Source organism: Lissotriton helveticus, chromosome 12 (genome assembly GCF_964261635.1).
Source record: "Lissotriton helveticus chromosome 12, aLisHel1.1, whole genome shotgun sequence".
NCBI lineage: Eukaryota > Metazoa > Chordata > Amphibia > Caudata > Salamandridae > Lissotriton > Lissotriton helveticus.
Window position 1 is genome coordinate 685,933,406 of NC_136073.1, and position 576,716 is coordinate 686,510,121.

General features: G+C 47.4%; 2 protein-coding genes, 1 long non-coding RNA gene and 1 other non-coding gene across 8 annotated transcripts; 3 read left to right on the forward strand and 1 right to left on the reverse strand.

Annotated features, from left to right (window-relative positions):
- Positions 1-37,501: 37,501 nt before the first annotated feature.
- COG4 (component of oligomeric golgi complex 4) lies at positions 37,502-215,080 on the reverse strand. The gene is made up of 19 exons (XM_078671201.1): positions 214,611-215,080; positions 190,381-190,463; positions 189,975-190,089; positions 188,451-188,625; positions 187,157-187,350; positions 155,080-155,185; positions 118,945-119,102; positions 75,688-75,746; positions 69,182-69,315; positions 66,062-66,180; positions 62,347-62,513; positions 57,899-58,064; positions 56,507-56,569; positions 55,894-56,010; positions 46,589-46,681; positions 45,426-45,509; positions 41,457-41,558; positions 39,561-39,689; positions 37,502-39,136 (listed from the first exon to the last, which is right to left on the reverse strand). Exons 1-19 carry the CDS (start codon positions 214,821-214,823, stop codon positions 39,002-39,004), a joined length of 2,412 nt encoding a protein of 803 aa, XP_078527327.1. The 5' UTR covers positions 214,824-215,080; the 3' UTR covers positions 37,502-39,001.
- On the forward strand, positions 215,059-341,577 carry SF3B3 (splicing factor 3b subunit 3). 5 transcript variants are annotated; one of them, XM_078671197.1, is made up of 26 exons: positions 215,059-215,221; positions 234,056-234,185; positions 234,916-235,242; positions 249,485-249,657; positions 251,838-251,979; positions 252,333-252,445; positions 253,339-253,476; positions 253,868-253,971; positions 254,899-255,064; positions 267,191-267,286; positions 272,495-272,567; positions 282,549-282,700; positions 283,113-283,268; positions 284,707-284,862; positions 296,482-296,625; positions 302,931-303,053; positions 303,616-303,770; positions 305,688-305,862; positions 307,506-307,711; positions 311,883-312,036; positions 313,122-313,247; positions 324,373-324,585; positions 336,148-336,246; positions 336,634-336,777; positions 340,100-340,204; positions 340,669-341,577. In XM_078671197.1, exons 2-26 carry the CDS (start codon positions 234,116-234,118, stop codon positions 340,807-340,809), a joined length of 3,651 nt encoding a protein of 1,216 aa, XP_078527323.1. In that variant the 5' UTR covers positions 215,059-215,221; positions 234,056-234,115; the 3' UTR covers positions 340,810-341,577. The 5 variants fall into 5 exon arrangements, with proteins under 5 accessions (XP_078527323.1, XP_078527324.1, XP_078527321.1 ...); XM_078671198.1 differs by having other exon boundaries at positions 215,094-215,276; XM_078671195.1 differs by having other exon boundaries at positions 215,127-215,262.
- LOC144801128 (small nucleolar RNA SNORD111) lies at positions 254,710-254,795 on the forward strand. The gene has a single exon (XR_013605000.1). It is a non-coding gene; the product is annotated as a small nucleolar RNA SNORD111 (small nucleolar RNA).
- Positions 341,578-355,598: 14,021 nt separating the features above from the next.
- LOC144799702 (uncharacterized) lies at positions 355,599-356,615 on the forward strand. The gene is made up of 4 exons (XR_013603858.1): positions 355,599-356,103; positions 356,205-356,269; positions 356,377-356,459; positions 356,547-356,615. It is a non-coding gene; the product is annotated as an uncharacterized LOC144799702 (long non-coding RNA).
- Positions 356,616-576,716: the final 220,101 nt, after the last annotated feature.

Below are 576,716 nucleotides of genomic sequence, written 5' to 3' on the forward strand. Positions count from 1 at the left end.
GTAATACAAATGAAATCCTTCTGCAGTCATGTGTATAAGTTACTTATATAGTTGCTCTAATTGTATTTGGATGGCCAGAACTGGTGAATACTATTTCTGTAGCCTTTACTCCATTTCCAGAGTTGTTTAATGTACATATCCAGTGTTCTTGATCTGATAGAGACATTCAGATCAAGTGTCAGGCTGGATCAGGGAACTTTTGATTGAGCAATGCCCTTGCGTGCCGGGAGGTGGCGTCGGTCAGCTCTGCATGACACCATCATCCACGCCGAAAGTGACATCACCTATATAGGCACCACCATGGCGTGCTGACGTCAGTTCTTTTCTTTCAGCGCCAGCTAGCGCAGATCCCTGAAGAGAGCTACCATCTGTCACTTTTTGACAGGCTTTTTTTTACATTTTGTAGATGATTTTTGGTGTGTAGGTTTTCCTTTGATGTCGAAGAAGACATCTGGATTCAAACCATGCGGCACCTTCCACCGCACCGTGTCAGTGACTGATCCACACTTAATTTGTCTCTGGAGCACAACCAAGACTTGACGTCGTGCTCCGACTACCGGGACACGTCTCTGAAGGCTTTGAGGAAGCGGTCCCTAAAGCTGCTTCGGGAGTCCTAAGCCCTCACTGCTGGACCCTTTACAAGACCAACTTGAGCACGAAATGGACTGGTATGAGGAACTGGGTGAGGCAAGTGGACTGGTTACCTCCACGGATTCTGGCCTGCTTTCTCCCCTACCATGGATACAGAAGAGGGAGCTTCATATGCTGTGGTGGTGAGGACAGCCAAGGTCCTGGACCTTCAGCTCCTTTCGGTGGACATCAAGACAAACAGCTGGGTGTCTTCTCCTCTGAACCCCTTCTGTTTTACAATGAGGTATTAACTGATGTCCTTTTGGGCACCGGGTCCAAACCCAGCACCCCTGTGAATAGGCTAATCGCCCGCCGCCATCGCCTGCACCGGCTCAACCCGAAATGTCTCACCAATCACCCTACCCCTGAGAGCTTGGTGGTCCAAGCTTCTGCCTCACAAGGCGTGTTCCCTTCTTCACCCCCGGACTTGGAATCTAAGAGGTTAGATAGTTGGGGCAAGAAAATTTTTTCTTCCACCAGCCTTCCATTGCAGTCCGTAAACACTGCACGCCTATTGGGCCATTATGCCCACTCTTTGTGGGAAACGGTCGTGCGGGTGCTTCCACAGGTTCCGGAGGAGAACTTTGTTTTTCTCTCCCAAGTGGTATCGGATGGGTGAGATGCATGCATTTTCTCCATTCGTTGAGGGCTTGAGACCATTGACTTGCTTGGCAAGGGGGATATAATTGTTTTTTCAAAAGTTAAATAAGTAGTGCCTTACAAACAATGTTTAAACTTCTGCTTTTTTCAGATCAAAAGTTGTTCCATCATTATTTTTTAGGTGTGAAGTGTATAGCACTTGCACCATTCATGACAAACATTGTATTCTATTCTTACTTTGCACGGATTTGGGCAGCCTCCTTCAGCCATTGACTTCTTTTGCTCTGGAATGTAGTCATTGGCTTGACAAACCATCAATTACAACTTGATTAGCCACATGATCACAATTTTTCAATTGGTTATTTGGTTGTGTCACTCTGCCTCACCCAGAATGCATGAGGGACTATTTTGTTCTGCAACGATTCTTTATTGGCATATCAACAGCATTGCATTACCAAGCGCCCATCATAAAGGACACTGGACAGGAAATCAGTAAACCAACAAACAACAAAAGAAGAAAGGGAAAACAACAAATAACAACAAGCATTTACAATGCAATGGTTTCGCCTTTGGAAAAGTTAGAGCTATTGGCATTGTAAATGACAAAATTTGTATTTATGTGTTGGTTTTGAAAACATTGTCATTTACATTGCCATTAGCTTAATCTCTCGCAAATGTGAGACCTATTGTACCCTACGGCAATTTTGGGCGCCTCTCTGACCTATCCTCGGAGCAATCATCTCTCTGCAAGGCTTTAATTCGTCATTAATGATACCATATGGGGCTGCAGTATAATCAGTAACTCTAAGGCAGGCCAGTAAACAAACGTCTACAAAGCAAATGATAGCATGCAGCCTCTTGAAAGAGATCTATTCCTTACAATAGTCTGCGGGAAAGGAACAAAGCGCCGAACTGGGTTAGCCTAAGAGTAGATAAAACTTTTCATATCAAAGCAATTCGTGCGCGTCCTTTTATCTCAGTCCCCAGTGACCTTCTAACCACCTGGCATTATGCATGTTAATGGGTTCAGACATCGGCCCCTGGAAATGACATACAAGTTTGAGGTTCAGGGCGCAACTGCACAACAGCAAGATTCCGGCATAAACAGAGCACAACCAAGCATGCCCCTAAAAGTTAGTGCTTAAGACACACAGGCATGGTAGCACTAGAATACATTGTCAGAATATCAACTGACATGAATATCGTCTCCTAGAAACCGTTTACTAAAAGATCACTTTACTGGAGGTAACAAGAGAACAGCTACAAACGATAATTGGGAAACTATATTTATTACAGACGATATTTCTCAGAATGGTAATCTGACACATCATCTCAACTTCTTGGTGCACATCTGTCTCCCTAGAGGCATGTGCGTTCAAGTAATGGCCACTTAATCTCTGTTATGCAATTGCTCAGATGGTGCATGGGCTCGAGGTTCTACGAGGACCTTGAGTTGAGGCAGAACGAGTGCAGACATCAGACTCAAGCTTTTAGTGGCTCGCCCAACTCTATTGTGCATATTTATCTATTTATCTGGCCCTGGCATGAAGTTAAGTCTGGAGGCTACCGAGGGGACTGGCATGCCAGGACTCGATACTCCCTTGAGCCAGTAAAGTTAAAACAATATCCTACCAACATGTAAAAGAGACAGAGCACTAAGAATCACATTGGAGCATCGCTGGTCAGTGGGACGTCAAGTTTTATGAATGACCAGAATTATGGCCAAGTCCAAATCTGGGCGGCGGCGGGGGTGGGGTAAACAGCCATCTCTATGGATTACTGATATAGGAGTAATAGGTGAGGCGAGAGGACCAACTTAAAGTTACAGTAAGATTCAAGGGCGAACTATTATCGGGACTACTGTGTAATTTACCTAGCTTCAAGTCATTGATAGCTGCCTCAATCTCTTCCAGCATGATCGGATGCTCCAAAGAGTCTATGTAGTGCATCCAGTGTCGTCACTGGGAGAGCTTCAACGAAAGAGGAGAAACACACGCTTAAGGAGTGCTCTTGCACTGCACAGAGGATTTGGTAGTAAGAGGCAAAGGCAGATGATATTGTTGCATTCACTTGTTTCCCACACACGGACAGCGGGAGGGGGGCGGGTTAACGGACAGCGGGAGGGGGGCGGGCACACGGGCGGGTGAAAGGGCTCACGGACAGCGGGATGGGGCGGGTGAAACGGCTCACAGACAGCGGGAGGGGGGCGGGTGAACGGGCTCACGGACAGCGGGAGGGGGGCGGGTGAACGGGCTCACGGACAGCGGGAGGGGGGCAGGCACGCGGACAGCGGGAGGGTTAACGGGCTCACGGACAGCGGGAGGGGGGGCGGGAACGGGATAAATGAAAGTATTAAAATATGGCGCTTACCTGCTAGCAACTCGAATTTGCGCAGCCCACCCCTGCAAGGCACACGTTGGAAATGAAACCAACATGCCGATACAAAAAAAACCCCCCAAAAAACGCCCACCGCCTGAATGCATACAACTAGCCTCCCGCTGTCCTCCTTGCCCACAGTTCCCTGTCCGCAGCACCATGAAACCGATTGGTGTAAGTGCGCTGTAAAAATCCTTTTAACATAACATAACACCATGACTCTGAGGGGTGTGGATCCTATCATCATGTTCGACGGAAGGAGCTAAGGGAACATTGAATGAAGCTCCTAGTGGTGCAGATGTCGCAGTCATCCAAGACTTCCCAAAGACCTTGGTCCCCTTAGCGCTCCATGGACGGCTGCACCGATCCAAGAGCCATTCCCTTGGGTGTCACTCTCGATCAACATCTCAAGGTAAGTCACAAAGCAGTTGGAATAAGTCACGGAGCCACCTGACCGCCACATAAAGCCTGTTCCCAATCTTAGGTTGAAGAGTCACTGCACGACTCTACCCCGTGCCTTCCAACCTGCCCTGGAGCTGGGTGACTGACCCAGATGAGAGAATATTACAATTCACTGCATACTATCTTTGGGTCTTCCCCTGAAGCACCCTTGGGCCCCAAGGAGATGCACGAGGCGGTGATTGTGTACATGCCGGCGGGTTCGCTCTCTGCTTCAGTTTGCCTTCCAAATCTGTTTTGACGCCAGTGCACAGTGCTTTGGGGTTACCACTTTCAGCGCCTAGGTCTGGTCTACTGACTCAGAGGACGGCACCATTGGCACCGCTTCACCACTTCCCTTCTCTGCCGCCGCCTCTTCAGCACCGGACAGTGTCTGATGTGGCACTGATGGAACTGCCAGTCTCGGACTGTTTTCCTTGGCACTCTATAGCTCACCCATCCTGTTTTTCCTTCTGAGGAACAGGGTTAGGGAGGTGATGGAGAGAGTTTGGAGTTTCACCTTCCCATCTCTGCCATGGCTCAACCTACTATGAAGTCTAACTGGTTGACTGAGTTGGGTGAAGCTAGTGGCTTGGAGTCTTCCCAGCCTCGTGCCTCCTGACCCCTCCTGGTTTGGCTACAGAAGCAAGCTCCTTCTCTGGCGGATTTGCTTAGACAAGTTTCTGTTGTTTTGGACGCGAAACTTCCTTCTGTGGAAATGACAACAGATCCCTTACTTGGCTTCCTGCATCAAGGCCAATCAGGGGTAGAGCCAGTGTTTCCTTATAGTGAAGCTCTTATTGATATTCTGTAGGGGGCTTGGGCTAAACCTGAAACAGGGACCCCTGTGGATTGCTCTATTTCTCACATACACAGTCTGGCCACTGGAGATCTGACATGTCTCCTCAGACATCCAACTCCTCATAGTTTTATGATACAGGCTGCTTTGGCTGCCCAAAATTTAGATTTTTCCCCTGCTTTCTCCAGAAAGAGAGGCCAGAAGACTAGACACTTGTGGCAGGCATATTTTTTCCTCCACCAGTTCTGCACTGCGATTGCTAAATACTTCTTGTGTCCTCCGATGCTTCTCCCATGCATTGTGGGACTCATTGGCGCACCAGCTGCCCTCCCTTCTGGAAAGGACCCATAACGATCTTGTTCAGCTAGTATGGGATGGGCAACAAGCAGCTAAACTAATAATTTGCTGTGGTATGGATATCACTGATTCTGTAGGTTGGGCTATGGCCTTTTCAGTGGCACTATGTCTGCATTCCTGGTTGCACATCTCTGGGGTTTTGGAGGCTGTTCAAGTCACCTTGTTTGATATGACTTTTGATGGCACATTGGCACCTGTCTGTTCGGCGCATATGCAGACTCTGCGGCAATTTTGAGAGAGTTGGCTTGGAGCAGATTCTTAACTCTGCCATCTGTTTTCCAAATACTCTTGTACTAGGTTTGTTTAGGGAAGTTCCCTTTTTCATTCCCATCCGAGTCATCCAGAGGGCGCAGCCCATTAGCTTTTCTTTTTAACCCCGTCACCCCTTTTTTCCCAGTTCCAGGGTGACACCAGGTGACATAATTCGGCTTGCTGCAGGTAGTTTTATTCTCTTTATACTGTTGGTGACAAGTTAAGTTTCCAGTTATCTGGGACATGTTGTTTTGTAGCCATATGCACACCTGTTCATACAGGCTTTTTTCTGAAGCTAGGTTTTCTACCAGAGTACTTATTCTACGGAAGTCATTTTGCTTGCGTTGGTCGGATGCACTGTTGCCTTGTTCCCTTTTTTACAGGGACCATCTTCTTTATGCCTTATAGGCAGTTTGGGATCTGCTTCTGATGCATAGAATCCCTTATAGAGACTTCAGTTTATCTGTCTCTGCACACGAAGTGCTTGTAAGTTCCACAGTGCACCAGTGCGATATGAACCCCGCCTTACAAACATCAATCAATCGATCAGGTTTTTTGTAAAGCATGACTACTCGCCCTTAAGATTCTTAAGGGGCTAAGGGGGGGCGGGGAGGGAGAAGCGTAGGTAGATCTGCGGTTCAGTCGAAGAGCCAGGTCTTGAGGTCCTTCCTGAATTGAGGCAGTAATGGTGATTGCCCGAGATGTAGAGGCAGGGAGTTCTAGGTCTTCGCTGCGAGGTAGGGGAAGGATCGCCCTCCAGCCGTGGTTTTGCGGATCAATGGGATGGTGGCCTGGGCAAGTTGGAAAAAGCGGAGATATCTGAAGGGTGTGTAGAAGGAGAGGTGGTGGTTGCAGGTTCGGTGTTGTTGAGGGCTTTGTAGGCGTGCATGAGGAGCTTGAAGGTGATTCTCTTGTTGATCTGGAGCCAGTGACAGTCTTTCAGGTGACTGGTGAGGTGGCTGTGATGGGGGGCATTTGGGATGAGTCTGGCGGAGGCATTCTGCAGTGTCTTCGGGGGTTTCTGGATGGTGCTGTTGTAGAGTGCATTGCTGTCGTCGTATCTAGTGCTGACAAGCCCATGGGTGACCGTTTTCCTGGACTCAGTGGGGATCCACTTGAAGATCTTCAGAAGCAGGTGGAGCGTGTGGAAGCAGGACGATGATACAGCGTTGATTTGGCGGTTCATTGAGAACGAAAAGTCCAGCATGATGCAGATGTTTCGTGCGTGGTTCGTGGGTGTCAGGGGTTCTGAGCGCTGCAGGCCACCAGCAGACGTCCCAGGCTGAGGGGGTGGAGCCGAGGATGAGGACCTCTGTCTTGTCTGAGTTGAGCTTAAGGCAGATTTCCTTCATCCTGGTGACGACTGCCTTCATCCTGTTGTGGAAGTTGCTCTTGGCGGCCGTGGGTTCGTATATGAGGGAGAGAATCAGCTGGATGTTCTTGGCGAAGGCGACTATGTTGACCTTGTGGCTTCGGATAATGGCTGCAAATGAGGCCATGTAGATGTTGAAGAGGGTGAAGTTCATTTTAAATGCCTGAGGCACTCGCAGCTGATCTCAGTGGGTTCTGAGTAGAATGGAGGAAGTCTAGCTCTCTGTAATCGGCCAGTGAAAAAAGGAGCAGATCCATTCTAGGGTTTTGTTATGGATGCTGGAGTCGTGGAGTCTTGCTCAGAAGGTGAGGTAGGAGACTGTGTCAAAGGCAGCCGAGAGGTCCAGGAGGATGAGGGTTGCAGTTTCGCCACAGTTGAGGAGGGTACAGATTTAGTCTGTAGTGGTGAGCAGAGTAGTCTTAGTGCTGTGGTTGCTTCTGAAACCCAATTAGGAGAGGCCCAGGATGTGGTTTGTTTCGATGAACTCGGATAGTTGGGCGTTGATGGCCTTCTCAATGACTTTGCCAGGGAAGGGGAGCAGAGAGATGGGTCTGTAGTTCTTGAGGTCCTTCGGGTCAGCAGAGGGTTTCTTCAGAAGTTCTTTGCTGTAGTGTGCATTGGAAATGACACGTTCCTGTATAGCTGTTTTCTTTGTTGTTCTGATGAGGCGGTGGTGTATGGTGACTGTGACTTTGAAGGCTGGGTGGTCTGCCAGGATATTGCTCCTTCCCCATCTTTTCTCGAGCCATCTGCAAGTGCGCCTGGACTCTTGGAGGGTTGGTGAGAACCAGCTGGCTTTCTTGGGGGGCTGCTTGCTCAAGGGTTTCCTGAGGGAGCCAGTGTCTTGGCTTCATCATAGGGATTATCTCTCATATCCATGGAGCATTTCTCCCTTAAATAGTACCTTTCTTTCCATATATGGGTTGTTATGGAACGAATAGCAGGATATTTGGCCGATTTTTATCTTTGGCCAAAGACCTTTATTAGTGCGTTGGCACTTCTTGTACTACTTTCACTATGCATTGGCAAGAAGGTTTCCTGCCACTGATCTTCCAATTCCTTGTTAGGCTATAGCTCAGCAGTGCATTGGGTATCAAAGGCCCCTCTAATCCAATGGTTCATATTCCACCACTGCTGCAAGATTACCATGGTCCAGTGCCATCGACCCTGTTCCAATTTTTCTGCTTCATCCCTGGAGCGGATGTTGTTACTCATCGCATCCTGGAATGCCTTGTTCCCTTTTTACCTATTGGTATCATTATTTACCAATTCAGATCACAGGCACAGCATTTGCTTACTGAGTTGGTTGTTCTTAAGATGCCACCATTTAACCCCTTTTGTCAGTGTTGTGGCTAATTTTCATAATCAGTTTTCCTTCTAGAACATGTGTTCCTTAGACTTTATGGATCCATCTCGGAGGATTGGTTTTCAAGGGGACTGGGGTCTCCTTTAGCATCCCTTTCCTGAAGGTTCTTCTTCCTCCTTCTCATAGGTGGTGATAAGGATTATATCCCCTAGAAGTATGTTACACTACTTTTACCTTATTTTGTGAATTCCTTCTGCTTGAAGGAATTTTCTCTCTCATTTCCTTTGGAAGACGTAAGGCTATTCCCCTTTATTAGTTGTGGTATATTGGAGGCTTTGCTTTTTATACATCTTGTCTCTTGTTGAGACATTTCTTACTGGCCTTAATCCTTTTTGTGCTTGTATGCACTGCCATCCATTATTTTTGGCTTTTCTGTTTCGTGGGGCTTGATCTCTTCATGAATCCATCTTTTATCAGATGCTTCAGTCAGGTCTTGCAGCCTGATATCTCTGTCTATTGGATGGTAATTGGTTATCTGTCTCGGCCTTCAGTGCGTTGGCTTTTATTTTGACCATACCTTTTGATAGACCCTGGTGATGGTCTTTATTTCCTTCTTAGCAGAATTTTCACCCCTGTTTTCCTTTTGATTTCTTTTTAATCATCTGATGGTAGCTGCTTCAGTCAATAGAGTTAGTTCATGGGCAGTAGCCATTTTAATTTTCACTCTGTTGCTCCATTGTTGTCTATTACCAATGTATGTTTGGATTTATAACTATCTTTCGATGGATACCTCTATTATGTGGGCGTCCCTTGTTCCTATACTGGTCAGTCTCCCCTACTTGCCGCGGGAGGCTTTGGTTTGCTTCCCTGATGGGGAGGATAATACTTTTGATGTTCTCTGATACATTTGTGTATATATCTATATTTATCATAGGGTGTATGTATCTGCTTCGGTAACTACACCTTTCTTCGTGTTCTAGTTCGCCCTGAACTTAGTCATTGCCTATGCATTTCTTTTCTCCTCTGGGCTTCTACGTTACATAGCCCCGGAGGGTTATCTTTTTCTCTAGAAAGGTTTTTTTCTCCTACTGAGAGCTGTCTCTACCAAACTTTGTCCGTCTCGCAATGCTTTTGTTGATCATTGATGGGATCTCGCTCTCTCTCTTTCCATCATTGATGTGCTCTGAGATTCTCTTTTCTCTGTGTCTCTCAGGGTAGGATTATCTCACATATTAGTTTCCATGATAAGGAGCTAGAGCTCTAATTCAGTGGTATGAGCTGTTGTCCATGGTCCTTTAGCCTAGTCCATAGTATAATTGTTTCTATGATGTGTTTTCCCCAACACTTTCTTATCCCTCTGCTGTAGTTCATGATGTCCTCATGTTTCTCACGGTCTTGCAGACTTCAGCTCCATATGTGCTTCGCACAGTCCTCACCTATAATTCTTAAGTCAGCCTGGTCACTTTATCTCATTACAGACCGGCTAGTCCTATTCAGGGATCTTTTGTGAGTTCAGTTCACAGACCCTTCTCCAGTGATGGAGTTGCTTGGGTATCTAGTTCTAAGGTGAGGCATCTGCAACTAAATGTTTCTATCAGATGAATAAGTTACTTACCTTCTGTGATGCCTTATCTGGTAGAAACAGGATCTAGTCGCAGATTCCTTAACGACCTACCCATCCTCCCCGCTCTGCGAACTGCTGGTCCTGTTACCTACAAGGTCCCTTCCTTGGCATTCTGATGCTTTTCTTTAGGCTTTCGTATTTGTTTGACTCAAAGATGTCTTTTTCTTGGTACGCTGTTTCCATAGGCAGAGTCTAGAAGTGGCTCTGCGTTGTTGGCGCAAAAAATAGTCACAGAACAAACTGATGTCAGCGAGTAAGGGGAGGACTTATATGGACTCCGTCTACATCACATCCGGAGGACAACGTCGCTACGGAGTCGTTTGATCTTCTCTACTGACTCGCAGAGGTACTGCTATAAAAAAAACTCTGGATCCAGTCTGGCGAGAATTCAAAGATAAGGAATCTGCAGCTAGCTAGATCTTGTCTCTACCAGATAAGGCATTACTGAAGGTAAGTAACTTATTAATTTATGTTCCTACAGGGATCCCTAAGCATCGCCCACTATGGCATCTAGAAACAGGCGTTACGGATCCGTCAAGTATAGGGCCCGGGGGCTCTAGGCTCACTTCCTGCACGTAAAGGTGCAACAGTAGGAGGAGACCTCATCAGTTGGACATGCATGAGCTTCAGTCAGAGGAACGGCTTCCAAATTTGGGAGTAGGCATCCATGTGGTTGTTCCTCTTGTATGAGATTTGTTCACATCCCACCACATTGGGGAGCCAGTAGGCACCAACTGTTTCCTCCAGTGGCATAAAATAAAGAGCTTGGCTGTGGCCAGGCCCGTCATCAACCAGCGTTTCTTGTGTTTTTTGGGGACATCATAACCATCCAAATCAGGCAGGAGGGCCAATCGGGGCATGGGTAGCAATCGGATTTGTCCAGAGCCACCAAGAGGGGGTTCCAACATCAGACCAGTAGGAGTCAAGCACTGGAGAGAACAACAGGATGTGTACCAGGTCGCATCCCCCCTGCCCACAATGTAAACAGGTGTGGTGCAGTAACAGGCCTGCCCAGTGCAATTGCACCGGAGGCCAGTACCAGTTATGCAGCAGTTTAAAGCAGGAACATTTCAACTGACCTTCCTGGAGAAAAGACTCATGGGTCTTGAGGCCCATGCCTTTGGAGTATATACATGACGCCCCGCACCCTGCCAGAAGAGCTGAGACGTATCCAGTGTAGGTTGGGGAAAAAAGGCATTGACAAGAATACCATAAAGTCCGGATATCACATCTGGGGCCAATTCCCATAAAGGAAGATATGCACAGATTGGCGAGGTGTCTAAGAAAATCGGATTCCTACCAAGTATTCCCCGGAAGCTATGGCTATCTGGAGAAATTGCCAGCGGGCTGTGGTCTGGAGACAATGTTCTTGGGTAAGGTCCGCAAAGGACTTAAAGGACGAATCAGTAAGCAAGTGGTCAAGCGTAAGACTGTCACACTCCCTTCATACAGGCCAGTTTATTGTAAGACTGCGATATGTGTCCGAGCATTGTTCAATATAGAAGCAGCTGTATGTATCCACGGATATACCTTCAAACATTTATGGGCCTGCTTCCAGATACGGAACGTGTTTATTTATTTATTCATTTGTAGAGCGCATGGTTACACCGATGGTGTCCCCCCCGTGCTGATTAATAATGGGTATGTCAATCCGTCGAGCGTTGTGCAGCATAAAGGGCATTGAACGAGGCCATGTATTGCACTTTGGAACTTTCAATCCCACCCCAGATAGGCGGGTCCGCATTCGTCCCCAACCATCTGGCCAGTTGCGAGAAATGATTGGCCATATAGTACGTGCCAATGTGGAAGACGTACACCCCACCCCCACTTCCATATGAGCAAAGAGCTTCGGCATTCTCAGACCGCCATATGAAACCTTTAATCAGAGAATGACTGGGGGCCAGAAGACAGCTGGGAACACAAATTGGTAGCATCCCCAATACTTAGTTGAACCATGGGGCTGTCACCATCTTAACAACATGCAGTCTGCCCCACATATATAAATGGAGATGCATCCATTTCTCAAAGTCAAGGAGAGTACTTGTCAGCAGAGGGGAAATGTTGGAGTCTCCTGGAGATATGAATGCCCAGATGTTTCAGGCCCTCAGCATCCATTTCCACCCCCACCCCTTGGATGCATTTTTGGGTTGTGGCTGTAGACCTTGTAATTGGCTCGCACTTTCCCAAGTTCAAAGGGTAACCGGAACTGGTAACTGGAAAATTCCTAACAATAATCTAGTAAGGACATCGGAGCCAGTAGGGATGTCCATGGTTGGGAGACCATCATCAGGATGTTGTCAGCATATAGGAAATTATATTAATGGGTCCTGCTTCAGTTGGTATACGAGATACGTAGGTATACTTGTAAAGCGCACTGCCGCCCCATCTCGGGGCATCCTGGCGCTGTATACCGCTGTGGAACCCTTCCTGGCTTTCCCTGTGAGATGCTCCCTACTGGGCACCCCCAAAGTGAAGCCAGGCATCCCAGCGCTATTGGGGCCGTTATGGAGATTAAGCAAGCTATGGCCCAGAGTTGCAGAGTGGGACACAAGATTAGAGTAGGCACCGAGGCGAGAATTATCGAGTCCGCGGACATTGAGCCCAAGACCCTGCCGCGTCGGGAATTGAACCCTGGTCCCAGGCCGGACCTCTGCATCAGGGTCTGCCGCTCTAACCATTGACCAATTGGTTTTGTATAAAAATATTCTTTTGGTTATTTTATTTCCTAGAACCAAGCAAGCCTGGCACAGGTAAGTGATAAATACTTTGCAGTAATAATACAGTTTGTAAAGTTTGTATTGCAGTTGTGTATAAACTTTTGTTTGGTTACAGTTAGAATTACTGGTAATGCAATACTGTGAAATATTGTACATATACTTTTGTAATGACTTTTCAATAGCAGGTCATGTAAATTACTTTGCCGATTACTTTTCTTACACAGTGCAGTATACCTAGATACTGCACTGGGACATTTCCTGTAAACAGGTTAGTACAAGCGTTTTGGTTATTTTGTTACAGTTTTGGAGACTTTTATAGATTTTCCAACTTCACACAGAAACTTTTCATAGAAAACCAGTCAATGTTATCCTATGGAGGAAAATGGGATTATCAGTTCCAAGGTAAGTATTCCGTTGTGGGAGTTGGTATTTTGGGGGTAGACTCAGGAGCCCCCCAGGGTCAACGGTGCACTCTTGTTACACCCTCAGCGGCACTAGGGCGGCCGGGTACAGAGTGCTGAGGCCCAAAGTTATCCAATGGGGTATAGGGGGCCTCCGGTTGGTGGCTGCTTACGAGCAGGCCATAGGGTTGTATGAGCAAAGCTCCTGGACTTTAGCTCAGGGCAAATGGGGGTTCAAGCCAGTACAAAAGATGCACCATCAGCAGCACTTGGGCAGCGGGTGCAGAGTGCTGTGTTGGTGTCGGGTGCCCTGTAGCTTTCATTGGGGAGTCTACGATTTGCAAACACACTGCAGGCTCGGGGACGAAGGTCTTCTGGGTGCGACCACCACTTGGAGAGGTAAGTTGGGATGCTGGGGATTGGTTAGGCCCCGTGGTTTGGGACACCCAAGGCTGTGGAGCTTGGGTGCAGAGGTGCCTTTTAGGGTCTGACCTTCTTACCAGCTCCTGGTCGCGGTAGGGGGGACCTTCCAGTTTGAGACTGCAGGTGTCGGCTGGAGGCTTGAGGCAGGTCAGGGACCACTGGATCTCAGGCCAGGATAACCGGGGAGACCTCCTCGTGGTGTTGGGCCACTCAAACTCGGGCCGTTGGCGTCGGGTGCAGAGTGGTGCAGACTCGCGGATCTGGCCAGAGCGGGAGTCTGTTGGTGAACAAAACCGGTGTTCACTGGAGACAGTCTTTTCTTTTTAAGGCAGGGCAGGTCCTCTGGGTTCTTGAGGCTGCTGGCTGCAGAACACACCGGAGTTTCGCTTCTGCAGGTTCGAGGTGTGGACAGGCCGGTAGGGCTGGGGCCAAGTCAGTGGGCGTCCTCCTCTTCTTCTACATGGCTGTTCTGTCCTTCTTCTATTCTTCTTGTAGGTTCTTGTCTGAGGAAGCAAAGTTTAGGGGGTGCCCCTAAATACTACATTTAGGGGCGTTACAGGTAGGTAAAAGGTTGGGACCAATGGTTCCCTTCCCTGGGGTGTGTACACCACCTATTATGTCACCCTCCAGTGGGAGAGGGGCATAAGCCTCGCCCTGGTTGGCTGGGTCGCCCCATCAGCAAGATGGCAGGGACTGAGAGTTGTGCTTCACCTCGCCTCCCCCACCTGAGGGGTGGGGTTGGCGGAGGTGGGCACACCTCTCTTCCTCACTTCTTTTTCCCGCCGGTTCTCACGGCTAAAGTGGGGGTCAAAACCGGTGGTGACAAGTTGTTGGAAGCAGCAAAAGTCCTAGGGAAGCTCACAAAGGCGGCAAGCCTTTGAATCTTCACCTTCATGGACCCTTTCCATCCTGGGGGAGAAGGCTTGGCACCTCGTCCCAGTATGTGCATTGTTTCAGACCCCCGAGAACAGCAGCCTCTCGACCCAGGGGTCAAGCAACCTGTTTGATGATGGCAGCTGAAAGCAGCCACTCAGCCTGGACACTAGTGGTAGGTTGTTTTTCAGGGAGCATCTCTAAGATGCCCTCTGTGTGCATTTTTCATTAAATCCCACACTGGCATCAGTGTGGGTTTAATGTGCTGAGAAGTTTGAGACCAAGCTTCTCAGTTTGCAGTGCAGCCATCATGGTACTGTGGAGTTCGTAATGACAAACTCCCAGCACCAAATACTCTTAATGGCAGCACTGCAGGGCCGGACTGGCCCTAGCGGGCACTGGGCATTTCCCCGGTGGGCTGCCATGGTGGGGGCAGGTTTTAGGCCCTGGGGGGCTGTTTTTGTTACCAGGGGGCAGGCAATATTGCCCCCCCCCCCGTTAACAAAATCATCCGAAAGCGGCCCTAGCAAACAGCTCGGCTGCACCCCACTCCTCCTCCCCCAGGGGAACTGCCGAGCAGTTTGCCAAGGCCGGTTTCAGTTCCCAGGCCAGCCCTGCACTTACAATGTCTAAGAATTGACTTACACACTGTAGGGGTAAACGGCTCATGCACCTGTATCCTCACCACTGGTATAGTACACCCAGCTAGAGGGGTGACTGATCTATGCCTGGGCAGTGGGATTGTAGGCATGGCACACAGGGATGTGTGCCATGTTCAATATCTACATGGCACCGCTCGCCCACGTTGCACGACAACACAACCTCAACATCATCTCCTACGCCGACGACACCCAGCTGATCATATCCCTCACCGAAGACCCCCACACCGCCAAAGTCAACCTCCACAGAGGAATGAAGGCCATAGCCGACTGGATGAAGAACAGCAGACTGAAGCTGAATTCAGACAAGACGGAGGTCCTCATTCTCGGACCCACCCCATCAGCCTGGGACGACTCCTGGTGGCCCACATCGCTAGGCGCATCCCCGGAACCCACAGACCACGCACGCAACCTGGGGGTCATCCTCCACTCCACCCTCTCCATGACCAGGCAAGTCAACGCCGTCTCCGCATCCTGCTTCAACACCCTCAGAATGCTCCGCAGGATCTTCAAATGGATCCCCGCCGACACGAGAAAAACCGTCACCCAGACCCTTGTCACCAGCAGACTTGACTACGGAAATGCCCTCTACTCAGGAGCAACAACCAAGCTCCTGAGACAACTACAACGAATCCAGAACGCCTCGGCACGACTGATCCTCGACGTCCCCCGACGCAGCCACATCACACCCCATCTGAGAGGCCTGCACTGGCTCCCCGTCAGCAAGAGGATCACCTTCAAACTCCTCATCCACGCACACAAAACACTACACAACACCGGACCCACATACCTCAACAACCGACTCAGCTTCCACACCCCCACCCGAAGCCTCCGCTCAGCCAACCTCGTCCTCGCCACAGTCCCTCGTATCCGGAAAGCCACCGCCGGCGGCAGATCCTTCTCCTACCTCGCCGCCAAGACCTGGAACACCCTCCCTAACAGCCCACGACAGACCCAGGACCTGCTGGCCTTCAGAAGACTTCTCAAGACCTGGCTCTTCGACCAGTAGCGGCCTCCCCCCCAGCGCCTTGAGACCCTCACGGGTATATAGCACGCTTTAGAAATGTGTGTGATTGATTGATTGATGTCGACTCTTCACTTTGTTCTGCACCAAAACATGCAGCCTACTATGGCAGTGTGTGTGTAAAGGTACAGGGCCTCCAAGGGTGGCACAATAAGTGCTGCAGTCCTTAGTGGCCTTCCCTGGTCACAGTGCTCTGGGTACCTGTGGTAACATTTACCAGGGACTGACCTGTGGCCAGTGAGTGTCAATTGGGTTTGGTCTCCAATGCAGTTTTAGGAAAAGAACATAGGCCCTGGGTACCTGATTGGCCGGAGTCCAGGGCACACTCAGTCAAGGCACATCAGCAGTTCAGCAAAAAGTGGGGGCAACCATACAGAAAGAGGGGACTTTCTCACATAGAGCCACTTAACTTTAGAAATAAAGTCCCAGCCAAGCCAGAAGCGCTCCAAAACCTGGAACAGGTAGGGCCATTCATCTCGGCCAAACGCCTTCTCTGCGTGCAGCGACATCTCCACCAGTTTGTCCACGGCATAGTGAGAGTCCAAGAGAAGATGGATCAATGTATGCATATGATTCTGCGAACAATGGCCTGGCACTTGAGGCGCATGGATGAGAGATGGTGTAACCTTTTGGAGCCGGTTAGCAAGGATCTTGGCCAGGATTTTCATGTCAACATTTAACAGACAAATGGGACAATATGAACCACAGGCGAGAGGGTCCCTCCCATCCTTAGGAAGCACCGCAATGATTGCATTATCAGGAAGGGTTCCAGTTACAGATGCCTCTCGAAAGGCTTGATGTTCCAATTGTGGTGCACAGGTCCTATAAAATTCCCTAGGGAAGCCATCCTCACCTGGCGACCTGCATGTTGATAAATTGACTATAGCTTCCTCAACTTCGTCAATGGTGATGTCCCCCGCCAAAAGAGCTCTGCCTTTGTCCAACAGCACCGTCAAGTGAACGGAGGACATGAACCCATCCTCAGCAGGTGTAAGGTCCCCAATGCCAGAATAGAAGTGTTCATAGAAAGAGGCAAATGCCTCTGCAATATCCCTTGGGTGACTAAGAATCGGCCAGTAGAGTCATGGATGGCCGGTATGGAGAGCTAGACCTCTCGCTGGTGCAGTTGGAAGGCTGAAAGGCGGCCTGCTTTTTCACTCCCCATAGTGTCTCCTTTGAGTTTACGGAGTGCTGTTTTCGCAGCAGAGGTGTAGTGTGCATTATATTCAAATCTTATAGCTTCCTGCCTGTGGCGATTAGCAAGCACGGGGGTCTTGGTATAGGATACCCTAATGGTTGACAATAGAGTTTTCAAGTGCTTTTTCCGCACGATGCAGGGGGTCTTCACCAAAGCACTATCCCTCATCAGAAGGCCCCTCCAGCTGCCTTCGCATCTGCCCAGACCACCTGAGGTGAGGTGACCGTCGAGTGCTCATTATCCGCTCAGTAGACCCTAACATGAACATTTAGCAACGCCTTGTCCTCCGGGAGGCTGTATCTGGAGGCCTGCATAAACCCCAAACCGGTCGTCGGGGTCTAATTTCCAATGTCTCCTCCAATAACACTGGGCAATGATCTGAGAGCCCCCCCCACCCACCCCCGGTAAAATGTCTGAGTAAAGCAAAAGGGAAGGAAGTGAGTGGTTCACCAGGAAATAATTGAGCCAAGAAGTATAATGAACCATCGAAGTATGAGTGTAGTCTTTATCAGAGGGGTGGGTAAGACGCCAAACGAATGAGTTACTTACCTTTGGTAACGATGTATCTGGGAGAGACACAGTCTAGCCGCAGATTCGTTAACTCAGAATATCCCCAGGCGTCAGACTGGATCCGGAGAACCTCTCTCAGAAACACCTCTGCACACCGGGGGACGGCGCCGCATGGCTCCGCCCTGACGTCGTCCACAGACATGACGTCAGTGGAGCTATATAAGTCCCTCCCGGCGCGCTGACGTCAGTTTTCTTCGGTGAAACTTTTCCGCGCCACAACGTGGAGCCACTACGAAAACTGAGAATGTGGGAACAGTGTGCCAAACAAGATGAAAAAACATTGAAACAATGACAGAAAGAATAGAATGGTGAGAAAATCACCATAATTGACAGTGAAAGAGCACTTTATCCTGAAAGGAATTGAAGGAAAAGTGCAGAGTACCCGCTTTTAGAAAAGAGAAAGCTATGCCCTCCTGTGAGGCAAAACAGTATTTGAAATGATTATCATGGCAAACGACAGGAAGTCTGCAACGAAAGATGCAACCGTGAAGGGCAATAAGGCCATAAGACCGCAACAACATGACTGAAGATAATCGACCACAGGTCGGCAGCAACAGGGAATGTGCAACCATACCCCCTATAAGAGGCCTATGGACTGAGGCTCAATCAAATAGACCCTGAACCAATTGACTGTAGCAGAGTCTAAAGGCCCCAAGCAATGGAGAAAAGACAGGGGATAGTGAACGGGAAGGAAGAAGGACATGAGTAAGCCCCATACTGGAAGGACCAGGGTGTAGGAGCGTAGAAGGACACATGAACCTACCACGATAATGGGTGGAGAAATAACAGATAAACAGATTGAGCCATCCTACCCAGGAGGGAGGGGAAAGAGGTCACCCCACAGGAAGACAAAAGCCCCCTGAAAGGAGACAAGTGAGTAAAACCCAACCTGAAAAGGTCCTTGCAGAGCAGGGAGGATGGGTGAGCCTTAAGGAATCTACGGCTAGACTGTTTCTCTACCAGTTACATAGTTACCAAAGGTAAGTAACTTGTTCATCCAATAGAGATATCTAGCCGCAGATTCCTCAACTTAGAATAGATACCAAAGCCATACCTCATTGGAGGAGGGTCTGCGACCAAAACCCACCAAGTTCCAAAGAGAATTTAGTTGTCAACAAGTTGACGAAAAAACGGTCGGGACAGCAATGCCAGCGTGGCCGACACCAGACCAGTAAGCTCTGTAAGGAGCAGAAAATCAAGGGGACGCAAAGGCACCACAATCCATCAAGGGACTGTACAAAACATCTCTCGTCCAGACTAGGGTTAAAAGAAAGGAAGCACAGAACCAGAAAGGTAGTGCTGAAAGTGAGAGAGTCCAGAAACTTTTGCAAAAGAAGGTGAACTCTGCACAGGATCCAATGAATCCGCAAGAGATAAAGACCTAGAGAAGGGACAAGACTGTGTAACAGAGTCAGAGCCCCCCTTTTGGTTTGGAGCTCAAAGCGCCGGGACACTCCTTTGGAGTAGCCGTTGCGCTATATAAGCCCTAATTTAACATAACATAACATAACAGAGCATACAGGCTGAGCATGCACAACAGTGGATTTATTTTATTTATTTAGAGAGTTTTGTATAGCGCGAACGTGACCCTTGGGTATCAGAGCGCTTCACAGTTACATGAGGTAGGTTAGAGACACATCGTGTATGGCATAACCACTCCATGATATGAGGTAGGTTAGGTATAAAGCTATATAGTGAATATTTCACAGTGATACAAGGTAGGTTCGGTATACATCTATAGGTATTAGCATAAAAAGTACAATGACGTGGTATATTTAGGCTACTACATGAAAACGCAAATTACATATATCTATATAATTCCTGTATATGTCTATCTTCGAGGTTATCATAAAAGTTATTCTACTTGCCTACTGTACCGTATACTGTACTCCAGTACCAATAGTTCTGAATTGTCTGTTTCCGTGCATTCTACATCCATAAGTCTGGTATTAGTATATGTGACGGTTGGGCCTCCTGTCTTGTCGAGTCTCTCCTCCGGCAACCCTGGCAGTAGTGCGTCGTTCCTTCCGTCTTCTTCGCTGTCGGCGTTCTCCTCGTGGGTCGGCTTCTTCCCTGGAGGTTCCGCGCCGGTCGACACACACGGGGCTTCCTTAACCGCCCCCGGCTCCACTGATTGGTCTGGGTCAGATGACGGGGTCTCTCCTGATTGGCGGGACATCGGGAACGCCAGGGAACTCCCCCCCTGACGTCACGGAAGGGAGAGCCAGCAGCGGGGTCAGCGAAGGCAGCGCTGAAGCACTCCAGGAAACGTCAAAGGAATCCTGCGGACGGGGCGGAAATGGACAAATATTAGCAGGTACGCCCCGTCCGTCCGCGACAGGGACCATGTCCTCGTGACAGTATAGTACCGCAAAGGTTGTCCCCAGTATAGCTGGTGACTTTCTCTTTACTTACATTTGTTGTTCAGTTTTGGAAACATCAATGTCGCGGTGGGGTGATGACCTGTCTTGCCTATGTAAGGAACTTACTCATTAGGAAGATCTTAGCTTCCCTCTTGAATGTTGCCGTGTTTGGAATTTTCCTAATATTTGAGGGGAGTGAGTTCCAAATTCTGGGGGCTGCTCCGGAGAAAGCTCTGTCATATGTTTTCTTCTTCTGGAAGATGGGTGGTCTCAGGAGCAGCTCCTTGGCACTCCTGGCTGGTCTGCAACCTCCAGATATCTCGATCTTCTGGGCCAGGTATCTTGGTGTTTTGTAGTGGATCGCTTTGTGGGTGATACATGCCATTTTAAGTTGGATTCTAGCTTCGTATGGTAGCCAGTTTAACGATTTCAGGTGTGGCGAGATATGATCGCATTTCCTTGACCCGGTGATGAGTCTTGCAGCTGCATTGAGGCATGCTTTTAGTGGTGCTGTGGAAATTTTTGGTAGACCTGCTAAGATTGTACATCCATATTCAATCCTTGAGATAACTAAGGATTGTACTGCCAGTTTGAGATCCGCCGTAAAAATTAATGGTTTCACTTTCCTAATGTAGTTCAAGTGAAAACAGGCATTTTTTGCCATTGATTTGATGTGGGCTTTCATGCGTAGGTTCTTATCCAGTGTGATTCCTAGAGATTTTGCTGAATCCACTAGAGTAGGGGTGAAGTTTAGTGCTGTGATCAGTGTGGTCCATTCCTTCACTTCTGTGTGGTTTTTTGGTGGTGAAATTAATAGGAATTCCGTTTTTTGTGCATTTAGCTTCAGATGATTGCTAGTTAACCAGCTTAGTGACACTTTCAAGGCCTCATTCATTAACTTGATGTCTTCCAGAGACGCGATTTTGATGTATGTCTGCATGTCGTCCGCATACATGTGATAGGATATGTTTGCGTCTCGGAGAATTTCTGTAAGAGGTTCGACATACAGGTTGAAAAATGAAGGAGATAGTGTAGATCCTTGAGGGACTCCGATTGAATTAGGGCATGATGGGGATAGCGTCTGGTTGACCAAAAATCTTTGCGTTCTATTCTGAAGGAAGGATTCAAACCATTTCAGTACATTTCCCGACAGTCCCATCCTGTCATGAAGTCTGCCTAGTAATTTTTCATGATTTACTGTGTTGAATGCAGACGGCAGGTCAAGAAGGACTAGTAGACATGTTCGATTGTGATCTAGGGCCTGTAACGCATCATCGACGATATGTAGGATCGCTGTTTCCGTGCTGTGGCCTGTTCTGAATCCTGACTGGCAGTCGTCCAGTAGCATGAAATTAGCGATGTGATGGCTCAGTTGATTTTGCACAAATTTCTCAATTAATTTGGCAAGTAATAGAATATTGGTAACTGGGCGAAAGTTATTAGGATCTGCTGGGTCCGCTGTAGGTTTTTTGATGATGGGGACAACTTGGCCTGTTTTTAGGCATTCTGGAAGGATCCCTTGAGATAGCGAGGCATTTATTATTTTGGTCCATATTGGAATGGTGAAATGGTTGATTTTTTGTAGACATATAGAGGGGAGTGGGTCATTATAGTGGTTATTCGGTTTGATATCCGAGAGCGTTTTGGCGATGGTGTTCTGGTCATATAGCTTGAAGGTATCCTACTGTGCATTGTTTTTTGCCCTATCATGGTCGATTGTCGGGGTGGTATTATTCAGTGTGTGTGGTTGGTTGGACATGTTGTCAGCTGCCATCTTGAGCTCTCTTTCCAGTGTGTTGGCCTTGTTGGTGAAGAAAGTTGAGAATTCTTCACAACTCAGATAAGTTTTAGTCGTTTCTTGTGCCGATTTGGCCAACTTGTTGGATTGCCGCTTTAAGATCTTGAATAGTTTCCGTGGTCTGTTTTTGACGTTATCCAGTTCTGATCTAATATATTCCTTTTTGGAATTTAGGATCTTTTTGTTGTATTCGTTTCTGATTTATCGGAGCGATTTCAGCTCGGGGATGATGGATGCTGTCTCCATTTTCTTTCAGCAAGTCTTAGTTTCCACCTATCTTCATTCAGTGCCCCATTGAACCATGGGTTTTGATCCTTTTCTGTGATTCTTTTCAGTTTTAGTGGCATGGTGGAGTTGACTATATTTGTTACTGACGTAGTGTAGTGATCCGTTAGATCATTCACATTCTGCAAGTTGTTAGGCGGATTCAGGTCCTTCTCACAACTTTCTACTAGTAGTTCAATATTCAAGTCTTTAGTGTCACGGGTCCATTTTTTGAGTTTGATAAGCTGCGTAGTCTTGTTCTTTCTCAAGGTGGTATAAGGAAGGTTATGGAATGGTGATCCGACCAGTCGCACGGAACCACTGATTGGATTGCTATGTTCTTGTTTCTCAATATTATCCAGTCTAGTGTTTCTCCTTTCGAGGGGGTTGGCTGTGTGCAGGCTTGGGTAAGATTTAATTCATTTTAAAAGTCTTTAAGAGCGTTGACCTGTTTGTCCTTATTGTCGTCCCAGTGTAAGTTAAAATCGCCTAAGAATATGTTGTTAGAGTGAGTGTTAGAGTTATCCGTGATGAGCTCCATTAGCTGGTCTATGAAAGTAGCATTATTTCCTGGAACATGGTACAATGCTTGCAGGTTGCACCATTGATTGTCTGTCGATCGTATATTAAGACCTAGGTATTCACAGGATTCAAGTGGGTCAGATTGTATTTGGATGATCTCTATATCCGATCGGTGGATGAAGGCTATACCACCTCCTGTCTTTTTTAGTCTATCTAATCTCACAATGTTATATTGAGGGGCACTAAAAGATCCATGAATGGAGATGAGGATTCCGAAAGCCATGTTTCTGTCAGGATTGCTAGGTCAATTTCCTGGCTAATGATAAGGGCAGCGATGTCTGAAGCATGTTTTGCTGCGGACCGACAGTTGAGCAGCAGGCATTTCAGAGGTTTCCTTGAGCTACTGGGGTCCCACTCTAGCAAGTTGGTGGTTAGCTGGACTTGTTGTAAGTTGTTAAGGTTGGGTTTCCTTTCCTTATGTCTGGATGTTCTATTAGCATCGATCAGGACTGCTCTAATTTCCTCCCCTCTACTGTGTTCTGTAGGCTCATATACCCGGAGTAAGGATAGGATTTAATCTTCCGACAAGTAACTAAGGTTTCTGTCTGGCCGACTATGCCTATTTGATAACGGCATGGCCGTCTCACTCCGCTTTCCTTGAGAATTATGCACTCATTTTTGGATGTGCTCGACTTTGGAGTGCGTGCTCAGAGTGATTTCCAGAATCTTTCCCATTGTTTGCAGTGTACTTAGCATGTCCTGTGACATATTGCCAATTTGTACCTGTAGTTCTTTGATATCTCTCCGGGTCTGGAGTGACGTATTGGGAGTGCTCATCCGCTCATTTCGGTATTTACGGTTGGCGTTCCAGTATTTTGGATTCGTTTTTTCCCCCGAGTTCCTTTTCTTTGTGTCATTAGTTCTACTGCCTGCGCTTCCTCTATGTGCGATGTGGGACGCGCTATCTGTGTCATGTGATCTTACTGCCACGTTAGGGTGAAGAACATTACGGATGGTCCTATATGCCATTTGTGCTGTACTAGAGGAGGGTATGGGAGGGGTGGTATCTTCCATATAATTTATTCCTAGGTTCTTACTGAGTGGCCTACTTGTAGGAGATGTCACCTCATGGGAGAGCGGCGTTGATTCTTCTCTCTGTACCTGCGCTGGGGCGGTATTAGCATATAATATAGATATTTCTTTTCTCTCTATATCCTCTTCATCCAGTGTGTCTCCTGTCTCAGTTGTGTCTCCTTGTGGCGTTGAATGTTGTGGATCCTGAGGTTCTCTAGGTAGAATGATGCCTGTGGTGGGAGTGTTGGTGATGTATAGGGTGTCTACTCGTGAGTTCCGGTGTTGTTGAGCTCTTGGGTTCTCTACATATTCTTTTAAGGTTAAAAATATGTTGTCAAACTTTTCTAATTAGTTATTGGCTGCTTGTATAAGCACTATTCCGTTCTTGTACATAGTAATGCAAAGGTCCGCTCTGAGTCTTGGTGACGGTGTTATCAAAAGTTATGTGCCATGTGGGATATTGCTTACGGTTTTTATATTGAGCATCTTTGTAATGACAGTGCGCCATTTAGCCGTTCTTCTGGTAAAAAATATCATGTCATTTATGATCATGTCTTTGTCTAGGTTAAAGGAGGGGTCAGAGATCAGCGTGTCCGGGTTTTTCCTCATTAGATTATGCTTGAATTTTTTGGTTGCAGTCTTGGATAGGTGTGTTGTATATTTTATGACATGTGGATTTATGCCTACTGATTCTAAGTTGGTATCGACGATACTTGCTACCTAATGTAAAGAGCTATGGTGGTAGACTCTCTTATATGTAGTGGTGAGCTCTTTATACGTCACCATCTATCTCCGGCCAATTCTCCTGTCTGTTTGCTATGTCCTCTTGCTCCCCTGTCATCCTGTGGATTCCGCTGGTGTCCTTGTTTTCTTCTTGTATCCAATGTTGTTCTCCTTTGAGTTCCCCTTGTCTTAGCATAGATTTGTTTACTTCTGTAGAATTATTTATTTTCCTTTTTTTTCATTGGAGTTATAAGAGGTGTTTAAAAATGGCCGACGTCTTAGTTCCTAAACTCATCTGAGGGCTGGCTGCCCTTATCTGTTTCTCCAGTGATAGTCCTCTTTTCTTGACTTTTTTTTTTCCTTGTTACTTCCGATTTTGGAGTTGATGTTGGTGCATTGGGCATTAAAGCACCTGGCAGCGAGTGAGCATTTGGAGATCCGTGTGTGCATCTAGATCTTGGAAATAAAAAAGGTGACTGAAATTCCTGCTCATTGTCTGCCTTTCATTAATTGTTTCCATCATTTCAGGACTGAGAGTCAGCGGTGGCTGCCATCTTAAGGTCAGGCAGGCCCGACCCTGACTTCCCCGCTTGTTATGTCCTATGTGTCTTTTCTTTACTTTAAAGACTAATTTCCAAATTAGCAAATTTCCAACTCTTTTTGTTTTTAGCAGCATCAGAGTCTCGGTTTGAGTTGCGCTATATTCCTTTCTGGAAGTCAGCTGCGGCCGCCATTTTAGGGTCAGGCAGGCCGGGCCCTGACTTCCCAGCTTGCTAAGCTCAAATGTGGTTCACTTTCTACAATTAGGCTCCTGTTGTCTGTGGTGTCAATTAATGCTCAGGCTCCGCTCAGCTGGGCTCCGCGCCTTACCTGGTGCTGCTAGCCTCCTCATTGCAGCGCAGTCCAGGGAGGGCATATGCGGGCAGGGGGTCCGGCGATCTCATTTCAATCCCGTGTCTCCCGTTGACGCGATCAGCAATGCAGCCGTATGATCCTGGTGGGGTATGGGGCAGCAGAGTCCAGGGGAGGCACCGAGCAGCCTACGGGCGATGTGGAAAGATCCCTCCGTGCTTTTGTGTGTCCAGTCTGTCCAGTGTCCATTGGATCACCTGAACAGCGAGTCTGGTGAGGAGAGGTTGCGTTGGGCCGGTGTAGATCTTCCCCGGTAAGCTGATTTTTCTTCTTTTAAATCTTCTTTGTTGTTCCGGTGGTAGTCGGGTGGCCGGTGTGTGGATGGTGGGTTTTTTTCCCCAGGGATTTAAACCTTTTTAGTTATTCCGAACCCAGGAGCTCTTGCACAGAGCTCCTACTTGGCGGCCATATTTGACATGTGAGTGGACAGACCTTACCATGCAGAGTATATATATCGAAACATCACTACCAGGAGATACATGTATGTGGAGGACAGGAGTACTCGGTAGCAGACAGTGTGTACTATGAAAACCACACCACATATATGTAATGCCCAATGTAATGTAGCGTTAACAGAACGGATGTGGCAGCAGAGAGACGCATCACCATGTAGTCAACCAGCCAACTGGCGAAGGGGACCCGGCAAGCCAGACACACACAGAAGGCTCCTATGAGAAAGAGAGAGAGAGAGGGTGGGGCAAAATACCCCAGATACAGCAGCAAGGAAAACCTTGTATGCGTGACCTCTTGTTGTGTGCAGATCGCAAGACAAACTACACATAGACATGTACACAACTATGGAAACACTTTAAAGGGCTTGAAGAGCATGCCCTAGAGAAATAAGGCCACACCATAGGTACCAACAGTACCGGTGAGAAGCACAGCAGGTCAGGACAATGTCCAGAAACGTAAGGCGACATCAGCTACCTGTCGGAGAGGAACCCCGGTCCCCTGCTTGACAGGCGGGGAGACTGACCACCACACGAACGAGGAAAGATTTAGTACAACACATACATAGAGTAATAGGAAATTGCATAGAGATCCATATACAAAGACCACACAATGACCGCGAGTATCCTGAAGAAAGCACTGTCACTGACAACAGTAGCAGAAGCCCGGAGCAGAAAGTATCTGAACTCCTGTGAGACAATGAGCAGAGAACTGTGAACCCCTGCATGGGAAGTGCCTAGGAAAGTAGGGCACAAGGCAACATACAGCATTGACAAGTCTGGCGGGGACTCCACTGCCCATCGACAAAGATAAGCAAAATCAGAGGCGCAAGGGTTATCGCAGTCACCCCGTGATAATGAACATACATGGGTGTACCCACATGACGTGTCTGCATAGAACTATGCAGGAACAGAACAACATGCCCCCAAAGGACACTTGCTGACTGCAATGACAGCCAACGTAGAAAGCGAAGCTGAAAGATTACGCCGGGGTGAGCCAGTCGTGGCAGAAACCCAACAACATCTCAAAGTAGTCAGCATCCACAGATGCAGGGGAGTGCTACGGACCAACAGCAGATCACAATACATAAGCACTAGAAGAGAGTGACACCAACCTGTGGGCCGCACCAGGGGGAGGGAAGGAAGAAGGGGGTCCCACAATAGCAGGAAAAGACCACAGTCTGATCCATAGGACAACCCCCTACGAAGGTTCCCGGCAAGGAAGGACCGCTATACAATAGTCAACGGATACCCCACATTGGGTAAGTCTCATCCCCATAAGCAAGGCGGGCACCTCTTGAGACAAACTCAGACAGATGACGCAAAAGGAAAAGTCGAACCAGCTGGCCAGATATACCAAATAAGGGCAAAAACGGCAGAACAGCCGCACAGACCGCATGGGAAGTAACGTCATGAACCCATTGAAGGATACAAGAACAAACAGAGAGAGCTTTGCATATAAAAGTAAAAGTCCGCAGAAGGACTAGAAAATACAAAGACATGGAAACTCAGACATGAGACGGTGGACAGCTGAGTCAGTATGACTGTCAAAAAGGGCAACCTCATCAAATGGCAGATCCCTAAGACGCTCCTGAACACTTTCAGGAAAACTGTGTGGCGACACAGAGCAACTGACCTGGCTATTGCCCAACCCACAGAGTCCGTGGTGTCTATGGCTGATCTAATGGAAAACTGTGCCATTTCCTGGCCATCACGCAACAGATGGTCCAGGTCAGCACTGGGACCCTTTGGAAGAGATGGGAGAAGACGCTTGACTGAGTCCCAAAGGGCAAAAATAGCTTGTGCAAACACGCAAGACGTATTTAGAGCTCGAAGGCCCGAACTGGTGGACGTAAAGATATGACAGCCACACGACTCCAACCAGTGAGTGGGAGAAAGCAGCGGGGGAGGAGAGGAAGGTACTAAGGCTGAAGCTGCCTGGACTACCAGTCCTTGGGCCCTAGGATGGAGGAACAAACAGACAGGGTCATCTGGAGCCAGGCGATGACGATGTGCTATAGCCCGATCCACTGGGTCCCCGGATGAGGACCGCGCCCATGGCCCTAGAAGGGTGTCAATCAGAAGGCAAAGAGAATGAGGGAGGCTGCATGTGTAAACTATCTGCAGCCCTGCGCACAGCCCTTGCAAACGATGCACTAGCCTCCGTGACAATTCTAGGTGGCGACAATAAACCAAATGTAGGGGACGGTAGGAGGCTAACCCGCCCACCAGACAGTAGAGGCACAGGAGCCCGAGGTAAATCAGAGGACCAATGTCCCATGGGCACCTGCCCTGAAGAGCACCGCAACAACCCTGGGTGCGGGAAACCCTCAGGGGCCACATCCTCTCGTAACAGAGGAACAGGGACCGGCGTCGAAACGGCGTCATATTGAGGTTGATGTCCCCCGAAGGTGACTAGTCTACTCGGCGTCTGACCGGTGTCGACTCGACCTCCACCGAGATGGGGAACTGCGAAGAAGAACGGCGTCGACTCGGAGTCGAGCACCGTGCTGCAGCCGCATTCGGCGTCAGTGCAGGGAGCCTCACAGGGCTATGCGGAGACTTCACAAGAGGGCTTGACATATTACCTGGATGCCCCTTCGGGTCGTGTCCCGACATCGCAGCAACTCTGGAACCAGAGTCAGGGTACTCGATCGGCGCAGAGGGCGAACCCGCCAGCGAAGACCTGACCTGAGTCCCTTCACCCTCTGTGGGGCCCGAAGGTGCGCCAGGGAGAGGGGGTGACCCAAAGATGGACTGAAGAGCCTGAGAATAGGCTTCCATATGGGCTCGAGTCACCCCAACACCAGGAAATGGTGAGTAGGAGGGGGCTGACTCCTGGGTGCCCATGTCCGGTAAAGACCGGGAGCAGCGGACTCCGACGTCACATTTATACGAGGCCGACGACCTCTGTGACTTGTGTTTGTGCTTACCTGCATCAGGCGAACAACGTCCGTGGGAACGACTTTGTGACCAGATCCGAACAGGAGCCCCAGCTCGAGATGGAGACTGGTGACGCGCAGACTCCGAACGGGACATCTGGGCGGTCAGCAACTTCATCCGATGCTTCCGCAGAGACTTTGGCTTCAGCTGCCGGCAGGCGTTGCACTCCACAGAGTCGTGGTGCTCTGCCAGGCACCACATATAGATCGCCTGCGGATCCGTCGCTGACATCTGCCGCATACAGGTCTTTGACGACTTGAAGCCCGAAGGCATTGCACACTGTTCTCGGATGCTGAAGGCATCGAGAAGGCCTGGAAACAAAACAGGCCAGAGGAACCACTACTCCTGGATTCCCGTTGGGACGCAGAAAAGAAGGAAACTGACGTCAGCGCGCTGGGAGGGACTTATATGGCTCCACTGACATCATGTCCGTGGACATCAGGCCGGAGTAATGCGGCGCCGTCCCCCGGAGCGCAGAGGTGCTGCTGAGAGAGGTTTTCCGGATCCAGTCTTACTCCTGGGGATATTCTAATTTAAGGAATCTGCAGCTAGATCTCTCTATCAGATATCTACTATGTGGCAGTCATCAGTCAGTAGATCCATGAGATGAGCCCTGTCTAAGCGTTGTGAGGTGGGTCAGTCTGGTTGAGAACAGCATCAGGTGCCACGTTCCAGTCACCTCCACCAACAGTTTCACCCTGCCATACTCAGTAAGGAGTCTGTTCAGGCAGCCTTACTGCTCAAGGGAGCATGTACTAAACCCAAAACAACGGGTGTTCCTGGATTCAATTTCATGAAGACTACATCCAAGCCCCCGTCCCACCCAGTCCCTGTGTAACTTTAATCACCTCACCTGTGGGAAATGGAATTCCTGCAGAAATGCCGCATTAGTATTATGAGGGTGTATTAACTCGAGGATCTTTTTACATTTAACAAAAGTGGGCAGGCCATTAACATTCATGGACCCAACACAGAAAGGTCAGTCCCGAACCGATGCATGCCCACTTGGATATAAAAAGGGGAGGGCAGGTGTCCCAGTCCTAGAGCGCATGCCCAAAGGAAAGCCGTCCCAAGAGAGCTCAGTGCAAGGCTGCCAACCAGTTATGGAGGTAGTACTGTCAGCGATGAGAGTGGGTATGGTAATGAGGAATGCGAGGTATCTGCCATTGTGCACTGTGAGCAACAGTAACTAAAGCTGTAGTCTGCAGATCTAACCCTGGCAGTGGACGTTGGGGAACATAGCCAGCCTCTCAGATCAGATGCCATCAAGGGAAGGTCTGTGAAGGGTCACACACAGGGGATAGAGGGCAGTTGAAGGGGGCAGCCAATCATTGATCACATCTCTGTCGGCTTTGGGTATACTGGTGAGAGGGAAACGTGGTCCCAGCCGATGTGGGACTCTTAGATCTGAAGTTCAGTCGGCGAGCAGCCGATAGCACTGGAGAATGGAAACTGACAAAAACATCTGGAAAATGAATGCTACAGAAAACGAAGCATCCCATTTCAAGTACGTTGTTCTTAATTATGGTAGGTTTGACATTTGTGCAGCATATGTGCACTCGACCTGCGCGCCGTGCATACACCTACTGCCTTTGCTTGTTACTTTTTTGTAACCATCCTCTTTATTTAGGACATCCTACATTTTGTGAAGGGCATTCAGCCTCAGGGACAGAAAATAACACCAGACGAGGACCAGTAGTGCAGAGTACATCAATTACAGCAACAAATTGGCAAATCATGAGACTGCATGAGGAGTCAAAGAAAATGCTCTCACTATTTTTCAGCAGTAACTGATGTGATTATTGTGCTGTCATCTTCTCTCATTGCTTGTTTCGAAAGCTGAAGAACAATCAACCAGATTAAACAAGCATTGCCAATGCAATAGGTCTCGCATTTGCGAGAGTTTGGGCTATTGGCATTGTAAATGACAATGCCTTATATTTAAGTGTTGTTTTTAAAACAGATAAATATAAGGCATTGCATTTACAATGCCAATAGCTTAAACTCTAGCAACTGCTTGACCTATTGCATTGCAAATGCATTTGTGCTATAAAAATATAATAAAGTATTAGGAGAGAGCGTGGCCTGCCTGCAACAGCAGGCAGGAAAAAGATATTTGAGAAAATAGTGATCGGAGGCTATAATTCAAGCCTACCGAGTAACAATATACTTAACAACAAGGGGTGTCTCCGCGGGAGGTTGCAAAATGAGACAAGGTGGTACTAAGGAGGGACTAATAAGCCTATAGACCAATGAACAGCCTCATTTTACAGTGGACAATGAGACAAGTGAATGGAAAATATGGGCAGAGAGTGGGCGGGGCTTCACGTACATACTCCAATACAGCTTGCCTCGCAGAGCAGCCCAGGCTCGATCGAAAAAAGAGGTTTACAAAAAGATTACAAGTAAAGAACACGCTCTAGCAGGGGTTGTAAGTTAACAGGAAGGAGGAACCTATATATTTTGAATAAGACCCCATTAAAGCATTCATGATTTGGGATGAAACGTGCACAGCTAGCCAACTGTCCTCGAAGCTGCAGTACAAAATAATTATAACAGCATTTTATTGACCGACAAAACACGAACGCGGTATCACCAGTGCTTAGCAGCTGTTATCCTTTTACGAGTTTATTAACCTTAGAGGTAACGCTTGAATGCGTGTTGAATCCAAGCATAATGTGTCTCTCATCCTGAATACTACAAAAGTAAATTCTATTAATAGATACCCAGGCGTGCATTATAGCCCGCGGTAAAGGCCCAAACTGCAGGCGAGGAATAACGCCAAGAGAGGGGCGTTTTTACAACACAGAGCCAGAGGCAGAAGGGCTGTATTTATATTCAAACATTACAATATTCGAGGGTAGAATGTTCTAAATTAAACAGGGATAAACAGAAAGACATTCTTTTGAATGGTGAAGCAGGGGGGGCTATACAAACCAATGTTCTAATATGATTTCTCACTTGTTTACTAGAATACAGCACCTATATTTGGTGTGAAACTTTATAAAATAGTAGTCTTGAAATACATTATAAAAACTTGGGACCTCATCAATCAATATTTCAGGGAAGTTTCCCCATGCCCCACTTGGTTCTATCATCTCTCCCATGCTTTTCAACATCTACATGAAGTCATTACCAGTACTGATCAATAAATTTCGCCTCACGTGCTATAACTATGCAGATGACTCGCAAATACTCCTTTAACTGGAATGCCCCAAAGACATTGAAAAATCACTAATTTTCAGCTGTCTCAGAACCGTAGATCAGTGGATGACGTGGAGCCATCTCAAATTGAATGCTTCAAAAAACTGAAATACTCACGTGTGGCGATTGGAAACATTACAACCCGCTTGCCACATGGCCTGATGAACTGGGATCACTGCATAAAGTATCGAAGGAAGTAAGAAACCTCAGAATGACCATGGACTCCAAGCTGTTGATGAATGCCCAAGTGGATAAACTAGCAAGATCAAGCTTTGCTGCTATAAAAACGCAACAAATGTTCTCTCATTTGGGATTTCCACACAAGGTCCAAGCTACTATCTCCCTTGTTCTGTCCACTCGATTACACCAATAGCCTCTACCATTGATCACCTTTAATGACCATGAAAAGACTACCACAGATTCAGAACTCGGCTGCCAGACTACTCTTGCATATCAAACTGCCCTGCATTGGTTACCGGTTGCCAGAAGATCCACGTTTAAGCTGCTTTGTATCACCCACAAAGCAATACATGGAATAGGACCACTCTTCATCAGGAATAAAATCACCAAACACATTCAACAAAGGAACCTCCGCTCTAAAGGAGCATCTCGCCTCAAAATCCCACCATACAAGAAAAAAAGCCGTGGGTGGCACATCCTTGTCTGTTCAAGCAGCCAAACTGTGGAACTCTTTACCCCCCAACATAAGGTCCACCGACAACCACCTTATCTTCAGAAAACTACTCAAGATTTGGCTCTTCCCCACATAAGCACCATACGCAAACAGAAATTTACAGCATATCCCTCTGTATATAAGCATTTGTTTTCACTACAGATGTGTACCTATGTTTGTGTATTACTTTGTATAAACATGTAAAATAATATTATGCTGTTAAGAGAAAAAAAGAATACTAAATAAATAAAAATCATCTTTGGTCTACATGTACATACTTCCATTGTGCATCTATGTACCTTCCATGTACTTCGATCTGTGTGTCTGTTATTTTTCTCCTGAAAAAGCATATCCAATGCTCTACCCTATTTCTCATCCTGTGCCTCTATCAATATCTTTAATCTACATACACTTACCTCCTTTATGTTTTTATATACTTTCAATGTACTTATAGATCTATATATTTATCACTTTCTTCTAATTTAGCATTTCCAATGCACTACCCTAGTTCTCAGCCTATACTTCGCTCAATATATCTTCAAGCCCAAGCTTCTGACTCATCTCAAACTTCTTTCTACTACTCCTTCCAATGCACTACCCTATCTCTCATCCTATACATCTATCAATACATCCTCTACGTCCACTCTTTTATCCCAAACCACTACTATGATCGCCAAAATAACCCTTTCTAGACTCTCTCCTACTCTACCCCTCCTTGCATCATCTGACACCTCTTCTTACTATACCGATCCCCTAAAACAAACCTTTCTAAACTCTTCCCTCTGACTCCTCCCCTCCAAAACTCCTTTTTACTCCTCTAAAAGCCTCCTCATACTGCTAAGACCTAAAAAAAAAAACATTCACTCTTTTTTCCTTCCACTATCCTTTTCAATCAAAATTAACAGACTAACATGTTCACTTCTCAAATTCCATATTCAACTATACTATTATACTACCCAAATAACTGAATAACATATCCACTACTCAAATTACTTCATATTTATACTATACTTATTTTCAACACTAATCCTTTATGGGTTCTGGAGTGGCGTGCTACTCGCCAGAAAAGCGCTTCAACACCCATCAGGGGTAACAAGTGCTGTATGAATGCAAATCTTTCTTCCCCTTTTTATCCCTCTGCTATTCTTCTCTCTCCAAGTAACTGACTAATATCCACCACAGAAATTACTTCATATTTCACCATATTAATTCACCACATACTTTACAGGCTTCCTGAATAGCGTGCGTCAACAAGCGCTATATAAATACATACCTTTGTCCTCCGCTATCATTCCAAATCCAAATAACTGACTAACCTATACACCATTTAAATTGTACTTGCATGTTTCACTATACTAATTCAACACTAATCCTCTATGGGTCCCGGAGTAGCGTGCTACTCGCCGAAAAAGTGCTTCGATACCTCGTCAGTAGTAAGCACTATATAAATGCAATTACAATACAATACAATGCCTCTGGTAACTCCACAGACACTTGGTGAGTTGTTTTGGGTTCTAAATCTTAAAACAAACTTGATAATGTGTAACATTTAGGGGAAGAACTGTTTGATGGGAGGTTAAGAGTGTGTATTACAGGTGCTCAGGAGCCTCTCCGGTAATCTGAAAGATAATACATAGGAATAACAGATATTGCCCAGCATTCTGGAGAGAAACTTCAACCTCACCCACTGATGAGACCACTCAGAGGCAATAAGGATCCTTGCCAGCTTTTGTTGTCTTAGACTGGCAAACGAGAAACAGCCTTTACAACGCCGCATTTCCGACGCAATGCCTTTACCAAGCAGGTCTGTATCACACGCCTTTATTATGTATATTAGGGATTATGGTAAGGGTGTTTTAAGGGTTTAGGAGTGGGTAAGGGTAAAGGGTGGTAGGGGTGCTTTTAGGGTTTAGGCGTGGGCAAGGGTATTGGGGTGGGTAAGGGTAATGGGTGGTAAGGGTGCTTTTAGGGTTTAGGCGTGGGCAAGGGTATTGGGTGGTAAGGGTGCTTTTAGGGTTTAGGCGTGGGTAAGGGTATTTGGTGGTAAGGGTGCTGTTAGGGTTTAGGCATGGGCAAGGGCATTTGGCTGATAAGGATGCTGTAGGGTTTAGGGATGGGTAAGGGTATCAGGTGGTAAGGGTGTTTTTAGGGTTAGGGGTGGGTGTGTTTAGTAGTTGATAAGGGAATATATGACTCACATATTATATATACACACACGTGTGTGACATATATTCCCTTAACTCACCCACCCCAAAACCATATATATATATATATATATGAAGGCTCCTCTTGCATTTATATCGCAGTGCGCTCACGAACAGGTGCTTTGGGCGTGGAAATGCAAACTGCGTTAAAATGCACGCTCCTTCTCCCGTCCTGGTGAATAAAGCACCCTCAGAGGTATCGGCTTTTCTGCAAATTTTATTTCTTATGTTCTTTCAGCCACAACATGACGCGTTTCGGCTACTGCCTTACTCTAATGTCGTTTAGTTCTCTCGCGCTAAGCGCCATTTTTTAAAACCATCCTCATTTGGTCACATGTTGCACTCTGTTACAGAGAACAAAAGAAGGACTGTGAGCCCACACCATCGCGGGCGCCATCTTAACATGTCTCAGTACAATTCCTTTGTATGCTTTCATTGATGAAATAACAGATCATGAAACATTCAATCAAACATCAAATCACATTTCCTAAACCCCATGTGTATATTTCTTACATCAGGGTCTATTATTCCATAATTATACAAAGTAGCTTGGAGTTGTTTAGTTATAAAGCGTGTATCGGCATAACTTCAAGCCTGAGAGTTAATACGGCCGTGTATCGGCTAAACCAGTCCTCTCCAAAAAGTGCTATTGTGACCACAAAAAAAACATATAGATGTAATTATAAACTTGGCATGTTCACTAGATATCATAACAGTAATTTCTTCATTCACAGTTCTAAATGACCAATTATTGTTAGTCTCCCAAATGAATTGACAGTTCTTCCCCCATATTCATCCCCCTAGGGGCCTTGGTCCCAAGGTAGATTATGTATCTTGACTCTAGTCTGCGTAATTTCCTGATCCTGTCACCTCCTCTGATATGTGCCGGTACTGTATCAATACCATAATATCTCAGAAGTTCCCTATTACTCTCATGTCGTTCAGCATAATGCCTCCCGACCGGGTAGGTCGGGTCCTTCTTCGCAATGGCCCTCATATGTTCCAGAACCCTCATTTTGATGCAATTAATAGTGCAACCTATGTATTTTAACCCACAGGGGCACTCCAAACAGTAGACCACATAAGTGGTACTGCACGTGATAAACTTCTTTATGGACCTAGGTTCTTTAAGTCCTGTCACATCATACTTGAGAGTTCGTCTACTACCTGCACAAGCCTTGCATTTCCCGCAAGGATAAAACCCCCTAAGATCCCTAAGAGTGTTACTTGTGCTAGGCATTTCTTGGAAATGGCTCTGTACTAAATTATTCCTAAGCGATCTAGCTTTTCTATATGTAATAGAAGGGATACCTCTGAGAGTGCTTTATTCACCCGGACGGGAGAAGAAGGAGGGTGTGTGTGTATGTATGTATGTATGTATGTATGTATGTATATATATATATATATATATGTATATGTATATGTGTATATATATATATGTATATGTATATGTATGTATATATATATATATATATATATATATATATATATATATATATATATATATATATATATATGATATATACTTACCATTTCGTGGTAAGTGTATATGCCTGGTTAAGGCTTGCATGCTAAAGGCATTTGTTGTAATGTCATACAATCCTATTACAAAGCTCTGATTTCGGGTTGGAGGGTTTGAAAGCCTGGAGGCTAAGTTCCAACATTCTACACATGCTTTGGTGGTGAATAGATATCTTGTGTTCCCTACTTTTTAACGATGTGGAAAAGCCCCACTGGCTCGTGTGTTCTACCCTCCCACAAACGCGAAGATAGCATAAAAGTGGCACCCCAGACACACAGTCCTCAGATCACTACTTGACTGGAAAGAAGACAGAAGGACTGCTCTGCTGCTCCCTGGACCCAGCAAGCAGAGGCTACACCGAAGACTAAACTGCACCTGCTGCATCCGTAGGACTCACAAAAAAGAATGTGCCTGTTGTGCCCACTCGTGGTAAAAAGCTCCACTTATGCCAGGATGGAAGAAGTGACTCACTCAAATGGCTAGTCTTCTGTTAAGTACCAGGATCACAAAAGATAAAGGAAACCTGCATCCTCGAGAGCTGAGCTGCCCAGGAACACCTGTCCACAGCTGGACGCCGAACTGCCTCTTGGGAGACAGAGTTCGGACCCTCATTAGGTGCCCCCAAGTCCATTGGGCCAGTGACACAAATTCAAAGTGGACTCTGGTACCCCCAGTGAAGATTTACTCACCTGCAAGGTGTCTCCAACCCATTGTGGCTAGTCTAAGCGAGCCCTAACAGCTGTTTAAGCCAGTTGGCTTCAAAATGCTTGCAAAAATGTATTGCCTTTAAAGACTGAATGGCAGAGATTTAAACTAATCTTGAAAAATCATATCTCCCGTTTCCCTCAATAGATTTTTGCCCTTTTGGTAATTATTTAAAGATAAAAAAAAAACTGTTTTTATAAATTGGCGTTAGGTTTTTATTGTGTCAAGTTTCTACTTATTGACTGTTTTGGTACTTCTAAATGCTTTGAACTTGGTCCTTTGATTAAGCATGACTGTTCTGTGCCACAGATACCCAGGACAGACCTAAGGGTTTTATTAAAGAAACATAACTCGACCTGATAAAGACTGTGGCATTATTATATGGTGAGATCTCACAACCACACCATATAATAATCCATTTTCCTATATTAAGGTAATCAACTTTAAAAAGGCATGTACATCGAAGAAAACTGTAAACTGTATAAAAGCAAACACTCCACATAAGACAGAAAACTGAAACTCTGGGTAAAGAAATAAATACTTTACTACAGTCCAACAAACCCGCCTGCTGGTAAAGGCAGTCTCAAAAGTCACAACATGAAAAAGTGTGTGGACTACATTTGAGAAGATTATTTACATATTAATTATTAATGTGCTTTCCTTTTAACATTTGTCATGAAGTAAGAGCTTTTGAAAAGTGCCTGGAGGAGCAACATTACCCCATTTTATACACAATATCGGCCGTGCCTTTCACCGACGTGTCTCAGTTCTGTGCAGTCCAACTCACCACTTAATGTTGCGCCTTGCTCCTTCATGACCATACATTCACCATGCCAATCCATTCTTGGCTTAGCTCTAGATAGGGTTTTCTCAGAGGGAGGAAAGTGAAGCATGGTGTCTTCTAATGAAAGATCTGCCTCTCTCTGGAATTATTGCTTCAAGAGACAACCACCAACAACCTTCTCATTTATAGCAGAAAAGTCCAGATCAACACATGACAGACTGAGACAGACAGATATTTTGAAGTATTGTGGATGTCATGAACATGTTCAGCCTTTAGGTGGATAAGAATGCAGGTCGTCAGCAATAGCCTGGCGGCTCCACATCTTTCTTCAGTCTCTATTGAGGGAGTGCACTAATAATGCCCAATAAATCCTTGATCTCAGACTCTGAATATTTCAAAGGGTGATGGCGACAATTTTGAGTCCCTTTCATTGGATGGACCTCCGGTCTCTCGTTTAGGCCTGGTGAAGGCACCACAGGGGCCTCCACTACTCACTCACACAGCCCTGTACAAATCAGAAAACCAGAACCATTACTAGATTCAGACATGGCAACAGTTTTGCGTGCTAGAAGAAGGGTATCCTCCATCCTGTTTGAAGAATCGCAACATCACTACCCACTGTGTAATTGGCAGAACAGAGGCGAATCGTAGGACTTTGGCAGAGGGAGGCTAACACTGCTCTCAGTTTACCTTTGCATCAATGCCTTTGGGAGAGGGAAGATAGTTCTTCAAGCTGAGGGCCTTGCTCCTGTCTGCCCCATTGAGAGGCTGAGTTTTGTAACTTAGACCAAAATCAACAACTGCAATCACATGCCACCCGACAAATGTCATAATCATTCTTATTTACTGGGACTCTATCACCTAGCTGAAAAAATCATATTCCCTAGATTGTTTAAGCAACCTCAGTTCTTTTCTATCCCAAGTGGTCGAATAGTATGGACCCTTCACCACTGCCGCGCATCAGCTAGCCCTAAAATTAAACGTTCCAGACTTCTGTAACATTTTCCAGTGTCCACCACTGAGAAGCAGCTCTTCATTCTCACTCTTGCTGCTCAGGCACGACACATCCTAGACCATGCCGGAGCGTTCAAATGGAAGACTTTGGAGTAGTCATCTTAAGCTCCTCTGCACTGTCTCTCTCTCTCTCTCTCTCTCTCTCTCTCTCTCTCTCGCTGGGCCTTTGTAACAAGTTGTGCTGCAGGTGTGCCAGTACTTGCTCCTTCTGGGTCAGGCTTCCATCCCCTACAAGCGCAGCCTCTTGATGTCTTCACTGCGGAAGTCGTTGCGGAGTGCTAAGACTTGCCTGACCTCAGCTGGTGTGAGGCGCCAGGTCAGTGGACCAGAGTTTGGACCCCAGTAATCCAAGATCTCAGTTACCTGTGAACAGAAAATGAGTAGTCAATCTTTGTAGTGAAAGGATTGCATAAAAGGAGGCCTGAAAAAGGTCAAGAATACTATAAGGAGTTGAAGTCTCTTTTTGTAAGAGGCAGTACAGAGAAAAGCATGCATTACACCAAAAACTGCGGGTATGCAGCTAAGCACATGCAACCATAGAGAAGACTAGAGGTGAAAAGTGAAGAAGTAATGCCATAATATTGCTAACCCCCGGGTGATGAATGTAGCTGGTAAATTAGCTGGTGTAAAGTATTGGGGGATGGGTAGTGGTGGTGGGCAAAACAGCAAAGGGTAATTTGCCACACAGATGATGGCTGGGATAGCATAGACCAGTTGCTCTGCGGTGAGACAGTACCTCTCAGAGGACACCAAGAAAGGAGAAAAACACAGAGAGGACCATACATACCCGCTCCAAATTCAGGATGGTCGCCATCTGGGATAGACGGGCAAACTTGTCACGGATGGTCCAGGTGGTCACAGTGGTGAGGTACGCAATGAGGGAACGGAGCTCTTTGTCAAACTGCAGGCCTCCGAGCTGAAAGAGAGTACTGAAGCATTGAGGGGAGGGGAAAACTAAAGGTGTTACAACAGAGCTTGGGAAGCCAGAGCTAAAATTGGGAAGATTTTCAAGTAAAGTTTTAAAAAAAAAATCAAAGCAAGAAATAATAACATTTTTTACAATTACCCAAGTAAATGGCTACTATTTTATCAACTGTGGAAGGATAAAAGACTATGGCACGAAGATAAGAATCTGGTGGCTGCAAGTTTAACCTAGATCTCTGCAGAAGGTACATTACGTTTAAATGGTCTCAGTAGGCTTTAAAAGTACATGGCCTGATGCTTGTCATTAGCACGGTTATTCCATCATGCTGCAACCAGCCATTCCTTTTGTGTTGCAAAGAATGCTTAATGCCTTTGCACCACGAGGGTATTTTTACAAAGTTCACAAAACTGACAGCCTTGTGAATGTTAACGAAGCAGGAAATGTATTGTTGCTCACTGCGAAAAGTAGTGAATGGAGGGATGGAGCCATGGAGGGATGGATCCATGGGGGGAGAAGGCCCCTTGGCAGCCCCATTTCCTTGCAATGGTTTGCAATTTCTGCATTGCGACTCGTAACAGCCATCCAGAACTGCAATGCCCTCTGTGTATTGTGAACTGTCGCTCTGCATTGGAAAAGTGAGCAGATCTGGCTCTCTGAAAGCAAGGCAAAGTGCTTTCTGCATCAGGCCTCATAACATTTCTTCACACTAAAAATGAAAAATGTTAATGTGCGGCCACTGCAGTGTCAAAGTGCCATTGAATATACCCTCAATAGTGAGCCCCCAATTGTCAAAATACTGTGGGGCTAGACTAATAAGAAGTTCAAAAGTGTGTGACACCCATTTATTGGCTATCACAACAGGACAGCCCAGTGCGTTTGCACAGGGTACACATCAGGAGGGACTCCAAGCTCAGTGAAGGTCACTGCTGGGAGGGATTTGTGTGGGGATGAAGGTAAAACATTATTCTGAACAAATGTCTTATGAAGCGGCCACATTTTAGACTTTAGCGGTCTCCTCTATTTAGGAAGATAGCAGACGACCAGTTACTTATGAGGTGTGCGCCCTCCACCTTGGATTTATTTAACTTTTCAGCTTCTTCCCCCATTTGCATAAATACTTTGTCAATCTTTGGTCTGTTCACACACCCAAAAGCACGAAGACCATGTCAAGCTCACGCTGTCCTGCTCACAGCTGATGAGGTGGTGCAGACAAGGTCCATCTTTGTAACGGGCAATAGGTCCGCTAACAATTCACTGTTATGCCAGACACATCAGTGCAGTGGTGCAGTCAGGGCTCTGCATCGGGGGGGCATAGAAGGAGGTCCAGCATCAGGCAATCCTGCAATGACTATCAGTGTCACATTTTGAGTGTTGGCCAGAAGTGGATATCGTCGTCAATCCTTACATTAGAGAGTTTATGTGCAGCTGTACAGGCAGGGGGGATCTTTTAAGGGGCTCAGAATTGTTTCTAGAACCTCCTCTGTGCCACCAAACATGAGACTTAAGCCTGGGACTCCTGCATGACAGCAAAATCACTACACACAAACTTTGGGGGGGAAAAACACATAGTGGAAGTCTGTAGACTAGGTGCAGAGGGAACCAGAAAGCTAGGATATGTTGATCTATAAGTGGCCTTCCATATTTAAGCTGAAGCTGTTGTCCAAGATCCTACCTCTTTTGCGATAAGAATCCTAATACAAGGGAAAAAAGAGGAAGAATCAAAGGTAAGGTCAACAGGGGAAGGAGTGTGCCACTTACCCTGTTAAAGATGGACTTCAAAACCACTTTCTCTAGCTCAATGGCAACTAAACTTGTCATGAGGCTGGTCAGGTTATCGTAGATGACAGATGACAAGCCCACCTGCAGGGACAAAAGAAACACAACAGTACTCCACTGGAGGCATCTTTAAAGTGAAGGAGTCTACAGAAATCACTTTGGAGAACTCAGGAAGGAGAGTCTACACAAAGCTAAAAAGGGTGGCAACCAGGCAGCTCTCATGCCGAGTGGTTGTCCCATCATCTTTAATCATTCATTAACAGGCAAGCTTGGTTTTAATATCTGTATTTTATCTGACTAGGTATGTGGAAAAGCAACACTTAGGAAAATCCATGTCCCTCAATTCACATCAACACAACTGAATGATTCATTACACTCAAGAGTGAGATGGGAGCCAATACTGAGGCATCTTGGAGTTGTAAATGGGCCGACTACATGGTGCTCCATGTTAGCAATCAATTTCTATTTGTCTGTATCTCTGCAATATTCCTGCTAGCAAATGTGTAAGTATTAGAACCATCATGCACAAGAGCGCTCATCAATAACCCATGATTGAAACTTGAGCAGTCGGAGAGACGAACAGACAGATTGACAAGTAGTAAGAGGTTACCAGGAGCTGATCAGTTATAAATGGAATAAGATCTATAGCCCAGCTCTCTCGTGCTTTTATTATGATGTTCAGTACAATAAAATTTTGAATTGCACCTGGGTAGTTATGTACAGCAAGGATGTTTTCCACTGAGGGGTTTTAATGAGAGTCCAGTCCTGCCCACCCGCCTCAACTCCCTTGAGAGGCAGATCCCTTGAAACATAAAAATAGTTCAGTGCTTACTACCGTCACATATAAAAATTACCTAATCAGGCCCCATGCCGTACTCCCGATGGCTAGCTGCCCCCCCCATCTATTACAGTAGTTGACAACAGCCGCCAGAATCTATTGTTTTGCATAATGACTCTCTGCAGAACTTATACATAACACCACTTTGGTGGCCTGTGGGTCTATTCTAACTTATCTCTAACAACACTTCAAATGTATACAAAAACAAACAGGGATCTTAACTAAATGACAGAGACTACGACTTTTAGTCGATAGATTGACTGCACAGTATGCTCCAATACAGGGTTGTTAATATCTAATACACACCGCCCCCTCTAACCCTGTTCCACTTTCCAACCCCAGTATAAGTATGAATATCAGAATAAGTATTTTCTCAAGGAGGACCGCGTCTTGGATTTTCCCAAACCTGCTTGTCTGATTTATTACTCGTGAGATTTAGGGGAATCGAACCCATTATTCCATAATAGGGATCATATTCCTGCCCAATGACCAAAGGCCATTACTAAACAATCGGGGAACCAGGACGAAAACCAAAGGACCTGGGTATAAAATGGAACAAAAACATTTGGTCCCAACTGGAATATTTGAACAACAATAGTGCCCAAAACATAGAAAACAGACACTAAAAAAAAGTGCAAAAATGTCAAGTTATTGCACAAATTTCATCACAGATACATTTTATTTTACAGTTTTATAATTTTCTAATCAATTTGCTCAGAAGTGCTTAAGAAAGTGATTGGAGAAAGTGCTCGTGATAAAGATCAAGTAGAAGGCAAACATTTATACATAAAATTAGTATAGACAAATTCATACAGAAGAGGCCTGTTAGGAATTGTTTTCTAAATTACTGATTTATAACGTCTTCTCTAATATCCTATGTCTTAGGAACAAAGATAAGACGTGAATCATATATACGATACAGGTAGTTAGTATGTGTCGATGTTTCGACCCCAGGTGAAAGGCAGGTCAAAAAACTTCTTAAAAGGGGGTCTTCATCAGGACAGAATAGAGAGCAACCTAAAACAACCACCGGTCAGAGACTGGTGGGAGGGCCTCAAGCCCAGGCGGCTCCTGGGGGCCCGATACGTTGGTATTGTTAGATGTCCACAAGAATCTAACCACTCAACCTGCTATATAGGAATGAATCTGACGATTGTGCCCACCGGTATCCAAAATGACCGTGTGGCGTATAGATTGGGAAAAAAATCCTAGGTCCAGAGAAATCATTTTACAGGAGTGTTATCCCGTAACCGAGACGAGGGTCCCAAAGTGTAGACTGAATCCAATGACTTGCAAAGTGTTAAAGTCGAATTAATCGGTTCAGGTTTGGTCACGTCGTCCGGCAGGCAACACTCAATGACCAACGGCAGCATTTAGTTGAGTGAGAAGCCCAAGAATATCACACTTCACAATGGAGAAGGCTTTTCGTGGCCCATCTAAGATGTGGAGTACAGTGTATAATCTGAAAAGTCACTTTACTACAGCATTTGCTGTCCAGAATGTGCACTTATTTAAAAAATATATATATCTTCCCTCATCATTAAGGACATCCCTCACCTTTAACCTGGGGGTAAGACTAATTCTTTCATTAACAGGTGGATGCCATGCTGAAGAAGGAAAAGTGAGTTGCTTGTACCAATAGTTCCCCTGCATGGGTATCCAACCCATAGTGAAATGCTTTTCATTATTCTGTAGTGTAAGGAAGGTAGACACTGCCCAAAACATTTTGGGCCAGATGTAGGTAATCCCAGATTACCGATTCTTAAATACCGAATCATACCGATTCGGTATTTAAGAACAGGCAAATGGGATGTAGGTAATTTTTCTTAAAAAATTACTGAATCGGTAAGTTTCGGTAATTACCGCCATTCATTCCTATGGGCCTGGCGTAGGAATGAATGTCAATTCCCGAATCGGTAAATACCGATTTGGTAATTGGGGGAAACATTGAAGGGTGGCAGGGTGTCACTTTGACACCCTGTTGCACCCCTCATTTGTGTATGGGTGCAAATGTTGCAGACATACATGCCCCATGTATGTCTGCAACATGGCACTGCTGGAAAAGCAAAATAAATGCTTTTTCAAAGGTTTTCATTATTTACCACCAACTTGTAGTTGGTGGTAAATAACGAATCCGAAAATGGGAAAATCACTCATTTGAGTGCTCCCTATATTTCAGGATTTGGTAATTTACCGAATCAGTATTTAAGAATTCGGTAATTTACCGATTCCTTAAATTACAGATTTGGTAAATTACCGAATCCTTCTTTTTTAGCCTCCTACATCTGGAACGCCTATTACCGGTCGGTAACGGCCATTTCGGCCGTTACCGACCGGTAATAGCCTACCTACATCTGGCCCCAAATGCCTAGAGGATATGAATTTGAGGAAGAACTGATATTGGTTGCATATTCAGTATTTTCTTGGGGCAAGTGATTAATGAGGAGAATATTAAAAGGAATATGCCACCAGAAATGTTGGTATATGGGCAAAACAAATGGATGAGCTTGATGAAAAGCAGGAATAAACTTTGATTTTATTTGTCTCGAAAGTAAGAAGATTCATAATTATAAAGAATTATAGCCAGGGCCACTGGAATTATGTGGCAGAGAAAGGGCAAATTATGCGGCAGGTTAAGTAAATTATGCAGCACGAAAAGGAAAATTATACAGCAGCGCATTTTGTAATCGTATTACTTCATTATTTCGCCATTTTAAATTTGGTAACACTGTCTGGACATCGGCTGCACCTCATTAGTGCCATTTTAATACACAAATATAGCAATAAGCAACAAAAAGATGACAAGTCCAGCTTTGCAAAAGGCCTTTCACTGCGGGGCAACAAGTGTTGCTGCATTTTTTGTAACTTTTGAACCATTTGAGTTAGAAACAGTTTTTATTTTGGTTTCAATCTACAGATTATGCGACAGATGATGGATTATGTGTTAAATGCAGCCAATCTATATTCATGAGAAAGTCGACGCAGCCGCACAATCGCATAATTCCAGTGGCACTGGTTATAGCCCAGAAGAAGTATGTAGAAACAGAAGTAGGTTGGAGGAAACAGGAAACATTAGACCATTATTGGTTTTAACGCAACAGCTATGATCTCACCTTGAACTCAGCCATTAGGGTTTCGAGGTTGACTATGAACTGCTGAACCCAAGGGTCGTTGGCCTCGTAGTCATTAAACTCCTCCTAAATAAGAAGACAACAAAGATGTTATTGGTCACTTCTCTCAAAAGTTTCTTCATTCCACTGTCCAGGGAGGACAGCTTACGTGAGTAGCACCTACCTGGCATGGACCTAACCCTTCATTCTGTAATGTGCAATTTCTGAAACTAAGCCATAACGGCTTCTGAAGCGAATCCTCAAGAACGGATGTTGCAGACAGGCCATAAGAGCAAATTTGCTAAGCGGAGTCATTATTACTATTGTAAGCATGTGGAGTTGAGAAAGCCAGCACTGGGAGGAATGAAGAGTCGCTCAACGGATGCAAAGCTGAGGTGATACTTAAATGATCATTATAGGGACACTGTTGGGACCTCAGAATGCCAAAGTCCTGTCAACTCTTTAGATTTCTTGTGACATACTGCTATGGTGGACATGTAAACAAACAAAGGTTGGTGGAATTTTGTGGACAGGCAGGAGGAGAAATTATTGTTCTTTGGTAGGGAATGTTACAGTTGATCAAAAGATTATTTTTCCAGGGGTTAACAAATATTGGGAAAGAAACAAGTACTCAATGTACAGCCATTAGAAAGTGAGGGCCATAAAAAACATAAAAAGTGAGGATTTAATTACTGTTAACATTCCACACTGCTAATTTCCTTACTTCAGGATCTCAGTGCCATTATTATTAGAAATGGAAACTCAGCCTCTCACTATCGCCCGTGGGATACGTACGTAGTCCTGCTTCTGGAACTGGACGTTTAGTAATTAAATTAACTAAATTAGAATGACAAATTGTGAAAGAGCATCACCTATGCCTTAATTCAATTTTAGGTTGATTTCTTTATCCATTCTACCAACACAACAGAGACAGACAAAATGGGCATTGTGATTGGCAGGTGTATAACAGTCAGTATCATTTTGTTGTATGGTACTTTGCATAGATATAGAATAGCACAGACTGTTGCAGAAACCTAAAACGTAAGGCTTTCCATCCTCTCAGGAGGGCCTCAACTTAGTATGCTACTCATCACATATTGCTTCAAACCCCCAGCCCAAGCCAGAGGACTCCAATGTTTTACTTTCCCTTCAGTACGTCTGCTTGCCTCCTCTATGTTGTGAGAGATGGACAGGAAGACGTTGATCCAGGGTTTCACCTGTGGTTTCACTGCCATGCTGTTGAGCTCTCCCAGACCTTCCTGTTAAGTGACAAGGGAGAGAAGAAAGGCGATAAAGGAAGGAAGTATACAGCTGTAAAAGGAAAATTCAGCTGTGCCATACGCATACGGCTGAGGTCCTAATGTTTTTTCCGGGCACTAACTGCTGTTAAAACGACATACTTGGCATCATTGGCATACCCTTGTTAATCCAATTCAGTATTGAGAGATTGCACAGGGCCATATGCATTAAAGGTCAAAGCAACATTAATTATAATAAATTATAATAATAAATTTCTTTATTCGGAATTTCAGAAATTAGAAATCCATAAAAGCAGTATTAATACATAATAATTTCTTCCTTTAAAAATTTGTAATCATAAAATTATGTAATACAATACAATTTCACATACAGAAGATCATTATCACAGTTCATTTGAGGTGCACTAATCGGAGGGCACTAACTCACAGTTCATTTAGAGTGCACTAATCGAATGGAAATTACTTTACAAATTTTTCCTGTGTCTAAATATGCATTTCAAAAAATTTAGTACGTGATAACAGGTGGTTTCTGCGTCTAGGAGCTGTAGACAGAGCATGGCAGGACGACATTGTCTAAAACCCCAAGATTTTAACAGGGATAATAGCCACAATTTTCGATGTTCATTATAGAATTTGCAGAACATAACTACATGTAGAGTGGATTGCGCGGACTTTCCGTCACAAGGACAGGGGGGTAGATTTGGATCCCATGCATTTGTTAGTGGGAATGCTGTTAATCTATGGAATTGGTTTAATCTAAATCTTGTCAGAAGATAACGATCAAAAATACTGATTTCAAGATTTAGATAGGGCTGAATGGAAAAGGTGGATTGTACCATTATAGCATGTTGAACAGATGGTTTACCTGCTTCAGAGAGAAGCCTTAAGTTGTCCAAATGTCCCAGGGCCAGAACTTTTAATTCCTTTTTCGAGAGTTCGCAGATCTTTTCAGGAGTGAGGTAGTATTTCTCTAACCCTAGGTCAATTAAAAAGTTCTTAATGTAGGCTAGCCATTTTATTTTTAAAGCGTGGTCTAGTGTCATAGCATCTGCCACTATCAACTTAGTGAGAGCATTCTTTTCCGAGGTCCAAATACGGCGCCATAAAAGTAGAGGTTGTATTCTTGCCAGATCCTCAATGTATGGAACGCCTAGTTCAACATGGCATGCATACGTTGAGGATCGCTTTGGGGCCATCAGGAGAAACCTCAAAAAAGCATTCTCTGCAATCTGTAGGGTTGAGACATCCATGTGTCCCCATACGCCAGCCCCATATAGAGCTGTTGACTGGCATTTGGCTCTATATATTGCTAGTAATAACAGGGGAGGTCGTTTTCCCAATTTTTGCGAGAAGGACACCAGGGCTGCTATGGCTCTCTTTAAGCAGTGTTTCCTTGCTTCTATTGCCGCTTTCCAAGTCAGTTTTTTGTCTATTATAATGCCCAGATAGCAGTATTCAGATGTAAACTCTATTTTTTGTTTTTTAAGGGTTAAATCTTTGGGGTGTTTCCTCCCTGTACCTGCCGTCATCACGAAAGTCTTTGTGACATTTATGTGGAGGTCAAGACTGCCCATAAACAAAGAGTATCTGGTGAGTACCCTCTGGAGTTCGCGTGGAGTCCGTGCCAGCAGGACGGCGTCGTCCGCATAGAGTAGAGCGGGAATCGGGCGATGTTTTGCCTGTGGGAGGTCCTGGGCACCCTTTAAGAGCTCAACCTCCAAGTTGTTAGTATAGAGGGAGAATAAGAAAGGGGCCAGGACGCATCCTTGTCTGACTCCACGCTCCACACTAAATGGCGTCGACAGCTCTCCCTTTGTGCCAAAACGGACTCTAGCAGAAGGTTTCAGGTACAGTTCCCTTAAAAAGTTCAAAAGTTGCAAATCTACCCCCATTTGTGACAGCACGGACCATAATTTGGTGTGTGAGACGCAATCAAACGCGGCAGACAAGTCCACGTATACCATATAGAGTCTGTCTTGCTTTGCGTGTATATATTTTCCCATAATGATAGAAAGATTTAGGGCCTGTTCCACTGTTCCAAATCCCTCCCGGAAACCAAATTGTAGCTTGGACAGAATGCCTCTCTCCTCCGCCCACTGCTGAAGTCGATTCAAGACCACCCTGCCTGACAGGCACGCTGCGGGGGGGTAGGCCGTAGCCTTCTGCAGGGGTGCAGGGTGGGCTTAGGGGTGGGTGGGGGGGGTCTGTCTCTATTGGGGGGTCTTTTTCCCCCCTTATTTCTTCTCTTTTTGTTCTATGGCTCTTGTGTATTCACCTTTTCGGGACTCTGTCTCCTCATGTGTCCCCCTGGGGAGTTTCTGTGGCGTTCGTATTCCGGTGGGTGTCTGATTGTGGCCCGCTGGTTATGTTGGTATCGACTTTTTGGTATATCACTTGCCGGGTCATGTTGTTCTGTCTTGTCTCCGGGGGGTGCGTGATTTGGTGGGAGTTCCTTCTTTCCTCCCCTTTTTCCCTATTCCCCTTCCTCCTTTATGGGGGTTTCTTTATTTCCGTTGGGGTGCGTATCGTATTGTATTTTGCAATGGGGGCCTGTTTGGTTCTGTCTCCTCAATTTGGGTGGGGGCGGTGAAGGGTGAGCGCGGTTTGACGGATGCCATTGTAGCTTCTTTGTAATCCGATTATGTGTATATTCATTGGTAGCTATGTTAGTATGGCTTTTTGTTTCATCCTGTGTTTATAAAATGGCGGCTTGCCGCGGCCCCTCCCTTGTTGTTTCTTTCACGGCCCGTTACTCTTCTGTTCCCCCGCCCCGTATTAGAAAATTAACCTTTTGTTATCCTGTTTTTGCTGATTGCTCATTGGCTTTTGTGATTTCTCCTGTGCTCCTGGTGCCATATCCTGTGCAGAACCTATTCTTCTTTGCTGCGTTTTTTTTTTTTTTTTTACCGTGTGGTGGCCAGCCCGTGGGGTTGTAGGCCCGTATTTGTGAGCTTTCTTTGTACAATAAAGGTTTTAAAAAAAAAAAGACCACCCTGCCTGCTACCTTTCCCAACGAATCCAACAAGGATATTGGACGATAGCAGGCAGGGTCCTGGCGATTACCCTTTTTAAAAATCGGAACCATCACAGACCTTGTCCAGGTCTGCAGAATTCCTTTCCTTGCAGCTGCCGTGCATACCCTAGTAATAATAGGGGCCCAAAGGTCTGTATTATGTTTAAAAAAATCTGCCGGGACTCCATCCGGCCCTGGAGCTTTTCCGTTTTTACTTAGTTTCAGGGCCAGGAGGACCTCCGAGATTTCGAAATCTATTTGGATAGGGTAAGTTGGGGCCGCTAAATTATCTCCTTCAGATTCTTGACCTGTTGTTTGACTTTGAAATATTTTGGAGAAATGCGTGACCCATACTGCCTCTTCTATGGCGACTTCAATTTTTGGGGTTTTATCGTCTACCAGAAAAGGGTCTCTCACTACTCTCCAGAAGGCTTCACTATTTTTTTCTTGGGCGCTAGAATGAAGTTCGTCCCACAAAGCCTGCTTTATTTCCGCCTTTCTCTTTTTTCGAATTTCGAGATATTCCTTTCTCAGTGTTGCTATTTGAAGGGGGTCTCTGTCATCTTTATTTAGTGCTACCTTGAGCTTGGTATGAGCCTGGGTGCAATCATGGCTAAACCAGCCTTTTTTGTGGGGAGGACCAGTTTTTGGTTTTGCTGTAAGTAGGGATTTAATTTTTTCCATGATTTGTGAGAAGTTACTAAGAATTTCCTCATCTTCTGTCGTTAAATCTAGGCAATTCTTAATCTGGGGATATACTGATTTTATCAGCTCTTCATTGAGTGCCCCGGGGTTTATCTTCCCCCACTTTATTGTATATCCATTTAAATGGCCCAGAGTTATGTTATTCTGACTCAATGCTTTGTCTATTGTCAAGGCTAAAGATTGTTGGTGGATAAAATTCAGTTCCAATTTAAGGGCTGAGTGATCACTTAGGGTGTTTGGTATCACTTCAAAATGCTTCGCTCTAGTTTGAAGACCAGCGGATATTAGAATATAATCAACCGTTGTGTTGAATCCCCTTCCTAGATAGGTCGGTTCTAGGCGTTTGGTACTACCATCCAGAGTATTTACTATTTGGAGATCAAGGTCTGATAGAAGATCATTCATTATTCCACCAATCTTGTTATGACAAAAATGAGTGAGGGGGTTACCTTCCTCTGTCACCATCCCTGGACATTTTTTTCCTAGGAGATTACAATAGTGTAAATTGAAGTCCCCTACCCATATTATAAATACAGGACCCGTTGCTCCTCTTTTCTGGCTTAGGATAGTTAGTTTCTCGTATAGATATCCCAATACTCTCTGGAGCTGCAGTTCCTCAAGGTTGTTATAAAAATTAATAAGGACAACAGACTCATTTTTAGGTAGTGAGAGGTAGATAATCTGGAAGTTATGGTCCAGTTCGATGGTAGTTAGTTTTATTTGTTGGATGGTATTAGCTATATGGATATTTAGTCCTCCCTTTGGCCTGCCCTTTGGGCCCACCAAAGCAGGTGAAAAATACGTCCTATAGCCCTGTAAATGAAGTACTGTTGGCGACCATGTCTCCTGTAGGCAGACTATTTGGTGTCTACACACAAGATGCATGATACTCCCATCCTCAATTTTGGACCGCAGTCCCGCAGTGTTCCAGGAAACTATAGTCAAAGGGGGAGAGACACTCATAGGGGTGTTATCAATTTGGGAATGGTGATGAATGTCGGGATTATGTGGAGTTGGGGAGTCAGGGTCTTCTGACTGTGATGGTCAGTCCACTGACTCTAAGCCGCTATACATGTTCATTAAGGGTATTCCATTCCAGCCCTCCCAACGAGGTTGTTCTCTATAATTTCTCCGCTGTTCTTGTCCCCTCCACTCTTCCCTATCTCTTCCCCGATAGCGGGGGCCCACTGTGTACCAGGGTCCATCACTTTGGGAGGGACCGTCCGGAAATCTCGGTGGATAGAAAAAAGAGAGGCGCTTTGTGCCAATCCCCCCGTTAAGGCTAAACTCCTCCCCTGAGCAGATGTGCTCCACTATTCTAGGGTCTTCAAATGTAATTAAGATACAATCGCCCTGTATAGTCTTTCTTCCCTGACCGACCCAGGGGGCTCTTCTAACCATCAAGATTCTCGTTGAACAGTAAGGGGGGGGGGCGGTTTATACTGAGCCAATGTTGGATCTTATTTTTTAGCGACCAGTTTGGTTCGGATTTTAAATCCACCAATTCTGGAACGCCAGTCAGGATGACTACAAATGGGCTTGCTTCTGGTGGAAGGGTTACTGGGCGTGTTTCGCTCGGTTGATTTCTCTCCCTCTCTCTATTTATTTGGGGTTGTTTTATTTTCGTAGCTGTACTTTTGGGGTCACAAAGGATGTTATTTTTTTACAGTTGGGGTGTTTGCAGGTGGATTGTCTGTTGCTTTTTTCTTAGCCACTGTCGTACTAGTGGGCATTGATGCTGCAGTCGGTATAGGGGTCGATTTTTTAACTTGGGGCACAGTAATTAGGCTAGACGGCTTGGTCGTCACTGGTTTGTGTGTTTTTTGTGCCTCTTGGATACGGTTAGCATTTTGTTTCGGTTTCATCAGGGCTGAGAGTTCAGCTATCGCTTTTTCTAAATTTGTTAGTGTAGCTTGTATTGGTATAAAAGTTTTTTGTAGAAGATCTCCAATTTTGGCTAATAAATCTGAGTTATATCCTTGATCTAGTTCGTATGTTAGTGGGGCATTTGGTGCTATTTCTGGATTTATAGGAGGTGAAACATCGTGTAGATGGTGTATCACCGCAGTATGCCTATTCTGGTTTTCAGGTAGAGGGGAGCGACGTATGTTCTCTATTAACTCTGTTCTAGGTGGTGTTTGTTTACCTGTTTGTATGTTGTTTATCGCTACCTGTTTCTTCTTTTTTATAGCTCCCTCCCTCCTCCCTCTTGCCTGTCTTACCTCTTCAGGGGTGGGGTGCAGGACTAGCTCTGGGGTCTTTTCTAAATCTGATGTTAGTTGGGATTCCGAGAGTTGCGATAATTGCGAGACCGACAGGTCAATTATGTTTGGAAGGCTCTGCCTTTGGGTTCCACCCTCACTATATCTTTGGTCCTTATGAGATACCGGTGTTCTTGCATTTGCCAGGTGTCCCATAGATGATCTTCTAGCCTCTAGTAGGTCTTGGGATACCCTGCGTTCAATAAGCGTAATACTTTGGTCAATAAAGGAGTTTGCCCTCGTTATGAAACTATCTATGGGGCCAGTGAGTTGCCCTTTTTTGCCGCAGTCTTACTTCTGGATCCTCTAGGGGACATGGCTCTGAGTTTGAAAAGTTTTAGTGTCTATGTTACCCCGAGAATTAGGGGGGTGGCCCAGCCCGGCCCTAATCGGCCTCTAACGGCCTAAAACGGCCCGCTCTTTGCCCGGTCTTCGCGCGCGTCCCGCGTTCGGAGTCCGGGCTTTATGGAAGGGGGCGGGAAGAGGCACCAGGTGCGCGAGATGTTGCAGCGCAAGCACCTCTGGTCCTCGCAGTCCCGCTCCCGTTTGGTAGGGCGTGGTCTCCTCTCCCGGCAGCAGTGACCGAGCACACGGGCTCCCAGGTCAAGGGGCAAAGTCAGTAAAAATAGCAGGCACAGAAAGGCTCCTCACGTCGCACGACTACGAGCGGCTCCCGCGAAGCGGGGGCCGCGAGTCGTTTTAAAGGTCCCACAGATGAGGGGGCGGGAAGAGGCACCAGGTGCGCGAGATGTTGCAGCGCAAGCACCTCTGGTCCTCGCAGTCCCGCTCCCGTTTGCTAGGGCGTGGTCTCCTCTCCCGGCAGCAGTGACCGAGCACACGGGCTCCCAGGTCAAGGGGCAAAGTCAGTAAAAATAGCAGGCACAGAAAGGCTCCTCACGTCGCACGACTACGAGCGGCACCCGCAAAGCGGGGGCCGCGAGTCGTTTTAAAGGTCCCACAGATGAGGGGGCGGGAAGAGGCACCAGGTGCGCGAGATGTTGCAGCGCAAGCACCTCTGGTCCTTGCAGTCCCGCTCCCGTTTGGTAGGGCGTGGTCTCCTCTCCCGGCAGCAGTGACCGAGCACACGGGCTCCCAGGTCAAGGGGCAAAGTCAGTAAAAATAGCAGGCACAGAAAGGCTCCTCACGTCGCACGACTACGAGCGGCTCCCGCGAAGCGGGGGCCGCGAGTCGTTTTAAAGGTCCCACAGATGAGGGGGCGGGAAGAGGCACCAGGTGCGCGAGATGTTGCAGCGCAAGCACCTCTGGTCCTCGCAGTCCCGCTCCCGTTTGGTAGGGCGTGGTCTCCTCTCCCGGCAGCAGTGACCGAGCACACGGGCTCCCAGGTCAAGGGGCAAAGTCAGTAAAAATAGCAGGCACAGAAAGGCTCCTCACGTCGCACGACTACGAGCGGCTCCGGTGAAGCGGGGGCCGCGAGTCGTTTTAAAGGTCCCACAGATGAGGGGGCGGGAAGAGGCACCAGGTGCGCGAGATGTTGCAGCGCAAGCACCTCTGGTCCTCGCAGTCCCGCTCCCGTTTGGTAGGGCGTGGTCTCCTCTCCCGGCAGCAGTGACCGAGCACACGGGCTCCCAGGTCAAGGGGCAAAGTCAGTAAAAATAGCAGGCACAGCATCTAGTTGTTGCAAGCACCATCTTTCTTCTTGTTGTATTGGCAATTGTACTGGCGGGTGCCTAGGAGTTTCTGCTGATTTCTTAGTGGTCTCTGCTGATTCAGGGATTCCGCAATGAATGCCTGTCTACCAATTACATAGATTGCCACTTAAACACCCTAAGAAACACTTCTCTCAAGACCCCCTCTAGTCCCCTGTGACCCCACCATATCCTACTAGGCCCCACCCCCTCAAGTCCCACCCCAGTCTGTGACGCAACTTTAAGCACTCAGGCCTGTTTGTTTGCAGTTTCTAGTTGCGTCCCCGCACCACTTCTAGACACGTCACGTCCGGTAACATTCAGGTTCAGCACTCACCCCGCAAGCCCGACATTAATTATGAAAAGGGGCAAGGGCCAGTCTTCAATCAGTGGATCTTGGATTGTCAACAAAGTGAGATTATCGCCACTTCTTTATATTGGGAATGAAAACTGCTACATGGAAAGCAGCTGTCTTTGTCCTTGAAAGAGTATTTCTAGGAACAGTTAGTGAAATAATTCAATTTCCAGATTTCTGCTTAACAGATCAATCATTATACAAAATCCATACTAAATGAGGCCTTTCCCTGGCTATGACGGGTGTGTTTGCGAAAACTAGGCAAACTGTTGTCACATTCGGCTCAAACTTTAAGGAAAACATTGTCTCCAAACAGGGCATCCTGGCTCAAGTAACCTTACGGAATAGTGCCTCGCAGCCACCGATTTTCTGGTTTATGACAAATCACGAGTATATTTCACAATATGGAAGGCTGTCAGAGCAGTATTCCTATAATATTTCACAGCCTAGATTTGCAAAGTAGTAATTTGAAGGAAATTTCACTTGCCTCAAGAGCTCTAATGACTGCAACAGATTGCAGAACAGACAACTTATTGAACAAATTAGTAAAAATGAAATCTATTCAAGTAAATGATTGTTCATGAATGACACACATTCCTATGTTAAGGGACTACAAGGTACCATATTCAACAGTGTTTGACTTTAACCTATTTAAACTAAATCACATGACATGAGAACCCTCCATCTTTCATATTATTTTCTCTAGGACGAATACAATGTCCATGATACCACCCCTCAAAATGGCCAAGCTAGACCTGGCCTACATTGAAAGGGTAGCATGTGTATACATAGTACTCAACCCATGGTGTGTACAGTGTGAGTATTTGAAAAATGACATGTGGGACAGAGTCTAGCAACAGGCGCAGTAAGACCTGGCAACATGCTAGCAATAAACGTTTAAAAAGGGTAAGTATCTTGTTCAGAGCTAGGTGGATTCATTTTGTTGGTAGATTTAAAGAGTAAATAAGGAAAGACGGGTAAAAGATGAATATGTCCAAGGACTTAAAAAGGTACTGATTCGTACTGTGATAAGTGTGACCTGAAGAGGAAGCAGCAGTGATAGCTCCAAATTTAGATATAGGTTGTGTTATGTTGTACTTCTAGTGCACAACTAACACCGCAAGGGGTATCCTGGATAACCTAAGGCAAAAGCTTGTGGAAATAGAAATAAACAGAAAGCAGGTAAAAATATGTGCAAGATAATGAAATATTAACCCGAGAGATTTCCACACCTGGAGGAGGTCTCGGAATTTGTTGGAAACCGATGCCAAATCAGAGAGGCAGCTCTCAATCTTCGCCCGGGCCTGTTCGCCACCAAATCCCTGGTTAAACAGCTTGCCACAATCATTCTGTGGAAGAAGAGACAAGATCGAGTTAAACAAGTCCAATGATCTACTTTGCTCCCTGGGTCTTACAGCACCCCACCCAGATTAAGAAAAGGACATTGCTGCTGTATTTTTTGTAAACCTGCAGGAGAATGGTATTAAATCAGTACAGCAAAATAAAATCTTAATGCAAAAACGGCCCTCTATGCACGTTGAAACTCAGTCCTACAATTACTAATGTGCATAGTTGAGAAGAGTGAGTTTTCAAAGGTGTCGAGTCTGACACTACCCCACTGCTTGCACTTTTTTAAGCAGCAACAAGTGGCAGGAGAGATGAACAAAGACAACACAGTCAACAAAAAACAGTAAGTCCTAAAAATTGTGGCAGCAAAAGTTCAGAAGGCTGGAAAAGTCTGTGTTCTACTTAAAGAAGTGCAGGTTTCCCACGCACCCTTCAACCCCCTTATGATCGTACTCGCATCCAGGCCAGGATACAACAGGTGAGAGTGCATTAACATACCTCCAAATTTTTTTTTAATGTCATGATGTTCTCACTGGAAGCTTCTATATTGTTCAGGGTCACCTAGAAAAAGGAAAGATGGGTATCACCAGGAGCTGGCAACACTTGACAAATGCGCATTTTCCACAAGCACACTTCCCTCTTTATTCCAGTGACACTTCTTAGCACAATGGATTTGAGTTCAGTCTTAAAACTGAAAGGGAAATATGTATTAAAGTCAATTAGACAAAAAGTGGTTTAAATTGCAGAACAATGGAAGAGAAAGTTGCAAATTGACCTGTGTACTTATAGGTCATTTCACAAAATTCCCATTTGGAGTGGGTCGCAAGCCAACCGATCTCATTACTATTTATGAGGCAGGTCGCAAATTGCGACTCACTACCATTGGTGGGCATTACAGGGGTGGTGGCCTATAAATGCAGACAATTTTCCTTTTAGGAAATGAGGCTGTGTTTAAACAAAACATATGCACATTTTTTAAAAAGGTTTGTAGAGAGTAATACTGCCTACTCCCTAACAAATGTTTTTTTTTAACATTCACAAATGGGAATGGGGCCCAAGGGTATCGCTTCCATTTTGCGAATAGGTTAACACCCCAATTTGGGAGTCGGTAAGTTTTTATTGTTTTTGCGGATTACGATCGCATAACATTGATATATTGAATAATTAAATGCAATTTGGACGATACATCTTAAACACACCTCTTCCAAACAGTTATTCATTATAGATTTTTAAACTCATTTTGTGAATGAAAAATGTCTTTAGTACAAAACAGAAAGTAATTTTGCAATCGCAAACCCGGTGATTTTGTGAATAGCATGCTTTTCAACCACAAATGGCTTTGTACATTGTGGCCCAAGGAAACTTAATACTCTTAGGCTATTAGTCATGTGCTGAAGTCATCTCCCTCCTACTTAATACAGACCAATTGTCCCTTCTGCCTTCTATTGAGATATGTGGTATCTTTCCAAATAAAGGATACCACATATCGACTATACACTAATCCATTTGAACGTTCTAAAATAATACAGTGCAACTCGGATAAACCAGTCAGCACTGCTATAAAGGTGCTGACCACCTCGAAACATGAGATCATGAATGCCACTACTACGGTGCACACCCACTCCTATTAGATGTTTGGGGGCAGTGGATTACCATCACAAACATATCGACGAGAGTGCCCTGATCGACTTGGCATCTTAGACCTTCTATTCTTAGCACCTCTTCCAGCCTGTGCATGGGATAAGTGAACAGTGTGTCATTCTGAGAACCTACAACTCTCGGAAGGATAGCCCAGTGGTAAAAGAAAATGCAGACTGCCTTCCAAGACGGATTTCTGGTCTGTTCTCCCATAAAGCCACCTTCCATATGTGCACAGACCTCTTTACTCACCAGGAATGACTGCTTGGCCTCATCTGTGCTCTCAAAGCCCTTCGTGTCAAACTTGCCCTGCTGGAGGCTGCTCTGCATCAGATTGACTGCACTGGTCACTCCACGCTGGATGTCCTGGAAGGTGGTGGCTGGGAAACCCATCCGCAGCTTGTTACACAGGACTTCCCTGATGGAAAAAGAAGCACAGTAGGGATTCTTATAAAAGGAAATAAAGAGACTTTCGGTGGGTTACAGAGAACAAGAAAGTTGTACAGTGAATGCCGGCATTCATCCAAAGGCAGGGCAGGTATAGGGCCATATCGAAGGGGCTAACTCAGAATCCCCCTCGAGACAAGCGGGGAATAGCCGAGGAGGCACTCCATTCTTTTGAAGGGGTAATACATGGAACACTATTGAGATGTTCCCATGAGCGCTATAACACACTCACACCTTAATAGAGGTATCATAGGAATATAGGGTGTTCTTCTCCCTGCTCCTATTTTTATTCACTAAATTCACACTGCACAGTCCTGACGAAGCACACAAGGATCCATTAGGGACCTTCTTTATTTATTTATTTATTTATTCAAAGTTTTATATAGCGCGAACAAGATCCTTACAGATATCAGAGCGCTTCACAAAGACAGGGTAGGGGCAGTAGGAATGAACAGAGGTAATGGGAGCAGTATAGTAGTTACTAACGAGATAGGATAATAATAACATACATAAAACATATCAATATACAATCAGGTAAACAAGTAATATAAGACGGCACAAGTCATTGATCCCACTACAGAGGAGTTCAGGTACACCTTGGGTGTGTGAAAGGCTTATACCAATGTTTTAGTATAGAGAGAGCACTGAGTGGGGGCATCGGGAGAGTGAATCAGTGAGCCAACGTGTATCATATATTGGTCAGTAGTACGAAAGTAGAGTAGTAGTGTCCCCATCAAGTAGAAGTATAGTGCCAAAGGACAAGGTGAGCAGTGATACAAAGCAATTCTTTCCAGCGCGAAACATGTTTCACATTCACAAACAAACACGGGTACTGAGAGCATCAGAGTAATACCTCGACCTCTGCCATATTTGTTACTAGAGGTGCCTCATCTCCTCTGGATAATTTACCTCTCAGACCTACGAATAAAAATTGACATCAGGGTACCGGTGGGGTAATTTTAATACACTTGCACTTGCACCAATCCCTTTTAGGCCGACACACCCACATGCACAACTGTGGTGTCTCCTACAAGATCTCCGATTAAGAGCCCTCTTGCGGGGCCCCGTGGAGGACAGCATCGCCACCCCCACAAGGAGCAACACCCGATGATGAAGCATGACACTCGCAAGAGTGTGTGAGGGCACTAATTTCTAAAGGAGAAATTGCCCTATCTTCATCAGGTTGGAACCACACATAGAGACCACTTTCTATTTTTTCTTCTATGCAACCAAGTAGGTTATTGGCTTCTGTCTAGGAACAGTTACCAACTAGTGAGTACACACCACCATTTGTTGCCTGGTATTTAATGCACCTTTGACTGAAGTGCACTGGGTCAATGCTAACCAGGTCCCCAGTGCCAGTGTTCTTTCCTCAAAACAAGGTAACTGTGCAATTGTTCCACAATTGGAAAGACCTTTAGTACCTAAATGGTATCCCGAATACCTAGGCTCTAGATACTAAAAGGGTCCCTAAGGGCTGCAGCATGTATTGTGACAACCTAAGGAACCTACTAAATTCATGCAGACTGCCATTGCAGGCTGCATGCAAGGGTGCAGACAAAAGTGAAAACACGACCTGGCACACACCCTGATTGCCATGTCACCAGACATTGCAGGAAATATATGTAAGTAAGCCATAAGGCAGGGTGCATTATGTGAGGGCATATCTGCTTGAGCAGATATACCCCTGTGCTGTCTAGTTCAATTACTAGATAGTAGAAGTGAACAGGTAAGCCATCTTGAGTACAAGTACTGGGCAACGGTCATTAGAAGTTCACAAGCTACATGATGGCTTCACTGAAACCTATGGTGTTTGGTTTCAAACACCTTGTCTTAATAAATCCATACTGATGCCAGTAGTGGATTTATTAAAACAAGCACCCAGAGGGCACCTTAGAGATGCCCCCTGAAAACCTACCAACCTTCAGTGTACTGGCTGACTGGTATTGTTCAGCAGGCCACCACAGACATGCCTCTGACACCCTGCAGTGGAGAGCCTGCGCTCTTTGAGGTCAGAAACAATGCCTACTACGGAGGAATGTGTTCGCACCTCCTCCAGCAGGATGGCTAGTGAATCTGCATACCAACGCCAGGGACTTCAAAGCCCCTGCTTGCTTTGATATGTGACCTCAGCTTCCCCTAGACTTGGGAGATGCCACCCCCTGCCCAAAGGCCCATTTGGCACCAGGACAGGTAGGAAATTAGATATGCATGTAGGCGTGTTGCACTACGAGGCCAGACACACTCCTAAGGTGAGCGGCCTGATGTACTCCACGAAAGAAGGGTTCCACCATTATATTTTGGTGGAATTAGGAACTCTAGGACAGGGTTATACCCACTCCCCACAGAAAGTGGTCATATAGGGGGTGTAGTGACCCCAAGAGTAAGTAGCCCATTGGCTACTACCTTTCTCTCCCCTTAACACCCCTAAATGAAGTATTTAGGTGGCCCCCTGACACCAGGAACTCAGGTTCCCCTGACACAAGAAGAAGAAGGACCAAGAAGAGCCGAAGAAACGAGAACTGTGGACTACTGGTGGACTTTGGCACCAAACCCTACCTGCCTGGTCCTGTCTCGAGAAACGCAACAAACCAACTCACCCTGCAGCTGTGAATCCTCCAAAAGCCTCGGAGGGCCTCCAGCACTTTGCCAAGCCATCAGCATCTCCCTTGAAGTGGAGTAGCCACTTCCGTGCAACCTGTAGGCACAGACGCAATGTCTGGTTCGCCCTCCTGCTGTTCACTGGGTCCACAGGCACAGCAGTCGCCCAAGAAGAGGTCACCGCCTCTAGGAGGCCAGATCTGCCTCCCAACCAAGTGTGAAGATGCCAGGACCAACCAGAGCTCCCTGCACTAATACCCGGAGTACTGGCCCAATGCAGCACACAGCGCTTGCAGTGTAGACTTCAACCGAGCACTGGCACTGGTTAGCAGAAACCCAGTACACTTCAGTCAAAATTGCATCAAATACCAAGCAAAAATCGGGGTGACCATGCCAAAAAGGGTCACTTTTCTACACACCCCTTTAAGTGGTCCAGGTCAGTGAGCCATATCGCGATGAAAGTATTGCTGTCAGTGCAGCCACAAACTCTCACTTGCCCTGAAAACAGCACATTAGTGACAGGTGGACCGGCTTTTTGAAGCAGCCATCCACCATTCAATCTGCAGGCAGCAAACAGTTAGCATTTGAAAGGGTGGGGGGAGATCTGGATGTAGACAGCTGCAGTGAGTGACTGTACCTGCCTTAAGGGGGTTGCCTGGGGAGGTCCATAGTTCCCTCTTTTTCAGCTTTCAAGGTTTGCCCTGGATAAATGCACTATCTGTGCACCACTTCCATGTGGACAGTCAGTGTGCATTCTATTCTTTCCTTTGCCCCTGCAGCTAAAATATGGCGTGGGTACGAAGGCAACGTGGTTACACATTTTTGCAGGGTCACATCCCCATGCAATTGACGGTACGCTTGCCTAAAATTGCACTGGTGCGAACTGTAAAGCAAAGGGTTGCAAAAGCATGTGGTCCCAAACTGACCTAGGATTGCAGGTACCGGGCGCACATGCCCGTTGAGCCCTGGGTGCTCTTGTGATAATTCAGCCCCAGATGTTCTTTAGTGCACACAGATCTATGCTACACTGGGCTGCACCTGTGAAACTCATCTTTGAAAATATAAACATTCATCTTCTTTGCTCACCTTCCTTTTCACCTACACTACTTGCCAAAGTGCACTGCTACAATGCCATTTGGGAAGGCTGTCTTCCTGAATGATAGCTAATGGAGATCAGTCAATAAATTATGTTTGTGTGTGCACATTTAAAACACCTCCCGCACAAAGGACTATTTAAAAAAAGGAAACTATTAACAGATTACTGACCAAAAGATTTGGGCTAATTAAAAAAGGGAACTATTAACAGATTACTGCCCAAAGGACTATTTAAAAAAGGGAACTATTAATAGATTATTGCCCGTAAATTGACAGACTGGACATACATCTTTACACAATCACTCGTCATGGGGATGAGCTGGATTGGTTAAAAAGAAACTTTTAATTTATTTATGTTCTTTTTGTTATGTTTTCGTAAACATACTCAGCTGCTTTCAGACAATTTAGGGTTCTGAATAGATACAAAGATTAATGGGAAGCAGGTTAAAGATTTGATGATTGAAGCACATGATTTATGCACACTCATTTATAGCACTCAGTTGTTACTTTGCTCATCTTTTTTACAGGGTGGTCCCCTAGGCTAGGTTTGAAGGTACCTGAAATCTGACTCCAAGACAGTGGTGGAGTGGTTGATCATAGCACAGAGACAGTCTATACTGGAACTGGACAGGGACCGCCCAATGCACTTCTTCACAATGTAGAAGACATCGTCCACCATACTGGAGGTCAGTTGACCTTTCTCAAATGAGTCCATTGCCACTGCCTGTCAAGGAAAGAGGAGACTTAAATGGGTTAACATAGCGCCTACAGTTTCATCCACAGTGACGCAGATAGCAGTGCTTCTCTTCGGAGCGCAGCGATATAAACTCCCGTAGTGGTAGGTAGTCAATAAGAACAACTAAGAGGCTGTAAAAGAAGATGCTATGACCCCTCACTCTATAAAACATATGAAATTACAATCAACAAATAGAATTTTGAAGTGCCATGGTGTCATAGGATTCAAACAACAGATCCTAGAAAGGTCAGGAGGTCAGAGGGATCCATCAAAAAAGGTAGGCTAGATCGGGAGTTCAAAGTTGTTTAGAAACTGCCCAGCAAGGTTAGAAGATAAAAAAAACTTAGCAAAAGAGCCAGGCTGATTCAGAATGTCAAAGTGGTCAAACAAAAGAGCATGGCAGAGTGAGTGGTCCAAAGGCAAAAATAATCCCAAGTAGCAAGGTTATACAACTGAACGAATCAGCCTTACAAAAAAGGCAGGGAAGTGGAATAAAATGGCCAGGTAAGCGCAGTGTTCTCAATCTGTAAACATGATTTAACATACAAAATTATCAGTAAGTTAATGATCTGAGCTAATGGTCTGAGGCGTAATGCCCTAGTGTTCTGACTTAAGTGCAATCTGCTTACAACATTAAAATACAGCCAACACAGTTTTTACATAAGAAATTATTTTGGAGCACACATTTTTCATGAGGGTTTGCAGTGAGGGGAAAGTTGCTGGCCCAGATGGGATCCCAATCGAAATGTATTCCCTACTACGGGAAGAGATCATCCCTGTGTGGGTCAAACTATTTAATTCTATCCTGATAGATGGGGGCCCCACTCTGATGACATGGAATGAAGCAGTTATCTCCTTAATTGTGAAGCCAGGCAAGAATCCGGCACATTGCCAATCATTTCGCCCAATATCTTTACTCAATAATGATTATAAGATATTTTTTGGGGTTTTGGTAGCACGTTTGAATAAGGTAAAGGGGCTGTTGATCCACCAAGATCAAAAAGGTTTTCTCCCTGGGAGAAATATGAATGAGCTTAACTATTCCTTGATTGGTTCTATAGATTTAGCTATAGCACACAATGATCCACTTGCAATTGTCACACTAGAAGCTGCAAACACATTTGATCGTGTTAACTGGAAGTATTTAAAGATCACATTAGAACATTTTTGTCTCAGAAAAAACCTGATAGATACTATTTTTAAAATCTATAGAGCTCCAAAGGCAAAGATTCTAGTTAATGATTGCTTGTCTACCCCTGTGCAAATTGAGACCGGTACACGACAGGGTTGTCCTCTGTCTCTGGTTTTGTTTGATCTTTACATGGAGCCTTTTGCTCAAAGCCTAAGGTTAAATGATGAGATTAAACCTTTTAAAATTGGGGCATATTCTAGGAAGATCTCACTTTATGCTGATGACCTTATGGTTTACACCTCGGACGTACTATTCACCTTACGTAAACTTATGACGTTAGTGAGAGAATTTGGTAAATTGGCAGGTTATGCAGCAAATTATTTTGTAGCGCACATTTTTCATGAGGGTTTGCAGTGATATCTGCAACAAGGACCAAGTGCTGGCACCTGCCAAATCTATGAATGTTATGGCTGTCTCGCCTCTTCATGTACCAGCAGGTGAATTAAGAAAACACTTTTCAGGGTCAGAAAAATGCAAGGCTGCCAACTAGTACATGGCAGGGCTTATCAATTTAACACAGTCGTTGGTGGTTTGTGTGTGCTTGGTCTAAATGAAACTTTCAAAACCAAGATTAAACATCCACAATTGTATAACTGTGGAACAACTGTACTGGGGGTAGCAATTTAATTTGGACAGGTTGGAGGGAAAGTGCTCAAGAGTGCATTCTCTTCATGTGCCATTTAGAATGGAGACAAATCTTCAAGCCATAAATATAGCAGTTTAGGCTCTAAAGGTATTTTGCTTGAGGGTTTATTTCAAAATCAGTTATACTCAGTAGCAAGAGCTTCTTTTGAAAGGTTTGGGACTGTGGAGAAAGCTGGGCCTCCCCATAAACAAAATGATCCATGTTATTTCAACTATGAGAATAGTTCTCATTCTAAACAATCCACAACCATATAATTTCAATTCTAGCCCTTAGACAATTGGCATTTCCAAAGTCTAGCTTCAAAGACTTGAACCATGACTCTGAGAAATAGTAAGTCAAATTGTTAGAATTTATTAAACTGTCCTGCATTGCCAAATCAGGGTAAGTGGGGATTTTCAACTCAAATTCATTTTAACTGTGATTTTATTGTTGAATAGACTCTTGCCCGTGTTTTAGTTGTTCTAAATGTGTATTTCCTACATCCATAATTTATTAGGAATGCTATAAGAACTGTTAAACCTACAACAAATACAATTTTTACCTTAAGACAGTGGTCAACGTCCCTAGCAGTGGGATACTATTAGCTGGAACTGCAACGAGGCACACATTGAAATTATTGCAATGATGATTGCATTTTATGTTTGCCGGTTTACATGGAATGTTAGGAAGTAATACACGTTCACTGTTCTCTGGAATTTTTAACAGAAAAACAGTTTAACTCAAAGTGCCTATGCAGGCATGCACCGGGACTGCTCGTACTGTGAATGAGTTGGTAGCAATGCTGTGCTAAGCCTTCTTAATTTAATAATCTGACCTGCTGCAAACCTGAATTGCCTAAACTTTAAGGCTTAGTGGACATTTTAACCCTTCTTTTTTTTCAGTCGATGAATCATACTAAATTTGAACAAAAACAACATATTCTGGATCTTTAATTTAAGTTTACTATTAAGTTTCACACATTAGTAAAAAATAATAATAATAACAGAGAATGAGAACAAGGCTGTAGTCTTATGGTTTTCCATACAGACTGGTGGAAATACTGCAGAAATATTTGTGGTAGACACTGGAAAAGTGCATCGTATGCTGTGCCAGCTGAAATGAGACTATACATTTTTGGGGATTTGCCGATCAATCATTCTTGTCTTTTTGTTTAACATAACAAAACTCTGTAAAAAATCAGGATCATATCTTTTTAATACAGCCCATATGGAAATCTGTGCAGCTATGGACATGATTTTTATCTTTTAATGACATCTCAACATGCAAATATGTTCATAAACTATATGAAATCCTAGCTCACCTCTCCCTTAAAATGCATGAATGAAGTACCCAAGGAGGTACATACCACTTGCAGGATGTGATGGGATAGATATCTTTCCCAACAGACAAATTCATAAGGGAGGATCTCTAGGAAAAAAATGGTCCATCTGCGTTACTAATGTAGTCCCTATTTTGATCCTAAGAAATCCGCTCTAATGAAGAACCTGCACTTCAGTCTTGCACTCAGCATTACCTCAGCCTCTCTGCAGACTAAGTCCGGAAATCGTAGAGGAATTCAAGCTCCATGCTCAAATCAGGATTCATAACAAAGATTAAATAGGGCCAATTACAATGGTGGTTTTAGGGATGTGGTCTATTGTGATTTTATATTCAGGGTAAAGAGGCCTCTTGGTGCCAGGGTCATGCAGAAGTCTCTACCTTATTAACAGTTTCTCTCATGAAGTATTCCTCCATGGTAATGTAATAGCCAATCAGCTCCTGCATCGTGCGGCTCAGTAGACAGTGGTTTAGCAGCTTCTCCAGACTCTTGGTGTGCTCTGCAGTGGGAAAAAGGACATTCTGAGCATCACACAGGGTCCAAAAGAGAAAGCAGGATATAAAGGTTAACAGGGGATGACAGCATTAAAGGCTAATGGACCAAGTAAAGACTAGTATAGAATGTTTCACTTCCACAAACCGCGATCTAGGCAATGGGAGAATTGACAGCGGAGTATTCCTGATGGGGACATAATGCCCAACTGAGCTAAACCTGATGTCTAAAGCCTACCGTGCCTGATAATAAGTGGGGTCCCTGTTAAAAAGAAGGCTTGCTTTTCATAGGCTGCTGGGATGGAATGTTCAGATTTAATTCATAACTACAATGAGGCTTCACTGAAAGGAGCCTCTCGTCCCGTACTTTTGATTTTGGGTAGTTCGCAAGATTGGGTGGGTTCAAAAAAGCTACTCTGAAGTGACATGAAAAGAGGGCAAAACAGAATGCATCAAGGACAGAGAGTAATGGTTACGCTCAGGCTACAACCCAAAACAGCATTTTAAGTACAGAGTCCATTTTTCTGCCAAGAAAAATTAAAGTGAAGGCTAAATAAAGGCAGAAGTAAAAATAGAAATAACGAGTTTAATCAACCAATGTGACATTTAAAAAAAAAAAATACAGACTAGGCACAAAAACATATTTCAAGGAAGTTCACTTCAAAAACAGGAAGGACTGAAGAGTGAAAAGTTTCCACAAACAGCTTTAAGTAGAAGAGAATAAGTGAACAAAGATATTTTTATGTGCCAAGTGTTGGGGTGTTCCACAAGTAATTCTAACAACCATGTGAACCTACTGAAGATCTGTTCTGCATACCTTTGATGCATTTGAGGTTTGTTTTTTTTTATTACAAAATGTGTATTATACGGTCAGAGAGGCTTAGTTGGTATTTCCAAATTGCATCAATAATGCCAATAATAATCATGCAAACAATGATCTGGTGCTCTCATTAAAAAATAAGTAATTTGATCAAAATGATTCATAATGTTAAATTTATTGTAGAAAGGGAGTCTGAATGTCTACTGCTTCTTAGTAGTGATTTTACAGACAATAAAATAGGAAGAACCTTGATGGAATCTCTTTAAAGATATGTTCAACTGTTAAAACCTAAACTAGCAGCAACCTAAAATGCAAATGGATAGATTTATAAAACAGCTTTGGGTACATGAAGTTTAGTAAAGACAGTTGCACATTCAAAGGATGTTATACTGGGGACGTCTATAACATATATCAGTATGCAATTTAGTCATTAAACTGTCAACATACTCACAGGGAAAACAAATCTACTTGCACCATTCACTGCTAAGGTTAATACGTTAGCAAAACTCATTATTCCCTGCTCTTGGATACATTTTTGCAGGATAGAAAATCTAACATACAAATGTCAAGTATCCTGGAAAGCACTAATTTCTTCAGTCCAACTGCCACAAATGGAGTGTCTTGCTTTAGGCCCAAAACGTCTTCCCACCCTACTCCCCTAAAAATGTAAGGTTCTTATTGGAAGAGTACAGCCAACCCGTAGTTCCATAAGTTAACAGAGGGCTACTTTCATTCTGTGTACTTAAATCAGGAAAGCGAGAAATAACACACCATATTTAATGAAAAACAGTCAAATGTACTATGGCTGTGATTAACCCAAAAAAACAGACAGATGAATATAAAATCCACCAAGCTCAGACACTTCAACCTTTAAGTTACAAGCTGTTCTTAAAACAGTCTTCCAATATAATTTATAACTTTATGGCACGCTGAAGGAGAAAGGAGAGCTAAGCTTTTCTAATTGATTACCATTGATCTGTTAATGAAAGGTCAATGAAAGCTCCGATCACCCTTTCTGAATCCTTTAACATATTGTTAATCATAGACTATCGACAATAAATTATAGAAGCTAATAAATAACCTTATTTCTGGAAAAAAGAGCAAGCATATTGCAACCTTAAAGTGCTAGCATTTCAATGTATTACATTCCCACTACTTTACTGTAGGCTTGCACTAGAAGCACCATATTTGCTTTGTTGCGAGTTTCTTGGTATAAGAAATACAGCAGTACAAGCTGGGGTTGACAGTAACACAGCATGTGACTTTAGAATAAGCCACATAAGAAAGAACACAGTTTACAAATAGTGAATGACGTTTAGGAAGATATTCCACTGGCTAGCTGTATAAGAAGCAGGGACATTTTATTACCCGAAGGACAGCTACAGGTCTCAGTAGAACAAATGTATTATTTCACAACATATTCAAAGGGAGAACATCAGCTCTTTGGAGTGCTTAGTAATTTTCTTTTAGTAAATAGATAGTCCATTTCCCAGTCATAACTGGATAACTGGCGAAAGAGGACTAATCAGAAGAAAATCAGAAGACTAGAAAAAGTTAAGAAATTCATTTAGGGTAAAAGGAGTCAATAAAGGATCGTAAGGTAAAAGAAGTCAAGAAACTCACCATGCCAAATATTATTGAGGCTGAAAGAGGAAGCCGATAAATGCAATGTAAACTGGAATGGGGGGATTAAGGGGTCCCTGGAAATGCACTGTGACATGGAAAGAAAGATCTGTGTAATCCCCTCCGACAATGGCGTGGGGAAGGAGTTGATAAAGAGAGCTAGGACGGGGGATAGCTGGCAAACACAATGCCATGAAAGGTACCGGGAAATACAACATAGCATATGCAGGGCTGCTTTGAGGAGAAGAGAGGCTAAAAGTGCTGTGGGTAGGACACGTAAGAGCACACCAGTAAGCAGAAACCAATCAACTCAATGTATGAGAGGAACTGTTGAAATGCAATTTACTCAGTGAGGAGTATATATACGGTGTGGTATAGAAGAATCAGAAAATGAACAGTTGTGGGTGGGATTCAGAGGGCATATAAATTATGTTGTGGAATGAGTAAGTAACTGCTTCACAGGAGAACACTTAAGATCGCATCTTAGCAAGTCAGAAGGAAATGCAAAGGATCCATGCACCCTATTTTTGTCATCAGGCTAAGAACTGACTAGAGTATGATTTTACCTTGCTTCACCTCTTCAGATGCCATTGAATCTCCCACCTCGAAATCAGCAGTGATGCGACGTTTCAGGAAGCGGAGGTACAACTCACTACGGGCACTCATCAGTGCTACCTCAGCGAGAATAGGGTCGAGCTCCCTGTAAATGTACAAAGAGACAAACAAACAATTTCAGAAAGGTGCCTTCTACCTTTTTGTCTCAACCACAGCAGAGCAATAGTCTTACGTTACTTTACCAGTCCACTGCACCTACCACTGTTTCGGTACACAAGGAGCAAAGTCAATGAAAGGCTTCAAATTTAGTGTGCTAGCTGGATCAAAGCCATAGTCAATGATCCATGTAGACACATGACAAGAAATGGAACAAGCATTTGCGATGCAATAGGTCTCAAATTTGCAAGATTTTGAGATACTGACATTGTAAATGACATTAGTTTTTATTTATGTTTAAAAAACCTGCAATCTATAGTCCAAAAGAAATTGGGTTGGGCTGGCAGACTCACCCAGGCAACCCCACTGTGGGCTTCAGAGAAGCTAGGCACTCTTAGCCGCACGAAAGGATTTAGAAACTGGGATCTCATAGGCATATCTCGTATCAAGGATTTATGGGCCCCAGAGGGAGTACTAACATTTGACACCCTTCAACACACATATGATTTAGCCCGGAAGGAACACTTCCGTTACATGCAGGTTCGACATGCACTCCAGGCCAATATTTCTCCTGGGGCGCAACTCCCGGAGTCATCACCATTGGAAGATAGACTACTGGATGGCCACCTCCAGGAGAAGGCCATATCGCTCACATACAAAAAGCTCATTAATCATACCCCGGATCCATTACTAGCCCTTAGAGAGAAGTGGGGGGGCAGACGGACTCGAGATTGACGAAGAATGGCGCGAGGCGCTGGCGTCCCCCAAAGAAATAGCAACATCAGCTAAATTGCGATTGATCCAGTTGAAGATCCTGCATAGAGTATCCATCTCTGGCACCAGGCTAGTCCTGATGGGGCGCAGCGACGAGGGACTCTGTCGTAGGGGGTGTGGGGAGGTGGGAACCTTTCTGCACATATTATGGGAATGCCGGGAGGTACAGGCCTATTGGACGCGGGTGCTTAATTGTATGAGGGAAGTGTGGGGGGTGGAATTGCGACCTGAGGCGAAGAGGTGCCTCCTTAACATTTGGGAACCCTCTGACCTCCCAGCGATAGGCAAACTGTGGGCAACGTTAGGCCTGGCGATCGCAAAGAGGAACATTGCAAGGATGTGGGGGGCCGCCGCACCACCAACACTGCGTGGCAGAAAGACATGGACTGGAGCATGGTTCAGGAAAAGACAGTATATGTGGCCAGGGGATGCCCGAGGAAATGGGTAGCGGTGTGGTCCAACTGGAATGAATACAGGGGAAACATATGTGAGCCCCCCATGATTACAACTGTTGACGAGCTAATTGATTGATGATCTCGGTAACATAAGAAATGGACTTAGACCCATGATATATAGTGATTCGCCAGATCGTTGCTGTATATTCTTGATATGTGTAATGTGTGTGACCACATTTAATGTTGTTATTCTTTAAAAATAAAAAGAATTAAAAAAATAAAAACCTGCAATCAAAAACTAGGAGTAAAAAGTGCACATAAATAAAAGGCATTGTCATTTACAATACCGATAGGTCAAAGTTTGGAAAATGCGAGACCTATTACATTGCAAATGCTTGTTCTTTAGCAAGCAACCTCAGAGAGGGGATTCACGAACAGCTTCTATCGAGAGTAGCTTGGCTGAGGGGAGTCGTGCACTATGCGTGCTGTTGCTAGAAAAGAATACTTTTCGCTTTTGCTGCTTTCCTTTAGTTTTCGAAAGCTGTCCGCGGCTGCTTGGAAAGTGAAAGCGTGCATGGCACGCTGAAGAAAAAAAAAAGTGGTTGCCATTGTCCAGGCTGCTTGGAAAGTGAAAGCACGCATGGTGCGCTAAACATAAACAAATCAAGAAGCAGCTGCAATTGTCCCAGGCTGATTGGAAATTGAATGGGTGTATGGCGCGCTGAACTTAAGAAACAGCCGTCACTGTCCCAGTCTGCTTGGAAAGTGAAAGGGAGCATGACACGCTGAACATATAAAAACAAGCGCCTCCATTATGAAAGTAGCGTCCTGCGAGTTCTTTAGCAGGCAACCTCAAGACATTAAAGAAAATAGCGCTCACAGACTGTGGATAAAACAGACTGTGTAACAGCACAAGTAAAAAGTCCAGTCCTCATGGGAGGTTACAAATGCAGACAAGGCGGTCCTAAGGATGGACTACTAAGCCTATTCATGAATCAAAAGCAACCATTTAGAAAGGACAGTAACAGGAGCCAATTGAAAAGATGTGTGGAAAACGGGCAGTGCTTTAAGTCCATACCTGAATACAGCATGCCTAGCAAAGCAGCGCATGCGTCGCCCTGGCTCGACCTACAAAGGTCTGCAGGAAGCTGGCTCTTTATATAGTGGACGATAATGAGGTACACTGTGTAAAGAGTCCAGGCAAACCCCAATATGCTGACAGTGTACAAATGATAACCCAAATGCCCTCTTTTGTGGTAGTGTGGGCGAGCAGTTAGGCTTATCAGAGGGTAGTGTTGAGCATTTATTGCACACACAAAGGCACTAAATGAGACACACACTAAAAGAAATCCAACAGCAATTCATAAATAGAACACAGATTTTGATATTAATTTAGAAAATCACACTTAGTGCAATTGCTGAAGCAGTAATGTTACCTCTGGGGCAAAACATATACTGCACGGGACTTACGGGACCCTTCTGGACTTAAGGTGAAAATAGGGCAAGGTTCAAGGCCACAGCAACAAGTCACCTTAGGCGGCTCTGGGGTGTCCAGGTGTAGAGGTGTGTTTCACCATCGGTTGCCCCGTTCACTTCAATAGGGAATGGTCCAATTGGAAAGAGGCTGCAAGCTGGGACTGGGAGGCCAGTCTGGTTAAATCCACAGGGGGGCTTAGTCCTTGAGATGCTCAAGCACGTAGGGACACCATTGGTCCACTTCTCCTCGGGCTGTGAGGCTCAGGTGCAGTGGTGCTTTTAGGTCTCGGGTGTGTGCTGCGGGAGACACTCGAGGGGGGGCCTGCAAAAAGAGGCTGCAGGCGGTGACTGGGTGTCCAATATGGGCAAACCCAAGGGTGTGCTTAGCCTTAGATGGTCTCAGGACCCCGTTGGCACCGTCACCTCCCTCAGACTCAGGTTGTGGGGCGCGAGTACAGAGGCAATTTAACGTGGCGGGTGGCGGTGGTCGGAGGCTCTCGATTTGTATTGGTTCTGCAGAAGAGGGGCACACAGGACAGCTGGGCCACTTGTGATGTGGGTCTAACGGTCCCTGAAGTCCCTCAACGTGCAGGACGGTCTTCCTCAGCGTTGGTGTCCTGGCTGAACACAACAAGGTTTGGTTCCTGCAAGGGGCCCGGAACCCCAGATATTGGTGCTGTGCGGATCCGGTCGGTCCTGGCATCCCCACACTTGGAGGGAGGATGGATATGACCTGTGGGAGGACTGCGACCTCTTTCTGGGTGGCTGCAGAGTTGGCAGTCCTGGTAAGCAGCAGAACAGTGAACCGGACCTTGCTTCTTTTGGTGCCTGTGACTGCAGGGGAGTAGCTCCTCTATTCCAAGGGAGTTCTCTGGTGATTTGTAAAGCACTGGCAGCCCTGCAGGTTTCTTGGAGTCTGCACAGCATCGGGATAAGTCGGTGTCTCCACTGGGGTCGGGTGCAGCAGGCAGGCTGGCAGGATTGGCGCCAAGTCAGTTGTTGCTCCTCTGTTCTCAGGTCAGCAATCGTCTTTGTCCCTCCTTCTTTGTGTCTCTCAAATATGAGGTCCCTGGGTGCCACCTAAATACTGTATGTTGGGGCGCTACAGACAGTGTCAGGTAGTAGTCAATGGGCTACCTACCTTTAGGGTTAGTAAAACCACTATATGACTACTATACCCTAACCCAGAAGACCTAATTCCACCAAAACCCAAGATGGTGGAATTTTCCTAGTCGTGTTCACTTCAGGTAGCCCACCTTAGGGGTTGTAATAGCCCTAATTGTCCAACCTGTCCAGGTGCCAAATGAGCCTTGGGCAGGAGGTGCATTTCCTCTGTCTGGGGCTAGACAGGGTTGCATATCACAGGCGGTGGAGGCCTTTGAAGCCTCCCGCCTTGATATACAGATTACTAGTCGTCCTGCTTGGAGGAGGTGACAACACCTCCTGCCAGAGCAGGCTTTCTTTCCAACCTCAGAAAGCGAGAACGGTCACCTCCAGGGGTCAGAAACAAGTCTGTGGTGGCAGGCTGGACAAGGCCAGTCAGCCAATACACTTGCAGTCAGCGGATTTTCGGGGGGTACCTCTAAGGTATCCTCTGGGTGCATGCATTAATAAATCCATCACTGGAATCAGTGTGGGTTTATCAATACAAGGCATTTGATACCAAACAACATAGATTTCAGGGAAGCCATTATGTAGCTGGAAAACTCCTTTTGACCAGTGCCCAGTACATACCTTAAGATGGCCTCCCTGTTCACTTGAACAGTAATTGAACTGGCCAGCGCAGGGGACTATCTGCTCATGTGAATATGTTACATGCAGTGTTGGAGGACATGACTCACAGGGCATGTGCCATGACATGTCACTTTTTAGAGTGCCTTGTCATGCTGCCTGGTGCTGGGTCCCTTACAATGGCACGAGATATGTTGCAGCTCCTAGGGACACTCTTTAGTACCTATGCCCTGGGTACCAGGGGTACCACTTACTAGGGACTTACAGAGGTGCTTAAGGCCTGACCAATTACCTTATTTTGGGGGAAAACACTGGCACAGGGGAACCGGGTGGAGGGAAATCAGTGCACTCCACGCAAGGTTGCATCAAATACCAGTCAAAAATGTGGTGGTTACTACTGCAACAAAACTCAGTTTCCTACAAGTGCAAAGAGGGATCTGGCAAAAGAGCATACAGTGAGTTATAGCTATATCAAAGAGCATACTCTGGAGATCTGTTAAGATTCTCATGGGTGTGGATCACTAGGCAGCATAACATGTATTGACCACATGACCAAAGGGTGTCTATGCTAGTGTAGCTGCGAAAATCTTGTGTGCCAATGGAATCCATCTTTAGGACTTTTACATCTAGTAATCTTAAAGACACACAACAGAACATTTGCTAGGACCATCCAGGTCTTAAAAGGGATCTGTTCAATACAAGTAACTGGTGGGAGGACTGGCCATAGCATATGATCAAAGCTATGATTCTACATCAATGGCAAACAGTTTTCTCAGACTGGCATTATGCAACAACAACAAAAAGCTTTCCAAACCTTCTAATTTTTGTAACAGTATACTATAAATTATTAAACAAAAACATACCACATTTGTATAAATGTTTATTGCTTCTTTGGAAGAGTAGTGTGTCATTATTGAGCAATGTAAAGTACTCTGCATATTTATACATGGAGGCAAGACAAATGAGATGTTATGTAAAGAATCCTTGCACAAAATACCATGATGAGGCTTTAATGTGTTAAAACATGTTTGAATAACTAAGCTGCACACAAATAATTTACAACCATTTTAGTGTCTTAAATAAAGGGAGCAGTTTGATCTGGAAAACCAAGTGGACAGGAAGGAACAGACTTGTGGTTTTTAGCCTATGAAGGGAGGGAAAACATGTCTCCTATTCCACAGAATTCCTACAGCCTCTTTGACTACCCATACTCTTCCCTATCTTGCCAAAACCCCCTTACTCGAGCCCTATCTTTCCTGGCTCTATTTGCCCTTTGGAGTGGACAGCTTGCTTGGGTAGGAAAGGAACAAGTGGGTGTAATACTAGTCCACCCACCCTAAGCTCCAGCCTACCTGGTGTCACTTTTAGTAAACCTCTCAGTTTACCACTGCTCATTATGTACCTTTGTTCACTCTTCCATTATGCCTCCTAGCCCCTACAATCACATGCCAACCAGCACTGTCAGCTATTGTCTAAACCTTGAAATGTAAATGGTCAGAAGAGCTGCAGTGAAACAAGCATCATGATGCACATTATCAAGCACTGCTATGGTCATGGGGAGTTGTAAATTTACCCACAGCCCATCAGTGAAAAGTTAAAATTGCAATGGAGGAGGCACCAACCATGAAACCACTGGCACTGATTAGCATGGAGGAGCCCAACCGTTATAGATGCTGGAGGCACTTTTGCCTATTCATTGTCTATTGGACCATAGAGATAACGGCACTACTGAGGATGCTGGTATTTAGTGTCCATGCCCATCAACAGAAGCTTAGTCCCGAGACAAACAATTGACACCAATGATCAACAATGATCATTGGTCTCAATTACAGCCACTGTAACCAATGATCTTTTGTGCACTGAGACCACTAGGGGGCATGGGGGATACTTTCACAATGTTGAGCATTTGCCATTCCCGCTCTCAGGAGAATGGCAAACAGGTCACTGATACAGTCCTCTAACGGCTAATTGAACAAGATGCCTACCTTGCATCTGTCTTGTCTGTGGCTGCAATTCTCATCATGCTGGTTTGCACCTGCTGAAACTGCAAATATAAATGAGAAACAAAATGAAAACTGAACCCTTCTAAAACATCCTCCTTCCATTTCCTAACTCTCAAACCGCTCACCTTTTATTTAATCAATACCCTGCTCCCTCCACTTTCGTTCCCCCTGCCTGCTCTCCGTCCACCATTTATACTTTGGCTACAAACACCCTATACATTCAGCCCTCTCTCCTTTGCTCCTTTTAAACTTAGCAATCTCTCCTTCCAGTCCCCAGCTTTTAATGTGCTCTCATACTATTTTCTCAATCTTAGATTTCTCTTCTCTGATTCTCCTACTCTTACCCACCCCCTTTCAATTACCCTTACACTTAGCATTCTCTCCTTTTCACATACATCCTCATCCATTAGCACAACTGTCCATCTCTTTCAATTACCTTTACAAATAAATCTCTCTCCTTTTAACTCACTGCACACACCCCTGCCCCTATCCACTACCTGCACTTCACCCACTCTCCCTCCTGCAATTAAACCATTGTAGTCTCTCCGGATACTCTACACATAGTCTTTCCCCTTCTATTCCGTGCATTTAATTCCTTCTCATCATATAGCCCTGGACTTTGAACTCTCCTTTCATTTTTTCTACCATTAGCCCCTGTATTGTATTTTCCTCTAAATGTAGCCAGTTATTGTCACGCTGCACTCACTCATCCTTCCTTTCAAGTGCTCTATACCGTGGTCCCATTCACCCTCCAGTAAATATCTCTCTCTCACTGCCCTTGGACTTCACCCGCTTCACCCGTTTCACCTATCATTAATCCTTTGTCCTTCAAGTCTCCCTACGCTTAAACCCCTCATTGCTTTCTTACCACATACCACTTAGTCCATTTTCCTCCCATTACAGCTACATAAGTCCATTCTTATTCACTGTAATGTCTCTTCTTTCATTCCCGAAACCTGAACCGCTCCTTTGTCCGTGGTGTACATCCTCTCTCCTTCCATTCCTTACATGTAGACTTCTGTATTGCTAGTTGCTCTACACTGCAACCCCTCTCCTTCCCATGCACTACTAGTTATGCTTCTCTAATCCCATTTGTTCATACTCCGTGTTCCAACCTTCCATTCCTGGTACACGTATATCACACTCTTTTGGTTTGCTCAAGCTTTGCTCTGTTTGCTCCCATTCCATTTTTTTATTGCAATAATACTCATTAATCTTTGGTTGGTCACAGACCATAACTTGAGGACCAGAGCTAAAATATACAGCTCTCAACTCTATGATATATAGTTAGTAATACAGATGAATAGTGTAGGCAACTGGCTCTTTTTGTGATATATCAAAAATCTGATATACAGTGTAAAAAGTCCAGTGGCTCTCTTATGGGTGGACAGGGGCTTGCTATGCAATCCCAAAGTGCTCTGTTGGTGGTGGTGTGGTCGAGCAGCATTAAGCTTAACACACAGGAGTGCAAAACATCTGCAAATATACACAATGATCAATAAATGACATGCATGACTCAAGGAGGAGATCCACACCAATTTATATAAATTCTTTTCAGTTCAAAAAGTGGACACAGTGCCTCACAGAAGCACAGCATTGAATCTCAGAAGGGTCCATGGGGTTATGGCACGGGCACACCTACTCACTGAACAGGCGGTGATCCTCTCCCTTGACGCCAAAATGGCGTTCGATCTCGTAGAATGGGAATACTTATTTGAAGTGCTTGCGCGAATGGGCTTTGGTCCGAAATATATTGCATGGGTGAGACTTTTGTACACATCACCAGTGGCGCAAGTAGTGGCTAACGGCCGCATTTCACCGCCATTCCCACTGAGGCGTGGGACCAGACAGGGGTGCCCGTTATCGCCCTGCTCTTTGCCCTAGTACTGGAGCCACTAGCGATCCTGCTGAGAGAGACACCGCTGTTTCGGGGTATCAAATGGGAGGGGGGTTGGGAAGATAAGATCTCCCTATACGCAGATGATATGCTCGTCTATATGGTTGACCCTGATGCCGGGATCCCTGCCTTACTGCGTCTCTGTAACTCGCACGGGAAGGCGTCAGGTTACACCCTGAATTGGTCCAAGTCGGTGGTATACGTGCTCAAAGGCCCGGCACCGTTGTTGCAGGAGAATTGCCCTCTGACACTGACGACAACCTCCTTTAAATACTTAGGTATCGAAATCACGGGCGACGCCGCAGAATTTTTTGAAAAAAATTTGAAACCACCATTAGATAGACTACGTGCAGACGTCAAACACTGGGCGACCTTACCCTTGACCCTCCTTGGGCGAGCGGCCCTATATAAAATGATGGCGCTCCCTAGATTCCTCTATGTACTTGAGAATACCCCGTATATGGTTCCGACACACTACTTCAAGCACATAACGGCCCTAGTCACCAGTCTGCTCTGGAGCAATGGCCAAGCGCGTATCGCACATGATAAACTGGTGAAAAGTTGGTACGAGGGGGGGATTGCACTGCCCAATGTGCAGTTATACTACTGGGCGGCCCAACTCAAAATTATCAACCAATGGATCCACACCCCACGAACGGACCCAGCTTACGGGGCGGACTGGTCTCAACTGGGGACAGACTGCATGCTCTCCGCTCTGTATAACAAGTCGCAAGTTAAAACACTAGTGGGCCCGACACACCACACGGTGGCCCTGTGGCACATAGCGCAGACACGTATGGGATGGAAAGGGAAGATCACCAAAATGACACCACTGTGGGATGTGAAGGCACTGGGTAACCTTAGGTCATGCAAGGGGTTCGCACAGTGGGACTACATAGGGATCTCCACGGTAGGGGACCTGTGGGACAATGGTACGGTGGTGGCGCTTTCCCACCTTCAACAGCAATACGGTCTAGGCCCCACCGAGACGTTCAGATATGTACAGATACATCATGCACTACTCCAAGCGATCCCGGCTGACACCGTACTGCCAGAATCCTCGCCACTAGAGGACAGACTATTAACAGAATTTATGCAACAAAGTGCGACCTCCCTCACGTATAAAAAACTGGTAAATAATCTGGATGACCCTACACTTAAACTTAAAGAGAGGTGGGTGGAAGAGATAGGCGAGTTAGATGAATCAGAATGGAATGAAGCACTTGCCTCCCCAAAGGAAGTAGGTATTTCGGCAAAATTCAGGCTAGTGCAACTAAAAATTCTGCACCGCACTTACTACACTAGAACACTACTTCACAAGATACAAAGGGCGACACATCCCTACTGCCTGAGGGGTTGCGGGGAAGAGGGAACGCTATTCCACACACTGTGGGATTGTCCACTGATTCAGGAATTCTGGAAGCAGGTCATGCGCACAATCTCGCAGGCCCTCAAGATCTCCATCCTACCTGAACCCCGTAAGTGCCTATTGAATGTCTGGGACCCCAATGACCTGGATAGGTACGGACTGATATGGGCCACACTAGCAATAACAGTGGCGAAGCGAGACATTGCGCAAAAATGGGGAGCTCCGGAACTGCCTACTGCAGCTAGATGGACTAGAAATATGGACATGCTGATGGTGGTGGAGAGGGCGGTGTATGTGCTTAGTCAAGTCAAGTCAAGTCAGAATTTATATAGCGCATTACATACCCATGGGGTCTCAAGGCGCTTGAGGAAGGGGGGGGGGAGGTTTACTTATCGAATATCCAAGTTTTAAGTTGTTTTCTGAAGGCTAGGTGATTTTGAGTAAGGCGGAGGTGGATGGGGAGGGAATTCCAGGTCTTGGCCGCTAAGTAGGAGAAGGATCTTCCTCCCATGGTGGCTTTGTGGATGCACGGAACAGCGGCGAGGGCTTGGTTGGACAAACGCAACTCGCGGGTGGGGGTGTAAAAGGAAAGGCGCGTGTTGAGACAATCAGGTCCAAGTTTGTATAGGGCTTTGTGTGCGTGGGTGAGGAGACGGAACGTTATTCTCTTGTTGACGGGGAGCCAGTGAAGGTCTTTCAGGTGAGCGGAGATGTGGTCTGTGCGGGGGATGTCTAGTATGAGTCTGGCTGAAGCATTTTGGATGCGTTGGAGTTTTTTCTGTAGTTTCGCGGTGGTACCGGCGTAAAGGCTTGCCCCCGTAAATGGAACAAGGTATGGACCCGTTGGAATGTTTATAGGGGGGATATCTGTGAACCCTTGCCAGAAGAAGAAGAAGACCTAGAATCCGAAGAGGAGGATGAGTGAGGGGATGGGCGGTGGGATGGTGGGTACCTGTTTAAGACACAATGATGCATAATACTGGCCTTCTCACGGACCCAAAAACCAGAACTAAAAACGGCAGCCATAAGGGGTGATGTTGGTTAACTGTGGATCTATGTGGCAAAATGGACAATGATGACACGGGTTATGTTTACTCTTTTCTGTTTTTTGAATTGTACTCTTCACATATCTCGATTTGTGTTTTGAAGGGACGGGGGCTACACCTTTTACAATGTGAGACAGTATGCAAAACAAAAAGTGGACACAGTGCAAGTTTTGAGTTCTGCAATGTTATCCAATGAAAGAAAGAACAAGTTCTGCAAAAAAGTACAGCACAGCAACTTACGGGACCAATCTCCAGGAGTTAAGGTGAGTGGTGGGGAAGGTCCAAGGCAGCACCAGCAGTACATCGCCAGTTGCACAGGGGCGGCTGGAGGAAGGTTGCAAAATAGCATCGGGAGCCCAATAGGTTTCTATGGAGATCAGTCACTGCGAAAAGAGGCTGCAGGCTCTAGCTGGAAGGCCAGTCAGGTTGAACCAACAGGGGGGTTTCAAGTCTTGTGATGCTCGGATGGGGTCCTCTTCTCCACCGCCCGGTGGCGATGGATGCAAGAGGTGACTTTAGGTGTTGGGTTTTCTTTTTGGGAGCAGTCGCGGTAGAGGGAGCCTGCATACAGAGAAAGCCTGAGTGCAGAGGCTGCAGGCAATGTTGGGGAGTCCACGAGGGGTGAGACCACAATGGTCTTGAGCTCTGGAAGGCTCGGGGACCTTGTTGACACCGTTGGCCAACTTTTACTTGGGTCGGGCGACAGGTTCAGTGCTTCAGGTGTCGTGTTTTGGCAGTTCTGGAGGCCTCAGAGTCTTTGCTTCAGAGTTCCTGCAAGGTGCAGGAGAACAGGTCAGCTGTTCACGGGAGGTCTGGAATCTCTATCAAAAGCATGCAGTCCTCCCAGGTTTCTGGAGTCAGCAGCTGATGGACGAGACAACTTCTGGCGCTTTTTTCGATGAGGGATTCAGACAGGTCAGCTGGCCTGATACCATGTCAGCTGCTTTTCCTCTCCTCTTCTGGCTCTTTGGTGTCCTCTCTCTTCTTAGGTCATCAGGATCTGCCTCTCTGGTGCAAGGGTCTCCCCTAAATACTGAATTTAGGGGATTGTAGGCTAGCAGCCAATGGGTTACTGACCCTTGGGGTCACTACGCCCCCTATATGACCACTTCCTCTCTACATCTATAGGAGAGAAAGCTTTCCAAAGTGCTGTAACCATAAGTACTCTAATGAGACACAGCATCTGACTGGGGTAAAGGAGGATTTTGCTACGCTCACACATAAGTCTAGACAGAACAGCATAAAGGCCATCTGATAAAGGGATTGAAGGTGGAACTGAGTGGCGTGGTCCTAAACCAGCTAGTGGTTTGGCTATGGTTAAAAGTGTGAACTCAAAAATGGGGCATCTCCGGGTATCTTGGCTAGTAGCGGAGTTGAAAAGCAGCATTTAATACTGGAAAGGACTGCTGCTAGCCATTCTGCTTGGTTGGACACTTATTGTGGGAGTCTGTCCAGAAAAGTAGAGTTTTATAGTTTTCTAGAGATTACTGTTTGCACAAGGAGCAGGGTCAGTACTCATTGGCATAAGGTCGGCCTCTATCTAGAGTGGTGCAGTAGGTGAAACTACACATTGGACTGCTACCTAGAGCAATTGCCAGTGGGTTAGACTATTTGCAAGCATTCCTACCATCACCTTTTGTGTCTTTGATGTCTTATTTCGGATAAAGGGCCGGGGTAAATATGCAGGCCTATTTAAGTTAAGAGGAGTAGTTTGCCACTACGTCTTAGAGGGTTCAAAACCTGTAATTATATTTTCTGAAACCGTCTTGCGATATGGAGGAGACAAAAACAACCAGACTGATTTGCATATGGCCATGTCTGAACTGGGGTGGTCTGGTGAGCAAAATAACGATGGATTAAACCCAGATCTGTGACTGGGGGGTGAATGTTCTGCCATTGTGCAACATTCCGTCCATCAATTGTTGTTTTTGCATTTGTCACCCCGAGAGGGACGGGTATGCTCAGACCTGAGTCCCGTGCTCTCCAGGCCACTGGAATCAAGCTATCCTGGCTGATGACGGCTGATAGCCAGAAACCGGTCCTAGGATGCTTGATTCCGGTCCAGGAAAGACATGGCTTGGCAGTTCGGGCTGGACTGTTCCCATGAGGCACAGGGTCAGACTGATTTGCATATGGCCATGTCTGAACTGGGGTGGCAGAGTGGGCTAAAGAACGGTGATGGATCAAACCCAGATCTTTTGACTGTGTGTGAGTGTTTGATTGGTTCAGATGCTCCGTCCATCACCACCCCCTTTTGTACCGATATGGAGTGGGGGGCACATTCTTTGGTAAGAAATGAGAACTCCCACTAGCCCAAACAAGAGCCTTTCCAAGCATGATATTCTAATTTTCTGGGGTTGAAAGCTCACTGACAACAGGCGACCAAGAGTCACATAATTTAAGAAGGTAGCAGAGGTGAAGAAACCCATTGAGCATGGTCCGAGGAGAAGCTGAGCATGTACTATGTGGTATGCCTAGCAGCTATTCCTCAAGAGGAAATGAAACAAGCATTTACAATGCAATGGTTTTGCCTTTGTTAAAGTTTGAGCTATTGGCATTGCTCTTGACATTATTTTTATTTATGTTTTTTTTTAACATAAATAAATGGCATTGTCATTTGCAATGCCACTAGCTTTATCTCTCGCAAATGACACACACAAACACCCACAGAGAGCCCCCCCAACACACACTCAGAGGCCCCCCACACACACACCCACCCACACAGAGCCCCCCACACACACAGCCACACAAAGCCCCCCCACACACACCCACACAGAGCCCCCCACACACTGCGAGCCCCCCCACACAGTGCGAGCCCCCCCCCACAGACTGCGAGCCCCCCCCCACAGACTGCGAGCCCCCCCCACAGACTGCGAGCCCCCCCCACAGACTGCCGGTCCCCCACCGCCGGGGGCTACTAGAATGTCCCGTGTCGTGTCAGGCACTTACAGGGGTGTTTACATCTCCTTTGACTTCAGTCGGAGAGGCAGGTCTGTGGAAGAGAACTGCATGATGGGGCTATGGGAAGAGCTACAAGAGAGCACAGGGGAGAGGGGGGGAGGGGGTGGAAGGTGAGCATTAAGGTTGTGACAGATACACATGTGGATGGAGAGAAAGGGGGTCGATAGACTGATGAATGGAAAGAGGACAGACTGAAGGGATGGATGAGAGAAGGATGCGCGATAGATGTGTGGGTGGATGGAGAGAAGGATAAGAGGTAGATGGGTCAGCGCCTTGAAACCCTCACGGGTGAGTAGCCGAGCTACACAAAAGCATGATTGATTGATTGATTGAGGGTAGGTGGGTAGGTGGTGGAGGGAAGCATGGACGGAGAGGATGATAAGAGGTAGAGAGGTAGGTGGATGGAGGGAAGCGAGGACGGAGAGGTAGGGGGTAGGTGGATGGAGGGAAGCATGGAAGGAGAGGGGGGTGAGAAGTAGGGGGTAAGTGGATGGAAGGAAGCATGGACGGAGAAGAGGATGAGAGGTAGGGGTTAGGTGGATGGAGAAAAGCATGAACGGAGAGAAGGATAAGAGGTAGAGGGGTAGGTGGATGGAGGAAAGCATGGACGGAGAGGAGGATAAGAGGTAGAGGGGTAGGTGGATGGAGGGAAGCATGGACGGAGAGGAGAAAGAGAGGTAGGGGTAGGTGGACGGAGGGAAGCATGGATGGAGAGGAGGAAAGAGATAGGGGTAGGTGGATGGAGGGAAGCATGGATGAGGAGGAGGATAAGAGAGAGAGGTAGGTGGATGGTGGGAAGCATGGTCGGAGAGGAGGATGAGAGGCAGAGGGGTAGATGGACGGAGGGAAGCATGGATGGAGAGGATGAGTTAGGGGTAGGTGGATGGAGGGAAGCATGGATGGAGAGGTGGGGTAGGTGGATGGAGGGAAGCATGGAAGGAGAGGGGGATGAAAAGTAGGGGGTAAGTGGATGGAGGGAAGCATGGACGGAGAGGAGGATGAAAAGTAGGGGGTAAGTGGATGGAGGGAAGCATGGACGGAGAGGAGGATAAGAGGTAGAGGGGTAGGTGGATGGAGGGAAGCATGGACGGAGAGGAGAAAGAGAGGTAGGGGTAGGTGGACGGAGGGAAGCATGGATGGAGAGGAGGAAAGAGATAGGGGTAGGTGGATGGAGAGAAGCATGGATGTGGAGGAGGATAAGAGAGAGAGGTAGGTGGATGGTGGGAAGCATGGTCAGAGAGGAGGATGAGAGGCAGATGGACGGAGGGAAGCATGGATGGAGAGGATGAGATAGGGGTGGGTGAATGGAGGGAAGCACGGATGGAGAGGAGGATAAGAGGTAGAGGTAGGTGGATGATGGGAAGCATGGATGGAGAGGAGGATAAGAGGTAGGTGGATGGAGAGAAGCAGAGATGGAGAGGAAGATAAGAGGTAGAGGGGTAGGTCGTTGAAGAGAAGGATGGATCGATGAACAGAGTATGAATGGAAAGCGTTTAGATTGAAGGGGTGGATGAGAGAAGGGTTGACGCAGGGATAGGCGCAGAGAGGAGTGGGTGGATGGAGCTAGGGATGGCTGGGTGGAGAAGTGATGGATGCCTGTGAGACGGACGGATATGGAGAAGGGAGAGGAGCAGGTCAGATGATGGAGGGAAGGAGGGAAGGAAAGAAGGGTGGAGAGACGGGCGGATGAAGAAAAAGAAGGATGGATTAGTTATGGATGGAAGGAAGGAGGGGGAAGACAGGCACCGAATAATAGAAGGAAAGAAGGATGCACGGGTGGAAGAGGACTGAAAGAAACCGGAGAGAAAGAAAAATGGAAGGGTGGATGGAAAAAGACAAGAATCGAGAACTGGAAGGAAAGACGGCCCCACACCCTGCTCCCCGGACGAGTGTCGACCCCACCCGCCGGTTCGGTGTCACATCGGGTACGTTCCAAGAGCTTTTTAATTGCCTTGTGACGCCCCTCAAGAAAACTAAACCCACAAGCGCCAGAATGCAAAGATGGTTCCATTGCTTGGGGAACTCCCCGGGCGCGAGGAGGCTAAAGTGGGTGCATGGTACCCCCCCGCCCTCCCCACCCGGTGGCAGCCTCTGCGCTGAGCCCTCCTGCTCCCAGTACCACCTGAGCTGTGCTGCCCGGGTGGACAGACTGCCCTCCTCCAGCAGGTCGTCCATCGGCGCGCGCGCGTCCATCCCGGGCCCTGGCACCGTCCGCGCGCCCGGGGGATCCGACTCCTCTTCCCACCGCCTCTGCCGGGAAATGCCGCCCCCTCAGAGAAAGTGAAAGCACCCGCGGCCGAGTGGGCTGAGTATGCGCACATGCCAACCCTGAAAAGCCCGGGCTAATTTTAGAAGTGGGCTTGCGGTTAATTATCCCGGCTTCCCCAGAAGACAAAGCGTGTGATCTTGTGCAGACCGATTTATCGGCCCGTAGCGCTGCACGAAACTTGCGCGCAAAGCAGTGCACAACGCGAGTTTTTCAGCGAGAGGGGAGAAACAGCAGGCTGGAGCAGGAGGGGGCGGTTCCCACCGGACCACAGTTCATTTATCTGTTATGTCAAGAAATAGACTAAACAGCATTTTATCTTGACGTGTTCCAGTGGCTAAATTAGCAGCTCAAAACCCAGTGTAATGGGAGGAATACTTGCAAATAGTCTAGCCGCAGACAAACGCTCGGGGACCGGAGGACATGGACTCAAGAAAACAAACCCTAACGAAACTCCGCCCACCGTACATTTACCAACTCCGACGGCTGCAGCAGTGTAATCCGGCCCGGTAGAGGAGAGGCCGCCTCCAAGACGCAAGCGCACTTGCTATGGTTGTGTGGTTTGCAAATTGTGGCTCTCAGCGGTATGTCTCCCAACACCAGGTGAAAAGTATGGCTGAAGTCCAATACCCTAAATAGGGTTGCTCCCATTAGAGGTTAGTAACATCTTAAGCAGTGTGAAATAAGTGCCACCACAGTAAAGTCCTATCAGTAACCTGCGCTATAACTTTCAGGGCAGTATCCTGGCACTGCTGCATGTTTTTAACTTATTTATGAATTTATCTTCAGAATGCAAATGTGCTGTGCAGATCTACCTCACATTTAACCATAGAAAACAATGTTTTCGGAAACGTGCATAATGCCACATGCTATTCGCCGGGATCTTGTATCCTCCCCAGTGCTAGAAAAGTCAGAATAGAACTTCAGATTTCGAGCGAAAAGGAGAACTTAGAACCGGAAAGTCACAATGTACACCTTATAGAAATATAAGCAATTTTGGAGAGCGTGAGAGGCAGCGGGAGGGGGGCGGGAACGGGGCCGGAGATTCGGAGAGCGGGAGGGGGGCGGAAACGGGCCGGAGACACGGAGAGCGGGAGGGGGGCGGGAACGGGGCCGGAGATTCGGAGAGCGGGAGGGGGGCGGGAACGGGCCGGAGACATGGAGAGCGTGAGAGGCAGCGGGAGGGGGGCGGGAACGGGGCCGGAGATTCGGAGAGCGGGAGGGGGGCGGGAACGGGGCCGGAGACACAGAGAGCGGGAGAGGGGGTGGGAACGGGCCAAAAAAAAAGCAAGCACTCACCTGGACTTCTTCCGGGTGCCGTCAATGCCGGACTAGATTCGGGGGCGTTCCCGAGAACAGGCTTTCGGCTGACGTCACCAAAAGTGAAAAATTCTCGGGAACGCCCCCGAATCTGGTCCGGGATTGACGGACAGAGCCGTCTCCCAATGGCTAGCCTGCATTTATGGAGCTAGCCAATGGGAGGAGGGGGCGAGTCCCTGTTCCCCACAGAGCAAAACATAAGATTTTGCTAGCGCATGCGTACTTCGTACGCATTGCCGAGGCAAAACCTAACAAGCATTTACAATGCAATGGTTTCGCCTTTGGAAAAGTTTGAGCTATTGGCATTGTAAATGTTAAAATTTGTATTTATGATTTGGTTTTGAATACAGATAAATAAATGTCATTGTTATTTACATTGTCATTAGCTTAATCTTTCGCAACTGTGAGACCTATTGTACCCTACGGACGAGCTCAGCAGACAGCAATTACTACTACACACACACACACCCAGAGACACACACACACACACACACACAGGGACGTCCTGGATCTTTTGTATCCCCATGATAGTGAGACATCTGGCAGCCTGGGCATGACCCCGCGAGTCTGATATTCCTCTCAGTTCAGGTGTCACGGTAACTAAATTCCTGACCCGGGAAACGGGGTAAGGGTGGTATTTCTAATCCCAGCGTTGCCACTACACTACAAAATGTGTGTTCTGGGCAAATTCATTTAGTACAATATGGCTGAAATTGAAAATATGTAGGTTTGTGTAGTTCGGTCCCCAATACCACATTGCATCATAAGCCACATCAAATAAACCGTTTTGTGTCATCGCTATTTAAATATGTCACTTGTGCTAGCCAAATAATAGAAACAGATTTGCGTTTGTAGTATGTGTGTTTGTGGCAATGTATGTTGGCGGCAGTGGTGTAGCAAGGACTTTGTGGGCCCTATTGGTAAGTCTTTATCAGTCTGAATAGAACTGTCACGAACTCGGAGCACTGACACTTTATAAAGCCAACAATAAAAGGACAACCATGGTGCAGTGCGTCTTGGCAATTCTCCCTACTTATTGGCAATCATGTAAAGGTAGTCAAGCGCAGTCTATCTGGGCAGACCTCTGATCCCCCTCATTCTTTCTCCCCACCTGCAACCCAACCCACCCAGGATCCTTATAATGGAGAGGAGAACATCCTGCTACTGCTAGCATAGGAAACTGGACTGAGAACAAAAACTAGAAAATACTGATATAAAAAATGGAATTGGAGCACGAATCAGAGCTGCCAGCATACCACAAAGTAAACATTTCTCTCTCAGATTTCCTGATCCTTCACATCACCAAGCACTACAGGCCAGAGCCGCACCTCAGTGATCCTTGTGCGTGACATAGAAACACTTCCTACATAGGCTCAACGGAGAGACAACTCTCATCCAACCACGCAGACCCCATGCAGGGTAGCGTGCTATCCGTGTGGATAAGTGCTTCAGCGACCCAGATAGGGACAGGAAGTGCTATACAAATGACACTATACCATATAATAATGTGTCCTCCATGGCCACAAAATTTCAGAGACCCTGGTTTTAGAGAAGCTGCCCTGCCAGAGTCACTTACTCAACCAGTAAGGGCTCTCTCCTAGCTCCACAACTGAATGTGGTAAGTATCAAATGGAGGGAGGATTGCCAGTGTGGTGTTTATCGGAGACAAGAAAATCTTGCCACAGAGAACCCCCTACACCCCCCCCCCCTCCTCCCGCCTGCATGATTTCGTAAGCTTCAGGGACGGCTTTTGTGCTGGTGCCCCCCCCCCCCCCTACCTCCTCCTCAGATTCCCTCACTATCACACAGCAAAAGGGCCCCTCATCTCTCCATAGCCCTTCTCTCTCATACATTTCATTTGTTTTAAAGTGCTGGTAAAGTCTGGCTTTACTAATCAACTCAACTATCCACTTTAAATACAGATCTGTTCTTTGCAGCAGGCATATTAACCCTCTGTGTTACTTTATGGCAATTCGAAACTGCCACTAAACAAAACTCCGAATCCCTCTTTTTAGCAGGAACATTAATCACGAGTCATCTTGACATCTTTATTGCTGCCTGAAATCTGGTATAAGGAACTCCGCATCAACTGATTTTAATTCTTCAGGTCAACTGACCGCTCTATGGCCGACCCTGGCTACCTTTGTGCCAACTACACTGTACTCTGCTGGGGAGAAGGCCCTTTGCTGCCAGGGTATAGCCCGTTCAAAATCATAAACACATTTTTTAAATCGCAAACAACTCTCTTCACTTTTTACACCATCATCTAAAAATGCTTTCCTTTGTGCCAAATCAAGTCTTTTCCTATATCTCTTTGCCAGCAGACATTTGAGCGAGAGTACGTAGTAGCATGCAATGTACCCTTTTTTAAGCTGTGTTTAAGTTAGTTTTGCAGTTTTTCTTTCTGATTTATGTAAAAGTGCAAACAGTTCCGTCCGTACTTTGTGACATACGCAGACCAACATAAAAACACTGCATATTCGCATCAGCCTGAACAGAAAAACATTGTCTCCTAAGATCTACTCGCTAATATGTAGTCTTATCCGGCAAAAGATATATATCAAAAGCGTAGGACGCGTGGGGGTCAATGCAGACTAATTCCCAGCAAAAGTGCCCAGTGGGTTAATGCACTCACTGCTGAAATGTGTGCCTAACCTGCAAGTCGCACATCTCCAAACACGGCACCCCACCAGGCTCGGGCATACATCCCGCACAGACCATACCTTTAGTACAATTGAGGTGGGTACCAGCAGCACCTATTATTGTAGCGCTTGGACAGCCCAAGCCTTGAGCGCTTTATAAGACACGATATTAGTATAAGATTGGCAGACAAATTCCACCTACCTTCAGAGAGCTGTGCTCGCAATCAAAGGCCAGCAGCAAATGCAGTGAAGACATCATGCAGAGATGCACAACAGCCCAGAGGCTACGCATTGTGTTCGGTGGTATCCTCACTGAATTAGCCGACACAGTGATGCATATCAAAATATAAATAGCAGCAACAATATTAGAACACGATATGAAACATGCTATGTCGGGAACCGAACCCTGCTATGCAAAGCGCCGGAGCGCATCGTCCCAGACCCCGAGGCTACGGGAGGGGGGCGGGAACGGGGACACGAACAGGAAGGGGGGGTGGGGGGGGGGGGGGAATAGAGTATTGCCCGTCAGTATCTGGAGGAATATAAAGGCGGTCGAACTTGTTTAAAATTGGCCTGTTTAAAGATATGAATTAAATCTGATTTTCTAGGGGTTTCTAGTTAAATTTCATTTTCAAGAACCCCAGCTGCCCTTTGTAGAAAATAGTCCATTGTGCTGGTGACTGGTGCGGCGTGGACCACCGCCGCCGTTTTGCCCTTGCTCATTTTACCCACTCCCGGGCCTTTAATATCTGTTAATGCGAGCCTTCCCTTATTGTCAATACCCCGTCAAGTCAGGTCAGGGTTTAGAATAGGCACAGTGACTGGTAGATATATGCAAAGTCAAAACAAACTCTATTTCTGGAGCGATAACTTCCGATCCACTATGCCCACTGAACGAACCTGCATTAACGATGACTTGAGAGCGTCCCAAACAGTGCCACGATATATATCAGAACTCACCCTCTGATGAAGTTCATCTTTGCAGGGGTGTTAATAATGTTGGCCCAGCTGGGCCTCCTAGGACGGGCTAAAACAGGCATGTCTTGGCCCGGGCCAAGCATGGGCACGCACCTCGCAGCGGGAAGCCTCGGGCCGTAATATGGCGCTCCTGCGCCCGTCGAGCCTTGTGGCCCCTCCTCGCAGGTCCGGGGCAGGGACTCTCGCCAAAGTGCGCTGTACTGTGAAGAAACAAGGGCTCCCTGTCCATTATCATGGTTTAATAGAGCTTACATTGCTAATGATTTATTGGCAATAGGGAAGAGGACTATCATTACGAAACGAACGGATCAATAAACGCTTTTGTCACACAAATGATGTTTTCAGAGAAGAAATATTCAGTGAAAGGGAAAACGAACACTCGAGGCATCTTCTGAAAAGTGCCCCAGTGAAGACAGCATGCAGAGATGCACAACAGCCCAGAGGCTACACATTGTGTTCGGTGGTATCCTCACTGAATTAGCCCGACACAGTGATGCATATCAAAATATAAATAGCAGCAACAATATTAGAACACGAAATGAAACACGCTATGTCGGGAACCGAACCCTGCTATGCAAAGCACCGGAGCGCAAAGTCCCAGACCCCGAGGCTACGGGAGGGGGGCGGGAACGGGGACACGAACAGGGGGGAGGGGGGGGGGGGCAGGAACGGGAAGACGGACAGCGGGAGGGGGGTGTGGGGACACAGGGAAAGCACTCACCTGGACCTAGACTTCATCCATTGGCAGTCGGCCGCGGAATGGCAAAAACAAACCTGGACAACAACAAAAAAAAAACCCGCCCACGGCGGTGATGACGACATCGCAGAGGCGGAGAGGGAAAAAATCTCGGGAACGCCCACGAATCTGGTCCGGCCTTGACGGACAGATCTCTGTTCCAATGGCTAGCCTCCATTTATGGAGCTAGCCAATGGAACAGAGGGCGTATTCCAAGAGTCCCTTACTGAAGACTAGAGATTTCTCCTGGAGGCGGAGCTAACGCTCCGTGCTCCAGGCGAAACCAAAAAAGTAGGTATGAATAATTCTGCACTCACTTCTCATATTCCAATTCCAAAGTACATGGGTGGCTTCTGCATATATCTACCATATAAGGAGGAAGCCATTCTTCTAAATGTCTTCCCTACAGAGTAGATAAGCTCGCACAACTGGTCTATAAGAGCAGAAACTGCAGATGCTGGAAACCTGCGCTGATAATGGTCAATAACAATGCATGTCGAGGAGGAGCAGAACAGAAGCTAATTGCCTACAAGTGGAAGTGTGGGGGGGGGGGGCGGGGGCTGGATTTGTTGTTAAGTTTATTGAAGACCACTGGGGCAAAGTTCAACTTTTGCTCCACTCATGTGGTCTTATACAAGGGTATGGAATCACTTTGGAAAGGCCAATTAGGGAAGAAAGGAGAACAGAGGCCAATTTTCTTTATCAACGGTTTGGAGTCTTTAAGCTCCAGGGAGACCAAGCAAGGACTTATGAGTGCATGAAAAAAAAAAGATTTACATTAGTACATTTCAATAAGCCTATATTTGACCCATATTTGGCTCTGTGTCAAGTGCCATGCACAGATATCTAAATGCAGGGATTCAGAGGAGCCCATTAATAGAGGAGCCGAGACATGACTGATCAATTGAAGGTGAGACCAGAGGCTGTGGAGGGACAGGAAACTGCTACTGAGGAGGCAGTGGAGGTGCAGGTCTGGAAGCTAAGAAGGGATGTACATCGACTGAAGCAAAGGAAGCAGTAGATCTTGAGGTGGCACACCAAGACCAACTTTATTACACTTTTTCTGCCATATGAGAAGAGTCCTTCACAAATCTGTGCTCGCTTCTTTTTTCAACGTCTACATGATGCCATTAGCCTCTCTCTCTCAACTAATGAGCGCCCGAGGATACTTCTAACTTTTATTAAACTGAACTATCAAAAAATAGCTTTGTCATTATCAAGAATAATCTACAGGGTAAAAGAATCCTTCAAGTTGGTCAGAGTCCACAGGCCCGGTGCAGTCTCCTTTAAAAGTCATCCACAACTTGGACATCAAGATTGCTCAAGGTAGCCAGTATTTATTTTCTGGTTAATTAAACTCCAGAGGAAAATTCCCTATAATGCCACAGAGCACCATATGTGCCCAGTCAAGGCCTTAATGCAGTCATGACTTGGCAAGAACAAATCCATCTTCATTGATCTTCCAGGAAAACGAATCAGGTTTTAACTTGTGTAGAATGCTGATGCTCACTTCCCCCCAGCACCAACCAATGGGATCACAAGACTGATACTTAAACAAGTTTTATTTAAAAGTCTTGTATTTGCTTAATCATGCAGTGTACAACTCTTCCCCATCTTCTTTGCTGCCAAGATTCGGTTATATGTTCCTCAGCGTATCTTGTGCTATTCAGACCAGTTCCTGCTGGATGTCCAAAAGTGTAAAACCGTTTCCTTTGGTGCAAGGGCCTTCTCCACTGCCGGAGCAAAATAGTGGAACACATTTCTCCAGGAACTCCGCTCACTTTCTTCTCCATTAGTTTAGATTGTTTGATCTGAACAAAGGTGGTGTTATATTTCTTCTACTGCGCCAAGAAACTGCAATATGAATACTAATAATCTAGCCTAACATAACAGTGCCAAAGCTGCAACCTGGTTTCAAGTTGCTTGAATAAACGATCCAGCATGAGACTTTTCATAAACACCCACAATATGAGCAAAATGTGGCTGTACCAGCCTTATAGGTATACCCCCAGGGGTATAACCTGAATATGCTACTCTGAGTCAGGGATCACACCACACCTGACATGCAAAGACTCAGTCCATTTGCATAAGCAGAAACAAGCAAATCAGATACAGAGAGTCCTTTGGTAGAAAGGGAAAATCCTAAAGAGGTCATAGTTAGAGTATGCTAATAGTTGATGTCTCACAGAGGAGGCTACACAAAAAGTTGGGAAGAGGAGACTTGGGAAGATTCCACTGTAGGGATTCATTACTCTTTCCCAAGCAAATCAGAATTTTGACACATGGCCTTAAAGAGCCCATAAGATTTCGATTTTTGAGGAGACAAAGTACCCCACTATGTATTCCACCCAAGGAATGGAAATCTCCACTGGATCCTCTAAGACCAAGGCAGTCTCCTTGAATAGGGGGTCCTCAAAAAGATGTAGGTTCCTTGTGCCATGACTCATTTCTCAATATTCATCACATCGTTTTAATACGCCTCTTTTGAAACCTTGCAGAATTAATATGGGAATTCAAGTCCAGATGACTAGAGTCAGAGTGCTCGGAAGCTTGGTGGCACTCTGTCTCCAACCGTATCTGCTTAGCACTGCAATGCCAGTATCAGAAAGGCTTGAAGAGCACCTCAGGCCTGGTTATGGAGTATGCTAACATGTTAAGCACACCTACTATGAGTATTCAGAGCATAGGACCTCTGCTGCTGTATCCATGAGCTAGATCTGGAGCCAGTGGTGGTTCTTTAACGTAGAGCATTCTGTCAATTAAAACTACTTGTACATCAGCATGGAGCAAATGCCCATGTAAGTCTGACAACTTGATACTTTAGGTCATAGGGCTTCAAAGTGTGGGGGGGGCGCAGCTTCACCTCAGGGGGGCTCGCACTCCACTTAACCATTTTGTCATGTCGTGGACTAAATAACGACATACAAAATGATTATCTTTGGAGGAGCTTTATTCTCTGCTTCCTTTGTCGTTCCTGTCCCTACACTATCTGCCCCTTTCCTGTTCTCGCTCCGCCTCTTCCCCCAACGCCGAAACTCCTCCCATCCCAACTACTAGACTGTGTACAACATTACATCTCCCCCTTTGTTAACAAAGAACTTGAACAGCTTCTAGTCCATTTCCTCAATCAGTCTCTTTGGCTTGATTATGTCTCTTCGTGGCCTGAGACGTGTTCCGGTGTCTGTCAGTGCATTTTCTTGTGACCGGTCAAACCTCAAGGTTGGGCTTGGTTGACTTGATTCGCCAACATCTTGTTGCGCTGTGTGTCTCTCAAGTATTTCTTTCATACCTGGTGTGCATTTCTGAAAATGGGATGCGTTTCGGGTAATCCTTCTCTGCTCAGACTCAGCAGTAATCATGGTGCCTTTATGCTGGGTAACAGTTAGAGGTTCATCTTTGAACCGACAATCCGTTTTCTTGGTCTGCTCTTGCTTAACCACCACGCAATCTCCTGTTTGCAAGGAGGGAGACTTGGCACGCCGTCTGGCGTCGGCATATACTTTCATTCTGCTCTTCTCCGCACGGTCAGCCCTGGCTGTTTCTTGATGAGTGTGTGTTGGGGACACCGGTGCCAGAGCTCCTTCCCACGTAGGGATCCTCGTCCAGATGGGTCGCCCTAGCATGAGTGTAGCAGGGCATTTTCCGGTGGTGGCGTGTGGAGTGGTTCGATACGCCCTTAATACTTCATTCAGAGCCACCTGTAGGTCTTTCTTTTCTAGCGTGGCCTGTTGAAAGGTCTTCTTTAGGGTGGCCATGAATCTCTCAATGGTGCCATTGGCTTGGGGCCACAACGGGGTAACCTTTCTGTGTCGAAAGTTTAGATGCTTTGCAAATTCACTGAATTCATGGCTATTGAAAGGAGGGCCATTGTCTGTTTTGAGTTCCTTGGGAACGCCCCATGCAGCAAACACTTCGCCCAGTACAGCGATTGTGCTGGAAGCATTGGTGGATGATACAAATTGAGCTATTGGGAATCGTGAATATTCATCCATGATAGCCACCACATACCGGCCAGATTGGAGGGGGCCATAGAAGTCCATGGCGAGTTCCTGCCATACCCCTTCCGGCAATGGAGTCATTTGAAGAGGAGCTGGAGGTTCTCCTGACTTTACCAGTTGGCACTGTGGACAGTCTTTCAAGGTGGACTCAACTATTTGATCTAGTTGCGGGAACCAGACTCTCTCCCTTAATGTTCTCTTGGTGGCAACCACTCCTCTATGACCTTCATGTGCCAGGTTAACCACTCCTTGACGCAGCTGCCTCCGGATGACAATCCGATGGTCCCTCAGCAGGAGCCCCTCTGAGGTGGTTGACAGCTCGTCCCTGACATGTCGGAAGGCTTGCATTTCCTGACGTATTTGTGAGTCTTTCATTTCGTCCTCGCTCTCATGTCTCCATCGATGTGTGCGCAGTCGGCGCATTACTTTCTGGAAGATGTTGTCTTGGGCCGTAGCATCCTTGATTGCTTCTAGGGGAACTGCGGGCGGTCGGGCTACACCTACCACGAAGTGTATGTACTCTTCAGCCATCAATGAGCGTGATTCATGGGATGCCTGTGGGTGTCTGGACATGTAGTCCGCCGGATTCTCACCCTTCCCGGGTTTGTGAATGATTGTGAAGGTGTACTCCTGCAATCTCAGACCCCATCTTTCAATGCGGGCGGCATCTTGACCTTGGGGTTGCCAAAAATGGTGACAAGGGCCTGGTGATCCGTGATCATGGTGAAATGTTTGCCAAAGATGAACACATGGAAATGTTCACATGCCCACATAACTACTAGACTCTCCTTCTCAGGCTGAGAATAGGCTTTCTCAGTATCGGAGAGGCTGCGGCTGGCGTACGCCACGATGTGGCGTCGCTCAGTGTTGTTGTCATATTGAGCTAAAATGGCGCCCAGACCTACAGGACTGGCATCCACCGTTATCTCCGTCTTCCTTTTGGTGTTGAAATAGGCCAGATTATCCGCTGATTCCACCGCTTGCTTGATTTCTTGGAAGGCCCTCTCGCACGGGGGGCTCCACACAAACGGTTGCCCTTGTTTCGTGAGGGCACGAAGGGGGTGACTGATCGTTGCATAATCCTTGATGTATCTGGAGCAGTAACTGGCCATGCCCAGGAATGATCTGACATCGCTGACATCCTGAGGGCTCTTGGTGGTGTTGAGCGCAGTCACCTTCTCGGGATCAGGCTTCATTCCAGCCCCTGAAAAGACGTGACCAAAGAACTTGAGCGTTGACTGATGGAACTCGCACTTGTCTTTGTTCAACGTTAGATTCGCTTCCAGGAGAGCATGACACACTCGATCCAGGGCTTGATCATGCTCTTTGGTGTTTGATCCATACACCAGTATATCATCACTGTAGTTCAGGGAGTTCGGGATATGCCTGATGGTTTGGCGTATCACCTCTTGAAAAATTTCCGCTGTGGAAGAGATTCCGAAACTCAGTCTTTTGTAGCGGAATAAGCCCAGATGAGTTACAAATGTTGTGATGTATCTCGATTTTTCATGTAACTCCAACTGATGATATCCCTTGTTGAGAACACCCTGGCTCCATTTAATGCTGCTATCATGTCGCTCAGGTGAGGCCCTGGATGTCGTTCCCGTTCTATTGCTGTGTTGGGAAGCCTCATGTCCACACATAATCTCACTTTCTCAGGGGTACCCTTTTTGGGAACGATCACAACTGGGGACACCCATGGTGTGGGACCGTCCGTTTTCTCGATAATGTCCGCTTGAAGCAGTTCCTGAATCTCGTCCTCCACTGCCTGCTGAAGGTGAAAAGGTACACGCTGTGGGTGTTGAGCAATAGGTCGCACTTGGTCGTTTATGTGTAGGCGAATCAGACACTTGTTCATCTTGCCGAGTCCATTGAAGAGCTTGGGAAACTTCCGGACAATATCTGGATTGTCATGTACTCGGTATAATATTTCGACCAGTCTGAGTCTCTCCGCCGTGGGCAAACTGAGGAGACAATCAGCCTCCGGTCCATGAATGACGTGAATATATGCTTGTATTGCTGTGGATTCATGTTTGAGCGTCGTTGCGAACTTGCCCAGACAGTGAAGTGGTTTTTTCGCCATCCAGGTGAACACTCTGATGTGTGCAGGGCTCAACGCGGGCTGCGGTCTCATCTTGTTATATTCAGTCACGGGCATGTAGTTTAACGATGCCCCACTGTCAAGTACAAATTTGGTGGCATGAGTCCCCACTTCAATATCCAGCGGAGGATACTTTTTTAGTTGATCCGGGTCAGCCACCATGCAGACGTATTCGTCCGTGTATGTCATCTCTCGAGAACTAGACCTCGATTCCCTTGACAATGATCTTCTGGTCCGATGAGATCTGTAAGACTCTCTGCTGGAATGTGACGAGCCAGAAGATGACACCGCCCTGTCCTGCACAGCCTTTGCATGGTGTCGCCTTTCATCCGTCCGAGGTCTGGTTTTCTCACTCTTTCTCTCCATGCTGTACACTCCACACATGGCTTCAAAATAGTTAATGCGCCCACATTTCCGGCACTGTTGTCCCATTGCTGGACAAGCGTCTGTATGCGGGAAATCGTACCCACATCAATAGCATTTCCTTGGACGTTCTGGCTTCTTGGCGTAGCTCGATCTCTTCTCTCCTTCTTGATTCGTGTCGTCGATAGCTCCGATGGGTGTGTCTAGAGGCTGGACGAGACCTTCTCTGATGGTCGCTGGATCTTCTCTGATGACCAGAGCTTTGAGTCCAATACGCTTGCTCCTTTTTCTCGCCTCGCCCTGTCTCCATGGTCTTCGCGTGCTCTTCTGCCTGGTCGTAAACCCTGACATCTCCTCAATCTCGTCGAGGTCATGACTCTTTCTCAGCAGTCGCCTGCGAAGGGTCTCTGAATGACAACCCTCGATGACTCTCAAGCGGATGGCATCTTCAGTTGAGAAGGAGTCAAAATTGCAATACTGCGATAGTCGCCGCAGTCGTGATATGAAAGTGCTCATCATTTCCTCTTTGTCTTAACGTGCCTGATAAAACACGTACCTCTCGTAGTCCACATTTCTTTTGTGTACAAACTTTCTGTTGAGTGCATCCCGTACTTTATCATAGGTCCCTTTATCATCTGTCGGTAATTCTTTGATCACTTTCCCAATCTCTTTGCCAACAAGATTGCGGAGTGCAATTAGTTTGTCTCTGGCTTCTGTGACTTTCGATCCTTCTAAGTAGTCTTCAAAGTCTTCCAGCCACTCCTGCCACCGAGGACCCATGCTTCCGCCCGCCACCAGGGTCAATGGTTCCGGGGGGCGTAGATGTGAGACGATGGGCGTGACAGGGGCAGCCACGGCTGCTGCTGCACCACCTCCATTTCGAGTGGGTGACGTTGACATGACTGGACTGACGTGTTAGCAACACACTCGTGTTCCGACTGGTGCTCGCTTTTGCACTGCTCACTGCTGGTGTTTCCAAAACTTTTTTTTTTTCACTTGCACTCGCCAGTGCTTGTCTGGTGATTATTATTCTTTGTCCTTGCACCTACCAGTGCTTGTCTTATATTCACCAAAGCTCGTTTGGCTGTTTAAATGCTTGTTCTAGCCTCAAACTTGGGATGCCTGACTTCAAAATGGCCGCTCATGTACTTCACAGGGGATGTCCTGCACAGCTGCCTGACTCTAAGATGGCCGCCACATATCACCCACGAGGCTCGACTCTTCATTCATTCTGCAGCTCACTCGGTCTCATTGGACACTCACCGAGGGTCTCTCATTCAAGCAGCAGGAATTTGCAGCTCAGCTTCCACTTCCAGGCCACTTTCACCATCCAGGTAGGCCAGGAGCGAGCTCCGATTTCTTTCGCCTGCCGCGTGCCGTTCCTCACGCATCGGGGGTGAGACCCGATGTCAGCACTTTCTTCCGGCGCCTCCACGTGGTCACAGGCTTCGTCGGACGCTCCCCACTCCTTCAGGACACTTCGGGAGGACTGAGGTGGGCTCTCAGTACCTTCTCTGGGGCACAATCTGCAGGGCACACTCGCGACTTTCTTTTTTGGCGCGAATATCACGTCGGGTGCTAGCAAGGCAGCGCTGCACTAGCGCTGTTCCCTTGGGGGCTCTACACGATCGCCAACTCGTGGAGCAGCACATTTACCGCTGGCCTAGTGCTGTGGGCGGCGGCTTCTTCGGGGCACACTTGTCCTGCAGAGGAACTTTCCTTTCGTCGGGGTGCCCAGGGACAGGACGCTTCTTCTTGGGTTCTGGGACTGACTAATTTCCCATCCCACCCTCGTCGCCAGTTGTCATGTCGTGGACTAAATAACGACATACAAAATGATTATCTTTGGAGGAGCTTTATTCTCTGCTTCCTTTCTCGTTCCTGTCCCTACACTATCTGCCCCTTTCCTGTTCTCGCTCCGCCTCTTCCCCCAACCCCGAAACTCCTCCCATCCCAACTACTAGACTGTGTACAACATTACATCTTTCACCTTCCTTTGTTGCTTCCCACGTTGGAAGCACATTTCCTGTCTGTGTTGCTGTCCCCCATCTCGAGTTAGGGCTCTCTCTGATTGGAGCATTCAGAACAGCCAATCAGCATGTAGTTTCTGCAACACTGACGTCCCTCCATAGAAATGGACAGCAGTACAGATGCCAGGGAGTGCCGCGAATTTTGCATACAAAAGCTGCAAAATACTTCAACTTTGCTGATAAAGCAGCGCTTCACCACTGCTGCCTTTTGCCTCCCGATTGCTTAACTTCATATCGGGTTGCTGACCTGTGCCTCGCTTTTGAGGGCTTCCCCACCGAGGTTATCATGGTTTGTAACCTCGCTGCTACTGCCTTTTGCGCCAAGGATTTGAAAATGGGTGCATTCTTCCTGAGGATTCCATTCACCAGCACGTAAGTCTGAAGAGTTTTTTTTATTTTTTAAAGTCTCCTTCCTTTGATTAATGTCGCTGGTGCTCATTTAAAATGTTCAAATACGTTAGAGCTGAGTACACAAGCCTGAAATAGCAAATATAGTGAAATATGCCACCCGTCTTCCGTAGGGCAAATATAAATGCTTTCTTATGACATGTTTCTGAATCTTTGGAAGGCTGTCTTCTTTATAAGTCAATTATGTTTACAACTGAATGGCTCTTGATGCTGCTAGAGAAGAAAGGTATATATCCTCTTGAATCACTTATATCGCATATATGTCTGATGTAGATGTCCCTTAGGTCTTCTTGAAAAACTGCGGATGACCTTCTACTGGCAACACCTGGCCATACTCCACATAATAAGTGATTTTTGAATTGTGTCAGAAAGCATGTTTTTCGGGCCCCCTTTTCCTGATATCTTATCTAGGGGCAATGATGTGGCACAACAGCCAGAGCTGCTGACTTTGGAGCCGGGGAACCAGATTCAGTTCTCAGCATCTGCTCAACGTCCTGTGATTCTGGGCAAATCACTTAATCTCCCTATGCTTACAAATAATGAATGTGTCCTTGTGTAATGTGAAAGATGATCCTGTAAAGCCCGCCAATCCCTTTGGGTCATGTTTGTGCTATATAAAATTGTAAAAAATATATTACAAATGTTTGTGAGCGCTCCAGTTTCTAAGTACCACTCAAAACTGGGGTCCTCATTTACAAGGAAGTGCTGCAGCGCGGCACCGTAATCCCTTTGCCTGTGCTGCGCTGCGGCACTTTGAAAGCACAGGCATGTATCATATCTACAAGGATATGGTGGATCCCTTTGCTCTCCCCAGCGCTGACGCTCAATTTACTGCCATGCGCCAATGCAGGCACCCTTGTACCATGGTGCAAGTATGCCTGCGTTACGGAGATGATTGTTTATGTGCAGGTGTCCCTTCTTGCCCATAAACAATCTGAAATGGCATTTTTCAACTTCTATGTGTGCTACATTAGCCACATAGAACTTGCAAAGCAGCATTTTTTTAATGATTGATTATGTGCAGGAAGGGACACCTTCCTGCACATAAACAATCACCAAAGGTGATTTACTCTTTCTATATGTGCTGCAAAATGCAGCATGCATGGAAAGAGATAAAAAACGAGGAAAAAAAAAAAATGTATCCTTGTTGCGCCTCCCTACACTTCCCATTGTGAGGAGTAGCATTCAGACGCATTTCCAGGTTTACATTTGTTTTGTAAATCTGGAATAGTCAGGTACCATGGGTGTTGTGTTGGAACACACACAGCAACACTCGTGCAACGCCCCTTTCCCTCAAAGTGCTGAGTGTAAAGGGGCCATTTTTACAAGGACAGGCAAAGTCACTCAGGGTGGCTTTTCCCATCCTTGTAAATAGGGAGCAGCAAAAGGCGCCAATGGTGCTTCACAAAAAGTGATGCACTGGTGGCGCAAGGGACTTGCAAAAAAGCCCCTGGAAGTGGAGCACAACCTCAGGATTGTAGTAGCAAGAATCCATCGACACATTGGCTGTCTCTTTGGTATACCTGTCTCAGTTTTGAAATTGTATTTATTGATCTATGCAAAATGTTGTTTTATGTGTAACAGAATGCACCCTTGTAATTTTTGTGTGCGCATTTTTTCTTGGAGACTTCATTTGAAGTTTGTAATAAGCATCTGTCACCTAAATACAGGCAGTATAACAACTGCAGTTTACTAAACACTCTTACTTCCATATTATTTGCCATATACGACCTGGACTCTGCAGGTGGGAATGACTAGCAATGATGCAGAATGCGCCAACTTCCAGAATTTGTTGTCAAGTGGTGATGATAGAGGGGGGCTCGAAGTCTGAAAAAGTTTAGATGGGGGTCTCAGCCTAAAAAAGTTTGAAGACCTCTGCTTTAGGTGAACAGCAGTGTGAGGCTCTGTTGAGATATCTCGAAGAAGAATATAACAGAGATGCAGAGATGCCTGGTCAAAAATGGCCTTAGTCGCCATACTTTTTGAGCATGGAAATTTTGGAGCTTCAGAGGAAAATACTGAAGATGATAAAGTACTTAACTTTTGTTGGCCTGTGCTGACAGGCACAGAATAAATGAGGGTTTGTGGTGCTGGAACACATTACTTCTGTTTTTCTGAATTAGAGCAAAGTGAATAGCTGATTCTCTATCCCCAAAACCCCTGTGAATAGAAGAAAAAAGAAAACCCACTCTGAAAAATCAAGAGCGACGTGCAAAGTCTCCAGGAAAGGACCAGGGCTCTTGAAGAATGTAACAAAAACACATGAATAGATTGTACCATGCTGCACCAGGAATTCATTTAACATAAGATGAACATTCCACTGGTATGTAGGAATGGAAACTCCAAATATCAATAACAGATGTCTGGCAGTCCGAACTTATCATAAGAGAACGAAAGGGACCTAACCAGGGATCCTGCCTTATGGCCATACTGCAGCTGGATTGTAGATGGAACAGGACACACAGGGTGTGGAGTCAACCAGGTTGTACCCAAGGGCAACAATATTCTCCAGTGCCTTCTTTTTTAGTCAAACACATCACTCACAGATGTGACGGGTGGTACATTCAGTAGCAACAGTGCCACCATTGCTTTGGAGGGATCAAACCAGTCTGCAAGCTCTTTTGAAGTAACATCTACTGCTTTTATAAGCTGCCAGCAGCCATGAAGACATAGTGGGCCATGCTAGGAAGGAAAAGCCACCACTGTGAAAGTGTAGAGGCCAAACTGATAGCTTTGAAGACGCTTTTTTTTTACCAAGACTCTAAGACTGATCAGCTCATGCAAGGATTTCTAGCAGAATCGTAAACACTTTACATGTGACTGTGGCTTTGAATTATACTTATCTAGTAATTTTCAAAATTTGTATTGCATTCATAAAGTGCTGCATGCCAAAACAAATGTGTTTCAGAGCACTTCTGTGGGCAGAAGGCGTGAAGAGGTTATGTAGAGAGATACTTTTCAAGATAATTTGGGAGCAACCACGTGAATTCTTTGTACAACTATGACAGTGGTCTGTACGTCCACCCTGAATAGTGATGATTAAGTCTTTGTTCTGTGAAGGTCCACTGAATATCTATGGTACCCACTGAATGACAAATGCTAGGCTGGTTTTAGATGTATGACTAGCCGTATAGGGAGCAGAAAGAGGAGAAAATGCTAAGCCACACACCTAAACTATACAAAAAAAAGTAATGGATGGAAACCCTGAATTTAACTCAGCCACTGGTAATCACTTGGGGCCATATCCCAGTCTATCATTATTTTGCAAAGCATTTCCCCTTGTTTGAATCACGCCATTTGAAAATCAGTCTTGACCCTGCTCCAAAGGGAAACAGTTCAGCCAGAACTGCCAGGCTAGGCCCTCCCTGACCTGGGCCACAAGCAACCGATGGGACCAGTTTTGCCCTAGTTAGGGTTCATCAGCCTGGTATAGCTTAGTGCCAGATTAAAAGAAAGGCCCTACATATGTGTGCTGGGAAGAAAGTGCTAGACCTCTAACAGTCTAGTTTTAGAATTGTGAAAAGGATGGACACATACCAGGGATAGGTTTCTAGGATTTCATGCAAAAAATATGGAATGGGGCAATGTGCAACAATCTTCTTCCAATCTTTATCCTCACTCACATCTTTTCCTCTCTACAGTTCACTACCCTGCTGTTACCTTCACACCTCATTATCTCCTTTACTACAAATTGTAGTACATTTACAAGCTAATTATCTCATGTTCCATTCTTTCTCTATAGGCCATCTTTTCTTCTGCTGCCCCCCCCCCCAAATCTCCTGATCTCTCCTACTGTTTTCTCCATACAGTACAACCACATTTCCTTCCATTTCCTTGGTCCACCTCATTCTTTTTGTGCATTTCTTCTGCTTCGATACTGTAGGAAAGTAGTATCTGCTTCTTATGGTTACCCCCACTTTTTGCTGATGTGGCACAATTTTGGTCTAGTCTGACTAAGATCCTGCTATCCAGGACCCCAGTCTATCTTCTTTCTCCTGTAAACTGATATGCATGTACTTTAGGTACACTCCAGATTGGATTCTGGGGTACCCTTATTAGTCCCTAGTATATGGTACACCATGTACCCAGGGCATAGGTACCCCAGAGGCCTCCCATGGGCTGAAGCATGTATTGTGCCACCCATGAGAGGCCATCCAAATTGACAAGACAGGCCAGCTACTGCAGACTGTGTAAGATGGTGCTTGCACCACTTACTGAGAAATAGGTTCACTATATCTATCTAAATCACTACACTTAAATACCCATCAGCCACCCCTATGGCAAGACTTAACAATCCTGAAGGCAGGGTGCTGGATTTTACGTGAGAGGGTGCCCCTGCATGAGCAGAGCCTCTCTGCAGCCTTCGGAGACCATTCTCCGGGGTTGTTCTGTGATGCAGCCAGACATATATGTTCAAGTGCATTATAACATCGATGTAAATGCTAACTTTAAAACGGCTGCTTAGAAACATGTTGTGTTTGGCGTCGGTGTGAGCAGACGTGTCAGTAATCGCTCCGTGAGTCTTGGTCAGAGTCCTAGAAAAAAAATCCCCCAGCCATGTCGGCTTCATCGAACAAAGATTTCTAGCTTCCGACTAGCTACCGGCCTGGACATGAGGATTTGAAGGTCCTTGAAGACCTTTGAAAGAAGTGCTGTGGTGGCTGTGGCGGCTGTCAGAGTCCATATCTATGTGTATATCGGAGCGGAATCAAAATCAGAAAGAGGTACCGGAATAGGCACAAGTGCAGGTTCTATGACAGATCTTCCCTTGGAACCTCATAGCACAACAGCGGAGTCAGACCGAAACCGGAGACCGGAGGATTTTTGGAGGCTGTCTCGAGGTCGATGTGAACGTGGATACCTGGTTCACCGGAATCCGGACTACTGACTAGAAAACCGGACTCGAGGCCAGAGAGAGCGGAGAAAGCTGGAGAGGCTATTGTTGCTGGAAGAACTGTGAGTACGGCTTCTGCGCTCCTCACCTTGAATCCCAACTCAAAATCCTACTGCCAGTCCTACCCTCCGACTGTCACTTCGTCACTCCGTGTGCTTTTACCTCTGCCAATTTCAACTCCTTGGGGGGTGCTTTGATTGCTTCAGTTACAGCACCTTTACACCCTAATAAAAAAAGAACAATAGACATCACTAACCTGGTAAACCTGCAATCGCTCGCCGACAGCTACGGGGGAAGGAAACAGTTGCTGCTCCCGTGTCACGTCACGTCACGTCCAACCGATCCACGGCTCTTTCTCCTTTGCACCAAACTGCCCTGCGCTTCCCAGCACCTCATCAAGCGCTCGGCTGGCCCCTCTCTGGGCTCTGTCTGGGCTTTGTCTGGTCTAGCATATCTCACTCGCATTTTTTGTAATTTGTGAGCCTGTTGTCTTTATAAAAAAAAAAAAAAAAACGCCTCTGACATCGGATTATGAGAGCAAATACAGAAACTGCATAGAAAACCATGTAGAGATGATAGATCGAGCGGGATAAGCTGATTTCTGACGAGGCAGCTCGAGCATCGGAACAGTACAAGACATACAGGACAAACAAGTGCCTGGGAAACATAGGAGTCGAGGACGGCAAGAAGGCAAGAAGACAAGAAGACAAGTAGGCAAGAAGGCCACAGCGAAGCTGTGAAGCTGGGGGGGGGCAGCAAAAAAGCAAACAGTCGGGCCCCAGGAGTGTGTTATCATCAAGTCCCGGGCAGCTGGGTCTGGGTCTAAAGCATCATCAGCAAAAACCCGGTCAATCTTACGCTGCAGCAGACCCCGGGGAATAGTGAACAAAGGTACTGCCAAAAGAGTGCAAACGGTACAAACTGACGCCAAAACTAACACTAAATTTACCACGACAGTGTCAACTGATTTGAGGCTCACTAAACTGCCCCCCACAGCCATAGTCGCAGCTTCCACAGCATCCGCAGCTCCTAGAAGATCTATCGCATCTACAGCTACAACTACAGCTAAATCTAAAACAACATCCTTAGCTAAAGAACAAAAACAGAAACGGCCACAGACACAGACGTATGTACAAGTACACGTGCAGGTTCTAATTCAGATACAGGCTCAACCATACGAAATGGCTGATGTTGGTGGGGTTGACGGGGTCGTGGGGCAAATTTCTGCGCAAATAAATGAACAATTAAGCGAACAAATTCTCGAGCCAGCCGTTCCTCTAACTGTGTACCTAACGGACCTGGAAACACATCAAGCATACCAAAAATACCAAGAATCTACAGAAGAAGCACCGGAAAAAGCAAACTTTGAATCCTATGCAGAAAGCAAAAGAGCTACAGCGACGACCTGAAACCAGAGGGTCTAAAGCAAAGGAGAATAACGAAGAGAGAAACAGCGGCAGTAGTAATGACAAACCTAAGGGCAAGGACAAACACAAAAATAAAAACGCTGAGAAAAAGATAGACAAAATTACAGATCACAAGTCGAGAAAAGTGGCGGACAAGGACAAGGATAAAGATAAAGATAAAGGCAAAGAGAAAGCAAATGGGAAGGATAAAGCGATGGAGGATCACGATAATGACAATGATAATTTCGAGCTATTGGCCAAAAAAGCAAAGAGATTACAGGCTATAAAAAACCTGAAAGCTGCTGCAAATATCACTAGTCAACAGGCAGACTCTCAGCCAAGGATATCGAGCATATTCAGCCCAATGCCCAAGGAGGAACAGAGCAAATCATTAAAAAAGACGATACAGCAACAGGCAATACTGGATAACAAAAAGGGACATAATAAACAATTTGATAAAGAAAAGCAACACAGTATGGGTCTGTCAGCCACTTCAGACTCCGCTTTAGAAAATCGGTCTCTGTGCATAGACATCATCAAGGAAAATGAGAAAGAGAACGCAAGCTCAATTACAATTATACCCGCAGAAAGTGAACTCTTGCCTACACACCCAACCGAACACCTGAAACCTGAACACACCGCACCCATGGCGCAAACATCCTCCCCGAGAAGTAAACCGCCTCCAGACACCGAAATATCCTCAGAGGAGTCTGACTCCGATATCTAGGAGACAGGAGTCTCCATCTCCAGCGTGACAAGCGAGTCAGAGGAGGCGGGAGAAGAAGAAGGTGAGGCAAGTGAATCAAGCATAAGCCTCAAACCAACAGTAACAACCATGGAGGTAACTGACATGACAGTCTTAGGAAAACCAGGTGCACCCGGTCTAAATACCACTCCAAGGATAAGGCTGGGGGGGAAAAAAAGAATAAAGCACAGAAGGCATGGCAAAACACACTATGATGAAACCACAGACCCCGGGAGCAACACGGATGAAGCAAAAGCAAGTTCTAGTCACGCACGAAATGGCTCAACCCCAAAGACTGTTAGACGATCGGAATCATACAGCCACAATATGGGGGATCCTGAAGAAAATACCTCACTGCTAAATGAAGACTGCATCGGAACGGGAAAGTCAAGGGAGCCATCACTGTGCAAAGTACTAAACTCCATCAAGCATTTTCACAAAGATGTTAAGAAGGACAGCAACAGGAACCACGCTGCCATACAAAAACTCCAAGGAGCTGTCCAAAAAGTAGACCAGATCAAAAGGGAGAGAGAGGACTAGGTAGGCTAGCCCGTATCCCCTGGGTTATATGTCAAGATCAATGTGGACTTGCTAGTTTAGGGGGGAGGGGTTGAAGTGACTCAGGTACGTCAGACAATAAAAAGGAAAAAAACAATGTTTTCCTTATAAAGCCCTCACCCACCGACCTAGTCGGTGGCATGCTTCATCATCGGGCCCACCGCAGTGGCACCGAATGTGCCCCGGGTGTGCTACAACGCCAGGTGACTGCGGAGCTGGTATATTGCTGCGTGTGCAGTGAAAGGGTGAGAAGTGAAAATTAAAAGGCTATACAAGGGGTCCCAGCACCCGAGGGTTAACAAATTTTAATACACTGGGCCTCTGTTAGCAGATTAAAAAGGCAATAGGACAATGAGGAGTGTATGATGACCTCCCGTGTCCAGTGTGGTCTACTTGTTTCAGCCAGTGCCTTTTGTATTTTAAGCTGGCTTTCCTCAGGACCAAAGAGTTACGTGATAATGTGCAGATTAAATTATAATAAACTTAATTTAAGTGTTTGTGTCAATTTTTTGGCTATGTGTGGCGCTCGCTAAGGCGCTGTAACTGTTAGAGGGGGATTCCCTCAGGCTTTTTCTGTTATTTCTTGGTAAAAAGCCTCATGGGTCGCCTGGCAGAGAAAGAGACCGAGTAGTTCGGTCTGGTTCCTCCTTGGACCTATTCGTCCTTCTGCGGCGCCCGGTATGGGTACCGGGCGCCGCAGAAGGACGAATAGGTCCAAGGAGGAACCAGACCGAACTACTCGGTCTCTTTCTCTGCCAGGCGACCCATGAGGCTTTTTACCAAGAAATAACAGAAAAAGCCTGAGGGAATCCCCCTCTAACAGTTACAGCGCCTTAGCGAGCGCCACACATAGCCAAAAAATTGACACAAACACTTAAATTAAGTTTATTATAATTTAATCTGCACATTATCACGTAACTCTTTGGTCCTGAGGAAAGCCAGCTTAAAATACAAAAGGCACTGGCTGAAACATGTAGACCACACTGGACACGGGAGGTCATCATACACTCCTCATTGTCCTATTGCCTTTTTAATCTGTTAACAGAGGCCCAGTGTATTAAAATTTGTTAACCCTCGGGTGCTGGGACCCCTTGTATAGCCTTTTAATTTTCACTTCTCACCCTTTCACTGCACACGCAGCAATATACCAGCTCCGCAGTCACCTGGCGTTGTAGCACACCCGGGGCACATTCGGTGCCACTGCGGTGGGCCCGATGATGAAGCATGCCACCGACTAGGTCGGTGGGTGAGGGCTTTATAAGGAAAACATTGCTTTTTTCCTTTTTATTGTCTGACGTACCTGAGTCACTTCAACCCCTCCCCCCTAAACTAGCTAGTCCACATTGATCTTGACAAAAAGTAGACCAAACATGCTCTGAAATCTCGAACAGAATGGCGTCGGTGGAAACTCGCACAGAGGAGCTAGAGTCTGACGTCACTAAACTCCAAAAACAAGGAAAAGAACAAGAAGGAATCATCACAGACTGATGCAAAAAGTTGAAGATTTAGAAAACAGAGGCAGGAAAAATAATCTTCGCTTCCTCGGTATTCCCGAAGGCGCGGAGGGAACGGACCCAAGGGGCTTCATGGCCACCGTGCTAAAAACAACCTTTCCCGAACTCGAAACCTGGGATATGAACAGCGAAGTTCAGCGTGCACATCGCTTCCCCTTGACACTCCCTAAACGCGCTCATAAGACACCCCAATACCCCAGAGCTATGTTGGTTAACTTTGGGAACTTCAGGCTAAGAGAGGCTATCTACGACATCGCCAGACCTACAAACAAAAAAGAATTCAAAGGCTTTTCCTTCTTCGTGCGCCCAGACTTCGCCCACGCCACAGTAGAAAGGCGGTGGAGAATGAGGCAACTGATCACCCCATTCGAACAAATTGGAGCAACCGTGTTCTTACAAAATCCAGCACGACTGAAAGTAATCCACAAGGGAACAACTAAAAGCTTTACAAGCGAAATCCAGGCCGAGTCCTACCTGAAAGAAATCTCGGAGACAGCCAAGCAAAACATCGGAAAACATCAAAAATCTTGAAACAAATAAACTACAGATAAAGGGATAAAAACACAAAAGAAGGACAATCTCATCAGTGGACTTGGTCTTGGGTATACAACAAGAAAGGGTCAAACTGAGGGGGAAAGCATGTCTTAAGTATAGGGAGGGCTTGATAAGAAAGAGAAATAGTGTATTAGTATATTATATACCCTAGATGTACTTACTCAAGACCAGGCCATGGGGCATACTGAGGCACACTGTCCTAACCGACGCCCACACCTGGGTGCCCTATGACCCAGGACGTCTCAATAGGTGGGGGGGAGGGGAAGCGGGGCATCAGGGGAGGGTTGGAATGGGACGGTAAGGGTGGGGACGGTGGGGGGGTGGGGTGGGCGGGCGGGGGGGAGGGCGAGGGGTGGGAAAGGGAAGAAATGTTGCACAAGGATATGGTGTTTTGTTACTGGCATTACAAGCTCGGGTAGGGAAAGGAACACAAGATACACAGCAAAGTAAAGATAAAACAGACAATCAACAGCATAGGGTGGAAAGTATTTCTCTTTGGAAACACACAAAAAAAAAGATATATGGCATGTAAAATAGCCTCGATAAACGTATGTGGGCTCAATGAGCAAAAAAAGAGGTTTAAGGTAGCAGCACTACTCAGAACATTGAATGTTGATCTGGTCTGTCTGCAAGAGACCCACATAGAGGGTACCAACACATACCTGCTGGGCCAATTAGGGTTCAAAGTTATGGCAAAATCAAATCAAGGGACCAAAACTAGAGGGGTGGCGGTGCTGGGCAGGAGCAGTGACACAATTGTAAAGAGGAAAAAAGAAGACCAATGGGGGAGGTGGGTGCTGATCGAGATAGCTTTTAAGGGGGAGACGATTACCTTAGCTACAATATATGGGTCCACAGAAGATGACCCAGATGTATTTCAATACCTGGATGTGGAACTGGCACAATGGCCTGAGCCAATTGTATGTTGCGGTGATTTTAATTTACATGACCCAATTAGTTCATTCTTGCAGCCAGGGTCACAATATCGAGGCAGAAAAAGGAAAATGTTCAGAGCACTGTCGGATATGGCGACTCATAACTCGCTGGTAGATCCTTGGGTAAAATGGCATCCGAACTTAGATGGTAGCACGTTCTTCTCTGCTCCTCACCAGGTGCTGGTCAGACTCGATTACTTCCTAATTTCAAATAGCCTAATCGCCGAATCAAAAATTGAAAAACAACCCTGAATTATATCTGATCATAGCCCATTGGTTTTGACGCTAAGATTAGGGCAGTCCCACAAAAAAGAGATGCAATGGACCTTTGAAAGGGTGCTGCTGCAAGATAATCGATATCGGGTATACATGTCAAAATGGATCAAGGACTTCTGGGATATAAATAGAGGGACAGCACCCCCAGGGATAGTGTGGGACGCCTTTAAGGCCGGTGAAAGAGGGGAGACGTTAAGCTTTGTATTGTCCGCAAAAAAAAAAGAGAAACGGAAGACAGAAGAATTACGACTAAACCTGCTGAGGGCCGAAGAAGAATTAATGGTAGCTATTCAACAACAGGTCCCGATAGAACAAAACATTCTCAAACTAATATCGCTCAGAGCAGAGGCCCTGGAAGGAGTTGCCCAAAAGACGGTCGAGAAATACCTGGCTAACAGGGAGAACGCATATGAGCTCAGTGAAAGGGTGGGACATATCCTAGCTGCGCGGACTAGGCAGAGAGTAGCAGCAGCAGATATTAAAGAAATTGCTGATAATGAAGGAAATATGATAACAGAGCTAGGACAGGTAAGGGATGTCTTTAAACAGTTTTATACAGATCTCTACTCCGCAGATATAACAGCAAGCACGGAAGAGATAGAAAAATATTTGAGCGAGGCGCCTCCTTCGGAGCTCTCTGTAGCCGAAAAAGAGGAGTTAGAAGCTGAATTCCGGTTAGAGGAACTGGTCACTGCTCTCGGCAGTCTTCCTTCGGGGGAAAGCAGCAGGACCGGACCAGATCCCTGTGGAATTTTTTAAAACATTCCAAACAGTGATCCTAGGGGACATGTTTAATATCATGGTGATGGCACAAAAGGGTGAATCCGTCCCTGAGACCTGGGGTGCAGCCAACATCATCGTAATACCCAAGAAGGGCAAGCCCATAACCGAACCAGGCTCGTACCGCCCAATTACGTTGATGAACGCTGACGTCAAGGTCTATTCAAAGATACTGGCCAGAAGATTAGCAGGGGTGGTTGAGGGTTTAGTTAGCCCCTCCCAGCATGGGTTTATCCCAGGAAAAGGAACCACACAACACGTCAGGCAGGTCATCACCATGTTTGATGCAGCAGGTACCCTAGAAGACCCCATGGCAGCGTTGTTTCTAGACGCAAAAAAGGCGTTTGATAGGGTCTCCTGGGGATACCTATGGTCAGCCATGAGGTGGAGTGGAATTGGGGAGGGCTTCATCAAGGCCATACAGACCCTGTATATCAATCCAATGGCTAAGATTAGGGTCAATAGGGGATACTCGGCAGCAGTCAAGATTTGCAGAGGGACTAGGCAGGGCTGCCCGTCATCCCCCCTGCTGTTTGCATTATATTTGGACCCCTATCTGCGTAGGCTGGAACAGAACCCACAGATTCCGGCAATGATTATAAACGGCTGCGCAATAAAAACTCTTGCGTATGCGGATGACGTTGCCATTTTGACACCTAACCCCTCTGTTGCCATTAGGGAGATTGAAGCAGAGGCTCAATGTTTCGGTCAAATCTCTGGATACAATCTGAACAACTCTAAGACACAGATTGTTGAAAATAGATATTCTGCGTGTAATGACGCTAGGGTAGTTGGATCAGCTGTATACTTGGGGGTGGCAATATCAGCAAACCTTGATATGGTGGTAGAGATAAACATGGCTCCACTGATGGCAAGGGTAACAAGCATTAGAAATGCAATAGGTCTCGCAGCATTAGAGTTTGTGCTTTTAGAATTGTTAATGGTTTTTTTTGTAAATCTTTAGCATGAGGTTGAGGGTGAGTGAGGGTGAGTGAGGGTGAGGGGTTGAGGGTGAGTGAGGGTGAGGCTGAGGGTGAGGGTGAGTGAGGGTGGGTGAGGGGTTGAGGGTGAGGGGTTGAGGGTGAGGGGTTGAGGGTGGGTGAGGGGTTGAGGGTGAGTGAGGGTGAGGGGTTGAGGGTGAGTGAGGGTGAGGGTGAGTGAGGGTGAGGGGTTGAGGGTGAATGAGGGTGAGGGAGGGTGAGGGAGGGTGAGGGGTTGAGGGTGAGTGGGGGTGAGTGAGGGTGACACAAAAGGTACGAGAAAAAGAACGACGACAGGCTGCTATGGTATTAGGCGCACATACATATAAGACCATGAGCACACAAAACACGCCCATTGTGGGAGAAGACGTGCAGTAACACTTCCAGCCCACATAACTAACAGCATGAAACCATGTGCTGCCTGCACACTGCTCAATGTCAATCTTTTATGTATGCGTCTACATGCGACTCAGTCATGATACCAAGAACGAAGGAACTTCAAAATTCTGATGTCACGATACTGTTCAAAATAGTATGAAGGCGAAAAGTTTGTTCAAATCTGCAATCATAGAACAGAGCACTCTAAATGTAAAATGCTGTTGCATGTTGTACACAACGCGTTTCTCACTTGCATCTACGTGAAATTTCAGTACACAACTCATCGAAGGTGTAGGGCACAGGCGAATCCCTTTAAAAACGCTGTATGTTCATTCTTAAACCAGTTCCGTAAAAAGACCGTAATACTGTGAGTGTGTCTGCTGTAAGACTTGGTGATATCAACATCTGTTCTCGAATGCGTTTCTCAATTAGAGTTACCAAAAATCGTAAAACAGACTCACCAAAGATGAAAGGTAGCGTGGGGTTCCTTTCAACACGATCTTTATTCATTGAGTAACACGCTCTGTAAAAAGACCGTAAATGCGATAAGTTTACCCGCACTAAAACTTGGAGATGCCTGCCGAGTTCCCAGTCAAGAGTAAGCACTTCTAGAATCCTCTACTCACCAGTCGAAAGCAGCCTGTGGTGTTGTCTCCTGAACACGAAAAACGCGAAAAGCACGGAAACGAAAATCCGCGGGTGACTGAATTTAATTAGCCTGTACCTCCTGAATGCGCTTCCTGCATGCGCATGAAAAGAGGACTAAGCTTATGCGCCATATTGAATGGGTAACTAGACCGTAATCTACGCTAAAAAGCGGTCCATATAAGAAAACTGCATACAGCCGAGACACAATTAAACAACTCAATGCAATGGTCTGAATGTAAAAAGAATCAAGCTAGAGGGTGCCCAGATCTCCACAACAAGGCGAAATGCTTATGAAATTCGGTGGTTTGAGCAGTTTAAAAAGTGCCTGGACTATCCGCTAGATACTGTGATTTAAATTCATAATGAAATGTAAACGTCAGGAACAATATACTCGTTGCTTATTTAAAAAGTTCCTGGAAGTTTGTGTGTTTGAATGCTAATTCATGAAGTGAACGGACGGAGGAGAGGGGAGGGGGGAGGAGAAATGCGACACGGCGGGAAGGGGAGGGCTTTGCATTGGACTTACCGGAGGACTTCGACTGCGAGGAAGACCGCTCACAAGACTGCTCAGCAAGTAGGGATGTGCAACCTTTTCCCCTTTCGACCTTCGTGTAATTTGAACTAATGCGGTTAGCACCCGCAAACTGAAGTTTACGCGCTTTCACGTTAAAAGTAGGAATTTCATGTCCCTCTGAATTTTGGTTTGAGAAAAAGATCACCAATATCGACCCACTTCCAACGTTGCAAGGAAAATGGTTTCAAAGTGTCTTTTAACATGTTTTTATTGGCGGAGCGGGGGTGTGGGAGAAGTGCGGCTGGCTGCCTGATGGAGTGGAGAGCGGGCGGGCAGAGAGAGTGAGGGGGCGGAGCGGGGGTGTGGGAGGATTGCGGGAACAGACGGGAGGGGAGGAGAGTAGGAGGAGGAGTAGGGGAGGCACGGCCTAGCGGCCGTGCAATCAAGAAGTGAGGGGGCGGGAGAGTAGGCAAGGCAGGCGGCTGGGGCCATGTGCACGCGCTTTTAAGCTCAATGCGCATGCGCATTGAGCTTAAAAGTCACGGGCACTGCAAGGAATCGCCACGATTCCTTGCAAGTTAGATAAAGAGTCGATGAGCCCCTATAGTCTCGCTTGCTCGATGCGCATGCGCATCGACAGGCGAGACCTAAAAACGGATCTAATAAGGATGAATAATCTACACTTATCGCTGATGGGCTGTACCAACGTTATTAAGATGCTGATTCTCCCCAAATTTCTTTAAGATCGATCCCTTTATTTTTTTAGAACAGCTGATTTAATACATTAGAGGCAATATGTAGCAGATTCATCTGGGCACATGGGAAGACGCGTAGGGCATATAGATATATCACGCTCACAAGAGAAAGGGGGTGTGGGGAGCACCGGACTTCAGGTTATATTACATGGCAGCTGCTCTACAATACATGCAAGGGCTAATGGGAGGAACAGATCTGGATCAAAGAGTTAATAACCGGTCTACGAAAGTATATGCCACTGTGTTAGGGACAGATGTGGGAAACTGCTTTTTAAATTGTATTGACTTTGGCTACTTCAAAAGAACCAGGTTCAAGACAGTTTCTGCTGCTGTTAAGATTTGGACTGCCTTCTTGAAAAGAAATAAACTGGGGAAATACAACAGATATACTAGACTCTATAAAAACAGGTCATTTCCTCAAGCAATCTTTGCAGATGAAGTAATGTCAGAATGGGTAAACAGCGGTATTGTGCAGATTGGGGATCTATTTGACGCAGAGGGGATGGTTCAGTTTGTAGATCTAAGAACTAAGTATGGTATTGATAATAGAGGCTTCTTCAAGTACCTCCAGGTCAGGAGTTTTTTGAATAATAAGTCAAGGGGGTCAGCTGGATTGAGTAGGAATGAGATACTGGAAAAAAATCAGACTTCTGGGGGACCGCACGATCAGGTCTTTTTATGCCTGTTTGGTTAAAGGGAAAACTGACGACCTAGGTAAAGTGGGTAATAAATGGGCCGAAAAACTTAGCGTGGACGCAGGGTGGTTTAAGGAATCACTGGACCTAGGCCGTACTATATTGTGCTCATCCTCAATGCAGTCACAACATTATAAAACTTTGTATTCACTCTGTCATACCCCCGCTAAGATAGCTAAATGGGGCGGGACCATGGGTACCAACTGTCCCCGCTGCAACGCTAGTCAAGCTGATAGTATTCACATATTTGCTACCTGTCCTCAACGGCATACGCTAGTCAGGGACATTGAGGGTTTTCTGGACAGATCATTGGGGATCCAAATTAAACTCAATCCAGCTCGGATAATTTTAGGTCTGGGATTGGAAGGGGGTGACACACAACAGGAATTTCTGTTCGTGGCAATGTCAGTATATAGATTGACCTTAGCAAGGGCATGGCTTGATAAAAATCCGCCGGCATTGCAAACCTGGCTGGCTAATCTGCTGAATGCATATAATATGGAGAAGAATATTTATGCACGAAAAGGGAAAAGGGGAAGGACACTAGGCCTAAGAATATGGCAACCCATAAGTAGGTGGAAGGAGGGACTTGGGCCGCAGGTAGACTCAAGTGGGGTTTAATGTTTAATCGTGGTAAAGTATGAAATATAAATACTGATGGTGGAAGTGTGTAATGAAATGTTTGTATATCTTGAAATAGAGCTCATTTAGCTATGAAGCAAGAAGTAATAATGCTGAAAAATGTATAATGTGTAAAGTGTGTGCAACATGGAAAATAATAAATACAAAAAAAATAAAAAAAATACAAATGTTGTGTTTGGTGTCAAACACCTTGGAATCATACCTCCACACCAGTAACTGGTGTGGGAGGTATGATTACACCCTTCTAAAGGTACATATGTGGGTCACCTGTATACCCAGTGCCAGCTTTATCGACTAAGGCAGCACAAAATGGATCCTGCCAGCCACAGACACGATTCTGCTCTCCTGTTGCTGAGTCAAGCTCGCGCAGAGGAAGGCATGACAATAGGCATCCTGTCACAGGGAGGTGTAACCACCTCCCAGACAGGATTTAGTGTATTGGGGCTGGGTGGGTGCACTCTTAAAAGTGCCAGAAAGTCTGCACTGGGGGCACATTTGGTGTCCCTGTGCATAGTCCAGCTCAAACCAGTTCCTGGAGCCATTTGCTCCTTCTCTGGCGCGAAACTGGACAAAGGACATGGATGTAGCCAAACCTCTGTCCTGCCCCTCCCCTAGGAGGGTCCACAGAATCTACCCAACCCCTTCCCATGGTTATAAAGTGGGTTACCTGGTTACAGGACTTTAGATTTTACCAGGACAAGATTCTGCTAAGAAGAAAGCAAGTACTTTGACTGCCTGCACCACGCTGGACGACTGAAAAATCTCCCTTGGAGTAAAGGAGTTACTCCCCTGCAAAAGCAAGCACCTAAACGCATTCTGACCGGTTTGCTTCTGCCGAGCTCCTGAGGACTCCGAAGATTTCAGAAACACAGGAGGTGGGTCCCCGAAGGTCCCAGAGGTCGGTCTGCCCTCTCAGCGATTCTGAGACCAGTATACATCGTGGGGACTGTGCAACCCGAACCCCTGTGCACCGTGTACTTTTGCAAGTGCATGTGCTTAGTGACGATTCCTGAGCCTGTGCTTTGGACTCCGTGTAGTCCCGACCCCGAGCAGTATTTGCACTGAAGATTTCTGGCCTCCACTCTCCGAGTGTCCTGTGGGCTAGTCCTTTGCATACTTGCTTGAGGTCTCCTCTCGATCCGTGGTCCATTGGCCTGTGGATCCTATTGAGGGTCACCTTGTGAATTCTTGAGCTTACCTGGTTGCTCCAGACGTGCCCGGACTCTCCATTGCTTGGAGAGTCCCCTGGACCTCGCTGGTCCACACCGTAACCTGTTTCCTCTGACCGCGTGGGTTGCAGTTGCCAAGGCTAGTTGGTGCTCCAGCCGGACATCGACCCCTGAGCTCTCGACATCTTTCGTGGGACAGCTCACCTCTGGACTTTGGTCTTCCTCGACGTCTACTGGTCCCCGTGGCTGCAGAGTTAAGCAACCCTTCTTTGCACCTGACGCACCAGACATCGGTGGGCATTCGACTGCTGAGCCCCTGGTCACCAGAAGTGACCCGACTCTGTCCCCTCTGCTTTCAGGTTCATCTCACCTTGAATCCAGGCTTGGATTCCACCGGACACTCTTCGCCTTCCTGGTAGCAGTACTTCTTTGCAGCTCTCCATTGAAAACGACAAAGGTTTCCAAAGCAACTTCACACCTATGCACCCAGCTCCTCTAGGATAGGTAACACGGGTACCTCGGTACTGACTGGTGGGTTGGCCTTAGAACCTCCTATGTTCCAAAGGGTTTGCTCGAAGTCCTCTCCGAAGTGTCCTTAACTTGTAATTTTCCAACCGAGACTTTCTTATAGAGTTGTACGGAGCACACATCTGTGTTTCCTCACTGCTCCTGTCCTCAGTGAGCTCCCTGTGTCACTCATATGGGTGGTTCCTTAAGGTCCCAGCGATTCTACGTGCCCTAGGCCCTGTCTCTGGTCAAGTCGTTGTTGTTATACCATTTGTTTAGTATATGGTTCGGTCTCCCCCTGGAGCTCGCTGTGTATTGTGCTATTTACGAGTGTTCTATTGATTCAGTATTGTGTGCTTTATGCCTTAGTCTCACATAGAGACTAGTAAAGAGTGTTATATTTATAAATACATATTTTTATATAAACACTGCGTGGTTCTCCTTTCATTTAGTCATTTAGGAGGTGATATTCTGGTAAAACAAGCTGCTTTACATTCCTTCAAGATTATGCCTGAAGGCTGCTCTCCGTAGCTACCACTAGGATAGTTTTCAATAAGGTTATCTTTGACCTCATACATCATAAGGGTCGTGTGGACTGGTACAAGGTGCCCACTTTAATTAGTGGACAGCATATACCAACCCACCTTCTCACATATACACTCCATCTTCTCTCCTACTGTTTCCTCAAAACATATCACACTCTTACCTTCAATTCATTTCTTATACATTCTGTCTTGCATTCCATTTAAAGACCCATACACTCACATTTTCTCTAGATGTCGTTCTTTTATGTTTTTCTTGCTTTATTCTCACTGTTATATTTTTCTACACTTCACTGAACTTTGTGCTCTAGTGCATCCTGGCTCTTCTCAATCATTCCTTGCACCCCCTTCTTCTCACCTTTTTCTATACACCTTATGTTCTCTTCTTCAATACTTTTGCTATATCACCCTCTCAATAGCGTATCAAATCTCCCTTTGTTCGCTTTATGTTTGTCTACTGTCTTTACATTTCTTATTTACAAATCATACTCTTCCCCTTCCAATCCCTTACCACACCAGGTATTCATTAATTGTACACACTTCCCTGTAAGGCATACAATGCCTTCCATTTTTGGAGACCTTTGTCTGTAAGCAGGGGGTTCCATTATGTGTACCTGGTGTGTCCCCTCACCTTCCGGTGATAGTCCCTCTGTGAGATGAATTTGTCCACAACTTTGTCCACCTGCTGATCACACTCAGTTTGCAAGTGCTTGATAAGCACGTAGAGTCGTCCTGGGCCATAGTAGGTCTCTACTATTGGCTGGTGTGTCTCTATGATGCGTGCAATTCCTGTAAAACCAAATGATGAAAAGAGTTAATTTCCTCTTCTTGCAAAATCTCCAAGTGATTGTTGCATACAAATACACGACTTTTCAAAATGAAATACCTAGCATAACTACTAGACCACATTTGTAATTAATAAGATAATAGGGGGGTGCAGCTGTAGAAGTCTCAATTAACGCTAGACAAGACCCTTTTGTGGTGATACAGGCAAGCCTACTAGGTGGTTACACCCAAAAGTCCACCAACATGGAGATCAAATGTCAGAGAGAGGATAGCTCCTGCCGTTTATGCAATATGTCTTAAAATAATTTCTCCAAATTGTAGCATCAATGTATCGATGATTCCTCTTTTAATTGCGGCAATTAAATGAGGAATCATTGATACATTGATGCTACAATTTGGAGAAATTATTCTAAGACATATTCAATAAACGGCAGGAGCTATTCTCTCGCTCACATTTGTAATTACACCCAGGAAAAAGAAACACACAAATCACTAAACTTGTATTTCAGAATGACATATATATATGCCTGTTCCTGCTTCTCCCATCATGGACAGATAGATGCAGAAAGAGTGATGCGTTTAGATAGTTCCTGTGCAGTCTCTGCTGTCTGCTTATTGCAGTGACATGAGCCAAATTAGATTTTTTAGAAGTAAGTTTCTCCCTACAAATAGAAATTCATTGCTTTCAATGCCAGGAAAAGTATGCATCTAAACGGATATGGTTTTCCCGCAGGATTTTGTTACACTAGCTCAGAAAGGCCCTTACTTTGCTTAGGATTCACAGACTGCCTGCATCTAACAATGTCAATTTGGCTCTCATTAAGGAAGGGATATTCTACTATTAACGGTCATCAGACCTACCCAAGAGTGCACCTAGTGTCAGGGACAAAACCAGTGCTGTAGTCTGACACAGAATAATGGCTTGTGTGAAGCCTGTGCCTACAGACATGAAGGATCATATCTAGCCACAGGCTGTGCTTGTAATAGAAAAGGTTTGGCTATTTACTGAATTCTTGGCCAGCTATATCATACAGAGTTTGCTTGAGGCGCATTGCCCATCACATTTCTCAGGGTATGGGCACAGGTAAAAAGCGAATTTCTCGGTTTGCTTATAGCATAGATAAGAGCTGCAAGGTAAAGGAAGAGAGTAGCTTCTGGGGCAGGGCTGTGTGTGAGATTACAGTTCTAATGTCAAAGTCAAAAAACTTTAGTCAATTATAAAATTGCTAATCATAAAAGTGCAAGTGATGATACATTAAAATGAATTAATAATCAGTTAAAAGCACTTTGCTTCATGAGCGAATCCCCCATAGAATTGCGACATCTCGCAGTACTTCTAATAAACGATCCAACAGCAATACAGACTTCTTCACCATCAGGTAGCTGAATTGAACTGCTGGTGTGCACCTTCTAAAATGCCTTGATTTAGGAAGAGGTATTAAAAATCGTTTGGTGTACAATTTGTAAAATTAGCCCACACAAAAAAAAGTGTGTCATTATGTGCTTTGAGACACCATTACAGGTACAAGGGAAATGGTATTGTTGGCATATTGACCCAACCCAAAACACAAAAGAAACCGTATAGATCCAGTTCTAAACCTAATTAGTGGTGCCTACTCCCTGTGACCGATGTTTTATAATAAATAAGGCTCGGGGAAAAATTCACTTTTTTATAACAACATATACTAGGTTTTCTTAAGTTGTGCTCTCTCTCATCCAATACGTCTACATTTATGAAGGTACTCTTGGCCCAGAGTTCATCCTCCTTACACACAGAAGTGGGACTGTCAAACAGCTTTTTATCTATTGCCTAAAATATGATAGCCATGGGATGTCATGCCAATAAGTACAATGCAAACGCTCCGATAAAAAAAACGCCATGTTCATTGGACCAAACGGAAATTCAAAGCAATAAAGTAGGCACCTTAACTAATCCTCTAGATACGTTAAACCCAGCTCCTTGTGGCGCATAAAATGTGAGCTAATGGGGGGGGCTGGAAAGTAGTCATTGACAAAAATGATTTTCCTCAATTTGTAGTGTTGTGACCGTGGTATATCCCCATATCCCAGCACCATAAATGGCGATGCGGAGACATGGGGTTTCATAAATGTTGAGGAATGGAGTTATCGATTTATCATATAGTGATGGAATCAAATTAAATGTCTTGCCCAATTGTGATAACTTATGTATAAGATGAACAATCCAGGAGTCACAATACAGCTCTGCCCGTACCCCGTGCTCAAAGATAAAATAATTGGTGCATTCCACGACGATCCAAACCGGATCATTGCAAACTACAAAGCTTGGCGAAACCTATTTGATCGACTGTTTCCCTCAATATCGTTATTGCTTTTCATTGTGGAGAAAGACACTCCCCATTGCTAACCATTATATCTCCTTTTGTGACAACAGTTACTTTAGTTTGCTTACTTTGTTTAGTATGCATCTTTATTTTATTAATGAAAGAACACAATATTGTACATATCACCAACTATTTTAGTTATATCACTGTTTAGACCATTTTTGACTATTAACTCTACCCTAGGTATTCGCCACCCTCTGTTGTTATTGACCTTTCCCAGAATTTCTGTCTTCATGGATGAATGTACCTCTGTAGTAGTTGGACGTTTGTGAATGAATGATTGAGAGTGATTGTTAGTGTTTGAAGGTCCTTAATGTGTGGGGTATTACTTTATTTTTGTCTTGACTGTTTTTTGTTATTTAATGTTTCTCAATGTATGAATTATGTTCCTTCTGAATTGTGATTAAAACAAGTTTATGTATTCATAATTGTGTGTCCCGTTGTTGACCTACTGTTTCCTGGGAGGGACACCGTTTTGTATCAAGTGACTTTATAAGCACGCATTGATTTATACAGGTGGAGGTTTTGTGTTTTATTGTGGAATCAAATTAAATGTCTTGCCCAATTGTGATAACTTATGTATAAGATGAACAATCCAGGAGTCACAATACAGCTCTGCCCGTACCCCGTGCTCAAAGATAAAATAATTGGTGCATTCCAGGACGATCCAAACCGGACCATTGCAAACTACAAAGCAGGATAGACACAAAATGTATCAAAGAAGGGTCCATTTTCATATCCAGTAAAATAAGCCATAGTTTCAATCTGTTGACCAGGTCTAATGAATTTGAACGTTCCAGGAAGGCCAGGTACAATGGGCAATGTCTTGCAATAGCATATTTACTAATGATTAACTGACGATCAAGACACTGCCCCAGTGCACCTAGGGTTTCTTGAAGCCTGTAATAATATATGTTCAAAATGGCATTCTCATTGGCTGTAGGAAAGCAGCTCTTTTTAGGTCTCGCTAGACGTAAGCAAAAGCGAAGCTTTTGCGTCTAGCGAGACAACTTATGTTGTTACTTTTCAGGGAATGAGGACAGCAAAGTGCCACGCGCATTTGCAGGCCGAGATTCGACCTCGTGAGCGCGCACGTCGTCACTCACGCATGCGCACAAAGAAAGCCATACACACACTGCATATACACACACGCACCCCCCCTTAAACATACACACGCGCACACAGACAGACAGATGCACGCACAAACACACTCAAACAGACACACACACACGCGTACACCCCACCCCCACTCACCCCTCCTCTCACTCAACACACTTACCTGTTCTGGCGGTGCTCGGCGGCGGATCAGCATCTCGGGCGGCGGTAGCGCTTTGCGGGGCTCTCTCACCACATGAGAGCCCCGCCTTCCCCATGCGCCCGCCCGCTCTTCACCCGGTCCCCCATCTCGGGACCGGGACTCAATGCGGAGCCTTCGTGGCTCCTCGGGCAGCTCTCTCTGACTCTCGCCGCGATGGGGCGGGACTTCCGGTTGGGGCCGCGCTGTGATTGGCCGGCTTCCCAACCGCTTCCGGGTCGTCGCGGGCAGCGCGGCGGCCCGGCGGGGATTTGTTTGTTTTGTATTTGGACCTTTATTTTGCAGCTGCTGTCTATGGTGTAGTTTTATTTTCACGTTACTCTTACGACTGGATTGTATGCCTTAATTTTGTGTGTTACAGTGTGTCTACTTTACTTGTTTATACGGCAAGCCAGACAGTGCAATACCAAGTAGGTACACAGCAGTTTCGGGACCCTCGACATTGTGAGTACAGGACTTCGTTCCTCATGTAGCCAATGTGCAACTTTTACCTCTAGACCTGCAGCTGAGAGCAGCAATTTTTAATTCTGCATATCAAATGTCTTTGTTTTCTGACCCGGAGAGACATTGGCAATAATCTCTCAACCGCAGCACTCCAGACTAGCAGTTCAGAGCGTTTTCTTTAAAAGAATGTATGGGTTTGTTTGTCTTCTCATATGCTATCCCTGTACACCTTAGTGTTTGACCACAGGACGAAAACACCATCCACACCCCGTGGGGCTTGATAATGACACCTGTATGGGTAAGGTTTGTAAAAAAAAGTGATTTAATGTGCATGTCTTTTTTGTTTAAGATGCCTACCAGGCACACCGTGACATAAGCTATTTTAAATCATGCATGGCTTACAGTGACCACTATTATCACAATGTAACAAGAGCAGTGTTCACATAGAGTATTCGTCGTTCTGACAGTTTACACAAGACCAGATGTGCACTTGTTCATAACAAATAGACTTAGTATGAACAGTACATGAGAAACCCACACATAGCATGCTTCGTACATGTATACTCAGGTATTCACCATGTTGTGACAGCATAAAACATGTTTGTCTGTTCCCACAGGTACCATGCATGTAGTATTATAGTACCAGTCTCGTGACAGGCATTTAGCCACCACTGTCGCATGCAAAGATATGTGCATGCAAGAATTATTTATCCATTTATAGTTTCACACAAGGGCAGGGATGGTTATTTTGTCCTGATGAATGCCCAGGACCATTTTTTGGCCGTAAGAATAGGGCAAAAACATATTGACAAAAGCATTTGCAATGCAATAGGTCTCGCATTTGCAAGAGTTTAAGCTATTTGCATTGTAAGTGACAATGCCTTTTATTTATGTTTTAAAAACCGACACAAAAAATAAACGGCATTGTCATTTAACAATGACAATAGCTCAAAGTTTCGCAAATGCGAGACCTATTGCATTGCAAATGCTTGTTGACATGGTCACCCTCACTTTTTGCCAGGCAACTGGTGTGAGTTTGACTGGAAGTGCACTGGGTTCCTGCTAACCAGGTCCCCAGTCCCAGAGCTCTTTCCCAAAACTGTACAATTGTTTCCCCCAATAGGCAAAACCTTTAGCACCCTCTGTAAGCCCCTAGTAAATGGCACCCCTGGTAAATACGGCCTGAGGTACAAAAGAGGGTCTCCCAAGGGCAGCAGCACGAATTGTGCCACACTAAGGGAACCCTCACCAAGCACATGCAAGGCTGCCATTGCAGGCTGCGTGTCTTGGTGCACAACATGTCACAAATCCCTATGTGCCATGGCCCCTAACACTGCATGCCATATTTATACGTCACCCCTACAGCAGGCCTGACCGCACTAAGGCAGGGTGCCAAATAATACGTTTGAGGATATACCTGCATAAGCAGATATGTGTGTGAGCTGGTCAGTCCTATTACTGCCAGTGCAAGTGGACAGGGAAGCCATTTTAAAACATGTGCTAGACACTGGTGAAATCGACCAGCTACATGATGGATTTACTGAAAATATGGATAGTGAGTATCAAACATCTCATATTGCTAAGCCCCCACTGATTCCAGTGATGGATTTATCAATGCATACACCCAGAGGGCACCTTAGAGGTGTCTCCTGAAAACCTACCAGCGTCTGGTGTGCTCCCTGACTGGTTTCTGCCAGCCTGCCACCATAACACTGTTCTCATCTCCTAGGATGAGTGACTTTGTTCTCACGAGGCCCAGAACAAAAGCCTGTCCAGCAGGGCCGGACTGGGAACTGAAAGCAGCCCTGGCAAATTTTGCCAGACCAGCCCCCGTCCGGCGTGTAGCAAGCGGGCGCAGCGAGCGCACACAACCGCTACTAGGGGAGCTTGGGGGGGGGGGGGGTTCTCCCCCAAGAAAAGTTTGGAAAAAGACAGACCAAAATGGTGAATTTTACAGCACATTTTTCATTACATATTTAATTGTATGAACTTTCAAAGCACAGTAAATAGTAGATGATGACCTTAAAGAACATCAGGTTATCCACCCAGTCATATGTACCCACAGACATTCTTTCAGAGAGCACCAAAAATAGACAAGTAGTGTATCAGAGAGAACAAAGTAAAAGTGAGACCAGCCCCCATATGGTGTGTAGCGAGCAAGCGCAGTGAGCAACCACTACTAGGGAGAGTTTGGGTGGGGTTGTCCCCCCAAGAAAAGTTTGGAGACAGAAAGGCCAAAACAAAGCATTTTTCAACACATTTTCTCTCCTAAACCGCACTGATGAAATCACCATGTCTGCAACGAATGAGGCAATTCCAATAATTGATCACGTCATCCATGTACAACTGAGCCAGTTCATAGGTATAATTGATGATTCCATCACAATGCCCTTGAGCCAGGGAATAATTAAAGATGTCATCTTTGTGCCATGGTCTCTTCTGGGCTGGGTGCCTGTGGTCGCTGCAGGGGTGCAGTACTGCCAGAAGACCACATGCCATGACAATAGACGCTACTCTTGTTTCCCAGACATTACCTTGCATTCTGGGACATGTAGTTTTGTTTTTCCAGTTATGGGCCTGGGTCTAGATTTTCATGCAAAGTGCTGAGGCTAAAAGGTCACGATGGGGTGAAAGCATCACACGCTGGTCAGGAGACATTTTACAGTCTGTTTTTCAAAGTGAATCACAATTTCATCAACAAGTGGTGAGAAAAATGAAGACAATAAATGTTTTTGACACAGTGTTTTGGCCTCCTTATTAGCTACCATTCACTACACCACGTCTCTGTATGTGTGCCCACATAATTGGGTATACAGGGTACTGCTGACATGATGCTAGTTACCAAGTGGCTTTTCCTGGTGCCACCAACTTTCTTTCCCATCTCCCTCCAGCAGTGGTGTGCCCCTGAACCAGCCGGCATCCCATGGTGGTACACGCATCAGACTGCCCTTGCATGTGTGAGCACCCCTTAACATGTGGGTACACCACTCCCAGCACCCACTCCAAGCATCTTCGGTCACAAGGTTTGCTGGCCTGGTAGTGTACGCACAAACCCAATGCCACCTTCTCTTCATTGTGGGGCAAGTAGCATGCAGGGTGCCTAGTATGTTAAACCACTGAGATGCACATAACCCCCAGCACCTAATCTGCACAGACTACATACAAGTCAATCATGGCCAGCACCCTGTCCGTGCTTCACATACGAAGGAAAACAGCATTCCACACACAGACGTGGGAGGACACAATACAAGTGTCATCTGTGGTTTGAATTCTCATTATGAATGTTTCGCATTAAAATACCATAACAGAACACCAATATAAAAAAAATACAGGACTGCAAGTACCAGAATGCACTCTGCCTTGCAGAAGTCCTATATACAACAATGCGCACTGTACATGCAGTTTTGATTTTTATTTTATAAATGCAGGATTTCAAGTTGCATAAAGCAATATCCCATGAGAAGGTATGATATAAAAATGTCATGTAATTTTGAGTTTCATTCTGGTTCCAGAAGTATCAGAGTGAAATCTATCAAGCACAGATATGCTACAAAAATACAAACTGTACATGTTGCTTTGATTTTCATTTTATAAATGCAGGAGTACAAGTACCAGAATGCAATATTCCTCCTACGTGTATTATATAGTAGACACCGTGTACATGTTCTGCTGGTTTTCATTTTACAAATGAAGGACTTCAAGTATCAAAATGCATCCTCTGTCAATTATACCATAAAACACACTGTACATGTTATTTTCTTTTTACAAATCCAGGACTCCAAGTACCAAAATGCAATATTCAATGTACATGCATGATATAAAACAATGCACACTGTTATTTTGATTTTCTTTTTACAAATGCAGGACTGCAGCTACCAGAATGCAATATCGAATAGACAAGAAGAACACAAGCTGCTTGTGTAGTTTAAATGTTCCTCCTATGAACGCAGACTACAAGTATCAGCACACAAACTGCGAAACAAGGCAAGATAAGTCGTTTTAAAAACAACTGAGGTGGTAAATCTCAAATCTCTAGTCACACACTGACGTAGCCAAAAGGTCTCGCTTTTGGGACCTTCTAAGTATTTAGTTATGCAGCACAATACCCTTGGTGCAACAACATCAACTGTTGCGTGGCTAAACACTTATAAGGTCCTGAAGGCGTGACCTATTGGCTATGCCAATGCTTGTTATTTTTTGTTCTTGGGGGAAACCGGGCTAGTGGCAGGAGGGTCAAGGGCGAGTAGCAGGGAGGTGAGGAGTGAATGCCAGGAAGGTCAAGGGTGACTGTCAGGCCATGGGGGTGAAGGGTTAGTGCCAGAGAGGGGAGGCGTGAGTGTCAGGGAGGTGAGACGTAAGAGTCAGGAGGGTCAAGGGTGAGTGTCAGGGAGGGGAAAGGTGAGTGCAAGGGGTGAAGGATAGCTGTCAGGCCAGGGGGATGAAGGGCTAGTGCCAAGGGGGCGAGTAGTGAATGCCAGGAGGGACATGGGTGAGTGTCAGGGAGGTGAAGGATATGTGCCAGGGAGGGGAAGTAGGAGTACCAGGAGGGTCGAGGGTGAGTGTCAGCAAGGTGACAGTTGAGAGCCACAGAGAGTCAATGTTGAGTGCCAGAGAGGGAGAAGGGTGAGTGTCAGGTGCGAGGAGTGACTGCCAGGCCTGAGGTGTGAAGGGTGAGTGCTAGGGAGGTGAGGGGTGAGTGACAGACTGCAAACAGTAGTGAGCTGGGGTCTAGAAGGAGGTGCAGAGATAATCACCCGGTGTGTGCCAGGCTGGGACGCACCCGTGCCAGGCCAGACTTGGGTGGATGCAAGAACCCCTGAAAGGCGGGTGCCAGGTCACTCGTAACCTTAGTACAGGAGTGGGGTGAGCAGGCGAGAGTAACATCTTCAAACAAGAAACTATTCAAAATCCCGAAAACTCCACTTTATGGTCTTGCAACCTTATGTGGAAAATAATTAGCAAATGAATGGGCTTCCACAGCGGACTTGCAGCTTGTTACATCAACTTATTGAGATAAAGTTTGCATTGCAAATAAGCCAAAGCTAACGCAATATCTAGTCACACACTGACCTATTAAACAAGCATTTGCAATGCAATAGGTCTCGTATTAGGAAAGTTTGAGCTATTGGTATTGTAAATGACACATTTTTTATTTATGTTTTGTTTTTGAAAATAGCGAAATTAATAGCTTTGTCATTTACAATGCCAATAGTTATAACTTTCGCAAATGTGACACCTATAGCATTTTTAATGCAATATGTGTTGTATTTACGTGACTTACATGTATTGATATTACAAATAACAATGGTTTTTAATTTTTTTAAATAATTAATACTTAAATAAAAGTTATTGTACTTTATAATGGCAATAGCTTAAACTTTTGTAAATAACATTTGTGAAGATTATGTTCAGTGTATTTTATTGTGACGAAAATCCAAGAACAGAAGTGAAATATTAACATCTTTTTGTTACATTTGTAATAAAGCTTGAAACATTGAGATAACATATTTGAACCAGTTGTTGTTGAATGGTTGCACAGATTGATGCTGTGGTGGAGCTCAGTGATGTTGTGGTGCCACTGAGTGATGCTGTGGTGGTGCTGCGTGATGCTGTATGCTATGCTATGTTTTGTTTTGCTATCCTATGTTTTGTTTTGCTATGCTATGCTGTCCTATGCTTTGATTAGTATGCTATGCTCGTTTGTTATGCTATGCTATGTTTTGTTATGCTATGCTATGGTTTGCTATGCTATGCTATGTTTTGCTATGCTATGCTATGTTATGCTATGCTTTGTTATGCTATGCTTTGCTCTGCTATGCTTTGTTATGCTATGTTTTGTTATGCTATGCTATGTTTTGTTGTGTTTTATTATGCCATGCTTTGTTTTGCTATACTATGTTTTGTTATGCAATGGTATGCTATGTTTTGTTGTGTTGGTATGCTATGTCGTGTTTTGCTATGCTATTATATGTTTTGTTGTGTTTTGTTAAGCCATGCTATGTTTTGTTGTGTTTTGTTAAGCTATGCTGTTTTGTTGTGTTTTGTTATGCTATATGTTGTTGTGTTTTGTTATGCTATGTTTTGCTATCCTATGCTTTGTTTTGTTATGCTATGCTATGTTTAGTTTTGCTATCCTATGCTTTGTTATGCTATGCTATGCTTTATTGTGTTTTGTTATGCTATTTTTTGTATTTTGCTAGGCTATGCTTTGTTTTGCTATGCTATGTTTTGTTATGCTATGCTATGTTTTGCTCTGCTATGCTTTGTTATGCTATGCTATGTTTTGTTGCATTTTATTATGCTATGCTTTGTTTTGCTATGCTATGTTTTGTTATGCTATGCTATGCTATGTTTTGCTTTGTTTGGTATGCTATGCTGTGTTTTGCTATGCTATTATATGGTTTGTTAAGCCATGCTATGTTTTGTTGTGTTTTGTTAAGCTATGCTGTTTTGTTGTGTTTTGTTATGCTATGTGCTGTTGTGTTTTGTTATGCTATGTTGTGTTATGTTATGCTATGTTTTGTTTTGCTATCCTATGCTTTGTTTTGTTATGCTATGCTATGCTATGTTGTGTTGTGTTTTGTTATGCTATGCTTTGTTGTGTTTTGCTAGGCTATGCTTTGTTATGCGATGTTTTGTTATGCTATGCTATGTTTTGCTATGCTATGCTTTGTTATGCTAGGTTTTGATCTGCTATGCTTTGATCTGCTATGCTTTGTTATGGTATGCTATGTTTTGTTATGCTATGCTATGTTTATTTATGTTTTATTATGCTATGCTTTGTTTTTTATGCTATGCTTTGTTATGCTATGTTTTGTTATGCTATGCTATGTTGTGTTTTGTTATGCTATGCTTTGTTGTGTTTTGTTATGCTATGCTATGCTTTGTTATGTATGCTATGTTTTGGTGTGTTTTGTTATGCAATGGTTTGTTGTGTTTTGCTATGTTTTGTTATGCTATGGTTTGTTATGCTATGGTTTGTTATGCTATGGTTTGTTGTGTTTTGCTATGTTTTGTTATGCTATGTTTTGTTATGCTATTCTTTGTTATACTATGCTATGTTTTGTTATGCTATGCTTTGTTGTGTTTTGCTATGCTATGTTTTGTTATGCTATGCTGGTGAGGGTGAGGGTGGGTGAGTGAGTGAGTGAGGGTGGGTGAGTGAGGGTGGGTGAGTGAGGGTGGGTGAGGGTGAGGGTGTGAGGGTGAGAGGGTGAGGGGGTGTGTGTGAGAAGTTGGCCTGGTATATGATGCTCACTAGTTCTAGTGATCACCTTGTACCATGCCAAGCAACCCTTATGGTGCAGGTTGTAAAGTCAACCTTATAGACAAGCTATCCTAGGGGTAGCATGGACTAAGCAGTCTTAGGCTAAACTCTGTAAAGGATGGTGAAGCAAGCTGTTTTACCATACACAATCCCTTGACTACCAAATGAAAGGACACCACACAGATATATATTGAAAATATATATAGATTTATTTCTACAAATATCCCCTATACTCTTTATGAGCACAGAAGCAAATGCGTTAAAACAAAACACAGTTTAAATATACAAAAGTTGCACGAATATGGATGAGCCCTAGGGGCCACCTAAACCATATACTAAAATAGTGGTATAAGAACCACTATGGGGAAAGTGAAGAGGCCTAGGGCCTGGGGAATCGCTGGAGCTGTTCGGGACTAGCAGTGAAGAAGTCGGGAAAGGCCCGCGGGACTCTGGTGCAGTGCGGAAAGTGCACGCATGTACCAATGCAATGTCAATGGTGCGTAAAAGTTACAAAGTTAGGTATTAAGGAACCTTCCGAGCGACCTAGAAGGATGACACTTTAGACACAGACACTAGAGGTGTGTACCAGTGTGGGAACACCGGCATTGCTGAGTTACCTCACCCACAGGAAGCGGGTGCATAGGGTCGAAGTAGTGTCGGGTTTCGTCACGCAGGTCGATGGTGCTTGGAGCTGAAGATGCTGCAGGCGGCTCGATGTGAAGAGTTCCGGTGGATCCAAGGGTGGATCTGAAGAGGTGAAGACCTGAAAGCAGAGGGGACAATGTTCAAAGTCACTTAGCCAGTGACTACCGTGGAACCAGGAAGGAACCAGGCGATGTTGGGTGCAAACAGGCGATGTCGTGAAGATTGTCTCTGCAGCCACCTGGACACGAAGAGGTCAAGGACGTCCAGGCGTTGGTCACGAGCTGTCCCACGAAGGCTCTCGCTGATGGCGGTGTCGGCAACTTGATTGAAGCAAACAGGCCTTGGCTAAAGCAAGCCACGCAGGAAGTGATTCAAGCTTCTCACTCGGACCAGCAAGGTCAGAGCGGGTGCTCCTTTTTAGGGGAACAAGGGCCAGTCTGGAGCAACCAGACCAGCGGTGTAGTTTGTCGTTTTCGTCGCCAAGATGGCCGCTAGCCACGTGGCAAGTGGCCGGGATGGCGCGTCGAGTGGCACAGTGCAAAAGGGCCCCACGCAGATCGTGGAGATGCTGGGGGGCTGATCTTCGGTGCAAGGGCTGCTTGAGGTTGGGGTTTCTCAAACCCCAAAGCACAGCGTCGAGGGTGCCTCGGGTGCTGCGCAGTCAGCTTCTCGGGGGTCTTTCAAGAGGTCCGGTCCCACGTCTCGGTGCCTCCACGGGTCCCTTCTTTGCAGGGACTGTGGATCGGGCTGTGAGATGTCTGGGAGTCTGGGTCTTGTCGGGCTCTGGGCTCGGGCTCCGGCGGGAGGCGGCGGCAAAGCAGACGTCGAGTTGCTGGATGGTGCCTGTGTTCACAGGGTGGCCACTCCTAGGCCACAAGGGAGATGCTCTTCAGTCTTCTGTGCAGAAGAATGTCGAAGTCCAGTCGTCTTCTTAGTTTCAAGTTGATTCAGGATGATCTGAAGTCTCAGGACACAGCTCCCACTCTTATTCCAATCTGGGGGGCCGGATCACCTACTAGGTCCCTCCTCTGGGTGGGACCAGGAAGGGGAGTGGTTACACCCCCTTTCCTTTGTCCAGTTTCGCGCCAGGACTGGGGCTGGAAGGCCCCAGCACCGGTTTGAACTGGCCTATGCACAGGGACACCTTGTGTGCCCCAGGCATGTCTGATTCTATTCAGCCCTGTCCTACCCAATACACAAAATCCTGTCTTGGGTGGTGCTAGCACCTCCCAAGGCAGGAAACCCTTTGTCCAAGCTGCCCTCGCTGGAAGGACTCCCAGCAACAGGAGGTCAGACTTGTGTCTGTGGTGGCAGCATCCATTTTGTGATGCTGAGGCTCTGTTTAACTTTAACCGGGGTTCAGGTTAGGTACATGTCGTGTCCCTCTAGAAGGGTGGAATGCTACCCCCGTCGCCAGAACTGGCGAGGGGGTAGTATTCCATTTCGTATGACACCTTACTCGACATGTTTTGATAAAGCCAAACCCAAGATAGCATTTAACCGCGAGGATTATAATGCACTTAAGAGTATATGGTATGGCAGTATCATGAAACAGCTAAAGGACATGGTTCCGAAAGCTGCAGACAGGCTCAGCTCATGCCAGAGCACCATCTCACATATTTCCAAGCACTCTGCCTCCAGGATTGATGAGGCCTTCCATAGGAGTGGCCGATAGGAACATATGTGTCCATTTTAGGTTAGGTATAGGCATACTACACCTAAGTAAGGGGTGGTTACACCGACTTACCCCAGCTGAGTGATCAGCCAGTTGTGTCAAATATGGAGGCCAGGCCAGGGGTGGCACAATATGTGCTGCAGCCCCTTGTAGGCCTTGGAAGCACCTATGCCCTGGGTACCTGGGGTACACTGTTACAGGGGCCTATAAGGTGAACCAATTCCAATTGTGTATGTACCTAAGGTACATGGAGTCCATTTTAAGGAGAGAGCAATTAGCCGGGGGCCCTGAATAGCAGGTTCCCAGGCCAACTAAAGTCAAAAACCAGCTAAACACCAGGCAAAAAGTTTGGGGGTAACCATAGTCAGATATCCACCTTCCTACACAACCCCCCCCCAAACAAAAGGAGATAAGGCTATCCTTGACCAGGTAAGCCTATATTGCCTAAGTGGCCATATAAGGAAGTACCAGCTCTGGCTTGGTTACCCCCTGTCTCATGGTCCACTAAGCAATCCCTCACCCTAAGGGTATCTGAGGGTCTCCACCATAGGGAATCTCTACGTGTGGTGTGTCTTGGCAAAGTTAAAGGCTGATGTTGAGATGGAGTACTGAAGTGAGATTCCTCTGTAGGACTCAGCTTCCTCCAATCACTTTCCACCATGTAGGCCTTTCTTTCTTTGACTGAGTTGCACTGTGCTCTCAGGGTCAACCTCTGGCTACCTAAAGCTGGAGGCTGGGTCCCTTTGGTTGGCTTACTGGAGGGACAGTTCAGGTTTGGGCCCTTTGGGTCCCAGGTTTGGCTGTGCCCAACAGAATCCATCTGTGGGAGGTCCCTAACTAATTTTAAGGGGGATCCCTCAGGAGTTTTTAAAGTTTTCACCTGGCTAGGGCTGCTAGCTTCGGTGCCCCTAATCTGCTGATGGGGGTGCTTTATTTGACAGGGGGCCCTTTGGGGCTCACTGTCCTTCTTGTCCTCTGCAGCCCTGGGCTGACTAAGGCAAGGTAGAGAGGGGCAGGTTACCTGCTCCAGACTGGGTCCCACCTGATAAGGGTCCACTGTCATCAGGGGCTCTGTCAGGCTAGGCCTAACCACCTCTGGGGCAGTTCCTTCATCAGGGGTAAGATCAGTTCCCTGAGGAGGCTGATCCTTTCCTAAAGTCTGGTGGGAGGGAGATTTCTCTTCCTCCTCAATGCTCTCTGTTTGTGTGGAGTGATCCATATTTTCAGGCTTCACAACACATGAATCAGTTTGAGTTTGGGCTGTGGCCATCACAGCCCCACCAACCTTTTCAGGAAGGGACTCAGTTTGGGTATTGGCTGTTACCATAACAGCTCTGCTAATTTTCTCAGGAAGAATTTCTACTGAAGATGGGGATGAGGTTTGCTCAGCCCTACCAACCTTTTCAGGAAGGACATCTTGGATTGGGGCAGTGGCCAGCACAGCCCCACTAACCTTTCCATGGAGATTTACCATTCTAGAATGGGTTTCTTGTTCAACCTCAGCCCAGGCTGAGATTTCCAAATAATTCCCCAGTAGGCAATCTACAGGCAAGTTTGAGGACACTGCCACTCTCTTTGGGCCAGTTACTCCTCCCCAGCTGAGATTTACAACTGCTATGGGATGATTTTTCTGAACTCCATCAATGTTTGTCACCTGGTATGTGGCACCAGGTAAAAGTTGCCTAGAGGGGACTAGATTCTCAGTCACCATGGTGATACCAGCCCATGTGTCTCTGTAGTCCTCAACTTTCAAACCATTGATGAGGGGTTCTTGTATATACTTGCTCAAAGTATTTGGGCAATCAGTGAAATTGGCAAACCCCATGCCAGTCTTATAGACAAGATCAGTTGGGGACCTGGTTAGGCCAGAGTCCACCTGTGTTCCAAAGGTAAACCCACCCAAATTCTTGGGGGTGCTCCCACCACCTGGGGACCACTGCTAACAGTGACAGGAGGTGTTGGAGCTTTACCTGGAGGTATATTTTCCTTATTACTATTCTTTGGACAACAGCTGTCTGTTTTCCAATGGCCAACCTGTTTACAGGCATGGCAATAAGGCTGTTTCGGTGTAGAGGAAGTGTCTTGGGACCCACCCCCATTCTTGGAGTTTTGGGGCCCTAGGGAAGTCTTCTCTGTAGATTTATCCCCACTTTCTCTTGAGGCTTGGTAGTCTCTTTCTTTTGGTCACCACCCTGGTTCTTAGGCCTGATCCTGGTTCTGACCCATTTGTCTGCCCTCTTACCCAATTCTTGTGGAGAGGTCAGATCAGAGTCCACCAGGTGCTGATGTAGAAGCTGATTTTGACAATTACTTAAGATTTGCTCTCTCATAATTAAATTATACAATCCTGTATAGTCTGTAACCTTACTTCCCAGCAACCAGCCCTCCAGAGCCTTAGTGGCACATTCAACAAATTCAGACCAGTCCTGAGTCTGTGTCTTCTGGGTGTCTCTGAACATTAACCTGTAATGTTCAGTGGTTAAGCCTAACCCATCAATCAGAGCACTCTTCAGGACCATGTAGTTTCTAGAATCCCCATCACTAACTGTGAGGAGTCTGTCTCGGCCTCTACCTTCAAAGGAGAGCCACAAGATTGCTGCCCACTGATCCTGAGGGACCTGCTGTACTTTGCAGGCTCTCTCAAGTGCAGCCATCCATTTGTGGATATCATCCCCAACTTTGTAGGGGGGCACAATCTTACTCAGGTTTCTATTGTCATAGGACCTGTCTTTATCCTTAGGGATAGTGCTGCCACCAGTGGATCCTAATCCACTCTCTCTAGGCTGCCTTGCTCTAGCAAGTTTCTCTTTGGCCAGGGCAACTTCTAATTCTTGCTTCTGGATCCTAAGTTCAGCCTCTCTCATTTTGGCCTCGGGCTAGTCAACTCCCTTCTGGAGTTGCCATGAGAACCTCTAGAAACATGGGAAGTATTGGATTCACCCGAGTGATTCCTCCTCCTCCTATGCTCCTGGTTAAGTCCATTTGGGGGTCTGAATGGGTTGGACCCACCTTCAGTCCCCAATAAGCTTAAGTTAGCCTGGTTAAGCCTGCTGACTAACACCTGGCTATTTCTCTCATCATCAGACCCACTTTCTTCCTCCTCCTCCTCTTCTTCCTCATCCTCTGGCTGAGTATCTCCAGTGACCTGGTCTTCCTCATCTATGTGGATAACAGGGGTAGGGGCATCAGTGTTTTCTTCTTCAGAAGGAGAACCTCCATCACCAGTCCCTGAGGGGCCTGGTTTGGAGTTCTTTAGAGCTTCAGACTGGTCTAAAAGCTCTCTGAGGTGTCCTGCTGTAGGAGTAGGACCTGTTTTGATTCCTCTCATGGAACACAGCTGCCTCAGTTCCTTAAAAGGAAAGATAGCAAATTTGGATGGTGCCCTTTGAGGGTCACTCTCAACAGAGATAGGTCCAGTGGATCCCTCTGCTCCAGACATTGCTCTAGTGTGGGTGGATGGGTTGCAATCTACCTACACTTGTGTTTTCCTACCAAACCTATCTAGTAGTTGTAGTCAGGGTGTGCTACTCCCTATCCTCTACAACAACTAAGTTCAGTAGAACTTAACTATACTAGTCTTGTTTTAGTGTACCTATCAGGTACCTGTATGATCTTTCAAATGATACTCTCAAAGATTGTAATGATAAAACAACAGCAAGCTCAAATCCCAATCCGCTGCCACCAATGTGAGAAGTTGGCCTGGTATGTGATGCTCACTAGTTCTAGTGATCACCTTGTACCATGCCAAGCAACCCTTATGGTGCAGGTTGTAAAGTCAACCTTATAGACAAGCTATCCTAGGGGTAGCATGGACTAAGCAGTCTTAGGCTAAACTCTGTAAAGGCATGTGAAGCAAGCGGTTTTACCATACACAATCCCTTGAATACCAAATGAAAGGACACCACACAGATATATATTGAAAATATATATAGATTTATTTCTACAAATATCCCCTATACTCTTTATGAGCACAGAAGCAAATGCGTTAAAACAAAACACAGTTTAAATATACAAAAGTTGCACGAATATGGATGAGCCCTAGGGGCCACCTAAACCATATACTAAAATAGTGGTATAAGAACCACTATGGGGAAAGTGAAGAGGCCTAGGGCCTGGGGAATCGCTGCAGCTGTTCGGGACTAGCAGTGAAGAAGTCGGGAAAGGCCCGCGGGACTCGGGTGCAGTGCGGAAAGTGCACGCATGTACCAATGCAATGTCAATGGTGCGTAAAAGTTACAAAGTTAGTTATTAAGGAACCTTCCGAGCGACCTAGAAGGATGAAACTTTAGACACAGACACTAGAGGTGTGTACCAGTGTGGGAACACCGGCGTTGCTGAGTTACCTCACCCACAGGAAGCGGGTGCATAGGGTCGAAGTAGTGTCGGGTTTCGTAACGCAGGTCGATGGTGCTTGGAGCTGAAGATGCTGCAGGCGGCTCGATGTGAAGAGTTCCGGTGGATCCAAGGGTGGATCTGAAGAGGTGAAGACCTGAAAGCAGAGGGGACAATGTTCAAAGTCACTTAGCCAGTGACTACCGTGGAACGAGGAAGGAACCAGGCGATGTCGGGTGCAAACAGGCGATGTCGTGAAGATTGTCTCTGCAGCCACGTGGACACGAAGAGGTCAAGGACGTCCAGGCGTTGGTCACGAGCTGTCCCACGAACTCTCTCGCTGATGGCGGTGTCGGCAACTTGATTGAAGCAAACAGGCCTTGGCTAAAGCAAGCCACGCAGGAAGTGATTCAAGCTTCTCACTCGGACCAGCAAGGTCAGAGCGGGTGCTCCTTTTTAGGGGAACAAGGGCCAGTCTGGAGCAACCAGACCAGCGGTGTAGTTCGTCGTTTTCGTCGCCAAGATGGCCGCTAGCCACGTGGCAAGTGGCCGGGATGGCGCGTCGAGTGGCACAGTGCAAAAGGACCCCACGCAGATCGTGGAGATGCTGGGGGGCTGATCTTCGGTGCAAGGGCTGCTTGAGGTTGGGGCTTCTCAAACCCCAAAGCACAGCGTCGAGGGTGCCTCGGGTGCTGCGCAGTCAGCTTCTCGGGGTTTTTTCAAGAGGTCCGGTCCCACGTCTCTCGGTGCCTCCACGGGTCCCTTCTTTGCAGGGACTGTGGATCGGGCTGTGAGATGTCTGGGAGTCTGGGTCTTGTCGGGCTCTGGGCTCGGGCTCCGGCGGGAGGCGGCGGCAAAGCGGACGTCGAGTTGCTGGATGGTGCCTGTGTTCACAGGGTGGCCACTCCTAGGCCACAAGGGAGATGCTCTTCAGTCTTCTGTGCAGCAGAATGTCGAAGTCCAGTCGTCTTCTTAGTTTCAAGTTGATTCAGGATGATCTGAAGTCTCAGGACACAGCTCCCACTCTTATTCCAATCTGGGGGGCCGGATCACCTACTAGGTCCCTCCTCTGGGTGGGACCAGGAAGGGGAGTGGTTACACCCCCTTTCCTTTGTCCAGTGTCGCGCCAGGACTGGGGCTGGAAGGCCCCAGCACCGGTTTGAACTGGCCTATGCACAGGGACACCTTGTGTGCCCCAGGCATGCCTGATTCTATTCAGCCCTGTCCTACCCAATACACAAAATCCTGTCTGGGGTGGTGCTAGCACCTCCCAAGGCAGGAAACCCTTTGTCCAAGCTGCCCTCGCTGGAAGGACTCCCAGCAACAGGAGGTCAGACTTGTGTCTGTGGTGGCAGCATCCATTTTGTGATGCTGAGGCTCTGTTTAACTTTAACCGGGGTTCAGGTTAGGTACATGTCGTGTCCCTCTAGAAGGGTGGAATGCTACCCCCGTCGCCAGAACTGGCGAGGGGGTAGTATTCCAATTCGTATGACACCTTACTCGACATGTTTTGATAAAGCCAAACCCAAGATAGCATTTAACCGCGAGGATTATAATGCACTTAAGAGTATATGGTATGGCAGTATCATGAAACAGCTAAAGGACATGGTTCCGAAAGCTGCAGACAGGCTCAGCTCATGCCAGAGCACCATCTCACATATTTCCAAGCACTCTGCCTTCAGGATTGATGAGGCCTTCCATAGGAGTGGCTGATAGGAACATATGTGTCCATTTTAGGTTAGGTATAGGCATACTACACCTAAGTAAGGGGTGGTTACACCGACTTAGCCCAGCTGAGTGATCAGCCAGTTGTGTCAAATATGGAGGCCAGGCCAGGGGTGGCACAATACGTGCTGCAGCCCCTGGTAGGCCTTGGAAGCACCTATGCCCTGGGTACCTGGGGTACACTGTTACAGGGGCCTATAAGGTGAACCAATTCCAATTGTGTATGTACCTAAGGTCTTTGGAGTCCATTTTAAGGAGAGAGCAATTAGCCTGGGGCCCTGAATAGCAGGTTCCCAAGCCAACTAAAGTCAAAAACCAGCTAAACACCAGGCAAAAAGTTTGGGGGTAACCATAGTCAGATATCCACCTTCCTACAGTGTGTATCCTATGCTGTTTTTGTTATGCTATGCTATGTTTTGTTATGCTATGAGGGTGAGTGAGTGAGGGGGTGTGAGGGTGAGTGAGGGTGAGTGAGGGTGTGTGAGGGTGAGTGAGGGTGAGTGAGGGTGTGTGAGGGTGTGTGAGGGTGTGTGAGGGTGTGTGAGGGTGTGTGAGGGTGTGTGAGGGTGTGTGAGGGTGTGTGAGGGTGAAGGCGGGGTTGTGAGGGTGAGGGCGAGGGTGTGATGGTGTGTGAGGGTTGGGAGGGTGAGAGGGTTGGGAGGGTGAGGGGGTGTGAGGGTGAGGGGGTGTGAGGGTGAGGGGGTGTGAGGGTGAGGGGGTGTGAGGGTGAGGGGGTGTGAGGGTGGGTGAGGGTGTGTGCGGGTGAGGGGTTGTGAGAGGGGTGAGGGTGTGAGTGTAAGGGTGTGAGAGGGGGTGTGAGGGTGTGAGTGAGTGAGGGTGCGTGAGGGTGAGGGGGGTGAGGGGGGTGAGGGGAGTGAGGGTGGGTGAGGGTGTGTGAGGGTGTGGGGGTGTGAGGGTGAGAGTGTTGTGAAGGTGAGGGGTGTCAGGGTGGGTGAGGGGGTGGGAGGGTGAGGGGGGTGAGGGGGTGTGAGGGTGGGTGAGGGGGTGTGAGGGTGGGTGAGGGGGTGTGAGGGTGGGTGAGGGGGTGTGAGGGTGAGGGGGTGTGAGGGTGAGGGGTGTGAGGGCGAGGGGGTGTGAGGGTGAGGGGGGAGAGGGTGTGAGGGTGAGAGGGTGTGAGGGTGAGGGGGTGTGAGGGTGAGGGGGTGTGAGGGTGGGGGGGTCTGAGGGTGTGTGAGAGGGTGAGAGGGGTGAGGGTGTGTGAGAGGGTGAGGGGGGTGTGAGGGCATAGAACATAATCCGTGACATAAATAGATTAAGAACATATACACTTCTAGAAACAATGTCTTTAAGACATTATCTAGCCGATCACTACAATCGGACTGAGTCTGTGCATCCGTCTTACAAAAATCCCTAGAAGGGTAAACTGGAAAAAAGCATTGGTAGAGCAAATAGGTCAGGTCGTTGGAACGTATTAGCTTTGCCAATTGCCTTTGGTGGGGCTGCAAAGCATTGAGATGCTGCCCACAATCATCAAAATAAAAATGTATAACAAAATGCCCACACAATGGCTGTGCAGTTATTCCACTGTCAAACGCATGCATCAGAAAGTATGCGCACTTCGCTGACATTACATAGGTGCGTTTTGCTCCAGTTTTCTTTTTTTTTTTTCCAATTCAGTTTGGAAGACGGCAAATAGAAGAATAAATATTTTTTAGCACAAAAGCTCCAATTAAAATAAAAAAATAAAAAAGCTGGTGTGAGGTAGAGCGGTCGTAATGTAGGAGCGGGTGGGAAACGGGAAAAAACAGCACACGGCGGGCAGAGGAGGTTGGGGAGGAGAGCACAAGGCAGAGTGAACATCACAGAAGCACACAAGTGGGAGAAATATAGAGCGCAAGTGGGGGAGAGATGTACACAGATAAGGACGTAACGTTGGTAATGCCTTGTGCAGCGCCACAGCGGTTCACTGTAAACTTGTTAGGATAATAAACTTCTTTACTAACCAGTGAATGTGAAGTGTTACAAGCTAAGCAAACACACTGAGCCAATAGCAGTGCAAGTATTCACTTCCGATGTCTTTGAAGTCTGATGCCGAGGCACAGACAAATGGTGGTGCGCGATGTGCACGCGGGTTTGACTGCTCATTTTGAAAGAGTGAGAATTTGGGGTAGGAGAGATGATAGTGTGGTGGGATATACTGGAATAAAATGTAACCGCTTGTTGTGGGGGTATCCATTTGAAAACCATTTTTTTTTTTACTTCCCAGCAAATGATTAGTAACGGAGGCATTCAAAACCAAAAGGCGCACAAACTACTCAACATTTGCACTTTTAATGAGGTCAGTGCGAATACTGAGAATGAAACAGAAGTGAATTTAACACAACCCAAAAAAACAAAGAATCCCTCGCTTTAACATGAATCGGAAAGTTCTGTAAACTATATATATCAACACATCACAATAAACTCCTCTGTCAAACTTGAAAGTATATACACGCACGCCATTTCTTACTCTGTCTTGCCCATCCTTAATCGCCTGTCAAAGAAGGTGGACGAGGACACTGAAGTCTTGAACCAGACGTCAGGCATTGGCTCAGGTCGTCTCGGGCGAACGGCTTCCTGCCGCCCCTTTCTCTCCTGCACAACAACCTCATACTATTTTACATTGTCCCTGGGTGCGGGAGAGAAGGACTGGCCGGTGCTGCAGGCTTTTTTTTTTTATTATTTGATTGACTCCTTATGAAAATATAAACAAGTATGCTGCTGCAAATCGACGAAATGCATTTTGCAGGGCGCTGTACTCAATGTATGACCGTACTATTTGAAGTGGCCACGCCCGGGTGTGGAGTTAAAGAATACACGAATAGAACATGCATCTTGTGCGTGCCTCGGGAAGTGATAACTTACTGATCTTGTTTTAAAACGAGGTCGTAAACAGTAATAGAAGACTAAATACCAGCATTTGCCAATGTCCTACAAACCCTTTCAGTGATGCTGTGCATCCCAACGGTACTATACAGGCAATTCTGTGTGCTTTAGTTCATTTAAGTGATTTACAAGTGGGGTGTTAATTTTTTATACCTAATCTGGCTTTGTCTATGATTAAACTGGTCTTATTTTTTTGGGTGGTCCCTAAGTGCATGTGTGATATTACCATGAACAAACGCCTTTGTGTGTCAACAAATTATGCAGCTATCACAAAGGTTGTGACCAACAATATTATCTTGTCTAAAATAAGTACCTATATCAAGATGAAACAAAGAAGCTTGAATACGCACAGAGGTAAACAACGTGGACGGTGGTTCACTCAGTGAGATTCGGAGGCATCCCGGCCGACTGGGTTTGATTGATCTGAAATGATGGCAGCTGTGTTTACACCATGAATAAAGGCAGTGCTATGGAGGTGCTGGTGCTGGCGAGATCTCTGTTATGCTTGCCGCTCGTGGCGGCCGATTGAAAGGGGTGGGGGGGTGGGGTGCATTGAAAGTTACGAGGGTAAACACGGATTAACCATGGCCATCCGTAGCGGACACCTATTTTGGCAGGAAGAAGCAGTGTTCATGGCGAGGTCTGTACTTAGTAACACAAGTACGGGAAATGCAAGCGGCGGGGGTGGGAGGGGGGGTGGGGTGTGGGGAAGCAGATCCCTTTGAAGGCCTGGCGGCCGTGAAGTGTGAACGAGTGGGCGGGGAGGAAGGAGCAAATGGTAAGGGGAGCCTTTGAAGAGCAAGGCAGGGGGAGAGAAGCGCGGTCACGAGCACCGTGCACTTCTACAAATCCGGTCGTAAAAAGTCAGCTTTGTGGTTCGGTTGGAATAGGTCTCTCTACGAGACCTAAAAAGGAGGGATGCTATCTCACTCACTCAGCACTGCCTCATACCCCAGGACCTAAGCTCCTCACTAGCCAAGCACCTAGGAGGCCTCACGTGGTTCTTGGTAGTGCTATAGATACTCATCACACAGACCTAGCAGCAGATTGTGGTGTGACACAAACCCCCCTCCCCCAGCAAAATGAGCTGAAGGGCCACTGAAACTCTCATACCTCACACACATTCTCAGTATAGAGGCTGAAATGGGGGCCCTTAAAGGTGGAACGACACCACCGCAAGGGCCTCGCTGGGCCCCTGGCTGCAGAGAGACAAAGGCGTCATGCCAGCAATATGCAAATCATTAAAATTAAAGAAATCATATACAAAAGCTTTTTTTTAAATTCATTAATATGCGTGAAATGTTGCATACATTGAATATATTGATGTGACGCACATCCCTTTATAACTGAACACCTCTTTGCCAAGCAGTCCTTTCATTATGCTTTAAAGGTGGAGCCATGCGGACCTGTTACAAAGCCAGCATAACAAAACACGGCAAGCCACAACAATGACGATGTTGGTCTCAACCGGATGCCTGTGCCAGTCTCATCGCCTCCAGCATGGCTTGGGGCGGCATAAACGCTATACTGGATTGCATTTGCATTGCATGCAATTTAAACGTCTGGCGTCCAGACGTAATTAAATAGACTCACCTGCGGGCCTCTCTTTCCCAGTCCTATCGTTGACCTCTGAGATGCCTGCCTCAGAGTCATGCGCACTTTTTAACGCACAAGCCCAAATGCTCATGTCATGAAGAGCGTCACCAGGAGGCAGAGACCCCACCCTAAGGTAAAACTAACTGTATAACCTCGGCGCACACGCGCGGAGACATCTGCGCGCTGTGCGCGTCTACGACTATACGAACCTCATCATGGTCAGTTGGTTTTTAATCAGTGGTCGAAGTGGGTGGAAAATGTTGGGGAACTGTGGGCGGAGACTCCGAGGGCGGGGATAACCCAAGGATTAGATCAGAGGTGTGGCCAGAATGTGCCAAACATCCCAATTTTAAGTTATTTAATTCAACCAATGGATACACTTGATTATTTAAGGTTTAATAGGAGTTATTGGCATTTAAATACATTCACAACGTGGGATATATTTCCAATCACACAATGTCCCAAATACGCTTAAAAGTGGAATCCCAAGCCACTTGTCTCCAAGCCATGCAGTTTCTCTCATTAGCACTTCTCCTCCCTTCTTCCACAAGATCAGTTCAAACATGAATGGCAAAATATCCTAGTTTGCAATTGTTTCATATATAAGTATGGCTCTGCCATATTTGCCACATAATACATCATACACAATCATTTTTGTAGCTCAAATGGATAAAAAGTTACTAAAAAACGTGACTTGAGTTGCTGCAAAGTAGACGGCCCTTTGCAAAGGTGGACTGATCACCTTTCTCACTGCTGCATTTGTATGTCACAGCTACCCTTCTCGAATCAGTGCACCCTGAAAGCTGGTTTGATCAATTGCCGCTCTCTTCCCCGGCATGCCAATGACATCTGGATGTCCATCTCTTCAGATGAATGGGATATTCTCTTCCTTACCGAGTCTTGGATCACAGACTCCTCCTCTCCGGATATCTATCTGGCTATTCCCCCAGGATATGATATAAAATGCTTGAACCGGGCTGGCGGTAAGTCTGGAGGCGGTCTAGCCGTCATTTATAAATCCCTTTTCCAGCTGACTTTTACTAAACTCACCAATATTGGTATAATTGAAGCCATGTACTTCTCCATATCCGACTCTGCGGCAGTCATCCTGGCTGGCACATTAGTTTACAATCCCCCCTCCGCCACCTCCCCTTCTCTCATTGCCCTTGTCCACCAACTGGCTGACTTATCTCTCAAACACCAATATTTCATTGTCCTAGGCGATTTTAACCTCCACGTAGACAACCCGCTCTGCGTGAAGGCAAACAATCTGTTGGAAACTATGGATAGCCTAAATCTCAAACAATTAGTCGTAGGTCCCACTCATGTGGCTGGTCACACTCTGGACCTCATATTCGCCAATTTCTCGAATATCACTGTCTTCCCTCCCCTCCCTCTCACCTGGACTGACCATTACCTCATCCCTTTCTCTCTTGCCCTCGGACGATTATCTGCCCCTATGGCCCCAAGGAAGGAGTTGGGAAGAAAGTGGCACAAGGTTACATGTGCTACCCTGGACCCGGTATTCCACTTTCAGACAGAATACCTCTCCTCGGACATAGATGATAATGTGTCTAGGCTGAATGCTGCCCTCGTCAATGCGATTGATTCTATCGCCCCCCAGAAAATCATCACCTCCACTAGATCGCGACCCTCTGCTCCCTGGTTTTCTACCCCCCTCCGTGAGGAGAAAAGCAGATGTAAAGCTCTCGAACGCAAGTGGAGACTGAACTACGACCTCGAAGCCAAACTCTTATATAGATCGGCCCTGAAAAAATTCCGTAAACAAAAAAAAAGTGCTATGAAAGATCACTTTGCCTCTCAAATTACTAAGGCCAAAAACTCATCTAAAGCCCTCTTTGGCATTGTTAAAGATTTTATCAACCCTCCGGCCAGGGCTTCTCAGAACACCGTGAGTCAGGCTCTTTGCGAGGGATTATCAGACTACTTCCTCGAAAAGATTAATAAACTTCGTGTCTCCTTCCCCACAGGGCTTGCCCCCATGCCTTCTCCCACTAGTCCCCCAGAGTCACCGTCCTTTCTCTCATTTAACAAACTTAACCAGGATGATGCTATCAGGCTACTCATCCACTGCAAATCCGGCGCCCCCTCCGATCCTGTCCCCGCGAAAATCATGGGAGAACTGGCGCCTTCACTTGCCTGCCCCTTCCTCTCCATCTGGAATGCCTCCCTCCACCATGGCTTCTTCCCTACCACCTGGAAGGAGGCCATGGTGATCCCCATCCTAAAAAAAGCGGACGCAGATCCCACTGTGTTTGCTAACTATCGTCCCATCTCCCTTCTCCCTAAACCCGCTAAGGTCCTGGAAAAAGCCGTGCAACTGCAACTCACGGAATACCTAGAGAATCACTCTCTGCTGCATGGATCACAATCCGGATTCAGAGCCGGATTCAGCACTGAGACGGCCCTGCTGGAAGTATCCGAAACAATTCGCGAATGCGTGGACAGGGGCGAGGAGGCCATGCTGGTCCTCCTCGACCTGTCCGCAGCTTTCGATACGGTCTCCCACCCTATCCTCCTTGACCGACTTAAGCAGATAGGCATTCGTGGCACTGCCTTCAGCTGGATCGAGTCCTTCCTCTCGACTAGAAGCCAGAGGGTCCTGTTACGTCCCTTCAAGTCAGAGAAAAAACCCCTGTCATGCGGGGTACCACAAGGCTCTGCCCTCAGCCCCCTGTTCTTCAACGTATATCTTGCCCCCTTGGCCGACGTTGTGGAGTCCTACGGAGTCAGGGTGGTCTCTTACGCTGACGACACACAGTTGGTGTTTTCTTTCAGGGACCACTCGGACTCCGCATTTGCCAACTTTCGCCAATGCCTCAATAACATCAGTATCTGGATGACCGCGAATCACCTCAGATTGAATGCAGACAAAACGGAGGTACTGTTTTTCAATCAGAGAGCCTCCATCCCCTCCTCCTGGTGGTGGCCCACGGCGCTTGATCCCGCTCCGTCCCCCGTCCACTCGGCTCGTAATCTGGGATTCCAGTTTGACGACTCCCTGTCATGCAAAACTCAGGTCAATAAAGTCACCTCTGCCTGCTTCCTGAAGTTGCGCATGATCAGAAAAATTCTCCCCTATCTCCCCCTAGATTCCCGCCGTACAGTCACCCAAGCCCTCATCACGTCCCACTTGGACTATGCCAACAGCCTCTATGCTGGTGCCCCCCAGTACTTGGTAGGCCGGCTGCAGATTGTCCAGAATGCTGCAGCCAGACTGATTGGTAACATCCCATACCGCCAATCCGTTTCTGCTTACCGGAGGGAACTCCACTGGCTTCCAGTGGCTAGCCGCATCCAGTTCAAGGTCCTCACCCTCACCTATCGAGCCGTCAACGACCGCGGACCTAACTACCTGAAAAAACGGGTCTCGATATCCCGCTCCACCAGATCCCTGAGATCCAATGACCTTCGCCTCCTGATCTCGCCCCGTTTTAGATTATCTAGAACGGGTGGCAGAGGGTTCAGTGTCATTGCTGCCAAATTGTGGAACTCCCTACCAATCGAGCTGAGATTCTGTCCCTCTGAATCCATCTTCCGAGCCAAACTCAAAACCTGGCTCTTCTCCGGACTTTGAGTCACTCTACTGCTTCTCCTGCTCTTTACTCCCTACTTTCCCTTGGAGGCTCAGGATTTTAGCGCCGGGACACCCCTTCGGGGGTAGCTGCGCGCTCTAGAAACTACATAAAATAAAATAAAATAAATATGTTATACTGATACTAATAAGGCAGAATCTTCGCGCAAACTTAACATGTGTAAAATGTCTAAATAATAAAGTCTAAGAAAATATATTGCATTACGCTGCACCCTTTTTTTTCTTGCATAATTTAGTCAACACTGCGGCATCATTTTGTCCCCCATTGCTGCATAATTCCAGTGGCCCCAGGGCAGGTAGCACATGTTAAAAGTGCTAGTGCATGAAGCAGAGAGACTGTGAAGTTTGCAAACTTAGTTTGGCGTGCGTGCAAATCCTGCCTTGCCGATCCTTGGTGAATTGCAGCTACTACTGCTGAAACAAGGCCAATGGAGGTACCAATGGGTGAGGTGGACTGGCCTTGATGGCAGAGTCGGCTTTAGGGCTGGTGGCGCCGTGTGCAACAAAGTTTGTTGGTGCCCCCAATGATCACCTATGCTTCGTACTCCCTCACTACCACCCGTTAACAGTCCCCCTCAAGTCTCCATAACCACACTCACTCAAATGCATTTCATTTGATTTACAGCGCCACTCATACCAGTGTACGGTGTCAGAGCACTTTACATCACACACACTACACAGATACAATCTTTTATATGTGTGTAAATCACAGTATAGGAAATGTTACATAAGACAAAGGACTACAAGTTGTAGAAGCCACGTGACAACCATACTAGTAGGCAGTATAGTTTAATAGCTCACTGTTCTATGTGAGGATTTTAACTTATAAACTGCAAACAACAAAAGGATCTCTCTGACAAAAGCAGTAATCTACGCACCTAGTTAACATTATGTGCACTTTGTGATCTGCATGTTCTTAGCAGCAGGCACATTAACCCTCTGTGCTACCTTTCCAGGAGTCAAACTTTTCCACTAGACAAAACTCCGATCTCTCTCTAGAAAGAACATTAATCACCGAAGTTATCATGCCATTTTTATTGTTGCTGAAAATTGCTGGAGGCAAGGAAGGAGGCAGCAAGTTTTTTAAACCATAATATACTTGCAAACACTAAGCACCCACCCGAAATAGGTACCCAGTGTGGTCACACCGTTCGTACCGCTCTAACCTACTCAAGTTTCATGTGACCTCAGAGTCACAGTGACTGGATCACTGTTGCTCTAGGGTGTGCTGCTTTGTAGGCCTGCCCGCAAGACTGGAGATTAACTTCAGTATGGATTGTGGTGGACAAGCCTTCAAGGTTAACCCACAATTGACACCACTAGGGTACATCTGCTTGTGCTAAGACATCAAGCCTTCTAAGGTCTAGTGGGGCCTTCTAAGGTCTAGCATGGGAATATGCTCCCTCAGTATAGTGGTCTGGTGGACTGGTCATGAAGGCTGAACCCGGTTCCCCAGTTCCAAATTTGACAGCTCTGGCCATAGTGCCACATCCTCTCCCCCACTGAACACCATACTGCCCCACTGAGAGAAACTCGCACTGCCTTCAGCTACAACCTAATTGTGCCGCGCTATAAACACTTGGATGTGGCTCAATTCAAATTATGCACTTGATAAGAGAAATATGCTGCCTAAAAGAAAAAACAAGCATTTACAATGCAATGGTCTCGGCATTATTAAAGGTAGAGCATTGCTCATGACTTATTTTGTTTTTTTAAAAATCATAAATAAATGGCATTGTCATTTACATTGCCAATAGCTTAATCGTTAAATAAATGGCATTGTCATTGACAATGCCAATAGCTTAATCGCTCGCAAATGCATGACCTATTGCATTTACACCCACACAGAGCCACACACACACACATACAGAGCCACCCACACAGAATCATTCACATAGAGCCACCCACACACACAGAGCCACCCTCACACAGACAGGAGAGCTTCAACCCCCATTGACCATGATCATCACAACTAAAGAATGACCAAAAAGATTTTGGCTAGCCTACAGAGTTGTGCAAAGCTCACGGACAGCCCTTCTAGCCTGCAAAGCCAGAGCAAAAGCATGATCTATAGTACCCTTCCTGTAACAAAATCATGTTTGATAAGATGGGAGAATGTCCTGGTATGTGTCTGCTGTTCCCCACAATATTATTTTAGAGTAACTTTGGGTGTTGGTATCCAGGGGTGTGATAATACAATAGTTATTTGGGCAACCCAGACTTCACTTCTTGAACAATGGCGCCAAAACTGAACCACATCAAGAGTTGGCGTTGTGGTCCAACCTGATGTCTAGAGAGGAGATAGTAAAGCAGCTCAGTTTCACAAATTGCATTTGAAAACAGAAACCAGCATCCAAATATAAACTCACGCAGTAAATGCCCTGGCAGGTTTCAAGAAGCCAATTATTTTTGTAACTTGTTTAATGTCTTTTGAATATTCGGTACCACTCAGCTGACCTGAACCAAATGTGCTCCAGTTGCATACAGAGGTCTATCACGATAATGGATAAACTTGGGGAACTTTTTAGTATTTTGTTATTTGAAGAGCTCAAGCCACTTTCTTTCTTGCCAAGCGGTTTTGCTTTCCATATCAGATTTGTATATTCTTTCTTTAAGCAAGCAACAAAGTCCGTAAAGGAGGTGCTCACACTGCTAGATTTAGACAAACTCCACAGACGGTGGTCGTGTTCCTTTTGTGTCCCCAGGAATGGCATAAAATTGCAATCTGGTTCCTTCTTAGACCAGAGCTGACTATCTCAGCTCATGCATTTCGTGGTCAGGTGCACCAAGATGACCCCAATTATGAGATGAGAGGAATTCCCACATGGAATTCTGCTCTGCTCAATTAGGAGTGGGCTGTTTTTCCCACACCTGAATTTGCCAAATGATGGACCATCTGACCCAGTTGTACTGGCTGAAAATCCAGCATGTGAAATCACCTTAAAAATGGGCTGCGATGAAGCCTCGATCAGTTCCTTGGTCCAGATCGACAGCCAAATACGGCATAGCGGGAGCAGGTGATAGTACCCCTGACAAGCCAAGCTTCTCCGATTCCATACCTCTACCATCCCCAACCACATGCATTAAGTCAGCCACTATGCACAGATTCAACACCCGCTCATAGGCAGTTTCTTTAAGTCGGTACTGAACTCCACAGAAAAGGGAATACAGTGTGAAATACTGCCCAGTAAATCAAGGTCTGAACAGTTATACCCATTTGAATGAGGATAACTCCGCATAGGAGTAAATATGAGCAGAAATTCAAGTAATAATCTGCATACCCAAAATTTCTGTTCATATCTAATCCTAACTGGTGCCTTTGCACGTAACAATTAGTTCCAATGCCGTTCTTACCATAACAAGAATTTGCTGGACATTTTAATTAAATTCTCTAGTGAGAATAAAATAAGCGTATGTGTATTAATACATTGTCACTCTGGGTTGAGAGATCCATTGATGTCTTTGCTGATATGAAGGATGATGTGGGAGACAAAGATAAACTTACGATCGTAACTGAGTTATCCTAATCTCCCCTTCAACAAGCGCTGTGCAGTCAAACACAAAAACTTCTCTAAGCACACATTAAACACAGGCACGACACTAAACAGCCCCAGACATGAAAAGCAAGCACAGCGACATGCTCTCCCTCATCACAAGCACACTAAAGCCAGCCCTCACTTCCCATGTCATCACAAACACATTTGCCATGTGTCAGACCAAATACACCAACAACCCTCTCACAAACACACAAGACAGTCACACACAGCTCCCCTTGTTTTCACACATCATCGATCTGCACACACTCAACGCCGCCGTTAGTCTACGTCAGAAGCAATTATACACTCAAGTCACCTTATGACACACATTCACATCAACACCCCCCTTCTTTATGACCATCGCCCTGCTCACATCAGTCACCTCAAAGTCAAATATAGACTGGTATTCCAACACACAAAAGCCAAGGTCAAACTCACAACCGCACTCATGAGCAAGAAACGACATGCTTGTATGGTAGGTCTATGCTGTTAGCGGAGGAGAAACTGCCAGTAAAATAGTAGATGCCAAGAAACAGCGTGTAAGAAGTGCTGCTCCCAGACGAAGTCGGCAACAAACATCAATAGACAACAACAGATTGAGATGAAAGGCAGCACAATCGAAACCGCATTGCCCACAGAACAATACACACACTAGTGCGATCTGTAGAGTATAATAGGTAGAGTGTTTACTTTGGCACCGCATGTCTTCATGTTCATGCCAATAAAGCGCTCTGCATTGTGCTTGACTGTATACCCCCTTCTTACACACGCACAGATGCCAAGGTCAAACCAGCACTCGCTGCCAGCTCTCAGGCCTGTGGCCACCAGACGCTAGCCCACCCTGCATCCCCCTGCCAGTGCCACATTCCTTCTTAATGCACGCATACTAGGGCCCACTCCTCCCCCTTCCAAGCCCCAGGCTCTTTTCTACACACCACAACACCGTCCATCACCGGCCGCCACCCTTCAAACACAACACGATACACCCCTCCCCCACCCTGCACTGGAGCCAACCTTGTACCCTGCAGCTCAAGCAGTATGAAGCGCTTCTGCCGCTGGACTGTCAGTGCGCTAACTGCCTGGTGGTGGAGCGGCAGCGGGTCATGGCGGCGCAGGTGGCGCTCTGGAGACAGCAGGAGGGGGGCGGGAACAAAGAGACGGACAGCGGGAGGGGGCGGGATACAACAGGAACGAGGACACGGACAGCGGGAGTGGGGCGGGAACAAAGACACGAACAGCGGGAGGGGGCGGGAACGAGGACAGCGGGAGCGGGCAACCTCATCTTAACGAGCAGCAAAATGGCGGCCGCAAAGCTCCGAATATTTCGGAATCGGGGGCTTGTTTTTGGCGTTCTGAGTAACGGATGACGTCACAGGGCGAAAGAACACAAAAAACACGCCCCCGAATCCGAAAGAGACGGGTCTTGAACTGAGTGATGCCCCTCTCCTCCAATGGCTGGCCTCCGTTTAGGAAGCCAGCCAATGGAGGAGAGGCGGGTTCAAGCCCCCATACTAGAAATCATTAAATCTCCTCCCGGAGACTGCGCAAGTGCAGCCTTCGGTCCTCGACCTAAAAAAGTAAAAGCACACCCTCTAAGGGAATGAAAGATTAGGTAAAGCATGTGAAATGTAAGCAGAAACAACATGGTTACCTTAACGATCTATCTCTCACTCACTATTCAGAAATAAGCGAGGGATTTTACCTGAAAAGTTAAGGACGTGACTAGAAGGCCCTGAAGGGAACTGTTTCAATGTCCATTGCTTATATCCTTACAAAACGTAAGCAGTCTGGTTTAAAAAGACCACATCCATTAACACAGAGCCATGGTACATATTTTGTTTTCCTATCCATCCATCAACCAGGTATTGCAAAACATCCAGGAATGGTGCACTTCCCCACCGGGGGACAACAGTGCTGTTCAAAGAAAGACGAGAAAACAAAAGTAGCGCTTCACTGCAAAGTCTGTAAAGTGAGGCTAATGTGTTTGGATGTGAATAAAACCAATCTGGCCACTTTTCAACCACTCTGTCTTGCTTGATTTAATTATGTATTTATTTTTCATATTTAAAACCTTTTATTGCTCTCCATCCCGAGGCTGCACTTTGGAATAGAAAAATTTCAGAAAAGGTGCATTTCCCGCAAGTAATTTTCTTTTTTGGCTACATTTCACAGGGAAGCAACTAAATGAAAGAAGGAAAGAGAGGTTGTGAACCATTTCTTCAAGTCACAGTTTTCAGTAAGTTAGGAGCAAGACAGAAAGAGAGGGAAGAATAGGAAGAGAGGGGGGGCAGCTGCCAGCACGGAAAACAGAAGAGGCCCCCTGTCTCAAAACCGGCCCCCACCCCATCCAGCCTACCCGGGGATTGCCCGGTGCCCGGACTTACACCCTCTTCCCGGACAGCAGGGCCGGACAGGTAACACCCCCTCCCACAGAATGACCTGCTGATTAGCCTTCTTAGGCCAGCAAGCTTCAAAGAGCTGCTGCCTTTGGTATGTTGATCTGGCTCCCCTCTCAGAAGACGAAGCCGCCACCCTTTGTCCAGGACCACCCTTGGTGGACAGGTGTGAAAATCAGCTAGTCAGGAAGTTGTGCCACCTCCATGCTAGTATCACCCTGTAGGTGGATCGAACTGAGTAGAACACTACTTCTCCGAAGACGCCATCTTTGTGATGGCATACTTAGGAATTTTGGAACAGGATTATGCCCACTTCCTACAGGAGATGGTCATATAGGAGGAATAGTGACCTCAAGGGTCAGTTGCCCATTAGCTACTACCCTATACTTCCCTAGCACCCCTAAATTCATTATTTAGGGGAGTCCCTGGCACCAGCGAATTAGATCCTGGTGTCCTAAGAGGAGAGGACACCGAAGAGCCGCAAAAGCAGAGAGGAGAGATGAAGAAGCTGACCTGGTAGCAACTCAGCCGGCCTGTCTGCATCCCTGATCAAAAACTGCACCAAAGTTGATTCATCCAATAAAGGACCCAGACCTCCTTGTTCCCCTGAATCCTGCAGAAACTCCCAAGCACAGACTTGGAGGCCTCCGGATCTGCCAAAACCCGACACCGGAAGCTATCAGTGCACCTGTCACCCCCAGCCCGTGCTGAAGTGGGCCAATGGTGTCAACAAGGTCCCCCAGCCCTCCAGAGCTCGAGTCCATTGTGGTTTTGCCCCTCGTGGACCCTCCGAAGTTGCCTGAACCCTCTGTACACTGGCCTCCTCTTCCGGAACTGCTGCTGGTAAGAAAACCTGTCGCTTAAAGCCATCTCTGGATCGATCTCCCCTCTCCGTCGAGAAGAGGACCAAAGGTGTCCCTACGTCCCAGAGCATCGCAAGGCCTGAGACCCCCTGTTAGTTTAGCCTGACTGGCCTTCCAGCCAGAGCCTGCAGCCTCTTTTTGCAGCAACCGAACCCCATAGAAAACCGTTGGGCTCCAGACACTGTTTTGCACCCTGCACCCGGCCACCCCTGTGCCTCTGATGGTGTACTGTTGGTGCTGCCTTGGACTTTGCTCATCACTAACCTTAACTCTTGAAGATTGATTCTGTAAGTCGCTGTACTATACCTGTTAGCAGAACTTCTTCTTTCCATAGGAAAACAGTGCAGAACTCTGAAATTGTAGTGTCCACTTTTTTAACTGAAAATAATTTATATCTAAACACGCACTACACGGAACGATTTTTCTCTGATGCCTAAACATATATAAATATACTTGCCATTTTTAAATATTCGTGTGGATCTCCTTCTTGAGTCGTATGTGTCATTTATTGATCATTGTGTGTTTTTGCAGATGTCTTGCATTCCTCTGTGTTAATAAGCCTAAGGCTGCCCGACCACACTACCCCCTAACAGAGCACTTTGGGATTGCATAGCAGGCCCCTGTCCACCCCTAAGGGAACCACCAGGAGTTTTTGCACAGTATATCAGATTTTTTTTATATATCACATAAAGAGCCAGCTTCCTCCATTGACCCAGAACTTGATTCTATTAAAGGCAACGGACTAGAAATTTGACTGAGGAATTGATTAGGGAAATTTGTTTATGGCCCACAATGGTAAAATGACCTAAGAACTCAACTTAGTTAAAATAAAATCAACAGGAGCCTTGACACTGAGAACCAGGAGTCTGTGTTGGAAAAGGCTGACTTTAGATTTTAAAAACAATATATTTGTGTATGTTAATATCTTGATTACCGCTCTATTCAGGCATGCAGAGCAGTACTGGGGTTATAATAAAGGGAAGCAGTGTGATGTGTTGAGGGACTCAAGTGAGTGGAGGCAAAAGTGCTATATGAAAAAGTGAAGGCATATCAGTGTTTTTTCTAGTCCTAATAATTTTGATATTTAGTCTTCAATAGGACAGACTGGTTCTCCCAAACAAAGCACCACTAGGCGCCTTCAGAGGTTGTCCTTAAGGTTATGATCTTATTTCTCTTTACCGCCTTATCTTTTCTGCCTTGAAGAAATGAGTCCTTTTACAAGTATAATAGCTCAGGACTCAGTGTAGGCAGGGAATACTCCTTCAAGCTTGAAAAAATTGCATAGCAGACAGGCATTTGTTAAGTCCACCTGGCAACTTACCTTCAAACAAGAGGGTCAAGGCATCCACAAAGATAACTGCAGATCGTCTGTCATTCATGTCAGTCCCCAGCGCAAGCATTAGGTTCTCCTCAGCTTTGCTGGCAACCTGAAAATGAAAGAGCACCAATCTGAATGTGTGAGAATGGATTGGTAGGGAAGTAATGGCAGTCAATCTGCCCAAAATTTGCTTGATGAATCCTGACGCCACAGTATGTTGATCAAAATGAAATTGGTTTATTTCTTGCTACTATGTATTCAAAAGAGGGGTGGCTAATGTGACAACGTTATCTTTTAGGATGTGCATAGCAGGTATACACAAAGAATACAACATTTTTATCTCAATGTTTTTTGTACATTTTTGCAAAGTACATGCATATATTAGAAACTGCATCACTACTACTAAACCACTGCCTAAAGTTACCCTTTAAAAGCATGTATCTTTTCAAGTCTGAGGGACTGAAAGAAAGTTGAGCCAAAGAATTCCACTTTGGCTTCTCTGGCTCTTCCTCGAAATCAGAAAAAAAGTTTCAAATAAAGCAAACACAAGGAGATGACATGATGGAGTGCTGAAACTTTTCAGACACTCACCCCCAGTCACAGATCCAGGTTGAATCCATCATCGTTCTTTAGCACACTTCGCCACTCCAGTTCAGACCCAGCCATGTGCAAATCAGTCTTGACCCTATTCCTCAAGGGAACAGTCCAGCCTGAACTGCCAAGCCAGGTCTGCCCTGGACCGGAAACAGGGTAGCACCCCTCATCAGCCAGGCTAGCTTGATTCTAGTGGCATAGTGAGCGAGGGACCCACGTCTGGGCATACCCTGCCAACTTAGGGCGAACAAAGAAAACATAGAGATGACATGATGGAGTGCTGAAACAGACACTCACCTACAGTCACAGACCCAGGTTGAATCCATCATCGTTCTTTAGCTCCCTTCACCAACTACCTTCACCAAAAAAGATGGATTTAGGCCCAGATCTCTGTACTGGGGCGAATGTTTGACATTGATCAACATTCTGTCCATCAATTGTTCTTTTAGCATACAACTTTTATAAAGCACCACTTTGGGCCCTTCCCTGAAAGGGTGTCAGGGCCATATTAATCCCAATATGCATGAAATATTATATTCTTTACTTTAGAGCATAATCTATCAACGATAGTTAATTAAACAACACAAACCAAAATGTTGATAGACAAGAGGTCTCTTAAAATACTACGTTTTTTTAAAACTAGAATGAAGACTTTATAAAGCAACCTGACTAGCTATGTGTATGTATGTTAAACTCACTAGTAGCTTTTCAAACAGGATACAACAATAGCTGCAAATGTTTTTGGGTGGGTGGACATTCCCCCATCATTCTTTCAAATGAAAAGGAGTGCTTTTTCTCATTCTCTTAACAAGAATTCATTTCCTATTTGTTCATCTCCTACCAGTTCCAAAACAAAGTCTTCTCCTTTATTAAGTAAGCAGGGAACCTACATGTCTCGTCCCCACCCCAGGATAAACTTCAATAAAGTGATATTGCCATGTATTTATTTATATGCCACAATCTTCTTCACAGAGTTTTCTCAACCCCAGTTTGAACTATCTCACCGGTGACCGAGGTGACAGAGTTGACCATTACGACACTGCCCGGGAAGGTGCGAGAGAGAGAGAGTGTGTTTGTATGCGAGTATAAACATGGAAATGGGGTTAAACTTACCTGTTCATTTTCTACCACGCATATTCCTTTACCATGCATGCATTTATAACGGAATAGTAAGTATTTTATAAGTAAGTATAAACCCATTAGACATATACATATGTATATACACACAAATACACACACACACATATACATATATATACACACACGCACAAACAAACACACACACACACGCATATACATACATTATTCAACAAAAAGGGTTTATACTTGTCTGTAAAATACTTGGATATTTGTGGCAAAGGCATTTGTTACAAAGGCATGCTCGTGGTAAACTATAGGTTTTGTAAAGACTTTTGTGGTAAAGACGCTGTTGGGGTTCCAGTGTTGTTGTAAAGGCCTACGTGACAAATGCCCTTGTTGTTCCGTCATACATCTATACTGCCTACATTGTGCCTTCTTCCACCTAGGAATACTATTTTTTCATTTGTCCAATGATATTTCAATCGATAGTTTCAACAAGCATTTGCAATGCAATAGGTCTCGCATTAGGAAAGGTTGAGCTATCGGTATTGTAAATGACACATTTTTTATTTATGTGTTGGTTTTGAAAATAGCAAACTTAATAGCTTTGTCATTTACAATGCCAATAGTTTTAACTGTTGCAAATGTGACACCTATAGCATTTGTAATGCAATATGTGTTGTATTTACGTGACTTAGATCTATTGATATTTCAAATAACAATGGCTTTTACAGTTTTTAATAATTAATACTGAAATAAAAGTTATTGTAATTTATAATAGCAGTAGCTTAAACTTTTGTAAAAAAAAATTGTGAAGATTATGTTAATTGTATTTTATGGTAACGAAAATCCAAGAACAGAAGTGTAATATTAACATCTTTTTGTGACATTTGTAATAAAGCTTGAAACATTGAGAGAACATATTTGAACCAGTTGTTGAATGGTTGCACAGATTGATGCTGTGGTGGCGCTGAGTGATGTTGTGGTGGCGACGAGTGATGCTGTGGCGTTCATTGATGCTGTGGTAGCGCCTAGTGAGTTGTATTTCCCATGATTGATGATGTGGTGGTGCTGAGTGATGCTGTGGCGAAGCGATAGATAGATAGAGTGAGGGCGATAGATGGATAGAGTGTATTTATGTTGCATTGAGTAGTGCAAGTATGAGTTGTGTAATTATACGGCACTGAGTGGTATTATGTGGAGTGTATTTACGTTGCATTGAGAAGAGTAATTATATGGGGTGTCATTATGTGGCACTGAGTGGTAATATGGGGAGTGTATGTTGTATTCAGTAGAGTATTTATGTGGCACTGAGTGGTATTTGGAGTGTATGTTGCATTGAGTGCAGTGTAATTATGTAGCATATTATGTGGCACTGAGTGGTATTGTGTGGAGTGTGTGTTGCATTCAGTAGAGTATACTTATGTGGCACTGAGTGGGATTTGGAGTGAATGTTGCATTGAGTGCAGTGTAAATATGTGGTGTGTAATTATGTGGCACTCAGTAGTATTTGGAGTGTACGTTGCATGGAGTGCAGTGTAAATATGTGGTCTGTAATTATGTGGCACTGAGTGGTATTTGGAGTGTATGTTGCATTGAGTGTAGTGTAATTATGTGGCGTGTAATTATGTGGCACTGCGTGGTATTTGGAGTGTATGTTGCATTGAGTGCAGTGTAATTATGCGGCGTGTAATTATGTGGCACTGAGTGGTATTTGGAGTGTATGTTGCATTGAGTGCAGTGTGATTATGTAGCATGTAATTATGTGGCATTGAGTGGTATTGTGTGGAGTGTATGTTGTATTCAGTAGAGTGTAATTGTGTTGTGTGTAATTTTGTGGCACTGAGTCGTATTGTTTGGAGTGTATGTTGCATTGAGTGCAGTGTAATTAATTATGAGGCGTGTAATTATGTGGCACTGAGTGGTATTTGGAGTGTATGTTGCATTGAGTGCAGTGTAATTATGTAGCATATAATTATGTGGCAATGAGTGGTATTTGGAGTGTATGTTGCATTGAGAGCTGTGTAATTATGTGGCAGTGCAGTGTGTGTGAGGCAGGGCAGTGTGTGTGAGGCAGGGCAGTGTGTGAGGCAGGGCAGTGTGTGTGTGTGTGAGGCAGCACAGTGTGTGTGTGTGTGTGTGAGGCAGCGCATTGTGTGTGTGTGAGGCAGCGCATTGTGTGAGGCAGTGTGCGTGTGTGAGGCAGCGTGTGTGTGTGAGGTAGCGCAGTGTGTGTGTGAGGCAGCGTGTGTGTGTGTGTGTGTGAGGCAGCGCAGTGTGTGTGGCAGCGCAGTGTGTGTGTGTGAGGCAGTGCAGTGTGTGTGTATGTGTGTGTGAGGCAGCGCAGTGTGTGTGTGAGGCAGTGTGTGTGTGGCAGCGCAGTGTGTGTGTGGCAGCGCAGTGTGTGAGGCAGTGCGAGTGTGAGGCAGCGCGGTGCGTGTGTGAGGCAGCACAGTGTGTGTGTGTGTGAGGCAGTGTAGTGTGTAGCAGGGCAGTGTGTGTGATGCAGCGCAGTGTGTGTGAGAGGCAGCACAGTGTGTGTGAGAGGCAGTGCAGTGTGTGTCTCACAGTGCAGTGTGTGTATAACAGTGCAGTGTGTGTGATAGGACAGTGTGAGTGACACACAGCAGTGTGTGACTACGTAGTGTGTGTGTGAGGCAGCGCAGTGTGTGAGGCAGCGCAGTGTGTGAGGCAGCGCAGTGTGTGTGAGGCAGCGCAGTGTGTGTGAGGCAGCGCAGTGTGCGTGAGGCAGCGCAGTGTGCGTGAGGCAGCGCAGTGTGTGTGAGGCAGCGCAGTGTGTGTGAGGCAGCGCAGTGTGTGTGAGGCAGCGCAGTGTGTGTGAGGCAGCGCAGTGTGTGAGGCAGCGCAGTGTGTAGCAGGGCAGTGTGTGCGTGGTGCAGTGTGTGTGTGAGGCAGTGCAGTGTGTGTGTCACAGGGAGGTGTGTGTGTAACAGCGCAGTGTGTGTGATAGGACAGTGTGTGTGATAGGACAGTGTGAGTGACACACAGCAGTGTGTGACTACGTACTGTGTTTGTGAGGTAGCGCAGTGTGTGTGTGTGTGTGAGGCAGCGCAGTGTGTGTGTGAGGCAGCGCTGTGTGTGAGGCAGTGCAGTGTGTGTGTGTGAGGCAGTGTGTGTGTGTGAGGCAGCGCAGTGTGTGTGTGTGTGTGTGTGAACCAGTTGTTGAATGGTTGCACAGATTGATGCTGTGGTGGCGCTGAGTGATGTTGTGGTGGCGACGAGTGATGCTGTACATCCAGTTCTAGGGTCACAAGACGCATTCTGTTGTTTTATCTATTTCCAATACACGTGGCTGTGTTTATATGTGACGGGGTACTGCTTGGCCCAAAACATGGGCTTCAAACGTCTGGTCGCAGAGCGGTGCAGCCGCCTGCAGGCTGGAAGCACACGGCTGGATATGGAATGATTTACATTGAAACAAAAACAAGCTGCGCGCAAATACTTTAAAGAGCCAGCCCTGCTAGCATTAGTGTTAATGTATTGACAGTGTTTTGTATCATATAAATGAGCAGAGTAATAAGTGCAGGGATGATTTGGAACAGCTGGGCTAATGCACGCGCTCGCAAAAAGCAGCAGGTTAGTTTTTGTAGCGCGAAAGTGGTGTGTGCAGATGTATGTAAGCGCTTTGGTGCCAGGCGTTCCACAAGCTGCGCGCAAATACTTTAAAGAGCCAGCCCTGCCAGCATTAGTGTTAATATATTGGCAGTATTTTGTATCATTTAAACGAGCACAGTAAGTGCAGAGATGATTTGGAACAGCTGAGCTAATGTGCACACTCGCAAAAAGCACCAGGGCAGTTTTTGTAGCGCCAAAGAGGTGTGCGCAGATGTATGTAAGCGCTTTGGTGCCAGGCATTCCACAAGCTGCGAGCAAATACTTTAGAGAGCCAGCCCTGCCAGCAATAGTGTTAATGTATTGGCAGTGTGTGTCCTGTGTTCGCACTGCTGACCAATTGTGAGTCCTGTCAACGGCTGGAAAAACATGGTTGGGGTTTTGGGGGGGGGGGGGGGGGGGGGTAAGGGTGGGAGTAAGTAAAGGAGCAGACATGGGGCGAGCAAAATGAAGCCACAAGAGGAGCTAGAAAAAAAGTACGGGGATTTTAAAAGCAGCTATAGAAAAGCTGCTAACGAGCTAGCTGGCAAAAGCATACGTTTTCAAAGCACGAGCTAAGTGAGACGGACCTGCAGCATGTAGGGGGCCACCAGAAATGCATGAACACCTTGCTTGTAAAACAGGATCAAGTGTAGCCGCCACCAAGTCTGGAGTGGTGTGAAACGTTGCAATAGTTACTAAATGTGTTTGAATGCGAGTCTGCCATCGCACAATAAAGAGAAAATTGTCTCCTTGTAAATAAAGATCGTTATCATAGGTAGGAGATGCAAATGTGGCTTTGATGCAGTTGCACATATGGGTGATGTTTACACAACAATCTGGCCAATTTGTACCAGAGATAAAAATGTTGAACGAAAGTTTTTTCTTTTTGCGCTTTCACAGTTTGTTTTTTAAGAAAGTGTAAGAAAATACTCTACCCAACACTGCTTCCTTAAGTAAAATAGACTCGACATCATCATGGACCAGAAACTATTGAAAGTAAAGTAGTTACGGAGAGATTGCGTTATTTTTGCGCAGGATGACAAAATGTTGATTTGATGCCGCGATTTTTGTATTTTTCAGTAAAGCGAGGAAACAGGGTGTTGCTTCTAGCAGTCCTACAAAGGCCAAGGTTATTGGCAGTGTTCATTTGTAAATCAGTGTTCAACAGCTAAAGCTCCGTTTTACAGAAGAGTTAAGTTCCATAATAAGAACATCTCAAAGTCAGTCTAAAACCGCAATTTACAGGAAGGGCATCCTGCTGGACTTAAAAAAAACACAAAAACAACTATGACAATGACAACAAGCAGTGGCTGCGAAATCAAATAATAACATGATAGCAAAATGAAACCGACGAGCACTCCAAAGAAGTTTTTATAAAGTGTGAATTAAAACAAGCTCTTGGCATTGCTGTGATTAGGGGGGGGGAGGAGAAATGCGGCTCGGGAGCAAATGGTAACGAGCGCGTGAATGGGAAGAGCGGCCGTGGGAGGTGGGAGGGGAAGTCGTAGAGTGCGAAGTGCAGGCGGGGAGCGGAGCATTTGAAGTGTGTGTGGCTTTCATGTGGTGATGCGAGGCAGGCGGATAGAAGCGCGTTCAGGAGACCACATGCACTTCTGGAAATCCGCATTTTTCAGAGCTTAGTTTAGCTCTTAGTTTAGCCCCAATAGTCTCGTCCTATTCATTCCTTGCGGAATGGAATAGGACGAGACCTAAAAATGGGACCTTGTAACTCTTGGGCATCAATTATTATAGGAAGCTGGGTCTCTGTACAGTGCACTAACACTAAGTACACTGTGTAGAGAGTCCAGGTAACCCTTATTGGTTTACAGAGCTTAACATTTTTGGGTAGATTTGTCAAGCAGATTAGTTTAAAAAAAAATTTTTTTATTTATCATTTTGCAATGAAAACAGATTACAGCATTCAGAGATGCATACAGTTAGCAGTCCACATAGTACATCAGGTGTTAACTTGCCATAATACATCAAATCGTACATATACAATTGCGAAGGGGGGCACTGTCAGGGGAATATTGCAATATTCAATCCCAATTCAAGCAGCTAGCGCATATTTAGTCACCCATCGATTGTGATATCATATAGGCATTGTAAGGACCCCATATATCTCGCGGTCTAGAGGCCCTCGGTAGCTCCTCAGCGTAACACGTGAGTTGATCCCTACAGTACGCCAAGTCGTGCAGCCACTGCTTCACTGAAGGTGCCGGCCTACCATCCCAACAGGACGCAACTCTGCGCTTAGCTAACTGCAGCACCATCACTACAAGTTTTCGAACCCCAGCTGGAATTTTCGACACAATACCCAACAAGCACATCTTTACATCCCTTGTGATTTGCACACATGTCATTTCCGTCAATGTTTTAGTCACAGCATCCCAAAAAGCAAGTACCTTGGGACATGCCCAGGCCAGATGAATAAACTCGGCGCCATCAACGCCACATCTCCTACAACAGTTAGAATCCCGCAAGCCATACTTATGCAATTGAGCAGGAGTATAGTACATTTAATGGACATATTTATAATGGATGAATTTAAAATTGCCATTCACTGCAAAGCTCTCAGTCATGTGACAACTCTCCTCCCACTCCTCATCTGTGAGAGGTTGCGGCAAACAGACATCCCAATTGGCCTTAGAGTTGCCTACCACTGCACCTTCATCCAGTTGTGAAGTATAGTATAACCTTGAAACGAGTTTAACCTTATTTTGTGCAGTGTACAGCAGCTGCAATGCCCCCAATGAGGGAGGTTCCTCAGGGAAACCAGAGTACAGACTGCGCATGGCAGAGCGGAGTCTAGTGTATATGAATGTGGACATCCCCTCGTTCGATCCCTCCTTCACAAATTCCTGAACAGAGATAAATTTCCCACCTACATAGGCATCGCCCATTGTATGCACCCCCGCAGCTTGTAAGACCTTAAGTGCCCCTGGTTCCCCTGTCACTGAAATCGCAGCATGATGTAGTAAGGGCATGGCCGGAGCATAGAGCGGAAAACGGCGCCCCCTCCTCCCAAGTTCCTCCCAGGCTCGGGCAGTACATCGGACCGTGTCCAGCTCCCCTCGCTCATATACTGAGTATGAATTCACAATCATCGCCTTTAAGGGAAGAGGATGAACCGCGCTGGCCTCCACCGCCACATGTGGTGAGTACGGTGGCGCATTCTGCCAATAATAAGCAAACTGCGCCTGCGCGCGTAAATAATATAAGTGCATGTCCGGCACCGAAAACCCACCCATCGCATATGGCTTTGTCAATGTCTCTCAGCCTATTCGAGGTTTCTTGCCCCCCCCCCCATGCAAGTGTGATGAGCAAAGAGAGTAGGGTATGAAAAAAATGCTGTGTTAGCTTGACAGGTACGTTAACAAATAAATACAAAAATATCGGTAGTACCACCATTTTGATTAGCGCAATCCGGTCCGCAAATGTCAGTGGCAACCGAAGCCACCTGGTCCTCGAGCCCCGAGATTGCCACCCCGTAATTGGCCCGGATAACCTCCTGAGGGTCCCCGTGGATCCAGATACCAAGATACTTTATTGGGTCAGTAGCCCACTCCAGGGGGTAGTTAACTCAAATGGCACTGTGCTCTGCGTAAGTACGAGTATGGTAGATTTGTTCCAATTGATAGCTAACCCCGAATACCATTCAAACCGAATGTACTCCCTTATGACCTGCTCCAAATATTGGGCTGATTCCCTCACATATAGGACCATGTCATCCGCATACATGAACACTGCTAATGGCCTTTGATAGATTCTCAAGGCTGAGCTAGCATGCCTCTGCCTCAGCACACAAGCCAGTGGCTACAGCACAATCGCAAATATCAAGGGCGAGAGCGGACATCCCTGCCGTGTACCCCGCTTGATCGCAAAGGGATCTGAGACATGACCGTTGACACGCACCCTGGCCACCGGATCAGTGTATAACAACTTGATCCAATTGGTAAAGAAAAACGGCACCCCCATACGGTGCAGTACAGCAAACATATAGGTCCATGCAATTGAATCAAACGCCTTAGCGGCGTCTAACAAAACCGCGACAACTGGTACTTCTGGTTTCAATAGCTGCAGGACTGCAAACAGCGCTCTCAAATTGTGCGCTGTAGAGCGGGTAGGGACAAATCCATGTTGGTCTGGGAGCACCATCACATTCAGCAAGAGACGTAATCTTGTCGCTATAACTTTCGCTAAGATCTTAACATCGGTATTCATAAGGGATAGCGGCCTATATGATTCACACCGGTCCGGCGACTTACCAGGCTTCAAGAGTGCGATGATTAAAGCTTCCGTAAGGGAGTCGGGTAGACGCTGCGGTTCAAACGCCTCTGCGTACATGGCTGTTAAATGAGGCAGTAACATATCAGCGTACTCCTTATAAAATTCAGGTGGAAGCCCGTCTGTACCATCTGCTTTCCCGTTGGGAAGTGCTGCAATGGCATCCTTGATTTCTTCAGCCATGAGTGATTGCATCAAAAAATCTTGTTGTCCCTTGGACAACCACACCAGGGCTACATCGTCCAGATATTGCGCTATTTGGTCCTCACTAGCCGTCCGCCGACTCCCATACATCTCCTTATAATACGTGGCAAATTGCTCCAGTATCCCAGCAGTGTCAGATATAATCTCTCCATCCTCCGTAATACCCTACACATTGCAATATTTTGCCCACGGTTCTGCTATTCTTTCAGCCAACGCCTGTTCCAAGCAGATTAGGTTAATCAAAGGGGAGTGTTGAGCATTTGTTATACACACACACACACACAGTCAATAAATGGGACACACACTCAGAGAAATCTGACACAAATTGGAAGCAAAATCACAAGTAGGGAGAAAGAAGTATTTTGACTCTAACAACCCCAAAGGATTGTCACCAAATATGTAGAGGGTGAGGATATCACCAAGTGGTTTACAGCCTTTGAAAGGGCTTGTAGGATGAGGAGCCAGAAGTATTGGGGGCTCTCTACTCTGGGACCTGCTTTCAGAAAACTGTAGAGATAGACTTCTGACACTGAACGAGACAGATGTTGATGTCCTATGACCTCATGAACGATACCTTGATTGAGGGCTTTGGACTCACCACCGAGGAGTACAGGATCAGGTTCAGGGAAACTCACAAAACCTTGAGTCAGACCTGGATAGATTTTGTACACTTCTCAGTCAAAACACTAGGGGCCAGATGTACGACCATCAGCAATTGCGACTCGCAAATTGCGCCAACTTGTGAGTCACAATTTGCGAGTTGCAATTGCCAATGCGATTCTCAAGGGGGTCGCAAATTGCAGGACTCATGCATATTAATACGGCTGTCGCAATTTGTGCCCCCTATGGGAATGGCTGGAACTCCCAGGGATGGTGGCCTGCTGGGGTCAGCAGACCTCCATGTCTGGGACTGCTTTTAAATAATGCAGTTTTTGGGAGGGAAATACAGCCTGTTTTCCTTAAAGAAAAACAAGATGCATTTAAAAAAAAAATAGAAAATGTTTGGTTTTATTTTTCACGGGCATGCAGTGATCCCTGGACCACTGCCTGCCCTTAAAAAATGTTTGCGCATGCATTCCCAAAGGGAAAGGGGTCCCCTGGGGACCCCTTCCCGTTTGCGAGTGCTTTACCACCCTCTTGAAGTGGGTGGTAAACTGGGAGTGTTTTGCCACGGCAATTGAGGTAGCAAAACATTCTTACATGGCTTGTGGGATCGTTATCAGGAAGGGAATGCCCCTTCCTAATGGCGAGTCGCTAAACACTATTTTGCGAGTCGCAAAATAGGGTTAGTACACGGTCCACAGGTTTTTTGCACGAGCAAACGGGTATAAAACCCATTTGCGCATGCAAAATTCCGTCGTACATCTGGCCCTAGGTGGCTGGTAAAAAAGTAACAAGGTGCAATACTATGGTGGGCATTATAATCTTCTTAAGAAAAAGCATCTGTTCAGAAACTGTGTTTCCAAAAATCTATACCAGTACTTGGTGGACCTATCTCCAGCCTCTCCCCAAGATTTGGGAAAGGCGGCTAACCACTGTGTCAAGACTAGGGTAATCAAGACAACTCATGGTGGGGGTGACCAAAAGCAAGGGGTTGCTAAGCCCCCAAAGGGAAAGATGGTGAACAGTCTAAAGACAAAGAAAATAAAAAAAGAAAAAGAAAAGAGTTTGCTAAAGGCCCCTAAAGGAGGGTGTGCCCTGAAACAATACACAGACCACTGGTGGGTACCAGGGTAAGAACTGGGATCCCAGGAAGGTTTGATGCTTTAATTGCAAAGGCAATGGGCACTGATCTGGAGACCTTGTCTGTCCCAAGAAGGCTCTCACCTAGTGCACTTACAGTCCCTAATGCAGTAGTAAGTCTCCAGGTGGGACCCTTGGTGTGTCCTGACCGGGTCATAGTGCACACTGAAGCAATTCTAGTCTCGGAGGATGGGGTGGATGTAGCTGCCCTGGCTGTCTGTCCCATTAACCTAGAGAAATTTAGACAACAGTCACATATTAATGGCGTTAGAGTTGAAGCACTGAGGGATACAGGTGCAAGTGTAAGTATGGTGACTGAAAAACGGATGTCCCCAGAACAGTATCTGGCTGGCGAGACCTTCACAGTTATCAATGCGGACAGCCAAACTAAAGTCAATCCAATGGGAATGGTATCCTTCGAATGTGGAGGTGTTACTGCCCAGAATAAGGTCGTGGTATCCTCTGCAATTCCTGTAGCTTGTCTGCTAGGAAATTATCTGGAGTCCTCAGCCTGGGCTGAGGTCGAAATGAAAATCCATGCAGTCATGTTGGGTATACCTGAATTGGTGTGTGTAAAACGAGCACAGTGCATAGCCCAGGATGAAAAAGAGGAGTTGGAGCCTGGAATAAAGGCCCAATCCTCGAAGAGAAAAGGAAGGAAGTCTGGGAAACCAACTTTAAATCAGACAAAAGCTCAGGTCTCCTCTCCTCAGGGAGAAGATCGGTCAGTCCCAGAGGGCACTGAACCTCAAGAACTTAATCCTTATCGGCAGAGCTCCTATGTTCATGGGGGCCCTTGAAGGAAGACATGTGCCAAAGGACAGAAGACCTGTCCTACTCTTGAAGAAAGCCTGAGACAGCAAGCTGCTGACCAGGAAATGGGAAATGTCAGCGGCTCCCACAGAACCTTCTGGGATAAGGTACTCCTATACACTGAGGCCTGAGACCCCAAACATGGTGCCACTAGGAAATTGGTAGTACCTCAGCAATATAGAGTTCTTACTCTCTTTAGCTCATAACGTCCTCAGAGTTGGGCATTTTGGCCGGACCAAAACTTGGAGTAGGTTAGTCACCCACTTATACTGGCCAGGTATGTCCAGAAGGTTAATGTGTTTTGTAACTCCTGTGCTGCCTGTCGAGCCAGTGGAAAGACAGGTAACCAACCAAAGGCCCCATTAAATCCACTTCCAGTGGTTGTGGTCCCCTTTGAAAGGCTAGGGGTTGATGTTGTTTGTGGTAAGTTGGCCCGATACATGATGCTCACTAGTTCTAGTGATCACCTTGTATCAGTCCAAACAACCCTTATGGTGATTGGTTGTAAGTCAACCTTATAGACCAGCTATCCTAATGGTAGCATGGACAAAGCAGTCTTAGGCTAAACTCTTTTGGCATGTGAAGCCAGCTGTTTTACCACAATATAACCCCTTGAAAGTCAACCTTATAGACCAGCTATCCTAATGGTAGCATGGACAAAGCAGTCTTAGGCTAAACTCTTTTGGCATGTGAAGCCAGCTGTTTTACCACAATATAACCCCTTGAATAACAGATGAAAGGACACCACACAGGTTGTTATGAAAATAAACAGTATATTTATTAATAACAACACCTCTGAACTCTTTATGAGGTCAGAGGGCTAAGCACATGACAATCTCTTACGAAAAATACTAAAAGTTGCACAAAATTACAATGGTGCCCTAGAGGCACGACAAACCATATACTAAGTAAGTGGAATGTAAAAGTCGATAAAGGAAATGGAGCTGTCCAGAGGCTGTAGGATCGATGGGGCCACGCTACACTAACTTCAGGTAATTAATAGGAGGACCACGGAACGCGTGTGCAGAGTGTGAACTCACACGCGGGATGCGTAACAACGTCTATGGACAGTACAGTTCAAGTTAAAGGTGAGTACGGACAATTAGATAGGACTAAAACGACTGTGGAACTGGACACTAGGACAGTTAAACTACCCTTGGGCACCGAAGTGCTCTTGTTACCTCACCCACGGGCTGCAGGTGCACAGGTGTCAAAGTGCGTCGGGTTCTCGCGTTGAAGTCTATGGAGCCTGAAAGAAAAGGTGCTGCAGGCGACCAGGAGGAAGATGTCCGGTGCAATCCAAGGGTGGATTGGTGAAGAAGGAGACCTGAAAGCAGAGGGGACAATGTTCACAGTCACTAGCCAGTGACTGGAGTGGAACCAGGAAGGAACCAGATGTCGACGTCACGATCAGGTGAAGAGTGGACGCTTGACTCTGCAGCCACGTGGTCCAGGAGGTGTCTTCGATGACCAGGATGGAGGCACGAGCTGTCCCACGCAGGCTCTCGCTGTCGGCGGTGTTGGATCCGGAATCGGTGTCAACAGGCCTTGGCAAAGGCAACCCACGCGGTGAGTGGAGAAAGCGTCTGGTGCGGACTAGGAGAGTCCGGGGTGCCCATCTTTTGGAAGGGAGCAAGGGCCAGTCTGGAGCAACCAGACCAGCAGTGAAGATTCAAAGGTTCGTCGTCTAGGAGTTCACTAGCCAGCCGGCAAGTGACCAGACAACGCGTCGAGCAGCAAACAAGCAGAAGGGCCCCACGCAGATCTCGTGGATGCTGGAGGGCTGATCTTCGGTGCAGGGGCTGCTTGGGGCTGGGGCTTCTCAGTCCCCAAAGCACTTGGTCGAGTTTACCTCGGGAGTCGTGCTGGAAGCGAAGTGCAGGTTCGTTCAAGATGGCCGGTCCCACGTGTCTCGTCGCACCCAGGGGTCTCAGCTTTGCTGCAGATGTGAGTTGAGGTCGGAGAGGTCTGGGAATCCGGGTCTCGTCGGGCTCTGAAGTCTGGATCCTCAAGGGAAGACGACAAAGTGAAGCCGCTGGATGCTTGATGGTGCCTGCAGTTGCAGGGTGGACACTCCTTGCCCACAAGGGAGATTCTTCAGTCTTCTGTGGAGCAGAACGTCGAAGGCCAGAGTTTCTTCTTGTTGAATAGTTCAGGATAATCTAATTTGGAATGGGACCAGCTCCTACCTTTATTCCCCTAAAGGGGGCTGCACTACTGACTAGGTCCCTCCCCTGGGTGGGACCAGGAAGGGGGGTGGCTACACCCCCTATCCTTTGTCCGGTTTCCCGCCAGAGCTGGGGCAGGGATGCCCCAGCAACTGGTTTGAACCGGTGTATGCACAGGACACCTTGTGTGCCCCGGGCATGTCTCATTCCTTTCAGGCCTCCCTACCTCAATACACAAAATCCTGTCTGGGGTGGTGCTAGCACCTCCCAAGGCAGGAAACCCTTTGTCCAAGCCATCCTCGCTGGAAGGACTCCCAGCAGCAGGAGGTCAGACTTGTGTCTGTGGTGGCAGCATCCATTTTGTGATGCCAAGGCTCGAGTTAACTTTAACCGGGGTTCACAGTTACATACATGTCGTGTCCCTCTAGAAGGGTGGAATGCTACCCCCGTTGCCAGAATTGGCGAGGGGGTAGTATTCCAAATCGTATGACACCTTACTCGACATGTTTTGATAATGTTATACCAGAGTTAGCATTTAACCGCGAGGTTGATAATGCACTTAAGAGTATATGGTATAGCGTTATCATGGAACAGCTATTAGGACTTGGTTCCGCAAGCTGCAAATGGGCTCAGCTCATGCCAGAGCACCATCTCACATAATTCCAAGCACTCTGCCTTCAGGATTGATAAGGCCTTCCATAGGAGTGACTGATAGGAATATATGTGTCCATTTACGGGTTAGATATAGGTATACTATATCTACAGCAAAGGGTGTTTACACCACCTTGCCCCAGCTGTCATGCAGCCAGTTGTGTCAGATTTGGGTGGCCAGCCAGGGGTGGCATAATACATGCTTCAGCCCCTGGTAGGCCCTGGATACACCTATGGCCTGGGTACAGGGACTGATAAGGTGGCCCAGTACCAATTGGTAAATGCACCTAAAGTACATGGTTGTCAATTTAGAGAGAGAACAGCTAGGCTGTGGGTCTGATTAGCAGGCCCACAGCCAGGGAAAGTCGTAAACCAGTGAAGCAAAAAGCAAAAATCTGGGGTGACCATAGGATTGCAGACCCCACTCTTCCACATAACCCCCCCCCCCCCCCAAACTTAGGGACATTAAACTAACCTTGACCAGGTGAGTCTTCCTGTTCTAAGTGGAAATACCTGTAGAGACCATCTGCATTGCCATGGTCAGTCCCTGGTCTGTGCTCCACTGTAAAGTCCATCTCCTGTAGGGAAATGGACCACCTAAGAAGTTTGGGGTTTTCACCCTTCATCTGATTTAGCCATAAGAGGGGCTTATGGTCGGTCTGAATCTTGAAGTGACTTCCAAACAAGTATGGCCTCAACTTCTTCAGGGCCCAAACCACAGCAAAGGCCTCCCTCTCTATAGCTGACCAACGTTTCTCTCTACGGGTCAGCCTTCTGCTTATAAAAGCAATAGGCTGGTCATGACCATCAATATTCAGTTGAGAAAGAACAGCTCCCACACCCAACTCAGATGCATCTGTTTGGACAATGAAGGTTTTGGAGTAGTCAGGACTCTTGAGAATAGGTGCAGTACACATGGCCTGCTTTAGGTCATCAAATGCCTTCTGACAGCTAACTGTCCACTGAACTTTCTTTGGCATTTTCTTGCTTGTCAAGTCATTAAGTGGTGTCACAATGGACCCATAATTTTTTACAAACTTCCTATAGTAACCAGACAGGCCCAAGAAAGCTCTGACCTGTGTCTGGGTGGTTGGAGGAGCCCAGTCCTTTATGGCCTGTATCTTGCTCTCCAATGGTTGAACCTGGCCTCCACCCACAAGGTGGCCCAGGTATACAACCTGACTCTGCCCTATCTGGCACTTAGTAGCCTTGATAGTGAGGCCTGCCTTTTGCAGGGCCTCCAAAACTTTCCTCAGGTTGATCAGGTGATCCTCCCAGGTGGAGCTAAAGACAGCAATATCATCTAGATATGCTGCACAGAAGTCATCCAACCCAGTGAGAACTTGATTCACCAACCTTTGAAAAGTGGCAGGTGCATTTTTCAAACCAAAGGGCATCACCACAAATTGGTAATGACCTCCTGGGGTAGAAAATGCTGTTTTGACCTTGGCATCCTCAGCTAACCTGATCTGCCAATAACCAGCTGTTAGGTCAAAGGTACTTAAGAAAGTTGCAGAAGCCAACTTGTCTATCAGTTCATCTGCCCTAGGTATTGGATGGGCATCTGTCTTAGTGACAGCATTGAGACCCCTGTAGTCTACACAAAACCTCATCTCTCTCTTACCATCCTGGGTGTGAGGTTTAGGCACTAGAACTACAGGACTAGCCCAAGGGCTCTCTGAGGGTTCAATGACTCCCAATTCCAACATCTTTTGGACTTCTTTCTTTATGCAGTCCCTGACGTGGTCAGGTTGCCTGTAGATTTTACTCTTGACAGGCAGACTGTCACCAGTGTCCACCTCATGAGTGCACCAGTTTGTCTGACTGGGGGTCAGTGAAAACATTTGCCTGAAGGATTGAAAAACCTGTTTACAATCCTCTTGTTGATGAGCAGAGAGGCTGTCAGAACAGACTACACCATCTACGGACCCATCATCAGGGTTCTGAGTGAGCGGGTCTGGGAGAGGGTCACTTTCTTCCTCCTGCCCCTCATCTGTGGCCATGAGCAAGCCCATGTCCTCCCTGTTGACAAATGCTTTGAGCCTGTTTACATGAAGCACCCTGTGGGGGCTCCTGGGAGTTCCCATGTCTACCAAGTAGGTGACTTCTCCCTTTTGCTCAATGATGGTATGGGGTCTAGACCATTTGTCTTGGAGAGCTGCTGGGGCCACTGGCTCCAACACCCACACCTTCTGTCCTGCATGATACACAGTTAGGACAGCCTTTTGGTCATGCCAAGCTTTTTGAAGTTCTTGGCTGGCCTCAAGGTTTTTAGATGCCTTCTCCATGTACTCTGCCATCCTGGAGCAGAGACCAAGTACATAGTCCACTATGTCAAGCTTAGGCTTTTTGAGAGGTAACTCCCATCCTTCCTTTACAAGACATAGGGGTCCTCTTACAGGATGCCCAAACAGAAGCTAAAAATGGCTGTAACCAACCCCCTTCTGTGGGACCTCTCTGTAAGCAAACAGGAGGCAGGGTAATAGGATGTCCCATCTTCGCCTGAGCTTTTCAGGTAACCCTTTTATCATCCCTTTGAGGGTCTTGTTGAATCTCTCAACAAGCCCATTGCACTGTGGGTGATAGGGTGTGGTGAATTTATAATTGACATCACAATCCTTCCACATAGCAGTCAAGTATCCTGACATGAAGTTTGCACCTCTGTCAGAGACAACCTCCTTAGGAAACCCCACTCTGGAGAAAACTCCAAGTAGGGCCCTGTCCACAACAGGAGCTGTAGTGGTCCTAAGGGGAATAGCTTCTGGATACCTGGTGGCATGATCCACTACCACCAGTATAAATCTGTGCCCAGATGCTGTTGGGGGGTCCATTGGTCCAACAATGTCAATCCCCACTCTTTCAAAGGGAACCCCCACCACAGGTAGTGGTATAAGGGGGGCCTTTGTTGTGCCACCTGATTTGCCACTAGCTTGGCAGGTGACACATGAGCGACAAAACTCTTTAGTGTCTTCAGACATATGAGGCCAGTGAAAGTGTGGGGCAAGCCTGTCCCAAGTCTTGTTCTGGCCTAAGTGACCTGCAAGGGGAATCTCATGGGCTAAGGTGAGGAGGAAACCTCTAAGAGACAAGGGGATGACCAGCCTCCTGGTAGCACCAGGCTTGGGGTCTCTTGCCTCAGAGTATAGGAGTCCATCTTCCCCATATACTTTATGGGCACCTGTAGCATTCCCTGCAGCCTCAGCAGCAGCCTGCTGTCTGATGGGTTAAAGAGAGGAACAATCTAATTGGGCCTGCCTCAAGTCTGCCCTGGAAGGTCCCCCTGTCCCAAGAAACTCAACCTGATCAGGTTCAAGTTCTTCTAGGACAGTTCCTTCTGGGGTCTCTGGCTCAGCCTCCTGAGAGGGCTGATCCTCAACCTGAGGCAGGGGGGAAGGCTCTGCCTTAACCCTACCATTCCTTCTCTTGGGTAGTGCCTGGTCCATTCTTCCAGGATCCAGCACTTGTTCAGCTGGGCATTTCTTGGCCTGTGACCTAGTCACAGCAAGGACATGTGAGGGGAGACCTAGCATTTCTACATGAGTCCTGTAATCCACATCGGACCACAGTGAGGATTCCAAATCATTGCCCAAAAGACAATCTACTGGGAGGTCTGAACTAACTACAACCCTTTTGAGGCCAGTTACCCCTCCCCAGGAGAAATTAACAACTGCCATACTGTGATTGGTAGTGACATTGCTAGCATTGGTCACTAGGTAATCTGAAACTAGCATGATCTGGTCAGGGTCCACAAATGTTGGTGTCACCATGGTGACACTGGCACATGTGTCCCTGTAGGCCTGAGCCATTTTTCCATTAATTAAAGGCGTTTGTCTGTATTTGCCCAGAGTACTAGGACTTACAGTAGGGGTCATATCCATGTCCCCAGTACAAACAAGAACTGCCTGAGTAGGAATTCTAACTAAGTCAGAACCCACCTCAGTTCCCAGGGTTAACCCAACCATAGCCTTGGGAGGTACACTACCTCTACTAACTGTACTAGGGGGTGCAGGTGTCTTAGGGACAGTAGTGGTAGGAGTTTGGCCTTTCTTGGTGCACTCACTAAACCAGTGAGTCTTACTTTTACAGTATTGGCACCATGGTTTCTTAGGACCATCATTCTTCTTCTTTTGGGAAGTTTGGGACCCACCCTCCTTAGGTTGTTGGGGCCCTGTTGAAGACTTCTGGTCATTTTGCTTATTCTCATTACCCTTCTGGTCTGCTTTCTTCTGGCCACCACCCTGGTTCTGGTTCTGCTGCTTGACCCTTGTCCTGACCCATCTGTCTGCCTTCTTTCCCAATTCTTGGGGAGAGGTCAGATCTGAGTCAATCAAGTGCTGATGCAACAACTGGTTCTGACAATTATTTAAGATTTGTTCTCTCATAATTAGATTATACAATCCTGTGTAATCAGTAACTTTACTTCCCAGTAACCAGCCCTCCAGAGCCTTAGTGGCACAATCAACAAAGTCAGTCCAATCTTGAGCCTGAGTTTTCTGGGTATCCCTGAACATCAACCTGTACTGTTCAGTGGTTAAGCCAAACCCATCAATCAGAGCAGTTTTCAAGACTTGGTAATCATTTGCATCCTCATCTCTAACAGTGAGGAGCTTGTCTCTACCTTTACCTTCAAAGGAGAGCCACAATATAGCTGCCCACTGACTCTGGGGTACCTGCTGTACTTTGCAGGCTCTCTCCAAAGCAGTTATCCACTTGTGGATATCATCTCCTGTCTTATAGGAGGGCACTATTTTACTCAGGTGTCTATTATCAAAACTCCTGTCTCTATCCTTAGGGATATTGCTGCCACCAGTTGGGACTACCCCACTCAACTGTTGCTCTCTAGCAAAGGCAAGCTTCTCTTTGGCAAGGGCAAGTTCTTCCCTCTGGATCCTCAGATTAGCCTGTCTCATCCTTGCTTCATGCTCTCTCCTCTGAGGGGGAAGTCATTCTCCTCTGAGCAGATGCATGAGAGTGCACAGATCTATTGGCGTCCCTAGAATGAGACCTATCTCTTCTAGTTCCAAGGTTAGGCCTGCTCAGGGTCAGTACTGGGGGTCCCCCAGATCCTTCCCTATGTAGGTCTAAGTTGGCCCTGGTTAGTCTGCTGACTATCACAGAACCATTGTCTGCCTCATCCCCAGATGGTTCTTCTTCTTCCTCCTCCTCTTCTACATTCTCTGTTTCAGGGAGGTCTGGATCTCCAAGAGTACCTTCTAAGGCTGGCATGCTCCTATCTGGATTAGAGGGGTCTGTGTTGGCAGCCCTTCTGGCATCATATGTCTCTAAGAGACCTAACAGAAAAGGAGTGGTAGGGTTAGAACCCTGTTTCAATTTCCTGGAGGTACACAATTGTCTCATCTCCTGGAAACTGAGAGCTGCATATCTGGAAAGGACCTGTGAAGGGTCACTGACCACTAGGGGAGTCTCTGAAGACTCTCCATGGGTAGACATGCTTTCTAGTGAGGTGCAAGTGATGCACTTACCTACACTATGGGTTTTCCTACTGATCCCTTGCTAAGAGTTGTAGTCAGGGTGTGCTAGGCCCTTTCTACTACAACAGCTGGTTCAGTAGAACTCAGAGTATTTCTAAGCTTGTTATATGTACCTAGAGTACCTTATGGGATCTTTCAAATGATATTTCAAGATTATACGTGGTAAAAACAACAGCAAGCTCAAATCCCAACCGCTGCACACCAATGTGGTAAGTTGGCCTGATACATGATGCTCACTAGTTCTAGTGATCACCTTGTATCAGTCCAAACAACCCTTATGGTGATTGGTTGTAAGTCAACCTTATAGACCAGCTATCCTAATGGTAGCATGGACAAAGCAGTCTTAGGCTAAACTCTTTTGGCATGTGAAGCCAGCTGTTTTACCACAATATAACCCCTTGAATACCAGATGAAAGGACACCACACAGGTTGTTATGAAAATGAAAAGCATATTTATTAATAACAACACCTCTGAACTCTTTATGAGGTCAGAGGGCTAAGCACATGACAATCTCTTACGAAAAATACTACAAGTTGCACAAAATTACAATGGTGCCCTAGGGACACGACAAACCATATACTAAGTAAGTGGAATGTGAAAGTCGATAAAGGAAATGGAGCTGTCCAGAGGCTGTAGGATCGATGGGGCCACGCTACACTAACTTCAGGTAAGTAATAGGAGGCCCACGGAACGCGTGTGCAGAGTGTGAACTCACACGCGAGATGCGTAACAACGTCTATGTACAGTACAGTTCAAGTTAAAGGTGAGTACGGACAATCCTGACTAGATAGGACTAAAACGACTGTGGAACTGGACACTAGGACAGTTAAACTACCCTTGGGCACCGAAGTGCTCTTGTTACCTCACCCACGGGCTGCGGGTGCACAGGTGTCAAAGTGCGTTGGGTTCTCGCGTTGAAGTCTATGGAGCCTGAAAGAAAAGATGCTGCAGGCGACCAGGAGGAAGATGTCCGGTGCAATCCAAGGGTGAATTGGTAAAGAAGGAGACCTGAAAGCAGAGGGGACAATGTTCACAGTCACTAGCCAGTGACTGGAGTGGAACCAGGAAGGAACCAGATGTCGACGTCGCGATCAGGTGAAGAGTGGACGCTTGACTCCGCAGCCACGTGGACCAGGAGGTGTCTTCGACGACCAGGATGGAGGCACGAGCTGTCCCAAGCAGGCTCTCGCTGTCGGCGGTGTTGGATCCGAAATCGGTGTCAACAGGCCTTGGCAAAGGCAACCCACGCGGTGAGTGGAGAAAGCGTCTGGTGCGGATTAGGAGAGTCCGGGGTGCCCCTCTTTTGGAAGGGAGCAAGGGCCAGTCTGGAGCAACCAGACCAGCAGTGAAGATTCAAAGGTTCGTCGTCTAGGAGGCCACTAGCCAGCCGGCAAGTGACCAGACAACGCGTCGAGCAGCAAACAAGCAGAAGGGCCCCACGCAGATCTCGTGGATGCTGGAGGGCTGATCTTCAGTGCAGGGGCTGCTCGGGGCTGGGGCTTCTCAGTCCCCAAAGCACTTGGTCGAGTTTACCTCGGGAGTCGTGCTGGAAGCGAAGTGCAGGTTCGTTCAAGAAGGCCGGTCCCACGTGTCTCGTCGCACCCACGGGTCTCAGCTTTGCTGCAGATGTGAGTTGAGGTCGGAGAGGTCTGGGAATCCGGGTCTCGTCGGGCTCTGAAGTCAGGATCCTCGAGGGAAGACGACAAAGTGAAGCCGCTGGACGCTTGATGGTGCCTGCAGTTGCAGGGTGGACACTCCGTGCCCACAAGGGAGATTCTTCAGTCTTCTGTGGAGCAGAACGTCGAAGGCCAGAGTTTCTTCTTCTTGAATAGTTCAGGATATTCTAATTTGGAATGGGACCAGCTCCTACCTTTATTCTCCTAAAGGGGGCTGCACTACTGACTAGGTCCCTCCCCTGGGTGGGACCAGGAAGGGGGGTGGCTACACCCCCTATCCTTTGTCCGGTTTCCCGCCAGAGCTGGGGCAGGGATGCCTCAGCAACTGGTTTGAACCGGTGTATGCACAGGACACCTTGTGTGCCCCGGGCAGGTCTCATTCCTTTCAGCCTCCCTACCTCAATACACAAAATCCTGTCTGGGGTGGTGCTAGCACCTCCCAAGGCAGGAAACCCTTTGTCCAAGCCATCCTCGCTGGAAGGACTCCCAGCAGCAGGAGGTCAGACTTGTGTCTGTGGTGGCAGCATCCATTTTGTGATGCTGAGGCTCGAGTTAACTTTAACCGGGGTTCACAGTTACATACATGTTGTGTCCCTCTAGAAGGGTGGAATGCTACCCCCGTCGCCAGAATTGGCGAGGGGGTAGTATTCCAAATCGTATGACACCTTACTCGACATGTTTTGATAATGTTATACCAGAGTTAGCATTTAACCGCGAGGTTGATAATGCACTTAAGAGTATATGGTATAGCGTTATCATGGAACAGCTATTAGGACTTGGTTCCGCAAGCTGCAAACGGGCTCAGCTCATGCCAGAGCACCATCTCACATAATTCCAAGCACTCTGCCTTCAGGATTGATAAGGCCTTCCATAGGAGTGACTGATAGGAATACCGGTGTCCATTTTAGGGTTAGATATAGGTATACTATATCTACAGCAAAGGGTGTTTACACCACCTTGCCCCAGCTGTCATGCAGCCAGTTGTGTCAGATTTAGGTGGCCAGCCAGGGGTGGCATAATACATGCTTCAGCCCCTGGTAGGCCCTGGATACACCTATGCCCTGGGTACAGGGACTGATAAGGTGGCCCAGTACCAATTGGTAAATGCACCTAAAGTACATGGTTGTCAATTTAGAGAGAGAACAGCTAGGCTGTGGGTCTGATTAGCAAGCCCACAGCCAGGGAAAGTCGTAAACCAGTGAAGCAAAAAGCAAAAATCTGGGGTGACCATAGGATTGCAGACCCCACTCTCCTACATGGACCATGCAATAGCATCAGAGAACAGATTTATACTGGTGGTAGCTGATCATGCCTCCAGGTAACCTGAAGCTATTCCACTTAGGACTGTCACTACCCCTGCAGTTGTCAGGGCCCTCGAGTATCTTTACAAGAGTAGTCTTTCCCAAGTATGTGGTGTCAGACAAAAGTAGTGACTGAATGTCTAGTTATCTAAAGGAATAGTGGAATGAATGTGGTGCGACTTACCAGTTCACTACGCCACATCATCCACAAACCAATAATTTAGTTGAGAGATTCAACAAAACCACGAAGGTACGATTATCGGACTCCTGGAAAAACTTAGAAGGATGTGGGATGTCCTTGTGCCAGGCCTGCTTTTCGCTTACAGAGAACCACATCAGAAGGGAACAGGGTTTAGTCCCTTTGAACTTATGTTTGGAAATCCAGTAAGGGGACCACTGTGTCTGGTTGGATAAGGCTGGGAGAGACCTCTCACAGAGCCTAAACAATACATTGTGGACTATGTACTTTGCCTACAGTACACAGAGAAAGCATCCATAAACCTAGAGGCCAGCCAAGAGTTCTAGAAGCTCTGGTATGACCAAAAGGCTGCACTGGTGGAGCTCCAGCCAGAGGTGTGGGTACTAGAGCCTGTGGCTCGCAGGGCACTCTAGGACAAATAGAGTGCCCTTTACCCTATCCTTGAAAGGACAGGTGAGGTCACCTACCCGATTAACCTAGGCACTAGTAGGAACCCTCACAGAGTTATCAATGTGAACCGCCTAAAACCTTTCCAAGATAGGACTGATGTGGCCATGCTGATTGACAGTGATGAGGTTCAGGAAGAAGAGAGTGAACCTCTCCCTGACTTCCTCTCCCATAGACCTAAAGATGGGTGTAGGAAGCTGGCTCTTTATAAAGCGGACCAAAAAAGAGGTACACAGTATAAAGAGCCCATGCAAACCCCAAAGGAATTACAGAGGCACAAATGACACCCCAAATGCTTTCTTTTTTGGTAGTGTGGGTGAGCGGCTAGGCATATCAGAATGTAGTGCTAAGCAGTTATTGCACACACATATGTAGTAAATGAGACACACTGTGGGAAGCTGGCTCTGTACATGGTATTCCACTATGCGGGTATACTGTGCACAGTGTCCAGAGATTCCCCAGCAGTGTACAGGGCTCAATGTAAACCCAAAGTGCTCTATTAGTGGTAGCAGGGTTGTGGAATTTAATAAAATATCTACTTGTCAATGGGGCAGGTTGCTGCATAAATCTACTTGCCCTGTAACAAAATCCACTTGCCCCTTTCGTGCCATGTAGTGTAGTGACAAATTATTGCAGCAATCTCATTATATACGAGCTCAGAAATAGTCTCCCCTATTATGGCAGGGCTCATACCATTGTAGGGTTTGAATACTAGCAATTCCCTTATTTATCCACCTTTCTTCAGATCTACATGCTAGGGTTGAAGGTAGTGGTAAGTAATAGTTCCAGGATTGGAATGCCCTTTTGAGTCTACCTACTAACCCACATGTTTTAAGGGTTTTCACCAGCTGTTCTCCAATCTTTTCCCATACGGAGAGAGGTTGGAAATTTACTCCTGGCAATGGAAGATGTAACATTTCTTCCAGGGTTGGGGAAAAAAGTGGTTGGAGGGAAAGTAGTCTTGCATACGCTCAACAGGTTTTCGCATGAGCAAATCTACACATGCATGTTTGCTCTTGCTAAAATGCAGTTCACAAATATTTTCTAGGAGTATGAATTCTTGACTTACTTCTGTAAAATCTTATGAATTCACAAAAGCCGTAAATCTTCACTAATACAAGGACATATACCACGGGTGCACTGCGGAGATTTCTTTAATAATTGGGCCCCCAATTAGGTCTGGCATTAACCAAGTGTTTATTAAAATTCTATCTGTCGCTCTGTCTATTTATCGGCTAGCTTCACTATGAATGGCAGCATTCTGCTCTTTCACAAAGAGTATATTGGCACACTGTAGGAAGCTGGCTTTGTATATATACTATACTATACCAAAATGAGGTATAGTGTGCACAGAGTCCAGTGGAAACCCAAAGGTAGGCAGAGGTAAAAGAAGATAGCACCTTACTCTCTATCTGTGGTAGTGTGGGCGAGCAGCAAGGCTTTATCAGAGTGTAGTGTTAAGCATTCGTTGTACACACTCCGGCATCAAATGATGTCACACACTCAAAGACTGAACTCAGACCAATTTATTGCATCAAAAATGTTATTAAGTTATTTTATTTCTTAGAACCAAGCCAAGCTTGGTTAAGGTAAGTGAAATAAATGCTTTGCAAAATCTTATGCAATGCTTTACAATTGAATTCAGGTTCAAACGCAGTTGACTAAATTACATCAACAAAAAAAGTGATGCTGTGGGACCAATTGTTTTAATTGATTGTTCAGAACAGGTTTATTAATTACCCATCTGACCTAAGAACTTCTTCTAAAATGAATTTATACAATTTGTTGTGTCATTTACCACCCGTTACCTCAAATAATTCAATTATATCCATGGATATGTATTTCTCCTTTTAAATTTTCTTTTATTTACTCAAATATTTTCTATATTCATTTTTGTTTCACTTATTCTTTTATATATACACTCTTTTTTGTGCTATACATATAAAATTGCACTATTTACATATCACACAATCAATTTACAAGAACAGTCTACCAAACAGTAGAAATGAAAAGTTAAGCATTCGCATATTGTTTCACAATAGCCCCTCTTATTTACATGGATGCTCTAAATCATATTATCTAAAGAGCATTCCTCAAAAATACAAGTACACCTTATTAATGCAGTATTAAAGGGATCAATCAGACCCCCCAGGATATAGCGGCATGGATCAGCAAATTTAGCGGCACAAAAATGGAAATTTAGCGGCACAAATATGGAAATTTAGCGGCAATTTTGCGGCATTTTATTTGGAAGTTTCCCTACAACAAACACAGATATCTTAGTGGGCACTTTTGTAAAAATCACGGCATTTTTACAAAGGGGCCGATTGAGCGACAAACCGCGAAATCACGAAATCCTGGAGCATCTGAATAGTGGAGAAGTTACTGACGTCATGCCAGGTGAGCGTTGTGGGGGAAGGAAATCCTTTAAAGAGTCATTTTCTTTCTGGATTTCCCTTCTCTTCTTGAAACGCAAGAGCAGCAACATTGTAGTGTCACCAGGGCTTTAAGTGGAAGCTTTTTCAATATTACATGTAAAAAGCCATAGTTGCAAATATTTATCTTATGCAACTAATAACCATTGACCTAGCCAATAGTCCTGCCTTGTTGTAGGTATGATGTTACTTTATATCACATATACTGCCCTGGGCAACGCAAACTCTTAAAATTCCAAAATAGAAAGATGGATTTCCACGCCGATAAGTCCTATGCAAGAAAGCAATAAACTACTTTCTCTGGAAAGTTGATATTTTGATTAAAGCCTTGCTTGCTCCTTTCTAAAATCACGGAATACAATTCTCCCACTTCTGCCCCAAAATCTCCCTCCTAAAAGTGTACCCATCCATCCTTCAGTCCCACAGTTTCATCTCTAGTCGACCTACAGCTCTCAATTAAAATGACATGGTCTGCGCATAAACCAATTGAAACTCAGCTGTTATCGCCCTCGGAAGGATGAAAGATTGAGCTGGAACAGCTCACAGTAAAATCTGGCCACGTACATACTTGTTTCTCCTGCACTGGCCAAACCTGCGACCTGCTCAGCCCCCCCCCCCCTCCCTCCCTCTATACACATCAGAAGGCGAGAGCAAGGTCAGGCTGCCTGGATCCAAGACTATCTAATTGCAGCCGCCCCCGAGTACTTAACAGGTCCGTAAAGGATCATTTACATGTAAATTAGGCTTTTGCTGTGTTTTAACCCCTTCTTTCAGTCACTGTCATTAGCAAGCTCCCCCCCCCCCCCGAAATTTGGCTCTAGGTGCCCGCCTGTGTCTGACTCACCTTTCATCTTTTCTACAGGGCGTGTAAATACAGCACCTCCTTGCTGTAAAATTTACGTGAGAGCTAATCTGAAAGCACATTGTTGGCTGTGATTGCTGTAAAGCAGCAAGATTGGTGTTTAGTCCTGCCGGCAACGGCTGAACTGAATGTAACGTGTTTGCGCTTTCAGACGAGGTGTCAGGAGCCCCCTTCATCAATGCCCCCACTCACAGGTGACAGTCTTGCTGGAGCCATAAGCTGTCCTGGCCTCTCTAATCCACAATGCGTGTACAATTACTCACCACCTCTAAATTAGCTAGTACGGCACGACGTAATGACGTGTGCCCGTACAGCCAATCAGAGGTCACCATTTTGTGAGCTGTCTGTCAAGACCTTTTTTTGCGGCAAAAAACATAAATATCGCGGTCATTGCGCTATTTCGCTGATTTCGCGATTTGATCCTTCTACTTTGTACTGCTGATAGCTATTTATCACCGAATCTCGATTCCAAGGGTGTCCATTTCAAAAGTTGTCGACACGTTTCAGCCCCTTAATTTCCGGGCCTCAGCAGGACTAGGGCTTTAGCATTAACACAACAAATATGCTGCACCGATCGGAATGTTTCAATTATTGAATAATTTTCGGGACTAGCGGCTAACCATCTGAATTGGGTTGCAGCCCTTCCACTGTACTTCTATATATTTGAATAGCAACTCTGGTTAACCTCATTTAAGGGCGTCTGGCGTCATCTTATCCATCTTGGTCGCCTCTATTATATAGACTATGTTCCACCAAGTGAAAGTCCCTTTAGGGTGTTTTCATACGCGGCCGTGCTCTCGCCTAACCAACATTCTCGTCTTCCGCGTTCCGGGCTGATGCCAGGGCTTGTTACTTGCTTTGAGCAGTACCAGTGCTCGTGGGAGACCCAGGTAGTCAGAGTCACAGGGCAGTCAGGTCCTCCGGGGTTTTTGAGGTTGCTGACCACTGGAGACACCGGGGTATTGCAGGAGCAGGTTCGAGGGTCGACAGGCCTGTAAGGCTGGGGCCAAATCAGTTGGGGTCTTCCTCTTTTTAGCAGCTGTACGGCAGGTCTTCCGGTTCCTGGTTCTTCTTTCTTGTTTCCTAATCTGGATCTAAGGAGGGAAGGTTCAGGGTGCTCCTAAATACTAAATTTAGGGGCGTTACAGGTAGGGCGAGGGCAGGGACCAATGGGTCCCTGTCCTGGGGTAGGTACACCTCCTAGCCTGCTCCTCTACTGTGGGAGGGGGCAGGAGCCTAGCTTTGATTGGGCAGGGCTCCCCATCTTCAATATGGCCAGAGCCCGGGGTCGTGCTTCAACTCGCGTCTCCCACCGGAGGGGTGGAGTTGGCACAGACTGGCACACCCCCTGCCTGACGTAGGTTTTCCCGCCAGTCTTCCCGCCGGAGTGGGGGTCAGAACTGGTGGGGGCCAGTTGCTGGGTACAGCAAGTGGTCTGGAGAAGCAAACAAAGGCGGAATGCCTTTGAAGCGTCCCCTGCCCATCCTGGGGGAGGGGGCTTGGCACCTCGTCCCAGGACGTGCATTGTTGCAGGCCCCGGAGAGCAGGGTCTCTCCACCCAGGGGTCCAGCAACATGTCTGCTGTGTGGCAGCCTAGGCAGCCTCTCAAACAAGACGTGGATTGTAGGTTAAGTTTCAGGGGGCATCTCTAAGATGCCCTCTGGAGTGCATTTTACATTAAATGCCACACTGGCATCAGTGTGGGTTTAATGTGCTGACAAGTTTGATATCAAACTTGTCAGCCTTCAGTGTAGCCATTATGGTGCTGTGGAGTTCATAATGACAACCTCCCAGCACCATATACTCTTAATGACATCACTGCACTTACAGTGCCCAGGAATGGCACTGGGTACAGTTGGGGCACAGGGCTCATGCACCTGTGCCCGCACTACTGGCATAGGGCACCCAGCTAGAGGGGTGGCTGATGTATGTCCAGGGCAGTGGGGTTGTGGGCATGGCACACAGGGATGTGTGCCATGTCGACTCTTTGTTTAGTTCTGCACCAGGACACTCAGCCTGCAAAGGCAGTGCGTGTGTGTCAGGGTACAGGCGCCTAAGGGTGGCACAATAAGTGCTGCAGCCCTTAGAGACCTTCCCTGGTCACAGTGCCCTGGGTACCTGTGGTACCATTTACCAGGGGCTGATCTGTGGCCAGAGAGTGCCAACTGGGCTTTGTTTTCAATGCAGTTTTAGGGAAAGAAAATAGGCCATAGGCACCTGTTTGACAGGAGCCCATGGCACACTTAGTCAAAGTACATCAGCAGTAAAAAGTGGGGGCAGCCATGCAACAAGCATTGGCATAGCCAATAGGTCTCGCTTGTGGGACCTTAGAAGTATTTAGTTTTGCAGCACAATATTCGATTATGCAACAAGGATATTGTGCTGCAAAACTAAATACTTCTAAGGTCCCACAAGCGAGACCTATTGGCTATGCCAATGCTTGTTATATAGTGCGGACAACAGTAGTGATACATGAAGCAAAAATTACAAGTGAGCATGTTACAAAAGCAAACGTTACGTTACATGAGACAATAGTGACAGTTGTGCAAGTATCAAGAGCAAACAAAATACAAGAGGTAGCAAACGATATGTTCTTAGAGGAAACAAGCTTCTCGGCACTGCTGGGTCGGAGCAGCAGGCAGATGCGAGTGGAGCGCGCGCTGGAGAGGGAGGGGGTGGGAGGACTAGGCAGCGGGAGAGAGGGAGAAAGGAGCGCGAGAGCCCAAGGCGATGGCGGCGGCAGAAGAGCGAGGGAGCAGTTTTTATAAAGCGAGGACAACAGTAGTGATACATGAAGCAAAAATTACAAGTGAGCATGTTACAAAAGCAAACGTTACGTTACATGAGACAATAGTGACAGTTGTGCAAGTATCAAGAGCAACAAAATACAAGAGGTAGCAAACGATATGCAATAGCATATCTGAGGGAACACGGCCTGGGGGAAGCTGGCTGGGGAGGGGGAGGAGAAATGAAAGGAAGGCTGTGTGCGGCGTAATTAGGGGAGGAGAAGCCGCAGAGCGCACTCTGGGCGAAGCCCTTTGATGTGCTGTGCGGCAAATGGAGGGAGGCTGATGCGCGTTCATGTTTGAACACGTGGTTCACATGAACTTCATGAAAACGCCAGCAAAAAGCTGGTGGTTTCATGATGTTTTCGCCGCTTGAATTCTCGCTCCGCTCGATGCGCATGCGCGCATCGATAGGTCGCGAGACCTAAAAAGAGGGCACTTTCTTACAAATTTCAGTTCATAAAAACGAAAGAAACAGAATGGGCTTTGCTTCCCTAGTACATGCCCTGCTGAATTTAAGTAGCTGCTGCCTAAGAGGAGTGAATAGAACTCTTATTGCAACATTTTCTTTTCAGGACTCCAGCTAATTGAGGATGCTGGTCCTTTATAATGGTACCTGCATCTCCTGCACATCTGTGCCACCTGTATTCCAGTGTAAGTGGAGGTTAGTGCAGATTTGGTTTCCAAAGCAGAATTTACTTCTTAGACAGCTAGAGATTGAGGAAGGTCTGTCCCAAGCAAAGTCAAGGAAACATGGACAGCAGAGGAAAGTCAGGCAGGTGGTGTGCTTCCACTGCAAGCGAGGCATGGCTGGGTGCTGCTTGCAGACTGGTTTCCTATTTCTGTGCTTGATTAAGCAGCTCTGTGCAGTACTAACTAAGCTGGCTGACTGTATAAGAGCCACTCACTGAGGAGCAGGAACAAAATCTTAAGTCACGACATTCAAGCAAGTCCATGCTCATTTATTGGTGGGATGCCACTGTCCTTAACTAAGGTTGGCTGGGAGATCACAAGGTCTGCGTTATGACCCCATGCCATGACACACACTATCAGTCAGATTCATTGTGGCCTATTAACTAGCAACATTTGAAGTGGGCTCGCTGCCTATGCTAGGTGATTGCTTAATGAACGGTATTCTGGTGTGTACTACAGCAAACATGCGACTGGCAGCGGTTATTCAAATCGGCACTTCAGTAAACAGGCTGGATTTTTTTAAGAGGGGGCGGGGTCGGGAAAACAGAACGTAAAAATCTTGGCCATCTACCTACCAGCAGAGCCATCCTACCTAGTATGTGAAATATTACAAGAAAGGTGCAATGTAAGCAAGACATGATGTAGTAGTAGGGTGGATTGAAAGATCAGCTATTGGTCATTTGCTCACTGCAGAGATACCCTCTGCATCAAGTGGGGTTGTAAAAGTGGGTTATGACCTGAACAAAGCTTAAACTCTCTGCAGATATCTTGCATAAAGCGAGGCATTACCAGGAATGGTGATGCAGGCAATGCCTGCTGGCTTTACTTTCCTACAGAGATGCAGGATGTCAAGATGGGCTGTGATGAAAGCCAAGCTTTTTGGCTTTTCCTACCTGCAGATACCCCCGTGTAGTATTTGAGATGGTACAGGGTGTGATTTGAAGTAATAAGGGCTTGTATTTTTACCTCACTGCAGAGCTATCCTGGTTATTGTGAGGTAGGTGAGAGATGGATGACATGTTTGCTGTCTTACCTGCTTGCAGAGGTACTCTGAGAACTTGCTGAGTCCTTCTTCGTGCAGACCGAGCAGTGGCATGATCTTAAAGAACCGCTCCACCTGGGGCAGGTCACCTTCCTTAATAGCCGCATCCAGCTTCTCACTGACAATGACTTTCAGTCGGCGCTCTGCGTCTTGGAGCAGGTCCAGGTTAGCATTAATAACGTTTCCTGGCATGGGGGTTTCAGAGAGGAAAATTACTGTACTGTGATGACAAGAGAACTGGCAGTGCTTTTTTACTTTTAACAAAATGGTAAGATGAAAAAGGCAAGGATCCAAAAGTAGTGCAGTTCTGCAAGAAAGGGAATAACAATGGGTTTTCATTCTTCAGCAAATGTATGTGCGTACAGCAATAAGTCCAATGCCCAATACTTTTTTATTTGCACTGAAGTTTACATGGATATTAGACTTTGCGATTGCTTATTTAAAAACACATGAGTGTGAGCCTAACTGTAAGCTATGGTCACAGCTAAGGCTTCCCTTTCAAACCTAAAGTGATAGGCGTGCTGCAGGAAACCCTTCATTGGAACAAGAGAAGCCCATAAGTGATTTGAAAGTTAGAGGAGGCAATCCTGAATATTGGCACTACTGCTAACTGCACTATTCGTCTAGATGGCAGGGATCTACCGTTTACTAGTATAGCGGTCTTAGTTCACCCTCTCATGGCAATGAGTGCTGTCAGGATTGCATTTCATTAGTACTAAGGGGTTTCAATTTCTCATTTAACAAGGATTATTCCCATCAAAAAGTTGTTCCTGGATCAAGAATAGTTTGTATTCCATTTTTAATAAGGGAAAGGTGTGCGTTGTTAAGCAGTGAATTCCATCTCTGCATGAATTATTATGGGTGCTCACAAAAAATCTCCTTTAGAGGAACAAAAGTGGGGCCTAAGGTTTTGAAAGAAATGAGATCCAATGATCATGTGCATTACTGTCCCTGAGGCCTTGTCAGACACACATAGTACCTCCAATAGCATAAATGACAGGCAGCATGGACAGCGAGATGTTCTCACTTGTGCATGTTTGGTGTGGACTGAACTGCAGTATCTGCTCACTAGACTGGGAGTTGAAAAGAAGAGGAGCCAGAAACAATTCTTCCCTGAGAAGCAGATACATAGCAATTCAGAGAAGTGGACCTTTTGGGTTGTCAAGTATTCCTTGCCTTTAATGTGACCCCCTTTATGGGAGGAAGGGATGTCGATGTAGAATTCTCTAGTGGCGTTTCCTGCTCCTTACAGGATTTCTGTCTGGTTAAAGATGTAAACACTCACCTTCATTTCCCTGTCTGCTAAGCTCAATGACCGACTTGTCCAGTGAGAGATAGCGGTGGATGTGTGCAGCTGCCTGTTCATAATCCTCATTCCTCAGGGCTGTCTGAACACCGTCCATACAGAACTTCAGATCTAGAATGTCATCAGCTCGCTGGATGGCCTGGTATAGTCGATTCTGCAAGAAGTACACATGTATTGGGAACCATACTGTGGCTGGCGATGCCTGCTTGGACTGTAGATTTACAGTCCTGACAGTCATTAATACAGCATAGCAAGCCAGTGACACGCAGAAACGTTCTATACAATGTATATTACAAAGGTGTGCACATACTTTCAAACTAAAAACAAAACAGAATTGGTACTAAAATGAGTGGTCTGATGCAGGCCCCGCTCACAGACTCATTCTTCTTCGCGAGTCCAGCATGCTTCAAGCCTCCTATGCACATAGACTTCAATACGTGCCAGATTGTGGACATCTAGCATTACAAGTGCACTACTATTTACTGTGCATAATGTCCAAAATAGGTCAGTCAGAGGAACAAGGACCAAGCTCACCCCTTTCAAAAAATCTAAGAATGAGAAATGCCACTTGGTTTGGAACTTCTCAAGCATACCCTACGATGTGGATCCAAGGCAGGCAGAGTCCCAGTAGAGCAGTACTCTTCCTGGAACTTTTCAGGTAACACCTCAAGTGAGGCTTCCAGGAATTCCTACTAAGTAGCCCTCGGGCTTTAGCATGGACTAATAGTGGAGGAGGGAGGGAAAAGGCAGGTTAGGGGAGTGGGAGGGATGATGGAATAACTGTCAGTCATCGATATTTAACAGTACATATTCAGAAATCAGCTGCGTAGGCCACGTCAAATGTGGATTGTATCATAGCACGTAATCTGGAGTGAGACAGAAAGGTAAGCAATCCCCGCACCAAATTACTACATTGGCTGCAATAACACAACTATGATATTATAACCTGTTCACTTGCTGTATACGGTGTAAGCTTTGTCACAAGCCAAAAAGTGTAATTCAGGCACTCCTATTTAGGGGAATCAACGTGAAGGTGGAGCCTAAGCGCCACTCTGAAAGCTACTTTTTGTTGATCACACAATGTCTCTATACCGCTACGCTGTCAAGCCAGACCATAAAAAAACACAATCCTTCAGCACAGATGCATGCATATCATTAATAAAGGTGTAAATCATAGAGAAGAAAAGAAAAATATGAAGCAGAAAAAGTTGTTTCTAAACATATCCACGTCCTTAATTTTGGACCTTCTGTGGTAGCAGGAAGCAACAGGTATATTACTGTACATTAGGATTCACAATAACTCATATTTTCAACCCTAATATTCAATACTTTAAACATTATTTGCTACAGAAATTGGGCGCTGGGAACCCTAAAGGCTCTGTGGATTACTGGGACAAGAACATAAATGTATGGGTATAGAAAATGGGGAGGGTGAGGTAAGGAGAGTGGAATAAAACAGATTAATAAAGCAAAAAAGGAGGCAGAGGTCTTATAGGTAAATACCTTGGCAAGGTCAAGTTGACGAACTTTGCTGCTGACGTTCTCTGCAAGACTACAGGTGAAGGTGATCATTCCAGATAACTGCTTGGCATCACCCTCAATTAATTGGAGGTTAGGGCTACAAGGAAGAGAAGGTAGCATGTCAGACAACATCAGAAGTGAAAAAACATGATACTATTACAAGAGATACTTACGAACCAATAGAAAAGAGAGTGATGGTGATCATGCACATGGTAACTCTTGACGATGCAGAGAAAAGTGTATGCATAGAGACAGGGGAAAATCCTCTGCGGTCAAATGAAGTGAAGAGTTTATTGTGAGTACTTACAACACAGAGTCACTGGAGGTGCAAAAGAACTGAATCTATAGGTTGTAGTGTATGCAATGTTAACACCTTAATAATACAGACCCCATGCGCTGAAGAGAAACCATCTTGCTCTCAATGGTGCTCTGCTGTCCCAGGAGAGCCTCAAGCTGAGCCTCCACCTCCTTCTGAAAATTAAAACAAAAGAACAGTTAGCCAAAGAAACAGCTCTGCATTCTAAAGTGGGACCTAAAGCATGGCTCACTGTGTTGCTTCAAACTACAGACACTCAGACATACACAAGAGATAAGAAAAGGATTACATCAGAGCACAAAAATAAGGACAGGATTTAAAATAGAAGGAATTGATACTGGTGAAGGAGAGCAGGATTACAAATGGAAGAAACGAAAGAACAGTAATGGTTTCTGTAATGATTCATCAAGTCATTGCTCATGAGATGTTCTTCAGGTAAACGTAAGTATTTATTAATTAGCCCGTTTACCGCGGCGGCAATTCCGCCACGGTAAATGGGCATCCTATTGCGCGGGCGGGGCCGCGTCGGCCAACGGACGTGCACAGCACTACCGAGGTAGTGCTCGCGACGGCCGTTGGCCGACGGGCGCACTTAAGGGGTTAAGCTTCACCCACGACATGGAGCGCGTCTCCGGCACGAAGCTCGATCGGCAACTGACACAACCCATCGAACCAGAGTACGCTACACGCGCACATTCAAAGACTAACATTCTACATTACATACATAGTATTCCAATAGCAATTAACCCCTCCCATGCTGGTGCCGGAACCGCTCCATCACCAGCCACGGACGCGCTGTCCTGATGACGGAGCATTTCCGCCACGGTCCGCTCGGCGCGCCTGCGCGGATTCCGCGCCTGCGCTGGTAGTTCCATTGAGCGGGCGGGGCCATGACGGAACCGCTCAGTCATAAGCACAGCGCACCCGAGGCACGTGACGGAGCAATTTCGTCACGAGCATGGGAGCCCTGCGCGGCCGCCCCACCCCCCTAGCGCTGCGGCGGAATTGCCGCCGCAGCGAAGGGGTTAAGGCAGAGAAACAAAGTAAACAACCCACTACATCACCTCCTCCTTTACCATAAATACAAATTAATATGCAACAAACTCATTGTATCTAACAGGAGCTTTTCTCACCCTGCCACTACGACTAAATGATGGAGCATCCAAATCAGCTGACACTGACAGAACTGTTGGTGAACAAACTTTCGGTCCTGGAAACAGAAACAGCTTTCACATCTGACTGTAACCAATGTGTCCACCCACAATTTGCAACCTCCAAATTGTCTCTCGCACTACTAACCAACTTGGCCTGCTCTTGTGACATTTTCAATAATTGTCTTTTGTTCCAACAACCTTTCCCATCCAGGAAAGCTGCTCCTTTACTAACTTTGTTAATCTGAACTGGGTTTGAAAATACTGAATTCCCTTTCAAAACGTTAAATTTTTTTTTTATCATTACCCAATCACCAACAGAAATTTCCAAGTTTCTCAAATTTTTTTTAATTGAAATTTCCTTTCATACGCTCTTGCTTTTCTTTAACTTTGTTTGCAATCATTTCAGTGTCAACAAATTCCTTTGCCACATTTGACTTTTTGTTGCCTAACCAAGAGGAAAATAAAGTAGAGTGTGCTTTTCTACCTCTTAGCAGTTCAAAAAGAGTGACTTTAGTGGTACAATGGAGAGATGTATTATAGTTCCATACTTTCTCCTCGAGAAATTTTCCAACATCTAGACCTGAAGCAATAGCGGTCTGGATCCCTTCTTGCATCATTTTATTACCACGCTCCACAAGCCCATTAGAAGAAGGCGAGTACAGTGCTACTTTAAAGTGCTTAATGTCTTGCAAATCCAAAAAATGTCCGCATTTTATCAGACATAAAATGGGTCCCATTGTCCGTGACTAGAACACAAGGAGCCCCTTCTAACAAAAATATCTTCTTTAGAAACGTGATGGTATTGTCTGAATCAGGTGAGTTCACAAATGTATAGTACATCCATTTTGAATAATATTCTATTGCCAAAATGAGGTACCTCATCTCATTCTGTAAAACATTATAAGGGACTGAAAAATCCAACCCCACTTTTTCCCATGCTGACCCAGGGAACTGTGTAGGATGTAGAGGAGAGGATGTTTTCCAATGCTTGTCTGACAGCAAGCACTCCTCACAATTATTTACCACTGCCCTGACTTGTGAATCTATGCTGGGCCACCAATAATGCTGTTTGATTCTTATGCATGTTTATGACCCTTGTGAGCCATTTTTACAATAGAATTTCTCAGATCTGTTGGAGGTACAAATTTATCGCCCCTTAAAACAATGTGGTCTTTTACTCAAATTTCATCTGCCACTTGAGCAAAATTTCTCAATTCCCCGGGCAGATTCCTTGCGTCAGGCCAGGTTTTGGATGAAAATGCCATCACTTTAGATAGAACCGCATCTTTTAAACTAGACTCTTTCCATCCACTCGCAGAAATTGCGAAACTCCATTCATCAATTGCATCTACCACCGCCACACATTCTACTTCTTCTTCAATCAAATCATCCTCATCATCTTTTTCCATTAACATTCTAGATAAACAATCTGCACGAAAATGTCTTCCTCAAGAGATATGCTTCATTTCAAAACTATACTCCCGGAGTTTTGATACTAGCCTGGTTAATCTTGGTGACATATTATTGCCAGCAACCTTACTAAATAGAAGCATACCGTACTTGCGCATGGAAAAGCTGTTTGCTGCCCCGCACTCGCCTCCGGTGACAATATTTGACGACCCGGACCGTAGAACAGGTTATTTAGATTTGTTAAATGCCACCAGACACACTTGGCATTTCCTGCTACAACAGCAGGCGGGAGCATTACTATACACCCCGTCAATGCCCATAGAATGGGCCCGCTGGGTAGCGCCTTGCAGGGACAGAGGAGTGGTTAGAGCTTTACAATCGCTGCACTTGAATGCTGCAAGAGACCTCTTTCATGAAAGAACAGCCAAAACATGGGAACAGGTACAGGAGGGGGCGGAAGCCACGACGCAATTGCAGAAATTCCAGTTTTATAGGGTGCGCCAGGCTATGAGGGAGCACTTTGGTGAGGACATGCAGGAACCCCCGGAGATCCCTGAACTTACGTATGTTGTAAAAACCGACTCCCCTCTTAAGCTGGTTACCAATATTTATAGGCTGGCAATGTCACACAGGGTGCATGACTGCATGGCAGCCAGACTGGCCTGACAGAGGGACCTACAAACCACAATCCATGACAAGATGTGGCAGTACTGCTGCTCGGACACACAACAAATATCACAGCATGGGAAGCACTGGCTAATTCATTTTAAATTTCTCAACAGAGTATACTACACACCGGAGCAGTTATTTGGATATGGCCTCAGAGACGAAGCGACCTGTGAAAAGCGTTGTGCACAGAAAGCTGATTTCATACATTTAGCATGGTACTGTCCCAGAATCCAGAAATATTGGGGAGAAGTCTTCAGGGAACTGGGGAGGATAGCGGAAATGGAACTGACCCCTGACCCGGCGCTAGCACTGCTGGGATTTTCCAAAGCAATCCCAAAAGCTGTACGCAGGCTCATAGACATGGGACTTTTAATAGCAAAAAGAGTAGTGGCTCTATGTTGGATGAAGGGTCCTGTGCCCACAGTGCAAAGATAGTCGCACGACATGCTATACTGCTGCACGCAGACAGAGAATTATAGCGAACTGCTCCCTCCGCGTAGTCGGGAAAAATATTTTTGGGGATTGTATAGGACATTTAAAGTTGGGGTGTCTAGGGTGGAAGACGGGCAGTGGGGGGAAACAGCTGGGGTGGTAGTACAGAGTACTGATGTGCTAACGGAGGGTCTAGGCGTAGAGAATAGTGATGTCGCTGCCTGTCCCGTGGGGGTTGTTGGCTTAACAGCTGTGTGACCTAATGAGTCACTTGGAAGCTCTGTAACCAAAGGACTACTTGAAAAATGCTTCCAATGTGGGTCTGTGAAAGTTTGAAATATGGATATACCTGATGGTAAATTGTTCTTTTATAATTACTAAATATAAAAGAAAGGCACTTGTGGTCAGCATAAATTACAAATTTGCGTCCCCAAATATACATTTTAAAGTTCTGTGCTGCCCAAACGCAGGCCAAAGCCTCTCTATAGTGGAGTTCAAACTGTTTAAGTGACCTGGAGGCAAAAGCTACAGTTTTTTCCTTGCCGTTAACCTCCGGACTTAAAACTGCCCCAAACCATTCATACTTGCGTCCACAGTTATGATTAAAGTACAATCATCCCGAAAGGCATGAAGAGCTTGCGCTGAAACAATTAAATCTTTCACCTCTGCAAAGACTACATCTAGCTCTCTTGACCACAAACATTTCTGACCCTTCTTCAGTAAAGCACAAGAGGTTCCCCGATTTGAGCATCATTGACCACAAACATTGTGTAATACTCTGCTAACCCCAAAAAGGAGCGTAGAGAATCTTTAACACAAGGTGCACTTGCTTCCTTCAAAGCTCTGACCACTAAAAATGTCGGTTTGATACCAGACTCAGATACTGTGTGACCTAAGTACTCCAATTCATTCACTCCGAATTTACATTTATCTTCTCTAGCTGTCATGCCACGTTCACCCAAAATAGATACGCTGGCCGCCGATGCTAGACCAAAAGGGAGTCTCAGGAACTTGTACGCCCCAAACGGTGTAACAAAGGTTGTCAGCTTCTGAGACTCCTTGGACAGAGGAACTTGGTGATAGGCGGATTTTAAATTCATCAATGAGAATCATTTGGCTCCCCCCCTAATTCGCCAAAAGTTTGTGAATCCTAGGTGGAGGGTGACAGTGTGTGAGAAAGTGAGTTTTTGTTGCAGTACCCCCCCCCCCACTTTTTGCCCGATACCTGATCCACTTTTCCTTGGTGTGGCCTGGGTCCCTGTCAATCAGGTACCCAGGGCCTGTGTTCCTGCCCTAAAAACTATACTAAAGCCTAAACCCAATTGGCATCTCTGGCCACATGTCAGCCCCATGTAAATGGTACCCAATGTATCCAGGGCATTGTGACCAGAGAAGACCCCTAAGGGCTGCAGCCTTTATTGTGCCACCCTTAGGGGCCCTGTACCTTGACACCCACACACTGCCTGTGCAGGCTGAGAGTCTAGGTGCAGAACTAAGCAAAGAGTCGACATGGTACACATCCATGTGTGCCCTGCCCAGGCATACATCAGCCACCCCTCTAGCTGAGTGCCCTATGCCAGTGGTGTGGGCACAGGTGCCTGAGACCTGTGCCCCTACAGTACCCAGGGCCATTCCTGGGCACTGTAAGTGCAGTGATGTCATTAAGAGTATATGGTGCTGGGAGGTTGTCATTATGAACTCCACAGCACCATAATGGCTACACTGAAGGCTGACAAGTTTGATATCAAACTTCTCAGCACATTAAATGCCACACTGGCATCAGTGTGGGTTTAATGTAAAATGCACTACAGAGGGCATTTTAGAGATGCCCCCTGAAACCTAACCTACAATCCACGTCTTGTATGAGAGGCTGCCTAGGCTGCCACACAGCAGACATGTTGCTGGACCCCTGGGTGGAGAGCTCCCCGCTCTCCTGGGCCTGCAACAATGCACATCCTGGGACGAGGTGCCAAGCCTCCTCCCCCAGGATGGGCAGGGGAAGCTTCAAAGGCATTCCGCCTTTGTGAGCTTTCCAGACCACTTGCTGTACTCAGCAACTGGCCCCCACCAGTTCTGACCCTCACTCTGGCTGGAAGACTGGTGGGAAAACCTACGTCAGAAAGGGGGGTGCCAGTCTGTGCCAACTCCACCCCTCAGGTGGGAGAGGCGAGTTGATGCATGACCCCTGGCTCCGGCCATCTTGAAGATGGTGAGCCCTGCCCAATCACAGCTAGGCTCCTGCCCCCTCCACAGGAGAGGAGCAGGCCAAGGGGTGTACCCACCCCAGGACAGGGACCACTTGGTCCCTGCCCTTGCCCTACCAGTAACGCCCCTAAATTTAGTATTTAGGGGCATCCTGAACTTTTTTCCACAGATCCAGATTCCGAAACAAGAAAGAAGAACAAGGAACATGAAGACCTGCCGTGCAGCTGCTAAAAAGAGGAAGACACCAACTGACTTGGCCCCAGCCCTACTTTCCTGTCGACCGTCAAACCTGCTCATGCTAAACCCCAGCGTCTCCTGATGTTAGCAACCTCAAAAACCACGGAGGACCTGACTGTCTTGTGACTCTGACTACCTGGGTCTTCCACGAGCAGTGGTACTGCTCAAAGCAAGTAACAAGCCCTGGCATCAGCCCGGAACCACGAACCCTGCACACACGGCACCCGCCAAGCCTGGCATGTGCAGGAGTGAAACAAGACCCTGAGGACGTCACCCCGGCGATTCCGACCTGGAATCCAGTGCCCAAGGACCCTCCTTGACGACGCCTGCAGCCTCAAGACAAAGGACCCCTCCGACCACGACCAGCATGGGGTAAGATTTCCCGACCTCAAAAGACCCCCCTGCACCCGGCGCCCCACAGCCCCCTGTGCCCAACTCCTGGGTGTATACTTATCCTCCAAGATCCCAACTTACCCCTCGAAGTGTTGGTCGCTCCAGAAGATCCACTGTCCCCGAGGCTGCAGCCTTTGTTGCCTTTTCAAGATCCTCATTGCATAACATTGAGCGCCCGACGGCTCAAAAGCACTCTGCACCCAGCCGCCCGAGTGCCCCTGGGAGTGCAACCTTTGTCCTATCCTACTTCCCCATTTGCCCTGAGCAAGTAACCAGGAGCCCAGCTCCCACAGCTGTGTGGCCTGCTAGCCAGCAGTCACCAACCGAAGGCCCCCTGCCTCTCATTGGAAAACATTGGGCCTAACTACCTCTGCACCCGGCCGCCCCTGTGCCGCTGAGGGTGTACCAACTGTACTTACCTGACCCTGGGGGACCCCTGAGTCTATGCCCGGAACCTTAACTTCACCAGTTGAGTACTCACCTGAAACCCGATGACTCACTTTCCTGCCATAGGATAACATTGATTGGTTTGACTCGAAATTTCTTCCAAGTGTGAAGTTTTGAAACTTTAAAATATTAATCTAAAATCAGCCGAATAACAAATTTCGAATTACTCACCTGTGATCAGGAGAGAAGCCAGTACTGTACCTTGTAGCTCAGTACTGAACCGTAAAAGTAATCACAACCGTGTTTGCTAGTAATCTAAATTTCTGCCATAGGAAACCATTGACTGTTTTTCTGTGAAAATTCTTTTAAGTGTGAAGTTTTGAAATGTTAAAATATTCATCTAAAATCAGCCTAATATCGACATCCGAAGTACTCACCTGTAATCAGGAGAGAAGCCAGTGATGCATCTTTTAGTTCAGTACTGAACCGCAAAAGTAAAACACAACCGTGGTTACTAGTAATCTAAATTTCGTCCATTGGAGACCATTGAATGTTTTTCTGTGAAATTTCTTCTGTCTACTTTTGAAAGTTACAAATATTCCTTAAAAATCGTACCAACTACTAAAACGTAATTACTTACCTGTCTTAGGTAGAGACCCCAGTGCTGAACCTAGGAGTCCAGTACTGGATTACAAAAGTAACGAGAACCTACTTTACCTGTGCTTTGAATTTCCTTCCATTGGATAACATTGCTGGTTTTGCACTAAAAAGTTTGTGTCAACTTTTAAAATACCTTTATATTCTTTAGAAATCATCGCAATAACTAAAACGTTTTCACTAAACTGTTTTCAGCTTAGACCCCAGGACTGAATCTAGGGTCCAGTTATGAAGTTACAAAAGTAATCTATAAAGTAATCAACTGCATTTATGTAGAAAAACCCATTGAGCTCAATGTTAAATTGTGTTTAGAATTGTGTTGCTCACTGCAACCATTGTACCTATTGTGCTTACAAAGTTTATTGCCTCTTTGCAAAGTAATTACATGAGAGTACTCCTATCGAGAAAAGTATATTTTGATACCTGCTGGTTCTAAAAATAAAACAACTATGTCTTTGGATATAAAAACAATTGGCCAAGAGTTCAGTTCTTGAGTGTGTGAAACCTTTTGCTGACTGAGTGTGTGCAACAAATGCTTTACACTGTCCTCTGGTACTGCCTTACTGCTCGACCAAGCTACCATTTTAGAGAGTAAGGTCAGACCTGACTTTAACGTCTGTTATACCTCTGGGATTGTGGACTCTATACACACTGTACCTTACTTTGGTCCAGTACATATAGAGCCACTTTCTCACACAGTCCGCCTTGATGTTTTTATTCGAGCCCCTGGGGTCTGCACACATTCTAATTTCGCCCATTTTTTTTCGAGCTACAACAATGGGGGCGACCCATTGAGGTGACTCTGTGGGTTGAATTATACCTTGAGAGCATAAATCTTCTAGCATAGTTTTTAACTCACCTCTCACGCTTAAAAGGTACAGGGCGAACCTTATGTGCGACAGGGCAAGCTCCAGGCAATAATCTAATTTTGTGTTCAGCACCTTTCACTAAACCCACCTTGTCAGTAAATACATTTCTGAATTAGGCTAACAGATCCTAGCAATCAATTTTAGATTCATACACATTGCATACTGCCATTTCCCTTGTCCTTATAGGAATCTCATCCCCTGGTACCAAGTACAGTCCCATTTTTGCCACATAAACTTTAGTACATATTGTCCTGTTGAAAATTTGCAAATTGCCCATGAAAAATTCCAACATATCAATATTCTTTTCTCCGAAGGCTTTGGGATTCACAACTGCTTAGACAAAATAACTTCTTTACCCAATTTTTCATAAAAAGTAGAGTCTCGAAGTATAGTTATGGGCGAACCGGCACTTTTTAAGTCAGATGACCAGGGTTAGTAGCTCAAATTAGAAGCAAAAAGTGTGTGCCAAATTATGTTCCTTAATATGTGATTCGTAGAGGGGGTATCACGTGTCGAGTAATAAATACTGGGACACGAGTTTCAGTGATGGTTGCAGAAGATTGAATTTGAACCTTATTTTAAGAACCATAGAATAATAAACCAATGACTTGCAATAGCCCATTGAACACGATTATAAATTTTTCATCTAAAAATCGATTTGCTCTTTATCAGTTTGTTAGGTCTATCTCACCAATTGAGGAAGCAATATTGATTATGTGTCCATACGACTAAAAAATCTAGCTACCACTTAAAGGCACCTGTCTTTAATCACAATCTCAGTGTAAATCTGCACACCAAACATGTTCAATATTGGACATAGCTATACCCCACAAAATGAAGTCAGCGTTTGACTGAGCAAGGACATACTGAAATGAAATACTTGTCTTGCCACAGAGCTTCAGGGGAAATATCCTTACTTCTCTTAGTGCTATTACCATAGCACCTATAGGAAGATTAAACAGCAGAGGTGCAAGCATGCACCCAATCTACACCACGATTTGTAAACTTTCAGGGGATACACCAGTGTTTTGTTTCCAATGTTATCCAGGCTCACTTGTTATTGTACAATGTCTACACAGCAGAAATTGAGTTATTTACCCCAGTTTAGGATGTTGAATGTTCCCCTGGATATATACACAGGATATACTGCTGGTTTACTTGTAAGCCCTGTATCTCTCACCCCATGCTTGATGATAAATCCGAATTGTTGATTAATATTGCTAGAGGTCTTTTTTACCAGGTCCCCCTGTGTATACATGCTGTATGAACAGCAGTGATTTGTTCAGGAGGAGTTTCAGTCCAGAAATACCAAGGGGCAGATGTGCTAATGATTTCAATCTATCTTCTTAACTCAAATGAGTGGCTTTTGCTCACCTGAGCCATCATTCAGGATGCAAGACCCTCATCACATTTAGCAGGACTATGATAAACCCTCCTGTAGGAAAGAGCCCCTTTTTACATGGTTACCCCCACTTTTTGCCTGAAACATGATGCACTTTGACATGGTATGCACTGAGTCCCTGCCAATCAGGTTCCCAGGGCCTGTGTTCTTTCCCAAAACTGTACCTTTGTACTCACCATTTGCACATCTCGGACCACATGTAAGCACCTTGTAAAAGGTACCATGGGTACCAAGGGCACTAAGACCAGGGAAGGCCACTAAGACTGCAGCACCTATTGTGCCACCCTTAGAGACCCACACACTGCCATTGCTGGTGGCGTGTTTTGGTGCAAACAAAAGTGAAGCGTTGACATTGCCCACACCCCTGTGTGCCATGCCTAAAACCACTGCCCGGGGCCTAGGTAAGCCACCTCTTCAGCAGGGTGCACTAGCCCTCAGGTGAAGGTACCGTGGCATGAGCCCTGTACCCTTACAGTGTCTAAGTCCATTCTTAAACATTGTAAGTGTCGTAAAGGTATAGAGAGTATATGGGCTGGGAGTTGGTCATTACAAACTCCACAGCTCCATAATGGCTTTACTAAAACCTGGGAAGTTTGTAAGCAAACTTCTCAGCACATTACCCCACACTGATGCCAGTTTAATTTAATGCACTCAGAGGGCATCTTAGATATACCCCCTGTAAAATGACCACCTCTTGTGTGGTTCATGACTGTCTGCCCGCCATTTGCCACCGCCAAACAGGTTTCTGGACCCATGGGTAAAGAGCCTCTGCTCTCTGGGTCCAGAAACAAAGCCTTTCCTGGGCATAAGTGTCATGCCTCCTATCCCAAGATGGGCTAGGTCCATGAAGGCGAAGCTTCAAAGGCCTGCTGCCTTTGTAAGCCATCCCTGCATTTTGCTGCCCCCAGCCACTGGCTCCCACCGGTTCTGCCCCCCACTTTGGGCAGGAGAATTGGCGGGGAAACCAAGCTAGGAGGAGAGGCGTGCCCACCTTTGCCAACCCCACCCATCAGGTGGGGGAAGCGAGGTGAATCACACATCTCAGTCCCCTCCATCTTGACGATGAGGGGGCCCAACCAATTAGGGAGAGGCTCATGCCCTCTCCCACTGAAGGGTGGCATAATACAGGGTGTACCCACCCCAAGGAAGGGACCATTGGTCCTGAGCTGCACACCCCTTTAACGCCCCTAAATATAGTATTTAGGGGCAACCCTGACCCTTTCCTCCTCAGATTCAAGGAAGAAGGAAGGACCGAAGAACCGTGCTGACCCAGGAAGAAAGGACACCTACTGCTTTGGCCCCAGCCCTACCAGCCTGACCTGACTCCGACCTGCCTACAGCGAAGAAACCGGCGTGTCCAGCAGACCCCCCAGCGCCCGAAGAACCTGCCCTGCAACCATCTTACAGACTGTCTCCCGTGAGCACCGGATTTGCTCAAACAAAGGCTTACCCACAGAATCCGGGTCCAGGCAGTTCCGCGATTCTGCACCACTCTGCACCCGGCGCTCATGGCCCAAGTTTGAGTGGCCCAACACAACAAGAAGGTCTCCCCAGCGATCCTGACCTGGGATCGGGCGATCCCCGACCTCCCTCAAGCTTCAAAATGACGCCTGCAGCGTGAACCTGAAGGGTTTACCCGACCGCGACTGGAGCTGGTAAGAAGACCTGATGCCAGAAGACACCCCTGGACCAGACACCAGAAGACACCCCTGCACCAGACGCCCTACGGCCTTGGGTGGCGCAACCGATGGTGTCCAGGCATCCCCCAAGAACCCAACTTACCTCTCCAGCCAGTGGCCGCCTTCAGGAAGTCTCCTTGCCCGAACCTGCAGCCTTTTTGCCGAACCAGAGGTCTCCATTGGAATCCAGAGGGCCCCAAACATATTTTTGGCACCCTGCACCCGGTCGCCCCTGGTGGTGCAGATCCTGTGCCAATTGTTGGCCCCTGCAGCACTGACCTTAACCCCAGGAGCTTTGCTCCCACACCAGAGTGGCCTGTTCGTAAGCAGTCCATGACCGATGGCCTCATTGGTTAACATGGGGCCCCTGCACTCCGCACCCGGCCGCCCCAGTGCCGCTGGTGGTATAACTTGAATGCCTACCTCGTCCTTCGGGAACCTTGGCCCTAACTTCTAAACTCCCACTCGTAAGACATTTACTTATCAATAAAATTGATAAACATTTTTCTCCCATAGGGACCCATGTTATGAGTTTTTGGGCTAAAATGTTCCTAAGTGGCGAACTGTTGTTTTGTATGGAGGAAAAAGTACCTATAACTGAAACCAAGAAAATTCGTACTTACCTTGTATTCCAAGATCCTTCGGTGTGGTATCTAGGCATACCACCCCAAGCAGCCGATGTAATCTGAAAGTAATCAAAAAGTATTTCAAAAGTAACTACTGTGTAATTTAAACTGCTTTTTGAAGCCATACCAACTTGTAACAATTGCAAATCCATTCACAATTGCATTTCTCTCTAAAGGTTTGCAATTGAAAGTATATTTTACCTATCTGTACCAAGTCCTGCTTGGTTCTAGAAATAAAATAAAAGTATACCTTTTTTTCTGGATTCTGTCTCTGAGTGTGTGTAATCAGTATTTGAGTGAGTGAATACAATAAATGCTTAACACACCCTCTGGATAAGCCTAACTGCTCACCCACACTACCCCAAAAAGAGCTGTTAGTACTTACTTAATTTAGCCTCTGCTTTACCTCTAGGGGAGGGGGGGGGCACTATTCCTCACTTTGGTACAGTATATGCAAAGCCAGTTTCCTATACCTCCATCCCCCAAAATAACAGACATGCAAAGGTGCTGGAATACAGGTTTAACCAGCTTATGTGATATGCACCTAGAGTCGCCTATTATATTGGTTGGTGGATGCATCGAGTTGGAAACGAGGCTCCGAGTGTTACATTTTATTTTCTTGAGACACCGTACCCTTATTCTCAATAACTTGACGGAGCATCATATTCATTGTCAAATAGCCTTTACGGCCTAGTATTCTTTAAATCTTTTGCTGTCTCTTTCACTTTACTCTCCAACACTAAAAAAAATCTATCTGGTCTGTTGCCATCGCACAATTGAATCAGACATGTTTACTGATTTGGATGTTGTTCAACATATGTTTTTATTATGGTTTTTTGACATAGCAGATACAAATGCGGCTTTAGGATGATCAGATTAATGAGGTTTCTCTATCTATATCCTCAAAGGCTGGATCGTCTTTCTTCTAGGGAGTCAGAGTACCAGTCAATTGTACTTGGACAACAGGCAACACGTTTGAAAGGGTACTAAAGATTTTTTAATAATCTTGAACACTTACATTTCACCCTCAAGCCCTATCAACTAAGCTTTTCAACGGTCTAATATAGTATCTATGGAAGCCACTTAGTTGGCTAAAATCAGCAACAACTCTTTCCTTCTGCTCATCTTGCATTAAAGCAAGAACTCTAAATGTTGCTTCCAGCATAGAAAGCAGTTTTCCAGATGTATACAGTTCTTTTGTCATTATAATTCTCACAAGAGGATGCTGTGGTGCAAATGATGTGTGTTTGCTGCATTAGAAGTCTCTATTATGGGGGGCGTGGCTTGGATGGCAGAGCTAATGGCTGCCTGATCCTGCTGCTGCACCGTAACGGAGTGATCGAAGAGAAATACTCCAACTATCCCCGAGGACAAACACAGAGGAAAGGTAACCCCGGGCGTCGGAACACTGGCGCCACGGAATGCAGTCGTCCCGGAGAAGTGAGAAAGCCCAGAAGGGAGAAAATACTCTCTAAGCGACGATACACCCCGAGAGAGTACGACGCAAAATGGCGGCCAAGCAATGGAACTGAGCGATCAACCCGGAGGACGAGACGGAGGGAGGACAGCCACCAAGACCGCCTGATCGCGCAACTCTGATGGCACCGTAGGAATAGAACGGGACAAGTGAGAAACCGGAGGCGACTGACATCGCCAGAGGTGAGCGCGGGTGGGTGCCCGGACACATAGCCACCGCGCGCAACCAGACAAGAGTGCGGCCGCAGAAGAGGTAGTAGGGAGGCGCCCTCAAAATTAACTTACTGAGCAAAGACCGTCCTCCCTCAGATCAGTTCGAAGGCGGCACCCTCTCTGATCGCCTCAGCCCGGCAAGTTAACGGCTGAAAAGCGAGTCCATAACTGGAACCAAAATCGCAGGAAGGGGAGCGAGCCCCGGAGAACAGAAGACCCACTATAAGGGGGGAGCCTGATACAACACCCACCAACCTCACTAAAAGACACTCAAGGAAGGACCTCATAACCAAATCAGAGCTAGCACCCATTCTGCGCGGCCCCCGCCCATCAAGATAGCGATTGAGGAGCGAGCCCGAAAACGAAAACGAAACCGCAGAAAGGGAAGTGTGATCCGGAGAACCACAACGGAGAAGGGATCTTGGTACTACCCCACACCGCCTCACCCCCTGCTAAAAAGTAACTCAGGAAAGAGACTCATGATACCAAAACACTAAAAGTAAGGGCTTAGAGCGGGGGCAGCGCGGGATAACGCGCGAGCAAAAAAATCCAAGATGGCGTCCAAAAAGTATTAAAACAGGATCATCGGAGCACGGAGGTCCCCCGAGCAGGCAAGAGTTTACCACTCACCACCTCCAAGGACCCAAAAACCAACAAACCACTGCGTGCCTGCAACATAATAGTCCAGCCCACAAAAGGCGGTCGGTACGCATCAACACTGACCCCCCAAGAGCCCATAACGCCACACACCACGCTGCACATCAGGAAGACCAAAAGTACGCGGAGGGGTTGATACGCTGGGGTCACGGAAAGGAGCCGAAGAAAACCGCAGAAGAAAGGCGAGTAACTAGGTCGAGAAAGACCCAGCAAGCGCGCAACACGCTCCACGCAACGACCCAAAACACTGAGGGGCTAAGGCAGGCCACACAAACCCTACAGACAGGAGGTCGGGCGAACGGAAAGAAGCAAGAAGGGGAGAGATAAAGAATAGTAGGGGGCCCAACCATGCCAGAAAGTAACAACCGGACTATACTCACCCACTAGCGAATGAGGGCAGCAGGAAACAACTTCATACTCACCGACAACCAAAAGCAGAGCCCCTTTAGAACTAACATAGGACACAACAAACGAGAACTGTCCAGTCAGTTGGACACAGGCAAACAAGATACAAGCCACAGGGCAGTCGTACAGGCCCGAGAGGACCCAAATATAAAGGAAGCAAGAAAGATTGGGAGACCAACAGGGACAGTCAACAAACAGCACAAGGGAGGAAGCAAGGCCGATACAATACACGTGCAAAGCAAGCCAAGGAACATGTTGGAAAGGGAAATGAGGCTGCAACAACAACACTGGGGTAGCAGCGATGGGCTGCGGCGATGCGACAACGCCTGCAGTGGATTTATACTTTGTGCATGGAGGAAACTGTAACGCCTCAAGAACTTACCAGGGCACCCGGTGTGCGTGTCTGGAGGCAGAGCCTGGCGCAGAGGCACTGGGGAACCCCGGACGCCGTCAGAATGAAGAACAGCAAGATGGCGCCAGTCTGAGACGGAGGAATGAGCCTGCCGGAAGACCCAGAAATCAGCCCTAATATCGACGGTGACGGTGGACGTTGCGGCTGCAGGTACGGAGGACTGACTTTGTAAGATTATTTGCACCATCCCAGCAGCCCTTGGTGCCAACAAGGGGGCCCGGGAGCACACCGTCATAGAAGGTGAGCTTTGGGGGGCCTGCACATGCCACACGCGACGCCTGCAGTAAGCGACGCCTGCAGTTAGCTCGGTAGGATGATTCCCAGCCATGCATATTACTGAGGCTAATGGCCTAGATCTTTGATGGGGGTGAGACTAGCGGCCTGGCTCCAAAATGGCGCCTGTAGGGAGAGAGCCTAAAAGACTTGTGGCCACGGATCACTGAGATACAGGTGCAGTGCCCGTTTTAGAGGCTAGTGGAGACACCCTGACCCCCCCCACACACACACACTCACCAGCAAGAGCGCGGACTGCAGTGAAATGTTACACAGTCACACTCCATGCCTGACTTTAAGATGGCCGCCATGGCTCACAACTAATGCAATATGCTACTGACATGGCCTCTACATACCAGATAGACACCATGACGTGCCTCATATATGCAAAGAAGCCGCTTACCGGAGGGGGAGTACACTGCCCCAGCGAAGAGAACTCACTGAGCTGCATATATGCCACCAAAAAAGGTATTTTGGTATTATTGTGAAGCTGTTTCTATGATGGCGCCTAAGCATTGGGTGTGTCAAGAACTGCTCCCGCCCCGTAGTCGATCGCGGTGGAGGACGGAGTTGAAACGGACTACCGAGACCAGCAGGCTGAGCGCGGAGCATGCGCGGTAACATCCGCCCATAAAAGACGCCCATGACGGAGAATGAGCGTCGGATATTTTGATTCCTGCCAGCGCAAGTCTTGGTTAGAGTTCCAGAAACCTTCGACCTCGGAGATAGCAGGGTTCTGAGACCGCGAACTGCCCTCGAGAAAGGTAAGATAGAGCGGCTGCTCTCTTACGCTTTCACTAGATTCTTCACGGTCGAGTGTCAGGCTTGGCGCTCCCGTGGAGGCTTCGGTTGGGTGGACCTACTATGGCTTGCAGAAATCGCATACAACAACGCCACACATGGCTCCACGAAGACCTCCCCTTTTTACTGCAACTATGGACAACACCCTCGTTTTCTCCCGTTTGAGAACCCGATATTGACCCGGCAGGCGCCTGAAACATCCAGTAGGGTTGCACATATCAAGGACACACTCTTGCGCTCTAGGAAATACTTGGAGGCCGCCAAGGCGACATACAAAGCGTACGCCGAGAAACCCCGGAGGCCAAGGCCTTTGTATCGCGCGGGGGATTACGCCTGGGTGTCAACCAGAAACCTGCAGTTCCGTAAACATGGTGTGTTTACCCCGAAGTATATCGGCCCTTATCGCATCACCAAATGCGTGAGCCCTGTCAACATGAAGCTGGCTCTGCCAAACCAGATGCGGATCCATCCTGTGTTCCACATTTCTCTGCTGAAACCTTCGGGCTCTCTAAGGAGGAAGTCGCCGGAGCTGGTGGTGGTGGATGCGGAACAGGAGTACGAAGTCGATGCCATTCTCGACTCAAAATGGAGACGGAAAAAGCTGTGGTACCTGGTGGCTTGGAAGGGGTATGGCCCGGAGGAACAGTCGTGGGAACCTGCCTCCGGTGTGCACGCACCGCAACTGGTGGCATCTTTCCACAGGAGATACCCCGCTAAGGCGAGCCCCGTGGGGGGCCTTTGAGGAAGGGAGGATGTACTGTCAAGAACTGCTCCCGTCCCGTAGTCGATCACGGTGGAGGACGGAGTCGAAACGGACTACCGAGACCAGCAGGCTGAGCGCGGTAACATCCGCCCATAAAAGACGCCCATGACGGAGAATGATTTACAACAAGGGGTGGTGATGGACAGAGTCTCTGAATTAAGCAGAGTACTCTCACCCAGTCAAGAGATCAGGGCTAGATCCAACACCGTTTTTTAGCTCATTGCACCATCCCAGTTTCAGAACCTGGCTGTATGCAAATTAGTCTGTCCCTGGCCCAGTGCATCATGGGAACAGGGCAGACCAGACTACAAAAGCCAATTCTTACACTGGGAAGGAAACAGGCTTCCGGGGACCGGTTTCTGCCATTTCAGGCGTCTTCGGCCCGGCTTGCTTGAATCCTGATGGTGCAATGAGCAAGGGACTCACATCTGAGTATACCCTTCCACGCTTAGGGTGGACAAAATTATTTACAACAAGGGGTGGTGATGGACAGAGTCTCTGAATTAAGCAGAGTACTCTCACCCAGTCAAGAGATCAGGGCTAGATCCAACACGTTTTTTAGCTCATTGCACCATCCCAGTTTCAGAACCTGGCTGTATGCAAATTAGTCTGTCCCTGGCCCAGTGCATCATGGGAACAGGGCAGACCAGACTACAAAAGCCAATTCTTACACTGGGAAGGAAACAAGCTTCCGGGGACCGGTTTCTGCCATTTCAGGCGTCTTCGGCCCGGCTTGCTTGAATCCTGATGGTGCAATGAGCAAGGGACTCACATCTGAGTATACCCTTCCACGCTTAGGGTGGACAAAATTATTTACAACAAGGGGTGGTGATGGACAGAGTCTCTGAATTAAGCAGAGTACTCTCACCCAGTCAAGAGATCAGGGCTAGATCCAACACCGTTTTTTAGCTCATTGCACCATCCCAGTTTCAGAACCTGGCTGTATGCAAATTAGTCTGTCCCTGGCCCAGTGCATCATGGGAACAGGGCAGACCAGACTACAAAAGCCAATTCTTACACTGGGAAGGAAACAAGCTTCCGGGGACCGGTTTCTGCCATTTCAGGCGTCTTCGGCCCGGCTTGCTTGAATCCTGATGGTGCAATGAGCAAGGGACTCACATCTGAGTATACCCTTCCACGCTTAGGGTGGACAAAATTATTTACAACAAGGTAATGGTAAAGGTAAAGGAGAATGAGCGTCGGATATTTTGATTTCTGCCGGCGCAAGTCTTGGTTAGAGTTCCAGAAACCTTCGACCTCGGAGATAGCAGTGTTCTGAGACCGCGAACTGCCCTCGAGAAAGGTAAGATAGAGCGGCTGCTCTCTTACGCTTTCACTAGATTCTTCACGGTCGAGTGTCAGGCTTGGCGCTCCCGTGGAGGCTTCGCAGAGACGCACGCCAGGAGGTGTTTTCCAGCGTCTCTGCAACCCCGGAGAACTCGTGACATCTCAAGGTAGAGTGGAGGCTCCCTTGGGGTATCCTTGCGTAGAGATGCGGTCGAGTGTCAGGCTTGGCATTCTCGCAGACTCTGCAAGCGGACGTGTTTGCACACACTGAGAAAGGTGTCCTGCGTGTTCCGTGCACCCCCTCAGTTCCCGTTCTTCCCTCAAGTCAGAGCGGCTGCTCTCTGGGGACATCGTGACACACCCGCGGTTGAATACCAGGCGTGGCATTCCCGCGGTGGTTGTGAAGTGTAGGGAGCTACACCACGGGTTGAAGAACGATACCCTTGACTGCATATAATTAGCGACGGCTCACGAGCTGCATTGTCGGCCGTTACTTTGCACAGTGCCCTCCGTTGGCGAGTACTAGGACTGGTACTCATGCGGAGGACGGTTGGTTCAGGCAGCAGTCACTCAGTAGTACCGACTGAGACGGAGGGGGAGGCATGAGTCTACACGACAAGTGGTATAGTACCAACAGTTACCCGTTGTTCTCTGGATATTAAACGATCTGCCTCAATAGTGCCTTGTTGGTGACTTATTTGGTTTGTACGGTAATCACCATTAAAAATCCCTTTTTACCCTACAACTGGTGTTCTCTGGTATATGTTCACTCTAGTGACGTCAAGTCGCTCCTGAGGAGTTCTGGGAGATTACAGAGTGCAGCAAAACAGGACTCTACGTGGATCAGTCTAAACTCCAAGCCAGCAGTCAGAATCACCGGATGCTTTTGATGGAACTATGATGACGCCCCCTGGGCGGACCCCAAAACTGTTTTTACCTACTGCGGAGCCCGAGCAACCTTGGCCGATGCCCGGTGGAGCTGTCCTATACAGCTATAGAGGAGTCTGGCCCCTTGGCTGTCACCTTCCCAGCCGGTCATCTGTCATTGTTTTCCTTGTCTCCCAGTTTGTGTCTCCTTCCCTCTCCCTCCGCCTCCCTCTGTGATTCTTGGATTCAAACTGATGTAACTATGTAACCTCTAACTCGCTGATTCAACTGATCTAGATAACAAAAATGTTTGTACCTACCACAGAGCCTGAGCAACCTTGGCCGATGCCCGGTGGAGCTGTCCTATGCAGCTATAGCGAAGTCTGGCCCCTTGGACGTCACCTACCCAGCCGGTCATCTGACATTGTTTTTCCTCGTCTCCCCATTTGTGTCTCCTTCTCTTCCCCTTCAATGGAACGATGACGCCGCCCCCTGGGCGGATACCAAAACTGTTTGTACCCTCCGCGGAGACCGAGCAACCTTGGCCGATGCCTGGTGGAGCTGTCCTATGCAGCTATAGCGAAGTCTGGCCCCTTGGCCGTCACCTACCCAGCCGGTCTTCTGACATTGTTTTTCCTCGTCTCCCCATTCGTGTCTCCTTCCCTCCCCCTCCCCGATACTTTGATACAAATGGATGCAACTATGTAACCTGTAACTCGCTGATTCAACTGAAATAACTATGTATCCTGTAACTCTCTGATCCTCATGTAAAGTGCTCTGATACCTCCGGGTCTAGCCAGCGCTATATAAAACTTTGCAAATAAAAAAATAAATAAAAAAGAGCAAAGGAGAACCAGCGATATCGGATTCCCCGATTAAACAAAAGCCAGACGTAAATTGCACCCTGGAAACGATACTCAAGAAACTAGCAGAGGTTTATGACCTGGCGAAAGCCACAAAACTGACCACAGAAACAATCCAACTAGAGATTGCAGCAGTCCGAGCCGATCTGAATTCAGTAAACATCAGATTGGCAGCGGTGGAGCAACGGATCAGCGACTCAGAAGATTCCGGCCACACCACAAGGAAAGAAGTGAAGGCGCTAACGGAAGTAACTGGTTTCCTCCAAAAGTAAACAGCGGAGATGGAGGACAAGAACATACGAATACTCGGAATCCCAGAAGGGGCAGAGGATGCGGTGGGATCCTGCTCCATTTTTCTCGAAGACCCGATCCCCAAGCTCATCAATCTAAAATTCACCTGACAATTCGAGCTCGACAAGGCGTACAGAGTGCCGGCTACCAAGTCACCGACGTCCCAATACGCGAGTTCTATCATATGCAAACCCTTGAGATCACACCACACTGAAGAGATATTTAACTTTGCACGCAGAAACAACCACATCAACTGGAAAGGTTACAAACTTATCTTAATACAGGACTACTCAAAGCCCACGGTGGACACCAGGAAAGGCTTCCTAGCCCTACACCAGAGGCTCAAAAGCAGAAATAGTCAATTCTCGTTTGTAGCACCCGCAAGATAATTGATAAAGGGAAAACTGACTTCTTCACAGACCATCAAGACCTTCACCGTTATCTGGAGGGACCAACAACACAGTCCATGGACACCTCGCTTCACGGCTCAGCAAAGAGAGGCCCCTCACCAGAACCTAACACTGAGGGGGCAGCCGAGTGAGGCAACAAACCTAATCCATGCGACATCAAAACCTAAGAAACAGCACTACCTTACAAGACCCGCGTTTATACCAGTAACAAAGATCGCCCTCTAAAACAATAACAACAGCTACCTCAAGATCACGGAAGAGGCTACAGGAGTACCAGCATGCCAGACCACAAACTCGGAATGGGGAGACTGCAAAAAGACAAAAAGGAAAACTCAGGGACTACAACATATCATTTTACTTTGGTTAATCCATACCTTCTACCGACCACTACAAGGCCAGATCAAAGATATAAAAGAAAATGGAGTTTACAAACTGACTACACTAGACTAGTACGCTCCGGGAGGCGGAATGGCGATCCTGCCGTCGCACCTGCCATATTCTAGTGAAGAGGGAGGGGGGAGCAGTATTAGTGTATTACACGTCTTATATACCAATGCATGGGGCGACTTACTAGCCCAGACGAACTTAACCAGGAAAACAAAGGGGGCAACACATTTACAGGAGCACAGAGCCCTGAGCGTTGGGCAAACAGAACCTCTGCAACACTGTAAAACAGATGACTAATAAAACGCTCACCCTCGCGGCAGACCTCAAAATAACATCTCTCAATGTAAAGGGCCTAAACCACCCCATTAAACGCAGGGAGATAGTGGATTCCCTAGCAAAATCTAAAACGGACATAGTATTACTTCAAGAACAAAACTAGATGAAGAAGACGCCACGCTAGTTAAAGCCAACTGGATAGAGTAGCTAGCAAGCTCACCAGCAGACAAAAAGAGGAGGGGGGTCCTGACCCTATTCTCCAAAAAATCAAAGATCACGATAGACTCCCACATACAGGACAAGGAGGGCAGACTCCTTATTACAAACCTCTCTAGAGGAGAAGAACAGATTCATGTAGTGAACATATATGGCCCCAACACAGACGACCCTACTTTCTGGACCGACGCGTCTGACACAATAGCCAAAATCCCGCAGGACGACCTCACTATTGTAGCAGGAGACTTCAACATCCCACTAGACCACGTAATAGACAGACAGTTATCCTGCCAATACCACCCCTCGAACTCCCAAGCTGCACTGAAGAACATGTGCACCAAATTCAACCTCAAAGACGCATGGAGGCTACAACACCCCGACACTAGAGATTACACTTTCTACTCAAACCCACACAAGTCATACACAAGGATATACTATATTCTAATCTCAGGGAGACACACACACTTGATAGAAGAGTCCCAACCAAGGCTAGTCTCTGACCATTCAGCTATCAACCTAAAACTAAGTGGCTGCTACATCGAGGCAATCCCCAGAAGGCGGCGCTTCAGGAACAATAACAGAGAAAGACTCTGTAACCACAACTTGAAGATCAATAATGCACAATATGCCCAACCTTATTAAAGGACATGAGGTGTCCTTTTTGAAGACCCCTCACTCACCAACCTAGTTGGTGACATGCTTCATCATCGGGGTCCCACCCCGCAGGCCGAGTGCCAGCAGGGTGTGCTTCGACACCTGACTACAGTGGAGCGGGTATTTTGTTTTCTTTTTATATGTGCGGTGATATTAAAAGGTGATTAGTGATTTAAAAAGGGGCCAATGCTACTCACTCTAAGACTTTATTCCTGAGATATTTGACACCCTTGCAGATAAACTGTGACACCTATGTCTAATTAGGTAGACTCCGGTGTTCAAGACGTGTAGTGAAATAAAATAGCGACGTGTGCTATGTGATTAAAATACAGGTCTACATGTTTCAACCATCTTGCCAATGTGGGTTTTCGTCAGGACCAGTGTGGCTGACCTGGGCGGTACGCACACGCTAAGATGCGCCCTACCCTCGATCAAGAGCACCTCATCTTCTGATACCCAACACTCAAGAGGTTCTGGGAAAGGGTGTTTGACTTCATAGACAATGTTTTTAAATGCAAACTTATAAGAGACTATGGCTCGCTCACCAAGGCTTTTATCCGAACTGACCTCTCCCCCAATGGAGAAAGGGAACTAATGGACCTACTCCTGACAGCTGCGGTCAAACTAGTACTAACCAACTGGAAGGACACCTCCAAAACAACCTACAAAGGCTGGCTCAACTGGGTCACCCACCTCAGGGAAGCGGACCAACTTGCGCTGCAATACTCACCCTGGAAAGCGTCATCCAGGGGCGTGTGGGAAGTCCTGGACAAAGCCCTGGTCCCGTACGAGCCTCCATAAGACCCAACCCGCCTTTTGTTTTCTACACCAAATCAGTCCGGTATATTTAGCTGTCTGCCTGTCCTATCCTCCTCCGCTTATTCTTAACTTTCCTATACTTTCCTAACCTAGATCTACTTCCCTATAAAAAAATATAGCCAGCAAAGGGAGATCCGGGCAAAAAAGTACTGTACTATTGTGACTATGCCAAGACGGATAACCCACATAACAATTGTATGTTTTATGTATTATAAAAATAAAATAAAAAGTCTTTATTATGCAGTAAGCACTGATCAGCCGAGCATCGGAGTGGCTTTCTGAGTCTTCCAGCTGGTCGGAACCTCAATCCCCTATGGACAGATGTTTCCACCATTGGGATTACGATGTTGGTTTCCCAAAGCCTTTCCGTGTCAGCCTTTCTGACATGGAAAGACTGTCGGACAGTGACTTTGGGGGCCACTAGCAGGTCCCCCTTGCCTCCACAGTCTACGGTTGGTGGTCGAAGAGATACCTAGGGTACCCTCCCTGTAAAACCTTGCACTATGTGGCAGGTGCAGGGTTTTACACACACACACATTTTTCCATAGAAACATGCATTATGGTTGGTTTACGCCCATGACACAAGCGCGTGTAGCGAACAGTGGGAATACGACTGAACAGTGTTTGGTCGCATCGTAATAAGGCAGTCGGAACCGCCAACCTCAGGTCAGTCGGTCCTGAGTCCGAGAAGGAGTCTGTCAGAGGCAACTCCGACCTACATCGTAATAAGACCCTAAGTGTTGCTACATGATAACATAGGTGTTGCATAGAGCGTGAGAAGAAATGAAAGCTGCACATGCAGCTGTCTGCTATGTTTTGGGGTATGTAGGACCATATTTATTATATGATGTCCAACCAAGAGCACAAAAAAGGTGCCCACTGTATTCACGATTAATTTACCAAAGAACATATTGGGATACCGATGAGAGACAGAAAAGCGACCCACAAGAGGCAGTGTTAACCACTACAGTTTGGAGTTTATGAGGAACAACATACAAAGATACAAAAAGAACTGTTAAACCGCCATCGTACAATTTCATTTAAAACGGAGGGTTGACAACAATGTAAACAAAGACAACATCATCCAGTAACAGCAAGGTAGCAGTCCGTACCTCTTCCTCGCACAGCTGCGCGTACACGCTCTCCAGCCCCTGCAAGTCACTCAGAGAACGGATGAGGTCCATGGATACTCTAGAGTTGCTACGGCCGCCAGCCATTATGTCCCGTGGTGAGCTGGCATCCGCCATTTCCACTTCCGGGTTTCTACGCTCATGAAACACACGATTCACAGAAGAGACAGGGCTCCCTGCGTAAACCAATCGCATGCCTGCTTAAGGAAGTAGGAGGTTAAAATGAGTCAACTCGCGGCTTAGTCTGGCATATTAAAAAGAAGAATGATTTCCAAGCAGTGTTCTTCTGCAATATAGTTTTGCTATTTTTTTCATTCGTCTACAAACTTCAGGTGGCCAAATCGCTTATCCATTTTTCCAGCTAATCTAGCAATGCATCTGTTTTCATGCGTCTTTCTTCTGTCTCTATGGTTTGCTGTAGCTCCGTTCTAAGTCCTTCCTTTGTGTCGTTGAACCGCGGCTGGTGGTCCTTTCTCTGTGTCCATTGGACGTGCTGAGGTGGTCCCGGACGCGGTGTGTTCTCCCTCCGGTGTCGCTGTTCGTGGTCTTTTCGGGACAGGACGGAAGAACGTTTCGCCTTCTGACCTGCCCCGGTACGCGCTGGATTGCGGCGCGGCACCGAGCTCCACTCTCGGTAACCGTCCTGAGGTGAAATCCTACCCACTAGGCCTCGCCTCTGGCGCGCTCTCTAAACTGTACAGAAGGGCGAGTTTAAGGGTCACTCACTCCATCGGCCTAAAATCCGAGCCATCCGTCACTGGTCGCGGGCGAGAGTCGTCCAGGGCACGGGGAAGGCTCGGGGTCTGAAGTCGGGTGACTCGGAGAGTAATGATTGGTGGTACGAGAGGGAATGTAGGTTTTTTTTTTTAACGGAAGCTTTCTGGGAGGGCCTTGCGATATTAAGTGGCGGTAACGGAGAGATTGGTATAGTCCGCGCGTAACCGGGGAGAGTGTTTTTTAGGGTTAAATAGATTACTTTATCGCTATGGAAGCGTGAACGGCTGGTGGTGTGGATGCTGATTGGTAAGGGGATAAGATACAATCTTAATTGTAGTGCGCTGACTGATGGTATAGGTGGGAGTCGCGGTTTGCGATTTTATGGGATTGGTGCTGATAAATGAAAACCTTGGTGGTGTGGGGAGGGAATGGTGTATGGTAGAGTTAATAGGAATGCAGATTAAATCTGCCTCCAGACCTATTTTTATTTTAGGACACAGATGACTTGTTTCGATGCATCTTACTTTACATTAATCTATAGGAATATCAATTAAAAAAACAACGGTGTTACCCCTACATGTCTTGCAAGACATGTTTTTATACAATTTCTAAATTTCAAAAACGTTATTCTACAACATTCAATGGGTCTGTTTAACAATTTGCATGTTAGTTGTTCCCAGGACCACCTTCTGCTAGAGTGTTAGTGCTCGATGCTGTCTTTGTTCAGATAAAGTTCTTCTGGCCAGTACATGTTTTAGTTTTTACATTTTGGTCTCCCTTATATGTCTACGCGTGAAGTCGTATTACTTGTGGGCTGGTTTCATAGGCTACATTTTATTAAGCCCATCCGAGATTCTTTGGATCTCTCCAGAAACTCAGCCTTTATTCGTCTTTCCCTTTTTGTGTGTTCATAAAATGGTTGGGAGTATGTTAATTATTTTACTGATTACAAGATTCTGTTACGAGTCTTCGTCATCTCTTCAGATTCTTTAGTACTCTTCTTGGTATCCGATGGTGAATCTCTGTGGTACATAATATTCCAATGGTCGTTCGTGGCCAAAATAAGTTGAGGTTTAGTGAGTGGTTGTCCATTGTCCTCGAGGTAGTGAGATCTTGTGACAATCCTAATAAAACCCATGTACGTTGTGTTGCACTGTAGCTGTGAAAGGTTTCTTGTATTAGTTGTGTACCTCTTAGATACACACTTCTGACTGTTTAAGTGGCCTGGCACTCAAGATTAATTTCACAAGTCCCCTGTTATGTGCTCTTCTTGTTTTTAAGGTCTCCCCTACATGCAGCTTTAGCTGTGTATTGTGGAATTGCTTTTTTGTTGACAATGAATTGTTTTTTTTTTTTTAATAAAACCATGCAACTCTGTCAATATCTCCTTTACTTTACTATCCGGCATTGAAATAACTCTAAAACCGTGTGTTGAATCTTACATTAATTACCCCGGTCCAAGCATCTTGAGGGCTTATGTATCGAATATTTCAAGGATGAGGCCGGTAATAAAACCATAAGTTGTTTTTGCAAGCATCGTAGTCGGCCCTTATCAGTAACTAAGGGTATAGTATGGGGAAACACATTGTCAATTGGTCAACACATTCCGGCCATATAGCTTGATTAGTAGAGGGAATTCGAATTCGAAAACTGATTCCTAAATTATGAGAAGGGGTTTTTGATCAATATTTCTTGAAAATAGTATATCCCTCCAAAAATACAAAGATTCAAAAGATTGGCCAGAGTGACACCAAAATCTGCTTGATGCCAAGTAAGGCCTTTCAAAAAATGTTGCTTCCCAAGATGTACTTGTGGGTTACAGCAAGTGTTTTGCCACTGGGACATTCATGTTTTTGTAAAGGATTTTAAATCAAAGGCCAATGCCTGAACTTGGCCACCATGCCCCCAATAAACCAAAAGAAAATGAATCCTGTTTCAGGTTGTTTTTGAACTATTTGAAATCTGCTTTTGATTCAATTGGCAGATCAGTAAGCATGGAAAAAATAAGAAGGGACATAGAGGAAGGGTTGTCGAGAATGACTTGCATTCTAAAATAATACTAGGGTCGTTTAAACAGATACAATCATTCCCTGGGGTTTTTGCTTGTTACCCAAGAATGGGATACACCTATAAAGTTAACGCAATGGTTAGCATTCCAAGCTTGCCGCTGGAAATAGTTTAAACTTAGTTACAGTGTTGCCCTGTAAATACCACTCAATAACATCAATGTCCAGTAAGTACTTCAATTTAGAAAAATAAGACCTTAACATGTGAATAAAAGAGTATTTGAAACCAAGATATGGATGACAGAAAGAATGCATTAGCACATTCTGTGACAGAAATATGTGATAATAGTGCTGCAGCACTTGAACCTACATTTATGATATCATTGTTGGCTAGGTATTCTGTAGGAAACCTGCCTTTTCTGCATAGTCACCCCAGATTTTTCACTTCTTACTAGAACCTTTATTATTGCTGGCTTTGGAACTCTGTGCACCTTATTCCCAGCTAATCCGTTGTAAAGCTCCTGTGTTCCCCCTTCTAACATTGTAAAATAGGCCTACTCCTCCTACGTGCAATATTTAACTTGCCTATTAGCCCCCTGTATATGGCACACAGGTTAAATGCCACCAGTGGATTGTAGCACCTATTATGCCATCCATCTTAGTGGTATGCCTTCAGGCATACCATTGTAACCTAACTGTAACAGTGCAAAACATACACAGCAGCCTGCCAAAGTAAACCCCCTTTGGCTGGCAATAATCTTCATTTTAAATATGAATTCCGGCCTTATTGCTCTTAAGACAGGGTGCATGATATTTAGAAGCAGGACATGTAAAAATCTTAAGCATGTCTTTACAGAGACCAAACCCCAAAAGCTATTTTCACAGTAGGAAGTCTGACTGGCTGATAGAGAAACACTGGGGAGCAATGTTAATTATTTATCCTGTATCTTGGAAAATGGACCAGCTTGAAAAATAACGAAACCTCAATTATTAATTAGTATTGAAATCCATTTCCGTGGTGAATTTGGATTTGCCATAAATACTAAAGAAGAGTGTACTTTGAAAAGGTACCCATTACCTGCCTGAGTTTCTGGAGGCTAATTTGCATTTGTTTTCCAGCTTCACCCAGCCGGTGATCAGCCTTGAATAGGTGTGAAAAAAGTAGAAAAATGGGGGCTGTGGGCATCCTTTTTGACAGGGTAGGGCCAAAACCTGCTTGACAGGTCTATTGAGCCACATTTAACACTTGGGTTGCTGGAGGACCCTGCTTTTGACCTATCAGACGTTTGCCAGTGGATTTGTTGTTAGTACAGTTGGATTTTAGTGTTAGATGTTTGAGGATACTAGGATTACAAGGCTAAGCTCCTCCGTCTGACCAACCCCCCAGCCCAAGTTTAGTGGGCCACATTTTTTTCCATTAATGCAAACAGCAACTACTGCAAAAGTAGGTAGGTCATGGCCTGGGAACTCTCAACCTATTGGTTAGCGAGGTGCTAAGAGTAGTTCTTACCCCCTAGTTTGTGACAGGCATAAATACGGCATCTTCAGGCACTCACTTAGAACACTTAATCGGCCTGCAGAAGATCTGAAGAGGACAGGACTTGCGGTCTGTGACCCGAGAAAAGCTGTGAGGACTGGGCCTGCTCCCTCTTACACGTCGGACAAAGAAGTGGCCTCCAAGAGACATTTGGCTATCTACAGGGAGACAGGCTGCAAGCAGCCTTTTTTTTAAGTACGCAGCTGATCAGTGGAAACTGGGTCCTGCTGTTAGTCTCAGTCTAACACCCTGTGTGGTTGTACATGACTCCCATGAAGTACTGTGGAGGACCTTTAGAAGTGCACTTCTGTGGTGGATTGTGTCTTCAGATTCTACTACGGATAGTAAAATCTTTGTTCAGTATAAACCTGGTTGGTGTATCTGACCTGCAGTTTATCACTGTCTGCCTCAAATTTCACCTATTGCCTGTTTACTTCAGCCACTGACTGATAGTGAGTAAGTCAGTAAACTTCATTTGTAATATGTAATGTACTTGACCTCTGTCTCTGAAAGTCGAGCAAATATGACACGATAATCAGATTTAAAGGCCTCTTTATTGCTTATTCACTTTGTGTAGCAATAAAGATGCCTTTAAATCTTGTTATCTTGTCATATTTGCTCCGCTTTCAGACACAGGTAAAAAGTCAGTTTGTCTTCCAACTTGCCAGAAAGAACAAGTAGGCATTAACATGAGCTTGTTCTGATTAAATCTGGCTCGCCATAGCGAGGGGGCGAGTGGATATTTCGAGCCATGACTAACATCGTAGAAAAGAGAAACACTAGTTAAAAATCATAAAAGGAGGTTTTAGATCAGAATGTCCCTAGGGAAGCAAATCAGAAGCGCAAGTTAAGTTTTAAAGTGCCTGTGCGCTGTCTGATATTTTCAGGGTACTAGGATAGCCCATAGTTTTGGTGTTTCCACTCTGGCTAGCAGCCTGGTCTTTGTTTCTGATTGACCCACAAGGATTTTTATGAGGGACTGGACACCGGCTGTGCCTCAGTTCACTCAGTTGCTTGAAGAGTATATTATATTCAGATATGTTAGCAAAAGTACATGAGCAGCAGATCAACATGTACATTTAACTGATTTAAAAGTTGCTTGTGTGCTGTCTAGGAATTTTTTGTGAGCCCCTGAATGCCTGGATAGCCCATAGTTATGATGATAAATGTATCCACTCCGGCTAGCGGCCTGGCACAGGTTTCTGGCAAATCCAATGATAATTATGTTAAAAGTTGAGAACCAGCCTCACCCACACAGTTTAAGTGATTAAAGACGTTTTTAATGAAGTGACAGTTCAGGATGAGGCCGTCCAGCTCTAATCACGATATAACAGCCTGCATGTGTGGGTCCCGTTGCTTTTTAATACATGTTTGAGGCAATGCCTCCTCTCCTATGCCATTTTGTTGCAGATGGTTCTCTTTATCTGAGCCGCATAGGCGGCAAGCTCTGTCGCCGAAGTAGTTCTATGCAGGTTTTTCTGATAAAGTGGGTGGGCAGCTCAGACGACACCGCAGCAGCTTAAGCTTCAGATGGAGCGGAAATGTGAATGTTAGATATGATGCTTGCATTAGTTTTGAGTAGCCATTTATGACTGTCCATGCGTGCCTTCTTTTTGCAAGCTTGTCTGTATCTTGTAGAAGCGAAATTGAGACCAATGCAGCGGTAACTAGGTTTTTTAACGCCTTGTATGACGGTGTTAAGGCCCAGAGGTTCCCTAGGTTCCAGTTGGCTAAGGATTGGTGCAGGTATTCTTTGAGGCTGTTGCTATGCTTGCTGCAGTTTGAGTTGTCAATTGCAGGCCACGGGATGTTTAATGATTGCCCCCTATCGTCCTTTTGATTGCCTCATTAGGCAAAGTTCCGGATAAATTTGACTTGGAGAAAAACTCAATGGTGGGTGTTTAAAACATAGTGGTAAACCTCTGTTTGGAGTTTGTCTGAGACGGCCGAGTCATGGCTAAAAAGGGCCTCTCTGCCGTATGTTGAAGTTTGCACAAGCTTTGCTGCCATGACTTTCAGGAGAGAATTGAGAGTTGGGCCGTTCCATTTCTTGAGCAGGGTACTGTTACCAGCAATTAGGGTTTTGCTTTTGTTTGTGACGGCTCGGCTGTTGTTTGCCCAGACCCGTGTCGTCTAGTAACACCCCTAAGTACTTGTATTCTTTTACTGTCTCCAATTTGGATCCGCACCCATGTTTGGGTGTGAAGTAACTCGGTGGCTCTAAGTAGATGTTCCTGACCCTGACCTTCCTCCATAGCATTGCTTGTCTTGTGCAGTCAAACGCTTACTGGTAGTCCACAAAGCAGAGATGAACTGAGGTGTACTGCTTCCCCAGTTGGTCCCGGATGGCGGGCAATGCCAAAATGTGGGTGATTGTGCCAGAGCCCCATCTGAAACCAGATTGTGTTGTAGGTATTATTTGATGTATATCCGTCCAGGCAGTCAGATAGTCTTAGACAAGAGATGCAATGCATTTTGCCTCATTGATGTACAAAAGTGACCCTTTTTGCATGGTTACCTCCTAACTTTTTGCCAGATACATGATGTCAACTTGAATGAGTGTGCCCTGTATCCCTGCCAATCAGGCTCCCAGGGCCTGTGTTCTTTCCCAAAACTGTACATTTGTTTCCACAATTGGCACACTTCTGGGCCACCTGTAAGTCCCTTGTAAAAGGTACCCTGGTACATAGGGCCTGGTGACCAGAGAGGTCCTCCGAGGGCTGCAGGATGTATTATGCTACCCTCGGAGACCCCTCACCATAACACCCTCACACTGCAATTGCAGGCTGCATGTTTTGGTGTAGACCAAGCTTAATAGTAGACATGGCACACATCCTTGTGTGCCCTACTCCCAACACTGCTGTGGCATGGGTAAGTCACCCCTCTAGCGGGCCATACCGCCCTAAAGGCAAGGTGCGCCGTATCACAGATGAGGGCATAGCTGCAAGAGCAGAATGCCCCTACAGTGTCTGTACCATTCACAGATTTTGCAAGTGCAGTGAAGCCATTTTGATTACATGGGCTGGGAGTTTGTCAGCACAAATTTGACAGCTCCATGATGTCTTCACTGAAGACGTGGAAGTTTGGTACCAAACTCTCAGCACATTAAACCCACACTGGTGCCAGTGTTGGATTTAATGTAAAATGCACTCTGAGGGCATCTTGGAGATGCCACCTGAAAAACAACCAACCCTGGTGTGTTCCTGAATGGCTATCCTCCATCAGCCGCCGCCGCCACCAGAGAGTTTTCTGGACCCCTCGGTAGAGAGCCCTCAGCTCTCTGGGTCCTGAACCAAAGCACATCCTGGGCAGAGGTGCCATGCCTCCTCCCCCCTGGATGGGCTGGGTCCACAAACTGGAAACTTCAATGGCTTGCCGTCTTTGTTAGCTACTCCCAGCCTCTGCTGCTAGCAGCAGCTGGCTCTCACCAATTCTGTCCCCTATTTTGGATAGGAGAATTGACAGGAAAACCTAGGAAGGAAGGGAGTTGTGCCCACCTTTGCCAACCCCAGCTCTCAGGTGGGGGAGGTAAAGTGAAGTACACATCTTAGTACCCTCCATCTTGAAAGGGGGAGGGGGCTTCCCAATCGGGATGCTGCATATGCCGCTTCCTCTGGAAGGCGGCATAACGGGTGGGGTAGACACCCCAGGGAAGGGGCCCATTGGTCCCAACCTGCACACCGCTGTAGCGCCCCTAAAGCCAGATAGTTAGGAACATCCCTGAACCTTGCTCCTGAGATACGATGACCTAAGAAGAAGGCCCGAAGAGCTGTGCAGCAGTGGAGAAGAGGATGACTGACTTGGCCCCCGCCCTACTAGCCTGTCACCTCCTCCAGAGACCCTGCTTCCAGAAACCAGTGTGGCCCGCAGCCAGCAACCCCACGAACTCCAAAGGACCTATGCTGTCTTTGACAAAGACTCCTGTCGTCGCCAGATTTGTCCAGCGAAGAAACCAACACTAGTCTTCGGATCCGGGGGATCCGCAACATCGCACCGCTCTATCCTGTGAAGTGACCCCCATCGATCCGTACTTCGTCCGCATCTGTGCCTTATTGATCCAAGCACCCCACCCCCTTTCAACCACCTATAGCCTCTGGTCGAAGGGTCTCCCCCGACCGGATCTGGCTAAATAGACAAGGCACCCTCCGCCCCTGACTTTGTGGAGCCCAGCCAACAGTGCCCAGGTTTCCCCCAGCTATCCAACTTACATGCCCAGCCATTGGTTGCTTTCGTCCAGACTCCTAGTCCAAGCCTGCTGCCTCTCTCCGAAACCGATTAACTCCATTGAGAAGCATTGGATGCCCGACGCTGATGTGCACCCAGCCACTGGTGGTGTAGCTTTGGTGCTGCTTTGTAGACGCCCCACGTGCTCACTTCAACCCCCCGGGGCATTTGCTCTGAGACTGCGGGTCTCTGCCTGCAACCAGTGCCTCTGCGAGGTACCCACCCCCCATGCCTGTGTGTACAATAAATGCTTAACACTACCCTCTGATAAGCCTAACTGCTCAGCCCAGCTGCCACTAACATTGAGAGTAAGGTATTATCTACTTTATCCTTTGCCATACCTTTGCGGACTTGCTGGACTCTTTTGCACACTATAACTCTTTTTAGGTCTCGCGTGGCGTACTGTGCACATGCCCAGTCGAGCTCGCGAGATTTTATGTTTCAGGGTGTACTTCACTAGCGAGGGTTAAGCCCCGCCCCTCTTCTCCATTGGCTGGCCTCCTAAACGGTGGCCAGCCATTGGAGAAGAGGTCGTAGTGACGTTCTTCTTTCTCTTTTAGCACCGTCCTTTTCAGACTGGGTTCCTTGACTTACTGCTGAAGTAAAAGGTTTCTTATCTTCTTTATGGGTCCAGATGGCCCCATACAGAAGATAAGAAACCTTTAAAGTCAGCAGGAAGTCCGGCCAAGCCCGTCCGAGTGGGACGGGGCTAAAAGAGTAAAGGCTGTGTCATGGCGAGCTGTATAAATGCAAAGCCCCCTCTTGCCTCACAAGCCCCCTTGTTTAGTTTACTTCGCAGAGTTAGCAGACCCACGAGATGCCGAGGACGCCGTGCACGGCCTGGACGGCAAAAAGGTGATTGTTATTATTATTTTTCTGTGTGCATTCCCATATATTATTTTCTTATTTCAGGGCTGTTAGAGTGTAGGATCTTGGCTACAATATGAAAAGCAGATCTCTAAGCGCTTGTAATCCTGTATTACGAGTAGTGACGTCACAACGATCCCAACCGGTGTTACGGTGCAGGAAGCGGCCTGCCCACTGCGTGTGAACCCGGGAGGGGGTGGGTTGTGCGTTTTGTCTGAATCTGACGTCATGAAGCTTCCCGCCAGCCCCCAGATTAGAGGGGTCCCGCCCTAGAGCCGTGTGAACCTCACGCAAGGACAGCGGCCTCAGTGATGGGTAACCGCGGCAATGGGGCCTGGGGCAGAGCGGTAGCTTCCTGGCCTGTTTGGGCCATCCGAGCCCCGTCTAGCACTTCCAAGCAGCGCCGGACAATTGGCCAAAAGAGGGTCCGCTGGTTCGAATGACGCCCCGCCCGCCGGACGGCGCGGCCTGAGAGGGTCCGCCAGGGACTTTGATAAGCGGCGCTTCCTCGAGGAGTAAACCGCGGCTTCCGCAATCGACATCAATAACCTCCGATGTTTTGCAAATCTCTCGCTGCCATCAAAGCAAGCCGCGGCCTCTGAGTTTCCGAAGTGCTTGTGGCCCGAGGGGCCGAGGTTTGGCAAAGTGTCTGGGCCAGAGCAGCCCCACCGTCTGGGTCAAGAGCCCCTGTCCTGCAGTCTGTGGAGGGTGTGACGTGCCCCCGGGAGGGCAGGCCTGCATAGCACCGGGAGTAGTACTGGCAGGCTATATCTGCGTGTATCTTAGTCTTTCAGAGGCACAGGCCCAACACACAGGTGGCTGTCTCTCCCAAACACATTCAGCTCTTCAGAAACACAGCCTGGCCTGTAACTGGCTCTACCAACCTTCAACAATTCTGCATTTTACCAAGCTGCCAGCCTGGAGCTGAACATGTAATTTTGTTCTTTTATAATGTAGAGCTTGACATAGGCTGCGGGGCACATGTTCCAGGATCACACACTGCATATAGTCAGTATGCATGCAGTAACAAAATTAGCAAATTACAACTTCAAATTGTTACAGAAGTGCAAAGCGAGGAAAGATTATGGCCATATTCTGCATTTTTTGCACCTGTTGATTCTGCAGCGAGGGACCATGAAAGGCTGGAGAGATGGTGCTGATGGGCTCTCAAAACTTTCCCCCTGCACGTCTCCTGCCCCATCCACATTTCCACACATCCTCACCTACAGTTTTAGGCCCCATTCACTTTAGCGAGGTTCCTTTTCCATTGACTCCCTCCGGCTATGCAATGTTACCTCCACTTCAGACTCCATCAACCATCATTCCAAATGTAGATGTGTAACTGACACAGGATGTCCCGCCCTTTGTGGGTAGGACTTCCTGCAGATGGCAAAACTGCTTATTTGTCCAGGTCACCCAATGGGGAAGCGTTCCATTGGTGAGATTGTAAGGAGTCAGAAAACTCAGTCCAGCTACCGTCCAGTCACCGTCAAAGAAAGATGGTGGCTTGGTGTTGTGTCTGGCTCTGTGTGTGTGTGTCTGGCTCTGTGTGTGTGTGTCTGGCTCTGTGTGTGTGTGTCTGGCTCTGTGTGTGTGTGTCTGGCTCTGTGTGTGTGTGTCTGGCTCTGTGTGTGTGTGTCTGGCTCTGTGTGTGTGTGTCTGGCTCTGTGTGTGTGTGTCTGGCTCTGTGTGTGTGTGTCTGGCTCTGTGTGTGTGTGTCTGGCTCTGTGTGTGTGTGTCTGGCTCTGTGTGTGTGTGTCTGGCTCTGTGTGTGTGTGTCTGGCGGTGTGTGTGTGTGTCTGGCGGTGTGTGTGTGTGTCTGGCGGTGTGTGTGTGTGTCTGGCGGTGTGTGTGTGTCTGGCGGTGTGTGTGTGTGTGTGTCTGGCGGTGTGTGTGTGTGTGTGTCTGGCGGTGTGTGTGTGTGTGTGTCTGGCGGTGTGTGTGTGTGTGTGTCTGGCGGTGTGTGTGTGTGTGTGTGTCTGGCGGTGTGTGTCTGGCGGTGTGTGTGTCTGGCGGTGTGTGTGTGTGTGTGTCTGGCGGTGTGTGTGTGTGTGTGTGTCTGGCGGTGTGTGTGTGTGTGTGTGTCTGGCGGTGTGTGTGTGTGTGTGTGTGTGTCTGGCGGTGTGTGTGTGTGTCTGGCGGTGTGTGTGTGTGTGTGTGTGTGTCTGGCGGTGTGTGTGTGTGTGTCTGGCGGTGTGTGTGTGTGTGTCTGGCGGTGTGTGTGTGTGTGTCTGGCGGTGTGTGTCTGGCGGTGTGTGTGTCTGGCGGTGTGTGTGTGTGTGTGTCTGGCGGTGTCGCATTTACGAGAGATTAAGCTTTTGGCATTGTAAATGACAATGCCATTTATTTATCTGATTTCAAAACCAACACATAACTAAAAATGTTGTCATTTATAATGCCAATAGCTCTAACTCTTGCAAAGGCGAGACTGTTGCATTGTAAATGCTTGTTGGTATAGGGTATACAGAGCCAGCTTCCTACAGACGCGCCTGGCAAAGCGTGTCACGAGGGCTGCGTGGGGCTGATACAGATGCTCGCGCCCTATCAACATTGGGGACTGTATATTGACCGTCGTGCTGAAAGGCGGAGCAGCAGAAGTAGATTTCCGTTCTTGACTTAAATTCTATTCTTCCGAGCTCTGGGAGAAACCCCGAATGGAATCTAGGTATCCTGCTAGTTGCAGCGTTTGCGCGATGGCAAAAGAGGAAGTGTGCTAAGTTTTATTGTTTTTATTTTTTATAAAGTAAAGAACATTGGTAGGAAAGTTTGTAGAACTCCCCAAGTCTAGCAACTCGGAACACATACTTTGATTATGTCGTTTTTAGAACAGTCCGCCAAAGAATTCATTTCACAACTTGTAAATGCAGTTTGAGAGTTGAGACTGCAGTTTGAGAGTGCAGTTTGAGAGTTGAGAGTGCAGTTTGAGAGTGCAGTTTGAGAGTGCAGTTTGAGAGTGCAGAGTGCAGAGTGCAGATTGAGAGTTGAGAGTGCAGATTGAGAGTTGAGAGTGCAGATTGAGAGTTGAGAGTGCACATTGAGAGTTGAGAGTGCACATTGAGAGTGCAGTTTGAGAGTGCAGTTTGAGAGTTGAGAGTGCAGTTTGACAGTTGAGAGTGCAGTTACAGAGTGCAGCATGAGAGTTGTGAGTGCAGCATGAGTTGAGAGTGCAGTTACAGAGTGCAGCATGAGAGTTGTGAGTGCAGCATGAGAGTTGAGAGTGCAGTTACAGAGTGCAGCATGAGAGTTGTGAGTGCAGCATGAGAGTTGTGAGTGCAGTTTGAGAGTGGTGTTTGAGAGTTGAGAGTGGTGTTTGAGAGTTGAGAGTGGTGTTTGAGAGTTGAGAGTGGTGTTTGAGAGTTGAGAGTGCAGTTTGAGAGTTGAGAGTGCAGTTTGAGAGTTGAGAGTGCAGTTTGAGAGTTGAGAGTGCAGTTTGAGAGTTGAGAGTGCAGTGTGAGTGCAGTGTGAGTGCAGTGTGAGTGCAGTGTGAGTGCAGTGTGAGTGCAGTGTGACAGCAGAGTGGCAGCAGAGTGCAGAGTGGCAGCAGAGTGCAGAGTGGCAGCAGAGTGCAGAGTGGCAGCAGAGTGCAGAGTGGCAGCAGAGTGCAGAGTGGCAGCAGAGTGCAGAGTGGCAGCAGAGTGCAGAGTGGCAGCAGAGTGCAGAGTGGCAGCAGAGTGCAGAGTGGCAGCAGAGTGCAGAGTGGCAGCAGAGTGCAGAGTGGCAGCAGAGTGCAGAGTGGCAGCAGAGTGCAGAGTGGCAGCAGAGTGCAGAGTGGCAGCAGAGTGCAGAGTGGCAGCAGAGTGGCAGCAGAGTGCAGAGTGGCAGCAGAGTGCAGAGTGGCAGCAGAGTGCAGAGTGGCAGCAGAGTGGCAGCAGAGTGCAGAGTGGCAGCAGAGTGCAGAGTGGCAGCAGAGTGCAGAGTGGCAGCAGAGTGCAGAGTGGCAGCAGAGTGCAGAGTGGCAGCAGAGTGCAGAGTGGCAGCAGAGTGCAGAGTGGCAGCAGAGTGCAGAGTGGCAGCAGAGTGCAGAGTGGCAGCAGAGTGCAGAGTGGCAGCAGAGTGCAGAGTGGCAGCAGAGTGCAGAGTGGCAGCAGAGTGCAGAGTGGCAGCAGAGTGCAGAGTGGCAGCAGAGTGCAGAGTGGCAGCAGAGTGCAGAGTGGCAGCAGAGTGCAGAGTGGCAGCAGAGTGCAGAGTGGCAGCAGAGTGCAGAGTGGCAGCAGAGTGCAGAGTGGCAGCAGAGTGCAGAGTGGCAGCAGAGTGCAGAGTGGCAGCAGAGTGCAGAGTGGCAGCAGAGTGCAGAGTGGCAGCAGAGTGCAGAGTGGCAGCAGAGTGCAGAGTGGCAGCAGAGTGCAGAGTGGCAGCAGAGTGCAGAGTGGCAGCAGAGTGCAGAGTGGCAGCAGAGTGCAGAGTGGCAGCAGAGTGCAGAGTGGCAGCAGAGTGCAGAGTGGCAGCAGAGTGCAGAGTGGCAGCAGAGTGCAGAGTGGCAGCAGAGTGCAGAGTGGCAGCAGAGTGCAGAGTGGCAGCAGAGTGCAGAGTGGCAGCAGAGTGCAGAGTGAGTGCGAGTGCAGAGTGAGTGCGAGTGCAGAGTGAGTGCGAGTGCAGAGTGAGTGCGAGTGCAGAGTGAGTGCGAGTGCAGAGTGAGTGCGAGTGCAGAGTGAGTGCGAGTGCAGAGCGAGTGCAGAGCGAGTACGAGTGCGAGTGCAGAGCGAGTGCAGAGCGAGTACGAGTGCGAGTGCAGAGCGAGTGCAGAGCGAGTACGAGTGCGAGTGCAGAGCGAGTGCAGAGCGAGTACGAGTGCGAGTGCAGAGCGAGTGCGAGTGCAGAGCGAGTGCGAGTGCAGAGCGAGTGCGAGTGCGAGTGCAGAGCGAGTGCAGAGCGAGTGCGAGTGCGAGTGCAGAGCGAGTGCGAGTGCGAGTGCAGAGCGAGTGCGAGTGCGAGTGCAGAGCGAGTGCGAGTGCGAGTGCAGAGCGAGTGCGAGTGCGAGTGCAGAGCGAGTGCAGAGCGAGTGCAGAGCGAGTGCGAGTGCAGAGCGAGTGCGAGTGCAGAGCGAGTGCAGAGCGAGTGCAGAGCGAGTGCAGTGCGCGTGCAGAGCGAGTGCGCGTGCAGAGCGAGTGCGAGTGCAGAGCGAGTGCGCGTGCAGAGCGAGTGCGAGTGCAGAGCGAGTGCGAGTGCAGAGCGAGTGCGAGTGCAGAGCGAGTGCGAGTGCAGAGCGAGTGCAGAGCGAGTGCGAGTGCAGAGCGAGTGCGAGTGCAGAGCGAGTGCAGAGCGAGTGCGCGTGCAGAGCGAGTGCGCGTGCAGAGCGAGTGCGCGTGCAGAGCGAGTGCGCGTGCAGAGCGACAGCAGAGACAGTGTGTCAGGGTGCACATTGTGTGAGTGTGCAGAATGAGTGTGCAGGGTAAACAGTGGGTGACTATGCAGGGTGACATTGGGAGTGTGCGGGTGAGCAGTGTGTGAATGTGTAGGGGCAGTGTGTGAGTGTGCAGAAAACACCACACACACATACACCACACACACATAACGCACACACAAACCACACACCTCAGTCTCTCAACACCACACACTTGTCACCACTCAACACAACACACTCACCACCACACTCACTCCCCAGGCTCACCCCCACAGACTCACCACCACACACTCACCAGCACACAGAAAACAACACACACAACAACACACCCCCAGCCGTCAATGAATGCTTTCACCATGCACAAACACCAACAACCATCATCCATCTGTGCACGCTTTTACCAAGCACACACCCACCAGCCGTCAGTGCACCCTTCCACCAGGCACACACACCTCCAGCCGGCAGTGCACTTTTCCACCAAGCAATGGCAGTATGGTACACTTTACTTTTAAACATATTCATATAAAGCACAGCATGCCACCATTGGTAAAATTACAATTCAACCAAGATACTTCCACTACACACCACATGCACACACTCCATAACACATGGCAAAAAGACATTGGCATTTACAATGCCATTAGCTCAAACTCAAATAAATCCGAGCCCGATTGCATTTCTAATGCTTGTTAGCTATTTGACAGTGACCTCATGGAACCCTGAAGTGGGTCCTGGGTAAGCGGTCTGTGTTGCTATTCTTGTTTGCAAAGCATTAGTTTTTGCCATGTTGCAAGGAGGATTAGGTTTCATCTTTCAGATTCCTCTAGCGCCAACTTGAGGGTGTTGACCGTTTTCTTTATAGTGGATTCTGGCCATTTCAGTTTCTTGTAGTTTGTGGTGAATTGGGAGCAGAGTGTAACAGTTCTGCTCTCGACGACCTTTCTTTTTAGGCCTAGAGACAGTATTTGTAGAATGTAGGCGCTTTCACAGTGCTCTGCAATTTGGAAAGAGAATACTAAAGGGAATAGAGAGCGATTAAAAAAAAAAAAAAAGTGTAATCGATGCTGTACTCCAACCATGGACCGATGTTGGTACAATTTGCTGGACAGTCCCCAAGTGATCGACTGCCCGAGCAACCTCATCCCATGGTGCTCGATGTCTAGCACAAGGTTCTCCCCAAGTTTGTCTTTCCGAGTCCTGATGTTTGACACCTTTGGCTGTATGTCCCAGTAGTTGTTCTGTTGGGTAAGGAATTTGTCGAGTGGACCAGAACTAATCAGGTTCATGTTGAACTCTCTTGTGATAAAGTCAGTTTCTGAAGCACTGTGCATTTCATTTAAGCCACCGGATTTGATTTTCTTGATGGTGTTGATTTTTTTAATTTGGGGTGAGTTGAATGTAGACGTTTATTATGTTCAAATCTCGCTCATGCTTTGTGTTGAAGGGTATAGAAATCAGAATACCGGGATCTGGGTCCGGGAGATACTCTATAATTTTGGCCACGGACAGAGTGGAGTTGGTGGCTAGCCCCCTGGAGGGGCGACCACTTTTAATTGTTTTTTCTGCTGGTTTGTAGGAAACCTAAAATTATGGGGTGCGCGCTGCCCATGCCTCTTGTAGGGCAATTAGGTCTGATAGATGCTATAAAGGGAATATCGCCTGACCCTAGTTGTCTGTCCAAGCTGGCTATATTCCAGGAGTCTAGTTCGAGGGGCGCGTGATCAATCCCTTTCTTTGGACTGCAGAGTGAGGTTTTGCTCCTTGTGTTTAGGGCTCCCGAGAGCCAGCCCCAATCCGAGCTCTGAGTGGGTTGGTCTTTGTGAGGTTTGAGTTGCTGATGCTTTTTCGTAAGCTGGTGAATTTTACGTGTTCCTCCCAGCACTGACAAAATGGACAAATTGCTGGCACTTAGTTATGAAGCGAGGGATAGTGCTAGGAGGGTGGGGCAGGTGTAGGGAATGATGTTTATGCCCCATTCCTTGAAAACCTCTGTGACTTTGATGACTGTGTTCTGTTTTGTTGCTGATTATGAGACCAGCATGGATTCTTTTGAGGGGAACATAGTATCAATGAAAAATTCAACTGAAGTAATGTCCTCTGAGGCCATATGGACGACAAAAAGGAGAGCCCTGAAAAGCTTTAGAAAGTTTCCCTGGTTTAGTGTTCTGGCGACCCTTGGACTGAAAGTCAAGCAAAAAGCCCAGCTTTATTTCGTCAAACATGCGATAAGTGGAGACTGGCCCAGATTACATGGTGTGGTAGGTTTTATACTTTGAGAGGAGTCTTTCGGAGCATCTATGGTAAAAATCCTGTGCTGAGTTTCATGGCTGTGAGCGTACCGCTGGGCAGGGAGGTAACGGAGTTGACTCCAGGTGAGGCAACCATTGCTAAGTTAATTTATGCAAAGATAGGGTAAACCTGTTTGATTGTATGCAGGATGAAAGACTTGAGGGGCCCATAGACTGTACTTATTTCTGGCTTTCCTCAGTCTTTTCTTTTGACACTTTGTGAGGGACTGGAGAATCCTTTGGGGGACCTGACGCTTTCTTATTTCCCAATGGGGTTGGGGTCCAGAACACGGGGCACTTGCTGGCCATGTTGATCCGTCGTGGTGGGAGCCAGGGCTAACGATGACATTCTGTCCTGTGTGTGTTTTGGCCGCTGATTCAACGATTTTGCAGTCTGTATTTGGCAAAGTGAGCAAGGGACCCACGTTTGCTTTGTTCGCCCTAAGTTGGCAGGGTATGCCCAGACGTGGGTCCCTTGCTCACTTTGCCACTGGGTTCAAGCTAGCCTGGCTGATGACGACTGATTAGCCAGAAACCGGTCCCAGGATACTTGTTTCCAGTCCAGGGAAGACATGGCTTGGCAGTTTGGGCTGGACTGTTCCCATGAGGCACAGGGTCAGACTGATTTGCATAAGGCCATGTCTGAACTGGGGTGGCGGAGTGAGCTAAAGAATGATGATGGATTAAACCCAGATCAGTTGACGCAATTTCAAGGATCCGACGCTCTGTCACCAAATAACCAGCATTCACTTTTATGTTTTATGTACCAACTAGATACGCGCGCAATCGCAACAAACTATGTGTTTTATGTTCTATGTGAGCTAGTCTACGTGGGGCAGACAAGCAAAGACAGATAAAACAACCATTGCTGCCCAAATGACCAACAGCGAAACCTGCTATGTTATCCGTATGTCTTTTGCAATATGTAATTTGTAAATACCAATAAAAATACTTTAAAAAAAAGTACCAATATAACACCCAAATACAGCAACAGGCAACTGAAAGGTCAACATTTGCAAAGGGTCTTCTGTGCTGCAGAACGTGTTGCCACATTTAAAAATATTGTTTGATACAATTGATCTAGAACACAGTTTTTTTGTTAAAAGTGGCAAATGCAACAGATCCATAATTAAGAAGAAAACACCACAGCCATGGAATCACATAACTCCACTATTTTGCATATATGATTTAAACTGTCCTTTTACTAAGGTGCATTATTTGTAAACAAAGGTGTTTAACCGCTTCCGTGCGGCGCCGATTCCGCCCCTGTGCTGGACATTCCAGAACAGGGCGCGGTCGTGACGGAACCGTTCCGTCATCAGCACAGCTCAGCCGTGACTGATGACTGAACGGTTCCGTCACAAGCATCGAAGGGGTTAACTATAACCAGAACGAAAGGCATTAACCGCGGTGGCAATTCCGCTGCGATGCGTCGGTTTAGCAGAATGGGCGGGGCCGCGGCGGCCAACAGACGTGCGCAGCACTACGACGGTAGTGCGCGTGACGGCCGTTGGCCGACATAAGCACGCAAGCGGTTAAATCCGTGCTATGTGGTAACATTACAGTAATTAAACCGTGTCAATATAGCTGCAGTTGGCTCTTCTGTAAAGTGGCACCAGAATGGAACCTGAGGCCTTCATTTATTTTCTAAAGTGGGGTACACACCACTGTGGTAATAACACATTTGCACTGAAGAGTGTGAATCTATTTTCTGGTGCGCTTGTTACAAGTAACATATTATTGGGGACACATTCATTTGCACTGGAATGGCAAAAATGCAGGTCGTTTCACTTCCAGCACATGCACATTGTAGGTGTGGTAGAAATAGAGAAGTCCATTACTACAAAGGTTAGCGTTTATTTTTGTGTTCTTTTGAACAGCATGCCACTCTTTGCCATTTAGCTGAACTGAAAGACTGTTGTTGCTTCCTCCATTCCCCCTGAATAGTGCTGTTCTGCTTTACTGTTGTTTTTTTCTTGTACATATTAATTCCCCTGTGTTTTTGAGAGCGTTAATCAGATCTTGAATGTTTGTTACTTTGCCAATATAATTAAATGCTTCAATCCGCATCCTGCGATCGAGATAACATTAACTTTTGTAATAAAAGTTAAATCAGTGCACTAAGTGCAACCGTAGTACTCCCTGAGAAGTTGGTCTAAAATTGGCAGCGACCTGTTTGTGCTCATCTCCGACTTGATATTGACGCTTGGTAATAATGGGAATGTTAGATGCCTTGCTGTTCAATGAGGTGAGGCCTAACAAACTTTGATTCTAGTAGGTCCAGGACATTATTTGGGTATGCTAATCGTATTGGTTGGATTTTCATCCGTGATTGCGCACGTCCAGTCAAGGCACAAAAAAGACTTGTTGCTTTTTAATTCTCAGGTATATGACTACTGATTGTTTGAGTGTTGTGTAACCCAATTTATTTATTTTTTCTCCCACAGGCTTTTGTGCCACCATTAAGAAGTGCTAGTCCGACCTGCTAAGGCGTCTTTACCGCTGTCATGTTCCTTTATAACCTGACATTGCAGAGAGCCACGGGCATTAGCTATGCAATCCATGGGAACTTTTCAGGTAAGTGCTCATGTTGTCACTAGTAGTGCTGTAGTTTTGGGTTTTCTAAATGCTTTCAAACTTGCATCATGATTTCTTCTAAAGCACTGTTCGTGAATGTTATATTTTGTTGTCAATATTGAAGCATTCCCCTTTTTGCTAAATGTATGAGAACTTTGTTTTCATCATGGAGTTGTTACATAACATGTAATGCACCATCTAACATTTCAGTGCCCTTCGGTGTAGATGGATATAAAGTTGAAATTGCACCTAGGTGTCATGATGGAGGCCGTGGAGAAGTCCGAAAAGTGGGCTCCCATCATAAACATTGAAATTAATTCATGTTTGAAAGCATAGTTCACTTGATGTTTTTATTGTAGTAACAAACATCTTGCACTGCATTGATCCCCCCCTCCCTATAGTTTCGCAATCCCTTTCAGATATTCAGCTGCCTGCTATACAATAGATTCAAAATCTATAGCTCAGAGGTGCAGGTCTAATATTTTAAAAGCATCCAACCAAATTTTTTGGGGCACTTTTACCGCCGCCCTTTAAATTTAACAGACCCTCCAAATTCTCCACAAAGAGTTGCATATATTATGGGTTCTGGCATGTATGTAAAATTGAGCACTTTTTGTGGAGGTATGTTGTAGACATGTCTACAGGAGTGTTTGGCCCTCATTGAAGAAAAGCATTTTTGTATTGGATGTCACAATAGAAGGAACTCTTACTCTGTCCGCTTTCATCATAGGAACCAAATTGCAAGAAATTGTTGTGTCCCGAGGAAAGATACTGGAACTCCTGCGTCCCGATGCCAACACGGGGAAGGTGCACACTCTGCTGACAGTTGAGGTGTTTGGGATCATCCGCTCCCTCATGGCCTTCCGCCTCACGGGTGGAACCAAGGACTACATTGTGGTAGGCAGTGACTCGGGCCGTATTGTGATCCTTGAGTATCAGCCTTCCAAAAACATCTTTGAGAAGATCCACCAGGAGACATTTGGCAAGAGTGGATGCCGCAGGATTGTTCCTGGTCAATTCTTAGCAGTTGACCCAAAGGGCAGAGCAGTAATGATCAGTAAGTTGTTTTTACTTTTCTCAGTATTCATTGTTTGTTATCATTTGTAGTACCGTCTTTGGACCAAGATGGCGCACAGACTGTTGTGGGGTGTTTTCTAGGGGTTATTGGGCAAAATCCTGTGTGGGTTACATGCTTAACCACTGGTTTTCCAGGGCTGCCAATGCTGTTGCACTCTGGTTGGATTATCTGGTTAGTCCCTTTCGCAGTTGTCTGCCCAGCGTGGTGAAGTTTAACAGTTCTAGTTTTCTCTAGGCGTTTGAGTATCTGAAAAATCAGGACACAGTGAATAACGTACAATAAACTCTTTTGCCCACACAGTGCCAAAACCTCAAAGAGGATGAGCACTGTTATCGGCTACAAATAAGATAAATCCTGTAGGAAAGTTCCCCTTTTTGCATGGTTACCCCCACCTTTTGCCTGATCTCTGATGCACTTTGACTGAGTGTGCACTGGGTCCCTGCCAAGCAGGTTCCCAGTACCTGTGTTTTCCCAAAACTATACCTTTGTTTTCTTAATTGACACACTTCTTGCTCACATGTAAGTCACTTGTAAAAGGTGCCATGGGCCTTGTGTAGGAAGCTGGCTCTCTATATAATATACCAAAGTAAGGTATAGTGTGCACAGAGTCCAGTGGAACCCCAGAGGTAGGCAGAGGTAAAAGTAGATAATACCGTATTTGTGGTAGTGTGGGCGAGCAGTAAGGCTTTATCGGAGGGTGGTGTAAAGCATTTATTGCACACACTGAGACAAGAAATGATATCACACACTCAAAGACTGAACTCAGACCAATTGTTTGTATCAAAAATATTTCTTAAGTTGTATTTTATTTTTAGAACCAAACAGGACTTGGTACAGGTAAGTAAAATTGTAATTTTCAAGACAGATTGATCAATAAGCAAGTTGGATGAAAATGACTTTTGTTACAGGTTTGTAAAATTTTTCAAAACAGTTGGAATTACTTTTACATTACGTTTTAGAGTACTTTTTAGATAACTTTTCTACTCATTGTGATCTCGCTAGATATTGCCCTGTGACATTTCCTAGATAAAAGGTAAGTAAAACAGTTTTCATAAAAACACAGTTTCTTATTTTTCCATACAAACACCCTTAACACTCTGAAGTTTTTCAGAGGAAACTGGCCAATGCAATCCTGAGAAGAAAAATTTAGGATATGGGTTTGCTGGTAAGTAATCGGTCTTCAGGATTGAGTTTCTGGTGTTATAACAAGGGTTCCCCCCGGGTCAAGTATGCACTCAAAAACTACCCTCGATGGCACCTGGACGGCTGGATGCAGAGTCCTGAGGCCCCATTTTAGCCTATGGTGCTAGGGGCAGTCTGTTGATGGCTGCTCTAGGGCAGACCACAAGGTTGAGGGAGCAAAGCTCCTAGGGTTAAGCTTAGGGCAAAGGGGATCCGAGTTAGCAAACAAGGTGCACCCACAGGGGCGGCTCGGTACAGAGTACGGATTTGGTGTCGGGCTCCCGTTTGTTTTCAATGGGAGTTGCCGTTATTGGATTTTGGCCGCAGGCTCAGTCCAGAAAGTCTTCAGGAAGGAACCAACAGCTGGGCAGGTAAGTTGGAGGCCTCTGGTACCTAGGTGCACCTCCGGTCCTCTTCTCCAGGGCAGCTTGATGCAGGGGTGACCTTTGAGGTCGGATTTCACCTTACCGGACCACTCGCAGATGTGGGGGGGTCTCCGTGGAGAGTCTGCATGTGATGTCTGGAGTCCTGGAGGGGTCAACCCATGGTGGACTCAAACTCTGGAGCGCTGTGGGGCCTCGCTGGGACTGGTGGGCCACTCGGACCTGGCTGTAGGCGACTGGTGCAGTGGTGGTTCCAGGCGTCTGGTCTTTCTTTGGAGATTGTTTTGAACAAAGCTGCTGTTCACAGGTATAGAAAGTGGTTCTATATATACTGGACCAGAATAAGGTACAGTGTGTATAGAGTCCACAAACCCCAGAGGTATAACAGAGGTTAAAGCCAGGTGTGACTTTACTCTCTAAAGTGGTAGCTTGGTCGAGCAGTAAGACACTACCAGAGGACAGTGTAAAGCATTTGTTGTACACACTCAGTCAACAAAAGGTTTCACACACACAAAGACTGAACTCCAGGCCAACCGTTTTTATATCAAAAGATATAGTTGTTTTATTTCTAGAACCAACAGGCATCGAAAATATACTGATCTCAATACGAGAGGTCGCAGATGATTACTTGGCAGAAAGGCAACAAACTTTGTAAAGACAATAGGTACAGGGTTTACAGTAGGCAACAAATTCTACACACAATGTAGCATTGAGCTCAATGGATTCTCTTATATAAACAAAGATGATTACTTTGTAGATTACTTTGGTAGTTCCAGGACTGGCTCCTAGGTTCAGTCCTGGGGTCTAAGCTGAAAACAGTTATGCAAAAACGTTTTAGGTATTGTAGTGATCTTTCAGGAATAAAAAGCTATTTTAAAAGTTCACACTTAGAAACTTTTTAACAGGAATCTGGCTATGTTATCCAATGGGAGAAAATTCAGGTTGCAGGTAAAGTACGATCTCGTTACTTTTGTAATCCAGTACTGGTCTCCTGGGGCCAGCACTGGGGTCTCAACTCAAAACAGGTAAGTATGATTCTTAAAGAATATTTCTAGTTTTCAAAAGTAGTCACAGAAGAAATTTCATAGAAAAGCAGACAATGGATTCCTATGGAGAAAATAAAAGTTACTAGTAAACCCGGTAAGGATTACTTTTTCGGTTCAGTACTCTGCTACACGGTATAGTACTGGCTTCTCCCCTGATCACAGGTGAGTACTTCGCAATTTGGGTGATTTTATATGAATAGTTGTAGTTTCCAAAACTTCACACATAGAAGATTTTTCGAGTCAAACCAGTCAATGTTATCCAATGGCAGGTAAGTGAGTTATCGGTTTCTAGGTGAGTACTTGGCTGGTGAAGTTAGGGTTCTGGGCATAGACTCAGGGGTCCCCCAGGGTCAGGTAAGTACAGTTGGTTCACCCCCAGCGGCACAGGGGCGGCCGGGTGCATAGGTAGTTAGGCCCAATGTTATCCAATGAGGGAAAGGGGGCCTCCGGTTGGTGGCTGCTGGCTAGAAGGCCACGCGGCTGTGGGAGCTGGGCACCTGGATACTTGCTCAGGGCAAATGGGGAAGTAGGAAAGGGTTCAGGTTGCACTGCCAGGGGCACTCGGCTGCTGGGTGCAGGGTGCTTTTGAGCCGTCGGGTGCTCAATGTTAGTCAATGAGGAACTTGAAAAGGGAACAAAGGCTGCAGGCTCGGGGGCGAAAGATCTTCTGGAGCGACCAACACTTCAAGGGGTAAGTTGGGGTCTTGGAGGATAGGTAGGCACCCAGGAGTTGGGCACAGGGGGCCGTGGGGCGCCGGGTGCAGGGGTGTCTTTTGAGGTCGGGAGATCTTACCCCCTACTGGTCGCGGTCGGAGGGGTCCTCTGTCCTGAGGCTGCAGGCGTCGTCGAGGAGGGTCTTTGGGCAATAGACTTCGGTCCCAGTCGCTGTGGGGATGTCCTCGTGGTCCTGGATCACTCGGGCACGGGCCGGGCTCTGCGGCTGCAGAGTGAGATGGCACCAGGGGTGTTGTTGCAGCAGAGCCTCTGCTGATGGCAGTCCCAGGCTTTAAGAGGGTCAAGGCAGGCAGGTCCTCTGGGTGTCCCAAGGTTGCTGTCCGCAGGAGTCGCCGGTATTAGGCAGGAGCAGGTTCCAGGATCGACAGGCAGGTAAGGCTGGGGCCAACTCAGTTGTTGTCGTCCTGTTGTTAGCAGCAGCACGGCTGGTCTTCTTCCTGTTGATCATCTTTCTTCTTTTCTTATCGGGATCTGAGGAAGGAAGGTTCAGGGAGCCCCAAAATACTGAATTTAGGGGCGTTACAGATAGGGCAGGGACCAATAGGTCCCTGTCCTGGGGTAGGTACACCCCCTAGCGTGCTCCTCTCCTGTGGGAGGGGGGCAGGAGCCTAGCTGTCATAGGCAGGGCTCCCCATCTTCAAGATGGCCGGAGCACGGGGTCGTGCTTCACCTCGTCTCCCCCCCCTGAGGGGTGGGGTTGGCACAGACTGGCACACCCCATTCCTGACGTAGTTTTTCCCGCCAGAGTGGGGGTCAGGACTGGTGGGGGCTAGTTGCTGTGCACAGCAAATGGTCTGGAGAAGCTCATAGAGGCGGCATGCCTTTGAAGCTTCCCCCTCCCCATCCTGGGGAGACCTAGCACCTCGCCCAGGATGTGCATTGTTGCAGGCCCAGGAGAGCGAGGGGGCTCTCCACCCAGGGGTCCAGCAACATGTCTGCTGTGTGGCAGCCACTCAACCTAGACGTGGGTTGTAGGTTAGGTTTTCAGGGGCATCTCTAAGATGCTCTCTGGTGCATTTTACATTAAATCCCACACTGGCATCAGTGCGGGTTTAATGTGCTGAGAAGTTTGGTACCAAACTTGTCAGTCTTCAGTGTAGCCATTATGGTGCTGTGGAGTTCGTAATGACAACCTCCCAGCACCATATACTCTTAATGGCATCACTGCACTTACAGGGCCATGGGATGGCCCTGGGTACTGTAGGGGCACAGGGCTCATGCACCGGAGTCCACACCTCTGGCATAGGGCACCCAGCTAGAGGGGTGACTGAAGTATGCCAGGGCAGTGGTTTCTGTGGGCATGGCACACAGGGATGTGTGCCATGTCGACTTTGTTTAGTTCTGCACCAGGACACTCAGCCTGCAAAGGCAGTGTGTGGGTGTCAGGGTACCGGGCCCCTGAGGGTTGCACAATAAGCACTGCAGCCCTCAGGGGTCTTCTCTGGTCACCATACCCTGGGTACCTAGGGTACCATTTACTAGGGGCTGGTAGGTGGCCAGAGATGCCAATTGGGTTTTAGTTTCAACACAGTTTTAGGGAAGGAACACAGGCCCTGGGTACCTGGCTCGCAGGAACCCAGGGCACACTCAGTCAAAGCACATCAGCAGTTCAGAAAAAAGTGGGGGCATAACAAGGCAAGAAAGATGGCACTTTCTCACACCAGGGAATCCAGTCTTTGTTGATGGCATTTAGTCCTTCCAGTGGTCTGGAGGTCGCTGGCTGCAGGACAATGTGACTTTTGGCACAGGATATATGGAAACTGCAGACAGGCCGGTAGGATTGGGGGCATGTTGGTTCTTCCCTGCAGTCTCCTCTGTGGTGTGTCTTCTTTCATCCTTCGCATGTTGCGGAAATCTCCTTCTGGTTTTGGGCTGCCCCCTAAAAACTGTATTTAGGGGTGTTTTGGGTTGGGTACCAATGGGCTACTGACCTTAGGGTGACTACACCCTTGGTGTGCACACCCCACGTGGGGTAGTAGGCACAATCCCTAATCCTGATGGGAGAGTGCCTGCCATCTGCAAGGGTAGAGTTGGCAGAGGTTGGATAATTCTTCCCTTCTGTCTTCCTGCCAAAAAGGGGGTGAGACGGGAAGGGGGCCTGCTCCTGTTAGCAGGAGAGGCTGGGGGTTGCATTGCAAAGGCGGAAAGATGCCCTCTGAGTGCATTGTATAATTAATCCCACACTGGCATCAGTGTAGGTTTATTATGCGGAGAAGTTTGCAACCATAATTCCCAGAATTCAGTAAAGCCATTATGATGCTGTGGAGTTCGTAATGACAAACTCCCAGATCATATACTCTTTTTGGCTTTACAATGTCTAAGAATGGACTTATAGAGTGCAGGGGTACAGTGCTCATGCAAGTGTACCCTCACCAGTGGGATAGTGCACTCAGCTAGTGGGGTGTCTTACCTCTACTGTAGGCAGTGGGTTGCAGGCATGTCACACAGGTATGTGTGCCATGTCGACTCTTAACATTTTTCTGCACCATCACATGCAGCCTGCACTGGCAGTGTGTGTGTGTGTGTTAAGGTACAGGACCTCTAAGGTAGGCACAATATGTGCTGCATCCCTTAGAGGCTTTCCCATGTCACAGTGCCCATGGGACCTTTTACAAGGCTCTTACATGTAGCCAGAGAGGTGTCAATTGGGGGTACAAATGTACAGTTTTTGGAAAGAACACAGGCCTAGGGAACCCGATTAGCAGGGATCCAGGGCACATCAAGTCAAAGTGCATCAGAAATCTGGCAACAAGTGGCGGCGGGGTTACTGCAACAGAAACCCACTACACCTTGTGACCAGAGAAGGTCTCTAAGTCCTGCAGCATGCATTGTGCCACACTCTAGGACCTGTCACCAAACACATACACACTGCCTTTGCAGACTGTGTGCTTTGGTGCAGACAGAACATAAGAGTCAACATGGTAAACATCCTTGTGTGCCATGCCCACAAACCACTGCCTGTGGCATAGGTAAGTCACTCCTCTAGCAGCCCTCCAATCCCTATGGCAGGATGCAGTATACCACAGGTGCGGGCGGGCATAGCTGCACGAGCTGTGTGCCCCTACAGTGTCTGTGCCATTCACAAACGTAAGTGCTTTGAAGCCATATTGGGTACATGGGCTGGGAGTTTTTCATTACAAACTCAATAGCTCCGTAATGGCTTTACTGAATGCTAAGGAGTTTGGTATCCAACTCCTCAGCATACCAAACCCACACTGATGCCAGTGTTGAATTTATTGCAAAATGCACTCAGAAGGCATCTTGGCGATGCTCTCTGAGAAACAACCAGCTCCCTGAGAAGCAACCAATTCCCTGGTGTCCAGCTGACTGGTCTGCCTCAGCCTGCCACATACAAACCTATTTCTGACATTCTGAGGTGGGAGACTTGTGCTGTTGTTGGTCAAAAACAAAGGCTGCTTGGGATGGAGTGCTTCATGCCTACCCCCAAGCATTAACAGCATTGAGGGCAGTGAGCCTCAATGGCTTCCTGCCCTTTTGATATATGAGCCTGGGCCTCTCCAGCTAGTGGAGATGCCCGCCCCCTTGACCAAGCCCCACGTTTGGTGGCAGGGGCAGTGGGAAAATTAGTATTAAGGAGAGGTGTGTCCCCACTCTGTAAGGACCAACCCTAAGGTGCCCTGGACCGGGTTGACACCCTCCTTAGGAAATCCTCCATCTTGAATGGAAGAATTTGTCCCAGTCGAAGGTAGGGGACATTCAAATGGCGTAGTCGCCCTAAAGGCAAGTAACTCCTTTGGCTAAAATCTGCCAATACATGTAACACCCCTAAATTCAGTATTTAGGGGCACCCCTGAACCTTGATGGTTAGATTCCTGTGACCCGAGAAGAAAAGGATGAAGACACTGTTGAGTCAAACCTTGAAGACGACTACTGATTGTGCCCCAGCCCTTCTGGCCCGTCTCGTGCTCAAAGCTTCTGCGAAGAAGTCCCCTGTCCTGTACCCAGTAACTTCCAAGAACCCCAGGAAGATTGCCACTCTTCAGCCAAAACCAGATCTCCCGAGGACACCAGCCCTGTCCAAAAGAGTCTACTCCAAGGATTCTGGATCCAGTGGATCGGCGACCCCTACCCACTCTGCACCTGACGCCCACTTCCCGGGTTCGAGTGGCTTACCTGTCCTATGCAGTTTCCCACTTGATCCTGACCTAGTCACCATCGGTGGATGATCTCCCCTGGGCCCCACGAAGTTACCTGCAGCTTGTACACGAAGGGTCCCCCTGACCATCTACAACTAAGAAGAGAAGACACCAGAAGGTACCCCTGTATCCTCAGCCCTCCGGCTTTTGGGAGCTCAACCGACCGTGCCTCAACCGCCTCTAGCCCTTCAACTTATCTTCCCAGCCAGTGGTCACCTTCAACTAGCCTCCTGGTCCGAGCCTGCATCCTCTTTGTGTGACCAAGAACCTCCATTGAAATGCATAGGGTGCCCGAGGCTGATTTTGCACCCTGCACCAGCCTGTTGCTGTGCTGCTGGTGGTGCTGCCTTGTGCCCCCTTTGCCTGTGCCCTGAAACTGCAGGCACTTACCTGCAAAACATGTCTCTTCGAGGTCCCATTAGTCTCCATCAATTTACATTGGGCCCAGTGACCACTGAACCTGGACGCCCCAGTGCAGCTGATGGTGCAGTACCTACCTTAAACGGAACCTTGCCCAGTGTTGATCAAACCCCCCGAAGACTGGGATTGTAAGTCGTGTACTTACCTGCTAATGCATGACACTTTTCCTCCTGTAGGATTGCACTGCATTCTATCTATTGTATACAACTGTATCTTTTACATTGCTAAGTGCTACTATTTCTGATTAACAAATACTAAAGTAATTCTAAGACTGTAAAGCATTTCTTCTGCCTTTGAAAACAAATTCCTACTGTATTTTTTAAAGTATTACTGCATTGAAAACTATTACTTTCCTGCAACAGAGTATTTCTTGGTTATAGAAATAAAATATAACCAAACAATAACTTTTTATAGAAAGCAATTGGTCTGGATTCAGTGTTCGAGTGTGTGCTATTATTTTTTGCCTGGGTGTGTACAGTAAATGCTTAACACAGCCTTATTATACGCCTAACTGTTCGACCACACAACCACAAATTGAGCTTTTAGCATTATCTACTTGAGCTTCCCTAAGCCTCTGGGAATTTACTGGACTTTGTGCACACTTTACCTTCCTTTGGTATAGTATATACAGAGCCAGCTTCCTACACATCCACAGAAATTCAAATCGGTTGGCAGTGGGTTGAGACCCAACAACAAATGTATTTGAAGCACCTAGGGCTGAGAACCAACAACAAATGTATTTAAAGCACTTAAGCATTCAGCACCAATAATAAAGTATCTATGCTGCTAAGCCTATTGTAGGAAACGCAATAGCTGGTTTCCAAACGCAGCTGGTATTGGACTCAAGGAGACCTGTCCGAGTGCATTTGCTGGGTAGCCTTGCATATAGTGGCAGTGGCTGTCTGAAATTGTTCACTCTTTAATGTCTGACATGGTTCACTCTATAATGTCATAGTGAAATGACTTTGAAAGTACACCACTCGCATAAAGGTAAGACAACTGGTGGGAAGTGGCGTGGCTTTACACCACATGTTGTAAGTTTGGCTATAGTTCTTGTGCAACCTTGCATATCTCTAGAAATTGCAGCCATCCTGTGTCATAGTAAACCATTTTGACACATAGAAAAGCTTACTTTTAAAATTAACCAAGACACCCCTAAATAGTATTTTGGAACCCACAGATGCGTAATGGGTGAAAGTGGAACATACTAAATAATCTGGTTGACCTGTCTCCGCAGTTGTTTCACTATTTATGGTAGCTTTCTACTGTTGCAACCACCCGCTTGAGAATAAGTCACTTTTTCTCCTAGGTTGGCTTGGGAAGCTGGTACAGAGAACATTTTCTGAAAGCTAATACAATGGTGAATGTAAGTTTTTGGTAGATACACTTCCGTAATTAGTTTTTTTTTTTTTTAAATTACGTTTTACCTGAAGCCTGAACAGTGACTAAATCATTATTTGAAAGGCTCTCTCTTTTCCAGTAACTGTAATGTCACCAGTTGTGCTGGTAAGTTGTGCCGTAGCTCTCCTGGAAGAACATTGTCCCTTAGCTGGCCAGAGATCATCACAAAGAAGGCAGGGTAAAGATATTTACCTGTCTGGTGCCGTGGAATTTGAAGGAAGGGAAGTGCGTGCCGACAGTGCCTACCAGATTTGCACCAACGTGGAAACTGGCAAGTTTGATTAGCCCTGGCTGAAGAGTGTTGAGCCTGCCTCCTTCTGCTCTCTGTGCTTTGGTATTTGATAAGCGATCTCTCTACATTTTTGAACCTTAAGAATGACCAGGAGAAAGAGCTTTACCAGCCTGAGAAGTGTGTGAGCTATGAAAAGGTCAGCCTGAAATGTAACTGACCCTGACATCATACCTGTGTGAGGTAGGACAGTTTGCAGGTGGCTTTTTTCGTTTTGGTACAAGAGTGGGTTCTGGTAGTTGCTTTTTTAATGCACATAGACCCATAGAGCTGTTTGACAGTCCTTAAAAATCGCAAGTCCTGGTTTATTTGCCCTTTTTTGTCTTTTGGTCCTGTTTTAATAATGAAATTAGTTTTTGCTAAATTTGTTTGAGAATTTTACTTTCGTTCTTTAAAGGTGGTTTGGTGCAGCTCATACATACTTGAAACCTGTGGCTTGGTGATGTTGCTGGGGACGGGCTTCAGCCCAGGTTTTTTCTCGGACACTGTATTCTACCTGATTCAAGATTACTATTTTGGTGGGAACCCGCCCCATAGTACTAATTCAGTCACTTGCACCAATGTTATCCTAAAAGAGTGTTAGATTATTTTCAGAGGTCATGAATAATCGGGTCTCAAAATGATGATTGTAAACTCACTAGTCAGTGGGATAGAAGTGTCATACTGCGATGTTCACTACAACATGCTTTCTGTGATATGTCTGGTCTTCTTAAAAATTCCCCTGATTCAAAAAGCAACACCTCCATATAGCCCCAAATATATATTACTGTCTTCTTAAACAGACCTACAAGGGGTCCTGGTAGCCAGTATCCAGTCTGGAACACAGTTCTCTGTGAGACCAAGTAAATGTCCAGATGGTGTTGCAGCTTTTACAATGTGATCACACAAAGTAGTGAATCCACACCGACTAAGACGTGCCTGAAGCTGCATACCCTCGTAAGATGTGTGTATCTGCAGTTTCTGGATATGATGGCTTACATTCCTTTGTACTGCCCTCTCCCCCTCCAAAGGAAAACCTGGGGGTTGCCGTTTACTGCATAGATGTCGCCATCCCTTTATTTGTCCACTGAGACTTTGTCCTGCCTCGCTTGAACTTAAACTCCCTATCTTGTTTCCTGTGTGGACGGCTATGTCCTAATAAAATTACATTACTACTTGGACAAAGGTGGAAATAATAGACATTTGCATGATAACAAGTCCGAGCTGGAATGATCCAACACAAACATGATGCTTAGGGCGCTTCAGCCTTCTCGAGAGAGAGAGAGTTTAAGATTTTGAACCTAGTAAGTTTCACCTGCAGCTTGTTTTAGGTAGATCGCTGCTTCTTCCCTTGAGCCAGTAAGTTGCACATCATATGGACTTCATTCACCTCTGTTCTAGACGGACAGTTTTCTGATTTAGAACATATTCTGGTGAACGTCCACGCTGGACAATGCCTAGAGTCATGGAAACCTTTGTTGCTGTGATCGGACTGTGAGAAGGGGTTCGTAGGTACTCTTATGTGAAGTGAGAAGCTGACTCCTGACAAGTAAGATCTGTGCATGCTCCAGTTCCCTGACATCTACTTGTCGAATCCCTCGGTGAACCAAGACTGAATATGAACTGCATTGTTTCTGCAGCCCAGATGGCTTGGAGAGCAAGGTAAAGACCACGGACAACTCCTTGCCACCTTTGCTTGTTCGTTACAGATAAGGCAGTACCATTTATGATCTTTCCTACGCCTTTAGAATGCCCAGATCTGCCCCATCTTAGTCCCAGTGGGATCTGAAGGCCTTGCACCTTCAACCACCATCAGATGGCAAGGTCCCATTGGATAGAGCTCACAGCTCAGAATCCGCAACAAATTCAGCCTTCTAGCCCATGAGCCTTAAAGAGATTGCACCTTTAAGTCCTGGTTAGTTCCTAATCTGTGGTTAGGGTTGAACAATGGAGTGTGTGTGTGTATATATGATTACTGTTTCATCTTTAAGATGCACTCCAAACATGCCGCATAGATCATGTTTAATGAAATGTTGATTTCTGTAAAATGCCTCACCAAAAATCAGCGAAGCTCGTACAAAAATGTTGGGAGACCAAGACTCGACTGATTCAAACTGGTAGACAGTTCAATGCATAGCAGTACTGATTCTTGCTCAAAGCTTTCATTCAAACACCTTGGAATATAAGGGTCACCTCTTTGCCTCTCATCGCTGCTTCGGCACACAAACCATTTCAGTGATGGAGAGATATTATGTTTAGACGACCTCTTTAGCTACCTCTCCTTGCTCCCCAAATGTCTTTTTCGGGCAGCCCCAATCTTCATACATCAACTTTTCCATTGCCATTCACCAGTCCACCCTCCTTGCCTAAGTGTCAATATCTAGCAATTATCAGTCTCCCTGTCATTTCGAGACACCATTGTACATAGGGTATATGTACCCTATTCTATTTTGGGTCGATCTCCCCGTTGATGCGAAGCAGAGCCTATTGTGAAGTCTGGGTAGTTGAGTACCAAATAGTGCAAGCAGTTCCTTGTGAATCACAGAATGAAATGGTTTGATTTGATCACTTTCCCTTATCATGCCAACGAAGTGCTTATATCTTTTTGCATCTCGTGCAAATCCGGTCAAAACCATGATCGTAAATACTGTGAAGGAGTTTTAGTGTTGCCAGTCCGAAACTAGATAGTGCACCCAGCTTCCTGAGATGCAGTAACGTTTCATCCTTCATTTGACCTACGTCCCTGCCTCTTAAAACCCTGTGTAATATCCGGGTTGTTATTGATAATTGTTGATATTTTATATTTCCTTCCTTTCCATCTTCTCCATTTATACTCCTAGCTTCCAGAAATTATTTATCTTGCATTTCCTCCCAGTGTGGCCTGTGACAATCAAGAGCATGTCTTAACTAAATTTTTAAAATGCTCATAGTTTGCCAAGTTGTTCTCCGCTTGTAGACCAGGGAAAGATTTCACACAGCCAGTTGCCATCTAGTCACCAAACTTCAATATCCACTCAGCTGGGGCACCACCTGCAGTGCTGTGCCCGCCTAGCTTGGTATTTCTTTAACTAATCAGGCCAGACTGTAATAGTGGTGTTGGGTAACGTAGATGGCATATTACCTCCCTAGATAAAGTGCAAATCCATACAACATAATGTGTAAGAAGTTTGGTCCTTAAATAATTTTAAATAGTTTGGCTCTACCTAAGAGTGACGCCAGTAGTATTACAGTGGGTATTGACCTCCTTAAACTGTTGGAAGAGCAGCCCCGGATTAGTTTTGCTGTATTTTCCACCGCCAACCCACCACACAAGCTCTGGGTGATATCCATTCCATTGTTTGGTATTGGTGTGCATGTGGCCCAGGCCATTGCTTGACTGAGCAGAGGGATGGCTAGCCACGGTTAGTGGTGTAACCAGAGTATTTTCGAAATTGCTCAAATATCGCCATTATCTTTGGAATAGTGGATTCTGGATTCATTAGAAAAAGTAGTGATCTGCTTAAATTGAGTGTGGAAATGGGGGCAGTCATGTCTGTTCCCCTACCCAAGGTAATCCTTCCTGACCGTTTTCAGTTCACTGCGGCTATCGCCAGTAGTACCCTGAATATGTATAAAATTCTGTGTAATCAAATGCTTTTTCTGGATCAAATGACCAGACTGCATGCAGGCCTTTTAAGATCCATGCGTGCTATATTCAGTTCTAGAGTTGTTGAAGATTTAGACTGGTGATCCTGTCGGCAGCTGGAGTTCCGGTTTACCTTTCTTCTTTTTTCATAATCCCATATAGAATGGCTCATATTGAAATATGTTACCATCCTCTCAGCTGCTGTTAAAAAATTGTTGTAGCTGAGGACCAAAACTGGTGTCTGGGCGTTAAAGAGCTGTGTCAGGAAGAGATTGGGGCCAGATACATTCCCGACTAATTCTAAATTACCACCTTTGAAATTTGGTTATGGTTTATTGTTTCTTTCTTTTGTATGAGTTGTATTGATGTCTGATACTTGCGACATGTCTAATTTAATATGATACCACTTGAAAATGCATCACAGTTTTATGTGCCTCGAGTGTGTAGGTTCCATAGTTAGTAGTGCCTTCGTTCTCTTCAAAATAATATATAGTGCCTGCTAGGTGTTTCACCATCGACTCCCAAGCATCCACTTTCCACAACTCACCCCTTCCCCAACTCCACTGCCCCATCATTAGTTGTCCGAATGTATGGTCTGAGATACCCTGTGCTGAACGGAGTATGCTCTCTCTGAACCATGACATGAGATATTATTTATATTTATATATATATATATATATATATTTAATTCTAGTGTTTGGTCTGATTGCACCAGCGATTCCTAGATGTCGTCATAACTCCTTTCTAGACTCTTGGGGCTGGGGAGTCTTAATGGAAAGTATGCATTTGATAGTTATTCTGAACATCCCTGAGTTTACCTGAACAAATCCCTATAAGTTACTTTGAACTACAGGGCCAATCTAAGCCTTGTGCAAGGGCTGTATCTTGGACCAGGAGGTGCTGACACCTTGTGTTTTAGTGTTTTATTTTTAACTGAACTATTTGTCAACATCTATTTTTTTTTTTCAAAATTGAGTTTTTCTAATATGTCTGGTTTCTTCTAGGTGCCATAGAAAAGCAGAAGCTGGTCTACATTCTAAACAGAGATGCTGCTGCCCGTCTGACCATCTCCTCCCCACTGGAAGCACACAAGGCCAACACCCTGGTTTACCACGTTGTTGGAGTAGATGTGGGCTTTGAGAACCCCATGTTTGCCTGTCTGGAGATGGACTATGAGGTAAGCCTGGGCTAATAATTGTGTAGAGGATTTTAGAAAGCTGTAATTTTAGGATTCTCCATAGGACATACCTAGATAGAACCTATTACTTGGAAACAAAGGTAGTGATCTGAATGTTGTGATCAGGCTCCGCTTAAGGATGGCTCTGTTCATGTATACACCCAATATGGTACAACTGTGTTCAAAACATAAAACCATAGGATGTTGTACATACATTTTAGGTTTGGAACTCTCCCTGTTCACAATACTACCGCGAAATGGCACTCCTGCAACGAGACACCAAAAGATTACCCATGCCGCAGAGCCCCGGTAGGAAGCGCATTGTCCACGTAATGTTTGCCTGCCCGGGATATAACCTCTCACGGGCTAAATGGCTAAACTTGATTTGTCAGCAGCTGGGCACACAGAACTACTATACAGCCCTGTGCATTCTTAGGTCTGAACCCATACCCCTTTTTGCTTGTTGCGTAGCAACATTTCTTGGCCAGGCATGGTTCATAAGGTGAAAAGCCCTTTCGAGAGCGGCACAACCTCAATTTGAGTGAGGTTGCGATAAATCTGTGCTACTACACTGAGTCTGCTGGGCCAAATACAAAACTACTCCCCATGCACAAGCACTTTATTTGTTACTCTTTGCTGCTGTCTCTGGGAAAATCCATAAAATTCTTCAGTAAATTATTGATCACCCACAATACTATGAAGGTTGACTATTATGATGAAATGCTACCTGTTTTTATCCTGTTTTATATTCTTTATCCGATGCACGAACTGTACTTTTTTACTTGATTTATTAACTTTTAACTATTTAAATATGTGAAATGTATTATTGTGCCAAAGGCCCAATAGGCTATTATACGGTACTGTTTGTTTGTTTACACAAGTTCATGACACTACGTTTGTATTTCTCTTTTTTTTAAATTTATTTTTTGTAACTTTTATGACATTTTCTGTTGAATAAAGCTTATACATACAGAAATAAAACCATAGAGAACTCTGTCACCTGCTTTTATCTGCATTGTTTTTGATGAGCTTGGTTCTGTGACTGCCACTGGGAGCTTCTTAGATATTGTTACTAACTTGTCTCATAAGGGCCTATGTGAAAAATAGTCTAAGGCTGCTGCTCCTCACAAGACATTTGCAAGCACAAATGAGGTATGGTGTTTGTGCTGTGAAATCGCTTGTCTTGTGTGGGATTTGGGGGTTGAGTGTCTCTTGTTGGATTCATAGAAAGATGTGTAGTAGGGATGCCAAAGAGTTGGAGAGGGACTGGAATGGAGTATTGAAGGTTGTGCTTCTCTGAGGAGGTTACCTCCGCTTGGTGAAGGCCCAATCCTGGACTTGGAAGGTCAGACCCCCGGCGAATGTGGTTTATCGACCCTGTAGTTGGAGTAGAACGAATAAATGGGTTAGCACCATTCCTACTTTCCAAGACATGAGCCACCCCTATAGCCCCTGTCCTATAACTAATCTAATTTCTAGATGCCAAAGTTTGCGTTATGATAGTAATCCAGTTAGTTAACCACTTTATAGGTGAGAGATAGTAAAAAGAAAAAGCAAGGTACCCAAAGAGCTAAATCGGAGGAGCTCATTAGCGATATCTCTGTTCCTGGGTTGGCTGAACTTCTGTTTAAGATGTGGTTGTATCTCTAGGGTCTATAGTTGTCTAGCATATTGTATGTGCTGGATAGATACCAACTACCTTGTGCATTGATAATGAGGTCCTAATCCATCCCCCCCCCCCCCCCCCCCCCCCGAGATCAGCCCCACTTTCCTCTTTCTATGCTACATGATGATGCTTTACCCGCTCTTATCACTACACCTGCTCCAGTGTTTACCTACAGACGCACAATCATCTGTTTACCTATTCAGAAAGGGAACTAAATTGATCTAGTCAACTTTTTATTATTTAAGGATACAGAGTTCCAAGGAATACGTTGTCTGCAAAATATTTGCATTGCAACAATAATGGTCTCTACTTGCCTAGTTTTCACTCATCCAACCCTCCACATTTGGACTTTACCTACATTCTTTTTTTTTTTTAAGAGCTGGTCATGTAGTTATATTTTGTTTTTGGTCATTTAATCTGCCATGCTGAAGTTTCCAGATAAGTGTTCTTGAGCCTTCTGGCTTTGCAGAAGATTTTTGGAGTCTTAATGGAACATTGTTAATTTGTCTTTCAGGAGGCAGATAACGATCCAACTGGTGAGGCAGCAGCAAACACCCAACAAACTCTTACTTTCTACGAGTTGGACCTGGGATTGAACCATGTGGTGCGGAAGTACAGTGAACCCCTGGAAGAGCACGGCAACTTTTTAGTGACTGGTAATTACAGAACTCAGTTTTCTGCCCCGTTTCTATCCTATGTCATCTTTTAACGATACAATCCCTATGTACTGAAGGACTTTTGTACCCTGAATTTCATGTAAATAGCTACAGCAGCAAAGCTCCCGCCCTTAATAGTAGTAATACATGTAACCTCTTGTTTGTCCTTAAAGCATGTACTCTTACTGGGCAATAATTTCCTGCAATGCTTTCTTTCTCCATTTCTGTGGATGATTGTAATATGTTACATATTCGGTTGTGTGTGTATATATGTGTTTAGATATTAATTTGTTTCATGGGCATGCTGAATTTAGAGTCTTAATCTGCACTTTTCCCCTATCTCCTTCCCTCAGTTCCTGGTGGTGCGGATGGCCCCAGTGGAGTGCTGATCTGTTCTGAAAACTACATCACCTACAAAAACTTTGGTGACCAGCCGGATATCCGATGTCCCATTCCTAGGAGAAGGGTGAGCACATTACCTGAAAGTCTGTGTCTTTGGTGCTAATTTTGAATTTGCCATGAAATCCAAAATGCACTGCAGCTTAACCCCGAGCCCAGCTTAGTTCTCTGCTGATGGGTACTCTTTGCATGTGGAAGGTCTTTTCTCTGGGATCTGCAGCTTCATGTGGTTTGCAGTCCCTGGAGCAAAACTACCACTGAAGTATGTGGTAAAGCACTGGTCTGATGTAATGTGTTACTATTTAATGGTGTTCTTCTCTCAGTGTTAAATCTTGGTCAGTATGATCATACTGGGAGGATGTGGAATTAATGTTCATGAAACAGGCTCATTTAGGGACCCGTTGAGGACGGAGGTCAGTCCTTTGACGATATTGGGTCAATATGAGACTGAGATGCACCAATTGTGCCTCCTTTTTCCATTTTGAATGGGCACCCCTGTGCCATGTGGAGGATTTTTTGTGAGTAGGGTTCAGGCCACACCTCAAGTAATCCAAGGTGATGAATATTCCATGTCTCTTCTCTGATATTTACTATGGAGATGTTGGTTTATCTGATTGGATGTTGCGACTGATGACCTGGTTAGGTGGGTTCAATTGTGGGTGGGTTCAATTGTGTTTTTAATGGTAGTTTTCCCAGCTCCATTTACTTAGATCTGGTGTGCTTCACACAAAGTTTCAGCCTTTTAGTATAATGCTTATTAAAATGTATAATTTTACTAACTGTAAAATAGTGGATTCGTGTTTGGCAGAGTTTTAAAATGCATTTTTGTTTTTAAGCTGTTTCATGAAAGCATACGTAAAATGCAAAACTCACAAGTGCTCACTTATATTGAGCATAAGTTTAGCTTAACTGTTCTTGCTGAGACCGCTCTTGTTTATGTATTTCTTGACCCACACACAGAATGACTTGGACGACCCAGAGAGAGGTATGGTGTTCGTGTGCTCTGCTACCCACAAGACAAAGTCCATGTTCTTCTTCCTGGCCCAGACTGAACAGGGAGACATCTTCAAGATCACGTTGGAGACCGATGAGGACATGGTATGTGCCATTGCAAACTGGCTAGGTTTGTTTATGGACTGTTTGGGAAGAACCAGGGTTGTTTTTCATCTTTTGTGTCTTAAGTGAAAATTTCTTTTGACGAGGGTGAGGGTGCCTTAATAAGGAGCGGTATCTTCCTCACAGCCCAGGTCTTGAAGGCTTGTCTGGTCTGCTGCAGAAATGATGATGAACTCATGTCTCTTCTCTGACCTCCAGTATGTAGAGAGTGCAGTGCTTTCTGATTAGCAGCAGCAGATGCAACTTCAGAGACTTTCAAAGGAACATGACGTCTCTGCACCCTAACTACATGGGTACCCTGATTGAGTTTTTGGTCTTTTATCCCTGGTAAATGTGTTTTGTGGGAAGTCATATTGTTTTCTTCTCCTTTCAGGTCACTGAGATCCGACTGAAGTACTTTGATACCGTCCCTGTGGCGGCTGCCATGTGTGTGCTGAAAACTGGCTTTCTGTTTGTTGCTTCAGAGTTTGGAAATCAGTAAGTAGCTTTTATTGTTACGTTGCAGTTTTAGTAGCAATGGCAAGGGAATGCACAGGCAAGGGAGGCACAAAGTGTCAACTAAGAAACTTGTCATGTTGGGCATGAGGAGCTTAGATGTAGGTGTCGTTTTGTAGAACGTGTTCTTGTCTGTGTGCAAGAAGTCCTGGCAAGCATTATTTTCTTTGCATCCCCCAATTATAGCTTTGAAAAAAAAGCTTTATAATAGTTTGTTGGTTAGAGCCCTAATTCCTGCCCACCCCAGGCACTCTGGTTCTGTAGGAAATAGGAAATGAAGTAAATACCGCAGAATTACTTTTTCCAACCAGAAGGCTCACCGTTTTCTGCTTCTATTGGGTTTTAATCAACGCACCGTTTTCAGGATTCCATATGTTAAGGACGCTGGGCTTTTCAGAAGATGAGGACCAGTGTTTTATTTAAAGATTGGCATGGGTCAGTTTGTTTTGTGGTTAGTAGAGGTTGGTCACTATTGACCACTATCTCTTGGAGTTTCTCCATTTGGATAAAGTGAGGTATTTCTAAGTTACCATTAATACATTGGGTTATAGTGAGGGGCGAATAACAGCCTTCTTACCACAATAATCATTGAAAATCTGTGCACTCGAGTAAAAGTGGGTGAAGGGCATAACATTGTGTTGATTGCATGGCAATATGAGTGCATCGATTATTATTTCTTTGAGTGGTCTGGTGGAGGATTGTGACCCTAAGAACAGTGCTGTGCTAGAAATGATGAGCATTCTCATGTCTCTTCTCTGACACCAAGGCTGGAGATCACTTTACGTTCTGATTCTGGACAACAGCACTCTAGGTCCAATCTGATCTTTCTTAATGATTAGTACATGTTGCATGATTAGACACAACAGAAGCATACACAAATTACTCCTTTTTTTTTTCTTCCTCTTCCAGTTACCTGTATCAAATTGCCCACTTGGGAGATGATGATGAGGAACCTGAATTTTCATCAGCTATGCCTCTAGAAGAAGGGGATACTTTCTTTTTCCAGCCTAGGACTCTTAAGAACTTGGTGTTGGTTGATGAGCAGGACAGTTTATCACCCATTCTCTGCTGCCAGGTATGCATGTGCATGGACATATCTTCAGCATGTATGCCACTCTGCTGCCGTTGAGTCTGTTAACCATGGTGGCGGGGCAAGCATTGGTTCGGTCTACTTCGGCTTCTTATCTTTTTTTTTTTTTTTTTAACGTTTGTTCAGATGTGTTTCTGAAAAGACTGCTGTGTGCCTGGTCTTGTTCTCTGGTAGTAGTAGCACACCTGATATTGAAGTCAGATGATGGGTGGAGATACTCAAAACACTGCTGCTCTGCATACGTTTGCTTGATGTTTGTGAAACATAGTTGACTAAGCAGCAGAAGCTTCATCTTGACAGTGATTGTGTGGGTAGAATTTGGTGGTAGTGTGAAATCCTCTCTTCTGAGTTGCGTTTCACTTACATCATTAAAAGATGGATAATAAATGTCCGTAACATTGTCACTAGTCTATCTTTTGACTGTTAAATGCTCGAGAAAATATGCTATAAACTGGTCATAGTATAACCATATTTCTGTGATCAGTTATGTCAACTACCCCCTTTACCTGCTGTATGGTAGGGTTTGTCTAAATGTTTTACTTGTACAACCTCTCATCAAGCCAGTGTTCATATAAGATCTATGCCCTTTTGCTTGAACCAAAGGTATGCCATTGCTCAGAAAAGCACCCTTTCCTTGTGTGGCATTTTAATCATTTCTCTATTAAAAACTATTTTTTTTCTTGAACTATTCTTTTAGCATCCCTTTAGATTTACAATGTGATTAATCACAGATGTGAATGCTTCAGAGCAAAAAGATTTTCAAGTGGATATTGGAATTAACAGTGCACATCCAGTTGAAGAGCAACAGATCTCTGAACAGTACAGTGAGGTGGCAAGATGAGATTGTGCGCACAGGTCTTTCCAACAGAGGGAGGGAGATGGGCCTGTGTCTGTCCAGTCAGATTTGCTTAATTATATAATTTGTCTTGCGCTCCTTTAAAAAAAAAATATATTTTTTAATTTTAATTAGGGTTATCAGGCTTAGAGTGCTGAATAAATTATGCAAAAAAGAAGCGGATAAGTGTCTGGGTACTACCCAAGATTAGCTGGAGAGCAGCTCCTGTATAGAGCACCATACAACCGCAGCAATACTGAATCTACTCACTTCTTTTTTGTGTGTATGTATATATTCATAATCTCCAGCCACAGATCTCCTCAAAGAGGCAAGACCAGTGCGCATCGGTGTTGAGGAACCCTGTGTTCGAGGCATATGAGCTGCAGATCTTACACTGTGCATTAGATCGCCACCTGGTGTTGGGCTCGGATGATTGCATGTTGTTGTCGTCTTGGAAGAAGTCTTTGTAGTCACGAGATAGGGGACTCCTCCCTTGGACGATAGTGCGCATGGGCATCGGCTCCATCCTTGGATTGTTTTTTCCGCCACTGGGTTCAGATGACATTTTTCCACTCCGGTTCAAAATCTACTTTTCAAGTAGTTTGACGCGTAAAAACGTATTCAAACTTTACCAAACTACTTTCGATATCGAATAACGTCAACTCTACTCCATCAGCTCGATTCTGGTCGTCGACGTGGGCCGTTGGGCCTATCCTACACCTCATGGAAAGGACGCCATTCAAAAGATGCCCCAAGTGTGGAGCAAAGTATCCACACAGCACCCGCTGTCCAAGGGCAATGCGATATGGATGAACTGGTCAGGCAGATTTGCGTACGCTTTTCCGCCACTACCACTAATAGTGCGCCAGCTACGACAACCGTCGCTCAAACTGATTTTAGTAGCTGCCACATGGGCACGCCAACCATGGTATACAACTCTGCTAGAACTATACCTAGTTCCACACCAAAAACTACGCCTGACAACATCCCTGCTAATGCAGAACGATGGAGACATCAGATATCCAGACCCAAGTCAACTGAATCTGGCGATCTGGCTTCTGAGGTCTTAGAGTTGTGTTATCTTAACCTACCACCAGACTGTATGAATATCATTATAGAAACCAGGAGACCTACTACTAGAGCTTGCTATGCTGCTAAATTGAAAAGATTTGCCATTTACTGCAACAATAACCAAATTGATCCCCTAGATGCTTCCATCCAAAATATCATTTTTTACCTTCTACATTTACAAAGATGTAATTTGGCATATTTATCTATACGCCTACATCTGGCAGCAATTGCAGCATATTTACAAAATAGACAACATCTGTCTCTATTTAGAGTGCCTAATAATGGTTTATACAAGGATTAAAAAGAATAATTCCTCCCAGGTTACCACCCTCTCCAGTGTGGAACCTAAACATTGTTCTTACAAGGCTCATGGGACCACCTTTCGAACCTCTACACAAATGTGAAATGCAATTCCTCACATGGAAAACAGCTTTTCTAATAGCTATTACCTCTCTTAGGAAAGTAAGTGAGATTCAAGCTTTCACTATACAAGAACCATTTTTACAATTACACAGTAATAAAGTGGTTCTCAGAACAATCCCGAATTCCTTCCAAAAGTCATTACTCCGTTTCATTTAAACCAATCTGTAGAGTTACCAGTGTTTTTCCAAAACCCAGACTCTGTAGCAGAAAGAGCTCTACACACACTAGACGTTAAAAGAGCTCTGCTCTATTGTGTAGATGGGACCAAATCCTTTCGCAAAACAAAGCAATTGTTTGGAGCTTTCTCTCCACCACATAAAGGCAACCCCATCTCTAAAGCTGGAATTGCAAGGTGGATTGTAAAATGTATACAGATATGCTATCAAAAAGCAAAACGTAGATTAACCGTTCCTCCTAGGGCGCACTCCACACGCAAACTAGGAGCCTCCATGGCTTTCTTAGGGAACATTCCCCTAGAAGACATTTGCAAGGCAACAACATGGTCTACAACACACACCTTCACTAAACACTATTGTGTTGATGTGCAAGCTAAGCAGCAAGCTGCAGTAGGCCAGGCTGTCCTCAAAACCCTCTTTCAAACTACTGCAACAGATACAGGTGACCACCGCTAAGGGGAGACACTGCTGTACAATCTATGCACAGTGTAAGATCTGCCGCTCATATGCCTTGAAAGGAAAATGCTACTTACCAGTATGCATCTGTTCTTGGCATGTAGAGCTGTAGATTCTTACACGCCCTCCCGCCTCCCCGGGCCTGTATCTGTTCCAGTTCTATCTTAATTAGATATACACTCATGGACACCCTTTCTTCTTTCTACAAACTCCCATCATTTCCCATCATGGCGAAAAACAATCCAAGGATGGAGCCGATGCCCATGCGCACTATCGTCCAAGGGAGGAGTCACCTACCTTGTGACTACAAAGACTTCTTCCAAGACGACAACAACCTGCTATCATCCGAGCCCAACACCAGGTGGCGATCTAATGCACAGTGTAAGAATCTGCAGCTCTACATGCCAAGAACACATGCATACTGGTAAGTAGCATTTTCCTTTTTTCTGGGCCACTTTTGATCACTGCACATAGCATAGGGACGCACACTGTTCGCCAAGACAAAAAGTCCTGATCCAAATTAGCTCATGAAGATTATTTTACTCCATGCTGTACAACCCTGTGTTTCAGCGTGAAACACCCTTGATGACATGTGGGATTGTTTTTTTTCCTGGCATACATTTGAAGTGCAGTATTTTAACAACATAGATAACGGATGTTAGAAGGTGGTTCTGACCATCGGAGCCGACCAGATTTTTCGCTTTTCGAACACCTAATTTTTTAGCTTTTACTGTGGGAGAGCCTCATAAGTTGGGACTCGCCCACAGTGAACTCATGATGAAAGAGACTGCATGTGGATTCAGGTCCCGGGGGCTGCCCCAGAAGAAGAGCAAGTCGGGGAGCGCTGTCACTCTTCCCGTGAAAATATACCAAAGGGGGGTGCCAGGAGCCCAACCTGGCCCCCTGAAGACACCGGCAGAAGGGGAGCACCATCTCGCTCCCCGTGAAGATTTTGGGGGCCCGGGATCCCCAACTCTGGGCCCTGGTGTCTGCAGCCAAAAGCAGGGGGAGTGCCGTTGCACTTTCCCCCTGGAGAGAAAAGTCAAGCCCACCGAAGAATACTTCCGGGGGGCCCAGTACCCGAACTCCGGGACCCGAATAACAGGCGGAAGTCAGGGAGTGCCGTTGTGCTCCCCGTGAAGATGTCCCGGGGGCCCCCGGTGTACTGAAGGAGGAGGGGAGAGTGAAGCTGCACTCCCCGCCCTCCCCGACCCTCAGTTCTAAGTACACTAGAGCCTGATCTGATAGTGTACCGGCCATATGCGTAGCAGTAGCTCCCCATAGCGCCGCCTCCATGGAGATAAGCCAATAGTCTATTTTTGACCAGGTTTTGTGGTAAGAGGAGACAGAGGTTCTCTCCCTCTGTTCCCCTCAAGACCATCTCCATATATCCAGTCATTGATTGTCATGTATGAAGGTATTAAGTACGGATGCCACACCCGGGTGTGGCTAGCGCAACAAACCAGTCAGGTCACAATTGTCGTAAAAAAACAACATTGAAGTCCCCATCCCCAAAGTCTCACCTCGTGGTCCAACCCCACCACCAGCCCCCAGGTTTATGTAGGGAAAATAGCCCTTTTTCGACATGGTCCCCCACTTTTTGCCTGGAAGTGTGCTGGATTCCTGCTAACCAGGTCCATAATGCCAGTTCTTTCCCAAACCTATGCAATTGTACCCCAATTGGCAATCCCTTTTGACACTACTTGTAAGTCTCTAGTAAGTAGTACCCCTAGGACCTAGGGTTAGGAGGTCAAGAAGGGTCCCTAAGGGCAACAACACGAATGTGCCACCCTAAAGGACCCCTTGCCAAACACACAATGCCACTGCAGGCTGCGTGTCTTGATGCAGACAAGGTTGAAAATACTGACAGCATAGGTGAGTCAACCCTCTAGCAGGCCTCACAGCCCTCAGGCGGGGTGCACTATACCATAGGTGAGGGCATATCTCCAAGAGCAAATATGCCCATATAATATTGGGGTCCCATTACTTAATATTGTAAGTGCCAGTGAAGCCATAGAGAGTACATGGGCTGGAAACTTGACAACTCACGTTCTACAGCACCCTATTGGCTTCACTGAACACAGGAGTGTTTGGTACCAAACTACTCCAATAAATCCACACTGAGGCCAATGAAGGATTTCTTGTTCGATGTACTCAGAGGGCACCTCGACCCTTGTGTGGTCTTTGACTGGGTAGAGCGCCCCGGCTCTCTGAGACCATAAACAATGCACATCCTAGGTAGGGGTGTCACACCTCCTCCAGGATGGGCCAGTACTGGAAGGAGGAAGCTTTAAAGGCCTGCTGCCTTTGTAATGCGACCCGCAGCAAATGGCATCCCCTGGTTTAAACACCCACTTTGGGTGGCAAAAGTTATGAGAATAGGAGGTTGTCCACCTCTGCCACCTCCACCCCTATGGTGAGGGAGGCGAGGAAAGCTCATTTTTCAGTGCCTGCCATCTTGAAGATGGGGGGACTCCTCCAATCAGGGCTAGGTCTATGTCCCCTCCCACAGGTGGGTGGCATAAAAGAGGGTGTACTCACCCAGGTACGGTGCCCATTGGACCTACCTGCTTCTCCCCTAAAACTCATCTAAATATAGTATTTAGGTGGCTCCACTAGACACTAGATTTGCGACAAGCTAAGAAGCAAGAAGACATTCCTTCAGAGAAGACTGAAGAATACCACTGTTTTGGACCCCGCCCTACCGGCCTGTCTCCAGTTTCAATGAACCTGCGACAGGTCTTGCAGTCAGTGACCTCTGAAAACCATGGGAGCACTGCTACCTTTAACAAATACTGCAATCACCCGTGGAGATCGGATCTGTCCTGAAGAAACCAGCTTCAAGGGCTCCGGAGCCAGTTAAAACGGTACCCATGCCCAATATGCACCAGACGCCCACGTCCCAGGTCTGAGTGGCTCACCTGTGCAGTGAAGTCTCACCAGCGATCCTGACCTAGTGTCCAGCGCAGGCTGACCTCTCCTGATCTCCACGACGGTGCCTGCAGTGACTAAGTGTTGATTTTTCCAAGTAAAACGTTTTTTTAATTTAAAAACTAACTTTATTGCAATGATTTTTGTCTTAAAATAAAACACAAAGTATATTTTAAACAAGCATTGAAAATGCAATAGGTCTCGCCTTTTATTAAGTTAAAGCCATTTGCTTTGCTATACAATACCATTAGCAAAGCAAATGGCTTTAACTTAATTGAAGGTGAGACCTATTGCATTTTCAATGTTGTTTATGTTGGCCGTGGCCCTCGCCAGGCTTCTAGCAAAAACCCAGCCTGCTGGGATCACCCTTGCTGCAAAATTTTGTTTGCCCAAGTGGCTCTGAATTAAACCAAAGGATGCTTTGTCATTCGCCAGCGTGGTCTGGATGTCCTGGATCAAAGCCTGCACCTTGTCCAACGGCAGTCTGGAAACGCCATCCACTGTGTCTAGCTCAATGCCTAGGAAAGGAAGAACCTGTGCAGGACCCTGAAGGGACCCCCTAGGTGGTCAGTCAGGACTTGGAAACTCGATCTTTAGTGCATCCCTACAATCCTAAATTTTGGCATGGCCAAGAATAAGATCTGTAAAGTTGGGTCCTTTTGTAGGGCATAATGAGCAAATAAGGGATGAACTAGAACATGCCTGGAGCTAACAACGGCGGGGGTTAATTCAAGCTTTATATCCATATCTACTTTTGTGTTTTCCACTGAATTTCAGTTTGTTCCATCTGGATTACAGTAATCCTAAACGGGGCAGACCACCGAACACAAGAACAGGATGGTTCCTAGGCCCCAGGTGGCTAATTGCCTCCCAATCAGGGGTAGGGCGGCCACATGTCCTCCGGGGACGCGCAGTGCATCGATCCGCAGGGCAGTCACGTGGGGCGGCCTCGCTCGTTCATCGATCTGCAGAGGAGTCTGTGAAGCCAGCCCTGCTGTGCTGTTAACACTCTCAGCTGAGGCCCAGGCCGGAGAAATGAACGTGGAAGAAACCAATGCAAGGGGCCTGTACCCGCGTAGGAAGGGGCTTAGTCAATAGACATACAACACTGAAAGGCGCCTCCGCTGTGTTTTTACTCAGCAATCCACTACATTCAGGAATTTGTTGTTTTCGGTTCAACATTGTAGTATTCGCTCAAACATTTCTGCTGATGAAGTGTTCTCTCTACGCTAGAAAGTCGAGACTGACTAGAGCTGTCAAGTGTGACATTGGAACCCTCCCCCACCCCAGCTGCCCACTCACAGGGGAGCTCTCGCCCTTCTCTTGCATAGGGGCAGTATCTGGCGCCACTGTGTGGTTGGACTACAGACAGTCGCCTAAGCTTGAGGCACAATACAGGCGCTCGGAGAATCTGCCCTTGGCCCCGCGCCTCTCCCCTAAGTGCCAGCTGCGGCCCTTGCCGCGTCTTTGAACCGGCCCTGCTTCCAAACTCTCCGTCGCTCTCGCATGCTCTGCTCCCGCCTTTCCCACCCCGCCTTTGCCTCCGTTTGCTCCTCCCGCTTCTTTCCCCCTCTCTGCCCGCTCATCCCATTATTCAGTCTCTTCTTCCTCCACCCCACGCCGTGTGTGCTCAGTCTCTTTCTTTCTCTCCCATGTATTCCACGTTTCCTCTGTTCTTATCACTGCACCTTCAGGCTTCCTGTCTCCTCTCACAACTCATCCCCTTGTGTTAGTCTTTCGTTTTCTCTGCCCAATTCCCACCCGTTTGCCTCTGTTCTCCTCTAACCTAACTAACTTACTTTATCTTCCTCCCAGTCTTGCCACCACGCCCCCCACCCCACACACACACACAAAACCTTTTAGCGCTCGCGCTACCGGTGTCCCAGATCTCTAACCTGTCGCTTCCTCGCCTTATCATCTTTTACGCCTCAAGGCCCAAAACGCTCCCTTCCGTGCCCGCATCCACTCTGCCTTGTCCGTCGTCTCTTTCTGCCTTATCCCCACACCCCATGTGCACTGCTTACCCAGGCCCAGGGGTGCAGAAGTCACCCACTTCCTCCGATACAACCCTCCCCCGATACCATGGAAACATCTCAGTGGGCGTCCATTTGAATATTAATGAGGTTGATTGAATAATTGCAGACTCTTATGCAGAACAATGCAAAGCAGTATGAATATTAATGAGCTGCATTTCTAATTAGCCCACTGCCATGGAAACAGACCGATGGAGCGAGGTGGTGTGGGGATCAGAGTGTGAGACTGAGGAGCAACCACAACACAGAGAGGCCAAAGAGAGAATGGCCAGTGATGCATTGGCGAGTCAGAGGCAGTTGTATTCAGTGGTGAGCCAGAGGCTGCTTATATTAAGCAGCGAGAGATAGAAAGAGAGAGGGAGAGAGGTTTGTTGGATTTTTGTTGATCCTTCAACAGTAGTGACCCTGGCAAACAAGCATTGAAAATGCAATAGGTCTCGCAATAGAAGAGTTTGACATTTTTCGTTTTGCATATGGATGAGTGGCGTTGCGTGGATGAGTGGCGTTGCGTGGATGAGTGGCGTTGCGTGGGTGAGTGGCGTTGCGTGGGTGAGTGGCGTTGCGTGGGTGAGTGGCGTTGCGTGGGTGAGCGGCGTTGCGTGGATGAGCGGCGTTGCGTGGCTGAGCGGCGTTGCGTGGCTGAGCGGCGTTGCGTGGCTGAGCGGCGTTGCGTGGCTGAGTGGCGTTGCGTGGGTGAGTGGCGTTGCGTGGGTGAGTGGCGTTGCGTGGGTGAGTGGCGTTGCGTGGGTGAGTGGCGTTGCGTGTGTGTGTGGCGTTGCGTGTGTGTGTGGCGTTGCGTGTGTGTGTGGCGTTGCGTGTGTGTGTGGCGTTGCGTGTGTGTGTGGCGTTGCGTGTGTGTGTGGCGTTGCGTGTGTGTGTGGCGTTGCGTGTGTGTGTGGCGTTGCGTGGGTGAGTGGCGTTGCGTGGGTGAGTGGCGTTGCGTGGGTGAGTGGCGTTGCGTGGGTGAGTGGCGTTGCGTGGGTGAGTGGCGTTGCGTGGGTGAGTGGCGTTGCGTGGGTGAGTGGCGTTGCGTGTGTGAGTGGCGTTGCGTGTGTGAGTGGCGTTGCATGTGTGAGTGGCGTTGCGTGTGTGTGTGGCGTTGCGTGTGTGTGTGGCGTTGCGTGTGTGTGTGGCGTTGCATGTGTGAGTGGCGTTGCGTGTGTGAGTGGCGTTGCGTGTGTGAGTGGCGTTGCGTGTGTGAGTGGCGTTGCGTGGCTGAGTGGCGTTGCGTGGCTGAGTGGCGTTGCATGTGTGAGTGGCGTTGCATGTGTGAGTGGCGTTGCATGTGTGAGTGGCGTTGCGTGTGTGAGTGGCGTTGCGTGTGTGAGTGGCGTTGCATGTGTGAGTTGCGTGTGTGTGTGGCGTTGCGTGTGTGTGTGGCGTTGCGTGTGTGAGTGGCGTTGCGTGTGTGAGTGGCGTTGCGTGGCTGAGTGGCGTTGCGTGGCTGAGTGGCGTTGCGTGGCTGAGTGGCGTTGCGTGGCTGAGTGGCGTTGCGTGGCTGAGTGGCGTTGCGTGGCTGAGTGGCGTTGCGTGGGTGAGTGGCGTTGCGTGGTTGAGTGGCGTTGCGTGTGTGAGTGGCGTTGCGTGGTTGAGTGGCGTTGCGTGGTTGAGTGGCGTTGCATGTGTGAGTGGCGTTGCATGTGTGAGTGGCGTTGCGTGTGTGAGTGGCGTTGCGTGTGTGAGTGGCGTTGCGTGTGTGTGTGGCGTTGCGTGTGTGTGTGGCGTTGCGTGTGTGTGTGGCGTTGCGTGTGTGTGTGGCGTTGCGTGTGTGAGTGGCGTTGCGTGTGTGAGTGCCGTTGCGTGTGTGAGTGGCGTTGCGTGGCTGAGTGGCGTTGCGTGGCTGAGTGGCGTTGCGTTGTTGAGTGGCGTTGCGTGTGTGAGTGGCGTTGCGTGTGTGAGTGGCGTTGCGTGTGTGAGTGGCGTTGCGTGTGTGAGTGGCGTTGCGTGTGTGAGTGGCGTTGCGTGTGTGAGTGGCGTTGCGTGTGTGAGTGGCGTTGCATGTGTGAGTGGCGTTGCGTGTGTGAGTGGCGTTGCGTGTGTGAGTGGCGTTGCGTGTGTGTGTGGCGTTGCGTGTGTGTGTGGCGTTGCGTGTGTGTGTGGCGTTGCGTGTGTGTGTGGCGTTGCGTGTGTGTGTGGCGTTGCGTGTGTGTGTGGCGTTGCGTGTGTGTGTGGCGTTGCGTGTGTGTGTGGCGTTGCGTGGCTGAGTGGCGTTGCGTGGCTGAGTGGCGTTGCGTGGCTGAGTGGCGTTGCGTGGCTGAGTGGCGTTGCGTGGCTGAGTGGCGTTGCGTGGCTGAGTGGCGTTGCGTGGCTGAGTGGCGTTGCGTGGGTGAGTGGCGTTGCGTGGTTGAGTGGCGTTGCGTGTGTGAGTGGCGTTGCGTGGTTGAGTGGCGTTGCATGTGTGAGTGGCGTTGCATGTGTGAGTGGCGTTGCATGTGTGAGTGGCGTTGCGTGTGTGTGTGGCGTTGCGTGTGTGTGTGGCGTTGCGTGTGTGTGTGGCGTTGCGTGTGTGGCGTTGCGTGTGTGAGTGGCGTTGCGTGGCTGAGTGGCGTTGCGTGGGTGAGTGGCGTTGCGTGGGTGAGTGGCGTTGCATGGGTGAGTGGCGTTGCGTGGGTGAGTGAATGGTTAGCTGTTGCTTATGCGACGTATAGCACTTAATACTAAAGTAGGCAGACCTTCTTAGCCTTTGTGAGAATAATAGCAAAATAAAAATAAAAACCAGATCAAGTCAAGGACGCAAACGGCACCATGCTATTGTTTATTTACTCAGATGATATGCATAAAAATGTAACTTGTGAGCACGTTTCTCTAACTCTCCAATAATCCCATTACAACACTTTGTACAAATGAGATTGGGACTCATCCTTCCGAAGTCGAGAAAAATGTGCAACGCTGTGTTGAAGTTAATTTTTTTAATTAACAAAATGCAAATAATGTGGAGAGATTTCAAGTGATTCAGGAATGGGGGCCCTTGTAAAGAGAAAGTACGGCCGGCCTGGGCAGTGATAGGGGAGGAGGGAGGAGAAATGCGAGTCACGGCAGCAGCAGCCTTTGATGTGCCTGCCGGCCGGCCGTGAATAATTAGGGGGTGAGAAATGCGCTCGGAGGGCTGCCTTTGATGTGGTAATGCGAGGCAGGCAGGCAGGCGGCTGGTGGCATTGTGCACGCTCTTTTTAGGGCTTGCGCAAGCGCAATGACCTAAAAAGCACATGCACTTGAAGGAATCGCCAGTGGAATCGCCAGTGGATAAACACTGGATAAGCCCCTATAGAGCTTCGCCAGCTATGCGCTGAAGCGCATCAGCAGGCGAGCCCTAAAAATGTGTCTGGATTGAGTCGTGCGTCTATTAATGATCACTTTTGTGCTCCTCACCCACACTACATTTAATGCAGCACTTTGGGTTTTACATTGGGCGTTATACACTTTTGGGGAACCCCTGTACCCTGTACATGGTATAAACACTTAGCGGTATTACCATGTACAGAGCCAGCTTCTTACAGTGGAAATACAATCGGGTATGCTTGGAATTTGCATATGATGGCTAGGAATCCTTGCCCATTAAGCTCATTCTTTGTAAGTCTTTGCAAGGTCACTTGGCATTTTCCTGAGGGAAAGGGCGGGCTCACGTCACACACAATGACTGACCATAAAGGATCTGTTTTCTACTCTCAGGCGGGGACCTCCTGCTTTATTTGGCAAAGCAGTCATTTGTAAATTGTTGCTTTTATTCAGTCAGCACTGCACTGCAGACTATGATGGCTGCTCATTCTTCCTAAACACACCCATTGCTCAGTTGTCAAATTGAAGCATGGAAATCTATTGAGTATCCTGTACATGAAGAATTTCTTGCCCATGCCACAATATCTTTACTGCTAGTATCATCTACTAATACATATGTGACGTTTCTGCCCCAGACTAAAAGAAAGCTGTAACCACTATCATTGCAGACCTTTCAGCATAATTGTTGTAAAAATAAGCCCCTTAGTGTTGTCAAAACGGCAAAATGTTTTTCAAGATTCTCAGATCTTTATCCCTCAATGCCCACAAATCTTTTTAAAATATATTCAGAATATCCATTGCCGCAGGTAAATAACTTTATTTCTTTTTGCTGCAACTTAAAACCTCCCCATGCCACTCTTTTTGTTATTATTTTTCCTGTGCATGTCTAAAGCTTTTTTTCTTGCTGCAGATCGCGGATTTGGCTAATGAAGACACACCTCAGTTATATGTAGCTTGCGGAAGGGGACCCCGGTCATCTCTGAGAGTCCTGAGACATGGTCTAGAGGTAAGAAACATGCATCACTTTTTAAATGTTTTGGCTCAATCCAGTTAGGCTCTGATCTTACAATCGGCATGCCATTGTTTAATCCATCCAAAAGAGTCACATATTGGCCCAGTTGGAATTCATTCTGTAACAGTGACGTCGATGTATAATTGGAGTGTGTGACACCAGATGTTCTCTCGTAGGAGCACTTCATATTATCTTCTTAAGTGTAGTCTCTTGTCTTTATTCAGGAAGGGCTGCCAAGACTTTTAAGAAAGAGACTGATTATGCAGAATATAGACATAGGCTACAATGGCCCAGTTCTTCATCATGATGTCAAGAGGGTCCGAAAGAAGGATCATGATGTTTAAGCAAGCAGCATAAAGCTTTCTCTCAAACCCTTTTTTATAATGGAGATGAAGGACAGCAGGGCAGTGTAGCCTCATAGGCTGTCATATGGCTAAAAATAGAGACTGCCTTTAAGAACACAAGAGACCACCAGCATCCCATCGTGCTCAGCAAATGTCAGTTGCTTCTGTTCTTTTTCCTGCTCCTGCTGACAGGACCCTGGAGCATTGAGTCCTGCCTTTTTTGCTGTTTTCTCATCAAAATTCTCCAGTGCAAACTGGTGAGAACACCCTTGTTAGACGTTTTTCATCTCGTCCTGCCTTTTTCTAACAGAAAAGTGAAGGGTTTTGTCAAATAAAATGCCTTCATTATTTGCCAAGTGCCAAAAATGTGGGTGGAAGAAGACCAAAACAGAGCCTCACAAAGTCTACATGGACTTTTTGTGACTCACCTTATGTGAGAGAGAATTTGCCTTCATGGGACTGAAAAGAAATGGCAGCTGCTAACCTAGCCTGAAGGTAGGACCTCAGAGCGAGGGGTAAGGTCAGTCTTCCACTGGGGTTCTTTCTTCAACCTCTAGAGGACGTGGGTGGTCTGTAAAGAGGGGTTCTGGGCAAAAATGACATTGGTCCTGACTGAGAAGATTGACGTCAATGCAAAGTACTGCTCAGTATTGTTTGCCGTCAAAAGGTGGATCGATGTCGAGGAAGTGACGTCTATCGTCGCCGAGACAACCCCGTCTACATTAAAAGGCCATATGACTGCATTCGCTGTCTGAGTGCCTCTTCAACTGGAAGGAGTGGGCTGAGGAGTGGAATAGCCTCAAAACGTAGTAGTGAAATGTTGAGTTTCTCGGCGTCAAGGGGACAACAAGAGACAACGAAGAAGAGGAGTAGAATTTAATCATCTCCAGACTCAATATTCAAGTGCGTATTTGCCCTCTCCTATTGAGGTACCATCGCAGTCTCCTCTTGTGTCACCTCCTCCTCTTCCTCCACCACTACCACCTCCGTAATCAACTTCGCCTCTTCAACCTCTACCTCCGCTAATAGCGCCTCCTCCAGTGGCGCCATTTTCACTGAGAGACATTCCAGGTCTGAGGCATGGGTTGTTAAAAAGTGGTTATTCAACATGAGGCACAATCCATTTGACATTTTGAATCATTTCACTTTCGAACGTGCCACCATCTCGCCATCATACACATTATAGTTCTAGGAGCTCATCAACATCTTCACGCCGTTCTTATCAATGACATAGGTCACACCATACAAGATCTCATTGTAGTCGTACAGGTACTTCCTCCACGTCTACAGGAGGATATTCTTCAACACTATTGGTATCTCCACCACCTCGTATCTAACCTGTGGATGACATTACAACCTTCCAAAAGGTCCTGGTTCGAGGAGCGGCCAAACTAAATATACAAACACCTTCCACATCTGTGATATTCGAGAGACAACACCAATGTACAGCTTCAAGACCTCTACTACCACTGGTCCCTGAACTCCTAGGACCTGCCATGGCGCTGTTTTTGACACTGGCCATACTTAAGCCTGCTCCGTCAAGGCTACAAAAGAAATACTGGTCTCCGGATCAAGACCCTCTGTTCCTCCGCTCTGATCCCCCACCAGACCCTGTAGTAATATTAGCTGCTAAATAGTACCACTCCACTTCTCCGTCATCATCTGCTCCTCCGAATAAAAAGTAGAAAACTGAACTCGGCAGGCCACAAAGTCTGCAGCACTACAGCAACATCAATGAAGGTAGCCAGTACAACAGCTCACTTGGGCAGATATAACAGAGCCCTCTGCGACTCCAGCCAGCATTTTACTGAGCATCTTCCAAGAGAAAAGAGAGAAGACTTCATGGAAATAGTCAACGAGGGAGCAATGGTATCTAAGCGGATGATTAGCACAGCAGCAGATTCTCCCCTGCTAGCCGCACATGGATATTGTCACAAAGTGACCTTAAAGGAGGCATGCTTTACTCTGTTAACATCCCTCAAGCCGGAGGCTCAACAGCACATAAAGAACTTGCCATTCTCAGGTTCCACACTCTTTAAAAGTCCTACTGACTATGAAATGGCAAGAATAAAAAGAAATGGAGTCTCTAAAAGCAGTGGGTGTAGAGAGACCAGAAGAACAGAAAAATGTTCAGACCGTACCAACATTTTTATTCACTGAGGGTTTTCAACCCCTTCAGTGGTACCCAGGTAGATCTCCGCTACAACACAAAAGATCATACCAGCAACAGCTAAAACAGAGGACAATATAACCAACAGCCTGCTCAAGTAGGTAAACAATCCATAGCGTCCAAATCACAGGTATATTTCCCCCCTCTTCTGTTACCCACTCCGTTAAGGGGAAGCATTTCTCATTATCTGGCAGAATGGCAAAATATTCACAATGCATACTTTCATATCCTGATTGCCAGAAAGCATGACACGTTTTTAAGGTTTGCTGCAGGGCAATACCATTATACAGTACTTCCATTTGGCCTAAAGTCAGCACCCAGAGCATTCTCCAAGTGCATGGAAGTAGCCCATTTAAGAAAGTCCCAATTCTTCATCTGCCCATACTTGGACTATTGGCCCATGAAGGCCTCATCTTCCTGTGCAGCCCAACTTCATTTCAGCTGGGCCTGCGATCTCCTTCAATGGTTGGGGCGTCTTGTAAACCTTAGCAAGTACATGCCAACTCCGGCTCAGACTTGGCATTACTTGGGAGCTTCAACAACACCATACAGGCAAAAGTGCCTCCTTTCAGAGGAGCGACGCTGAAGGTTTTTCATCCAACAGTGAGAGCAAAATCCTCTCTTCTCAATGGCCTCATGCATCTTCTCTCCCCAAATGCTAGCCTACATATACGGCCTCTCCAAGAATGTTTCGAGGACCATTGGGACCAACTAACTGGCAGCTGGGAGGACAAATCAAGCTACCCATGCACGCAAAATAGTCAATCAAGGCATTTATAGAGTGCACTACTCACCCGTGAGGGTCTCAAGGTGCTAAAGGGAGGGGGGTGGTGCTGTCACTGCTCGAATAGGTCTTGAGGTGTTTCCTGAAGGTGAGGTGGTCCTGGGTTATTCGTAGGTGGGCGGGGAGGGAGTTCCATGCCTTGGCCAGGTAGGAGAACGATCTTCCTCCGGTTTTGGTTCTGCGAATCCGTGGGGCGAGGGCGAGGCTGGCGGAGCGGAGCTGGCGGGTTGGAGTGTAGAAGGTGAGGCGGTTGTTGAGGTATTCGGGCCCATGTCGTGGATCGCTTTGTTTTCGTGGGTGGGGAGCCTGAACGTGATCCTTTTGCTGACGGGGAGCCAGTGCAGGTATCTCAGGTGGGCAGATATGTGGCTGTGGCGAGGGATGTCGAGGATGAGTCGTGCGGAGGCGTTCTGTATGCGCTGAAGTCGTTTCTGAAGTTTGGCTGTGGTTCCTGCGCATAGGGCGTTCCCGTAGTCCAGTCGGCTGGTAACGAGGGTCTGGGTGACCGTCTTTCTGGTTTCGGTGGGGATCCACCGGAAGAATTTTCGGAGCATGCGCACGGTGTTCAAGCATGAGGATGAGATGGCGTTGACTTGTTTGGTCATAGAGAGTGAGGAGTCCAGGATGAATCCTAGGTTGCGTGCGTGGTCCGTGGCTGTCGTTGCGGTGCCCAACGCTGTGGGCCACCAGGAGTCGTCCCAGGCGGATGTAGATTGTCCGAGGATGAGGACCTCCGTCTTGTCTGAGTTCAGTTTCAGACGACTGACCTTCATCCATTCCGCGACGTCTTTCATTCCTTCCTGGAGGTTGGTTTTGGCGGTGGCTGGGTCCTTGGTGAGAGAGAGTATCAGCTGGGTGTCGTCGGCGTAGGAGATGACGTTGAGGTTGTGTTTGCGTGCAATGGCGGCGAGGGGGCTCATGTAGATATTGAAGAGGGTTGAGCTGAGCAAGGAGCCTTGGGGTACGGGAGGTGGCTTTTAGGAAACTGACGAAAACCACAATTGGGTCTTGCACAATGATGCTGTTCAAAATGTCGGGTGCCCCGACCATCGACTTGTTTGCCACTGCAGAGAACAAAAATGCTGCAAAAGTCTACACTTAAGAAGATACATGTTGAAGAAGTGCTCCCGGGGCCCCGCATGTGGGTGGGACTTTTCACTGCTTATGCCTATAATCAAAATAACCCTACAAGAGAACACGAGCCAACAGTAAGAAACTAATCCTTTTATATATATTTTTTTAAGTAAGACCTTCAGGTTTTTTTCACAGGGTTACATTCAGGAAGTGGTTGCCAACATTGAAGTCATGACAAGCATGTTATTATTTTCCAAAGGATTCAATCTAGAGGTGCTTGCCCCAAAGAAGTGATCTGGGATCCTTCAAACCCTATGTTTTTTTAGCTTGGTATAAATAGTGAGCCTGCATATGAGTAAATTTGTGTGTATCATTTCTTACTCTGTGCTGAAAATTTAGTCTACAGTTATAAGCTCAATGTCCTGCTCCTTCATGTAGGAATTTAAAGTTTGTATTTAGAGAAGTTGTCCGACAGATTTAACAGCAGAGAACAGTTCACAGTAACCATACCCTGTATTGATTTTTTAATAATTTTTTTGCTAAAAATAATCAACATGAGTTAGTATTTTTTTTTTTTTTTAACTCTACACAGGGTGTTGTTGTGCTACTTTAAGTTAAAATATATTGTTCTGTACTTGACTATTGGTGATCAGGGCTACAAGGCCCATTGAGGCGGCTCCATTTTGTATCTGGTAGTTGTCTATTTGTAGCCGGCATGACGTTTTGAACCTAGCATGTGATATTGGTAGTTCTCTCTGTTTTATTTGGCAACGTTGCTTCTCTTGACTTGGTTGCTGCCACTGCTTACAGAGCGCCTCCATTTATTTCAGGTGTCTGAAATGGCCGTCTCGGAGCTGCCCGGTAATCCAAATGCTGTTTGGACAGTGAGAAAGCATCTTGAAGGTATGCCATGTTTGCAACAGACATAGAAATGATGTGAGAGTAGCACGAGAGGCACTCCTTTACCCTTGTGACACAGGCTGACTGGAATTTGATGAAGCTTCATGTCTCTTCTCCAGAACTTCAAAATGTGGAGAGTTTGCATTCTGATCCAGTCTTCCCCACCCAGCTGTTCCCAGTGAGAATTGTAGCCTCGATACAGCAGGCTGACCTGCAGAAGTATTACTGCCTTCATGTGTCTTGAGCTTGTTATTGTGGGTAAATCTGTTGTGCTCCTTTCTCTGTGTGTTCCAGGCTGTGATATTGGAACCTTGGAAGTGATCCGTGTCAAGACAATATGTGTAGGGTGATCCTCTTCCTGTCAGCTCCCCCAAAACAGCTGAACTAAAACGAAAGTTCAATATCTATGCTCTGGCCTATCATACTCACAAGGGGGGAAGAGTGTCACTGTGTTGGCCATAATTAAGTAATAAATAATGGCTACAGATCTTTAAATTAAATGATTTTAAACGGAATCCCAGTAATGAGAAGGCGCTTAAGGTTCAGATTGTTATAGGGAGCTAGGCACTGGAGAGTTGATGGTTGCAACCCCGTTCACTGCGGAGTCAAACTGTAGAAAGCTTTCCAATAGCAGCTGAATGCACCTGCACTGCTATATTGACTATGCTCTGCCTTCGTCCTGCTAAGACCACAGAAAAGGGTGTAGCTTCCAATGCAAGTTTCATAAGGATCTAATTTAGGTGGACACTTCTCTTTGAAATTGAGTGAGCCCTTTATCTAGGAAACAAACAACCGCATGGATCACTGTATGTAGAGTGCTTTCAGGTTTTCACTTTTCTCACTTCCCCTGGCCTCCCCAGTCATTCAGTGTAGGCTCCTAGCTTTATTCCCATTAGGATCATGTTCTGTTTTTGTGCCTATTGTTTTACTAGAGACTTGTATCTTTGAAAGGGTAAGCAAGCACACTGAAGTACAAATGACAGCTCAGGCTCTCCAGAACGTAGAATTTCTCACAACCCCAAAATCCCATCCTTAATACATGCTGTTGACCAGAGCAAACTCTGTTGCTGTGATTTGTTAATGAGGAAGATCCTTATTTTGACATAGGTATCTTACCAACGGTAGTGGGTCAACTCAATCTGCTGTAATCTCCCAAGACTCCAGCAGGCCATAACAATTAAACATATTAGGTCTTGGAGGCCGGAAAATTATTTATGTAACACTCCACCCCACAGCTGTTGTAATGGTAACAAGGCAGGTCCCTTTTAATTATGTGTTTGTGTCTAGTTCAAAGTCTAATATTTCCTGTTCCATCGCTGAAGTCCTGCAGTGCAGTAGCTATATTTGACAACCACTGATTTTCCTGCTGTTTTCTAAAAGAGGAATTGTGTTGCTGCTGATGTAATTTAACTTTTCCTCCCTTCATTGCTGTTCATTCTTGTTGCAACGAATTAAAGGAAATGGAACACACTTTGTTTTTCTGTTATCTCTGATAGCACTGGTAGTAGAAAAGCAAAGTATCACACCACAGTTCACCACCTTAGAAGCAGGAATGACATGAGTGGGTCTTGCCATAGTAGCGTGTCTTTGAGAAGCGTGTGCCCTAGTAATGGTAATGGTTGTGTAGGTGCATGTTCAAACATTCAGATATTGTGGTGTTCTGGCATGTGCAAGAATAGACTTTCTATTGCCAACTCCATTCTGTAAAGAGGAATTTTGACGCTCCGCCACATGTTTAGAGATCAACCTTTAACTCTTGTGCCTGGAAATGTTTATTTAATTTGGTAGAGGTGATATTGGTTGGCTCATAAAATGCACCCTACAAACTCAGTGTGCACTATTTATCCTATATTTGGTCTATTATACCTTTTTTGGGGTGTTTTGTATTCACTGTTCTGTGTGACCAAAGAAACGTGAGATTAGGAAACACCATCTTTGTAAAAACCAACCAGCACACTGCATGCAGCAAAATTCAGAGCCTGATCACAAGGAAATGTGCAGGCAGTTTAACTTGTTTCTAAACTGGTGGCGAAGCAGAGGTGTTGATATAAATGATTTCATACATTACTGTCCAGAAGAGCTGAGTACATTAGCTGAATCCCCTCCTTCCATCTAGAGCATCACATGGCAAATACTAACCCTGGCTGGTACGTGGTGATACACACTACCAATACCAAGCCTCTCTTTCTCTTTCACAGGTGTCTGGTGGTGGAGGTGCTGATTCCCCACAGGTGTGTACCCAGTGCTAGGGGTTCCTCTGCCGTTTCAGGTTACACACGAGGGGATCCCTGGCTCCATATCCACCTTAAAGGAGCCACGGAGGAGGGACTCGCCATTCCATTAATTTTTGCTACAGTGCCAGTCTAAAGTGTTGGGGGAGGGCAGGGGCCATATCTGGAAGTGTACATTCTCCCTTCCCTAGGTGCGAGAGGGAATCACAGACTTTTTGTAACCTAACATCCTATTGAAATGTGCAAATTTTCTGACATTGTAGATCCTGTATTTGAAATACCAGTTTGTGTGATCTTTGTATTCCAAGATGGTATGTTATGATCAAGAATTAACTGGTTTATCCCTTTTTGTGTTCTCTTTGATATCCTCCTGTTCATCTTTACTTGTACACCAAAGCAGCTTCCGTAGTTTGCACAGACACAGCCGGTGTCTCGGCTCACTCCACTGTTGATGTATTTTGGTGGAACACTGATAATGTAAGATAGCAAGGAGTTTAAAAAGGGTTTAGGATTATGTAGCAGTGCCTTGCTAATGAAGGCAAATTATCTGCTGGAAATGTCTTGCACTCTCTACCATTAGCTAGCCTTCTCGTATATGCTTCAGGCTTAGTGTCTGAAACAACCAGCCGTCTTTGTTTTTTTCACGTCTGGTCAAACCCTTAGCTAAATTGAATGGATGAATATGTTTGCAAACATGCCAGTGAGAGTTGCCCATGCCTGAATATTCATTCAGTGTGTTTGAATGTGCAGAGACAAGTTTGCATTTGTGAAGGTGCTTATTTTATCATAAAATCCTCTTTGCACCTACTGTTGGTGAATTGGTCTTCAAATAGAAGATGGGTATTTTGACTGTTTGCTGCTTCAGTCTCCTGTTGTATGGTTAGGATTGGGGAGAAGGAAAGGGACTGAATTGATTTGGACTTTTCAAAATGGCATTCGGTAAATCATGCTTCTTCCCACACAAAAATAATGCCTTGTGTTCTATTCCCATGCTTAATTCTTTGGGTTGTAAGCACATGCTTAATTCTTTGGGTTGTAAGCACTGTTTTAGCCGTACACATGAGTGGGCCGGGTGAGGGCGATGTATTCTTGCTTCATTCAGCCTATGAGTGTGGCACACATTGACTAAAAAGAGCTTAATGCATTACTTAGCTTTGAAGGGTTACAGGCAGATGAGGTGATGCTTGATAAGTGTCTAGACCTGTCCTTTGGTCACTTCCCTTCTGTTAAGGGTTCCAGCAGGGATCTTTGCAATTAAGTATACTTGTGGGAAAAAGATTTTTCACAGCTTGATATGGCCCAAAAATTGTATATTTCTTTCCTTGTTTGAGCTGTTCTTTGCCTACCCATTGATGGTACATGTTCGACAGAATACCATTCTTAGTGGAGATTTATGTTGCAATTCATATTTGGGACATATTAACATGGAGCCTTTAAATTGATCTCAATTTTTCCTTCTTTGGCTCTAGTTTGATGCAAAGTTTGTAATCAGTGTGCTGAGCTGCAGTTTTCATTTACTCCTCCAATTGCCATGAATGTTTCCTGAACTGCAACTGTGCTTTGGTAATGATAGGTCAGGCCCAGCTACCAGTATACATTATTGTTTGAGGCATATGAGCTGTAGATTATATACTTTGCATAGATGGCCATTTGATGTTGGGTTCGAATGTTTGCAGTTTGTTTTTGTTCGAAGAAGTCTTTGTAGTCACAAGATAGGTGACTCTTCCATACGATGATAGTGCACATGGACATCAACTCCATCCCCAGATTGTTTTTTTCTGCCATCGGGTTCGGATGTGATTTGCTGCGCTCCGCGTCGGTATCGTCTTCGAACCCCCTTCGACCTGCAGTCCTTCACCACTCGAAGGTATTGTTCTCGATCGCGTTTCTCCTCCTCCAACTTCAAATAATCTTCGACCAAGAGCTTCGGCGCGGGCAGTTGGGCCTACCCGTGCCGATCACGCCGGCCGTCGATGGAACGGACTCTGCTTAAAAAATGCTTTGGTTTTGTGCTAAATTCCCAGACACAGACTTACACGAAGTGTGTAACCTCTGCCTCACCCCCGATCACGAGGAAAAGAACTTTGAGGGCTGTACATCGTTCCGGTCGAAGAAAACTATCCGTGATCGTCGGGCTAGACATCACAAAATGTCCGCCGGCAGCAGCTCGATTCCAGACATCTTCTGAGCAGGTTCTAATGTCCATCCAGAACTCCAACTTGCAGAAGAAGATATCTGTGTCCGAAGCTGACGACTCAGAGGAAGACTAGCAGAACGTCACCCCAGCTCAGCGGATAGTGAGAACTAACACCCAGGCTGCCACCAAACCTAAGGCTCCGGTAACACCTTTGCCCTCGGGCTTAGGTCGACACCATCAACATATTTCAGATGCCCTGCCCTTGAGCCCGCCTATGAAATCAAAATAAAAGCCCACGGGCTCGAGTCGGCCCCATTCCAGCACCGAACATACACCTTCGGCACCGAAGCCTAAAACAAAGCGGGTGCCTCACCCTTCCTTGACGACACCTTCGAAGCTTCGGAGCCGAAACCGGACAAACCGAAAGCCTCGGAGCTGAAGAAAATCTCGGAACCGAAAACTCCCCCACCAAAACCCCTACAAAACCTTCACAGCTTAAACCTGTTAAGGAACACTTTACGCCCAAGCTTCCGGCACCAAAGCAAGACATAACTCTAGAATCTTAGGATCCAAAGCAGAAAACACTGCATATTGTCCCCCAAAACTGGCCACCTTCTCGCCAAACCTTCTAAGAAAAGGAAACTAGACCTCCCAGAGGACTCTTGCATACCTCTCAAATGCAAGGACATGGGTACTAACCCTTCTCCCCCTTATATACCTCCCTCTTCTCCTCCTCCTGATCCTAACTTATTTCTTTCACCAGCAAACTCACCATCACCTACACTCTAACCTGCACCACAGGATGATGATGATGGGGATCCAGTAGGGGATGATGCCACCCATAACATACCACATGACACAGACCCATGGGATGACTATAATCAAGATCCAGATCTACACAATGACCCTGATCTGTATCCCTCCAGGCCATCACCACCTGATAACATTGGTTTTGCACAACTTATTAATAGGGCTGCTCACTACCATGAGGTGGAACTACACACTGATCCCCTAGAAGTGGACCTCTTAGTGGAAACATTCGCACCCTCACATAAATCCACCCACACCCTGCCCATGCTAAAAGGCATGTTAAAACACGTTACTGAAGTATTCAAAAACCCTGTTAAAGCCCGAATACTTACACCAAGGGTGGATAAATATAAGGCAGCTCCCACAGACCCAGTGTATATCAAAAGCCAGGTACCTTTAGACTCTCTTGTTGTGTCTGACGCAAGTAAAAGGGCTAATTCCCAAAATACAGGTGGCGCACCTCCTCCTCACAAGGAGTCAAAGCTTAGAGACGCTTCAGGAAAAAAAATTGCGTCGCAGGCTGCTAACCATTGGCGCATTGCCAATGCTCAAGCTCTTAGTGCGCTACGACAGAGAGCATTATGACGAGCTGGAAAAACTAATGCAGCACTTACCAGAGGAACACAGAAACAAAGCCAATGAACTCATTTAGGAAGGCAAACTTATAACTAACGCCTCCATAAAATGCGCCCTAGATGCGGAATATGTAGCATCTCATGCCAAATAACAGCAGCATATTACTGCGTAGGCACGTTTGGCTTCAAATCTCCAGATTCAAGCAAGAAGTTCAAACCACCATACACAATCAGCCCTTCGATCAAGAGCATCTTTTTGGACCTTCAGTCAATACTTCATTGGAGAAAATGAAGGATACAGAGACTGCTAAGTCCATGTGGGCCTTGCAACTACCTTCCAACAGGGGTTCCTTTTGCCGCTCCTTTTACAGGGGTGGCTCAAAAACAATGTAGTCAGAAAATCCCTCCTCCTCTTTTATAAAAGCTCCAATCAATCTACCTCCTCCAGAGGATATTTTCAGGGAGGATACATAGGGAACAATAATAGGGGAAGAGCCAGAGGTAACACCCGCAATTCCCCTACCACCAGACAGCAACTTCCCCACACTACCCCCAACCATTCCACTCCTGTCGGGGAACGTCTCTTTCAGTTTCTACCTGTCTGGAACTTTATCACAACAGACAAGTGGGTAAGAAAAATGATGCAGTATGGTTATTGCCTAGAACTTGCCTCCACTCCCCCCCAAATATCCCTCCCAGGCAGCGCCCAATGTCCTCGGAGCATCTGACCCTCCTAAAACAAGAGGTTCTCTCCCTGTTACAAAAACATGCAATAGAACCAGTCCCCTTGCCTCATCAGGGCAGAGGAGTTTACTCCCTATATTTCCCAATTCCAAAAAAGGACTGCTCTCTCAAGCCAATACTGGACCTCATGCCACTAAACCTCTATATTCAGTCAGATCACTTCCACCTGGTCACCCTCCAACAGGTGCTCCCATTGCTTCAATAAGGCAACTTTGTTTCCACTCTGGATTTAAAGGACGCCTACTTCCATATTCCCATTCATCCAGTTCACGGAAAATCTCAGGTCCCTGGTGGACGGTCAACACGTTCGGAGTGACACAGCACCCAGAGTCTTCACCAAGTGCCTCGCAGTAGTTGAAGCTCACTTACGAAGACAACACATTCATGTGTTCTCTTATGTGGATGACTGGCTCATAAAAACCAAGTCACGCAGCAGCTGCATTCACCACACCCGCAAAACAATTCAGTTGCTTCACGACTTGGGATTCACCGTGAATTTCACCAAGTCCCACCTCCAACCATCCAATACACGGATGTATCTAGGAGCTACAATAGACCCTTCCAATGCTCTAGCATACCCCTACCCAGTCAGAATACAAAACATACAGGCTCCAATATCACAATTTCATCCTCGACACTCCTTACCAGCTCTAGTGTTCATGCAATTAATCCGGATGATGGCCTCTTGCATTCTAATATTCCCTTATGCAAGACTCCACATGCGTCCTCTACAGAAATGCTTAGCACATCAATGGAACCAGGCTTAAGGTCAGCTAACAGATCTGGTGTTGGTGGACAGCCGCACATATCACTCAGTGCACTGGTAGAACACATAAAACCTTTCCAAAGGGCCTCCGTGCTAACGGACTCATCGCTCGCCGGCTGGGGAGCTCATCTTCAAACCATACCATTCAAGGCATATGGACTACACAACAAAAACAATTCCACATAAACCACCTGGAATTACTGGCAATTTTTCTGGCATTAAAATCCTTTCAACTCGATCTAGTAGGCAAACCGGTCTTGGTCCGCACAGACAACATGACCGCAATGTACTACATACAAAAGCAGGGAGGGACACACTATAGCTTTCACTCTTAGCTCAACGCATATCGAAATGGGCCTTTCCACAAAACATACATCTCCTTGCCGAACACCTCCCAGGAGTACACAATCAAATCGCAAGTCTGTCTGCTCAATCATCAACAGCAGATCCACGAATGGGAACTTCATCCTCTGGTTCATCTTCCATTTTTTCCGGCGTGGGGCTACCCAGAAATAGATCTGTTCGCCACACACCAAAATGCCTAACCTTCACGTCTAGGTATCCACACCCATTGTCCATAGGCAATGCGATCTGGATGAACTGGTCAGGGAGAGAAACATCCATTTCCACGTGGGCATTGCATCGCAATGCCTTTACATCGCGGGTATTACAACGCAAGTCGTTACAACGACTTGCACTAGATGGTGCTCTAACCTAAGGAATAGTATGATTTACCATTCCAACACCTTCCCTACTGTACGTAGACTGGTTTTGGAATAGTAAAGCATACTATTCCCAAGTCCAGCGCCCTCCAGAGCAAGCCCTTGTAAAAACTGCGATGTAATTTACCGCAATCATTTTGATCACATTGTAACGTCACCTATTCGGTCAGGGAAGTTTTCTCACGCTTTTCCGCCTCTCCTACTCATTCCATTAGTGGTTCGGAAGCTCAAACAGTATTCCCTCACACTAATCCTGGTTGCTCCCACATGGGGTAGACAATCCTCTTGGAAATGTCAGTAGTTCCTCATCAAAAACTACACCTCTCACCCAAACTTCTCACTACCATTGAGAGATAAGGTTGAGTTGAGTTGACTGGGATCTGGGTGACTTGTGATCTGGCACCTGCAGTCTTAGTTTGGCTACCTTAACTTGCCCCAGACTGTATGACCTTCATTGAAGAGGCTAGACGTCCTACTACCAAAGCATGCTACGCAGCAAAGTGGAAATGATTTGTAATTTACTGTACAAACAATAAAATTAATCCACTAGATGTTTCCACTCAAAACATTGTTTTCTATCTATTACACCTACAACGCTGTAACCTAGCATATACATCTATAAGACTACCTCTAGTTGCAATAGCAGCTTATCTACAAAACAGACAACACTTGTCTTTGTTTTGAGTACCCGCTATTAAAGCTTTAATGGAAGGACTTAAAAGAATAGTTCCGCCCTCTCCAGTGTGAAAACTTAATATCGTCCTTACAAGGCTCATGTGCCCACCATTTGAACCTCTGCACAAATGTGAACTAAAATTCCTCACTTGGAAAGTGGCCTTCCTTATAGCCGTCGCATCTCTTGAAAGAGTGAGTGTGCTTCAGGCACTAACCATACAAGAACCATTTTTTGCAAATTCATCACAACAAAGTGGTTCTCAGGGCTAATCCAAAATGTTTACATAAAGTTGTTTCTACCTTTCACCTTAACCAGTCTGTTGAACTACCAGTATTTTACGCTCAACCAGACTCAGTGGCAGAAAGGGCTCTTCACATGCTAGATGTTAAAAGGGCACTTCTCTATTACATTGAATGAACTAAATCCTTTCAAAAGACTAAACAACTTTGTTGCTTTCTTCCCACCTCATAAAGGCAATTCCATTTCAAAAGCGGGTATTGCACAGTGTTGTTAAGTGCATCCAAACATGCTACCTTAAAGCCAAGCGTATATTAACCATTTCCCCCTAGAGCTCATTCTACGTGCAAACTAGGGGCTTCTATAGCCTTCTTAGGGAACATTCCAATAGATGACATTTACAAAGCTGCAACTGGGTCTACACGCACACATTTACAAAACACTATTGTGTAGATGTGCAAGCAAAACAACAAGCTAGTGTGGGCCAGGCTGTCTTAAGAACGCTTTTTCAAACCACTGCAACAGATTCAGGCAAGCCACCGCCACAAACAAAACTGCTGTATAGTCTATGCAAAGTGCATAGTCTACAGCTCATATTCCTCGAACGGAAAATGCTACCCACCAGGATGCATCTGTTCTTAGCATGTAGAGCTGTAGATTCATATACACCCATCCGCCTCCCCGGGTACGTTTATCTGTTGCAGTGTTATCTTACTTAGATACATCACACATTGGCATCTCTTTCTATTTCTTACTAACTCCATTATCACCCTTTATGGCAAAAACAATCTGGGGATGGAGTTGATGCCCATGTGCACTATCATGGTAAGGAGGAGTCACCTATCTCGTGACTACAAAGAATTCTTCAAACAAAAACAAACTGCAAACATCCAAGCCCAACGCCAGATGGCGATCTATGCAAAGTATATGAATCTACAGCTCTCAATGGCAAGAACAGATGCATACTGGTAAGTAGCATTTTCCTTTTATACTGTTTCCACGTTTAATGCATCATGTCAGACTTGTCTGATGTCCTAATAATAAAGCCTCTACACTGGCCTTTTCTCCCCATCTCCTCTCCCTTAGACGAGTATGATGCCTATATCATAGTGTCCTTCGTCAATGCCACCCTGGTACTGTCTATTGGGGAAACTGTGGAGGAAGTGACTGACTCTGGTTTCTTGGGCACAACACCCACCTTGTCTTGCTCTTTGCTGGGGGAGGATGCTTTGGTGCAGGTAAGGATCCAGTTACGTATTCCATTTCTTGTGGCTGTTTCAGTGGCTATGCTGCCTCTAATGTAAGTCTCACATTTGTTGTTTAAATGGGACCAACCATATGCAAATTGCTTTTGGCCGCACTGCTAGGGAGCTGTAAATGCTGAATTTCATGCTTTTACATTGTAGAGTGAGGCAAATATGTTATCTTCTAGAGTTGACCTATCTGGCAGTGCAATGAACAAGCCTTTCTTTAGTTTCTACAAGATCTAAAGCTTTGCTCCCAAGATCTTGTGCTACAAAAAGGCAAGCACTTTTATTTACTTAAAGTTTATAGCACTCCTCTAAAATGTGAATGCTTACTTTGTGTCCTTTTCTACAAATCAGTGCATCGAAGCTAAGAATACAGCTAAGTCAATGTCTAAACTTTCAGGTGTACCCAGACGGTATCCGACACATTCGCGCAGACAAGAGAGTAAACGAGTGGAAGACACCTGGCAAGAAGATAATTGTTAAGTGTGCTGTTAACCAGCGCCAAGTGGTGATTGCTCTGACCGGAGGAGAGCTGGTCTATTTCGAGATGGACCCTGTAAGTGCAAAGTAACAAAGAGTTCTGTACAATCCTATTCTCTGTGCTTTTAGTGTGTGTGACTTGTCTGTTACATGCGTTAAGACTATTCTGGTGCTAGAAGATACTATCCACATTCCAGAGTTTTGCAGAAGTTAAATTGTATAGTGAATGGTCCCAGGGTTTATTTACTTTATTTGTTTATAGTAGTAGAAAATAGCATTGCAAGGAGAAATTTAGAATAGCGCACTTTTCAGCTAGCCGGTACATAATTGTAAATTATATGAGTCAGTAATCCTGCTATATGAATGGAAACAGGAAATACAGACATGTTTTCAAGTAGGCATGCTTACTAAAGCACAGAATGTACTGCAAGGTATTTTTGCAATGTTGCGTTAAGTCTTGGGAGGTTTGAATTATGAGTGATTGAGGCTGGAATCTCGTGGTAGTTCCTGGTCGAAGTGTTACATGTCTCGCAATGCAATCCTTTGTGCATTAGGGTGTGAAATTGTATTGACTGAAGGGGTAGTATGTGTAAGTGAGCGAGAATGAGGTCATTGGGCAGGAAGAGGACACAGGCTTGACAGAGTTTGCTGACAATGCATTTTACTTCTCAATGCTACAGGAGTTATATAAGATTTATCTTTTTTAGGTTTGGGAAATGTACTTTGCTTCAAGGAGCCACTGGTTGGGACTCTTGTCTCTTAGTGTGATGTACGAATAGATAAACCTTTCATATGCAACTAGTGCTCTTAGTGAAGTACTGTAATGATGGGATGTCATTAGCAGAGTATGGAATAGATTGCCTGCCGTATTCCAGGATGAGCCAGTGGAAATATGGATAAACTTGACCTGCAATGTGCTTTTCTGGGCTGGTCAGGCACGATGTTCAGCTGTGCAGACCATCCCCTCTTATGTTGCCATTTGGGGTTATGGTTGATATTGACCATCACCATTGATAGTCCTAAATATTTATCCTCTTCTAAGGGTAGGATTCTGGACACTTATTTTCTAGTAAAAATATGTTCATATAAAAAATGTAACGGGACCAGATAGCTTTCATATTCAATAAAATGTCAAAACATCGATGTTTTGCAACAGGACAGATAAGGAGTCGCTTCACTTGGGCATTCATGTGTTTGTGCATGCTTGGTGTCTTGCACATATCAATTCTAATCTATAGCTTGTGGTTGATAATCGTATAGTGTAGCCTTGTAAGATATTTCACTATTCTCTACAAAAGTGCATCGTTTTTGTTAGAGCAGGGCAGTCTCCTAGAACATAGCTATGAAAGCATTAAAAATATTTTGAGTCCTGAGGCCTCGGGTCATTAGGGAGGAAATATTTATGGCTAGATTAAATAATGTAAGATCTGGGTATTTTTTGCTATGTGTGCAGAAATGTAATGCAATGTATTTCCTGGATGCCAGGTAATAATTTCTCTCTTTGCCTCTTGCAGTCAGGACAGTTGAATGAGTATACAGAGCGCAAAGAAATGTCTGCAGATGTAGTATGCATGAGTTTGGCTAACGTCCCACCAGGAGAGCAGCGCTCACGTTTTCTTGCAGTCGGGCTGGTGGATAATACTGTCCGCATCATTTCACTCGATCCATCGGTAAGTAGACTGATATTTTGCCTCTTTTGTTTACTGAAATAAACATCTAGTGGATTTCCTGCTGAGCTGACTGTTCCTGTTTGCAAGTTCCCCATTTTACTTGCTTGCCTGTCTTTTACCAACACGTTCTCTAAGTCCAGATAGGACTTTGTGGGAAAGTGGTTTTCTGTTAAAGTACCCCCCACTTTTTGCCCGGCTATTGATGCAACTTTGACTGATGTGTACTGGGACCCTGCTGCCCAGGTTCCCAGTACTAGTGTTCTTTCCCTAAAGCTGTACCACAATTGGCAACTTCAGGCCCCCCTGTAAGTTCCTAGTAAATGGTACACCTGGTACCTTGGGCATTGGCACTGAAGACCGTCCCCTAGGGACTCCTTGTAAGAAAGTGGCTCTGTATACACTGGACCAAAGTATGGTAGAGTGTGCACAGAGTCCACAGTCCCCAGAGTTATGGCAGCGGCTAAAGTTAGATATAACCTTACTCTCTAGTGGTACCTTGGTCGAGCAGTAAGGCAGTATCGGAGGACAGTGTAAAGCATTTGTTGTACTCAGTCAGCAAATGGTCTCACACATTCAAGAACTGAACTTTAGGCCAATTGTTCGTATAAAAAATAAATCGTTTTATTTTAAAACCAACAATAGGTAACAAAATATACTTTCTCAGAATGAGTTACTTTAGTTAAATACTTCTCAAATAGGCATAGACTTTTGAGTACAATAATTAGTTGTTGCAATAGGCAACACAATTTCAAACCCAATGTGACATTGAGCTCAATGGGAATTTCTAGTTAAATGCAATTCATTACTTTATGGATTACTTTTCTAACCACAGGACTGGATCCTAGATTCAGTCCTGGGACATGTCCTGTAAACAAAGTAAAAGCGTTTTGGTTACAGTAGTGATTTTTAAGGAATATTATTGTATTTTAAAAGTTGACACTTAGAAACTTTTTCACATAGAATCACCAATGTTATCCTATGGGAGGAAATTCACTTAGCAGGTAAGTAATGTTATTGTTACTTTTTCTTTGTGTTGGATCCTGGATTCAGCACTGGTGTATCTCCTGTAAACAATTGAAAGAATGCGTTTAAGTCATACCGGCGATTTTTAAGGAATATTTGTAAGTTTGGAAATTGGACACTTGGAAGATTTTCTGGTGAAAACCAGACAATGGTTTCCTGTGGAGGAAAATTGAGTGAACTTTAAATCACGGTTATAATTACTTCTCCGGTTCAGTGCTGGGCGGAAAGATACAGCACTGGGATCTCTCCTGATTCAGGTGAGTAAATCTGAATTCGTTGTTTGGCTGATTTTTAGTGAATATTATAAAGTTTCAAAATTCCACACTTAAAAGAAATTCTGAGTGAAACCAGTCAATGTTACCCTATGGAAGAAAAGTGAGTTACCGGCTTTTGGGTAAGTACTCGACTGGCAGATTTAAGGTTCTGGGCATTGACTCAGGGGTCTCCCAGGGTCAGGGAGGTACAGTTGTTACACCCTGAGGCACAGGGGCAGCCGGGTGCAGAGTGAGTAGTAGCCCAATGTTATCCTATGGAGGATAGTGGGCCTTCGGTTGGTGGCTGCTAGCAGGCAAGCCACGCGGCTGTGGGAGCTGAGCTCCGGGTCACTTACACAGGGCAAGTGGGGAAGTAGAGTAGGGTAGTTGCTGCACTTCCACCAGCACTCAGGCGGCTGGGTGCTTTTGGGCCTTCAGGCGCCCAATGTTATTCAGTGGGAGACTTGGAAGTTGAACAAAGGCTACACGCTCGGAGATGGAGATTCTTCAGGTGCGACCACCTCTTCGAGAGGTAAGTTGGGATCTTGGTGGATAGGTAGACACCCAGGAGTTGGGCACAGTGGGCCGTGGGGCGCCGGGTGCAGGGGTGTCTTTGGACGTCGGAAAATCTTACCTTCAGATGGTTGCGGTTGAAGTGGTCCCTTGTTGTGATGCCGTAGGCGTCGTCAGGATTGTCGAGGAGGGTCTTTGGGCACTGGATTTCGGGTCACAGTCGCCGGGGGGACGTCCTCAGGGTCTTTGTCCACTCCGGCACGGGCCGGGCTCGGCGGGTGCAGTGTGCGCTGGATTAGCGGTTCCTGGCTGGCACCAGGGGTTGTTGCTGTTTGAGCAGAACCACTGCTCATGGGAGTCCCAGGTTTAGATGAGCAAGGCAGGCAGGTCCTCCGGGGTTTTCGAGGTTGCTGTCCGCAGGAGACGCCGGGGTTGTAGCAGGTACAAAAGGGGGTGGTGATGGACGGATCATCTGAACCAATCAAACACTCACACCCAGTCAACAGATCTGGGTTTAATCCATCACCGTTCTTTAGCCCACTCCGCCACCCCAGTTCAGACATGGCCATATGCAAATCAGTCTGACCCTGTGCCTCATGGGAACAGTCCAGCCCGAACTGCCAAGCCATGCCTTCCCTGGACCGGAATCAAGCTTCCTAGGACCAGTTTCTGGCAATACAGCCGTCTTCAGCCAGGCTTGCTTGAATCCAGTGGCAAAGTGAGCAAGGGACTCAACGTCTGAGCATACCCTGCCAACTTATGGCGACAAAGCGGTACAAAAGGGGGTGGTGATGGACGGAGCATCTGAACCAATCAAACACTCACACCCAGTCAAGAGATCTGGGTTTAATCCATCACCGTTCTTTAGCCCACTCTGCCACCCCAGTTCAGACATGGCCATATGCAAATCAGTCTGCCCTGTGCCTCATGGGAACAGTCCAGCCCGAACTCAATTAAAGCATATCAGCAATTCAGCAAAAAGTGGGGGCATACCATGCAAGAAAGATGGCACTTTCTCACACTCCTCACCAGGGTCATGCTAACTGCCACTGCAGCCTGCATGCCCTGGTGCAGACAAAAACGACAGTCGACATGGCACTCTGCCTATGTGCCATGCCAAGCAGCATTGCCTGAGGTATGGGTAAATCGCCCCTCTATCAGGCCTTATATGCCCTAAGGCAGGGTGCACTATATCTTCGGTGTGGGCACATTTGCATGAGCATATATGTCCACACAATATTTAAGTCTATTCTTAATATTGTAAGTGCCAGGGAAGCCATAGAGGGTACATGGGCTGGAAACTTGACAACTCGAGTTCCCCAGCACCATGATGCCTTCACTGAACCCAGGAGTATTTAGTACCAACCAAATCCTGAGAGTAGCCCCCTGAAAGCCTACTAACCCTGGTGTGGTTCCTGACTGGCTTTAGGCAGAATGTCACCAACAGACATGTTTCGGGCCCCTGGGTTGAGAGCCCCTGCTTTCAGAGGCCAGAAACAAAGCACATCCTGGGCGGAAGTGTCTGGCCTCCTCCCACAGGGTGAGCACAGTGCTCGAGAGGGAAACTTCAAAGGCCTTGCTGCCTTTGTAATGCGACCCCCAGCCTCAGCTGCTAGCAGCAGTTGGCAGTCCCCGGTTCAAACCCCCACTTTTGGCGCGAAAACTGGCAGGAAAACCTAAAGTAGGAGGTGTGCCTCCCCATTGCCAACTCCACTCAGGTGCAGGAGGTGAAGTGAAGCACAGTTTTCAGTGCCTACCATCTGGAAGATGGTGTGACTTATCCAATCAGGGCTAGGGCTAGGCCCCCTCCCACAGGAGGGTGGCATAATAGTGGATGTAGACATCCCAGGTAAGGAACACATTGGTCCCTACCTGTCACTCCCCTAAATCTAGTGGCACCCCCAGACCTTGAAATCAAGATTCCTGATGACCTAAGAAGACAGCGTTGCACCAGCAGAGAAGCCTACTGACACCAACTGGCTTGGCCCCAGCCCTACTGGCCTGTCTGCAGCCCTTGATGATCCTGTGCCAATAGACGACCTGTCCTGCAGCCCAGCAACCTCCAAAGCCTTGGTAGGACTGCCTGCCTTCGACAAAAATCAAGATTTCCAGTGAACAGCGGACTTGTTCAGTAGAAACCAACTTCCAAGAACTCTGCCCTGAGGAACTGCTAAACCTCAGTCTCTGCACCAAACGCCTACGGCCGAAATCCAAGTGGTCCACCAGTCCTGTAAAGGTTTCCCAGCACTTCTGAGCAAGGGTTCACCATGGGCTGACCCCAGCCGGTCTTCACCTCGAAGCCTGCAGCCTCAACTCGAAGACTCCCCCTGACCGCGATCTGCCTGGTAAGACTTTTCCAATGCCTAAGACCACCCCTGTACCCGAAGCCCTTGGGCCTTGGGGAGCTTGACCAACTGTGTCCCTACGTCTCCTACCATCTCTACATACCAGGGCAGCTGTAGATGTCTTCAACCGGCCTCCTGGACTGGACCTGCAGCCTTTCTTCAAGCCCGTTCTTCCCCATTGAATTGCATTTGGCACCCATTGCTGTGTTGGCACTCTACACCCGGCCGCCACTGTGCCCCTGAGGGTGTACGTTTGGTGCTGCCTCGTGGCCCCCCTGTGCTTACCTTAACTCCAGGAAATCGCCTCCTGACACTGCTTTACTCACCTGTGAGCAGCACAACTTCAATTACCTCCTGTCTCCATTTATTAACATAGGGTGCTTGACCACAAATTTGACCTCTGCACCTGGCTGTCTCTGTGCCTGCTGGTGGTGCAGTCTTGGTGCTGATTTGAACCTTGCCTGGTGTTGACCCTAGAACCCCAAGACTGAATTTGTAAGTCCAATACTTACTGCTAAACTGCATTCTTGTTATCCTCCCATAGCTTAACATTGCTAAACCTGAAAACTGCACTGTCCACTTTTTAAAGTGTAACGTATTTTTCCTGAAAAACGTAATTACCTTTTTGCATACATCTTGGTCTTAAAATAAAACTTGAAAGAAGCTTATTTATCTAAAATAGGCATGTGTCTCCTTTTTGAGTCGTGTCATTTATTGGTCAATGTGTGTATAACAAATGACTTAAACGCATCTGTGTTAAAGAGAGCACTTTGAGTTTACATTGAGCCCTGTCTACTTCTGGGGGAATCGCTGGTCTCTTTACACAATATACCTAGTTATTGGCATACCACACAAAGAGCCAGCTTCCTACAGACTTTATTATAACTAATTGGTTTTACTGATCTTAATATTGGTGGGGTTTGGTTACTGAGTTTTCTCCACCAGGGTGTCCTGTGAAATATCACAAGCTCTCTTATTGCAATGTCATTTTAGTGGCTGGGGCAAGGCGTTCGACAAATCCTTACGAATGTTTCAAAACTAGTTTGCTAATCACTTCAGCTGCTGTTTAGAAAGTTTCAGGGTGATTAGTCAAGCTGGTGCAGAGAAGGGGGGGGGTGCCAAAACACGTTTTCCCCATGCAATTTCTCATACGTATTTTGAACACGACTACAGCCCGAACCGCTGAACGGAAATACACCAAATGTTGCAGAAAGCTATATCTTGGTCCAGAAAGAGTGCATTTTGTCATTTGGTGCAAATCCATTCAGTAGTTTTTGCGTTGTTAAAGAGAAACAATTATATATCAAGGGACATGGAGGGTCATCGAATCCGACTGAGATCTCATGTTGAATCTGATTGGCTACCAGCCCTTCATCCAGCAAGGGCTGGAAGCCATCTTAGGGGAAAAAAACATTTAAAAGTACAAGGGAGGAGGATAGAAATGCCCCAACTCCCTAGGTCTGGTAGGCGGGGGGTGTCCAAGAAGGAACCACCCCTTTGGACAAAAACATATTTAACAATTTGTTTGCAGCGTTTTAGTAAATGATTTGAAAATCCACTGTAAACTTTAAAAAAAAAAAAAAAAGCGGGCTGCCGCGCTTGTTTTTTATATGCCCCTCAGGTGGGCCAGGTCCTGGGGGTGTATTAATGAATATAATTAAGGGGGGTGGGACATGTGGCTCCCCCTCCCCAGGCTAATTTTGCCCCCGGGACATGGCCGATATGCAGTATGGGGATTGTGTCCCTCACCCCCACCTCTAACTGGAACCATTATTAATGGCCCATCTCCCACGACCGTGCTCCTCTTGTGTCCCGAGCTGCCTACCCTCTGGGCATAGCGTGTTTGCTGTTGCTTGGTGGGAGCAGCCTTTTTATCTGTTTTCTTGCCCACTGTAGAGCGGGCTGGGACACAGATAAAACAAAATTGCTCCAGCACACAAAGGAGCAGCATTTTTTTCCGGTTCTGTATGTGCAGGACAATGTCAGCTCCCACTTTGATTTCGGGGGCATTGGTGCTCCCCACACCCCCTCCAATAACCGGACACTGGATGTCCTGAGTGAACCAGGGCATCCACCATTGACTGCCGAGGCGACGGGGTCCCTGGGGCCAAAATCGGCAGGGGGGGGGGAGGGGGCACTGTTTGACCGTGTGGGTTGGGTGCCAGCAACTGAAGGCTTAACATAGGGTAATTAAATACTACTTTTTTTTTTTTAAACAAACTTTATTGGTATTTGTATATCATTCGACTAATTGTATTAGTCAACCTTCATGCTCTTTATCGTTAACATAATAGTTATGCATGTTGCTACACAGTAGCCCTTGTTTAATCCATAGTGTGCGTACCCTGTTCTAATATATTTGTGGAATGTCCTAAGCATGTATTGATCTCCTTGTAATGTGTGGATGCCCCCCCTTTCAACTTCCCAACATTCCCCCCCTCCACCTCCTGCTGCTGTCCACTAGGAACCCCCTGCACTTCTCGCCATATGTGTGGTCAGGTCAGATGTCCAATATGTTGAGTCCCACCCATCTGCTCCGGACGGAGTACTTCGTGGCTATGCTCCTCCTGTTATTCACACTACTCCCTCCTTTCTTCTTGGTTGTTAGGGCTATCGGGTCGGGCCCTGTGGGGTGCTAGCAGTGGACTCCTGATCTTTATTTTTCATGTTGTGCGTAATTAAATACTACTTAACATTAAAAATAAATAATAAAAGTTCCCTACATAAACCAAAGGTTACAGGTAGAAATTCGCAAAAAAAAAACGTTCCAAGGATGTTAGTTAGTTTTATATTTTGCATGCAGAAAACCATAGAAATTCAGAAGTTATGGTTAAACGTACCTGAACGGACTATACCTCGTGCCCTAAGGTAACTATAACTCGTGCCCCTGCCGTGCACAGTTTTCTCATAGCAGTGATATTATCAATGATGTCATAGAAGATGTCAGGACTGATGTAATATGTGGAGTAATTACCAGTGCACAAAGGCCTACTCCCTCTTTTTTCCTTTTTATTTCAAGGGGATTGTCATCCAAGACAAACGCAAGGTCTCTATTCAATCCATCATTCCGCTAGTTCAGGGTCACCCAAAATGTTGCTGAGTTCATTGCAGGACTGTTTTATTGAGGCCCCGAATCTCATTTGATTTATTCCCTTCAACAATTTCTACAACTGTTATTGTTCATAGCAACTATTCTTGTGGTTCAAAAGTGTCTTAATTTTTTGGGGGGCACAACTTCAATAATTTCCTGCATTTACTCTTACTGTAAAATAGAATGGAAGTTGGGCGCACTGTCTATCACCATGATGAAGTACTGTCAGCATTATATATTCAAGATGTTGTTGGGAAATTATCCAAGCGAAGCTCAGTGCCCTTGCTTAACTCCACTTTAAGGAATACAAGAATGAAAAGTCCAGCTAGTGATGTGCCCTCTGTCTACATATGTGTAGCTCCACTAATTCGATTTCTTTTTTGTGTACCTCTGTCTCAGAAGCCATAAGAACAGTTTATTGGTTTCTTTTCCGCTCCGTTTCAGTGCTACATAGAACTGGGTTAAAATGTTGCTGCAACTCCCATGCTCAGGTCATTGAAAGTGATCACCACCTAGAGCGCTGTCTTCAAGAATTGATGTAGCCTCCCCATCCAGTTTTTAAAAAGCCTTGGTATTTAGTCATCCTAAAGTAGATAGTGGGGTATTTCTTGTCTTACCCATTTGGTAAGTATGACTTCTGCAAGGTTTGGTGGAGGGAGTGGCATCTTGACCATTCACTTCAATGAATGCAGTGGAGTGTGTTGTTCCTAAAGCTATTGCCTGCCAACATTTTGTTTTGCCTTGAAAGATGATCATTCAGGCAGGTTAGTAACAGCCAGTCAGCAATTGCTCAAATTTGAATAACTTATTTAGTAATTTTTTGTGGGTGGACATAAATACAAAACAAGTACTTAATTATTGTACTCTGCCTCCCATCTAGTTGCAAGATAATGCTGCAGAAGAGTACAGCTGATACCTCGAGCAAATTTTATGTACTCTTATTAACCAGCACCTGCAGTCCAAATCCTGGTTTTCTGAATACCTTTGAGAGATGCTTTATCGGGTGCATCAACACCTCAAGATAAAATGTAGGCCTTGTTGTATGCATGAGAGCCTCCATGGCGTGTGTTTTTATTTAGATTTTTGTGGACCAGAACCTTTTCCCTTGTTAGCCTGTGTAAGAAAGTGCCCTTTTCTGACATGGTTTTCCCCACGTTGTGGCTAGTATCTGATGCAACTTTGAAGTGCACTGGGTTCCTTCTAACCAGGCTCCCGGTGCCAGTGCTCCTTACCTAAAACAAGGTAACTGTTTAAATATTCCCCAGTTGGAAAGACCGTTAGCACCTTTTGTAAGTCCCAAGTAAATGGTATCTAGGGCATGGGTACTAAAGAGGGTCCCTAAAGGCTGCAACATGTATTGTGCCACCCTAAAGGACCCGCCACCAAACTCATGCAGACTGCCATTGCAGGCTGTGTGAAATTGTGCAAACAAGTGTGAAAACACTACATCGTACACACCCAGTGTGCCATGCTGACAGACACTGTATGCAGTATATGTAAGTCACCCTTACAGCTAGCCTTATAGCCCTAAGGCAGGGTGCATTATATTACTTGGTAGGGCATATCTACATGGGCAGATCTGCCCCCGTGCTGTGTAGTTCAATTGCTAGATAGTACAAGTGAACAGGGAAGCCATCCTAAGTATATGTTCTAGGCACTGGTCATTATGAGTTCCCCAGCTACATGAAGGCTTCTGTGAAACCTATGGTGTTTGGTATCAAACACTTTGTCTTAATAAATTCATACTGATGCCAGTAGTGGATTTAAAATATACACCTAGAGGGCACCTTAGAGGTGCCCCCTAAAAACCGACCTGCCTGTTATGTGCAGACTGACTGGTATCTTCCAGCCTGCCACCACAGATGAGTTTCTGACCCCCCTGGAGGTGAGGGCCTGTGTTCTCTGAGATCAGAAACAATGCCTGCTCTGGCAGGACTTGTTCACACCTCCTCCAGAAGGATGGCTAGTGAATCTGCTGCCTTTGATATGCGACCTGAGCTTCCCCTAGACCTGGGAAATGCCACCCCCTGCCCTGAGGCCTATTTGGCACCAGGTGGGAAATGAGCTATGCAAGGAAAAGTGATCCACCACCAGGCCAGTCACACCCCTGACACCAGGAACTCGGATTCCCCTTAGGAAAAAAAGACCAAGAACAGACGAAGAAGTGAGAACAGTGGACTACTGGTAGACTTAGGCCCCAAACCCTGCCTGCTCCTATCACAACAATCTGACTTGCAGCTGTGCATCTTCAAAGTCTCAGAGGGCCTACAGCACTTCACCAAGCCATCAGCATCTCACCTGAAGTGGAGGAGCCACTTTCCTGCAGGCTCTGACCACAATGTCCGGTTCACCGTTCTGGTGACCACCAGGACCACTGACACAGAAGCCCTCCAGGAGGAGGTCATCGTGCTCCATGAGGTCAGATCCGTTTCGCTGCCAAGTAACAAGACGCCAGGACCAACCAGAGCCTCCCTGCACCAATACCTAGGGTACTGGACCCCTTGCAGCAACCAGAGCTTGTTTGAAGTCCAATCTGGACTCCAATGCCAAAACCACTGACCAGCCGATGAGGAACGTCAGCATTGCAAAGGTAGCTGAATGTCCCAGCTGTCCTGTTGCCCTTCCCTCTGCAAGTCTAACCAAGAAGAATGAGTGTCTTTGATACACATGCCCAGCCGACCAAAACACTCTGCACCCTGTGCCCGGCCACGAAAACCATCCGTACCCCACCCTCCCTGCTCCCAGGGCCATCACGAACTGAGCCCTCGTTGGAAGCTCCCAGACTTCTCCCATGTCCCCTTCTGAAGCCTTTTTCTGTGTTCCCCTCTCCTCCCTGTTTGCCTATGGTGTAGCTTGTAAGGCTACCAACCCATACAGCACCTCTGCACGCAGACACACAAGGTCAGGTAAACTTGAACTGCTGTTGGTACTTTGGATCTTGGCCCCCTCGCACCTTAAGTCCTAAAGGAGACCCCCGTAATACGATTGCAGGTAATTTTATGCAGTATATGCTTCTTTCTCCATAGGAAAGCATTACCACGTAAAAACGTATTTGTGTTACAATTTTACTTGAAAGAAATTGATATCTCAGAGTACTTACCCAATTACGAATTTCTTGGCGTTTATATGTATAAAAATAACTTATTTTTCTAAGTTGGTCTGGAGTTTCTTCTCGAGTGTCCCTCATTTATTGACTGTGTGTTCAACAAATGCTTAACACTACCCTCTGATAAACCTAAACTGCTTGCCCACACTACCACGAAAGAGCGCATTTGGGATTATTAATTTAAGCCCTGTATGCCAGTGAGGGTCCTCTGGACTTTCTACATAGTGTACTTCATTTTGATACACTACATAAAAAGCCAGCTTCCTACAGCTGGCCGTTGCAGAACTTGCACCCGAATGTTGTTCAAGGTCACGGAAGCCAGCTAGAATACTTAGTAAATGAAGGAAGATTTTCAGTTAAGTAATGTATCTCTTGTAGTTTTGGTCCAACGGTGGTTTGGATTGCAGATCCCGTTTCTGCTCTGTTGCCCTTATTTGTCAGAATTTGTATTAGCTCCATAGCCAGTATTGATGGGTATATCGAGCGTCTTTTAAGGCTATTCTCAGATCTAGTCACTGGCCTCTTGCTTCTTCAATTTGCTGGGTGTAAGTTTCTCAGCGCTGCTTTGAAATCTGAGGGAAGAGTAACAGCCAAGGTTTCATGCATTTGAGTGCAGATTAGTGCATTAGGGTGTAGAACTCTACAAAGTGTGTACATCACATATAAGAAGGTTCTTGGGGTGCATTACTCCAAGGACTTCAACATTTCCAAACGGTGGCAGTGTAGCGCCGAGAACCTGATATTTAGGGCGAGGCTTAATCCATCAGATGAAAGGCAGCTATTCACTTGTGGTAACCGTTGATGTTGACTTACTTATAGTACAATACCTACTTCACGTGCTCTGTCTTGGTAAGAATTAAGATAGACCAGTCTAGGTCATTACTTAGACCTCCTGGAGATTCATTGTAGGTACTTGAGGAATTACATTTTTAGTCAGCTAATTTCTGCTGATATCCTATTCTGATTCTAAAGGCTACAAGTCAATATTTCTCTGTTGGAGGTTTAGGACTACGAAAGATAATTTTCAAGTGAAAGGATAGTGAAACTATGGACTTTCCATCCAGCACCGGTGTTATAAGCAAAATTGGTAGTATAGTACCATATTGTGAGACATTGACTCGGTTGTTGGCCATACAAACCAGTTTTGTGTGATTGGATTAGCTCTCAGTGCAAACTTGCATGTTAATGTTTTACATGACTAATTATTTGTCGTACATCTGTCAACTAACGTTTAGTGAATTTAAGGTAGAGTTCCCAGCCTTACTCTGTACTTTTCTTGTTTCATAGGACTGTTTGCAGCCGTTAAGTATGCAGGCGCTCCCTGCCCAGCCTGAAGCCTTGTGTATTGTCGAAATGGGAGGCGCAGAGAAACAAGACGAGCTGGGGGAACGTGGATCAATTGGCTTCTTGTACTTGAACATCGGACTACAGGTGAGAGCAGCACTGTACGTGATTGTGCTCTGATCTGGTGTTTGGTATCGCAATGGTTGTCAAACTTTCTATGGGGCTAAAAAGCACTCTTTTAGGGGCTGTAATGTCAGATGGGCACTATCCAGCTTTCCAAAATGTCCTTGTCTGATATAATGGTGGGGTTCCCTGCATAAAGAGAATTTTTGTAAAGTATTTAATGATTTTAAATTTCCCCTTGTACTTGAACATTGTACTTTAGTAACTTAAACAATATGACACAATGTGAGGTGACTCCAAGAGGAACATTGGCCATATCTTTCTACAAGGAATGTTTTAGATTGCGCCAAATGGTGCATTTGTGAAGCATATTGGGGCCAGTAGCCTTGATATTTCATTAGATAATATAAATATTTTATGAAGGTATTTTTACTTTCTTTATTGTTTTTTTGTGAAGTATTTTGCCATCTGGATTTTATAAAGTCGTTCAGCGAGTTAACTGAGCAAAATTTGAAACCATTCACACTGGTACGTAGGAATTCCAACAATTGTAATTTTTTTTAAATTAAGTTCCCCTCAAAAGAGAAAACGTTGTCATGTGGGCCTGCTGTTAGTCAAAGGAGGACAAACTTTAATGTGTTTTCCTTTAACTGAAGTACATGTGCTGCTGTGTACTGTTTGAAGGAAAATCAGAAGTTATTGTGTAGATTTTCTAGACTATCCATCCTTGTATTTGCTGTTTTGTATTGTAGGTTCTTCATTGATAGTAATGCATGTTAGAATAATTTCCCAGAACACTACATCATGCTGATACGTCCACATAGCAGTTGAAGAGACAAGGAGTCCCACATGTCCATTGTAGCACAGTGCCCTCAATCAATTCTTTATTCAAGATTTGGATCACAAAAGAGGTCCTCAAGATAAGTTTGGCAGTGTTACATAAATAATATACACATCCGCCAAAAACCTATCGTAGTCAAAGTTTTAAATATTTTAAACTTTTTGTGTTGCCAAAAATCCCTTTCTCAAATCTGTATTGCAGCACCGACACCTTGCCTCCTACAGCTCGAATGAGGAAAAACATAGATTGATAAGCTTACATTACAAGATTTAAAAAATACCTCCTGCCCCTTTAAAGTTCCAGGAGCTTTCATTACACAAGGTACCCTCTATTGCCAGTGGCCACTCAATCACTTTGTATTTTTTCGCTTATGTGACTGGGATCTGCTGAAAATACTCCCTTACAAACAACTTTTTGTGGTTTCAATCGATGTCTTTATTAATTTGTTTTATACCTGGCAAGTGAGTGCAGCTTTTGTTCTTAGATTTGTGCAGGGCTTCCTGTGGAGGAAGTAGGCTGCTTCTGAACCACACCAAGTGTTTGTAGTGCATCAGCCTTTTCATTCCATTAAGGAATATGGATTTTGTGAGGCGTTTGAAAGAACCCTGAAGGATTGAGAAAGGAATTAGAACTTGATCAGGCTGGAATAACTCTGGGCAAATGGAAAAGGAATCTGAAAAGCCCTCCTGGGAACTCTCTGGTTCCACAGGTAAGGTGCCAAACAGTGCAATGTACCACCACAGAGGAGAGATTCAAATAAGTGAAAATCAGAAAAAACATTGCCTCCTTCGTTTTCATCTTTTCCAAATCCGATCGTCATTGACAACTATGATGTTGAGAGCATTGAGCTTGACATGTTTGCCATTGAAGTCGTTGACAACAAGACACCTGTACCACTCTACAATGTCTTTGACAGCAGGACATCTGGTGTCGAAGAACTCCAGGCACTTAATGGCGGCTCCTTCACTGTCGATCCAGCTTATCCATTTAGAGTTGCTGCAGTATTCAACAACGGTGTCCCAGCACTTTTCACTGTTGCCCTGATCTGTGTTAATATTTTAAATGTCCGCATTTGCTTCAGTGATACCTGCGAAGCCTTTAAAGTTATCTTCTTCTGTGGATCAATTTCCTCAGCTTTCAGGGCCTCCTAGCAAGGTCATCACAAATGATGACCTCTAAAGACTCATACACAACCTCTTAATTTGCCACATCTACCCAGAATGATGTCAGGGCTCATGTCCAGACTTCTCACGGCAGATCTCAGAACTGTTATTTTTAGCAAAGGTTATAAGAAAGGATGCATCTGCTCCTGAAACCTCTGCACCACCTAATAAAGAAAGCAAGAGGCTGGAGGTGGTGGGAAGGAAGATATGTAGAGCAGCGGTTACATCCCTGAAAAATCCCTCTGTCCTCTTTCGATACTATGAAGAAATGGTCAGATTGAAAAATAAAGCAGACCTACTCAAAGCAGTTAATCTTGAAGAAAGGTAAAGGTTCGAGTTCCTCAATAGAAGGGGAACTCTGCACGCTGCTGTGGGATGGAAAGGCCACCCTGGTGGCTCTGAAGAAACTTACGATGGGGTGGCATAGCATACGACTGTCGGCACAGCTGGTGACCGTTAATCAGTGGATGTACCACCTCCCTGACGACCAAGCATGTGCTCTCGACTGATAAAAAAACAGACAGCTCCGGTTACCTGGGGGCTTTGTATAACAGTGACAGGAAACGCAAACAGAAATTCTTTGGACCCACCCAACAAACATTGTCCAGATGGTGTATAGTACCTTCCCGCCTGGGCTGGACGGGCATTCTTACGAAGGTGACACCACTGTGGTACACGCAGAAATTGGGTATGCTGTGCCACCAGCCCGGGTTCGACAAGTGGGATCTAATAGGGATCTCGGCAGTGAAGGACCTGGTCAAGAAAGGGGCCATACTAACATTTGGGGGGCTTCAGAGCCAATATAGTCTGGCTCAGGGAGAGTTATATAGGTATTTGCAAATTAGACACGCGCTCTCGGCGGCTCTTCAATCCCTTAAAGACATACCTGACTCGTCTCCATTGGAAGACCGGTTGTTAGACGGACCTCTGAGTTCCAAAGTGATATCCCTCACATATAAGAAGCTGTGTAATAACCTACCAGACACCTTTCCAAAGCTCGGGGAGCGGTGGCAAGAGGACCTGGGCCTGATAAAAGTGATGACTGGCAGGAGGCTCTTGTGTCCCCTCGAGAAGCGGCCATCATGCTTAAATGTAGGCTCATACAGCTCAGGATGCTTCATAGGTCATATATGACAGGGAAGACCTTGCCAAAAATAGGTTCTAGACCTGACGATTTATGTTTGAGGGGGTGCGGACAGCAGGCCACCTTATACCATTTTCTGTGGAGCTGCCCGAGAATACATACACTTTGGGAGGGAGCCTCAGATCATATGCGGACGGCCTTGGGAAAGGAGTTAGTGCTGACACCACAATTGGGACTGCTTAATATATGGGAGGCACCAGATCTTACTGAAATTGAACAGCAATTCACAACACTGGGATACACGTTAGATAAACGGGAATTGGCGTGAGAATGGGGGGGTCAAACCCGCCGCTCATCACCGGGTGGGCAAAAGAATTGGACAGGTGCATGCTGGCGGTGACAGAGGTATTTGTGGCTAGGGGGTACCCCAAAAAAATGTGGCCGGAAATGGTCATTGTGGAATAAATATCGTGGAGAACCTTGTGTATCCCTGTGGTGGAATTGGAGATGCGGAGGAATACTGAGAAATGTGTTGATATGTGACAAATAATCTACATTAATCCTTGCCCAAATGATCTCCTGTTTGATTTGACAATGTTGTCTACTTCTGTATGTATGGCTGTAACAACCAATAAACAAGTTATAAAAAAAACACAAAAAAGTTCAAGGTCCTGTGTAAACCTGAGGACTGTTGCTACTACCTTAGGAAGTTAATGTCCCCTTGCTGGTCCTACCAGAACCATAGGTGGTATATTTGGCTCTACTGCTGCTATCAATTGAAAGTTTCTAAGAACAACCACCTCTGACTCCTCAGTACCTCCCTTCCACTCCTTTTTGTTCAACATACCAGTTGGTGGACTGATAAGTTTTCAACCAGAAGAATGTGAAACTTAGACAAGTGGGGCCACATAGTGTAAAGCATACAACTTCTGATTCCACCAAAGCTAACTTTGAGTTTCTATCAGTCACCCTGGGGAAAAATCTCCATATTATTAAAGAAGTGGGCAATCCTGCCAGTTTCTTCCCTTGCTCAAGGGGAAATGAATCTATTTGTTATTTCCCGATTATGAAAAAGGGTCAGAAAAGAGAATTCAGACCATTATTGGATCTACCAAAGACAAACCAGTGTCTCAAAAGGGCAAAGTTTTTCATACAAGTCCCCCATCTTATATTTCCTTATCTCAGAAAAGGCGATTAGATTTTAGCCATAGATCTGCTTGATATATGCTTCCTAATTCCAATATCCCAAAATATAGGAAGTATAAGAAGTTTGTAGTTGGAAAATCTCCTTATCAGTAGGCTGTCCTTCCCTTTGGTCTGAAATCCACTCATCACATGTTTTTAAAATGCATGGCAATTTTGCTAGCCCACCTACGTATTCAGGGAATTTGTTTGTGTCCCTAGACTATTGACAGATAGAAGTACTCATTGCACACACAGCTGAGAAGGACTTCATGGCATCAAAGTCTAATGATCAGACAAATTCATTGCATCGCTTATTCAAGTTCTACCCAATCTGGGAGCAATACTACAAACAGTACAAAGAAAAGGGGTTCCTTCAGAGGAGAGTGCTATCAATTTGGAAGAAATTCCACCTTCCAAAGAGTGCCACTCCAACAGCTCGCCGTACCTTATCCCCACTGGGGTCAATATATTCCTGCATTTCAATTGTCCTGAAAGCAAGGCTATCTATATAAAACCTCTCTAGCAGTGTCTGGAAGATCAGTGGTTTCAGGAGAACAACAGTCTTGATGACAAGCTCCAAATCTCATGGTGCAAGGGAGCATTTTTATGTAACCGAGTCCCTTTTTAACAGAAAGCCCTGTCTGTTCGAGTCCAATGGTCAGAAAAGGGAAATTCACATCACATAAATTGCTGAGAGCAGTCCATCGAGCTCTCAAGGTATCCGATCATCTCTGATCTTGAACATTGTTGTTTATTATTCAAATGGCCAATACAGTGACATGCACTACAAACAGCCATGGGGTCATGAGATTGATATCTCTCAAACTACAGAGGATAGTATTCTTTAGGGTGGGTTAAATAATGCTTTATAGGGAGTGATCAAGCAGATTGCCTGATGAGGGGGAGAGCAAATGATAAATCGCTACTGCTCTACATGCTCAGTCTGTCTCCGACAGTGTAGAGGAGCTGCAGTTTGTGTACACACTTCTTGAGCTAGTATGTTTCATTGCGGTTTGTGCACCCAGACTAAAATAGGTAGCCGCAGTCTTTCACTTCTCTTTTGGCTTTCAGAGCAGCATCTCCCTCGTTGGCATGAATAATAAGCCTGACCGCTTTCTTGCTGTACTCTAACCTTTTTGGATCCCAAGTTCAACAAGTTTGTTGCACTCTAAAGAACTGTGCCTCTTATCAAAGAAGGGCTATGCACAACTCTGACTAGGCTTCCACAACCGCTGCATTGTGCGGTCCTTGGCATGGGGTTTAGAAATGATAAATGCTTGATCTCTGAAGAGGGTCAGTGCTTTGATTGAGGAGCACAGTTGTAATCCTGGGCATGTCATCCCTTTCAAAATAGCAAGTGCGCTGGCATGAGCATATAGCAGTCTTTTTGTATCGCTTGTGTAGCACGTTTCACTGAAAAGAAAGGTCCGATCCATGAGAATTTCTGATCTGAAGCAGCCCTTTACGAACCGGAGGAAAACAATTAAGGCATCCCCATTCTGTCTTTTTGCCTTGTCTGTGCATAGACAGATGGGTCTGCAACTGCTATGATGTACCAATATCTATATTTCGGTATAGTTCTCATAATGCAAGTCTACTCTCACATACAGGAACTTAGCAGCTCCACAGTTCCCTAAATGCCAACATGCACAAATCTCTCCTTTCAGTCTCTGGACACCCGTGCAGCTCACCACATGTACATCAGTGATCACAGCATTTCCTTGTATTCCATTTCTGGTATCCCACTTGAAATACCACCATTCACCTGTGACCAGCAGCAGCACCTCTTACGGATCTACGACTTTTACACATCTTAACCAAGGCACTATGATCTGCAGCACCTGTTGGGATTCCTGTTGCACTATTGCACTGTTCGTTCTTGAGATGTAGGACTCCATTACTAGTTGCATCATGTAAATCTGCCTATGGACCATGGTGTTAGCCTGCCACATGTGTGGCCACTTTTTTTACCCACCTCATGTGTGGCCACTTTTTTTACCCACCATGTCGAAGCCATGTATAGCAGCTTAATGCCTTTGTACTCTCTTCCATATAGAACGGAGTATTATTGCGAACAGTACTGGACCCTGTCACCGGAGACCTGTCTGACACCAGAACCAGATACTTGGGCTCCCGTCCTGTAAAGCTCTTCCGTGTGAGAATGCAGGGGCAAGAGGCGGTAAGTGTTTTTTTTTTGTTTTGTATTTTGTGGGGACATTATGCGTGGTCATTCCCCCAAAAGAAGTCAGCAGAAATCCAAGGCCACGTTCTGAGAACCATTTGTTCTTTTTCCTACCTTAATAATAGTTGATTTTTTGCAGATGTTCTTAAATTAACCTTTCTGTGCGAGTGGCTACCTTTAGGATGTGTGCAACCTCGAGCCTGCCTCAAGTTGGTACCTTATCTAGTCAAAGGGGCCAGCCTGTGAATTCAGTCTGTACAACCTTTATTCCTTCTTATTCTTTTGTTTTGGAATAATGTAATATATGGCTTTCCCTGAAGCGTCCTTTTGAGTTATAAGATTTATCCATACGAAATAACTGGAGGGAGTGCATTCAGTGGTAGTACTGATGCAATGGATGTCCAGCCAGACATTGGCCAGACCTTATTCTGTGTTGTGGCAGTCTGTTTTTATGCTCCCACTCAGTAAGTTAGAGGTGTTCCTCAGCACAACCATCTTACTCCAGTGTGTGATATTTACACATTGTGGCTGACTGTTGATTATCTTTGCTTTGTTGCAGGTGCTGGCCATGTCAAGCCGCTCGTGGTTGAGCTATTCCTACCAGTCCCGCTTCCACCTCACACCTCTGTCATATGAGACATTGGAGTTTGCCTCAGGTTTTGCCTCCGAGCAGTGTCCTGAGGGCATTGTTGCCATTTCCACCAACACTCTAAGGTACATGAGATTTGGGGTCTGAATGTACATTGGGTTCTGAGACAAAAAAAAAGTAAAATAATTAGTTTCAGCTTTATTTCCTGAGGAGCTGAGTGTTCACTCTTCAAGCATGTGCTGACCTTGAATACCCTTGTTGTGTCTGTTCAGGTTCCTGATAAACTTTACATTTCAAGCCCAAATCTTAATCATTTCTACTTATATGGTCTTGTTCCCTTTAAAATATTTACTAAAAGTGCATATTAAAGTACCTAAATAGATTTGACACTTGATACTTTTGCACTAGTGCCCACACCCACTCAGATTCCACGGGCGTACTCCATGTTAATGTGCTTAGGTGGATGGCCTTGTGTGTTGGCTGCTTTCATGAAGAACCCTCAAGTGCCTGCTTTTTCTTTAATTTCATCTTTTTTTTTAACTTTGCGATTTCTCCAGTTTTACTTTGATTTATTGAACACTTTTAGAATCTGGTCATTTGCAGCATGAAGCCTGCGGATTGGGCGATTGGTGCAGTGTAGTTTACCCCATGCTAGTCTCCTACAGACAGAGTCCCAGAGAGGTGATGACCCCTGCCACATATTTCTGCTCTCTGTTTGCACGGCATGTGTGAGAAAGTGCCTCTTTTGACATAGTTAGCGACCCACTTTTTGCCTGGTATTGATGTGGTTTTGAGTGGCAGGGACCCTGTGCCCTACAATCGGGTACCCTGTGCCAGAGCTTCTTCCCTAAAAACTATTGGCCCCCCTGTAAGTCCTTGGTAACAGCTACCTGGGTACGAAGAGCATTGGGACTGAAGAGGGTCCCCTAGGGATCTCTCACCTAAACCATGCAGACTGCCACTGCAGCATGAAGGGCCTGTTGCAGACAAAATTGACATGGCACACTAACAGGTAGCACTTCCGAAGATATAGGTAACTCGCCCCACTAGCAGGCCGTACCAGCCCTCAGGCAGGGTGCACTGTCCCAAGTGTGAGCAGATCTGCATGCGCCGAAATGACCCTACATCATTGGGGTCTACTCCGTAATATTGTAAGTGCCAGGGAATCCATAGAGAGTATGTGGGCTGGAAATTCGACAGCTCGAGTTCAAGAGCACCATGGTGACACTGAACACAGGAGTGTTTGGTACCTAATTACTCCTCGCAATAAACCCACAGTGATGCCAATGTGGGATTTATTGTAACTTGTACGCGAAGTCACGGAACAAGCTTCCCCTTCATCTCCGGACCTCATCCTCGCTATTGGAATTCAGGAAGGGACTCAATACCTGTCTGTTCAACTGAACCTTTCCTATGCATCAGGTTCTCAGTGCCTGGATACTCTCATGGGCGATTAGTTATGCTTTAGAAGTCCTGCTTGATTGATAGACCTATGTTTAGCACCTCACAGTAAATCAATGGGGGGAAAAGTGGTTGCGCAGTTTCCAAGAATTCTGACAATGTTCTATCACAGCAAACACTATATAAAAGATGTTACAATAGATAAATGTATTGCATCCTCGCCCTTCCTTTTGTGTCCGGATTCCTTGCCTTCACCCTTTGTCACATTTGCCTTCTCCAAAATGTTTTCAGTAGCAATTCAGGGTAACTAATAGGTGCCACTGCAAGAAGCTGAACATGTTCCTGCCAGCCTACTAACTGAAAGCTTTTAACAGCCCTAAATTATGTTCAGTTTCGTCCTTTTACCATCAAATGCCAAATCAAAAAAAGAAAAACTGTTCTTATTTTGCGGGCTGTTCATTTGAAATTAATCTCTTTCCTGGTACTAAAACCAGAAAGCAAACTTGATCTGTGTCTAAGTAGCATTATTCTTTAGTTCCCATGTTGGTTTTAGTCATATGCTTGTTTTTAAACTACATGCATTCATGTGATAGTAAATCCATTCCAGCTTCATATGATAATTTCCCTTACTCTTCCTATAGGATTTTGGCACTTGAAAAGCTTGGTGCAGTGTTCAATCAGGTGGCATTTCCACTACAATACACACCCAGGAAGTTTGTCATTCACCCTGAGAGCAATAACCTCATTATCATAGAGTCCGACCACAATGCATATACTGAAGCCACCAAAGCCCAGAGAAAGCAGCAAATGGCAGAAGTAAGTACTGGGAAGGGCAATATCCTTCAAGTGGTCAACAAGTTTTGTGGTTCCAAGTTGTCACAGAATAGAAGCTGTTGGACTTGGGTATTTTTGTGGACTGCATGTTATCAATTTTGTTTGCAGAGGTTTCACAGCTCAAAATATATGTTGGGATTTGCTTGAAGGCAGCTGTCGTAGTTATTGATGCTTTAAGGCGTGATTGTCCCATAGCCTTTTTTAAGGCATTTGGCCTGCAGAGCGCTTCTGTTTTTGGATAGATTCGTAGGAAAAACTGAAGATGAAGTATTTAGGAGATTAAACCATGCCTTTTAGTGTAAGCAGTGGCCATTGGGTGTAATCTGCAGAAAGTCTCACTGAAAATTAACTTCGATATAGAGTTATGCTAGATTGAACTCCACTTTCGAACAGGTTTTTCAACATCTTCCTCTATGTGCAAAACAGTCACCGCCAATGCATTATCGACAAGACCAAAATACTACTTTTCATCAAATCTATTCTTTCTCACAAAATAGTGGCCCAACTCCATCCTCGGCCACTGTGGAGGTAGCAAAAAACCTTGGAGTCAAATTTGATACTGATCTTTCTACCCACAAGCCTCGGAGGTGACAGGCAAGTGTTTCAATCTTGTTAAATCCCGCCAAAAATTATTTCATTTCCTTCCTCTTGGCACTAGGAAAACCAAAGACTTCGCCCTAATCACGTCAAAACTCAACTGCTGCAAAGTCTTTAGGCAGACTGCCCCCAAACACCTAATTCACAAGCTCCAGATAGGACAATATGCAGTAGCTAGACTGGTGTTGCAACTTCCTTTGAGGAGCTCTGTGTCAGTCATCCTAAAAAAATACTCCACTGTTTACCCATCCTCAAAAGAATCCTATTTTAAATTCTACTGCTAGTTTTCACAACCTTTAAGTCCACCGGACCCAAATATCTTGCGGCCTGGTTTTTATCACTATACAACCCGGAGAACATTAATATCTTCCAACGCCAATCTTTTGAGGCCCCCGACATTCAGATTGAAATCCAGAGCTGGAAAGTCCTTTAGGGTGCTGGGCTCCAAAGCCTGGAACCAACTTCCCAGTTCCCTCTGTTTAATTGAAACCAAAGAAATATTCAAAAAATGTTTAAAGGCTTGGCTGTTTCTTGCCCCTGATGCACTATGTCACTCCCTTAACTAACCCAATTAGTGCCTTCAAGCAAGTACGAGTGACCGAGTGCTGTACAAGTGCATCATTCATTCGTTCATTGAGTGCGACTGAGAAATAAAGCCAACTTATGACCTTTGCCAGTCATCAGCCTCTACATCCACACTCCACTATTAGAAACTTTCTTTTAAGTGTCTTTCAGAGGGAAAGCTGCTACTGAAGGAAGAGGATTGAAGCACTGTATACCTTTCATATATAGTGGCAGTTTACCTGAGTGTACCTATGTGAGATTATGTTGAAATGTAGTCGTTGACTGCCTTTTCCTGTGTTACAGTCCTCCAAACTTAAAAAGGATATTGCAGTTCCGTGAAGCTGAACAGGTGGCTCGGAGTGCATGTGTAATTCCTGATGATTAGGTTTTTCTGTCAGTTTACATAAATTGGGGCTGTGCTGGTCCAGGCGCAGTTATTAGATTCTAACCTTGTTGTTTTCTAGGAAATGGTGGAAGCTGCAGGAGAAGATGAACGGGAGCTTGCTGCTGAAATGGCTGCCGCATTCCTGAATGAAAACCTCCCAGAATCCATCTTTGGAGCCCCAAAGGCAGGAAATGGGCAGTGGGCATCTATTGTGCGAATAATGAATCCCATCCAAGGCAACACCCTAGATTTAGTGCAGCTGGAACAGAATGAAGCGGCATTCAGGTATGAAAAAAGAGGCAAGCAGTGTTTTTCAAGTATTCGTCTGTTGGTCAGAGCAAATGTGCGTAATGCTTTCATTAATGTTTTTTTCAAATTACATTCATGCTTCTTCCTCTTACACTGTAGGTATTTGTGGTGATCTAGTCTCTTTATCCTGTGATTTCTTCACTCCACAAGAGGAACTGAATTGTATTTACATAATATACCAAGGGGGGATGGCAGAAATTTAAAAGTCTGCAATACAGTCTCCCTTCAACAACGCTCAACAAAAATTAAGGCAAACCAAACTCATGTGGCTGATACTGATGAAGATTGGAGAAACATCAGTCGGGATACTCTGAGATGGTCCCTATTTAGGATGTAAAACCCTCACCAATCAGTGGTGGCATACTTGATCACCGGGTTACCTCCTCATTTAGACCAGACATCATATCTCTCTGAAAATGCACATACTGATCAGAGATTTGCTGAAAATCTGCCCCCCCCATACTGGAAAGTAAGACTTACGGGAAACCCTAGAAGGGGATCTAACCTGTTGGTAGTGTGGTATAAGATTACAGGGGGAGTCAACCAATCAGGAATTTGTTGAAGATGCCCTCAGTAAAATTAAAAATGTGAGAAATGGTCGCTTGGGAAGGATTATTGTTCCCTTCATCTGCTAGTAGTAGGCCTTGGGAATTGATAATCTAGTTCAATCATCCTTTTCTCTCTGGTTATTCTTAAGATCCTTTATTCAGTGCATAAGTTAAAAAGGAGCTCCAATCAGTAGGCTTCCATTCAGAGTGGTACTATACCTGATGCAACTGCAGCCTTTTTATTTTTTGCATTATTTTAACTCCTTGTTTGGGAGGGAGTCTGGAGGGAGAGTTTAAAGTGTTCAAAGATCCAGTATGGGAATATTCAAAGGCATGATTTTATGGTGGAACAGTTTTTGAAAAAGCACTTTCTTCTGTTTTTCTGCATTTATTTATTATTGCCGGTTTCATGATTACTTTCTTATTGTTAGATTCTTGTTCTCCTCTTTCCCTCCTCCCCTCCCCCTTCTGCTTGAAAATGATGTGGTTTTGGTTGAAGTGCACAGTCCCAGACCACAATGTCCCTTCCAACCAGGTCCCCTGTACCAGTGCTTCTCTAAAACTGTCCTACAATTGTCCCTTCAGGCCCCTGTACGTTCCTAGTAAATGGTACGTGAGTATCTAGGGCATTGGGACTGAAGAGGGTCCCCTCATCTAGGCCATGCAGCCTGCCACTACATAATGCATGGCCTGGTACAGATAGAACAACAGTCGACATGGCACACTGCTTGTGTGCCATGCGAACTAGCACTGCCTATGGTAAGTCACCCCTTTAGCAGGCATTACAGCCCTAAGGCAGGGTGCACTATATCATAAGTGTGGGCATATCTGCATGAGCAGATTTGCCCCTACAAAATTTAAGTCTCTTCTTAGACATTGTAAGTGCCAGGGAAGTCAGAGAGTTCTTGGACTAGAAACGTAACAACTCGAGTGACCCAGCCCCATGACTGCTTCTCTGAAACCAGTAGTGTTGATACCAAACTACTCCTCTCAATAAACCCACACTGATGCCAGTGTGGGATTTATTGAAATGTACTCGGAGGGCACCTCAGAGGTGCCCCCTGAAAATCTACCAACCCTGGTGTGGTCACTGACTGGCTTTAGGCAGCCTGTCACCACCAGATGTGTCTGAACCCCTGGGTCGAAAGCCCCTGCTCTCTGGGACCAGAAACAAAGCAAATACTGGGTAGAGTTGCCACACCTCCCCCAGGATGGGTACAGTGCTCGAGGGGGAAACTTCAAAGCCTGCCACCTTTGTAATGCGACCCCCAGCCTCTGCTGCGAGCAGCAGATGGCATCCCCGGTTTACACTCCCACTTTAGGTAGGAAAACCGGCAGTAAAAACTAGGATGAATAGTTAGTGTGCTTTTCTTTGCTTGTGTTTGCTTTGTTCGCCCTAAGTTGGCAGGGTATGCCCAGACGTGGGACCCTTGCCACTGGATTCAAGCTAGCCTGGCTGATGAAGGGTTCTACCCAGAAACCAGTCCCAGGATGCTTGTTTCCGGTTCTGGGAAGACCAGGCTTGGCAGATCCACCTGTACTGTTCCCATGAGGCACAGGGTCAAGAATGATTTGCATATAGCTGGGTCTAAACTGAGGTGGCGAAGTGAGCTAAAGAATGATGATGGATTCAACCCAGATCGGTGACTGGGGGTGAGTGTCTGAAAAGTTTCAGCGCTCCGTCCATCACCTTGTTTGCCTACCTCTTCCAACTCCACCCTTGAGGTGAAGGAGGCGAGGTGAAGCACATCTTTCAGTCCCCGCCATCTTGAAGTTGGGGGGACTCCTCCAATCCGGGATAGGACTGTGCCCCCTCCCACAGGAGGGTTGGATAATTGAGGGTATAGACACCCCAGGTAAGGTGCCCGTTGATTAGCTTTACCGGTCACTCCCTTAAAATGCCCCTAGATCTAGTATTTAGGTCGCTCCCCAGACCCTGTAACTGATTCCTACCAATCTAAGAAGATGCCGTGCATAGTATGAAATGAAATACCAGCATTTGTAAAGCGCACAGCTACCTCCGCAGAGGTGTCCCGGTGTTGAGGACCGTCAGGAATATTAAGTGAGCTATTGCCGTGTCACATGGTGCTGGGCTAACCTGCAGTCGGGGATCGAACCGTGAACCCTGTGGTCTGGAGTCGGGCACCCCGGCTGCTACGCCACACCTCTTCCACAGAGTAGACTGTCGACGCCCACTGACTTGGCCCCAGCCCTACCGGCCTGTCTGCAGCTTTAAAGACCCTTCGAAAAGAACGACATCTGTCCTGCAGCCAGTTCCCTCGACAACCCTAGGATGACTGCCTGCCTTAGAAGAAGACCAGAACTCCCGAGGCCAGTGGCTCTGCCCACAAGAAAGCAACATAAAGGACTCTGGTGCACGCTTTATCCGCAATGCCTGACCACTCTGCACCCAACACATTCTTCCTGTGTCTGGGTGGCCCACTGATCCAGAAAAGGTTCCCCAGCAATTTCAAGTCTATTGTTGGCTAACCCCTCCTGGACTCCATGACACAGCCTGCAGTATGAATCCAAAGGCTCCCCCAACCGGCTCTAGTAAGAGAAACCTGATGTCAAAAGACACCCCTGCACCCAAAAACCCTGAGCCTTGAGCAGCACGACTGACGGTGTCCCTATGACCGACAGCACCCCAACTTACCTCTGCGGTCGCTGATTTCCTTCGAGCAGCCTCCAGTTCGCCTGGTTTCCAAATAGTGTTGCTTCCTTGAATTGCAGTGGGCTCACAACACCGTGTTTGCTCCCTGCATCTGGCTGCCCCTGTGCTGCTGCTGGTGTACGTTTGGTGCTGCCTTGTGGGCCCCCCGGGTTTGCCTAAACCTCCAAAGTTTGAGTCCTGCAACCGCTTTACTTACCTGCAAGCAGTGTGTCTTCAAGCACCCCCCTTCTCTATTGGGTAACATTAATGCTGATCTTCAACTTTGACCTTTGCACCCGGCCACTCTTGTGCTGCTGCTGCTGGTGCAGTGTTTACCTGAACCTTGCCCTCTGCTGCCCCTGCAACTCGGAAGGCTGGATTTATACGTTGTTCGCTTGCCTGTAGAACCGCATTATTGTTTGCCTCCATAGGTTAACATGGCAAAGACTGAAATTGCACTGTCCACTGTTGCAATGGAAAATAATTTCTATTTAAAAACACTTGGCTTTTTGTGAAGATCTTGGTTTTAAAGTAAATCTGGAGCAAAGCTCATTAAAAAAAAATTGTGTGGATCTCCTTTTTGAGTCGTGTCATTTATTGGTCATAGTGTGCACAACAAATGTTTTACACTCCTCTGTTAGGCCTAAGGCTGCATGCCCACGCTACCACAAATGGAGCTCTTTGGGTTTGCATTGAACCCTGTACACGGCAGCTTTTCAGTGTTGCATGTTCTGGCAACTTGTGATCCTAGAGAAGATATAGTAATGTGTTTGTTTCTCATTGGACCTGTTGCCAGCCAACCTGCTTGTGGGTTTTTGTCTTGTCCTTGAATCTGCTTGAGGTGGTCTATCATTACTGTGTTTGGTTCTGTTCTTAATCTGCAAACCTGTTTTGGGGCTTTAAGTATTAAGGGGGCTCTTAAACCTGTGCCTTTTCTTTTGCACAGCGTTGCAGTCTGCAAATTTAGTAACAGTGGTGACGATTGGCATGTGCTGGTGGGCGTGGCCAAAGACCTGATCCTCAATCCACGATCCGTTGCTGGTGGCTTCATCTACACCTATAAGCTTGTGGACGGGGAGAAGCTTGAGTTCTTGCACAAGGTGAGAGCCTCTGATACATTGTTGTCTAATTCAAAGAAACTATTGGACGATGGAGTCCTCTGCATAATTGGTCTCCGGCATTTGTAACATATCAGTAGCGATTGGCTTCGTACTGGTAGATCATTAGGCCCACAAATAAGCTTGAATATTCTTTGGATCAGGTAGCTTTTGCTGTTGATGCACAGCCTAACTCGGTACCAGGCGAGGAACGCGTGTGGCCTCTTGACTTGTGCCTTGTAAGTTTATGTGACACCTCTTGCTGGTGAAGTGAATATCCTATTTTGCTGAATGTCATGGTTCACATTTAAAGGCAATGTTAATTAATGTCTACGAAACCAAACTCAACCAGACTTAAACATCTTTCCCATCCTGTTGTGTCTGTGACAGGTTTGTGACCTCAGTAACATGAGAGCACTGTGTAATGTAAAGCATATTCATTGTAAAACCCTTTGGGAATCCATGCTGCCCACTGCCATCTATGACATGGGGCTGTAATCTAATCAACTGCATGTGTGCTTCAGAAAAGATCCACATGTCAGTTTAAACCTTTTATAATAGTGGCTTCATGTGTTACCCTCTCTGCCTTCCCATGCTTTAGGAAATGTAGTGCCATCAGAGAAAACGACATGAAGATTAATGTATGCTTGTGCTACTTCTTGACTTAATGAAGATAGGTTAGTGTTTGGCTCCAATGATGCTGTGAGGGTACACCAGTTTCTACTGTAATGTTAGCCAGGAGAAACAAAATAACCCTTTTTGTATTTTGTTATTTTGAGGACATGCAAACTCACACTTTCATTCATGTACCCATCATCAGCACATGGTCATCCTTACTGTCAAGGCAGGTTTGGACTTGCATTTTCCTTTCAGCTGTCCTGATTAGACCGTTCTTGTATTGAAAACCCAGTTAAGGGGGCATCTGAGTTTGTAGATCTGTGACATGGTGCTTCACTAAATGCTGCTGGAGTTTTCTGTTCATGCATAATAGGCCTGTTCAGGGTTTACAGACATGGAGGCTTAAAACACTGGCTACCCAGCACCATGTATTTTTTCTCTAATTAAGTATGCCATTGTCACCCCTCTAGACTTCTGTGGAAGAGGTTCCTGCTGCCATTGCTCCTTTCCAGGGCCGTGTCCTTATCGGAGTGGGGAAGCTCTTGCGAGTGTATGACATGGGGAAGAAGAAACTTCTGAGAAAGTGTGAAAATAAGGTGAGCAGCAGTCATCTCAATGGTTCTTAATGGAATATTTATCTCTGAATTTTCTTCTAATATATGTGTATGTTTCCCTGCCCATAGTTTTCTCCCATGTCCGATTTCCCAGAGCAAATGCTACAAAATCTGTTTTCTATCTCTCGCTGTTCTATGCCGTTTTTCTGCCTTAAATAGCTAAGAATTATGTTGCACTCTCCCTCACGTTCTGCGCTCTTCTATTCTCCCCCCTCAACTTGTGTTGCTCTTTCGGTCATGTGCTGCTCTTTCATCAGCTTCTCCGCGATGCCCTTGCACCCTGTTGTAATACTCCCACAAACACCCAACCCATTTAGGTTTTTAGTCCCAGCCTCATCACCCATCCCATTTCCCAGCTACTCCCCATGTGATGTTTTAAAGTTTTTTTTGTTTCTTTTTGGAGGACCCGACCACTGCGAAGTGCTGCCAGCAACATGCATCCTTTCACACTTAGCATTCCTTTCATATTTTCTTTTTTAAGATTTTAATATACTGATCTAACTTGAACGGCTGCCATGTTAGATTGGTAAATTAAAACAACCACCAGCATTGCAAAGCATGTATGTGTCACTTCGCAGATGGTCTCGCAGATGGTCTTCTTTGAGTGTGTTAAAATCATCTCAAAATTGCCATTGTTTGCATGTGTACGCATGCAATGGCAAAGATAAATGAACTTAGGGTCGTCAGCAGTCAAGCATTTTGCAGGTTTGTCCTGAAGTTGTCTCCCGCTCTCCTGAGAGGCATTGAAAGAAGCCTGTTTTTCTGTGTTTTGGTTCCCCGCCCCTTCTAACTCTCAAAATACTAGCCGCTCTTTGATGATTATGATCGGTCTGGGATGTGGCTACAAGGGAGGAGATGCTGCATAGATGGGGCTCTTGTACAATGCAGCTTCAGGAGCATGCAATTAAGGCGGTGCCATTCCAGCCACTGTATCTGTGCATGAATACCATGCTGGACACCAGTCCTGGGAGTATGCTGTTGATGTTTATTTCTGAAATTAGGCCAATTTAAAAAGTGCCAACATACTGTGAGATTAGTGGACAAAGGCACATGATGGGTATAATTTAGCCAGTATCATCAAACAGTTTGAGTTGTAGACCCGGGAATGCTACACAGGCATTACATTTTGCACCATACTGCCTTTTGATAAATGTATCAAGAGTGGGCACTTGTCCCTTTCAACCGATAATATCCTGTAGATTATTGTTGGTAGCATGTGTGGCTGTAGATACTCTGCATACTTCTGCCATCTAGTGTTGGGCTTGGATATTTGCAATATATTTTTCTTTAAAAGAAGTCTTTTGAGTTACAAGATATAGTGACTCCTCCGTCAGCTGTCAATGTGCCTGGGTGTGAGAGTCATTCTTTTTTCATGGTTAGTCCCCACTTTTTGCCTGGTTTTGATGTGGTTTCGATTGTAGTGCACATGGTCCCTGCCATCCAGGTCCCCTGTGCCAGTGCTCCTTCCCTAAAAACATATCCCCAAATGATACTTCTACTCCCTGTAAGTACGTAGTAAGTGGTACCCTGGGTGCCTAGGGCCTGGGAACTGAAGAGGGTCACCTGGGACCACCCCATCACTAGGATCATGCCACTGCCCTTGCAGCATGCATGCCCCTGGGAGGGGGGTGCAATGCCAGCCAGCACCGCCTGAGGCACAGGCAATTCACCCCTCTAGCAGACCTTACAGCCCTAAGGCAGGGTGCACTATACCACAGGTGAGGGCATATCTGTATGAGCAGCTATGCCCCAACAATATTGAAGTCCATTCCTTAATAGTGTGAGTGACAGGAAAGTCATAGAGAGTACACGTGCTGGAAACTCGACAACTCTAGTTCCACAGCACCATGAGGGCTTCACTGAACACGGGGGTGATGGGTGCCAAACTACTCCTCTCAATAAATCCACACTGATTCCAGTGTGTGATTTATTGTACCATGTACTCTGAGGGCACCTCAGGTGCCTCCTGAAAACCTGTTAACCCTGGTGGGGTCTCTGACCAGTTGTAGGCAGCCAGCCATCCACCACCAGACATGTTTCTGGACCCCTGGCTAGAGAGCCTCTGTTCCTTGACACCAGAAACAATGCACATACTGGGTAGAGGCGTTGCACCTCTTCGTCGTCGTCGTCCCCCCCCCCCCCCTCCCCGGAAAGGCACGTTGCTCGAGAGAGACACTTCAAAGCCCTGTTGCTTTTGTAATGCGACCTCTAATCTGCTGATGGCAGCCCCTGGTTCAAACCTCCACATTTGGGCGAGAGAACCTGAGGGAAAAGCTTAGTGAGAAAAGGATGTGTGCCCTAATTCATCACCTCCACCCCATAGGTGCTGGAGGCGAAGTAACGCTCATTTTTCAGTGCCCCCCATCTTGCAGATAGTGGGACTAGGACTGTGCCCCCCTCCCCTTTTCACAGGAGGGTGTTGTAAGAAAGTTTTGCAGCGTGAATCTTTCTGGATTCACTCTGCTTTGCATTATTCCGCGGTCTAGTGTTTGGGTCCGTAGCCCAGGTGGGCGTCGCCGTCCCACCTTCTGGTGTACTTCCTGTGACGTCGGCACGCTTCCTGCTGAAGCTCCTACCTTTGGGCGCCATCTTCGGATTCTTTTTTCCGCTGTTGGGTCTGGATCGTCACCGAGAGGCTCCAGAGTTTTTGGAGGAAAAAGACGAATTCTACACGGAAAAGATTGGAGAAGACACAGAGGAACAAGATCACTGAGCCGGGATGACGAAGGAGGAGAACTTCGACTTCCAACGGAGAATGCGCACACAGGGGGCCCCCTGAGCGCAGGAATGGACAAAACACCTTTTAAAATCTGCCGTAACTGCCACCACAAATACGCGCAGAAGGACCAGCACCCGGTCTGCAACCTCTGCCTACCGGTCGACCATGAGAGCAAGGATTGCAACGCCTGCTCAGTCTTCACCCCGAAGACACTCGGGGTTAGAGATAGACAGAGAAGAGCCAACGACACCATGCAAGGCAAAGGCCAACCTCCGTCGCTTCGGAGCCTGGGTCTCTCCAGCGACGAGGAGGACAACATCGCAGAGGGACCAGATGACTACACGGTCGTAGAGACCGATAAGAAAACATCTAACGAGGTAGGAGAGACGTCGACCCCTAAACCCCCGACCGACTCTCGAAAGTCTGAGTCAGACTCTCGAAAAACAGTCTAAGTCCACGAAGGGAGCACCGGCGCCGAAAATCTCGACGGCCGCAGCTGCATCCAAGGACAAACAGCCCAGCGGATCCTTTGAAAAGGACTCCCAGACGGCGAAAACAGGCGAGAAGCCAAGGTCGTCCAAGCACATCCCCGAAAAGGACCGCTCCACTTCGAAGGAGAAGGCCGCTTCGACGTCTGCGCCAAAGATATTAGCCGAAACTTTCGACACCGAAATGGAGAGAAAGAAGAGAAGGCTCGAGGCCGGAATGGATAACATCCTGCAAAGGAAGAGGGAGTTTGACGAGAAAATAAAAAGGTTCACGATTCAGTCAGATGACGATCGTCGAAATAGAAGAGGAAGAGGAGTTTGACGCCGAAGAGCCGCCGAAAACTCCAGAGCCCCAGGAACACCTGGGGAAGAGGGCCTATACAACAAAGAGGAAGGCAACGATGACCAGCGGACGAGTTTTAGCTCGGCGTCCTAGATGGCACAGGACCTGGAGTGGCAGAACCTTGACGCCAAAAGCCCAGAAGAGCCCGTGGAGACGTACCCCTCGATGCCTTCGCCGCCAGATGACATTCGGGTCTACAACATGGTAATCAGGAACGCGGCAACGGCTTATGGAGTCAAACTGGAGGAAGAAAAAACAAAGGCATGCTTCCTCTTAGAGACCATGCTCTCCACTCAAACAAGGATGATCCCAAGTGTCCTGGACCAAGGGAGGGAGGCATTCAAAGACCCAGTGACCTGCAGGTCTGTCACACCTAGGACGGAGAAGAAATACAAGCACTCCTCTAAGGACCCCCTACATCCAGGGATCCGTCACGGCAGACTTGATTATTGCGGCAACAGCCAGGAAAAGGGTAAACTTGCCAACAACCTCAGGCCCACCACCAGACAAAGAAGCAGGATGGACCTAACTGGGAGGAAAATAGAGAGGAATGCAGCTGTACACTGGTGCATTGCAAACTCCAATACCCTACTAAACAGACACCAGTACCAGCACTAGGATGAGGTCGGACAGCTGCTCAAGCACCTCCCTGAACAATACCAACAAAGAGCGTCGCACCTGATGGAGGAAGGAAAAAATATAGCAAATTCCTGCCTGAAATCAGCCTTGGATGGGGCTAACACATCCAGCAGGCTTATGATGATCGAGGTCACAGAAAGAAGGCATGCCTGGCTGAGGATCTCAGGCTTCAAGCCGGAAGTACAGTACAACATTCTGAGCACTCCCTTCAATGGAGAAACACTGTTTGGGGCACCGGTGGATGAAAAACTCACCCAGCTCAAGAAAGAAAATGAGACTGCAAGAGGTCCATGGGGGCATTACAGTTCAGAGGAATGAGAAGGGGTACCCTGACACGGAGACCAAACGGAAGGGGGGAAACCAGCTGGGAACGTCACACCAGACATTTCAGCAGGCCTACCAGGGTGACAATCAAGCACAGCAGGGCCAGCAGAAACAAACCTGCCAGTACCAGCCTCTGGGCCAGTCCTTTCGTGGGAGGGCGAATGGACGAGGCCAAACAAGAAGAGGGGGCCAGCAACCCACCTCAAAGTGACTCCGTCCTGCAAAGCGTGCCCACCCACACGACCTCTCCGAGGGTGGGGCACAACAAGGTCAACAAAAGAGGGTTACACGAACCAAACATCAACGAACATTTAACACCAGTAAGAGGCAAGCTAAAACATTTCTTCCAGGAATGGAAGAAGATAACCACGGACAAATAGATACTCAACATCATACAGTTTGGATACTGCATAGAACTGGAAAAGTAACCACCAAACAGAAAACCAAAAAGGAAGGCGCACTCAGCAAAATAACTAGCGCTACTCCTAGAGGAAGCACAAGAACTCCTCCAAAAGGAGGCCATCGAACCAGTTTCTTTCAGAGAAAGAAACAAGGGAGTGTACTCAAACTATTTCCTAGTACCGAAAGTGGACGAAACGCTAAGACCCATCCTGGATCTAAGGTTCCTAAACCAGACATGAAAATTCAAAATGACATCCCTACAAGAGGTCATTCCTCAGATAAGAGACGGAGACTTCATGTCCACCATAGACCTCAAAGATGCCTACCTACACATTCCCATGAACAGGCAGCACAAACATCTACTATGATTTACCATCAACAAAGAACACTACCAGTTCACAGCCATAGGACTAAAATCCACACAAGGGTCTTCACCAAGTGTCTCGCTGCCGTGGCAGCGCACCTACGGAGGGAAGGGACTCATGTATACCCTTACCTCGACGACTGGCTAATAAAAGCAAGTTCCCACAGGACATGCAAGGAACACGCACAGCGGGTCACAAAAACACTGACAAGCCTGGGATTCTCCATATACTGGGGGAAGTCCTCAATGGAACCAGAGCAAGTGAAGATCTTCCTAGTTGCACAGATCAACACAATACAGAGCAAGGTGTTCCCCAGTGACAAGAGAACACTTGCCCTGCTGACGGAGGCACGCCACTACCAGAAGAGGCGAGCTCTGACAGTGAGGACAGCGATCAAGATCATGGGGATGATGGCGTCCTGCATACACCTTGTCCCCAATATACGGCTCCACATGAGACCATTCCAGGAATGGCTGCAACAACAGTGGTCACAAACTACAGGAAGTTGGGAAGATCTAGTGGTTGTAACGCACGCAGTGCAAGAGAAGATAACGTGGTGGAACAAGGAGAACATAACAAAAGGGAAGCGTTAAACACCACCAACCCCAATGGTGACCATCACCACAGACGCATCCCAGATGGGATGTGGAGCACACATGAACAAGCTCAAGGTGAGGGGTCTGTGGACTCCAGCAGATACGGTCAGACACATCAACTACCTGGAACTAAAGACCGTGCTCCTCGCCCTGAAGGCCTTCCATAAACAACTGTACAACCAGAGAGTGTTGATACAAACAGACAACACAACAACGATGTTCTACATCAACAAACTGGGAGGAACACAATCAGTCGCACTATCCAACCTAGCACAGGAAATATGGAGATGGGCCATCCCACTCCAAATAGACCTACTAGTCATACACCTACCAGGAAAGGACAGTGTGGAAGCAGTCAGGCTCAGCAGACCGACATCAGCGTCCCACGAGTGGGATCTCAATGCACAGGACACGCAAAGGCTGTTCAGGAGGTGGGGAACACCAACAATAGACCTATTTGCGACACACCAGAATGCAAAATGCCGGTACTTCGCAACCAGAGGAACAATCCCAGGGGAATGCCCTATGGATAAGCTGGTCAAAAAACATTTGCCTACGCTTTTCCCCCCGATACCACTGATACACAGGATACTCAGCAAGTGCAGAACCAGCAACATGACCCTGATCCTTGTGGCACCACAGTGGGCAAGGCAGACCTGGTACTCCCAAATAATGGAAATGGCACAGGGACCACCCCACAAGTTCGGGAAAAGAAAAGATTTACTCCATGCGAAACTGAGAAGTACTACACCCAGAGCCAGAGAGCCTCAGCCTAGCTGCATGGCTCCTGAAGACATAGTTTGCACACCTAAGACTACCGGAGAGCACTCTGCGGGTGCTACGGGAGGCAAGGAGACCTACCACAAGAAGGTGCCTTGTGACAAAATGGAAAAGGTTAACACACAGGTGCAGCAAAGAGAAGCTACACAAGAAAATGACAAGGAAATCAACGGTGCTAAAATATCGAACACACCTGCTGAAAGCAAAACTAAGTTCATCCTCGCTAAGAGTACACCTAGCAGCGATAGTAGCCTACACAAGAGGAGAGACAGGAAAGAGCTTATTTACATCACAGATAGTAAAGAGATTCCTGGAAGGGGCAAAAAGGATCGCACCACCTAAGAGGATGCTGTCACCGGCATGGACCCTTAATTTAGTTCTAACAGAGCTCAGGAAAGCGCCCTTTGAACCCATTCATAAGGCTTCACTACAAATGCTGACAATGAAGACAGCCTTTCTGTTGGCAATCACCGGGCTGTGCAGGGTAAGCGAGCTGCAAGCACGGACGCTACAAGAACCCTACATCCAAAATACACAATGACGGTGGTAATGAGAATGGACCCACACTTTATGCCAAAGGCGGTGTGAACCAAACAATACAAATACCGAGCTTCTTTCAGAAACCATCCACAAGCGCAGAGAGGGCACTGCACACTGGACGCTAGAAGGGCAGTAATGCATTACATGGAAAGAACAAAAGAGCACAGGAAGACAAAGCAGTTCTTTGTGTCTTCGCAACCAGTTTCCTGGGTAGACCAGTAACAAAAGACACCATCGCACGATGGATTGCACAAACGATACAATTCTGCCATAAACAGGCAGGGCAAGAACTAACAGAGGGGGCACAAGCCCACTCGACCAGAAGAAAGGGAGCAACAATAGCCTTCCTGGCTAACACACCCATTCAAGACATATGCCTGTGGCAACATGGGCTTCAGTGCACTCGTTCACTAAGCACTACTGCGTGGATATACAAATGAACAAGGAAGCACAAGTAGGACAGAAGGTGCTTCAACATATTCAATAACCAACACTCATCTTCCACCCAGCCGCCACAAACATAACAAACCGCTACAAAGTCTATGCACAGCATAGTGAATCCAGAAAGATTCATGCTGGAAAACAAATAGTTTCTTACCTGTCGGTGTAGTTTTGCAGCTTGAAGATCTTTCTGGATTCACTAGCGAACCCACCCACCTCCACCAGAAAGATGAGGCAGGAGAAGAAGGTGGAAATACAAGGTATGAAGTACAAACCGACACTTTAAGAGACAAGATGATAAATCATTTACTTTAAGGAATAACTTGAGAACATTGCCAAGGATTCACGAACAGATCACGAAAAAAAGAATCCGAAGCTGGCGCCCAAAGGTGGGAGCTTTAACAGGAAGCGTGCCAACGTCATGGGAAGTACACCAGAAGGTGGGACGTCGACGCCCACCTGGGCTACAGACCCAACCACTAGACCGCGGAATAATGCACAGCATAGTGAATCCAGAAAGATCTTCAAGCTGCAAAACTACACCGATAGGTAAAAAACTATTTGTTCCCTCTTTTTGCATGGTTCCCCTTACTTTTTACTTAACTGCTGATGTACTTTGACTGAGTGTTCTCTGGGCTCCTGCCAAACAGGTACCCAGGGCCTATGTACTTTCCCTAAAACTGCATTGAAAATAAAACCCAATTGGCACCCACTTTGGCCCCAGGTCAGCCCCTTGTAAATGGTACCACAGGTACCAAGGGCACTTTGGCAGAGAAGGCCTCTAAGGGTTGCAGCACTTATTGTGCCACCTTAGAGGCCCTGTACCTTTACACACACACACACTGCCTTTGCAGGCTGCGTGTTTTGGTGCAGGACAAAGTGAAGAGTCGACATGGCACACATCCCTGTGTGCCATGCCTACAACCCAATGGCCTGGCATTGATCAGCTACCTCTCTAGCTGGGTGCACTATACCAGTGGTGAGGGTACAGGTGCATGAGCCCTGTACCCCTACAGTGTCTATGCCAATTTGTAGACATTGTAAGTGCAGTTATGCCATTTGAGAGTATATGGTGCTAGGAGTTTTCCATTACGAACTCCAAGGTACCATAATGGCTTTACTGAAAACTGGGAAGTTTGGTATCAAACTTATCAGCACATTAAACCCACACTGATGCCAGTGTGGGATTTAATATAAAATGCACACCGAGGGCATCTTAAAGGTTCCCCCTGAAACACGACCTAACACTAGTGTCCAGGCTGAGTGGCTGCTCCCCAGCTGCTACCACCAGACATTTTTGTGGACCCTTCGGTCGAGAGCCTGCTGCTCTCAGGGATCTGAAACCATGCACGTCCTGGGACGAGGTGCAAAGCCTCCATCCCCAGGATGGGCAGGGTCCACAAAGGGGAAGCTTCAAAGGCTTGCCACCTTTGTGAGCTTCCCCAGGCCTTTTGCTGCTTCCAGCAACTGGCCCCCACCTGTTCTGACCCTCACTTTGGGTGGAAGAATCGGCGGGGTGGCATTAAGGTGGGTGTAGAAGCCCAAGGCCAAGTAACTCATTGTTACCCTTTAACGCCCCCCTAAACCTAGTGTTTAGGTGCCTCTCCCAGACCCTGAAAACAGATCTATGATGACCTAAGAAGTCCGGACACAGAAGAACTGCACCACCATGAGAGAAGTAGGACCAGTGACGACTCTGCTCCAGCCCTGCCGGCCTGTCTGTTGCCTTTCGTCTCTACTACAAAAAGACGACTTGTTCTGCAGGCCCAGCGACCTGCAAAGCCCTGGGAGTACTGCCTGCAGTTGATAAAGACTCAAAATCTCCTGTGGACACTGGACGTGTCCAGAAGGAACCATCTACAAAGAAAATAACTCTGCCCTGAGAAAACGCAAATTCCCCTCCGGATCCACCTCTGCACCCAACGCCCATGGCCTAAGTCCAAGTGGCCCACGGGTACTGTGAAGGTTCCCCAGCACTTCTGAGCACGATTCCATTGTGGGCTGACCCCTGCCGGACTCTACCTCGACGCCTGCAGCCTCAACTCAGACTACCCCTGACAGTGACCTGCCCGGTAAGCTGTTTTCCTACGCCTAAGGACACCCCTGGGCTGTGGGAATCCCGACCGACAATGTCCCTACGTCCCCAAGCATCTGTTCTTCCCTGGGCAGCTGTGGGTTTTCTTCGTCTGGCCTCCTGGCCTGAGCCTGCAGCCTTTCTTCACCCTCGATCTCCCCCATTGAAGTGCATTGAAGCCCAAAGCTGTGTTGGCACTCTGCACCTGGCTGCCCCTGTGCTGCTTAGGGTGTAAGTTTGCTGCCTCCTTGTGGCCCCCCTTGTATTTGCCTTAACTCCAACAGATCGACCTCTGACACCTCTTTACTCACACGTGAACAGTGCATCTTCGAGAACCCCTAGTCGCCATTGGTAAACATTGGACACTGACCCCGAATCTCACATCTGCACCCGGCAGCCCTTGTGCTGCTGGTAGTGCTTGAGTCATGTCTTTTATTAATCACTGGGTGCATAAATAATGTCTTGCGCTCCTCTGTTAGGCCTAAGGCTGCTTGCCCACACTACCACAAATAGAGCACTTTGGGTGTACATCAAGCCCTGTGCATTTCTGGGTAATCTCTGGTCTTTGTGCAAGATATAACCACTTAGTGGTATACCATATACAGAGCTAGCTTCCTACTGTCGTACAGGATTGAAGGTGTTGTCTACGACAAGGGACTTCCTGGGCATATGACTGATGTCACACAAGGAGGGACATGGCACTAAATGGTCAACTAACGCAGCCAAACATGTGAGAGTCAAAGGACTAAAACAGATTTATGGACACAATGGTGTGTAGCAAGTGAATCCACGTTTGTCTGTGCCAAGACACTCAGCCTGCAATGGCAGCCTGCGTGACTTAGGTGAGGGGTCCTTTAGGGTGGCCCAATATGTGCTGAAAGCCCTTAGGGACCCTCTTCGGTACCTCAGGTTGTCGCTATTTGCTAAAGATTTACAAAGGGTGCTAATGGTATTGCCAATTGGGGTACAATTGCACAGTTTATGGAAAGATCTGGCACTGTGGACCTGGATGCAACTCGGTGCAACTCCTTTCAGAATCGCATCAAATGGCAGGTAAAAGGTGGAGGTGAACAATTCAAAAAGGGGCACTTTCCTACAGATAACGGTTAATCTTAGTGGTGTTGATTCAACATTTGGTGGGTAAATTATTTAACATGGACACCTTTTCTTCCCACCTAGAGAATTGACAATCTTTGGTAACATGTATGGTCTTAAACAAGTGTATTCTCTTATGCATGCTAATAACCTTTATACAGCTTGTGATCTTTCACACCTGCTTGCATCTTCTGGCCTGTGTTTGGTCCCAAAACACACACAGAAAATGACTACTCTTCTCAGCAGGAGTTCGATATGTTAAGAGGCATCCCAAAATTGAAACCTTTCCTTTATTTTACAGCATCTGGCAAACTTCATTTCTGGCATCCAGACCATCGGTCACCGGGTAATTGTATCAGACATTCAAGAGAGCTTCATATGGGTTCGCTACAAGAGGAATGAGAACCAGCTCATCATCTTCGCCGATGATACTCACCCTCGCTGGGTCACCACAGCCTGCCTCCTGGACTACGAAACTGTGGCTGGTGCAGACAAGTTTGGAAACATCTGTGTGGTGAGTTCATAGGTTGCATTCCCTCAGGTCACTGGTGATAGCACTTAACCTTTTCATGTTAATATACCTGTAAATAACTCTGCTTCAGGCGAAGATAATGGGTCTAATTGACTGTGATAGTCTCCTGTCTTTCCAGTTGGGACCGTAAGGACTGGTGCAGTCATTTAAAAAAAAAAAAATAATAATCTGTGGCAAGTAGTTTCAGCATCTTGGACTTTGTAGAGGGCTTCGCCAAACATTTTGCTCTCACCTCTATTTTTAGTGATCTAATTCTCAAGTTTGCCTTTTTTTCTTCTCGACAAGTAATTTTCGTACTTTTTAATCAGAATTCGAAAAATAAATGCTGTGTTTATTTAAATAAAGAGTGATGGACCTGGTCCCATTCTCTGTCTATGAGCTGTTAATCTATGGAATTTATTATTTAAACATCTTCTCTGTGGCCTTTTATACTGAAGGAAAAGCAAATATCCTGGCGCTCCTCACCAATGACATTCAGTCTTTACGCCCATTGTCAACAAGTGGGTAGTTCCTGTTGCAACACAGATCAGTCACCAGTGTCCACAATCTACTTTCTGGGAGCAGAACATTTTCTCTAGGGAAACCTCTGTGTCTATGCTGGTCGAAAACAATGAATGTATGCCTTTCTACCCTCCAATTTTACTCATAGAGCTATAGAAGAATTGCGATTCTCCTATTACCATGACCAAAGAATCTGGATTTCATTAAAGACACGGAGGCTAACATTATGCATTATTCCTTTAATGCAACTTCAAGCAGCCATTTTAAAGTTAATACATCACAAAGCAACGCTCTAGAATACTCAAATGCCACATTTGCAACAAGGCTAGCTATATCTGCCTCTATTAAATGCAATTTAAGTCAGAGTTCAGGTATTATGAAAAAGATAAGCTTCTTCTTTAGGAACTGATGAATTCCAAAGGAACAAAAGGTATGCTGCCGAGACTTGCTTGGAGGGAAGATGAAGTAATCTTAGGACTCCAGGAGAGATCCTGCATCTTGTGGAGGAACCAATTACGTTGAATTATCTGAAAAAGGATAACTTATTAAAAATGTGCACTAATAAGCCCTATGAAAAAGGAGAAAAGCGTATTACATAACTGAGATGTTTCCTCATTATACATCCATTTTTTTATTCTAATCTTCAAACAAATGCAAATAAAGTAAATTAAAATGAATTAATAACATGCTATAATAAGAGTCCACTCCTGGGAGGGGAGGGTTGGGATAATGTTAGAAATCCAGATTCTCTGGTCATGGTAATAGAAGAATCGCAATTTCATTACAAGACCGGAGGCTACCATTATGCATGTTGGTAGTCTAGTGAAACTACATCAGACATACATTCTACAGGTTTGCAGTAATGTTTTGCAAAGCTATAGGAACTGGACCAGTCTGCCGTTTTAAGAAGATCTAACTTACCTCCTTTCCACAAAGATTCGCTAGCCATACCGCCTCTCAAAGAAAGTGCTTGAAATCAACGCCTGCCATTTGCATAGCTAGTTTAACCCATATAATTATAGAGGAAGAGCGGACTGGTTTGAAGGGTTTGACAAAGGAAATAAGAAGCTGGTTTGAACCAGCAGTGCAATGTTGCAATGTTTGTTCATCCTTGCATCATACTCCTTCATTCAGTCTACAACACACGTCTTTGGGCAAGCATCAAACCTAGGGTAAAGATCATGTCGGAGATGGTTTTAGTTTTTTTTTTCTTTTTTTTTTTTAAAGAGTTTTATATAGCGCGAACTTGAACCGAATCAGTTATCAGAGCGCTTTACATAGCACCAGTTACGTTACATGAGGACACACTTTCATTTTTTTAGGCACGGGGAGATTAAGTGATTTGCCCAGAATCACAGGGGGTTTTTGGCGTCGTTACCGAGACTCGAACCAAGTTCCCGAGGTCGAGCGCCTTAGCCGTTAGGCCAACCCCTCTCCCCTCCTTTTTCTTTTGATAATTTCAAATCTTGACACTGAAGGAGTCATGTGATCTATTGGTCATTTCCAGTGCTTTAACATCTGAAACCCTACAACATAATATTAGACGTATGAGAGAAGCTAGTTTAATAGAATGTTTATTATCTAGCAGATTATTATTGGGTCAGTTACAAAATAGGTCAAGTAATAATTTTACGTCCGTAGTGTTTCGTATTTAGGTTAAGGTCTTTTAAGCCTGATGCTTTTCCTAATCCTGCATATTATAGAATTCTTACCAATAGATCTACCATTTAAAAGGTAATGACCTGCAGAAATGGCTGATCTATAGCAGTTAATTCATCTATAAGTAAGACCTCTTTTAAATTGTTCGACAAGAAAGTTGGCTACATGTATGATAGGAGCCTCCACGGAATCCAGGTTCCTTTCCAAGCACCAACGAACCCATATTTTCCAGATAACGTTTTATCTATAGTGGGTACCGGGGGCCCAGGATTCTTGTAGGAGAGAAGAAGCCTGCGCCGAAAGGGCAGAGATTTCATTGGCTTGCCTGACACTTTCCAAGCAAGAAGGTGCAAAGTCCCGTTCTGAATAAGGGGATGTTCTAAATCGTCTTTCTCTTAGGAGGCCTGTTGAAGCTTGGAGAAGAAAGGGTATTTAGTAAGTTAATTCCAAGGTCGTTGGAAACCAAGGTTGGGACGGCCAAAAGGGGGTTATTAGGATTATCCAGTATTAGGGTATCTTTCATAGATTCACATGCCTGAATCATTCCCCGTCGTCGAGGCGGGAGTCCCACGGTAAATAAAATATATAATAGCAGTGCCTAAAATTTCTTGTAGTAGGCTGGAAAAGCCTAAAGGCCTAACTAGGCCTCAAAACTTAGCAGCCTATCTACATCATTATGTAAAAAGACCTGAAATATTAGCCTCAGCCAATCAGCTGTCCTCACCCTCTAGAACCTTCCCAGCTCAGGCAGTTCTCCTCAGATTTTCACCGCACTTCGTGTGTAAGGGAGTCTCCCTGAGTGCCTACTCAGTTTTTTGGATTTTCAAGCTTATAATGTCTGAAAGGAAAGCTCTTTTCAAACCTTGTGGAACCTGCTTCAAGAAGAGAGTCCATGTGGATGACAAGCACTCGGATTGTATTTATTGCCTGCACCCTTCACATGTGGTGAAGGACTGTAGAATTTGCCGTACCTTCCCTCAGAAAACCATCAGGGATAGGGAGGCAAGGGTTCTTTTGTGGCTAAAGTCTTCATCCACAGATGAGGAGGACAAAGCCTCAACTTCTAGCAAGAGAGCTAGATCCACGGACAATGCTTCTCCTGAGAGAAAGAAAATGTTGAAAACCTCTCAGAAAGCTTCAGAACCCTCTAAGAGTGCATCGGCTTCTTCACATGTGAGTACTACCCAGGCCAAAACTATATCTCTGGTGTCTGTACCTACTACTACTTGGACTTCTACCTCCTCTTCTACTTCTGTGGTTACCACTTCAGCTATCACGTCACCTTTGATGTCTGTACCACCTTTGATATCAAAAACCAAGTCACAGTCTTTGAAATCCTTCTCTATGAAGGCTCCATCGACTAAACCGTCTGCTCCGTCGACGACCGCAAGGCCGTCGTCGACGAAGACATTGTCTCCAAAGGACTCGTCGTCATCAACGAAGACATCATCGACGACCTCGTCGACGAAGATTTCGTCGACGAAGACACCAACATCGGACACGTTGACGAAGGCATCGTCGACGAAAGCACCATCGACGACCCCGACGACGAAGGGCTCGTCGACGAAGACACCATCGACGGTCCCGTCGACGAAGGACTCGTCGACGAAGACACCATCGACGGTCCCGTCGACGAGGGACTCGTCGACGAAGACACCATCGACGGTCCCGTCGACGAGGGACTCGTCGACGAAGGCGACGGCATTATCGACGGTCTCAACGTCGAAAGACACGTCAACGACAATACCTTTGACGACCTCGTCGACGGCAAGGTCTTTAGCATTGGCAGCGCCGTCAACGGAGAATCCGTTTACTGGGACTTCTGCTCATAGGCTGCACGGTTCCCCGCCAGCAAAGATTCAATTCACTCATTTTCAAATGAAAACTTATAAAAGGCAGGATTATTCACATATTTCTCCGCTTTTGCCATCGCACATTTTGGAGACATACATGCAAGGAGTGTCAGATGAAGGGGAAGAGGATGATGACCCCTTTGGGATTGCCTGTCACCCTTCTCAATTGCATATTAAACTTCAAGAGGATGATGAAGAGGAGGTTCAGGAGCAATATACGCATGACGTCTATTCCACACCATATCAGTCACCTCATTCTAGACTTCCTCGGTCTGAGGATACAGCACATTTACCAACTTCCTTAATACAGGATTTGCAAGCTATGTTGGCAGATTATCGCCAGAGATTTCCACCCAATGAGGGTGCGCCCGCTGGGTCATCTGCTCCGGTTCCTGGGCCACGACCTCCGTCGCCAAGAGCTCCTTTGTCACCACAACCACGTACTTCACCAATTCCTCAGGTTGTGGACAGTTCGTCCTCTGATGGTGATGAAAGTAGAGAGGAGGGAGAATTACCGGATAACACTCCAGTGGACCCGTGGGAGGATTATGTCATCCCTACACCTTCTCCGCCTCCTCCCCGTCCTTCAGACTCTCCGCCTGAAGATATTGGGGGTTTTCACAATATTATGCAGAGAGCTGCTAATAGATTTGAATTGGTTGTCACAGTTGAGCAGTCGGGCTGCTTTTTACATGACTTTAAGGAGGGGTATAGGAGAGTGATCAGAGCCATACCTATTATTGACTATATATGGAAGGAAGGCCTCAACATAATGAAAACACCAGCTTCCATTCCAGCAGTTTTGCAGAGGATAGACAAAAAGTATCGAGCACCATCCGATACTCCTGCTTGTTTAATCGGCCATCCTCGACCGGATTCGGTTATTTCTCAGGCTGCGCAGCAAAAGTCCAAAAATCCTTCTGCTCCCATCTCAACGCCACCTGACAAGGAGGGAAGAAGGCTTGATGCCATTGGGAAGAAATTTTCAGCAAACGCAGCAGCATCCATTAAAGCGGCTAATTCTTTAGCTATCCTGGCTCGTTATGATAGACAAATGTGGTCTGAGCTCACGGAATATCTTGAGCTGATCCCGGAGGATCAACAAATGGATGTACGCAGAATTGTGCAGGAAGGCGAAAGGGCGGCCTCAGAAATTATTGATTGCGCCCTAGACATTTCTAATACCAACTTTAGACAATTGGCTGGAGCAATTGTGCTTAGACGTCAAGGTTGGCTCAAGGCTACCACTTTTAGACCTGAGGTCCAAACCAAAATCTTGGACATGTCTTTCGATGGTGAGTCATTGTTTGGAAAGCACATTGATGACGCTTTATTGGCAATTGAAACCGATACCGATACAGCGAAATCTCTGGGAACCCTGCAATACAAGAGGGGGTCCTTTAGAGGTGCAAGAGGTCGTGGTTACTCCTCCAGAGGAAATTATTCAAACCAACAAAATCGACAGTATCAATCTTCCTACAACAAGCCCTACTACCAATCTTCTAACCGGCAGTCTGCTTCTGGTTCTTTCTCTCGGCAAGGAGGGAAACGGCGCTCAGGCAATCAAGGGAGAGATTCTAACAAGCGCCAATGAGCTTTGCCGGATGTCGGCCACCCCTCTTTCCCTTCCCGTGGGCGCCAAGATTTCCGCCTTTTACCATCATTGGCGGAAGATAACTTCAGATCAGTGGGTCCTGGATTTGGTCAGAAAGGGACACACTTTGGAGTTTTTACAAAAGCCTCCCACAACGCCGCCCAGGGGTCCCCCTCCCCCTCGCCTGCGCTTACTCTTCAAAGAAGCCTTAAAGATGCTACGCAAGAACGCAATAGAACTAGTCCATCCTTCTCAGAAAGGGCTGGGCTTTTATTCACGCTTCTTCCTTGTGGAGAAAAATTCAGAAGAGTGGCGTCCAATATTGGATCTGCGCAAACTCAACAAATATCTAAAGAAACAGAGTTTCCGCATGGTAACGTTGAAGGACATTCTGAATTGTCTCAACGAAGGAGACTTTCTGGCTTCTCTGGATATGCAAGACGCATATTTTCACATCCCTATTCACCCGAACCACCGCAAATTCCTAAGGTTTCAAGTGGCCGGCGTCCATTTCCAATTCAAAGTCCTCCCGTTCGGCCTCAAATCGGCCCCCAGAATCTTCACGAAATGCCTGGCTCCAGTAGCTGCAATGTTGAGGTCCCTGGGACTCCAGGTGTTCCCATACCTCGACGACTGGCTGTTAAAGGGTCCAACCAGTCACTCGACCATGGAGGCAGTCAACAGAACACTTTCACTGTTCTCGAATCTAGGACTGACCCTCAATTCTCAAAAATCTCAGCTCCAACCTCGTCAACGATTGACTTTTCTGGGTGCAGTCTTGGACACCAGCCAGTGCAAGGCATACTTGACAAAGGAGCGCCAAAACAAGCTCGTCAAACTGGCAAAACAAATATCCGCAAAAAAGTCGCTTTCAGTTCGGATATATGCTTCCCTTCTGGGGATGTGTTCATCTGCGATCAATCTCATTCCTATGGCAAGACTCAGAATGAGACCGTTGCAGGAGGAGTTGCTTCGTCAGTGGAAGCAGGTCGAGGGATCATTCGACGACCGCATCAAAGTCACTGTCAAAATGAAACAGGCTCTTCTCTGGTGGTCGAAGACGCACAACTTGTCGCCGGGCCTCACCTTCCTCCAAGAGATTCCGGACTTCACTCTGACTACGGATGCGTCCATGGAAGGTTGGGGAGGTCACCTTCAGGACCTTCAGATCCAGGGAAGATGGTCTCATCAGTACCAACAGATGCACATCAACATATTGGAACTCAGGGCCATTTTTCTTTCCCTGCAAGCTTTTCTACCAAGGATCGTGAATTCGTCCGTCCTGGTGCGCACGGTCAATACCACCAGCATGTTCTACATAAACAAACAGGGAGGAACGAAATCTCTTACCCTGTCACTGCAAGCTCAGGAGATGTGGGAATGGGCCTTAAGTCACAGCATATCCCTCAAAGCAGAGCATGTTCAAGGTGTTCGAAACTCTCTAGCAGACAGTCTCAGCAGAACTTTTGTGGACTGTCACGAATGGGAACTCGAACAACATCAAGTAGACACAATTTTTCGCCTTTGGGGGAGACCAACGCTGGATTTGTTTGCCACGCAGCAAAACAGCAAGTGCCTGTTTTATGCCAGCAGGTTCCCAGGACGGGGGTCAAGAGGAAATGCCCTCCTCATGAGATGGACCGGAATGTTTGCGTACGCTTATCCTCCGATTCCGCTCATTCCGAAAGTCCTGCAAAAGATGAAGAGGGAACACTGCACTCTCATCCTCATTGCTCCACGTTGGCCAAGACAATATTGGTTTCAAGAGCTTCTCCTTCTGTCTCAACAGCCTCCGTTTCGGCTCAAACCGACAATGTCGATGCTGACAAGAGAGGGCGGTCAGATCCAACATCCAGATCCTCAATCGCTGCACTTGCACGCTTGGCTCCTGATTTCCTAGAGTTCAAAGACCTAAACATTCCCTCGGAATGCAGAAAGATATTGTCGCAAGCACGTGCGCAAAGTACCATCAAAACATATCGTTTCAAGTGGAAGAGGTTTTGTTCATGGTGTGGAGATAATGCCGTTCATCCGCTGCAGGCTCCTCCTGAAGCCATCCTTCCATACCTGCTTTCTCTGGCTAAATCAGGTCTAGCCTTTTCTTCTATTAAAGTACATCTGGCAGCAATATCCAGATTCAGGAAGAACTCCGGCAAACCATCCTTATGTTCTTCTTCCTTGATCATACAATTCCTTAAAGGACTATTCAGAGCTTTTCCTCCAGTTCGTCCTCCTCCTCCGGAATGGGATCTTAATGTAGTCCTTTCCCAACTTCTTAAAAGGCCTTTTGAACCAATCCATAAAGCGGAACTGAAGTTTCTGACTTGGAAAGTTGCAATCCTGTTGGCTCTTACTTCTGCTCGCAGAGTTAGTGAAATACAGGCGTTCACTATTACTCCCCCTTTTCTGCAATTCTCTAAGGACTTTGTTACACTTAGGACCAACCCTAAATTCATTCCTAAAGTGCCAACTCAATTCCACATTAATCAACCGGTCAAACTCAGAACCTTTTTCCCGGATCCAAAAACTCCTGCAGAGAGGGTTTTACATTCTCTAGATGTCAAAAGGTGTCTGAAATTCTATCTGCAAAAAACGAAAGACATACGTAAATCTACACAACTGTTTGTTGCCTATGGAAGACCCACCTTCGGTCAAGCTGTCACAAAAGCAACTATTGCCAGGTGGTTGTCTTCCACAATTACCTTCTGTCATGACAAGGCCAATAGACCTTTATCAAGGAAGGTCAAAGCTCATTCCACAAGAACAGTGTCGACATCTACGGCCCTTTTCGCTGGAGTGACTCTAGAGAACATTTGCCGAGCTGCTACTTGGAAAAGTGTGCACACTTTTACCGAACATTACTGTCTGCAGTCGGCAGTTCAAGATGACACAGCTGTTGGTGATGCAGTGCTGCAGCATCTTCTTCACTAAGGTTGGAAAGATTATATATTTTAAACTTTACATATTTATAATGCTGTCCTATCTGTTATATTTGAAGGTTTTGATACATATGTTATGTTAACATGTTTTGTACTCTATTACCTTCCTGGTTGTGTGGGGATTGATTTATGTTTTCTTTGTCTCCCACCTTCCTCTATCGACAGACATGATGTTACTGCTTGCTATTCTGATTCAGGCATGTGAATCTATGAAAGATACCCTAATACTGGATAAGAAAACGAGTTACTTACCTGTAACTACGGTTATCCAGTATTGGTATCTTTCATAGATTCACATGCACCCACCCTCCTCCCCGGTAGGGCAGTTCTGGCTATGGATACTAATTCTCACTTGTGCTGGGAAAATCTGAGGAGAACTGCCTGAGCTGGGAAGGTTCTAGAGGGTGAGGACAGCTGATTGGCTGAGGCTAATATTTCAGGTCTTTTTACATAATGATGTAGATAGGCTGCTAAGTTTTGAGGCCTAGTTAGGCCTTTAGGCTTTTCCAGCCTACTACAAGAAATTTTAGGCACTGCTATTATATATTTTATTTACCGTGGGACTCCCGCCTCGACGACGGGGAATGATTCAGGCATATGAATCTATGAAAGATACCAATACTGGATAACCGTAGTTACAGGTAAGTAACTCGTTTTCTTATTGAACATTGTTCCATTCTCAATTTCTGCAGGGCACGTTGGATAATTACAAAAGGGAGAAAAGCATATCCCCGAATTCCTTTCCAAGCTTCAAGAAAGGCATTCACTGCCAAAGCACCAGGGTCTGGCATCCAGCTGAAGTATTTGCATAGCTGGCTGGTCAGTCTGCTCGCAAAGAGGTCTACTTCTAAGGGACGCCAAAGGTAATCTAGTTTTTTAACACAATTGTGTTCAGTTTCCAGTCGGTGTGCTCTACTGGGAATCTGGAATTCCAGTCTGCACAAACATTGTTTTGTCCTGGAAGGGATTCTGCTCTTCACAATATTTTGTGTTCTAGGCAGAACATCCATAGCTTTTTTGCTAGGTTGGAGAGCTCTGGTGACTTGGTGCCCCCTAGACCATTTGTGTGGGCTACGGCTGACATGTTGTCCATCTTGAGAATGACCGACCTCCCTTGAAGGGATTGTTTGAAACTCGTAAGGGCATAAAGCCCAGCGGTTAACTCCAAAAAATGTATGTGGTTTGTACGCTCCAAATAGGACCATGAGCCTCCTGTGTTTTGATTCTAAAAGCAAGAACCCCAGCCGTGAAGGCTGGCGTCTGATTCATAACTTTTCTCAAGCTGGGGATCCCAACCCAGGGTGTTGGTCAACCCAACACCAAGGTAGTCAAAAGTGACCACCCTCTCCAGGGGTTTTTCAGCCAACTTCACTGCTCTTGTTCTACCCTTGCTCTTGCCAAATACCTTAAATTTGCTTTTCTCCACATTTAGTTATAGGCCCCAGGCTGTGCAAAAGGCCAGAAATGTATCTAGTAATTTCGGGAGGCCCATAGGGGTCCTAGAAAGAAATAGAGAATCATCAGTGAACAGCAGAATTGGTGTATTTTTGCCATTGAACACTGGTGAATCATTTGAACACTTCCTCAGGTCATAGACTACTTCATTTACATACATGGAGAACAGTGTAGGTGAGAGTACGCAACCTTGGCGTACCCCACGCCAAATAGGAATCTTACTAGTTAGTTCTCCCTGTCGCCCCACCCACGTAGGCATGGTTACCCTCTTGCAACCTTGCAAGCAAATTAACCAAATTTTCAGGAGCTCCCTTACCTAATAAAACTTTCCATAGCAGTTCCAGGGCCACGAGATAGGTTGCAGCTCGGTGATCGACAAAAGTTACATACAATTTGTTTAATAATGCATATTTCCAGGTGAGTAATGTAAACTCAAGGCTTGTTTTGATAGGAAACCCAGCTTGATAGGGGACATAATCTTGTTATCCTCCATCCATGTTAACAATTTTTCCAAGACTTGCCTATCAAAATGTTTTTGCAAGTTGCCTAAAAGGCTAATCGGTCTGTAGTTTGATGGGATCGAGGCATCTCCTTTCTTGTATATGGTATTTATTTCCCCCCCTCTCCAAGTTTCAGGTATTCCTCCCATATCAGTTACAGCATTGGACAGAAGTATTACAGAAAGGGCCCATACAAACGGCTCAGACTTGTACTGGTCACCAGGTATCCGACCAGGCCCTGGGGCTTTTGCTGTTTTTAATCTATCTATAGCCTTAAGAGTATCATCCAAGCTAAATAGAGGGCCACCACTCTTATCGTCAGTAAGTTGGCAATGGGTCTGTCTAGCTGTACCCTGCATAGGAAAGATAACTTCTCCTTTGTCATAGAGCACAGTGAAGTGATCAACACACTTCTCAGGCTGAATAGAACAATCGGGTGTAGTAACACCATCCAGACACCCATGTGCTATAATATGCCAGAATGAACGATTCAAAAAGGGGCACTTTCGTACACTGAGACTTAAGGGAAGACAAGAGCTGGAATATCCATCTTTTTTTAATACTCCGCAGGACCGATTTGTTCCTGTGATATCATCCAGTATGAGCAAGCCAGGTTTGTTGCAAGATATTATTGCCAGCAGAACAGGTGGAGCCATGCTCCAACTGATTGACACAGGGGCTTGTTGTTTTTTGATATTTTTTTTTAGGCTTATATAATTTCAATCCAATCTTGCTCGTCCCTTACTCACTTTGCCTCCCTAATAGCTTTCTTGTATTCATTCCTGATCGCTGTAAATGTAGGAGGACTTTTTGCTATTTATTAATTTAATTGACGGATATGTATATTAATTTTAACCCAGGGTCTGATGCGCAAGTTTTAATTAGCACTGGAGGAGAGACGTATATTTTTTCTCTGATTAAATTAAGAGCTTAGTATTGATTTTCTTGGTCTAGCTGGCGTGACTAACTTCTAAAAGCTTGCATATCTAGAAGTTCTTTCTCTGTGTTTCATGCCTTGATCCATTTCTTTCCTACAATTCTAGGTGAGATTACCGCCCAACATCAACGATGAAGTGGACGAAGATCCAACAGGAAACAAGGCCTTGTGGGACAGAGGCCTTCTGAATGGAGCCTCCCAAAAGGTAAATGCCACCCAGAAGGGAATTGGGCTACTTTTTTCTGTGTGGGGATGGTTTATATAGGGAACATCAGTCTTAAAAATAGTAACTATAGTATGCACTTTGTTGTCCGAGTTACCTGCTCGTGTACCACCTATATCATTTCTGGATTCTGTAATCCTTTATTAACTGAACTCTGCAGCATCATTCTTTATGGCAATAACGCAAGTTTCAGGTGCTGTCTGTAAAGTGCTGTACTGCACTTAATAAAAAAAAGGATAGTGTGGCAAGGGGGCTGCGGTATACAAAGTCCCTACAACTGGAAAAAAGCATTTATCTGTTTTCAGGTTGATTAGTTGATGTGTATGTGATTGCAGGCATTACGAGAGCTTTCATTTTGTGTTCTTTCAGGCAGAAGTTGTGATGAATTATCACGTGGGTGAGACCGTCCTTTCGTTACAGAAGACCACTTTGATCCCTGGAGGCTCCGAGTCCCTAGTCTACACAACTTTGTCCGGGGGCATAGGTATTCTAGTTCCCTTCACGTCGCACGAGGTGAGGAGCAGGGTGCTACTATCAGTCTATTGGGATAAATGTATAGAAAAGAGTGTTTGTGCACCTTGTAGATGGCACCAGACTTAGAAAAGACTCTCGCTAGCTGAATAGAACCTGCACTCGCTCTTTCAATTACCACATGGAACTTGCTCTCCCACTCTCTTCTGGCATGATAGAGGAACCATGCCCTTCCCTTCCCATCAAACCAAAGCATGCTTCCCCTCTGTCAGGCCCTTACAATACATGTTCCTCCCTTTCTTTAGCAAGTCTGCATGCAGCAGGCTTGCCTTCTCTCCTTCAGGGCAGCATTGGGCATGCTTTTCTGACCTTTAAAAGGCACCTTGGAGTATGATGGCTTGTAGGTTTTTTTTATAACTTGTTTTCACGGAGTTTTCGTACAAAAGCACTGCTTCACAGGCATCTAAGCAATTAAAAACCCCATCTCTTGTATGAGACCAGCACCTGTATACTGCCAGTGATCAACAGGTTATTCACTCTTGACAGATAGTCTGTGCACAACTAAGACATATCCTGCTCCGTTCAGCTGCACACCAATGCAACATCACCAGTTCTAGGGGTCAGTTGTCGGGAGGGACCTTGATTTTCATGAACACCCCATTCCGAGTTAAGTCCTCTGTGACTTGGTCATCTCTGCGAGTGAGTAAGTGATTGGTCTGCCATCGCCTCCTTCAGTCTGCCCCTTTTCCAAACCCTTACAGCGGAGGCCCTTGATTTCCTGTATGTTCCCAGCTATTTGGTGCTGCTGCAAATCTTGACCTTCTATTCATTCTGCAGTTTAGAGATGGTTGAGTGGCTGCTATTCTCCATAAAGAACCCTTTCTATTTATTTGTGGGAGACCGCTGTCCAGGGTTGGGCTGGAGTCTTAGCCAGTCTGGCTCTCCAGATGGGCCAGCTTCACAGGGCCCAAGCTGCTTTTTTGTTATATTTTTTTGTCCTGTGGTCCGTGAGGCGACTGAAAAAAACAGCCCACACACTTGCCCTTTCATGCTGGCATATATGGCAGTGCCAGACAGCCGGAAATTCTAGCCCAACATTGAATTGCCCTCTAAACACATGAAAGAACTTGGAACAGTTTGCTCATTGAAAGTTGACCAAATGCAGTGAGTGACGTTTAATATGCATTCTAAAGAAACTCCAGCCAGTAACCTTTGTAGTTTCCTTTCTTTGTCACTGGAGGATTCTGACTTTATAGCTTCCCAAAGCTTATGCTCCTATTTCCAAATGTATGGTTCAAAAACACATTCAGGGTCTTGATCTACCAGATTTTTTTCTGTAACTATTTATGTATGTGGTTTTGTTTTCACAGTAGCAATATTAGTCGGCTACCAATGTTGTTTCAGGTCTTTCACAGCAACTATATTTTAGTGCAGCTGCCAATATATCTCTCTGAATTTTTGCAACTTTGTTTTTCTGGGTCGCCACTAGCAATTGTATTTTTAAATCGCCTATGAAGACTGTTACTGAACATTGGTGTGGTCCCAGCATTCGAAAAAACAGCAATGGACCGCACACCGCTAGCCCCTCCTCCGGGTCGCCCCTAATCACTCTGGTATGTTCAGTGCCTGAAGTTCGAAGAATTACTGAAAGTTCGTAAGTGGTTCACCTTTGTAGGTGCAAGTAGATACTTGTTGTTCCCCCGATCTCTAGACCCGGGACATGGCCTGGGTTTCGGGATATCTTCCCTTATCAGTAGAGAAAGTCAATAGGGGTGGAAGAGAAGGTCGCCTCGTAACCGTCACGGGCCTTGTTGCCCTGCACGCAGGTGCTTCGTCCAGAAGCTCGTCAGCTTGGGAGGCTCAAGGGAGCCCTTATGTAGAAAAAACAGCAATGGACCGCACACCGCTAGCCCCTCCTCCGGGTCGCCCCTAAGCACTCTGGTATGTGCAGTGCCTGAAGATCGAAGAATTACTGAAAGTTCGTAAGTGGTCCACCTACAGATTTTTTCTGTAACTATTTATGTATGTGGTTTTGTTTTCACAGTAGCAATATTATTCGGCTACCAATGTTGTTTAATGTCTTTCACAGCAACTATATTTTAGTGCAGCTGCCAATATATCTCTCTGAATTTTTGCAACTTTGTTTTTCTGGGTCGCCACAAGCAATTGTATTTTTAAATCGCCTATGAAGACTGTTACTGAACATTGGTGGCAGAGTGGGTGTGGTCCCAGCATTAGTCAATGGCAGGTCACCCAACACTTTTTTTGCTGGTAATCCCAGACTATGAAAATGAGTTCTGCACAGATACTCTGCAAGACAAAATATTGTATGGGATATTAGGCGAAAGATTCTACTTCCTGGACCTACGCTGCAAAGCTCTGCCCTAAACAGCGTTCTTATGAGCACTTCGTTTCTGAGGAAGCCTGGTTTTTGGCATTCTCTCCTTTTTTTCACCTGCACACAGAGCTATACATACCTTTGTGGCAACTCTGGATGAAAAAATGTATACAGTTGGGTCCTTGTTTAAAAAAAATTGACAAATTGCACAGTTGATTACCATTTTTATATCAGGCCTGAAGACCTCAATAGCAGTTTTGTCACCTTCCTGTTTACCGAAAAAAATCATAATTAAAAAACATACAAACATACTCGGGTTTTCGGTCAGCCTTATTCATCGATTTGTCTGTTCTACTTTCATATATTACATGTGCACAGCACCACATACATCATGGGGCAGTGAATCAGCACACTTCAGCCGTTTGCTCGCTCAATGTGAGTGACAGCAATTTGCTTTTGCACACATGCCTCCTAAGTAGCCCACTTATGTGCCTGTGCTGGTGTGCCAATGTCTGCTTTCATTGACCCCCCTCCCTCCCCCCCGCCCCCTTTCTGTATTTTTGCGATGGTCCTTTTTTAAAATTTTTATTTTTTTGCTGATACACCTGCCATCTATATGCTGCAGCATTTTTACTTTATTCACTGCTTTAAACCTCTAAATGCCTCTAATACCTATTGTATACATTTGAAAAAAATTCATTAAAAAACGTTACAGGATTGCTGCACAATCTATTGACTTTGTCATGCTGGTTTTCTGATATGGTAAGTTGTTATTGGAATGCTTCAAAATACCTTAATATATTTCTCCAAGATTTTACCTCTGGGTCAGATGAATTAGGATTTAGTTAGATTTGAATGAGGAAAAAGGAGGAGTTTGTTGCGGGTGGGGTTTTGTGTGGTGTATTATCAGACAGTGCATTGACATGGCTTCCCCACTGTCTGCTTTGCTAGTTTGTTGGTCCTAAAGGGACTGAAGTGGACTTCTGCTCTCACTACTAACCATAAACTCCCTTCTCGCTGTTTTAGGACCATGACTTTTTCCAACATGTGGAGATGCACTTGCGGTCGGAGCATGCACCTCTCTGTGGGCGGGACCACCTAAGCTTTCGCTCCTATTACTTTCCAGTTAAGGTAGGTACATCATGCTTGAATAGTTTCTAGTGACAAGCAGCATCTTAGCCCTGAAAGGGTTATAGGAAATCAAAGAACAGTTGCTGGGGTAAAACCATAAGTGCTTACAACTTGATTGTTTTCATGCTATGTCCATTACTTTAAATGAAAGTGCATGCTGAGGCACCGTTGAAGTGGAAGAGCATTCCGCAATTAAATTATCAGCACTGAACTACACTTCCTCAACACCTTCCACTGTTGCTCAAAATGGGGGATGGTCCCCTCAGTCTTTTTCATCGTTTTCACCCCATCTCTACTACTTGCTGCCCACCCATCATACCCCACGTATTGTGGGTGGGATATTTAGATAATTTGACATTATTGTATTGTTTAAATGCGAAGATCATTGCTTTTGAGACAAGCTCCGTCCAACTTTCTGACGAATGCAGTTGTAAGAGTTCACGCTGTTGTTGATTTCTCCATAGAACGTCATTGACGGTGACCTATGTGAACAGTTTAACTCCATGGATACAAATAAGCAGAAGAACGTGTCTGACGAGCTGGACCGAACACCTGCGGAGGTCTCCAAGAAACTGGAAGACATCCGTACTCGTTACGCCTTTTGATCTTCTGGAAAAGTCTGCTCAAAACCTGTGGTCCTATTTGGATTTCTCAAGAGCTCTTCTTTCCAGACAGACAATTTCGAGACTGTTTATTTTCGTGCTGGCTTGAAGTTCTTGAATCCAAGCATACGCCATGCCAGATGTGTCCATGTGTGTCGTGGATAACAAACTGTTCTTTGCAGCAATGTGACTTGTGAGCAAAGTGGACTACCAGACACCAGACTCATTCTGCCTGGACAGCCTCTTCTGCAGATCATTGCGGAATCCTATTTGTTAGAGCATCAGGAGAGCACAAATTGTTCTTGCTTTGTCCTGTTTGCCAATGAATGGTTGGTTGTGAACTTTTGCTGAAGGTAAGAATGAGTATATGTGGTTACATGCTAGGGCAAACCTGGAAGTCCCTTGGCAAAAGTGTGTTAAGGAGCTACATTTCCTTGCAAAGATAGAAACAGTCAACAGTGCATTAGAAACTTGCTTTGGATTCCTCCAGTATGAATGCATCCCACAGCAAAGCTGTACTTAAACGATTGTCCATTATTTGATATCCGTCGCTGGTATCCACCAGTGTTTTTCTACAAGCTCCCCCTCCATTCCCTACCCCCCTCATCCATGCGAGTCCCATTTTCCTTTTTGTAAATATTTTGTAAATTGATCTAACTTGTTTCCTTGGAGGGTTTGGAAGTCAATGTAGCATTCTTTCGTAGTGCAAGGCGGGACATACTGTTTGTGATGGTGCACTAAACAAATTAAAGAAGTTGATTTTTTTTTAAAGTGTCTATACAAAGGACTAGTTTTTTATAGACTGTGTTCGAGGCATGTGGGCTGCTAAATTCATATCTTAGCATTAGATCGCCGCCTAGTGTTGGGTCCGGATGATCGCACATTGTTGTCCTGGAAGAGTCTTCGAAGTATCCTGAGATAGGTGGCTCCTCCCCTGGACTACAGTGCGCATGGGCTCCATCCCCAGATTGTTTTTTTCCGCCATTGGGTTCGGATGTGGTCCCGACTTCTCTTTGTCGGAACCGAGAAAAACTAACTTTTTCAGGCCACAAGGCCTTGTATTTTTCTAGCGTCGGTATTGTTCGCGCACGGTCTCGGGTTCTTCCAACTCTTGAAGTCGGATTCAACGGAGTCTACACTCTTCGAACATCGAGGCCTTCTCATCGCGACACGACTACAACTTTACAGCATGGAGCGGAGTCCGTTTAAGTACTGTCCGCTCTGTGGGTCCAAGTACCCACATATAGACCTCCACCCGGTCTGTAACAAATGCCTTTTACCGGACCATGACGACGGCAAGTGTAAGGCTTGCGCTCAATTCAGGTCGAAAAAGACTCTCAAGCTTCGGCGCGCGGTGCGCCTGGAGGCCAGACAAGCGGCCCCCGATCCAGAAAACATCTTCGGCGACCAGGAAGAAGATGAACAGGGTCATCTTCTCCAAATCTCCCCACCCGAAACGGAGGTCGAGGCGGATCCGGAGGACGACTATGGAGTCGCGGGTCAAGACCTTCAATACGTCGACGAGGTAGGGGACGTCGAAGAGATTTATGGGGCCGCGGCAGATAGCTCTGGAGACGAGCTATGCCCCGAAGGTTTCGAAGATCAAGATCGGGTCACGGGATCGCCAAGTGGCCTTACCCAAGACCCAGTGCCGCAAGCCACGGCCCCGCCATCAGGCCCGGCCACGGACGTACTTGCTGGGCAAGCCGGATCGAAACCGAAACCTGCGGTGTCGACGACACCTAAAATGGCCGACCCGAAAACGAAACCGAAACTTATGGACTCGAGCGTCCCTAAAATGGCGGCCGGCCCACAAAAACGTACTGCACCCGCTGCCGCATCGGCTCCGTCGGGCTCCGGTCCGCAGAAGCCGAAGAAGTCGATCGATTCCGCTGGAACGAAATCGGCGCAGGAGGAGGGATCCTCTAAAAAGGGTGGTCGGCACGGATCAACCGCTGCGACACCGTCCAAGCACGCCAAGGCCAGCAGCGTAGTGGATACGGAACCGACTCAAGCGCACGGATCAACTGCTGGCACGTCTGCGCATCGGTCCAAGGACTCTGGGTCGGCGTCGACGGCATCGGCGCCCAAACCTCAGAAGGGCCACCATCACGTCGGATCCGAGGGGAAGGTCAAGACGTCCTCGTCGGCGCCAAAAGCCACTGTGGATGAAGCGTCTCCCATCGCCGCTTCGCTGCAGAGAATCAGGGAAAAGGCCGCTGCTACGTCGGCTCCGTTACCGTCGCCTCAGACGCCGAAGGATGCTCCGGCCAAGCCTAAAAGCAAGCTTCTCTTCCTTCTGCCGCCGAAAGAGGCTCCAAAGGCTTTTTCTACAAAATCGACGCCAAAGAAGGCGGATTCTTCTACGGCAGGGGTACCTTCAAGTCGAGAACTCGGATCCGAGGACGATTCTGAGCACTTCATCGACGCCAACACAGGCAAATTGACAATATACAAAAGAAGGATCACATCAGAGCCTCTAGACTCCTATGTTATCCCACTAAAGAAGAAAAAAGTTCCTCTGGACGCTTCTAACCTCATAGAGCCTATCCAGCCTCCTCCAAGAAGAAGCCCTACTCCCTCACCAGACCATTCTGATGGTGAGGGTTACAATGAGGAGGACCAATACACCTTCCCAGTAAATGAACCAGATGCACACACAGATGCATATGATGACATTGGTGACCAAGGCACCCAAGGTGTGGGGCAAGACCCACAGCCTTTCAGTGCACGTGCATCCCCAACAGAGGATTCTGCAGGTTTTCATGCAGTAATTGAGAGGGCAGCTGCTAATCATGATGTGGACATGCATGCTGACCCGGTTGAAGAAGACTTTCTCTTTGACACGTTTTCAGTCTCTGAGAGGACTGTAAAGACACTGCCTATGCTCAAGGGAGTCCTCAAACATGCTGCGGACATCTTTAAGGAACCCACTAGGGCGAGAGTGGTCAATCCACGTATTGAAAAAAAGTACAGACCAGCACCTGCAGACCCTGCATACATTCGGGGACAGTTGCCGCTTGACTCCCTGGTGGTCGCCAATGCCCGCAAACGGGCCAACTCCCAAACAACGGTGAAGCTCCTCCCCCGGATAAGGAGTCCAAAGTGCTAGAGGCAGGGGGCAAAAGAGTAGCTGCACAAGCTGCCAACTTTTGGCGTATTTCTAATACACAAGCACTCTTAGCACGTTACGATAGGGCGCATTATGACACCCTAGAACAGATTGTACAACACCTGCCTCCAAAGTTTCAAGAGGGCACAAAACTGCTTATAGAGGAAGGAAAGTTGATCTCCAACGCAGCCATCAAGTGTGCACTTGACGCCGCAGACACAGCAGCTAGGGCGATCAACACTAGCGTCATGCTGAGACGACAGGCTTGGCTCCGCATATCTGGGTTTAAACCTGATATTCAGACAACCATCCTTAATCAGCCAGTCAATCCTGATCAACTGTTTGGTCCAGATGTTGACACCACCCTCGAAAAGATAAAAAAGGACACAGAAACTGCTAAGTCCATGGGGGCCCTACAGTCACAACAGTTTCGTGGCAACAGTTTTCGTCGCTCAGGTGCACGTGGAGTCACCAGAGGACAAATGGGTCAACAATCTCAATTCTCAAAAGGTGGAGCACAATCCTCGTTCACAAAACAGAACAAGGGAGGTTACAGAAATAACAGCAACAGAGGTCGCGGCAGAGGAAACAACAGCTCCCGCTCCTCTACCCCAAGCAAACAGTGACTCTCTGTCACTGCCCCCCGACCACTTAACACCTGTCGGGGGGAGACTGCAGCAGTTCCTGCCCGTCTGGAGAAACATCACCACAGACAGGTGGGTGCGTCAACTAGTCCAGTATGGTTATTGCCTAGAGTTGAAATCCACTCCACCCAACATCCCGCCAAGGCAAAGGCCTATGTCCGCAGAGCACTTGCACTTATTGCAGCAGGAGGTAGTGGTGATGCTGCAAAAAGGCGCAATCGAGCTCGTGCCAGTGGAGGAGGAAGGCACAGGGGTGTATTCCCTGTACTTCCTTATCCCAAAGAAGGACGGATCTCTCAGACCCATTCTGGATCTACGTCCCCTAAACCTGTATATACTGTCAGAACATTTCCATATGCTCACACTGCAACAGATTCTTCCCTTATTAAACCAGGGGGACTTCTTAGCAACCTTAGACCTCAAGGATGCTTATTTCCACATACCACTACACCCGTCCCACAGAAAATACCTCAGGTTCACTATCCAAGGCAAACATCAGTTCAAAGTCCTACCCTTCGGAGTCACCACAGCCCCAAGGGTGTTTACAAAGTGTCTGGCGACAGTAGCGGCGCACCTCAGGAGGCAGGGCATCCATGTCTACCCCTACCTGGACGACTGGCTCGTTCAAGCCAAGTCAGAACAACAATGTGCCGCGGACATGTCGACTACCATTCACCTCCTTCACGATCTAAGTTTCTCGTTGAACTACCCAAAGTCGCACCTTCAACCGGCGCATGTCCGGCAGTTTCTAGGCGCGACGATCAATACCCTGACAGCCGTGGCTCAACCAAACCAAGTCAGGATAGACAGCATGCAGTCTCTGATCCTGAAGTTCAGATCACAACACTCACTTCCAGCGAGAGTGTTCATGCAGTTGATAGGCATGATGGCCTCCTGCATCTTCATAGTCCCTCACGCACGGCTACATATGCGCCCGCTCCAGGAGTGCTTAGCAAATCAGTGGACACAGGCTCAAGGACAATTAACAGACCTAGTGTTGGTTACCAGTCGGGCATACGACTCTCTGCATTGGTGGACTCCACACAACCTTTGCAAGGGCCGACTGTTCCAGGAGCCAGTGCCACAGATTACCCTGACAACGGACGCATCTCTCCAGGGATGGGGAGCTCATCTGCTCAATTACACTGTGCAGGGACTATGGACGACGCAGCAACAGAAGATGCACATCAACTATCTGGAACTCATGGCAATCTTCATGGCACTCAAGTCCTTCATTGTACATCTGTGCAACAAGGTAGTGTTGGTCCGGACGGACAACATGACCGCGATGTACTACATTCAAAAGCAGGGGGGCACCCACTCGCCACAGCTGTCTCATCTGGCTCAGGGCATGTGGAAGTGGGCCATTCAAAGGAACATCTTCCTCATGGCAGAACACCTCCCGGGCAAGGACAATCTAATGGCGGATCTGCTCAGCAGACACAGCCATCAAATGCACGAGTGGGAGTTGCACCCATCTGTACTCCACCCGTACTTCCAGCAGTGGGGTCATCCGGAGATAGACCTGTTTGCAACAAGAGAAAACGCAAAATGCCAACACTTTGCCGCCAGGTTCCCTCACCCACAGTCGCAGGGGAATGCGATATGGATGAACTGGTCAGGCAAATTTGCGTACGCTTTTCCGCCAGCCCCTCTGATACCGCTGGTGGCAAAAAAGCTAAGGCAGCACGCGATGACTCTCATCCTAGTTGCTCCAACGTGGGCGCGCCAAGCATGGTACACCACGTTCCCCGAACTCTCGGTGGTGCCGCATCAAAGACTGCGCCTCACGCCCAGACTTTTGACGCAGAACCATGGAGAAATTCAGCATCCAGATCCGCAACAGCTCAACCTGGCGATCTGGCTCCTGAAGTCCTAGGGTTCGGATACCTTAACTTACCTCCGGAATGCATGAACATCATCAAGGAGGCAAGGAAGCCAACTACCAGAGCATGCTATGCTGCAAAATGGAAGCGTTTTGTCATTTACTGTACGGCTAATAACATCACCCCGCTAGATGCATCTATCCCTAACATCATTTGTTATCTGCTACATCTGTACAAGTGCAATCTAGCGTACACTTCCATTCGGATACATCTATCCGCCATAGCGGCTTATCTTCAGAACAGGCAGCATCTCTCTGTCTTCAGAGTGCCTGCCATTAAAGCTTTCCTTGAAGGTCTGAAACGAGTCATTTCCCCAAGAACACCACCAGCTCCGGTGTGGAACCTCAATGTGGTCCTCACCAGACTGATGGGACCACCTTTTGAGCCACTGCACTCGTGTGAACTCCAGTTCCTAACGTGGAAAGTAGCTTTCCTAATAGCTATTACGTCACTGAGGCGTGTTAGTGAGCTACAAGCGCTCACAATCCAAGAGCCTTTCATTCAGATTCATCCAAATAGGGTAGTGCTACGCACTAACCCCAAATTCCTTCCGAAGGTGGTGTCACAGTTTCATCTCAACCAAACTATTGACTTGCCGGCATTCTTTCAAAACCCACAAACGGTGGCGGAAAGAATGCTCCATACCTTAGATGTACGGAGGGCGTTGATGTACTACATAGACAGGACACAACCCTTTAGAAAGACAAAACAACTTTTTGTTGCCTTCGCACCACAACACAAAGGCAACCCTATTTCCAAAGCAGGAATAGCCAGGTGGATTGTTAAGTGCATCCAAATATGTTATCAAAAGGCCAAACGCACTCTAACGATACCCCCAAGGGCGCACTCCACACGCAAATTGGGGGCATCCATGGCTTTCCTAGGGAACATTCCTTTAGAGGACATTTGCAGAGCAGCCACGTGGGTTACACCACATACCTTTACAAAACACTACTGTGTTGATGTGCATTCCAAGCCGCAAGCTGCTGTAGGACAGGCTGTTCTCAAAACTCTCTTTCAGGTTTCTGCAGCTGGCACGGGCAACCGCCGCTGATGGAGGGACTGCTATGTATTCTATGCTAAGATATGAATTTAGCAGCCCACATGCCTCGAACTGAATATGCTACTTACCAGTATGCATCTGTTCTTGGCATGTAGGGCTGCTAACATTCATATCGCCCACCCTCCTCCCCGGTGCCTGTCGCAGCTGCAGATATACTATTGTATTCAGTCATTAGCATGGACATCCTTTACACTTTTCACTCCATCTTCTGCCACAATGGCGAAAAACAATCTGGGGATGGAGCCGATGCCCATGCGCACTGTAGTCCAGGGGAGGAGCCACCTATCTCAGGATACTTCGAAGACTCTTCCAGGACAACAATGTGCGATCATCCGGACCCAACACTAGGCGGCGATCTAATGCTAAGATATGAATGTTAGCAGCCCTACATGCCAAGAACAGATGCATACTGGTAAGTAGCATATTCATTTCATATTCTTCTCTGGTGATTAACCATCCATAATCATATTGCTCATCTTAGTCTGACTCTAGCCATTGTGGCAGCAGGCACATAAGATGACTAGAAGATCTAGAAAAGTGCTGCTGTCAAAGGACAAAATGACTGGTAAGGCGTTGTTCTGGAAAAACTCCACTACTTGTCCAGCATACCTGATCCCTTGCACTTCACTCTGTTGCAAAAAGCATAGCTTGCTTTTAGCCTACTATTACTTTCCCATCTGCTCAGTATGCCAGCAGCCGCTCTCTACTGAAACAACAGTACAAACAAAGTGGTCCCAGTTATAGAAAACGAATAGAAACAGTCAATAACCAATAAAAATAAATATACAGTTAATTATAACAGCATTGTTTTTAATCACAATGTGTCTCAAATCACATTAATTCATTCAATAAATGTACAATATATCACTTTTCAAAATTGCCCCTACAAAAGTAAGAAAGGGAAGGGTAGTGTTGGGATAGTGAAAGAATAAGATCTTCAAGGAAGGTCTGCAAAACCACAGTATAACCAGTTAATTGTATACAGAGTTAAATCATCTTCTATTTAAAAAAATCATGCCTCAATGAAAACCAATACTAATAACTGATAGTTTTGCAGCGTGAATCTTTCTGGATTCACTATGCTGTGCATTATTCCGCGGTCTTGTGGTTGGGTCCGGATTCGTAGTCTTTTCTTTGTTTTTTTTCTTTTTTTTTCGTAGCCCAGGTGGGCGTCGGCGTCACACCCCCTTGGGTGTATTTCCGGTGACGTCGGCATGCTTCCTGCGGAAGCTCCCACTCTTGGGCGCCATCTTCAGATTCTTTTTTTCCGCGGTCGGGTCTGGATCGTTCCCGTTTGGGCTCCAGACATTTTTGGAGAAAGAAGAAGGAAAATACAGAAAAGACGAGGAGAAGTCACCTGAAGACTCCAGGGGACTTCACCGACGAAAAACAAGCAAGGATAAGGCGTTTTCCATCGAGATCTTCGACGAACACGCGACCAGAGAGGCCCTGGACGCTAGAGGATGGACAACACGCCGTTCAAGTTCTGCCGTAACTGCCACCACAAGTACGCGCAGAAGGACCAGCACCCGGTATGCAACCTTTGCCTACCGGTGGACCACGAGAGCGGAGACTGCAACGCCTGTTCCGCCTTCACCCCGAAGACCCTTCGTGTGAGAGAGAGGCAGAGGGTAGCACACGCCGCCCTGCAGGGGAAGGCCCCGACTCCGTCACTCTACGAGCTGGGGATGTCCTCCGAGGAAGAAGACAACGCTGCCGCCGAAGACGACAGCTACACGGTCGTAGAGACCGATTACACGAAGACTTCTGACAAGGTAGGAGACTCTTCGGCCCCCAAGAACCCGAGAGACTCTGAGTCTAGAAAAATCGAGGGCAAGACCCCGAAAGCGCCGACGCCAAAAAAGGCGGCGTCCGCGACTACTCCCAGGCCCAGCGGATCCTCCGAGAAGGAGTCCCCGGCGCCGAGAGCTGCTGATCAGCAGAAAACGTCGAAAATCGTCCCCGAAAAGGATCGATCGACGAGGGAGAAAGACCCGAAACTGACGACGACCAGAGACCCGAAATCCGGTTCGACGTCGAAAACTTCGACTCCGAGAGGCACGGCGACGAGCCATCCGACGCGGAACACGCGGCCGAGATGGAAAAGAAAAGAAGGCGCCTCGAGGCAGAAATGGAGAACATCATGCAGCGGAAGAAAGATTTCGACGCAAAGATGAAAGCCTTCACGATCCCTCACAAGACCAAGCCACCAGTGTTGGAGGTGGTCGAGGAGGAAGAAGAGATCGCCGAAGTCACCGAGCAAGACCAGGACGTCGAGGTGCTCGACGACCAGGAGGAGTACGAGAATCCCTACGAAAGTTACAGCTATGGGGAGGAGGATGAGGGCAGGACAGACACTGAGTCGGCACCCTCTGACCTTCAGGAGGTAGATTACATCGATGTCGACACCGACAGCCCGGAGGAGGTGGTCGACACCTACCCCTCGAGGCCCTCGCCGCCGGACGACATCGGGGCCTACAACTCGGTGATACAATCTGCCGCAGCAGCTTTCAAGCTCAAGCTCGACGAAGAGAAGCAGAAAGCAGACTTCCTTCTGGAAACATTACTCCCAACACAAACGAGGAGCCAGTTCCTTCCAATGCTCGAGAGCGTCTTGGCTCAGGGGAAGGAAGCTTTCAGGGAGCCCGCAACATGCAAGGCAGTAACTCCCAGAACTGAGAAGAAGTACAAGCATGCCACAAAGGACCCGGCCTACATTCAGGGCACGGTCTCCGCAGACTCCATTATCACGGCCACAGCAAGGAGGAGGGCTAACGTACCCACTACCTCGGGCCCACCACCGGATAAGGAGAGCAAAAGGATGGATCTGGTGGGCAGAAGGATCGAACGGAATGCCGCGACCCACTGACGCATGGCTAATTCCAACGCCCTGATAAACAGGCACATGTACCAAATCATGGAGGGACTGGGGCAGTTGGTGAAGGACTTGCCCCAGGATGCCAGGCAAAAAGCCGAAAAGCTGATTGAAGAGGGGAAGAATGCGGCAAATTCTTGCCTTAAGACGGCCCTGGATGGGGCAGACACCGCCAGCAGGCTCATGATGATGGGCCTCACGGAAAGGAGGCACGCCTGGCTCAGGATATCCGGTTTCAAACCGGAGGTGCAACACAGCATCCTGAACACACCGTTCAACGGCAGCACGCTTTTCGGACCAACAGTTGATGAACAACTCAGCCAACTGAAGAAAGATAACGAAACAGCAAGATCCATGGGGGCATTGCAGTTCAGAGGGAACAAGAGGGGCACCCCGTCACGGAGGCCCGGCGGGAGAGGCGGAAACCAGCCAGGTACATCACACCAGGCTTTCCAGCAAACGCACCAGGCAGACTCGCAGACTCAGCAGGGTCATCAGAAGCAGCCCTGGCAGTACCAACAAAGAGGCCAGTCCTTTCGAGGGAGAAATGGACGGGGGCAAAATAGAAGAGGGGGCCAGCAGCCCACCTCCAAGTGACTTCAAAAAAATCCGTGTGCCCGCCCGCAAAAAAGAACCCAGGGGGCAGCACGTACAGATGGGTCAAGACAAACTAGACACCTACGACCACAGGACACCAGTGGGAGGAAGATTAAGATGCCACCTCCAGGAGTGGAGAGAAATCACATCAGACAAATGGATCCTCAACATTATCCAATTCGGATACTGCATAGAGTTGGAGGGGAGGCCAACAAGCAAAAAACCAAAAAGGAAACCACTAGCAGGCAAACAGCTACAGTGCCTTCAGGAAGAAGCAAAAGAACTCCTGCAGAAGCAGGCCATAGAACGGGTACCCTTCAAGGAAAGAAACACAGGAGTATACTCAACGTACTTCCTGGTACCAAAAGTAGACGAGACAATGAGACCCATTCTCGATTTAAGATTCATGAACAAATTCATAAGAACGCAGAAATTCAAAATGACCTCCCTGCAAGAGGTGCTCCCACAATTGCAGATCGGGGACTTCATGGTCACTATAGACCTCAAAGACGCATACCTGCACATCCCAATGAACAGAAAGCACAAACACATGCTTAGGTTCACCGTCGGAGAAAGCCACTACCAGTTCACGACACTGGCCTTCGGTCTAAAATCGGCACCAAGAGTGTTCACAAAGTGCCTCGCAGCAGTCGCAGCGCACCTAAGAAGGCAAGGGATACACGTATACCCTTACCTGGACGACTGGCTGGTGAAAGCAAACTCATACCAGAAATGCAAGCTGCATGCACATACAGTGACCAGCACGCTCATAAACCTGGGGTTCTCCATCCATTGGAAGAAATCATCAATGGAGCCAGAACAAGTGAAGATCTTCCTGGGAGCACAGATCAACACCTTACAGGGCAAGGTGTTCCCCAGCGAGAAGAGGGCGAGGGCGCTGGTGAAGGAAACTCGCCTCTACCGGAAGGGACAAGCTCGGACAGTGAGGACTGCGAGCAAGATCATGGGGATGATGGCATCATGCATCCACCTGGTACCGAATGTACGACTCCACATGAGACCCATTCAAGAATGGCTACAGGAGCAATGGTCACAAGCTACAGGCAGTTGGGAGGATCTAGTGGTTGTAACGCACGAAGTGCAGAAGGAGATGACATGGTGGACCATGGAGAACATAGCAAGGGGAAAGCCTCTAACGCCCCCAACGCCAACAGTGACCATCACCACAGACGCATCCCTGAAGGGATGGGGCGCTCACATGGAGGAGCTCAAGGTGAGAGGACTGTGGACACCGACGGATGCCACAAAACACATCAATTACTTAGAGTTGAAGACAATCTTCCTTGCACTGAAAGCCTTCCAGACAAGACTGTACAATCACAAGGTGTTGATACAAACAGACAATACCACTGCGATGTTCTACATCAACAAGCAGGGGGGCACCCAGTCAGCCCCGCTTTCAACGCTAGCACAGGAGATATGGAGGTGGGCAATCCCTCTCAAGATAGACCTGCTGGCCATACACCTGCCAGGGAAGGACAACATACAAGCAGATTGGCTCAGCAGGCAGACTTCAGCATCCCACGAGTGGGAGCTCAATGCTCAGGAGACAGGGCACCTATTCGACAGATGGGGAACTCCATCGGTGGACCTGTTTGCCACACGCCAGAATGCAAAATGCCGAAACTTCGCATCCAGGCAGCCCGAGGAGGGGTCACTGGGGAATGCCCTATGGATAGATTGGTCAGGGACATTTGCCTACGCCTTTCCCCCGATACCACTGATGCACAGAGTACTGAGCAAGTGCAGAGCGAGCAACATGACACTGATACTGGTCGCACCACAGTGGGCGAGGCAGACATGGTACTCGCAGATCATGGAGATGACACAGTGTGCACCCCACAGATTCAGCAGGAGGAAAGACTTACTCTCCATGCAGAACGGAGAGGTGCTGCACCCAGAGCCAGAGAGCATGAGCCTAGTAGCGTGGCTCCTGAGGACATAGAGTTCGCACATTTAAGGTTGCCAGAAAGTACACTGAAGGTCCTGCGGGAGGCAAGAAGGCCTAGCACTCGGAAGTGCTATGTGGCGAAATGGAAGAGGTTCACAATATGGTGTAGACAAGAAAGGCTTCACAATAAAATGAAGAGGGACTCCACAGTGCTAAAGTACCTGACGCACTTGCTAGAGAAGAACCTTAGCTCATCCTCCTTGAGGGTTCACTTAGCAGCAATAGTCGCCTACACAAGGGATGAAACGTGCAGGAGTTTCTTCACATCACAGGTGGTGAAGAGATTCCTAGAAGGGGCGAAAAGGATCGCACCGCCCAAGCGGGTGCCGCCACCGGCATGGAACTTGAACATAGTCCTAACGGAACTCATGAAAGAGCCCTTTGAAACGCTCCACAAGGCGTCCTTAAAGATGCTAACTATGAAAACAGCTTTCCTGGTTGCAATAACGTCCCTACGCAGAGTAAGCGAGCTTCAGGCTCTGACGCTACAAGAACCCTACATACAAATACATAATGACAGGGTTGTGATGAGGACTGACCCAAACTTCATGCCGAAGGTGGTATCTAAATTTCACATGAACCAGTCTATACAGATACCGAGTTTTTTCCAAAAACCAACAACTGCGGCAGAGCGAGCTCTGCACACCCTGGACGCCAGAAGGGCAGTCATGCACTACATCGAAAGGACGAAGGGACACAGGAAGACAAAACAGTTCTTTGTGTCATTCGCCAACAGTTACATGGGAAAAGCAGTAACCAAAAAGACCATTGCACGATGGATCGCACAGACAATCCAACTCTGCCACAAGCGGGCAGGACAAGAGCTAGCAGAGGGGACACGTGCCCACTCCACTAGGAAAAAGGGCGCTACAATAGCCTTCCTGGCTAACACACCCATACAAGACATATGCCTGGCGGCAACATGGGCTTCGGTGCACACGTTCACGAAGCACTACTGTGTGGACATACAGATGAACAAGGAAGCTCAAGTTGGACAGAAGGTGCTACAGCACATATTCAATACCCAACGCTCATCTTCCACCCAACCGCCACAGAAATAATGAGAAACCGCTACAAAATCTATGCACAGCATAGTGAATCCAGAAAGATTCACGCTGCAAAACGAATAGTTTTCTTACCTGTCGGTGTAGTTTTGCAGCTTGAAGATCTTTCTGGATTCACTAGCGAACCCACCCACCTCCGCCAGAAAGATGAGGCTGGAGAGAGAAGAGGTGGTTAACATAAGAAAGGATATTTAAGAAGTACAGAGCGGTAAAAATACCAACTAATTAGAACATTGCCATTACTTCGGAAACGAAAGAAACACGGAAAAAAAGAACCCGAAGATGGCGCCCAAGAGTGGGAGCTTCCGCAGGAAGCATGCCGATGCCACCGGAAATACACCCAAGGGGGTGTGACGCCGACGCCCACCTGGGCTAAGAAAAAAAAAAAAAAACAAAGAAAAGACTACGAATCCGGACCCAACCACAAGACCGCGGAATAATGCACAGCATAGTGAATCCAGAAAGATCTTCAAGCTGCAAAACTACACCGACAGGTAAGAAAACTATTCGTCGAGGCTGAACATAGAAGGAAATGTCGACGTTTCGACCCAAATGGAATGCAGGTGTGGATAAACCTTGCTAGAGGGTCTTCATCAGGACGGGGGCGTTGAGGGATGGGGCAATGGATCTGCATAAAAATGAATAATTTAAAAACAATTAGTGCATGGGTCACAAGGGATCCCAAACAAATTCCATAAAAGTTCGTCGAGAGGAACTACTTTTCGGTTGGACAGGGGGGGGGAAAAGGGAGGAATGCATCGGGAGTGTATCGACAATCATAGAGTCAGGTATTGTATTGGTAGGTAAGAGAGGGGTAGCCAATCATCCAGAGACGATGATGCGGATCAAGATTTGAAAGGCGGTGCCCACACTCATTAGAGATGGTGCGTTAATGCAACCACTCAAGATATTCAGATGACAGAAAAGGCAGTTATTCTCAAAGCTACAAATCTAGCAGAGAATGGACACTGTACAACTGTCGGGGGACATAGAGATTCTACTATTTAGAATTGGTAGTAGAAAAAGCGCAACACCGCTTCATGTTCACAGATAGCATACCTGCTTGTAGTAAAAGGCTCGCTCAATATTCATGCACAAACGGTCATCAACACACACCAGGGGCCCAATCTAAAGAAATTAGATGGGTGTTCGCTTCAGTTCTTGAGCTAACCTTATGGGTTGGTGACCATATGTAATAAACATTAATGTACATACTTAACAAGAGGGCGATGTCGTTGCCACCCCTGAAGTGCCGCTTCTAGTTGCAGAGTAGTTTTGACCCCTGCTGGGAGATTGTTCTAAAATAGAAAAACCGATATATATTCTGTGATTCTACACTGGTACAAAGGGGGGGCAGAAGAAAGGGGTGATTAGGCTATCAACCTATGTTCTGCTTCCGACATACCTGTGTTTATCAGAAGAGGCTCGTTCTAACATGGGCGGTCGTCTTCACGTACCGTCTGTCAAGGTCTGTGAAGGTATAACAGATCAGGGGTTTTACTCCCATAAGTGCACCCACGGGCAATCGGTAAAAAAATATATTGCAGATAATAATGGTGTCAGTAACCTACCGAAAAAAGATAATAAATATATTTAGTATATTTATTATCTTTATTTTAATTTTATTTCTAATTTCTTACTGGAGGTATTTTTTGTACTTTTGAATTAGGACAGTGACCCGACATTAGACCTCTCTGTAATATTCCTCGCGTTTCGTTTGTTTACTCTAAGAAACTCCATCTTTGAGAGATTTCTCGGCACCAGTCCTATTTCTATCACGGTTGTTTTTCCGACCATGTGATCGGAACTTCATAAGGAAAGTGCTTCCTGCACAACAGTGTCCATGACTTATAGACGCCGGCTGCTAGACGGAATCCCACACTCTGAAGCTCTTGGTATGTAATTTTCTCATGCCCCTTCGGTGCCTTTTCGCGTTATGAGTAAGATAATGTGTAATATCCCACTTCTCTGACGGGTCTCCCTGTGTTTTTCACAGACTGTGGATCACGAAGCCTACAACCCGGGCATTCAAGGGAGCTGGTCACATGATCACCCCAAGGTCGGCAACTATCTCGCCGTTTTCGGTAGGTTACTGACACCATTATTATCTGCAATATATTTTTTTACCGATTGCCCGTGGGTGCACTTATGGGAGTAAAACCCCTGATCTGTTATACCTTCACAGACCTTGACAGACGGTACGTGAAGACGACCGCCCATGTTAGAACGAGCCTCTTCTGATAAACACAGGTATGTCGGAAGCAGAACATAGGTTGATAGCCTAATCACCCCTTTCTTCTGCCCCCCCTTTGTACCAGTGTAGAATCACAGAATATATATCTGTTTTTCTATTTTAGAACAATCTCCCAGCAGGGGTCAAAACTACTCTGCAACTAGAAGCGGCACTTCAGGGGTGGCAACGACATCGCCCTCTTGTTAAGTATGTACATTAATGTTTATTACCTATGGTCACCAACCCATAAGGTTAGCTCAAGAACTGAAGCTAACACCCATCTAATTTCTTTAGATTTGGCCCCTGGTGTGTGTTGATGACCGTTTGTGCATGAATATTGAGCGAGCCTTTTCCTACAAGCAGGTATGCTATCTGTGAACATGAAGCGGTGTTGCGCTTTTTCTACTACCAATTCTAAATAGTAGAATCTCTATGTCCCCCGACAGTTGTAGTGTCCATTCTCTGCTAGATTTGTAGCTTTGAGAATAACTGCCTTTTCTGTCATCTGAATATCTTGAGTGGTTGCATTAACGCACCATCTCTAATGAGAGTGTGGGCACCGCCTTTCAAATCTTGATCCGCATCATCGTCTCTGGATGATTGGCTACCCCTCTCTTACCTACCAATACAATACCTGACTCTATGATTGTCGATACACTCCCCATGCATTCCTCCCTTTTCCCCCCCCTGTCCAACCGAAAAGTAGTTCCTCTCGACGAACTTTTATGGAATTTGTTTGGGATCCCTTGTGACCCATGCACTAATTGTTTTTAAATTATTCATTTTTATGCAGATCCATTGCCCCACCCCTCAACGCCCCCGTCCTGATGAAGACCCTCTAGCAAGGTTTATCCACACCTGCATTCCATTTGGGTCGAAACGTCGACATTTCCTTCTATGTTCAGCCTCGACTATCAGTTATTAGTATTGGTTTTCATTGAGGCATGATTTTGTTAAATAGAAGATGATTTAACTCTGTATACAATTAACTGGTTATACTGTGGTTTTGCAGACCTTCCTTGAAGATCTTATTCTTTCACTATCCCAACACTACCCTTCCCTTTCTTACTTTTGTAGGGGCAATTTTGAAAAGTGATATATTGTACATTTATTGAATGAATTAATGTGATTTGAGACACATTGTGATTAAAAACAATGCTGTTATAATTAACTGTATATTTATTTTTATTGGTTATTGACTGTTTCTATTCGTTTTCTATAACTGGGACCACTTTGTTTGTACTGCTATATTGCCCAGGTCCCAGTGACTTCTTGGGTTGACCCGTGTTTATAACACTCTACTGAAACAAAGCTGCCTGTTTGTATTCTGCCTTTGTGTTTTACTGAATGGATTCCAATACCTTCGCAAAACAACTCAGTGCTTTGAATCAGTTTTTCAGCAGCTAGGAAATAAGAGTGTATTGCTTTTAGTACGGTATAATATTAGCACATGACATATAGATCATCAAAAAACACTTATTAAAAAAAGTGGCAAAGATTAAAAAAGTTAGGTTGCTAAAGGTGGTCTGCTTAAATCTTATTAATCTAGCATGTGTGGCTGTATACTGCTTACACCTGCCATCTAGTGCCAGGGCCGTATGATTGCCATTGTTGTTCTTCAAAGATGCTTGAGTCACAATAACTGTTGTGACTCCGCCCTTCGTCCAGAATGCACCAGACCTCTGACTGTCTCTCAGATTGTTTTCTTCCACCAGCAGGCTCCGACATTTGGGAACGCTGCTTTGAAAGCAAATTGTTCCATGCCGGTTTCCTCACTATGAGCTACTCCTTTCAAACCCCACAATGCCAACAGCTGAGAGATTCTGCCAAACTTAGTCTTCTTGGTCATCCTTTGAAGAATTCACCTAGGGGGAGGGTATGGAACGTACAGCGTTGGGCTCGACATGCAGCAGCAAAGTATCGAGGACACCCCTGATATCTTCGAAGAAGATATGGAAGAGGCATTCTCCCTCCAGGCCTCAGATTCCGAGTTTGAGATCGAACTACAGTGCCACGACGTGCCAGCTGTACAAGGTGCTGTGAGTAACAAAGCCCCTTTGCCCACTAAACCCACTCCAACAAAAGGCTATTGGTCCACCACTTCCAACAGGCCATGTAGACCCCGATACTCTTGATTCCAACATCCTAACTCGACACCGAAACTGCAAGTTAAGCCTTCCAGCTTGGGCTCAAGCCTGGATGATACCCCTTCGGTTCCGAAACATTCCTGATCTAAAGAGAAAAAAGATAAATCCAGCTCGGCGCCAAATATTTCAGCTCTGAAACATAAAGAAGCTCCTTTAACCCGTTGACTGCGGTGCTGGTGAATTAATGAGTTGGCGTGTTTCGGACGGCCTCCGCACACGCCCACTGTGACGTCCCGTCCGACACACCGAACGGGTTAAAGCCACCGGAGCCTGTTTTAGAGACATTGAAACAAAAGCTGGATCTAAAGCAGTGGAAAATCCATATAAATCCTGACAATGGCCACATTACAACTAAGCCAACAGTACCATCTTCCAAGAGGAAAATAGACACTGAATATAGGATTCCCCTCAAGAAGAACAAGCATTGGCATAGCCAATAGGTCTCGCTTTTGGGACCTTATAAGTATTTAGTTATGCAGCACAATATCCTTGGTGCAACAACATCAACTGTTGAATGGCTAAACACTTATAAGGTACAAGGTTTAGCCATGCAACAGCTGATGTTGTTGCACCAAGGATATTGTGCTGCAAAACTAAATACTTAAGGTCCCAGAAGCGAGACCTATTGGCTATGTCAATGCTTGTTTGCTTTTTACAAAGTGTCATGTGGCACATGTGGGCCACGTGCTCACATGCTCATTTCAGGGGTGCATCAGGGTGTCCTTATGACACCTTTTCAACATTGTATCGCAAAAGGGCTTTTTCATACATATACCCCCTAGTCCGCAAGGGAGGTTACAAATGAAGACAAGGCAGTACTAAGGAGGGACCAACGAGCCTATTACTGAATCAGAAGCTAGCATTTACAATGACCAATGACACAAACCAATTAAAAATATGGGCGGTGAGTGGGCGGAGCTCCAAGACCAAACTCTAATACAGCATGGGCCGCCGAGCAGCGAATGCGCTGCGCAGGCTCGGCCTAAAAAGGAAGGCAAACAAATATCTACTGCTCCTTTCCACATGGGAAAGATACTAATATTTGTGAAGAGGAACAGGATATTCCCTTAATGTATCTAGTTTAGTCCCTTTTTGTATAGCTTTACGGATATCTTGTATTTTAAAATGTCTGTGGTCTGTTTTCAAGTTTGTGAAATCTGGTCCAAATAATGTTTGTGCCCAATTTACTGTCTGTGTCAGTGATAATTTCACTCCGACCCTACGTTTTTTTGCCAGCACAAACGATTCCATGATATATCTAGAAGATTTAATGTGGAAAATAAGCTCTCATTCTCAGTTATGCAGGTGGAATAGGAGAAACGTGCAATTCTTCACTTGTAATAATACTAAAACTACTTGCTACCTCTGATTTTGACAAGTCTCAGATCAGGAGGTAAAATCACCCCAGGTAAAATGGCACGGTTTGCTAATGGTCTCCTGAGGTGAATTTCTCACTTAGTGTTCGGATGGCAAGTGTCACAATATGCAAAATTCTAAGACAAGAAATGCATTGCCAAAATGGAAAGAAATATACTTAGGCCCGATAATTTAGTAATTAAGGTTTGTGACGTTTGGCTGGAGATTTGTTGTAGTAGGTGCAGCTCAACGCATTGGGTTATTGTCTGGTAAAGGACAGCAGTATAGATCCTGCCCCAACGGTTTGTTTTGCTCTGTGTAGCCATCGCTTGGTAATGGCATGACTAACCCTTTTTGACTGCTGTCAAGCCTCTTTAAAGGGCGATCCAGTGTAGAGAAACAGCCTATCTTTAACTAGCCTTACATCACAAACAATCAACAATTGGCATTCTAGAATATTGCCTTGCTTGATGATGTGTCCTTGACCGTTGGGGTGTATTGTGTCATCACTCATTGATGGATTCATTTAAAAATGCCTTACAGTACAATTCTGTTGGTATAGATTTCTCCTCTGTCTTGTAGGACCAATCAGAATAGATGCTCTGAAAGATCTAATGGTCAAACTTGAATATATCATAGTTGTCCAATCAATTAACCTATGCAATAAGTACATTCATTTACTCTTGACTGCTGCACACTATAATATTCTCAGGCATCAGATGGAAACACAGATTTGTTTCCTCCCTGATGCGATTCTGAGATGAGGATATCCCTAAATGAACTACCTGCCCATAGGGTGAGAAGGGATTACACACATAATTATAAGATTGTGACAATGCTTGGTAGGAATCTGAGTAGACTAGTATAACAAGTACCCAGATGTATTCCAAACCACCCTAGAGAAATACTTCCTCCATTCTTTCAGCTGCCACCTTACCTCACCTACGAACACGGTATAAGTATGTATTTATTTCAGGCCCATAACATTTTAAATAGAAATATTTTACAATTAAATAATAAGACATCGCATCCTAGTCATGTGAGTTGTGACCACAAAGCCCGGCTGCGTGTTTGTGATGAGTACTTGACACTTCTTTTGAGACTGAGACCAACAACAAATACACATGGTTGAAATGCTAGTATAGTGTACAAATGTACACTGAATACAGACACGTTCACAATGATAAATTAATTTGATCTACATATTTACAATGCGAGCGGACTGTGACAGGTTTGAATCACAGCCGTCACATATGCCACAAGGATTACCCTGCAATTTTACTTTTAGGTTTAGGAAAGTGGTAAGTATGAATAAAAACCACATATTGTAATGCTCAACCTGTACTGCTTCTATCTGGAGATCATCCACTAATGATCCAAACTAACAAATGTGTGTATATTCAAAATATACTCTTTTATTTAGCTGTTATATAACACATTTTATTTCTTATTTCCCAGCGCAACAAATGTTCACATTGTGTTAATCATGAATCAGTATTAAAATATAATTGATTGCCGTAAGCCCAGCAAATCCATATCAGTCCTAAAGAATCCTCTCCTGGCCCTGGAAGAGCTGAGAAATGGTTCTTTATTTGGACTTTAGTATGCAGGGGCCGACCCTGATGAATAGTGCCAGCGGGTTCCAATTGAAAGGACTTTTATCTAAAAGGAACTTAACCTAGATGTATGTAGCACAGGGTGGTAACAGTGAAGTCAGAAGATTAAGTTTTGCAGCGTGAATCTTTCTGGATTCACTATGCTGTGCATATTCCGCAATCTGGTGGTTGGGTGTTACCACCCTTGGACGCCATCTTCAGATTCTTTTTTGCGCCGTTGGGTCTGGATCGTCGCGTGAAGCTCCAGAAGTTTTGGAGGAGGAAAGAAGAAAATACAGCAAATATTCACAGGTGAAGACCTGAGAACATCGACAGAAGAGGACCTTTAGAGAGGAGACGACGAAGAAAGGAGAGAACTTCGAAATCTTTGACGTCCTTCGAGGAATGCGCACACAGGGGGCCCCCTGAGCGCAGGGATGTACAAGACCCCCTTTAAATTCTGCAAGAACTGCCACCATAAGTTCGCACAGAAGGACCAGCACCCAGTCTGCAACCTCTGCCTGCCAATCGACCACGAGAGCAGAGACTGCAACGCCTGCTCCGTCTTCAAGCCGAAGACACTCCGAATTCGAGAAAGACAGAGGACGGCTCACCACACGATGCAGGGCAAGGGCCAAGCCCCGACGCTTTATGAACTTGGCCTCTCCACCGACGACGAGGACAACATCGCCGAAGGCCCAGATGACTTCACGGTCGCTGAGACCGATAAGAAAACGCCGGATATGGTAGGAGAGTCTACAACCCCGAAAACTCCCACAGGGCCTCGAAAACCTGAGGCAGACTCTCGAAAGTCTGAGCACAGAGCCTCGAAAGGAGCACCGGCGCCGAAGAAATCGACGACCGAAGCTGCATCCTCCGAAAAAGAGCCCAGCGGATCCTCCGAGAAGGACTCCCAGAGGCAGAAGGCCAGCGAAAAGCAAAGGCCATCGAAGCAAGCCCCCGAAAAAGGGCCTTCGACTTCGACGTCGAAAGAAAAAGAGCCGAAGAAAGCTTCGACGACGACGCCGAAAAGAGCGGCCGAAACGCTCGACGACGAACAGGCCGCAGAAATGCTAAGGAAAAGAAGAAGGCTCGAGGCCGAAATGGAGAACATCCTTCAGAGAAGGAAGGATTTCGATGAAAAGATTAAAAGATACAAGATTCCCTCGAAGCTGGCACCGACCGTCGCTGACACACAGGAACTGGAGGAGTTCGACGCCGAAGAGCCGCCGAAAACTCCGGAGCCTTCGGAGCACGAAGAGGAGGAAGACCTCTACTACACCGAAGGGGATTAAGGGGAACAACAGTCTAACTACGGCTCAAGTTCCTCGACGGCCCAAGACCAGGAATGGCAGGACATCGAGGCCGAAAACCCAGAGGAGGCAGTGGAAACATACCCCTCGAGGCCTTCTCCACCGGATGACATTGGGGCATACAATGAGGTGGTAAGGAAGGCAGCAGCAGCTTATGGGGTTAAGCTGGAAGAGGAAAAGCCAAAAGCAGACTTCCTGCTCGAGACATTACTCCCCATACAGACAAGAAGCCAGTTCCTGCCCATGCTCAAAAGTATCACAGACCAGGGGAAGGAGGCCTTCAAGGACCTGGCTACATGCAGATCTGTAACGCTGAGGACCTAGAAGAAATACAAATTCTCCTCACAAGACCCAGCTTACATCAAGGGATCCGTCACAGCAGATTCTATAATCGCTGCAACGGCCAGGAAGAGGGCAAACGTCCCAACAACGACTGGACCCCCACCTGACAAAGAAAGCAGGAGGATGGATCTAACTGGCAGGAAGATTGAGAGGAACGCCGCAACGCAATGGCGGATGGCGAATTCCAACGCCCTCCTGAATAGGCATCAATACCAGCATTGGGATGAAATGGGACAGTTGCTCAAGCACCTCCCGGGACAATACCGTGAGAGGGCATCACACCTTGTGGAAGAGGGGAAGAGCATCGCCAATTCGTGCCTGAAGACAGCCTTGGATGGGGCAGAAACATCCAGCAGACTGATGGCCATAGGCATCACAGAAAGAAGGCAAGCCTGGCTCAGGATCTCAGGATTCAAGGCTGAGGTTCAGAATAACATCCTGAACACACCCTTCAACGGTGAAACACTGTTTGGAGCCCCAGTTGATAAGCTCACTCAACTGAAGAAGGACAACGAGACGGCAAGGTCCATGGGGGCCCTGCAGTTCAGAGGGATGAGAAGGGGCACCCCTACACGGAGGCCGAACGGCAGAGGTGGAAATCAGCGAGGAGATTCTCACCAGAGTTTCCACCAGGGGCAACAGAGTGACAACCAAGGCCACCAGAGCCAGCAGAGACAAGGCTGGAACTACCAAAGCAGGGGCCAGTCCTTTCGGTCAAGAGTAAATGGACGGGGCCAGAGGAGGTGAGCAATCCCCCTCTAAGTGACTTCAGACGAGAGAAGGTGCTCCGCCACCCAAACCCTCCGGGGGAGGAGCACGGAAAAACAAAGAGGAGAGGGCTACAAGGACAAGACACAAAGGAACATGTAACGCCGGTAGGAGGAAGATTAAGATTTTTTCTCCAGGGGTGGAGAAAAATAACAGACAAATGGATACTCAATATTATGCAGTTCGGATACTGCATAGAGTTGGAAAGGAAGCCACCAAACAGAAAACCAAAGAAAAGACAGCAGTCGGGAAGAGAGCTGCAACTACTGCAAGAGGAAGCCCAAGAACTGCTCCTCAAAGCGGCCATCGAACGAGTACCTTTCAAAGAACGGAACAAGGGAGTGTACTCAAACTACTTCCTAGTGCCAAAAGTGGACGAAAGTCTAAGACCCATCCTGGACCTACGGTTCCTGAACAAATACGTCAAAACTTAAAAATTCAAAATGACGTCCCTACAAGAGTGAACAAGGATCACTACCAGTTCACGACCCTGGCTTTCGGCCTAAAGTCTGCACCAAGGGTGTTCACCAAATGCCTCGCGGCAGTGGCCGCACACCTAAGGAGGAAGGGGATACACGTGTACCCCTACCTCGACGACTGGCTGGTAAAGGCAAACTGTTACAGGACATGCAAAGAGCATGCAGAACAGGTGACAAGAACGCTAGCAAACCTGGGGTTCTCCATACACTGGGGAAAATGCTCGATGGAACCAGAGCAGGTGAAGATCTTCCTGGGAGCCCAGATCGACACCGTCCAATGCAGAGTCCTACCGAGCGAGAAGAGAACGCTCAGTCTGTTGAGGGAGAAACGTCATTACCAGAAGGGGCGAGCTCTGACAGTGAGGACTGTGAGCAAGATCTTGGGGATGATGGCATCATGCATACACCTGGTCCCCAATGTACGCCTGCAAATGAGACCACTCCAAGAGTGGCTGCAACAACAATGGTCACAAGCTACAGGAAGTTGGGAGGATCTAGTGGTTGTAACGCACAGGGTGCAGGAAGAGATAAGGTGGTGGACCAAGGAGAGAATAACAGAAGGGAAACCTCTAACACCACCGGACCCAACAGTGACCATCACCACAGACGCATCCCAGAAGGGGTGGGGCGCACACATGAACAGGCTCAAAGTGAGGGGTCTGTGGAGCCCTACAGACGCAGTCAGGCACATCAACTACCTGGAACTGAAAACGGTGTTGCTAGCCCTCAAGGCTTTTCAGAAACACCTATACAACCAGAAGGTGCTAATACAAACAGACAACACCACAACGATGTTTTATATAAACAAACAGGGGGGAACTCAATCGTTTCCTCTGTCAAACTTGGCACAGGAGATATGGAAATGGGCTATACCACTAAAAATAGACTTGCTAGCCATACACCTGCCAGGGAAGGACAATGTAGAAGCGGATTGGCTCAGCAGGCAGGCTTCAGCGTCCCACGAATGGGAACTCAACAGTCAGGAAACAGAGAGTCTATTCAAAAAATGGGGCACCCCAACAATAGACCTATTTGCAACACACCGGAATGCAAAATGCCAATACTTTGCATCCAGGCAACCAGAGGCACTGTCCCAGGGGAATGCCCTATGGATAAGCTGGTCAAAAACATTTGCCTACGCTTTTCCCCCAATACCTCTGATCCCCAGGGTTCTCAACAAATGCATGAAGAGCAACATGACGCTCATCCTTGTGGCACCACAATGGGCCAGACAGACCTGGTTCTCTCAGATAATGGAGATGGCGCAGGGCCCCCCCCCCCCCCCCCCCACAAGTTATCAAGGAGAAGAGACCTACTCTCCATGGAAAACGGAGAAATCCTACACCCAGAGCCAGAGAGCCTCAACCTCTCAGCCTGGCTCCTGAGGACTTAGAATTCGCACACCTAAAACTACCAGAGAGCACCCAGCGGGTGCTGCGAGAGGCAAGAAGGCCCAGCACACGCAAGTGCTATGGGGAAAAATGGAAAAGATTCACTCAATGGTGTTGCAAGAAACAGCTCCAAAGGAAACTGACCAAGGAATCCACGGTGCTAAGGTATCTCACGCACCTAATTAAGGCTAAGCTAAGCTCATCCTAGCTGAGGGTGCACCTGGCAGCGATTGTGGCATACACAAGAGGAGAAACAGGGAGAAGCTTCTTCACATCCCAAGTCGTAAAAAGATTCCTGGAAGGAGCTAAAAGAATAGCGCCGCCAAAAAGAATGCCGCCACCGGCCTGGAACTTAAATGTGGTACTGACGGAGCTCATGAAAGCACCTTTCGAACCCATCCATAAAGCATCACTGCAAATGTTGACAATGAAGACGGCTTTTCTGGTAGCAATCACGTCGCTACGACGGGTGAGCGAGCTGCAGGCACTCACACTGCAGGAACCCTACATCCAGATACACAGTGACAGGGTCGTGATGAGAACTGACCCTCACTTCATGCCGAAGGTGGTGTCAAGGTTCCACATGAATCAGAGTATTCAGATCCCTAGCTTCTTCCAAAACCCCACCACAAGCGCTGAGAGGTCGCTTCACACCCTAGACGCAAGAAGGGCTGTGATGCACTACATTGAAAGAACGAAGGAGCACAGGAAGACTAAACAGTTCTTCGTGTCCTTCGCAAACAGCTACATGGGCAAACCAGTAACTAAAAACACCATAGCTCGATGGATCGCACAGACCATTCAATTCTGCCACAAACAAGCTGGCCAGGAGCTAACAGGAGGGGCACAGGCCCACTCCACCAGGAAGAAAGGAGCAACAATTGCCTTTCTGGCCAACACACCAATTCAGGACATATGCCTGGCGGCAACATGGGCTTCAGTGCACACTTTCACTAAGCACTATTGCGTGGATGTACAGATGAACAAGGAAGCACAAGTAGGGCAAAAAGTGCTTCAACATATTTTCAACAATCAACGCTCATCTTCCACCCAACCGCCACAAAAGTAACGAAAACCGCTACGAAATCTATGCACAGCATAGTGAATCCAGAAAGATTCACGCTGCAAAACGAATAGTTTCTTACCTGTCGGTGTAGTTTTGCAGCTTGAAGATCTTTCTGGATTCACTAGCGAACCCACCCGCCTCCGCCAGAAAGATGAGGCTGGAAAAGAGGGTGGAAACAGATGGAAAAGAAAGCAAGTTGGAACAGTTACATGATACGTGGAAAGACTACGTTAAAAAACGATTAACAAACATAGCCATGGATTCACTACAAAAACAAAAAGGAAAAAGAGACAGAAAAAAGAATCCGAAGATGGCGCCCAAGGGTGGTAGCTTCCGCCGGAAGCACGCCGACGTCACCGAAGGTACACCAAATGGTGGGACGTCGACGCCCACCTGGGCTACGAAAAAAAGAGAAAAAAGACTACGATTCCGGACCCAACCACCAGATTGCGGAATATGCACAGCATAGTGAATCCAGAAAGATCTTCAAGCTGCAAAACTACACCGACAGGTAAGAAACTATTCGTTTTGCAGCGTGAATCTTTCTGGATTCACTATGCTGTGCATTATTCCGCGGTCTAGTGGTTGGGTCCGGTATTATATTTTTTTGGGCGGTTTTTCGTAGCCCATGTGGGCGTCTACGTCCCACCATTTGGTGTCCTCCCGTGACGTCGGCACACATCTCCCAGAAGCTCCCACCTTTGGGCGCCATCTTCAGATTCTTTTTTCCGCCGTTGGGTTTGGATCGTCACCGGGAGGTTCCAGACTTTTTGTAGAAAAGGGAGAAGATAAAGCAGAAAACCACCGAAAAAGTTGGAGAATCAAATCATTTGTATTTGTAAAGCGCGCTACTCACCCGTGGGGGTCTCAAGGCGCTGGGGTGGGGGAGGGGGGGGGGGGGTCAGTGCTCAAAAAGCCAGGTCTTGAGCTGCCTTCTGAAGGAAAGGTGGTCCTGTGTGGCGCGCAGGTGGCTGGGAAGAGAGTTCCAGGTCTTCGCTGCCAGGTAGGAGAAGGACCTGCCCCCGGCGGTGGCCCTGCGGATGCGGGGCACGGCTGCCAGGGCTTGTCCTGTCGAGCGCAGGGTGCGAGGAGGACAGTAGAAGGAGAGGCGGTGGTTGATGAGTTTTGGTCCGAGGTTGTGAAGGGCTTTGTGTTCGTGGGTGAGGAGCCTGAAGGTGATCCTCTTGCTGACTAGGAGCCAGTGAAGTTTCTTCAGGTGTCCGGAGATGTGGTGGTGGCGGGGGATGTTCAGGATGAGTCGTGCGGCTGCGTTCTGGATTCGTTGAAGTTTCTTCTGTAGCTTGGTAGTGATGCCGGCGTACAGAGTGTTCCCATAGTCCATGCGGCTGGTGACGAGGGCGTGGGTGACGGTCTTCCTGGTGTCGGTGGGGATCCAGCGGAAGATTTTGCGGAGGGTGTTGAAGCATGCCGATGTCACCGCGTTGACCTGTCTGTTCATGGAGAGGGACGAGTCCAGGATGAAGCTGAGGTTGCGGGAGTGGTCGGTGGGTTGGGGAGTGCTGCCCAGGGCGCCGGGCCACCAGGATTCGTCCCAGGCAGTGGGAGTAGGGCCGAGGATTAGGACCTCCGTCTTATCGGTGTTGAGTTTAAGCCGGCTGTCTGTCATCCAGTCTGCTACTTCCTTCATGCCTTCGTGTAGTCTGGTTCTTGCTGAGGTGGGGTTGTTGGTGAGGGAGAGGATGAGCTGAGTGTCGTCGGCGTAGGATATGATGTTGAGTCCGTGTTTGCGTGCGATGTTCGTCAGGGGGTTCATGTAAATGTTGAAGAGGGAGGGGCTGAGGGAGGATCCTTGTGGGACGCCGCAGATGACTTCAGTAGCTGTGGATCTGAAGGGGGGGGAGTCGGACTCTCTGTGTTCTTCCGGAGAGGAAGGAGGTGATCCATTCCAGGGCCTTGCCTCGGATGCCGGCGTTGTTGAGGCGCCGTATTAAGAGTACGGTGGCATACCGTGTCGAAGGCTGCGGAGAGGTCCAGGAGTATGAGTGCCACGGTCTCTCCCTTGTCTGTCAGGGATCTGATGTCGTCTGTGGCTGCGATGAGGGCTATCTCGGTGCTGTGGTTAGCTCTGAAACCGAACTGTGAGGGGTCGAGTGAGTCGTTGGATTCTAGGGCGGTGGTGAGTTGAGTGTTGATGATCTTCTCAATCACTTTGGCGGGGAATGGGAGGAGCGAGATGGGCCGGAAGTTTTTGAGTTCGGTGTGGTCTGCTGTAGGTTTCTTTAGGAGGGCGTTGATTTCGGAGTTATTTCCAGTTTTCGGGGAAGGTGGCGGTGGTGAGTGATGCGTTGATGACGTCTCGTAGGTGGGGTGCGATGATGTTGTTGGCTTTGTTGAAAATGTGGTGCGGGCATGGGTCGGATGGGGATCCTGAGTGGATGGAGTTCATGATGCGGGTGGTTTCCTCGGTGGTGGTTGGGTTCCAGGTGTGGATGGTGGTGGTGTCAGTGTCGGATTCCGGAGGTGGGTTCGTGTTGGATGTGGAGAGGCTGTTGTAAATATCGGTGACCTTGTGGTGAAAGAAAGCCGCGAGGGAGTCTCAGAGATCCTGAGAGGGGGGATGGCGTTGTTTTCAGCATCGGGGTTAGAGAGTTCCCTGACTATGCCGAACAGTTCCTTGCTATTGTGCGCGTTGTTTTCGAGCCTGTCTTTGAAGGATGATTTTCTTGCTGCGCGGAGGAGTTGGTGGTGTTTGCGGGTGGCGTTCTTGAGAGCAGACATGTTCTCGTCGGTCTGATTGAGGCGCCAGGTTTTTTCGTGGGTGTGACATTCTTTTTTGGAGGCCTTGAGGGTGGGGGTGAACCAGGAGTTTTTCTTGTGGTTGTCTTTGTGTACCTGGGTCTTCAGGGGGGCCAGGAGGTTGGCGCAGTCTGAGATCCAGTTTGTGAGGTTGGAGGCCGCTTCGTTGGGGTCTGCGGTGCTGGTGGGTGGGTTCTGGGAGAGGGCTGTGGTGAGTTGTTCGGTGGTGACTCGGTTCCATTGTCTTCTTGGTGGTTGTTGGGCGTGGTGGTGTACGGCGGTTTTTATGAAGCTGAAGTGGACACAGCTGTGGTCCGTCCAGGATAGTTTGGTGGTGTGGCTGAAAGAGATGTGTTTGCTGGAGGAGAAGATCGGGTCGAGTGTGTGTCCGGCGTAGTGGGTGGGGGTGTTGACCAGCTGTTTCAGTCCGAGGTTGTCCAGTAGGGTGGAGGTATTGTTGTCGGCGTGGTTCTCCAGGTGGAAGTTGAGGTCCCCTAGGAGTATGTAGTTGGTGGAGGGGCGTGTGTGTGGGCTGATGAAGTCTGCGATGTCTTCGCTGAATTTTGTGCGAGGTCCCGGTGGTCTGTAGATGAGGGTGCCTCTAAGGGTGGTCTTGGGGTCGCTGTGGATTGAGAAGTGGAGGTGTTCGGCGTCGGGGAGCGTGTTGTCGGTGTTGGTCGTTATGCGGATGGAGCTCTTGTGGACGATGGCGATGCCTCCTCCGGTATGGTTAGTGCGGTCTCTCCTGATGATTTTGTAGCCGTCGGGGATTGCTATGGCAGTGTCGGGTGCCGAGGAGGGGTTCATCCAGGTCTCGTTGAGGAAGGCGATGTCCGGGGTTGTGGAGTCGATGAGGTTCCATATGTCGATGGCGTGCCTGTGGACGGATCGGGTGTTGATCAGGATGCATTCGAGTTTGTTTCCGGGGGAGTTGGTGTTGGGTGTTCGTAGGCAGGTGAAACGGCAGTTGCGGCAGGAGAAAGGTCCGTGGGCTCGCTTCGGGGTGGCGCGGCAGCAACCCGGTGTGCGTCCGCGGTTGAGGGCTGTGAGGGTGGTGGTGTCATAGATCTGGCGGGGTGGGGGTCACGGGGGCCAGGGGTTGTGGCGCTGGGCGCGGTCCAGGCGCGGACGGGCTTGCCTTAGGCGCGCCAGCGGCGCGGCCGCCATTTATGGGGTAGCTGGGGGAGGAGGGTTCAGCTGGGGGGGTGGGCGGCAGGAGGGTAGGCGGGGAAAAGACCGATTAGCGGTCAAAAAACGGCGGGAAAAGGGTGGCGGGAGGGACGGAAACAGAACGAAGGGGAATCTGTGGAGAGAAAAAACAGTGAACAGAGACAGACAAAGATGGCAAAAAAGGAAGGGGAATCTGTGGGGAGTAAAAACAGTGATCAGAGACAGACAAAGATGGCCAAAAACAAAGGGGAATCTGTGGGGAGAAAAACCAGTGAACAGAGACAGACAAAGATGGCAAAAAACGAAAGGGAATCTGTGGGGAGAAAAAACAGTGAACAGAGACAGACAAAGATGGAAAAAAACGAAGGGGAATCTGTGGGGAGAAAAAACAGTGAACAGAGACAGACAAAGATGGCAAAACAACGAAGGGGAATCTGTGAGGAGAAAAACAGTGAAAGACTGGGGGCAGATGGCGGAGAGCACTGGTGGCGCTGCATGAGGCAGGGGGAGTGACCTACCCTTGGGTCAAGGGTCGCTGCCTCGCAGCGGCTGCCATTTATGGGGTAGCTGGGGGAGGAGGGGTCAGCTGGGGGGTGGGCGGCGGGAGGGTAGGCGGGAAAAGACCGATTTGCGGTCAAAAAAAGGCGGGAAAAGGGTGGCGGGAGGGACGGAAACAGAACGAAGGGGATTCTGTGGAGAGAAAAAACAGTGAACAGAAACAGACAAAGCTGGCAAAAAACAAAGGGGAATCTGTGGGGAGAAAAAACAGTGAACAGACAGACAAAGATGGCAAAAAACGAAGGGGAATCTGTCGGGAGAAAAAACAGTGAACAGAGACAGACAAAGATGGAAAATAACGAAGGGGAATCTGTGGGGAGAAAAAACAGTGAACAGAGACAGACCAAGATGGCAAAAAACGAAGGGGAATCTCTGGGGAGAAAAACAGTGAAAGACTGGTGGCAGATGGCGGAGAGCACTGGTGGCGCTGCACGAGGCAGGGGGAGCGACCTACCCTTGGGTCAAGGTCTCGCAATCAAGAACACAGAGCTGGGACGACGAAGGAGAGGAACATCGAAAACGTCGATGTCCAACGGAGAATGTGCATACAGGGGGCCCCCTGAGCGCAGTAAATAGACAAAACACCTTTTAAATGTTGCCATAATTGCCACCACAAGTACGCGCAGAAGGACCAGCACCCGGTTTGCAACCTGTGTCTGCCGATCGACCACGAAAGCAAGGATTGTAACGCCTGCTCTGCATTTACCCCGAAGACCCTCAGAGTAAGGGAAACACAGAGGAGAGCCGACTACAACATGCAAGGCCATGGTCAACCTCCGTCGCTCCGGGACTTGGGTCTCTCCAGTGGAGAAGAGGACAACATCGCTGAGGGACCAGAGGACTACACGGTCGTAGAGTCTAAGGTGGACATAAAGTCGACAAAGGAGGTAAGCGACGTCGACCCCTAAAACCCCGACAGACTCTAAAAAATCAGAGCCAAAGTCCTCAAAAGGAGCACTGGCGCCGAAACAATCGACGGCCACAGCTGCATCCAAGGACAAACAGCCAGCGGATCCTTCGAAAAGGACTCCCAGTTGGCGAAAAGCCAAGACAAACCTAGGTCGTTGAAGCTCGTCCCTGAAATTGCACGCTCGACGCCGATGGAAAAAGACCCGAAGGCGACTACGACATCGAAGAGACCTGCCGAAACCCTTGATGCTGAAAAGGCCGCCGAAATTGAGAGTAAGAAGAGAAGGCTCGAGGCCGAAATGGACAGTATCCTCCGGAGGAAGAAGGATTTCGACGAACGAATGAAAAGATACACCATCCCTTCGAAGCCCACAACGATTGTCGAAGTTGAGGACAAAGAGGAGTTGGACCCCAAAGAGCCCGCAGATCAGCAGGAGGAAGAGGGCTTATATTATGAGGGAGAAGGCAAGGAAGACCAACAAACCAGCTTGGGGTCGGCATCCTCGGTGGCGCAGGGCCTGGATTGGCAGGACCTCGACGCTGAAAGCCCAGAAGAGGCTGTAGAAACATATCCTTAGAGGCCTTCGCTGCCAGATGACATTGGCATCTACAATATGGTCATTGTGAGAAGGTGGCTCTATATATACTGGACAATTAGGCAGTACAGTTTGTATAGAGTCCACAAACCCCAAAGGTTTAACAGAGGTTGAAGTCAGAACTGACCTTACTCTCCAAAGTGGTAGCTTGGTCGAGCAGTAAGGCAGTACCAGAGGACAGTGTAAAGCATTTGTTGTACACACTCAGTCAGCAAAAGGTTTCACACACTCAAGAACTGAACTCCAGGCCAATTGTTATTATATCCTTCGATATAGGTGTTTTATTTTTAGAACCAACAGTTATAAAAATATACTATTCGAGTTGCGAATACTCTCAGGTAAATACTTTGCAGAGGAGCAATAAGTTTGTGTACACAATCACAGGTTAGCTAATAGCAATACAGTTCTGAAACACACTCTAGCATGGAGCTCAATGGGTTTTCATAGGAAAGTACAGTTGATTACTTTATGGATTACTTTGGTAGTTCCAGGACTAGATCTGGGATTCAGTCCTAGGGTCTAAGCTGAAACCAGATTAGCAAAAACGTTTTAGTTAGTGAAGATTTTTCCTGAATATAAAGCTGTTTTAAAAGTTCACACTTAGAAGCTTTTCGTGGTGATTCTCACAATGGTATTCAACGGGAGGAAATTCAGGTTACAGGAAAAGTACGGTCGTGTTACTTTTGTAACCCAGCACTAGTCTCCTAGGGCCAGCACTGGGGGCTTAACTCAAAACAAGTAGGTAATTGCGTTTCAGTATGTCTTATGATTTTTAAAGAATATTTGCAGTTTTCAAAAGTAGACACTTAGAAGAAATTTCATAGAAAAGCAGACAATGGGTTCCTATGGAGAAAATACAGGTTACTAGTAGCCCCGCTAGGGATTACTTTTGCGGTTCAGTACTGGGCGGAAAGGTACAGTACTGGCTTCTCTCCTGATCACAGGTGAGTATTTTCGAATTCGGACTTTGGATGATTTTATAGGAATATTTTCAGTTTTCAAAACTTCACACAGAAAATTTTCGAGTCAAAAATGAGTGAATGTTATCCAATGGCTGGTAAGTGAATTACCGGTTTCCAGGTGAGTACTTGGTTGGTGAAGTTAGGGTTCTGGACATAGATTCAGGGGTCCCCTAGGGTCAGGTGAGTACAGTTAGTTCAGTCCCATCGGCTCAGGGGCGGCCGGGTGCAGAGGTAGGTAGGCCCAATGTTATCCAATGAGGGAAAGGGGGTCTTTGGTTGGTGGCGGCTGGCTAGCAGGCCACACAGTTCTGGGAGCTGGGCTCCTGGTCACTTGCTCTGGGCAAGGGGGGGAAGTAGGATAGGGCAAAGAGGTCACAGCCAGCGGCACTCGGGCGGCTGGGTGCAGGGTGCTTTTGAGCCATTGGGCGCTCAATGTCATCGAATGAGGATCTTGAAAAAGGAACAAAGGCTGCAGGCTCGTGGACGGTGACTCTCCAGGGGAGACCAGCACTTCGAGAGGTAAGTTGGGATGTTGGAGCACAGGTAGGTACCCCAAAGGGAGGCACAGGGGCTGTAGGGTGCAGGGGTGTCTTTGGGTGTCGGAAACGCTTACCCTCGGCTGGTCGCGGTTGGGGTGGCCCCTGGCACCGAGTCTGCAGGTGTCGGCGGGTTCGTCGAGGAGGGTCTTTGGGCACTGGACTTCGGGTCCCAGTCGCCGGGGGGACATCCTCGTGGTCTTGGTTCGGGTTGGACCGGCCCGGGCTCGGCTGGTGCAGAGTGGGCTGGTCCGGAGCTTCCTGGTGGGCACCAGGTGGGTTGTTGCAGCAGAGCCTCTGCTGATGGGAGTCCCAATCGTCGAGAGGGTCAAGGCAGGCAGGTCCTCTGGGTGTCCCAAGGTTGCTGTCCGCGGAGGTCTCTGGGTTTAGGCAGGAGCAGGTTCCAGGATCAACAGGCCGGTAGGGCTGGGGCCCAGTCAGTTGTTGTTGTCCTGTTGTTAGCAGCTCCACGGCGGGTCTTCTTCGTCTTGATCTTCTTTTTGACATCTGGATCTCAGGAAGGAAGGTTCAGGAAGCCCCTAAATACTAAATTTAGGGGCGTTACAGGCAGGGACCAATGGGTCCCGGTCCTGAGGTGAGTACACCCCCTAGCCTGCTCGTCTCCTGTGGGAGGGGGGCAGGAGCCTAGCTGGGATTGGGCAGGACTCCCCATCTAGAAGATGGCCGGAGCCTGGGGTCATGCTTCACCTCGCCTCCTTCACCTGAAGGGTGAAGTTGGCACAGGTTGGCACCCCCCCCCCCCCCGACGTGTTTTTTCCCACCAGTCGTCCCGCCAGATTGGGGGTAGGACTGGTGGGGGGCTGGTTGCTGGGTACAGCAAATGGTCTGGGGAAGCTCTCAGAGGCGGTATGCCTTTGAAGTTTCCCCCTGTCCATCCTGGGGAGGAGACATAGCACCTCACCCAGGATGTGCTTTGTTGCAGACCCAGGAGAGCGGGGGGCTCTCCACCCAGTGGTCCAGCAACATGTCTGCTGTGTGGCAGCCACTCAGCCCAGACGTGGATTGTAGGTTCGGGTTTTGGAGGGCATCTCTGAGATGCCCTCTCGTGCATGTTACATTAAATCCCATACTGGCATCAGTGCGGGTTAAATGTGCTGAGAAGTTTGATACCAAACTTGTCAGTCTTCAGTGTAGCCATTATGGTGCTGTGGAGTTCGTAATGACAACCTCCCAGCACCATATACTCTTAATGGCATCACTGCACTTATAGTGCCCAGGAATGTCCCTAGGTACTGTAGGGGCACAGGGCTCATGCACCTGTGCCCACACCTCTAGCATAGGGCACCCAGCTAGAAGGATGACTGAAGTATGCCAGGGCAGTGGGTTCTGTGGGCATGGCACACAGGGATGTGTGCCATGTCGACTCTTGTTTTAGTTCTGTACTTCGGCACTCAGCCTGCAAAGGCAGGGTGTGGGTACCAGGGTACAGGACCCCTGAGGGTGGCACAATCAGTGCTGCTGCCCTCAGGGGTCTTCTTTGGCCACCATGCCCTGGGTACCTAGGGTACCATTTACTAGTGGCTGACAGGGCCAGAGATGCCAATTGGGTATTTTGTTTCAGCATAGTTTTTAGGGAAGGAACACAGGCCCTGGGTACCTGATTGGCAGGGACCCAGGGCACACTCAGTCTAAGCACAACAGCAGTTCAGAAAAAAGTGGGGGCATACCAAGGCAAGAAAGATGGCACTTTCTCACAGTCATCAAGCATATGGGGTGAAACTAGAGGAAGAGAAACCAAAAGCCTGCTTCCTCTTAGAGACCCTGCTCCCCACTCAAACTAGGAGCCAATTCCTGCCCATGCGCCCAAGTGTCCTGGACCAGGGCAGGGAAAAATTCAAGGAGACATCAACCTGCAGATCTATCACACCTAGGACAGAGAAAAAATATAAACATTCCTTTAAGGACCCACCATACATCCAGGGATCTGTCACGGCTGACTCCATCATTGCAGCAACAGCCAGAAAGAAGGCCAACATTCCCACGAACTCAGGGCCACCTCCAGACAAAGAAAGAGGATAGACCTCACAGGAAGGAAAATAGAGAGGAATGCAGCAATTCACTGGCGCATTGCTAACTCTAATGCCCTACTCAACAGGCATACGTACCAGCATTGGGAGGAGGTCGGACAACTACTCAAACACCTCCCTGAACAAGAAAAGCAGAGAGCAGCACACCTGGTGGAGGAAGGCAATAACATGGCAAACTCCTGCCTCAAATCAGCCCTGGATGCGGCAGACACATCTAGCAGGCTCATGCTGATTGGGATAACAGAAAGGAGGCATTCCTGGCTGAGAATTTAAGGTTTCAAGCCAGAAGTCCAGAATAATATTCTAAACACAGCGCCAGTAGATGAAAAACTGACGCAGCTAAAGGAGAATTAAACTGCAAGGTCCATGGGAGTGTTGCAGTTCAGAGGTATGAGAAGGGACACCCCAACACGGAGACCAAACGGCAGAGGGGGAAACCAGCCGGGAACGTCACACCAGACATTCCAACAAACATACAAGGGAAACAACCAGGCGCAGCAGGGTCAGCAACAGCAAACCTGGCAGCACCAACCTAGGGGTCAGTCCTTTCGCTGGCGATCGAATGGACGAGGGCAAACAAGAAGAGGGGGCCAGCAACCCACCTCAAAGTGACTGCTGCACTGAACGTGCCCACCCACACCACACCTCTAGGGGAGAGGCACGACAAAAGACCCAAAAACCAATTACACACACTCAAATCAGAGATCAGCCAACATGTAACACCAGTAGGAGGCAGACTAAAACACTTCTTCTACGAGTGGAAGAGAATAACAGACAAATGGATACTGAACATCATACAGTTCGGATACTGTATAGAACTGGAAAAGAAGCCACCAAACAGGAGACCAAAAAGCAAGGCGCGCTCTGCAAAAGAACTCGCGCTCCTCCTACAGAAAGCACAAGAACTCCACAAGGAGGCGATAGAAACTGTACCACTCAAAGAAAGAAACAAGGGAGCGTACTCAAACTACTTCCTCGTACCAAAGGTGGACGAAACGTTAAGACCCATCCTGGACCTACGGTTCCTAAACCAAAATGACATCCCTACAGGAGGTTATTCCTCAGATAAGGGACTGCGACCTTATGTCCACCATAGACCTCAAAGACGCCTACCTACAAATTCCCATGAATAGACAACACAAACATCTACTAAGATTTGCCATCAACAAAGCGCACTACCAGTTCACAGCCCTAGCCTTCGGACTAAAATCCACACCAAGGGTCTTCACAAAATGCCTCGCAGCTTTATCAGCGCACCTACGGAGGGAAGGGATTCATGTATACCCCTACCTCGACGACTGGCTAATAAAGCAAGTTCCTACAAACAATGCCAACTACTTGCACAGCGGGTCACACAGACGCTGACAGAACTGGGATTCTCAATACACTGGGGGAAATCCTCAATGGAACCAGAACAGGTGAAGATCTTCCTGGGCGCACAGATCAACACCATTCAGAGCAAGGTGTTCCCCAGCGACAAGAGCACACTTGCCCTGCTGAAGGAGACTCATCAATACCGGAAGGGGCAAGCTCTGACGGTGAGGACAGCGAGCAAAAACATGGGGATGATGGCATCCTGCATACACCTAGTCCCCAATATACGACTCCACAGGAGACCGTTCCAAGAATGGCTCCATCAACAATGGTCACAAGCTACAGGGAGTTGGGAAGATCTAGAGGTTGTAACGTACGCAGTGCAAGAGGAGATAGTGTGGTGGAACAAAGGGAACATAACAAGGGGGAAGTCTTTAACACCACCAAACCCAACCCTGACCATCACCACAGACTCATCCCAGAGGGGATGGGGAGCACACATGAACCAGCTCAAGGTGCGGGGCCCGTGGACTCCAACAGATGCAATCAGACACATCAACTACCTGGAACTAAAGACCGTGTTCCTTGCCCTAAAAGCCTTCCAGAAACAACTGTACAACTGAGTGTTGATACAAACCGACAACGCCACAACGATGTTCTACATCAGAGGTCTTCAAACTTTTGTCGGCAACTATGGCATTATCTCCAAATATGCTCCTCCTTGAAGCCTCCAACGTTCCCACTAGTAGTAGGACGAAGGGGAAGGAGCGAAGCTTTAAAAAAATAAAACAAAAAGCTCTTCACTCTTACCTGTCAGAGAATGAAATCTTCAGGAAAGATACAACCGTTGTAAATTCCTTGCAGTAAAATGCAGTAGCTGCCAGGGTACAAACCAGGATAACCTTGAGGGGGAAGGATTCAAGAGCGAGGCGAACGGCAGCAGCCAGATGTCACATTCAGCAACCATGAGGCAAAAGGCAACAGTGAAGAAGTGCTGTTACATTAGCAAAGTTGAAGTATTTTGCAACTTTATGTATACCAAATTTGCGGCACTCCCTGGAATCTCTCCTGCTGTTTCGTTCATTGGAGGAACGTCAGTGCTGACGTCAAAGCAGTGCTCTGCTGCAGGAACTACATGCTGATTGGCGGTTCTGAATGACTACTCCAATCAGAGAGCCCTAACTTGAGAGAGGGGGTTGAAAAACAGGCAACAAAAGTACTTCTGACGTGGGAAGCAACCAGGGGTGCAACTAGACCCGAACTTCAGGGTGGGGGGGCTACGACTCCCAGCTAGGGCTGACCCTAACACTGGTCGCCCACGGTGCAACAGTCTTTTTGAGCGCCCATTTTCTCCTTCTCCATGAATTCCCTCACTACCACTCGCCAACAATGCACCTCATCTCTCTATAGCCCCTTTCTGACCAACATTTCATTTTTTTATAGGGATACCGTAGTTCACTAACGCTCAGTTCTGTGATCTGCATGGTACATGTTCTTTCTAGCAGGCACATTAGCCCTCTGCGCTGTGTGGGTGACAGGAGTGCCCATGTGAGTGCAGGGTGAATGATGCAACAGTGTGAGAGTAGGGTGAGAGGAGTGACTGCAGGGTGAGTGAGGTGACCAAATGAATTTGGGTGCAGATGTAAGTGCAGAGTGGGACAAATGAATGTATGGTTAGTGATGGGCTTGTTTGAGTGAGATTGCAGATTGAGCAGTGAGGGGAACAGGTGAGTGAAGTATTCCATGAGCAGGGTCAGTAGTGTGCTCATGTGACTGCAGGGTGAACAGCACAAGAGCATTGTGAGTGCAGAGTGATCGCTTTGAGTGCAGAGGTGATCAGTGTGAGTGCAGAGTGAGCGGTGTGTTCATGTGACTGCAGGGTAAGTGGAGGGAGAACGATGTGAGTTCATGGTCAGTGGCATAAGTGCAGTGTGGTCACTGAGTGCAGGGTGAGTGGGTGGTGTGAGTGCATGATGATCAGTGTGAGTACACTGTGATCCCTGTGAGTGTGAAAATGAAGGGCGAGAATGAGGAGTGAGTTGTCTGAATGCAGGTTGCGTTCCCAGACACAGCTGAAGGTAATCAGCAGGTTATTGAGGGCTGGCATAGGGTTTCAGATACAAGTTACACTATTGCTTTTAAAGCATTATTCAGTGTCCAGGGATCAAGGGTGAAGGAAATAAATATTGTGCTCATCCTGAAACAAACTTCCAGTCTTGTGATTAGGGTTGCCAGCACATTATATTGATGTCCCAGTCGGTACAAAAATAAGCAGTCCCATAAAGTCTATTTTCAGCACTTATCTGTGCATGCTTTGAACAGACAGCATTTTAATTGTGTTCTAGGGCTGCCTGAATGATCTATGACTGATAATTAAAGAAAACAAAGATTGAAAAGTCACACTGCAAATGTATACATACAATTTTATTTATAACCCTATCTGAAAGAGACACGTTAGTGATAGATTCCTTACCTTAGAATATCCCCAGGCGTCGGACTGGATCCAGAAATTTTTGCGCAGCAGTACCCTTGCGCGTCGGTAGGCGTCGTCTGCGGCTCCGCGTCCGTCGTTGGCGCCGTGATGACCTTGTCGGAGTACTTAGACGCCACCTCCGCGTGCTGACGTCAGTTTTTCTTTTTTCCGCGCCAGCAGCGCAGATCCGGAAAAAGTGGTACCTTAGTCTTTTTTGACTAAACTTTTTTGATCCTTTTTGATAATTTCTTTTTCGAGTCTTCGACTCCGAACGGTGCCGATAGGGATGCCAGGTTTTAAACCCTGTGAGGACTGCGACCGACTGATGTCGGTCACTGACCCTCACTGTCGGTGTCTCAGCTTCGACCACGACGACAGGACCTGTTCCGACTGCCGGGCCCTGACTTCGAAAGCTAGGCGGGAGCGGTCCCGCAAGCGACTCGAACTCCGGCAGTCGGCCCCGTGCCAGGAAAGGTCCCGGTCCGGACGGAGGTCGAGGGACCGGTCGCGGGAGCGGAGCCATCGTAGCCCCGGGAGTCGACATCACTCCTCAGGGTCGAAGTCGTCTGGTAAGCACAAGAAGTTGAAGAGACGTCATCCCTCTTCCGACTCCCCCTGACGCTCGTGCGACAGGGCCGGGGGTTCAGGTGGCACCGCCCACGCGGCTCCCTGGGCCGCGCGTGACGCCGGAGGAGATCGAGCGGTTCCTCATGGCCATGAGGTCCCTCACTCCCCCGGCAGGCTCCGCGGCGCCTTCGAGCCCAGAAGACCCGTCTGGGGGCCCTAGCGGGTCGGGGGCTTCGGCCCCGACGCCGCCTTCGGACCCGGCGCCGCAGGCCCCCGCTGGATCCGGTTCCGGATCCGGGTCGTCGCTGGTGGACCTAACGACCTCCCCGGTGCTGGTCCCTCGGGTTTCACCCCCGGCGCCGTCCTCGGGCGGCGCCGTCCCCGATACCTCCCTCGATCCGGCTCTGGCGCCGGAACGTCACCGCTGGGCGCCGCTTTCGACGCCGTTCGGAGAGTTCATCTTCCATGAGCCGGCCCCATCATTTGACACCCCTGAGTACCAGGAGATGGGTGATGAGGAGTATTGGGAGGGGTCTGAGGACCCTCTGACACGGGAGTGTCAGTCACAGGAGGACTGGACAGGTGGACTTGGGGATGCCAGTGGTCTGGACACCTCGCCAGACACTGGTTTTGTCTCCCCTCCTACCGTGGCTACGGAGGAGGGGGCTACCTACAGTGTGGTGCTGACGCAGGCGGCCAAGGCGTTGGGCCTTGAACTCCCCGTCGCGGCCGTGAGGACTAACCTCCTCACTGAGGTCCTTAAACCGCAATCAAGCTCGGCTGAGCCTCTGCTGCCGTTTGAGGCCTTAACCGACGTTCTTTTGGGCACTTGGTCCAGGCCCGCTACAGGTTCGCCTGTAGATGGGAACGTGGCCAGACGCCACTGCCCGGCCCCGGGCGACCCTTGTTTCCTGTCCACCCACCCCACCCCTGAGAGCCTCCAATTCCCAGACCGCATTCCCGTCTGCTCCGCCTGACAGGGAATCCAAGAGGTTTGAGCAATATGGCAAGAAGGTATTCTCCTCCCTAAGTCTGGGACTGCGGTCTTCCAACGCCGCATGCCTCTTGGGCCGCTACACCCACTTCCTGTGGGATACGGTCGCGGAAGTGCTACCAGAATGCACCATGGAGGTATGGGCTAAACTCGGCCAAGCCCTTGTGGAGGGCCTAAATGCGGCACGTTATTCTATTCGGTGTGGACTAGATACCACTGACTCACTGGGTAGAGCGATGGCAACGACGGTGGCAATTCGTCGCCACGCCTGGTTGAGGTCCGCCAACTTCTCGGCTGATGTCCAGAATACACTCATGGACATTCCGTTTGATGGCCGTCGCCTTTTTGGCGACAAGGCTGACCATGTGCTTGAGCGCTTTAAGGACTCCAGGGCTACGCAAAGTCCTTGGGGCTCCAGGCCCCACACCAGCAAACGGCTGCCTTTCGCTCCTTTCGTGGCCAAGGAAGGGGTGTACCCACACGTGCTGCCAGCCACGCACCGCAGTGTAATACCCAACGCGGTGGCAGCCGTGGAAACTGCCGTGGCGGCGGTTGGGGACAACGGCGAGGACAGTCCACACCTTCCCCCACAGCATCCACCTCAAAACCCTCCTAGTCCATGCTTTCAGGCCCATGTGTCGCCAGTGGGGGGGCAGGGTTCGCCATCACCTCCTCCACTGGCGCACTGTCACATCGGACAGGTGGGTGCTGCAAATCGTCCGAAGGGGCTACTCCCTCCCCTTCGAGGCGACCCCTCCAACCATGCCACTGCAGAACCACCGTGTATCGGGGGATCATTTGCGACTTCTGTAGGAGGAAGTTACGGCCCTCTTGGCCAAGGGGGCCATCGAGCGCGTTCCTGGGCCAGAAGTAGGGTGTGGTTGCTACTCCCACTACTTTCTGGTACCCAAGAAGGGCAAAGGGGGCCTACGCCCGATCTTGGACCTACGGAACGTCAACGGCTTCCTCCAGAAGGAGAAGACAAAATGCTGACAATGGCTCAGGTCTTAGCTGCCCTGGACCCAGGAGACTGGATGGTAGCGTTGGACTTGCAGGACGCTTATTTCCACATCCCCGTCCTGCAGGCCCACCGGCGTTACCTGCGGTTCACGGTAGGCCACGAGCACTTTCAGTTTACTGTGCTCCTCTTCGGCCTTACCAGCGCCCCACGGGTGTTCACGAGGGTGATGGCGGTGGTCGCAGCTCATCCGCGCAGGTTAGGGGTTTCAGTCTTACCCTACCTCGACGACTGGTTGTTGAAGGCGGGCTCGCCCCAGACAGTAGTCAGCCACCTCCAGACGACGGCAAACCTCCTGCACCTGCTGGGGTTTTCCATCAATGTGCCGAAGTCACACCTGTGTCCCTCTCAGAAGCTCCTCTTTATCGGAGTGGTTCTCGACTCTGCGCAGTTTCGGGTTTATCCTCCCGAGCAGCGGGTTCGGGACATTCAGGCTCTGATTCCACTCTTTCAGCCTTTGTCCCGGGTTTCGGTCAGGTTGACGCTGCGGCTTCTGGGGCTGATGGCCTCCTGCATCCTTCTGGTGCATCACGCCCGGTGGCGGATGCGGGCTCTGCAGTGGGACCTGAAGTTTCAGTGGGCCCAGCATCAGGGCAACCTATCCGACCATGTCCTGATCTCGGAGGGCACTGCGAGACCGCTGCAGTGGTGGCTCACGGACCGCGATTGGGTCAGCGGCAGATCCCTCTCCCTTCCCCAACCGGAGCACGTAGTTGTGACGGACGCGTCCCTCCAGGGCTGGGGAGGCCACATGGGAGAGGCGGAGATCAGAGGCCTCTGGTCTTCGGCGGAGTCCCGGCTCCATATCAACCTTTTGGAGCTGCGGGCGATTCGTCTAGCACTGAAGGCATTCCTCCCCTCTGTTCGGGGGAGTGTAGTGCAGGTGTTCACGGACGACACCCGCCATGTGGTACTGCAACAAACAGGGCGGGGTGGGGTCGTGGACCCTTTGCCAGGAGGCTCTGCGCCTCTGTCAGTGGCTGGAACATCAGGGCGTGACCCTGGTGGTTCAACACCTGGCAGGTTCTTAGAACGCCAGGGCGGACAAACTCAGCCGTCGGTGCATGATGGATCACGAATGGCGTCTGAACTTGGACGTGGCGCAAGGCCTCTTTCAGCAGTGGGGAGAGCCTTGGTTAGATCTATTCGCCACCGAAGAGAACGCGCAATGTCATCAGTTTTGCACGTTGGAATTTCCAAGGCGGCACTCGCTCGGAGACGCTCTTCGTCGCGAGTGGAGTTGCGGTCTATTGTACGCCTTTCCGCCTATACCACTTCTGCCCAGAGTGCTGAAGAAGATCAAGCGCGACCGGGCCCAAGTCATCCTTGTGGCTCCGGACTGGGCACGAAGGTACTGGTATCCAGAGCTACTCAGTATGTCAGTCGATCCCCCGGTTCGTCTGCCTCTTCAGGAGGACCTTCTGTCGCAGCATCAGGGGACGGTCCTCCACCCGAACCTGTCCAGTCTCCACCTCCTTGCTTGGAGATTGAGCGGCGACAGTTGAGGCCATTTGACTTGCCTCCTGAAGTCTGTAATGTCATTCTGGCAGCCAGGCGTCCCTCCACAAAGTCGGTATACGCCTGCAGGTGGAACAAATTTGTGGCATGGTGCACAGCAAAGGCTGTGGATCCTCTTGCTGCCTCTCTTTCTGAGGTTCTTATCTTCCTTCTTTCTCTTGCCCAGCAGGGCTCTGCTCTGGGCACTATCAAGGGCTACCTTTCTACCCTTTCAGCCTTCCTAAGGCTGCCTGATGAACCTTCTTTGTTCAAGTCCCCTATTGTAACTCGTTTTCTGAAGGGCATCACACACATGTTCCCTTCTGTTCCGTTTGTGATGCCTCAGTGGGACTTGAACCTTGTTCTTACGTTTCTGATGTGCGCTCCCTTTGAGCCACTTCACAACTGTCCTCTCCGTCTTCTTACTTTGAAGACTGCTTTCCTGGTTGCCATCACCTCTGCCAGGAGAGTGAGTGAGCTCCAGGCTCTTTCATGTACACCCCCATTCCTTTCTGTCCATCCGGACAAGGTTGTGTTGCGTACCAAGCCTTCTGTTCGAGGCATGTGGGCTGCTGAATTTATATCTATGCATAGATCGCCGCCTAGTGTTGGGTCCGGATGATTGCACATTGTTGTCCTGGAAGAGTCTTCGAAGTATCACGAGATAGGTGGCTCCTCCCTTGGACTACAGTGCGCATGGGCATCCTCTCCATCTTCAGATTGTTTTTTGCCGCCATTGGGTTCGGATGTACCTTCTCGACTCCAGTTCGGAATATACTTAAAATACTTTTCGTGAGGCCAAAAGGGCTTCGGGGCATCGGTATTGTCTCTCGTTCAGTGCCCGGTACTTCATCCAGTTCTTTGAACAGGACGTCGAAGGCCGTATTGCCTTTCGACAGCTAGGCCCCGACGAGCGTCGACGATGGAACGGAGCCCGTCAAGAGATGCCCCGTCTGCAACTCCAAATACCCTCACATCGATGTGCACCCGGTGTGCAATAAGTGCCTATCCCCGGACCACGACAAGGCCAGCTGCATGGCCTGTTCCAAGTTCTGGTCGAAGAAAACACTTCAGCTTAGACGCGCCGCGAGGCAGTCGGCCCAGCAAACAGTGCCAGAACCAGAAGATATCTTCGAGACAGACGTTATCTAGGGTGCCGATCAAGAGGATCCAGACCAGCAGTCGGACCCTGCATCGGAGCACGAATCACAATATGGTGTGGACGAAGAACAAGACTACGTCCATGAAGAAGACATCGTCGAGGTAGGAGACGACGCAGAAGCCATCGGAGCCGTCGATGACGACTCAAGCGATGAGCAAGGCCCATCTGCAATCGCGGGGCCCGATACTGACACTACTCTCTGAGGCTCAGGTCGAGGCATCGCCGGAAGGCCTTAGCCAAGATCTTTACCCGCATTCTATAGCCCCGCGTCCAGGCCCGGCTAAGAATACTTCTACAGAGCCATCAATCAATCAGCCACTTTCAGCGGCAAAATCGAAACCGAAACCGACAGCAACTGTATCGAAATCGAAACCGAAACTGCTGAAGCCAGTCCTCGGATCTACAGCTTTGGATTCGTCGGCTCCAAACCAATCTAAAAGTGTCATTAACCCTTCGGGGTCACAAGGGGGCGTCGACCCGACACACGGGACGCCGAAGCCTGTCTCTGCTGTCAAGAACGTCGCGCTGACGCTGTCGACGTCCGCGCCCAAAGCTGGCGACACTGGCAAAGGACTCGAGGCTAGGAAGACTGTCGAGCCGAAACTTCCAGCCTCGGCGCCGATATCCAGCAAGGCCTTTGAGTCGAAAAGTGCACCCGACACGAAAGAGCACGTCGCGTCGAAGCAAAAAGGCGTCCCTGTTGCGCACCGACAGCTCGAATCGACGCAAGGCCGCAAGCAGCCCAGTGATCCTACAAAGTTGGTCGGATCGAAAGACTGCAACACTCTCAAAAAAGGTCGGTTCGTCTCCACTGCTTCCACAATCTATTAAATATGGAGTGCCCCCGACCGCTCGACCAAAAACCTTCGAGCTACAAAAGGGCACCGACACTACCAAGAAAGTGTCGGTGGTTTTAAGGACTCAGTCCGCTGAGGAGGATGTAATGTTCCAAGCACCCTCCTATGACAATCAGTCAAAACTGTTCATCGACTCGGATACTGGTAGACTCACCATTTACAAACGGAAAATAGCTCCAGAAACTCCTTTGGAGTCATACAAGATCCCTCTGAAAAGAAAGTCTCGGCAACCTCACCTGTTCTTTCTGAGCCTGTGGAGTCCTATGAACAAGACTATTCCTATTCACCCACACGCACCTATGAGGATATAGGGGAGTGATACAATGAAGATGAGTTCAATTATCCTGCTGACACAGATCAGGATGAACAGCAAACCTGGACTGACCCTGTTGACCCTGGTGAGCCACAGACCACGCCTGACGCTCAGTCCTATACCATCAAAACATCGCCTACTGAAGATACTGCTGCGTTTAACGCTTTAATTGAAAGGGCAGCCACAAACCATGATGTGGACATGCATGCTGAGCCAGTAGAGGAGGACTTTTTGTTTGATACTTTCTTGACTTCGGAAAGATCAGTAAAAACATTGCCTATGCTGAAGGGTGTCCTTAAACACGCTAATGACATCTTCAAGGAGACCACAAGGGCACGGGTTGTAAACCCAAGGATTGAAAAGAAGTACCGGCCTGCACCTGTGGACCCTACGTACATCAAAGGCCAGCTCCCGTTGCACTCCCTCGTAGTGGCTAATGCTCGTAAAAGGGCAAACTCTCAAACCAGTGGAGATGCTCCCCCTCCGGACAAAGAATCCAAGATCTTTGAAGCATCTGGCAAGCGAGTAGCGGCTCGAGCAGCAAATATTTGGAGGATCTCCAACACACAAGCCCTATTAGCCAGATATGATAGGGCACACTACGACACGTTAGAGCAGCTACTGCAACACCTGCCTGAGGCTTATAAGGAGGGAGCAGAAATGCTGATACAGGAGGGGAAATTAATTTCCAATGCGTCCATCAAGTGTGCGCTAGATGCAGCAGACACGGCAGCTAGGGCCATAAACACAAGGGTGATGCTTAGAAGGCATGCCTGGCTACGCATCTCTGGTTTTAAGCCAGAGATACAAACTACTTTACTCAACCAGCCGGTTAACCCTGATTTTCTCTTTGACCCTGATGTGGACACAACCCTTGAGAAAAATAAAGAAGACACTGAGACAGCAAAATCCATGGGGGCTCTGCAGTCACAACAGTTATGGGGCAGTTCCTTTTGTCGCTCCGGTAACAGGGGAGCCTCCAGAGGTCAAGCATCACAGCAAGCCCAATACAACAGAGGGGGCTCGCAGAACACCTATAACAAGAACAATAGGGGTGGCTATCGTGGGAACAGCCCCAAAGGCAGAGGACACGGAAATAATAATGCCAGATCCTCCGCAACCAATAAACAGTGACGTCTTGTCACTGCCCCCGACCATATAACACCAGTCGGGGGAAGACTCCAGCAGTTCCTGCCAGTCTGGGAAGGCATAACCACAGACAGGTGGGTGAGAGACCTTATACAACACGGCTATTGTCTAGAACTAACCTCCACTCCACCCAACATACCCCCAAGGCACCGTCCTATGTCCGCAGAGCACATGCACTTATTGCAGCAAGAAGTCCTCTGCATGCTGTAAAAAGGGGCCATAGAACTCGTGCCTTTAAATCAGCAGGGTACAGGGGTGTACTCCCTGTACTTCTTTTTTTTTTTTTTTTTTTTTAAAACCTTTATTGTGAAATTGCATAAGAACAAATACGGGCCCACAACCCTCCGGCCGGCCACAATATCATTCGAGACAATGTTGCAAGCAATACGACGACTCAGTAGCACATCTACACAAAGTAACAATCAATTAGAGTTACGCTGAACATTATCGTGTTACCGAGAACAGGAGCAATGAAGGTTAATTTTAAAGATTTTTCTCTTAATATAAAACGTTTTCAAATAGAGCAAAAAAGAAGCGGAGTCCGTACAATCCTCTGACAACATGAGTTGGCAACATCGTGGAATAAGTATCAGCAAGCAATGAAGTCCTCACTCGCATGGCGGCACAAGGATATATGCAACAGGAACATTAAACAACTGATACAGATCATGTCTACCGTTACCCACCCCGTAACAAACCAACCCGCGGACCCAAGTTAGAAACAAGAAAAGAAAAGTGTCAAGAAAAAGAAGAAAAATAAGGCCCATAGTAACGAAGACGAAGAAAAAAAAAATAATAATCCCCACCACCAACCCCCCACCCTACACGCATGCAGGGGCTACGGCCTACCCCCCCCCCAGCAGTGTGCCTGTCGCCCAATAATAAACCCGAAATATAGAAACGAAAGAAAGAAAGAAAAGAAAAAGGAAACCACAGAAGAAGATTGGAGGAGGGCAAAATCGAAATTCTCCCGGACTCCTCCGCCACAAGTGTGAATTCTACCCCTTACATAACAAACAACCGCAAAATGAGGCAAGCACAGGATGAAATGGGGAGAATCATCACATATCACAGCAGTACGTGTTGTGGAAGCGCCCCAGACCGAGTCCCCACCAGCAACTCAATCACAAGCTGTAAAAAGGAAATCCCTAGCCCTGGCCAGTTCGTGGGCGGCTCCCTAAGCATGGCGCCAAAAGAAGACCCGCCCCAGTCAGAACAAAGGAACAAAATGGCCACATTTGGTAAAGAAGACGTGCACCAAAACAAAATGGACATCGCCAGTCACAAACAGTTCCATTGTCCCAGAGAAGGTGAATTCCCAGTTTCGCCCGATAAAATGCAGTACAATGTAGGGACATCCTAGCCAGCGAGACAAAGGCAACAAGGGGAACAGGCAGCTGTGGCAGCGGCGTCAGAAACGAAAGTAGCGACATCAAGGGGGAGGGCGCAGGCTTCGGTAGAGAGGGAGACATTGTAGCGCTGCTCAGGAAGGCGGATTGCAGTACGCAAGGACCACCACAGCCGGAGGACCGATCTTCCCCGCACTCTTGTGGTAGCATCATAGCCCAGTCAAAGATCAGCGGAGGCAGGGCAGCACATCCATTAGAGCAGGGCAGTGGCGCATTGCCCAGAGCCAGTGTAATAGCATCAAGTTTCCCACACAGCACTCGGGAGCACTTCTTCCATTCAGATCTTAAATCGGCAAGAGCGGCCAGAACGGAGCCATACGTTAACACCGGCTGTCGATCTAACAAGCCCGTGGCATGAGACGTGACACACGGTCCAACGCGTCGCTCAGCTCCACTCAGGGCGACACAGTCAGGAGTTAAGGAGACACTCACCCCCACAGCCAAAAAGCCAGCCGCCATTGCACCTCGTCAGGGGATGCACAGGAAAGCGGTGGTGTAGCCGGCACCGAGAGGCAGGAGGCAAAGCCGCCGAACTTGTCCGGACACGTTAGAGATGATCTGCCCACAGCGAGTGTCGTCCCATGTGCGGCTCAAGGCGGGGGAAAACACGGGGGCTAAACACTATCGTCAGGCAAGCGCCAAAATGGGGTCAGCACCGCACAGCCCACCTGCAGTGTTCCACAATGAGAAAGGAACAGAATAAGCTCTCACTCAGCCGATGCGCGCAGGTCGAATCAGGGTCCATCTTTTCCCCTCACAGCGGACAGCGCGTCGCAAGATGCCAGCTCCGTCCCAGCTCGAGCCGTCGCCGCCGCCCCAGCAGCCTCCGGCGGCATACGATAACACCGGTCCCGGTTCCAGGGCTACAAAGGCCACCAAACAATCTCAGCGATATCTCCGGTTTCCAGGCAGGCAGGAACCTCGGAGGAACGCGAACCACCACCGCGCACTTTCGTAGTCCTCCCGCTGCAGAATTGTAACAGGATAGTATCAGGATATCATCGCGGGAGACAAAGGCTTACGGAGCCGGGAGCCTACACGTCCGTCCCGGTCGCCATCTTAGCTCCTCCCCCCCCTGTACTTCTTAATCCCAAAAAAGGACGGGTCTCTCAGGCCCATTCTAGACCTCAGACCCCTCAACCAGTACATCTTGTCAGATCATTTTCACATGCTGACTTTACAACAAGTTCTACCATTGCTCAGTCAGGGAGACTTCCTAGCAACCCTAGACCTGAAAGACGCATATTTCCACATTCCCGTTCACCCAGGACACAGGAAATATCTCAGGTTCACCATAAACAACCAACATTACCAGTTCAAGGTCCTGCCTTTCGGGGTCACTACTGCCCCCAGGGTGTTCACCAAGTGCTTAGCAACAGTGGCGGTGCACCTTCGGAGACAACACATCCACGTCTATCCTTATCTGGACGACTGGCTTGTTCAAGCAAAGTCAGCCCAGCAATGTGCCAGCCACATGTCCCGCACAATTCACCTCCTACACAGTCTAGGATTTTCGCTGAATTACCCAAAATCACACCTTCAACCCGCACATGTGCGACAGTACCTGGGTGCGACAATCAACACTCTAACAGCGCATCCAACCGCAGCATGCAATTGCTCATTCAGAAGTTCAGGCCACAACACTCGCTCCCAGCGCAGGTATTCATGCAGCTGATGGGTATGATGGCCTCCTGCATCTTTATAGTCCCTCACGCAAGGCTACACATGCGTCCGCTTCAGGAGTGCCTGGCACGATAGTGGAACCAGGCTCAAGGGCATCTAAAAGACCTAGTGTTGGTGACCGGTCGTGCATACAACTCTCTGCATTGGTGGAACACACAAAACCTTTGCAGGGGACGACCGTTCCAAGAGCCTGTACCACAGATAGTGCTGACAACGGACGCATCTCTCCAGGGTTGGGGAGCGCATGTCCTCCATTATACAGTGCAGGGACTATGGACAACGCAGCAGCAAAAAATACACATCAACCTGTTGGAGCTCATGGCGATTTTCATGGCTATGAAGGCCTTCAGGCTGCATCTGTGCAACAAAGTCGTGCTGATCCGGACGGACAACATGACTGCCATGTATTACATCCAGAAGCAGGGAGGCACGCACTCTCCACAATTGTCTCATCTAGCCCAGAGCATGTGGAAGTGGGCCATTCAAAGGAACATGTTCCTCATGGCGGAACATCTCCCAGGCAAAGACAACCAGATGGCGGACCTGCTCAGCAGGCACAGCCACCAGATGCACGAGTGGGAGATACACCCCTCAGCGCTCCAACCATATTTCCAGCAGTGGGGTCATCCAGAGATAGACCTATTCGCCAAAAAGGAAAACGCAAAATGCCAAACCTTCGCCGCCAGGTTCCCACACCCGCAGTCTCAGGGCAATGCGATATGGATGAACTGGTCAGGCAGATTTGCGTACGCTTTTCCTCCAGCACCGCTCATACCGCTGGTGGCACGCAAACTGCGGCAGCACTCCATGACACTCATCCTAGTTGCTCCAACATGGGCAAGCGTGGTACACCACGTTCCTAGAACTTTCAGTGGTGCCTCACCAACGGCTGCAACTCAAGCCCAGTCTCCTCTCTCAAAACCGTGGAGACATTCAGCACCCAGATCCGCAAAAGTTAAACCTTGCGATATGGCTCCTGAGGTCATAGAGTTTGGCTACCTCAACCTGCCCCCTGACTGTATGGACATCATCAAGGAGGCAAGAAGACCTACAACCAGGGCATGCTACGCGGCCAAATGGAAGCGATTTGTCATTTACTGTTCTACTAATGACATAAATCCGCTAGATGCATCCTCGCAAAACATTATATGTTATTTGTTGCACCTATACAGATGCAATCTGGCATATATAGTTCCATGAGGATACATTTGGCCGCAATGGCAGCTTATCTTCAAAACAGACAGCATCTTTCTCTTTTTAAAGTGCCAGCCATTAAAGCTTTTATGGAAGGACTCAAAAGAGTGATTCCTCCCAGACACCCTCCTTCACCTGTCTGGAATCTGAACATAGTTCTCACCAGACTAATGGGACCACCCTTTGAACCTCTTCATTTTTGTGAGATACAGTTTCTAACATGGAAAGTGGCTTTTCTAGTGGCAATAACATCGCTACGGAGAGTTAGTGAGCTTCAAGCCCTAACTATTCAAGAGCCTTTCATACAATTTCATGCTAAGCGGGTGGTGCTGCGTATCAACCCGAAATTCATGCCTAAGGTGGTGTCGCAGTTCCACATTAACCAAACCATAGAACTGCCCGTTTACTTCCCAAATCCAGATTCGGTAGCAGACAGAGCACTGCACACGCTAGATGTCAAAAGAGCTCTCCTGTATTACATAGACCGGACAAAGGATTTCAGGAAAACTAAGCAACTGTTTGTTGCCTTTCCTCCACAACACAAAGGCAACCCCATTTCAAAGTCAGGTATAGCCAGATGGATCGTTAAGTGCATACAAATCTGTTATCAAAAAGCAAAACGCACATTAACAGTTCCCCCAAGAGCGCATTCCACACGCAAGTTAGGGGCATCCATGGCTTTCCTAGGTAACATTCCTCTAGAGGATATATGTAGAGCAGCCACATGGACCACCATACACACATTCACCAAACACTACTGCGTGGATGTACACTCCAAACAGCAAGCTGCTGTAGGTCAGGCTGTTCTCAGAACTCTTTTTCAGACTGCTCTCAGAACTCTTTTTCAGACTGCTGCAGCTGGCACGGGCAACCGCCGCTAAGGAGGATACTGCTATTTATTCTATGCATAGATATAAATTCAGCAGCCCACATGCCTCGAAAGGAATATGCTACTTACCAGTATGCATCTGTTCTTGGCATGTAGGGCTGCTGACATTTATATCGCCTGCCCTCCTCCCCGGTGCCTGTCGCAGCTGTAGCACTCAGAATCATTCTCAGGCATGGTCATCACTTACTGTATTACACTCCATCTCTGATACAATGGCGAAAAGTAATCTGAAGATGGAGAGGCGGCGATCTATGCATAGATATAAATGTCAGCAGCCCTACATGCCAAGAACAGATGCATACTGGTAAGTAGCATATTCCTTCCTGCCCAATGTTGTCACGGCCTTCCATATCGGGCAGTCTATAACCTTGCCCACCTTCTTTCCGCCACTGCATCCCTCTAAAGAGGAAGAGCGGCTCTGTCTATACCCAAAACGTGCGCCTGCATTCTACTTGGATCGCACACGCCAGTTCCGGGTGGATGACCAACTCTTTGTTGGTTACATGGGCGCTAAGAAGGGAAAAGCGGTGCACAAGCAGACCATCTCTCGGTGGATCATCTTGTGTATCCAGGCATGTTACTCATTGGCTAAAAAGGAGCCCCCTGTTGGATTGCGGGCTCATTCCACCCAGTCCACGGCGACTACAACTGCCCTGGGCCGGGGAGTGCCCTTGCAGGACATTTGCCAGGCTGCTACGTGGGCCTCGCTGCACACGTTTGCAAGACACTACTGCCTGGACAGTCAAGTCCGGAGGGATGGCTTCTTTGGCCGTTCCGTCCTTCAGGACTTTCTGGTGTGATTATTGGTTCGCAGACCCACCACCGGGGTTGGTATTGCTGGAGTATCTATTCTAAGGTAAGGAATCTATCACTAACGTGTTTCTTTCAGATGCACAAGTTACTACTTGTGTAACGATATATCTGTAAGAGACATTAGTTAGTGATAGATTCCTTACCGACCCACTAATCCTCCCCGTTCTGCGAACCGATATCTAGGGTTAAGGTCATCCCCTTTCAGGGCCCTAGTTTCAATGGCACCAGTGTTGGTTTTTAACATGGCTCTGCGCTTCTGGCGCGGAAAAGCTGTGTCTAAGAACTGGCGTCAGCACGCGGAGGCGGCGTCTAAGTACTCCGACGACGTCATCACGGCGCCCACGACACCAACGACGAAGGACGCGGAGCCGCAGACTACGCCTACCGACGCGCAAGGGTACTGCTACGCAAAAATTTCCGGATCCAGCCTGACGCCTGGGGATATTCTAAGGTAAGGAATCTATACTAACTAATGTCTCTTACAGATATATCGTTACACAAGTAGTAACTTGTGCATTTAGTGTCAAGACAAGGCCTTTGCAAGCTCTTTAAACAACACATGGCTGGCATTTTTCATTTTGTAACCCTACTTTATATATTTCTTTTAATGAAATACATTCTCACACTAAGGTAGTAAAAAGTAAAATCCAAATGGAAGAAATAGGCAGAGAGGGGGCCCATGGGGTACTCGAACCAGAAAACAAACAGCCTCTGTAACCAGTTTACAAAGGTATGTAAATATTGTAATTGTATTTATATAGCGCTTACTACCCCTGACGAGGCGCGAATCGCTTTTTGGGCGATTAGCACGCTACTCCGGAAACCCATAAAGGTTTAGTGGTGAATTAGTATAGTGAAATATGAAAGTATTTTGAGTGGTGGATATATGTAACCCTCCCAAAAAAATTGATCAAGTTTAGCAGTGCTCAACTTGTGCCTGGCAGGTCAATTACACAAGGTGTATAGCTGGCTACACATAGGAACATGGGTGAAATATGGACAGGAATGTTCAGAGTTCATTTAAGGAAGCACCAGGCTCACCTCAGCTCTGAAGCTGGGTCAAGTCCATTCACTGAGGTAGTGGAGCCTGGGTAAAGCGCTAAACAAGTAGTCCTGCCCCTTTACCTGCGACATCGAAACAGTAATAAAGGTCAAACAAAAGCCCCACCAAAAAATACTGCATAAAAAGATACTGTCTATGGTCAGGTGTTTTATTTTTAGATGATGTTAGTTCTTTTAGTGTGACCTTAACGTTTGTACGATTTGAAATAGTTTTTGAAGCAAACGAAAATCGGAGTGGCAGCATTGGCTGCATTTGACAGACGGTGCAAGGATCCTACTAAATTCGAAGCGGGATGAAATTTGCATCGGGTGCCAAAGGGAATATCTTACTCTCCAGCAGCTGCAGCGACCGTTTATATCCACAACATTTCAGTAATGCGACTAGTAACAGCACATGCAGCCCTTGAGAAAATCAAAAATATGAACTTATGGTGGAAGTAACTCTTGAATGAAAATATACAATCCCGTTATAAACACCCTCTGCACTCTTCTCCAAATGAAATTATATTATTGCAAAGTTACAATTGTCTTGTTATTAAACGCTGCTGTCTTTCGTTTAACATGAACATGTTAATTTGAGAGCTATAACCAGGGAGACTGGAATTATGCCCCAGGGGAGGCCCACGATATACATGTGTTGCACGTGGTCTTTAAAGACCTGTGAAAAACTCGGGCGTGCCGGAGATAAAGACTCCAGGCACTGCCCAGACGAGCCTCTAGCAGCTCGAGCTGCAGCAGCAGCCCGGGCTTCGACACACGAAGCCTAATTAATGGGCCTGGAAGGAACAATGGAAGGTTAAGTGGTGTTGTGGAGTGCGCGCCCCCCTTGAGGGGATGCTGCGCCCCCCACAGTTTGAAGACCCATGTTCTACATCAACACACAGGGAGGAACACAATCAGTAGCACTATCTAACCTAGCACAGGAGATATGGAGATGGGCAATCCCACTAGAAATAGACCTCCTGGCAATACACCTACCAGGAAAGGACAACGTGGAGGCAGACAGGCTCAGCATACCGACATCAGCATCCCACGAGTGGGAGCTCAATGCACAGGAAAAGCAAAAGCTATTCAAGAAGTGGGGGACCCCAAAAATAGACCTATTTGCAACACACCAGAATGCAAAATGCCAATACTAAACATCCAGACAACCAGGGAAATGCCCTATGGATAAGCTGGTCGAAGACATTTGCCTACGCTTTTCCCCCCGATACCACTAATACACAGAGTGCTCAGCAAATGCAGAACCAGCAACATGACACTGATTCTGGTAGCACCACAGTGGGCCAGACAGTCCGGGTTCTCGCTGTAGGAAGGTAGATCCCTGACTATGGTTGCCCCCAACTTTTTTTGCCTGGAGTTTTGCTGGTTTTCTGACTTAGTTGACCTGGGGCCCTGCTATTCAGGACCCCAGGCCTACTGCTCTCTCTAAAAAATGGATTCCATGTACCTAAGGTACATATCTAATTGGATACTGAGTCACCTTATCAGTCCCTGTACAGTGTACCTTAGGTACCCAGGGCATAGGTGTACCCAGGGCCTACCAGGGGCTGCAGCATGTATTATGCCACCCCTGGCTGGCCATCCAAATCTGACACAACTGGCTGCACGACAGCTGGGGCAAGGTGGTGTAATCACCCTTTGCTTTAGATATAGTATACCTATATCTAAACCTCAATGGGCACACAGATCTCCTATCAGTCACTCCTATGGCAGGCCTTGACAATCCTGAAGGCAGAGTGCTTGGAATCGTGTGAGATGGTGCTCTGGCATGAGCTGAGCCTGTCTGCGGCTTTCGGGATCTATCCCTTAGCCGTTTCCATGATAACGCATACCATATACTCTAAGTGCATTATAATCCTCGCGGTTATATGCCAACTCTGGTATCGCTTTATCAAAACATGTCGAGTAAGGTGTCATACGAATTGGAATACTAACCCCTCGCCAATTCTGGCGACGGGGTTAGCATTCCACCCTTCTAGAGGGACACGACATGTATGTAACCTATAACCCCGGTTAAAGTCAGACAGAGCCTTAGCTCCACAAAATGGATGCTGCCACCGAGACACAAGTCTGCCCTCCTGCTGCTGGGAGTCCTCCCAGAGCAGGAGGCAAGGACAAAGGGTTTCCTGCCAGGGGCGGTGCCAGCACCGTCCCAGACAGGGTTTTGTGTATTCTAGGTAGGCAGGGCTTTAGAGGAAGGTGACTGCAAGTGGCACCCCGGTGCTCACTGTGCATAGGCCGGCTTGAACCAGTTCCAGGGGCACACCAGACCCTGAGCTGGGGAAAGCCCGCCAAAGGAGAGGGGTGTAACCACCCCCCTCCTGGTCCCACCCATAGGGCAGGACTTAGTCGCGTGCCAGCCCCCTTTTGCAGGATAAAGGTAGGAGCAGGCCCCCTTCCAAATTAGATCAATCTTTGAATCCTGAACCGACCTTCTTCAAGAAGAACTCAAGACTCTTCCCAAGATTTCTCCCTTGTGACTAAGGAGTAGTCACCCTGCAGCAGCAGGCACCAACCAAGCTTCGCGGTTTGTTGCCAGTCTCTCCTTCGGATCAAGACTGCTTCAGCACGACGAGAACCGGCTTCCCTGGCACCTCTGACCTCAACCTACATCATCAGCCCAGCTATGATCCGTGGGTGCGACGAGACCTCGAGGGACCGGCCATCTTCAGAACTGCACGACGCTTGTCCAGCACGACCACCGAGTGACCCTCGACTGAGTGCTTTGGGGTAAGAGAAGCCCCGACCCTGAGCAGCTCCAGCACCGAAGTTCAGCCCCCTTGCATCCACGAGATCTGCGTGGGGTCCTTCTGCTCTTTGCTGCTCACCGCATTGTCCTGGTCACTTGCCCGTTGGCTAGTGGCCCTCTGACGACGAACTTCGACGACAAACACCGCTGGTCTGGTTGCTCCAGACTGGCCCTTGCTCCCCTCCAACAGAGGAGCACCCCGGACCCTCCTGGTCCACTCCAGACTCCATTTTAGGTCCACCGCGTGGGCTTGAATTTGCCAAGACTTGTTGCCCCCATCCTGGGTCCAGCGACGTCGACAGCAAGTACCTTCGTGGGACAGCTTGCACCTCCATCCTGGTCGCCGACAACGCCTCCTGGTCCGAGAGACTGCAGAGCCCAGCAGCGCCCACTCACCTGGTCGAGGTGACTTCGCCCGGTGCCAACCTGGTGCCCACTTAATCACTGGCTAGTGATTCAGAACTTGGTCCCCTCTGCTTACAGGTCTTCTTCTTCCCTGATCCAGGCTTGGATCTCCACGAACTCTCTTCACTGGCCGCCTGCCAGCAACTTCTTTCTTCAGGCTCCTGGTCCGTCAACGAGGGTTTCCGACGCAACTTGAACCCTATGCAGCCGCAGCCCCTGGGCTAGGTAAACTGAGTACCCCGGTGCTCCAGCATAGTCCAACACTCTAAGTGTTCGGATCCACTCCCGTTTTCGTCCCACCTAGTCGGGTTCGCCCGAGAACAGTAACTTTGCAACTGCTAGCATTCCTAGACTTGTTCCCGCATTACGCGTGAGAGTTCCCACTCTGCACACGGCGTCCCAGGCCTCCTGCTTCTAATCTAAGGGTTTAGCATTGTAGGCCTAGCGTTTCTACAGTCTAGAAAAGTATTACTTACCTGCTAGTAATTTCGCATTCCACTTGTACAGTATATGGTTTTTCGTGCCCCTCGGGCATTTGTGTAAATTGTGCGACTTTAAGTATTTCTTTAAGAGTTTTGTTGTGTGTTTAGCTCCCTGTCTCATAAAGAGCCAGGGTAGTCTTGTTATAAATAAATATACAGTTTATTTTCATAACAACTTGTGTGGTGTCCTTTCACTTGGTGTTCAAGGGGTAATGTGATGGTAAAACAGCTGGCTTAACACGCCCTCCAGAGTCTTAGCCTTAGACTGCTCGTATCCATGCTACTGGGATAGCTGGTCTATAAGGTTGACTTACAACCAATCATCAATAAGGGTTGTTTGGACTGATACATAGTGATCACTAGAATAGTGAGCACTGCATATCAGGCCAACTTCTCACACTCACAAATAGTGGAGATGGCGCAGGGCCCACAACACAAGTTTGCAAAAAGAAGAGACTTGCTCTCCATGCAAAACGGGGAGGTGATTCACCCAGAGCCAGAGAGCCTCTACCTAGCAGCCTGGCTCCTGAAGACGTAGAGTTTGCACACCTAAAACTCCCAGAGAACACACTGCGGGAGGCAAGGAGGCCTACCACACGGAGGTGCTACGTGGCAAAATAAAAACTATTCACACAATGGTGCATCAGGGAAAAGCTACACAAGAAAATCACCAAGGAATGAACAGTGCTAAAATATTTAACACACTTACTAAAAACAAACCTAAGCTGTACCTCGCTGAGAGTACACTTAGCAGCGAAAGTAGCCTACAAAAGAGGGGAGACTGGAAAAAGCTTCTTTACATCCCAGGTAGTAAAGAGATTCCTAGAAGGGGCTAAAAGGATCACCCCTCAAAAAGGATGCTGCCACCGGCATGGAACCTTAATATAGTTCTAACAGAGCTTATGAAAGTGCCTTTTGAACCCATCCACGAGGCCTCACTACAGATGCTCACAATGAAAACAGCCTTTCTGGTAGCAATCCCCTCGCTATGCAGGGTAAGCGAGTTACAAGCGCTAACACTACAAGAACCCTACATTCAAATACACAATGACAGGGTGGTAATGAGAAAAGACCCACACTTTATACCAAAGGTAGTGTCAAGGTTCCACATAAACCAAACAATACAGATACCAAGTTTCTTTCAGAAACCATCCACAAGTGCAGAGAGGGCCCTGCACACTCTGGACGCTAGAAGGGCAGTAATGCATTACATTGAAAGAACTAAAGATCACAGGAAAACAAAGCAGTTCTTTGTGTCCTTCGCAAGCAGTTTCCTGGGAAGACCAGTAACAAAAGGCACCATTGCACGATGGATCGCACAAACTATCCAATTCTGCCATAAGCAGGCTGGTCAAGAAATACTAGGAGGGGCACAAGCCCACTCTACCAGGAAAAAAGGAGCAACAATAGCTTTCCTGGCAAACACACCCATCCAAGACATCTGCCTGGCGGCAACATGGGCTTCAGTGCACACGTTCACCAAGCACTACTGCGTGGATATACAAATGAACAAGGAAGCACAAGTAGGCCAAAAAGAGCTTCAACATATATTCAACAACCAACGCTCGTCTTCCACCCAGCCGCCACAAAGATAACAAACCGCTACAAAGCCTATGCACAGCATAGTGAATCCAGAAAGATTCACGCTGCAAAACGAATAGTTTCTTACCGGTGGGTGTAGTTTTGCAGCTTGAAGACTTTCTGGATTCACTAGCGAACCCACCCACCTCCGCCAGAATGATAAGACAGGAGGGGAAGAAAATATGAAGATTATACATTAATCAGACTCTTTAAGAGACACAATTACAGTTCCTTTAAATAAAAGGAGGACTTGAGAAGAATAGAAAAGAATAAAACAAACATGACCCAAAAACAAGAAAAAAATATTCTGAAGATGGCGCCCAAAGGTGGGAGCTTCCGGGGGAGCTCGCAAACGTCACAGGAGGACACCAAATGGTGGGACGTCGACGCCCACCTGGGCTACGAAAAAAAAAATGAAAAAAATACTACAATTCCGGACCCAACCACTAGACCGCGGATTAATGCACTGCATAGTGAATCCAGAAAGTCTTCAAGCTGCAAAACTACACCGACAGGTAAGAAACTATTAGTTTGGCAGAGTGCTGATTTTGGATAGGGCTATCTTGAGTCATGGTGGAAGACGCATAGTGAGGTGATAAACCATGAAAAGCTTTAAATGCAAATGTAAATAACTTGTAAAGGGCCATTAAATTGAGAAACTTTTTTTGGGGATATCATAGTTCTTTTAGCGAAGTTTAATTCCTACTTCATGGGCGTAGAGGAATAATAATGAAATCCAACTAGCAAGGTGGACTATTCTTCTATTTAATGCTTGGTATTGACCTGTTGTAGTAGTGGTAGTGATGAAAGATTCCACTCATCGTAGGACTGAGAACTACTTCAGGATTTTGAGCAGAGGAGGCATAAATAGGATATTAGATTGGAAGTTACTGGGAAAAGATAAAGACATGGGTGCAGTGGAGGGAAAAAATTATAAGAACGTTGTTAAGGTAGAGTTTAGTATAGGTGATCGTAAATCAATTCATTGATGAATGGCTGTGAGACAATCATATATGCGTTACTGAATGAAAGGTGAGAAGATGGAAAAGGGAAATATTTGGGTGTTATTAGAATAGACATGGTATAAGAAGCCAAAAGATGAGATGATGTCATGAATTTGTTGTTGTAGAGAGAACAAAGTACCCTCACAAAGATGTACTCTTAACCAGTCTGCGGTCTAGTGTATGGAACAGGTCTTCTATTGTTCACCAACTCCCTCCACCCACCGGTTAAGGAACTCGAATCACCTCAATTGAGATGAACCAATTGTTTCTCATAGAAAACCTCAATACATTAGATGAATACAAAACACAAATATTTATGTAGGTGATTTATTGCTAGGGTTTTGCAGGTCCGGTGGATTGTATCGCAATAGTGATTCATGCTGCAACATTGTACATTCGTTTTCACTACTTACTTTTTACACACGCCTGGTGTACTGTTCACCATAACATGATTATGCACCCTTTGCTTGTCATTCTGTACAATGTGCAAAAAACAGCACAACATAAAGTTTTCAAAACCCTACTCCAAAATATATTTTCTGAAACGTATATTACATTTAAGAAATTCAAATCCATACATCTAAGGATTTTAATAGTTAAAATATATAGCTATAGTGCCAAGAAGACCCGGGCTGTGAAGACAGGGCGCCTCCCTATGTGAGCCCCTCTATTCCCCACACCCCTGTGATGTATGCTCTCTTCTCGCGTGCATGTTGTCATAGCAACAGGCACTGGAGGAGCACTTGTGCATTCTGTGCCCATGGGTGTGAGATTGGTCTTTTCTGGGTCGCGCCTCTATCAGTCACTGCGGCGCCACCTAGTACAGAGCTAGCGTTAGGGCGTGCATGAAATCTAGGACCGAGATCGAGCCCGCTGCACATCCTCAGCTAAGAACGGGACCTGTATGACCCGCGGACAGAGCTGCGGGGAGAGGCAAGGGGGGCTGTAGGGGCCGGGCAATCGGCCGAAGCACACTCGGAGACCAAGAGAAATGAGCAAACATCTGGAGGCTATTGATGAAATTCGAAGCACTCTTAAACTATGACACCGCTTGATAATAGATGTGAGATCCCGAAAATAATCCTGCGTTATTAAAGCGGTGTGCAGTATGCTACAAAAACGATTATAATACACACCCAATACAGGACGGACAGATGGCGCAATTCCAGTCTTTCTTGGCAAACAAGCCCAACAAGCATTGGCCACGCGGCCGTGTCACTTTCACGGCCGCGCTGCCGCGAAAGTGATGGCGATCAAGCGCGGTGAGCGATATGCTTAATGAGCATGACGAGGAAAGCCATACGGCGCCTCTGCTCGTAAGCGCGCGCTTGCGCACATGCACTCAAGCTCCCGGCCACAGTGGTAGCATTTTCTGCAGCCTTTACTAAATGTCTCGGACAGTCCAGCGCATGCGCTGGCTCAGGCGAGACCTAAAAAGGACATGACTACTAGTCCTATTAAAAGTCCTCAAACACCACCACCTAATTTACCAGTTCATATTGTACCAGCATCAGACCCTTTACGTATCTCACCACCAGGCTCCAAATACAAATTCTGATATAGTAGAGGACACCTATAATCAGCCACGACCTGATACCGTGGGATGACTACAATATAGACCCAATGGAGACACAGACTCGGATATATATCCAGCAGAACCTTTCCCTCCTGATGATAATACTGCATACAAGGAGTTGATTGCTAGGGCAGCCACTTACCATAGGGTCACTTTACATAAAGAAGCCCTAGAAGAGGATTTCCTATTTGAAACCTTAGGAAACACACAGAACATCTCAATACTTGCCTTTGCTACAATTTATGATGAGACATACTGACAATATTTTTAAGGATCCAGTTAGAGCACGTATTCTAACACCTTGAAAACCTACCATTGGTTGACTATCCAAAACAGGATAAAATTCAAATCCCTGTGTATAGTCTATAAAGTGATGCAGGGTCAAGGTCCTCGCTTTCTTAAAAACCAACTAATACCTTACAATCCGGCCAGAAAGCTCAGATCGACCTCACTCAACCAATTGGTGGTCCCACGCAGCAAAACAGTTTCTTGGGGCGACCGCCGCTTTCTAGCTGCGGCCCCCAAAATCTGGAATACTCTGCCATACCACATAAAAACCTGCCCCTCTCTGTTACAGTTTCGGAAAAAGTTGAAGACGTGGCTTTTCAACCAATAATATAGCACTCTGTCAGCGACTTTTTCCCTGAGGAGGGACATCAATGCAGTCTAGCGCCGAGACGGCTACGGGTATTCGTTCGCGCTTTTACAAATGTCAGAAAAAATAAATAAATAAATAGGGTGGATACAAAATATAACGCCCCCCACCCCATCTGACCCGGTTTAGGTCTTGCGCGCTGCTTAGGACGTTTAATTAAGGATCTCGAACATTAAACCTACACCTATTATCAGAACACTTCCATATGGTTACACTTCAATAAGTACTTCCACTTTTTGCAGCAAGGTGACTTTGTCAACACTAGACTTAAAGGACGCATACTTTCATATACCCATTCACCCGTCTCATCGCAAACACCTTCAGATTTGTGATAGGAAAAAATCATTATCAGTTCAAATTACTTCCATTCGGAGTAACGACTGGACCCAGAGTGTTCACCAAATGCCTTGCAGTGGTAGCTGCAAAAACAACAGGTGATGGACAGAATGCAGAACAATGTCATACATTCACCCCAGTACAGAGATCTGGGCCTAAATCCATCGGTTTTTTGCTCACCATGCCATTCCAGTTTGAACCCAGCCATATGCAAATCAGTCTTGACCCTGTGCCCCATGTGAACAGTCCAGCCCGAACTGCCAAGCCAGGTCCTCCCTGGACTGGAAACAAGCATCCAAGGACCGGTTTCGGTCTTTCAGCTCTCATCAGCCTGGATAGCTTGATTCCAGTGGCATGGAGAGCTCTGGACTCACGTCTGGGCATACCCGTCCCACTCGGGGTGACAAATGCAAAGACAACAGGTGATGGAAAGAACGCAGAACAATGTCATACATTCACCCCAGTACAGAGATCTGGGCCTAAATCCATCGTTTTTTTGCTCACCATGCCATTCCAGTTTGAACCCAGCCATATGCAAATCAGCCTTGGATTTTTTGACTGGGTGTGAGTGTTTGATTGGTTCAGATGCTCCATCCATCACCACCCCGTTTTGTATTGCAGTGGTAGCAGCACCTCTACGAAGACAACAAATACATTTACTGGGGATGATGGGGTCATGCTTTGCCATTGTTCCTCATGCAAGACTAAACATGCGTCCTCTACAAAAATGCTTAGCACGGCAGTGGGATCAATCACAGCTAACAGATCTAGACAGCCGTACACATCGCGCTCTGCAGTGGTGGAACACACAAATTTTATCAAAAGAGCGGCCTATTCCACAAGTTGTGCTCACAACAGACTCCTCTCACTAGGTGGAGGGCACATTAAAAACATGTAACAGTTCAGGGTCTTTGGGATACCACCCAACAGAACCATCACATCAACTACCTTCAGCTCCAAGCAGTTCAGTTAGTGTTACAAGCATTTCTACCTCATCTGATAGGGAAAGTTGTTATTGTCCGGAGCGACAATGACAATGTACTGTGTACAAAAAACTGTGGGGGACACACTTTACAGCTGTTATGTCTCTCTCAGACCATTTGACTTTAGACAATTCATCACAATATCCAACTCCTGGCAGAACACCTTCCAGGGACAGACACCATCTTTGCCAATCTCTCCAGGAGAATAAGGCAACAAGTACACGAATTGGAACTTCACCCATACTTCCAAAAATGGGGATTCCCACAAATAGACCTCTTTGCCACAGCAGAGAACTCAAAATGCCCAGACTTCGCCTCCAGTTTCCCATATCCTCTATCCAAAGGTAATGCCCTATGGATCAACTGGTTGGGGATATTTGCTTACACCCTCCCTCTCATTCTATTTCTGGTTCAGAAACTCAGGCAGACATCTCACTCTAATTCTAGTGGCTCCCGCATGGGCTTGTTGTAGGAAGCTGGCTCTGGGTATACAATACCAATATAAAGTATAGTGTGCACAGAGTCCTGTGGAACCCCAAAGGGTAGGTAGAGGTAAAAGTAGATAATATTTCTATTTGTGGTAGTGTGGGGGAGCAGTAAGGCTTTTTCAGAGGTTAGTGTTAAGTATTTATTGTACACACTCGGGCAATAAATGTCAGATACTCAAAGACTGAACTCAGACTAATTTGTATAAAAATGATTTCGTTATTTTATTTCTAGAACAATGACAGGCTTGGTTGGTTCAGGTAAGTGTAATAGTACTTTGCAGGTATATTGCAGTTGAAATACAATTGAAATGCAGTTGGATGAAATTGGTTTGTTTACATGTACGTCAACAGTCAAAATTACTTTACAGTTACTTTTGAGATTATTTTGTACATTACTTTTCGGATTACTTTTTTAGTTACTTTTTCAACTCCGTATGATATGCCTAGATGTCACACTGGGACATTTTCTAGAGAAAAGGTAATTCAGTTTTAATACACTTGCAGTTTTTCAAGGTTACATACAAACCAACTCCGCACTTGAAATATTTTTCACAGAACAGCAGTCAATGCAGTTCTATGGGAGAAAACAGTGTTATCAGTTTACCAGAAAGTGCTTAGATTTTGGAGTTGGTATTCTTGGGTTAGAACCAGAGTTCCCTCAGGCTCAAGGAGGCACTCTCAACGCACCCTCAGTGGCACTAGTGCAGCCGGGTGCAGAGTGCGGTGGCCCAATGTTATCCAATGGGGGGTAGGGGGCCTCCGGTTGGTGGCTGCTCATGCGCAGGCCACAAGGTTGTGGGAGCAAAGCTCCTGGTGTTAGGCTCAGGGCAAAGGGGGGGATCCGATTTAGCACACAAGGTGCACCCACAGGGGCGGCAGGGTGCTTTTTTGGCATCAGGTGCCCTGTTGATTTCAATGGGGATTCTCCGGTTGTAACAAACACTGCAAGCTTTGGAGACGTAGATCTTCTGGAGCTGATCACCAGTTGTAGAGGTAAGTTGGGTTGCCTAGGGATGCAACGACACCGTCAGTTGGGCCACCCAAGGTCAAAGGACGCCGGGTGCAGTGGTGTCTTTTGGCGTCTGGTTCTTACTAACTCTGGTCGGGGGGATCCTCCTGAAAGGGGTTGCAGGTGTCTGTTGGAGACTTGAGGCAGGTCAGGGATCGCCTGATCCACAGACTTCCTCGTGGTGTTGGGCCACTCGAACTCGAGCTGTGGGCGTCGGGTGCAGAGTGGTGTAGACTCGTGGATTTGGCCGGATTAGAGTCTGTTGGTGAGCAAATCCGGCGCTCACAGGAGACAGTCTGGTTTGGGATGGCAGGGCAGGTTCTCTGGGTTCTTGGGGGCTGCTGGCTGCAGGACACACCAGGATCTTGCTGGAGCAGGTTCAAGGTTGGGACAGGCCGGTAGGGGTGAGGCCAAGTCAGTGGGTGTCCTCTTCTTGGGTGAACACAGCTTCTTTGTTCCTTCTTTTCCTTGTCTGAGGAGGCACTATTTGGGGTTGCTTCTAAATACTAGATTTAGGGGTATTACAGGTAGGTACAGGTCGGGACCAATGGGCCCGTGACTTGGGGTGGGTACACCCCCTATTATGCCACCCTGCAGTGGGAGGGGGGCATAAGACTTACTCTGGTTGGCTGGGTCACCCCATCTGCAAGATGGCTGGGACGGAGTTCTGCTTCACCTAGCCTCTCTCACCCGAGGGGTGGGGTTGGCAAAGATGGAGATACCTTGCCGCTTAACTTGGATTTCCCGATGATTCTTCCGCCCAAAGTGGGGATCAGAACAGGTGGAGGCCAGTTTTTGGGAGCAGCAAATAGCTGGGATAGCTCACAAAAGGCGGCAAGCCTTTGAAGCTTCCTCTTTGTGGACCCTGCCCACCCTTGAGGAGAAGGCTTGGCACCTTGTCCCAGGATGTACTTTGTTTCAGGACCTTGACAGCGGGAGGCTCTTGACCCAGGAGTCCAGAAACATGTCTGGTGGTGGCAGCTGGCGAGCAGCCACTCAGCCAGGACACTAGAGTTAGGTCTTTTTGGGGGGCATCTCTAAGATGCCCTCTGAGTGCATTTGTTATTAAATCTCACACTGGCATCCATGTATGTTTAACGTGCTGAGAAGTTTGATACCAAACTTTCCAGTTTTCAGTAAATCCATTATGGGGGTGTGGAGTTTGTTATGATAAACTCCCAGCACCATATGCTTTTTATGGCATTACTGCATTTACAATGTCTAAGAATTGGCTTAGACACTGTAGAGGTACAGGGTTCATGCACCTGTACCCTCACCACTGGCACTGTAGGGGTGACCTACATATGCCAGGGCAGTGGGTTGTAGGCATGGCACACCGGAATGTGTGCCATGTCGACTCTCCACCACACCACAGCACGCAGAACAAAGCTCAAATTGTCTCAGGTCTTGTCTTCCCTAGACCCAGGAGGCTGGATGGATGACCATTTTCACATCCCCATCCTGCCTGCCCATTGGCACTACCTGCAGTTTATGGTGGGTCACAAGCATTTTCAGTTCACTGTGCTCCCTCTTGGCCCAACGCCCCTCAGGTGTTCACCAAGGTGATGGCAGAGGTCGCAGCTCATCTGTGCAGGTCAGGGGTGCCAATCTACCCCTACCTTCATGATTGGCTGCTGTAGGTGGGCTCACCCCAGGCTGTCTTCTCCCACCGCCATACTACAGTGAACCTCCTGCATTTGCTGGTGTTCACGATCCACATTCCGAAGTCACACCGGATTCCTTCTCAGACGTTCCCTTTCATCGGAGCTGTTCTGGACACAGTGCAGTTGTAGGCTTATCTTTCTGAGCGGCGATTTAAGGATATTCAGGCTATGGTGCAGATGTTCCAATCTTTATCCTGGGTTTTGGGGAGACTGACTGTGAGGCTGCTGATCCTCATGGCCTCCTGCGTCCTGCTGGTCACGTGTCAGATGGCATATCCGAGCTTTCCAGTGGGACCTGAAGTTCCAGTGAGCGCAGCATCAGGGAAATCTCTGACATGGTCCAGATCTTGGAGGGAACTGCAAAGGACCTGCAGTAGTAGCTAACGAATCGTGATTGATCATGATTGAGTGTCGGAGGCAGACTCCTCTCCCTTCCCCAACCAGATCTCACAGTAGTGACAGATTCCTCACTCCTGGGATGGGGCGGCCATCTTGGTGAGGTGGGAATCAGAGGACTCTGATCTCCGGCGGAAATCAGACTCCGCATCAACATGCTGTAGCTCTGTGTGATCCGACTGACATTGAAAGCCTCTCTACACTCCATCAAGGGAAGGCTAGTGCAGGTGTTGAACAGACCATACCACCGCCATGTGGTACTGCAACATACAGGGCAGGTTATGGTTGTGGACCCTCTGGACACGGCTGGAACAGCAGGGCATATCCCTGGTGGTTCAAGACCTGGCAGATTCTCAGATCGCCAGAGGAGACTAACTCAACCGTCAGTGGCTAGTGGATCATGAATGGCGTCTCCACCGGGAGGTAGCACAAGGACTCGTCAGTGGGGAGAGCCTTGATTAGTTCTGTTCACCTCCACCGAAAACGCGTAATATCAACAGTTCTGTGCACTTGAGTTTCCAAGGTGGCTCTCGCTCGGAGAAGCTTTTCGGCTCGAGTGGAATTTAGGCCTCCTGTATGCCTTTTTGCTCATACCACTCCTGCCCAGAGTTCTCAAGAAGATCAGAAACAACTGGGTCCAAGTCATCCTTGTGGCTCCGGACTAGGCACATAGTCTGGTATCCCGAGCTTCTGAACTTGTGTTGATCCTCCAATCAGGCTGCCCCTTCCGAAGGATCTTCTGTCACAGCAACAGTAGAGGGTCCTCCACCTGAACCTGTCATCTTTCCTCCTTCTTGCGTGGATATTGAGCAGTGGGCGATGATAGCTTTCAACCGTCCTCTCGAAGTCTGTAATTTTATACTGGCATCCTCCCACTAAGACGGTATACTCCTGCAGTTGGAATTGATTTGCATCATTGTTCAGAAAAGTCAATTGATCCCCTTTCTACCACCCTTTCTGATATTGCTTTGGGCCCTCTGAAGGGTTATCACTCTGCTCTGTCTGGCTTCTTGCGGCTGCTTGACCAACCCTTTTTATTTAAGTACCCTACTATAAATAGATCTTTGAAAGGTCTTAGTCATATGCTCCCCCTTCTCCTTTTATTATGCCTCAGTGGGACCTTAATTTGGTCCTCACATTCTTGAAGTGTGCTTCTTTCGAGCCTCTTCACAATTGTCCCCTCAGGCTGCTCACTATCAAAACACCCTTTCTTGTGGTGAGTACATGGGCCTAGAGGGTGAGTGAGCTGCAAGCTTTATCTACCAAGCCTCTCTGTAGCCCTTCTTACCGTATTTGGCTTGCTTTCTCATTTTAATTGTGTTGTGTTATGGTGAAGCAGCTTTCCTTACCTAAAGCGCCGGGACACTCTTTTTGAGTAGCCGTTGCGCTATACAAAAGACAAAATAACATAACATAACATAACATAACATTCTTATCAATTTATCCGGACAAGCTGGTGCTTCTCACTAGGACCTCTTTCATGCTGAAAGCGGTGACACTATTCCATGTGGGGCAGTCTTTCACCTTGCCCACCGTTAATAGCTCCTCCGCATTCCTCTAAGCAAGAGAAGTGACTCCATTGTATTGACCCAAAAAGAGCGCTGTCGTTCCACTTTGACCGCATACGAGAGTTCCGGCTGGATGACCAACTCTTTGTGAGGTATGTTGGTGCAAAGAAAGGTTGGGCGATGCTGAAACCAAACATCTCTCGATGGGTCGATCTCTGCATCAAGCTATGCAATGTGCTGGCAAAGAAGCCTCCTGAAGGCTTACGGGCTAATTCCACCAGAGCTAAAGCTGCAATCACTGTGTTAGCAGGTGGAGTCCCAGTCCTGGATATCTGCCAGGCAGCAAAGTGCGTTTCCTTGCCCATGATTACCAAGCATTACTGCCTGGACAGTCAGGTCTTCAGGGACAGGAATTCCATCAGTGCAGTCCTGCAGGACTTCCTAGTTTAAATGTGGCCCCACACCCACCACTGGGGATGGTATTTCTTGGGTATCTATTCAAAGATAAGTAATCTGCAGCTAGCAGTCTCTATCAGAGGAATAAGTTACTTACCTTCAGTAACGCCTTATCTGGTAGAGACAATATCTTGCTGCAAATTCCTTACCCACCCACCCATCCTCACCGATCTGTGAACTGATTTCTAGGGTCAGGGATGATTCCTTTCATGGCCCTAGTATGGACAATCCAGTGTCAGTGCACTCTATTGGCTCCACACTTCTGGTGTGGAAAGTCGTGAAAAGTAACCAACATCAGCATGCGGAGGAGGTGCCTATATAGGTGATGCGGATGTCACTACCAGTGCAGACAATGCCACATGGAGCCGATCAATGCCACCTACCGGCATTTGGGGTTACTGCTCATGAAAAATCTTCTGGATCCAGTCTGACGCCTAGGGAAATTCAAATGTAAGTAATCTGTGGCTAGATACTGTCTACCAGATAAGACGTTACCGAAGGTAAGTAACTTGTTCATTTTGTTCGCTGGGTGTGCATATACGGGCAGCAGTGCACTTGCGTAGGTTCCTGTCGGATCATGCACCCTTGCTGCTAACTTATACTTGACCTGCAGTGATTCCACTATCCCTACTTGGTGGTTCAGCCCTGAAGCCCTCAAAGATGCTCCTTTCAGAGCAGACCTAAAGGGAGTGATGGAAGCCTATTTTGCCAAAAATAGGGGGGACATCAACCAGGGCAAATGAATGGAACACGCTCAACATTGTTTTGAAGGGCGAATGCCTTAATAAAATATTCGGAATGTAACTCCAAATACAAAAGGGAACTACTGAACCTGGAAGAGACATTTGGCACATATGCAAAGGACTGATTTGGGAACCCCAAACGTAGATAAGATGCATTAACAGTGAAATAAAGAATAGGGAAACTATGGGACATGGTAGACTTACTCTGCAGGAGCATAGGCATAAGCTGAACAAAGAGGGGGACAGACAGGGTAGACTCCTGGCCTGGTTTTTGAAGTGCGAAAAGTCAACGTCTATGCCTGTGGCCCTGCCGGGAGAAGGTGACACAGCTATATTGACTCAAGCTGCAATAACTATAGCTCTGCAACAGCTGTTAGCTGTTCTGTATAAGCAGCCAGAGCACCATCTAAACATAGACTATAGAATTCCTAAATGGAATAGAACTCTCAAGTGTTATTAGAGAGCAGATTATGGATTTGGAGTAAGGTCTTGAAAGAGGAGCTACTAGTGGCCATTGAAGATATGCCCAGAAATAAGGCCCCACAAACAAACTGGCTTGTGGCTAAATTTTGATCAGTAATACATGGAGCGACTGACCGATGCTAGACAATGTTCAGTAGGTCAAAAGCTGGGAAACTTTATCCAAAAACTATTCAAGAAGAACTCATTTTCATGCTGCCATAGCCAAATTGGGATCATGCTCAACTTCGCTCTTACTGGTTATTATCTATGATTAAAGTAGATGTTAAGGTATTGTCAAAAGCAAAGTAGGTCGCAGAAGTTGATTGGTCTTCATGAACTAAAGACTCAGTCTGGCTTCATCCTGTTAAGAACACCTACATAAACAACCGGAGGCTCACCCACATCATTTATACCGTACAGGGCTCAGAAATGTAAGTTATATTGCTCGTCTTGGTTATTGAAACAGCTTTCAACACTACAGACTAGAAATACATGTGGGCTTTATTTTCAAAGCTGGGTTTTGGTCCTAAGTTTCTAAGCTGGGTTTCCTAAGGGTTTTTGTTGTTGTAGGTCCCATGGCGAGGGTCTGATCTGGGGGATCTGGATCGATATGGAAGGAGCTCCTGAAGATTGGAGAGAAGAATCGACTAAAATAATCTACAGAATAGGAGAAGAAGTTCTTCAATGTACCATTCTTCAAGTCTAGGAGCCAGGGCGCGGCGAAGAGAAAAATACAAATCTTCGAAGACCTATGAAGAATGCGCATGCAGGGGGCTCCCTTTGCACTGTAATAGACAAGACATCATTCAGGTTCTGCAACAATTGTCACCACAAGTACAGACAGAAGGATTAGCATCCAGTCTGCGACCTTTGCCTGCCGCTGGACCATCGAAGCGAAGACTGCAACTCATGCTCGGCTTTCACCCCAAAAACTTTGAGGGTAAGAGAGAGACAGAGAAGAGCAAATTTCAACGTGCAAGGTCAAGGCCCACCACCATTGCTTCGAGACCTGGGCCTCTCCAGCGAAGAGGAGGACAAGGTCGCCGAAAGGCCTGAAGGTGAAGAGACGCGTACGTCCCAATCGTAGAGGTTGAAAAGAAAACCCCGAAGGAGGTAAGAGAACCATCGACCTCGAAAAAGAAAGGCAAACCATGAAAGAGTGATTCTAAGTCATTAAAAGGAGCCTCCGCGTCGAAGCATTCGACAACCGCAAGTGCGTCCAAGGACAAACAGTCTGTCGGTTCCTTAGAGAAGGACTCTGAGACGGCAAAAACCCTAGAAAAAACGAAAGTGTCAAAAGACAGTCACGAAAAGGACTCTTCAATGTCAAAAAAGAGGCTAAAACGAGCTTCGACAGCTGCGTCGTCAAGCTCAAAAAGAAAGGCGGAAAATCTCGACGCCGAATCATGCTTGTCTGAGATGAAAAAGAAAAGGAAGAGACTCGAAGCCGAAATGGGAGTATCTTGCAACGCAAGCAAGATTTTGATGAAAAACTGAAAGAATTCAGTATTCTGAATAAGAATACTTCTTCGAAGCTGAAGGGGATGAAGAGAACCAAACCTATGAGGGTTTGGCGACCTCGGCGGCTCAAGACCTACATTGGCAAGATCTCGACGCCGAATCACCAGAAGAAGTCATGGATACATATCCATTGAGGCCTTCACCACCAGATGACATTGGGATGTACAACCAAATCATAAAGAAAGCAGCAGATACTTATGGAGTGCAATTGGAGGAAGAAAAGCCCCAATCATGTAAACTACTAGACATCTTTCTGCCTACCCAGACAAGGAGTCAATTCCTTCCATTGCTGCCAAGTGTACTGGATCAGGGTAAGGAAGCCTTTAAAGAACCTGCCACATGCAAAGCAGTCACACCAAGAGGGGAGAAGTACAAGCATTCCTCTAAGGATCCTATGTACATCAAGGGGTCGGTACCAGCTGACTCAATTATTACTGCCACAGCTCGGAAGAGAACTAATGTCCACACCAATGTTGGTCCACCACCAGATAAAGCGAGCAAGAGGATGGATTTCATTGGAAGAAAGGTAGCAAGAAGTGCAGCAATACAGTGGCGCATTGAAAATTAAAATGCATTGATCAACAGGCATGCATATCAACATTGGGAGGAGGTAGGAGAGCTACTAAAACCTGCCAGACCAGTTCCAAAGAAGGGCAAACCACTTAGTGGAAGAGGGGAAAAACATGGCAAACACATGTTTAAAATCAGCCCTAGACGCTGCAGAAACATCTAGCAGACAGATGATGATTGGAATCACTGAAAGAAGACACGCCTGGCTGCGAATCTCAGGTTTCAAGCCAGAGGTACAGAACATCCTAAATTCTCTGTTCAATGGTGAACAGCTATTTCGAAGTGTTGTGGGTGAGAAATTAAACCAATTAAAGGACAATGGAGCAGCAAGGTCTACGGGGGCACTACAATTCAGAGGCATGTGTAGAGGCACACCCTCACGGAGACTAACAGGTAGGGGGAAACCACCAACCTGCAACCTCGCACCAAACCTTACAACAAGCATACCAAGGAGTAAGCCAGGGACAACAACAGGGTCAACAAAAAAGTTGGCAAAACCAACATGAAAGGCAATCCTTTCAAGGGTGCCCTCGAGGGAGAGGCCAACCGCAAAGAGGGGGGGGGACCACAAACCACCTCCAAGTGACTTCACTCCAATAATTGCACACCCTCAAAGAACAACGCAGAGGGTGCTACAAGATACAAGCACAAAACAAGATCATGGTCCTATAAGCAAACAATTCCTCCAACATGTAACTGTAGTAGGAGGCAGGTTAACATACTTCCTCCAAGAGTGGAAGGAAATCACCTCAGACAAATGGATATTAAACATAATACGGTACTGTTACTGCATAGAGCTTGCTAAACAACCTCCAAACAATAAACCAAGCAACAAGGTGCATTCAGTAAAAGAACTATCACAATTGCTCTAAGAAGCGCAAGAACTTCTAAACAAGGAGGCAATAGAGAAAGTACCACACAAGGAAAGCAACAAGGGCATTTACTCCACGTACTTATGCATTCCAAAAGTAGACTGAACTTTACACCCAATACTAGACCTAAGGTTCCTCAACAAATTCATAAAGAATCAAAAATTCAAGATGGCAACTTTGCAAGAGGTAATACCTTAGATACAAACAGGAGACTACATGGCAACTATAGACTTAAAGGATGCATACTTGCACATTCCCATGAACGTAAAACACAAAGGTCTACTAAGATTTGTGATCAACAGAACACACTACCAATTCAAGGTGCTAGCATTCGGATTGAAATCAGCACCCAGAGTCTTCACAAAATGCCTAGCTGCTGTAGCTGCCCACCTAAGAAGGCAAGGAATTCATGTTTATCTGTACCTGGTCGACTGGTTAGTAAGAGTAAGCTCCTACAATCTCTGCAAACAACATATACAGCAAGTTATACAGACACTGGTTCAGCTCGGTTTCTCAATACACTGGGACAAATTGTCACCAGAACCAGAGCAAGTAAGGTGTTCTTAGGGGCAGTAATCCACACAATACTAGGGAAGGTATTCCCAAGCAGGAAAAGAACATTAGCACTACTGAAGGAGACACATCTTTACCACAAGGGACAAGCTCTGACAGTGAGGACAGTGGGGAAACTGCTAGGAATGATGGCGTCATGCATTCATTTAGTCCCAAACATTCGACTGCACGGAAGACCATTCCAGGAATGGCTTCAAGAACAATGGTCACAAGCAATAGAGAGTTGGGAGGATCTAGTGGTTGTCACACAGACAGTTCATCAAGAGATGGCATGGTGGAACAGAAAAACATAGCACATGGGGAGACTTTACACACAACCAACAACACAACAGATGCTTCCCAAATAGGATGGGGAGCGCACATGAACAACCTCAAAGTAAGGGGCTTGTGGACACAACAGTATGCGGTAAAACACATTAATTTCCTGGAGTTAAAAACAGTGTTCCTAGCCTTAAAGGCCTTTCAGAAAGAGCTCTACAGGAAGGTGTTAATTCAAACAGACAACACAACCACCATGTTTTACATAAACTAACAAGGAGGAACACAGTCTTTAACACTCTCAACCCTAGCCCAACAACTATGGAGATGGGCGATTCAAAGGAGAATAGACATACTACCAATTTATCTGCCAGGAAAGGACAATGTTGAAGCAGACAGGCTGAGCAGACAAACTTCAGCATCCCTCGAGTGGGAATTGAATCAATCGGAGATCCAAAAGATATTCAAGAAATGGGGAACCGAAAGGATGAGCTATGTGCCGGACCAAGATAACCGCGTAGGAACTCTGCTCTGCCGTAACTGTCCCCCAGCCCCAGTATCCTGACCTAGGAGCCTAGTGCCCGACAGCGGAGGGAGAGTGGCACTCCCAGCGGCAACTTCGGCCTTCCTGCGACATCGGGGGACGGAGATATGAGCGTCAGACATTGCTGCCTGTGTTGAGCCCGGAGCCAGGGACTGGGGTAAAATTGAAGACGTGGCGGAGAGCAACAACATCGGGGTCTCGGGCCGGAAGTCGCCGGTCACGCTGCAATCCCCAGAATCGACAATGGTGGATGTCGTGGCGGCACACATGCGGTGGAGGGGGTGGGTGGTGGCACCTTAGGGAGAGCCCCCCTTCGGGATCAGTGCAAGCGCTGGAGAAACGGAGACGCTGCAACTCAATACAGACTGCGGGGCATCAGCGAGGATCGGAGCGCGACAGTCCCGAGGGGGGACTGGGGGTGAGTGGGGGGCCGCTGCTTGTCCCCCCCCTCCACAATACCAAGGGGGAGACATATTGCAGGCCCTGGGAGGACGGGCTCCGGCACCCGTGTGGCAAGATAAATTGACCGGTGGACTCGGTACTTGGCCCGCGGTGGAGCGTGGAGGCTGGAGGGGGCTATTTGCTGGTGGTGACCCCCCCGGATGCTGCTCCTTGACTGTGGACGGCTGCAGTGTCAGTCAGTGAGCCGTGAGGAGTCTGCTTTGAAACGGGGATCGAGGACCCGGCCCGGGTTCTCTCTGTTGGAGGAGTCCGAGAGGAGTGGGCCCCTCCCCTGAATCTGACCTTCACCAGACAACAGGGTCAGCTCCTGAGGTGCTGTTATTCAGCCACTGGAAACACCAACTCCGTTCAGGATCAGACCGACTGAGGAAACTGCAGACCCACAGTGACACAGAGGACCGCAGTGTGCCCCCCGGCGAACATCTTCTGGATTAACCCCAGTGGACAGGTGGTTGAACAGACAGCCTGCAACGAAAGAGCCGACTGGTGTAATCTGCAGCACGGTCGAAAGGGGAAATAACGCTGATGTACCCTGAGAGCCGATGTCCCAATGGCGACCAAACCAGACACCGACAGGCATCAATCCAGGACATCCAAGGGCATGAGGCATGTTCAGACCAACAAACTAGATCGGTACACGATGCCCAAAGGTTCCCCAACAGATTCAAGGCACACCACTTTGGCGGGAGGGGATCCCTCGGGCCCAACACCTGACCTGACACTGCTCTATGTAATGGAGGCAATAGATGGGGTTAAATCGTCCCTGGGGCAAAAAATGTTTGGGAGCCTACAGATCTCAACACATACACCACGCAATGGATCACTCTGACATACATGATCGCGAAACTTAACATCACACAGCTGTGGGGGGCCAGTCAACCGCCCCAATTTGGGGAAGTGGAAGGAAGATCTTGACTAGTGCATGTACAGAGAAAAGTCAGTCTCCATAGCTAGGGGATGCCCCGGGAAATGGGTTAAGGTGTGGGGAGCATGGTACAGGTATAGATGTGACATTTGTACCCTGCCAAGTCGTCAGGTGCACTCGAACACTCTGGGAACCCTTTGCATCAAGCATGTAACAATTGTGATTTATTTTGCCTAGTATGTATGGTCTCTGTAGTGGAAGTAACAGCCTGTTTGTAACTGATTTGGTCGAACTGTTAATAAAAAGATATGTAAACATTTTGAAAAAAGAAATGGGGAACCCCGCAAATTGACCTATTTGCAACTCCCCATAATGCAAAATGCCAATACTTCGCATCCAGGCAACTCTGCAAATAGTGGGGGGCGGAGCTAGCTCGCAACCGAGATGGCTGCTTGAGCCGAGAGCTCCCTCGCCTCCATTGCCATCCTGATAATTATCCTGCAGTTAGCGATGATCACAAACCTTTACCGTGCCGATTCCCATCACCGGAACACCTAAGGCGACTGTGGAGCGCTTTTGGGGCACCTGCGAGGCGGAGAAGCCCTGACACGGACAGCGAGGCCTGAGCGGGGTGTGTGCCGGGAGACGCCGAACCTGGCAGAGGGTCAAGACCATTCAGCGAGCCCTCCGAGTCGGAGAGCCTTGAGCGCAACATCATTCACCGGAGCTCGGAGGCCAGGTGCGGTCACCCCAGGATCGCCTCCAGGTGCTCGGCAAACACCCGGGAGGCGAAGGCGGAGTAGCGACATTGGAGCCCACAGGCCGCGGCCGCACCTCACTACGCAAGCGCCCGGCTTCGGCTGGGACTACAAGTAGGCCGCGGGGCGGTACTGCCAGCGTGACACCATCGGAGCGGATAGAGATGTACGGCTCCCCCATTGAAGGTAACTTGAACTTGCCCGACCCCCAGGACACAGTTACTAATCATTAGGGGGCACATCGGAGGGGAACTGATGCCGGGAGTCACCGACGATCGGGTGCTGCAGAGGGACACTCACGAGGTGTCCTGTTAATTGGGGGGCGATTTCCCACTCCTCCCCTGTGGCCCTTGGGAGCCCCCACGGAGCAGCGGAGCACTCGCAGAGGTTTGCCCTTTTTGGAGGGCACGAGGAGGGGGCAGCTCCTTGGGGGGCACACACCTGAGACAAGGCGGGCCGACCGGGGCCGTGCGGGCGCTCACCCGACCTGGACTGCCGAGAGGGAGGTGAACCCGCACGGCTACAGAGGATACCAGCATAAGCCGCACGCTCCTCGCATGCTGGACGCGATCCTGGTGCCGTAGAGACCGTCAGACGCGGGACCTCTTGCCAGCAGCAAATCGAGAGTTTGACCCATCTGTAAACGGCCTGGCTACCCACTGAGGGGGATCCCCAATTCAGACAACGCATCTGGCAGGGAGCGGCGTGATCAGCTACAGACGTTTCCTGGGTCCCCCGAAAATCTTGCTCCACAGACTCGGAGGGGTACTACGCAATCATGGGGCGCCCAGATAGGTCCCAACCTAAACTGTCCTTCGAGAATAAAAAGTCCAAGTCTGGTGACACCTCCTCGGAAACGAACACGCCCGGGGCTGAGACACCCGTGGAGACGGACTCGGCAGATGCCGATCTCCGTACTATCCTGCTGGCCATGGAAAAAAACCTCCAAGGTGGGATCGCCTCCCTGAGGACAAAGATGGACGCCCTCACGTACCGAATGGACCGGATGGCGGAACGGCTGGGCAAACATGCCGAACGTATCGACATGTCGGAAAGGCGTATAGGGGAGGTAGAGGAGGCGAAGTCCACTCTTGACGCAGACCATAAGCAGCTCGGCAGGGTGATGCAGGTCCTACAAGAAAAGACGGAGGACTTGGAAGCGAGGTCCCGGAGATGCAATATACGTATCACAGGATTGCCGGAGAACACACAAACGGGGAATATGGAGCTGTTCGTGGAGGCCCTGTTAAAGAAACTGCTGGGGGACACAGCTTTTTCGGGGATGTTCGTGATCGAGAGAGCACATCGAACTCTGGGGCCGAGGCCTAAGCCTGGAGCTCCCCCATGCCCCATCATAGCCAAGCTCCTCAATTACAGAGACCGGGATGCAGCATTGAGGTTGGCCAGAGAAAAACAGCCGCTGACCTATGAAGGCTCCACGCTCTCTCTCTTCCCTGATTTCACAGCACGGGTCCAAGAGGCGAGGCGACAATTTGTACCCATGAAACGGCAGCTGCGAGAGTTAGGAGCCGACTATGCCATGTAATATCCGGCCAAGCTACGGGTCAACAGACAGGGAAAGTCGCTGATATTCACGGACCCGAGCGCCCTAAAGAAAGCCCTGAAGGAGTGGAGCAAAGAGAGAAGACATACAGAGGCGCCCGGACGATCTGCAGACTCTACCGAAGGCCCATTGGATGAGCAAGATTGACAGACTGCGTAAAGTATAGCCCAGAAAACTTGTGCCTGGGCCTTTTGTTTTTTTTGTAAATAGCTCTTGATAGCCCTACAACCCCTGCTCTTGGCCAACGCTTTGGCTTTGCGGAGACTACAGACATGCGGGATAAGGAGAGGGGGTGGGGTTCATGGAATGGCAGGGTCCATGCTGATGTAAGTGTAATGGAGCACTCGGCTTTATGAGGGGGAAAACAATGCCCTTATACGAGACTGGGGCCCTAGCACCACCGAGCCTAATTCAGACACACTGCACTGAACTGAACCTCTTGTCTGGTATTGGTTGCGCTGACATAGCATTGAACAATGGATGGTTGGTTGAGGAAAAGGGCTACAAAAAAAAGCCATATTTGCAGATATAGTGATTGATTGTTATCCCTTACTTATGTCGTATTGCAGTATTCGAGATCACTTGCTATGTTGCTTATTTGTATTTAGGGGGCGGGGGGGTGGGTCGGAGCAGCACGTCACAAAGTATTATTTTTTTTCTGTTTCCACATATACTGTTGGCGAGCTACCTACGCCCCAGCGTGTAACACACACTCACTGAGGGATCTCCTTGGTTTGGGGACCCCTCTATTTTTTCCCTTTATTATTTTCTTTTCGGGATGGCTGTTTGGGCTTGTGGGAGGGAGGGAGGGGAGGGGGGAAGCTCTAAGAATCTGTTGCAAATTGTTGCGGGTCTGAGGGTGGGAGGGTGGTGGGACCGCGGCCGAGTTGGGGTAGGGCAAGCGTGGGTGGGACAGGGAGGGGAACTGTTTGATTCATTCCTAAAATTGACAACGGGAAGGGGGACCGTAGGTTCTTTTCCAAGTTTGCTGAGAGTCTTGTGGGCGCGAACGTGACAGAGCGCGATCACCACACAACAGCACGAAGTACAACACCTGGGAACGCATACGCACTGATTCTCCCGACATGACACAACAAGAGCGAGACACTGACACAATTACCTTACTGACATGGAACGTAAGAGGCTTGAACGATCACCGGAAGGTTAGACGTGTACTACAATACCTCTCTAGGGACGCAATTGACATAGCACTATTACAAGAGACACACTTGCGACCTGACAGCCCGACGTTACAGTATATGGGCCTAGCTCATAACATACACGCGGCCGGTTTCACCTCCCACGCCAGAGGCATATTGACCTGGGTGAACCCTAAAGCCTCATTGACACTGACCCGGGTCGACACCGACAGAGAGGGACGCTACGTCATCACAAAATGTACTGGTAAGGGAATGACGCTACACATAGTTAACACCTATGGCCACAATTTTGACTGCCCCGCTTTTTACCTGACGTTGGCTTCCAAGGTGAGAGACCTCTGCGGGGGACATGTTGTATGGGGCGGCGACTTGAACATGGTCCGCCAACCTTCCCTTGATAGATCGGATGGCCCAGAACGACGCCCCTCGGCCTCTGCTCGGGTTCTGGAAGCTGAGATAATGCGGCTGGGTTTGCAGGACGTATGGAGGACCAGACACCCGCAACAGGGCGGATACACTCACTACTCTGCGCCACATGACATACATACTCGTATAGACTATTGGCTGGTAGCCTCGCATCTCGTCCCTCGGGTCCAGTCGTGTGTAATACTGCCGCACACCTATTCTGATCACTCCCCCGTCTTGCTGGCTCTTAGAGCTTTAGCGAAACACTCCCCCCCACTTCTCTTGGCGATTTCCCCCATACGCTTTATTAGACGCAGGCTTTAGGGAAGAATTGGCAGTCGCTATTGAGGACTTTTTCGACAACAACATCGGGTCGGTGGACTCCTTTTTCATGGTCTGGGAGGCCTTCAAAGCATTTATACGCGGATTGGTTATATCTAAGCACACGGGCGTTCTCAAATCGATCAGGGGCCGCTTGTCGTTGCTAGAAGCTAAGCTCAAAGACATAGAGACGAGGCGGTTGCGTGACTCTAGTGCGGAGCTGCACGGGGAGTTAGCTCAGACGATCCGCGAATACCACGAAGAGGCAGATTCAGAGGTGAAATATTTGGGAAAGTATGCCGTTGTGAGGTCCTATGGGGAGGGAGAGCGACTGGGGACTGTGCTGGCTCAGATGGCGAGACATCACAGGCCCGCTGCGACGGTGCCCGAGATGAGATCATCCCAGACAGGGGAACTGTTGACAGATTCACAGGTAGCGACCCAATTCCGCGACTTTTACGCGTCATTGTACACTTCTAGGGGACCGATACCAGAAGAGCGTATTCTTGATTATCTCACACACATACAGCTCCCGTGGCTATCTAACACACACCGGGAGTTCTTGGTTCGGCCGTTCGAGAGAGAGGAGGTCGTTTGGGCGCTCTCCTCCATGCGGGCTGGAGGGGCACCGGGTTGCGATGGCCTGATGGCAACATTCTATAAAACGTATTCTGATCTGTTGATCCCCAGATTGCTGATGTTAGTTGAACCGATTGCGGAAGCAGGCGATATGCCCCCCACGATGAGGGAAGCGATCATAGTGGCTATTTTAAAACCTGGAAAACCTCCGGAGGACTGCGCATCGTATCGGCCAATCTCATTACTGAATGTCGATGAGAAGATATTTGCGAAAATTATCGCTAACCGCCTAGCTCCGTTAGTACTCAAGCTAGTTGCCCCGGAACAAGCGGGGTTCGTCCCCAACCGCAACCTCAATTATAATTTGAGGACTGTGTTCGCTGCGTTTCAACACACACGACAGGAAACCCCGGTGGTAGCGGTATTCCTAGATATGGAAAAGGCCTTTGATTCCGTAGAATAGCCCTTCCTTAGATTGGTGTTGAGTCGCATGGGAGTGGGAGACCTCTTTCTTCAACTGCTGACCGCACTGTATGCTTCCCCCTCGGCTCGGGTCCGCCTGGGTTCACTCACGACTGAGCCCTTCAGTATTGGTCGGGGCACCAGGCAAGGATGCCCACTTTCCCCTCTGCTATACGCCATAGCGGCAGAACCCTTAGCCTGTGCACTACGCGAATATCATGGCCAGCGCGGCATACGGTTCCCCGATACAACCTTATAGTGTCCACGTACGCGGACGATACCCTCTTATATGTGCGGCACCCGGAAACCAATCTTCCGGCAGTGCTAAGAGAGGTGGTTCTGTTCGGCTTGTTGTCAGGGATCCATGTGAACTGGGCCAAATCCTTAATGTTTCCATTAACACCTGCCACCAATAGATTCCCCTCGGAATACCCCATTCAGTGGACCACGGATTCGATCCGATTCTTGGGGATTAGACTCCATACGGACTCGGAGGTGGTCCTTCTTGAGAACTACAGGGTCGCAGTTTCCAAGCTGGAGGATGATGTGGACAAATGGGTGAAGCTCCCGCTGTTGTTGCTGGGACGCATTTCGCTACTGAAAATGATCGTCCTCACCCACTTTCTATTCTTATTTAGTAATATACCCATGGTTTTGTCGGGATCGTTCTTCCGGCAGCTCCACACTCTGGTGCTGCGACTGATTTGGGCTGGAAAACAACCCAGAGTAGCATGGGACATACTCATTCGCCCCTTCAAGGACGGAGGCTTGAACGCCCCAGACTTGGAGCTCTAATACCGTGCTGCGCAAGGTGCGCATGCATTTGGGGACCCACCCCGACACTGGATACCTGGTCCAGGGACATGTTGTACTGTTGTACACAAACAGAGCTGTATACTGAACTACTGCCGCCTCGCAACCGCCCCAAGAACTACTGGGCGCTGTATTTGGAAAAGTGCACCACACAGGAGACTCCAGATCATAGTGAGACTGACGAGCTGCAGGCATCAGGGGGGCCACGGGACGACGCGACACGACACGACACGACACACTGACAGGGGGGCCATGATCGGAGAGCTGCCGGCGGTGGTCGCCAACTCCACACCTAAGATTGACTGGGGAGGGACGATGGGGACTCCATAGGAGATGAGTAATTTTCGCTTGTCAGTAATGTAGGACATTTGAAAATCAGTGTATATTTGTATCATGTTCACATCAGTGTTGGAAAACAAATGTGTTGCTCTTTTACTGTGCGTGCCGACTCAATGACTTTTGTTTGTATGCTTTTGAAATGCCAATAAAGAAATACATTAATTAAAAAAAAAAAACTCTGCAAACAGTCCCCAGGGAATGCGCTATGGATAGACTAGTCAGGGATATTTGCTTACGCTTTCCCCCCCCCAATACCACTACTGCACAGGGTGATGAACAAATGCAAGCTCAGCGACATGACATTAATACTCATAGCACCTCAGTGGGCCAGACAGTCTTGGTTCTCACAGATTATGGAGATAACACAAGGAACAATGCACAGGTTTCCAAAAAGAGAGGACCTTTTAACAATGCAAAACGGAAAAGTACTACACCCAGAACCAGAGAGCCTAAGCCTGACGGCATGGCTCCTGAGGACTTGGAAATCACTCACCTCAGACTTCCAGAGAGCACAATGGCAGTGCTCCGAGAGGCCAGGAAACCTACAAGGAAGTGTTACACTGCAAAATGGAATAGATTCTCTCAATGGTGCCTTAAGGAACAACTTTCAAAAAAGATCACAAGGGAATCAACAGTTCTAAAATACTTAACGTATTTACTACAAAATAAACTAAGCTACACATCTATAAGAGTACACGCAGCGGCAATTGTAGCATATACAAGAGGTGAAACGGAAAAGTTTTTCCACATCCCACGTGGTCAAAAGATTTCTAGAAGGAGCGTAGAGAATAGCACCTCCAAAGAGGATGCCAGCACCTGCATGTAACCTCAATATAATGCGCTCTCAAAAGATGAATAACAGAAAAACAGTGTTCCTTAGGCAAATTATTTAAATTTTAGCTTCACAGTTAAAGGATTGTCACAACAGTGAACATGAATTTCAATTCATCAAGAGAAAATACAAATAGTAAATCATTTGCTTTTATTCAATCATCTTTGTTTTAAATCATAAAACAATCCACATTCGGCAACAAAATGGTATACTGTTTCCTCAGTTGTTCAGCATATGAACAATACCAAAAGACACTTTTGTAATAGATATGGACAGTATTTACATATCTTCCATATATATACAGTGATTTTGTACAAGCTATATACACGATTCCTAATCAAACAATGTTGATACTATTTACAAAGAAGTGTCGTTGCGTCGACGTTTCGGTCTCATACAGTATGATATAACGAGACCATCATCAGGACATAGGTTGCATCATGGACTGAAAACCAATGGGAAACACTCTTATCCTTTAGGAATGATGAATAGACCATATAACTCAGAGGGCATTTAAATTAGCTCCGTCGTATCAAGATGCGAGTGAAACAGCACACTTAATGAATCACTGGTCGGAAAGAACGCCGACGCAACAACACTTCTTTGTAAATAGTATCAACTTTGATTGATTAGGAATCTTGTATATAGCTTGTACAAAATCACTGTATATATATGGAAGATATGTAAATACTGTCCATATCTATTACAAAAGTGTCTTTTGGTATTGTTCATATGTTGAACAACTGAGGAAACAGTATACCATTTTGTTGCCAAATGTGGATGTTTTATGATTTAAAACAAAGATGATTGAATAAAAGCAAATGATTTACTATTTGTATTTTCTCTTGATGAATTGAAATTCATGTTCACTGTTGTGACAATCCTTTAACTGTGAAGCTAAAATTTAAATAATTCGCCTAAGGAACACTGTTTTTCTGTTATTGAATATACCCAGTTCCTTGGGAATATTGGGTCGCCGTATTGTATTTCTGATACTCAAAAGATGAAAGCACCATTCAAAAAACTCCACCAAGCAACGCTACAAATGCTCGCTGGACAATAAGTTAGATACAGTCTCCATAGAAGTAAATCTTATCTGCGCAGATCTCACCAAAGTTAATGAAAAGGTCAAATCACTCGACATAAAGACAGCCAGTCTGACAGACGACGTGGCACTGCTCCAGCAGGAAGTGCGTGAACTTAAATCTTCCCATGAACTGGCTGAGTGTAAGCTGGACGACTATGGAGGGAGAGTCCGGCGCAATAATATCCGCATCTTGGGTGTGCCTGAAAAGTCTGAAGGCCCGGCCCCTGACCTGTTTGTTGAAGAACTCATTTTAACGCATCTCAAGCCCAAGGGACTGGGTAACTTCTTTACCATCGAGCGTGCACACAGGGTCCCAGGAGGGCGGCCAAAGCCTGGTGCGTCCCCGCGTGCGATGATTGCCAGGGTTCTGAACTTTAGGGACAGAGACGCTATCCTGCAGACTGCCCGATTGGGACCCACCTACGCTGCGAGAATGCCACCCTCTCTTTCTTTCCCGATTTCACGCAATTGGTGCAGAAACAACGCCAGAACTTTCTCGCAGTCAAGAAAAAACTTAGGGACAAAGGAATTAAATATGCCATGATGTTCCCGGCGCATCTGAGGGTGAAGATTGAGGGAAGAGCTTGGTTCTTTGCCAATCCGGAGGTGGCCTTTGACTGGATCAACAGCCGTCCCCCCCCCGTGGTTCGGGAGCACGGGACTGAGGCAGAGAGCAAGCAACGCAGGAGCAAGAATGAGATCTGGCACTTATGAGTTCGAACTATGGGTCCACCTTTAGGATAACTGACTACCCCCAGGGAGAACCATGACTGTAATGCGTAATGTGAGCTTCAAGGGACAATTTTGCTCGATTTGATACGGGTTGGGGGGGGCGGAGCGCTGGCCTTCCTGCTCTTTACTACCTTTAGTCATATAGTAGGTTTAGTGTGTGGGGTTACAGGCACTCTGCCAGTTGGGGATGGGCGAACGCCGTGAGCAGGGGTGCAGGGAGTGGGGAGGGGTTTGTGGTGATTTTCGTTTTTGAGGTTGTATTGTTTGTAAGATGGTTTGATTCGACACCATCGCAGAGCAGAGCTGGGTGGTCTTCTACGGAGGCGGGATGTCGAGCGATAGGCAAAGAACAGGGGTCAGAGTGCTCAGCTGGAATGTAATGGGCTGTGGGACAAACTGAAGTGGGGAATGTTCAACCAATTTATCGGGAGGCATGCCCTGGACGTGATTCTTCTACAGGAAACACACCTGATAGGGAACAAATGCATAGCGTTACACAGGGGAGGATATAGGCTGGTGGCACACGCGGGATTCACCTCTGGGTCAAGGGGAGTGAGCATACTGATTAAGAATTTGTTTCCCTTTACACTACAAAACATATGGACCGATGAAAGAGGGAGCTTTGTAGGGGTCTCGGGCCAGTGGGAAGGGAAAGTAGCCACGTTTGTTTCGATATACGTCCCTCCCGGCCTACAAATGGAAACGTTTAGAGACCTTGGTGCGATTTTCCTGACTCTTCCGCTAGGTATTCTAGCACTGGGAGGTGATTTCAATGCTGTGATGTCTGGGGATTTGGACCGACATCCCCCACGAGCGATCAGATCCACCCATAGGTGGCTCCCTGAGTTTGTGGACACAGTAGGTCTAGTGGATGGCTAGAGGACACATAACCAAGATAGAACGCAGTTCACACACTTGTCAGGCGCACATCACAGTCTGTCTAGAATAGACTAAATCCTGGTCCCAGCGGTGCAGCCCACACAATTCAAGAGGTCCAGCATTTGGGGCGGGTATCTCAGACCACTTCCCCGCGTGGCTCCAATTGGAATGGGACTACGTGAGTGCCCTGGTAGAGTAGCCCCCATTAATCCATGGTATGTGAAAGATCCACACACCGGGGTAGCTTAGTCAAAGTCACAGATCATTACTTTCAAGAAAACAGGCTCAGTGAGCTCCGCGCAGACAGTTTGGGAGGCTTATAAAATGATTGTCAGGGGAGAGACGCCCTCCCTGATATCGGGGAAAAAGGAGAGGCAGGCTGATCTCTAAAGACCGGATGAGGAAGTGGTGAAATCGGAGGAGGAATTAGCCCGGGCGGTTTCCCCGGAGGGCCTTCACCTCCTGCGACTGAAACTAGATGAGTTTCACAGTATCGCAAGGGTTTGAGCCAGAGCACAGAGCAGAGAGGTCCAGGGCAGATTATATGAACATGGAGACAAGGCAGGAAAGCTAATAGCGGGAGTGGGCGTCCCGAGTGGTGCCTGAGATAGAGGGGCATGATTCCATTCCAATAACAGACCCTCAGGCCATAGCAGATACATTCGCTGCCCACTACCGTACCATATATACAACGGTTGGCAGGTTTACGGAAGAGGAAAATGCAGAAACTGAGATACAAGACTCCCCACACTCTCTGGCGAGAACAGAAAATACCTGGACTCCCTAATAACAGATGATGAGGTGGCGCAGGCTATCCGGGGAGTAAGTTCAGGGAAAGCTACAGGGCCCAATGGTATCCCCATTGACTTGTATAAACTGAACTCCAAATAAATTGGCCCCTTATTTCCGGTCTATGTTAGCGGAGAGTAGGTAGAAGGGACTGCTTCCGTACGACCAACGAGTGGCAAACATAGTGGTCATATACAAGAACGGCAAGCCGAGAACTAGCTGCTCCTCCTACCGGCCGATATCACTTATAAATGTGGAGCCCAAGGTACTTACTAAATTGTTGGCGATACGTCTGATCAAAGTAATCACCACTCTGGTACACCCAGATCAGTCGGGCTTTATGCCGCATCGCAATACAGCCCTTAACCTACGTCGACTGCATGGAGTATTGAGTAGAGCGTCCACCATACAGGAACCAGCAGTTATAATATCGTTAGACGCCACCATGGCGTTTGATATGGTTGAATGGCCATATTTATTTGCGGTCTTAGGCAAGTTAGGTTTTGGACAGGAATATATTGGTTGGATTTGTCTCCTGTGCGCAGGTCCGATGGCCCGAGCGGTGGTTAACAACTGTGAGTCCCAGGATTTTCAGCTCAGTAGAGGTACTCGGCAGGGCTGCCCCCTGTCTCCGCTCCTGTTTGCGTTGGCAGTGGAGCCATTGGCGTATTGGATCAGGCAGGACCGATCCATCCGTGGACTGAGGTGGTCGCTGGATTGGAAGGACAAGATATCACTGTATGCAGACGATGTTCTCTTGTACCTCACAAACCCGAGGGGTTCTCTAAGCTACCTTCTTGATGTGCTGGAAATATTTGGAAGGTACTCCGTATTTACTGTAAACTGGCTCAAGTCAGTGGTATTCATCCTACAGGGTGAACCGTCTAAAATACCTTGTGATTGCCCGATCCAGATAGCTTCGGATGGGTTCCGATACCTCGGAATCTACGTGACCTTGGACTCAAAATTTCGTTATGCCCGCAATCAGGACCCGCCTTTACAAAGACTCAAGAAAGATGTTGCGCATTGTAGATCTCTTCCTTTGTCCATGCTAGGTAGGGCGGTCCTTTTAAAAATGATGACACTTCCACGTTTTCTCTATGTACTTCAGAATACGATGGATCCCGTTCCTGCGTCATATTTCAAAGAAATCGAGAGTCTCCAGAGACTTCTCTTATGGGAGGGCAAACCACGTATAGCATTCTCCAAATTGACCCTAAACTGGTATGATAGGGGAATTAGTCTGCCGGATTTAAAGAAGTACTACTAGGCGTCCCAATTAGCTGCAATTAACCATGGGATCGATGGGCAACCAGATGACCCCGGCTATGCCATGGACAGATGGCTGCTCCCGGGGGAGGGGGGGGACTATACCAGAGGGCTATAATCTAAATCCCGTAGATACCTGCTGACTGGACCTACGGCACACGCCGTACAAGTATGGCATACCATCACAAAACACTTGCAATGGAAAATAAACTCACCCTGGCCACACCACTATGGAGCTCTAAGAAATTGGGTAACCTTTGGAAATCTAAGGGGTTTGATAAATGGGACCTCATAGGAATTTCCCGAATCAAAGACATCTGGGGAGAAGGAACGGTACAACCGTTCCCGGCACTTCAAGCGCAATATATGCTGTCAGACACCGAACATTACCGTTACCTTCAAATCCGTCATGCATTACTCACTCATGTACCGGGTGATACGTCACTCCCGGAAGCCTCCCCCCTAGAGGATAGAATCCTCGACGGGCATCTCCCAGAAAAGATCATACCCCTAATACATAGGAAGCTGATTAACAACATGGAGGATCAGTTATCGACCCTCAGAGGAAATGGACCAGTGACGGACTAGAACTAGATGGCGAAGATTGGCAATAGGTGGTTTCCTCCCCACGAGTGGTCGCAATCCAAGCCAGGTTGAGGTTGGTGCAGCTCAAAATATTGCATAGGATTTACGTAACGGGTCCGGGCCTGGTGCGAATGGGATGGGCGGACAGTAGAGCGTGCAGACGGGGGTGTGGGGCACTGGGAACATTCATACACATACTGTGGGACTGTCAACAGATAGAACGGTACTGGACAGACATTCACTGAATACTGCGGACTGTGTTGGGGTAGACATGCGGCCGGAAGCTCGAAGATGCCTATTAAACATCTGGGAGCCTACAGATCTCAACACATACACCACGCAATGGGTCACTCTGGCATACATGATCGCGAAACGTAACATCACACAGCTGTGGGGGGGGGCAGTCAACCGCCCCAATTTGGGGAAGTGGAAGGAAGATCTTGACTGGTGCATGTACAGAGAAAAGTCAGTCTACATAGCTTGGGGATGCCCCGGGAAATGGGTTAAGGTGTGGGGAGCGTGGAACAGGTATTTACGGTGACATTTGTCCCCCGCCAAGTCGTCAGGTGAACTCGGACACTCTGGGAACCCCTTGCATCAAGCATGTAACAATTGTGATTTCTTTTGCCTAATATCAGCATGCTTGTAACTGATTTGGTCGAACTGTTAATAAAAAGAAATACAAAAAAAAAGAAATGGGGAACCCCACAAATTGACCTATTTGCAACTCCCCGTAATGCAAAATGCCAATACTTCGCATCCAGGCAACTCTGCAAACAGTCCCTAGGGAATGCCCTATGGATAGACTAGTCGGGGATATTTGCTTACACTCCCCCCCCCCCCCCCCCCCATACCACTACTGCACAGGGTGATCAACAAATGCAAGCTCAGCGACATGACATTAATACTCATAGCACCTCAGTGGGCCAGACAGTCTTGGTTATCACAGATTATGGAGATAACACAAGGAACAATGCACAGGTTTCCAAAAAGAGAGGACCTTTTAACAATGTAAAACGGAAAAGTACTACACCCAGAACCAGAGAGCCTAAGCCTGATAGCATGGCTCCTGAGGTTTTAGAAATCCCTCACCTCAGACTTCCAGAGAGCACAATGGCAGTGCTCCGAGATGCCAGGAAACCTACAACAAGGAAGTGTTACACTGCAAAATGGAATAGATTCTCTCAATGGTGCCTTAAGGAACAACTTTCAAAAAAGATCACAAGGGAATCAACAGTTCTAAAATACTTAACGTATTTACTACAAAATAAACTCACACTAAAGACTTCGTTTTTAGTTGCAATTACATCACTACGTAGAGTAAGTGAATTACAAGCGCTAACACTGCAAGAGCCCTACTTCCAATACATAATGACCGAATCGTCATGAGAACAGGTCTACACTTTATGCCAAAGGTGGTATCAAGTTTCCACATAAATCAAACAATACAAATACCAAATTTCTTTCAAAAGCCAAAATCACAAGCAGAAAGGGCATTACACACTCGACGCCAGAAGAGCAGTTACGTATTACATGGAAAGAACCAAGGAATACAGAAAAAGAAAGCAATTCTTTGTATCATTTGCTAACAGTTTTCTCGGATGACCAGTGACCAAAAATACCATCGCAAGATGGATTGCACAAGCCATACAGTTATGCCATACAGGTCAAACATTACAAGGAGCCACACAGGCTCACTCAACAAGCATTGGCATAGCCAATAGGTCTCGCTTTTGGGAGTTTATAAGTATTTTGTTATGCAACATAATATCATTGGTACAACAGCATCAACTGTTGCATGGCTAAACACTTTTAAGGTCCCATATGTGAGACCTATTGGCTATGCTAAAGCTTGAGAAAGTTACTGAAAGTTTGAGCTATTAGCGTTGCAAATAATAATACAATACCAGTAGCTCAAACTTTCAGCAATGCAACACCTATTGCATTGCAAATGCTAGTTTTTATCACAGCTGAGATGAATACTGGGAAATGCTAATGGAAGGAGGCCAAAATATGGCGTTCCATATCTTATCACTGCAATGAACCCCCTATGAATCACTAATTGCTGAGATGCATCTAGGAAATGTATAGGAGGTTGATACTACCCCCGCCCAGGCCTGTGCAGAAACTGACTGTCATCAAAAGCAAACTTAATTACCTGACAAATTGGACAGAGTCAGATTAATACAATTTACAGGAGAGGCAAAAGGGGTGAGTTGCGTGGACCATCATAAGACAAAAAACGAAATCGATAACATAAAAAGAGCAATGAGATTGCCTGAGAAGTTGTATAGAACTACCCCGTCTCCATTAATACAAGGTTTGCTGCTTGACAGATTCTGGAAGTAGAGTAGCACAGCCTGAGGCTTTGCTGTAATTCATGGAAAAACAGTAATCTAACAAACCATGTCAGGGGCACATGCGTTGGGATCCACAGAAGAATTGTACTGGGTAATTTCATATAACCTTTTTGGAGACCTGCACCACAAGAGGTCAGCCTCTTTAGTTTGATAATCATCCACTTATGAAATAGTATGCCCAATCTGCATGGTACAGAGTCAAAAAACTGCACTCCGTGATAGGGGCCTGGGAAGGGGGTGGAACGAGCGGGAAGTGAAATGGAGGTGTGCGAGCCCCGCCGTGCAAAACAAAAGAAAGGTAGGGCTGCAATAGTTGCAGATAAAGCTGGGCATGCCGGCGCTGCAATAAAAAAAATAAAGCGTTGCGCCCATGTAAGAAATGTGTACAAGCTGTTTCAGCACTTACAAAGTGCAGGCCAGTACATTGGTGCTATGGTGAAGTGTGGAGATCCCCTGGAGCAGAGGAATGAGTTCACCCAGAGCAGCGATCTCAGCACGTGCTTTTGTCTGAGCCGTCCTTCCATCAGTGTAATGTTGCTCACTTTAAAGCAGGAATCTGACATTGGACGTCATTGGTTGTTTTTTATTGCGAGATACTGACACGCATTTGAATATAGAATGGATGTCAATTATAACTGAACTGAAACCATGGGAATGTCACAGTTCGCCAGCCCACGGAGACCCCAGAAATCTACATTCTTTTTTATTTTTTAATTTTTTATTATTTCAGTTCATAGCAGACATAAAAAAGTAAAACATCAAATTCATCAGATTCCATGACATAAAGAAATCTATACTGTAGCACAATAACAAATAGCAAATAACAGAAAAAAAAACAATTATCCGAATGACAATTCAAAATGATGGAGCATAGGCTGCCAAATCTTAAATCCCAGTTGCTTTTTTTTCCCTAGATTTAATACGATACAAATTATATTCTAAGTGCAACACATTATAAATCTTAGCTCTCCACATTTCAAAGGCAGGTGGTTCGGGTTTCAGCCACATTGTAGCAATACATAGTATAGCTACCTGTTATGATCCGACTCGCGCCTCACTGTACTGACACGGAGAGCAAACAACTACAGGGTCCAGAATGCTTAGCGGCATGGAGGAGGGAATAAAAGGGCCTTAACTTCCTGTTTCCGGTGTCGGATATTCTGATTCGTGACCCGGCTGGGTTGTGACCTGCTTCGATCTTGTGTTCTTCGTGTGGATCCGTCCGTTTTGCTGTTCTACTTGCTGGAGTGTTGCTACCCTGGTGGGAAGCGCCAGAGACCGAGATTCGGTGTACGCGTTCTTCGGCTTTCCGTTGGCGAGCCTTTTCCTCGGCTCATGCAGAAGGCGCTCCAGAGTTCATCTTGTGCGCTGCTTTCACTGTACCTCCGTTGGCGAGCCTTACCATCGGCTCATGCGGAGGACAGGAATTGAAGGGTCCAGCGCAACATTAGTCTCTCCGTTTCCGTTGGCGAGCCTCCTTGCATCGGCTCTTGCGGAAACGGAATTGTTATAGCTTTCTATTATCGTAACCCTATTCCGTTGGATAGCCTTATTGCATCGGCTAATGCGGAAAGGGTTTTTTCCAATTCTATTTAATCCTCTGTTGGCGAGCCTTTTTTCATCGGCTATTGCAGAGGATTAATTCGTCAGTATTGCTTCAGGAGGAGAGGTCTTGGTGGAGTTAACCAAGGCTGCATTTCTTCAACCTTTTGGAGGCTGGTTCGTGTGGCTCCAGACTACAAAGGTACTGGTTGATCTTTACATCATTAGGGTGACGTAACCCATTTTCCTTTATTAGTTTACCACATGGCTGTTGAGAAGGCATGTTCATAGACCCCCACTTAATACCTGAACAAAGGGAGTTTAGGGTAGGTGGAGTTTCAGTTCTTCATTTCCATTTGTTCTATGATAGTGTTGGTGCATGACATTTCATACCTTGGTTCAAATTGTGTATTACAGAAGGGAGGTCCCAGTTATTCAGACAAGGCCTGTTCTCATAAGACGAGAGGTATCTTTTGAGTATCGCAGCCTTTATTCATTTATCAGGTAGGGAACTAGTAGATGCACGTCCTTGATTATATATCTTTGAATAAGAACAGATTTCATTATCTTTGTTCTTTGTCTTACAGCTCTCCCTCCCTGCTGTCCCCTTCCTTTCCTTCCCGTTTGTTCCTGCAGCCCTCATCTGATCCGTCTTTAGCCCACGGCTTTAATAGCAATCTGGGTTTGGATAGATCTGAAGGGGGCCTTTTCTAACTACATACTGATCCCGAGGAAACTGAGGTCAACACTACCGCCATAGCCATGAAAATGAAATATCTATGGGGATAATAGTTCTGTACAGTTTCATCATCCGTGCCAACCCCAAACAACAACAATTCCCGGCTAACATGAAATTGCACCTTCATAATAATAGATAAGAATTGCTCAATACCTGAGAAAAATGAAGAAAGTGCATTGCAATTATAAAATATGTGAACAATGTCGGCTGCATCCGTTTGACATCGGAAGCATTTACCATCATAGATACTTCCCCATTTCATCATTTTCAAAGGTGTATGGTACAGGTTAAATACGGTCTTATAATGTTGCGTACGCAAGCTAGCAGATAAAACTATTGCACCTGCCATATCAATAGAATCTTGCAAGAATACACCCGAGCATCCCAATCGATTTTGCCATTTAGCATCCTGCAATTCGATATCATCCAATTGTTTTGATAACAAAATTTCATATAGGACACCAATCTTGATGCCTTTAGAGAGAGCTTCAATGAATTCATTACATACAATGGGCTGTAATTGACGTTTATGCATAAAATCACATATTTGTAAGTATTTAAAGAAATCAGATTTCTGCACCGAATACATCTCCATCAAATCTTTAAATTGAACCAATGTACCTTCCATAAAGAAGTCTCCCAAATGGGATATCCCTTTACTTTTCCATATTCCCATCTTGGCATCCCAGAATATGAATGGTAATAAATTCCTAGAGTCTAAGGGTGTATAAAAGTTAATCCGCTGGATATCCAAAATTTTCCGAAGTATCTTCCACCCCTTATAGGCCGCACAAATAATTTTAAATCTGGTGCGTTTAAAATAACTAGGCTCATAGAATTTCAGCAGGACTTCTCGAGCCGATTCTCCAATTAGCATTTGATATACATTAGGGGTCTCATGCGCCCGTGTAGCCCCCCCAATTAACATAAACCTTGAATTTTGTATAAGACAAACTAAATAGTAAAAAAGAAAATTCGGGACACCCCAGCCTCCACGATTTAAGGGTAATGTCATATATTTAGATGCACGGCGGGATTTCTTCCAACCCCAAATGAACCTATCTGAGATACTTTGCAATCTAGTCAGTTGTGTTCTAGATAACTCCAAAGGAACTGACCGAAAATAATACATTACTTTGGGGAGAATGCACATCTTGAGTACATTACGTCGCCCGACCAATGTCAAATGCAAACATTCTAACTTTTCTAACTGACACTTAACCGTTCTTATGATGTCATTCCAGTTAACATCAATTATCTCCTGTATGCACATCCTGATTTTGATCCCCAAATACTTAGCCTCTTGCGACACACGCGGTTCTCTAATGCATAGCCCAGTTGAGCAAATAATTTGAGTTTTTGATATATTAAGCTTATAACCAGCAACCTGTCCAAATGATTGCGTTAAAAGTTCGACCTCCCGTATTGCTGACTCAGGATCTGATGTTACCACCGCAATATCATCAGCGTACGTGAGTACATGAGTTTCATAGTCGCCTACTATCATTGATTTTATTAAATTAGTAAATTCCAAGCGCTGTAATAGTGGCTCTATGTAGATCGCAAATAGTAAAGGCGAGCAGGGACACCCCTGTCGAGTGCCCCGGGTGATATGAACAAGTGCTGACTCCTATCCCATAGTACAGATTTTAGCCCAGGGATTCCTATACATAGATTGAACAGCCTGAATAAACTGTGGACCAAATCCCATTCTACCCATTATAGCCCATAAGAATGGCCAAGCAACGCGATCGAAGGCTTTCTCCGCATCCCAAAAAATAATACCCATATTTTCTTGTGATGCGGTTGCGTAGTCAATCAGTGCTATAACACGATGAAGATGATTTATAGTACTTCTGCCCGGGAGGAACCCATGTTGGTGGTGAGATACTAACTTCGGAGAAATCTACATTCACTGAGCACCCACATAAAAACTAAAATGCTGCTCCCATTGCGAACAGAACATCTCTAGACAGGGAATGCAGGAAAAACTACAGTGAACACTCGATGTATACTCACTCGTGAACTCCGATAGCAGGTCCCGGTTTACACAAAAAACGCACATACCGCGGACGTGATGTTTTTGCCATGTGAGTCGTTGCTAAGGTCTTTCCTCTACTGTTAAACAGCCACTACCCTAGAGCAGCAAGAGCCGGAGTCACTGTATTTGCCGGTGCGAAGGACGAGTTGATTATCAGGCTGCTCTGTCTCCCTGGAGAGGAACAAATGTGTACTTTACCTTATCTTTGAAGTTTTCACCCACAATCACATCAAGGTAATCGTATTATAAGAAGGACATAGCTGAAAAATATTCCGTATGAGATCATGAGTGCACCTGAATGTTAAACATGTTATCATATATAAAAGGAGGCTCTAAATGCGTAGGGGGAGGGGGTTAACTTCAAGGAGCAAGCAGCAGCATGCAAAATGCTCTTAATGTGAAGTGGCAAACTAAATGAAAGGCGGCACCCGCATCATGCCGGATGACACCGCCAAGCATAATATAAAAGTCAGCAGGAAGTTCAAACCAACACCGTTGCAGGAAAGTATGTCCTGCCTGGAATAGGAGAAAGCTGTTAATGTTAAAGCCGGCACTGTGCTGAAATTTAAAGTGCAGTGCCCAGAGGCATGAGGGGCTGTGGGTGTCAGGCACCATTGTTTACTTTTTGCCTGTGTTGTTAATTTATATTAAAAAAAAAAATTTTGTAGTGGAGTGCACAACAAAAGAAAGGCGCAGCAAGCAAGACGCGCGGCCGCGACACACTCTCTGTGGTGGGGGAGGGGGAGGAGCGTTGACGCGCGCGCTTGGTAGAGCAAGCGAGAGGAAAGCCAGATGGCGCCTGATCGAGCGATGCGAGGAATGCGCGTTACTGTGCGCGTAACCGCACGCTCTAGGCCGCTCATCTTCCACCCAACCACCACAAGACTAGCAAACCGCTACAAAGTCTATGCACAGCATGTGAATCCAGAAAAGATTCACGCTGCAAAACATATAGTTTCTTACCTGTCGGTGTAGTTTTGCAGCTTGAGAAATTTTCTAAATTCACTAGCGAACCCACCCTCCTCCACCAGAAAGATGAGATAGGAGGAAATATATCAAGAGAATGAATAATAAAAAATAAAGAATCCAAAGGTGGCAACCAAAGGTGGGAGCTTCCGGAGGAAGTACGTTGATGTCTCAGAGGGACACTAAATGGTGGTATGTCGACGCCCACCAACAACAACAAAACAAGCAATGGCAAAGCCAATAGGTCTCGGCAATCCGAGATCTATTGGTATTGTGAAAGACTGTCTGATAGAGACTACTAGCCGCAAATTACTTAACGGAGAATTATCCCCAGGCGTAAGACTGGATCTGGAAAACTTTTCTGCCTCAGCATCCCTGCACGCCGGGGTGACGGCACCAGGTGACTCCGCCCTGACGTCGTCTGCGTTCGTGACTTCAGCAAGGGTCATAAGTCCCACCCTGGCGCGCCTACGTCAGTTTTTTCTCTTTTCCACGTGCAACGCGGATCGAGATTGTGTCCTGGCCTGTTTTCAGGCCTTCTCTTATTTCTCATGCTGTGGCACTAGTGGGACAGTGTGCGAATGACTTCGGGCTTCAAGACGTGTACCTCCTGTGCACGTCCCATGTCGGCGACGGACCCTCATCCGATTTGCATGTGGTGCCTAGGTGAGCACCACGACTCGGAGAGCTGCGATGCCTGCCAGCACCTTAAGCCTAAATCACGTCAGGAGCACCTGATGAAGTTGCTGTCGGTGCGCTTGTCCAGGTCATCCCAGCGTCCGTCCCCTACCTCGGAGGCGAGGAGCCACCGGTTTCGTCGTCGACATCGTCTCTCGCCACGGCCTCAGGGGCGTGGCTCACCAGCTGGTAGGTCCTTCAGTTTGTCTCCGAGGGCCTGTCCTCCTTCCGCGGTGGGCGCTGGTTTCCCGGGACATGCACCCCACCTGTCGCCTTCCTACCCGCCGTTTCCCGGGGCAGAGGCGACTAAGTTCCAAATGACAGCCTACATTGTGGCTCTGCAAGCTTCTTTGGCCCTTCCTCCACCTCCTGTGACATCCGCCGATCCCTTGCCTCGCGCGGGGACTTCCACAGAGTCTCTGGCGACTCCGGCCCCGGTGCCGAAGGTTTCGGCTTCAGGTCGTAGGAGGGTGGTGTCGTCAAGGTGTGGTCCTTCGGGGCTCCCTTCTTCGGTGCCTGGCATCCCTGCTTCGCCGCAAATCCCTACAGGGCTCCCTGTGGCATCGCAGGAGATCACTGGGACTCCGGGCTTGCCCCCGAGTCCCCCTCGGTCCTCTGAGCCGGAGCCGTTTCAGAGCTGGGAGCCTTCCTTCCCGGCTCTGGTGGAGTCGCGGGTAAAGGCAGAGACGTGGGGCACATTCCCGAGTCCCTCTTCGACGGCAGCTGCCCCGTCTGAGGCCGAGCCGGCGCCATTCCGGCGTCGACCCTGCCCCATTCTCCAGGAGAGCACGTGGTGGCAGAAGTCGACCCGGCGCCACGAATGCCCACTCCAGCGCTGGTCGACGTCGATCAGGCGCCGATGGCGGACTCCACTGAGCCGCGCCGGCGTCTGGTTCTTGATTCGTCTTCTGAGGTCCCTTCTTCTCCAGAGGTCTGTCATCTGTTGGTGTGTTCCTCCCCAGAGACTGGGCGCCGTATTGTTGCCTTTTCACCGACATCTTCCAGGGAGGGCTCCTCGCCGTCCCCACGGCCTAAATCCTCGAACCCTTCTTTCCGTGGCTCGCGGGTGGCTTTTCCACCGCACCGGCATCTCCGCCTTCCCCTGAGGCCCCTCGGGTTCCCCATTCATCTGTGGATCCTCCTCTATACTGGGGCTGGCCGTTCCCCCCTGGTCTTGGGGATGGACGGCTCAGTTTGCAGCCATCGCCCACAGAGGAATTACTTTCTCCTCCGCGACGCCCTACTGAGGCCAGTGTTGTCCTTTTTTGGGCTATTTCCACAGCGGCTGGTATTCTGCAGATGGGTGAACCTGTCACTTCATTTCCTATGGACAACCTTTTGGAAGTTCTCCACCAGGGCTCTGGTGGACGGAAGTTGTTCCTTCCTTTTGAAGCATCACTCCACAATTCTCTTATATGGGCTTGGGGGCGCCCTGCCACGGGCAATCCGGAGCCTCAGGCGCTTCTGCATTGCCACCACCCTGCTCCACATGACCGTGTCTGTCTTTCCTTCCACCCTTCTACTCAAGGCTCTCTTCTGCGGAATACCTCTCTGTGTTTGCCTGCAGTGTTGTTTCCTCCGCCTCGGGAGGCCCGTGGTTGGATTCATGCGGGCATAATGTCTTCGCTTCTTCAAGCGCTGCCTTGCGGGCGCTTTTGGGCTCTATTGAGTCTCTTCTTTCTCATGTCTCCCATGAGGGTGCACAAGCTGATCTGTGGGACCATGTGTTGGATGGTAGGGAGTTGGCCGCATTTATTCTTCGTGTGGGCTTGGATGTTGCCGATGCTCTCTGCCGTGCTATGGCCACCTCGGTGGCTCTCCGTCGCCATGCTTGGCTGCGTGCTGCAGTCTTTCCTGAAAATAGTATAGAGCATCTGGTTGATCTGCCCTTTGACAGGGTCCTTCTGTTTAATACTCATGCAGACTCTGCCATTCACCGTCTTCTTGCGGGCCTCCGTCCTCCTCCGCCTCCTCCTCAGTAGGTTGATTTGTTGATCCTCCAGGTCTTGGTGGGGGATGTTATCCCACTTGCTCCTGGAATCTGGGGTTGGAGTGTCCTTTATACTTTCTGTGTGGGTTGCTGTGCCCTTGGGGTCCCTTGGTTGGCCCACCTCTTCAGTTGGCTGCAGGTTCAGCCCCCCTTCTTTTTTGGCAGGAGTGTACTTTTTGGCTGCTTACTAAGCCTTCTGTGGTTTCTGCTGCAGGTTTTTATTTTTGTTCTCGGATGTGGAATTTCTTCCCTAAGAGTGGTTCCCAAAACTTTCTTGGGACGTGTCATACCCCATGTGGGGTACTTGTAGCTATTGTTGAGGGTAAGAACGGTGCACCAGGAACGAAGTCAAAAAGAGCTTCAAGTGTATCCAAATTATCCTTTATTCCATAAGTTAAGTTTTTTAAAATTGAACCACAGCCAACGCGTTTCTTTCTTTCGAACTTCGTCAGGGCTCTAAATTAGCGTGTAGATCAGATCATGTAGCGAATCCCCGCATATATGCTATGTATCAAAAGGTACAGAATATCACTTCCCATTCCTCTGTTCAATACTGGAGGCTTATTCAGATCACCCCAACTTATACTTGTGGGTGACTGGGCCAATAGCGGCCTGTTGCCCTCCGTGAAGAACCGGAGGTATAGTCTGTGGGTAATGGTCACCCCGAAAAATAATTAGACTAGGTGTGGGCCAGGGTAGCAGCCTACCATCCTTTGTCACAGAGACACGTTCCGAAGCCGGCAGATTCAAAAAAGCTATTGTATTGCTCTGTCTTTCACTGGGAGGGTGTGGACTTTACTTGCAGGTTCTTGCTTTTCTTGGTGTTGTTGTATTCCGCTGATGCGGTTTCTTGGTCATTACCTGGGCGTAGCTGGCGCTAGCTTCAGTTCTGTCTTTCTAGGTATTTGATGCGTCGATTGACTGGCTTGGTATGCCGTCTTCGGCGTTGTGCTGCTGTGCTTTCACCCTCCTGTTTACCGTTTTGGCCTGGTCCTCTGTCTGGTGTTCTAGAGGGGATGCTTTTCTGTGTTGATGGCTGGGCCCGTCTTGCTTGTTTCTCCTCTTATCTTCCGGCTGGTCCCTTGTTGGCGCCCAGCTGCGCCCGCCTGGACGATGTGGTCTGGATGTTTAGTTTTGTGGTGTTTGTCAGCGTCCAGCTGCGCCTGCCTGCTCTTTTGGTCTACGGCCAGGGGCCTTGTAGTGGGGCCTTGCGCCCCTGCTTCTTGTTTTGCGGGAGCCTTGTGGGTCTATGTTTTTTCTTCTCCCACCTGCCTTATTGTTGAGGCGCTGTTCTGTCTGGTCTGTTGACTTCCAGCTGTGATGGATTCGGCTGCCCTCTTCACTGGGTGTGTTCCTGGTGGAGGGCTCTTGTCTTCGTTTCTACCCCTTCTCCTTGGAGTCTCTGGGTTGCTCTTCTTCCTTGGTACTCCTCTGCGTTGCCTGTACCTCTGGGGCTTCTGGTGGAGGTCCCTGGTACATTGACTGCTGGCCTCCTTTCGTATTGCCCTTGCTTTCTCATGCTTGGTGAGGGCTGGGCTGCCTCTTTTGTCGTGATAACACATCCCCTGTGGGGCCGGTGTTCTTCCACGATACTGAGGTTCTCTATTGCTTGGGGGGGTGGGAGGGTGGGAGTACTGGGCTCTTTCCCCTGTCCCTGCGACTCATCCCCTGTTGGGGAGGGATGGGCTATATTCCCTGTCCCTGTGATTTGTCCCCTCTTGGGGTCTTGCGTTCGCCTGAGCTGGAGAGGTCCTCTCGCAGACCCTTCTTCCCCTTGGGTATGGCTAGGGTATCTATTCTATGGTAAGGAATCTGCAGCTAGTAGTCTCTATCAGATGTACAAGTTACATACCTTTGGTAACGATGTATCTGGTAGAGACGATTCTAGCCGCAGATTCCTTCACGACCCGCTCTTCCTCCCCATTCTGTGAGGACCCTTCCTTGGTCTTCTGCACTCGCCTGCCTCCGATGATTGTCTTCTGCTAGTGCCTTTTCTTACTCCCTCCCTAGGGGGATGCTAGCCTTGTTGTTTGCTCCATTTCTTCCCTTCTGGGGATTGTTTGATGATTTCATGGGTGCTTCTGCGCCCCTGTACCCTGGTCTCCAGTGTGGGGTCTGCTCGTGCTCTTCTTCCTTTCGTTGATTGAACTTATGACTTCTCTGCAGTCCTTGGGGTTGAGGTCTCTTGGCTGGATCTCGACCCTTAGCTCTTTTCAGGAGATGTCTCTCCCTGCTGGTGTTGTCTAGTGGTGAATTGTCGTTCCTCTTCTGTTCTGGCCTTGATGCCCTTCTCTGTTCTGGGCTGTGGTTGCTGACTTCTTCGTCTGCTGTGCAATATTTCACATGCTTTCTGCCCCCAGGGAGGCTGTTGTATTTGTTTGCAGGCTTGCTTGCAATAGCTGTGCTCTGTTCTTTCCTTCCATGGCTTTTGGTGCCATGGTGCCTGGGACTTTTCTGGATGGTGCTGTTCCTCTCCATTCGTTTCTTCCCTTTCTGTTTAGCGGATTTTTTTGTACACTGTTCCAGTATTCTCACAGTTTTTGTTTGTGATGACTCCGCGTTGTGGGGCGGAAAAGTTCTCCGAAGAAAGTCACAGTTAGAGGGCTGACAAAAATGCTACTCGAGCGGTGGGCTATTTTAAAAACTTTTAACTTACTTACTCACTTGTACCCTTAATAAAATCAATTTTTAGTGGGCTCAGCATAATTTACACAACTTCAGCGCTAACGCGATGTCCTGGAAGCGGACCCGCCTGAAGAGTAGCGCTCTAGTTGTTGCTGGAGCTTACGATGTTCCCTCCCTCCCTACCTCACTTCCTATATTAGGGCGGAAGATGTGCCTGCTCCGGTGTTAGAGGGCTCACAAAAACGCTACTCGAGCGGCGGGCTATTTTAAAAACTTTTAACTTACTTACTCACTTGTACCCTTAATAAAATCAATTTTTAGTGGACTGAAGGATTCAAAATAAATACTAATGGACCATACTCACCAATAGCCCATATAACAATAGCATTAATAAGAATTTAGTCGACAATGGAGAAGGTTCAATCGTTTATTCCACAAATACAAGCCCTGACAGGGGAGCCTCGGTCTACACGACCCACAGAGGTCCGCAGAGGAGACTGACTACATGCATAAGATACAAAGCATATATACGTTTCATACATCTCACAATGCCACCTTACAAGGAAAGATACAACTTGTCAGTAAGCCAAGAGGAATGCCCATATAAGGCACAATTGATCTGCTAGCAGTCTAGGCCTCAGTTATTCCGGGGGCAGGTCAGTGAGGTGACTCCCTGTCTATCTGTAGCCCGGGGAGTACAGGAACGGGCTCTGCTAGAATGTGCGCATCCCACAAGAAGGGCAGGTGTGACCTTGGGTTTCCTTGAGCTACAAGCTAACAAATGGAGCAGGCGGCTTGCCCGGCCATCGTGGTTTCATACAGAAAGTGTAATCACGTGGTTTCAGCGAAACGGTTGCTGTTTAGAGAGAAACGAAACTTAATGGCTTCGATCATACTAATAGGTCTAGGAGGAGCAAAGTGAATCGTTCTTAGCAGAATATATCATGTACAATATACGGTTAACATATGGTTTACAAGGTTATATGGCATATAGAGGCCAACAACGTGTATTTATCGCATTTATATCCCATCAGACGGCCCTTTTGGCCTACTATAGCCAATATAAACTATTTTTATTCTACAAATACTCCTTCATCAATTTGCATAAGATCGGAAACCTCCTTCTGTATCATTTGCTTTTCATTTTTAGCTTGACGAGAAAAGCTTAAAGCGGATGTTATACGTGTTGCACAGACAGAGCAACAAGCTGGGCCACATTGCAAGCATAGACAACAAGTGAATATTATTCCAAACGCTCCAGCAAGTACCATGAATATTTTCCAACCCCAGGTAGTCAAAAGATCCCAGAACCACCCACTAAGGGACCAGGTACCATTATCAACATGGGCTTCACTAGCCAATCGATGCAGTTTCTGAATGGCCAGATGGATGGTCGGGCCGAGTCTGGAATATAAACACAGCAGGAGCTGCCAATCACGCGACAGGCTCCTCCCCTATCGGCGAGGATGACGTCAAGAACCATTCGATTCTGAAGCGTAACGAGTCTCGTCGCCTGAAGCTCGACAGTAAGATTGGTCAGAATCTCAGTCGAGGTCTGCACTACATTCTCCACTATCCTGGACAGGCGTCTAATACTACGGCTATTAAAAATAGGCCCCAAAACGGAGTGAGGCCTTTGGCAAAATCCTCAAACTTTTGCAGAGAGGTATCCGTCTGATCCGTACTATCCGTATCAAAGCTTCTAATACTCCGGTTAGATTCTGTCTCCCTTTTAACTAGTTGGTGGGTTCTATGATAATCAGCTGGGGCGATATAAACCGGTGGGAACAGAAATGAAAGGTACCATCGCCCAGCCCATCCCCTGGGGAGCCAAGTATATGCATTTTCACCGCATAGAAAGTACACATTAGGGGGAGTAATCACAGGTGGGGTACTGTAAGTTTGCTGGGTGTAAGTATAGTTACACTTACTACTCCCTACCTTAACATGGCCTGGTCCTTGAATACAAAAGTGGGAAGTAGTATTTATGATAGGAATAGGCAAGGCCTTGTCATCGGTGACATTTCGTTCCTTAAAATGCTGAAAGTACATAGTGGAATTGAAGAGTTCAAAATCCTGCATTTCGTCTTCTAACCAGGATACATTTTTATATTCAGTATATATATTCATACATGCGTTTGGGTCTAAAGATCCTTCTCCCCCATTACCCTCGGCATCAAATCCCTGATGCTGCTCTATGTACTTAAGAATAGCCTCATAATCCTTTTCAGTGTATATTTTAGGATTGGCTACATAATGGGAATACATTAATGACAATAATTGGAACCAGGCTTCGCAGCTAGCCAAATGAGACATAGGTAAGGAAACAAACAACTCATGCTGGTGCATTACAGAGGGGAGTAATCCACAAACCCAGCAATTTGTTCTATTCGTCGTACTGTGAGTCTGATGCAACATCTCAATGAAAACATTTTTAGCATAAGTTTCTCTATGTCTGGCCTTATGCGGGGGTAAGGAGTAAAAGAGGTGTTCCTCTGGGGCAGGGGTAGTTCCTAACAGTTTCTGTACAGGGTGTTGAAATTCTAGATACACAAATACAACCATCATAATTACAGTAATTATAATAATAAAAGTAACGAATGCCACCTTCACTCTGGTGGGCCATCCGGAAAATAATTGCATATTATCAATATACCGCCGAGGGGCAAGTGGTCGTTCGTCCTCCTTAGCAAATCGAGCAAAAGGAAACATACTCTCTAAAAGTCCAAAATTTAACTCGGTCTCTCTCTAAAAGTCCAAAACTAATCTTGTATCCACAAAGCACGCACACCACCAGAGGGGTTCTTCTTCCCACCAAGGGATCTTCTCCCTGTGTCCGTTTATAGCCTCACAGGCAGACTCTTATCATCCATCAAAAGGAAAATAACTTGTATTCTCCAGTGGAACGACCGCTGCCCTTAACTCAGTCTTTCTTTCTGAACAGGGCTATTTATCACAGTGTTCCAAGCCCTCAACGGGTTCAGTCCAGTGTCTCGCTCAGTACCCCAGTAATTCTATCCGATATTCCTCAACTCAAGTCTTTTTCTAGCTCCTACCATTTGAAGCTGGGGTACCGTGCTGTTTTCGGGGCCGCAGGTCGTATTTACAACGGCCAGGTTGCTCCTGGTCGGAAAACAATTCTGCTGCAGGGGCATCTGATGCATTCGAAGCCTGTGATACGCTTGGGACAGCAGCCTCTGCTGGTTGAGTTGCTGCCCTTTCACTTGGGGGCAACGCCTCTCTTGGCTGCCCCTTTTCCTGGGCGTCCGAAAAGGGCACAAAACCTTTCAGCCGTTCTCCTTCTTGGCTCCGGACTCCGATGCTATTTTGTAAATCAAAGGGCAAAGGCAACTGTAGGCGCTTCAGATGACTGATATGTATCCAGTACTTTCTTCCATGCACCTTAACCGCCGTCCTCGTAGCCAGGATAATCTGATAGGGTTCAGACCACTTCGGCTCCAAACTTGATTTCTTCTGATAATTCTTCACAAGGACCCACTGCCCGGGCTCCAGTCGATGTCCAGGACCCTCTGGTAGCGGCTGCAATGTGTCCGACACCTGTTGATGAATAGAACGCAGATCTTTAGTCAAAGCATACATGTAATCTGTCATCAATGGGTAATCAATATCCCTAAAGGATCGGGGTCTCGGGACTCCCCACACGTTAGCAGGACGGCCAAAAATTACCTCATAAGGTGATAGACCAGTTCTGGTGTGGGGAGTTGTTCTTATTGACAATAATGCTAATGGAAGTGCGTCGGGCCACTTCAATCCGGTACTGGCACAGATCTTGGCCATTTTCAATTTTAACGTGCCGTTATATTTTTCGACCAATCCAGCCGACTGGGGATGTCTGGCCACATGAAACTTTTGTTTTATATGTAACCCATCACAGACACTCTGAACCAACAAAGAATTGAAATGTGTCCCGTTATCAGACCAAATAATCTGGGGCAAACAGTATCTGGGGAAGTATTCCTTAATCAGGGCTTTGGCAGTTGCTACAGCCGTGGCTTCTTTGGTGGGGTAGGCTTCAACCCATTTGCTGAAAGCACAAACCACTACCAACACGTATTTTAGATTATTTACTCTATCCATTTGAATGTAATCAATTTGTATTACTTCAAACGGCAGAGTCGGTGGTGCAAAGTTTCCACTCAAAACAGACTCTCTTCCCCCAGGGTTGTACCGTAGACACACAGGGCAGTATTTCACAACGTGTGCCGCAGTCTTGGGAATATGTGGGTTATTCCAGACTGGGTCCAATACAGCACAAATACCTTTTGCACCTATATGGGCAGTGCCATGGGCCATGGTCACTACGGCATAGACCAGTGCATTGGGAAGTAACCATCGCTGCTTCTCGGATCGGTCTATCCAACATTAATTTTTATCTATCTTTCATACCTCTTGCTGCCATCTCTGTACTTCATCCATAGTGGCCTCTTTCTGTAGTTCTTTAACACTGTCAATGGTATTATCAAACAAAGACGTTTCCGCCATCCACCGAGCCGAAGTACTAGGGAACATAGGGGTCATTCTCGTTTGGGCCGTTTCCTTAGCTACTGAGTCGGCAAAAGCATTTCCTTTCCCAGTGGAATCAACAACCTTTTTATGGGCGCTACATTTAATAATAGCTAATTTCTCTGGTAGTGTCAAGGCGAACAATAATCGATCAACTAAGGGACCATGCTGAATTTTCTGACCATGCATAGTAAAGAAACCCCTCTCCCTCCACAGCCTCCCAAAGCTATGGGCAACGCCAAAGGCGTACTGGCTGTCTGTAAAAATATTTACCCTCAGCCCTTCACTCAATTCACACGCTCGTAACAAGGCTATTAGTTCAGCTGCCTGAGCTGAGTGATGAGAAATCCGTGCGGTTTCCACCACCGTTCTTAAAGTTGTAATAGCATATACAGCTCTTGTGGTACCATCAGATAATTTAAAACACGAACCATCTACATACAATTCTCCGTGGGGTTCTAATAAAGGGGTGTCAGAGAGATCTACACGTCCCTTTGTTTCTTCTTCAGTTCTAAAGATGCAATCATGAACATCATCTCTGCTATCCTTTGAAGGGAGAGGCAATAATGTGGCTGGGTTCAAAGTAGCACATCTTTTGATCGTGATATGGGGTCAAATAATGTTAACTCGTATCCTGTCAATCGAGCACTCGTAAGGTGCTGAGTCTTGGTTCTATTCAAAAGGATATCCACAGCATGCGGTACCATGAATGTGAGGTCCGTATTCAGGACTATACCTTCTGATTGCCGGATGACCATCGCCACTGCAGCGGTGGCCAACAGACAACTTGGAAGGCCTTGTGCAACAATATCCAAGACTGATGAAAAGAAGGCACAAGGTCTTTGTTTACCGCCAAAATCCTGTGTTAATACTGAAAGTGAACAACCGTCCACCTCGTGCACATAAAGTGAAAAAGGCTTCCGGTAATCCGGGGTACCCAAGACAGGTGTAGGACATAGAGCAGATTTCAAAGAGTCCAAAGGCTTCCTGACATTCATCCGTCCAGGGTAGAGGTTCATGCACATCTTTGGTCGTCAAATACAACAAGGGTTTAGAGAGGAGTGAATAGTTAGTAATCCACTGGCGACAGTAAGAGGTTATGCCAAGAAAAGCACGAACATCACGTTGAGTACTAGGTACAGACATATTAGTAATTACAGATATTCGCTCTGGAGTTAATCGTCTCCCCACTTTCGACAGTAAGTGACCAAGGTAGGTCACTTCCTGTCGACAATATTGGAATTTGGAAAGGAACACCTTACTTTCTTTTTCAGCCAAATGTTTCAACAATTTTACGATGGCCTCTTTACAACCATCTTCCGTATCAGAGGCCACCAGAATATCATCCACGTACTGGATGATCGCATTCCCTGCGGGCAAACTTAATTCATCAAGAACTGCTTTCAAAGCTTGGCTATATATACTAGGACTTTCTTTATAGCCTTGTGGTGCACGTGTAAATCTAAAGCTTCGGCCAGCGACTGAGAATCCGAAAATATGCCTACTATCGGAGTGTATTGGAATGCTAAAGAAAGCATTCTTGAGGTCTATGACTGAAAAATATTTCGCCGTGGGGGGAATCATTGTTAGAATGGCAGTAATGTCCGGTACCACTGGGTATTGTGGGTCCACTATCTTGTTGACCTCTCGCAGGCAGTGCTTAATTTGTAAAATATGAAGTACAGGTGCTCACATTTTTGTCGGAGGCCACACCTACTTTCCCCCAGCTCTACCCACTTCCTCCACCTCTACCCACTTCCTCCACTTGCTTCTTTCTTACTACACCTCTCCTTCTCTACCTCTTTTTTTCTGTCCCTCTTGCATCTTTCTGTGTCCCTTTCCCAGTATCAACCCACTCTCCCTTCCTCACTTTCAAGACGCTCAGGGGCTTCCCTCTACTTCTCCCTCTCTCCTTATGAACTTTTTGTATATCACCTCTTACTCTCTACCTCTTTACCTCAACCACTCTCTAGTTTTGTTTCACCTTCAGCTCTCTTTCACTACCTCACCTCTGTCTTTTTGTTTCACCCCTTTTCTCTCAACATCTCCTCTTTCTGCCCTTCATCAATCTTGCTCTACCTTTCTTTCTACCTCTCTTCTATTGAGGGCCACTCTTCTACATGTTCCCTATAATCATAGAAGTTGTCCAACGTCGCCTCCAAGGGATTTGTTACAAGTCGAACAATGCCGGACTCCACAGCAAACAAGCTGTGAGGGGGGAACACAGGCAGCAGCCCGCATACACTTACCCACGAGGAGCAACCACTTAACACATAATGTCAGGAAGAGCAAGCAGTAAGCACAAACTGAGCTCCTCCCCATGTGTACATGGGTAGCTCACTCCATGCTCACGAGTGTGGGCAACGCAGAAAGCATCAACAAGCACCCCCACCTAAGCTCTGAATTCACAATAGCATCACCGAGGCACAAAATGTGAGAGGCGCCGCCCACAGCCCGACGTGGAAACATACAAATGAAACCAAGAAAGGGCCCACGGGTGTAAATCAGCACAACAGCCCCAGTAGGGTAGGAGGGCACACAAAGTGAAGTAAAAAGGAAGAGAGTACACTACATAAAGTGTGCTACTTAGCTGGGAGGTCTCTACCACCTAAGTGGGTGCACAAATCAAGCAGCCTGTACTACGGGTGAATGTATTGGGAGTATGAGGCTCCATTACAGGAGGGGACACATATATACATATTGCACACCAGGCCGGGAGTGTAGGGGCACAGGGACTGCACTGGAGCAAGAAGGGGGCGCAATATCAAGGGCGCACACAGCTAGATGCATATGCCAAGCTGGCGGTATGATGATGGCACACAGTGGGGGGGAAGCATATGCTAAGTTAGCGGTATTAAATAACGGGGGTTACAGGGGCATAGCTATAATTAGTGCAGCAGGTGCAGTGGCACCTGGCCCCAGGCTCCTAAAGGGCCCAACGAACCTTGATAATTTCTGCATTTTTACTAACCTGGCAGCAGTCAATGGACAATTTTCCTTGCTTGCACCCGGGCTCATGGCTTCATTACTACGGTACTGGGAAGCCGACAAAACCACAGCTGAATACACACCACGGAGATAACGTATCCTGGGGCAGGAGGGGTACATAACACAAGGACATGAGGCTCACAGGTACATGTGCACAAACCAACATGTGGCTGGCAGGGCACCGCGGGGCACACACACAGCTGTCTGCCACTGTAACACGCTTGTTGTATACATCACAGTAAAGATCTCTTGTACACAGAATAACACATGGCCGGGCAACCTAGGTCAGCACACAGGGTGGAGGCACCGGGGAACACTGGGAGCACACACAGATGAGATCCTAGAGCCACCGAGCACAGCACCTTGGGTCGGGGGCACCAGCCTGTGTACAGTGCGAGTCCAGACAGACCTGCAGCAGCCTCGTCCACATCGGGGGCCGCTCGCCCAGTGGACCAGAAGGGAAGGGGGCGAGCCTCCCACAGAAGATAGCACCGTCAGTGTTAGGTGCTCTCTTACCGCCGACCGGAAGTCAGATCCAGAATGTTCTGATGTCACCTGTGCCGGGTAGGTCCTTTAAATTAAACACGGCCAGGCCCTATCTACAAGTGCTTTTTCTTTTTTTTACAGTTTTGCACATTTTAAATACATGAACCCTCGCCCGGCTAGGCTGTGGTTCACGGCTCTGGGGCAATTTAACCCTGTGCTGACACAGGCCGCTCCCAACCACCCTGAGTAAATGTAAATGAGCCCTTACTCGTGAATTCAGCAAAAGCTTTGTCTGTGCTGCACGCACACACACTTTACTCTGCCACGCTTGTGAGTGGCAAAGTTAGGTCCGCGCCTGCCTGCTCTGCTGCACATATCAGAGGCCTGGGCCCACAGGGCGGGCATCGTCGATTCTTTACGTGGAACCGGAGCTACCACTTTGACCATAGCATCACGTCCTGCCACCCAACTCGCAAAACAAAAGAAAGAAGCAGCGTTAGTTTGGCAATTGCTGCTACACTTACGGTTGGTGGTGGTGGTGGGTGCCTGTGGTGCGGCCCTGCGGGTATGCTGGGGCGGGCGTGCTGAGGCAAAATTAAGGCAGCGAATGCGCGCATTCAATTGCAAAATCTGCGCACGCGTCGCTGCCTCTTCCGCGCATTGCCCCAACCCCCGCAGAAGAAGATCAGCCCAGGGCAGCAAAGCACTGCCCAACAACAACTACTACAGTGTCCCGCCCACTGGGCCTGATCTGCGGCTGGAAGAATTGAAGACAGAGTGAGGAGGAGGAAATTGAAAATCGGAGTCAGTCAGGTCACGTCACCATTTAGACAGAAAGTGTTTACAATTTACATCAGCCACTCAACAACCAGTATGATACATCGGTAACTTAAACTAAATGACAGCAGCACAGCACTTACAGTATCACAGCAGTAGTGCCAGTGCCACGCATGACTCATAAGTCGATTACTGACGGCAGTGGCAGGTGCACTTAATGCAGCGCGACTGTAGACCCGGCCCTGATAATTAGGTGCCGGTGCTAAGCACCGGCAAGCTCCGGCTCAAATTAAGCCCTGCTCGCAGGTCAATCACAAAACGATATGTGTTTTTATAATCAGGGGTACCATCAACTGGTGCCTTCTTCAAAATCGGCAAAATCGGGCTGTTACAAATATTAGCAGCTGTTTCTTCTACCACGCCTCTTTTAATGAGGTCGCGAATGATCTGCAACAAGGCCTGCTCACCCTCTGGTGAAATCTTATACTGAGGAATGCAGGGCAGCTGTGCATTAGGTTTCACGGTTATTGACACAGGGGCTATTTGTAACAGGCCAACATCGGTGTCTCCTGTAGCCCACAGTGTCCGAGGAATGGTAGAGAACTCGGGAGGAAAAGCTTCATTCTGAACAAAATATTGGGCTGTTTCTACTGATGGTCTCTGCATTGTTAAGTAGACACCATCAGGGGAACAGTAAATTCTGGCATGCAATTTCTTCAATATGTCCAAACCCAAAAGATTTTCACCACAATTAGAGGTCAAAAGAAAAGGCGTATGCACGGAAATAGGGCCTATAGTGAAAGGCAAGGGTTTCGACACGGGTCTCACCACCGGTATTCCAGAGAATTCCACTGATACGTTATTTTGGCCAGACAGAGCAGCCCCTGGGACCAGTGTATGGGCAACTGAACTATTCATTGCCCCAGTATCCACTAAAAACTTTCCCGATGTGCCCAACAGTTCCCCTTCTACATAAGGTCCCTCCTGGTCAATTGGTACTGTAATGTGGCCCCCGCTCTGTCCGTGGTTGTCTCATGCATAATCCTGTCCTTCGTATCCATCATCCCGGTAATTCTCATTATAATACTGCCTGTTCTGGGGATCATCAAAATAATTCTTCCTAGAACCTTCATGTTGCATTTCTTCCCTTCTCATGCTATTCCGGTCGACATTTCCTCAACCTCTTCCTCGTCCTCTACTAGGACCATTTCGTGCCAGCAACAGAGGGCAATCCGCCCTCCAATGTCCTTCCTGCTTACAATACGAACATTGGTTTATGCCGATGTTCGGAGGGCCATCTCGACCTCTTCCAGCCACTACACGGAACGAGCCACGTGCTCCCCTTCCCTTATTTTGCCCTCTACTAACTTGCTGTAACAACACCCTAGTCTTCAAGTCCTTCGTCTTTTTCTCCAATTTTTCCTTGCTCTCATTCTCTCGATGCTCATAATACTGCGCCATGCTGAGAATTACAGATGGGGCTGCTGTAGTCCATGTGCTCTCGGCTGCCTGGAGGCTGGACATTACTTCCGGGAGCAAATTAGTAACAAACCTATTCACAAACAACCGTATTCCCCCTTCTGTAGACAAGTCCTGCCCACTAAAATCTATAAAGACCTTCTCAAATCTAGTGAAGAAATCTGACACACTCTCATCTTTCTTTTGCTTACAAGCCGTTAATTTGTCCCAATCGACTTTCCTAGGTGGGAGAAGAGTCTTCATAAGTGTAATAATTTTATCCGGTACCGTTAAAACTTCATCTCTGGGTTTTTCTCCCGGTTTGCGTTCCTTGTCCCAATTCTTTAACTGGTCCCAAGTGCCCCCTAATTCGGGAACATGATCCGTATCATGTATCTGTCTCCAGATATCTACCGGAATCAAAAGACCAAAAAATAACTTGATATCAGCAATGGTCATGATAGCGGAATTAGCTGCTTCAGTTAATTCCTTATAATAGGCCGTAGGATTTTTACTGGGGTCAGGGAGTTGGGCTTTTAGGGTGAGGACCTCGCTTCGTTTCCAAGGGGTATAAACCCATTGTTCCTGAAGCCTTGCGTCTACTCTAGCCCGAGTTACAGCATTATTGTCGCCTCTCAATTCCGGTACTTCAGGGAAAAAGAGAGGATGCACTTCTCTCATGGGATGCTGTGCTCCCCAATCTGCACACTTCCGAAGCATCTGCTCTCGATAATGCAAAAGTGTCGTCACATTTTGATATACTTCATCGGATTGCAAATGAAATTTATGAGCTCGATCCCGTATATCGCGCAGTATTTGAGGAGGAAGTCCTTCCTCAAAGCAATGTTCCCACAGCGATATAAGCCGGATCGCCATGCTCTCTAGGGCCAGTTGTTGTGCAACTGGTTCATAATCTTTCATAGTACTCCAAATATCTTCCAAAGTATAAATAACGTTCCGCATCCACTGGGATGCTTGAGTTATGATAGCCCTCCTTTCTTCCGCACCCAATAACGATCGCGTATAAGCTCGCTGATCACTCAAGTCAGATACAGGTCTCTTGGGTGTGGCATCTGGACAGACTGTATTCCTATTCTAGAGCAATTGGAGTTGGAGTTGGAGGGGAGAGAAATACAGGGTGTAAGGAAGAGGGAACAGTCGCATCCGGCTGTAAAGATATCAAGGGTGAGGTAGTTGGTCGAAGAATGGGAGGGGAAAGTAACGCATTTTGTATCGACCCATCAACAGGGGCCGTGGCGACCGCTCTCCCCGTGTTCGGGATGGTGCAGTTCCTATTTGATCAGCCCGTACATAAGGTACTGCTGGGTATAAGCCTTGTGGAGCATAAGGGGGAGGCGGACGGGCTTCTAATAATTCTTCTAACTCATCTCCCGTTTCCGGCCGTGCCACATAACTTTTGTCTGTTTCTAAACGGAACTGCCTATCCATCTGTACAATATTTTCTTCCACCTTCCCTTTCTCGTAAGCCACGGCCTTCTGAGTGACGGTCTGTCCTGCTTTAAGTTTCCCCAACTTCTCTTCCCTAATTCGTCGTCGTTTTGCCTCCTTCAACCATAAGTTCAGGGAATCAAACATCGACTGACGGCTTCTTTTCATAAACAATTTGTTTTGTATATAATTTATTTTTTGTTCATCAAATGACCCCGTTAGAGGCCATTGCAAATCTGAATTGTCTCTGGTATATTTGTGCCAGAGTGTATTAAATAGAATCGGCTGCAAACCATGTTTGACATACATATCAAAGCTAGGGCTGCCCTCGGGAGGGGCCGGCTGTTTCTCTTCCAGCCGTGTACCTCGCCGACAGCAACGCCCGAAACATATTTTACTAAAACAAGGCATGATAATAATTACACAATTTTATTCACAAACTTCAAAACTCATTCACATGCGGACGCGTCCTTCTCATCACTCAGTCTTCGACATCTAATTTGTGCATATAAAGTGCTGTAAAGTAGTGCAAGGCAATACCCCATTCGTGTTCTCTTTCTATGCAAATGACGTCTTCAACATCGAACAGAGCCCGTCGACTCTCGTTCTGGGAATTGATTTCAATAGAATTCCAGACCAACAAATCAACAACACAAAGAAGCAGTCCCTAGACTGCTCTGAGATCACTTGGCAAGCGAACCACGAACCCTCTTACAGGCCATCCCATGGTCCTGTTCTGGTTGGGCCGGGCGTCTGGGCATATAGCTCCAGAACCCTAGCTTACCCAGTTGCTCCCAGGGCTTTCCCGAAGAGGATTTGGCTGAGCAAGTAACGCCGTACACCGCTAGGGCACCAAGTATAATCTCAAGTTTTCACCAAAACAAGTCTGTGAGGTATCTGCCCAAACAGCCACGTTGCCGTAACGTCAGACCTGAAAATTCCCTTGCGATCCGGCTTCCCCGGCTGCCAACAGAAACAGTTAACCGTCATCAAAGGGAAACACTTCCTTCAAGTGTTCCATATCCAATCCAACCAAGAAATCACTCATCTGGTGCACTCAGGTCGATTGCGAATTCTCCAATGCTGACACCTAGACAGACCAACACAGTCTGTTCTTCTCTCGGGTTAAGCCCGTAGGACTCCGGCGTAGGGTCTTCAGCAGCTGGGAGGGATACTGGGCTCGAGAGTGGAGTTGCTTGTTTTCGTACCACAAGCGGGTGTTTCAAATCAGGATCCTCTTTCCGTCCACCCACTCGGACAGAACTCCTCCTTGTCCCTCTACTCCTGTTTACAGGAGGGGACGACCCTAACGCGGAGTCCCGGCGGAGTCGCCAACTGAAGGATTCAAAATAAATACTAATGGACCATACTCACCAATAGCCCATATAACAATAGCATTAATAAGAATTCAGTCGGCAATGGAGAAGGTTCAATCGTTTATTCCACAAATACAAGCCCTGACAGGGGAGCCTCGGTCTACACGACCCACAGAGGTGCGCAGAGGAGACTGACTACATGCATAAGATACAAAGCATATATACGTTTCATACATCTCACAATGCCACCTTACAAGGAAAGATACAACTTGTCAGTAAGCCAAGAGGAATGCCCATATAAGGCACAATTGATCTGCTAGCAGTCTAGGCCTCAGTTATTCCGGGGGCAGGTCAGTGAGGTGACTCCCTGTCTATCTGTAGCCCAGGGAGTACAGGAACGGGCTCTGCTAGAATGTGCGCATCCCACAAGAAGGGCAGGTGTGACCTTGGGTTTCCTTGAGCTACAAGCTAACAAATGGAGCAGGCGGCTTGCCCGGCCATCGTGGTTTCATACAGAAAGTGTAATCACGTGGTTTCAGCGAAACGGTTGCTGTTTAGAGAGAAACGAAACTTAATGGCTTCGATCATACCAATAGGTCTAGGAGGAGCAAAGTGAATCGTTCTTAGCAGAATATATCATGTACAATATACGGTTAACATATGGTTTACAAGGTTATATGGCATATAGAGGCCAACAACGTGTATTTATCGCATTTATATCCCATCAGGGCTCAGCATAATTTACACAACTTCAGCGCTAACGCTGTGTCCTGGAAGCGGACCCGCCTGAAGAGTAGCGCTCTAGTTGTTGCTGGAGCTTACGAGGTTCCCCCCCCCCCTACCTCACTTCCTATATTAGGGCGGAAGATGTGCCTGCTCCGGTGTTAGAGGGCTGACAAAAACCCTACTCGAGCGGAGGGCTATTTTAAAAACTTTTAACTTACTTACTCACTTGTACCCTTAATAAAATCAATTTTTAGTGGGCTCAGCATAATTTACACAACTTCAGCGCTAGCGCGGTGTCCTGGAAGCGGACCCGCCTGAAGAGTAGCGCTCTAGTTGTTGCTGGAGCTCACGAGGTTCCCTCCCTCCCTACCTCATTTCCTATATTAGGGCGGAAGATGTGCCTGCTCCGGTGTTAGAGGGCTGACAAAAACGCTACTCGAGCGGTGGGCTATTTAAAAAACTTTTAACTTACTTACTCACTTGTACCCTTAAAAAATCAATTTTTAGTGGGCTCAGCATAATTTACACAACTTCAGCGCTAACACGGTGTCCTGGAAGCGGACCCGCGTGAAGAGTAGCGCTCTAGTTGTTGCTGGAGCTTACGAGGTTCCCTCCCTCCCAACCTCACTTCCTATATTAGGGCGGAAGATGTGCCTGCTCCAGTGTTAGAGGGCTGACAAAAACGCTACTTAAGCGGTGGGCTATTTTAAAAACTTTTAACTTACTTACTCACTTGTACCCTTAATAAAATCAATTTTTAGTGGGCGCAGCATAATTTACACAACTTCAGCGCTAACGCTGTGTCCTGGAAGCGGACCCGCAGAAGAGTAGCGCTCTAGTTGTTGCTGGAGCTTACGAGGTTCCCTCCCTCCCTCCCTCCCTACCTCACTTCCTATATTAGGTCGGAAGTTGTGCCTGCTCCGGTGTTAGAGGGCTGACAAAAACGCTACTCGAGCGGTGGGCTATTTTAAAAACTTTTAACTTACTTACTCACTTGTACCCTTAATAAAATCAATTTTTAGTGGGCTCAGCATATAATTTACATAACTTCAGCGCTAACGCTGTGTCCTGGAAGCTGACCTGCCTGAAGAGTAGCGCTCTAGTTGTTGCTGGAGCTTACGAGGTTCCCTCCCTCCCTCCCTACCTCACTTCCTATATTAGGGGGGAAGATGTGCCTGCTCCGGTGTTAGAGGGCTGACAAAAAACCTACTTGAGCGGTGGGCTATTTTAAAAACTTTTAACTTACTTACTCACTTGTACCCTTAATAAAATCAATTTTTAGTGGGCTCAGCATAATTTACACAACTTCAGCGCTAACACGGTGTCCTGGAAGCGGACCCACCTGAAGAGTAGCGCTCTAGTTGTTGCTGGAGCTTACGAGGTTCTCTCCCTCCCTACCTCACTTCTTATATTAGGACAGATGCTTTGTCCGCGCAGCGGGCGCGCCGGCGGCGCACCAAAGGCAAGCACGTCTGCGCCCGTCAGCGCCCGGAACGTGCCCAGGGCCATAACCCTTGTGCAATCCTCCAGGCACCTATACACAAGGGAGCAATTATACTGCCTTAATCCTCACACGTGTATCGCACAATACAGAACAGAATTCTAAGACCATATCGCTTGCACGATGCAACCTATGTGAATGGATGTTACCTTCATCATCCCCCATCTCTGAGGCTGAGGGGAACTCTTCTAATACATTGAATATCAGTAAACAGTATGACAACAATCATGGTGGCAACTCGTGTCAGAGGGATGCTCAGGTCAATAAAACGCCTATTAATTGTGTTTTGCTTAATACTAGATTAATGGTAAACACAAATTCCAGTTAGAATGTATGATTCAATTGGAAAAACCGGATTTGGTTTTTCTTACTGAGACATGGGCCAATGGAAACAGTGACCCGGATTGGCAGTTAACAATCCCGATGGGCAATCTTGTTGCCAGCCATGATCGAATAGGGGCTAAGGGTGGAGGAATTGCTATAATTTACCGCTCTGACTATTCGGTCAGAATTGGGTCTGAGCCCATAGCTGATGTGGAGGCTATATCTTTCTCCATAAAATGTAATAAAGTAGAAATATTTCCAGGCCTACCAATTTATAGACCTCCAGGACCTAGAGTAGGTTTTTTGAATGCCATCCACAGCTATCTGGAATCTTGTGTAGACACTGAGCATTTCACAATCTTGGGGGATTTTAACTTCCATTTGGAAGATAAAAGTAACTCTGACACTATATGCTTGCTAGATAAGCTAGCCAGCCTTGATTTTACACAGATTATTAATGAACCCACACACAGAGCAGTACACACATTGGATGGGATATGCACCAACAATTCTGGCATATCGATTAGGAAGATCTGCCCGTTACCTTGGACTCATTATTCTGCTGTGTACTTTGACATATCGCCAGCAACATCTATCAGGAGACGTAGTTCTTGTCCTTTGGAAAATAAATACAGGGTATGGAAGTCAGTAAGTAAACCAGACTTTGTATCGGCACTTACTAAAGGACCGGAAATATCCAATGACTTAAATCAAACCGTCGCTGATTTCTATAACTGGCTAAACACAGCAGCAAATAAAGTTGCACCTGAAGTGGGCAAGAAATCTAGAGTTAAAAAGGTTTCACCTCCCTCGTACTCACCCAATTTAAAACTTATGAAGATCAAGTGTAGGCAGAAGGAACGACTGGAGATCCCAATATGATGTGGGCCACAGGAAAGAGTATTGTGCAGCCCTGGAAGACTACAAGGTCGCAATTATACAGGCAAAGGTTACCTACTATACTACTAAAATCCAAGAAGCTGCAAACTCCTCAAAAGAACTATTTCAAATGGTCAATGCCCTGTTGAAATGCCCACGTGATGTTATGTTTATGCCGGAACAAAAATTTGTAGATAAACTAGCTGTTTTCTTCCAAAACAAGGTGCAAGCAGTGTATGATAGTTTAGAAGAATCAATAAATAACACAGGAGAAGTAACCATAGCTCAGTCTGAATTTAGGGTGGATCATGAAGGTCTGCAATCCTTCCCCCTAATTACAAAAGAAAGAGTAGAGGAATTGGTATTAAGCATTAAATCTGGCTCCCCCCTGGACCCTTGTCCACCGTACATACTGCATATGGCACCAGAAGTTATCAACATTGCCTTATCTCCAGTAATAAATACATTTCTGTCTGAAGGAGTTTTCCCCAAAGCATGGAAAAAGCATGTATACGTCCGCTTTTAAAAAAGCCCAAACTGGATCCACAGGTTGAAATGAACTATAGACCTATCTCCTGTCTGCCTTTTGCAGCGAAAGTAGAGAGAGCAATACAATAAATAATCTACTAGATACCACACTACATGGTTTCCATTCTAAACATTCAACGGAGACTGCTTTAATCCTGGCAACTGAAGAAATACGCAAGGTAACCGATGAAGGGGGAAGGGCTGTACTGGTCCTGCTTGATCTAACAGCAGCCTTTGATACGGTAAACGACATGGTGCTCAACCAAAGGCTGCAGGATGCAGGTGTCAGGAGTACAGCACTTTCTCTCCTATCATCTTTTTTGTCAGACAGGAAACAATTGATCTGCTTAAATGGCCTCAGATCAGAGGAATTCTCCCTCCCGGGCGGAGTCCCTCAGGGATCAGCCTTATCGGCAACATTATTTAATATCTGTGTAGCTCCTCTGGCCAGGTTGGTAAAGAGCCATGGTTTTAAGTTGGTATCTTATGCTGATGATATGCAGCTCATAGTATCTGTAGCTGAGTCTGTAGATGCTCGGGCTGCTGATTTCTGTAATTGCATTTCATCCTTAATGATTTGGATGAATGCAAATTTTCTGAAGCTAAATGCTGCGAAAACAAAGGTCCTGGAATTTGGCTCAAAAGACCAAATCTGGAATCAGTTATGGTGGCCTAGTACTGCTGAATCACCCCCGGTACCGGTCTCAAAAGCCAGGAATCTGGGAGTAATGGTTGATAAAAACCTGACTTGGCCATCACAGATTAATCAGGTTACGTCCGCGTGCTTTTTTACCTTAAGAGGATTGAGAAAGATTCTCCCTTATATTCCCTTCGCCCTGAGGAAAACGGTGGTTGTATCTACCATCTTGTCAAGAATTGACTACTGCAACTCCCTTTACCTGTGAATGGGTGTTGCTCAACTAGATAAGCTTTTGGCTATCCAAAATGCAGCAGCCAGAGTGTTACTTGGGCTGTCTAAGCACCACCCAACATCAAAAGCTATAAGAAATCTTCACTGGCTCCCGGTACGAAGACGCATTGAATTTAAATCACTCTGCCTGGTGCATAAAGCTTTGTTTGGAGAGGGGGCTGAAGATGTGCAAGCTCTCTTTTCACATTATGTCCCCACCCAGACTCTAAGATAGTCTTTCCTTGGCCTTGTACAAATTCCAAAGATAAAAAGAACACGCTGTGGGGGACAGTGTTTCTCCTTTTTAGCGTCCAAACTCTGGGACACACTTCCATTACATCTTAGAAGTCTAACCAATAGATGGTGCCATCCCCCGGCGCGCAGGGATGCTGTGGCAGAAAAGTTTTCCGGATCCAGTCTCACGCCTGGGGATAATTCTACGTTAAGGAATCTGCGGTTAGAATCGTCTCTACCAGATACATTGTTACCGAAGATAAGTAACTCGTACTTTAGCTACTGTCATGGAGCGGAGTGAAATATGTGTGGTGGGAATTATGTGGGTTGGATTGTATAGTTTATTGTGGAATTGTGTGACGTGGAATTGTGTGGTGCTGAGTGGAGTTATGTTTAGTGGAATTATGTTGCAAGGTGTGCAGCGGAAATATGTGGCTAGCATTCATGTGGTATGGAGTGTACTGGGATTATGTGGAGTGGGATTGTGTGGCGTGGAACTGTGTGGCGTTTAGTGAAATGAAAGAAATCAACATCTGCTGTGAGGTCTCGTCCTTGAGAGACAGCAGCTGCATCATGCCTTTAAATTGAACCACTGTACAGCTCAGAGCACTGCCCACTAGTGAATGTGGCATGGCAGCAGAATAGTTCATATGCTGATTCATGGAGATGGTGCCCTGTTCAACAGCACATAAACCATGCAGACTGGGTCACAGTAGCCACGGCGAGGAGGAACAAAGTCCTGAGGGGTTTGGTACTGTGTACTAGAGTAACCTTTCTCCTACTTTACAGCGGAAGGCTACTGGTTGCTAACTGGAACAGTAGCTTCACAAGCTCTATCCTTCCAGGTCAACAAAGGCTGCATTGCTGATGGAAGTTTTTATCGGGACAACTCTTAAAAGCAAAAAACACTGTGCTGAATAGGATACAAATCCACAATCAAAGCAGACATATTAGGCAAAACAAAACAAAACATTTTGGCACAACAAATATTATAGCCTGCAATAGTCAAAAAATGAAATCTGAGCAAATGCACTTTCTTTTTTTTTTTTTTACCAAAAAAGCAGCATGATTTTTCATAAGTTAAAGCTAGCACATAGACAGAATAGCTAGGCCTTGCTAAAATAAATTCGATGATATGTGTGTGTTTTTTATCCATATGTATATAGGTAAAATGCATCATTCAGAGAGTTCTACTAATGGTTCAGTTTAAACTTACATTAAGAATTCCTGGCAGGATTGCCAGGAAAACAAGTTAGCAGACTTAAGTTAAAAGAATAAAAATCTAGCTACTTTTAGATGTAAAGAATAACGTGGATTTCTCATTGATTCACAGAGGACATTTTAGATGCAATTAAAGTTACTGTCACCCATTCAAAAATATTACTCATTTTATCAACCTAGGAACGATGAAAGACTAGTCAACGCTGCTAGGATTTAAACCATTGTCCTGCAAATCATACACAACTCTCATCAGCAAGCATTTAAGTCACATGTCTGTTATTTGTTTTTGTATAGGGCAATAATCACCCCTGTACGCCTGCACCCCTGTAAACCTCCTTAGAAAAAAGCATAAGGGACATATAAAACTTGGTGGTTGAATTGCGCCTAGTTGGCCATTTGACGAAATCAGACTGCGTTTCATATTATCACATCCGAGTTTGCTTTAAAATTTTTCATTTTGGAGCTGAACTCGGACAAAGTGTTCTAATGTGTAGTTTTCATGATATAAAGTCCCACAGTGAAAAATATGGTATGAAGATTATATACTCATACCCCGCTCCTTTAGGCGAATGCAGAATGCCTTCTGCCGTCCCTGTTTACACGACTCTTTCAGTTTCACTTTCGCATCTATCCAGGAACATGGAACCAGTAACCCAAACAACCTCAAAACCTTCATTTTGACGATAAGAGAGAACAGTTTTCCAGAGGAGCGAAAATTGGGGTCGGGGGAAGTATGTGGCGTCCGCAGACATTTTTCCAGGGGGGGGGGCAAAATGTTAACGTCATCACCATCCTCCGACATGATGTGTGCCAGGTGGGGCACAAGAAACACTGGGGCGCAGAACTGGGATAGACTCAATTAAATGCCAGGAATCCAGGACATGTGACTGACCCTTCCACAGGCCAACAAACACCACCTGTAGGGAAAATGCTAAACTTTCTGACAAGGTGCTTTATCTCTGTCTGCTAGGTGTGCAGACTTCGGGTCCTCGATCCAACACCAATCAAGGCTGTCTTCCGCACGATTCGATTTTTATCAGAATACTTTAAAACAGCCTATGATTAAAGCACCAGATTAAATATACTGTATGCACAGTGTATGTTAGGGATTATTTGTAGCACACATATTTACCAATATTGGCTTCTGGGTGCTAGAATTCATGATAACTTTTATCCAAAGTTAAAGCACAACATCAAAGTTAGTAATAAAAAATGCAGCAATCACACAAGCAACTGATTCGCCAATGGGTGCTCCCTTTACTAGAATTCCCCGGGCATTGCTAAATTTTACACACATTCAATTAATTTATACAAAATAAAATGTATAGGTCCAAATGTTAGCTATATTTTTTTAAAGAAACTTAGAGTCCCTCTATGTATAGTCAATGTCAAACTGACAATGTGCGCACGTTTAGGGATACAATAATGGCCAGCTCCCTTATGCGGAAGCCCGGCACCGTAAATGTGTGGCACATGCGGCACCCGCAGCGGTGGCACATCACAGGTCCAGGGATGCTGAGTCTTACACAGTGGTCGAAGTGGGGGGAAAAAAGTAGGGGAACAGTGGGCGGAGAATCAAAGGGTGGGAATAACCCAAGGATTGGATCTGTGGGTGGAGCCAGGGGTGTGGCCAGAGTGCGCAGACATCCCATTTTTAGTATTTGTTTGGCATTTCACTGCCCAGTTTAATCAACCAATGGATACACATGATTATTTAAGGTTATAATGAGTTATTGACATTAAAATACATTCACAAAGTGGGATATGCTTCTAATCACAGAATGTACCAAATACGATAAAATGTGGAAACACAAGCCATTTGTCTCCGAGCCATGGAGTTTCTGTCATCAGCACTACTCCCTTTTTCCACAACAGCAGTTCAAACATGAATGGTAAAATATCCTAGTTTGCAAATGTTTTATCTAAAATTATGGCTCTGCCATATTGCCTCATAATGCAAGATCTGCTGCATGATCTGATCATTTAAACTAATAAATTGTTCGTAGCTCAAACATATCAAAAGTTAATATAAAATGTGACTTGTGTTGCTGCGGAGTGGATGGCCTATTGTAAAGATTGACTGGTCACCTTTCTCACTGCTGCGTTTGTATGTTACACTGGTACTAATAAGGCAAAATCTTTCCAGAGACTGTTACCATGTGTACACATGTCAAAATAATAAAATTTCTGAAAATATACTGCATTACACTGCAGCCTTTTTTTTAATGCATAATTTAGTCAACACTACTGCATAATGTTGTCATCCTTTGCTGCATAATTAATTCCAGTGGCCTCACAGCAGGCAGCACATGTTAAAAGTGCTTCTGAATGAAGCAGGGAGACTGTGAAGTTTGCGAACTTAGGGGGTCATTAGGATGACGGGCGGACTTAGTCCGCCCGCCATGGCCGCATCCTGCATTTATAACATTGTGGCGGGCGGTGCTCTCTGCACCGCCTGCCACAATGCCATAAATGCATGTATGCATTTGCATACACAATGCGGCAGGCACCGCGCGGTGCCTACCGCAATGTATATGCAAATGCAGGGGGCCCCCAAAGTGAAGACCGCATGCCTTTCCGTGGCGGCATTGCCGCCACGGAAAGGCATTGAAAAATGCCCATTATAATATGGCTGGTGGTGTCTGATCGACACCGCCACCATATTATTCCTTTTCCGCCCCGGCCGCAAGGCGACCGGGGCGGAAAAGCGGCAGACGGTCTTTCCGTCCGCCGAGGTCCCCCCGCCATACTAATATGGCGGGGGGGGGAAAACGAGTGTGGATGTCGGGCGGATTACCCCCGCCAGGCTGGCGGTGGCTACCGCCAGCCTGGCAGGGGCAATCCGCCCAACATCATAATGGGCCCATTAGTTTGGTGAGCGTGCAAATCCTGCATTGCCAATCCCTGATGAGTTGCAGCTACTACTGCTGAAACAAGGCCAATGGAGGTACCTATGGGTGAGGCAGACTGGCCTCAAGGGCAGGGCCAGCCATAGCACTGGTGGTGGCCTGTGCATTAATGTTTGTTAGTGCCCCCCAATGACCACCTCTGCCATGAATTCCCTCACTACCACCCTTTAACTGTGCCCCCAAAGTTTCCATAACCACTCTCTCTCAGATGCATTTAATTTGATTTACAGCGCCACGCATACCATTGTAGGGTGTCAGAGCACTTTACATCACACACATTTCACAGAGACAATCAATATGTGTGTATATCACTGTATAGAAAATGTTACATAAGACTAAGGACTACAAGGTGTAGGAGTCACATGACAACCATACTAGTAGCCCGTATAGTTTTATAGTGATTGGTCTGGAGAAACACAATATCTGGAATTTAAAACGTAATACCAGGGTTGGGGGTTCTCCTTAATAACCAGAATTTATTTCTGCCCAAAAGAACACTTTTTGGGACATTAGGATAATCAAAGACTGGGGGGGGGGGGGGACATAAAGCTCTAATTTATACCTTGTAGTTTGTATGCAGCTCTTAGATGACAGTTAATAGCTCACTGTTCTAAGTTAGGATTTTAAATTATAAACTGCAAGTAACAAAAGGATCTCTATGACAAAAGCAGTAGCCCACTGACCTATTTACATTATGTGCAATTTGTGATCTGCATGGCGCATGTTCTTTGCAGCCGGTACATTAACCCTCTGAGCTACCTTTCCATGAGTTCTAAACTTCCACTAGATAAAATTCTGATCTCTCTCTAGGAAGAACATTAATCACCAGAGTCATCATGACATTTTTATTGTTGCCGAAAATTGCTGGAGGCCAGGAAGGAGGCAGCAAGCATTTTTAAAACCATAATATACTTGCAAACATGATGCCTCTACCTAAGGTCAGCACCCGGTGCGGTCACACTGGTTGCACCGCCCTAGAGCTGGCCCTTCTCAAGGGTCCTGTGACCTCAGTGACTGTTGTTCTAGGGTGTGCTGCTTCATAGGCTTGCCCACAAGACTGGAGGTGAACTTGAGTATGGATAGTGGTGTACAAGCCTTGAAGGTTAACCTACACTTGTCATGCTAGGGTCCACCTGCTGGTGCGGAGACACCAGGACTTCTAAGGTGTTGCGAAGCCTTCTAAGGTCTAGCATGTGATTGTGCCCCCGCAGTAGAGTGGTCTGGTGGACTGGTTATTAAGGCTGAACCTGGTTCCCAGTTCCAAATTCAGTAGCTCTGACAATGGTGCCACATCCTCTCTCCCACTGAACACCGTACTGCCCCACTGAGAAAAACTCCCACTGTCTTCAACTACAACCCAATTGTTGCCCGCTATAAACACCTGGATGGGGCTCAATTTAAATTATGCACTAGACAAGAGCAATATGCGGCCTACAAAAAAACCAATAACTGCATCCTGGAAAAAGCAAACACTTATAGGGAATGCAACATTTAGCAAACCATGGGAAATGTAAGCAGGAACAACATGGTTACCTTAATGCTTTCACACTCACTATTCAGAAATCAGTGAGTGCTTTTGCCTGAAAAGTTAAGGACACAACTACAGGGCCCTGAATGGACCCATTTCAATGGCCATTGCTTATATCCTTACAAAACGTAAGCAGTATGGTAAAAAGACCACATCCCTGGACGCAGAGCCGCAGCACACATTTTGTTTTCCAATCCACACATTGCAGTACCTCCAGGATTGGTGCACTAGTTCCAGGTCCAGGGAAAACACAAGAAAACAAAAATAGTGCTTCACTGGCAAACTCTGTAAAAGTGGCGCTAATGTGTTTCAGTGTGAATAAAATCAGTTTGGCCAGTTTGCTACCACTCTGTGCGTTATTTAGTTATTTATCTATTTTTCATATTTTTAGCCTTTTATTCCCAATGCTGCACTTTGGAATTAAAATGTCAGAAAAATACGACATTTCCAACATAAGCATCCTTCTTTTTTGGATACATTTCACAGGGAAGCAAATAAAATATGTAGAGGAAAGAGAGTGAGAACCCCATCTTGAAGTCACGGTTTTCATGGGCGTCCACAGTGTGGGCAAGGGGGGTCGCTCCAGGGGGGGGCAAGCGCCCCTCCTTGCCCCCCCCCTGCGAACGCCCATGATTGTATTGTATTGTAATTGCATTTATATAGCGCTTACTACCCCTGACGAGGCGTAGAAGCGCTTTTTCAGCGAGTAGCATGCTACTCCGGGACCCATAGAGGATTAGTGTTGAATTAGTATAGTGAAACATGCAAGTACATTTTAAGTGGTGGATAGGTTAGTCAGTTATTTGGATTTGGAATGATAGCAGAGGGATAGAGGAGGACAAAGGTTTGTATTTATATAGCGCTTGTTGACGCTCACTATTCAGGAAGCCTACAAAGGATTAGTGGTGATTTCAGTGGTGGATATTAGTCAGTTACTTGGAGTGAGAAGGATAGCGGAGGGATAAAAGGGGAAGAAAGGTTTGCATTCATATAGCACTTGTTACTCCTGATGGGTATTGAATCGCTTTTCTGGTGAGTAGCTCGCCACTCCGCAACCCATATAGGATTACTGTTAAATTAGTATAGTAAAAAAAAAATTAAGTAATTTGAGTAGTGGATATGTTATTCAGTTATTTGGGTAGTATATTAGTATAGTTTAATATGGAATTTGAGAAGTGAACATGTTAGTCTGTTAATTTCGATTGAAAAGGATAGTGGAGGGATAAAAGAGTGAAAGATTTTTTTTGATTTTTTTTAGGTCTTAGCAATAGGAGGAGGCTTTTGGATGAGTAAAAGGAGTTTTGGAGGGGAGGACTCAGAGGAAGGAGTTTAGAAAGGTTTGTTTTAGGGGATCTGTATAGTAAAAGAGGTGTCAGATGATGCAAGGAGGGGTAGAGTAGGAGAGAGTCTAGAAAGGGTTATTTTGGCAATCATAGTAGTGGTATGGGGAATGGGATAAATGAGAGAGTGGATGTAGAGGATACATTGATAGATGTATAGGATGAGAGATAGGGTAGTGCATTGGAAGGAGTAGTAGAAGAAGTTTGAGATGAGTCAGAAGGTTGGGCCAGAAGATATATTGAGCGAAGTATAGGTTGAGAAATAGGGTAGTGCATTGGAAATGCTAAATTAGAAGAAAGTGATAAATATATAGATCCATAAATACATTGAAAGTATATAGATACGTAAAAGAGGGAAGTATATGTAGATTAAAGATATTGATAGAGGCACAGGATGAGAAATAGGGTAGTGCATTGGATATGCTTTATCAGGAGAAAAGTAACAGACACACAGATCCAAGTACATCAATCAATCAATCAAACACATTTATATAGCGCGCTACTCACCCGCTAGGGTCTCAAGGTCCTGGGAGGAGGGGGGGGGGTGTTGCTACTGCTCGAAGAGCCAGGTCTTGAGTTGTTTCCTGAAGGAGAGATGGTCCTGGGTCAGCCGTAGGTGGGTGGGGAGGGAGTTCCAAGTCTTGGCAGCCAGGTAGGAGAAAGATCTTCCTCCGGTGGTGGTTCTGCGAATCCGTGGGACGGTGGCGAGGGCGAGGCTGGTAGATTGGAGCTGGCGGGTGGGTGTGTAGAATGTGAGGCGGTTGTTGAGGTATTTGGGGCCCATGTCGTGGAGAGCCTTGTGAGCGTGGGTGAGGAGTCTGAACGTGATCCTCTTGTTGACGGGGAGCCAGTGCAGGTCTTTCGGATGGGCAGAGATGTGGCTGTGACGGGGGATGTCCAGGATGAGTCGTGCAGAAGCGTTCTGTATGCACTGGAGTCTTTTCTGTAGTTTGGCTGTGGTTCCAGCGTAGAGGGTGTTCCCTTAGTCCAGTCGGCTGGTGACGAGGGCCTGGGTGACCGTCTTTCTGGTTTCGGTGGGGATCCACAGGAAAGATCTTTCGGAGCATGCGCAGGGTGTTGAAACAGGATGATGAGGCGGCGTTGACTTGTTTGGTCATCATGAGGGAGGAGTCCAGGATGAAGCCCAGGTTGCGTGCATGGTCCGTGGGCTTGGGGGTGGTGCCCAGTGCGGGGGGCCACAAGGAGTTGTCCCAGGCAGAGGGGGATGGTCCGAGGATGAGGACTTCCTTCTTGTCTGACTTCAGTTTCAGACGGCTGAGCTTCATCCATTCGGCGACGTCTTTCATTCCTTCCTGGAGGCTGGCTCTGGCGGGGTCGTTGGTGAGGGAGAGGATCAGCTGGGTGTCGTCAGCATAGGAGATGATGTTTAGGTTGTGTTGGCATGCGATGGCTGTGAGGAGGGCTCATGTAGACGTTGAAGATTGTGGGGCTGAGCGAGGAGCCTTGAGGAACGCCGCAGATGATCTTGGTGGCCGCTGAGTGGAAGGGGGGAGGCAGACTCTCTGAGTTCTGTCGGAGAGGAAGGAGGTGATCCATTCCAGGGCTTTCCCTTGGATCCCGGCGTGGTGGAGGCGGGTTGTTAGGGTGCGGTGGCAGACTGTGTCGAATGCGGCTGATAGGTCGAGGAGGATGAGGGCAGCAGTTTCTCCGTTGTCGAGCAGGGACCTGATGTCGTCGGTAGCTGCGATGAGGGCGGCCTCGGTGCTGTGGTTTGCTCGGAAACCGGAGTGCGAGGGGTCGAGGGATCTGTTTGTCTTGAGGAAGGCGGATAGTTGTTTGTTGAAGGTCTTCTCGATGACTTTGGCAGGAAAAGGAGATGGGGCGGAAGTTCTTGAGGTCCGTGGGGTCCGGGGTGGGTTTCTTCAGGAGGGCGCTGAGCTCCGCATGTTTCCAGCTCTCCGGGAAGGTGGCGGACATGGAAGGTACAGAGATGCACAATGGAAGTATGTACATGTAGACCAAAGATGATTTTTATTTATTTATTATTATTATTTTTTCTCTCAACAACAGAATTAATTTACATGTTTATACAAAGTAATACACAAAGATAGGTACATATCTATAGTGGAAAAAAAATGCTTGTATACAGAGGGATATGCTGTAAATTTCTGTTTGCGTATGGAGCTTATGTGGGGAAGAGCCAAATCTTGAGTAGTTTTCTGAAGATAAGGTGGTTGTCGGTGGAACTTATGTTCGGGGTAAAGAGTTCCATAGTTTGGCTGCATGAACAGAGAAGGATGTGCCACCTATGTTTTTTTTCTTGTATGGTGGGATTTTGAGGCAAGATGCTCCTTTAGAGCGGAGGTTCTTTTGCTGAATGTGTTTGGTGATTTTATTCCTGATTAAGAGCGGTCCCATTCCATGTATTGCTTTGTGGGTGATACAAAGCAGCTTGAACGTGGATCTTCTGGCAACCGGTAACCAATGCAGGGCATTCAAGGCAGGGGAGATGTGGTCTTGCGGTTTGACATGCAAGAGTAGTCTGGCAGCCAAGTTAGTTGGTTCTGTTTCGAAGGTAGGACGCTATCCAGTCTAAAGCAGTTCCCTCTATGCCGGCTTCATAGAGTCTTTGTTTCAGACTGTCATGGTCAACCATGTCAAAGGCAGCTGAGAGGTCCAAGAGGAGTAGCGCAGCAACCCCGTTGCGGTCAACTGTATTCTTTAGGTCATCCCAGATGGCAAGGAGGGTAGATTCAGTGCCTCTTCCCGGACGAAATCCTGTTTGGAAGTCTGAAAGTATGTCATTCTCTTCAATGAATTGTGACATCTGGGCGAACGCTGCTCTTTCTATCAGTTTGCCCAGGAACGGTCCATTTGTAATGGGTCTGTAGTTGTCAGGGTTCAGTGGGTCCAAGTTTGTTTTCTTCAGGAAAGAGCGTATGTATGACTTTTTGAGTTCTTCTGGAAATATTCCAGTAGTTAAGGAATTGTTGATGATTCTTCTTACTGAGTGGCAGCAGAGGTTGTTAAAAGAATTGTCTTGAAAGTTTGTGGTGGACAGGGGTCAGAAGGGCTGCCGGCATGCCTGCTTGCTTTGACCAGGTCCATCAATTCATCGTGTGAGATGTGTTGGAAGGAACGGAGAGGCTTGATTAGAGCTTTCTTGGATTGTTGTTTTGTACAAGGGTTAGTGCTGGTGCTTTGTTTCTGTTTTAAGTACGATTCCAATGTGTCTGCTTTGTCCGTGTAATGATTTGCCAGTTTGTCTGTGAAATCTTGAGTAACAGGATGAGTTCCTTCTAGGCAATTTGCTTTGCGAAATTCATTGAGTATTTTATAGAATTCTTTATTTGCACATTTAGCATTTTGAATTCTTTCTGAATAGTACCTTTTCTTAGCTTTTTTGATAGCCGACTTGTATAATCTGTTAATTTTCTGTAGGTGAAGTTCGCCTTGTTTGGTGTTTGTTTTGAGCCAGGTTCTTTTCAGCTTTCTAAGTTGTTGTTTTATGTCTTTTATTTCTATGTTTCTCCAAGGCGCTTTTTTTCTTTTGTTCTGTTGTGTGGTTTTGAGTGGTATCGGGATGTCAAAAGCTTCCTGTAGCCACTCATATAGATTTTGAACAGAATGTATGCTTTCCAGATTTGTACTGGATGTTAGTTGTGTTTCCAAGTGTTCCAAATTGAGTTTGTTCCACGGCCGATAGGTGGATGGATGTAAGGTAGTTTTAGGTGAGTCGCTTAGCGTTGTTTTATGTTGGAAGGCAAGCAAGTGGTAGTCTGACCATGTGATTGGAGTTATAGTTTGAAAGGTAACTAGTTCAGTATTATCAAAAATTACATCTAAGATATGTCCAGCGGTGTGTGTCGGATTGTGGACAATCTGATGCAGGTTCAATGCGTCTAGGCCGGTGATTATAGTTTTTGGATGGGTCATATTGGGTTTATCAAACCAATTGTTAAGGTCACCCAGAACGCATAGGTTGGAGTGTATTGTTATCAGGTTTGAAACTGTGTCTAGAAGTGCGTCTGGGAATGTTGCCTTGCTAGGTGGAGGTCTGTAAAGGAGCAGGAAGTTACAGGAGGAAGACGGTGTAGGATTGCATCTTTTTAGAAGAGCCTCACAATTCTTTATGGAGATGTCAATTTTAGTGATATGTATTGTTTGCTTGAATACAACAGCTAGACCACCTCCTTTTTGGCTATACGATTTTGGGTGATTATTTGATAGCCTAGAGGAATGGCTTCATGCAGGACTGGAGCCATATCTTCTCCCAACCATGATTCGGTTATGAATAGTATGTCAGAGTGATCAGTATTGTGTGGGTTTGTAGCAGGTGTGTTTTTAGTGCTGGTATTAGCTGTATTAGGATAGCAATCGTGTAGCTATTCTGTATCGTGTTCCTCATCCAGCATGCTATGAAGGCATTTTGATGGGTCTACATGTGTATGTGTTGGAGATGGTGTTTGAGAGTGAGTTGGAGTGCTGTGTTGCTTTTGTGGTGTAACATTTTTGTGAAGTAGACATAGGGAAGCAAAGTTGTGACGTGTGGCATGTTGCTTATATTTTTTGTGTGTGTTTAAGGCGGAAGGTGTATGAGTCAGGGGAGGTGGTGCAGCATGTGGGTCATGTAGTAATGTTCTAAATTGTCCAATGGATGCGAGGCGGTTAGAAGAGAGGTGCTGGATTGCTGTATCTGTGTTAGGTGTGGTAGAAGAGTGAAAGCTTGGCATTGGAGTTTGTTCCTTTGTGTGGTTAGAAAGGTGGTATATGTTTGTATTTTGTGATGGTAAGTATTATGAGGTGTTGCGCTTTGAAGATCTTGTTGTGCTGGTGTGTGTGATATGTTTTGCTTTTGAGGAGTAGTGAAAAAGGGTGCAGATGTGTATGTTTTATGCAATGGATTTGGTTGTGTAGTATTGTTTGTGAGAGGAGGATGTGATGTAGAGAGGGTGGTGATGTGTTTATGAGTAGAGTGTATGTTGTGTGTAGGAGGGAATGAAGTAGAGGTGAGAATGTTTATCTTAGACTGGTTTGTTGCAAGAGTTACAAAGTGTGGTGATGTGCAGTGTGTGTGTTGTGCATTAGTGTTATTATGGTAGAAGGGAGAGGAGGGTGTTTTGTTGGACAACTGATGGAAGGATGATTGTACGTTTGTTAGTAATAAAAGGTGGTCTGTTAGGTGTAATTACAGCAGGGAGAGTGTGTCTGAATGGGATGTAGTTTTGTATTGTGTTGATTGGCGTTGTGTTAGTGATGAGTGTATTGGTTAGTGGTATAGGATAGAGTTGTGTACTGTTTGTATATCTCGCCTCAGTGCGGTTCATGTCAGTACCTAGACTGACCCCTTTCAGCGATTTCTGTATATGTCCACCTTTGATGAGGCTGCTTGGTGTGAAACAACTCAAGTAATTGGACTAGCAGCACCTGCTGCGCGCTATTAGTAAAATGTAAAGCACATTTTTATGTGCCACTCACTCGCTCGCCTGATCTGTCAGCGCTTTCCAATAAACAACAGACCTTTTGCTAGTTGAGTGCTGCGTGTTGTTTATAAGGAGGCATCTGGTTTTCTGGAGGTCTGGAGACACACAGTTATTAGTGGGGTGGCAACGTCTACTGGAAAGCCCTGCTCCGGGGCTGCCTAGCTGTGTGCATGCGCCGAACTTAGCAAATGAGAAAAAGTCTGGTGCAGGCGCAATTTACAAGTGTGGCGTGAGTGAGCCCCATTCATTAACAAACAACAGGGGCTGTCCAACAACCCTGAACCAGGGACAGACAATCGATATACCTAACAAAAGGTTCAGGAAGAGAGGTCAAATGGATTATCCAACTTCATACATACAATTAAAATCAAAAGGAAAAAAAGGAGAAAAAAACAATACAAAAATTCAAAAAAAGAATTGTTTCAAATTTCAAAAAACAGTACAATTTATTACATATTTTCAGGATTAAGAAGAACAATTTCGCTCAAGACAAAAATGTTGGTAAACAAAAAACATATCACAAACTAAACACGTAGCTTAACAAAAAAATATTACATATATTAAGGAACAACACAAACAGAAGTAAATGTGTCCTTAAAGAATTATGGCCACAAAAAGCGTCGACGGCGTTTCGACCGCTGTGTTACTGCACGGTCATCATCAGGACTTGAAGTCACTTGAGCGTTACACAACTTGCTAAAAAGAAGACGGACCAATCATAAATTGATGGCTGTCAGAACAATTTCAGCTTGCGAAAAGTAATTTTTTTTCGGAAAGGACACACCGTGTCCACAGATTGCGGTTTAATCGATAAATGGTGTAAGTAATCCACCATCCAGTATGCCCAGTAAATCGGCAGTGTGTATCCACGTCACACACCTAAGGATCAAAAACTCGCCTCGTGAGTGAGACCCAGGCAGCATGACTCACTCACACAGGAGTTCACCTGCATACTCAGCATGGTTTAAGGAAACTCGACCCACTCCCTCCCAGGCATCGAACACATATTTACCAAGAAACTCTGAGAAGAGCCTGCCTGCTGCACTGATGGCTGGTGGTGTGTGTGCCTGGTGAAAGCGTGCACTGATGGCTGGTGGTGTGTGTGCGCCTGGTGAAAGCGTGCACTGGCGGCTGGTGGTGTGTGTGCCCAGTGAAAGCGTGCACTGATGGCTGGTGGTGTGTGTGCCAAGTGGAAGCGTGCACTGATGGCTGGTGGTGTGATTGCCTGGTGAAAGTGTGCACTGACGGCTGGTGGTGTGTGTGCCTGGTGAAAGTGTGCACTGATGGCTGGTGGTGTGTGTGCACGGTGAAAGCGTGCACCGACAGCTGGTGGTGTGTGTGTGCCTGGTGAATGCGTGTACTGACGGCTGGTGGTGTGTGTCTGGTGGAAGCATGCACCGATGGCTGGTAGTGTGTGTGTGTCTGGTGGAAGCGTGCACTGACGGTTGGTGTTATGTGTGCCTGGTGGAAGTGTGCACTGATGGCTGGTGGTGTGTGTGCCTGGTGAAAGTGTGCACTGACGGCTGGTGGTGTGTGTGTCTGGTGGAAGCATGCACTGACGGTTGGTGTTATGTGTGCCTGGTGGAAGCGTGCACTGATGGCTGGTGGTGTGTGTGCCTGGTCGAAGCGTGCACTTACCGCTGGTGGTGTGTGTGCCCAGTGAAAGCGTGCCCTGATTGCTGGTGGAAGCATGCACTGATGGCTGGTGGTGTGTGCCTGGTGAAAGCGTGCATTGACGGCTGGTGGAAGCATGCACTGACGGCTGGTGGGGTGTGCCTGGTGGAAGCGTGCACTGGCAGCTAGTGGTATGTGTGCCTGGTGGAAGCATGCACTGACGGCTGGTGGTGTGTGTGCCTGGTGGAAGTGTGCACTGACGGCTGGTGGTATGTGTGCCTGGTGGAAGCGTGCACTGACGGCTGGTGGTGTGTATGCCTGGTGGAAGCGTGCACTGACAGCTGGTGGTGTGTGTGCACTGGTAGTGTGTGTGCCCGGTGAAAGCGTGCACTGTCGGCTGGTGGGGTGTGTGCCCGGTGAAAGTGTGCACCGACAGCTGGTAGTGTGTGATGGCTGGTAGTGTGTGTGCCTGCTGAAAGTGTGCACTGATGGCTGGTGGTGTGTGTGCCTGGTGGAAGCGTTCACTGACGGCTGGTGGTGTGTGTGCCTGGTGGAAGCGTGCACTGACGGCTGGTGGTGTGTGTGCCTGGTGGAAGCGTCTACTGACGGCTGGTGGTGTGTGTGCCTGGTGGAAGCGTGCACTGACAGCTGGCTGTGTGTGTGCCTGGTGGAAGTGTGCACCGACGGCTGGTAGCGTGTGACGGCTGGTAGTGTGTGTGCCTGGTGAAAGTGTGCACTGGTGGTGTGTGTGCCTGGTGGAAGCGTGCACTGACTGCTGGTGGTGTGTGTGCCTGGTGGAAGCGTGCACTGACGGCTGGTGGTGTGTGTGCCTGGTGGAAGCGTGCACTGACGGCTGGTGGTGTGTGTGCCTGGTGGAAGCGTGAACTGACGGCTGGTGGTGTGTGTGCCTGGTGTAAGCGTGCACTGATGGCTGGTGGTGTGTGTACCTGGTGGAAGCATGCACTGACGGTGGTGTGTGTGCCTGGTGGAAGCATGCACCGGCGGCTGGTGGTGTGTGTGTGCCTGGTGAAAGCGTGCACTGATGGCTGGTGGTGTGTGTGCCTGGTGGAAGCGTTCACTGACGGCTGGTGGTGTGTGTGCCTGGTGGAAGCGTGCACTGACGGCTGGTGGTGTGTGTGCCTGGTGGAAGCGTCTACTGACGGCTGGTGGTGTGTGTGCCTGGTGGAAGCGTGCACTGACAGCTGGCTGTGTGTGTGCCTGGTGGAAGTGTGCACCGACGGCTGGTAGCGTGTGACGGCTGGTAGTGTGTGTGCCTGGTGAAAGTGTGCACTGGGGGTGTGTGTGCCTGGTGGAAGCGTGCACTGACTGCTGGTGGTGTGTGTGCCTGGTGGAAGCGTGCACTGACGGCTGGTGGTGTGTGTGCCTGGTGGAAGCGTGCACTGACGGCTGGTGGTGTGTGTGCCTGGTGGAAGCGTGCACTGACGGCTGGTGGTGTGTGTGCCTGGTGTAAGCGTGCACTGATGGCTGGTGGTGTGTGTACCTGGTGGAAGCATGCACTGACGGTGGTGTGTGTGCCTGGTGGAAGCATGCACCGGCGGCTGGTGGTGTGTGTGTGCCTGGTGAAAGCGTGCACTGACTGAGGGTGTGTGTGCCTGGTGGAAGCAGGAGCATTCACAGTGATAAAAGACACAAATTGAACTGACGAAGAGGGAGGGGGGAGTGTGAGCAGAGGAGCATTATTCACAGCTAGAAGACACAAATGAAGCTGCCCATGGGGGAGGGGGAAAAAGGAGGGGGGTAGTGCAAGCAGAGGAGCCTGATTACAGCAATAAAAACACAAATGGCAGCTGTGCACCTGCACGAGCTCGTGAACGCAAGATGTAGGCCAGCAAAAGCCTCTACAGACAGCACATGCGCTGTGTTAGGCGAGACCTAAAAAACTCTTTGAGGCAAACTAAAAACGCCCCACGCACTTTGAAAACCACTCCCAAAAAGAAAAGTAGCGCAGAAACAATACAAAAATGGATGTGCGCATTGGTTAAAAGAAGTGAGGCTGATTGCTCGGTGAGGGCTAAACTTCGGAAAAGGCATGACTTGTGTATGCCTTAGCAAATGGGGACGAAGCCAAATGGAGTGACAATGGTGCAAACAAATGGGAAGGGTGTGGGCGATTTGAAGCCCACAACAGGAATACTACAATTCCGGACTCAACCACTAGATGGCAGAATAATGCACAGAATGTGAATCCAGAAAATTCTTAAAGCTGCAAAACTACACCGACAGGTAAGAAACTATATGTTCTGCCATGGTGCTAAACAGTGTATAAATGCAGGCATACAAAACAAGGTAGTAATCAGGTGTACTCTTACTATGAGAACCCTACTCTGAGTGTACCTAAAGTGTGTGTAGGTGTGAAGCAAAGAATTCACCAAGGGACGATCCAACCCAATTACCTAGCGGGAGAGGATGTAGGGCCCCGTCTTGCTCAAACTCGATACCCTTCACGAGATGTCAGATCACTGTGTGGTGAAGTTTCAGCATGCAGGGACTTTCAGTGTCAGCTGAAGTGCCTCCTCTGCTAATCCTATCAGATGCTGATTATTTATAATAAAAAGCATCCTGGTGATGTACGCATGATGAACAATGTTATGGATATATAGAAAGCCCTGTTGCCCTGTGGATGAAGATAGGACGACATTTGTACATTTATGCGTAGAGACCTTGTACTTGGTGTTCGAGGCAATGTGATAATGTTATGCAAAGCAAAAAGTGTAAACAAAGTTTCAGAGAAACTAATCCAGCATTGTCTCGCCCACGAATATGTGAAACCGGTCACAGCAGAAATGTTATTGTGAAAAAGAGGACAATGTAAGAAATGAGCAGCTTCACTACATGGGCCTAACCCGGGCACATAGTATTGAATGGGTGTGTCATTGAGAAGGGCACAAGACAGGGCAGCCCTATTTCCCATCTCCTATTCACCTTAGCAATGGAGGTGCTGGTAGCTCACAATAAAATATGGCAGTGGAGCGTTTGAGTGTGAGACACAGCACTATTGTATCTTTATATGCAGATGTAGCCCACGTATATCTACAGCCACTAATCTCAGTACCACGAATATTGTTGGAACTGCAGTGGATTGGAAGGCCTCCAGGCTGTACATCCGTAAAAAGTCTTTAGTATTCCAATATGCTGGGCAGGAAGTATGACCCTTGGAAAAGCTACCAAATGTAGGACTGAGGCATGAACTGGAGATATTTAGATACTTGGCACACTCTACAAAAAAACGGTGTGATTACAATACGGGAAGTGTACTAGTGGGTTTAAAGGACTCTGGTGCTTTGGAACAAACTGCCATTGTCGATCGCATATAAACTCTCCATAGCAAAATGGGTGATTTTGCCCAGCTGCTCGGATGTCCTCCAGAATTCACATTGTCTGATTCGTAGGAGCATGTTTAAAGAAATAGCCTGTTGATTTTCTTGATATGGACAGGTAAGAGGATTAAGGTAGAATTAGGGATTCTAAAGCTGGATACAACAGAAGGGGACCCTGTATTATTTGGAGGAGCATCTCCAGATGGTGTGTGGATGAGAGCAACTGGTGTATTCCCTACTAATTCGTAGAATCTGCACATTTGTTTGGACAGCATAAACTTAGGGCTTGGTGCCATGACTTATTCTGGACACCCCTGCAGGATATGTTGATCTATAGACCAGCTAGCTCACAGTGCTACCGTAAGCCCTCCTAACCTATCAGTGAGCAAATGGTTTTTGGCAACAACTGGACATGAAAATCCTGACCCCTCAGGGATTGTGGAAACAGTACAGAACCTTTCACTCATTCACTCGTGCTCACCTATTCTCGGAGAAGTATACAGAGAATATACAGTGGGACGTTTTCAATAAATTTATTGAACTAACGTTATTCCTGCATAAAATACGTGTGCTGCAATGATTAATAGACATACGCAGATAAACATGATTACAAGCAACAAAAGCGTGAATAGTAGATATAGTTCTACCATAGTGCAAAAACACTGTATATATGATGGCATATGAAACAAGGCAGTAATCAAGCTTACTCCTACGATGCAAACCCTACTCTAAGTGTACCTAAAGTGTATGTAGGTGTAAAGCCAAGAATCCCCCCAAGGGATGATCCAACAACATTACCTGATGGGATAGATTGAAGGACCACGTCTTGCTCACGAACTGGACACCCCTCAAGATGTCAGACTGCTGAGTGGTGAGTTTTCAGCATACAAGGACCCTTGGTGTCAGGGGAAGTGCCTCCTGTGAGAACATTTTGCTGGCAGTGTGAGATAGTGACTCTATATATACTGCACCAAAGTAAGGTACAGTGTGTATAGAGTCCCCAGTCCCCAGAGGTTTGGCAGAGGTTAAAGTTAGATATAACCTTGCTCTCTAAAGTGGTAGCTTGGTCGAGCAGTAGGCAGTATCAGAGGACAGTGTACAGCATTTGTTGTACACACTCAGTCAGCAAATGGTCTCCCACACTCAAGAACTGAACTCTAGGCCAATTGTTTTGTATCAAAAGATATAGTTGTTTTATTTTAGAACCAACAATTTATCAAAATATACTTTCTCAGAATAGATTACTTTAGTTAAATACTGTTCAAATAGGCAGTAGACTTTTTTAATGCAATAGTTACAGTTTGTTGCAATAGGCAACACAATTTCAAACACAATGCAACATTGAGCTCAATGGGAATTTTTAGTTAAAAGCAATTAGTTACTTTGTAGATTACTTTTCTAACCACAGGACTGGATCCTAGATTCAGTCCCGGGACATGTACTGTAAATAGTTAAGTAAAAGCGTTTTGGTTACAGTAGTGATTTTTAAGGAATATTATTGTATTTTAAAAGTTGACACTTAGCAACTTTTCTAGCTAAAATTTTCAATGTTATACAATGGAAGGAAATTCAATTTGCAGGTAAAGTATGTTCACGTTACTGTTGTAATCCAGTACTGGACTCCTAGGTTCAGCACTGGGGCATCTATCTAAAACAGTTAAGTAATTACGTTTTGGTAGTTGGTACAATTTTTAAAGAATATTTGTAGTTTGCAAAAATCGACACTGAGAAGAAATTTCACAGAAAAAACAGTCAATGGTTTCCTATGGAAGAAAATGCAGGTTACTGGTAAGTACCGTTAAAATTACTTTTGATATCCAGTAGTGGACTCTTAGGTTCAGCACTGAGACATCTTTCTAAAGCGGGTAAGTAATTACGTTTTAGTAGTTGGTACGATTTTTAAAGAATATTTGTGGTTTGCAAAAACCTACACAGAAGAAATTTCACAGAAAAACAGTCAGTGGTTTCCTATGGAAGAAAATTCAGGTTACTGGTAAGTACGGTAAAAATTACTTTTCAGGGTTGGTGCTGGGCTAAAAGATGCAGCACTGAGGTCTCTCCTGATAACAGGTGAGTAAATCGGACTTCGTTGTTCGGCTGATTTTAGGGGAATATTTGGGAGTTCCAAAACTCCACACTTAGAAGAATTTTGGAGAGAAACCAGTCAACGGTACCCTATGGAAGGAAAGTGAGTTGTCGGCTTTTAGGTAAGTACTTGAGCGCTCAATGTTATTCAATGGAGATCTTGGAAAGTAGAAAAAGGCTGCAGGCTCGGGGACGGAGATTCTTCTGGAGCGACCAATACTTCAAGAGGTAAGTTGGGATCTTGGAGGATAGGTAGGCACCCAGGAGTTGGGTACAGGGGGCCGATGGGCACCGGGTGCAGGGGTGTCTTTTGACGTTGGGAAATCTAACCCTCAGCTGGTCACGGTTGGAGGGGTCCCTGGTTATGAGGCTGCAGGCGTTGTCTGGTTTGTGGAGGAGGGTCTTTGGGCACTGGACTTTGGGTCCCAGTCGCTGGGGGGACGTCCTCATGGTCTTGGGTCACTCTGGCACCGGCCAGGCTCGGTGGGTGCAGAGTGTGCTGGATTCGCAGTTCCTGGCTGGCACCAGGGTTATTGCTGTTGGAGCAGAACCACTGCTCATGGGAGTCCCAGCCTTTCAGAGGGTCAAGGCAGGCAGGTCCTCCGGGGGTTTCAAGGTTGCTGCTCGCAGGAGTCGCCGGGATTTAGCAGGAGCAGGTTCAAGGATCGACAGACCTGTAGGGCTGGGGCCAAGTCAGTTGGTGTTGTCCTTTTGTTAGCAGAGCTCGGCGGGTCTTCTTCTTCTTGAACTTCTTTCTTGTTTTTGAATCGGGATCTGAGGAAGGAAGGTTCAGGGGGCCCCTAAATACTAAATTTAGGGGCGTTACAGGTAGGGTGAGGGCAGGGACCAATGGGTCCCTGTCCTGGGGTGGGTACACCCCCTATCATGCTCCTCTCCTGTGGGAGGGGGCAGGAGCCTAGCTGTGAGTGAGCAGGGCTCCCCATCCTCAAGATGGAGGTAGCCCGGGGTCGTGCTTCACCTCGCCTCTCCCACCTGAGGGGTGGGGTTTGTACAGGCTGGCACACCCCCTTTCCTGACTTAGGGTTTCCCGACAGTCTTCCCGCCAGAGTAGGGGTAAGAACTGGTGGGGGCCAGTTGCTGAGTACAGCAAGTGGCCTGGAGAATCTCACAAAGGTGGCATGCCTTTGAAGCTTCCTCCTGCCCATCCTGGGGGAGGAGACCTAGCACCTCGCCCAGGAGAGCGAGGGGCTCTCCACCCAGGGGTCCAGCAACATGTCTGCTGTGTGGCAGCCTAGGCAGCCTCTCAGACAAGATGCGGATTGTAGGTTATGTTTCAGGGGGCATCTCTAAGATGCCCTCTGTAGTGCATTTTACATTAAATCCCACACTGGCATCAGTGTGGGTTTAATGTGCTGAGAAGTTTGATATCAAACTTGTCAGTCTTCAGTGTAGCCATTATGGTACTGTGGAGTTCGTAATGACAACCTCCCAGCACCATATACTCTTAATGGCATCACTGCACTTACAGTGCCCAGGAATGGCCCTGGGTACTGTAGGGGCACAGGGCTCATGCACCTGGGCCGACACCACTGGCATAGGGCACCCAGCTAGAGGGGTGACTGATGTATGCCAGGGCAGTGGGTTTGTGGGCATGACACAGGGATGTGTGCTATGTCGACTCTTTGTTTAGTTCTGCACCAGGACACTCAGCCTGCAAAGGCAGTGTGTGGGTGTCAGGGTGCAGGGCCCCTAAGGGTGGCACTATAAGTACTGCAGCCCTTAGGGGTCTTCTCTGGTCACAATGCCCTGGGTACCTAGGGTACCATTTACCAGGGGCTGACATGTGGCCAGAGATGCAACTTGGGTTTTAGTTTCAACACAGTTTTTAGGGAAGGAACACAGGCCCTGGGCACCTGATTGACAGGAGCCCAGGGCACATTCAGTCAAAGCACATCTGCAATTCAGCAAAAAGTGGGGGCATACCATACATGAAAGATGGCGCTTTCTCACAGGCAGGTATTCTAGAGGCAGTAAATTTACCAGTATGTCTTTTGGAAGAGACTCAACAGAATATTTAATATCCTGGGGACGCGCTCACCTGGGGAGTTATTGCGGATGCGCTCACCTGGGGAGTTATTTTTACCTGCCTTGCCAGCCGTGAGGGAAACGGCTCACCCTGTGTTGGATGATACGGAGGGAGCGACCGGATAGCGAGGCATTGCAGCGAGGCATTCCAACGCCGTGAGGGGAACAGCTCTTGGAAACCACAACCCCCAGAAGCCCCTGCGAGACGCAGGACACTGACGCTGTAACTGCGATGACCGGCAGCACAAAAGCGCTCCCGCCCCACGCAACGCGGGACGCGCTCACCTGGGGAGTTATTTTTACCTGCCTTGCCAGTCGTGAGGGAAACGGCTCACTCTGTGTTGGCTGACACGGAGGGAGCGACCGGATAGCGAGGCATTCCAGCGACGCATTCCAACGCCGTGAGGGGAACGGCTCTAGGAAACCACAACCCCCAGAAGCCCCTGCGAGGTGCAGGACACTGACGCTGTAACTGCGATGACCGGCAGCCCAAAAGCGCTCCCGCCCCACGCAACGTGGGACGCGCTCACCTGGGGAGTTATTTTTACCTGCCTTGCCAGCCGTGGGGGAAACGGCTCACACTGTGTTGGCTGACACGGAGGGAGCGACCGGATAGTGAGGCATTCCAGCGAGGCATCCGACGCCGTGAGGGGAACGGCTCTTGGAAACCACAACCCCCAGAAGCCCCTTCGAGGCGCAGGACACTGATGATGTAACTGCGACGACCGGCAGCACAAAAGCGATCCCGTCCCACGCAACGCGGGACGCGCGCGGACGGCGCCCGGGAGAAGCCCGGGACAAGGGCGGGGCTGTCTGTGGCCGTCAGGGGCCACCCCCCTTAGTTTGTTAAAAGAAGTGACAGATATAAATGTACTGTTGTTATTTCCTTGGCCCCAGGAGACTGATAATTACTTGTCCAGTCAATTACTAACTTTACCCCTAGTATGGACATGTAAAAAAATACAAACAAAATTGCTGCGTATATTTTATCGGTTTGAACCCACTGGTTTCTCTAATTTTGAATATTACTTTTTTTCTACTCCTTTTCCTACCTGGAATACTACAAAATGGGTAAAAGGGTCTGTCCTGCCAAGAAACCGCCACCACCACAGCATACACACGTTCTTAAACCAACGTCAATAGATAAGATGCTAGAGAAAGCACTCGGGGCTGTAGCTTCTGAAATTGAAAGAACGGAAAGGCGGCTATCGATTACACCTAATTTAAATACTGACCCACTGATTTCCCACTTCTCTGGTGAAATAGAAGCATCAATACTCGATTTGTCAAGTGATTTACCATCAAATATAGACACTGCATATAGGGAGTCCCAGATTTGTAGTACCCGCCCCGGCTAGATAGAAACACCAAAGTAAAATTAAGACCAAAAGCAAAGCCACCAGCCAAACGGAAAAAAGTACATGACAGCACTGTAGATACAGAAAAGTCCCCGATGGCTAGCCCAGTAGCAGACTCCACTGTGCAAACTGATGACCAGCCTGGGTGGGTGAAATCCTTGGTAACTAATCTACACATTCAGATGAGAGCTATTATCAAGGAGGAACTTAGGCCTATATTAGAAAGGCTGGAGGGTCTGAAGGTAATCATGGATGTTGGGGCATCAACTAAGATCAAGACTAGTCTAGAGAATAAGATAAGCAAAAATACCACTAATACTCCTACGAGAGACAAACCCAATTCCCCCATAAACAGAAGAGTACTATCTCCATTAATAAATATAATTCGAGGTGCCCCACAACAGACGAGGATTACTAGGGAAAAAGGAGTAGCTAACCCCACCTTAAATCAAGCAACGGAAAAAAACGGCCGAACCATTAGTAATAGGAAGTGCAGGGGAAACGGAAAAGATTACTGGTCAAGGTCTGACATTAGTACGTCCACCTCATGAGCATAATGACCAAACATTTAGCCCACCAACCATAAATCTTCCGCCGGCATCAACCCCGTATGTGTTAATTTTGGCCGGGGTACCTGAACTAAGGACGGGTCAGACAGAATCCCACCAAGAGTTAAAAAACAAAAAAGTCAGAGAGATAACTAGTCCATTTAGCTTTAATCGAGATGGACTCATAAAAGCATAAAAATTCCATATATTTCAGAGATACGCAATCAATAAAGATTTTTAAAATATAAAAATTACAACAAATAGATAAAAACACAATCCTTAAACAATCATTTAAAAAGTTCATCTCGATTGCTATGTACAAAATGACTTATAGTTCTAATTGAATTAAAAGAAAATTACATAATCAAACTGGATGAATCTTCCTAGCCAACAAACACACAATCAGCGGTCAATTCCTAAAATTTCTGTCTTAGCACCCATGCCCATCCTAAATATTTGGCAGTTGCTATTGAGATGGACAATAAAGTGCTAGTGCATATGATTCTTAGAGCTTCAGCACTACTAGTAGTACCCAAAGACTTACACAGTGGGATTAACCAGACTCGTCTTGGAATTACATAGGCGGGACAAACAAATGGAAAATGACCAATGGTTTCCTTGTGGTCCTTACATGCAGGTCAGATGCCGGTAGTTGCACTAGCCCACCTGCCGGTCAAAGACTTGAGGGGTAGGGATCCTGCTCTGAGCTGGAAGTAGAACTTCCTATCCCCTGGTTTGGTAAGGGTGTCCCAATAAGGCTCTAACCTGGGGATAAGCTTTGCCTCTAGGAAGCCTCAAGCCATAGTTGAAGAACCAGTGCCACTCCAGATTCGGTATGCCACCCTCTCCCAGTAAATCTCCTTTAAAACTTTTTTTGATGGGAAAAAAGCTGTCTCTGGATTTTCCCACAGCATTTGCATACCCAGGCCTACTACGCTATCTCTGAGCTCATTTACCAGTTAATTTTATGGAAAACATCGGATTTAATAATATCCAAGAATCCTGCCGCATAATGCAGGAGCTCCGGAGTAGTCCAAAGCCTACGCCAATATAAGATTGGGCGGAGCCTTGCTAGATCCGAAATAGCTTTCCTGCCAAGATCATACCTAAGTGGCAACAAAGGAGTACTCACAGGAAGTCCAGTGATACTACAAAAAAACTTGTTTTCAGAAATTATTTGTGGCCCCAATTTCTCAAACCCCCATAGCTCCGCGCCATAAAGCGCAGAGCTAAGAGCCTTGGCCTCATAAACTTGGAGTACAGACTTTATTGGCTTTGTTAAAGATTTTTTATGCTCCATGTTTAAGGCTCCTGCAAGTTGTCTATGCCTGAGTGCCGCTATGTCTGTATGTTGGGCCCATTTATTATCTTTTGCCACATGAATCCCTAAATACGTAAAGGCCTTGACCACCTCCAACGATTGGCCATTCATAAAAAGTTTACCTTTAAAACTATGGTGCGGATTAAAAACCATTAACTTGGTTTTAGCCACGTTAACTTCCAAGCCGTGGTCCAAACAGAATTCCTCAAAAATTAATAGGGCACGCTGCAAGCCACTCTGGGTCTTCGATAAAATCAGCGTATCATCCGCAAACATTAAAATCGGTGTCTTAACGCCAGCTAGAGTGGGAGCATCTATATTTACTGATGACATGCGGGCAACAACTCCATTAATATATAATGTAAAAAGCGTGGGAGCCATTGAGCAGCCTTGGCGGACACCACGCTCAACCGGGAAGTCAGAGGTAACCTTTCCCTGCCCTCCCCACAGTATCTTGGCATAGTTGGCTTCATGCATCCTCATCAGCAATGTTAAAATTTCTTCAGATAGACCCAGTTTTTTTAAAACTGCCCATAACTGGGACCTGGGGACTAGATCAAAAGCTGCTCATAAGTCGACAAAGGCAGCATAGAGACAGCCTTTGCCTAATACCACTGTCTTCCATTGTAATAAAGTAAAACGAAAGACCTGGTCTACCGTGCTTGTTAGATTATGAAATCCCGCTTGAAAGGAGGACAGAACACTATTCTCCTCGACCCAATCAAGTACCCTATTCAGGATCATCCTCCCGATCACCTTTTGGATAGTATCTATAAGGCTGATGGGCCTATAATTACCTGGCTGCGCTTTGTCACCTTTCTTGAATACTGGAATTATCACAGCTCCCTGCCAGGATACCGGGACTGGTGCTCCCTGAGCCACAGCATTAGCAAGAAGCATGATATATTTGCCCCAGCGTTCTTTATCATAAAGAAAAACATCCGCTGGCACCCCGTCTTGCCCCGGCGCTCTACCGCTGGCCACCGTACTAAAAGCCATCAGGACTTCATTAATGTTAAAAAACTCACCCTTATAAAAGACAGGCCTAAAATCATCCATCATATTATCTAGTTGATTACGTGCATATTGCGGTCTAAAATAATTCACCCAATCCTCCTGCGAGACAATATTTTCAGGAGGGTCGGACTGCCCCCCCCCCCCCCGCCCCACTTGACAATGTTCCAGAATTGCCTAGAATCCTTACTATCACTTGCCTCCCTTAAATCCTGCCAATGAAGTTCACCAATCATAATGATTTTGGATACGAAAACACACAAGAGATTTTATCTACTAGAAGGGTGGGTTGGATTGGTGCACGTCACAAAGATATTCATGGAAACTGTATAGTTATCAATTTTAGAAATCCTACAATCACAGATAGAATTTTAGCATCGGTGTTTGGGATGAACACGGGTAATATCCTTTACTCCCTTTGTTTTTTTTTTACCCCCCCCAGAACCCCACAGCAGTATAACCACTGTCATCAATTGGGATGGAGATCTCTAAATAATAATCGCTTCTTGCGAAATATAGGCCTAAACTGGAGAAACCACTCCAGCTTTAACATCCCTACTGGAAACAGGTTTAGCCCCCTTGAAGGGGTGGATTGACTGATGGAAGACCCAGAAGTGGCACAGGAGGTTAACCCTGTTAACTCAGATAATTCTGATGATGGGGCTTGCTTCCTTGAGCCCCATACCCCCAGACAGGAAGGTCTGGTCGGAGAGTACTTGAGCGGTTCCCGAACCAGCCCGCTAAAAATGGGTGGGTCAGCATTGTCAGTAGGCCACCCTCGTCCTATAGCCGTGAGAAGTACTGAGAAGGCAGTTACACAATCAGTTTTATACCCAGGATTCAAGAACTGCCACCCCACGTCCCTGGAAATTGGTAATAAGATAACCCCTAACCAAGAGATTACAAAAGCCTTATCCTGGAACGTAGCAGGCATCAATAGTGAAATAGATGACCCTGAGTGGAGATCATTCATTGGTGAACATGATATATGTATGTTACAGGAAACTTGGGCAAGAGGAGAGGTCACCATGCAGGGGTTTGCCTCTTTTCACATCCCGGCAATCTCCGCTGGTGTAGGAAGACCATCGGGGGGACTAATCACATGGGTAGGCGTCCATCTAGGCTGCGCTGCAGTTCAAATAGATACATGCTCTAGAGATATACTATGTGTACAACTGCATTTCCCTCTCCATAGTCCTTTCATTTTAATTAATGTATACTCAAGACCTACACCCAGAGGAAAGGAGTCTACCACCCTTGAGGAGCTAGATATAGTTTTATCTAGCATCCCTGCAAAACACACGGTTATATTAGGAGGGGACCTCAATTGTCAGTACGAGCCCCTTGAGGGCTTGTATTGTGACAGTATCCCTGAGGAGGACCTCCTTTTTGAAATACCGGAATCTAGTTGCCCACCGGTGACCAAATGGACCCCCTTGGTACTTCAGATGAATTGCCTGACCCTAAATCATTCACTCAGAGCATGTAACGGTAGATCGCCCTCTGAAACATTGTGTGGCTACACGTTCCATAGCAAGGCCCGAGGGTTCCTACTGGACTACATCCTGTTAAATACCAATTTCTGGGACAGGATGTTTGATTTTAGAATTCTCCCCCGTATTGATAGCGATCACGATGAGTTAGTAGTCGACCTCCAAATAGTTACCATTAGGGGATCGCATTGTGTTGATACAATCGCAGGAAAACATGAGCACCCTTTGTGATGCTCTACTACCGATGTTTTTAGAAGCCTCTACCCTATATAACTGTAATAGGGACCTTATGGACAAAGAGGCGATTGGGCTAAACCTTGAAAAATTAAAATACATTTTATTAGATTATTTTTTCCCCAGCAAACCAAAAAGACCTAGCAGGCCTGTGCCCCACCCATGGTATAACACATCCTGTCGTAAAGCTAAAAGTGCACTGGTGGCATCAACCAAATCAAAGGATCGCCCCCAAATTAAAATACTGAGAAGGGCTTACAAAGAAGCTGTTCAGGAAGCTAAACACAGGTGGAAAATGGAAAATTGGGACCTACTAAAAACTTCTCTTGGGGAAAGAGATATGAGAACATTTTGGGGAGTTTTCAATTCTGGCTCAATGGTACCCAGAAGAGCGCTAGACCCTAACTTAGGAGAAGAGGTCTGGCGGGAACACTTCAAATCTCTGTATAAGGAGAAGGAGAATTCAGAGGTGCTCCCAAGTAATCTCCACTCTGATGATACCCCAGGGCCGATCATAACCTTACAGGAGGTAAAGACTGCAATAGATAAAATAGCCCCTGGTAAAGCCCCTGGTTTGGATAAGATACCAGGGGATCTTTTTAGGAGCGAGCCATCCATTTGGGCCCTTTATCTTCGAGTCCTCTTTAATGCAATATTGATGGGTATAAAGATCCCTACAAGTTGGGCGGACGTGGAGATAATCCCGATTTTCAAAAAGGGATCCCCTTTACTACCAAGTAATTATAGGCCAATCAGTCTAATCGATATCCCTCAAAAAAAATCTGCACTAGTCCTACTCCTCAGACTTCAATCCTGGATGGATGATGAGAGTATTCTTTCTCCGTTCCAGGCAGGGTTTAGGGAAAAATTGTCAACCCTGGATCAAGTATTAAGATTACAACTACTTCATTGGAAGACGGTTTGCCTGGAGGGGGTAGTTTTTACTTAATATTTGTAGACCTGAGGTCAGCTTTCGACTTGGTGCCAAGGGAAAAACTATGGTCCGTCTTACTTGAGTTGGGGGCCCGGTGTATCTTATATATCTCATTAGACGCCTGCATGAAAACAACTTTGCACAAATATGATGCGGTAGGGATGGAAAACTGACAGCACCCATACCTATTAAACGTGGGGTACGCCAGGGCTGCGTCCTCGCTCCAACACTCTTTAGCCTTTATATTAATGACCTGATAGACGCCCTGTCACAAGAAAGAGACCTAGATGCCCCAAAACTAGCTTCACGTAGGGTCTCGGCTATGATGTTTGCCGACGACAGCTCCTGGTGTCTAAATCTCCTATGGGGATCCAAAGGGTTTTGGACAGATTTCAGTTGTTCTTTGAGGAAAGAGGTCTTGAGATCAACCTCCAGAAAAAGAAATGTATGGTGTTTAACAAACCAAAGAGTACTCGCCCAAATCCTTTACTTAATGGTGAACCCCTGGAAAGTGTAACATCCTTTATGTATCTTGGCATTACAATCACTGAGACCATGGACTGGGGGGCACATATAGTGAAGTCAACATTAAAACTAGCCCAGTCAACAGGGGGCATCTTGAAGGTCTTCAATAAATCAGACAAGAGCGCTGTCAGCCCGGCGCTAGGAATTTATAAGGTTCAGGCACGCGGGGGTGCACTGTATGGCGCAGAACTCTGGGGCCATTGTAAGCCTAAATCCCTACTGCAGGTCGAGAATCAATACATTAGGAACTTATTCAGATTGCCACGTAGTACTCCTCTAATTTCACTACGTTTAGACCTGGGATTGATGGAATTGGAGGAAGTCCTATGTCTCAGACCCCATTTATACTGGCATCGCATATGGTCTACACCTGAACTCCTCCCATATAGAGAAGAATTGTCCGAAGTTCTAGTAACTAGGGGTGCTGCTAGACTTCCCTGGTTTTCCCACATTAAACATTTGTCAATTGACATGGAACTGGGGGAATGTTGGTCTGATCCAGAGGTAGCATGCTCCCAAATCTCTAAGAAACAAATGAAGGCCAAATATGAGAATTACAGAATGGCCTTACTACACTCTAACTCCAATATAGGTAGATCAACCATAACCTTTTTGGAAATAAAGGACAATTCTGTCTATGAAAAGGTTCTCGACCTCATCAAACCTCCGACCGCTAGAAAACGTTATCTACAATTTAGATTTGGGGTTCTGCCTCTCCGTTGTTTCACTTCAAAGTGGAAAACGCAAAATGAGGATAGGTGTCCTGCTTGTGACCATCCCGAGGAATCTGAGTTACATGTTTTCTTTGGCTGCCCGGATACAGCAAAGCGAGAAAAAGATGGTTGGTGTAAATCTGCAGAAATCTGGGCAGTAGACGCTGCGCTGAAGTGTTTAGGATATTGAAATATGATCTCAATATCCCAATCGTCTATTCAGTTGCTGGATTTTTGTTTTCTATGTGGTGTGCAAGAAGGGTCTTTCTAAAACCACTAAACGAGCCACCATACTAGAACTAGTAGTGTCAGGTCCAACTTTCTTAGTTGATAAAATCTCCCTTCTTATAATGTTACATATCGTTTAACTGAAGGGCTTCTGCTCCTTTTTCTTTTTTTAATGTTTTTTAGCTCGATTAAACTATTTTTAAAGCACTATGCACTTTAAATGAAATCTTCTATGAATATGTGACGTGCCTCCATTGTATACTAGCCACTCTCCTTTTTAAAACAAAAAATCCTTGATTTTAGGTATTTATATAATGTTATTTATAGTGTCTTTTTAATTCTCATAAATGTCATGATTTTTTATTCTAACTCTCCTGATGTATTTTTGTAAATGAACGCTGTAAATTATGTACTTTTTAGGTCATGTTGACCGAAATAAAGTTACTTTGACTTGACTTGACTTTTAATGCCCATACATAAAACAGGTGAGGGCCAGAGTGTGGGAAACAACAGTAAAGATAAAAATGTGCACCCCTTGTTTCAAGAAGTTGTGGCTTTTGTGGCTACAATAGGAACAAACCAGTAGAAAGAGGGCCCTAGGGTAAGTTTAGAGACCAAGCACAGCTACAACCCCCCAAAAAACACATTAAAAAACAAAAGATAACTGTGGGTCTTGAAAAACAAGCTGTTAGTTAAAGTCTGACATCAAACTCAATATCACCTCTTGCACAATGTCAAAGATAAGTGAATTAACTTGACTGGATACTTCCCTAGTGTGTAGGTACCCATCAGCCATCGATCGGTGCCGCCCTAATCATTACTTGGGTCTCCTTACACCAAGGAGGATATACCTGCATCCAAACAATGTGTAGATAATATAGGTGGATGCCCCAGTGTAAATAAAGGTATTAGAAGGGTAACTGTTTCCTGATAACTGAAACAGCAGTGCGTGATAGTGTGTGTGAACTAAGTGAAAAATTTTAAAGTGGAGAGGAAAGGAAATTTATTAGGTACCTCTCTTACTTCCAATGATTAAAACCAGTGCGGGAACATAGTAGTTAACAAATATCTACTATTCAGATTATATAGGTCGACATGTTTCTGCAGTTAATTGGACCCTGCAAGGTGTCCGCTGCTTTCTTCAGGACTAAGCTTTGCTACTGCATTATTGTGAGTAAGTGACTTGTGCATATAAAAAAATCCTGTAATGTCACCTGGACGTCTTGAATATGTCTCAGTCCTTCCAGATTCTGAAGGAGGGGATATCCAGGGTAAATAAGTAAACACATCAGACAAACACAACAAATAAAGGGTCCAACAGACATTGGTGTTTGAAAGATTAGTATTGCTTTCAATACAGTATAGTACCATTGGTGTCTATTAATGTACACTCAAGGCCCAAGCTTTAGTCAGTCGTCCACTTACCAACTGAGTAGGACGAAGGTGCTGCGCCTCACCTGGCTGCGGCTCAGGTAGAAAGAGCACCGCTCTAATAGAAAAAAAACAGGGATAAAGGTGTCAGGGATAGTGGTTATATATCACTGGCGCCTTGTCTTCATTGTTCAAAAAGGAGAGTGCATCTGGAGGGAGAGGGAATGGTCTACACTAAAACATGGGCTTATTAAAACTCTGAAGGGCTGCGATTCATTCCGGTCATCGCCAGAGTTAAAACAGTTGTAAATCTTAAGACCAAAGGGGCTCTCTTGTCTTAACCCCTTCGCTGCATCGGCTATTCCGCCGCACCGCCAAGGGGGAGGCGGGGCCGCGCGGCGGTCCCGTGCTCATGACGGAACCGCTCCGTCACGGCCCTCGGGTGAGCCGGGCTTGGGACGGAACGGTTCCGTCACGGACCCGCACGCCCATTAGAACGTCAGCGCAGGCGCGGAATTCGCGCCGCGCAGGCACGGCGAGCGGGCCGTGACGGAACCGTTCCGTCACCAGCACAGCCCACCCGAGGCTCGTGACGGAACAGTTCCGTCACGAGCATGGGAGGGGTTAACGAGTAAACTTACTCATTATCTTGCTGTATACTCATGCCCCCATCGAGAGCAAGTATCGGTGTGTGTAGTGTTTCTGCCACCACGTCACGCTACAGAAATAGTAAATGGCAGGCACTCCAAATGCCAATTCATGCATGCCACCTGGCCGTGATAATAAAACAGGAGGCCTATTTAATGCTCCATCTATTATACGTGCATGTCATGTCAAATCTAATTTCTTAGGTATCATCCTCTCGGTGTACCGAAAAGAAACCCAGCTCCTTGACACTAGCTTGACTAGCTTATTATTTCTGTAGCGTGACGTGGTGGCAGAAACGCTACACACACCGATACTTGCCCTCGATGGGGGCATGAGTATACAGCAAGATAATGAGTACGTTTACTCGTTAAGACAAGAGAGCCCATTTGGTCTTAAGATTTACAACTGTTTTAACTATGGCGATGACCGGAATGAATCGCAGCCCTTCAGAGTTTTAATAAGCCCATGTTTTAGTGTAGACCATTCCCTCTCCCTCCAGATGCACTCTCCTTTTTGAACAATGATGACAAGGCGCCAGTGATATATAACCACTATCCCTGACACCTTTATCCCTGCTTTTTTTCTATTAGAGCGGTGCTCTTTTTACCTGAGCCGCAGCCAGGTGAGGCGCAGCACCTTCGTCCTACTCAGTAGGTAAGTGGACGACTGACTAAAGCTTGGGCCTTGAGTGTACATTAATCGACACCAATGGTACTATACTGTATTGAAAGCAATACTAATCTTTCAAACACCAATGTCTGTTTGTCCCTTTTATTTGTTGTTGTGTTTGTCTGATGTGTTTACTCATTTACCCTGGATATCCCCTCCTTCAGAATCTGGGAGGACTGAGACATATTCAAGACATCCAGGTGACATTACTAGATTTTTTTATATGCACAAGTCACTTACTCACGATAATGCAGTAGCGAAGCTTGGTCCTGAAGAAAGCAGCGGACACCTTGCAGGGTTCAATTAACTGCAGAAACATGTCGACCTATATAATCTGAATAGTAGATATTTGTTAACTACTATGTTCCCGCACTGGTTTTAATCATTGGAAGTAAGAGAGGTACCTAATAGATTTCCTTTCCTCTCCACTCTCCAATTTTAAATGTTTCACTTAGTTCACACACACTATCACGCACTGCTGTTTCAGTTATCAGGAAACGGTTACCCTTCTAATACCTTTATTTACACTGGGGCATCCACTTATATTATCTACACATTGTTTGGATGCAGGTATATCCTCCTTGGTGTAAGGAGTCCCAAGTGATGATTAGGGCGGCACCGATCGATGACTGATGGGTACCTACACACCCCGGAAGTATCCAGTCAAGTTAATTCACTTATCTTTGACATTGTGCACAAGGTGATATTCAGTTTGATGTCAGACTTTAACTAACAGCTTGTTTTTCAAGACCCACAGTTACCTTTTGTTTTTTTTGTGGCTACAACCCTTCATGAAAATTAGAAATAGTATGATTGGATAGAGGGAGAGGATCAGTTGGGGAGATATGTATCTGGAAGACAACTGCATCACCTTCCCAAACTCACAGATGTTTGGAATAGGTCGGGGGCAATTCCTGCAGTTTGACAAATTGACCAAAACAGCAAAGGATACTGGTACATGCTTCCCTACTACACCGGAGGGGATACTCACACTAGAGGTTCTGTTAAATATGTAGTCATCTAGATGACTGGTCTCCTGCTTATATGCAGCCTAAAGAAAAGACAGTGAAAAAAATTGCAATATCTATGAAAACTAAATGGAAAGAAGATCTTACAGGGTTATTGACATATGGAGAATGAAATAGAGCATGCCCATTAGTTAAGGTGGTGTTTGACAACTTTAAACGTAAGCGTGCTCATTTCTAGGAGTTGCATCACACTTATTTATCAGACCTGAAAGAAAAAGTTAGTTTTAGATTCCTTACCTTAGAATTACCCTCAGGCTTCAGACTGGATCCAGAAAGTTTTTCGTCAGCAGTACCCCTTTGCGTCGAAAGGTGGCGTTGGTCGGCTCCGCGTTTGTAGTTGGTCTCATGGTTGCGGGGATGACGTCGCGGTAGCTACTCAGACACCGCCCTCACGCGCTCACGTCAGTTCTTTCTTTTTCCATGCCAGCAAGCGCAGATCTGGAGAGAGCGGTACCTCCAGTCACTTTTTGACTGATTTTACCTCAACTTTTGTCAAAGCCATTGTTGCTGAGTTTATCGACTCCTGGTGCACAAGGGATGCCTGCTTTCAAGGCTTGCGGTTCCTGTAGCCGCCTGATGTCGGTGATGGATCCACACCGCATGTGCCTGTTTTGCCTGGAGCGCGACCACGATTCCAAGTCGTGCTCCGACTGCTGGACCATGAATCCGTAGGCTTTGCAGGAGCGGTCCCAAAAGCTTCTTGAGGCCCGGCAATCGGCTCCACGCCGTTCGAGGTCCCGGTCTTGTGGGAAGTCAAGGGACCGGTCGCGGATCCACCACCACCAGTCTTCTTCCAAGTCTTCGCACTCCTCAGGTAAGTCGAAGCACAAGAAGTCGAAGAAGCATCATCGCTCTTTGACTTCTCCCGGTCGGTCAGTCGACACGACGAGGGATGCGGATGGTGCCCATCCCGTGGCTCCGTGTGTAGAGCCCAAAGGGTCGACTCAGAGTTTCCCCCCCTTCCCGGGACCCGGAGCAACCCCTGCCATGCTTCGCCAATTTTACGAAGCAATGCATGCCATCTTTGGGCAGCCCGACTCCACCGGCGCGCCGTTCCGGCCCCGCGGACTTGGCTGGGGGCCCTGGGCCTTTGACGCCAGTGGCTTCCGCCCCGGCACCGCAGGATCTCTTTGGATGCAGGCCTGGATCCGGATCGTCACCGGTCGACCTGATTACACCTCGCCCGGTGCAGATTCCACCGGCACCACGTCAGCAACCGATGCCAGTTGTGTTCCCAGCCGGCGTCGACCCCGGCCTCTACCTCGATGTAGACATGGAGCCGGAACGACAGTGGATCCGGCATCGATGGGTGCTTTTGTGCCAGATTTGGACCAGATTGGAAGCCAGGGTAGGGTGAGGAGGACTGTGAGCGGTCTGGAGACCCTTTAACTGAACAGTTGGGCTACGAACCGGACTGGAAAGAGGGACTGGGGGAAGCCAGTGGTTTGGATACCTCACCAAACCATGGCATGTTGTCTCCTCCTACCGTGGCTACAGAGGAGGGAGCATCTTACGCTGTGGTGTTGCGTAGGGTGGCTGAGGCTCTCGAGCTACCTACGATGACAGCCAGGACTAACTTCCTGACAAAGATGCTTCAACGGGCAGTGGCTCTTCGGAGCCCCTGCTACTGTTTAATAAAGCCCTCACTGACATCCTTTTGGGCACCTGTTCCAGGCCCAAAACAGGGGCTCCTGTAGATAGGATGATTGTCCGACGCCACCGCCCGGCCCCAGGCGACCCCACTTTCTTCTCCCAACACCCCACCTTCCTCTCCCAACACCCCACCCCTGACAGTTTGGTGGTCCAAGCCTCCACCTCCAAAGGCGCATTCTCTAACGCACCACCTGATAGGGAATCCAAACAGCTGGACCATCTTGAGAAGAAGATGTTTGCTTCCTCCACCTTGGGACTGCGGTCAGTAAGGACTGCATGTCTGTTGGGCCATTACACCCTCTGTGTGTGGGATATGGTGGCGCAAGGGCTGCCCCAGTGCCTGGTGGAGGCCCGGGCTGTACTCTCCAGTGCAGTTGCCGAAGGGAGAGATGCAGCAAAGTTTACCATCCACTGTGTGCTGGATACCGTCGACTCACTAGGCAGGATGATTTCCACGTCAGTAGCCCTTCGACGCTATGCCTGGTTGAGGTCGACTGATTTTTCAGGGGATGTCCAATCCACTCTTATGGACATGCCGTTTAGTGGCCGTCGCCTATTCGGCGACGAGGCAAACAACGCGCTTGAGCACTTTAAGGACTCTCTGGCTATGACCAGGTCCTTGGGCCTCTCCACCACCTGCCCTGCGCAATCTGACTTAAGCCCCTTTCATGGCAACGGAAGGGGTGCCACGCCGCCTTCCGCCCAGAGCCACATGCCAGCGCAAGCTGTTCAGCCCCTGCGCAGCCGGAGAAGTAGGAACCACAGACGTGGTTCTAGTGGTCAGCAGACGAGCCAGTCCACCACAGCCCCCTCTGCAGCAGCCTCCAAACCTTCCTAGTCCTACCTTTCAGGGCCACCAATCGCCAGTGGGCAGCAGGATTCGCCATCACCTCCCCCACTGGCGCACCATCTCGCGGACAGGTGGGTTTTACAGATAGTCTGAAGGGTCTACATCCTCTCCTTCGAGACAACCCCTCCAGCCATGCCACCTCAGTACCATTGCATGTCGGAGGATTATCTGGCCCTTCTCCAACAGGAAGTTTCGGCACTCTTGGCCAAGGGAGCCATCGAGCGAGTTCCTGTCCCAGAAGTAGGTCATGGTTGCTATTCCCACTACTTTCTGGTGCCCAAGGTGAACAAAGGCCTGCATCCTATCTTGGATCACAGGAATTTCAACTGTTTCCTCCGAAAGGAGAAGTTCAAAATGTTGATGCTAGCTCAGGTCCTGTCTGCTTCTGCTCTCTACCCTGGAGACTGGATGGTAGCTTTGGATTTGCAGGACACTTATTTTCACATCGCCGTCCTGCCGGCCCATCGGCGTTACCTGCGGTTCACTGTAGTCCACGAGCACTTTCAGTTTACGTGCTCCCCTTTGGCGTTACTAGCACCCCTCGGGCGTTCACGCAAGTGATGGCGGTGGTCGCAGCTCATCTGCGCAGGTCAGGGGTTCCAGTCTTCCCCTATCTCTACAACTGGTTTTTGAAGGCGGGCTTTCCCCAGGCTGTTGTCTCCCACCTGCAGACCACGGCCCACCTCCGGCATTCACTGGGGTTCTCCATCAACATGCCGAAGTCACACCTGACTCCCTCTCAGAAGCTTCTCTTCATCGGAGCAGTTCTGGACACAACGCAGTTTCAGGTCTATCCTCCCGAACAGCGAGTCCAGGGTGTTCGGGCTATGATTCCAATCTTTCAGCCTCTATCCCGAGTTTTGGTCAGGATAACCCTCAGGCTACTGGGCCTGATGGCCTCCTGCATCCTGCTGGTGGACCATTGTGAGAAAGTGAGTTTCTGTTGCAGTACCCCCCCCCCCACTTTTTTCCTGATACCTGATTCACTTTTCCTTGGTGTGCCCTGGGTCCCTGCCAATCAGGTACCCAAGGCCTGTGTTCATTCCCTAAAAACTGTACTAAAGCCTAAACCCAATTGGCATCTCTGGCCACATGTCAGCCCCTAGTAAATGGTATCCAAAGTACCCAGGGCATTGTGACCAGAGAAGACCCCTAAGGGCTGCAGCACTTATTGTGCCACCCTTAGGCGCCTGTACCCTGACACACACGCACTGCCTTTGCAGGCTGAGTGTCCTGGTGCAGAACTAAACAAAGAGTCGCCATGGCACACATCCCTGTGTGCCATTCCCACAACCCCACTGCCCTGGACATACATCAGCCACCCCTCTAGCTGGGTGCCCTATGCCAGTAGTGTGGGCACAGGTGCATGAGCCCTGTGCCCCTAGTGTACCCGGGGCCATTCCTGGGCACTGTAAGTGCAGTGATGTCATTAAGAGTATATGGTGCTGGGAGGTTGTCATTACGAACTCCACAGCACCATAATGGCTACGCTGAAGGCTGACAAGTTCAGCACATTAAACCCACACTGATGCCAGTGTGGCATTTAATGTAAAATGCACTCCAGAGGGCATCTTATAGATGCCCCCTCAAACTTAACCTACAATCCATTTCTTGTTTGAGAGGCTGCCTAGGCTGCCACACAGCAGACATGTTGCTGGACCCCTGGGTGGAGAGACCCCGCTCTCCGGGGCCTGCAACAATGCACATCCTGGGACGAGGTGCCAACCCCCCTCCCCCAGGATGGGCAGGGGAAGCTTCAAAGGCATTCCGCCTTTGTTTGCTTCTCCAGGCCACTTGTTGTACCCAGCAACTGGCCCCCACCAGTTCTGACCCCCACTCCGGCGGGAAGACTGGCGGGAAACCCTACGTCAGGCAGGGGGTGTGCCAGCCTGTGCCAACTCCACCCCTCCGGTGGGAGAGGCGAGTCGAAGCACGACCCCGGGCTCTGGCCATATTGAAGATGGGGAGCCCTGCCCAATCACAGCTAGGCTCCTGCTCCGCTCCCACAGGAGAGGAGCAGGCTAGGGGGTGTACCCACCCCAGGACAGGGACCCATTGGTCCTTGCCCTCGCCCTACCTGTAACACCCCTAAATATAGTATTTAGGAGCACCCTGAACCTTCCTTCCTTAGATCCAGATTAGGAAACAAGAAAGAAGAACCAGGAACAGGAAGACCTGCCGTACAGCTGCTAAAAAGAGGAAGACACCAACTGATTTGGCCCCAGCCTTACAGGCCTGTCGACCCTCGAACCTGCTCCTGCTAAACCTTGGCATCTCCAGTGGTCAGCAACCTCAAAAACCCCGGAGGACCTGACTGCCCTGTGACTCTGACTACCTGGGTCTCCCACGAGCAGTGGTACTGCTCAAAGCAAGTAACAAGCCCTGGCATCAGCCCGGAACGGCGAACCCTGCACACTCTGCACCCGTCAAGCCTGGCCTGTGCTGGAGTGAACCAAGACCACGAGGACGTCCCCCCGGTGATTCTGACCTGCAATCCAGTGCCCAAGGACCCTCCTCGACGACCCCGACGATGCCTGGAGCTTCAGGACAAAGAACCCCTCCAACCGTGACCAGCAGGGGGTAAGAAGTCCCGAACACAAAAGAAACCCGTGCACCCGGCGCCCCACGATCCCCCTGTGCCCAACTCCTGGGTGCCTACCTATCCTCCAAGATCCCAACTTACCCCTCGAAGTGTTGGTCGCTCCAGAAGATCCTCCGTCCCTGAGCCTGCAGCCTTTGTTCCCTTTCCAAGATCTCCATTGAATAACATTGAACGCCCGCTGGCTCAAAAGCACCCTGTGTGAGAAAGTGGCTCTATATGTACTGGACCAGAATAAGGTACAGTGTATATAGAGTCCACAAGCCCCATAGGTATAACAGAGGTTAAAGCCAGGTGTGACCTTACTCTCTAAAGTGGTAGCTTGGTCGAGCAGTAAGGCAGTACCAGAGGACAGTGTAAAGCATTTGTTGTACACACTCAGTCAGCAAAAGGTTTCACATACTCAAAGACTGAACTCCAGGCCAATTGTTTTTATATCAAAGATATAGTTGTTTTATTTCTAGAACAGACAGGTATCAAAATATACTGTTCTCAATATGAGGGGTCTCAGATGAGTACTTTGCAGAAAGGCAATAAACTTTGTAAACCCAATAGGTACAGGGGTTGCAGTAGGCAACACAATTCTACACACAATTTAGCATTGAGCTCAATGGATTTTCTTATATAAACACAGTTGATTACTTTGTAGATTACTTTGGTAGTTCCAGGACTGGCTCCTAGATTTAGTCCTAGGGTCTAAGCTGAAAACAGTTTAGTAAAAACGTGTTAGGTATTGCAGTGATTTTTCAGGAATATAAAGCTATTTTAAAAGTTCACACTTTGAAACTTTTCAACAGAAATCTGGCAATGTTATTCAATGGGAGAAAATTCAGGTTGCAGGTAAAGTACGATCTTGTTACTTTGGTAATTCAGTACTGGGCTCCTGGGTCCAGCACTGGGGCCTCAACTTAAAACAGGTAAGTCATTTAGTTTCAGTATTTCTTATGATTTTTAAAGAATATTTCAAGTTTTCAAAAGTAGACACTTAGAAGAAATTTCATAGAAAAGCAGACAGTGGATTCCTATGGAGAAAATTCAGGTTACACACAGGCCCTGGGTACCTGGTTGGCAGGAACCCATGGCACACTCAGCCAAAGCACATCAGCAGTTCAGAAAAAAGTGGGGGCATACCAATGCAACAAAGATGGCACTTTCTCACACCCTGCACCCAGCCGCCTGAGTGCCTCTGGCAGTGCAACCTTTGTTATATTCTACTTCCCCATTTGCCCTGAGCAAGTGACCAGGAGCCCAGCTCCCACAGCCGGGTGGCCTGCTAGCCAGCAGCCACCAACCGAAGGCCCCCTGCCTCCCATTGGATAACATTGAGCCTAACTACCTCTGCACCGGCTGCCCCTGTGCCACTGAGGGTGTACCAACTGCACCTACCTGACCTTGGGGACCCCTGAGTCTATGCCCAGAACCATAACTTGGCCAGTCAAGTACTTACCTAAATGCAGATGACTAACTTTTCTTCGATAGGCCAACATTGACTGGTTTCACTTGAAATTTCTTTTAAGTGTGATATTTGGAAACTTTAAAATATTCATCTTAAATCAGCCGAATAACGAATTCCAAAGTACTCACCTGTGATCAGGAGAAAAGCCAGTACTGTACCTTTTTGCCCAGTACTGAATCGCAAAAGTAATCATAACCGTGTTTACTAGTAACCTAAATTTCTTCCATAGGAAACCATTGACTGCTTTTCTGGGAAATATCTTCTATTTTCGCCAACTACAAATATTCCTTAAAAATCGTACCAACTACTAAAACGTAATTACTTACCTGTCTTAGGTAGAGACCCCAGTACTGAACATAGGAGTCCAGTCCTGGATTACAAAAGTAACAAGAACCTACTTTACCTGTGAATTGAATTTCCTCCCATAAGATAACATTGCTAGTTTTTCACTGAAAAGTTTCTAAGTGTCAACTTTTGAAATACCTTTATATTCTTGGAAAATCACTGCAATAACCAAAACGTTTTTACCAAACTGTTTTCAGCTTAGACCCCAGGACTGAATCTAGGATCCAGTCCTGGAGTTACAAAAGTAATCTCTAAAGTAATCAGCTGCATTTATGTCGACAAACCCATTGAGCTCAATGTTAAATTGTGTTTAGAATTGTGTTGCCTATTGCAACTACTGTACCTATGGTGCTTACAAAGTCTATTGCCTTTCTGCAAAATAACTACCTGAGATAACCCATATTGAGAAAAGTATATTTTGATACCTGTTGGTTCTAAAAATAAAACAACTATATCTTTTGATATAAGAACAATTGGCCTGGAGTACAGTTCTGGAGTGTGTGAAACCTTTTGCTGACTGAGTGTGTACAACAAATGCTTTACACTGTCCTCTGGTACTGCCTTACTGCTCGACCAAGCTACCATTTTTGAGAGTAAGGTCCGCCCTGGCTTTAACCTCTGTTATACCTCTGGGGTTTGTGGTCTCTATACACACTGTACCTTTCTTTGGTCCTGTATATATAGGGCCACTTTCTCACATTGGTGGATAAGCGGTGAGATACAAACTTGCATTTGTTGGACTACTTGGTTGCCATTTTCCAAAACACAAAAAATCTGGTAGGGCCTTGCTTAAGTCCCATTAGGATTTTAGAAAAATAAGTCACTACAGCTAGGGTAGAGGGTTAGAACTGTCAGGTTAGAATGTCTCAAAAGAACCCTGCTATTAGTGAAGATGACACCATGGACCTGGTCGTTGAGGAGCTCGACTTCACACCTTACTTACACTTGAATTTCAAGGAACTGAGGTCCTTATGCAAAATTAAAAACATAATCATGGGCCTGTATCCAACCAAACAAGGGCTCCAGGAGCTCCTGGCTGAGTATGCAAAAGGCCACCCCTCTGAACAGGGTGACACCCAGTCAGAAGGAGAAGAGGAGGAGGAGGAGGATAATACTAATCCCCCCATCTCTAGGGAAGTAAGGGTCTCGACACCCTTAACTCCAAGAGTCCGCTTCTGGGAGCCTGGGAACCACACAGGTGGGTTGGGCCCCAGAGAACACATTGGGGAGAGCTCCAATGAAGAGGACAACTTATCACAGTTGGCCATGAGATTAGTTCTAGAGTCCAGACTCCTGGCTCTGGAAAAAGACAGGAAAGGGATGGGTTTAGCCCCCATCTCTGGTGGCAGCAATACCAATAATAAGGATAGAGAGCAATCTTATGATCCTAAAATCCCCAAAGGGATTGTCCCTAACTTTGAGAAAGGTAATGATATCACCAAGTGGTTCACAGCCTTCAAGAGGGCTTGTGATATCAGACGATTAAAGAAACCTCTCTGGGGGCACTCCTGTGGGAACTGTTCTCTGGTAACTGCAGAGACAGGCTTCTGACCCTCTCTGGGCCAGATGCAGGGTCCTATGACCTCATGAACAAAACTCTGATTGAGGGATTTGGGCTCACTTCTGAGGAGTATAGAATCAGGTTCAGGGGAACTCACAAAACCCAGACCCAATCCTAGATATATTTTGTAGACTACTCAGTAAAGACACTGGATGGTTGGTTAACTGGACATAATGTGCATGATTTTTCTGGACTTTACGATTTGTTTATGAAGGAACACATTTTGAGTAATTGCACAAATGAAAAGTTGCATCAGCATTTGGTAGACTTAGGTCTAATTTCTCCCCAAGAATTGGGAAAGAAGGCAGACCATTGGGTCAAGACTAGAGTGACAAGGACAGCCACTGGGGGTGACCAAAAGAAGGTGGTTACAAAACCTCCCCAGGAGAAGGGTGGTGAGAATCCCCAAGATAAAAAGTCTGAGTCTTCCAAAGGACCCTAAAACCTGTACAGGGGCGTGGGTCCCAAACTACTCCCTATGTGCCTCAGACCTAAAGGGGGAAGAACTTTGATCCCAACAAGGCCTATTGTGACAACTGTAAGAAGTTGGGACATTTAACTAGAGAAAAAAACTGCCCCTACAACAAAGCTCCTAAGGCACCCAGTACAGCTATTCCAGGGAGAGCAAGTCTACAGATGGGATCAGAGGAGTGCCCATAGCAAATCTGGGAATACACTCAAGATAGTCTAGTCTCTTTGGGGCAAATGGAGTTTGCCAATGTAGCTGGTTGGCCACCCAACTTGAAAAAGTATTTGCAATACCCCTCCATTAATGGAACTAGAATAGAAGCACTGAGGGATACAGGTGCCAGTATCACTATGGTGAAAGATATACTGGTTTCCCACGAGCAATACTTGGTTGGGAGAACTTACCCATTCACCAATGCTGACAGCATCACTACCCAACGCCCTATGACTATGGTGAGATTAGGTTGGGGGGAGGTTACTGGCCTGAAACTGGTAGTGGTCTCTCCACAATTGCTAGCTGACTGTCTGATTGGAAATGACCTGGAAACCTCAGCCTAGGCTGAGGTTGAGGTACAAAAGGGGGTGGTGATGGACGGAGCATCAGAACCAATCAAACACTCACACCCAGTCAAAAGATCTGGGTTTGATCCATCACCGTTCTTTAGCCCACTCTGCCACCCCAGTTCAGACATGGCTATATGCAAATCAGTCTGACCCTGTGCCTCATGGGAACAGTCCAGCCCGAACTGCCAAGCCATACCTTCCCTGGACCGGAAACAAGCTTCCGAGGACCGGTTTCTGGCATTCCAGCCGTCTTCAGCCCGGCTTGCTTGAATCCAGTGGCAAAGTGAGCAAGGGACTCACGTCTGAGCATACCCTGCCACACTTATGGCGGCCAAAGCGGTACAAAAGGGGGTGTTGATGGACGGAGCATCAGAACCAATCAAACACTCACACCCAGTCAAAAGATCTGGGTTTGATCCATCACCGTTCTTTAGCCCACTCTGCCACCCCAGTTCAGACATGGCTATATGCAAATCAGTCTGACCCTGTGCCTCATGGGAACAGTCCAGCCCGAACTGCCAAGCCATGCCTTCCCTGGACCGGAGCAAGCTTCCGAGGACCGGTTTCTGGCATTCCAGCCGTCTTCAGCCCGGCTTGCTTGAATCCAGTGGCAAAGTGAGCAAGGGACTCACGTCTGAGCATACCCTGCCACACTTATGGCGGCCGAAGCGGTACAAAAGGGGGTGGTGATGGACGGAGCATCAGAACCAATCAAACACTCACACCCAGTCAAAAGATCTGGGTTTGATCCATCACCGTTCTTTAGCCCACTCTGCCACCCCAGTTCAGACATGGCTATATGCAAATCAGTCTGACCCTGTGCCTCATGGGAACAGTCCAGCCCGAACTGCCAAGCCATGCCTTCCCTGGACCGGAAACAAGCTTCCGAGGACCGGTTTCTGGCATTCCAGACGTCTTCAGCCCGACTTGCTTGAATCCAGTGGCAAAGTGAGCAAGGGACTCACGTCTGAGCATACCCTGCCACACTTATGGCGGCCAAAGCGGTACAAAAGGGGGTGGTGATGGACGGAGCATCAGAACCAATCAAACACTCACACCCAGTCAAAAGATCTGGGTTTGATCCATCACCGTTCTTTAGCCCACTCTGCCACCCCAGTTCAGACATGGCTATATGCAAATCAGTCTGACCTTGTGCCTCATGGGAACAGTCCAGCCCGAACTGTCAAGCCATGCCTTCCCTGGACCGGAAACAAGCTTCCGAGGACCGGTTTCTGGCATTCCAGCCGTCTTCAGCCCGGCTTGCTTGAATCCAGTGGCAAACTGAGCAAGGGACTCACGTCTGAGCATACCCTGCCACACTTATGGCGGCCAAAGCGGTACAAAAGGGGGTGGTGATGGACGGAGCATCAGAACCAATCAAACACTCACACCCAGTCAAAAGATCTGGGTTTGATCCATCACCGTTCTTTAGCCCACTCTGCCACCCCAGTTCAGACATGGCTATATGCAAATCAGTCTGACCCTGTGCCTCATGAGAACAGTCCAGCCCGAACTGCCAAGCCATGCCTTCCCTGGACCGGAAACAAGCTTCCGAGGACCGGTTTCTGGCATTCCAGCCGTCTTCAGCCCGGCTTGCTTGAATCCAGTGGCAAAGTGAGCAAGGGACTCACGTCTGAGCATACCCTGCCACACTTATGGCGGCCAAAGCGGTACAAAAGGGGTGGTGATGGACGGAGCATCAGAACCAATCAAACACTCACACCCAGTCAAAAGATCTGGGTTTGATCCATCACCGTTCTTTAGCCCACTCTGCCACCTCAGTTCAGACATGGCTATATGCAAATCAGTCTGACCCTGTGCCTCATGGGAACAGTCCAGCCTGAACTGCCAAGCCATGCCTTCCCTGGACCGGAAACAAGCTTCCGAGGACCGGTTTCTGGCATTCCAGCCGTCTTCAGCCTGGCTTGCTTGAATCCAGTGGCAAAGTGAGCAAGGGACTCACGTCTGAGCATACCCTGCCACACTATGGCGGCCAAAGCGGTACAAAAGGGGGTGGTGATGGACGGAGCATCAGAACCAATCAAACACTCACACCCAGTCAAAAGATCTGGGTTTGGTCCATCATCCCCTTTTGTATCGCTTTGTTCGCCCTAAGTGTGGCAGAGTATGCTCAGACTTGAGTCCCTTGCTCACTTGGCCACTGGATTCAAGATAGCCTGGCTGATGAGGATTATGAATCCGAAACCGGTCCCAGGATGCTTGTTTCCGGTCCAAGGAAGACATGGCTTGGCAGTTCGGGCTGGACTGTTCCCATGAGGCACAGGGTCAGACTGATTTGCATATAGCCATGTCTGAACTGGTGTGGCCAAGTGAGCTAAAGAATGGTGATGGATTAAACCCAGATCAGTTGACTGGGGGTGAGTGTTTGATTTGCTCAAACGCTCCGTCCATCATCCCCTTTTGTATCGCTGTGGGCTGAGGTTGAGCAAGTAACCCATGCAGCCATGCTGGGTATCCATAGATTGGTGTGTGTGCAAACCAAAGCACAAAGCAAAACGAAGGGTGAACAAGTAGGTTTGGAGCCTGAAAGTATGGCCCAACCAACCAAGAGAAAAAGCAAGAAGACTGGGGGACCAGCTTCTACACAGCAAGCCTCTCAGGACCCCTCTCCTCAGGGAAAGGACTTGGAAACCCTAGAGGAAACTGAACCCATGGAGCTTGAACCTTACCAGGTTGGACTCCTGGGCCCAGGGGTACCTACTAGGGAAGAGCTGTGCCAGGGTCAGCAAGACTGTCCCACTCTTGAAAGCCTGAGGCAGCAAGCTGTTTCAGAAGCACAGGGAGATGTCAGCGGTACCCACAGAGCTCATTGGGAAGAGGGATTACTGTATGCTGAGGCAAGAAACCCCACTCCTGGAGCTACCAGGAGGGTGGTAGTGCCACAGAAGTACAGGGAGTTCCTCCTAACTTTAGCTCATGACACCCCCCTAGATGGACATCTGGGGCAGAACAAAACTTGGGAAAGGCTGGTTAGTCACTTCTACTAGCCCCAGATGCACCAAAAGGTGAAGGAGTGTGTGAGCTCCTGTGTTACCTGTCAGGCCAGTGGCAAGACAGGTGGCTAACCAAAGGCCCCCCTGATACCACTACCAGTGGTGGGGGTACCCTTTGAAAGGGTAGGCGTGGACATTGTGGGTCCACTTGAACCTCCCACAGCCTCAGGGAACAAATTCATTCTATTAGTAGTGGATCATGCTACTAGGTACCCTGAAACAAATCCCCTTAGGGTTACTACAGCTCCCGCAGTAGCCAAGGCCCTCCTGGGTGTCTTCACCAGGGTAGGGTTTCCTAAGGAGGTGGTTTCAGACAGAGGTTCCAACTTCATGTCTGCTTACCTGAAGCACATGTGGAAGGAGTGTGGTGTGCAGTACAAGTTTACTACCCAATACCACCCACAAACCAATGGCCTTGTTGAGAGATTCAACAAGACATTGAAAGGTATGATCATGGGACTCCCTGAAAAACTCAAAAGGAGATGGGATGTCCTGTTGCCATGCCTGCTTTTCGCTTATAGGGAAGTGCCACAGAAGGGAGTAGGGTTTTCACCCTTTGAACTTCTGTTTGGTAATCCTGTAAGGGGACCACTTTGTCTTGTGAAAGAGGGTTGGGAGAGGCCTCTCCAAGAACCCAAGCAAGACATTGTGGACTATGTGCTTGGCCTAAGGTCCAGAATGGATGAGTATATGGAAAAGGCATACACAAATCTTGAGGCCAGCCAGGAGCTTCAGAAGCACTGGTATGACCAAAAGGCTTCCATGGTTGAATTTCAACCTGGGCAACAGGTGTGGGTTTTGGAGCCAGTGGCACCAAGGGCTCTCCAAGACAGATGGAGTGGCCCTCACCCTATCCTGGAGAAAAAGAGTGAGGTCACTTACTTAGTGGACCTGGGCACAAGCAGGACACCCAAAAGGGTTATCCAGGTGAACGGCCTTAAACTCTACAATGACAGGGCTGACATCACCATGCTGATGGTGGCTGATGAGGAACAGGAAGCAAAGAGTGAACCTCTCCCTGATCTCCTCTCTTACACCCCAAAAGATGGGTCCGTGAATGGAGTGGTCTTTTCAGACACCCTCTCTACCCAATAGCAGACTGACTGCAACAATTGGTGTACCCTTGATGTGGACACTGGTGACAGTAACCCTGTCAAAAACAAAATCTATCGACAATCAGACTAAGTCAAGGAAAGCATCAAACCTTGAAGTCAGCAAGATGCTGGAGCTAGGCGTTATTGAACCCTCTGAGAGCCCCTGGGCTAGCCCAGTGGTTCTGGTCCCCAAGCCTTATCAACAGGGTGAAAAGACAGAGATGAGGTTCTGTGTGGACTATAGAGGGCTCAACTATGTCACCAAGACAGATGCTCACCCCATTCCAAGAGCAAATGAGTTAATAGACAAGTTAGGGGCAGCCAAATTTCTCAGTACCTTTGACTTAACTGCAGGGTACTGGCAGATTGGCATGGGCCCAGGAGTCAAAGAGAAAACAGCATTCTCCACCCCTGATGGGCACTATCAGTTTACTGTAATGCCTTTTGGGTTAAAGAAGGCCCCTGTCACCTTCCAGAGGTTGGTGAACCAAATCCTGACTGGGTTGGAGTCCTTTAGTGCAGCTTATCTTGATGATATTGCTGTCTTTAGCTCCACCTGGCAGGATCACCTAATCCACCCAGGGGAGGTTCTACAAGCCCTGCAATCTGCAGGACTGACTATCAAGGCATCCAAATACCAGATAGGGCAGGGCACTATGGTGTACTTGGGCCACCTTGTTGGTGGAGGCCAGGTCCAACCCTTACAGCCCAAGATCCAGAGTATCATGGACTGGGCAGCTCCAACAACCCAGACCCAAGTCAGGTCATTCCTTGGCTTGACTGGGTACTACAGGAGGTTTGTTAAGGGATATGGGTCCATTGTGACTCCCCTCACAGAACTCACCTCCAAGAAAATGCAAGAAAGTAAACTGGACTGTTAGCTGCCAAAAGGCTTTTGACACCGTGAAAGAAGCAATGTGCTCAGCACCCATTCTAAAAGCACCAGACTACTCCAAGCAGTTCGTAGTGCAGACTGATGCCTCGGAGCTGGGGATAGGAGCGGTCCTATCCCAGATCAATGAGGAAGGCCAAGACCAACCTATTGCTTTTATCAGCAGGAGGCTACTCCCAAGAGAGCAGCGTTGGAGTGCCATTTAGAGGGAGGCCTTTGCTGTGGTTTGGTCCCTAAAGAATTTGAGGCCCTACTTGTTTGGAACTCACTTCCTGGTTCAAACTGACCACAGACCTCTCAGATGGCTAATGCAGATCAAAGGGGAAAATCCAACACTACTGAGATGGTCCATCTCCCTACAGGGAATGGACTTTGAAGTGGAACAGCGATCAGGGACTGCCCATGCCCATGCCGATGGACTTTCCAGGTTCTTCCACTTAGAAAATGAAGATTCCCTAGGGCAAGGTTAGTCTCATCACCTTTCGTTTGGAGGGGAAGGGGGGGGGGGTTGTGAGAAAGTACCATCTTTCTAGCATTGGTATGCCCCCACTTTTTTCTGAACTGCTGATGTGCTTTGATTGAGTGTGCCCTGGGCTCCTGCCAACCAGGTACCCAGGGCCTGTGTTCCTTCCCTAAAAACTGTGTTGAAATAAAGCCCAATTGGCCTCTCTGGCCACCTGTCGGCCTCTAATAAATTGTACCCTAGGTACCCAGGGCATGGTGACCAGAGAAGACCCCTAAGGGCTGCAGCACTTATTGTGCCACCCTTAGGGGCCCTGTACCCTGACACCCACACACTGCCTCTGCAGGCTGAGTGTCTAAGTACAGAACCAAACAGAGTCGACATGACTAAGCATGAGCGCTAAATCCGCTCCGCTCGCGGATTTTGCGAATTTTTGGTAAATTCGCGATCCGCGAACTCTCGCGAATTTACCGAGAATTCGCAATCCGCGAGCGGCGGATTCCTAGGTCAAAAGTTCAACCCTTGCTGGCCAGTTGTTGTAACTATTTTACGATGGCGCCGGCAAGCTGCCAGCCCCATCGTAAAATAGTTACTAAATTAGCTTCAACAGGAAGCACTAATAGATAAAATCAAGCAGGCGCTCGTGCATCTGCTTTATTTTATCTATTCGCGCTTCCTGTTGAAGCTAATGTAGCAACTATTTTAGGATGGCGCTGGCAGCTTGCCGGCGCCATCGTAAAATAGTTTACAGGCAAGGCAGCTGTGCCCTCTTCCCAAAACGGTGGCGTCTTGTTGAATAAATATGAAGGGCAGGGTTCATTCTGGCACGATGGTCCTGGCACAAAATCAAACCTCAACCGGAAGCTTACTTATGTAAGCATGAGTCCTAGTTGAAGCTTAAATTCAGTGACTCATTTATCGGCCCCAAAAACAATCGTGAGCGTTGTCAAGGCTGGGCAGCTGTCTATGATCGGTATCTGACCTTTTATACACACAAGAGGCATGTGCACTCGCATGGAAGCCCCGCCCCAAATCCTCAATTACGAAAATCCGCAGATACGCGGATTTTGCGGATCCACGATCCGTGAATACGCAAATTCGTGAATCGTGGATCCGCAAAATCCGCCCATGCTTAGACATGACACACATCCCTGTGTGCCATGCCCACAAACTCACTGCCCTGACATACATCAGTCACCCCTCTAGCTGGGTGCCCTATGCCCGTGGTGTGGGCACATGTGCATGAGCCCTGTGCCCCTACAGTACCCAGGGCCATTCCTGGGCACTGTAAGTGCAGTGCTTCCATTAAGAGTATATGGTGCTGGGAGGTTGTCATTAGGAACTCCACAGCACCATAATTGCTACACTGAAAACTGACAAGTTTGATATCAAACTTCTCAGCACATGAAACCCACACTGATGCCAGTGTGGGATTTAATGTAAAGTGCACCACAGAGGGCATCTTAGAGATGAAACCTAACCTACAATCCACATCTGGTCTGAGTGGCTGCCCAGGCTGCCACACAGCAGACATGTTGCTGGACCCCTGGGTGGGGAGCCCCCCGCTCTCCTGGGCTTGCAACAATGCACATCCTGGGCGAGGTGCTAGGTCTCCTCCCCCAGGATGGGCAGGTGGAAGCTTCAAAGGCATGCCACCTTTGTGAGCGTCTCCAGGCCACTTGCTGTACTCAGCAACTGCCCCCCACCAGTTCTAACCCCCACTGTGGCGGGAAGACTGGCAGGAAACCCTTCGTCAGGAAGGGGTGTGCCAGCCTGTGCCAACCCCACCCCTCAGGTAGGAGAGGCGAGGTGAAGCACAACCCCGGGCTCCGGCCAACTTGAAGATGAGGAGCCCTGCCCAATCACATCTAGGCTCCTGCCCCCCTCCCACAGGAGAGGAGCAGGCTAGGGGATGTACCCACCCCGGACAGGGACCTATTGGTCCCTGCCTTTGCCCTACCTGTAACTCCCCTAAACTTAGTATTTAGGGGCACCCTGAACCTTTCTTCCTCAGATCCCGATAAGAAAAGAAGAAAGAAGATCAAGAAGAAGAAGACCCGCTGTGCAGCTGCTAACAACAGGACAACACCAACTGACTTGGCACCAGCCCTACCGGTCTGTCGATCCTGGAACCTGCTCCTGCTTAATCCCGACGACTCCTGCGGACAGCAACCTTGGGACACCAGGAGGACCTGCCTGCTTTGACCCTTTTTTAAGACTGGAACTTCAACAAGCAGAGGCTCTGCTTCAACAACCATACCCATGGTGCCAGCCAGGAAGCACAAGACCAACCCACTCTGCACCCGCCCAGCCCAGCCCGTGCCCGAGTGATCCATCACCACAAGGACATCCCCCCAGCGACTGGGACCCATAGTCCAGTGCCCAAAGACCCTCCTCGATGAACCAGACAACCCCTGCAGCCTCAGAACCAGGGACCCCTTCAACCGCGACCAGCTGAGGGTAAGATTTACCGACGCCCAAAGACACCCCTGCACCTGGCGCCCTACGGCGCCCTGTGACGCCCTTTGGGGTACCTACCTCTTCTCCAAGATTCCAACTTACCTCTCGAAGTGGTGGTCGCACCTGAAGCATCACCTTCCCTGAGTCTGCAGCCTTTGTTCCTTTTTACCTTTCTCATTGAATAACATTGAGCGCCCGACGGCTCAAAAGCACCCTGCACCCAGCCGCCGAGTGCCTCTGGCCGTGCACCCTGTGTCCTATCCTACTCCCCCATTTGCCCTTAGCAAGTGACCAGGAGCCCAGCTCCCACAGCCGCGTGGCCTGCTAGCCAGCAGCCACCAACTGGAGACCCCCTGCCCCTCATTTGATAACATTGGGCCTAACTACCTCTGCACCCGGCTGCCCCTGTGCCGCTGAGGGTGTACCAATTGTACCTACCTGAGCCGGGGGTAACCACTGAGTCTATGCCCAGAACCTTAGCTTCACCAGGCGAGTACTCACCTGGAAACCGATAACTCACTTACCTGCCATAGGATAACATTGACTGATTTGACTCGAAAAATCTTCTAAGTGTGAAGTTTTGAAACTCTAAAATATTCCTATAACATCAGCCGAATACCGAATTCCAAAGTACTCACTTGTGATCAGGAGAGAAGCCAGTACTATACCTTGTAGCCCAGTACTAAACCGCAAAAGTAATCCTAACCGGGTTTACAAGTAACCTGAGTTTTCTCCAAAGGAATCCATTGTCTGCTTTTCTGTGAAATTTCTTCTGTCTACTTTTGAAAACTTGAAATATTCCTTAAAAATCGTACCAACTACTGAAACGTAATTATTTACCTGTCTTAAGTAGAGACCCCCAGTGCTGGACCTAGGAGCCCAGTACTGGATTACAAAAGTAACGAGAACATTCTTTACCTGTAACCTGAATTTTCTCCCATTGGATAACATTGCTAGATTTTCACTGAAAAGTTTCTAAGTGTGAACTTTCAAAATACCTTTTTATTCCTTAAAAATCATTGCAATAACCAAAACTTTTTACTAAACTGTTTCCAGCTTAGACCGCAGGACTGAATCTAGGATCCAGTCCTGGAATTACCAAAGTAATCTACAAAGTAATCAACTGTATTTGTGTAGAAAAACCCATTGAGCTCAATGCTAAATTGTGTTTAGAACTGTGTTGCCTATTGCAACCCCTGTACCTATTGTGTTTACAAAGGCATTACCTTTCTGCAATGCAATTACCTGAGATCACTCATTATTGAGAAAAGTATATTTTTATACCTGTTGGTTCTAAAAAATAAATTGTGGGAGCGCTGTGCCTGACCTCCATGCTACCGTATGGTTACCCTTCGCCATCAGATATGCGGCCTGACAGGGCTCCAGTCCCGGCGATATAAACAAGATGCCAACCATTGTGTGAGCATGGAGGGTAATGGGGTGGTATACTAGCAGGGTGCTCAGCTCACTGGCTACAGCCCTGCTGAATGTTGAAGAGACAATGTTAGGTAATTTATAGATGGAAAGTTGGCCATTGTTTCCCACCCCTGCTGGACTGTGTGGGTGGTATGAACTTGGCACAGTTATTTGTGACTTCTGACCCACACTGGATCTGGCCTGATGCGCCTTAAAAGCCACCGAGGAGCCTTTCCATCTTACTTCTGGTCTGGTGAGAAACATTACAGGGTTCCTGCACCTGCTTCCTAAGTGGCAGGGTAGGGACTGATGAAACATCGAATCTATATTTAGTCATACACAAGCAGCATAAGAGGAATGTGGAGTTACAACTCCTTTATAACGGTACTAGCTCCTCTAACACTCACAGCTGGCCTGGCACTCTCAGAACTGTTCACGGCAATAAACTGGTATTGCCACTTTGTGGCTCATGTGTAAAGAAACTCCACCCTACACAGCAACAAGGCAAAAAGGATAAATATGCTGTTACCAGCAATGCATCTTGCTGCTGAATCTACACTAGCTTTGGGTCAGCAGACCTGAATCCTCCTAGTCCCTCTGTATCATCCAGAAGTCTACCTGCAAGCATTTCAAGACTAGGGGTGCACTTGAGACTAAAATTGTATAAGTGGGGTCTGATATGACCCTTCTGAGAAAAGACCTGCGAACCATGGTAGAAAGAATCACTGAAGCGGAGGGGCAATTATCCTAACTTGAGGGAAGTGATAAAGAAGTTTGGGTCACAACTGCTCAGCTGTCCACATCCTCCAAGGAACCGATGCAGAGGGGCAGAACAATCTGCACTTCGTGGGATTGCCAAAGGGAGCTGAGTGAAAAGGTCCAGAATTATTTTTAAAGAACTGGCTCACATCAGTCATCCAAAAAATGAATCCTCACCGTACTTCGTAATTTAAAGGGTGCATAGGACAGTGGCAGATACATTACTCGATTTGGAGAATCAATTGAAACACTATGGGCCCGATGTAGGTAATTTTTTTTTACCGGTTCATAAATACCGACTCATACCAAATCGGTATTTATGAACCGGAAACCCAAATGTAGGTAAAAATCCGGTAAAAAATACCGATTCGGTATCAATCAGTATTCAAACTCGGTAAATACCGAATCGGTATCTACCGAATCGGTAATATCCGACTCGGTAACACCCATACAACCCTATGGCCTTTCAGTCCCATAGGAATGAATGGGAGACACCGAATCGGAATTTACCGATTCGGTAAATACCGATTCGGTAAATACCGAATCGGTAAAATCCGATCTCGAAATTCTGACTACATGACATGTGAGCCTGTGCACCAATCAGGGACACCCACCGCACCCCACTTCCTAGCATCTGAGAGATCAGCCAATCAGGTGCAAGTACCACACCCCAGTACCTGGAGGTGGCCACACCCATGCAGGTGCATAGCAACAGAACTGCAGAGAGAGCTGGAAGGGAGACAGAGGAGCAGGCTGCAGTGAGACCGAGAGAAACAGCATGGGATCCCAGGAGGCACAAAAGGATGGAGGGGACAGGAAGAGAAAGGTGAAATTCAGCCCAACAGAGCTCCAGGTGCTGGTGGAGGAGGTTGTGCAGCACTACAGCCAGCTGTTCGGGAAACAGTCTCTGCTTGTAGCAGAGTCTGTAAAGAGGACCACCTGGCTGGCAATACAGAGCAAGGTCAATGCTCTAGGAGTGACCCACAGAGAAATTGACGACATGAAGAAGAGGTGGTATGATCTGAGGATCACCACCAAAAAAAAACTAGGCACCCAGAGGAAGGAATCAGCAGCAACCGGTGGGGGGAAGAGCGTGCCCCAAGCCTCACCGACCTGGAGCAGCTCGTGGAATCAACCATGGAGCCTGAAAGCATACATGGGATCGGGGATGCTGATAGCTCAGCCAGAGCTGCAAGTAAGAAAGGTAAGATGCATGGACATGTACCCCACCCATTCCCAGGCCCCCTCCCCAATGTGGGTGAATCACTCACAATCTAGCACACATGACTGTAGTCCCCAGCAATGCATCATGGTAGTTGTAGTCATAGGTACATACATCAAAGCTGCCAACACCGAACCCTGCATGCCATGCCACACTCCCCATGCACAAACAGTCTAGGCAAATGAAAATGTGTGTTAGGAATCTGTTTTGGGAAAACAGGCAGCTGATCATTGTCCATGTCTGTTCACAGGAGAGTCATCGCGCAGAGCAGCGCTGGGAGGGGAGTGTAGTGCCACAACATCGTCTGCGCGGGAGAAGGCAAAAGACACTGCTGGACCTAGCACTGTCCCTGAGGAAACATCCACACCCCAGGCACCCACAGCAATGGAGCACAACACCACTGCTCAGCCACTCTCGCCCCTGCTGTTCGACACACAGACTCAGCCAGCACCAGCAGGAGCCACAACACCCAGCTCAGGGTCCCCTGTGTGCGTGAGGCCAAGGAGGCAGGATGTCCCACCTTTACGGATCCTGGAGAGCTCCGATGAGGAAGTCGTAGTGGCTCCCAGACCTACTACACCAACAATGGCTGGCCACGCTGGACAACTTGGCTCACTGGGATCTGGCCTTGCAGGTGACCGTGTCCGTAGGGCACGAGAGCAGGATGAGGGGCAGGATGTGCAGGGTGTCTTCGCTGGGCTTGAAGCCACAATGGTGAAAGTCCAGCCTATGCAGGCCAGAGGCATCATGGCTGTGCACCGGCAGGTGCGCATCCTGAATACCAGGATGTCGGACATCGATCGGGGGATAGGTGCCATGGCAAGGGGAATGGAGTCCATGGCAGAGGGGGTGAGGGGCATGGAGGAGCGCATGGGCACCCTCTGTGACAGGCTGCAAAGTGACCAGGAAGAGAGGCGCAGGTATAGGCGCGAGGTCAGGCTGCTCAATCAGTCGATTAACCGCTTGGCAACTTCCACCACCCAAAACAATAAGGGAAGTGCAGAGGAGTTGATAGAATCACCCTCCAAACTGATATACATAAACAAAGAGATTCTATCAATGTGTGGACATATATTTTATTTGTTGGTTTTACAGTGATGAAAATATAGTGAAAATACTCTCTCTTAGGGTGGTAAAGATGAGAGCGCTATGTGCTTTTTAAAATACCCCTCACACACTAAAAAAATCCAATAGTGTCATGCTTCATCATTGGGGTCTTCCCGTCCCTCTACGGGGCGGGGCGTGCTACGACCTGACCGACTACGCGGGAGCACTGAAGTGGTGACAGGACTATGTGATGGTGCAAGGTGGGTGGTGTCAGTGAAAGTGTAGGGACCTAACGATGTGTGTGAGTACAAAAATTAAAAATCCTCTGGCTAGTAGAAAAAAACTATTTATTAGCTTCTCTAGCTGGGGACGTTAAGAAGGGGGTTTTGGGGTTGAGCCGATCGCTACAACCTGGTCTACATGTTTCGTAGGCAGTCCCCTACTGCCTACTCATCAGGACCTTCTACTGGTCCCTACGAAAATAAGCTCAGTTGCTAAGTGTTGTCAGCCTGTCTTCCTAAAAACTAACAGTAAAATTCCACTGTTAGTTTATGCTTCAGGGCATGAGCTGGCCCCCGGGAAGCAAAAATTATCAAAAATAGTGACCCAAATGTGGTCTCTGTAAAGAAAAGGGGAAAAAAAAAGGGAAACACAGATATTTACATTTGTAGCTGTGGATTTTGCGCTTTCATTGTTGTTTGCGCCACAATTTCACTCATCAAATCCATTCACCCATTACACAAAGAACAACTTTAGACTTTATGGACAGAGTGATGGTTCAGTCTGCCATCCCCTGGCTGTCCGTAAGTGATGCCGAACAGTGGAGGAAAAACACACAGATGTTCATAGTAGTAACTGTGGTTTGTCACTGCGCTTTCATAGTTGTCTGCGCCACAATTCTTCTTGTCAATTATCATTAGCCCATTGCCTCAAGCCCTAATGCAAGACTTTATGGACAGAGTGATGGTTCAATCTGCCATCCCCTGCCTGTCCGAGTAAATCCCCGAACTTTTTCGTGCCCTTTGTAATTAGGGCTGTTTCAATCTCCACACACACACACTCTCGCGACTCAATACATGCTGCGACATCTCACAGGATTAAAAAGGAGGAGCCCGATCTCTCATACTAGTCTTAAGGTTATGGTCACTGATTCAATAAAAGCCCCCACAAAAAGGGACGCACCCCTACATTAGAATGGTTAACCATACATACTGTTGTGGCAAGCGCGTGGTGCCCCATGAGCTGACAATCGGTAGGAATTCACCGCGGCGCTCTGCAAGAAAGAGAGCCACGCCCTTAGCGTTTTTGAACACACTGTGCGAGGAGTAAAAATTGTGTCTAAAAACCCACTCGTTTTAAGACCTGGGGTAAAGGTCTGTAACTTACATTGTCCGCATAGTCCCTAAGTCTTACTTCTACCAGTGTTGCCGCTCTGCTGAATGCTCGCGTGTTGGGAGCGGTGATTCATTTAAGCTTCACTGCGCGCTGCTGACGGGTGTGTCAAAACACTAGCGCGCTAACTCAAAATGGCCGCCCGTAATGGAACGCGGGAGGGCAAAAATGCGGAAGTCTACCTTCTATTTCCATTGGTACTCGGATTTTGCCTGCGCAATGCAAATCTTAATGTAATATAGATCGCTATTAACAAATTATGACAGTGAAGATTATTCAACAATTAGTTAGTGCAAAAGCCATAGCATTATGAACAGGTCGATTGTAGAGGACCTAGATTGTGAGGTATGTGTGCTTAGCCAAAATGCGGGAAACATATATAATAGGTGGATAGCATTCAGCTTTGAATGTTTACGCAGTTTTTCTGCCCAGAGTTAGAAAAAGATATGATTGGGTATACAGATTAAACAGCGAAATTCGCTGTGGGATATGCTATGGGAGACATAGTTATTATGTGGATTGAGACTTGACCCCTGTGCTAAGGTTGGGCACAGTAGTCATACAACAGTGGCGCTGTGCTCCAAAGGGGTTGGTCTCCACATGCCAGTAGTGTTGGTAACTTAATGGGACCTCTGTTATTATCTTGGCCACGGTTAGGGGTGGTGCCTCAGAGAGTGGGGGTTCTTTTGGGGTACGGGGGTTCTATAACTGACCCCACGGAATTTCATCGTTCAACCCATTTTTGTTGGACTGGACACGAAAAACCCATCTCTGTTCCTTTTCAAGGAGATGTCTTTCGTTGTCGATCTGTTCAATTACAGTCCACAGTATGTCTTCAGGTTTGTGACCACTTGCCAGGAAGTGGTTTGTTAATTTGGTGCTGGACTTTTTGCACTTGATTGTGCTTTTGTGTTCACCTATTCTTAACTTCACTGCCCTGCTCGTCATGCCAATGTATTCGAGTTTGCAGGGACATGTGATGAGATACACAACATTGGAACTATTGCAGTTGCTGAATGTTCTTTGTTCCCATGTTGTCCCGTTGTTGAAGGTCAATTTCTTGCTTTTCCTGGTCAAACAGCATACCTTGCATCCACCACAGGGGTAGTGCCCTTGTACAAAGTTTGGATTACCAATGTTGTTCACCCTGTTGGCCTTGGGTCTGGTATGGACCAATATGTCCCTGACACTCTGTGCTCTTTTGTGCGAGAACATAGGTTTTGGAATTTCCAGGCCCCCACTGTTGAGGATCTTCCAGTTCTTGTTAATGATTTTGCTCACCTGGTCAGAGTTGGTGTTGTACGTGGTCACACATATTGGTCTCTGCTCTTCCACTTTTTTGACTTTGTCCTCCAGGAGGCTTTCTCTGCAATTGTTCCTTGCTCTCTTGTAGGCTTGATCAATGATCCTAGGGGGGTAGTTCCTCATTTTCAACTTTTTCCGTAGGTCTTCTGACTGAGTTTTGAAATTGGCAACTTCCGTACAGTTCCTACGAAGTCGCAGGAACTGGCCGTAGGGGAGGTTATCCCTCAAGTGTCTCGGATGAAAGCTCTGATACATCAAGAGACAGTTCTTGGAAGTACTCTTAAAATGGGTTGTTGTCATCAATCTGCCATTTTTGGGGAAGATGTTCAGATCCAGGAATACCAGATTGGTTTTTGTTGTGACGCTGGTGAATTTGAGGAATTCATCCTGATAGTTGAGCCATGTCAGGAACTGTTGGGCGCTCTTATCATCACCATCCCAGATGATAAGGATGTCGTCAATATACCTCTTCCAGGTCAGGATCTTTTGCCGGAATGGGTTACTGATGTTTAGTATCTTTGTTGCCTCCAGGTGGTGAACATAGAGGCCAGCTATGCTTGGAGCAAATGTGCTTCCCATGCTGGTCCCATGCTTTTGGAGGTACTTCCACCACCCTGCAGTGTCGCCGCTCTGTTAATCTGCAGACTGACATTGTTCACTGCTACAGTGACTTGTCCCAGGGGATGGGGAGGGTGACCTCAGCAATGGAGGCAATGCTTACCCAGCTGACAGCCACAGGTGGCAACATGGTTGTTGGGGACACTGAGGAGACAACGAGCAGGAGTGGGTCCAGTACGCCTGTTCAGGACATACGTAGGAGCAGCAGACTCCATGCCGAAGACACCGGCACCACTGCACATGTAGACCCCCAGCCCCGTGCCTCGCAAAACAGCATGCGTAAGCGCAAGCATTGAAAGACATATTGATCACAGGACAGGTCAAAGTGAGGAAACTTTGGCAAAACATTGTGCAAGGTGCATTTAATTTGATTAATGTTTTTTTGGAAGGTGCAGTTGTGTACATTAAAGTGAGTGTTCCAATCACTGGACATGGCTGTGTGTCATCGCTCAATTAGAAGTATCTGTTGGTAATTTCAGCACGTCGCAGTCGACCATCTGTTGCTGGTGCTGCTCCTGCTGCATTGTGATCTGCTTGTACTGTCCCTCATCAATGTCCTCATATGTGAGTTCTATCTCTGTGCCCTCCTTGGTGGCAAGATTGTGCAACATGGCGCAGGTCGCAATAATCTTGCAACAGATAATTGGCGTGTATTGCCGTGCACCTCCACTCTTATGGAGGCACCTAAATCTACTTTTCAGCAGCCCAAATGTACGTTCCACCACGCAACGTGTTGTTCTGTGTGCCAGGTTATAACGCCTTTCACTCCTGGTGGATGGGTTCAGGTAGGGGGTGAGCACAAATGAACGCAGGGCATATGCACTGTCACCTGGGTGGGAAAGGATAATAAGATTATTCACATACTCAGGAGTGCTCCTTCTGCATGAACTGTCCGGGTGTCTCACACATACTTACCCAGCAGGTATCCATCACCAAAATCACCAGCAACAAGGCATCTGTATATCCCACTGTTGGTGAATATGTAGGAGTCGTGGGTACTCCCAGGATATTTGGCTACAATGTCCGTTATCATGTTGCTAGCGTTGCAGATCACCTGCACATTGATTGAATGTGTGGACTTCCGGTTTCTGTAAATGTGCTCAGTTGCTGCAGGTGGGCATAGTGGGATGTGCGTACCATCGATGCAGCCTATTATGTGCGGGAACTGTGCAAGTTGATAGAATTCGGTTTTTGTCCTTGCTAGTTCTGCAGGTGTCTCAGGGAACTCAATGTAGTGCTCCATCCTCTGCATTATGGCGTTTAGGAATTTTCTGAAGAAGCGTGACAGGCAGCTCTGGGACACTCCACCTACAGTGGCTATCACGTGCTGGTAGCTCCCAGAGGCAAGAAGGTGTAGGCAGCACAGCACCTGTACATGGGGTGGGATGGCGTGTGCTCTTGGGGTTGGGTGTTCCAGATATGGGTGGAGGTCCCTGATCAAGTCCAGGATTGTTCTGGGGTGGAGTCGGTACCTTTGCAGGATCTCTGCTTCAGTGAGTTGTTAGAGGGTGATCCTCTGCCTATATACCTGCTCCTCCCTTAGCCAGACCCTCTCTCCTGCTGCCTGTATCCGTAGCCGCCTTGCAATTACGTAGAAGGCCGCCATTGTGGGTGTACTGTTGCATTTTGGTAGCTTCTTATATATCCTGTTCCTGGTTTCCACCTGCTCCCAATCCATGTTAAATACCGACTCTTAAATACCGAATTTCACGAAATTCGGTATTTCCTGACTTTGCTACATCTCAAATGGCCTTTTTTACCACTTCTTATTTACCGACTCGGTAAATATGAATTTGGTATTTACCGATTCGGTAACTTACCATTTCTTATTTACCGATTCGGAGATTATGTATTCGGTAAATTCCGAATTGTGTAATACCGAATCGGTGTTTTACCGACTGGTATTTACCGATTCGGTACGTTTTTGGTGACATACATCTCGTTGCACTAATACCGGTCGGTAATGGCCGAATTTACCGAATTTCGGCCGTTACCGACCGGTATTTGGCTACCTACATCGGGCCCTATATGTGTGACGTTATGCCAGGCAACCATTTAAGAGTAAGGTTAAAAGCATAAGATTATTGTTCTTTGTGGTTAAGTTAAGGGAAGTCAGCTATGCCTACATCTCTCTTACGAGTTTGGACTAATGGTGCTAATTTTTGCAATAGATTCTCCACATTTGGAAATATAGAGTGGGATATTGTTTATATGTTATACCTAGAGTTTGAGTTAGGGTTTTGTAGCTATTTTTTGTTCTGCCACAAACAATCTCACAGTCACTCAAGGCAATGTTATTCTACCCACATGACCAAGGTACTGAAATATCTCATGAAAGCCAATTGCTTACTGAATAAAATAAAGAGAAGTGTACTTCTTAAGCATGCAACACACTGTTGCGGAAGTATCCTGCTATTTTATTTATTTATTTTTTCAATTTGTAATGCGCAACAGCTACCCAAAAAGGGTTTCCCGGCGCAAAAGCAGATCAGAGACCGAGTGAAGGAGGCTAGCAAATTATTTGTTGAAAAGCCATGTCTTCAAAGATTTGAGGAAATGGGTATAGTCAGCGTCGTTACGAAGAGCTGCAGGCATAGAATTACACAGTGAGGGGCCTAAATAAGAGCAAGACCTTCCACCCATCCGGGAAAGTTTAATCTTAGAAATGGTGAATTTCCCCTGGGTGGAGGAGCGGAGGCAACGAGAAGGGACGTAAGGCGAAACAAGTGTTTGAAGATAGCGGGGTCATTTCTTGTTTTTATTTTATGCATATAACTGAGGGCTTTAAATTTAACTCGGTTCTCAACCCTGAGCCAATGCAGATTCCTTAGGTGCCCTGAAATTGATGAACTTCTGGGTACACGGCATAAGAGCCTAGCTGCGGAGTTCTGCACCATCTGTAACTTGTTGGTTACCATCTTGTTAGAGCCCAAATAGAGCACGTTGCCGTAATCGGTTGTATGACGATCCATCGGCACAACGTCCTCGCGGGCGTTCGTATCGCGGCCAATACATCGCAAATGCAATTACACCGGCCATTTTGGCATCGCACGTCGTTGCGACGCAAATGCGACCACAGACTAGGATCGCGTGTCACATCGGCGACATGACATCGCCGGATATGACAGCGCGCGACATGACAACGCGATGTTTCACACAGCCAATGGGTTGGTGGGGGGTGGGGGGTATATATTGTATATATTGTGTTGCACACCGTGTCTGCACCCATTTGTGCCTGTGTAAAAGACCGGGTATTTACATCTAGATATTCCAATGAAAAAGCGCGTTTCACACTTTTCAAACGTTAAATGTCAAATATTCCACATAAGAAACGGACACTTTGTACAAGGCGCTATTAACCAACGGGGTTTCTGGGCGCTGGTAAACAAAGGCATGGGACAGACATGTGCTCGTCGTCCAAGTCTCCGGTTCCAGTCTCTATTCATAACCTAAATATTTTATAATGTAAGAGATGTGTAAGGCTCTATTAATAAACATTTTAATGGGCTGGTGTAAACACAACCTTCAGACACACAAATATAATCATAATAAAAAATAGATGAAGCCTGTGTCTGTTGTTTTCTGTATTTCCGCACATTTTCCGCTCCTCATTTTATGGACCACAACCTCTCCTTCTCTGAAACTAGTCACCTGCAAGTAATCTCCTCGGGGCTGTCTGTTCTGTCATCAAAGATTGGCATGAACTCACACATCTTTCACTAATGACCCCACCTTAATGCTCTTGATTTAACCCACCACATCATTCACTCATCCTCCTGTCCGTCTTCCACCAATCGAGCATCCTTCCATCTCCCCACCCTCCCGGCCTCTGGGCACAAGTATCTGTCCCATGCTTGGGTAACTAGAGCCTGGAAAACGTGGTTTTATAGCTCTTACGGAGATCGGTGTGCTTTATTACTGAATATTTCAATTGTAATTTCATCACAGAATCGAAGAGTTGGACCCCTGGGGGCCGTGTGCATCCATCCGATACTTGTGCTACTAGAGCGAAGAAACACGTTTTTATAGCGCTTCATGATGTGTCCTTATATCACTGAATATGTTCATTATAGCTTCCTACCAGAACCGGCGTGTTGGACCCCAGCTCCGTATCTGTGTTTAACGCCTGTGTGCACAAGAAGCCAGAAATATAAATGTTTTTCATAGCGCCTTGTATATGTGTATGAGAGCTGTATTTTTGTAGCGCCTCGTTATTTAAGTTATAATTCATTTGTTGTTGTTGTTGTATGACTTTATTCGATAAAATATATCATAAAAGTGTATACAGATCATACATCTATATTAAAAGAAGGAGCAATATCGCATTGTCATACAGTACAAAAATAGAGAATATAGAAATACAGTAATTTTTTTAAAAACAGTTAAAAAACCCATTAAAACATAGATTTTAAAAAGCATTACCACATCAATGGGAGACATCAAAGAACATAGGGCGTTGCAAGGGGTCCGTGGTCTATAACTAGTGTGCCTGCCGAAGCTTGGATCTGACCAGCCCGGCACATCCCAGGTATTTTGCTGTCCCACACACTACACTGGAAACAGTGGGGTCTGCTGTAAGAATGCGCAGTGCCTCCCTATGGTGCTTGGTCCCTAAATTGGAGCACACGGGTTTCAACCACTTCCGTCTCGCCTGGCCATACGCTGGGCAGGCAAAGAGGAAATGGGCGATGGATTCTATAGGGGAGGCACAGCCAGGGCAGCCTTCTTCCTTCTCACCCAAAGTTTTCCACCCCACCGTGAAAGCGTTCAGAGGTAGTGTGCCAAGCCTAAATTTCAAGTACAATGCCCTACTGCTTGGGGATTCAATGAGGTCTAAGAAGGGTTCTATTTTAGGGGATGGCTTGGAGTCTAGAAACTTCTCCGTCAGGGAGCCATGCTTCAGGTTTCGTAATGTTTCATTTGACACCCACTCCCAATAGGCCTTCTTGACTACTTGCTTGGGAGGCGGAGACTGGCTTTCCCAGGCATCGGCTAAGCCAATGGACCCCACCAAGTGTCTCAGGTTAGAAACCCAGGGTATCTTTTGACCTGCACCTATGCGCAGCAATTCGCTCAGTCCGGAAGCATAGTTGTGCCGTTCGGGGGTCCTTCTAAGACGTACCCAGAATAGGAGAGGGCGCAGCCTGGCTATATCTCTGATCGAATGCCTCCCGAAATCGTGGCGAAGGGGGACCAGAGGAGTAGATGGAGGGAGCGAGACCAGGTCCCTACAAAATTTGTTTTATGATTTCACTAACTCCTCGATTTTCTCGAACCCCCACAATTCCGCCCCGTACATGGAAGAGGGCAGGGCTTTCCCCTCTTATACCTTGATGGCAGCGGCAACAGGTCGGCTATAAGAGAGGCGCTGGTGCCTTGCTATTGCCCCAAACTTTGCAAAAAATGGGGAGACAGGTCCCGGGACACAGGGTCGGCTGGACCATAAGTTAATTTTTAGAAAAAGAGATGCCGGCCCTGCAATTCATTTCATATGGCTACTTAGTTGGAGCAACAAACCAGACTTATTTTTTGATTTGTATGGTCTGATTTATTTAAACCATTCACTTTTCTTTTATAAATCTCATTGGCTTAAAAAATCAATTGCATGAGAAAAACACTACATTTACACAATACAACATATACATATTTCTTACCACATTAAACAGAAAAACATTCTTTCATTCAATGTACATATAAAAGTTCATTAATACGAGAAGCATTAATCATTAGGTGATGTTTTAACAAATTAATTTTTGAAAATAAAGCTATTCACAGAAAGGAAAAGAGAAACAAATTGACAGCAACAAATACAGATTTTTCAATAGTCTGGTTAATACACCAATCAATTAATTCCTTCCTGCTTTTGCCGACGCGTTTCAAACTTGCTTTTTCATTATACAAGTTCTCATCAGGGCTTTCTCGTTTTAATCATCTGTAAATTATGTACAAAGAAAATGAGTGAGATATTTTATTCCTCATTTTCATCCCCTATTGAAATTGCCCTCTTCTATAGATTCAAAAAATATATATACCTTTTTTCTGGGTTGACAGCGAGTTTTCAAAGTTCATGTATTCTTTTTTAGTCAAAAATAGGTGATTTCTAAAAGAATTTTTGTAAGCAGGAAGGAATTAATTGATTGGTGTATTAACCAGACTATTGAAAAATCTGTATTTGTTGCAGTCAATTTGTTTCTCTTTTCCTTTCTGTGAATAGCTTTATTTTCAAAAATTAATTTGTTAAAACATCACCTAATGATTAATGCTTCTCGTATTAATGAACTTTTATATGTACATTGAATGAAAGAATGTTTTTCTGTTTAATGTGGTAAGAAATATGTATATGTTGTATTGTGTAAATGTAGTGTTTTTCTCATGCAATTGATTTTTTAAGCCAATGAGATTTATAAAAGAAAAGTGAATGGTTTAAATAAATCAGACCATACAAATCAAAAAATAAGTTTGGTTTGTTGCTCCAACTAAGTAGCCATATGAAATGAATTGCAGGGCCGGCATCTCTTTTTCTAAAAATTAACTTATGGTCCAGCCGACCCTGTGTCCCGGGTCCTGTCTCCCCATTTTTTGCAAAGTTTAGAGCGGGTTTCATATCCGCGAGAGTCCTAAGGGCACTAGAATAATACGAGCTCCGGATTCGTGTGTTACTAAACAAACTGAGGGACGTTCTATCCCTCAAAAGGTATGTCTGAGAAAGACACGCTATCGTTTTCTGAAAGTCATATTCAGTCTTTAATTGACTCATCCCCATTTTCTAATATTGCCTTGAGCACCTCTGCACAACAACAAAACGAATCTGACAAACTGATCAGATTGAGTAAGAAGCACATAAGAACAGAGCTCCACGGGCATTTTTTGCTGAAACACCTCAGGGGAGGCACAATCCCCTGGGGCCTTCAGGTAAAAAATATACCGGTAATTTTCACAGAGGATGCAGACTACAAAAAGGGTTTCAGCTGCATAAACATAAAGTGCAGCAGGGACCTAATGGTTCATACAATTGAGACAGCACAACGACTCTGTAAAAAAGAATTAGAAGAAATTGAAGAACTGACCAAAAGTATTCAGGACAGCCAGTTGGTGCCTGACGCCAAGGCACTCTTGGAAAAAATTGAAAAGGAGATCCTGTCATTCAGGGATAATACGATAAACAACAAGACCGCCCAATACGAGAAGGACTCTAAGTCCTTTACATTAGAGAAAGCCTATCCTTTTCTTAAAGAGGATTATTATTCACAGGTTGATTCACGCGGAGCACTGTATAATTATCAAGGACGATCCCGCAATAGATTTAAAACATTCTCAGAGACATCATCTTCATCTGATTCATCAGGCACAGAGGCAAGAGGAAATACTAACAAAAAACAGGTCTCTTTTTTAGAGAAGGGCCAACAAGGAAAACCAAGAAACAAAATACCATGGGAAATGCGCACTCTGAGAAATTTCTACAAAACATAGAAATGCTTTCTTCCATCGTTAACTTGTCAACCAAAATTTTAACAAAAGACGAAGAGTCTGTCTTGAATTTGGGTCTAAAATTCGTCCCTAACCAACAAACTGATTTCACAAAAACTAAAATGGAAGCCATCGCCTTTTGCCGAAAGGTGCGGCTAAAGGCTTTTTTCGCGAATCAGCCACCCCCTCCAGACATTGAGACAACAGGATTACGGAATAAATCTACCTTTATTCCCAGCTATAATATCCCTAAACAGATCTTCGCGTTTGAACAAGCTGTGTTGTCTTCTATAAACAAACTTGAAAAAAACAAGATGTTTGTGAAACACAATATAAGTAGAGGCCAACGGGAAGCACTAAAAAGTCTTAAAGAGGATTCCACTATTATAGTCAAAGCGGCCGATAAAGGCGGGGCGACTGTTTTGTGGCCGAGGGAACAATATCTTACTGAGGGTGAGCTACAGGTCAACAACCAGACTTGGTACCGAAAATTAAATGCAGATCCAACTAAAGAAATACAAGGGACAATAGCGCAACTAATATCAAGTGGTTTGGAAGGGGGTATGTGGGACCAAAGGAAGGTGACTTTTTGGTTAAAAAATTCCCACGTACTCCAATACTGTATTTTTTGCCTAAAATCCACAAAAATCTGAATGAGCCGCCCGGACGTCCCATCATCTCGGGCTGTGATTCATGCCTTGAGCCCTTGTCAAAGTATGTGGATTTTTTCCTAAAGCCCTTTATCTGTAATGTTACATCATACTTGAAAGACACCACCGATTTCCTGAATAAAATAGAGGGGATGGAGTTTAATCCACTCGAGGAAATAATGGTAACCATGGACGTCACGTCCCTCTATACGCAAATCCCTCAAGGAGAAGCGTTGGAGGTGATGGAGATGTACCTTGATACAAGAGATCGCCCTCATCGAGTGCTTACCAGATTTATTCTGGAACTTGCTGAACTAACATTGAAGAAGAATTATTTTTCCTTCAATGGGGAGTTCTTTATTCAAATCAAAGGGACAGCTATGGGCTGTCCTTATGCTCCGGAGATGGCCATACTGTTTATGGCCCAGTATGAAGAAAAATTTGTGGAAAATAATAACCCCTACACGAAATGTATCAAACAATGGCTAAGATATATCGACGACGTGTGGCTCCTGTGGCAGGGGAGCCACACCGAATTGATAGAATTCCATCAATGGCTAAATAATAAACATTGTGACATCAAATTCTCAATTGAACAAAGCAGCTCCAAAATGACATTCTTGGACGTGGAAATTAGTTGCGTTGACGGTCATTTGAAATCATCCCTTTTTAGAAAAAAGACGGATAAAACTACCATCCTTCACCACCGTAGTGCGCACCCACGTAACTTAAAAACTAATCTACCCTATGGGCAGCTACTTCGTATTAGGAGGAACTGCTCAGAGTTAGTGGACTATGACTCACATGCACAAACATTTTGTGAGGAAATGAAAACTAGAGGTTACCCCAGGAAGTTGTTAAAACACGCCTATAAAAGAGCACGCTATACCCCAAGGGAGTGTTTACTTCAAAGCAAAGCAAAACCAGAACTGGACAAACTGGTTTGTGTCACAACGTTTGGCCCTCATACTCATAAAATCCGACAAACTATATTGAAAAACTGGCACCTATTGGAGGGATTAGAATGTCCTTTTCCCAGACCGATTTTCGCTTACAAAAAAAACCGCAGCATTGGACAACAAATAGTGCGTGCAGATGTCACTATTGAGAAACCCAAACATGACCTACTTTCAATATGGGGCCTTAAGCCGATTGAAGGACACCATCGGTGCGGAAACTGCGTTTCATGTGACACAACAATTGAGGGCAGTGAATTCCTGCATAAAGACGTGAGGTGGAAGAACCAAGGGTTCTCGAACTGCAGGACCCGCAATGTCGTGTATGCAATTATCTGCGGCTGCGGAAAACTGTATATTGGGAAAACCAACCAGCAGGTGAATACCCGCATAACACAACATAGGTCAAGAATAAAAACCAAAGTGCTGACCGCTCCAATGGTTCAACACTTCATTGATAGTGGGCACACTGAGACTGATTTCAAGTGGACGGTCCTCTATACAATAACTCAAGCCAAACATGCCAAAGATGTGGATGATGTCTTACTGAGGAAAGAGGCATATTTAATATTACGATTTAATAGCCTACAAACTGGCTTAAATTCGATTTCTGAAATTTCAAGAATATAAATGATTTTCCTCCTGCATGATTATGCATTGCTCCGCTAGTGTAATCTGGAGTAGCCACCCCCTTGTAATCTGAATCATTCTTGTGGCAAGCCACCGCTTTTGTCCGAATACCAACATTTAAATCAATGTGTCTAAATATAGCAACAATCGCATTAAGTTGCAGACTGTGCCCGTGATGGGACTACATATCCCATAAATTCCAGCTAATCACGTGACTCACAATCTATCACGTGTTCCTTTAAACATGGCGACTTCCTGGCCGAATGAGTCTTCCGACTGGAGCGGATTGCTGCTTTTTTGAGAGCGAGTGACAGCGTTGCGAGTTATAACACTGAGGTAAGCGAAACGGCACACGGTGGTTTATAAATCATTACAGAACAGTCTAGCGGCTGCTAACTGTCCTGTTCATTTTTCTAGAATTGTAAACACTAAACGCCAGACACGTTAAAGGTCTTCATACAAAAGGGGAAGCCGCAGAGAAAACACTCCGAGCGCCGAGGAAAAGGTATGCACCTGGCGCCGGTCTGTGTTGTTTGGCTTTGTGAAGAAAGATATACGCACAGTTTAGTCACTCCGACCCTCCTTTTAGGAACAAAGATAGGACCACCGCCGATCCGGCGGCTGGGATGAAATTTTGAACTGCGTGCTCCCGGGGTGCTGAGAGATCTAGTCAAGTGACAGACCAACAATTTACAGGTATTCTCCAAGAGTGCTTTTGGCATTATAAGCAATGGCTGCACTATCTAGGCCAATATTCTGATTGAGATTTTTGTAATTCTTTTAGAAATCACCTATTTTTGACTAAAAAAGAATACATGAACTTTGAAAACTCGCTGTCAACCCAGAAAAAAGGTATATATATTTTTTGAATCTATAGAAGAGGGCAATTTCAATAGGGGATGAAAATGAGGAATAAAATATCTCACTCATTTTCTTTGTACATAATTTACAGATGATTAAAACGAGAAAGCCCTGATGAGAACTTGTATAATGAAAAAGCAAGTTTGAAACGCGTCGGCAAAAGCAGGAAGGAATTAATTGATTGGTGTATTAACCAGACTATTGAAAAATCTGTATTTGTTGCAGTCAATTTGTTTCTCTTTTCCTTTCTGTGAATAGCTTTATTTTCAAAAATTAATTTGTTAAAACATCACCTAATGATTAATGCTTCTCGTATTAATGAACTTTTATATGTACATTGAATGAAAGAATGTTTTTCTGTTTAATGTGGTAAGAAATATGTATATGTTGTATTGTGTAAATGTAGTGTTTTTCTCATGCAATTGATTTTTTAAGCCAATGAGATTTATAAAAGAAAAGTGAATGGTTTAAATAAATCAGACCATACAAATCAAAAAATAAGTTTGGTTTGTTGCTCCAACTAAGTAGCCATATGAAATGAATTGCAGGGCCGGCATCTCTTTTTCTAAAAATTTGCTATTGCCCCAGACACACGTTTATGATTTAATAACATTTTTGACAGATGGGAGTTCCATTTCATCGAGCTGTTGATCTGTACACCCAGATAGTCAAAAGCTTCCACTAATTCTAAAGGGGAGTCATCCAGCTTGTTGGTGTTTCTAAAGCGCTTTGATGGTGCCAAAGCCATTAGCTTGGTCTTAGATGTATTAATACATAAGCCTCTGGCCTTGCAGAATTGGCTGAACCGATCCAGCAATTTTTGTAGTCCCATCGGGCTTTTAGAGATCAGGAGGGTGTCATCTGCAAAAAGCAGCGTGGGTGATTTTTCCCCTGCCACAGTTGGCGCATCAGCGGGGTCCTCCTTCAGGTACTCCACAACCCCGTTAACAAAAAGAGAGAACAGGGTTGGGGCCAGGACACACCCCTGACGTACCCCTCTCTCTACCACAACTCTCTCTGTCAAGTGGCCCTGTCGGCCCACCTCACTCTGGCGCAGTTCTCCTCGTGCAAACGCACGATCAGATCCAGGATCAGGGGGGGGATGCCCAGCTCAGACAGGACCCGCCAGAGCTCGGCACGAGGGACCAAGTCAAAGGCTGTTTTGAGATCGATAAACGCCAGGTAAAGGCTGCCTTTTTTGATCTTTACCGATTTCCAATATATCGTGAAAAATCTAAAGACCTGATCCATCGTGCCTACTCCCTGTCTGAATCCCACCTGGAATTGGGACAAGATCTCATCTTTATCTATCCATGACCTCAATCCCGTAAGAAGTACCCTGCCAACCACTTTCTGCATTACATCGATTAAAATAATCGGCCTGTAGTTGGCAGGGTCCTCCCTATCCCCCTTCTTGTAAATAGTTACCACCTCTGCACCCCTCCATGACTCTGGGACAGGGTGACCACCCGCGATGCAATTCAGGACCCGAAGAACAAAACGAGACCAGAGCACGCCATCGTGGCGTAGTAGGTCGCCTGGTAGGCCATCTGGACCTGCCGCCTTGCCAGGCGCAATACTTGCAATGGCAGATTCGATCTCCTTGAGCTCAAAGGTAGCCCCCTCTTCGGGGAACCCAGCAGGGGTCGTCCATCTCCCTTGCTCTGTTGTCAAGATCCCCTCCCTTCCGGAGTACAGGCCCTGAAAGTGCTCGAACCATTGGCTACTTGTAATATGGTTTGAGATTAGGGCCTCTCCCTTTCTCGTGCTGACATTAATGAGCTCCCAAAATGGAGTGGAATCTATCAACTGGGCGGCAGATTTAAGCTCCTGCCAATGCGCTTCTTCCCACTCCCGCTTGGCTTTGTCTATGGTCCTGTAATAGGACTTTCTTGCCATGGATATTTTTAGCTGGTCCTTTGCTCTAAGAGCCAAAGTCAGCTCCTGTCTCTTTTCCCGAGAGAGGGCAGTGTACCACAGGTTTGTTGGTTGCAAAGAGTGAGATTTGCGGTCCCCACTGTCCCTTGTACGAAAAAAACTCCCCTATCCTGTCGGTGGTTTCCTGATATATTTCACTGAATTTGGAGTCCTGTGTGGCCGGTGGAATGAGACTAGGTAGATTATCAAGTTCTTGGATCTTCAGTTCCACTAGATCCTTGATACTTTCAAGGGCCTGGTCCTGTTTAGCGACCATGTGCCACTTTAACCGCCGATTGCAGTTAGAAGGTAAGACCTCCCTAGTAGACTGCAGTCTTATGATGCCCTTATCAATGAATGAGGTGTCTATCCCTCTTAAAAGTTGCATGGACAGGGGATTGTGGTCACTATCTAAACTAGGGATGACCTCCATATCGATAAGGTCAGCCCAGAGAGACACGTCTAACAAGATGTAATCAATGCGGGAGGGAGAACTGATTCTATTAAAGGTACAAGACCCATGGCGATCCGAGTGGGTCCTGCCATTGGCTGCTCTCAAGTTATGTTCTAAAGCCAAGGCATTGATTTGTATGGCTCTTTGGGACCATTTCTTTATAGGGGGTAGGTTTAATGATGGTATAGCCCATTTGGAATCCTCATCCCTGGTGCCCAGAATATCTTCGTTGCTCAAGGGCTTAAAGGTGCAGTTAAAATCACCTGCAACAATGATCCCTGCCTTTTTTGTTATAGATGACAACTCCTGGTCTAAGACCGATAGGGTCGATGTGCCTTCGGCGCCTGAGGATCCTCGAACATATATATTGAATATCTCCAGGTGGACAGTATCCTTCGCCCTTCCAATGGAGAGATGGAGGATGTCGTGGGAGGGGGTGTTGCAGTTAAATATCGACCAGTTAAGCCCAATGTCGACCCATATCAAAAGCCCTCCCGAGGGCCGGCCCTTACCTGAACTAATGGCAGGGATATGGTATGTGGTGTACCCTGGCATATGCAAGGGAACTAGGCTCCACGTCTCTTGGAACAAGCAGATGTCATATTTATTGATAAGGGCGTTCCATTCAGGGAGGGCTAGGTTCCTTTGGAGCCCGGCTATGTTCCAAGAGAGTAGCCTCATTACCTTTGTGGTGGCAATGCTATGAGCTCTCAGTCTCAGCTCTCCATGCCTGGGTGCATCAGGGGCGATGGGTGCCAGCTCCCTGGTTTCAATGCCTATTGCACCACCTTGCTCTGGTACGAGCATGCTCACATCTTCTCCTCCCAGGGGGCAGCAGAGAGGGGCGGGAGGGCCATCTACTTGTTTCTCCCACTCTAGTCAGTCAACAAGGGATAAACCTGAGTCAACCCCCTCCTGGACCATTGACCAAGATGGGAATCGGCGAATCTGGATGGATGAACTGTCGAGGGAGCATGTTCTAAACTCGAGGGCTTCAAGATTTTCTGCCATCGATGGATCGAAGAACTGGATCTCGATGCAGTCTGTATCCGAGTTCGTCATTGAGATTCTCCTCACCTTGGCCATATCTTCCCTAATTATGGATCTACAACCCCTTGTGTGCCTCAACCAGTGTATTGCCTTATTGTGTACAGATTCGCTGCTCTCGTAACCTCCCACTGTGTTCAATCTAGGGACCTTGGTCATATATATGGTGGCCCTATTGTTGTGACGATGGGATGGGCCACCATGAGGATCAAGGACTGCAGGTGGCCCACTCGGGGCTCTGTTAGAGGGTACCAGGGGGAAGTTCCTAGCCAATGTTGGGGCCTGTTCCTGGGGTCGCCTTGGGGGTGCCCTGGGCCTTACGGAATCGGAATATAGTTTGCCAGAAGGATTTGTAGGCTTTATTGCTCCAGGGCCCCGTGAGGAGTGGTTTAGTGTGGGAGAGGGGTTAGGGAAAGTGCCCCTAGGTGGACAGGGGCTGGTAATTTTAGCTGTGCTGCTTGTCCGCCTGGGCAGAGCTGTATTTATTGTCCCTCGCTGGAGGGATTTGATATTGGTAGGGGGAGTAGCGGTCCCTTTTCTCAGTAGGCCCTCCACCTTAATACCCAGGGATTCTACTAACTTTTCCAACTCGGTAATTCTTACCAGTAAGGCAGGCATGGAGAACTTGCACGAATTACAGCTAGCCTGAGTCTCTGCTAGATTATTGTTAATCACAACGGGGTACCCTGGTGCTGATGTGGCAGCCTCATCAAGTCCCACATTCAGAGGTAGAAACCGATTTGAACACGGTACCATGGGTAGCAAAGCAAATTCCCCTTCCAACCCACCCGAGGGTTCCTCGACTAGAGTCACATCAGTAGCAGGGGATGAGTCGGGGCCTTCTACCATTGTGATACTGCTAGGCTTGCCCAAAGTCAGTTCGCGCTTGTGATTTTTTAGTTTGGCAAACATGGAGGGGATGGATTTCCCTTGAGCCAGTTGGGGGGTTTCAGCGGCTTCCCACTGGAGACCGTTGACCGCTGTGAGGTTATCATTGCTCAAGGCTGCTTCGCAGTCATCTACTAATTCCTCGATTCTTGTAAGCACGCAGTTCATTGCTGAGTGTGTTCCTTTTTTGGCTTTCTTTCCCTTCTTAGTAGCCAGTAATCCCCCACCTTCCAAGGATTTCCTTTTACCCATTGTAGAGAAAAGATGGAACAGCACGATAGCAATATGGTGATTGAGATGGAAACAGAACAGATAACTCCCACTGCAAATAGAAAGAATGCAGCCACACCGCTCAGTTGCGGAGGTTGGACTATTGCTCTGCCCCTCAGCCAGTGAACATATGCAAACAGTACCTTGAGGGATCGCAGGCGAGATGTAAAGGGAGTGGCCCAGCCCGGCCTCCTCTGGCCTCGGACAGCCACAGACGGCCCGCCCTTTGCCCGGGCTTGGCCCGGCGCACGCCCGCGCGCGTCCCGCAGGGCCGGCAGTAGTTGTTGCTTAAATCACCCCCGGTGTCAAGGGGGAGGGGCCGCTGTGCTCCTGTGCTCCCGCGGCTCTGGGTCCTGCTGCCGCTGCGTCTCCCGCGGAGCGGGAGGCGCAAGGTAGATTTTCAAGCCCCCCGGTGTCAAGGGGGAGGGGCCGCTGTGCTCCTGTGCTCCCGCGGCTCTGGGTTCTGCTGCCGCTGCGTCTCCCGCGGAGCGGGAGGCGCGAGGTAGATTTTCAAGCCCCCGGTGTCAAGGGAGAGGGGCCGCTGTGCTCCTGTGCTCCCGCGGCTCTGGGTCCTGCTGCCGCTGCGTCTCCCGCGGAGCGGGAGGCAGATTTTCAAGCCCCCGATGTCAAGGGGGAGGGGCCGCTGTGCTCCTGTGCTCCCGCGGCTCTGGGTCCTGCTGCTGCTGCGTCTCATTCATTTCAGAACCGAAGCGCTGGAGCCCCTCCCGGCGAAACATGCGCATCGAGCTTGCGAGCCTATTGCGGCTTAACCACTCTTTAACTAACAAGCAAGGAATCGTGGCGATTCCTTGCAGTGCCCGTGACTTTTAAGCTCAATGCGCATGTGCATTGAGCTTAAAAGCGCGTGCACATCAGTTCCCTCAGCCGCAATCGCCGTCTGTTCCCTCAGCCGCATTCCTCCGACACCTTTTGAAGTGAAGCTTAGCTTCACTTCAAAGGCCCCGGCTTCTTCACACCCACATGCCGCTCTCCCGGCTCCGCCCCCTCCCCTGCCCGCCGTGTGCATTTCTCCTCCACCCCCTCCCCACAGCAATGCCCTCCCCTTATCTGCCTTTCCCTCCGTCTTTTTTTTTTTTTTACCCGCTCCGCCCCCTCCCCTGCCCGCCGTGTCGCATTTCTTTTCTCCTCTTTGCGCCCCCCCCCCACCAGGCTCTCCCGCCCCCATCCGGCTTCCCTCCGCGCAGCCATCTGCCTGCCACACTTCTCCCCTCGTTCGCATTCCCGACCCCCCCCTCTCCCCCCTCCCCCCCCTACGGCTTTCCTTGTTTCGTTTTAAGCTTTCTCCTCTTCTTTGGGTACAGCTGCTTGGACGTCGCGCTTTATTGGCCGCTTCATATTTACAAAAAGCTCTCACTGTACACGCCCGCTCCCCATCCTTGGCTACAGCTGCTTTGGATATTGCACATTATTAAACGCTTTTTATATTTACAAAAAGGGCATGCTGCGACATCTCGCTCTAACTTAAAATATGGTGGCCGCAACTCTTGTGTGGCCGCTTTATATTTACCAAAAAGCACTTGCCTGGACGTCGCACTATAACTTTAACTATTTTGTTTTTATTTTCAATGCGACACAACATGCTTTAGATTTAACATTTCAGCTGCGCACCTTACTTTTGTGCTGCGCGGCTCACCTAAATCCACTTTTAAAATATTCGTAATTCTTTTCAACAGCGCACCTTGCCTTGCTTTAACTTTAACTATGGTACACTTTAACTATGGTACCCATGCGTCTATTGTCAGCAGCTCACCGGCCCTTTACGATGCATGCTGTCCTCAAGGCCTGCTCCTCCAATTGGCCACTGCCTGGGCTTTTAAACTCTGACTTACGTCCTGCTGCAGAGACCACCCACAGCATATACCTCTTCGGCTTTTCAGCATTTTCAAAACCAAGAGCTTTAACTTTCACAAATGCGACACCTATGCTTGTATTTGTAGTGACTGATCCAACACAGATCGGTAACCAAAATTAAACAAGTATTTGCAATGAAATAGGTCTGCATTAGTGAAATTTCAACATGGCGGGCGCCTGCCTTCACTTTCTATTTTTTAATTTGTATAGCATTGACGGCACCCCGCGCTTTAGCTTTAAGCATATAAAGTTAAAACGCGGCACACCGCAAAGGCTACAAAACCACTCAAAAAACGCTTGTTCTTGTGTAAGTCTTTCCTCCTGCACTCTCTGTTGTTCTGTCACCCACCGGCTTCACCCTGATTCCTCTCTCTTGCGCTTGTCCATGTGCTCTATCCACGGCTTCCACCACCGGCGCCCTTTGTGCAACTTATCACCTTGTTGCTTCCACATACTCTCCACCTCCCCCCTTTGTTGCTTCGTTCTCTCGCCCCCCCCCCCCCCATCACGTTCGCCCTCAGAATCACCCATCCACTTTAAAAATGAAATAAAACCACTTTCATATGTTTTCTTCTATTTTTAGTCACTGATCCGACACGGATCGGTAACCAAAATGTAACAAGTATTTGTAATGCAATTGGTCTTGCATTAGTGTAACTTTGAGCTATTGCCATTGCCAATGCTAATGTTTTTTTGTTTTGCTTTTTACGACACTGCGTAATTCTATTTCCATGTTAGGTCTCAAGGAAAGGGTGCAGTACCACAGGCTGTTACTAGGTGTCCCTGTAGAGTTGTGAAGTACTGCACCCTTAATGCAAATATAAACAGATACATTTATTAGCAGTGACATTTTTGTTAGCTTGTGTTTTGAAAATGCACAATTGTTTTTATTTAACTTTATTTCACAAACAAAAATAAATAAACAACAATTTAGCATTTTCAAAACGCCACTCACCCACGCAACGCCACTCACCCACGCAACGCCACACCACTCACACACGCAACGCCACTCAAACACGCAACGCCACTCACCCACGCAACGCCACTCACCCACGCAACGCCACTCACCCACGCAACGCCACTCACACGCAACGCCACGCCACTCACATGCAACGCCACGCCACTCACACGCAACGCCACGCCACTCACACACGCAACGCCACTCACACACGCAACGCCACTCACCCACGCAACGCCACTCACCCACGCAATGCCACTCACCCGCAACGCCACTCACACGCAACGCCACGCCACTCACACGCAACGCCACGCCACTCACACACACAACGCCACTCAAACACGCAACGCCACTCACACATGCAACGCCACTCACCCACGCAACGCCACTCACCCACGCAACGCCACTCACCCACGCAACGCCACTCACCCAACGCCACTCACACGCAACGCCACTCACACACAACGCCACGCCACTCACACACGCAACGCCACTCAAACACGCAACGCCACTCACACACGCAACGCCACTCACCCACGCAACGCCACTCACCCACGCAACCCCACTCACCCACGCAACCCCACTCACCCACGCAACGCCACTCACACACGCAACGCCACTCACACACGCAACGCCACTCACACACGCAACGCCACTCGCCCACGCAACCCCACTCGCCCACGCAACCCCACTCGCCCACGCAACCCCACTCGCCCACGCAACGCCACTCGCCCACGCAACGCCACTCACACACGCAACGCCACTCACACACGCAACGCCACTCACACACGCAACGCCACTCACACACGCAACGCCACTCACACACGCAACGCCACTCATCATATTGTGCTGCAAAACTAAATACTTATAAGGTCCCACAAGCGAGACCTATTGGCAATGCCAATGCTTGTTAAAGTTGCATCATTATCATAACAACTTGCATCATTTGTTAAAGTTATTCGCCCGTTTGTGATCGCCCTTGCACCATTTTTTAAAGTTGCAGGCCATTTTTAAAGTTGCATCATTATCATAACTTGCATCATTTGTTAAAGTTATTCGCCCGTTTGTGATCGCCCGTTTTTAAAGTTGCATCATTATCATAGCAACTTGCATCATTTTTTAAACTTATTCGCCCGTTTGTGTTCTGGTTTTTTTGCCATGTAATCGACCGTTTTTAAAGTTGCATCATCATTATCAAGTTATTCGCCCGTGTGTGTTCTGCTTTTTTTGCAATGTAATGGCATTCTAACATTGCATGCGTTGTCATTGCATGCGATGATAATGCCATCGCGCCGTAGTAGCATGCGGAGTAATAGGCTGCGATATGAACGCCCATGCGATGTAAACGTCGCGGTGCGATAGCGCCGCGATGTATTTACATCGATGTAATGGGTGTTTCCCCCATAATCCAGCCTAGACGTGATTAGGGCATTGATCACAGTCTTTTGGGTGGATACTGGCAACATCCAGCATATTTTGTTTAGCCATTTGAGTATGGTGTTGCAGGTTGCAGCAACTTTAACTGATCGGGAGTGCAGATTTAGTGAATCATCAATAATGAAACCCAAGTTCCGGGCTCGGCACGAGGGTGTAGGAAGAGTGCCAAACTCGCTGGGCCAATGTTGAGGGCCCCAGAGTTCCTTTTGTTTCCCAATACGAGGGCCTCAGTCTTTTCACCGTTCAATTTGAGATAGTTTTGTTGCATCCATGATGCTGTCCTGCTCAGTCCCAATTGGAGGGGAGAGGAGCTACCAATGCTTTTCATGGAAAGGGAGAAGATGATTTGTGAATCATCTGCGTATGAAAACAAGGATAGCCCTGACTCATCTGCCAGGGGTCTTACATATAAATTGAATAGTAAGGGGCTGAGGATGGATCCCTGTGGCACTCCATTTGTGAAAGAGCGGATTTCAGAACTGGCGGAAGGGGAGAAAACTTGGAAGGTGCGGTTGGAGATAAATGAAATAAGCCAGTTCAGAGCTGGTCCACAGATGCCCAGAGATCTAAGAGTTCTGATCAGCACTGCGTGGGACACCGTGTTGAACGCAGCACTCAGATCCAACAAAATGAGTGCCACGGTGTCCCTATGTCTAGATGGCGTCGTATTGTCTCCGTTACCCCTAGAAGTGTGGTTTCGGTAGAAAAACCAGCTCTGAAGCCGGATTAGGCTGGATGGAGAAGAGCATGTCTTTCAACAAACTGGGATAGTTGTGTATGAACGTGTTTCTCCAGGATTTCAGAGAAAGCAGGTAGTAAGGAGATCGGTCGCTAGTTCATGGGTAGATCAGGATCCGCAGTTGTCTTTTTAAGGAGCGGAAGAATCATTGCATGTTTCCAGTCTGGTGGAAGGTTAGCTTACCGCAAAGAGGCATTGAGGAGTTCCAGGATCACATTCAGCGTCGATGTTTCCAACATCCGCAGTACGTGGATCGGCAAAGGATCCCTGGGCGACCCTGATTTGATACTATTTAAAAGTTTTTTTCAATGTGTCTAAGCTTAAAATGGACCAAGTATCCAAATAATTGGCTGGGGTGCTGGAAAATTCATCCTGGTTATCATTTATTGGGGGAGATGAGGATAGTATAAGAGGTGGAGGGGGGGATTCGTGTTTTGTGCAATCACTATGTCCTGATATATTTTATCCACTTTCTGAACAAAGAAAGAGGCCAGGGCCTCACATTTCTGTTTGCTGAGTGCAGGTGGGCTAGAGTGGATTTTGGAGCCGGCAAGCTCTTTAACTAAGTTGAAAAGAGTTTTTGAGCCGTTAAGAGCATTGGAAATGGAGGTGGCGACATAGTCTACACGAGGGTATGATAAGCTTTTAAAGCAGCTTTGTAACTCATTTTGGATTCTGGCGAGTAGTTCCTCCATTTTCGTTCAAAAACTTTGCAGTTGGAGTTTTCTTTTTTAAGCGCTTCTGAAAACCATGGTGCTTTGGGCCAGTGGTAATTAGCTCTGTTTTTAGAGAGCGGCAGGCAGGTGTTGTTGGCAGAAAGAAGCCATTTTTGCACCAAGACTGAAAGTGTGTTTACCGATTGTGTGGAGACGGGCATCTGAGAACTAAGCATATCGTTGAGGGCCATAATATCCAGTTTTTTCCAGTTCCTGGTTAGTGGTCCCGGGTCGGGGTTCTTTGTTGGGGATACAGGCAAAGTCAGGTTAAACCTTATGAGAAAGTGATCGGACCAGCATGTGGGGAGTGTCGGAGAACATTTAATTCCGGTAAGATTTGAGAAAATTGGGTCCAGTAAATGGCCCGCTTCATATGTGGGTCCGGAGTTGATTAGATTCACATTGAGCGAAGCCAAATCAGAGATCAAATTAATACTAGTTTTGCAGGAGGGGTCCTCAAGATGAAGGTTTAAGTCTCCCAGGATAGAGAAATTGGCAGCTTTCATAATCAGGGGCGCTATTAATTCAGGAGAGGTGGAAGCCCAGAGACACGAGGGACCTGAGGGTCGATAAATAAGAGCGCCTAAGAAAGTGAACTTAAAGAGAGTCAGCTTGAATAAGGCTGCCTCACAGTTGGGGAGCATGAGACGTTGGAGGACCTTTTCAAAAATTATGGCAATGCCCCCTCCTGTTTTGGTGTTGCGATCCTTCCTAACTATAGCATAATTTTCAGGTAGAGCAACCGCAATGTCTGGACCTGAGCTTTCTTGAAGCCAGGTTTCTGTAAGAAAGATTGCGTCAGGTTGTTCACTAACCAACAAATCAAATAGTTCATGTTTGTGTTTGGGAAGGGAACGGAAATTGAAGCTTATAAAAGAAAAGTTTCTGATGGATGGCGTTATCTGGTGAAGATTAGCGGCTTTACTAATTTTCGTGGATTTAGAAGTTGGAGTGGTGGTGTATCCACACTTGAGACAGGTTTCTTTTTTGCCGTCGAGGTGAAGTACAGTGCATTGAGGGTGGAAGGACGAATTGTATTTCTTGAATTGTTCAAAAGAATACCGAAGCCTGAGGCTGGATTCAGGCTGGACATTGTTGGTGATTCCAAAGTCATAATCGTATGGGGATGGACCAGGACTTCTGGCCCTAGGGCCGGGCGCGGACGGGCGCAGACGGGCACAGACGGGCTTGCCTTAGACGCGTCCGGTGCGCGAACCCGACATTGGCCTTTTGAAACCCTGACGTGTGACGAGTCAGGGGGGGGTGTCGCCCTCTGCCGGTCCGCACTCCACCCAAGCAGCAACAGCTGTGGTGGACCGGGGTCGGAGCGAGCAGTGCGAGGAGTTCTGAAGTTAAAAATGAGGTATGATTTCTATCAGAGGCAAGCAAGTTTAAAAAGCGCAAATGAGGAATCTAATACCAGCATGTAGCAAAATGCGACCAGTTCTCTTAAAACGCGACTTACAAGAATCCAGCAGCGCGTCCTTGGCGGCAGCCCTTTTGAAGCCCTGACGTGTGACGAGTCAGGGGGGCGTGTCGCGCTCTGCCGGTCCACCCACCACACAAGCAGCAACAGCTGTGGTGGACCGGGGTCGGAGCGAGCAGTGCGAGGAGTTCTGAAGTTAAAAATTAGGTATGATTTCTATCAGAGGCGAGCAAGTTTAAAAAGCGCAAATGAGGAATCTAATTCCAGCATGTAGCAAAATGCGACCAGTTCTCTTAAAACGCGACTTACAAGTATCCATTGCAAGAGACTTTCCTCTAAGAGAATGACTATAGATGCTTGCAGCTCTCTGGCTTCCCTAGGGTCTACATCCAGGCCTCTATTAACATATAATGTGTATTAGAGACATTAAGCGTAATAATAGTGCCTCCCCAATGATATAGGAAATACCTTTGTATGTTTTTATAAGTCGTTCTTTCGCAACCCCTACCTCACCTCAATGCTTCAGAAGCCTCCCTTTCTCACCTTGTGGCCGCTCATAGGAGTGCCCCGTAAGCAACCTTAACAACAGTTGAAATAGCTGAAGCTAATGACCAACTAACAATGGTTAAAACACCAGGACCAAATGGGCTCTCAATTGACTTTTTCACGGGTCTCTCTGTCACCTCTTCAGCCACTACTCAGCATCTATTCCAATGGCAAGGAAGTGGGTATCCTACCAAGAGTTCTTAAGGAGACACATACAGTTGTCATTTTAAAGACTGATAAACCAGCGGACCAATGCACCTCCCAGAGACCCATTTATTTAATAAATATGTTCGCCAAGATCATAGCTAACCAGCTTACTGCCATCATCACCGACCTGATACATATATACCAAAGTGGCTTCATGCCCAACAGGTCAACAGACACAGCATTAGAAAGGGCATACAAAGCTATCCTTCTACTGCTGACAGATCTTGGTTTGCATTGCATGCGAAGCTTTATTTTCTCCCCATCTCTCTCTCTATGCTCCCCATCTCACTCTCTTCAAACTTCCTTAGTCACCCCACCCAGCATTATCTTGCACCCCTGAAACCCCAGACACCCGCTTTTTTAATACACTTTTTGGCCACCAGTAGGCACCTATGAATGCTTTTACTTTGACAAATTCAAGTCAGAGATAGCCACTGCAGATGTGCATGTATTCACCACAGTAATCTTTGCAAGGCATTTAAAAAAAAAAAGTACAAATCCATTCAACAATGGCCACCGTGGACCTTTCAACGTGGGAGGGCAGTGGCGTAGCTATACCTTGGGTCGCCAGTCGTGCAGGTAAGAGGGGGGCACCGACCGCCGCCCCAAAACTTGTGCTGCTTGGGGCACGCCACTGTGGGAGTGTGTGGGTAGAAGCAAGACATTCCCAGCAGGGGGCGCAGTCTCAAGCCATGGCTTAACTGGCAGGGTGCTCCAATAAAGGCTCCTTGTAGACCCCCCTTTGCCACGCCACTGTGGGAGTGTGTGGGTACAAGCAAGGCATTCCCCGCAGGGGGCGCAGTCTCAAGCCATGGCTTAACTGGCAGGGTGCTCCAATAAAGGCTCCTTGTAGACCCCCCCCTTGCCACGCCACTGTGGGAGTGTGTGGGTACAAGCAAGACATTCCCCGCAGGGGGCACAGTCTCAAGCAATGGCTTAACTGGCAGGATGCTCCAATAAAGGCTCCTTGTAGACCCCCCCCTTGCCACGTCACTGTGGGAGTGTGTGGGTAGAAGCAAGACATTCCCCGCAGGGGGCACAGTCTCAAGCCATGGCTTAACTGGCAGGGTGCTCCAATAAAGGCTCCTTGTAGACCCCCCTTTGCCACGCCACTGTGGGAGTGTGTGGGTACAAGCAAGGCATTCCCCGCAGGGGGCGCAGTCTCAAGCCATGGCTTAACTGGCAGGGTGCTCCAATAAAGGCTCCTTGTAGACCCCCCCCCCTTGCCACGCCACTGTGGGAGTGTGTGGGTACAAGCAAGACATTCCCCGCAGGGGGCACAGTCTCAAGCAATGGCTTAACTGGCAGGATGCTCCAATAAAGGCTCCTTGTAGACCCCCCCCTTGCCACGCCACTGTGGGAGTGTTTGGGTACAAGCAAGACATTCCCCGCAGGAGGCACAGTCTCAAGCCATGGCTTAACTGGCAGGATGCTCCAATAAAGGCTCCTTGTAGACCCCCCCATTGCCACGCCACTGTGGGAGTGTGTGGGTACAAGCAAGACATTCCCCGCAGGGGGCACAGTCTCAAGCCATGGCTTAACTGGCAGGGTGCTCCAATAAAGGCTCCTTGTAGACCCCCCCCCTTGCCACGCCACTGTGGGAGTGTGTGGGTACAAGCAAGACATTCCCCGCAGGGGGCACAGTCTCAAGCCATGGCTTAACTGGCAGGGTGCTCCAATAAAGGCTCCTTGTAGACCCCCCCCTTGCCACGCCACTGTGGGAGTGTGTGGGTACAAGCAAGACATTCCCCGCAGGAGGCACAGTCTCAAGCCATGGCTTAACTGGCAGGATGCTCCAATAAAGGCTCCTTGTAGACCCCCCCCATTGCCACGCCACTGTGGGAGTGTGTGGGTACAAGCAAGACATTCCCCGCAGGGGGCACAGTCTCAAGCCATGGCTTAACTGGCAGGGTGCTCCAATAAAGGCTCCTTGTAGACCCCCCCCCCTTGCCACGCCACTGTGGGAGTGTGTGGGTACAAGCAAGACATTCCCCGCAGGGGGCACAGTCTCAAGCCATGGCTTAACTGGCAGGGTGCTCCAATAAAGGCTCCTTGTAGACCCCCCTTGCCACGCCACTGTGGGAGTGTGTGGGTACAAGCAAGACATTCCCCGCAGGGGGCACAGTCTCAAGCCATGGCTTAACTGGCAGGGTGCTCCAGTAAAGGCTCCTTGTAGACCCCCCCTTGCCACGCCACTGTGGGAGTGTGTGGGTACCAGCAAGACATTCCCCGCAGGGGGCACAGTCTCAAGCCATGGCTTAACTGGCAGGGTGCTCCAATAAAGGCTCCTTGTAGATCCCCCCCTTGCCACGCCACTGTGGGAGTGTGTGGGTACAAGCAAGACATTCCCCGCAGGAGGCACAGTCTCAAGCCATGGCTTAACTGGCAGGGTGCTCCAATAAAGGCTCCTTGTAGATCCCCCCTTGCCACGCCACTGTGGGAGTGTGTGGGTACAAGCGAGACATTCCCCGCAGGGGGCACAGTCCCAAGCCATGGCTTAACTGGCAGGGTGCTCCAATAAAGGCTCCTTGTAGATCCCCCCTTGCCACGCCACTGTGGGAGTGTGTGGGTACAAGCAAGACATTCCCCGAAGGAGGCGCAGTCTCAAGCCATGGCTTAGCTGGCAGGGTGCTCCAGTAAAGGCTCCTTGTAGACCCCCCTGGCCACGCCACTGTGGGAGTGTGTGGGTACAAGCAAGACATTTCCCGCAGGGGGCACAATCTCAATCCATGGCTTAACTGGCAGGGTGCTCCAATAAAGGCTCCTTGTAGACCCCCCCCTTGCCACACCACTGTGGGAGTGTGTGGGTACAAGCAAGACATTCCCCGCAGGGGGCGCAGTCTCAAGCCATGGCTTAACTGGCAGGATGCTCCAATAAAGGCTCCTTGTAGACCCCCCCATTGCCACGCCACTGTGGGAGTGTGTGGGTACAAGCAAGACATTCCCCGCAGGAGGCACAGTCTCAAGCCATGGCTTAACTGGCAGGATGCTCCAATAAAGGCTCCTTGTAGACCCCCCCATTGCCACGCCACTGTGGGAGTGTGTGGGTACAAGCAAGACATTCCCCGCAGGGGGCACAGTCTCAAGCCATGGCTTAACTGGCAGGGTGCTCCAATAAAGGCTCCTTGTAGACCCCCCCCTTGCCACGCCACTGTGGGAGTGTGTGGGTACAAGCAAGACATTCCCCGCAGGGGTCACAGTCTCAAGCCATGGCTTAACTGGCAGGGTGCTCCAATAAAGGCTCCTTGTAGACCCCCCCTTGCCACGCCAATGTGGGAGTGTGTGGGTACAAGCAAGACATTCCCCGCAGGGGGCGCAGTCTCAAGCCATGGCTTAACTGGCAGGGTGCTCCAATAAAGGCTCCTTGTAGACCCCCCCTTGCCACGCCACTGTGGGAGTGTGTGGGTACAAGCAAGACATTCCCCGCAGGGGGCAAAGTCTCAAGCCATGGCTTAACTGGCAGGATGCTCCAATAAAGGCTCCTTGTAGACCCCCCCTTGCCACGCCACTGTGGGAGTGTGTGGGTACAAGCAAGACATTCCCCGCAGGGGGCGCAGTCTCAAGCCATGGCTTAACTGGCAGGGTGCTCCAGTAAAGGCTCCTTGTAGATCCCCCCCTTGCCACGCCACTGTGGGAGTGTGTGGGTACAAGCAAGACATTCCCCGCAGGGGGCACAGTCTCAAGCCATGGCTTAACTGGCAGGGTGCTCCAATAAAGGCTCCTTGTAGATCCCCCCTTGCCACGCCACTGTGGGAGTGTGTGGGTACAAGCAAGACATTCCCCGAAGGAGGCGCAGTCTTAAGCCATGGCTTAACTGGCAGGGTGCTCCAGTAAAGGCTCCTTGTAGACCCCCCCTTGCCACGCCACTGTGGGAGTGTGTGGGTACCAGCAAGACATTCCCCGCAGGGGGCACAGTCTCAAGCCATGGCTTAACTGGCAGGGTGCTCCAGTAAAGGCTCCTTGTAGACCCCCCTGGCCACGCCACTGTGGGAGTGTGTGGGTACAAGCAAGACATTCCCCCCAGGGGGCACAGTCTCAAGCCATGGCTTAACTGGCAGGGTGCTCAAATAAAGGCTCCTTGTAGACCCCCCCTTGCCACGCCACTGTGGGAGTGTGTGGGTACAAGCAAGACATTCCCCGCAGGGGGCACAGTCTCAATCCATGGCTTAACTGGCAGGGTGCTCCAATAAAGGCTCCTGGTAGACCCCCCCTTGCCATGCCACTGTGGGAGTGTATGGGTACAAGCAAGACATTCCCTGCAGGAGGCACAGTCTCAAGCCATGGCTTAACTGGCAGGGTGCTCCAATAAAGGCTCCTTGTAGACCCCCCCTCCCCCCCTTGCCACACCACTCTTGGAGTGTGTGGGTACAAGCAAGACATTCCCTGCAGGGGGCACAGTCTCAAGCCATGGCTTAACTGGCAGGGTGCTCCAGTAAAGGCTCCTTGTAGACCCCCCCCCTTGCCACGCCACTGTGGGAGTGTGTGGGTACAAGCGAGACATTCCCCGCAGGGGGCACAGTCTCAAGCCATGGCTTAACTGGCAGGGTGCTCCAATAAAGGCTCCTTGTAGACCTCCCCCCCCCCTTGCCACGCCACTGTGGGAGTGTGTGGGTACAAGCGAGACATTTCCCGCAGGGGGCACAGTCTCAAGCCATGGCTTAACTGGCAGGGTGCTCCAATAAAGGCTCCTTGTAGATCCCCCCCTTGCCACGCCACTGTGGGAGTGTGTGGGTACAAGCAAGACATTCCCCGCAGGGGGCACAGTCTCAAGCCATGGCTTAACTGGCAGGGTGCTCCAGTAAAGGCTCCTTGTAGACCCCCCCTTGCCACGCCACTGTGGGAGTGTGTGGGTACAAGCAAGACATTCCCCGCAGGGGGCACAGTCTCAAGCCATGGCTTAACTGGCAGGGTGCTCCAGTAAAGGCTCCTTGTAGACCACCCCTTGCCACGCCACTGTGGGAGTGTGTGGGTACAAGCAAGACATTCTCCGCAGGGGGCACAGTCTCAAGCCATGGCTTAACTGGCAGGGTGCTCCAATAAAGGCTCCTTGTAGACCCCCCCCCTTGCCACGCCTCTGTGGCAGTGTGTGGGTACAAGCAAGACATTCCCCGCAGGGGGCACAGTCTCAAGCCATGGCTTAACTGGCAGGGTGCTCCAATAAAGGCTCCTTGTAGACCCCCCCTTGCCACGCCACTGTGGGAGTGTGTGGGTACAAGCAAGACATTCCCCGCAGGGGGCACAGTCTCAAGCCATGGCTTAACTGGCAGGGTGCTCCAATAAAGGCTCCTTGTAGACCCCCCCCTTGCCACGCCACTGTGGGAGTGTGTGGGTACAAGCAAGACATTCCCCGCAGGGGGCGCAGTCTCAAGCCATGGCTTAACTGGCAGGGTGCTCCAATAAAGGCTCCTTTTCGACCCCCCCCCTTGCCACGCCACTGTGGGAGTGTGTGGGTACAAGCAAGACATTCTCCGCAGGGGGCACAGTCTCAAGCCATGGCTTAACTGGCAGGGTGCTCCAATAAAGGCTCCTTGTAGATCCCCCCCTTGCCACGCCACTGTGGGAGTGTGTGGGTACAAGCGAGACATTCCCCGCAGGGGGCACAGTCTCAAGCCATGGCTTAACTGGCAGGGTGCTCCAATAAAGGCTCCTTGTAGATCCCCCCTTGCCACGCCACTGTGGGAGTGTGTGGGTACAAGCAAGACATTCCCTGAAGGAGGCGCAGTCTTAAGCCATGGCTTAACTGGCAGGGTGCTCCAGTAAAGGCTCCTTGTAGACCCCCCCTTGCCACGCCACTGTGGGAGTGTGTGGGTACCAGCAAGACATTCCCCGCAGGGGCACAGTCTCAAGCCATGGCTTAACTGGCAGGGTGCTCCAATAAAGGCTCCTTGTAGATCCCCCCCTTGCCACGCCACTGTGGGAGTCTGTGGGTACAAGCAAGACATTCCCCGCAGGAGGCACAGTCTCAAGCCATGGCTTAACTGGCAGGGTGCTCCAATAAAGGCTCCTTGTAGATCCCCCCTTGCCACGCCACTGTGGGAGTGTGTTGGTACAAGCGAGACATTCCCCGCAGGGGGCACAGTCTCAAGCCATGGCTTAACTGGCAGGGTGCTCCAATAAAGGCTCCTTGTAGATCCCCCCCTTGCCACGCCACTGTGGGAGTGTGTGGGTACAAGCAAGACATTCCCCGAAGGAGGCGCAGTCTCAAGCCATGGCTTAGCTGGCAGGGTGCTCCAGTAAAGGCTCCTTGTAGACCCCCCTGGCCACGCCACTGTGGGAGTGTGTGGGTACAAGCAAGACATTCCCCGCAGGGGGCACAGTCTCAATCCATGGCTTAACTGGCAGGGTGCTTCAATAAAGGCTCCTTGTAGACCCCCCCTTGCCACGCCACTGTGGGAGTGTGTTGGTACAAGCAAGACATTCCCCGCAGGAGGCACAGTCTCAAGCCATGGCTTAACTGGCAGGGTGCTCCAATAAAGGCTCCTTGTAGACCCCCCCTTGCCACGCCACTGTGGGAGTGTGTGGGTACAAGCAAGACATTCCCTGCAGGAGGCGCAGTCTCAAGCCATGGCTTAGCTGGCAGGGTGCTCCAATAAAGGCTCCTTGTAGATCCCCCCCTTGCCACGCCACTGTGGGAGTGTGTGGGTACAAGCAAGACATTCCCCGCAGGAGGCACAGTCTCAAGCCATGGCTTAACTGGCAGGGTGCTCCAATAAAGGCTCCTTGTAGATCCCCCCTTGCCACGCCACTGTGGGAGTGTGTTGGTACAAGCGAGACATTCCCCGCAGGGGGCACAGTCTCAAGCCATGGCTTAACTGGCAGGGTGCTCCAATAAAGGCTCCTTGTAGATCCCCCCCATGCCACGCCACTGTGGGAGTGTGTGGGTACAAGCAAGACATTCCCCGAAGGAGGCGCAGTCTCAAGCCATGGCTTAGCTGGCAGGGTGCTCCAGTAAAGGCTCCTTGTAGACCCCCCTTGCCACGCCACTGTGGGAGTGTGTGGGTACAAGCAAGACATTCCCCGCAGGGGGCAAAGTCTCAAGCCATGGCTTAACTGGCAGGATGCTCCAATAAAGGCTCCTTGTAGACCCCCCCTTGCCACGCCACTGTGGGAGTGTGTGGGTACAAGCAAGACATTCCCCGCAGGGGGGGCAAGTCTCAAGCCATGGCTTAACTGGCAGGGTGCTCCAATAAAGGCTCCTTGTAGATCCCCCCTTGCCACGCCACCGTGGGAGTGTGTGGGTACAAGCAAGACATTCCCCGAAGGAGGCGCAGTCTTAAGCCATGGCTTAACTGGCAGGGTGCTCCAGTAAAGGCTCCTTGTAGACCCCCCCTTGCCACACCACTGTGGGAGTGTGTGGGTACCAGCAAGACATTCCCCGCAGGGGGCACAGTCTCAAGCCATGGCTTAACTGGCAGGGTGCTCCAGTAAAGGCTCCTTGTAGACCCCCCTGGCCACGCCACTGTGGGAGTGTGTGGGTACAAGCAAGACATTTCCCGGAGAGGGGCACAGTCTCAATCCATGGCTTAACTGGCAGGGTGCTCCAATAAAGGCTCCTTGTAGACCCCCCCTTGCCACGCCACTGTGGGAGTGTGTGGGTACAAGCAAGACATTCCCCCCAGGGGGCACAGTCTCAAGCCATGGCTTAACTGGCAGGGTGCTCAAATAAAGGCTCCTTGTAGACCCCCCCCTTGCCACGCCACTGTGGGAGTGTGTGGGTACAAGCAAGACATTCCCCGCAGGGGGCACAGTCTCAATCCATGGCTTAACTGGCAGGGTGCTCCAATAAAGGCTCCTGGTAGACCCCCCCTTGCCACGCCACTGTGGGAGTGTATGGGTACAAGCAAGACATTCCCCCCAGGGGGCACAGTCTCAAGCCATGGCTTAACTGGCAGGGTGCTCCAATAAAGGCTCCTTGTAGATCCCCCCTTGCCACGCCACTGTGGGAGTGTGTTGGTACAAGCGAGACATTCCCCGCAGGGGGCACAGTCTCAAGCCATGGCTTAACTGGCAGGGTGCTCCAATAAAGGCTCCTTGTAGATCCCCCCCATGCCACGCCACTGTGGGAGTGTGTGGGTACAAGCAAGACATTCCCCGAAGGAGGCGCAGTCTCAAGCCATGGCTTAGCTGGCAGGGTGCTCCAGTAAAGGCTCCTTGTAGACCCCCCTTGCCACGCCACTGTGGGAGTGTGTGGGTACAAGCAAGACATTCCCCGCAGGGGGCAAAGTCTCAAGCCATGGCTTAACTGGCAGGATGCTCCAATAAAGGCTCCTTGTAGACCCCCCCTTGCCACGCCACTGTGGGAGTGTGTGGGTACAAGCAAGACATTCCCCGCAGGGGGCGCAGTCTCAAGCCATGGCTTAACTGGCAGGGTGCTCCAATAAAGGCTCCTTGTAGATCCCCCCTTGCCACGCCACCGTGGGAGTGTGTGGGTACAAGCAAGACATTCCCCGAAGGAGGCGCAGTCTTAAGCCATGGCTTAACTGGCAGGGTGCTCCAGTAAAGGCTCCTTGTAGACCCCCCCTTGCCACACCACTGTGGGAGTGTGTGGGTACCAGCAAGACATTCCCCGCAGGGGGCACAGTCTCAAGCCATGGCTTAACTGGCAGGGTGCTCCAGTAAAGGCTCCTTGTAGACCCCCCTGGCCACGCCACTGTGGGAGTGTGTGGGTACAAGCAAGACATTTCCCGGAGAGGGGCACAGTCTCAATCCATGGCTTAACTGGCAGGGTGCTCCAATAAAGGCTCCTTGTAGACCCCCCCTTGCCACGCCACTGTGGGAGTGTGTGGGTACAAGCAAGACATTCCCCCCAGGGGGCACAGTCTCAAGCCATGGCTTAACTGGCAGGGTGCTCAAATAAAGGCTCCTTGTAGACCCCCCCCTTGCCACGCCACTGTGGGAGTGTGTGGGTACAAGCAAGACATTCCCCGCAGGGGGCACAGTCTCAATCCATGGCTTAACTGGCAGGGTGCTCCAATAAAGGCTCCTGGTAGACCCCCCCTTGCCACGCCACTGTGGGAGTGTATGGGTACAAGCAAGACATTCCCTGCAGGAGGCACAGTCTCAAGCCATGGCTTAACTGGCAGGGTGCTCCAATAAAGGCTCCTTGTAGACCCCCCCTCCCCCCCTTGCCACACCACTCTTGGAGTGTGTGGGTACAAGCAAGACATTCCCTGCAGGGGGCACAGTCTCAAGCCATGGCTTAACTGGCAGGGTGCTCCAGTAAAGGCTCCTTGTAGACCCCCCCCTTGCCACGCCACTGTGGGAGTGTGTGGGTACAAGCGAGACATTCCCCGCAGGGGGCACAGTCTCAAGCCATGGCTTAACTGGCAGGGTGCTCCAATAAAGGCTCCTTGTAGACCTCCCCCCCCTTGCCACGCCACTGTGGGAGTGTGTGGGTACAAGCGAGACATTTCCCGCAGGGGGCACAGTCTCAAGCCATGGCTTAACTGGCAGGGTGCTCCAATAAAGGCTCCTTGTAGATCCCCCCCCTTGCCACGCCACTGTGGGAGTGTGTGGGTACAAGCAAGACATTCCCGAAGGAGGCGCAGTCTCAAACCATGGCTTAGCTGGCAGGGTGCTCCAGTAAAGGCTCCTTGTAGACCCCCCTGACCACGCCACTGTGGGAGTGTGTGGGTACAAGCAAGACATTCCCCGCAGGGGGTACAGTCTCAAGCCATGGCTTAACTGGCAGGGTGCTCCAGTAAAGGCTCCTTGTAGACCCCCCCTTGCCACGCCACTGTGGGAGTGTGTGGGTACAAGCAAGACATTCCCCGCAGGGGGCACAGTCTCAAGCCATGGCTTAACTGGCAGGGTGCTCCAATAAAGGCTCCTTGTAGACCCTCCCTTGCCACGCCACTGTGGGAGTGTGTGGGTACAAGCAAGACATTCCCCGCAGGGGGCGCAGTCTCAAGCCATGGCTTAACTGGCAGGGTGCTCCAATAAAGGCTCCTTGTAGACCACCCCTTGCCACGCCACTGTGGGAGTGTGTGGGTACAAGCAAGACATTCCCCGCAGGGGGCACAGTCTCAAGCCATGGCTTAACTGGCAGGGTGCTCCAATAAAGGCTCCTTGTAGATCCCCCCCCCTTGCCACGCCACTGTGGGAGTGTGTGGGTACAAGCAAGACATTCCCCCCAGGGGGCACAGTCTCAAGCCATGGCTTAACTGGCAGGGTGCTCCAATAAAGGCTCCTTGTAGACCCCCCCCCCTTGCCACGCCTCTGTGGCAGTGTGTGGGTACAAGCAAGACATTCCCCGCAGGGGGCACAGTCTCAAGCCATGGCTTAAATGGCAGGGTGCTCCAATAAAGGCTCCTTGTAGATCCCCCCTTGCCACGCCACTGTGGGAGTGTGTGGGTACAAGCAAGTCATTCCCCGCAGGGGGCACAGTCTCAAGCCATGGCTTAACTGGCAGGGTGCTCCAATAAAGGCTCCTTGTAGACCCCCCCCCCTTGCCACGCCACTGTGGGAGTGTGTGGGTACAAGCAAGACATTCCCCGCAGGGGGCGCAGTCTCAAGCCATGGCTTAGCTGGAAGGGTGCTCCAATAAAGGCTCCTTGTAGATCCCCCCCTTGCCACGCCACTGTGGGAGTGTGTGGGTACAAGCGAGACATTCCCCGCAGGGGGCACAGTCTCAAGCCATGGCTTAACTGGCAGGGTGCTCCAGTAAAGGCTCCTTGTAGACCCCCCTGACCACGCCACTGTGGGAGTGTATGGGTACAAGCAAGACATTCCCCGCAGGGGGCGCAGTCTCAAGCCATGGCTTAACTGGCAGGGTGCTCCAATAAAGGCTCCTTGTAGATCCCCCCTTGCCACGCCACTGTGGGAGTGTGTTGGTACAAGCGAGACATTCCCCGCAGGGGGCACAGTCTCAAGCCATGGCTTAACTGGCAGGTGCTCCAATAAAGGCTCCTTGTAGATCCCCCCCTTGCCACGCCACTGTGGGAGTCTGTGGGTACAAGCAAGACATTCCCCGCAGGGGGCGCAGTCTCAAGCCATGGCTTAACTGGCAGGGTGCTCCAATAAAGGCTCCTTGTAGATCCCCCCCTTGCCACGCCACTGTGGGAGTGTGTGGGTACAAGCAAGACATTCCCCGAAGGAGGCGCAGTCTCAAGCCATGGCTTAGCTGGCAGGGTGCTCCAGTAAAGGCTCCTTGTAGACCCCCCCCTTGCCACGCCACTGTGGGAGTGTGTGGGTACAAGCAAGACATTCCCTCTAGGAGGCGCAGTCTCAAGCCATGGCTTAACTGGCAGGGTGCTCCAATAAAGGCTCCTTGTAGACCCCCCCCCTTGCCACGCCACTGTGGGAGTGTGTGGGTACAAGCGAGACATTCCCCGCAGGGGGCACAGTCTCAAGCCATGGCTTAACTGGCAGGGTGCTCCAATAAAGGCTCCTTGTAGATCCCCCCCTTGCCACGCCACTGTGGGAGTGTGTGGGTACCAGCAAGACATTCCCCGAAGGAGGCGCAGTCTCAAGCCATGGCTTAGCTGGCAGGGTGCTCCAGTAAAGGCTCCTTGTAGACCCCCCTGGCCACGCCACTGTGGGAGTGTGTGGGTACAAGCAAGACATTCCCCGCAGGGGGCACAGTCTCAAGCCATGGCTTAACTGGCAGGGTGCTCCAGTAAAGGCTCCTTGTAGACCGCCCCCTTGCCACGCCACTGTGGGAGTGTGTGGGTACAAGCAAGACATTCCCCGCAGGGGGCACAGTCTCAAGCCATGGCTTAACTGGCAGGGTGCTCCAATAAAGGCTCCTTGTAGACCCCCCCTTGCCACGCCACTGTGGGAGTGTGTGGGTACAAGCAAGACATTCCCTCTAGGAGGCGCAGTCTCAAGCCATGGCTTAACTGGCAGGGTGCTCCAATAAAGGCTCCTTGTAGACCCCCCTTGCCACGCTACTGTGGGAGTGTGTGGGTACAGCAAGACATTCCCCGCAGGGGGCACAGTCTCAAGCCATGGCTTAACTGACAGGGTGCTCCAATAAAGGCTCCTTGTAGATCCCCCCCTTGCCACGCCACTGTGGGAGTGTATGGGTACAAGCAAGACATTCCCCGCAGGGGGCGCAGTCTCAAGCCATGGCTTAACTGGCAGGGTGCTCCAATAAAGGCTCCTTGTAGACCCCCCCTTGCCACGCCACTGTGGGAGTGTGTGGGTACAAGCAAGACATTCCCCGAAGGAGGCGCAGTCTCAAGCCATGGCTTAGCTGGCAGGGTGCTCCAGTAAAGGCTCCTTGTAGATGCCCCCCCTTGCCACGCCACTGTGGGAGTGTGTGGGTACAAGCAAGACATTCTCCGCAGGGGGCGCAGTCTCAATCCATGGCTTAACTGACAGGGTGCTCCAATAAAGGCTCCTTGTAGACCCCCCCTTGCCACGCCACTGTGGGAGTGTGTGGGTACAGCAAGACATTCCCCGCAGGGGGCACAGTCTCAAGCCATGGCTTAACTGGCAGGGTGCTCCAATAAAGGCTCCTTGTAGACCCCCCCTTGCCACGCCACTGTGGGAGTGTGTGGGTACAGCAAGACATTCCCCGCAGGGGGCACAGTCTCAAGCCATGGCTTAACTGGCAGGGTGCTCCAATAAAGGCTCCTTGTAGATCCCCCCCTTGCCACGCCACTGTGGGAGTGTGTGGGTACAAGCAAGACATTCCCCGCAGGGGGCGCAGTCTCAAGCCATGGCTTAACTGGCAGGGTGCTCCAGTAAAGGCTCCTTGTAGACCCCCCTTGCCACGCCACTGTGGGAGTGTGTGGGTACAAGCAAGACATTCCCCGAAGGAGGCGCAGTCTCAAGCCATGGCTTAACTGGCAGGGTGCTCCAATAAAGGCTCCTTGTAGATCCCCCCCCTTCCCACGCCACTGTGGGAGTGTGTGGGTACAAGCAAGACATTCCCCGCAGGGGGCACAGTCTCAAGCCATGGCTTAACTGGCAGGGTGCTCCAGTAAAGGCTCCTTGTAGACCCCCCCTTGCCACGCCACTGTGGGAGTGTGTGGGTACAAGCAAGACATTCCCCGCAGGGGGCACCGTCTCAAGCCATGGCTTAACTGGCAGGGTGCTCCAGTAAAGGCTCCTTGTAGACCCCCCCTTGCCACGCCACTGTGGGAGTGTGTGGGTACAAGCAAGACATTCCCCGCAGGGGGCACAGTCTCAAGCCATGGCTTAACTGGCAGGGTGCTCCAATAAAGGCTCCTTGTAGACCCCCCCTTGCCACGCCACTGTGGGAGTGTGTGGGTACAAGCAAGACATTCCCCGCAGGGGGCGCAGTCTCAAGCCATGGCTTAACTGGCAGGGTGCTCCAATAAAGGCTCCTTGTAGACCCCCCCTTGCCACGCCACTGTGGGAGTGTGTGGGTACAAGCAAGACATTCCCCGCAGGGGGCGCAGTCTCAAGCCATGGCTTAACTGGCAGGGTGCTCCAATAAAGGCTCCTTGTAGACCCCCCCTTGCCACGCCACTGTGGGAGTGTGTGGGTACAAGCAAGACATTCCCCGAAGGAGGCGCAGTCTCAAGCCATGGCTTAGCTGGCAGGGTGCTCCAGTAAAGGCTCCTTGTAGACCCCCCTGGCCACGCCACTGTGGGAGTGTGTGGGTACAAGCAAGACATTCCCCGCAGGGTGCGCAGTCTCAAGCCATGGCTTAACTGGCAGGGTGCTCCAGTAAAGGCTCCTTGTAGACCCCCCCCTTGCCACGCCACTGTGGGAGTGTGTGGGTACAAGCAAGACATTCCCTCTAGGAGGCGCAGTCTCAAGCCATGGCTTAACTGGCAGGGTGCTCCAATAAAGGCTCCTTGTAGATCCCCCCCTTGCCACGCCACTGTGGGAGTGTGTGGGTACAAGCGAGACATTCCCCGCAGGGGGCACAGTCTCAAGCCATGGCTTAACTGGCAGGGTGCTCCAATAAAGGCTCCTTGTAGATCCCCCCCCTTGCCACGCCACTGTGGGAGTGTGTGGGTACCAGCAAGACATTCCCCGAAGGAGGCGCAGTCTCAAGCCATGGCTTAGCTGGCAGGGTGCTCCAGTAAAGGCTCCTTGTAGACCCCCCTGGCCACGCCACTGTGGGAGTGTGTGGGTACAAGCAAGACATTCCCCGCAGGGGGCACAGTCTCAAGCCATGGCTTAACTGGCAGGGTGCTCCAGTAAAGGCTCCTTGTAGACCGCCCCCTTGCCACGCCACTGTGGGAGTGTGTGGGTACAAGCAAGACATTCCCCGCAGGGGGCACAGTCTCAAGCCATGGCTTAACTGGCAGGGTGCTCCAATAAAGGCTCCTTGTAGACCCCCCCTTGCCACGCCACTGTGGGAGTGTGTGGGTACAAGCAAGACATTCCCTCTAGGAGGCGCAGTCTCAAGCCATGGCTTAACTGGCAGGGTGCTCCAATAAAGGCTCCTTGTAGATCCCCCTTGCCACGCTACTGTGGGAGTGTGTGGGTACAGCAAGACATTCCCCGCAGGGGGCACAGTCTCAAGCCATGGCTTAACTGACAGGGTGCTCCAATAAAGGCTCCTTGTAGATCCCCCCCTTGCCACGCCACTGTGGGAGTGTATGGGTACAAGCAAGACATTCCCCGCAGGGGGCGCAGTCTCAAGCCATGGCTTAACTGGCAGGGTGCTCCAATAAAGGCTCCTTGTAGACCCCCCCTTGCCACGCCACTGTGGGAGTGTGTGGGTACAAGCAAGACATTCCCCGAAGGAGGCGCAGTCTCAAGCCATGGCTTAGCTGGCAGGGTGCTCCAGTAAAGGCTCCTTGTAGATCCCCCCCCCTTGCCACGCCACTGTGGGAGTGTGTGGGTACAAGCAAGACATTCTCCGCAGGGGGCGCAGTCTCAATCCATGGCTTAACTGACAGGGTGCTCCAATAAAGGCTCCTTGTAGACCCCCCCTTGCCACGCCACTGTGGGAGTGTGTGGGTACAGCAAGACATTCCCCGCAGGGGGCACAGTCTCAAGCCATGGCTTAACTGGCAGGGTGCTCCAATAAAGGCTCCTTGTAGACCCCCCCTTGCCACGCCACTGTGGGAGTGTGTGGGTACAGCAAGACATTCCCCGCAGGGGGCACAGTCTCAAGCCATGGCTTAACTGGCAGGGTGCTCCAATAAAGGCTCCTTGTAGATCCCCCCCTTGCCACGCCACTGTGGGAGTGTGTGGGTACAAGCAAGACATTCCCCGCAGGGGGCGCAGTCTCAAGCCATGGCTTAACTGGCAGGGTGCTCCAGTAAAGGCTCCTTGTAGACCCCCCTTGCCACGCCACTGTGGGAGTGTGTGGGTACAAGCAAGACATTCCCCGAAGGAGGCGCAGTCTCAAGCCATGGCTTAGCTGGCAGGGTGCTCCAATAAAGGCTCCTTGTAGATCCCCCCCCTTCCCACGCCACTGTGGGAGTGTGTGGGTACAAGCAAGACATTCCCCGCAGGGGGCACAGTCTCAAGCCATGGCTTAACTGGCAGGGTGCTCCAGTAAAGGCTCCTTGTAGACCCCCCTTGCCACGCCACTGTGGGAGTGTGTGGGTACAAGCAAGACATTCCCCGCAGGGGGCACAGTCTCAAGCCATGGCTTAACTGGCAGGGTGCTCCAGTGAAGGCTCCTTGTAGACCCCCCCTTGCCACGCCACTGTGGGAGTGTGTGGGTACAAGCAAGACATTCCCCGCAGGGGGCACAGTCTCAAGCCATGGCTTAACTGGCAGGGTGCTCCAATAAAGGCTCCTTGTAGACCCCCCCTTGCCACGCCACTGTGGGAGTGTGTGGGTACAAGCAAGACATTCCCCGCAGGGGGCGCAGTCTCAAGCCATGGCTTAACTGGCAGGGTGCTCCAATAAAGGCTCCTTGTAGACCCCCCCTTGCCACGCCACTGTGGGAGTGTGTGGGTACAAGCAAGACATTCCCCGCAGGGGGCGCAGTCTCAAGCCATGGCTTAACTGGCAGGGTGCTCCAATAAAGGCTCCTTGTAGACCCCCCCTTGCCACGCCACTGTGGGAGTGTGTGGGTACAAGCAGGACATTCCCCGCAGGAGGCGCAGTCTCAAGCCATGGCTTAGCTGGCAGGGTGCTCCAGTAAAGGCTCCTTGTAGACCCCCCCTTGCCACGCCACTGTGGGAGTGTGTGGGTACAAGCAAGACATTCCCCGCAGGGGGCGCAGTCTCAATCCATGGCTTAACTGACAGGGTGCTCCAATAAAGGCTCCTTGTAGACCCCCCCTTGCCACACCACTGTGGGAGTGTGTGGGTACAAGCAAGACATTCTCCGCAGGGGGCACAGTCTCAAGCCATGGCTTAACTGGCAGGGTGCTCCAATAAAGACTCCTTGTAGATCCCCCCCTTGCCACGCCACTGTGGGAGTGTGTGGGTACAAGCAAGACATTCCCCGCAGGAGGCGCAGTCTCAAGCCATGGCTTAGCTGGCAGGGTGCTCCAATAAAGGCTCCTTGTAGATCCCCCCCTCGCCACACCACTGTGGGAGTGTGTGGGTACAAGCAAGACATTCCCCGCAGGGGGCACAGTCTCAAGCCATGGCTTAACTGGCAGGGTGCTTCAATAAAGGCTCCTTGTAGACCCCCCCCTTGCCACGCCACTGTGGGAGTGTGTGGGTACAAGCAAGACATTCCCCACAGGGGGCACAGTCTCAAGCCATGGCTTAACTGGCAGGGTGCTCCAATAAAGGCTCCTTGTAGACCCCCCCTTGCCACGCCACTGTGGGAGTGTGTGGGTACAAGCAAGACATTCCCCGCAGGGGGCACAGTCTCAATCCATGGCTTTACTGGCAGGGTGCTCAAATAAAGGCTCCTTGTAGACCCCCCCTTGCCACGCCACTGTGGGAGTGTGTGGGTACAAGCAAGACATTTCCCGCAGGGGGCACAGTCTCAAGCCATGGCTTAACTGGCAGGGTGCTCCAATAAAGGCTCCTTGTAGATCCCCCCCCTTGCCACGCCACTGTGGGAGTGTGTGGGTACAAGCAAGACATTCTCCGCAGGGGGCACAGTCTCAAGCCATGGCTTAACTGGCAGGGTGCTCCAATAAAGGCTCCTTGTCGACCCCCCCCCCCCCCTTGCCACGCCACTGTGGGAGTGTGTGGGTACAAGCAAGACATTCCATGCAGGAGGCACAGTCTCAAGCCATGGCTTAGCTGGCAGGGTGCTCCAATAAAGGCTCCTTGTAGACCCCCCCCTTGCCACGCCACTGTGGGAGTGTGTGGGTACAAGCAAGACATTCCCCGCAGGGGGCACAGTCTCAATCCATGGCTTAGCTGGCAGGGTGCTCCAATAAAGGCTCCTTGTAGACCCCCCCCTTGCCACGCCACTGTGGGAGTGTGTGGGTACAAGCAAGACATTCCCCGCAGGGGGCACAGTCTCAAGCCATGGCTTAACTGGCAGGGTGCTCCAATAAAGGCTCCTTGTAGACCCCCCCCTTGCCACGCCACTGTGGGAGTGTGTGGGTACAAGCAAGACATTCCCTGCAGGAGGCACAGTCTCAAGCCATGGCTTAGCTGGCAGGGTGCTCCAATAAAGGCTCCTTGTAGACCCCCCCCTTGCCACGCCACTGTGGGAGTGTGTGGGTACAAGCAAGACATTCCCCGCAGGGGGCACAGTCTCAAGCCATGGCTTAACTGGCAGGATGCTCCAATAAAGGCTCCTTGTAGATCCCCCCCCTTCCCACGCCACTGTGGGAGTGTGTGGATACAAGCAAGACATTCCCCGCAGGGGGCACAGTCTCAAGCCATGGCTTAACTGGCAGGGTGCTCCAATAAAGGCTCCTTGTAGACTCTGTGGCGGCGATAGCTGCGGATTATGAAGTAGGTGTTTAAGGCCTCTGTCAGTGCCACCTTGGTGATGCCACCACTTACACAACAAAGATTCACTGGTTCTGGGAGGGAGTGCGGCTCACTACCCAGAAATGTTCATTTTGGCTCATGCTCTCAGCTGTTGTGCAAATGTAGCTTTAGCAAGTGCGTTTTTAGTCTATTTACATAAATGCCGACAATGGTTTAGGTTTACGGCTGTAACTTTCAGAAAAGTGCTGTGTGTGTATGTTTTCTTAACAAACCACAAAATTAAATGGTTGTCTGTGTCAATTAAAAATATTCACATTCCAGATTTAACATTGAAAATTCGGCCTTCTGCGGCATTAAAGCTTAGAAATTCCATACCATGCCTAATCGGTTGTGGTGCACAACCTTTTCGGACAGTGAAAAATTCCGAAAAAAGTGACTGTGCTGGGAAAGAATTGTTACTGAATGTTGCATGCTCATCTAGAGGCTTCCTAACTTTTTGACAAATTAAAGCTTGGCTATTAACTCAAAATAATTAAGGGCTAAAAATATAAAGATGGTAAGCATAAAGTGTTATGAAAAAAATGTAAAGCATACCTTACGATTGCATATTTATTATCCTATTTCGGGCATTTAAAAGCCGTAATCTAAGAACAGAGCGGCACAAATATTATCATGTAATCTCCGTGGAAAGGATACATGAGTCTTTGGCTCTACTGCTCATAGACTTTGAAAAGGCTTTTGACATTTTTTCACGGTTGTTTTTTCGCCCTAATAATGCACCTCTGGGTTGGCCTGAGCTATATGTCATACATCAAACTATTATACAGTGCTTCTTTGGCAAGAGTAAGTACAAGCATTGGCATAGCCAATAGGTCTCGCCTTTGGGGCCTTATAAGTGTTTAGCCAGAGCTATTGGCTTTACCAATGTCATTAAACTGTGCTGTAGAGAAGTGTGGCTGCTGTGCAGCATGCTGAAACATTTTAATAAAAAAGTGTCAGAAGCATTTCTGTCACCTTATATATGACCAAGAAGGGATTCTGTACAACTGATTGACCATATTAAAAAAAGTATTAACAATAAAAAAATGTCCTCAGTTTTCTTTTGTTCTTGCAATGCTGGCAACGTGTTTCTGCCTATTCCAATGGTTGTTTGTTAAAGTTTATTTTTGAGGGGGCATAAACAATCCGAGGGTGAAGGTTGGGAACTAGTACCCGTATTATAACACTAGCAGCGGCCAGACGCTAGGGGAGAATCAACAGATGCCAGATTCCGAGAGCAGGCGGAGGGGATGCTGAGGTGGTAGTGGTGACGGGTGCGGAGATGATGCTGAATGATACTCAGGTCTTGCTGAGTGATGATGATGTGGTGGTGTACTAGTGCAAAGGCGATGCTGAGTGATACTGATGTGGTGCTGAGTGATGCTGTGGTGGCCCTGAGTGGTGTTGTGGTGGCGCTGAGTGATGCTGTGGTGATGCTGAGTGATGCTGTGGTGACGCTGAGTGATGCTGTGGTGGCGCCGAGTGATGCTGTGGTGGCGCCGAGTGATGCTGTGGTGGCGCCGAGGGATGCTGCTTTTGCGCTGATGCTGAGGTGGCGCTGAGTGATGCAGCGGTGGCGCTGAGTGAGGCTGCGGTGGCGCTGAGTGATGCTGTGGTGGCGCTGAGTGATGCTGTGGTGGCGCTGAGTGATGCTGTGGTCACGCTGAGTGATGCTACACAGCAACATGGGTAGGGTGAGGGGAAGGTGAAGAAAGAAGGGGTGGTGATGGCGAAGCAACACAGGAGGGTATGCAAAAGCAATAGGGGGAGGAGGGCAGGAGTGCACACAAAAGCAACAGGGAAAGGAAGAACAGAAATCAACACATTGGTGGGTCGAAGCACAATGGAGGGTGCTGGTTGTGGGAAGCAATAGTTGAAGCACGGGGGCAAGATCAAGATGGCGTGGAGAAGCAGTCAGGCAACAAAGCTAACCGAGTGAGGGGGTAGATATGTACATGAGGAGGCATGAAAACACATGCACTTACAGCAGTACTTCATAACAAGCATTTGCAATACAATAGGTCTCGCATAAGGAAATTTTGAGCTATTGGTATTGTAAATGACAATTTTTTTATTTCTGTGTTGGTTTTGAAAATAGCTAAATTAATAGCTTTGTCATTTACAATGCCAATAGTTATAACTTTCGCAAATGTGACACCTATAGCATTTATAATGCAATATGTGTTGTATGTATGTGACTTAGATGTATTGCTATTACAAATAACAATGGCTTTTATTTTTTTTAAATAAATAATACTCAAATAAAAGTTATTGTAATTTATAATAGCAATAGCTTAAACTTTTGTAAATAACTTTTGTGAAGATTGTATTGTGACGAAAATCCAAGAACAGAAGTGAAATAATAACATATTTTTGTGACATTTGTAATTGTTTGAGACATTGAGAGAACATATTTGAACCAGTTGTTATTGAATTGTTGCACAGATTGATGTTGTGGTGCCCCTGAGTGGTGGTGCTGAGTGAGTGCGATAGATAGAGTGAGTGCGATAGATAGTGAGGGCGATAGAGTGAGGGCGATAGATAGATAGAGTGAGGGCGATAGATAGATAGATAGATAGTGCCTATAAATAAACCCATCAAAAACATTAGATGAACAAAAATGCCTGATTATTGAAAAGGAATAGATCAAGGTATTAGATTTGTGCAAATACAATAAACAAGAAATAGAAAAGAGAGAGAGTGAGACGGAAATAGAGGAAGAGTGGAGAGGCCAAGACAGTGAAGGGGCAGGAGGGAGTGAGACAGAAATAGAGTAAGAGTGGAGAGGCCAAGACAGTGAAGGGGGAGGAGAGAGTGAGACGGAAATAGAGGAAGAGTGGAGAGGCCAAGACAGTGAAGGGGCAGGAGAAAGTGAGACGGAAACTGAGGAAGAGTGGAGAGGCCAAGACAGTGAAGGGGCAGGAGAGAGTGAGACAGAAATAGAGGAAGAGTGGAGAGGCCAAGACAGTGAAGGGGCAGGAGAGAGTGAGACGGAAACTGAGGAAGAGTGGAGAGGCCAAGACAGTGAAGGGGCAGGAGAGAGTGAGACAGAAATAGAGGAAGAGTGGAGAGGCCAAGACAGTGAAGGGGCAGGAGAGAGTGAGACAGAAATAGAGGAAGAGTGGAGAGGCCAAGACAGTGAAGGGGCAGGATAGAGTGAGACAGAAACTGAGGAAGAGTGGAGAGGCCAAGCCAGTGAAGGGGCAGGAGAGAGTGAGAAAGAAATAGAGGCAGAGTGGAGAGGCCAAGACAGTGAAGGGGCAGGAGAGAGTGAGACAGAAATAGAGGAAGAGTGGCGAGGCCAAGACAGTGAAGGGGCAGGAGATTGTGAGACGGAAACAGAGGAAGAATGGAGGGGCCAAGACAGGGAAGGGGCAGGAGAGAGTGAGACAGAAATAGAGGAAGAGAGGAGAGGCAAAGGCAGTGAAGGGGCAGGAGAGAGTGAGACAGAGATAGACAAAGAGTGGAGAGGCCAAGACAGTGAAGGGGCAGGAGAGAGTGAGACGGAAACAGAGGAAGAGTTGAGAGGCCAAGACAGTGAAGGGGCAGGAGAGAGTGAGACGGAAACAGAGGAAGAGTGGAGAGGCCAAGACAGTGAAGGGGCAGGAGGGAGTGAGACAGAAATAGAGTAAGAGTGGAGAGGCCAAGACAGTGAAGGGGGAGGAGAGAGTGAGACGGAAACAGAGGAAGAGTGGAGAGGCCAAGACAGTGAAGGGGCAGGAGAAAGTGAGACGGAAACTGAGGAAGAGTGGAGAGGCCAAGACAGTGAAGGGGCAGGAGAGAGTGAGACAGAAATAGAGGAAGAGTTGAGAGGCCAAGACAGTGAAGGGGCAGGAGAGAGTGAGACGGAAACAGAGGAAGAGTGGAGAGGCCAAGACAGTGAAGGGGCAGGAGGGAGTGAGACAGAAATAGAGGAAGAGTGGAGAGGCCAAGACAGTGAAGGGGGAGGAGAGAGTGAGACGGAAATAGAGGAAGAGTGGAGAGGCCAAGACAGTGAAGGGGCAGGAGAAAGTGAGACGGAAGCTGAGGAAGAGTGGAGAGGCCAAGACAGTGGAGGGGCAGGAGAGAGTGAGACGGAAATAGAGGAAGAGTGGAGAGGCCAAGACAGTGAAGGGGCAGGAGAGAGTAAGACAGAAACTGAGGAAGAGTAGAGAGGCCAAGACAGTGAAGGGGCAGGAGAGAGTGAGAAAGAAATAGAGGAAGAGTGGAGAGGCCAAGACAGTGAAGGGGCAGGAGAGAGTGAGACAGAAATAGAGGAAGAGTGGAGAGGCCAAGACAGTGAAGGGGCAGAAGATTGTGAGACGGAAACAGAGGAAGAATGGAGAGGCCAAGACAGGGATGGGGCAGGAGAGAGTTAGACAGAAATAGAGGAAGAGTGGAGAGGCAAAGACAGTGAAGGGGCAGGAGAGAGTGAGACAGAAATAGAGGAAGAGTTGAGAGGCCAAGACAGTGAAGGGGCAGGAGAGAGTGAGACGGAAACAGAGGAAGAGTTGAGAGGCCAAGACAGTGAAGGGGCAGGAGAGAGTGAGACGGAAACAGAGGAAGAGTGGAGAGGCCAAGACAGTGAAGGGGCAGGAGGGAGTGAGACAGAAATAGAGTAAGAGTGGAGAGGCCAAGACAGTGAAGGGGGAGGAGAGAGTGAGACGGAAACAGAGTAAGAGTGGAGAGGCCAAGACAGTGAAGGGGCAGGAGAAAGTGAGACGGAAACTGAGGAATAGTGGAGAGGCCAAGACAGTGAAGGGGCAGGAGAGAGTGAGACGGACACTGAGGAAGAGTGGAGAGGCCAAGACAGTGAAGGGGCAGGATAGAGTGAGACAGAAACTGAGGAAGAGTGAAGAGGCCAAGACAGTGAAGGGGCAGGAGAGAGTGAGAAAGAAATAGAGGAAGAGTGGAGAGGCCAAGACAGTGAAGGGGCAGGAGAGAGTGAGACAGAAATAGAGGAAGAGTGGAGAGGCAAAGACAGTGAAGGGGCAGGAGAGAATGAGGCGGAAACTGAGGAAGAGTGGAGAGGCCAAGACAGTGAAGGCGCAGGAGGGAGTGAGACAGAAATAGAGGAAGAGTGGAGAGGCCAAGACAGTGAAGGGGGAGGAGAGAGTGAGACGGAAATAGAGGAAGAGTGGAGAGGCCAAGACAGTGAAGGGGAAGGAGAGAGTGAGACGGAAACTGAGGAAGAGTGGAGAGGCCAAGACAGTGAAGGGGCAGGAGAGAGTGAGACGGAAACTGAGGAAGAGTGGAGAGGCCAAGACAGTGAAGGGGCAGGAGAAAGTGAGACGGAAGCTGAGGAAAAGTGGAGAGGCCAAGACAGTGAAGGGGCAGGAGAGAGTGAGACGGAAATAGAGGAAGAGTGGAGAGGCCAAGACAGTGAAGGGGAAGGAGAGAGTGAGACGGAAACTGAGGAAGAGTGGAGAGGCCAAGACAGTGAAGGGGCAGGAGAGAGTGAGACAGAAACTGAGGAAGAGTAGAGAGGCCAAGACAGTGAAGGGGCAGGAGAGAGTGAGAAAGAAACAGAGGAAGAGTGGAGAGGCCAAGACAGTGAAGGGGCAGGAGAGAGTGAGACAGAAATAGAGGAAGAGTGGAGAGGCCAAGACAGTGAAGGGGCAGGAGATTGTGAGACGGAAACAGAGGAAGAATGGAGAGGCCAAGACAGGGAAGGGGCAGGAGAGAGTGAGACAGAAATAGAGGAAGAGTGGAGAGGCAAAGACAGTGAAGGGGCAGGAGAGAGTGAGACAGAAATAGAGGAAGAGTTGAGAGGCCAAGACAGTGAAGGGGCAGGAGAGAGTGAGACGGAAACAGAGGAAGAGTGGAGAGGCCAAGACAGGGAAGGGGCAGGAGAGAGTGAGACACAAAACAGAGGAAGAATGGAGAGGCCAAGACAGTGAAGGGGCAGGAGAGAGTGAGACAGAAATAGAGGAAGAGTGGAGAGACCAAGACAGTGAAGGGGCAGGAGAGAGTGAGACAGAAATAGAGGAAGAGTGGAGAGGCCAAGATAGTGAAGGGGCAGGAGAGAATGAGGCGGAAACTGAGGAAGAGTGTGGAGGCCAAGACAGTGAAGGGGCAGGAGAGAGTGAGACAGAAATAGAGTAAGAGTGGAGAGGCCAAGACAGTGAAGGGGAAGGAGAGAGTGAGACGGAAATAGAGGAAGAGTGGAGAGGCCAAGACTGTGAAGGGGCAGGAGAAAGTGAGACGGAAACTGAGGAAGAGTGGAGAGGCCAAGACAGTGAAGGGGCAGGAGAGAGTGAGACAGAAATAGAGGAAGAGTGGAGAGGCCAAGACAGTGAAGGGGCAGGAGAGAGTGAGACGGAAACTGAGGAAGAGTTGAGAGGCCAAGACAGTGAAGGGGCAGGAGAGAGTGAGAAAGAAATAGAGGAAGAGTGGAGAGGCCAAGACAGTGAAGGGGCAGGAGAGAGTGAGACAGAAATAGAGGAAGAGTGGAGAGGCTAAGACAGTGAAGGGACAGGAGATTGTGAGACGGAAACAGAGGAAGAATGGAGAGGCCAAGACAGGGAAGGGGCAGGAGAGAGTGAGACAGAAATAGAGGAAGAGTGGAGAGGCAAAGACAGTGAAGGGGCAGGAGAGAGTGAGACAGAAATAGACGAAGAGTGGAGAGGCCAAGACAGTGAAGGGGCAGGAGAGAGTGAGACGGAAACAGAGGAAGAGTTGAGAGGCCAAGACAGTGAAGGGGCAGGAGAGAGTGAGACGGAAACAGAGGAAGAGTGGAGAGGCCAACACAGGGAAGGGGCAGGAGAGAGTGAGACAGAACAGAGGAAGAGTGGAGGGGCCAAGACAGTGAAGGGGCAGGAGAGAGTGAGACAGAAATAGAGGAAGAGTGGAGAGGCCAAGACAGTGAAGGGGCAGAGAGAGTGAGACAGAAATAGAGGAAGAGTGGAGAGGCCAAGACAGTGAAGGGGCAGGAGAGAATGAGGCGGAAACTGAGGAAGAGTGGAGAGGCCAAGACAGTAAAGGGGGAGGAGAGAGTGAGACGGAAAGAGAGGAAGAGTGGAGAGGCCAAGACAGTGAAGGGGCAGGAGAGAGTGAGACGGAAATAGAGGAAGAGTGGAGAGGCCAAGACAGTGAAGGGGGAGGAGAGAGTGAGACGGAAAGAGAGGAAGAGTGGAGAGGCCAAGACAGTGAAGGGGCAGGAGAAAGTGAGACGGAAGCTGAGGAAGAGTGGAGAGGCCAAGACAGTGAAGGGGCAGGAGAGAGTGAGACGGAAATAGAGGAAGAGTGGAGAGGCCAAGACAGTGAAGGGGCAGGAGAGAGTGAGACAGAAATAGAGGAAGAGTAGAGAGGCAAAGACAGTGAAGGGGCAGGAGAGAGTGAGACAGAAATAGAGGAAGAGTTGAGAGTCCAAGACAGTGAAGGGGCAGGAGAGAGTGAGACGGAAACAGAGGAAGAGTGGAGAGGCCAAGACAGGGAAGGGGCAGGAGAGAGTGAGACACAAAACAGAGGAAGAGTAGAGAGGCCAAGACAGTGAAGGGGCAGGAGAGAGTGAGACAGAAATAGAGGAAGAGTGGAGAGACCAAGACTGTGAAGGGGCAGGAGAGAGTGAGACAGAAATAGAGGAAGAGTGGAGAGGCCAAGACAGTGAAGGGGCAGGAGAGAGTGAGACAGAAATAGAGGAAGAGTGGAGAGGCCAAGATAGTGAAGGGGCAGGAGAGAATGAGGAGGAAACTGAGTAAGAGTGGGGAGGCCAAGACAGTGAAGGGGCAGGTGAGAGTGAGGCGGAAACTGAGGAAGAGTGGAAAGGCCAAGACAGTGAAGGGGCAGGAGAGAGTGAAAAAGAAATAGAGGAAGAGTGGAGAAGCCAAGACCGTGAAGGGGCAGGAAAGAGTGAGACAGAAACAGAGGAAGAGTGGAGAGGCCAAGACAGGGAAGGGGAAGGGGCAGGAGAGAGTGAGACAGAAATAGAGGAAGAGTGGAGAGGCCAAGACAATGAAGGGGCAGGAGAGAGTGAGACAGAAATAGAGGAAGAGTGGAGAGGCCAAGACAGTGAAGGGGCAGGAGAGAGTGAGACAGAAATAGAGGAAGAGGGGCAGGAGAGAGTGAGACAGAAATAGTGGAAGAGTGGAGAGGCCAAGACAATGAAGGGGCAGGAGAGAGTGAGACAGAAATAGAGGAAGAGTGGAGAGGCCAAGACAGTGAAGGGGCAGGAGAGAGTGAGACAGAAATAAAGGAAGAGGGGAGAGGCCAAGACCGTGAAGGGGTAGGAGAGAGTGAGAGATAAACGAAAGGCACATGGCGAATTGAGAACAAATGTGAACATTAACAATGCAAAAATACAACAAAGCAAGGCGAAGTTGTGGTGTGCCTGGACCTACACTGCATGCAGCTCTGCCACACCCAGGAATACCCTCGCCCAAAGAACAAACTGCAGGAAGAAGCTGCCTAAGCCATGTCTGGAGGATGTAAGAAGGGGTCGACAGAAGGCCATTCCTGGCGAGGCAGACATTGTTCCAGTGTCGTCCCCTTTACATGGTCAGTAGGAGCAAGTGGGAGGAGGGAGTGGGAGAGGGTGTGAGATAGATCAAAGCCTTTACTGTGATCAGTGGCCGCAGGCTGCCAGTGGGAGGGAACGAGCATATGGCGAGCGGTGGGGGAGTCTGGTGCGAGGCGTGGGTGCGGGGGAGGGGGAGCAGGCATATGGGGTGTGAGTGAGGCCAAGCACGCGCCTGGGGAAGCTTTTACGCTCCAGTACACAACATGCATTATAGGAAATCCGGCTTGTCCAAGAGAGTTTGGTCACATGTAATAGGTTTCGAGCAATAAATTGCTCGACCTAAAAATTAAAAAAGTGATTGTAAATTGTAAAGATGCAGATTGTAAAGATGCATGCTACATGGGAAGGACAAAGACAAGACTGGCAAGATAAGAAGCAGGCAAATCAGAATGACAAGGAAAGAAAACCAATGGTAAGCAATGGGTGGGACCGAAGTCCCTCCATGTTTTTGGTAGCCACAATATGCCTTGCAAGACAGTGCATGTGCCTTCTAGTAGGCTCGACCTAAAAACAAAGAAAATTTTGGGGATAAGAAAAAACCAAAATGTGATTATGCAGGTCCTGTCGCACAAATAGGCACTCCCCGCAAACAGGGAAGCAAAATCACTGAAAAATGTGTTCATTCACTGCAAAAACGCAGTAACCGATCAAGTAAGAGAAATGGAAAAGGTACAGGACTAAAAGAACTACCAGGTAAAATAAACAAAAATAGCATTTTAAAACTCTGAGACCTGGTATAATTGATTTGAGAGGTAGTGCTATCACAGAAGTAGAAGATTATAATACACCGACTTTTTGATATTTAAGTCATGCATTAACATTGAAACCCTCAGCCAATTATATAAAAAATAAGCAGGTGCTTAATAGTCAGAATACCAAGTACACTTGTTTTCTGTTACACTAAAATAGCACGGAGAATTTTTGGATCAACATTCTCTAAATCATACCAACCAGCAGAAATGTTTATCAACCAATAGAAAAAAAGTAATCCTGGACTGTGAAAACTAATATTGTTTTTCATACAGTGAAGGCAAAAGGGTCTTAAAGAATAGCATAAACAATTCATAAACAACCACCTAAACCAGATATTCATGGCAGAGAAGCACCAACAATCCGTTTGGCCAATTTTCCCAGAGCAACACCTGCAAGAAAGGTTTCATCTTGGTCACACTATTACAACCAAAGCATTTATTTCCCACTGTAGTACGTACAAGGGGTATTGCGGAGAAATCTAAAAATAAAAAAAAAGGTGATGCTTGTTAAAGTCTATTTTGGTGCTCTGTTAAAGTCTCCTTTGTTGATGTTTGGGTCTCTCATAAATACATTCTTAACTGCTAGCACATTATCCTACCATTGGTTTGTCGTAAGAAAGAACCTCGAGTCAGGAATGAATACCGACATGCAATGTAGTAGGGTGGAATTTCCATACTACGGGTCTGTCGCCTGAAATGTGTATGTTACCACTTCACCCACAGAGATTTTTTAAAGACTTCCACCAGTTACTAGACTATCGCAACCTTTCCACCTCGTGGGCCGCGTTTCTCGTTTCACCTTTCAGCATTAATTAGGAACCACACTGTTACTACTGTGCGACTCGGGTACAAAAATCTATATAACATATACGCTTATTACGGATTGCATGACTTTACCCTTTGAATAGAAAACATTCCCATGAATCCTTCCCTCAACCCAGATACCCAGACTCATCTGAAGAAACCTTGATGCCCAAAGCTCTTTTACAGTGATTCCTACCACACAAGTAAGTTAATGGTGATCCATGCACCATTTTACTGCATTTAGTCAGAGGCTATTACAAAAATATGCATCTATTTAAAGGTCCATCATGTTGCAAGTGAGCCTGCACACAAAGCATTCACTGGAAGTAAATGTAAACACTACTAAACACTTTTTGGCAACAATAAAATGAAGAGTAAATTTGTCCCTCTCCAAGGATTTAAATATGCTAAATCAGCATTAAACGAGAAGAAAAAATGCAAGAGAAATACTTTGTGGCTAAAATATATTAAGATGAAATAATCACAAGTGAAGGATCTAGTGAAAATACACTGCATTCACAGCACTTGCTTTTACTAGACTAGCTCGAAGTAGGAAATCTCACCCATAAATACTTTTGCTGCTTGTGGAATACAAACAGCATTTCAATGATGAAGAACGCATATCAAAGTAATTGTTTCTGACCTGAAGACAGTAAAGTCATCATGTGGCTCAGGAATTTCATGGGCAATTAGCCATAGAGGTTCAGGTGTTTGCAGGCTAGTACCCAAAGAAGGCTTCTAAGCTATTTCAACACGTTACCCCCTAGCCCTGTTTTGTGCTGAAGTATGTGATGACAAGGATGTCACGGCGATGGACTTTGAGGCATTATTAATCAAAATGTAAACGCGTGCTGTAAATATTATTACATTTTAAACAGCATTTATGCTAACATCCCACATCTCTGGTTACCAACCATTAGCAGGCTACATCTAGCGGAGTGGAGTGGACTGTGGTGATTGAGCTGGTAATGATTCGAGCGCTCTGGTGACCATACATCTGCAGCTCTGAAACCAGAGTACCTGGTCCAGTACACAGAAAGGAAAAAACATTGTTTCCTTGCCGTGGTCTCAAACAAAAAACATTACCGTTTGTGAAGAATAAGCAAGATACAAGTAAAGGTCTGGTCTACAAAGGCTTAAAAATAAACTTCAATACTCCTTTCTTGTGGGCGGGATTATACATTAGATACTGGGCCCGGGCAGTCCCTCTGTCCTTGAAGCTGTCTGTAGTCTGATCTGTGGGGAAGCAGGGGGACATTCCCCTTTGTAGGTCGGCGCCTCTGAAAAACCAGTAGGGCTGGAGCAGAGCGCGTTGCAGGACATGCTTAAGGGGATATGGTTACCCGCTGTGGCCTCTCAAGTGTTAAAATGCTGCAATAGAATGCTTTGGAGGAAATCCCAGTTAACCTGTTATAAGTGGCTTCTACAAGCGTCACTTCAGCAGATGGAACCTTATATTGCATTGTATTATAATTGCATTTATATAGCTCCTGCTTCCACTGATAGTGTTGAGGCGCTCGGTCCATATATGCAATGGAAAGAAACGAAAAAAATCAGGCTAAAGGATAATGCACACTAAAACCATTAGTCAACCATAGTAATAGTTCCAAGATGTCAATAAAATGCAATGAAATGTTCCCCATTACAGCTGAGTCTGGGTCCAAAAATCTACATGCCAGCAACTGAAGTAGCTAGAAATCCTTTCTATCTGGTCACCTGGAATTTACACCAGAGTAGTCACTTGTTAGGTTGAATTTGTTTATTTTTCTGATGTTTTATTAAAGAGTATAAGGATCACTGGATGTATGGGATTCCACAAACTGAGTTCATGTATAATTATTCTTTACTGAGGGCTGATTTAGCATCTGAAAGACGGTGCTCTATTTGACAGAGTGGCGGAGAGCATTACCTCCATCATGCTGATGGATCACGACCCTCAGATTTAGAGATGATCATCAGCCCAGCGGCCATCTTTGAACAGTGAAAGGAATAGCCATCATGAAGGTAAGTAACAATGAATTAGTATTTAAAAAGTATAGCGGCGGTTTAGGGGTACCACTGTGCTGAGAGACATTATGACAAAAATTTTAAAACAAAGGACAGCAGGGGGACCTTTCTCAAAAAAGTGCTAAACTAATTTTGAAAAACTAGTGGGCAAAAAGTCTGCAAAGGATATTTAGCCCCTTGGCACTGCCATGGTGAGAAAGGTGGAGTGTATAATGGCTGGGTGGAGAAGGTAACATGGCTGCTACTGTTCTCTTCTGGGTGGAGAGGTGGTTGGCATCTGTCTTGGCTGGAGTGAGTAGGAAGATTCTACTCCTCTCTTCTGAGCGGGAAGAGTAGGGTGACTTCCGCGGCTGTCTTCTGGGTGGAAAAAAGTGCTATGTCTTCCATTACTCTCTGCCGGGAAGGGAATAAAAGAGCACCCAATACTCTCTCGGGTGGAAGTGGATGGCATTGCTTCCATTATGCTCCACTGAGAGCGAGAGTGGTTTCCACTAATCTCTGCTGGCTGAGAGTCAGTGGATTCTATTTGAATGAAGAAGAGTAGCCTGGCTTCCATTAGTCTCTCCTGGTTGGCCGGGAATAAGAGGTTTTCCACTACTGTCGTCAGCAAGGGAGAGTGTAATATTGCTTCCAGTACCTGGCTTGCAAGAATGAAGTGGAATCCAATTTTCCTTAAATTCCTAATTTGGCCCCTTCGATGGAGAGCTTGCACAGTCCCTTTCTCTTTCACACACACTGGAGTATAGGGCTATCAAAGGTTGTTAGCTGTCTCTCCGTGTGGCACTGAATCTGATCAGCATCAAGGGTCAGATTCCCTGTGTAATCGCCAACAGGGCGTAAAAGACATCCCATTCTTGTCCACCGTCTAGGTCAGAATGTCATAGCCAATATTCATGGTCCCAAATTCATCATAGTAGATGCTGTTGTTTCTGACGGTGAAGTTTATCGTCTTCAGTTTTTTCAGCAGCTCGTCTCCAGCCTGGATGCTATTCACCGTCCTCTAGAAACGCACGGCACGGCCATCTCTATCCATCGCTAGCCACAGAGGCAAGGCTGGTTGTGGCAGAACTTCAAGAGACCCTGTCCAGGGTACCAACAATTTTCTGATTGAGTCGGCAGTCTGGGCAGCACTTTCTGGGGTTTTCTTCCCAGAGTCTCTCGGTGTCTCCAGAGTGTTCGCTTGGAGGCCAGTCAGAACTTCAAGAGACCCTGTCCGGGGTACCAACAATTTTCTGCGAGTCTTGGCAGCACTTTCTGGGGTTTTCTTCCCAGAGTTTGTCGGCGTCTCAAGAGTATTCGCTTGTGGGCCAGTTTGTTCGCGAATACGCTGCAATTCAGCTTCAAAGGCTCGGGAAGGCTTCTCATCTGGGGCCTGTAATTGCAATGGGTGGTTCCTCAGGGCTGGGACCAGCTTGTAGCTTGGTATCCTCCGAAGAGCTTCATTCAGCTGATGCATCTTATTCAGCTGCTCCTGCGCACTACGCAGCTTAGAGCGGACCTCTTCAAATGCATTGCGAAGAACCGTACTGTCTTCCAGTAGTTTTGATATAGTATCCATCAGCATCTGCACGTGGTTCTCATTCTCCCGCTGGAGCTGGGCATATTTCTGGTTGTGGCTATCCAAGGCGCGCCGGTTTTCCAGCTTTAGGGAGTTATACTGCGCCTGCAAGTCCAGGAGCTGCTTCTTGGCGCCTTCATGCTGGTTCTTCGGGATCATGTGCCGAGAGGGGAGGGCGGCGTCGTGGCTCATGGCGCCTTCCTTCTCCTTGCTCAGGGCTTCTGGAGCTTTTAATGTATGCACCACAGCATCTTCCTTGGCCTTCTTGTGCTCCGCACGCTCCTTCTGGAGGGTCTGCTCCAGACTGGACCGCTGCTCATACATCTCTTCCAGCTCGGCAGAGAGCGCCCCCTGCTGCTGCTGCTGGGACTGCCAGTGCCTGTACAGGTAGAGCACGAACCCCAGGCACGCCAGGAAGGCCAGCAGGCTGAAGACTGCCTGCATTATCCTCATCTGCCTGCCCGGAGGGCCGGGCCCTCGGACTCCCGTGATCATCTTGACCGCAATGTCCGACTGACAGCCTCCTGGGCCCTGCGCGGCCTTATATAGCCCTGCTCAGCCTCACGCATTATGACGTCGTTGTGAATTCACCCCCGCACTGTTACGTCGAGTCAACGCGCCTTGCGTCCCACACAGCATCAACCCTGCGTGTCTCAGTGTGTCCGCACCCTGAGCAGTGCAGCCTTGTCATCCCGTGTGTGGGTCACTGCACGTGCTGTGCGCCTTTCCTGGGCACGCCTGGCCCTTCAGAGCCTGCGAGGGGGCTCCTCGAGCCCCTGGCATGGATGGATGTCACTGCGCGTGCTGTGCGCCTTTCCTGGGCACGCCTGGCCCTTCAGAGCCTGCGAGGGGGCTCCTCGAGCCCCTGGCATGGATGGATGTCACTGCGCGTGCTGTGCGCCTTTCCTGGGCACGCCTGGCCCTTCAGAGCCTGCGAGGGGGCTCCTCGAGCCCTGGCATGGATGGATGTCACTGCGCGTTCTTTCTTTTATAGTCCCGTTTGTATTTCAAATGTATTTTTTCATGTGTTCTCGCATGCCGGCGCGCGGAAGTTGCTTCAAAGTGTAAAAAGCACTGTAAATATGACCTAAGTAATATGTGTTTTTTCTTTTTTGATGCAATGCATGATGAAAAGGCCGCGTCTTTGCACCATATGAGCGGCTTTGGCGTATTCCTGAGAATTCTGCAGCGAGCGGTCGCCCTGAGTACTTGTGACTCCCAAAGGGCCCTCGAATTCTCTTCTTGAATTTTTCTCCGATAATAAGTCCTTAAAATGACTGAGTATTTAATTCAAAAGGCTTGAAAGCCATCTACTGGGCCTGTGAATAGCAGAGGCAATTTGTTCTTTTTAAAGCTAAGCTGTGTTTGTTTCCGTCCTCTCTCCCCCACTTAATCTTTGAGAGTACTTCTAAATCACAACAAAATACACACACACGCTTCTCGTGCAATCCGTGGGATTAGCAGCGCTGACACACAACAGCCCTTGCACGTATTGGTACAGCATGGGCCGCAGCAGCGCACACTGTCCTACCACGGGGTCTCCACAGTCCTGTCCTGAGGTGAGTTAGCTATCTCATGCTCCATTCCCATTCAAGTCCTGGCCTCTCGTCTGAAACCACAGTGGCACAAGCCAGTGTGTGTAAAATCCAGTGAGGAGATAATAACAGCGCCTGTTAAATAGCCAATGGAGCCGGGCTGGACTTGACATTTAGGACAGAGGGGAAATGATCAGTAGCCTTATAGGGGTGGCTGGAAGCAGGGCCCAGATCTCGGGGGTGGGGGGGAGGGGGAAGTGCTGTGTTGAGTTATAACCTATGATTGGAGACATGAGGGGCACTTTTGCCCAGTGGTACTGAGAAGATCCGAGGAGGTGGTCATGGGTTGTGGGGGCGCCAGAAATGATTATCGCACCGGGCGCCACCAGCACTAAAGCCGGCCCTGGCTGGAAGGAAGAATGACCAGTTATCCAGCCTGGCTAGAAACTGTAAGGAAACACACACCATTTTTGGGGATGCATGCATACATATTAACTTATTGACTCAAAAATGCTGGGGAAGTCAGGAAATTAAGAGGGTGAGTTCAATATGGTGAATCAGAGCGAGCACTTTGGATGGACGTATAGGTGTGCAAAGCCGGTGACCCCATTAACGTCACTGCGATTCGAAATAACACGTCAACATGCACAGGAGGTGAAAACTTGGATACCTCTTTTGCCACTAAATCAGGTTTTTTAATCCTAACCCACTGGCCAATGAACAAATCTCTTGAATCATTCCTCACACATGCCAGTGCATTTGGTTGATGTGCAGCTCTGAGGGACAGATCCCTGCAGGCACACTGGCCTCCTCAGGAGGGGAGACGTTCTTCCAATTGGAGGGAACTGATGGCAGTCTACAGGGCTGTCATGAGTTTTCGTAATCTTCTGGGGGGTCACAACCTGGTTGTCCGGTCAAACAACCAGGTAACTGGCTTATCTGAACCATCCGGGCGGGATTCGTTCCAGGTCTCTCAGTGTGGTGGTTCTGCTTTTACTCCATTTCGGGGAGAAGAATCTTCAGTCTCTGGTTGCAGTGCATGTCCCAGGAGTGGACAATGGGGTGGCGGATGCCTTCAGTCAGTTTCTCCCTCCCTGTCATGAGCTGGCTCTTACCCGGAGGTCTTTCGTCAAGAGGTTTGGTGTGCCTTTCTTGGGCCTATATGCTTCCCGGCACAATGCACAGGTTCCCAGGTTTTGTTGTTGCTCCCATCAGGATGGGCCTGGGTTTGGATGCTCTGACTGTTCCTTGGCCAGACCGCCTGCTGTGTTCCTTCCCCCCGATTGCTCTTATTCCCAGGTTTCTGCCTCTTCTGTGCGCATATGCACCCTGAACTTTTTTCCTACATCCAACATACTAGACAACCGAGATGTATCTACCTCACCAAGGCCCATATATTCCCTGTTTGATTTGGAGCCCAATCTACCAAACCGTTGCTTCTGGGGATGGTGGAAAGAAGGAACAAAATCATTTAGAAATCATTCCCTTAAATATTCTCCGTATATATTGAATGTTGGATTTGGTATTTATGTTGCTCCC

What these genes read in the sequence shown, in the direction of transcription:
- COG4 (XM_078671201.1), bottom strand. Translation starts at nt 214,823, where the DNA reads ATGCGATTGGTTTACGCAGGGAGCCCTGTCTCTTCTGTGAATCGTGTG. An exon ending in TAGCAGACAGGGAAATGAAG is followed by an intron (nt 187,351 to 188,450) that starts GTGAGTGTTTAC and finishes CCCCCATGCCAG; the next exon opens with GAAACGTTATTAATGCTAAC. An exon ending in ACAGACAAGACAGATGCAAG is followed by an intron (nt 69,316 to 75,687) that starts GTAGGCATCTTG and finishes GTACATTTACAG; the next exon opens with GGAGCTCGACCCTATTCTCG.
- SF3B3 (XM_078671197.1), top strand. Translation starts at nt 234,116, where the DNA reads ATGTTCCTTTATAACCTGACATTGCAGAGAGCCACGGGCATTAGCTAT. An exon ending in GCTTCAGAGTTTGGAAATCA is followed by an intron (nt 253,972 to 254,898) that starts GTAAGTAGCTTT and finishes TTCCTCTTCCAG; the next exon opens with TTACCTGTATCAAATTGCCC. An exon ending in CCTATTACTTTCCAGTTAAG is followed by an intron (nt 340,205 to 340,668) that starts GTAGGTACATCA and finishes ATTTCTCCATAG; the next exon opens with AACGTCATTGACGGTGACCT.